Consider the following 535,474-nt stretch of genomic DNA (forward strand, 5'->3'; position numbering starts at 1 on the left):
GTTTTTTGTGTTGTCACGACGGGGTGCGCCGGTGTGAGGAAAGAGGTAGACCCAGATGCAGACACGGTGGAGACAAAACGTAGTTTCAAAAATAAAGCGAGCCTTTATTGGCTGATTGCAGAAGAAAAAACAAGGAACTAGGGAAACTAAGGAGGCTATGAACACTGTGTTAACAAAAAGGCTGTGACACTCAGTGAAAAACTATGACAAACTGTGAACACTGAGGAAACTATAAAACACAGAGAAACAATGGAGTAAACCTATGAAAACTGTGGTGAGGTTAACAGACGATCTGACGCTGACTGAGTGGAACACACAGACTAAATACACATAAGGAATGATCAAAGGAAGTAGAAGCACATGGGGAAAACAGCTGACAACAATTAACATAATGACAGGACACGTGAAACTAAACATAATAAACACAAAACTCTTTCAAAATAAAACAGGAAACATAAGGAAATCCAGACATGACTTGAACTTGACAAACAAAGAAAACTTAGACATGAAACATGAAGCAGAATGTAACTAGATAAACCGAAATGAAACTAGACTAAAAAGAATAACAAAACACCAAGAAACTCAGAATACAGGGTCACATGGCCCAGGGCCATGACAAATGTGCCCTAGTATGAAAACCCAACCACACAGACCAATATGTAAATTATACAACATTATGCAGTTGCCTACACAATGCCAACTTAAAATTGTCAACAAATCAGCTCTAAGCTCATATCAATCTGGTTTCTGACAATAACGAATCATTGTTTTATGAATAACATTGTCAATGCACTAAATGAGATAATTATTTTGTACTTTTATATATTGTAAATAGTTTTGGTTTCAGTTTAGGCAAATGTTTCTGTAATTACCAATTATATTGGAACTACTACAGAAAGTGATTTTCTTCCAGTCTTTTACTTATGACTGAGGTTTTTCCCACAAAGTTTGGTTCTTGGTCCAGGACCATAAATAGTTCCATTTTTGATCATTGTTCTGCACATTTGTATGCAGATGACACATTGTATTATATTGCTGATTTTATAAGTAGCTTGGAAAGAAAAGGGTCTGGACTCACAGACATATTGCTGATTTTGTTCAACTAGATATAGAAGATATTTAATGTCTGTAACATGCTCCAGTCTGCACCTAATACTCTTAAACGTATACATGTGATACACTTAAAGGTTTTTGTTTTATAGAGCCAGAGGTGATTGCAGCAATAGTCTTCATATATCCACAATACAAAGATGAATATCAAGAGAGTTAAATAAATACCTGTAATATCTGGATAGATGACAAAGTTACACTGAAGTATGATGGGCAATGACTTCACTTCTGTTTAGACTTGTTCTTATTGATTTGGCTCTTGTTTCTGTATCTTGTACACTTAATACAACTGCAGAAAGCATTTTATTTAGCTGTTTTTTCCCTTTTTATCTGACAGTTTTCATTTGGGTTTTCATACAATCATCACAAATTACATTATGATTCAAACAAAGCAGCTATGCCTACCAACATTCACTCCACAGAGGAAAGAAAATAGATAACATAGAGAATGCAGATGTTGTCACCAAGATATACTGAGGTGGAGTGACCCAAGTATCAAGCAACGCACGATACTTACTTTGATTTGACATGTTCGCCTATACTGGCTGCGTCCCATTTTAACACCGCACGGATCGAGAACGGTGATGCTCCTTTCTTCTCAAAGTTTGCAAGTGAGCTCTGTGCAGGTACGCGTACGTGTGTGGGCAAAACCCCGCTCTGTTCTGAAATGTATTTCCAGACCCCGGTGCTTGAGTTGTGGGGGAAGAAAAGAGGGGGGATTGAAATGTAAGGAGCTGCTGCAGTGGCGCCACAGTGATCTGAAGGGTGCCATGGAGACGCCTGTCACGGGTTGGGGGGGTCCTGTGATGTTGATGTGTCTCTGTCTGCAAAGGCTGACAATCTGCTAAAGTCACACTGTGTAGATGAGCGCTGCGTGCTCTTACCGCGTGTGTCTATGAATGTGCAAACGTATGAATTTCTGTATATTCTATGACAGTGTGTTTGTGTTTGAGTTTCGCTCGCTGCGTAGGTGTGCGCTCGCTCTTTGTAGAAGTCTACTTTGATTTCAATACATCCAAAGAAGGTGCTGCCTGCAGTGCAGTGAGGTTCAAAAGCAAATCCACCCAATTAGGACCAGAAAATGTTATTTTCATTTAGAACCAATGAGCACAACCAAATGCAGCCAAAGAAACATAACACAAAAGTACATTATCCTTGTACTGCTCGACTGATAAAAAACAAGAGTGTAATTTTGCACTATTGGCTCCGAGTGATCAAGTGAGTTTGCCGAACAGTCTTGAACCATTACTGGACAGTTTGAACACCCAGTGTGTTTGTAAACTGTTCTTCCTTATCTTCCTGAACAAGTACATCAAACAAACTTGTCCTGAACTGACTCCGGGCTTGAAAAGCCAGTGGAAATCAAGTTAGTCAATCTGCCTCGAGAGCACAATTTTATTCATGTTAACTCGGTGGCATTAGTAGAAATGTCAACCTACTGTAATTTTCCAGACTGTTTGCCTTGACATTTTAATTAATTTAGCAGTTTTTGACCAAAGCGGATGCGGCCTGGGTATAGATGAGCTGCCCTCACCGGAGCTCTGTTAGTGTCTTTGAAACATCGCATTAGATCTTTCATCGACTAAAACTGCTACTTATTATATAGTAAAATACGATCACCTGCTGATTTTCATTTCATCCTCTGTAATATTTGTTAATGTGACCACTAACCGAATCTTGCATTTTCACTCAGGATTCAGTCCAGCACTACCTGTTCCTGAGTGTTCTGAACTCTTGATTTGTGGTTTGATATACTGCTTCCTAACTCCCAGCCAATCTCACCCATATTGCTAAATCAATATGTCCCCTGATGAATGTTCGCCCTGACAGATTGTGGGTGACAAAAATCAACTCAAACATTTGCTGCATGTCCATTTAACAATCCATTTGTACATAGCGGATGAGGCGATGGTACCGGGCTCGGAGACACTATTCCTATTTCAATTACAGCAGGACTCTCCCGAGGATAAGGTTGAAATAGAGTTCACATCAACAGACACACAAAGAGAAGTGTGTCTTTGACATCTAGGGAGTTGATTTTATTGCATTAATTTGCTGCGTCTTCCATTTGTTTTTGATAGGTTACAATCACAGCACTCCAGTTTTTACAACTCACCCACAGCATGTCCAGAATGATAAAACCTAATTAAAAACTCATTTAATTGACTTCATTTCCCAGACCTTTAATGTGATTAAACTCTTTTCAGAAAATCAGGTTAAATGATAATTCTTTCAGAGTTAAGATATTCAGAAAATTTCCATGTGTGATATTCAAGTGTTATGGGTTCACTCGAGAACAAATTCTGAGTGAGAATGTGTGAGAGTCGGCAGGAGGAGGGAAGTTCTTAGTGAGAAACTGTGTTATTTTTAAATGTCTGACTCATCCCTATTTACTTGTACTTCTCTGTCACCACGAGAGTTCGCCTGTATGACAGGAGCTAAATATTTTAAAAGTAATAACAGTATACTTATACAAACTTTTTTGTCTCGCACTGCGGTATATCAGGGAGGCGTTCTTTACCAATCCATGCAGCAGATAAAAAAAGACACTAATGGCATATTTATGACTATATTTCTGTGGTGATTGAAGCATAAAACAAATTTTGACACTGACATTTGACTGCAACTATCTATCTTGTTTGCGCAAGACATGTTAGGATACTTCGCTTCCATTCAGTATTGATATAACGAGACAAAAAAAAAAGAGGGTAATTGCTAAAAGTGGCTCACTCGTGCTTTGTCCCAGCAGCTCGAACCTCTTTACACAAGAATACCATCATCAGGGTCTAGAGGGAAACCCGCTAAGTCTGGCTCTTCAGGGGGTCTCGATTGCGACTGGGCAGGATTTTTAGCCAGCAAAAGGAATTAGACACAATGAGGGAGCCGGCAAATCTGCCATGATGAGGCTTGGCTGGCAAAGACAGCCAGATTCTCCAGTGTAGCATGAGCAATTCTCTACATAAGCACATATCTGTGTCCAGAGAGGCCCCCAAACTGAAGTCTGAATGTCCTCCCAGTCAAAGCAGCAATCAGCCATAAACCAAAATACAGAAAAATAAATGGAGATAAAGATGTAGAGAAGCATGCTGGAAAATTAATAATTTCTCGCATATTTTTAGGTCCACGCAGCAGTTTCTTTCCCCCCTAGTCAGATCAGTGTGCTCTTCTCCTGTTGGCAGTAAAAATGTTGAATTTGCTGAGGCTGTTTTGACTCTACAGAGCAAATTATGTTGAAAAAGAAAAGACAGTCTCATAAAATCCAGGAGGAGATAACACAGTCGGTGGCATTTATCGTACGGTCCAGTGATCGCTTAGTATTTACGGAGCTCTTACATTTAGTCTGATCTGCAACCAGGACCACATTTGTATCTGCATCTGTAATTGTCATTAAACTAGATTTATGAATTTATTATTAGCATATCTTACTGGCAGTTAACTAGAACAGTCCTTTTTACAGCATAAAAACAGGGCTCATTGTGAAGGTCAGTGTGCATTCACTGGAGGGGCTGTCTGTGTAGGTTCTCAGCCATGATAACCAGCTCAGCTCGCTGCACTTTGATAGTATTTAGGCACAATGGTCCTTTTTACTCTTTTGGATAGCATGTATAATGTTTACTATGAGCCTTACAGACTGGCAACATGTCCAGTGTGTACCCTGCCTCTCACCCTATGACTGGAATAGGCTCCAGCCCCTCTGGACCCTGAATTGGACAGTCTGGGGCTGGCGGTTGCCAGGGGAACGGTACTTGTCTGAGTGCATTGTGCCAAGTGTAAAGTTTGGTGGTGCGGGGTCAACATGCCGAGATATTCTAGACAATTTCATGCTCCCAACAACGTTGACTTTCCGCTCCAACATGACTGCTAAAGGTCCATAAAGACATGGATGTGCAAGTTTGGTGTGGAAGAACTTTACTGGCCTCCACAGAGTCCTGATTTCAACCCAAGACAACACCTTTGGGATGAATTTGAGTGGAGTGGAGCTTCTTGTCCAACATCAGTGTCTGACCTCACAAATGTGCTTTTGGAAGAATGGTCAAAAGTTCCCATAAACACCTTCCCAGAAGAGTTGAAGCAGTTATAGCTGCAAAGGGTAGGCCGACATCATATTAAGGATTAAGAATGGGATGTCGCTGAAATTGTGTGAAGGCAGACAGGCGAATAGTTTTGGCAATATAGTTTAGCAAATGACTGAAATTCATGCACATGAAACATACTTATACAAGTAAGTCATGAAGTGCTGCTTTGAGTCTGTTGTTTTTCCGGGATTAACACAAAAATTGAAGCGTTAAGGCGAGGGTTAGCAGGCATCTTTATTATCCGTATAGCACCTCTCAATACCAAAGTATTTTATGCACAAACAACTCTTGAAAAAACAGGACTCGTGGGTGCATTCTAGGATGTCAAGAAGCAGTCGCACAATGATATCAATGCAACGTGCATGACAGCCTGCATGCTGAAAGGCAATATGTAAGAGAGCAGTCCTGAACTTCTCTGTGTCACACACTCATCTGCATCTGTCACAATCCCCGTTTACAGGCCCCCCGGTCATGTCACACAGACATGTGAAAATAGTTGTTGAGAGAAAAGTGGATAGGGAGAAGTAGGCAACAGGGGCTGGGAGTGAGAAATCAAGCAATGATGAAATGAAAGCAAGTGGGATAAACAGGGGAGCAAAATAAAGAGAGAAGAAATGTGAAGGCAGGGTGGGAGATCGGAGAGAAAATATAGAAAGAAGGTAAAGAAAATCACCAAATCAAAGTGGCAGGGAATACCAGACAGCTTTCAATTTGAAGCTAAACCTCCCATTTTCAATGCGATTCAGACAGCTGTACAGCTACAGCTATATATCTTTATTTTAAGAAAAACAAAGCACATTATGTTCACTTTTACACATGCTATGTTTAAAGCATATATACGGAATTATTCTTAATCTTTGGCTGTGCTCTAACTTTGATTTCCTTTTTTTGCTCAAGCAAAGTACATCTTAAAATAAGTACATCGTGTGAGTCACAGACAAGGGCCAGTTTACTGTAGGACATCACGCGCGACATAAAACGCAGAGCACTCGAAAAAGGAATTTATTTATACTAATGAGCTACACAGGCTGGCCATTTAAAAAGCACGAGAGCATCCGTCATCGAACAAAACCGATAAGAAATTACCCTTTGAAAGATGAAAAAAAGTTACATCAGAGGCACTTAGGTGGGAACTGAAATCATAAAGCAGCAAACGCCCTGACGTCATATCGACACACCAATTAGAAGAGTCATGTAACACCCTCTGGTAATATCACCAGACATAATTGCAGCGCTAAAATAGAATGATGGCTAGATCAATACAGAAAACCTTAGAGGGAGCGAGAATGTGTATGTGTGTTTTATTGTGTAGAAGTCGATGTGTGGGAAGAAAGAAAAAAAAGGTGGGAGAGAGAGTCGGAGAGGAGGGTTCCCAAAGGATACCACCATTTCATAGCACAGCGCTCGGTGGTACCTCCTGGGCTGGAACTAATTGGTGCAAGATTAACTTTCCAGTGGGATATAACGACCCCGAGCAATGCCACACATCTATGAATCAGTGACATCGGAAGAGGCCGGTTTCCGCGCCACGCGCCTCAAATGATTATTTGGCTCTGGACTGTCTGGCTACCACTTTAGGGACAAAAACAGAATGCGTCTGGAAATCCTGCCGGGCCTCGATATCTGTTTATGAGAATGTGGAATGCTGACGCGTGTTGCACCAGCAGACGCTGTATTATGGTTACAGTATCAAACAGGATCACATAAGGAGAAGGATGCTCAGATAGCTAAAAAAATGCAAGTTTAATGAGTGTCATCTGGTGCAATATGCGAAAATAATCAGGTGTACATTTGTGAGAAGTAGGGAAATTGCTTCTCCCTGCAGCGAGGACAAAACTGTATTTCTTTAAAGGTTTCCGTGTACACTTTTTTGATCGTGCTTAGGCTGCAGTTTTGTGCAGTTTGCATTTAGCCCTCGAACAACCGCTTGTTTTTCCTCCCGCCCACTCCCACTCTCACCAACCCAGTCTCGACAAAGTGAGGGCAGCGTCGGTCAATTTCGATGTTGAACTAGCGGTTGGTATCAGACAGGCTCGTTGTTGACATGTTGATCTCCGCCACCATCGATCCAGCCTCTATTTGATTATTGGATGACAGCTTGTTTTGGCAGGATTAGGACTCCAACCTACAAACTCGGCCGGCTGCACTGCTGTGTTCTTTGCAAAGTTGGTGTTGATTCCCATAGCGGTACGGAGCATGTCACCTTGATGTGGAAACACTGTTGTTTTTAAAGTTGTTTTTCTCCAATGCAGCTCTAAAAGTTTATTCTAAAGACTATTTCGGTTGAATAATGCTCATTAAGCTTATGCTATAACATAAACGTGCTTCACGATTTCTTCCTGCTTCAATGAATTTTGAGCCTTTCTAGGTCTTTTTTTCAGATACATCCTCAGTCGCTGCATTCAACTGATTTTAAATTGTCACGCCTAACTCCTTTACCATTTGCAGCTTTCCTTCCCTTCCTCTTCTTTTTCCATTATATTAATGAAAACACACTTCTGCACACACATACACACAAACACAAAAATGAGGATAATCGCTGTCCTTTTCTGCCACTCTCATATTTTCACGCAATCACTGTTTCTCTTCTCCATGTACCCTTGGGGCGACCAATTGTTATTTTTACCCAAGATGCTTCTGAACATAATCGGCCTTTTGACAGAATTCATAGTGAGTTAAATAAAAAACGTTAAAAAAAGAAAAAGGGAAAGGAAAGGGAAAAAAAAAACCCTCATTCATCCGGGAAAAGAACGGTTTGAATATAAGTCAGACGTCCCAGTTATCGCAGCAGACTTGACAAGGTGCCACTACCACAACTCATTTCACCTGTCAACGGCGGGTGTATTGACACATGGAGGGGAGATGGCGTTTTCATGGGTGAGCGGCACCCAGTAGTGGAAACCATTTTGCAAGGTAACCAGACTATTTGTGGGTCATATCCCCTTTCAGGATGGTGTAGCGTTTCATAACGCCTCGCCAGCTCCCTGCGATCAGCGAAATTGTTGTGTTTGACTTCCAGTGTGACATCCCGTCTTTATTTCAGTAAAAGCGCCGTGCTGAGGTCTCACAGAAAACACCAAATCTACAGTCAGCACAGCACAGTGTATAAAGTGTATAAATAGAGGCAGTGCTGATCAGGGTGACTCAGAACAAGACTGGAAGTTTCATTTAACCAATACACCAGTAAGTGGAATACATTAAATGCAAAGAAATTCATATAAGAAAATATTCCCCCATTGTTTTGACCTTTTTTTGTTCCTGTGGCTCCATTGTTTTAATGTATTATTCTCATTTTAAACCTGGCATGTGCCTGCTGTGCTTGTGTGGGTCTCGATTAATTTCCACCATCACAGCAGGGATACAATTAAGCAGGTGAAAAGTGGTTATTTTCATGCCTACAGTACGTGCTCTCAGGTCTTTTCTGACCTGAAAGAGCAGTGCCCTGTTGTCCACTGTTAGCATGAGAATGCTAAGCTGCAAAAGTGGGACGTAATAAGTACAAATACTTCCTTATGTTACTTAGGTACAATTTTCAGGTTATTTTTCTGATACTTCTCTACATTTTGACACTAATATCTGTACTTTCTGCTTCTTACCTTTTTAAAACAGGCTTGTTACCTTTGGGTTAACACAGTTGAGAGAGATTTTTATTTCACATCACCGCACGCCTTCAAACATCAAACCCATCTCAGACTAAACAGAGGGAACATTAACACATACAAGGCACTCGTATTGGCGTAGCCATCTCCAAGGCTTGTTACACAAAAAGAGATCAATGAAATAAAAACATCCTCAGTGAGCCAGAATGACCCAGGGGGGCGTTTTTGGACCCACTGGGTCCATAAGGTCCTTGTACTTCAGTATCTAGCTGGTGCTACAGAAGAGGCGCGAGCACAAAAAGTGTAACGCTTTTTTAAGTGGCAGGTAATTTTAAATGCAACCTTTCAAACTCAGCTTATGTCGGCAAACACATAAAACGGTTTGTGTTTGCAGTTTATTGCACACTGTGTCTGCTAAAGGTCCAGCTGCTCTACTCCACAGGGAGAGAAGAGAGTGGGAGATAAGTTCACTGTGAGATAGACGTTATATTTAAAGGTAAGGACTGCTCAGTGAGATTTGATAAACTGGAAATTGAAAGCTTACATGTGAAGTCATCTTTTTAAAAAATTAGTGCATCTGAATATAATGCGAGTTGTGCTGAGGTATAATAACTGTGTGTTGTTCGATGGTTGTGTGAAAATACTCTGTAGTTTACTGCAGGATGAACAGGTTAGCTTGCAGTATTATTGTGAATTCATAGTAAAACACTGGTGCACAGCAGCTGTAATGTTCATGGTCAGAACTGCTAGAACTCTACTCATTTTACTGTTTAGGTGTGGGGAGAAAAACTTTAAAGTTTATATTCCCATATACTAAAATCATTTTATTTTCGAAATTCAGTTAGCTTTGCACGAAAATAGCAGGTAGAAACATCCTTCATAGAGCTACGTTTTACTTTAGGGCTTGTACTTTTCACTTTCACTTGAGTAAAGAAACCGAATAAGTACTTCAACTTTTACCAAAATATTTTTAATACAAGTATCTGTACTTCTACGTAAGTACAGAAAGTTTGTACTTTTACTAAGATGGTGGTATGACAGACTAAATGGATTCAAATGTGCTTTTGATTTAACCTCCTAGGACCTGGCGTCCACATATGTGGACGTCACATTTTGGGTTATTTTGACCAAAATACTAAATTTTGCTCTACAAGGGCCTGATATCCACTTATGAGTAGGGATGGGTATCGTTTAGGTTTTATCCGATACCAGTACCAAACCGGTACTTTTGAAATGGTGCCGGTGCTTAAACGGTGCTCGAACCGGTGCTTAAAGAATGGAGAACACAAAAGTGGTGCAAAAACCTCTCATGTTCAGCTGTTTTTTTTTGTAAAAAGATAACAATGTTAGCCTTTTCTGCAGCTATAGGGCATATATGGCATCACTCTTGGCTGGAAGCAGTGCTTAATCAATGGAAAAAACACAAACTTTGTCCAAAAACCTCTCGTGTTTAACTGTTTCCCACTTTTTCTTTGGTCATTTTAGCCTTTTTGGCCAGGGTGAAGGGAATATCTGCCATCAAACAAGAAGACAGCTGCATGTAGCTACGACGGTGTTTGCTAGTTCACCTTACATGCATTAATGTAATAACGTGGTTAGCCTACTCAACGTAAATTACACACGGACAACATTAAGCTACTCACGCAGAGAATAACTGCTGCTGCTGCCATCATCATCTGTCATCATTTCTGCTACACTGGCAGAGCTAGGGGCCAGGACTCTCCTCTTCGGGTTTTTGGGGGATGTTGCTAACACCGGGTCTGATAACAGGCACCACACCCGCAGTAGATGTGCTCGGTGTGAGGTCTTGCAGCAAGCTAGCAAGCTTACGAGGACATTAAACTGCCACTGATCTATCGAAATTTTAAACGAATATCCTCATATGTGGCTCTCATTTTTCTTAGAAACAAAAATCAGGTTAAAAAAATCTGGTAATTCTTTATTTTTACATTCATCGGGTCCCAATCAGCCCAAATATCAAAGAGAAATTAAAAATACATGCCGTGGAAGAGTTCGAGTCAATTAATTTTGAGTTAGTTAATTTTTTTTTGTTATTAGACAGATTTTATATCTGCTTAATGTTTCTTATGACTTTGTTTTCATCACCTCAGTTTTAATTTTACTTTTTAATTTCCTATGTTTTTTTCTTAATTGGTACTGCTGATGTTATATTTTCACTATACCTAGTGTGTGTTACAGCCTTGGATACGTTTCTCCGCTGACTGAAATAAGCCCTTTCAGCTCCCTTTTTTTTTCAAAAACACAGCCTCCCTTGAAGTCGGCTTTCTTCTGACTGACTAAAGAAGAGGAGCAACTGAATAGGATAACCATATCTGAGACATCTGGTGAATTTAAGGCTGTCTGAAAACAAGTATTTAGACCAAGATATGCATTTTGTTCTAAATACTTTATGTGTGTCCAACATTATAACTGTATTTAAGATGGCAAATAAAGAAACTGGGCTACTTTAAGCACCTACAAGTCGTGCAACCCAAGGGTTCCGAAATGTCACTGTACCCTAAAACTCTGCACAATGAAGCCTCTGGGGACCAACAATGTCCTACAAAATATCTTCGCCATCCCTCAAGGGCTTGTTAAGATATTTTACAGTGGCTCTAGCTGAGGAATGACCAGCTGCCTGCAAACCCAATTAGCTAGTCCTATAGCCATTGTGCTATAAGCATGGCTGTAGGAATACCCAACAAAATAAAGTGTCTTAAAACAGAAGTTATAATGATGTTATATCCCTGATTTGGTTTGCCATTCCCAGAGGAAATCACCTGGCTATCTGTGGTCTGTCAAATGGTAATTAGCAATTACCAGACCCTTGTTTACTTTGGCTCCCTACCAATAACTTGTGCAACTATTCACACTGAACACTCAGAACAATGAACTGCACAGTAAGCTGTGGATTCTCAGTGGATCAACAGACGTGCTTTAATTCTTATTTTTTGTTAATATCACACAGAAAAATTTGATTTAATGTCAAATTGTTTTCTCCATATTTTTCTTTTCATGTATTTTCATGTAGCAGAGAGGAAAAAACACGGTGTTTCTTGTGCGTTAATAAGTGCTATGTACCCATCCAGCCATTTCCCTGGGTAAAATTATTTATAGTTGTGCTGCAACTGCCACGCTATGACTAAGACTTTAATGTCTATATGAGACAAAAGGGCCTGTGTAAGAAGTGCATCAGAGTATATTCGGTATATTTGTTGAAATGATAAATTACAGCAGAGACACAACTTCTGCCTCTTGTTACAAATGGGCGCTGTTAGAGTAACAAGTTTGGGGTCCACACAACACATTTACGTACATCGACTTAAATTTAATAAAAGCGATGATTTTGTGTGAAATTCAGCCACCCATGTGAGTAATGGATGCATGTGTGTCATATTTCCTGTGGAGCTACTGAAGGTACAAATGCAAAAGAAGATTGATGGGAAAGAGAGAGGGTGAACACGTAGGCCAGCTGTCCAAGATAGTCTTTACAATGGAAAGAAGAGCAGGCCATGCAGGTTTCAAAGGTAATAAAGGAGCAACTTAGTAACTTTACTGTCCTTTAAGATAAAAGTTAACAAGTGCAAATGATATTTGCGTTATAATACTGTCACAGGTTGATTCCTCTGTTCCTCTATTTCAGAGATTCCAGCTTGCAGTGATTTTTGCCAGACTGTGCATCACATTCAAGTATTAAATTAAGCTTAAATTCTCTACAAACACTCCCGAAGTAGCAGCCCTCATTTTTAGTATGTATAGCAGTATAATGCATCACTATTATCACATTAAGTTTCTATTCCAAGACCTAATGCCATTTACAGGAAGGCTCCAAAACTTAGCCCTGACCAGTATAGCTAGACTTCACTTCATCATATCGGTGGGGATAAAACAGCCTAGGCTCTACTTAGCTTACCAAACATGGCACAAGTTTGCCCGAGTAATGCCTGTTACCCAAAAACCTGGGGCTTCACACTGCTCTAAACGCTTGTTTTGTGTGTGTTTTTTTTCTAATATTGAATTTTAATGATGTCAGTGAGAGAGAGCCCACAGCTATGACTCTGAGCACCACTGACCTGCTGTTCAAACCTTCTGTTTATGATAGGGACACAGAAAGTTGCCTTAAAGCAAGGGTGAGGGAGGAGAGCTTCGTTTCGACAGTGGGTGATGTGAGGGTCTGCATCATTGCCCAGCATGAGGTAAATAGGATTATTTTGAACTGTGAATCACACAAAGCCACTTTAGTAGAGTTCAAGAATAATATTACATAGGTATAGTAAGTCAGCAGTCCCCAACCTCTTTTGCGCCACGGACCGGTTTATGTCATAATATTTTCACAGACCGGCCTTTAAGATAAATACAACAAATGAAACCAGTACCAAAAAAGACGATTTATTCATAACACACAGGAAAAGATCCAGGGAAACCGTGTTAACAATAAAAACGATAAAAAAAATAATGCTAAAAACCACACAACTCATGGACTGGTACTGGTCTGTTGCCTGGAAGTTGGGAACCGCTGTACTATAAGTAATACTGGACTGAACAGTCAGTTTGGGAATAGCAGCAGATTCCAGTTATTAAAGCCTTAGAAATCTTGGAAGTTACCAGAATGACTTAATTATTTGTTAATTTTGATCAGAGTTCTTTGGTTCAAAAAACTTTAATGTTTTCTCTAGAATCAAAATACTGTTTTTAATTACCCAGAAGCCTCTGTCATCGACTCGCCCTGCTCTCTGCCTTTACCTGACATAGTTGGTACACTGAGACTAAATGAGGAGCACAAACGAAGCTGTGCGCACCCACAAATGAATATTTAAAAATCGAGTTATGCAACGAACATGTATTTATGATAAGACAGAGCTGTGACGTCAACACAGGCAGTGATGCAACAATGTCTTGTATGTTTTTTAATCACATTCGGATTAATTATGCAGACGGGATCTATTTGCAGGCTCCCAAATTTCAGAAATCTGCGTATGTGTGCGCATGCACACGGGCCTTTCCCTTGACACACGATGTGGAAACACAAAATACATGCCCAGAGACATGTGAATAATTTACAGGCTTACCAGGCTGAGGTTGTTAGGCCTGTTTTGATAATACCTCTCCAGACCACAGAAGGAGGAGGAAATATGAACAGCGAAAGGATAGGAGACAACACACAACACTTCTACAGTTTCCTGTTTTGATATCATTTGTAAGTCAAACCTGATTCACCCAAAGTCAAAAAGTGTACTTTTAGTAAGTCCCAATTTGGCTAATATATTATAGCTGTCAGCTTGATGATATTTCTTAGGTGATTTGTTGACTTTTGAGACTCTTTAGTGACTTTTTTCTTCTTACAAGTCTCAAAAATCACACATGCTTATTTCTGTAACCTAAGAGAGCCTGGTTATTACAGCCCAGCAATTCACTTAATCATCACCTCTGACTTAATTGACACTCTGTTACACATTTTACTGCCAGCTGTTCAGAACTTAAGGTCAAAAGGTGCCACTAAAAAAGGTCATGCTTCATCAGTACCTATTTTAGTTTTACATTCAAAGGCATATAAATATCAATGCAAAAAAATGCAAAAACCTCACAAATCCAACAAATAAAAAACTAAAAAGTCCAAAGACTTCATGGTATTTTTGCAGCAAACGCCGTCCTATCAGAAAACCTTCTGAGTTGCATGCCTCAGTGCTGACAACAGTATTCACTCAAAATAGTTTTTCCTCAGTCACACATACTTACGTTAGATGCTGCACACAATCTCCAAAAAGCAGAGGTGGAAATAAAACCACGACTGAAAGTCATTAGACCTCTGCTTTTCTATCATCCGAGTTTCATCTGGTGCCTGCCATCTCGTCACCTCTGACAATGCTGGAATAATTGATACGAACATAGAGCTGGATCTCCATAATAAAAACACTCTGCATCTGAATTAACTGTAATGATACAATCACACTAGGGAAAACAGTGCCTGGAGGCCGCGGTCTTCCCTTTAAAATGTTTGCGTAGAAGATGGAGACCAGGAATCACTCGCCATCTTCAAATCTACTTTGAGGCATCAGGACAGCAAAAAAAAAACAGAAAAAAGATCGAATTAGTCTCCAATCAGTTTGCGGTAAATTGTTATAAATTGTTGAAAATTGCAAATCTAATGCTGCCTATTGTAAATCTATTGCGGTTTACATACATTATCAGTTTACATTAAACTGAAATCACATTAAATACTTTCATTCAGAGTTCAGACAGTTTGTCTTAGCTTTGCAACCAGCTGAGACGAGTTGCAGACGAGTTGTGTTCATCAGCACAGACCGACTCAGATTGATTTCAAAGTGTTGGCATTCACCTTGAGATCAAAAGCGGCTGCCCAGTGGTTAAGAGTGTTGCACACTCAACCTTTGGGGGATCATTTGGTTGCAGGAATTACTTGCAATTGATCACTGAATGCAAGAAAAGTGGGTGCAGTTGGTGGTATCACTGAGCAACTCCTTATGGTCTCTTCTCTCTCACTACGAGTCATAAAATCAGAGAATAACCAATAAATATCAGTTTGATAAAATGCATCAAAATACATATATTCAGACCAAATCCACAGTCCTTTCCACTTGCACCTGTCCACTAAAGATTTTCATGGTAACCATGGTGCCAAGTGGCTACAACATCCATTAATGAGACACTGCAGTTTGTGACTGACCAGGCAGCAAATTAGGCAAATTCTAGGACACGTTATGTATGACCTTATTTTTTATGACAGTTTATCCTAGCATTTGACTGATTTATGTAATATTAATTACTCACTTATCGATTAACATTAACACACACTAACATTTTCAGGTCAGATATGTTTGGCTTTTGCATGCGTGTCTGCTAGACTCCATTAGAGCAATGCTTAGGTAGAAGGAGAGCGTGCAGGCTTCCATCTAACTTTGTGCTGGCAGGGAGCTGCTGTTAAAAATAGCCTCAAGCTGAACACACAAGTTTCCTCCTACTTGCCTCACACCAAAAACCACACCACAGTATTTGCCACTGAAATACATACAGTACTTCTGTGAAGATAAATGTGTTCTCAGAGTGCACTGGTGGTGGTGTAATATTGCTTTCCGTGTTTGTCTTTGTGGTGTAGTACACCTGCTGTGTCTGGGTCCATTCTCAAATTTGTGCTTCCTGGTTTGGCAGAGATTTGATAGAAATGTACATGCTGCAAAGAATAAAGTAAGCAAACGTAGCCCCAGGCTATCAGCTGAATTAAATACTTGATCATTTTCCTCGCTGAAGGTTTCCTCGTTGCGCTGAAAAGGAAAATTCACGAAACAAGGTGAAAACAAAATGGACGAAAAATAAAAATACAGCAGTCCGTGGATGTCCGTTGTTGCACTGCTAACAAGAGCAATCCCCGACTGCGTACCTCCACCAAGGTAGAAAAATCCACCTATGTAGGACCAAGTGTAAAGATCTGATGCAAAAGGTCAGCTTTGCTTAAGAGTAAGGAATCCTTTCAAAAATCCTATGGATCCATCTGCATTTCTAAAGTGGAACTAGTCCCATATTTGTTAAAATCTCCTTGCAAATTGGTTAATAACTGCTAGAGTAATTCTGCTAAGTTGGCCAATCACATATAACTCTTGGAAATGGTAAAAAATGGAGGCTATGTTACAAATGAGCTCGGATAACGCATGCATTAAAAGATAAAGACGATAAAGGTGACGTGAAAGGACAAAGCTGTGGGGGCTTTAAAAGGAGTGGAAACCCCAGTTAGAGGTTCCAGTCTGCCCGCACAAGGACAAAACAAAAATCATCCTTCTGCTTTGGGATTTTTTTAGACTTCTCTTCCAGACATAATGATGACACCCAGTCATGCATGAGATAGTTCTGTCTTTGGGCCATTCATAAGATATTTTTCTCCCACATACGTTCCAATTTTGATTCAATCTGACATCAGTTTTGTGAGCACAAACCAACACCACATTAGCCTCTATTACAGCACTGTTTATCACAGATGGGTATCTAAGAAATCAGTAAATAGACATTAATGTTGGCAGTGTCTACCGGCCACTTCCGTCCAAATGCTGCTATCTCTCCCGATGAGCTCAGCCAGGAAATAACAAAGAATGGCTTCTCCATTTCACAAACACTGACACAGAACTTTGTTTGCGGTGACATTTTTCACCGAACTATAACCCAGACACTTACAGCCGAATCACACTAGGAAGAGATCTCTTTACTGAAAACAGTAGGAATGTTTACAATCAATAACACATACATCCTTTTAACCAAAACTGCTGACGCCACAGGGGAAATCAACACCCATCATTTGAATCAACAACAGCAGGTGACAAACAGTGTGTAGGGTTTCCTCATGACTTACTCCTGATTGCATCAAGTCCACAAGGGTGAAATGAGGAGCCAGTCAAAATGCCATAGCATGTGAGGTGTATTTTTTCAGGAGTGTACAGCATGTCCAAGTATATTTTTTTGGGTCATGTAAAGGCAGAGCCCTTGTGATCAATAGTCAGTGAAAACTAGCATAGATGAAGGTGACCGGTGGATCACTGATGGTTCAAATCAAACTTTATTAGAATATTTGGACTACGAACAGGAAATGGATCATAGTTCATAAAAAGAAATGTGGCACTGCTACTGAGAATATAATCCCCTTAGAATTACACAGAATCAGTGTGTTTTATCTGAAAGTATGATGCAATCATATTTACCAAGTAGTTTCCAATAATTATTAATAATAAATACTTATATTGTAAGAATTTTTATGCAGTGGTTGACTTGATGTATCTTACAGGAAATAATATGAATATTAAACAATTAAATCATTTTAAGTAGAGAGAAACTTCTATGTATTTTTATCATAAAAACACACATTTTTACACTTTAAATATGCAGTACTTTCTTTGTAATATTATATTATGGTGATAATAATGTTCATTTGTTTTTAAATTGTAAATAGGAAAAGGAAAATGGTCCATATCACATTCTTTTATGCATTATCAGAGTGCAACTGAATAGTCAAAAATCCACCATGCTCACTAAAACAAAGCATAAACTCTGATTTTAAGCCACTCTAAAATATAAAAGTGCTGCATATTTACAGTGTAAGTTGGGGAAATATTTTTTGCATTTACACCAAAATACACGAAAGTTTCTTATGAATTACAGTATAAATATTTCATCTTTCTTGTAAAGACTTCTTATTCTCATGTACCTAACCAGTAAGTATGTGTCGGTAAATAAAAATACATCATAATTTCAGATTAAATACAGTAAAAAAAAAAAAAAATCCCATTCCATTAATTCTACAGGAATTACACCCTTAGTCATGGGTTGTGTGCTAGCTGCTAGCACTTTCTAACAGCTAACAGCTAGCATAATAGAGAAGTCAAAATGGCAATTTTAGTTAAAGGCTATGTTTAAGTAAATCTACATCTGTGATCACTGGAACAGTACCACAGAGCGATGCACTTTAGGTATAAAAGAACTGTGTATAAGTTGGATGATCTGATATCGTCGTGTTGGTGTTGTTCCCAGATCATCATTAAAATGTTGTTCCGGGATCAACATTGCAAGTGACCAATCACATTGTTGTGACGTTATTCTTTTGTGCACCAAGCCATTCGTGCATTTATGAAATTCCAATGTTGCAAGGACAATATCAGTTCTGTTTACCGTTTATTAAAGGGTTACGGTTACGGTTAGGGTTAGGGTCCGTTGATCGGCGGACAGAAGCGGTTTCTCGCAGCTTAAGTACAGTTTTTTTACGGCGGTTTTTCCCGAAGTCGAAAAAGTATGACGTCACAACATTCTGATTGGTCACTTGCAATGTTGATCCTGGAACAACATTAGTATGATGATCTGGGAACAACACCAACACGAGGATATCAGATCGTGCGTATAAGTTAAACCAGTATGTGTTACCTGCACACAGTTCCTTAAGGCCCAGCGATGGAGAAATTCTAATCCAGGAACCTCCAAGGAATTCAAAAGTTAAATTCTAAAACTCATGATGAAAATAGAGGTGAACATATCCCCAGTTTCTCTACTGCATATTTTATTATTTTTTCATGTCCACCATAAATGATCTACTGTAATATTTACTGAATTTCACTGAAAACTTTCATTTGCTGGAGGTGCTATAGAAAAAGTCAGAGGTCAGATATTCACACTATGCAAGATGCTCTCGAGGATCTTGAACATCTTCAGCAGCACACTGTAGATTTTTACATATATTAACACCGTTCACACAAATGCAAACCTCGTGATGGTGATAGAAGCTAAAGTAGAAGTCATCAGTTTTTAATGGAAGTGATGGGCTGACCAAGTGAAAACAAAACTAGCAACACCTCCCCTTTAGTCGTTCTTCAATTTTACAGTTGAAGCGTTAAGATAATGACCATGAAACACAAATAGTGAAGCATTACATGTTATATTTCCCCCACTAAGAAACTGCATGCAGATTTCATGAAGGAATTGATTTGTCACATGTTAATTCTAACCTCGGGCCTTTCAAGGATTAGTCGAACTATAAAAGCACAGCCTCAAAGATGCATCCTACAATCCGAGCGCCCAGAGGGAGTGACAACAAACAGATGGAGCAATTAAAAGAGTTTGAGCAAGCAACAGACACACAAAGTTAAGACATGATGCGGAAGTTGCGTGAAGTCGCAGAGCGCGAGAGGTAGTAGCAGATATTCAGCTGCACAGCCCACACAGTCTAATCTGTCATCACCGACTCAGATGGCTATTATGCATATACCCATGTGCTGCTCTCAGACACAGAAACTAACATCTGTTTACCTAAGCTGTGAGCAACTTCTTCTCAGTGGGACAGGAGAGGGCACACTGATTCACCCTGACAAGAAGCAACAGCAGGTGTTCCACGAAAAGAAAAAGAAAAAAACTAAAATAAAGCAACTTTCTTTCTTTCACGGGAACGAGGGCGGTAAGGACGGCAAAGAGGAAACACGGAGTACAACGCGCGACCGAGTGGCCTGAAATTTAGAAGAAAAATAAAAGAAAAAGTGCAAAGGCACAAAACTGCAAGGGACATGAACATGCTGCAAGTTGTTTTAACCGATTCTGAATGTGGTGCTCTGTGTTCTCTCTGCAAATCATAGGGGTGTGCACATTAGCAGTGGAAAGAGCCACTTATCGTCCTGCTTTACTCATTAATGCAGTACATGTTCGCCGGTTTGCCTCATAATGCCGAAGCCATTTCTAATGGTCTCATTTTTCTCCGGCTCATGTCAATGTAACCTATCATTGAGGTTGAGTGCTCCTATCAATGGCCAGGGTAAGTGTGCTGCACTTATATACACAGTAGTATAGCTTGGTTTAGGCTTGGTTTATTACTGAGGTGAGGAGAGACTAGGCTGTTCTTAGCTCTCTTTCTGGAAGCTCCTGTTCTCTCCCTCCTGTCCTCTCAACCATATATCAAACCATGCATTCATGCCAAGCAATTGAATTCTCATTGGATATAAATCCGGGCAGTGACAAATGAGGCCTCTATCCGCTGTCTTCGTCTTATAAACTGACACGCATCCCTCGTGACTGATACCTTTAATTAGCACTGCAGTCTGAGAGATCCACGGCTCTGTGTCTTTCACCTCCAGAGCCAAGACACAGTCACAGATAAGGACCACCATCTTGCCAGGCTAACAGTAGCTGCCGGGCATTTTCAGAGCTTTTTTTGAAGGCGAATTATGAGATGTTCATATTTTAACTTGCTTAAAAATAAAAATATCCCTGCTACTGATATGTCCTACCAATTAGATGAAAACAGCAGGCATAAATACTGAAAAACTAATGCAGAAATTGCCTACCTACCAAAAAGTTTGATTTAAAGCTCCTGGATTAATGAACCGGTGATGTTAATTCTATTAATGACTAACAGAAAACTAAATCGACCGCTCGAGTTGAATAGTAATGAGTTTTTCCAAGGAGAATTGCCAATTAAGCAGGATTTCCTATCTGTTATTGTTGCTTGGTGTCATTGCTATATTTCTGAGTTTTTCACAGAAAAGCAACAAATGCATTCGCTTCTATAATTTGATGAACATATTTCACTATTTTCTGACATTTATCAAATGTCACATTAATCAAGTAATCAAGAGAATAGCTGTCAGTTGAGAGTCGAATGAGATTCTAATGGCACAGGCCTTTAAGCGGGGCATTATTTGTGTCGGGTTTTATTCATTTCCCTTCTCCATGATTTGGGAAGATTACTAAAGAAGACACTTGGGTAGCCTTAAAGAGGTTCTGAAGAATCATTTGGAGGCTGAGAGAGAGGACAAATCATGCCCAGGCTTTCCTGTAAGAGCTTGAAATTGGTGTCATCAGTGGTGGAAAAGTAATTAAAAGATGGAAGGAGTGCTTTGAGTATCTCCCAGACCCAAGAGACTTGCCCCTCTTAACAGGAGGCAGAGCTGCAACTGGAGGGTTTTCAGTCCATCTCTGTGGTTCTGCACACTAGAGTAGTCAGTAAGCTACCCAGTGGCACAGTTATGAACTCGGATCACCCTGAATGCCAAAGGATTTGAATCTTGTTGGCCTGACGTCACTGACATATCTTTAGAGTTCAGTAACTGAGCTCTTTGATTGGTTATCTGGGTGCAATTCCCCCCTCCAGGGGCAAGGGTACCTAGACCCGGTTTGTAGAGTACGCTTGGGGAGTGTGATTGTGTGTACAGCGTCTCTTTATGTCTGTCTCCACGTTGGTTGAGTGTGGAGTGAGTGCATATGAGAGCATGAGGGTGGGAATGGATGTTTGTGTCTGTGTGTGCCTGTATGTCTGTGTCTATATGTCAGGTTGGGTATCAGACGCCACCTCTCTGGGGACACCTCAGGCCCTCCAAGGTTTGGAGGCCTATCTCCACCCACCACCACTTCCCCTGCCAGTGGCGGACTCCCTCAGGTGTCGGTGTGTTGGTGGTTCTTTGTGTCTGGGGGTGGGCGTCCAGGTACACACCGGCTCACTCCTTGGCGGCCGCTTGTCGGGGCCTGGGGCCTGGGGCTCGCTCGGGCCCCTTTGGAGGTGGGGTGCCCCCGGCCTCTCGGCCTGGGGCTCGGTCACTCAGGCACAGCTGGGGGCCGGCGGAGCTCACGGGCGCGTCACTGCAACTCCCCCTGACTTCTGCTCCGCGGCTGCTGGGCGAGCCCTCATCTGGGACTCTCCTCAGCTCTTACTGGGACAGTGGCGCGGCTGCCCCACTGTTGGTCTTCCATGGTCTCTTGTGTTCTGGGGGCCTCTGGATGTCTGGAGTTTTGATCTCCTCCATACCCGCTTCACACCCTGGAGGACGGGGCTGTGGCCCCCCCACACTCCCTAGCAGATCATTACATGGAGAAACCTTTGGAATGCAAGCATGCTGATCCACACAGGTATGCACACATGGGTATTCACAGACGCGGACTAAAGCTTTCTTGGCTGCTGCCTCAAAGCACACTGTGCGCTGTCTATCTTGCGTGCTGCACAATATCGTTTATTATTTAGTAAATATTGATATCTATGACTAGCTAGTTTATTGTGATGGTGCTTTGTTTTCTCTATTATTATGTTACTCTGTTGTTTGCTGTCTCCTCTGTTTGTTTTTTTTGTTTGTTTGTTTTTTTTTCTCCATACAGGTGACCCAGGAGTTCTTTTTTTTTTTTTCTCTCTCTTCCCCCCCCTTCTCACCGTCTCTTCTCCCCTTTGGTTTTCTTTCTTTCTCTCCCCCTCTTTCTCTCATTCATTCCCCATTTCATTATTTATTAAAAAAAAAAAAAAAAAAAAAAAATGACAAAGGATGAACTGAAGCTCTGCCATCACGTAATGTCGCATACTGCTGTTTCTGATGTCATTTAAAAAAAAAAAAAAAAAAAAAAAAAATAAGAGTTCAGTAACTGAGCTCTTTGATTGGTTATCAGATGTCCGTGTGAAAACCGATGCCTTCAAAACAGATGTATTCCGTTTATTCCCCAGTTTCTGCTTGGTGAGTTTATTATATTTTGATTCATAATTAAGAGTAGTGGTAAAAGCGTCATTAGTTAGCTTAGCTTTTTGCACAGCACATGTAGTTGGAAAGGAGTTTCTCTTTAAATGTGTTGCCAAAAAGCATCGATCACTTTGTAGCCTGTGGCCGAGAAGATGCTGAATTTTAGAGATGTTAATGGAGATGTTTTGGATCGAGCTCCATATAAAGGTTTGCAACCTGTAACATTTAGATGTGCTACTTAAGAAGGTTTAATTCTGAGAAAAGACCTCCTTATTGCCTGTTTCCAGTTCACAGATTATCCAGATGTGTCCTTATGGAGTGACCATGAGGTAGACCTTGGATTGCTGAAGAAGGCTGCAAGGTAAAAGGACATATGGTCTCCTCTATGTGCCCAACTGCTGCCATCATTAACCCTCTCAGTCTCAAATTATACTTTTTGTTGCTAATGCGCAACCAAGTCCTGCAGTGGTACTTCTGAGTAAAAAAAAACCTCATAAAATATGTATGTGGGGTAATCAGGTTGTTAGTTTTTAACTGTTGCAAATCTGCAACGCCTACCTTGAGAGGGTTAAGGCGAAAATAAAAATAGTCATTAGTTCAACAGTGAAGCAATTAATGTTTGCTGTGCCATCAGAGCGACAGCCAAATCCTTGAAGGATGCAGTATAATATGGGTATATATATATATATTTATTGGTGAGATGTTTTCATTATTCTTTCACTGCATCTTTACAAAAAATAATCAAATAAATGCTCGTACTTCAAGTCTGAGGGTTTCATTTTGCAAGTTCATGAACTGCTTGTCACATGACTAAGCACATCAACACTCTTCACCCCTTAAAAACATAGCGGCCAAGGACAAAATGACATAAATCATTTATGATGAAAAACCAATACCTATAGCTTATGACTTATATCAGGGATGTCACAATACCTATAGCCCACTTTGATATCAAGTGGGGCAGACTGGTGAAATTCTTGTTTCTCCCAGTGTGAAGAAGTTCCACAGTTTTTCTACATGATAAAGAAATCCTGCTGGAGTAAAGGACCAAAATCTGTCAGCTCAACTCGTTGGGCTTTAACTTGAAAAAGTCTCTTTTTTTTCAGATTACACAAAAACATTCTGCTGAGTCCTTTTTGTGTGGACCGATTGTAATAAAAAAACAAAACAAAAAAGTTGCATTTTTACAATACATTATGACAAAAACAGGACTTTTCTGTAATTTAAATGTTTATTTATCACTCAGTTACTTTGGTGCAGTGTGAATGGCCATGTGGGAGGCCTTTATCAACAGTAAAAACTCTAAAACTAATGAAAACACGTCTTCACATTTTCTAAAATCAACCAGTCGGCCCAAATTGGAGTCATTGCTGGGCCGATTCTGGTCCCTGGGCCTTATGTTTGACACCCCTGACTTATATGATAATGAAAGATGGGGCAGTAAAGCTATTTGCTGCCACTGATGCTGATAATGACTAAGATCATAATCACTTTAAATGTCGTTTTAGTCCAAAAGTACATGATTTTGTTTTGTACTAATCATAAAGCACTAAATTTTCCTATTATATTCTCCCTGGTTCAAGTGTACGTCACATCCTTGTTAACTTGCCATTTGAGATACAGCACACATGTCTACCAGGAGACAGCTTTAGTGTTACAAATGAGGGAGAAAGATTTATTATAGCCTGAAAAGGAATCATGGCTTCACAAATCTATCCACGAGGCTACAGAGAAACACTGATCTCCCAGCTTTGCAATTATTGTATTTTGTATTCAGAGGAATGTGTAGGGCCTGCCTTCAAAGCATATGCAATAGAGACACTCACTCTTTTAATGTGTTTTCTACTATACGATAAAACAGCAATAATCTCAGCAGGAGGATTGTTTCTGGAAAGAACAGCGGGTATTTATTGTAAATATAGAGTCAGTGGGCACTTTATTGGGTGCGCCTTGCTAGAAACCAGTTTGAAATGATTTAAGCTTTGTGACAAGGCGAATTCTCCTGCTGTCAGTAGATGGGTACACTGTAGTCATAAAGGGATGGACAGCAACAACACTCACTTAGGCTATGAGAGTTTAAAGATGCTTAATTGGTACTAAGGGGCCTAAAGTGTGCCAAAAATATATCCCCCACTCCTTTCCACCAGCAGCAGCAGTCTGAACCGTTGATACAAGAGAGGATGGATCCATGCTTTCACGTTGTTCACCTACCAACCCAATGCCGCAGTAGAAAACGAGGCTGGTCAGATCGGGGAACGTTTTTCCCTAGAGATGGCTGTGTGGGACGATTCTAGTAGATCAGCAGTTTTCTGAAACACTTAGATCAGCGCATCTGGCACCAACAGCCATGCCACATTCAAAATCACTTAAATCACCTTTCCTCCCCTCCCTGAGCCTGGTTCTGCCGGAGGTTTCTTCCTGTTAAAAGGAAGTTTTTCCTTTGTCGCCAAAGTGCTTGCTCATAGGGGGTCATATGATTGTTGGGTTTTTCTCTGTATGTATTATTGTAGGGTCTACCTTACAATATAAAACACCTTGAGGCGGCTGTTGTTGTGATTTGGCGCTTTATAAATAAAATTGAATTGAACTGAACTGAATTTGAATGAGTATATGTATATAATCTTGAGTAATAGTATGCACTGAAGCTTTTGGTGCAAAACAACACATTTTTGAGCTTAAAAAACTGACTTACATGGACACACCTTAGAGCGTGGAGCAGCTCATAGGGGATTGGTCCAGTGCCTAATATTCTCAACATCTGTGAGTTGCAACTGTGAACTAAAACAATGCGTGAGAAATCGATATTTACTTCTCTCACTTATTTTCTGGCTTCATTTCCTTGCAGTTCTTGTTCTTGGATCCAGCTACCATATAGTTACAGATCAGCCACTTTTCCAGATTCATCTTTATATAATTAAAATCATCATAACTCAGCAAATCTTCAGGTCTGAAAATATCTATGCCACCTCGTTTAAAAAGAATCCTGAACACCCTTTCATCACAGAGGCTCTTATCTACATGCTGGAGGCATGCTTCTATAAAAGCCAAGGGTTTTTTTTTTTTGTTTTTTTAATCATAAATTGCTGTGATTTTTGAGGCCAGCTCATAAAAACTTACTCTGTTACTGTCAACAAAAGTACGAGGAACCACACACTCGGTTTTTTGGCATGCACGTTTGCTTTCGCGCCAGAGAGAGAAGTCCTTCAAATGGAGACGGGAGAGAATCAGAGCACCAAAAAAAACCCCAAAACAACCCACAAAAAAAAAACAAAGCAGACAAAGTGGGGTCAAAATTCAAATGGCAGAACAGCAACGTCTGAAACATCTCAGCTTATCGCTCTTGGCTCAGCTCTTCATGGCTCAGCAAGGTTTTGTCTCATTAACCTCTCAAATCTCTTCCTCTTTTTCTTTGTCTTATCCCCCCCCCCCCCACCCTCCGACCCCTTCACACACACTCCACCCTAATCATCCTCTTTCTTCTTCTCTGTCTCCCCTCTCTCCCCACCTCCCACTTTCTCAAACGCGCAAGAATATACCCGAGCACCGGTGCTCTTCTCATTTACGCGGGGCCTTCACAAGGCCAATCGCGGGCTGACATTTTGTCTCACAGTTCAGTGCGTGCTTTTCCCAAAGGGATCTATTAAGTTATGGTATCCAGTGAGCCAAAGAAAAGGAGAGCCAGGCTTCCTAGTGGATTAGTTAATCAATAATATGGGGAAGCATAAAAAAAAATGCATTCATAGGTTGGTAGAAACAGTGGTGTGGCTCTGTCTAGCCTCCAGGATTCCCTCTGGTATTGACTCCACTAACTGGCGAGGAGACTTTTCCAGTGATAATCATCAAAACATGAGCTCAGCTATAAAAGTACAACATTTGGCCAAGTCTTGCTTTGCCAGATGTTTAAATGATGTTCTGAAGAGCAGAATATTTCCCGTATCCGTGGTTATTTCAGCCACTTTCCGGCCTTTTAAGGACACAATGACCGTGAAAGAATTTCTTTGGTCCTCACGGAAATCATGCTTTCTTCAATTCTCACGGGAAGAGAAACTGAGCTCATTATAATGCAACTTTGCTGCATTACTGCACCACTGAACCCCTTTTACCTTGGCTAACATCATACTAAACCTAATCTGTTCACCTTGTTTCACTGCAAGATACTCCGGTCCCTGAAACTTGCCCAAAGGGACACTAAGCAGCTGCTCAGCTGGGACTTACAAAGGAAGCAATGGATGATAAAATGATGTGCAACACAGACGAGTACTGTAACAACAGCAGTCTCGAGCTTTGGGGCATTTTTCATAATGCAATTATATTTCATTGCTAAGTGGACAAAAGGACCTTGGTCAGGGAGTTGTTGAAAATGGAGAAATAAAACATTAAGAGGTGGTATGTGATAGCCGGATAGATAGAGATTTGATGGTGTATAAAGACCAATAAAAGAGGGGGGGAAGCTTTTATACAGACTTTTGCAAGCCGTCTTTAAATGCGCTCAGATTTAAATGCCCCTATTGAAAATAATGCTACCTTTTAAGCGCGATTGGGGGTTGTTTTTTCTTTCTTTTTTTACATTTCTCCGTTATTTATGTGGACATTACAGAATCTAATTTAATGAAATGAGCCCATGGATTTTCTGTGGTCCCTGTAAAAGCATGGAAAGTGTATTTTATATAAAATTGTGATATTTGTTCACATAATAAAGCAGAAGGAATGATCTCAGACACATCACAATGGTAAACAAGTCATTTGTATCTGGAAGACAGGCAGATACCAGACTTTAAATAAATGCAGTGTTTCTCCGTGTCTCTATTGTAACCTATAGGCAACCATGACCTACATCAGGGCTGCCCAATCCCGGTCCTCGAGAGCTACTATCCTGCAGCTTTTAGATGCATCCCTACTCCAACACAGCTGAATCAAATGGTTTGATTACCTCTTCAGCATGCCATCATGTTTGGCAAAGGCCTGATAACAAGCCATTCATTTGATTCAGGTGTGTGGGAACAAGGATGCATCTAAAAGTTGCAGGACGGTAGCTCTCGAGGACCGGGATTGGGCACCCCTGACCTACATGGTCACCTTGATGATGGTTGAAAAAGGAAGTATTATTTTCATGCCTCTGTAACGAGCCATTTCCACCCCCATTCCTTCTCCCTTTAAGCCAAAGTTCTTTTTGATTGGCTGCCCCATGCCAGACAGAAAGTTTGAATTAATTAATTCTAATTCATCGAATTCTGTGTCACAGTAAATCGTTGTCATCTCTTTCAAATGATCTCTATCATCGAATTGTATGCAGTTCAGTTGTTTTCATATAGCACCAGATTAGAACAACTCAAATGTCGCCTCAAGTCTCTTTTTCTGTAAGGTGAGACGCCACAGTGTTCAGAAGAATACACCAACAGTCAGACAACCTCCTTTGAGTGAGCACTTGTTGATAGTGGGAAGAAAAAACTCCCTTTTAACAAGAAGGGAACCTCCCGCAGACCCAGGCTGAAGGAGGGGCAGCCATATGTTGCAACTGGCTGGGGGTGAGGGGAGGAAGAAAAATAAGAGTAAAGAAATAAAACCCTCTGTGCTCCCTAAACAAGATAAAGTTATCTATAAAAGCCACCGTGCAGTCACTTCAGACTGATGACAACCAGGTGTGCTAGCTCAGCAGGCAACTGAAACAACCCACAGAGGAGGAGTTGGTCCAGAGATGAAAGCGTGGCAGTTCAGAGACTCAAGGACCCTGAGCAGATGGAAAAAGTCTCCTTTAAGTAGTTCAGACTGTTGATGTTGGATATAATATTTTTCCACATGGACTACAGCTTCCTTCGACTCGGGGTGGTCCTGTGCAATCGCTGGGATTTTTCCAGTTAATACCTGAATACAAGCACCAGGAAAACAGTTCATTTTTAGTGTCTTTGTCCTGATTTTTCAGAAGTTGGAAACTCTGTTTAACCCCGTTGAGCAGGACAGAGTGAGAACCAAGGTGGGATCAGCGTCTGGGTCACAGAACGGCCTGACTGTTGATGGAGCATAAGGAAGGAGGTGATGGAGAAGCTGGAGCTGAGGTGTTTCTTTAACAGCCTGTGGGGATGCAGGTTTCTTTCAGGAGCCCGGTCCAGTTAGTGGAGGAAAGTCCTGTTCATCCAGGATGCTAAAGTTTGGGACCACCTGGATGTCCTGAGAGCACGGGATGGAATTAGCACATTTGAGTTCGGTTTTCTGGGCAGTGGAGCTCACTGGAGCCTTTGGTTTGGCTTTCTTTCTTTAATCTGGTACCAGATGGAGATCTTTTATTAACTGCATACTTGTACTTTACTCTACTTTGCTTGACATACCGGTAAACCACATATATGTGGCCAAAGCCACGGAAAATAATGGGTGTCAAAGCACAGATGTACCATTAAGGCCCTTTAACGCTGAGCTTGGGTCCCACCCAGGTGTTATTTGCACACACACTGATGTTATTATTTGAACATTTGAATGGTCGCCATTGTACAACTAGATATAAAACAGAAAACAAGGAAACACATAATATCTCCCTGAGGTCAAACCACTTCAAATGTAGCAAACTTGATGATGAGGTGGTAGAGATAAGGCCCAGCTCCTGAAACACCAATGAAAAGATGCACATCTACTGAGTATGTAAAAGAACATGTATCTTGAATTGAGCACGGAGCAGTTTTCACCTATTACACCTATTTCTGCTGTGAAGAATACAAGCAATCCACACAACTAGTATCCAGCCAAAACGTGGCCCACATGATGTCATAGCCAGGTTTTTCAAGCACATCTAAAAATAGATTGCGATAACAGGAAGCGTTTTGTCTACTGAAAACATGGACCATACTTGTCAGGTTTTTAATGCCAGTCTTTCTGGATTAAAGAAAGAAAAACATACAAAGGTTTTATCCAGACTAATCAGTTTGCAGCGCTGTTCGGCACTCATACAAAGAGAATCGAAGACGTGACAGCTTTCCTCACTGATAGTAGCTGCAGTAAAATTCACTGCAGCCTTTATCTGTTGTTTGCAGCACAACAGAACATTCATAGCTTTTCTTTACTTAAAAACTAAACATATATGTATACAGGGGTAGAAATTCACCTTCTAGGTAGAATTTTGCATTAATTATTAGCCCACACCAACAGGAATTATGTCTCAAATCTTTACCGTTAATCATATATTACAGATTCTGTAACCTCAGTCGCCCTCTTCTCACTCCAGGTTAGCCAGGTCACATAATGCTTTGTCTGTAACACAGATTACATAATTGGAAATCTATAATTCAGCATTCCTTAAGGTTTTGATCAGAGACGACGAGACATTTTAGAGGAAGAGCCTAGTCCTTGTGCAACATTTGGCGCATGAGAGGAGTGCTGGTTTGCTGCCGGAGAGCAGCAGCGAGTCCAAATGTTTGATAATCAGATGGAAAACAAACAAGTTTCTCAGTTTTTTCCTTTTTTATGTTGCCGAAATAACTCCAACTTTCATTCATAGGAGATGATGTTAGAGTGAGAAATTTACACAGGTAAAAACTGCTCGTGACCGATTTACAGATACTTTGCTGTTGCCTGATTTCAGGCTAAAGGTGCAAAAAACGTATTACTTGGTCTGAGCTCAACGGTGCATGTTCGGTGATGAGAGTCTGATGTAAAGAGCACTTTCTTGACAGTGAGGTTGGATATCAGACTAGAATGGCTAAGAAACATGGTTACACCACCGCTGATTCCCGTTAGTTTATTACAAAGTAATTATTCCTGCTACGCGCTCACGCGTTTAGTAACCACATCTGATTTTGCTTCTTTAACACTCCCTTAACGACTTCTACTGCCGTTTTGACGAGCCATCAGGCAGCCTTCACACCTCCAACGGCCCCAACAATAGAGACACTTTGGACACTAATTCCCCCACCTCTCCCCCCTCCATAGAGCCATCACCACCTTCAAACCGTTCACCTACAACACCCCCCTCCTCACCCCACACAAAAGAGGATTTCACACCACCTCCTCCCACCACAACTCTTCATATTCATGAAGCAGATGTGAGGAAGCAGTTTAAGAACCTGAATGCTCGGAAAGCTCCCGGCCCAGACGGTGTGTCTCCTGCCACCCTCAGACACTGTGCAAACGAGCTGGCCCCAGTGTTTTCTGGCATTTTCAACTCCTCACTGCAGGCATGTCATGTGCCTGCCTGCTTCAAGTCCTCCACCATAATCCCTGTCCCCAAGAAACCTAGGATCACTGGACTAAATGACTACAGACCCGTGGCTCTGACATCTGTGGTCATGAAGTCTTTTGAGCGCCTGGTTCTCTCCCATCTCAGGACCCTCACGGCCCCCCTCCTGGACCCCCTGCAGTTTGCATATAGAGCCAACAGGTCTGTAGACGACGCCATCAACATGGCCCTACACTTCATCCTGCAGCATCTGGACTCCCCAGGAACCTACGCCAGGATCCTGTTTGTGGACTTCAGCTCTGCCTTCAACACCATCCTTCCAGACCATCTCCGAGACAAGCTTTCCCAGATGAATGTGCCTGATCCCATCTGCCGGTGGATCACTGACTTCCTGACGGACAGGAAGCAGCATGTGAGGCTGGGAAAGAATGTCTCGGACTCCCGGACCATCAGCACCGGCTCCCCTCAGGGCTGTGTTCTTTCTCCTCTGCTCTTCTCCCTGTACACCAACTGCTGCACCTCCACCCACCAGTCTGTCAAGCTAATCAAGTTTGCAGATGACACCACCGTTGTTGGACTCATCTCGGACGGGGATGAGTCTGCCTACAGGAGGGAGGTTGAACGTCTGGTGTCCTGGTGCAGCCACAACAACCTGGTGCTGAATGCCCAGAAGACAGTGGAGATTATTGTGGACTTCAGGAAGCACACAGCTCCACTCCCCCCCATCATCCTGACTGACACCCCCATCACCTCTGTGGACTCATTCCGCTTCCTGGGTACCACCATCGCCCAGGACCTGAAGTGGGAGCCCACCATCACCTCCGTCATCAAGAAAGCCCAGCAGAGGATGTACTTCCTGAGGCAGCTGAAGAAATTCAACCTGCCAACACGGACGATGATGCAGTTCTACACTGCAATCATCGAGTCCATCCTCACCTCCTCCATCACCGTGTGGTACGCTGGAGCCACATCAGGGACAAACAGAGACTGCAGCGTGTTGTGCGCTCTGCTGAGAAGGTGATTGGCTGCAGACTCCCATCTCTGCAGGACCTGTACACCTCCAGGACATTGCGGCGTGCAGCTCGGATCTCAGCTGACCCTTCTCACCCTGGACACAGTCTGTTTGACCTGCTCCCCTCAGGCAGGAGGCTCCGGTCCATTCGCACCAGAACCTCTCGCCATAAGAACAGTTTCTTCCCCTCTGCTGTTGGACACATGAACAATAACCATATGACTGTTCCCACCACTAACACATGACCCTACGCTGTGTCACTGCATCATTCCATGTTTGGCACTGATCACCACCTGCACTCATGTATATATCTTTCAACGTAGCACTCTTAATTCTTATTCTCATATATATATCTCATGTATATCTCATGCACATATCTTTCCACGTAGCACTTTTAATTCTTATCCCTACTTTTATTTTTTTCCATGTCTATTTAAGTGCTATTTATGACAGCATGTTTGCACTGAAGCACCGCAGCAATTTCCTAATGTTGTAAACCTGCTCAACATTTGGCAATAAACCCCATTCTGATTCTGATTCTGATTTGTGTTAACAATGTTTTGATTGCTTTCTGTAAACAAGCTTTGATTTTATTGAATTCAAATGTTTACACGTGCGGCACAATCAGGAAGCTGAATGCAAATTGCTCATTTATTAGGCCGATCGTACACCTGCTTCTGCAACTCAAAGCCCTCCCACTCCTGCTCTGTCTCTTTCTGTCATTTCACCTACTGTCTTTCTGCCTCTGCCACTTCTGTTTCGCTCTGAAAGCCCCCTCGGAGTCATCGTCTCACACACTCGACCGTATCATCTACAAATATTTGTATGCTAATGCTCGTTTCCGCGCGCTGCTCTAATTAGGGCTTCTGCTGCTGCGACATAGGCTAGCTAACAACCCATTGAGTGTTCTCAGTTGGCAAAGAAACGAGTAAAACAATCCATTAACGCTGCTGCTTACCGAGAAACTACTCAAAGCTTTCCCTCCCCCCAAAGACCACAAGCTCGTGTAAAACAAAGACCTGCTCGATTGGCTGCCACTGAGTCGCCTTAAGCTGACCTCCCAGCAGGATTTGCAGGTAGGTTAATTAGTCATGCATCAGTCTGGACCAGTCTCTTGTTGGACAGGAAATTTAGCGCCGTTTTCCCTTCGCGCTGCGTTGTAAAAGGAGTCACCAAACGGTTAAAGCCTTGGGAACAGGTCTAAGCTGTGACCCTATGTTTGTACATCATAAGGAAGTGCGCCAGCTTCCTGCTTGTATTATTTTTGGACTGAACCCAGAGGAAATGACAGAAACTTTGTTACTGTCAAAATTCCCTTCATTTATCCTCTCAAAAAAAAAAAGAGAAAAGTGTGATTTTTTTCATGAGGCCCTTAGGCTATTGTATTTTTATTTACTTTTTCATTTGTGATAAAATATCCATGCTATTCACCAAAGGCCTACTGGCCTCAAGTTTAGATGAAATTAGAAATCTATAATTCAGTTCACACTTCAGAAAGTGTGCCCAGCAGAGTAAATGTTTGGCAAGAGAAAGAGAGAGACACAGAGGAGGAGGGGGAGAAAAAAGTAAAGGGACTGTGTGCGAGAATGGGAGTGGGGAGGAGAGATTTAATTTCCTATGCCTCAGCCGATCGCAGCGCTCGTGGCACAGTAAAGTCCCTGGAACAAAACACAACCTTGAGTAATGAACTATACGTGCATAACAATATATTCCTTTTTCATTTTGATATTCAAATGAAAAAGGCAAGTGGGCTGCAAATAGAAGAGGGAGGGGAAAAAAGGATATAAAAATAAAAACTGCTCTAAACAGGGAGCAAGAATAAACTCTCTACATTAACAGTTTGACAAGTCTTGGCGAGAAGCCTGGCGAGGAGTGCGGTGCTTGATCTTCTGACGTGATATTAGACACATTTCTCTGATATAATTGCTTATGGAGGAAACCGTATGAGCCCTTCCACATCATCCAGCTTCTGTTTTTTTCACCCCCTTCTTCTTCTTCTCCTCTAACCTCTGCCGGTTGATATAGTCACTTCAAAGATCCAACTTAGTGGTATGTTATTGAATTTTTGACAGGGGTGGAGGGCGGGCTGGAAAAGATATTGCTCAAGAGTTTTTCACCAACACTCAGACCAATATCATCAGATATTAAACATGGGAAGGAATGAACAAAGGCAGGAAAACACAAGATCCATTACCTCAGATGTTGACGGGGGGGATATATATGTATATATATATATATATATATATATATATATATATATATATATATATATATATATATATATATATATATCTGGGCGTGAGGCTTTTTAGCCAGAATCACACAGTTTACCTTTTGATTCCATGCAGCAGCACTACATTATGCTTTGTAGACTTTAACGCAGTGGAAGGTGCTTCATTGCTTGACACAAATATAAATAGGGTGAAAACTGTTATCGTGGAAGGTGTCAGAATGTAAATAATACCCTCAAGTGGCCATAACAACAACTCTGCAGTCATGTGATGCATTAGCATGTGTGTGGGTCATTGGTGGGACGAATGCAAGAATAAGTTACTGGGAAGTGGCGTCAGCATGGGTCCCGAGGTGCTTTATTTGCAGTGTGGTTCATCTTGACCTTGTGGAGATATATGCTGGCCATGGAGCTCAAAGAAACATCGCCCGTGCGCTGCAAAGTAGGTGTGCTGTATATTCAGCTCGGTTCAATGTCTCTCAAATGGAAGGGCAGGACCTCTGTAAACACACAAGGGTGGCTGTTTTCATCTTTATTTTTTTTTAAAGAGTTGACTCGGGTCTGTATTGCTTGAGCGACAGTGACAAACAACGCTGTTTTGGCGCTTGTGAAATCCATCATCGGTTTTTCAGTTCCTGCATTTTTGGGGGGGGTTTGCTGCGCAAATGACTTCTGGAATATCTCTGAGTAATAACCTTAATCCGCGTAATGTCTGTTACGTATAAACGTCAAACGCCTCTGGTTATTTTGACAGGGAAGCATGAAAGGATCTTTTTCAGTGTCTTGTCATGTGTGAGACAGATGGATTTTTTTCACCCCGTCATGCTCTGATTCGAGACAAAGCGTCGAACACAGAGATGCACCGGGGGTGGAGCGCTCCTTTATACCCGCAGAGAAATTCATCCGAGTCTGTTAATGCATCCTGTTGTAAAAAAAATAAAATAGAAAACTGAGTGAGGAGATAAATGAGCATATCATGGAGTAAAATGCTCTAAAAAAAAACACAAAAAAAAGAAACAGGTGAAAAGCTCTTCTCTTTGAATTCATAACAAGGACACAGATGAGTGAAAAATAAAAGCAAATGAACAGTTGGATGATCATCAGTGTGTCACAAGTCATTTACACTCTCCAAGGATTATTTTGTCACTCTTATTTACAGCTTTTAAAAGTCAAAAAATTAATAGAGCTGAGAGGAAAGAAAAAAAAGGAGAATACGACCACTTTCTGAAATGTCTCGCCTGACAGAGGTGCCTAAAATTTATATAAATGACTGAATACAGCTCTATACTTTCTACTCAACTAATTTTCCTTGAGCTCTGCCATTTGTTCAGAACACTCAAGGACCTATTCAGCAATAAGATGCAATCAATCTGTTATGAGATGTGGTTTTTTTTTTTTTTTTTTTTATGTATGTGTGTGTATGTTGGAAACAACCCATCAGTTCTGTTCATCCGAACTCCCATCCAGTTATTAGACCTTATTTCTACAAAAGGGAATTTCAGCCATTTTCATGACTGTTTGCCTTTGGCCATGTGACTGACAGTTCACACATCCAAAACAATTGGTATTCGCTCCAGCCCTGGGTTTTCCGTCATGACTCCTAGCAATAATGACATGCACTACTAAAAGCAATAAACTCGTATTATTAAAGTAAACCCTCGGTCTCCCCATAAGTCAGGCACTAAGAGGTGTGAATCTGAGCTCTTTTTTTTCTGTCTTTCTTTTTTCTGCCAGACAACCGAATGACCTAATGCAGCAGAAGAGGCCATTTGTGACCTCGGTCCACCGTTGTCTTGCAATAACAACGCTAATGCAAAATTGATTTCACCTCTCTAAGAACGTGCAAATGTTAAACATCCCATTTTTTTCTACTCTTGTTTTCCTTAACTGATTTCTCATGCAGTGTATACTCATGCAGATGTGAATATACTGCAGATACGGTGACAATTTAAAGGGAAAAAAAGGACCAAAGAGTTTCATATTATGGGTTCAAGTCATGTCTCAGCATTGATTCTTTTTGGAGCAGTGAAACCCATCCATCCATTTTCTTTCATTTATCCAATTCAGGGTCATGGGGATGTGCTGGAGACCATTCCAGCTGACATAGGGTGAGAAGCGTGGTATATCCTGGACAGGTTGCCAATCTGTCGCTGGGCAAACTCACAGAGACAGGTAAGGGGCGATCGTGGCTCAAGAGTTGGGAGTTTGCCTTGTAATCGGAAGGTTGCCGGTTCGAGCCCCGGCTTGGACAGTCTTGGTCGTTGTGTCCTTGGGCAAGACACTTCACCCGTTGCCTACTGGTGGTGGTCAAAGGGCCTGGTGGCGCCAGTGTCCGGCAGCCACGCCTCTGTCAGTGCGCCCCAGGGTGGCTGTGGCTACAATGTAGCTGCTATCACCAGTGTGTGAATGGGTGGATGACTGGTTGTGTAAAGCACTTTGGGGTCCTTAGGGACTAGAAAAGCGCTATATGGTAAGCGCATACCAACAGACAATTTAGAGTCATCAAACCCAATGCATGTCTTTGGATTGTGAGAGTAACCAACGCAAGGTCAGGAGGAATATGCAAACCCCAGGCTGGATTTGAACCCAGAGCCCTCTTGCTATGAGGCAACAACCACCATTATTCCAAAAGACAATTTCAATTATGACGTGGGTCAAGCTTCAAACTCTTCCTTCTGCATTAACTTAAGTTGCGATCCGGTGACCATAACATACGTTTAACCTCCTTTTCATTCTCATCAAAGCAATCAGTGACTCCCTACGCCCTGTGGATGTAGCTCTCCTGGAAGAGACCACTCTGATCATTGTTTTTTAAGAAAGGGGTTTCATCACAGGATAATGATGATCACTCAGAACAACTTTGTATTGATTTGAAGTGACCTTTACCTCGAAGCAAAAGGCGAAATTCCCCCAGCACTCCAACAGAGATATCAGACACATCTCCTCACTGTAGTGGTCAGGGCTCCAGGTTTGTCTTTTAATTTGTCCCCCACCTATCGATATTATGCGTCGCTTCAACTTCTTGCACATTAACATCAAAGTTAGACTATCTGAGAGACTTCCTTCCTGGAATCTCCGTATTTCAGCTGTGAAATATGAAATACCTGCTAAATTATTTAGACTTAAAAACAGCGCAGGTGTACAGATTCGGTTGGGTATTGTGTTTCGCTGTCTTTGCTTTGAATTGATCTGTCCCTTCCAAGGCATTATCAGCGCACGGTTTAAACAGGATGCGATAGAACAGCTCGTCAACGCATGAAAAAGTAAGTAAAGTTTTTATTTATACAGCACCTTTCAAGATAAATATCACAAAGTGCTTCGCAACAAAAAGGAAAATGCTAGAACATCAAAAGTTACCCAAAAGCAAGTTTGGAAAAGGAGATTTTTTTTAGCTCCTTTTTCTTTGTTACGTTTTTTTATTTTAAAGAAGAGAGAGAGAGATCACCTAGTCCACAGATCTCAGGCTCAGTGGGAGAGAGTTTCAGAGTGTGAGAGATGCTGTTGCAAAAGCTCCGTCTGCGTTAGTTCTCAGCCTTGTATGCTGCACAGCCCACAGGCCCCGATCACATGACCTCAGGGACCTGCTGGGGGGATGTATGGACGTAAAAGTTCCCTGATGTTCGCTGGAGCTTGTCCATGCAGAGCTCCAAAAAGTCAAAATCGAAATCTTAAAGCGGACTCTGAAACTAATGGGGGAGCCGGCGCAGCTGAAATCCAACAACAAAAGATCCACATGCAATAAAATAAAGTGACCAGTATATTAATATGTGTCTGACGCACATTTTAAAATGGAAAATGTGAGCCAGCGATAAAAAAATATTTAAAAAGACAGCCTAGACATGATAATTAAGAGCTTTGGTGCATGCAGATGAATATCTAAAACAGCCACGCACAATCTCTTTGTAACCGCACACAGAGATGCAAGCAGCCACTTCAGCTAGCCCTAAAGGCCATCTGCCACGGGCACACCTGAGAACCGCCTCTGACAGGCTATTAATAAGAGAGCCTCTAGCTGTGGAGGCCAACCTCTGTGGCATATGTCGCTCTGATGACTCTAGTTTGTCTGGCATCTTCTTTAACTGGACAGAACGGATACAAATTATCCAGCACTTTTTTTCCCCCTCTCGGTGAATTTCCACACGCAAGTGAATCTGTTTACTCTAAATCTCTTCATCCAGTAGAGGAGAAGCTTTGGGAAATTGGACAACAAACGGGGGGGGGGGAATGAGCAGATGTTGTTTGGTTCAACTTTTTCTTAAATGTTTAATTATTATGTTCTAGATTCCAAAAAGAGCCACATCAGTTGCAGTTCATGTAAAAATCATTAGCTGAACGGTTCTGACTTTAAGCTGTCTGCAAAATATCCTTAGGGTTCAGGGATTCAGGTTGCGGCGATAACCCGAGGATAGCTTATTCAGCTTCTTGCTGACAGATGTGTCCAGATGTTAGGTGGAAGTCTCTGCTGCTAGACTACAGTAAGGCTAAAGGTTTTGCCTCTCGGTCAAGGTTGTACTCGTGTTGCCCGCGGACAGCAGCCATGCAATATGCATCAGTCTCTGGCTGCGTCTGCTCCGTGGAAGTTGACAGCCGCGTAGCAAAGTGTGTCGTATGGCAGTTCAGAGCCAAGAAGCTCGCGGATGGATTGATGCAACTTGGCATTGTGCCAGGTCGAAATGTCAGTGCCGAGTTGTGGCATTGCGCTGACAGATTCACGGATGTTTGACAGGAAGTTGTCCATCAACTCGAGATCTGCCAAAGAACTTTGGTCAGAGGGATTACACCGAAAGGATCCCAAGACAGTTAGCGCTCATGTTGGATTTATGTGGCCACGAGTGGGACACATCACCCATCAGTAATGGAGATATGCTGTGCAGAGCAGCACCTAGAACTGTGAAAAGTGAAGCTTGTCTTAGGTTATTGACATGCCTGCTCCACTCCATGGCAAAGATGCGCAAAGACTTTAGCCAAAACCCAGGCAAGACAGGGATCTTCAGCACTATGGGGTTGCCCTCCAGCTATCCACCGCATGGAATCCACTTAGCTAATTTCCCTTAACTTGTGCACTGGCTCAAAAAAAGCCCCACTTCTCCCGCTCTCTGTGTACACAGGAGTTATTGAGGTTTACTCAAAGAGTTTGCAGGCTTAGGTGAAATACAAGGCTATTGGCGTCATGTAAACATTATAGCACACACTCGAGAGGAATCTGAGATAGCAGAGATCTGAGGGCTCTGCGGCAAAAGTTCAAAAAATATAAAGCGATACTTTATAATCTACTCTGTCAATCCTTTGATTTTATATTGCAACCGGGGGTTTAGATTTTTAGAGCGATACGAGACATGTGTCTCTTTGGTAAAGGGAAAAGAGCAGAGAATGTTTGCTGGGCTTACAAGCATGCCTATATCAAATAGCAGCCGGGCAGTGGCTCCAGGGGTTAAGGGAGTGAAAGCCCACGGGTGACGCTGATTGGTGCACTGGCCAAACCAAGAGGTTTGAACGCACACAGGCTATGCTACAATATCGATAGCAAGGAGGTCGCTGGAGTTCAGCTCGGAGGTGAGAGAGAGTCAAGGAAAGGGTGGGTGCGGGGGTGCACAGAGAGCATTTGTATGTGGGAAAAGAGACGTACATTATTGTGCTACCGAGCCTTTCCTCCTAAAGTGCCGTCTACAAATGTGATCATCTCTACCTCACACTCCGCTTTACATGTCTTACGACTGGGCCCGATGATGTGCATGAATGATAATCTGCGTGAAAGCCACGTACTTTCAGATTATAGCGGCAAGCCAGGGTGCTGAATGGGCTGTCTCATAGAGTGATTGCACTGTTCTATTACAACCGGAGCTCGTGAAAGAGCAGTCGGTTTTAATTTATACATTTAAAGAACCCCCTGTTAGGCAAACAAGTGAGTTTTTCTTTCACGAATGCATATCCACCACATTCTGAGCATTGATCTTTGAAATGAACTTACATGATACGACCTTACTTGAGTGAAAACAATTTATTGTTGACAGTTAACTGCAGTGAAAAGCTTAAACGATTCCAACAACTGAGGACTAAAGACTTCTTTCTTTAAGTGGGACTTGATATTTCCACAGAAGCTAATAAAATACGCTTGCTTTAAATGGACCGTGGAACAGTGTTCTGAATCTATACATTCAGTCACATAGCCTCAACTGTAGCATCTTTTTGAGAACTTGTATCATTATCAAGCACGTCTAAAGCACTCCTTTGCTGATCTTTGCTGGCCACATACACACTTAAGCTCTAGTCTAGCGAATCCATAATGTCTATAGCGCCAGCGCAGAAGTAGTTCTTGTTCTCTGTGAAAATCGATTGCAAGCAAACTGAAACATCTGCTGGTGTGCTGTGACTCTTTGCTAGAGGAAAGGGTAACTAAAGAGCGAAGAAAAACACCTAATAACCATCCATCAAAATATAATTATGACTTGTGCTGCTAAAACTTCCCATACAGACACGAACATCACTTTAAAGACGATGGGTTGTTCTGTCATTAAAGCTCTAAACCGTGCTATTATCAGTTGTGCAGATGTATTTATGCCTCTGGTAAATGTCACAAAGCACTCCGTCCAATGTTGCAAGAGAGAAAGCTCAAATATTTCATTGCTACCAGAGCTGACTAATTGTTACCCCATACTGCTTAATTCGTCTTATGAACTGAAATGGTTTTGATGTATCTGTGGACTCACCGAGCGGTGCTGATATTCTGATGCATTTTTCAAAAACATTGGCCCTACATTATGGGACATTATGACGAGCTCCCAGTGAGTCTAGAGACAGACAAAAAAGCTCGAACCATTTCGGTCATTTTCCGTTTTTCTCAAAGGTCATTAAATATGTTTTTGAACGAGTTGTTTGGCTTTTCAGCCAGTTTTGACATGAATACTTGATAAGCTTAGCCCCCTGCTGGTGAGCAAAACCTGGGGACGACAGACCTAATGAGCAGCCACAGTCCACGCTTTAATTTCCTCAGTAACTGATACTAACTGATAGATTGGATGGATTGGGTGAAGTGGATTGCTTTGATTTCTGAGATGAACGAAGATGCCCCCACGACAACAGGAAATTTGGACTGTTAGCACACCCTGCAGCTCATGCGTCCACCCTCATCATTTGCTTTGTAGCCTGTCCACTGGACAGCACTGTAATGCTGAGGGACAGCAGGGTATTTGAGGAAACGTTAAGACCACTTTGATATTAGATACGGGTGTATATAAGTGTTTGTGTGCGAGCGATTTTGTTTTCATTCTATTATAAAAAAAAGACAAAAATGCCATATCGAATACTCAAAATTAAAAACCACAAAACGAAATTTTTAACTTTTTTAACGTTATATGGACAAATTATATGGCTACACCTCTTAACCTTGTGTTTTTAGTCTCATTGCACAGGTGTTTCAAGTCAAGCTCCTAGCTATGCTGTCTGCCTTTGCAGAGGGCTCGCTGAATAGGATGCTACCGTGGCAACAAGTCATTTGGTAAGATTTCATCCCTCCTAGATCTTCCAAGATGAGCTGAAAGTATTGTTTTTGCAAAGTAGTGCTGCAGTGCTTCTGACTCGGTAACTGCAGAGTTCCAAACCTCCTCTGGCATTAACATCAGTACAAAAACGGTGCACCAGGAGCTTCATGGCATGGGTTTCATGGCTGAGCAGCTCCTGTAGGTGGGCCCAGTGCTTTTGTCTAATAATCCCGTTCCCACAGACTTTGGTAGAATTTGACTTCTTTTCGTGACCAGAAGAGTCGTCCCCTGCTCGGCATTGAAAAGAATGCAGGTTTGGGGCATTTTCCACACATGACTTCACTTCGCATATCCATAGGACGCACCCATCTTTCACGCAAGTCTAATTTTAGAGGTGACAAAATGCCTCGTATAGTGTCTGCTACCCTGAGGTCACCTGTATGCTTTGGCCCATTTGGTTGCTCCTCTGTGTAACTCACAAAAATCTGTTTGAAAGGGGTGTGGGCAAAAGTGGATTTACAGCTACAGGCACTCACACAGCCCAGTTAAAAAGCAGTGGCACACAGGGACTGTGTAATGAACGATCTGTCAAGTAGTTTATGCTAAAATCTTAAACACTTATTTAGGAACATTTGAAACTTAATTTGTTATAGAAATAGTATAATATGCCCCAATAACATTTACTCTGGTGATGGTTAATTTGAAGCGTTATTTATTAGTCATTAATTGGGATCTCCCCTTAAAACATTCTTGTTTGGAGTAAATTAGCTGAAGCTACTGTATTTAAAATATAATCTCAGTCTGTGCAGCTGCTAAATTGACTATAGGTAAGAAAATTAATGGTTCTATAACGTTTTTAACTGATCTCAACGGGTGAGGTGATATCCGGCAGTTTTATAGGAGGATATTAAAAAGTTGGAAAATATTCAGTATGCAAATTTTCTTCACTTCACTTGCAAATACATCAAGAACGAGCTGGAGTGAAAAAAAAAAAACAACATTTCCATCTTCTTCTTCTTTTTTTTTTTATCAATACAGGGGATAAAAAAAAGATGGGGAAGAAAATTAACAGTACGTTGGGCTGATGCAGCAGATGCACTTCATCTGCATACACACAAACGACTGGCAAGTGACAGTTTGATAATTAGGCTTTCTCTAAGCAAAGGAGGCTTCCTTAAGCTTCGCAGGTGCTCATTTCGAATTCGCAGAACACACAGAGGAAAATGGATTTAGACTTTTAAGCTCTTCCTTGTAGGTAGTCGTTGTATATTTTCATATTAAGTGTCCAGATAATGGATGGAGAGCAATCTTAATGCAGTGTGATCTGATTTGCTGTTTAATTCTGTCTAAGTCACGTAGTTAGCAGAAGTTGTTTTTTCTAATTTATGCCATCAGTGTACATTTTTGGGGTCATTATAATCCATGCTTTTTGCAGAGATCCATCAGCACGATACGAACATTTCAAGGAATGTTGCTCATGTCGTTCCTTGTTTTTTTAATCATCTTTTTGACTGGTGAGCACTAAACAGCCTTTTATCTCCACTGCCTGAGTATGGATGTCTATGTTACAGTCTAACCGCCTTTGATTATGAGAATAAAGTTAACACGATTAAAAGACTGAAATAATAGAATCAACAAATGTCTGCACATATACAAAGTGCAGCCTTTCAAATCACCTATTCACCAACACACTCACACGCTGGCGCGTGGTGCGTAATGTCATAAAGATGACAACGCTCACACCTGCAGTCAAGAACTACTTCGGGGTCGTGTCCCGATGAGAGACTGAGAAGAAACGAGTAAGTGTTAATGTCACGGAGATAAAGACTTTTTGTCTTTCTTCTTCTTTTTGTTGTTGTTGTGTGGAGGCGGCAAAAAAGGAGGGCGACCTAATTAACTCAGTGTGTGAAAGTAGGAGTTTGTCGAAGCCATGCTTTAAAAACAAAAAAGCCAGCAAATGAGAGGTTGCAAGTGGGCATTGCGTGACTTAATTTAGCTAGTTGTTCCAGGGTTTTATTTGAATATAATGACTGGCAGCCAATATCAGTATGTTCTGATAACATCTTCCTCTAGCATCCCCCCAACAAACCCAGAAAAGCATGAAGAAGATTTTGTTTCCTCGAAAAAGCGCCTCCACAGAGCAGCAGCTGTTGCAGCCATGCCACACCAAAATAAACGGGCAATGTGAGGATCTTTAGCTTCAGGTACAGTAACAATAAAGATAGATTTATGCTACAAAGGAAGATGGAAAGCTTTTTATCCATTTTCCAAGAAAACACCAGATAAACAACAGGAGTAGGCACTTATAATATAATTAAATCAAACATTATGAATGCAATCACTTGGGTGTATCTCTATTTTACTAACATTGTTAGAGTGTACATCTCCGTCTATTTGCAATGTTGATACATGTCCCTAATGTCATTCCAAAAACAGCACCACGCCACTTCTTATTAAATTTATCGCCATCTTAATTTAGGTTCTACCTTACCTTCTACTGTACTTCCCACAATATGTAACAATTTGATTATAACGTATAATTACATAGAAATAATAGTGGCGACTTAATACACCAGGAGCACTGTGATAATAACAGCTTTAATAATAATAATAACTAATGTTAATGTAGCTGTGTAATGCTGTGCAGGTCATGTGCTGGGAGGCCATCAGCGTTTACAGTCTGGGTGTCACACACACTGGGTCAGCCGCTCCTTTCCCCACTCATGCTTTCTTTATTCCAGATGAGGGTTTTCCTATGAGTCATCAACTTAACCACGGCATCCCTTGAACCTTAATGACTGAGGAAGGCAAGTGTCAGAAGAAAGGCATCTTGGGGAAGCTGGCTTTCAGTGGCATGCAAGAAGCCAGAAGTCAAGTAGTAAAAGGCACCAGGGTGACTTTCTTTTGATTACTGAAATGCTTTAAAGTTCAGATGTGTTTGTTCTGTCTACAAAAACTTTTTTTTCTCTTTTTCTTTATTTTTTCTTCTATTTTAGAAAAATTGCATCTACTTAAACACACTGCAAGCTGCCATTGTCATAATGTCAGTGTGGAAATTTCAAGTTTTTGGATCTGCAGCACTAAGAAAAACATTTGATATCATTCTCATTTGATACCGATGTTATTCTAGGTACTTTAATCTCATGTTTTTCTTCTTTTTTTAAAAAAAACATATTACAGCGTATTCTTTTTTATGGAAATGATGCTACTCACACATCAGCCATTCAGCCAGAATGGAAGTGGACGGCCAAGCAGTCAACTAAATGGACTGAGGTGTCTCTTGCGGAGTTGGGGTTCCCCTTAAGATAGCAGAGAAACTTGACACCCCTGCGATCAAGAGTCAGAAACGAGCCGAGTCCTCGCTGTTCCTCTCTGCCTAAGGGTAAATTGCAGCAGTTTGTCAGGGCAGGGACAAATAAGTAGGCCTTTGAAGTCTAAGCTTAGGGGGCTTCAAACCACTTGGACCAAGTCTGCTTGGCTGTTCCAAGAAGCCAACATTGGAGTGCTCGTGCCAACACAGAAGTGGCACTGCTGGTTCAGTCCCAAAGTGGCACACATGGTAAGGCCAAAAAGATTGATGTCATCTGACTATGACATCTTCTCCTGCAGCCTCGTGTTCTGCCACTGACCAACAAATGTTAACATAGGTTAATCCTGACTGCTGTGAATGTGAAACTTTCAATAGATAGAAGGTGAACAACTCTAAAGACTTCTTTAAGGCTGGTTAGGCAAACTGATAAAATCCATATATTGCATGAATGAAAACGCATATACAATTTAAACAGTACAGTGCAGAATGATTATGTCATCGTGTCTGGGAATTTTTTGCACAGTGGGTCTTGGCTCAGATTAAACAGCATGTAAACATTTTCTGGCAAGGCATACGAGTAATCCCATTTCATTAAGCCATTGTTAACAATGCCTGGTCAACTGTGACTTTTGGACGTGCAAATGAAAGAGAAAAAAGTAACTGGGCTGGAGAACACTTTTCATTTGTCAGGCCTTTCTTGACTGTGATTGGGGGGGGGGGGGGGGGGGGGGGGGGCAAGACTCGTTGTCCAAAAATGTTTCAAATCACATTTAATGAGTCAACGAGACAGAGAGAAACCTACAGCTGGGGACGACCCTCGCTACGTGACAGGGAGTCAGATAGTAGTCATCTAATTGGTGCAGATCTATGCAGTCCCCCGGCAAAAACTTTGTTTCATTTGCTGTTTAACTGACAGTGTCTTTACAATGCCACTATCAAGAGGTTAATCATGTGGGCTATAAGTACTCCGACTGCTGTGTAGTGTCTTGGAGAAAAAGTTTGTCTGGCAACTATTGTAATTTTTTATTTTTTTTATTTTTTTAAGATGAAAGGCTCTAAAAGACCCGTCCAATTAGAATCAATCACAGTCCCAATTCATTCATTTAGGATCCTTTCGCGCAGGACTCCTATTATGCCGAAGGCCTCTGAGGCTTGGAGAAGAATGGATGGCTGTGTATGTAATGGATTACTCCAAGCTCTAATATTTCATTTTAGTCATTTAACTAAACAAAGCCAAGCTGCAGTTGTAGCAGATTTTCCTGCACTGGCAGTAGACGCCACATTAACATCATATAAGAAATATTAAAAATTCCTCGGCCGAGCGCTGATCACCTGCTGAGCGTCGAAGCGAGAACGCGTGATTTAAAGATACAGATTGTCCAACTAGGCGCCAAATAAGTATGGCTGCCTTGGAGGCTTATAAGCTCCCCTTAGCCAACGTAGCGCGGACGTTCAAACACGGCACGGGCTTTTGAATGTTTTTGTCACTGTTCTCCATCTCTTTCAGCCTGAGCCTCATGAGATGTGATCTCTGAGGACAACAGGAACTTCAGTCTGATATACTGTAATTGCTTGTGACAGGCGACTTCACATTGGTGCTTGCAGCTGTCAGCGTGAATTTTTTGTTGTTGTTGTTGTTGTTGAAATGAACATGTTTGTTAAAAAAAACCCAACATCATAGAGGCATTTGTGCTGTTGCTTTAGCACGGCACGTTGCCAACTGATCTCTTAGTTTCTCTCATCGTTCTTTCTTCAGGCAAGGCCAGAGCGAGGTTAGCTCCCTAATCTAAAGAGAGCTAATGATAGCATCACAGGAGTAGTATACTTCTCCATCTCTTTACCCCCCCCCCCCCCCCTCCTCTTTCTCATCTACATCCTCTCTACTGTACACTTGCCCATTCAGCTCACGTGATTGTATTTCACATCAGACATTCGACAGTGTTCCGAGTAAATCTACACAGACTGTACACTGGAATGCGGCATGCTGGAAATGGCCACATTATTTCATGGTACAAGAAAAATATGCAAATCTGCTTTGTCCTATAATCCAGCAGTGATCACAAGAGGTATTAAAGAGCTGTGGAGTCGTGGAAGTGCGCCTCTTGAAGCGGGTGTGAGCAAGAGAACATTCCAAATCATTCCTGTCTCCCAGAATAATGCAGTGACTCATAAATATCACCTAACTTCTGTGAACCAAAGTGAATACCAGATACAAAGCACTGAGCATAGCTTCACCCACTCAACTTGTATTTATATTGCACATTTGGGCAAAACTTCAGCTATATTTACCCAATCTAATAATGTCAAAAAAATATAAAGATATATACATATGTAAATATAAAGGAATCCCCTTATCCTCCGCCTTTTGTCTGTTGCACCAGTACTGTGAGAGCATTAACCCTGAAATAAAATAAGTAGTGGGCATAAAAAGCTTATAATGTTCAATTCTATACATATGTACTCTGTACAGTGCATTTAAAATGCTTATACAAAATGTTCGCCCCTCTGTGCAAAGCAGATTAATGTGCTATGGTGTGGATAATATAAGGGTTAAAGATTAAAAATCACATAACAGTCAAGCTTGGCAGGCTCAGGAAATGAAACGAGTCATGACACATGAAGAAAAGGTGGCTTTTGTAACACAGCTCTCCAGCATGGCGAGCGCAACCTTGGACAATGGAAACAAAGGTTATATTATCCACTTTAAGCAAGTGAGTGGTGACTGCACACAGCAGGATGTGATACGTGGCTCATTATCAAAAATTCTTTCATGTTCAAACTGTTTTGTAAAACCAAACATTATCTCACATTTAAGGGTTTTTCTAAATATATACTCTCTGGCCACTTTATTAGGTACACCTGTTCAGTTGCTCGCTAATCAGCGGATCACATGGTAATGTTAGCATTCAGGCACGTAGGCATGGTGATCACCATGCTGAAGCTGAAACTGAATATCAGAATAGGAAACAACTGTGATTTAAGTGACTTTGACTTTGAATCTGACATGGACGTTGCAAAGCAGTCTGGCCTTTCTCCTCTGACTGTTTCAGAAACTTCTGATCGACTGGGTTTTTCCCACGCAGTCGTCTCTAGGGTTTACGGAGAAAGATCCAAATAAGGAGAAAATATTCCAGTTCAGTGAATGTTCCTTGCTGACACTAGAGGTCCGAGGACAAAGGCCAGACTGCTGTGAGCTGATAGGATGGCAACAATAACTCATTACAACCAAGGTATGTAGAAGAGCATCTGTGAATGCACAAGATCTTGAAGCAGATGGACTACAGCAGCAGAAGATCACTCCTCTTAGCTAAGAACAGGAAACCAAGGCTACAGTTCATATGGGATCACCAAGATTGGATGATAGAAGACTGGCAAAACGCTGCCCGATTAGCTTCCATAAGCAACATGAAAGCATGGATCCACCCTGCTTTCTGTCAGTGTTTCATGCTACTTGAGGTGTAATGGTGTTGGGAAAGTTTTCTTGTTGCACTTTGGTTCCTTTAGCATCATGTAGCATGTATTAAACCCCACAGCCTGAATATTATTGCTGACTCTGCCCATCCCTACATGAGCACAGTGTACCCATCTTCAGATAACTGCTTCCAGCAGGATAATGCACCATGCCACAAAGCTGTAATCATCTCGAACTGATTTCTTGAACCTAACAATGGGTTCACTCAGACTTTACAGTCACCAGATCTCAATCCCATAGAGAACCTTTGGGATGCGGCTGGAACATAAGATTTTTACCATGGCCGTATAGCTAAGAAATCTTCAGATATTATGCAATGCTATCATGTTAATATGGTCAAAAATCTCTGAAGAATGTTTCCAGCAACTTATTGAATCTGCTATGAAGAATTAAGGTAGTTCTGAAAGCCAAAGGGGTCCAACCGAGTACTAGAACTGCTGCATGTAAATTAAACTCCTTAATGCCTTTTTGCTTGCTGTACTTCTCCAATCTCAATATATTTAATAACTTGTACAAAGACACACACACGCACACACACACAAAACACGTATCTGTCCATGTAATAAGGCAAAATAAGGTAGGTAAACCTCACCATAGTGCCTTAGCAAAAGGAATCAGTCCACCGCAGAGCAGTGACTGTGAGATGATGCAAGGCTAAGACATAAGGTTTTAATTTGAAAGTTATTTTAAAGATGAAAGTAATACAGTTTTCAGAGTCTGTGTTGATTATTGTAGGCACAGACCCATCCCAACCTGCAGGAAGCCAACAGCCTGAAAACAGACTCAAGCTGAGCCGTAGACCTAATGGTAACCTTTAACAGTTCTCACAAAGGCTTCTGTTTTTTAACAGGAAAATCTTTATAGTCAGTGGATTTAAAAACTAAGAAGTACCTCGTGTTTTCTGATAGTTTTAATATACATACTGTGAACATAAATGCCTTTGAGTCAATGAATGCACAAAAAAAGAAAAAAGACAAACTTCAAACAGCTACTCTGCTTCAGACAGATTGACCTCTAAGTTGCCTGCAGAATGTGTACAGTAACTTCAGCACTTTATTTTTGGTTACAGGATGTAAAGTCTGTAACTTGGCAGAGTTGAAGAAAGTGCAGGTGGTAAACTAGCATGAGTTGAAGAAGAAAAGAACTGGCAAGGTCACCGCTGACCCCACACACCTTAGCAGAGTTCTTGTCACCAAACCGGCATCTCAAAGTCAGCGCAGGTCATTCGTCACCTGCACTACGTGGAATCTCTTCAGCTTCTTTCCTGAGTCTATCCACCTTCATCTGCCTGCAGCTACAAAATAAAGCAAAACTTATTGGGTAGGTGTAGTGGGGCCAGTGCACTCCCAAAGGAAATCTTGGTTTCATCAGACCAGAGAATTTTGTTTCTCACTGTCCAAAAGTCCTTTAGGGGCTTTTTCTCCAAGCGGGTTTTCATTCTCCTCAGTCTATCACCGAGGAGAGGCTTTTGTCTGGCAAATCTGCCATAAAAGGCCCAGACTGGTAAAGCCTACAATTATGATTGCATTTCTGGAAGTTTTTCTCCCATCTCCAAGCAGGATCTCTGGAGCTCAGGCAGAATGACCAAGTTCCTGGTCCCATCATTTATTAAGGTACTTCTCCAACATTTGCAGGCAACCGGTTTCGAGGAACTTATATTTAAGAAATGTGAAGGCTACTGTGGTCTTGGGAACCTTCAGCGTGACCTATTTTTGTAGCCCTCCTCATATCTGTGCCTCTACACATAAGTCCAGCAGGATGCATGGGTTAGATATTGTGTGCAGACAAGTTTCTCTTTCAAACTTTCCAATGTTTGACTTAATTCAAGGTCTAGAAACACCTCAAGGTTTACTTTTAGTTTTATTATGCATTGTCTATGCAACAACTGTAAGATCCTTAGTTTGCGTGTTGCACAGGTAATAAGATAAGATAAGATAAGATAAGATAAGATAAGATAAGATAAGATACCTTTATTAGTCCCACAAGGGGAAATTTCATGTGGTTAAAGTTACCTTTAGTCTTACCTCTTGTAGTTTTGGATTAATTTGGATAACTTAAACATGGGCTACATATATTCCCCAGTTCGCTATGTTTTTTAAAGAAGATGATAAAGTAAGCCTTTTCATCCACAGCCTAAACTAAGCTATCATTTGCAAGCACGAATTACAACTATCTAAAGTGTCAGCTTTAACAAATTCACTTGCAGAGATCAGATGATTCCACTTTCAAGTATTTTCTCAGTAGGAATTTTCTGCAGCGTAATTAGTTTAAAAAAAAACTTGCACCTTCAGCGAGGCCTCGGGAGCAGCTCGAGATCAGTGCTTGTGAATTGGTGAGCTACGGAATAAATGGAAACGCTGCACTTGATAGCGGAACGATGTCAGCTTCTATAGTAATGAGCAAATAATCGCCATCTTTGCTCGAAAAGAACTCTTCCAGGATACTGAGAATTTTTTGCTATTCACCATCACAAATTGTGTTTTTCTCATTTTAGCAAGAACTTCTCCCCTCTCACTTCTCATCAGGTTTTATTGTGATGAAAACAATAAAACCTGTGATGGACTGATACTTAAGAAACAGTCAACTACATTTTAGCTGCTCAAGTACTGACAGATACATGAAGTCATTTCTCACTGCAATTTTTAAGGATTCACTGACTTTAATGTGAAAAAAATGGTAGTCATTAATGTGTTCCTAGTTGTATCATATACTAAAATGATGCAAGAGGCCACTGTGCCGTTATTCTGTCTTACTGAATACTATTAAAAATGTGTATTTTCCATAATATATATTTGTATTTTCTATCTGTGGAGCATTTCACTGCATGGATTTCCAGCCAATGGCGGGCTCCAAATATATTAGGTATACCTTTACAATGTTCATCATTATAAAGGTATACTAACCCAACAGTTGTATTTTGACAGCAAACACCACACTGTCTTTGGAAAAATTGTACTTGTGCTTATTCCTAGATGACAGTAGTTGCAGTGGGCTTGAATTTACTTAGTGTAAGTAACACTGGATTTTATTGCTGACCCAGTTTCATGGCAAAAACATGTCAAAACTACTTTTAGACCAAGTCTTACGGCGCGATCCAGTTCTCAGTAAACGCCACTGTGTTGCCAGACTCCTTATCCATCCATCCATTGGAAGCATAGTGTTTTTCCCCCCTGAGATGACTGTTAGTTCAGCACATAACGATAAATCGCAAGTCATTATTTTCTTTGAATGTGAAATCCTAATCACTAAAGTCAATGAAAGCTGCAATATTAACATATATCAGTTCTTCTTCTTCTGCTTATTCAGTTCAAGACTGTGGGGCTGGAGCCTATCGCAGGTGCCACAGGTGCTGATGTGGGGGGGTACACCCTGGACAGAACACCAGCCTGTTACAAGGCTAAAACACAGACAGAAAACTCTTGTACTCACATTTACAAGTAATTTCTAATCACCATTTAACAGAAAAACTAAATGCATGTCTCTGGTAGGACGCAGGAGCTTCTGGAGAGAACCCACGCAGAGATGGGGCCCTGCCCAGATGATGGACTGTGCCACCATCATGCTCGGGTTATCATCATATAAAAGTAAAATATCGTCCCCCTGAACTGTGCCCAAGGACATAATCACCATAATAAACTTGTCTAATTCAAATAAAGTGTAAAATAAATTGCTCCTGATCTAGTGATGATAGCGTTAGCTTAGATGGAAAGTATTTTTCTAGATCTGGGGAAGTTGTTTGAAACACTGTTGCTGTTTTGAATCTTTCACTTACAAAAACTCTACTTTTGAAAGTTTGGTGCTTTTCCCCACTGTCTTGGTACGTAATGCTGTTAAATTGTTATGTAACGTCAGCATGCTTTAAAAACCAGCAATACATTTTAGAAGTTGCGTCGCCTGTTTGGTAAAGCGTCTCCCTCGCTGACCCGCTTGTGATCTGTGTTGCTAAATGTAGCTCCTGAACTAAAGTGAGGCCCCTGCTTCAGGGTTTATTTGAACAATTTAGAGCTGTCAATGCACAACATGCACAATGATGGGCTCGTAGCTCAGATGGCAGCTTAACATTAACACTGAGATTTTTTTAAACATTTGATAATGAGGGTATACACTTGGCTCCAGCTTTTCACAGTGCTGGGAAACATCCCAGTCTCAGCAGCTCTTCTAGCTGGCCATCAAGCGGCCAGACTGCGTAGTGCAGCTTTGGAGCGCAGCATCCCAGGTCTCCTCTCTCCCCCCCTCCCTCCCTCTCTCGCTTTCGCTCCCGCCGTCGTCGGCAGCTGTGTGTGCGTGCGTGCGTGCACGCGCGCGCGTAGAATCCGACAGCACGCCGGGACTGCGTTTCCTAAGGAAAGCTCAGCTCTCAGTTTTGTGCCCGTCTTATTGCCGCTCTCATTGTCTTTGTCGGCAGTGATAAAGAGAGCAGGTACCATCTGTCCATTCCGCCAATTTATTGCGAGTTGCCTTTTTTTTTATTGTTTGCTCTCCTTCACAGATGTTAGGTCAACACTTTTTGGGTGGTGGTGGTGTTGGGGAGGGGGGGACTCCTGGTTCTAACGGAATTTGTTGTGGCTTCTTCTTCTTCTTCTTCCTTTTTTCGGTCTCTTCTCTCTTTCAGTTCATTCGGGGGCCTGTTTTTGGAATAAGAAAAAGGCATTGCTGTTTTCTGACTTTGAGTGAAGAAAGAAGGGACTCCTCTGGAATTTCCTAAGGAATTTATTCGGACAGCCCATGGTAAGTGGAGATTTTTGTACACAGAGATATGTACATATACATTTATTTAAAAAAAAAAAAGGCTTCACGTTTGAGAAGACACCCAGCTATCCATTACTAAGTTGGTCTCTTTGAATGAAAAATAACAACACGAAGCGCATCCCTCATTTTTTTATTTTCCTTTTTTATCTACAGTTGCGAGGGCTTTGCATTCTTCCGCCTGGGTATAGAGTAAGTAGTACTTTTTCTTTTCGTATTCTGTCAATTGCAGCCGAGAGCGGCTCGTCATGTTTTCCATGTGTGGAATAAAGTGTCGTTTTTTTCTGTGTCCGCTCCAAGTTCTGTGTCGTGCCGCGATGTGAGTAGGAGCCCGGGGTGTTTTTTTTTTTAAATTTCATTTTTTGCACATCTTTGCTTTGGAGGGATGTTGTGGAGAATGTGGCGCAAACGCAACGTGCACCGGGCTGCCGCTCGCTGTTACACTCCAGATGGCGGCGAGATATTTAACAGAATTTATATCGTCAACATTTATAACACGTACTGCGCTCACACGGACACACAAAATAGAAATAGAGAGAGAGACAGGGGGAGAGAGCCATCTTTGCCCCGAACGATGCTCTGCCCGCTCCGGAGGATGCGCGGGCACGCATAAACAAGCTGGAAATGTGTGCGTGTGTGTTAAGGGGGGGGTTATTCTGTGCCATAGTTGTGGGACGTGTTGAGAAAGTTTGGTGTAATGTTTGCTTCTGCAAACTGAGACGATTTGCTTAGTCTATCTATGAATGCATGCGTGCGTGCGTGTGTGCGCGCGCGTTGATGCGTGCCCAAGAGCTCCTGACTCAGGTGGTGTAGCCGGTGGGTGGGCTGTGACTCACCCAGTTTACCCATTTTGCTGCTGTTATCTGACAGGCTTTGATGCCAGATTTGACTGGTGACTGACAGTGGCTCATGCGCAGTAGTGTGTCAGGACATGCCTGCGTTTTTTGTTTTGTTTTTTTATTTTTTTATTTCCTCCCTCCATCACTGCCTGATTTGGGCGTTCCATAATTTATGCGATCCCTTTCCTGCGTTAAAGAGTTTTTCTTTTTTTCAGACTACTACTGACAAGTGATTCATATATAGCCAATTACCCGTGATTTGCACTCATACTTTGCAGCCCGAGGGAAAAAAAAGAAAAGCGGAAAGCCTCTAAAAAGCAAGATAATGAAGTGAAAAGTTTGTGGTTCCTCGGTATTTTGTAGCAAAGAGAAGCATTCGCAAATGAGGGCAAGGACAGCCAGTCAGAGAGATGTGTCTTCACTGGCTAGTGTAGAGTGACAGGGGGCTAAGTGAGCATGACCATCAAGGAGAGGTAATAGCATTACGGTCTGCCAGTCATGAGGCAGTGCAAGAGATACTGTTGCATTTCAAAAGGAACTAAATGGGTAAGCAGAGGAAACTGTGACACAGGGTCCACTAAAATGTAACGCATAAAAAAGGCACTAATGTGGCTCAGCAACACAGTTTTTATTCATGCAGATGAGTTTGTCTTAATATTAAGCTGCTTTATTGAAAAAAGACTTTACTCATCCTAGTTTGGAATGTAATTAAGGGTTGCTTATCATTATTCTAATCCCTAATGATCTGTCAGTTTAAATATTTGTGTCTTTCTTTCTTAAACCAGTTCAAATTAGAAGGTAATCACGTATTATCATTAAAAAACATCTCTAGTAGAAGTAATTATATGAAGGTAATAATGTTGCCAAATCTAGAAGGAACATCAGGTGAAGTGCTCACACCCTCTTTAGATGACCAGCAAATTGCAATATGGGAAAAAGTAATGCTGAAAGTCAGTGGTCACGCAGCTCAGGTGTCCCTGTGAGTAAACACACATTTGAGCATAAAGCGGATTTGAATCATTTGCTGCAAAGCTTTCCACAGATTAGTCCTAGGTAAGATTGCCCCCTCCCTCCCTCCCTCCTCCCTCGCCATCATCACTTCATAAACTGGAAACATTCCGCAGCTTTTCCTCCATCTTGCCTTTGAGTGATGCTCCCAGACCCACTCGCCAAGCCCACATCAATCACTGCTGGATGGGATTTAAGCTGTGGCCGGAAATCATAAGCAGGAGAAAGACAGGTGGGCTTGCTCACAGTTGCGTCCTCCACGGTGACCCCCCCACCAGATCAGCATCCAGCGTTGTCAGCTACAGAGCTGCACTTCTGCCACTTCTGCAGATCCTTTTCTCTCATTAATCATGCCCTAACATAGTTTGCTCTAGTGTGACCGTGTTGACAACACACCCACTTTTCCTTTTGCCTGCTTGCACGTCCCTGGAGAGAATCAGGAATAAGCTGTAATTATGGTTTATAAACTTCATCCAGGTGACATAATCAGGGCATGGCTGAGACAGCAAGGGGCTGTCATAACAGCTGCTAATACATGTATAGCTGTTTTTCCTTTCATTCCTCAGACTGTCTAACTGTACTGACACGTGTTTGTCACATGGATGCGCCGCAAACAAGCAAAACTACAGCATTCGTGTAGGTATATATGGATTTTTAAAGAAAACGGGCACACACAGTATCGTGAAAGTGCAAACACTGGCTAGTTCTCTGCAAAAAAAAAAGAAAAAAAAGTGGGCTCAGTACATCTATGGAAACGTAGTGTCTATATTATTTTCGTGCGCTTGCTGTTAGGAGCACCTTGATTGCGGTCCAAGGCTCGGCAAGCCGAACGCCCGGCTCCCAGGGGCCGTTTTATAATGAGGATGCACTGTCAGATAATTAGATACACCTGGCGCAGGCGTTTTCAGGAAATTTTGATTCATCCCAAAATAAAATGCCTGCGCCTGCCAACATGAAAGCAAGCACAAAAAAAAAAAAAAATCCCGCTGTCACATTGCCTCTCCTCTCATGGTGGCAATGTTTTATTTATTTATCCGCATCTTAATGCTCTTGGATGAGGCAGGCTTCATTTTGTGCTAGCTGATGCATGGGCTGCCAAAGTTCCACGTCTCTTGCAGAGCGAGCTTCTCACTCATGAGGGTGTCGCTGTCCCTTCATGGACACAGCCTCTCCGAAACTGGATGTTCTGATGCCGTCACATTTAACAACTCCCTTGGCTACTTGGCACAAAATGCATCTCATTGAGATTCACACACGGCCACATGACAATACAAACCCATTCCCCGCGTGGATGTGCGCGAATATGCGCGTCACACAGTCTCAGATGTGGTTTGTCACATGACTGTTAATAAGAACAGGATGATATTTATCCCCCCCTCCCTCCCCGACAGTGTGTGTATTGACCTTTTGCGCTTCCTTGATGATATTTCAATACGTACGTGAAATATTGGAGATTTAGGAATTTGATAGATGCAACTAATCAGTTATTTTATGCACACTCTGGAAGAATTGAATGATGAGTGGAATTCACTTCAGCAAGCCGGCACACTCGCACACATTTATTCGCAGGCCCAATGCACACAAGTACAACCTTAAATGTTTCGTCTCTTCTTAGCTGTTGATTAGAAAACGCTCTGTGAGATGAAACCCTCTCACCTGTGCTGTTTATTTATCAGACACAGGGCTCCAGTCATAAATCAGACACTCATTAAGTTGTTAAACAACAACTTTTGCCTCGTGCAGGAGATGTCAGTGCTATTAAGTCTGATGTATGTGATACAGTAGGAAGGTGAGCCGTTGCAGATTGCTCATGTTATCCAATTAAGAGCGGTTTATTAATCCTTTTCTTTCTTCACGCTGGTCACATTTTAATTTAAAAGCCCAGCGTTGATATTGAAGTTAATGTTAAACAATAAAAAATAAAAAATAAAAAAAAAGGCATTACAAGTGATCAGGATAGACTGATGTTATATAAGTGGCACAGATGATAGCTGGGTAACCACATGTCAAGTCTTATCTGAGAGCAATCAATATTTGCCTTCTCCAGGTTAGAGCCCAGTAAGCCTTGATTAATGACTACAAGTTTGCATCATAACACGCCAACAAAAAACACTGAGTCTGAAGTCTACAAGGGAATGTACAGATCTGTTTTCCTGGCAAAATTACGTATTATTGTGAAGATACTGTAAAGTTTCAAAAGATGTCCTTGGCCTGTGCAAGACCTGTTCTTGGTTATACAACATTTTTTGTGTGTGTGTGTGTGTGTGTGTGTGTGTGTGTGTGTGTGTGTGTGTGTGTGTGTGTGTGTGTGTGTGTGTGTGTGTGTGTGTGTTTTTGCAGTAGCAGCAGCTATCTGATGCATGGTCATGTATCGTAATGTTTTTCCAACTTTGCACCCTGAACCAGACTGTGTAAGAGGAAAAAGGAAGAAAACTGTTGAATGGACAGTGTTGTTAGATGAAATGTGCCGTTAGCTAGCATTAGCCATCATAACCTGCTTATTATACTGCACGTAAACAAGTAAGACTGTAGCAAATCGCTTCGAGTAATAAACTGAGGAAAAAAAATATCATGTTATATTATGGAGACTGTAAAGTTAGCATAAGTGCTCCTAGTGTTAGCTGTCGAAGAAATAAGATATATTTTATAACAGTCTGAAGCATGACAGAGTAATGTAGTCTTTCTTTTTAAAACTCTGGGCACACTGACTGCCAAAGTATATGTCAACACATGCATTATTAAAAGACAAACAGTTCAAATCATTGACTCAGTGTTATCTGAAGAAGTAGCTAATGCATGCTAACAGCTAGCATTAGCCACCATAAGCTGCTTACTGTACTGCAACAAAACAAGTACGATTGTAGCAAATCACTGTTAGTAATAAACTGAGAAAAAGCATATCATGTTAATGATTGACCTAATTAACAACGAGTAAATGAAACAGCATGCTATTTTGCTTTCAAAGGTGAATTTGGTTTTCTCTGTCTGCAAATCATTTTTAGATTAAATTTAGAGCAGTTTAAGTTGAAAGAAAAAAGGTTTATTTAAGCAATAAAACTAGTTTTCAGGATCTGGAAAGGATGAATTTACTCTTGTTTTCTTTCATTTAGTTATTTAGCTGAAATTGCACATTATATTAAAAAGACTGTAAATTTATGATAGGTGCTTTCAGTGTTAGCTGTCCAAGAAATATGATATCTTTTATAACAGTCTGAAGCATGACAGAGTAATGTAATCTTTGGCTACACTGATAGCCAAAGCATACGTCAACACATGCATTACTGACTCAGTGTTATCTGAAGAAGTAGCTAATGTATGCTAACAGCTAGCATTAGCCACCATAAGCTGCTGATTATATAGCAGATGTTTGTAGCAGACAAACATCTGATGGAATTATATTCAGGAAAGGCACAATTCATTGATCATTAATCAAACTTATTATGGGTTTTTTAAATTATTTTTTGCTAACTGTAGCATTAATTACTCATATATGACAGCCACCACTCTCTGGTAATACATGATTTAAGATGAAGCTTAAATTCAGCACCTCTATTAAAAGATGATGCAAGCTCTATACCGTCATGTGATCTGTCAATAAAGTTGCTTTTAATTTCTTCCACCATTGGTGATGTAAATCTTTGGCTAGTCCACAGTATTCCGTGCAGTACTGAAGGGTGTCATATTTTTGACCTACACAAATGCAATTCTGTAATATGTAAATTTCATGGCATTTCAATGAATTCATCTCAGCCGCCAACGTTGTGGTGGATGTTTTCCTTCCCTGCTCGACTGTCGGCTGTATTGTTGTTGTAGAAGGAAAATCTGGTCTGCATTGTGCTGTTAAAATTGAAAAAACAAACAGAAAAAAATATTAAATAGAAAAGCATTGCCTTCTTGCTCCCCTGACATGGCAGGAAGTGACAAAACTGATGGATACAGACCAAAGACAAAGGCAAGAGGAAAATGCTATAGATGTGCTGCCTTGAGTCACAATCCCTGTTGAAGTAGGGTGAATGCGAGGATTCCTGAATGTCATGCAAAGAAATGCAAAAGCAATTGGAACTGCAGGCTTGTTTTTGTTTAATTGTCGGGAAAAAATCAATATATTATAGTAATGAAATATGAATGATTGGAATAATTCTACAAAGCTACTATTTTCTGCAAAGCTGCTGCACTGGAGTTGGCTGAATGGGCATTCATGATATCATCGCCTTTACCGCTAGTTATTTCGGCACGATAGCGTCTAGCTGCGATAACGACTTGGTGTGATTTCAGAAGCGTAAACGCCAGTGTAATCTTACAGCCTGACCTTTATGTAAGCCACGTGTACAGCGCCAAGGTGTTATTTTACCTCCATACATGCGATTGCTTTGGCATACCTCAGCCATCTGGCATCTTGTGAGAGTTTAGAGGGCACTGGTATGTTGAATATTGGCCTTATAGTCTACTGGGATATGGAGGCAAAGAAGAAAACAGAAAGGAATAATGCAGGCAAGCTGGAGCCAGGGTACTCTGCACAGTTCGATGCAGCTGCCTCTACCCGACATGAACAAGAGAAATCAATTAGACCTACTCGGTTGCTATCCAAGGGACTTCCACCATGGGAAAGGGTAGAGCGAATCAAAGCATTTGGAAAAAACAAAAAGAAAGTAGCAGAAGTGGAAAGTGAACTCGAGTGGCAGCTTGTGGGCTTCTTTGTCAGATCATCCGCCTCTGACCTAAAGATAAGATTCATTTTCTCTGTGTACATCCCAGACTTGATTATGATTCCAGACACTTTCCAATCTCTCTTTCTCTTTTTTTCCAACACCGATGCCAACTTTTTTTTTCTCTTACTGTCCTTTCAGGTCAGTAATGAGAAAAAAGAAAGGCTGACAAAAATGCACCTTATAAAGGATACTTTGATGAAGCCTTAGCTGCAAATAGAAGAAATCTCAGTTGTCCCAGCAGCCTCAGATTCACACTATTAGATTTTTATATTCATACCTTGAACCCATTCCGGTAGTCACTTGGAGGTCACTGTGAACAATATTTCTTCTGCACACCGTGATGGGCTCAACATTATTGTTTTGCTGAAGAGAGGAAACAAGTTAAACTTTTTAAGGGTTTAGTTTTAGAAAAGTCTTTATTTGGTTTTTATAGGGGGGGGAAACTGTCTCAGGTGCCTTAAGATAAAAAAAAAAAAATCTTCATATTGGATATGAAATAGTCCAACCACTGTGGTAGGATCAGTGAGGCTTGTATCCACAGCATATAATTTATTAATAGTATTTTACAGCCAGCTAAAGAACAGCCCGAGTGTAATGTAAGAATATGCAGAGCCACGGCAAATATAGAGATCCCGTAAAGTCCACTTCCCAAATTTGACTAAATAGATATTTCAACTCTATACGTGAATTTCCCAAAAAATCCTAGAGAAAATTCTTGAATAGCTGCCGGAGATGAGGCAATCACATGAGGCAGCTCGTGCTTTATGCATATTTTATTGAATGAAGCTGAGCTCTGTTCTGTAAATACAGAGGTTGAGAGTGCACAGCATGGATTTCATAGACCCCAGCGGCCATATTGTCTTTGATCAGACTGAAAAAGGACATGTTTTGATCAAGCTCTACCTTGGACATTTAAATCAAACCCCTGACAGAGTCAGCAGCTCCGTGGCTGCAGAGTGTAATCTCCACACGTAGGAGAATGTGGACATCCCTGGAAGTGTGTTCGAGCCTATTATATTGTACCTTTTGAAATCTTTTTCTCCCCCTTTCCCCTTGATGAATATCTGCCACTTGGTGATAGTGGAGAGGAAATTCAATTTGACAAAGAAGACCTGTCTCATGGAGTCTTTTAAGCGATTATGATCGCGCAAAGTCAGCAATGTAACAGACCTGGAAGGATTAATGAACAAGATTTTTTTTGCCCCCTGTGTAGCGATTTGAAGTTGAGGGAAAAACGATGACCACGTCCTCAATAAATGAGTGACATTTCAGCTTTAAAAGTTGTACTCTGTCTGTAATCCTGTGTGTACAGTTAGCTCAGTCCCCCCTGACAGAGCACACATGTAAACACAGCACCCCAACCTCGCACTCAGTCCTGCTGTAGGTTTGGCTGTGGGTGCTCGGCAGATCCCTCGGCATCATGAGAGAATAACAATGAGGGTTTTGGGAGGGATCAGTTCCCCAGCAAAGAGCCATACTGGGTAGGGTTTATGTAAGACCCTGGCTTCCTGAGCTCTCTGCCAGTTTAAGACGACAAACAAATGGTACAGAGGATACCGACGTTGCCAGAGGGGTGGGTGGGAGGGATTGCATCTCCTCATGCTCTCCCCACTGCTTCATCCCCCCCTTCACACAAACACCCTCCCTCTGTTCATACCCGCGCCTGGTTATGTGTTGTGGCTTGTGATACTGGGTCTCATGTGTATCCGTGCAAGTCAAGTGTGCTTTCACGCCATTTGTTGGCTTTGCAACGCTGTAGCCCACTTTGAAGCCACTGCCTTTCCTCGTCATCCTCTTCACTCTTTGTTTTCCTCTTCATATGTTCCAGTGAAAGAAGGCTGGGATCTGTCGAAACCTATCCTTTCTTCTGTCCAGCTTGTCAGCTGTTTTTCCCCCCCAAAAATATCTTTATTTATTTATTTGTTAACGGGTTTTTTAGGGTAAGCTGCCGCAAAGGTTCCCTCAGCCTCGACACCAGAGTGGTTCTAAAAACGTCCGAAAAAGACGGACGCTAAAGCGTTGTCCTTTTTGGATAATCTAATTTCGCTTTTTTTCCCATCAGTGTTTTCTGTTTCCACTCGATGCAGCGTTTCTAACGATGTGATTCCCATCATAGCCTGACTGCAGCTTGCCGAGGAATTAAATTATCTTTCATTAATTATTAAAGCATTATAAATAGAGCTAGATGTCCTTAACCCAGTTTAAGTATCTTTATAAATAGCTATTTCTGTAGTTATTTCTACAGAAATCAAGCCTGGGATAAAAGAAAAAGTGAAAACAAACACCACATTCACAATCTGTGCTGAGAGACAAACTTACCTAATCGTGATTAAAGGTGGTGAGGCTTCTTGATTTTTAACCTGGATGCCCAAAGGTGCCAATCCAACTCAGGCAAAGACTCATTGTAACAGGGATGGCAACACTGCATCCAGCTACAGATAAGACAAAAGCCTACCATCCCTTGACGTCAGGTGTATTTTTAGTAAAAGCATCTAGCACGCTGCATGTGTGCCGTCTAGATTTCACAACAGAAGGCATCACAACAGAAGTCCGCTATTGCATCTGGACTGAAAAATGCGGATGATGCGTTAAGCAAATATCTTTTCCTGGTTAAAAGTTACAGTACTGAACATCAGCTTTAAAGACAAACTGGAAGATTAAGTCAAGTCAAGTCAATACATGCGGATGAAAGTTGATTTGGGAAATATCCCAAAGACACAAAGCGATGCCAGAACTGACACAAAGAAAAGGGCAGCTTCTCAATCATTTCGGTCCCTGGATGCTACGAGGAAGACATATTGCACGCAGTGTCTTCTGACATGCAGCAGTCCAGAACAAGGCCTCCCTTTTATTCCTGCGTAGCACAGAAATACACCATAGATAACATTAGGATCCATTGAGTTGGGAGTAAGGGAAAATCGATGCAAGGTGAAAATTAAATTTGGCCCAAAGAGCCTTTAGGCAGAGTGCAATTTGAAAACACATCTTTTATTTTCCCCCGGGTGTCTGATTGAGGCTGGCAGGAGATGGACAGTGGATTTAACGGTCATAGAAAAGAAAAAAAAGCAGCGGCATGTTGCAAGCAAAAAAGGGAAACACCCTCCTCTCACTTCTAATGTGCCTCCCCTTTGATTGTCTAATTCGGTTAGGGCCGTGCGTCCCTTATCGGATCATATCAAAGGTCAGAGGCGTCCTGTAGACAAATCAATCTCCCCGTCTGAGGAGGTGCAGAGGAAGCATGGATTGAGAGAGAGAGCTGATCCATCTAGTGGGTAGAAGGAAGGTGGGTGAGGAGAAAGAGAAGTGGGGGCAAAGAAAAATTATGGCATCTGCTGCTCGGAGAGAAGTGGGCGGGGAAGGTGAGATTGAACTGTTGACTTGGGGAATGCAATATGCTCTGAGAGAGGGGAAGAAAAAAAAGAGAGAGTTGACATTATTGCTCACGAGATAAGTGCAATTATTTGAGAAGCTCTGGCACATTATAAGCTACCGGACTAGCACACAGATGAGCCGTTGGTGCGTTCCGAGTTGGTCGGACTGTTCCAAAAACAACATGAGTAGTTTAAAAAAAGAAAGAAAAACAGCTTTGTGGTGGCCACCACTGCCTAGCGGTGTTATTGCTGTGTTCTAATAGGTGTAATAGGGCTGTTCGATATAACGATATATATCGGATGACGATATATAAAAACGTCTATTGTTTCATTTTACGCTATCGTTTGTTTCGTGGTGTCGCAAAATAAACTGTTTACGGCAATATTTCTTCACCGTTCTGATGGTCACTGTAGTGGCTGCATTAATTTTTTAAAGTTCTCTCTTTCTCTTATATTTTATATAACCACACTACGGACGGACAAGCGCCTGTTTTTATGTGTTGTGGTTAGCAACAACGACACCATCGCGTGTCCGCTTGTTTATGTTCCACATAAACCTTTCACAATAAAGCTCAAGATCCTGTTGAGACTTTTCAAAATAAACTGAATCACGTGAAAGAGCAGATTATTTACGGATGAGAATTAAAAAAGAACCGTCAGGTGCTAAAAAATAGACCTTAGACTCAAACTCCAGCTACATGACGCGCAGCTGGAAACACTTCCCGCAAGTCGAGCTGCCCGAGATTCACATAATTTACAGAAAATGTTACATTTTTATGATTTATATCGTTAGAATTCTTATATCGGGATATGAGATTTTGGTCATATCGCACAGCCCTAAGGTGTAAAGATAATCCAGTGGTTGCACTTTGCTTAACGCTTGGCTTCCCTCATATAATTTGGCTTCCCTCGTACAGTTGGAGTTTGTTTACAGCGCTTCAGTTTCGTGCATTAAGCTGTTTTGCTAGCATCTTGTGTGCAAGGTCACAACTAATGCTGATCAAACGTGCAGTGCTGTCATTATTTTTTGCAATGAACGCGTCTTTATTGAGCTCTGTATACAATTTTAAATCTATTACACTTTTGGCTATATTTTGTGAAGAAAAAGGTTGTTTTCGCCGCTCTTGTTAAACCGCTGTTTATCATTCTTTTCATTCCTGAACAACCCTGAATATTTTTAACCAGTACGCCAGGCCTCTCAGAATGCCCATTAACAAATAGTCATAATTAAACCAACGATGCATAAAACAGTCCGGTGGTGAGCAGCAGTCTTGGGCAAAGTTTATAGGTAAATATAAATCATCCACGGTTTAATGCCAACTGCATGTTTAACTTGGTCCCGTTGAGTGCCTAATTAGTTCAATTACTTTCAACCCTGCATGGAGTAGCGCATGCAGAATGCACCCAGGTTGCCCTCTGGTCTTTTTACATTAAATGGCAAGCGTGTATTTCCTCCTGTAAGATTAAAACTCGCTGTGTAATAACTCACCGGAGCCTCCCCTCCAGACACTGTTGCAGTGGTTTCAGCGTGAGATAATGTTTGCTCAAGCAACTCTCAATGAGATTCAGCGCTCTGGTGACACCATTACTCTAAGCTCATTGCCTAGTCAGGTTGGGTGGGTCTACCCTGCCTCCGAAAGTCAAAGCACAAAGGCGCCAGAAGAGAGAGCACCTCTCGAGACAGATTACATGTCTGCGGACAACCGAATAGGCTTGCACTTCACCTCTGCCTCAGATGAGCCAGTTATTATCTTTTCGTGTTTTTTTTTTTTGTGTGCTCTCGCCGGTCATGTAATGCATCCAGGACAAGATGCTCGCCTGGCAGCCTGAGCAGGTGGACGACAAGGCAGCTTACACATTTTCGCTAATAGCAGTCAGGGAAACGTATCTGAAATGAAGATGATGGCACAAGCCTGCAGAGGAAGTCAAAGCAGCCTAGGCCTGAGCCAAAGTGTTTTAAATGGATTACACCAGTGTGTCATTGCGATTACACGCTCCTTGCAGGGACCGCGACAAGATGAATTGTATTTTATGGCTTTACAGCAGATCTTTTTTCTTTCTTTTCTCCTCCAACTTGAATGCGTGTTTTCCACTACTACGTAGTGTGGTCTGAATGTGGGATTGTTTTTGCCTTTGAACTACCTGACAAACAGTTCATCATCTTTTTTTTTCCTTGTGGGGACTTTTTCAGTGTATCTTAGTGCTGAACCACTGAGTGGGAATACATAGATACACACACACACACTCGAGTGAGGCTGAAGCACTAGAACTTGCCCTCATTTTGCATTTGATGCAAAACATACTGTGACCCTCAGAGAGCCTCCAAAAACACTGCATGCTACATACTAATGCACATGGCAGTTTTTTCTCTCTGCCTTTACTGTGGGCCCAATCATTTTTTACTCCCTGCTTAACCTGTCCCTGTCAGACATCGAGAAATTAAAACATCACCCATCAAGCGTCATGTTGTTTACACGCCCGTGCATTTACAAGAACAATTCGACTCAAATACACTACCCACCACGTATCGAACAAATCAATGTTAAAATGTAACAGCAGTGCTCCCTCCAATGCTAACTTCATTACTGCAGAAAATCATCAGATATGGCTAAGTGTGCGAGCAAGCAGAGAGGATTATGAAACCTCCGGAGTCAGGGAGAGCGGGTGTGTATGCGAGTGTGTGTTTGTGAGAGAGAGGTTAGGCCTCAAGGGAGTCCATTAAGTAGAGAAAGGGCAGAAGGTTAAACACCAGAGAACACCACATGACCCACAGGAACATATGTTCAAATACACACTCGCACACAAACAATTTACTTTTGGAAGCATGATACTTATCAGTACTACAGTATGAGGCTACCCACCTAAACCAGAAACTGGGAATTGCTTTGAATACCTCGTCTCAACTCTCTCTTGTTCTGTGATGCACACACGGAACAGTAGACCTGTTTAGCTACACTGTTTTCAGTTGGTGTGATGTGGGGGTGTAGTACATCTGGCAGTTTTGCTAGTGGACATAACCGACTGTACGAGCCTGTGTAAAAACTGAGACCATAGTTATTGCACGAACACTCATAGCATAGTTGCTATAAAGTCCATACATGGAATTAGATATTGTATTTACCTTTATTTACCTTTTTTTGTGATTGTGTTTGTTTTTAAAATGATATGAAGCTTTATACTGTAGTAACAATGTAGCATTTTGCAACCCTGTTTAACCTCCTAAGACCCGAACTCTTCCACGGCATGCATTTTTAATTTCTCTTTGATATTTGGGCATATTGGGGCCCGAATCGTGGCTCAAGAGTTGGGAGTTCGCCTTGTAATCGGAAGGTTGCCGGTTCGAGCCCAGTCTCGGTCGTTCTTCACCCGTTGCCTACTGGTGGTGGTCAGAGGGCCTGGTGGCGCCAGTGTCCGGCAGCCTCGCCTCTGTCAGTGCGCCCCAGGGTGGCTGTGGCTACAATGTAGCTTGGCATCGTGAATGGGTGGATGACTGAATGTGTAAAGCGCTTTGGGGTCCTTAGGGACTAGTAAAGCGCTATACAAATACAGGCCATTTACCATTTATTGTTCAAAGATAAGCTAGCTGCCCAGTAGCATACTAGTATTGTAAAAATCAAATACAAATCAAGACAGTTATTAATAATAAGCATTATTATTATTATTGGCTATTTTACTTACCTGATAAACAGTGCTGTTGATTCCATATGGTAAAGATTATGCTATTGGTAGCAAGCAGTTGTCTTAGCTTAGAATGAAGACCGGCACTAGAAGGAAACAGCTAGCCTAGCTCTTGCGTGCTATAGCCTAACAAATTACATTTTGTTTCATCAGGTCATTTTGGTTTGATACAGCGATTTCAGACAAGCAGGAGAAATTTTAATCTCAGTTAAGCTTTGGGTTTATTGTTCAAAGATAAGCCCAGTAGCATAGTAGTATTGTAAGACTCAAATAAAAATCAAGACAGTTTTTAAATCTTTCAGTTGAATAAAAACATAAATCTAAATGTTACAAAGAAGTTGAATGTTAATTTTAGATATCTATTAACTAATAAATTCCTTATATTTCTTGTTTTTCTGCTATTTTGGCTAAGTTTGCATCACAGTAACCTACTTGGGACATGAATTCTCATGAAAACATGTAAGCTATTATTTGAAATACATGGAATGCCGTGTGAACTTTATAGTTTGTATATTTAAAACATGGTAACAAGTCTTCTTTTACTGCAAAATGTGAGTTTATGCTGTTAAAGAAGCTAGGTCAACCAATGAAGACGCAATTAAACAGGCCATTGTGGAGACAATGTTAAAATCTGGCTAATGATATAACAGGTTGCTATCACAAACTCTGTTAAGTGTTTCACTTGGTCAGTTTTTAAACTGTTTGTCACAGAGCTCGACCTTGTCTGCCCTTAGAATTAAAAAAGTCTTTAATGTCTTTTTTCATGTGCCTTTAGGACTAACCTGGGTTAAACTTGTTCTTCGAGCTAATCATAACACCAGTGCCTGGGAATTTTGGGAGTCTTAACAATGGCCACTGTGTGAGCCTATTGAAAACCATACAAATTAGACTCTGTACTGTTGGCCAGTGGGACAATGTATTCTGCTAGCTTTATCACATCTTGCCCTGTCCTGCTATTAATCTTGTAGAATGTATGGGATGAATTAATGCTCTGAGGGATTTGTGAGGCCATGGATATGGATTACACTGTCTAACAGTATATTTGAATTGGTCTCTAAATGTAATTCCACTGGACTAAGATAAAATTCAGCCGATAAGAGCCAGCTGTAACAAACCGCACTGCTGTTGGCCCCGTCACTCTGTTGCGAATGGCAAAATGAAGCCTTGCTCTCATAATCTATCTACAAGAGCTCTGAAACTTATTAAGTAAAGTAGTGCAGTTGGTGGCAACTGGCTTGGAAGTCGTTTTGTTTTGCTTACTATTCCTGCCTCTTGCCTTTTATTTACTTTTTGCACCTCCACACACAACTATTTACTTCGGTACATACAGTGCTGTGCACCAGTCTCATAGTTCTCCAGGCTTCTCGAAGGACATTCAGAGCTCTTCTTTGAATGTTGACTGCATTTTGTTCTATTCTCTGTCAATGTGATCCCACTCTGCTCCAGTAATGTTGAGCTTCGGGCTCTGGGGAGGCCAATCCATGACCGATGGCGCTCCATCGTGTGTTTTTCTATCCAGGTTTACTTTTACTGCATTGGCAGTGTGTTTGGGATCATTGCCATTCTGAAAAATGAAGCTGCTGACAATCAGAGATTTTCCATATGCTGTTGCATGATGGATCCAAATCTTATGGTACTTTTCTGCATCAATAATTCCATCAATCTCAACAACATCCCCAACACCACAGGCTGATATGTATCTGAAAGCCACCTCAGAGACTTTTTTTACAGAAGGCTGCATACGCTGTTGTACCTCCCTCCTTACCTGAAATTTGGACTCATCACTTCATAAAGCCTCTGATTGTCAGTCCAGGTGTCGTGTGTAATTTTCATTACTCCCCGTTTCTCTTCCTTAAGAATGGCTTATGACAGCCATTCTTGACAGCCACCCTTCCACTGAGACCATTTCTGATGACACTTCGGTGACAAGTACTTGGTTGACACAATGCACAACATGCTGAGAAATTCAACCTAGTGGTGGAAAAACACTATTTTATATCAAAATTTCAGTTATAAACAAAAACTGCCAGTAAGTTGTTCATTATATTTAGTCACAGTGGTTAGATGCATTTTTTTGTGCTTGAATGAGTCATAGGATAGTGTTAAGTGGCTTAACAAACAAAGAAAAAAACTGCCTGAAAATGGTCTGGTATAAGGACTTAAAATGATTGTAGAAATGGACAATCTTTAAAGACAAACTTTGAAAGCTGAAAAACCATTGCACTGCTTGATTTTTTTTTCACGGTTTAGCTGGACACAGTAAAACCGATTATATTTTAATAGGAGAGAATGATGATCCAAATAAAAAGGGTCAAACGTCAGACTCTACTCTGGTATCATAGCACTTCACAAAACTGGCAACAATTAAATTTACTGAATTGGTGATAGACATCTTCGTGGTTCCCTGCTATTGAATTCCTTTAAAGTCTTTTCTGCCTAATATTATATAATATTATATGTCTGGACAGGTATCGATGAAATCTCGTTAATTTACTGAACATAAATACGTCGGCTTTCCAAACTATTTTACCCATAAACTGTCGACGAACACTTTTGGCTGTTTGTTCTGTCTGGCTGAAGCAATAGGAAGCCATGAAGAATATAAGCTCCAAAGGAACTTTTCCCTCCACCGATCACACAGACTTCCCACAGGGATGTCTAGACTTTAGCTACTTTCCTTCCTCCCCCTCACTTTTTCTATTGAATTACATCAGATTATTGTATCATGACATAATTTCTCACGATGCTTCCTTCACTATAAAATCATCACTGCGGTCTATTTAATGCTGACCTACTGTGAATTATTTCTTTTTTACTTGCTGTAATTGAAAATAATGCTCTTAAATGACGCTTTAAGGCTCGCACATTTTCTCCCACACACACTGCAAACATTTCCTCCTGCTTTTTTTGTATCCGTCACATCGGGAGACATCAATGTGTCATGTGCATTCCAGGCATCAGCACACAGCAGAGGCAATTTTAAAACAGTAACACACTGGAAAATCTACACTCTCGGCGGTGCCTTGCAAACGACACAAGTGTGCAAAAATATGGTTTCATTCTTTGTTTTTTCTTGGAGAGGTTATTCCTGTTTACTTCTTTAACCCGCTGAGGCACACTGAGGACAAATGTTTGTAGCTTCTTGTGGTTTTTGGCAGGCCAGCGTGCGCTAACAGCAATTACGAGTTTCAAGCCAGGGAAGATGAGAAAATAAATTAGCATGCAGCTCCAGGCTGTGCCACAATCATGGTGCATCTCAGCTGAGAAACACTAGCGTTCACATTTACACTTGCATATTAATTAAGTGCAGTAATGATTCACCAGAAACACTTTCCCTACCCTCGTGCTCCACCTCTGCTCTGTCTTAAGCAAGGTGTTTTCTCAAACACTTGACAAACGGGCAGTGTCGTGAAAGGGAGGAAGGAAGGCAGGGAAGAAAGATCCAACATTAAGCCGGCTACCTGCCCCACTGAGCCAATGAATTTTTCATAAACTGTCCCCAGAGGTTCATAAACACCGAAAGTGAGAGCAAGAAAAACTGCGTTAGCAGGAGACAGGAGGAGTGGGCGGGGGGTCCCATTTTGAGGTCTTGAGATGTTTTTTTGCGTCGAGCGTGGAGAGAGTTATGCTGTAGCTGAACTTACAGGGAGGTGGCAGCACTCGCAGCTGTCAACAAGACTTCGCCACTCAGTGTTTTTCTGTGCTCAGAGCTGACCCTGCCATCCATTTGGCCCCACTTTATGATTACCATAAATGCCTGGATTGCCTGCATAAAAATGTGGAGTGGAGACGAGGGCCTCTGCTTCCATTAGTGGCCTCTTTTTACTGGAAGGGCCAAGTGTGTCCCTTGGGTAAGGCCAAAACTCTCACTGTCCTCTACAGTCTGTCAAATAGACTCAATCAAGGACTGGGCTAAGTGGATAGCTACGCTGATGGTGATGTTCATAAAGTGATTATTCATAGAGAATACATTGAGTGTGTGTTTAAGAGATAACAGGGGGCAGGAGTGTTTCCACAAAAAGGAGATCATCCTTTAAAAAAATAATACAGCTCAATCAGCGACGGTCGTTTTTGTTTTGCTAAATTTTCCATCCAATCATAATTTAGAGATGCAGGATGCTGTTATTAAAAGGATGTCTTAATTAGATGCACTTATACAAACAAACAAGCAAGCAAGCAAGCAAACCCACTTGAATGCATTACTGTGTGCTATACTGTTGCAGACACTGTTGGTCTTTGGCTTTTACCATACGCCCTGAGATGATTAGAGTAATACGTTAAATTGACATGACTTTGGTTGTATTTGCCTTAATAATATATTTAAATCAATAATATAATAAAAACAGAAAAAAATTGAAGCATTTTTGTTAATTATAGGAACTGAGGAGTGCAGTTAGATAAAATGAACGTGATCACTGTCCATCCGCATAGACGCTTTGGGTCATTTAGTTATTCGTGAGTATAGCTTCACTAGCAGATTATTAAAGTTTCCAGGTGCTACATCGCTGTATAAAGTGTTACTAAGGAAGCACATATAATGACATTGCCTTGTCTTGTTCAGGGATTTAAATTTCAAATTGCTCTTTTCCCACTGATTTAGCAGCAGCAACTTTTCTAAACAGCTCTCGGTAAGGAAGAACTAAACAGGAATCCCAGCAATAATTCAAAGGTTGCACTGCATACAAATTCACAACCAACTAAAAATACATGCAAAGAAGCTGCACAGCAACTGTTGTGATTAGCATCGACTGTGCAGAGAAGCGCATTCGCTTTTTCCTAAAGTGGAGAGATTAAAATGTGAAAGCAACTCTCCGAGGAAGCCATAGGAGAGCAGGACAATAATATATGCAGAGGGAGGGAAAAAAATCTATTATGAGCATGATGACGAGAGATCAATGTTGCCTCTTATTCCCAGTGACAGACTGAAGCTAATATACTAATTAGCATTAATGCCACCGTGGTATAAATTGAGCAGGCTTTATTTTTAATAGTCCTGATACTGTCTGTATTAGGCAAAGAGTGAAAGTCTATAAGTGTAATCTGCCCTTAGGCATCTGTGGACAACAGCGGAGTGAAACTGGAATACCTACTGCTACTGTGTCTGGAGTCAATAGCCTTTTTAACCCAAATAGCCTAAGCTAATATTTACCGCATAGTGAATCAATAAAAAAAAGAAAAGAAATTCCAACAAACCCTGAGCCATTTTTTAATTTTAAGGACAGATGAGCCTCTTCACATAGCTTGGTCTCAATGGAGCTATTGCTGTAGACAAGGGCAAGGGGTAGTTGGATCCACGTTGCTTTATCAAGAAAAAAAGGCCAAACATATTTAACTATGCCAATTATGATAGAGGCCGACCAATTTAGTATTTTTAAGATTTGTTTAAGATTTAAGTCCAAAAACTCGATAATCTGACATATCAGTTGATATTTTTTCTTTCAAAAATATACACTTATTTCACTGATATTTATCATGTAGTTGTTGTTTATTTACTTGTTTAAGCTTGGCCTCACTCTGCTCAGTTAGCTCGTTCTTGTGTTTGTGAAGTTGTTGCCAACGTGGAGGTTGCATTGTGCCCTCTAGTGGGCAAATTGTGCAACGTCAACACTCATAAAATAGATGTAGGGTGTTTCTCCTATCTCGTCTTTGTTTTTTTAAAACAACAAAACAAGATTTATTTACCAATATAAAATACAGAAACCCGTAGATCAGCGAATAGCAAATAATTAATATCGGCCAACAATATAAACAGCTGAGAAACTGGTTGGGCTCTAAATTCTGATATGCTAGCACTCAAGGTCTAAATCGTTAAACAGACAAGTTAGCTTACGAGTTTTTAGATGTGATTCTTTTGTTGGTAGTTGATATTTTGCAAGGTTTACGCCTTTCAGTGTTTAGACCCTGCATTTAAGCAAAACATATCTAATCTTTCGCAGTGTCAAAAAGTTTGCAACCTAATTTTGAGTCCAGAGTCGCAAAAATATTTTTCACAATATTTTTTTTCCTGATAAAATAAAGGCTGTGACTGCAGCTTTGAAAAAAAAGAAACGAGATTCTGTTTAAATCCAGCTCGGTTCACATTTTTTTTCTACATCTCTTTACAACATAGTCTGACAATAACCATAGGTTCTTTTGTGCGAGCAGAAAAACAACGCAGTTAACTTACCATGGGGTTTATTTCTGGGACTTTTAGAACAGTCCAGGTAATGCATTTATTATTATTACAGCTGTATAGCAATTACGTAGCTTACTCAGAGCTCCATAGCTGCAAACTGTACAGAGTAAGAAATATGTTTGATTTGAAGCCCTTGTGAATATTGATAACCAATATTACTTGACTTTTGTTTAGTGTCATTTAATGCCCTCGCCAGACTTTATAAATAAATAATATCTACAACACATCAGTTCTTTCAAAGGCTTATGTGCAGAATGCTATAATCAAGACTATTTGGACCATATCACATACACTCGCATAACCAGCAGTTGTTTACTGTTAAATTATCAATCGTGTAAAAAAAAGGAAGAAGAAGAAAAGAACAAGATTGGTCCAGGGAGTGTTGGAGGGGAAAAACAGCTGGGAGGAGAAACAGCTAAGCTGCTGAGGTTGGGAAGTTTTTCCACAGCTGCTGCTGGCTAACAGCAGCAACAAAGCCAAAAGCTGGGATTAAAAAAAGTTGGTGGCTTATGGAGCTGACTTCTATTAAGTGAATGCAATTTCTTACATTTCTGAGACACGCGTTTGTAATCTAACCGATTGGTCGCCAGTGTGGCGCAACACGAGCCACTGAATTTATTCCATGTGCTCCTCTTGTTTATACTTTAAAGTCTCAATTTGAGATTTTATAAACATATATTAATTGAATAGATAGACAAGATAATACGTCTTAAGGAAGAGATAAAAGATAAAGGGTAAGAGCCAAGGTTTAAGCTAAATTAGAAGTGTAAATAATTAGCGTGATTATTTGAAACACAGCAGGAAATATATTTAAAATGAGGTGGATGATGTGGGGTGGATGGTATTCTTTACTTGTGTTTTATTATAGGGTTTTATCTTCATATATATATATATATATATATTGTCGGTGTATTTAACTGAGTAAACTGTGTAAATAGCTTAAGGCCTCATGGCTCAAACATATTCCTATTGTAGTAAATGAAGGTAATCGCATATATTACAAAAAGATTTTTGGTGTGTATATCACGTAAAGTTTGAGAAACTCCTGAACAGAGGGAGCGCGAGTGACCGCACAGACCTGTAACCCTACAGCTCTGTGTTTAGCCGACCCGAGACAAATAGTCTATAGTCACACCATCTGACAGAGAAAAAGCATGTCACTAGATTCCACTGCTGCTTCAGTTACACTGCAGATCAATACTAACCCTGCCAATGACAATGTCTGTGTTAATGCCTCAGGCCGCCGCCGCTGCATCCAGCCTCACAAAGCCATTTTGGCAATCCCTCCCTCTAATTACACGTGCATTCTTTGTCTTCTCACTGTCCATTTTCTGCAACAAGCTTATAGCACGGGCTAAAACCCCTTCATTTCCCAATTTCACTCACCGCCACAGATTGATTAAATATTCATTCAGTTATACTAAGAATGCCAAATTTCAGATTTAAGTGTGACAATTGCTAATGCCGAAATGGTGGGCTGCGTAATTGTGTGCTTCCTGCTGCACAGTAATCATGTGCTCATGTTTGACTAACCGTGGTTGCATCCAAGTCAGCCACCTAGTACCTGGGCTTGCACAGACAGATGTGAAGAGAGCATGCAGGGGGGGTAGGGAATTAAGAAAAAAGGAAGATGGAAGGTGGAGGAGCAGCAAAGAAAGCTGAACAAAGAAATAAATATTTTTGTGTGGATATGAATTATTCAGGTGCCTCACAAAAGACAAAATCACATTACTGGTGCTGTTGTGCTCTTGATTCTTTAGTTTTGCTTTTTTATTCTTTGTTATTTTTATTTTTTTTTTTCATTTGAATTGCCAGTTAACTTAATGTTTCATGAACTGGTAATTTTTCATGACCCTCAAATGAGAAATCCCTGTTAATAAACAAACAGAGGCAAGCTATTAACACATAAATTTGTGCACAAAGTGACTGACAGGAACTGTCAACTGAATCTGTGAAAAATAGCTTTAATAGTGTAAGTCTAGTTACTAGCAGCTAGTAGTTTGGGTATTTCAATTTGCACATTGATCAACAGCAGGTTAGCAAGAAGTGTATTGTACCCAACAATTGCTGTGTGACAAATGTTTGCACACATGCACTCAGATACTGAATATTTTCACTTTTTAAGTTTTATTAAATCATATTATTCATGCTCTCTTCTTGACCTGCAGTTCATAGGTTTTGTCACAATCAAACACAGCAGGCATCACAGAAAAGAAACAGTCCTCAGTACAGTGGTCTTTGTAATTAAATTAGTTAAGAATTAAACCATAAAAGTGGTTATAATCAGGGGTGCACATGTGCGCGCGTTGCAACTTCTTATCCGGTGCGCGCCTTTTATTTTGACAGCGAATGTGCACCCCTGGTCATAATGCAGATTTTAATATGGGCTTAAAGGTTTTTAGGGTAGGGTATAGTTGTTCTGTTTTAAACCAGACTAAACCTGCAAGCTGCAGGAGCTAAACAAAGAAAGCAGACATCTTGCAACCTCTAAATGAGCAAACTGGTGAGATTAAAATGTCATTAACTAGTTGTTGAGGTAGCAGGCCCCTAGCTTACCTAGCGTGATTCTTTTGGATAGTTTGCTTGAATTGAACCCTTTTAGGCAGGTGAATTCAGTTAAAATTAGTTCAACTCGTCAAGATCCAGAGGCACTTTATATTGTAAGGTAAAGACGCTACATTATAAAAGAGAGAACCCCAGTGGGCAGACACTGAGGCAGGACTTGGTGATGGTGAGGAGGAAGAACTCCCTTTTAACAGTATGAACAGAATTGGGCTCAGATGGAAGCGGCCATCAGCTTTGACTGGTTGTTTTAAACCAAGACTGGTGTACATACTGCAGGAAAATATCTGCACAAATCCTTTAAGTGTAAGAACAAAACAAAAAAAACCCCCATAATGCACTGAACTATTAATACACTGCAGTGTCAGGTGGTGTCTGAGTGGGCTTTATAGTAACAACAGTCAGTGTAGCTTCTTTTATACCATTTAAAATCAATGGATCATTTGCTAATTGGCCAAGAGTGTCCACACCAACTTTATGAAAAGTATCACAGTGGAGCTGAATTTATTATTATTAATTTGATTCATCAGTTAGACCTACTACTGTCTAGACTGTTGCTTTAAAAAAAATCAGCAATGTGAAGATGTCACCTTGAACTTCAGAAAATTGCAATTGGCAAATTCTGCACTTTCTAAAATCATAGAGACCAAATTATTAATCATGACTGGCAGAGAAATAAAAGGTTAAAATAATTACTAGTGTGCAGCCCTGAGGTGCAACATTATTTCTACTGTAAATATGTTCCCGAGAGCCAATTATGTCGTTTTGAGTCTAAGTCATAATTTGAGGAGATGGAAATGTCTGGTCTTAAGAAATGATGTGAAAAGGGTTATAAGTCAGTGAGGACTGTGGACCAGAAAATTGTGCAGCTTTGTAGAGTATGATGCATTGGCACCATCTGCGGAACATATTTGGGTTCAAATGTTTCATTCTGATAGATGTCAGTACATTTACATGTTTAAATTTTAAGGTACGGCTGCAAACCAGCACTGGAATTGGAACTGTTTCTGGCCTTGTTCCCAATTAAAATGTTTTTTGCAGGTGCCACTGCACTTATCACAAGTTTCAAACCTATAGCTGAATAATGTGTTTTTGGCTCCTGCCTACTACATTCTTGGGCCGGGCGATACAGCCTCTAAATTACCTCATGATATTTAAGTAAAATATAGGATAACAATACTTCTGACAATATTTTAAAAAAAGTATACAGAGCATTTTATTGATGCTTGCAGGCAGCAGCATTTAGAAGCGTAAATGTAGAGTATTTTCCATACTTCTTTTCTAATGAGCTGCTGTCAATGATGACACACTTCTTAATTTTAAGTGTGAATCTACTGAGACAAGGTGCCAGCAGCAACAGCATTACAGTGCAATAGCAGTGACAGCATACATCAAATGTAAGCACAAAAAGTATCCTAGGTAGTGTTCTCCCTGGAAGTTTTTAGTAAAGTATAAAATGACTGCTTAACTTAGTCATGTAGCTGGTCAGGAGCCTGCACAGTATTGTCACATAATAAAACTGCCTGGGATGTTGTATCTTGGTTCTAATTTTTTAACCAGATGCTTAAAGTCCTGCTATTCCTCTCATATGGAGTGCAGCTAGCAAGTGCAACTAGCAAGTGCAGCTAGCAACTGCAGCTAGCATGTGGAGCTAGTGAGTGCTCCAGTGACGCTCATTTGTTTACATTTGGGTTGCAACATCACCAGCTGCTATCCAGGTTGCACTGTGATGTGGTTTTGGCTTAAGTGCAGAAGCAAGCGACGGTTTCCTGGCATATTTGGCAGACTATTGTACTTAATTGGTGTGTTGTTGAAGTAGCTTCCTTTTTAGGTGCTAAATCATCATTGAAGGCAGCTTACACTCACAGACGTGCACACTAGGTCATGTAAACGCATGGCTATAACAATGATATCGCAATAGGATATTTGTCCATCACATAAAACAGATAACAGTATTGTTGCAGGTTATACAGCATACGTAATGGAAAGTAAATGTTTAGCATATTTGCATAAACTATTAGCACAAAGGTCTTTTGTCTTGAGAGCTACGTTAGCTGAGACTGAAATAGCAGACTACTGGAAACAGCTGATTCTTTTCTGTCGCTTGAGAAATTGGGGCAGTGGAGAGTGTAATCATAGAGTGAAACACACACGCACACACACACACTGATTTGAATATTGACTATACGAAGTCTCGTTAATTTTAAAGTTGGACTGCTTGTACCTGTGCTTCGGCATTAATGATGATGTTATGGTGGAGCTTTAGACTCCTAAAGATTAAAGCCTTTCTTTGCAGCTCTGCAGATTTTGTGTACCACCTGCTGGCAATCTCTCCGCAAGTTCATTTTTCAGGAGATTCTCATTAAATTTATGAATGCTTGAAGGAAGTCGGATTTTCTATTCTCTCCATCTGTATTTTTGTCCATATGGGACAACGTGCTAAATAAGTTCTTTTCTCTCGCCTCTCTTATGTCACTCCGCTCGGGCTCTTCTTCACTCCGAGAGAGTTTGCTGAAAAAGCAGCGCGTGCATACATCAATCGATCTCCTCTGAATTCGCCAACACATCCGCTCGCTGTACCAACAGACCCGAGCGAGGAGGTGGGAACAATTTTCACCTGCTACTTAAACCCTTCTTCACTTTTCCGGCCTAATGCTGCCGTCGCAGATGGAGGGCAGAGTTAGAGAGTTGTAAGTCAAAGGTGGCAGAGGGTGTTGAAAAGGTCAGTGCCACACCGTTAGCTGTAGTGCGTGTAGGAGGGAGTGATAAATAAGGAAATAGATAAATAAAAATAGGCCGCGGTACTTAGCAGCGTAATGAGACAGCTGCGCCCATCAGCAATCGATGAGCTCCAGAGACAGTAATCACTACAGCTTCCTTAACAGTGTTTTAATTGGATGTCAGTCATTACGACTGCTGCTGCAGCAACCCACCTAGACTCTGCTCTGTGTGCTTGCATGAGAAAGACAAAATAATGTGTGTGTGTGTGTGTGTGTGTGTGTGTGTGAATCTGTGCCCCTAAGTACAGGGTATGGGTATAATTGCATAATGTGTCCTTTGAAATTGTGTATACAAGCATGTGCACTCGGGTGTGTGTCTGAGTGTGTGAGTGTATGGCAACACTCACCAGTCATTAGCATTGATTTTTCCAGGAGGGGCCTCTCTCACTGGTCTCCATCTCTCTCAGTACCCCCACCCCCACCCCCTCTCCTCCCATTACTCTCTTGCGTGCAAATAGCCATAATTTTGTTCTCACGGTCTTCATCACTGTGGGCTCTGCCCTCCTGCAGTGTAAAAGATGGCAGTCATTGATCAGGGCATCTGGACACCCGCCCTGCCCCACCCCGCACCCTGTCACCCTCCCCCCCTTCTCCCCCCCCGCTGAAGGATCCCTCTGTCGATGGGAATCTCAGGTAAGTTACGAGCAGTCCTGCATGGCTCCCAATTAACAGGCCCAGTGCCAGACACCGCTCGCCTTCCTTCCAGCACATTTTTCATCTCTTAGCATTGAAGTGCACAGCCACCCCCCGCCCCTTCCCCTCTTCCATAAGAGGAGCTGCGGGTGGGTTTTTTGTATGTATGTCACAAGTGAAGTGTTTTCAGTGAGAAGTGACTGCTCGGTGACAGCCTCTGGTTTCCATTTCACACACACAAAAAAAAAAAACTCTCTTTCACCTTGAATGGCGATTATCATTCACATCCACCATGACGGCATAATCATAAAAAAATAATTGTCTGGCCCTTTTTTTCCTGTGGAACACCCTATCGTAAATGCACAGGCTATTGCTTTAGACGTGATTGCTCAGGAGTAATCGGACCCATAACCAGCCTCACCTGAGACAGGGTACCATTTCCTGCAAAGTCACCGGGTGTGAGGAATAATACCAAATGCGACTGTCCCCGCTGAGCACAGTTCCCAGGGGCTGATTCTGTGCTGCATGACAAAGTTATTTTTTGAAGTTGGCATTGATTAAATATTGAGTGACACAAAACATGCTGTATTGAAGCAAAGGCGTAAGCGAGCGCTTCGGTGCCAGTCTGTGTTCTCCGCCTGTTCTGTCGAGCATGGCTGCATGGCTGCATAGATACAGCCATGCTCCGCTTTAGTTTCTTCTTTAGTATCCACCTCAGTTTAGTATGATAGCTGATTGGGACTTTAATTGGTTAATAAATAGAGAAAGAGTGAAGTAGTTCAATTATATCAGTGTCATCCCTGCAGAATGTATGCACTTATGCCCATTATAGCTATTAAAACACAAGTGCCTTTTTAGAATTAATGCAGTGGTAAGAGAAATAGAATTAATCAGGCGAAGACAACAAACAGCCGAGCAAGGAAATGAAGGGAAAAAAAAGCTTCACAGCTGTGTGCCCACAAAACTGAAACCCTGGCCGCTCAAGCTGCAATTAATATTCCAAGACCATGGCTCAACTGCCACAGATTATTTCAAGTGCCATTGTTTTTTTCCCCCCACCACTGAAGAGGCTTAATCATCTTAATGTTTTAGGGAAAAGTAGTGAGGAGCCTGACAATATTATTTTTTTATTTCCTTCAGTGTAATAGGGGCAGAAATGTTTGCCAGCCCCAGCACATTAGGACCTGATTATTCCAATTTCCTTCCATCTCCATACCCAGTTCTGCTTCCTTCCCTCCTTTCCCCTGCCTAAATAAACCTGGAGTCTCTGTCATTTTGCCAGGCAGCTGTTTTTTTGGCAGGTTCCCTTGCCTCCTCTCTCCTCCCTTCGACCCCTTTTCCTCGCCACTCTCTCTGTCTCTCTCTCAGGCTCCGAGCCCACTGGGCCCAGTGGGGAAGATCTAGCAATCCGCGTAATGTGAGCATAATAACACCAACAAAACATCTCATTCCACGTCTAATTCAGTGTGGTGACTGGGCTGCCATGTGTGGGATAGAAGACAATCCTCTCTGCCTTCTTTCACCGCTGCATCCTGAGACTGGCTTTTCTTAATAGGTTTTTATGGCGAGAAAATCGGATGGATGCATGCAGCGACGACTTGGCGTTCAAACAAGGCGAACCACGCAGTGATTTAGAATTCCGAGCGTCGTTCTGATAGTACCGATTGAGTTTATGTGACCCGTCTTGCAGAAATGATGCCATGAATGTAAAAATCTACCTGATTTCAGTAGCATTTTAGGTTATTGCATTATGAGGAAAAAGCCTGTGGCATTGTAATCAAAGGCTTTTATGCCTTTTCTTTCTGAATTCCAGCCCATGGGGTCTCGATTTCATCAGCTATATTACAGCTCTCATTACTTCAGAAAAAACACAGTGGCCCACATTTTAAGTCACTGCTCTCTTTATGAGCTTCTTTTGCCCTGAGCATTGATATCATCAAGTTTTTTATTGCATCTCTATTGTCCATTTCCCTTGTAGTCAGGGTATTTGAATCCTGGAATTTGATTTAGCAGCTTTTGCCTCACTGGAAGAAGCACCACATTTAAAAGGAGTCATTTTTTTATCATTTCTGTGTGTGCTCTAGCAATTTGTAACCTTTAATTAATAATGTGTATCCTGACATCAATAAAATATGAACTCGGAATGTAACAAGTAGTGCTTTTAATAACAATAACAATAATACTAATAATTGGATAAACTAGATTTGAACAGTTGCATTTGGTGGAATTTGCAAGTTGTTGTCTGGTCAGTTAAAGACTGTATATATGTGATGACCCAGTGGTTTGTGAAGTCGCTTTTAAATCCTCACTTTGAATATTTTGGGTTCCTCCATCTATTTTTTTCAGAGGCATAAGTCACTATTTTTATGCAGTATGATGTAGTCTGGTTATTAGGTAATGCTGATGCTAATACCAGTTGGTATCAGCCAGTACTGCCATTGTGTAATCAAATATATTTGCAGGGGCTTACATTAAAAGCTTATACAAACATAATGCAACTGTAACATTAGTGGATTACTTGGCAACGAACGGTTCAGTCAGTGCACCATTGACTAAATATTATGCTAACATTTTATCTAAATTATCCGCCACAACTTCACTGTTCAATTTTTAATTAGGAGTTTCAATTTCATTACATGAGATGATCATTTTGTTTTAGTATAGAACTGGGTATCGATAATCATGTGATTGCACTGGCATTGGAAAGGACTACTAAATGTTTGGTATTGTGACATCCCTAGAGGGAAGTCACAAGGTTCCCCAAAACGTAAACTGTTTGGGATCGCCTTGATAAAGCTAATTTGACACTTATATCACCTTCAGTCAGTTGAAAATGGACATTTTAAAGAAGCTAATAGAGCCTGGTGGTTAAAGCTAAAGCAACCTGGGGCTTAGAGCCAGCTTCAAGCCACCAGCCTCGGTATAAGAAAGGAAATTTGTGTTATTCTAGGAAGGAGAACTAGGAGTTCTAGGAAAGACAATTCCAATATGAAAATGGCAAAAAATTACAGTCAGTGTATTTCTGGAAATGCATACGTGGTCACAAAACAAGGAAAAACTATATATGCAGCAGGGAGAAAATGGAAAAGATGGATTTAAGAAAGAAATACCTCCTGCCTTTCTTCTTTTTTGCTTCTGCTCGTCAGTCACTCCCACTCATCAGCACAAACTTTGTTAGCACACTCATGTGAAGGGCTCATGCTTTCAAGGCCTTCATTAAATTTCAAACCCAAAAGCTAATTATCCAGCAAAAGTATAACCTCCTCTCACCTCCCAGTGTGCCACAGTCAAATCCCTGAATACATACAAACACACGCAAACACAACAGTTCCTCCTTTCCCCGGGCCCCTCATCGTGCTTCAGAAAATCAGAAGGTGACAGGATGAGGCATGTACGCAGCGTGCTCTCTCTGCAGTCACCCGAAAACAAAGTCATTTAGCATTATCAACACAGGTGATAACCACATGAAAAGACCGGGCACTTAGGAAAGCACCCAGGGACGGCTCGAAGACAATGCCGTGCAGCCCTGCTGCATGTTTTTCCTTTCATGAGTTACTCAGCCATCACGGCTACTCTTGGAGCGTTTTTGTCATACTTTCAGCTTCCCTGTACAAATGTCAACCATTAATGTTGGCTTTGTTTATGTTTATCTATAAACCCATTTCCAAACCGAAACACTTGCTTTAACACTTGGCTTCCAGATCTTTCCCCACCATGTCTGATTTTACACTAAATAATTCCTAATTCTGCCTGCCTGAATTATCCCCATACAGATGCACTGCACTTTTCACCTCCGTGTCACCTCCACTTTGAATTTTAAGTAGACACGTGTTTTATATAAAATTTAATTAGCCACATAGCACATTGGTGCACTTGCAGCTTGTATCGCAGCTGTAGCCACTGGGCAGTAAATAATGGTCATGGGCAATTTGATTCATAAGGCAGTGTTAATGGCTGTTTTGATTCGTCTGCAATTTAGGTTTAAATGTTAAAGCGACTGATGGACATTTTGGCCAATACCCACAAAATATGCCTGGAAGCAAACAAGAAGTAGCCTGTAGTGAGGTTTAACCTTTTTCCTGTCGCCTAAGTTGCACTGGGTGCTTATTGAGAAGCATTTTTCAGCATGCAGGGGAGTGCCGCGAACTTCAGCCCCTCAACGTCAGAAATGGACAACGTGAGTCAGTCTCTGCTTGCGTCGTCGCTGCTGTGGGATGCACAACTGTGGTAACCATGGATGCGGATAAACAGTTGAATGAAAATGGCTGTCGCAGACAGAACTTGGTCTTAATGTCTCCTGGTTGGAGGGTTACATGATTGCACTGTCCACTGTGCAACCTGGCTCCAGAAGTGGACCAAATTATCATTATTAATATTATTATTTTGGGAAATCAACAATAAAGAAAGACCCCTGTGCACTGGAGAGTGACTCTAAAGAGGTGCCCTCTTTCTCTAAATATGATGAGAGAAAGTGATGAGCTGGAAGTGAGAAAGCGGGGGTTAGATATGCTGGTAGCTAGATTTTTTTAGCTTTGGCCAAAGCCAGATTGTCTTTCCTGTTTTTCCACTAAGCTAGCTTATATATTATACTGTGTGTAATGTGGTTGTGTCAACCTGTTTTAACTCCTAACCCAATTTTCAAGAAATTCCCTTTATCAGAGAGTATTCCTTTTATCAAACTTAGTTGATAGCAGCAGTTGTTCAACTGATTGTACTCTTTTTTTTAAAAATATTAATTGCCAAGCTCAGCTGTACATTGCACACAGGTCTTTACTGTATGCGTGCAGTTATACACACATGGTCAAATCACATGGTTATTAATTCTGGGAGGATTAACGGCTCACTAACTCTTTGTGACATGGGGCAGAAAGGCTCACTTCCCCCTCCTCCTTCTACCATTCGCTCTTTTGTTAGACCCACTTACTCTTATATTCTTATCGCTCTCACTATACCCAATTTACCCTCATTTCATTTTGTCCCTTTCTTCAGATTCTGTCGCCATTAGCTTTTATGCCTGTTGTTATTGTTATTCACTTGTTTCCTTTGGCCTCTATTGTGATGGACCACTCCTGAGTCTTCCATTTTCCCCCAGGTAAAATAGGTCCTGGATGTATGTTTTAAATAGCCAATCACCCTTTCAAGTTTTTGAAAAGCTCTTGAAAAACACAGTCAAACCGGCAGTCTGCCACAGGAATCAAAAACCATTGAGAATAATATAAAAAACCTCACAGGGCAGTAACAATAACTTTAATATGGCTTATGGCTTCTTTTGTGTCCACTGTTGATCAGTTCCAATGAGTCACTCACAAATAGAAGCCTTGTGTGTGAATGTACTTGAAGAAAGCAACCCAGTATGTATGTATCTGATGTACTGGCAAAGAAAACAGGAGCAGTCTTGATCAATATTAATATGAATTAGGTTAAGTATGTATTAGCTTATTCGCAAAAGTCTTGAGCCTCCTCTCAGCTCTTTATAGTTTGCCTCTGAGGAGCCAGACTATGTTGTCATTTTTAAAATTAGTTTTTGAGCAATAATTCTGCAGGCTTTGACCTCTGGGTCATTCAAGCATAAAAATGCATCTAACTTAAAGTGGACTTAAAACAGTGCAGCGTCCTGTACTGACAGAAGATGGCGCTACACTACATGTGTTTTTAAAACGTCAACTTTAAGGCCTTATTTCTTAAATCCAGTTTTACAGACAGTGTTACATCTATGTTAGTTAGTGAAATCAAGGCTCAGTGTTGTAAATTAGCCTTATATGTGTAGTGTTTCATCTCGATTTAAAGTATGAACCGGTGTTGTGTCTGCACATATCATATGACAGTTTTAGTATCTTTAGGCACTTTGTTGCCTAGCACCTTGTAAAACAAAACCCCACAAACTATTTGTTCCCATATCTGTAGCTGAAACTATGAAAAAAGCCAACAATAACAACAATAAAAGGTGATTCCCAAAGTGCTACTAGCCAAAATCTTGGGATGTCTAAGCATGGTGTGCAGTGTATCCTTAAAAAAATCTGAGGAAACTGGACAAATGACAGAACTAAAAACTATCTGCAGAAGATGAGCTGTGTGTGAAAATCTTGTTCTTAGGAAATAGGAATCAGCAAAGAGCTGACACAGGACCTGAGAGATCCATCTGAACCTTTGGAAATGCCCTCAGTGGATGGGTGGCTGTTAAGAAGCCATTGTTATGGAAGGGAAACAGGAAGAAAAGACTGAGGTATGCTAAATTACACAAGAACTGGACTGAAAATCAGTGGCAACAGGTCTGATGGAGTGATGAATCCAAATCTGAAAATTGATCCGCTGTTGAGTACTGTCCGGAAAGCTTCTGATTTCTCATTTTCATAGCAAAATATAAGGAAAAAGGGGATGACACAAGACTTTTTCACATCTCAGAATGAAATTCACCTTTAATCTCTGATTAGACCTTGTAATAGGAGACCTAGTGTAATGCTAACATGGTCTAAGAAATGCTAAGAGCGTTTCGCCCACAGAATTCATACATTTCAGAAGGTGTGCTGTCCGAGGTCCTGAAGCACCCTGCAGTGAGCTCCAGTACACAGCCCAGCTGAGCAGACACTTTGATTTTGGGGTGCATATTCTTTTTCTTAGTTGAAGTTTCCATCCTCAAATGAGCCAGAAACAATCAGGGCACTTTAGTTCTCTAATGTAGGCCAAGGGGTGAGAAGGATTCCCATAAGAAGCATCTGTGAGGATATTGAATATAGGAGCTTCCTGTACTCACACCCTTCATCTAGGATGTGCACGCTTGAATGAAAAATTGTATGTGTGGCTGAGCTAATGAGAAAGCTCCTGCGCTAAATGTGTCAATACAGCTCCAGGAAGTGTATGTAGGACAACGTGTTTATTTAGGACAGGCCACACAAATTTGTCATCTCACAGATTAATTAAAAAATACTTGCTAGAGTCAATGCAGCTTACCCACTTTTTTGTAACATCTCGCTGTGATGTGCATTTCAACATCTTGGCTTGATCTCTTATGGGAAAGAACGTCCTGTTAAATTATTTTCTTATATATGGGTTCACTGACAAATTTAGGCTGTGTGAATTGCTTATCTTCTACTATAAGTAATCCATCAGTGTACTTTCAAGTAAAACACTTTATGTGTTCGAATTATAACCCATCCTTATCATTTTCTAGGTTGTAAAAGTCATTCATTCATGAAATAATTTACATATGCATTCATTTTTTTAAAGTTAAATGCTTTGCCGGTACAACAAATTGCTAGAGGCTGAATTCATTTAGTATCTGCTAATTCAAATCAGCTTTAGATATTCCTAGTCTGCAGTATGTAAGTCTCTGATAATTAGATACATGTTTATGTGAAAAAATATGACTTTGTTTTTTTATTATTATTGCTTCTTTTTTATTTATTTATTTGGACAAGTATCACCAATACCATCACGACCATCCAGCTTTCACTTTGCACATAACAGAAACACCGCTGCTGTAATCCTGCTGTACTGTCTGCATCGATATGCTGTGAAAGAGGCAGATGATGCTCCAGCTGGGAGAACTACAGTTTTATTAATTTTATAAACATGTCTTCCTTGTTTCCTAAAACACTAGCTATGATAATAATGATAATAAGAGAAGAACTAGAAAGCGAAAATTTCTGAAGAAATTTTAAGTGTGCCTATGCCGCCGCTAATCAGTATAGTTTGCCATTCAAACGGCTACAGAGAGCAAAACTCACTGGAGCAGCCATTCTCCACCATGAACTATGGTAAAACCAAACACCGCTCGCGCCTCACAGATGACAGCTTACAGTTTTGTGTAAAGATGAGGTGACTTCGTACAGCCCCAATTTGTAGACGCTGTGCGCAGAGGTTCATAAGCAGACCCGACAATGTTTGCATGAACACACTTTGAAGCATTACGTTATGGACCACTTTTCACACATAGTTGTTGTACCCACACAGCCGGCTGTAGCTTTTCATCTCATAGCCCGACACATACACAAAAAAAAAAAAACCAAAAAAAAAAAAACAAAAGCAGAGAGAGCACAGACTTTACACCTGAGAGGCGTGATTGCAGATGCCGCTGAGGTGGGTCCACCTCCCCTGCAGCGGCACTGCAGACCACGCCCTGCCACACACATCAAACACGTAAAATAAATATTTATGCACTTTTCATTCACTTTTTGTTTTTTGTTATTTTTACACAGTGTTCTGAATGATTAACAATGGTCTACAGCCAATCTTGTGTATTATTATACAAACTTTGGTTGTAAGATTCAGATAACTATTTAATAAAAGCTAAATATTTTATATGAGTGTAAGAAAGAAAAGTATATCTTTGTCTCATACTCTCATCAGACAATACATGAACCTCTCAATAAACAAAATATTTGCTCGGCTTAAATGACAAACCGCTATTTTACACAGTGGAACACTTATTTTTAAACAAAACCAATGCAGTTCGCCACTGACAGTGCTTACCTTTGCACATCACAGTAAACACTGAACCAAGATGGCGCCCACGCGAACGCGAAATCTGAACTACGGTGTCCTGCAGAGGACAAATGGTCAAAATTGCTAAAATTTACAACATATATGCAGCTCAACAGCGACACCTTGTGACTTATTCCAGTCACTACCTTACATATACATAACGTCTTACCTGACATTCAGTTCACCGGACACTCATACTGAATCACCAGCCCATATAAATGAAAAATAAGTCCAGCAGCCAACCAAGAGTCATCACGAAAGACTAGGGGTGACACGACAGCGTGAGCGGGCCTGGGTGTCAGCCAGCCCAGCCTGGGTGTCAGCCAGCCCAGCCTGGGTGTCAGCCAGCCCAGCCTGGGTGGCAGCCAGCCCAGCCTGGGTGGCAGCCAAGCCGCGCTAGCCAGCTAGCCGCCATGCGGCGGTGAAACGAGAGCGTGAGCCGGCCTGGGTATCAGTCAGCCCGGCCTAGGTGTCAGCCAAGCCGCCCTAGCCAGCTAGCTGCCGTGCGGCGCTAGCAGTAACATCGTGAGAGATATGGGACTTCTTGATAAAATATGGGACTTCTTGATAAAACGAGCAGATATTTGAAGTTTACACCCCTACATTCTCGCCTGAAAATAGGGGAGGCTGTCATAAAGTTCAAAATCAGTAACTTAGCGCGCACAGCTGTATAGAAACTCCGTCGTGCTAGCTAGCACGCAGTACAGTTATTGTAACTGTCAGCACAACGAAAATAAACTACACCTAAACTCTGTTTATATCTGACCCAAATAGAGTGCAGTTAATAACGTCTTACCTGAAATTCAGTTCACCAGCCGCCTGCTTCTCCTGCATTGGGTTTCCCTTATCCACGATTGAGCTCCGCGTTAGCCACCACCGGTCGATCGGTGTTTCTTTCCCGCATACGAGGGGAAGAGACATATACCGGTGGCTAACGCGGAGCTAGCTAGCCACCGGTATATGAACAACTCAGTTATTTTTTCCACATCGACCAGCATCATCGGCCCATATAAACGAAAAATAAGTCCAGCTAAGACAAAGACTGTTTGCGGAGCGATCGGGGGTGAAAGGAGTTAGAGACGCCTCACTGAAAGCCAAGCCTGGGTGCTTTTGAGCGAAGCGGCGCTAGCTAGCCGGCTAGCCGGCCGGCCAAACTAGCTAGCCGGCTAGCAGCAACATCGTGAGAAATCTGTTGCTAATATGGGATGTTTTGACAAAACGAGCAGATATTTGACGTTTACACACCTACATTCTCACCTGAAAACCGGTCGATCGGCGGCCGCCTCACATGTTTCTTTCCCCACATATGAGGGGAAAGAGACACATACCGGTGGCTAGCTAGCTCCGCGTTAGCCACCACCAAACAACTCAGTTAGTTTTTCCTCATCGACCAGCATCATCGGCCCATATAAACGAAAAATAAGTCCAGTGTGAAACAGTCGCTTGGCGAGCGATCGGGTGGTTTAGCGAGTGCCAGCCTCTTAAGTTTAAGACAAGCCCGGCTGCTTTTTAAGCGACGCGGCGTCAGTACACAGGAACTACTTCCGGTAGTTATACAAAATAAAAGCGTCCACAGGGACACAGCGGCCGCCTCGCATTACTCCCGACATACCACTAGAGTGAGCCAGCACACCACAAATGAAGTTTTCTTGTTCTCCATTCATTTCAATGGGAAAAAACTTGCATTAAAATATTCATATTTAAAAAACTATAGAAGTAATAAACACCAAAAGTCATAGCAACTCATTCCAGCTCCAGCCGCACACAATGATATATCATATGTGAACCTTGTCTCAAAACTGTGGGGCGAGTTAAGGTCCAAAATTTCAGGCGGAAAAAGAATAATAATAATAATAAATCCGAGCAATAGTAATAAGTGTGCCTTCGCATAGGCACACTTAATAAGAGAAGAACAACAACTGCAGCAGGACTTTTCAGCTCAGTCACTGTCCATGGTCCTGAACCTGCCATTCAGGACCATTTCGGAGTAACAGTGGAAAAAAGGCAGGTCATGGACTTGGTCATGAACCTGGTCATGGACCTGGTCATGGACCTGGTCATGAACCTGGTCATGGACCTGGTCATGGACCTGCCTTTTCCCACCGTATCCCACTGAGATAATATTCATATACATTGTGAACTAACAACAGCAAACTCACACAACCCACTGCTTTTATGACATAAAGGCTCCTTGCAAATTTTCTCTACACTGTCACAACCTCATTCCACTTCAGTTTCAGGGTGTCTGGATTACTTGTTTGGGGACGTACCCACTGACCAAAATATAATGCCTTGGTGGGAGGCTCAACCGAGCTTTGAACTTTTATCCAATGGCAATATTTCCCGAGACCTCTGCGCTGGCTCTCTCTTACTGCCGAAATGGAAAACCCCATGTGCCACTCGCACACAGCTCGGGTCATAGGTTGTCTCATTTCCTGAGCAGGTTCCTTTCTCAGAGTTGGCTCTCCTGAGATCCCTTTTTTTGCCCAATCGTTCACGTGGAACCTATCTCAGAGGAACTCTGTCTCCATTGTTTGACCTTCTTTTCATTACGTCCTGACTCCCAAATGTCCTCCTGTTGAGAGCACAGGATTTGAGGTTGGAGATCTGCACCCCTGACACATGACCTCTTCACCCTTATCTCTGTGTTCATTAAGGGTGAAAGTATACACAGGAAAACTGTCATCAGTTGCATAATACAGAGGACCTATACTCATTTCACTGAACTGACTGAAACCCATTGTTCAGAGACATCATCAGTCATGCACTATTGTGCGCCGTAGCTCTCCCGAGCCTTAACTTGCTGCAATGTGCTGAATGGGCACTGAGCCTAGCCCTATAATCCTCTCACACCGCTGCATGCACTCCTTCCTACATTTCTCCATCCCTGCTCATGTTTAATATCAAACAACACTTTATTTGTGTAGCTGCGTAAGGTGCACTAACTGCAACACATTGCTACAATTCATATTACCTGGCCTACTTATGAGAGGAGAAATATCCACCTTCATTATGCATAGGACTCTTGACAATCCCTTCCTAGGATTAGATGCGTGTGTGACAGGGTGTACGCAGACAGGCAATGCTCAGCTGAAACTGGGGAAATGAGAAGAATACGCAAGGTTACACACACACACACACACACACACACACACACACACACACACACACACACACACACACACACACACACACACACACACACACACACACACACATATACCTGTCTATGTATATATATTACCACTCTGCGCTATGTTCATGCTCTTTATCCTATACGTGTACACAGTGTATAATACATTAAACTGTAAGTAATTACAGAGCTCAAGTATATTCTAGTCAGCAATAATAAGAAAGCCTCAGGGATTTTTGAAGATCTGCATGCACAGGCATATACAAATATATACAGCCCCACAATGGATCTTGACTTTGCTTTCTTTTTTTAATCCTAACTGCTCTTGAGAAGTCACTAAAGGTATGACGGGATGGAGCATAAAAATGCAATGAATTCCCCCCACCCCCCTCTATGCAATAACAAATGCAACATGACTGCAACAGCTGCTGTGGGACACGGAGGCTGAAGGCTAATGGTAAAGTCAATATGGTAACCTGTTTGCGTAATTTAGATCAGCTGTGGCGAGGAAATAAGAACGCCCAAAGTCTTTAGCTGCACTTTCATATGCCAGCTTCCGGAAAGAGACACTTTATCACCACTTGAACACCCCCCCCCACGCTATTTATTAATTGATTTATTTTAAATGCTATATCTGCATGAATGGAGGCACATGCACTCCTAATAATTCACTTAGATGAGATTCTTGTCTTGAAATATTGTCATTTCCAAGTACATAGTGACACTCATCTTCAGTTCCAGCAAGTCTCTGGTCTCGTGCATGAACTTTCACTCCACGCTCTCGGACTGCAGCTGGTAGTCCTTGTTCTGCTCTGCGACCTCAGTGAGCTCGGCATAGTGCCATATGAACCAGTTTCCCAGAGCGGCTCTCCAGCTCACTGTAGATTTGCATAGCAGAAGGAAGACTACAAGTAGCAGAGAAATATCAAGGACAGCTAGTACAGAGAGTTGGCCAGCGATCCAGCTCATAAGGAAAACACAAGACAGGAACCAACGGGGCTAGAGGAACTTTTAAAATAGGAGTGTAAGAATTGTCCACTGAATTGATCCCAGATGGTGTTGAGCTCTCAGATGGATGAGAAAAAAAAAAGATAAAATAAGTCACCAAATGTACTCGGGCTGGCGTTAATATAATAGTGTGGGAAACACTTAAGAGTTGCGGTACAAGACACATGAAAAGAAGAATATTTCCCCTGCTTAAATGAATTAGTTTCACATGATTTGACATATTTTCTCCGAAAATTACATTTTTCGATCTTGGTAGATCAGTCAGAATCGGGAGCAGCCGACATCTTCTGTAATGGATTTACTTTGCGAGAATTGCTGGAACCTTTCATGTTACTCCTAAGTGAAAATGAAGATCTTGTATTTTAACACCTTGTTAAGACTTTGCCTATAGATGAACATTTTCCCCCTCATTATCACTGCATAGATGCTGTCTCCCGTTCTCTCTTCACAGCTCCAAGCGTGAGAGATTTCATTAAAGTAGGGGCTTAATTATGTAGGTGTTGAAATTTAATTAATGAAAGGGTAGTGCAACTCCATTACTATGACACATTTTTGACGCTTGCTGAGACAAAGAAAGAGATCTCATTTCGGCAGAGCAATGTCCCTTGAACATATCCTTCTTTCTTCAGTCTGTGTCTAGCCTATAGTACCTGTCTAAGCTTACACCTCGCCATCGATCATCCCTACCAGTGTCAGAACAGTTGACAGAAAGATTCTCATATTCCCAAGTCTCTCTCCCCCCCCCATACCCTTATCCCTTCAAAAAAAAAAGAGTAAAAGCTTTCCTTTCTGCTGATGTGCACTTCTGTGTAATCTTCCCATGAATTCTGCATTGGCTAAGAAATTTAAAAGCATCTGTCTGTCTGCCTTTGTAAAGGTCTTTTCACTCGTGTTGTCTTCATCAAACGAGATGAACAAGCACCAGGTTAGATAACCTCTCTACTTGGAGTCATTGGTCCAGGGCTTGTATTTCTCACCCTTCCCAGTATTGAATCAGTTCTAACTGATAGAAAATTTAAAAAGATATATATGTCAGTCACAGTTTTTGCACAGTTTGCGCTTTAAGTATGTTGACATACATGTTTCTATATGCAGTATTAATTTTAAACATTCAGCTGTTAGAAAATGTTTTTAATTGTCGCATTTAAGCAATGTGAATTCTCACAAAATGCGCTTCTCCACCTGTGACTCGTGCACGCAGCCTCGTACAAAAGCAGCAGCCCAAACGAACACTGACTACAGTTCAACCCCAGGTGCGTTCTCATTTTCCCAGCAGGTGCCTGGCTGGCTGACTGCCCTGGCGCCTCCCTTAAAGAAACACTGTGTCTCTCACGGTGCACTGAAGTGACCTCACTTCCCTTAAGCTGGAACCCTTGAACAATGTGAACCACGTTGTGACAAAACCGTAAAACTGTGGGGGAACAAAGTGCAACTTCTTCAGAGTTGGCCTTTGAAGGAATTCTCCATGTTGTCGCCGCTGCAGACAGGCATGTTTTATCCAGGTGTGGGGTTACAAAGATGACTAATCCTTGAAAAAAACTCGATGGCCATGCTGAGTCACAGAATCCCTCCCTCACAAGCCCTCTTTAGTGAAGATCACAGAAAGGTTTGGGGCAACATTTGCCACTGCAGGTTTTGCCCGTCTCTCAGATGGCGTGTCCAACAATGCCAGAAAGTGGCTATTACACAATCTGTTGCACCATGATCTCCGAGAAACGGAAATGGCGGCGAAGTGGCTGGGAGCATGCTAGCGTGTGTCAGACAGCCAGAGTGGAAGATGACAAGACTCGAAGAAAAAAAAAGGACAAAGTTGCTTGGCTTTTCAGCTTCCCTGTTGGATGTTCACACGGTATGAAACCGTAGATGGCCCTAAGTGCAGCAGCTCCAGCCGACCCGCCAGCTCAGCCGAGGCCATGTCACAGACTTCCTTTGATGTCGGGTGGAAGTGCAGAGGAATGAGAAGGAGCGGGGAGGTGGGATGGAGCGGGAGGAGGAGGTGAGGGTGGATAGACTGCAGCTGTTTTGGCCTCGCCACAGCCACAGCTGACACGGCAAGAGCTAACAATAATTCTTCTCTGTACTTCTGCACTACAGCCCTCATACAACCCCCCCCCCCCCACGCTTGCCACCTTCCCCAGCCTGCCTCCTGCTGGGATGGCCGCCCGCCTGCATGTCTGCAAAGTGAATGCACACAAAGAAGCAGACACACATACACACACTAACTAATACACAGGCAAGTAGAGTAAAAAAAGACCAACTGCCGCATAAAAAGTGTGACTGATTGATTGTAATGCTGCTCTGAGTCAGTCTCATACAAGTACATAAGCTGGCAACGTGTAAATGCAATCACTGTAGCACACTGAAGGAAAATAGGAGTGAAAGTGGGGTTAGTCGCACTTTTGCTTTTAATTCAATATGGAGCAGTGAATGATCTCTGAGTGCTTGTCCCTGAGAAAGCACTCCGACATTCAGCAACAGCGCTGCAGTGTCCTTGCTAACCTCGTGTTGCATCACCTGTAGCTGACATGGCAATGGACTTCACAAGTTAGAGCATCTTTCTAATTCCTTTTCTCATACAGAAAACTGCAAGAAGGAACACTCTCAGAAGCCCGAGCTGTTGTCACTCGCCTGTCAACATTTTGCGTGTACTTCTCTGTCCCTTCATGGGAATACTTACTTGCTTTCAGTTCCATATTATTACTCTACTATAGCAGCTTTGCATGAACGTGATGCCATCATGGTTTGCCATGCATAACTGAAATGTAAAGGCTCTGAATTACTTATTATTGTCATGACGATGCCTTTATCAGGCATTACAGGTGCTTAAAAAAAACAGGTTGCTAGGTGGTTGCTAGGCAACAAAATGACAGGAACTAAGATATACCTGTGTGCCAAGTTAGGTTGCGTTGGCGGGCAAGAAAAGGGTTTGTGTATTATATTAAGACACTCCCTTTATCCTGTGTTCGAAGCCCTTTTAACTCCCTCCTGTCAGCCTTCCTCTGATTGGCTGCCCCGTGTAAACAGAAGGTTTCAGTAGCTGGTTGGTGGGTGCTACTGCCTAAAACCCAACATTTAGAGCAGCTTGGAGCAAGGTATTGTGGGTCGGGGTCTACTTGTATATTTGCTCACGTTATTATTTGAATCTTTAGCCACGTTTGATACGAGCATCCGCTGTAACGGCATATTTATGACAGATAATCAGAAAAAAATATTTTAGGTCTTCTTTGAAAACATGTTACCTCAGTCAAGTGACACAGACAAATTCTAAGTGTCGGGACATCCTCGACTTTATTTTCGCGTGAGTTAATTTCCTGAGATACAGTTGTGATGCATACCAAACACCTCTGTGGCAGCAATTGAACGAGCACAATCATCCATCTGAATTTGTTTGTTTGAGCTGAATTATCCGGTGATAGCTTAGTAAATGTAACTAAGCTTGACAGGCGTCTCTAGCTCGGGATTTCGCCACACATCTAGGCGGCGGTGCCACAATACAAAAGAAAGCATGAGACTAATTTTAATTTGTCGAGGCGCTCAAAGGCTCATTTTTTAATTTTAACTAGAAAGGCTGTTGCTTTATTTGTACAGTAGTGGTTGATTGTGGGCTACCGTGATCCATTTGTGGAATTCTCTGTCTGCAGGAGAACTCTCCACATCCAGTGACTCACATCCACCTTATGCTATCCCACCCCTACACTTTTCTTCCTGTGCTAACTGGGTGTATGATTCATGCTGTTCTGTGTGATTTTAAGGATATCTTAAAAAAAAAAGCCATCCTCTTACACTTTGTGCTCAGTGGAATAGGTTAAACATGTCCAGATGTGCTGTGAAGAAGTAAATGAACTGTAGACAATTTTCATTGTGATCCATAGATAATTCTTAACTTTTTAATGATGCCCCTCGGTGCCTCTGGAGCATGATACACCTACAGGCATTAGTACCGTCACAGCTCAAAGGGAAGAGTCATCTTTGTGATAGCGAAAGCTTATTTCCCATGGCGTTAAACAGTACCTTTACAAAAATAGCATAGTGATTGGGATTTACGTCTTGCTCTGTGCCGCACAAAAACTTACAGTGTGTTTTAGAAAATACCTTTACAACTTCTCAGGAGTGCTAAAGACAACTCTGCTTACTTTACAGTGCAGCTGAAATCTTCTTACTGCTTCCATTTTAAGATTAAGCTGATGACAGTGTTTGGTTTTAGTGTTTTAGGTGCTAAGGTGTTACGAGTGCAGTATAAACTAAATGTGTCAGTGTAAGTTAGTTAAGGCTTTTGCATAACTTGCTTCTTTGCATATGTGGATTTGTGATGATGATGTGTTCACAACAGGAGCCCTGCGTCCTAAATATGTCATTTAAACTGGTTCCTCAATTATACTCTGAGAGAAACATATTTTCTTATGAGTTCTATTTTTTACAAATGCTTATTTTCAATATATATTTTGCTATTTATGTTCTTGCTTTCCCATTCCTACTCTATCCCAATCCTTAGGATGTCCCTAAAGTGACTTCAAAAGTGAAAATGAGTTGGAATTCTCCCACGAGTGACCTGTGCGAAAGTGAGCTAAAAAAATAACCATCCTGTAAGAGTCACACTCAATTTTCCCATGATAGTCTGATGCCTTATGCCAGCAACCCACCTCCTGCCCTCTTATGCTGAATGCTATGGGAATGTAATTTTTAGAGGCTCACAAATTGTGATGCAGACACAGACATGTGTTTGCATCAAAATTTTAGGGATGCACATTAGGGATGCTCCTAATGGGGCGATCGTGGCTCAAGAGTTGGGAGTTCGCCTTGCAATCGGAAGGTTGCCGGTTCGAGCCCCGGGTCGTTGTGTCCTTGGGCAAGACACTTCACCCGTTGCCACCTACTGGTGGTGGTCAGAGGGCCCGGTGGTGCCAGTGTCTGGCAGCCTCGCCTCTGTCAGTGTGCCCCAGGGTGGCTTTGGCTACAATGTAGCTGCCATCACCAGTGTGTGAATGTGTGTGTGAATGGGTGGATGACTGGTTGTGTAAAGCGCTTTGGGGTCCTTAGGGACTAGTAAAGCGCTATACAAATACAGGCCATTTACCATGTAGTACAAGTCTAGCAGTGTAGGTGAACAATTATTCTATTGTCTTTTCTAGAGTTTGGTTAACATGCTTTTGTGTTTTTAAGCATACGCCACGCCTGCCTTATTCTATGTCGTTATTATACCTTTATTTCCATTGTGTGCATCTTAAAATGATTTGTTATGCACAACAGTTAATTGTACAATTATCTTGAACAGTTAAATAACTGATTTCTCTGTAGAAATATGCAAAAAAGAATGATAATGATCATAGTTGGGGGAAAAACAAAAAAATATAAAACAATATGAATCAAAAAATGGTCTGCAAACATGTAAAACCAATCCATTATAAGCTAAATATTGCTTATGATGGGGAGGCTATCTTTGCCCCATGTTTACAACACACATTCAATTAAATTCAAATTAGTTCAATTTTTTTATACAGCGCCAAATCACAACAGCAGTCGACTCAAAGTGCTTTATATTGTAAGGTAAAGACCCTACAACAATACATACAGAAAAAAACCCAACAATCACATGACCCACTATGAGCAAGCACTTTGGCGACAGTGGGAAGGAAAAACTTCCTTTTAACAGGAAGAAACCTCCAGTAGAACCAGGCTCAGGGAACGCATAGTTTTCTAGAGTATAAATGATCTTTGTTACTGATTTCCCAAATAAAGGACATTAGGGATGCTCCTGAACTGGAAAATGAAAAATATTTAATCACGTTTGATCAATCATTTTGTGTAGAGTTTGAGCGATAAAGGATTTTTTAGACTGATACTGACACCGATATTTAGTGATATGAAACATTCCGATATACTGGCCAATATTTTTTTCTTCCACTCACAGAAATCATAAACAGATTTCCCTAGCTTTTTGTTCTGTGAAGTTATTTTTTGACTCCTTTACACTCTGCTCAGATCAGATGGTTGTTGTGTTTGTTGGGCCATCAGGGAAATAGCAGATCGCCCTCTCATGGACAAACTATACAGCAAAAACATCTGGTTGGGACCTCAAATTAAAAAAATTAAAGCTCAAAAAGATTATGACACTGTTACTTTCAAACACGTTGGTCTTTATAAATACTGATAGACTGGCACATATCCAATGTTCTAATGGTGCTATTTTGTATAGAAAAGTCCTGCTATTCTATTAAAAGTGCTTTATATTTATTTATGTATTGAATCTCTTCAGACTTCCTATTTTAATGGCACCCGTTTCATAACATTTGCATCACCACCATATTTTCTGCAGCTTAGGACTCATTACGCAGCCCAGTATCCATCAGATTAATACGACTTATTTATTTTTTTATTGATTTGGTTGTCTTTTTAAAATGATGAGACTGAGTGGTTCTTTACAGTGAGTGAGACTCTGCAATACTATGTTCATATTCTGGCCAAGTTTTTCTTTGACATTCCAGGAGGAAGTTCATGCATAATGGATTAATTGTTGCACACATCCACATGTAAAAGGCCCATGGGTTAGTATTGCTGCAGTCTCACGTTCCTCAATAGGTCACCCAAGTGGGCACGTCCAGCAATATCACTGCAAATCTACGGAAATAGTTTCGTTAAGTCCGCAAGTGTTCTACCGCCTCCAGTGAGTGACTGCTAAACAGCCGTAATAGGTACTGTTTGAGTATTTCCCCAATCCAGATACGTTCAAAATTGACACAGCCTTGCTGTGTCTTTCACGCGCGTACACACAAACACAGACACACATATGTAAAGGCCTTGTGGTCCCAGTGGAGAATGACTTTGTGAATGTCAATGCGATTCAGTGGTGACAGCAAGTCGTGTCAGCAGTGAAATGGGCCCTATGTTGAGCAGAATGTAATGACTCACAAGACAATTGGAGTCGAATATGGAATGCCTTCCACTTTGTTGTGACGTGCTGAGGGTGGCTGACAGGCAGACTAGCAAGCCAGCAAGAGCCCTTCAAAGGGTTGTCCTGTCCTCTCTGCTTGTGTGTGTGTTCCCTTGGAAATATATTTCCACTCCAGCTTTTTTTATTTTATTTATTCCAGCTCCCCTGTTGAATGCTCAGGGATATTGGTTGTGTCTGAACCTGAGTGAGAGGTCAAGCTCTGCTTTTCTTGTTAAACCTGTGTTCTAAGTATCTGGTATTTATCTGCAGAAGACTCAGGCCCCAAGACAAAGCAGCATGTTGTAGACTCTCAGTAGGATGATAGCTGTGTAAAAGCCATGTTCAGACAGCAAAAAGAATATTTCACATCCCGACAGGCCTGAGGAATTGTTGCAAACTTTATTTTTTATATATAGTTTTCCCACCCCGGCAGCGCAGAAGCATCACTATTCCATGAAATATTTTTCTGTAGTTTCTTATGGAATTAAGGAAAAAACACCTTGTTAACACTACATCATGTCCTTTTTTGATCATATAGTGTCATATCTACAGGAGGGATATTTAAATAATTTGTTTCCATTCAACTAAATAGAAATATCAGCTTGCTGCAAATCACCAACATACAAAAAAAACGTGATTTTGGAGTGCACAAGGAAATTGAGCAGTACAAATATCATCTCTGCATAACAGGCACAGTACAAATGATGTTGATGTTACCCAGTGCATAAATATTTTGCCAGAATACATCCTACTTGTGAATGAATAACAAGAAAATGAGAGCCACCAGCAGCCTTTCTAAAGCTCTCACAGAACAGCACAATTAGATGCTAGCAGATTTGAATCCCATGCAGAAAGCCTCTTCATTTCAAACGTCTCTTTGATCACTTTGTTGACAAGAGCAGCAATTCGGTCTCAGCATTCAAAGTAATAAGCAAGAGACTTTTTTTTAAACTCTAATTTATGCGTGTAATGCGTTACAGTCAAAGCTGTGAATGATATGAAAGACAAAAAGGACAACAAAGAAAGAACAAAGCGTTGGGTATACTTTATATAACCGGGATTGTGTGACGGTTTTAATTGTGTTGTGCGGAAGGAAGGAATTCTGGGAGAGTGTGAGGAAATGTCTGGATGTGGGCAGCCATTTTGTGCCCTAATGAACTAATGATAAACATCAGCAGGCACAGGCAGGCTGGCCGGCTCACCAGCAGGCCCATGGAAAAAAAGGGCACTGTGTGAAAAGGAGATTAAGGGGGGTAGCCGAAGAGCAGAGAGATGAATCACATAGCCGACTGTTGAGGAAACATAGGACTGCAGAGTTAACAAGCTACTTCCAGTCGTTCCACCAAGAGAGCAGCACGCGGAGATCAAAGATGGTCATTGTTGCTGCCAAGGACATCTTATCAGAGCTATCTATTTTTTGAATCTTTTAATTGCACAAGTTTTCATGGGAGTGCTGAAACAACAAAAAAAAGTTAACAGGCGCAATTAGGGAAATATAGAGGATGCAGCCATTTTGTCATTTGCTAACTTTGAAAACTTTGCACAGTGCATGACTTTTATGCTCTTTCCATATTCTTCTTTTATTTCACTTTTTAAATGCTGTTATAAAAAAGCGCTGATGTAAAGTACTAATAACTGAGACCGTGGTAATAGCTTCTTGCTACATTTGTAGTTATTTTACAGGAAATATTTTGTAGTTTACAAAGTTGTTAGAAGTGTCATGTCATGTACTATAAACTCTGAATTTAAAAGGGAACTATTATGCTAATTGTTATCTCTATATTTTTTATTCATGGACCCTGTTAAAGTAGCATTGGGTGAATCTCAGTTTATTGGGCCTTTGTGCAGCCTCTTTCTTCTGATTGGCTGCCTCTCAGATAAATGGTTTGACCCACAGGTGAGTGGGTGGTCCTTAGCTCATCGGCATAACCAAGTGCACGAGATGATGGTTTTAAGGAGATCTGCTGTCAGTGATGCCATACAAAACAAAGAAAAGAAAGTAAATAGTGAGGATTCTAGCGTCATTAAGTTCTGCAGACTCGAAGAAGCTGGAAAAAAAAGGTCCATCAAAGAAAGTAAACTAATTCTGCTACTGGACAGGGAGCAGACGAGCAGACAAACAGATGCTGTAACAAAGGAAGGCTGAGGCTATTTATACACGGACATGATGAGGGTAATCAGGGGAATGAGGAAACAGGTGGGGAACGAGGAACAGCTGAACTAAATTGGGACTAGAAGCAAACAAAAGAGACATAACCCGGCAAACTAACACAGGAAGTAAATAACTAAGCAAAATGTCTGTGTAGGTTCTCAGCTTGGAAAGAAAGCGACTGGACCAACTGTCTTCCACCTACGATCCAGTTTTGAGATTCCTTTCCCAGGCGCCTTAATGCCCACTCACATCCTGCGTCAGGTGATCTCAATGGGCCTTATGGTGTCACACTGGTTTCACTAGAATCCTCCACTGATAATCACCCACGACCCTATTCACATCTTGGCTAATGTGATGAGGCACATGATTAACTCCCACTAGGGATTATGTACCTGGGACTCTCCATCGTTTGGTCTCAGAACTGAAGAAGCTTCTCAGACGAGAAGTGAAACATCTTCAAGAAACTTAGAGGTCCAATCGCTGTTCTTTCCAATCTCCTTAGATAATTAAACACACTCAGAAACTTGACTCACAGGAGTGCTCGGGGAGGCTAGGAAAGTAAACTAAAATATCAAGCAAGGTAAGGAATTAAATTCAAGTACCAAACTCCGTAGAAACAACTAGAACTCAAACACCATGCACAGGGAAATGCACACAGGCTTTAAATAATAATAATAGAAACTGTGAACTGGCACGCTATGACATTTTGGTGTCATGGTCTGACATCAAAATGTCACTTGTACCTAGAACTGCCGAAGACGTGATTTTGAAATAAGTGGAAAATGCTGCACTCACCAGAGTTAGCTAGTTATGACTGGTAGATAGATACACATTGTCTTTATATATAAGGCTGATTGGACTGCAGATGTAATATTGAGCTGGGGAAAAGTGTGCGACTTGATGAATGGTGATTAGGGTGGGTTAAGACTGTGCAGAGCAGTAAAACCAAAGTTGAACAGAGCATAGAGTCCAAACTGTGGAGTACTAATCAGAGCAAATCAAAAGTGAAATCGGGAGCAGAGCAGCTGAACCGGACGTGTTTCAGACTGAGGTTATTGTACCGACAAACCTGGGTAAAACCGGAGCATTTAAAACACTTGCCTTTTATTCAATATTCACTTGCTCATTTAACACCGATACAAAAAAAGACAACCCACTGCTACTAATTCCCTTACCCCTGATGAGTTCTGCAGATGGAAATGTCTTTTAAGTACTCAACCACAGTCAATTACTGTTGACTTACAGCAAAAGACAAATCAATTCCTTCTCTTTACTGTGTGTTGTTGACTCCTGCTGAGGCAACACAATGACTTTTTTTTAGGGGCACAAAACAGTTTAAGCGCTCTACTATTCTTATTTTCAGCAAGGACAATTTGCTGCGGCAGAGCAGTCTGAGAATATCAACAGTCTGGGCCAAAACATTGGCTGCATACATCATAAGCTCCAAACTCGAGAAGCCATCTAAAGCTGTATTTACCTCCCAAAATACATCGCTTTTGAGTGACACCGCCAATGGATTTAGCTTTTAGGCTGTTAGATGGCACCTTTGCATAGGAATGTGACACGCTGAAAAGCATTATATTTTCTTGTCAGTGTGGGTATTAGAAAAAAAGGAAGTCATGATATTAAACTGATAGAAACAAGACATCTGCAAATTATACAGCGTTCACGGCTGTTGACAGACCGAGCGACGTATGTGACATATCCCTTTCCGCCGATCTCCATAGCAATTTGTACTCTTACAGACACAACGTCTTTATTTTGATCAGTATGGAACTAAATAACCTGTCTAAATCTCCTTGCGGAATAAATCATAATAATTCTGCACCTGCAGCACGATGAAATAATCCATTTTAGCCCAGAATCATCATTCCACTCGTCACAAGGCCGTCCAACAACAGTGTTGTGGCCACTTAATATTTATTTTCAAAAAGCTGAATGATCAGTCACATAGCCTGTTACAGGACTGACCTCTTTTTTTGTGAGTGGCACTGAGGGTAGGTTAATAGCTCAAAAGGTTGCTAGGTGTAGTCGCACCCCGTGGCTCGCAGGTAGAGCCACAGAGAACAGCTCGTGTTGGTCGATGTCACTGGAGCACTTCCTTTGTCTTCCAGTGGACTGAATATTTTATAAGTTCAGAACAGAGAAGGTGAAGCTGTACTCAGGGCAGATGACCTGTCAGCCTGCGCTGTCATGAAAATAATCTTCCTCCTGACCTTCTTTTTCCATCTCAATAACTGGCCTAAAGCAGAAAAACACCGAGTTCTGGACACTTTGAACACATGCTACACTTGATTGCGTTGTGTATGTAAAGACGAGACAGTTGTTGGTATTCTGATCCTGCTTGACAAAGGCTTAATTGTTTTATCCTCGGCAATCTATTGCTTCTGTTGTGAATTATTGAATTCATTTGATGTTGTCAAGCGCTTAATATAAAAGGATGGATTGATATAATAGACCACTGGCAGTGCTGTTGGTGCTCTGGTTATTGGCAAAGTGATGCCGTGGTGGCCTTATCAAACAAGCCACTTGTGAAAGGCTCAGTAGAAATTGGAGCATTTACTCTAGAATTTAAAGCGAGATGGGTAATGTACTGAACATGTTCTGAATGTAAAACATCTCGGCCTTCCTTGGATTCCCAAGTATTGTCAGTAAAGGTTAAAAAAGGCAATGGAGCAACAGCCTTTTCATGTGGTTGTTCACAAACACCAATTTAAACTTGGGGAGGAATATAAGATCGCATCATTGTGAAGGGATCTCACCGGACCCACAATATGTTCTCATCCCAAAACGTGACATACCGACGCTATGTGACAAATCGTCGCTATGTTACGCTTTCGGGCGCCCAACCCGTCTGTGTGTTACGCTTTCCAAGGCATTAGAGTGGGTTGGAATGAATCTATAAATGTAAGGATATGGTTAAGGTTAGTGTTAGGGCTGCAAGAGAAAGCCGCAAAGTGAGCAAAAAGGCAAGCGCATAAAAAGCCGCACTTCTATTGAGAATCCGGAGCATTTCATAAGGATGCAGAGGGGTACCTTTCACGTTACTATGTGACACATCGTTGGCATGTTACTCGTTGGGAATGAGAAGGCTCTGGGACCCAGTGCTTTTAATACCTTTCGATACCAATATTTTGAATATGTGACAGTACTTAAGTTTTTTCTTTTTCTGTGTTAGTGTTGGGTATGGAGGTTCTTTGCATTCAAGGTGGATGACCGAGGGGTGATAAATGATTTGCAAAGCCCATATTCAAGCAACGCTATCGTGCTTTTTAGGTAAATCGGTTCAATACTTCTTTAGTGGCGTTCCTAAAAGACCGGTATCTGGGTCTGTTCAAAGAATTCACAGTAAGTGAGTTTGAAATCACGTTAACAACTTCCAAAGTATTCTCCTTCTTGTTATCCTGACACACCAAACTTTATGAAATGAAGTACGCTGAATTGGTTAAGAGGTGTCCAACTGCCAATGCTATATAAACGCTTAAACTCACATAATGTAGCTATCAGTCTGTGTCCTGTCACTAAAATATAATATTAACATTTTAAATAAATGATCTGCCACCATATCTGTGATTTAAATAGTGACTTTTGTGTTCGTCATTGTGTTTGGGTATCAAATTGAGAATCTTATAACTCATGCACCAGTGCTGGCACCATATATTCAATACTGGCATCGTGACATGCCAAAATACATGTATACAGAATAGGGTTCCTCTAGTTCTCAGCGGCATAATGCTTGATTTCAGAGCTCCATTTCGGTGGCATAGATTCAAAACAAAGAGCAAGGCTAAATAGCTTACCTGGCTCTATGTGTAACAGAAAACAACAACAATAACAGAAACTACCTGCCGGCAGCTTTTTATATAAAATGCACCACTGATAAATCATCTTCAAATTCTGCATCCCAGCTACTCATTCCAGTTTCCAGTCTGTATGTGCGTCTAAGCTAATCAGCTGCCTGTTCCAGCAACAAAAGTACTAGACAGACAAAAGACTGATGCTGACCTCCTTATCTAACTCATGCATGTTGAAGTGTTTATTATTAGACATAGCAACAATTTACAGAAATTATATTTAATGCATCAATGTGATTACAGGCGTCTAGCTTGCCTGCAAATAAGCACAAGCCTTCGTCATTTCTAGCGTGGCTTACAACAGCAGAAGCACAAAATGCTAAGCACATTACCAGAAAAAGGGATACTTCCAACTCCTACACAATGCTGCCTCTACAAAATAATTCCCCTCCTCTCTGCTAACTGGGCAGCGTGCTTTCACTGAATCCACAGGAGACAGAAGGCTGAAGCATCCATCCATAGTTGAAGCTGTTTATTCCTTTGCTTTCTGGCATGCGATGCACCTTGGGCATCCTGGGAGCCAAGCACACTTGAGTCTCAAGCAAATATAACAAGATCGACACTGTATTTAATTGGGGGTAGCAATAGGTGGAACAGCACAATGTGTGTCCATGTCAACCCATGACAGTATACTTGAACCTGTATTAGCAGAGAACCAGCCTCCCACACAGCCCACATCATTTTAGTTTAGTAGTAAAATTAGAGAAGAGGCACATCCAAATTCTCATTAAAATGTAACCTCTGGACTATTGCTGACAGTCCCCACTAGATACAGTATGTCTATTTATGCAGTTATGATGACGGTTGTGGAAACACTGAAGAGATGAGTCCAAGTGGGGACGTGAGTATCTGAGCCACATGATTCTATGTTTGGATTTTTTTTTTTATTGAGTCAAAACTGAGTAGGTTGCTCTTATGTTATGAGCTAACATTGGCTGCTAACACTGGCAGAGAAAGCACTCTTTTAAAACATTTGAACTCAAACCCAAGCATCCCAACAGGGTTTATAGTTGTCACTGATTTATCCCAGTCTTCAGCAAACATGTCCTAGGGGTCACTCATTTGGTGATTTTAAGAGCCGATATTTTTTTTCTTTTTTTTTTTAAGGGATTTCCCTAACGTTTGTTATGTGGAGTCCTTCCAAAAAAAAATACAAAAGGGCTTTTTTTCTTTTTAAAAAATACAGTTTCATTGTTACAGGCTGGGGATTACTTGTCTGCTCAGATCAGCCAGTTGTTTTGCTTGCAGTATTCCAACTCATGTCGCTAACAAGGAAGTTGCAGAGCTCCCTCTAGTGGACAAACTATACACCATGAAATCCATGACACAGTTGAAGGGTGTCTCTCCTTTACTATTTTTTATTTTTATTAAAGAAATGTTATATAAAAATGATAAATATATCAAAATGCTAATATATAAATGCTAATATATAAATATTTTTTTTTATATATAGACAACAATTTTTATATGCTGATTGGCTATATATTGACAAAAAGCCAATACTGGTTGATGGTTTGTAAGGCTTATGCATGACTCTTTGAAAACCTTATCACAAGAACAATATGTAAACCCAAATGTAAGCTAGTCTGTTTACACATGTGTACCTTTGAAATGTTTTCAAATGTGCTGAATGTTCTTCCTCCTCACAGACAATTGATAACTTAATTAAAAGCATTCGAAATGTGTTGTTTATAACGATGCTAGCTATTTTATAGTCTTTTGCAAGCACAAATGGCAGTATTGTGTATTGCACTATCACAACAATGTATTTTTTGTTCACCAACGCCCCATTAAGGAGTCTTTAAATGTTCTTATATTGAAAATATATTCTGTACTTGCATGTGTCTGCGATCGTGCAGTGTCTAAACTCTATCACAGAATTGAATGAAAGCGACAAAAATATAATATACACAAGTAATATAGTCGCATGCACCTTTTCAAAATGCAGGTGTTGTCACGCCATTGGTCCTACTTTAAAATTTGCTCCGAAATTTACTTTGATTCAAATCTTTTTCCAGCTGAGCAAATGAGTGATAATATAATATCACACAGAGTGGTTTGATCAGACCGTGTCACAGATAGTGTCGTGGCTCAGAGGTTTGATCACTCAGATAAAGGGGGGGGAACAGCTCTAATGCCCCAGGAGGAGTTGAGCTGCGAGGAGGGGGGAGAAGCCCCTGTAAAAATTGCAACAGTGCAGCCCTTATATTCTCCCGATTGATACTAATTGGCAGCAGAACGCCTTCCTGACAAGTCTCTCACCCTCAGCGTCTCCCGCATGCAAGTGTGATGAACTGCCAACTCGTGAAATAATCCCAAGTTTAGCTGGGAAGAATCATCAAGGCCTTTAAAAATCTGCCGGGACCTGAAAGATTTTCCCCTTTGCCTTTCTTGGCATTTTCACAGCTATCATGTCATTTTCCCTCCGTATGGCTAACGATGTGAAATGTTCTTATATTAATTTTAAACTCAATTACAAGAAATGGAAAAAAAAACAAAGCCAAATTATATTTTGGCAAAAAAACTGCTTTGTTGTAACATTAGCATTCAGCGGAAAGTCGTTAAAAAACTTTATTCTTTAATTACAAAGCCATTCAGAGTTTATTACTGGGTGCAACAGAAAAACCATGGGGTTTCGAAAAGCACCCATCCACTTCTCAGCAGTTACAGCCTTCAATATTTATTTATAACTGCTAGATCTCACAGGCTTATATTGTGTGCAGTTTTACAGATGCTATACCAAATATCCTAGAATATAAATCTTGAGGAATATCACAAATCAATTTACCACCCTTTGCACCGACAATTCTCATTCTTCATATGGTTAAAAAATTGACTTCATAGTAAAAGATCATTCAGGTTTTTGCAGGGCTTAGGATAGAGAGTTTTTCCCCCCCTCTTCTGCAGCGTAATTTGACACTTGACAAAGTGAGGTGGGTTTCAGGGATGAATGAGTGTATCTATCAGGTCTGCTCGCAGCCCTTTCATTTAACCATGCAGTGTGCTGTATTTCTCCCCGTGCTGAACCTTAAACGACTTCTTTTGCCACAGCGGATATTTACCAGGTCAGTATGATGTTTGACATTTGAGAAGAAAAGAGCGCAAGAGCCTTCACTTTAGCAAAAAACCCCAAAACAAAAACCCTGAGTAATTATAGATTGAGCGCTTCGCAACTGCGCTAAAGAAAATTAATTTGTGCCCATAAAACTCGAGCAACCTATAGATCACTGACAATATAAGATGTTATTTTGTTTGTGAGCCATGCAGGGGGAAAACATGCATTTTTATGCCTTTGAATGCACTGGGGAATAGTCATTAATCGAAGAGGCAGCGTGGCACATCCCCCACTTTACTCTTCCAGGAGAGAGTAGGATAATGTGTTGATGATAAATCGAGTTTATGCTGAGCTGCTAAACTCTATCTCTGGTGGTAAATCTTTCCCTTTCTTTTTGCTAAGTTCTCTCATCAGACAGAGTTCAAGTCAGGGCACCTCAGTGGGCATTTTGACATTTGAAACAAATCAGCTTTGACAGGTCAGGATCCCTTTAGAATCACCTACTAAGAGGGCAATCAATGGATGAATGATTTATCTCTGAGGGAATACGGTGTATGCTAAAAACATGGGTGAGAAAGCTCTCCATTGATTTAAAAATCATCTGCACAGCCTGGACGAAAAGACATGCACGCAGCCGTGTTGATATTCACGATGGCTGTATTCTTGGAGACTCTGAGAATGAAGGTCACCTTTCTTTCCGCTTTGACTGACTTTGAACATAAATCTCCACCAATAAGGGAGAAAACCTCTATCTTAGCACAGATTATGGCCCATGTTGTATGGGGCGCGTGCTTCTCCCAAAGGCTATACAGTACGCCGCGCTGCCAAGCTCCCTTAAATGTGCCAAAACGCGCTCTGTCTTGAGGTACGCCATGTCCAAGACCATGCAGTCTCATCCAGCTAATGATGTAAGTCCCCCTTAAGAGTGTGCACATAGGATTTGCTCTGACATCCGCCAGCAGTCTGGAAATTGGCCCTGTGGCAAACCTGTTGATGAAATAACTCCACTTGTGCATCTGCCTATTTAGCGTAGTGCAATAATACACTTTTTTTGAGTCAATTAACTTATGTTTATTTCTCCATCGGCTGCAGAATTCTCTCAAGTGCAAGATGATCTCTTTTGCAGTCAGAACACCCTCAGCTTTCAGCAGTTATTGAGGTCATGTCCTATTACCATCTGTCTTTAGCTGCATCAGGAGGAATCTTTGAGTCTGCTTTCTTAACCTTATTAAAGAGATCAAGAGCAGCAGGCAACTTCTGCAATGTATATTTGCTTGTAGCAAGTGCTAATTTCATCACATTGCGTTCACTTTTTAATCCAAGATATCCAATGACAGTAATATGTCACCGTGTAAATACACAAATATGTTAAATAGAAGCAATTTTAAGGTTGAGTTAGAGTGATAGGTGAATCTTTTTTTTTTTTTGGTTAGCCTGCCCATGACTCTAAACTTTGAATCCACATGTATCCTCCACCAGACCTCCATCCAGGATCTGCCTGTTTGCTAACTGGGTCCGTTTTTTCCCTTTTCATTAAATTCACCTGGAAATTACATTAGTGGTCAATTTTTCCCTCTAGTGATGATTTAGCCTATTTAAAGACCCAAATAAATCCTTTAGTGTACATTTTGTGATGGAGACGACTCATAAATATGATTGTACTTAGAATTTCAAAAGAGAAAAAGTTTTTTCTTTTAAAGGTATTTTAAAAGGGTGTAATTGGTTCAGCGTCTTTTAAGTTAAACGTTTTTACAGAGAGGATTTTGGATATCTCGATTTAATCACCTCATAAATGAGAAAACACTGTCAAAAAGTAAGAAAAAAATAAGAACTGTTTGCAGTGTCTGTAGAAAGAAACTGTTTGGACTCTGAATGACAGATAAACAAACCTCAAAATAAAGATAGAATTGGAAAATGTTGCTAATGTAAATGCTGCTGAAGGGAAGATTTCAAGCTTGGCGCAGATTCAGAAAACTACCTTTAAAGCAGTTTTCCAGTATTTAATATAAAAAAATATTTCAGTTATTCAGATATTACCATAAAATGTTCCGAGTTGAATACCTACAATAACTTTTATAAAATTGTATATTTATAAATATGCAAAAAAAGACACCTCCTTAAATATGCATTCATTAGCATAAATGCCCAACAGACCAAGTCAAATAAACATGTAAATGTGTTTTTGGTTATTTTCTTTCTGTTAGTCTAAATGGAGATGTGGAAAATGGCCTAAAATCTCTGGGGCATGTAGTGTCACATCTTAAAATTTAGATATAGATATCTACTTATTCAATGATATGCAAGTGACAGTCATTAAACATTTAATTTTATTAGAAGCAAGAGTCATGTGCTGACCTTAAGTAAAGGCGTGCTTCCTTTCTCTCAAGAATCGGTATCGGGGGTATTAATCTACCTGTCTGCCGTCTGATATCAAATGTGATGGATGACGGCCAGCCAATGCCAAAGTCAGCTATTTCTGAGGAGCTATCTGGTTCAGGCTCAGTCAAGCACAAATCTGAATGTCACAGTCCTGCTCACATCAAAGGGCCCCGTTTGGATTCATTAATTCACAGAGTCGGCCCTCCCTATCAATTACAGCCACGATTAAAATGTTTTGGAGTTGTCTTGGAATATTTTTACTCAAGGCGCAACTTCACAAGTGTAGCTGCTTTCATTGGAGAAATTAAATGCTTCAAACTTTCTTTCTGTTCTTCGCTTCAAAAACATAAAAATGCAACAGAAAAATTATAGTATGACGGAATAAAACACTATAAAGCGACGCTTTATAAGGGGGGGGGGGGGGGGGGAGAGAGATAGAAAACTTGTTCGAATCGTAAGAGGTTTTCAGAATGAGTCTTTTGGTACACATGCTAATGGCATGAAAATGACTTTCGAGAAGAATAACAGGGCTGTAATATCCTGAACAAGATCAGATAAACGGACGAACATGGGATGGAAAGTGCCTCATTGACCACCGAAAGAGCAGCTGGGAAAAACACGCCCCGATAACTAATGAGCTTTGTGGTTTGATTGTTTGGCCAACTGTTCTTTACACTGTCCACAGTATCGTCACTACCTACAACACCTCTTTACATACAACTGTACATATGAGAGCTGTATGACAAAACCACAAACCATTACACATTTCTTTCTAAATGGTGACAAATGTTTGCAAGCTGAGAAGCACACCAACGGAAAAAATAAATAAATAAATGCTTGCAAAAATGTAAATAGTGTTTTAGTGCCTCTTGTTTGCAGAACACCCCCCGCCCAGTCCTCCTCACTCAGACTAATTTCCCTCATCCATCCATTTGGCTTGAAAGACCCTTTGAAGAATCTCTTTTGAGCTTGTTTGTGATGTTTATTTCTACAGTGCACTGGCTCTGCCTCAAAGTTACTTCACTGGCAGTGAAAAGCAAATTGATTTATGACAAATTTGCCTATATTTTGATAAAGGAAGCAGCCGGGCTGATTGGTTTCACTGTTTTGTTTTGTTTTTTCCTTTCATTTTGTCATTGTTGACATAATTCCTTCTTTCATCGTTTACAGTGGCTATACAACATAATCATGTGATGTTTCCTCTGCACATAAATCCAACCTCCAGTCTTTCCAATAAGCAGTAACTGCCAGGTGTAAGCGTGTGTGCTGGAGGTATTGTTTTCGGAGCCCTTAAATTTTTTTTTTTTTGGGGGGGGGGGGGGGGGGGGGGGGGGATTGGCCTGCCAACCAACGGCTGCTAAACTAAATCCAGTATGACGAAGAACAATTAGTGCAGCCTTTCAATGGGCTGCAGCACACAGTAGTTTCCATCCGGGAACATTTCAGTTAAAATGAGTAATGCTTGGTAAAGTGCATACCTTAAAAGCCAACATGTTAGCCTGAAACAGAGAACTGCTGCAGTTTTTAAAAACAAATTTTCCCAGTCTGGATTCTTCAAACACAAACGGCCTATCCATGGGAATCACCGATCTGAAAGATAACATGGTTTGCCGAGCCAGACAGCACACAACTGCTCAGCGTTTCGCTGGATAGGTAGGCATCCCTCTGACCATGACGCCTCAGACATACTGGGACTGATTTCATCAAAGTGCCCGCATCCCAGGGCGAGACAAAACAACATTTGTTCTGAAGTGCACAGCTTCATGTTTAAGAGCCGCTGTGAAATAGCATGAGAATGGACAGTAAGGATGGCATCTTTTATTCTGAACTACAGAGACTTTTTTTTTATTGTACTTCTGAGCGTGGAGTGTCATTCTGTACCCAAACTGTCAAACTACATAGACGGATGGCTTTTCTTTTTAGAACACAAGACTCGTCAACCCTTATCTTTCTCATTTTCTGTATGACTTGTCCCTTGTGGAACTACAGTAACTATATACCTCCAAGCATTGGCAGCCGTTCATAGTTTTGCCGCTGTAGTTTATTCAAATGACATCATCTTGTAAATACTGCTATTTTACTTTTACCCTTTAAAATGTACACTGTGACACAAATTAGCGTCCTTGTGGATCTGTTGAAACTCAGACCGAAAACCCCACAACTCCAATATAACAGGAGACGAACCGTTTCCTCATCCGTCCCCTTCCTCCTTCATGTCCTCACTCCAGAAGTGTTCCTGAAGGCAAGCAATCAATAGCGCTCTCACGCTGAAAGGCTGTAAACCTGAAATAGTACCCGTGACAAGCCCTTGCAGGTAATAGGTCAGATGTATTGATTGATCCGTTCATAAACACGCATTTTTTTGGATGGCTCTCTGTAAAATGTTATGTCCATGTATAAAACATATAGCTGAAGATGTATTTGATTTACCCGTGTCCGGGTAAAGATTTTAATGTCTTTCTAGCGCTTCCTTTACAGGAAACGTAGCTCTGAAAGGTGTGTTGGCTGAGAGGACGTGCGCTATAAATAATTTGCAGCAACTTCACATTTCTGAAACTATAAAGCGCCCTCTTATACATATACGTCAGACCACAAACCACAGTCTCACCTCTGCTGTCACATTGGAGGAAGATTCTTTTATTTAGCAAGCGCCAGCCATCAGGGCTAGGCAATAATAAAATGTTAAGGCTATATTGCAAACTGACATTTACTGCTCACTTAGTTGTTGTGCATGTGTGTGTGTGTGTGTACAGCATGCACTCGGGAAATGTAGATCTTCTCAATAAATAAGGATTCGAATCACCTTAAATGCCACTTCGACTACTTCCGAAACATACAGTAGATTAATTATTAGAGACTGTACAAAATTGTCAGTGAGGCCGAATCTCATGTTTTATTTCTTAAAAAAGCAGAGCTATCCCTGGTGTCATTAATATTTACTTTATAGTTTTCTCTTCATTAAAAATGGGAATACTCTCAGCTTCACACCAACCACTAGATGTCAAAATAACTAAAAAGCAACTTGTGAGAGAATTCCTGTGATCCTGCGTCCCAGTTTAAACTTTATTAACACACTTTTATGCATCGTTTTGAGAAAAAAATAACCAAACCTGGACCAAAATAACAAAATGTGGGTAATATGTGTCAACAAAAGACATTTTAATGCCTAGCCTGCATGGAAAGGTCACTTTACTCCACCTGGTTCTGCTCCTACTTCCTCCTGGTACAGGGTTAAGGCGGGCCGGGCTTTTGTTATATATCTGTGAAGTGTGACATATAGTTAGAAAGATGTCTTTGATGTCTATGCACGCGCTCCGTCATGGATAATGTGAAGTAACGTTTTTAAAGGACCTTAAATAAGACCACCATGGTGCTGAAAGAATTTGACTTTCCTTACACTAAACATGGTGGATGTTATTGATGGCTTTGAATAGCGCCACTACCAGTAATTGTGGGATGGCATTAACGTCCTTTCGTTTTGTAAAGGCTGGCCCACTGAGAAAAGAAAGGAAGCAATGAAGCACATTTCATTAGCATTTAGTGGATTTCAGCAGCTTTTGACATGACTGCCACTTAGATACCGCGGTTAATTTCACTCCTTCAGGAAATTCCCAGAGCAATTTTTGAAAACTCCCATGGCATGTTCGACAGAAAGAAGAGCTAGCCCAAATGGCACACTTTGTTTCCAAATGATAATAACATGAATTCCAATGAACATAGAGGACTTTGATTCCTGTACAAGATCACTGTTTTTACACTAGTGGCTGTTTTGGTTTATGCACCAAAACTGCTTGGTATGCATTTCCCATTTACTTGGTTATATTGCTCGCACATCCAGCACCAGTGACAACACTACCAAAGCGTGCTTCCTTGCGGTCGCACTGCATCTAATTTAGGCAAACAGAGGCTCTAAAAATGATGCCAGAGGTTTTTCATCTGTTGTCGGCATGCCAGACGTAATGAGTTAGAACAGGTTAGAACAGGTTGAGTTTATAAATTTTTCATGTCTGCCAATAAGTATGGAGAGAATTCATGTTTTTTTTATATTTAAATATTTCAAAATTCTCTCTTATTCATAGAACTCACCTTTTTAATTTCGGCCTTGCTGCTGTGAAGTTATTCCGATATTTTTACACTTAAAATGTTTTTAAAAGGATGGCTAAATGGCTAAACAAGCACACAATTTTTAGCAGGAGAGCCTGCCAACCACTTGTGATAATGAGAAAGAAGTTTAACCTTAGGTGTAAATGCAAGGACCCATGGATCAAATGTTATTATCCAGACGCTGAGCACATGTTATAAGCGAGTGGAGAACTCAGACACATTGTTTTGGTTTGTTATTTATTACATATAACGTTATAAAACCAGAAAACAGAGACAAGTCTGTAAAAACAGCATGTATGAAATTGATTGGTAAGCAAAGGTTGGAACAAAACGTACATGTGACTCATTTTCTGAACCCCTTCCTTGCAAAACAATTGTTATACAATGGTAAAGTATAGTAAAAACCTTTGTATAGGCTACCAATCACACTGGCTTTACATTTTGTCATAAATCTAAGAACCAATAGCCTTCTCGGAGTCACTGTAAAATGTCCTGTACAGACCGTTGGACATCAGGGCACATTTTTACTGTCGCCTCTGAAGTCTTAGCCATGATGTAGATTACTGCTCATCCTGAGAAGACACTGTGTCCTTCATCAAACCGAAATTGAGACGATGCAATCTCCCACCCTTCTTTCTCGCTCTCTCTCTGTCTCCTCTCACTAATAAGCAGTGCTCTCTTCTTCATGCATGAGGGGCCCATTCGCTTCCCTCCCTCAGACAGACAGATAGCTGGGGAGATGGATGTGTCAGTCAGTCAGCGTTGTCTCATCTCAGTCAGGTGCTCTGTGTACTTCAGGTTATTTAGAGGCTGGCTGGTAAACGCCACGTGGTTCGTTTTGGTAAAAAATCTTAAATTTGTCTGGGAAAAGCTGAACTGAGCCCATTTTGCTTAAGCTGTTTTCCTGCTGCTCTGACTGGTGCTTCTTAGATGTTGGCCCATATGTAAATTTACAATTCAGCACTCAATAAATAAATAAAGTGAAAATAAATAAATAGGCTAAGAGCTCTGTGTTGCTTTTAGTAGTTGAGAGCAAGATTTCTTTCTCTTGAGGAAACCTTTTGAAAAACAAGCCCACCCCCACCCCGCCAAAAATGTCTCTACCCTAACCCGACAGAAACTGGAACAGTCAGTTCAGTACATCTCTCCATCTGCCTCTCTACAGTGTCATGTCAATGAATAACAAGCACCCGGCCACAATCTCCAATTATGCAAATCGGTGGTGGGATCCAGATATAGGGTTGTTTGTGGAAGATATAAATGCAGATGCACTCGTGGATTAGAGTTCTATCACATTATAGTCATGAATAAAGGACTGTTGTCCAAGACTCTGCTCAGACACGTTTCTAAAATGCCAGCATGTATCGTACCCTACGGTGAGGTCTTGGAAACATAATTTTAATTTCTACAAACCGTAATAATACCTTGCAAATCATCCGTGAGCTGGGACACAATGGTATGCAAAACATCCGTCAGATTTTTGGAAGGTGGTACTTTGTGCAATTATTTTTTCTCACAACTGTCTTTTAAAATGGTTAAAGCCCCGTTTGTTTAATTGCCCAATTTACTTCCTTCTATTATCCTTCCATGCAGAGGACAGTCATGGCCAGATATGTTGACTTCACACGAGTTATGTCATTGGATTTTATTTCCAAAGAACAGAATGGGAAATTGTGATAGCTGTACATATTTTGTTGCTGTTGCATTAGCCACAGTTTAGCTGGGCATCAGTTTAGTCTTTTTTTTTTTTAAGAGCACATTTTGTATTGGTGTAAGTGGTATGTGTGTAACTATAGGCTGACAAATAGCATTATGTAATGGTATACAAATTCGCCATGTATTCATGTTGGTTATGCAGGTAAATCAGGTATAATGCTACGTAGTGGCTAATGCATGGTAAAAGCATGCTAATCTAGCTAAAGCTGTTCAGGTAAAGGCTGAGATGGAAGTTTATTTATAATTTATGTTTTAATTATAGCTGTAAAATCGTGCTTCTGGTACTCCAAGGCAAAAAAACTAAGGATTAAGCTGAATTATACATCACTATTACAACCCTTTTGAGCCAGCATCACCAATTTCCAGTTGAATCTAAAGGTAGAAGCTCATTAGTGCCCGACCAATATATCTCTGGGGCCCAATATGTCAGATGATATTTATGGAAGAGGATTCTGGCCACTGAAAAAAAAGATGGGCACGTCTTTTTTTTTTCTTCTTTTCCAGAATTCTGAGATTAAAGTCAGAATTCTGATATTGAAGTTGGAATTCGGAAAAAAAATAATTCTAATGAACAAGTCAGAATTCTGAGAAAAAGTCAGAATTCTGAGAAAAAGTCAGAATTCTGAGAAAAAGTCAGAATTCTGACTTTAATCTCAGAATTCTGACTTTTTCTCAGAATTCTGACTTTTTCTCAGAATTCTGACTTTTTCTCAGAATTCTGACTTGTTCATTAGAATTATTTTTTCTCAGAACTCTAACTCAGAGTCCACTTTTTTTTTCCAGTGGCCCTAATCCTCTTCCGTAGATATTAGCCTTGTGCTGATATTTTGCTCACCAACCAGCAGATCTGAGCAGAGTCTGGCAGAGTGTAAACAAGCCATCTAATCTTTTTGAGAACAGAAGAAGTTTATTTTTAAACTGTTTTGTCATATTATCTTAGTAGGGGCTCATAAATAAGTAGACGTTATAGATGTTCGTGAAACATGTTTTGTGTGTCTGATATATCAGATTTCAAATCACCAAACATCAATATTGGCATCGGTCTTAAATTGCAGAAAATGCCAGATGTAACAAATATGATACAAATGAAAACTCGTGTCTCTAAATCAATTTTTATTGATTGATTTATTTTTGTCAGAAGATTCAATAAACACGTTTTTCAAAAAATTTCTGGCAATTATTTTGTGTTCAGCCTTGAAAGAGTTAAAAATCCTAAGTGGCAGAGCTCTAGTGCTGTATCATCAAACATCATGCACCATTGCTTTGAATCTTATTATTTATTTATTTATTTTTAGCAATAAACAGAAATGTTTTTCCTGGTAAACTTGCACAAGTAAGGTCCTCTTCTACCCAGCATGTAACATTAGTGAGTCTAACAAACAACATGCTGGGTTTTTATTTGAATCTAAGAATATTACTTCTGATTCGTGTAAATGTTCTAGACTGTGTGGTTCAAGCAGGTCAAAACAGATGCTAAGAAGTCTGTTTCTATCCCTCGAAGTGACCACACAGCACAGAGAAACAATATATGTTGGCTTTGGAAGAAAATGCAATCTAAGTAAAAATAAACTGTTTATTGTTCATAACTGTTTTCTGTCATTAGGCTTACGTCATGTCCACGAACCTCTACATTATTTCAATAATCCCCTTGCTTCACTTGTGTACTTCTTTTCGTCAGAGAATCACAATAATTTAGTGTAGTTTTTTATATCCTCCATAGTCTTGATCTAACATTTCTCTCCTATTGAAATACGTCCACAGACAACCACACTAGACCATCCCATCTGATCTTTTTCTTCTAACAACAAGTCTTCTTGCCTCCACACAACAAAGGTCTTGTCAGTGTTCTCTATTCAGGTCAGAGCTCTTCTGCAATCACAGCCAGAGTGATGACCTGATCCCACTTAATACGGCCTTGCTTGAAGTGCACCATGGATCTACAGAGGAGTTGTGTGGTAGAGACTGTGTGAACCGGGGGCTAAATGCAGAAGTTCTTTCCTAAATAGCACACAGTACGAGACATGGCTGATCCCCCCAGCTACAACCTCTCCAGACAAAAAAAAGGTCTTTTTTTTCTTTGTGCTAACATCTGGGTCACAGTCGTGGCAGCGTTCCACTCCCTTTGTAGTTTAATTAGCCGGTGCTACATGTTGTCGTGGAGCTTCGCTTACTATAGAGCTGGCTTCTGTTCAAATTAGAGCATCTGAAGGGTGAGTCTACTTCAGCATCAACCTCTTTCTTGTCGTAAATATTTTAAAGTTGCGTGACCTTTTTAAAGTTGTTTAAAGTTTAAATAACCCAACGAAATCATTTGAAACTGTAGAAATGTTTCCATGTATTAAAAAAAAAAACTGGGTGGTTAGGGGATGTTCGGATAAGGCTGTAATTACTCCACGTGTATTGTAAATTTGAAGATACATTTCATCATCTCTTTATCTTGAGACTCTGACCAGTTTTTAAGAGAACTCCTCTGTTGTCGTCCCCACAGAGGCCTCTCATTTAAACATGCAAACCGCTGGGAGGCCAGCCACAAATGCTTAATTGAAACCCTTTTGAGTTTATGAATAAGAAAACACCCCTGTGCCCCGGATGACAGAACGTCTTTAACGGCCTTGCATCATTGCAAATGCAGGGCACGTCGAGCGGCCCTCTCACTGGCCTGTTACATAACCCACCGCTGCAGGTGCGTCTCATAGAGGGCGGCTATGAATGGCAGGCAGCAGCTTGTAAGTGACCATCAGCTTGTGAGTGGGGGCGCGGGGCGCTTCGCATGAATGACAAGTGAGAAGTGTTGCTCATCGGCACGCATGCTTAAGCTAAATTCAGACCTGATAATGATAGTCAATAGTAAAGTATTTTTACAGCGGCGAAGGCGGACGCCAGTTTGTCATCGAGCGTCATCGTGACGGGTTATCAGCAGAGATCACAGAGAACATGTGTGAATTTATAGACTTGCAACCTGTGCAATGCACATGACCAAGAATATGTGACAATTAGAAAAAATGCTGCTATTTTGTTTCATAGATTTCTTATAATGTATGCAATAGGGCAAAGTTTCAAAGGTCTTAGCGTACAAAAATGCAGCACCAAACACCTCAAACGGATCTCGGTGCAGTTGGATTAGAAGCTGCAAAAGATGGATGGAGTGAGGGTGTGAGCTGCTACACATCCTCGGAGTTGCTAGCAGCTGTTCAGGGTAGGGACTTGGCAGGTACAGATCGCGAGGGAGCTCGCTAGCAACTCTCTCCTCCCCTCCTCCTCCCTCAGCTAGCGATGGCCTCATTTATCTGTCACCACCCCTCCTCCTCCCCAACCGCCATCCACCCCAGACATCTTTGTCTAACACGCCTTCATCTTCGCCATTGAGCTGAAACAACTCCCGTCACTTTTGTTTTTATTCCATCAATTACGTTGCTGCCAAGCGCTCTGATAGTCCACTCTGAAAAGCTGCCTGCTGCCCCAGCGACTTCGCATCTTGGCTGTCACTGGAGTCCTGTCATTTAATGACTTACCAATAGGCTCGACGTTAAGACTGCGTTAGTCATTCCTATCTCCCCGTGCTGCCCCTGCAACATGGTGGCAAAAACACCTATAGGCTTCCCAAGCGCGCGCTGTTGTTCTCCCCTCTGTAATATGCCCTCAATTAGAATGTCATATTGCCGCGCCTCAGTCATCTCGTGCCATCGCAACGAATGATGAGAGGGAATCGGGTTGCCATCTGATGGATGCCTCCCTTTGGAATTTCTCATTAGTCAAACGCATTTCTGTTTCATCACAGGAAGCTCGCATTGTTGACCGTCCATCCTTTTGATGATGACCCACGCCCCTTGAATTAAAGCCCAATCAATTACCATAAACCCATAAATATTTCACTGCAGCACATTCCAATAATTCATATGTTGTGTTGGAATCCACAGAAGCAGAACACATAGGCGGTTTTCCATTTCATAGCACGTTCTTTCCTGAAAAACATAATGAACTTGCTTTAATAAATTATTTACTTCCAAATATGCATATATGTATAGTGCTGGTTCATTTTAAGGCCTTCTTTTGCACTCGCACAAAAAATACGTGAATTCCCAACATTTCAGGGTTTCGCTTCATTACTTCAAGCAGTGGCTGTCCGACGAGGTGTCGACCCCGACCGCATGAAGTCTGCGTATACTGAAAACCTCAGACGGACATCTATTGCCTATCTACCCAGCTCAATGCTACGTGCTGATGAAAGCAGGGCACCTCACCATTTGGACGGCCCACGCCGATAACAGAGCTTTCAGTCTAACAATCGGGCCAAGCAGGTGTTTGGCGTTGTGTCGAGGGAATAGAGCAGCTCAACAGCACATTGGAGGATCAGAGGAGGCTTCAGATGCACCTGGTCATGTGCCAAAGCCTCCCTCCCCACACAATCTGGCCTGTTCTGTTCCTACTCAGTGGCAGACGCACCTCCGCTGGCAGCTCTGATGGACGCTAAACTCTTCTGGTGACAAATGCGGAGATCATTCGCTCCTACCCACGCAAGCGTTTAATCATGATGCACTGCTACTGCTGCTCACATTCCAGACATTATATCGCGTGAAATCCTGTTACTCTTACATTGGGAACGCTGAAAGGGTGTTGGGTGTAATAAACTGGTGGTTATTTCATGGCGGGGTCCTACCTGGAGATATACTTATCAACCATCTTCCGAAAAATAAGGTTTCTGTGGAGTCACACTCAAAGGAAAGTTACTCGACATGCTTAGCATTCACTGCACGTGGTGGAGCCACAGTACATGTCCTCTGCTGAGCCTATAAGTAATGGAAGCATGGAAATCCCTAGTTAATATATGAATAATTCTGTTGTATATGCAGCCCTTTAGCTGACGGATTGAATCTGACTTTTCACTAAATAAATGGAATGTTCAGACTGTAATTCTTTGCTGTGTCGAATGTTTATGTATTAAACTCAAGCCGGACAATTTATCACGTCATTAAATCAGGTTATTTATTGTACGGAAAATGCGGTTTTCATGTCCGCTCTTCCTCGCATGCAGGCGGATGAATGTGCGGCGTTTAATAGCGCATTCCTGCTTTCACACCGCGTGGAGATATAATTTGCCTCGTATGTGTTCGAGGTACAATTTTATCTGTGGACCTGTGTGCAGGTGAGGTATCGACAATGTCAAAGGTAGCCCGAGCAATGGGAATGAGAGCATCCCAGCAGGTCTGCGAGCTGAAATAAGACAGATACAGCTGAGTGAGCCTTGATGGGGAAAAAAAAAAAATACAGAAAGAAACAGGTCAAAGAGATGGGGCTTGGACCCTGGGGATGCTTGGAGAAGGGAGCGAACATAGGGCCTTATTCACCAAAGCCATGCCTTCCAAGACTCACAATATAGAGCGAGGAGAGACTTTTTAAGCAATTGTACTGTAAAGTTAAAGCACACCGAGTCTAGTACTAAGCTGGCTCTACCGTAAATCGACAAGAGGAATGCTGCAGGGTGCATCAGGTAGATTTTCTTGGCAATGTGGTCACCTTGGCCTGAAATACAACCCTCACTCAATCACCGACAGATAGACTTTAAAAAAAGAAGAAGAAGAAGAAGAAGTGGCTCCACTAACAAATTTAAAAGAATAGTTCCACATTTTGGGGGTAAATCTGCTCAGTTACTGGCAGCGAGGCTAATTCGAGAAGATGCTGCTGTCTTGTCTGCCTGCTAATTATGAAGCAGGAGTCAGGGGACGCTTGAAGGCTGGAAACAGAAGGACAAAACTAGCCCGGCTATGTTCAAAGATTAGATTATCCACCTCCACAGTGACAACGAGACTCCGGGAAGTTTCTGCTCCCGGCTAAGAAATTGTCCAGCACGTAACTTTTCTGTCAGCACACAACTTCTCATTTCTCCACTTATTCACATAACCTGTTAATTAGCGACCCGTCGAGGTGCAGGACTATCAGTCTCCTCTGAATTTGCATCGCAGCTGTACACATATAGAAAAAGATTCTTCATTGTAAACAAAAACAAAAACGTTTCCCACTGTAAGAAAGACGACAGAGCCGCTTATACACCTGCTAAAGAAACATTTCACATGGCCCGACCCTGAAAGTTTCATTCTGAAGTATCTTCTAGTCCTTCATTTGTACCAAAACATTCTCATGACAAATAATTTTGCGCTGAACTTGTCCCCATTTAGAGGATTGAAGGATATTCTCATATAATATGGTTATGTGATTGGATGATTTTATAAATATCCCAGAGAATCCCATTCTAATTGCCGCTTTATGCTCGTGCAAATGAACTAAGCAATTTGATGCTGCAGCACAATGTTTGCAAATCTGCCTCTCTAACACGCACATCATTATCGCGTTCTTCAGTCCTGCAACTGTACCCGACACTGCTGCGATTGAAACATTTCCTTTCTTTCTTCGCCCTTATGTCTCTCTGTTGTCCTCTTTACTGTCTTACACAATGTCCACTTGAGCCCTCGCTGAGCTGATAAAGCTGTGAGATTTCTAGCACCGTCAAGGTGATGCCTACTTACAGTCCTTGGCTTTAAACTATAGCTTATAATGGCACGTTGGCAGAGCTGAATTGACAGCAGAGAGTTGTAATTATTTCTGGGCTACTGAAAAATATCATAGACAAAAAAAGAGAAAAAAAGAAAGAAAACTGTAAGTCTTTACCAAAGGGATTGCTCTTTAATCAGTTACACTTTGAGTAGATCTTTAGATTCTGTGCTGCTGTTTTGGCAGTCGTTCAACATGTTTCGCTTCCAAGATTTTCCTACCGAGCTATGGTTGTGTCCACGTTTGTGTGCTTCCTTGAGTTGTCCGAGAATGCCATTCTGCACTGTGCCTTTATATTGACAAATTGTGTGTGAAGTTTCTTATGCATTGAGATTATGTGGGCAGTGTGTCCTAAAGGTGTTGCATGACACTACCAAGCAGCCAGGCTGTTTCTCACTTGAAGCCGTGGTAGCTCGGAGGTGTGGACAGCAGGAGTCCAATATTTGTATTCGGTTAATAATTGGTCTGAAATTGATATCAATAAATAGGCATTTAAAGTAAAACACAGATTAATGGCAGCATCTACAGTCAGCGCTTGTAGCGGTGCAAACGACTATCATCCGACTGCCCCCGCGGGGCGGTGATTCACATGCCATTCGATTGTTCTCGGGACACACGGACAAAACTCTGCAGATTTGATTATCATTCTTAGCAGCGATCTGAACCGCAGAGCAATTACTCGTCAGGAACTGTAATCACTCCGAGTCTAAGCATGCATTTAATTACAGGAGTATTAACAAAAAAATAATCACTCTTGAACACCAGTCACACAGAATGAGATTTGGCGAGGAGACTCTGAGATGATTACTGCCTGTAAATCTAGCCATAAAATTGGGGGCTATTATGTCTCGTGCTCAAATGGCTTGTTCAACAAAACTCTAATCGCATGCATAATTTTACACAGTTCATTACTGTAGTTCATTAAGATACCAGAGGTGCTTTTTAGAAAGGAGCCCGTTCGCATACAGCGTGGCGCAGTTTGCCAACTCTGAACGTTAAAACAATGAAAATTACATATTCAGTAGTGATGTTAAATGGAGCCGATGTAACTGTAGCTGGGCAGGAAAATTAGCATTTTTACATCTTGCCTCACTTTGAGTGCAACAGGCAACCCATTACTGTACGCTGACGCTATCCCCAGCGCGGCCGCGTAAACATCAGTTAGCAGCTTTGCATAATTCATGCAACACCCTGCCTTATCTCCACCTCCTCTTAGCAATGATAGCGTATGACAGCGCAGGGCACGGGGGTCGGTGAGGGTCTGCACGGCAGGTGGCCGCCGGGAACCTTCCTGTTTCTGAAGCAATCGGCCTCTGGCAACGGTTGACCTCGTAACACGCGCGCTCACACTCATACATACTAACCAATAGTGTGTCAGCCATGGCAGTGTAGCAACCCAGGGAGCATGTCCAACATGCTGAGTCAACAACAAGGGGAGCTCGAGTGGCAGAGAGGACGGCGGCCTCGGGGGCCTGCTCGCGATGTAGCTATGTCACTGCACAAAGCGGCGTTGACAGGCCGAGTAGATAAAACACAGGCGCTAGAATTTAAAAAAATTAAAAAAAAATCACGTATCCTCGTAAGCGAGGGCTGCTCAGTATTCCTGACTGGACATGCACGAAACCCAAGGAGTAGGGCTTTTTCAGCTTATTGTCCTTTAGTGAAAACAGCACATGTGGTCAGACTTTAGAGCGTAAAGTTGCAGAGAAAGGAAAAAAAAAAAAAAAGAGTGTGCATCTCCACAAAGTCAGCCATTTATCTGGTGGAAGTACTGTAAATCTGTACATATGTATATAAATGCATATATATGAATAAGATCAGAGGAAAGGTGGCTTGTTTTCGAATCCGCGACATTGTAAAGCCACCTGGAAACATTTGCTCATTAACATTTAAGGACGTTGAAAATGAAAATATTTCACATTCAATCTCTCACTCGGCTCTTTTGCAGAAAAAACCCCCCAAACTAAACTAAAACGAGCATGTGATGTGAGTGAACAGACTATAAATAACAGCCTGGCAGAAGGAAGAGGGGAAGAAAAAACAAAAGCAAAGCTTCTTCCAGCTACACGAATCAACAACGATAAGTCCACCAGCAGTCATTTGTCTTCTGTCGAAATTGGTGTTGAAGCCTCCTTCCCATTCTTATCACACTTGGCAGTTTGTGTTATGTTTATATGCAGTTATACAGTGAGTGCCCTTCTCCTTGACAGCTGGGCAGCTCCTAAGGAGGAGGCATCTATTTCAAGAAAGAGTGCCCTTCTGTGGGCTCAGAGACGTAATGTCAAGAGGATGTGTATGCTGCTGTAGTAGTATTTCCTTGGAGCTTACCTTGGTTTAATTAGAAGCAAATGCGACTGCTGATTGACTCCATGAATGAAAAGGCAAAAAAACCCCAAAAAAACATCAATGAAGCAGCAAAGGGGATTTCTCTGTTTTGTGTTTTTGCATTTTTAAACCTGCTTTTCAGTGCTCACGCTTGGCTGCTGTTAAACAGTTATTTGCGTAACACGGCAGCATTTTGCATACTTTGATTTGTTCTCTCTGGGCTGCTGCGTTTGTGACGAAATCCCTGAAATTTATGCAAAAGTAAAGTTAATGACTAAATATGATGGGACCGTCCAAGTGCACAACCAACGCAGATGTCTGACAATTTTCAACTAACAACTCATATAGATATTGAAAATAAGACATTGATGTATGACAACAACATAGATCCTGATTGTAATTTCTTTAACAATAAGACAAATGAATGCAATTATTATACAAATGAGCAACTTAAAAAGGAATTCAAGGTAGAACAGGGTATAACAATGGTTCACTTTAATAGTCGAAGCTTATATGCAAACTTTCAATCCATCAAAGACTACATAACACAGTTTGAACAGCCATTCAATGTGATAGCCATATCGGAGACCTGGATAACTCCTGGAAAAGAAGAAGACTTTAAAATAAATGGATATGAATTCCTTCATGTAGACAGGATCAACAAGAAAGGAGGTGGGGTGGCACTTTACATTGATAAAAACCTAAAGTACAAAAGAATGGGAAGAATGACAACTGTTATTGATGGAGTGATGGAATGTTTATCAGTGGAAATAAGTATAGAAAAAAGGAAAAACCTAATTGTCAGTTGTATATATAGAACACCAGGATCTAAGATTGAGATATTTAAGGATAATATGGAGGACTTATTTACAAATATAAATCAGAAAAGAATGTTTATTTGTGGGGACTTTAATATTGACTTATTGAATCCAAATCATAATAAGAGTACAGAAGAATTTATTGATTCCATGTACAGCATCGGTTTATTTCCACTGATAACAAGACCGACCAGAATAACATCTCATTGTGCAACTCTATTAGATAATATATTTACAAATATAATAGAAGGAAAGATAAAAAGTGGGCTGTTAATCAATGATATAAGTGACCATTTACCAGTCTTTGCATCTTATAAATGCCATTATAAAGTGAACAACGATGGACATAAGATTATTTACAAAAGAATAAGAACAGAGAAGACCTTAAATTGTCTTAGAAATGAACTTTTAAAGCAAGATTGGAATATTGTGTATGAACAAACAGAAGTTAATAAAGCTTACGAAGGATTTTTAAGAACATTTAACACATTACTTGATAAAAACTGCCCAGTAATTGAAATCAATAGGAAACACAGCTATGCAGGAAGACCATGGATGACAAAAGGACTACAAAATGCCAGCAAAAAAAAGAATACCCTACATCGAGAATTCATAAAAAAGAGAACAATAGAAACTGAAATGAAGTATAAAACTTACAAAAATAAATTAACTAATATAATGAGATCCTGTAAAAGAGAGTATTACATTAAAAGGTTAGAACACAATAAAGATAACACAAGAGATATATGGAATGTATTAAACAGAATAATCAAAAATGAATCAAGGAATAATGATTACCCTGGGTACTTTATAGAAGGGACAAGAAGTATTAATAACATGGAAGAGATAGTAAATGGCTTTAATGAATTCTTCGTAAACATAGGGCCAAAACTGGCAGAAGAAATAAAGGTTGATGGAATAGAAAGGGACACTGGTGAAAATATTGAAAGGAATAGTAGCTCAATGTTTTTAAGAGCAGTGGAAGAGAAAGAGATTTATGACATAGTTAGAGGACTTAAGAACAAAACCAGTACAGACTGGAATTATATTGATATGGTAACGGTAAAGACAGTTATTGATGGTATCGTAAAACCATTAAAATATATATTCAACTTGTCGTTTCAAAAAGGAGTTTTTCCACAAAAAATGAAAGTTGCTAAAGTTATTCCCATTTACAAAACCAGTGAAAGACATCATTTTACAAACTATAGACCAGTGTCAATACTCTCCCAGTTCTCTAAGATACTGGAAAAACTCTTCATAAAAAGATTTGACAGTTTTGTGGAAAAATATGAATTAATGACAGTCAGTATGGGTTCAGAAGCCACAGATCAACAGCTTTGGCACTGATAGATTTAATGGAAAAGATAACGGAATGTATGGATAATAAGAGGTATGCGCTCGGAGTTTTCTTAGATCTAAAGAAGGCGTTTGATACTGTTAATCATGAAATTCTATTAAAAAAACTGGAAAAGTACGGGTTTAGGGGAGTGGTTTTGGAATGGTTAAAAAGCTATGTAGGGAATAGGCAACAATATGTACAAATAAATGAATATAAATCTAATTTGATGGATATAGCTTGTGGAGTACCTCAAGGTTCAGTACTGGGTCCAAAAATGTTTATTATGTACTTAAATGATATCTGCAGAGTATCGGAGATTTTAAAGTTTGTAATATTTGCAGATGACACAAATATACTGTGTTCAGGTGTGGAGTTGCCACAGGTTTTGGAAATGATCACACAGGAATTAACGATATTAAAGAAGTGGTTTGATATAAATAAATTATCATTGAATCTAGATAAAACCAAATTTATGTTGTTTGGAAACCAAAAGAAAAACATCGAAGTAGAAATATGTGTTGACAATGTATATTTAGAAAGAGTAAATGAAATAAAATTTCTTGGGGTGATCATTGACCACAAGCTCTGTTGGAAGCCACACATTACTTATGTTCGGGGGAAATTGGCACGGGGCATTGCCGTCCTGGGGAAAGCAAAGCATATGTTGGATCAGAAAGCACTGCACATTTTATACTGTGCTTTACTACTGCCATATATGAGCTACTGTGTAGAGGTCTGGGGAAACACATACAAAAGTAACACACAAACAATAACTATAATACAGAAAAGGGCCATTAGATTAATAAATAATGTAGGGTACAGGGACCATACAAATGCACTCTTTGTCAAAATGCAAGCTATTAAATTCCAAGACTTAGTGAAGCTTAAAACAGCGCAAATAATGTATAAAGTAAGAAATAAATTGCTTCCCAAAGAAATCTGTAAATTGTTCATAGAAAGAGAAGGTGGGTATAACTTAAGAGGGAAATGGAATTTAAAAATACAAAGTGCTAGAACAACTTTAAGAACTATGTCTATCTCAATTGCAGGAGTTAAATTATGGAACAGTCTAACAGAAGAAATAAAAGACAGTCAAAACATAAAACAGTTTAAAGTAAAATATAAAAACCTAATTTTAAATAAGTATAAGAATGAAGAAAACGGGGTTAACCCAGGACGGTAATGTTGCTGGTAATGGTGTTGCGGTTCTTTTTTGTTTTTTTGTTTTGTTTTGGTTTGTTGTTTTTCCATAACTTGTGTATCTGCAAATATACACATTCTGTATTTTTCATATGAAATAAACTATACTGTGGTGGGGCTTGCTAATTTCTTGTTTTTGATTTATGTATGTTATGTTTTGTTTTACTTCATATGTTTCATATGTTGTTTGTTTAATTTAAGACAAAAAAAAGTAGGGACAAATAAGTAAATACTTCAGCCTACTCCTTTTCAAACAAATAATGGAATGATATTTTGTAATGATTGTGAAGGCACATATTTGAAATGTTTGAAATAAAAATGAACTGAACTGAACTGAACTAATGACGAAGTCGCGGGGAAAGGAAGTGACACGATTTTTGAAAGCTTCACATTGTAACAACTCTCCTTCATATGGACCAATTTTATTTATTTTTGTATTGATCTATTTTATATCAATTTGTGCTGCTTTTCACAGGAAATTCAAAATTACCCACCGGTAGTAATTCGGGAGCAGTTTTTGTTTTCCAAACCTGGAGTTATGCCTCAGTCAAAATGCCTTTTTGTCACATCCTAGATTAAATGACTCTCTAAAATTACTCACTTTTCAAGTGGCGTACAGAACACAGCGTCATTGTTTATTCATGCAGCGAGTGCGCAACTGATTGAAAGACCAGAAAGCGGGACATTTTGCGGCGTTAACATTAAGACGAACAATGCTTTGCAGCGCTTTGTTCAATCAAAGTGAATCAAATGAAAAATGGATTTAAAAACTTTAATTATACCTTTTCTTTTTGCCTCCCCCCTCTGTGTTTCACAAATGAATAATTGTCTCAGTTTAATTTTTAATTGCTCGCGTTTGAGTTATTGCTTCAACATTTGATTAGAGAACAACAGCAATAATAATAATATCTATTATTATTATTATTATTAATATTCTTAGGGAAGGTGCTTAGAGCCGGACATGAACCCAGCCTTGCATCTGATCGTTTAATTATTTGCACTGTATGTAAGGCATAAAACATTTTCTGTCTTTGGTGTTTTACCCTGGAGGATATGGGCATGCTGTAATATTCCCAGTTTAGGTCACTGTGACCTGTAAGACAAGCATTCCATCATAACTGCAGGTTGACAGCAGCGATGTTTCCCTCTACACCTGAAGGTCAAGGTAGCCATTGATGGGGTCTTGTCTAAAGGGTGCGTGATAAGTCAGAGTTCTTCCTTTCCGGGTGTTTTCGGTGCAAACGCAGTCGTCAGGCGGGCTACTTGCAGAGCATCAAGTGTACCCTTGGACCACCTTGAGTGCCTGTAAGAGGCAATGGATTAATGCTTGTCTGTCTTTAAATATTGGCTGTAGCCACTGGTCAGTGTGTGGCTGCTGTTCGTGAAAAGCAGAAATATAATCATGAAGTATTAGCCCGTGGAATGAGTAGGGAACAGTGTTGTCTATGATTCAAAGGCTGCTATCATAATGAGTTTGGATGGATTATGGATGTCTATTTCAGATGTAAAGAGATACAGTTCCTCAAAGTACTTGTACGCCTGCAAAAAAACTAATAATGGCTTCATAAATAAAAGAAGAAGTTTATTAATACCCATTATAGCTGATAAATTATTGCTTGGTCAGATGTGCTGTATAATACGTAATGAGCTCGTGGGCCTATGCTGGCTGCTGACTCAGGGTGCTAATGGTACAGTCTAGCCTCGAGCGCGGTACACAGACACTGATAATCAAATCAAATCAAATCAAATCACTTTTTATTGTCACATCACATGTGCAGGCACACTGGCACAGCACATGCGAGTGAAATTCTTGTGTGCGAGCCCCACAAGCAACAGAGATGTGCAAACACAACAACACAAACGAGCAAAATACAAGAATGGCCAACCTGAAACTAATAAATATATGTACAATATATAATAGTGTATGCATTTCTGGATGTGTATACTAAATATTTTCCTACGTGTGTGTGTGTGTGTGTGTGTGTGTGTGTGTGTGTGTGTGTGTGTGTGTGTGTGTGTGTGTGTGTGTGTGTATACACATTTTTACAAATTAAATAGTAAAAAAATAAAATAAAATAATAATAATAATAATAAAATATATAAAATATACAGAGTTGAATATGTGCAAAACAGTGGCGTTACTGTACAGTGTGGAGTGCATAATGTTGAAGTTCCAGTAGTGAAGCTGAGGTGTCTATGACGTGTTCAGCAGTCTGATGGCCTGGTGGAAGAAGCTGTCTCTCAGTCTGCTGGTTCGGGACCGGATGCTGCAGAACCTCCTTCCTGATGGAAGCAGTCTGAACAGTTTATGGCTGGGGTGACTGGAGTCCTTGATGATCCTCCCCGCTTTCCTCAGGCACCGCTTCCTGTAGATGTCTTGGAGGGAGGGAAGCTCACCTCCAATTATCCGTTCAGAGCACCGCACTACTCGCTGGAGCTTTGCAGTTGTAGGCGGTGCTGTTGCCATACCAGGTGGTGATGCATCCAGTGAGGATGCTCTCAATGGCACAGTGATAGAAGGTCCTGAGGATGTGGGGGCTCATGCCGAATCTTTTCAGTCTCCTGAGAAAGAAGAGGCGCTGCTGGGCCTTCTTCACTGTTTTGTTTGTGTGTACTGACCACGTAAGATCCTCAGCCAGGTGTACGCCAAGGAACCGGAAGCTGCTCACTCTCTCCACAGCAGCGCCGTTGATGGTGATGGGGGTGTGTACTTCTCTGCACCTCCGGAAGTCCACTATCAACTCCTTTGTCTTTGCGACGTTGAGGGTGAGATGGTTGTCTTGACACCAGTGGGTCAGGGCGCTGACCTCCTCCCTGTAAGCCGTCTCATCACCGTTGGTGATAAGATCCACCACTGTAGTGTCGTCCGCAAACTTCACAATGATGTTGGAGTTGTTAGTGGCCGTGCAGTCATAGGTGTAGAGTGAGTACAGGAGAGGGCTCAGTACACACCCCTGTGGAGCACCAGTGTTCAGTGTGACGGGGGATGAGGTGATGCTGCCCAGTCTGACCACCTGGCGTCTGTCAGACAGGAAGCTAAGGATCCAGCTGCAGAGGGAGCTGCTCAGTCCTAGATCCTGCAGTTTCCTGTCCAGCTTCGAGGGAACGATGGTATTGAATGCTGAGCTGTAATCTACAAACAGCATCCTCACATACGTGTCTCTCTTCTCCAGGTGTGACAGGGCAGTGTGTAGTGTCAGGGCTATGGCATCATCAGTGGTCATCAGTGGATCTGATAATAAGTACAACGAGTCTTTTCTGTGTTTTCTTCAAAATTCAAATTCTGAAGCAACAACCCAGTGAACAATTAAAAAATAAAATAACCGAGAGTGTGTCTTTGTGACACAATGAAATAAAAGTGGAAGCAGCTTTCCGATTGTAACTGAGAGGCGTTACACAGACCCCCAGTGACTAAAGAAGCAGCTATTATACTATCAGTTCTTCATTAGGTAATTACCGCCTGCTCTTTCTTGGACAATTACAGAGGTAAGAGAACAGCTCACTTATCTTTCAAGGCATTTGCTGAAACAGAGAGAGGCTGCCGATTGCGATGCAACCTCTCTGCCACCCTGCAATAACAGTTCAATAAGCTGTTCAATAAGAGGTTACATCAATACTCTCTCACCTTTTCTTTCCAAGACGCTGCCTAACGCAAGCTTCACTCAATCTGCAAACAATGCACAATAAGATCACAAGATGATCAAAATGAGGTATCCTTAGCAAACGAAGGTCTGAGGAGGCAATAGTCGGGAGGCGGTCCGTCATCTGTGGGCAGTACCTTAATCTTTCCAGGTCACGGCAGGGTGAACCCTTATCTAAAGCGATGGCTAAAACATCAGTCTGGCCAAAGCTGTTGCACTTATGTGATTCACCCGGATAGATATTGTGTTTTGCGCTGCTTTGTGTCGCACACATTTGACGGTGTAACAAGAGTAAAAGAAAGGTGAAAAGACAAGCAAATTTCATTAAACGGGATTTCATGTTTATTCCAGAGATAAGATTCAGTGTTTTGCAAGAATGAATGGTGGAGAAAGAAGCTGCGGGATATAATGGATCTAACTGGCCAGAGCGAGGGTGGTGATGTTTATTTTGGCATGGCTTTTTTTCTCTCGCTCCCTTTCATTTTTTTTGTCTTTTTTAATCTTTCGTTCTCGGTTTTATCTTTCTGAAGAATTTTCACACTTTCACATGTCTGCCTTTTCATTCCTCTCTCAAAGCTGCCAGTCTCTGAGTACAGAGAGCCAGCTATCGCCTCTCAAGTATGCTTTCAGGGACCCGCATGGATGTTTTCATTCATCTTTTATTTTTCCTTTGTCAGATTTGGTGCTGTTAAATGATACAGTCTGTTTCTTATAGAGAGAAAATCAGAAATATATCGAGGTCCTAATTAGCTAGCTTGTTTCCCCTCTTCAGTTAGGCCCTTAGAATATTTACTGCTCCGTTTATGGATAAAAATGGATCCAAAATTATGAGAGTAAACATTACTTGTGATCACAAACTCTAAATTACTTTACAATTTCAGTCTAACCATGTTGTGTAAATATTGAATATTCTGTGGCCTTAAGAGCACAGAATATTATAAATGTATTCATTAAATTACAGGCAGATTTTAAGAAATGCAACCATATTTCCATTAAACAATCGAATGGAAAAGACACCTATAGTATATTGTGCCAGTGCCACGTGCAGAGACCCGGTATAGTGGGCCTGATAATACCTGAGGTGTTGATCATACCATGTTCGTGCCAAGTGAAACTGACAGGAGGCGACGGTAATCCCTGCTCGTCCTGCTGCAGATTTCAAATTTAATCTCAGATTAATGTCCAGGAAATGTCCTCGCGAGGCGATCGCACACCAGGGCAGATGTTGCAGCGTGTTAAATCATGCGTTGGCACTAGCACACAGATAAACGAGCGCTCACGTTCACCAGCTGTTTTTTTTTTTCTTTTTTTTTTTTTTTAAACTGGACACCTGAGAGTAAAAAAAAAAAAAAAAAATCAATGTCCAAGTTCTAACATATATATTTATTTATTTATTTTCCTGAAGTAGAAAGGATCTCGGAATCTTTTCCTTAGCCAGATATGCTAGAATTTGGGTTAATTCAATGGTCGGTGTCATGTCTCTATGTAGGCAGGCAGGAAGAGAGGACCCAAAATGCAGGACTCACGGAGGTGGAAGAAACTCAATATACACAGCTTTTTTGCTGGGATGAAGCAGAACAGAAAAACACTAACTAAACTGGGAGTACAGAATAACTAGACTGGTTGGCAGGCTAGCAAACAGAACACACAGAGGAAGTGAGGGTAAGACACGACACTGAGCAAAGGAAAACACAGGGCTAATATACACAGGGAAGTAATCAGGGAATAGAAGACAGGAGGGAGACACAGCTGGGAGAGATCAGGGCTAATGAGACAGGGGCAGCGAAGCTGGACACACTAACTTAAGACACAATCCTTCAAAATAAAACAGGAAACAATACACAAGGACGCAGACTAAGAAACACGGACCTTACACAGGCAGAAATAAACCTAAACCAGAATAAGCTGGAACCTAGATCATCATCATCATCATCTAGAACAAGAAGATAACCAAAAATACAAAATCAAACCAAGACATGAAAACTCCAAATACTGGGTCAAACTGACCCAGAACAGTTGGAATTTTTTCTCTATACCTTTGAAGCTACACGTGAATGTAAAGTAGCAGAAATGTGAAATGTGCTTTTTCCATTTTTGGTCATATTACTGATCGATGGAAGACTTTTAACCTGTTTTCTCCACCTCCCAATGGTGATGGTGTCAGGAGAGGCAGCATACATTTGTTTGAACTTTACATGAAAATATTGGTGCTTAGAAACTATTCCAAAGTAGCCAAGCCAGCTTATCTTCTATCTTTGAACTTTTGACTTTGGCAAGCCTATTTATTTTTTCATTATTATATGCAATTTGTATGATTCAAAGGTGCAGTACTTTTTTATTTTATGTTGTGTTGATTTAAAAGACACTTGTGTCCAAATTAAGTGATTTTTCTTAAATATGCACAGTACATTTATATCCTTATTAATATGGGGACGAAAGTTGGCAACTGCACAGTGCTAATTAACTCAAATTAACCAGCAATGTTTATATATTAAAACTGTAACTTATATTAGAGCGTTGTTAATAATCACTGTGAACAATAATCATAAATCAGCAAGATTTTTTGCTTTTTCCTCTTCTGAGTATGCAGTGAAACGGTTAAACACATACAGCTGTACAGGACAGTAGCAAAGCCTTGAACAGTGACTTAATGCACTCCACTGAGACTGCTTCACATCCCTCTAATGGATCATTTTTCACCTGGCACCTCAGCTCTCTTAAGATCAACTGAGAGGGATCAGCTTTATTGATCTCTTTCCTCTACACAGATCTGGATCGATATGGATTCCTGCATTATAAACCACCAGGCTCATTTCCAGTGCTGCTACACCTCGTCATGATGTCATTGCTGTCACTTGAAATCGCACAATGAATAGCATTTCAAATAAAGCCACGCCTTGTGCGATGATTCCTTCGTATTGTCTTTTAATTAAAGGCAGAATTATTGTAAGCCTTGTGATGTCCATTTTTAGCCCGGGCTGCAGCACTTTAAATGACAATTGCTCTTGCAGGATGTCTTCATCAGCGCCCAGATCTGTTCCCTGGGTGCGCATTCTGGCAGATGATTCATTGACATGTTGAAATAACAGTTGGAAGTCTGCGAGATTGTTAAAACCTGCGGGGAGAAAATGCATGCGCTCCATCAGTATGCAATACATCAAAGATGCCGAGATGCCTCAATGATGCGCTCACTGGCATGATCAAAACAGCACGCTTAAAATGCAAAATCTAACTCAGCGAATGCCGAGATGCAAAAAGAAAAACACTAATACAAACAACAATCTTTAGGAAAAAAAACAAAGGAACAAAGTTAAAATGCTGGAGTGGAGAACCTTCTTGGAAACTATGAATATGCTCGAGAGTCATGGTGATAATGATCATTAAGCTTGGGGCTTGACCTTCATCCATCCTCTCGAAGCACAGGGAGAAACACCCCAAAGAAAATATGTGACTATGCCTGAGCATCATGGTTATAATGGCTATTTAACCTGGACTCAACCATCATCTGTCAGCTTAGAGGAAAATAAGAAATAACCCATTAGATATCACAACTGTAAACAATTATTTATACAGCTAGTTGACACTGGCGTCAGATACTTGGGAAAGGTGTTTCATTGTCATATCTCACCGGGAAATGTGTTCAAGTGTGTGAATGTGTGTCTGAGCCTTACCTGCGGCATTTGCGGTCCTTTATTACGTGACACTGCGCTGGGCTAACAGCACGGGGAGGCCTCCACGCCTGTGAGGATTATTGGCAATACACGGCTGCAAAACAGCTGTGGAAGGCAAATAATTGTCTTAAGGTGAATAACAATGCTGTGTTATCCGGGCGAGTGTTGATGGGGTGGACTGTGGGGGGGTTTCGGTTGATATAAACCAAATGGAGTTTATTTCCCGACCAGCATTTCATTTATTAGATGTTTGTATGAAGCGTGCCGCTCTCGGTTTATATTCACGGCTTATGCACAAAAATGCAAGGCAGGAAGGGGATTTTGGTGAGCGCGGGAGGAATTGAACGGCGGTTGCGGAGCCATTCCAATATGCTTACAGTGGTACAAGCAATCTCCCCTGAGTGAGTTTGGATTTTGTGAATGAAACCCTGCTAATCTGTTCTGCTCGGGCCGCCGATCAGTAAATGCCGCCCGGGGCAAAGCCCTCTCTCTCTCCCCCTCTCTCCATCTCTGCAGCACCCGGAGATTCAAATGCATTTGCAAATGAGCTTGTTTCTTCATTCTAAATAAGCGGAGATGTGCAGAGGTAAGACATTTTCGAATGGCCCGGTGGGGTCATTACGTGACGGTAACATGGAGCATCGCCTGAGGTTAGCAACTGAGCGAGGCAGCCGTGGCACTGAGACAGAGCGCTTGTGTTCCTGAGCACGCCAGGTCACGCTGGGCCTGTTTGCGAGTCATGTTACGTCAGACAGATGCGGTGAACCGAGGCAAAGCAACTGTCTCGCAGGTCGACTGTCAGAATCAGCAAGGGGCTTGCCAAATCTTGTATGTATCAGTTACTCTACATTGTTTATTTGACTCTTTTTCACATAAACAATAACCAAACAGTAGTCACTGCTACTCCTACTCCGCTTTACTGCTTTTTTGGTTTGGGCTGTTTTTCGTGAACTCATTGAACAGAAATCCTAATAATTTTTGAATGTTTCATTTTTTTACATGTCTTAATAAACCAAAGCTTGTTACAAGAGACATATGGTTTTGAGTGTTCAGACACAGTTTGACCTCAAGCTATATTTGCATGCAAAGTTTTCCGTTGCTCTCAGTGGGCACTTGTGCTCATTATGCTTGCAACTTTCAGTATGTATCAGTTAATGCCTTTCCCTTATCAGCTGTGCCCCAACATTCTTGTGCATGTGCTCTAATTAGTGCCTGATGGAGATGATATGATTAGTAATTGCACAAATTAGTGGAGCCCTGAATCTCGGATTGTGCTTTAAACATGACATTGTTAATCAGGGAATTTCACTTAGATTTACAGTGGTGCTAACGGGGATTAACAGAGGCAGGAATCAATAGTTCATCAGCGAGTCGTCTGCTTTTCTTGAGACTTTACATTACCCAATTAAATACAAGTCAAATAATCGCAAAGGTTTTAGAAGTTCCTTTTCAAAGGATGTAATATTGTTGTGATTGTGCTGTTCCTACATGACACTATCCATCCATCTGTTTTCTTTCACTTATCCAATTCAGGATCACAGGGGGCTGGAGCCTATTATAGGGTAGGAGGTGGGGTACACCCAAGACAGTTTGCCAGTTTGCTGATATGATTATTGTTGTTGTTGTTGTTGTTTTTTAAACCTTTGACTAAAGACACTGAAGTCTGTCCTTGAGTTGGCGCAATCATATGAGACAGCAAATTTTAAAAGAAACAAAAACTGCATGTGTAAATTTCTACTCTGTGTGTGCAGGGCTTAATCATAATAATTAAAGAATATTCTTAATGACATGATACAGAAGTCTTGAACTGCCCTTCTTTCTTTCTATTTTGCTTTCAAGTAGCCAGACTTTCTTGTCATTTCTTTTAAAGTGGTCTTGAACAGTAGTCCTCGGACTTTCAGACTTTTTCTTTGGAACATTGGCTGCTTTTTCACTCATCCTCAGTTCAGTCCTTGTACCTGACAATTTTAGGGAATGTTTTTGTTGTTTGGTAAGCTACATATAAGCAGTAACCAATGTGTCTACACATAACAGACAACGAAGAATAAAATATTCTGGCAGCGTAATTTGTTTGTGTCTTTTTACGAAAAATTTCCAAAACAGCTATTAGCTAAAAAATTGTGAAAATTTTGAGGAAACTGGATAAGCGGACAGCAAAAGAAGGAGTGACTGTCCTAAAAACTATCTACAGCAGATGAATGAAAGTCATGACTTTAAATAGGAGAAGCCCTGACAATGTCAATGAGTCTTCAGTTGATCCATCTACCATTCACTTAAGCCTCATCAATCTCAGTTGAAGGGTGGCTGTCAAAAAGCCATTCATAAGGAATTGAAACATGGAGAAAAGGCTCAGGGAGCCAAATTTTACAAAAAATGAACCAAAATTACAGGTCATATGGAGTAACTAATCTAAATTTGTACAAATTTGGTGGTCAATATTTCATAGAACGTATGTCTCTGAAGGAGCTTGGAAAGAAAAGCGTCTGGACTTCTTTAGGTTTCTTGAAGATGTTTCACCTCTCATCCAAGAAGCTTCTTCACTTCTAAGAGCAACTGGAGAGTCCCAGATTGTTCCAGTATCAGTCTTGCTTTTACTTCACTTGCAGTGTGTCTAGGATCATTGTCATGCTGAGAAGCTAAGCCTTTCCAGATGATATTGCATGGTGGTACTTTTTGTGTTCACGAGTCCTTAAATTTCGAAAAGATCCCCAACAACACTGGCTGAAATGGAGCTCCAAATCATGACAGAGCCTCCACCGTGTTTTATGGTGGCTATAGACATTCTTCTGACCTCATCTCTAAATACTGCTTATTTTAAATATGGATTTATCACTCCGCAATCTGACCTGGTGCATTATGTCTTGTGCGCGTCTCGGAAAACAAACTACATCTTTGATGCTTTGCTCCGGTTTCCGTCTTGAGTTACATGCTGCAGTTTTGACACCCTCATCCGTTCAGTGTTTCCCTTCTGCTAAAGCCAAAAAAGGGTCAATTGAAGAAAATGAAGAAAATTGCAATTTAAATATTCATAAGGCTCTTTGTCTTTTGCCTCCCATCGGTGTCAGAACGAGATCATGCTATTCCGCCGTGGATTTTGGCAATTACCTCTCATTGTAACCTCCCCGTGTCCAAAGTCACCCCTGTGCTCCTGAGAGGCACGAGCAACCTTAACATAATTGTGAGGTTACGAGAGGATGCCAGCAGATTGGATAGTGCTCAAAGTGACATAATTTCACTGTTGCTGAATAGAAGCGCATCCCTGTATTGTCTACTGCAAAATTAATCCTAATGCCTGTGTGGTCTGAAAAAGATTACATTGTCTAATTGTGTGTCTAGCTCTGACATTACGAGCTATTGTTAATGGCAAGCAGAGGGTCTCGTGTGGGGAAAATATAATTCTGTTTTCTTTTAATCTATTGTTTTTTTTCTCTAATTTTGTTATTAGTACTGTACATGGCTTTCTTCATTCAAATGGATGATATAAGGATTTTAAAATACGGGGTACAGCACTATGTGATGTGACAGCGATGCCATCAGGGTCCCAGAGCTTAGACAGAATCTTGGCAAAAGGCTTCAGCTAAAGGGCACCTCACTGCCAGCGCCGGCACACTATAATTCCAGAACGGACCGTAGGGAGCCCACTCCCCAGCGTCTCTGTTCTCTGTGTGCCAATTATGCCATCCAATTGAATTATGCCCTTGAGTGGTATTATTAGCAGTTGCCGAGGGATCCAAACATGTATAATCATTATTGCTTGTTCACAGGAATGACGGAATGATCAACACAGTCTAATTAACATGCGGATAAATACAGTGCATGACAAACACTCCTTGTATTGCAAAAAAATAAACAAATAAATGGTGCATTTGATTTTTATTTATTTATTTCTTTGTCTGAAGATGGAAATTACTCTCGGCCTGCATGCCGTTCATCGCCTTTCTACGCATCTAAACATGTCTGAAGCAGGAGGCGGGACTCAGGTGGTTCGCAGTGAAGAGCGTTCAGTTTAATGAAGCTGTGAATCAAAAGGCCAGCATCTTCTCTTCGAGACCACGTGCAGAAGCTAAATGCCTTTCCCAGTGCTCCCAGTGCTGACCCTGGGATTTTCAGACCCCCGAATGTCGCAGACAGTCAGTTACACTTTCTTAAATTGCCAATTGAGGATGTTATTGTGAATATCCGAGGCAGCAGATTGCAGTCGTGGAGCATCCTTTAAAGGTTTCAACACTACGCACTGTCAGGTTTTACTCATTAAAAATCGTGTTGATAACAGATGGGAAACAGAATTACTTAAGTGTTTCGGTTGTTGCCCCTGTTAACTGAGACTCGAAAACAAATCTAAATTCATAAGCTCAAGTCAATCAGTCAAAGCAGAACTTGGATATGTTATGACAGTTTTCTTTTCCTCTTTCCTTAATCGCGCACTTCCTATAACTGAGACTTTGTGGAATTTTTCTCTTCTTCCTTTTTTTCCTTCCCAGGTCTCCCACTGTGGCGCTGTGGCTGATTGGGCTACTTGTGTCACACTTGGTGTCACAAAGCCCTCTCAGTGGGCTGAGTCCTTCCCTTTAGTGAAACGCCCTAGGTTTCTGCATGCTCTGGTAGTTCACCTCTTCCATCACGCTCTCTTCTTGATGCGGTCCCGTTTACTGTACATGTCTATTGTTGGTGTCTCAGACCTTGCTCTGCCTCTATGTGGGTCAGAGCCAGTAGAGCAGCATGCACCTTCTTATGTGTGAAGTCAACCCTGCCAGGAAGTAATGCTCTTTTCCTCCCCCTGTTATTTTGTTCTCTCTGGCAATATTTGCTTTTGGTTTAAGGCCACCGGAGGCTGCAATGTCAGTGCCTTCCTCTTTCCACACAAGGTGCTCGATCATCTAAAATTAGGTGGAAGCCTCCGAACCTCGCTCTCTAACTGTCTGCAACGCAGTCGTAGCTTCTTAAACTCGGCCGATAGTTCTCGCAGATGGATTTCTGTTAACCGGCTCCACCTGCCAAATATGAATTTTTTTTCTCTTCATCCTTTGATGTAGAACGCAGGAGTGTAAAAGGAACACAGTTCACTGTCGCTATAAATCGTTTAATTATAAATAAGCATGGTTTACTACACTTAAAGTTCCTCGAGTGCAGTCAAATAATTTGTCTGACACTCAAAATCAAAAGGTAGGCAGTTGCAAGATAAGATCAATCAAGAGATCCTCGTTTCCCCTCACATATTCGACTTAACAGAACTGCTACTTTATCCATATTTAATCCCTAGCCTCATTCCTGTGTAACAGTTCCCCTATGTGCACACACATAATAGAGTGGAGTGTCTTATGACTTAAAAATTGAGTTTAGCAGGGCAATTCCGCTTAATAGCCATATGAACTGAACAGACAATCTGTGGAGCATTTTGATTCAATTCATTCTACATAACCATACTCGTCTTCTTTTAATGAAAAACTGAAAAAAAAACCAGCATCTACTGGATTGTGGACCAAATTTTCTACTTCAAAGGCTTGCACAGAACAGCCAAGATGGTAACCTCGCCTAGATACAAGTTTACTCTTCACTCGTTCTTAGCTCCAAATTCAATTTATACAATTAAATGTAATCCATTGTGGGGAATGCAGGTAGCACACAGAGGTTTGATTAAAAATTTAACAATACCATGGCAGGAAAATCGAATTACGAACATGGCTGCCTCAGTCAATCAGGTGCTAGGCTGTGGAAAGTCATCAGTTTCTTGCTAGGGGAGTGTGGATGTGCTTGTGCGTGCATGTGTGCACGCATGTACATGACCCTGCCATCTCAGTACACTAGATAATCCACATCCTGGACAAGCACAAACTGCAGTCTTCCAGAACACTGCAGAAGGTAATTACAAATTAGGCCAGCCCTTGGATCATGAGGCAGGCAGCATTCTCCAGTGCATCCTATCAGCCTGACTCTCCCTGGCCAAAACTGGCTTAGGCCAAGTGAACAATGACTCAGACCTCCCCACTGTGACAAAAACACAAGCAGGCATCCTGCACTAAGCCCGTTGGGGACTGTTGTCCTTGGTGAATGGCTTACTGGTGAATTAGCACCAGAGGTCACTGGTTGGACTGTGAAAAATGCATGGGAGCCATTCGTTGACGGGACTACAGCATGCAATGGAATATTCAGCTTTAAGTCAGCCAGTTTACTCTGCTTTAGGAAAGAAGGATTCAGTATCTGTCTCTGACATACGTATGATTAGCCGTGGTACCCCTCCTCCACTATTCGACGTGGGAATAAATGTCTGACTTCATCCATAGATGCTTTCTACACAGACAGTGGCAGCTTAGTTCCCCCAACACATAGGTAGACGTCTCTGACTGTTCTGATGATGATCATCAAGCTTCAAACTTCATCTAACATGTAGTCCCCCGACAGGATGTACGCACATGTGAGAGCGAGGGAGAGCCCGTGGCAACTTAGACAGCGTGCCTGTGATCGCTCTTTTTGTGAGGCACAAAGGGTGAGAGCAAGCGAGGCGAGCACTATTATTATTTTGAGCATGGCGGCGTGTGCGCAAATGCGTACGCCTCCCGCGTTCACGGTCATCGGGGCCGATGATGTGTTCAAGGTGGCACGGGAGCACAGGGGACGGCCCATTGGGCGAACGCTAAGGGGAATACCAGCCGTGGAGACGTTCCAGTTCATGAAGTGTGCAAATCAGGTGACACTGGAGGGGGAGGGACAGTGATTAGAAGGGAGTGAAATAGCCAGGCCAGGGCCAGACCACCTCATCTGGGAGAAGAGCGAAGGATAAGGGGATTAAAGGGATAGAGGGGACAGAGAGGCAGTGAAGGGGAGAGAGTTATAAAAAGTAGGGATACAAAGACAGAGAGAAAGTTAGAGATAATAGATGAGTGAAAGGAGGCTAGATATGGTGAAGTGCCACAGGAGGTGATTTGATCTTGGTGAGTACTTCCCCACATGGGTTATATCATCACTGGAGCAGACTCCTTGCAAACAGCTTAGCTTTGACTTCCTTCCTCTAAGAAGAGTTTTTTTCTTTAATGTATTTTTTTATTTATTTTTTGGAGAGCTAGTTACAGCATGAATTAACAGCAGCACAGAGCAAACACAATACATTATGCATTCTGCCTTGGCTCTGAAGTGATAAACAAGTCTGTATACCAACTTGTCATGCATGTCATTTTTGCCTTGGGGCATCAGAAAAAATAAATAAATAAAAATCTCTGGCCAAGTTTGTTGAGTTTTTCAACATCGTGGTTTCACATGAGGTTTTTGTATGTTGATTTTCTTTTCCCCCCCTCACTCACCCTTTCTTGGTTACTACGGCAACAGAAGTTGAGGATTTGGTGGGGGGAAAAAGAGATTTTTTAAATGTTGCCAATCCTACCTTTGACAAAAAAGAAGATGAAGGGGGGGGGGGAAGGTTTTTTTTTCTTTCAACCCGTTGCTATTTTCCAGCAGTGTTCTGGTGATTTTCAAATAATCACATTAGCGTGGAGGACAGCATCATGGTAGAGGTGGCAGAAGCAGGACCAATAATAGTAAATGGCACTTCACTTCTCTAAAATGTACGGTGGCTGGGAAGTGCAAAGCGCAACAAATTAAAAAACGGCAACAAATTAAAAATCCACAACAAATTAAAAAACCGCAACAAATTAAAAAACCGCAACAAATTAAAAATCCACAACAAATTAAAAAACCGCAACAAATTAAAAATTCGCAACAAATTAAAAATTCGCAACAAATTAAAAAACCACAACAAATTAAAAATCCACAACAAATTAAAAAACCGCAACAAATTAAAAATTCACAACAAATTAAAAATTCACAACAAATTAAAAAACCACAACAAATTAAAAATCCACAACAAATTAAAAAACCGCAACAAATTAAAAATCCACAAATTAAAAATCCACAACAAATTAAAAAACCACAACAAATTAAAAAACCGCAACAAATTAAAAATCCTTGACGGAAAGGGATTGTCTGAAATACCGGAAGTGGAGAGTGATGTCACGAGAGGGGGCGTGGCCAGGATTTTTGGTTGAGGCGCCATGTTTCTGGGCCGAACAAAGCGCTAGCGAAAGAGGAGCGAAAGTACACGGATAACACCAGTTATGGTTCGTACTTGCTGTGCGGTCGGTTGTAAAGTTAGATCGCACGACCGGCAAGGGAATAAGGTTGAAAATGGTTTATCTTTTCATTCTTTCCCCACCTGGAAGCAACATGAGGCAGCTCATGTATCGGATGTTACCAAAAGAAGGCGTCTAGTCTGGATAGCAGCTGTGAGACCAGCTGATATCCAGTTCTCTTCCATCTCCAAATATCTGTTGGTGTGCTCCAGACATTTTCATTCCGGTAAGTTATAGATATGTTCATATCACTCTTTATCGGTCTTTTAAGTCTGACATCACTAGCCGTGTCTTGGCTCAAACTCCCAAGAGCACCTGCAGGTCCATAAATCACACGATCACTGTGGCATCACTGAGTGTTGAAAAACTATCTAAAGTCTTTCATCTGTAATAAAATGATCAGCGTTCTGCTCTACCATGTGTAACAATTGAGTTTATCATCCAGGCATCCATGAAGACGAAATTAGCAGGAAGTTAGCTCGCTAGATTCCATCTAAATACAATATAGCATGTCCTAACTGAGGGATTTTGGAAACAAAGTCAAACGTACAGCTCTGCTATCACTTCCAACATAAATGAAGACAGAAAATGGCATCAAAACGGCAGCAAACCTTCACCATCTTATCCAGAAGGGTCACCTCTTCACCCTCACATGGAAGAAGTATTGGCATGGTGGTATGTTTGAAGCAGGTCCCTTGTGTAGCGCTGGAACCCAGTCACGATGTTTCATCCATTTCATTGGCTGGTCTGCTGCAATAATGCCAAATAATTAGCAAGTCTATAAATAGCACGTAGTTCTGCAAAATCACTCATTAGGATGTTTTTTTTTTCTAATTTGCTATGACCTCAGAGTGCATCGAAAAGAAAACTAATAGGCTATCTGGTCTTTAAGTGGTGGCGTGACAAATCCTGCTTCCAGGCCTAAAGTAGTCTGCGTTTAATATGGATTTTGTGTTGTTAACATGTTTAATGTTTTGTATTGTCTTCTATTTAATCTCAAAAAACTCCTAAAAACAGTCAGTGATCACTGTTGGCTTCCCACTGCTTCTATCACCACTAATCATTTGAAAGCTCAGTTTTTAAAACCTTACGATGTAGCTACAGCCCAGCCCATGCAGCAGTATATGAATGACTAATCCTATTCATCCTTGTGGATGGATTATCTCAGTTGTTCTCCTGGCTGGAGTTTGGTCCGTTTACAGCATCCTGCGATGCGATTACATTTGTTTCTGACCACCGAGAATCCTCACGATAACTTTTATTAAGTGGAAAAAGTTAGTGTTTATATTATGCTAACATAGCTGTGCCGCTAACGGTCACGTAGCACATCGTTTTACACCAGCTAGCCAAACTTCAGTACCCTACAAACGTCACTGCTGTTTAGTTTTCTGTCTTCATTTATGTTGGAAGTGATAGCAGAGCTGTACGTTTGACTTTGTTTCCAAAATCCCTCAGTTAGGACATGCTATATTGTATTTAGATGGAATCTAGCGAGCTAACTTCCTGCTAATTTCGTCTTCATGGATGCCTGGATGATAAACTCAATTGTTACACATGGTAGAGCAGAACGCTGATCATTTTATTACAGATGAAAGACTTTAGATAGTTTTTCAACACTCAGTGATGCCACAGTGATCGTGTGATTTATGGACCTGCAGGTGCTCTTGGGAGTTTGAGCCAAGACACGGCTAGTGATGTCAGACTTAAAAGACCGATAAAGAGTGATATGAACATATCTATAACTTACCGGAATGAAAATGTCTGGAGCATACCAACAGATATTTGGAGATGGAATCGAACTGGATATCAGCTGGTCTCACAGCTGCTATCCAGACTAGACGCCTTCTTTTGGTAACATCCGATACATGAGCTGCCTCATGTTGCTTCCAGGTGGGGAAAGAATGAAAAGATAAACCATTTTCAACCTTATTCCCTTGCCGGTCGTGCGATCTAACTTTACAACCGACCGCACAGCAAGTACGAACCATAACTGGTGTTATCCGTGTACTTTCGCTCCTCTTTCGCTAGCGCTTTGTTCGGCCCAGAAACATGGCGCCTCAACCAAAAATTCTGGCCACGCCCCCTCTCGTGACATCACTCTCCACTTCCGGTATTTCAGACAATCCCTTTCCGTCAAGGATTTTTAATTTGTTGCGGTTTTATAATTTGTTGTGGATTTTTAATTTGTTGCGGTTTTTTAATTTGTTGCGGTTTTTTAATTTGTTGTGGATTTTTAATTTGTTGTGGTTTTTTAATTTGTTGTGGATTTTTAATTTGTTGCGGTTTTTTAATTTGTTGCGGTTTTTTAATTTGTTGTGGATTTTTTATTTGTTGCCGTTTTTTAATTTGTTGCCGTTTTTTAATTTGTTGTGGATTTTTAATTTGTTGCCGTTTTTTAATTTGTTGCACTTTGCACTTCCCAGCCACCGTAAAAATGTCCCTTCTTCACCAGGGTAAATGGTAAATTGAGCGAGAAAAGCCGTATATAAGAACCAAAGTGCATCTTCTTTGGTCTACAAACAGAACTGTAGCAGTTACAGTTTTATTTTTGGTTTATTAAAAGTTACAACCCGTGCCAGAATTCTAAAAGAATATATGACATGCAGTATGCTCGCCGTATTTATCGCCTAGGATTTTAACAGTTCAAAATATGCCACTCCAAACTCATGTATTGTATTTTATCCTAAATATGCCCCTTTATTTCATGGAACACCATCCATCTTAACAATAGGAAGGCTTGACTGGTGATGTTCACGTTTTTGAATGATGACAGTGAGTGGCTTCTACCTTTTTGGTTAATAAGAATGTGTAACTAAATTGGCAGATCAGCTGAGTGATTTCATGAGGGCTTGGGGGAAGTGTGTGTGTTTTTTCTGGTGTGGTTTTTGTGTAATGGTGCCTCTCTCTATTAGATCCCATGATGTAATCCATCTTCTGGATAATTAGCGGTGAGGGGATAGAAGGTGGGGGTTGGAGGAGGTGGTGTACACCGTTACAGATGAAGGCTCTTTCCTTTTACTGTGATAGAGGTTGTGTTTATTAGGTGTGTGTTACTGTCTCAAGGCAAATACAGTGGATTTCACATTTTCTGAATTTGCTTACATAATGGCTAAACAGTTGTGTGTCCTTACCTGTTACACAACACATTTTATTTCTGTGTCAGAAGGTGATGAAAGAAATCGGACCAATTCTTCGACCAGTCCGTTGGTTGGATGTGTACGTGTCTGCTATGATGCGCTGACAGACAGTGGAGCTGTCGATGCTTTTGCTAGACAAGGCTACAGTTATAAAACTGTTATCAGAGAAAAGCATATTGATTTATGATTTTTCAGACCAATATCATCACTGATATTTGGTGATTTAAAAAGCTGATATCCAGCTTCCAATCATTTTTCTTTCTTTCCGACACACAAAACATAAACAGATTTCCCTGATATGTATAGTGATTTATGAGTCGTTACCCTGAAATGGAGTAAATGAATAACTTTATTATTACTAGTTACAATTGTTACAAGTAGTCACTGCGCCTTTACGTTCTGCCTGGTTATTCTCAGATAAGCTGCTTGTTCTAAACGCATGTCGCTTACAGATAAGTTGCAGAGTGCCCTCTGGTGGACAAGCACAACAACGTAAACTCTCATAATATTTTTGAAGGGTGTTTCTTCTGTTTGTCAGTGCTGATACCAATATATCTGTAAAAATGGTGGTTAGTTGCCTGGACTCACGAAATTGTCAAGATCACATGAGATGTCAAACCACAGGGAAATCACCTGGTTATAAGAGGCAGATAACCATACACACACCACGTATATGTATTACTATTTATTATGGTCTAACTTGTCAAGGACAAAAACATAAAGATTCTGCATCAAGCATAGCTTTCCTACTTTTGTTAAATCTGTATTGACAGCTCAATGCCACGGTGGTTCGAGCTGTTGCCTCAGAGCAAGAACGTTCTGGGTTCAAATCCACGATCTGGTCAAGTTTGTAATGGGCTCTTTCTGCGTACTCTGGTTTCCTCCACAGTTAAAAGTCATGCAGTTATTAAGGTAAGGGTAATTGGTGATTCTAAATTACCCAAAGGTGTTAAAGTGCCAATATTTGTTTGTCTCTATGTGATAGTCTGGTGACCTGTCCACCCTCCTACCCTATTACTTCCGCAGCCCAGATCAAGATAAGAGGATGGGTGAATTGGAAGTTGCTCTAAATCCGTTGAACATTATGAACATCGATCTATCCATTGTTATTCTTCTTCCAATTCATGGTTAAGGGGGGACTAGAGTCATAGAGTGAGAGGCAGTGTACACCCTGGGCGGGTTGCCTGTCTGTTGCAGGGCTAACACAGAGAAACGGACAACAATTCACACTCGCATTCATAGCTATGGGCAGTTTAGATTCTTTCAATTAAATTAGTCCAAGCAGTCTTTATTAAGACGGGGCGACCCCAAGGTTATCTTGAATGAATGACTTCTGGAGCGCTATTGTATTGGTTTTGTTCTTACAAGAGTAACGCTGGTGTCGGTCCAACCAGTGTGAATTTGTTTAACGAGATCTTATAACCCAACCAGTTTACTACTGAGTCTAGAGCCTTACGTAAAAACAACAACAAAAAGTGATGCAGTGTATCATGGGAATAGAGACGGTCATACAGTTTTACACGCCGACTAAATACCTACACCGGAACCAACATAATGATACTATGCATCATACAGTGATTGATATTCTTTAATTTAAGGATGAGATTAAAGAGAACCTCAAAATTCCCTGGAGAATATGGGATACTAGAAGACTGAAAGTAAACTGGATTTCTTTGCATCTCTTGCAGTTTATTTACCAGTTAAATATTCCATAGTAGGCCGTTTGATTGCCCCAAAGAAAGCTCTCCAACTTCTCAATTTGCATATTGCCTCATGCTCACTGGTGCCCAAAGTACAAGTACATCAGCGTAAGGGAATGAGATTTATTACTGGAACCTTAGAATAAATAACAGCTAACAGAAATGCTGCTGACCCAATGACAAAATAGGGCTGCGTGGGGAATATGCAGTGCAGTGTTTGTTTCAGTTTCCCGCAGATGCTTAGCAACAGGTGCATTTCAGGTCATCTATATTTCATTTGAGCACCCATTGCAGGATGATGAATGCAAGTTAGAGTGCGCACGTGTTTGTGGTGCGCGTGTGCCGTCAGCGATGGCCAACAAGCTTGGTTTCCCTTTCGAACAGAGTCGCTGCCCTACTTCTTCTACTCATTAAACCCAACTACATGGCTGCATGTATACTAGCTCCAGCAAACAGACACGTAAGCTTGCTTTTGTAACTGTATACACTTTTTGCTTTAGCTGGCTTCAGCGAGGAGCCTGCCAGGAATCGCAGGAGAGGTCAGAGGGAGAGGTCATTAATCAAGACAGACAGGAGCAACACCCTTACATCTCAGGGAAGACAGTGTTGCTGAGCGCTGTGGGTCCCAAAGCCCAGATCCCGCTCTAATCAGAGCGCCAATTAAGAACCGTGCTGCTCCACGCTTTAGCTGAGGCAGGCTATGGACAACCTTTGTTCCCTGGCTTTACATCACAGCGTATGACACGAGGGCCCAGGAGCATTTATGTCCAGCTTAGGTTTGGTGCAGCATGAAACAAAGTATAAGTGGTGCACTATGAGGAAGTGGCTTATGTTGTGCTTGCATCACCATAATGTATGAGAAAAAATAGTAGAGATACACAAACCAATGCACAAGCTACCATTATAATTCACACTGTAAAGCTGGGACACTTTTTTATTTGGCTAATAGTACTTACATAGAACAAAAAAAGACAGTAATCAGATTGCAGAGGCAAAAACCAAAAAGTACCATCACCAACAATAGAAAGCATCTCTCAAGGATCATCACATGCTTCAGTACCACTCACCAAATTGCAGGGGCTCTGTTCATACTTGTTTCTTTTTTTCTTTTTTTACCTCCTCCAGATAGCACTAATGATCAATTCCAGCCCTCAGCATATTTATTCATGAGTGTATTACATCTGGTTCCTCTTTGTTGCCGATGCATTTCCTCAAGTATTATGTGAGGCCTTGGCTCCCACGCTTCTGGCTCAGATGGCATTTCTCTCTCCTCCTTCTTACTACCAGGCTTCGTTGAACCATACGCATGCGCACATTCACGTACACACATATGGTTTCCTTCACTGGATAATCTGACTTTCGTTTCTTTATCTCCATCAGTCGGAATCAACTTATTGTGAGTGGGATGCTTTGTCTGTTTCAGTGTTCACACATATACATCTCTTGACGTGTCTATGGGCAGGGACACAACTTTAACAAAGTGTTAAACTTATTTAAAACCGCGTTTGTGTGTGTGTTAGCGTGTCATTATTGAATCTAAGCAAGTCAAGAAACGATGAAGTGTTATCAAGTATAAAGAAAACCAGTGTCTAAAGATGCTTAAACCAGTGGAACCAGTTTGGAAAGCTTTCACGTGGCTTTGGGTTTTCCTAGTTTTAACAATGTTCTCTGTGATTCAAATGCTGTTGTCATAATGATTATGGATGGATTGATATTACCATAATTGCCATCAGTTATGTGCCTCTAAATGTCACAGTTACTAAATGCCCAATGCTACTTCCTAACAGAACACAAAAAAAGTAGCAAACCCTCTCACCTGCCAAGCTGAGAATCGGAAATTTTGACATTTGTGTCATAAAAACAGCTTTTATTCAGATTTATTCTATTTCTTTTTTTTTTATAAAATGTACTGAATATTTTGTGTTTTTATGAGACCCGCCTAGTTAAATAACTAAATAAAAAAATGGCAAAACGGCTCACTAATTTTGCCTACATGTGGGTATTATAAAGCACTGCTTTGTCCACAGAAACTACAAAGAGTACGCTGAATGATGATCATTTAGTTATGTGTGGGACTCGTCTGTATCTTCATCTCTGACTCTTTGTGTCCCTGTTTGCGAGGCTAAACCGAGCCGCTGTTGTTGGTCTGCTTTTTTCTTCTTGTTTTCTTGTTATTTATTTTTCTTGTTTCTGCATCTCTCTGGCTCCTTATGCTTCTGGCTCACTCTCTTTCAGTTTTTCTCTTTCACTTTCCTCCTTGCCAGACGATGCAGGGGCAAGCTCTGTTTCCTCCCACCGATATGATTGGGTGTCATTAGCCAGTTCAGTGTTTTAGGACAGCCAAACACTAGTCAAGTAAGAGAGGTTCACGGTCTTGCTCGGCTCTATTTTAGAATGCTTGGCTCCAGTCTCTGGCCTTGTTTGATTCGAACTGAACCATCCTACTTATATCAGCTAGCGAGTTCAGCTTGAAGTATTGAAGAATAGCTTGTAGCTTGTATATATGTATATACATTGATCTATGTATCCATCCATCCATCTCCTTGACTCTTCCTCTTGATGTCCTGCAGCCATCTCTTTCCTCAGCCACGCGGTCGCTGAAGAATATGAAGTTTTAGCTGTGGCTGTCTCGCTGGGGAAATATATGTTGACTGTCTATTGCATTACAGTTTCTAAGCCTCACATCAGGAGGTGATCAGATTCCCTGAAGTTGCAGGAACAAGGGAAATGGAGAAAGGAATGACAGAAAGTGTGCCGCTGTATCTCCCAGTGTGCACGCATGCATGCCTATATATTTGTGGGTGAACATTATGATATTACTTTTCACTAAATCACAATTGAACAGGCTTTTTTTCTTTGTTTGTGTGAGGCAGGGTATGGTTTTATACCACACGTACAGTGGGAAACCTCAGGAAACATTCTACACCATAGGTGTGCAGTCAAATCACCAAAACACGCATCAATGTGAAATGCTTTTAAAAGAGAAATTCATGCACTATTTTAACAAACACCAGCATGATGCGAGTGGTGACAATGACAGTGTGGCAACATTGCAGAAATAGCTGTTTTCCTTCACAGACTATGTTATTTAAATTTCACACAACGCCTCAAAAGAAAGAAAAATAAATAAGGCAGCAGATTTTGTGGGGAAAACTTGGCATTGAGATATAAAAAACAGTATATTTAGACATCAACCGGGATCATTCAAGCTAACGCCAAAGAATTTAAATCCACTTTTCTTCTTTTATCAAGCTTTTGCACAGGATGCTGAATGTTATAAACCAAATTTTGCACCAGCCCATGGCTTCATCCTGCATTCTAGCAAATGAGCCACACAGCAGTATAATGGTCCCAGGAGTGTTTCCTTGGCACAAACCTGGCCTTCAATACAAATCAGGGGTCATGCTAAAGCAACAGTGTATCTAAGTTTTATTGCAGACAAGGTGCACCATTTCATGGTCAATGCTGTACTAGCAGCATAATAATGCAGCATGTAACAAAGCACTCATCTTTAATTGCATCCATGGGCAGGGACATGGCTATGACTTCAGCTAATAACAGTCTCTATTGTCCCTAAACCTTCACGCAGTAAGCATTTGAAGCTTCGTTCTGTAATCTGTGGTAGCCCCGTGATGCTGTCACATTAGCATCTTAACTTAATCCTTGAAACAAACAATTTTTATCTATCATGTTCTAGTTTGTGTTAGCTGCTTCGCTGTATACATAGTACATTTTTAGCAAACATTAGCTAATTGCAAATATATCAGCATTTAAAAAGTCTGATAAATGAAAATATAAAAAGCAAAGAAAAGGAAGGAACGCACTTCACTTTCAGGTTTCTGTTCAGTAATTGTCCACCAGAGGGCACTCTGCGACTTCCGTGTTAGCAACACGAGTAATCCAGAATTCTTATAACAGCAAAATTAGTTTATTTTTAAACTGCATTGTCCTATTATTCTAGTAAGAATTCATAAATAACAACACATAACAAATGTTATTTAAGTCTTGTGCCTGAATTTTAAAAAAAGGGCCATCAGATAAACAGATATCAGTATCGGTCTTAAAAATCCTATGGTCGGCTGTATCCTTTGAAATTTCGTGCTTGTATTGCGGCCTCCTTGACTTTTTTCACATCTTCTCTCGTAATATGATATATATCCCTATCAATCCCAAATGAGGTCCACAGCTGTTTAGTTTACTAAATCAAGGTAAGCACTTTATCCAGTGGCCTATAGCAGCAAGGACCAGGGATACTGCCAGTGCCCAGAGCACTGCATTGACGCTGAGTAGCCGCTTAACAGGCTTATAGAGGAGCAGGGGAGCGAGTCAATCAGCTGCTATTGAGTGACTCTGTAATGGCCAGCCTGACCATCACACTCCCGAGAGAGCCAGTTTTGTTTTCCATTAAGACTGTCATTACGCAGGGAGGTACGACACAGCCTTCACGTGAAGCTGTGTTGTTATAAACAAAAAAAACTTGAATTTGTGGTTGTAGGAAAGATAACAATGTGCTCATATTTACCTTATTAAACATAATAAAGTCAAACCATAGTTGCTTTAGTGTTCATTACATAAGGAATAAAGGATAAAGTAAAAAGGACTCAAGATATCTACCATGTGACTCCTCCAGGAAACGTGCATTTACATATTATCTTGACATTAAATAGATACCAGTTTCTAATTTAACTGTTTTTCTTTGTACAAGATAGAATATCATTTGCTTAAGGTCACAGAGTGTCCCATGCCAGCTAAAAAGGAGCTTGATGGTATGGCTGTCAGCTTGCCACTGGCCTGAGAGGGAGCACCATTACTTTTAATCAAGCACCACTCTAATTGAGAGGACTCCCATCTTCATAAAGATAATTACTGGAAATGTCAGACTCTATGTGTGCTGCCCCCTCCCATAGATCTAACCCACAGTGATAAACCGCAAGGCTGGACATGTATCTTTATAAGAGGGCAGTGCCAAGACGTCTAGCTGACTGGAACAATTATTCAACATTAGCTACAAATGACCTCAGTAACACAATTAAATGCCACTACGTTACTATATATCATCCCCTTTATATCTCTATAGAAGAAGTTGGGATATACTATTTATAGTATATTCATAATAACATTCATGGATATCTTTGCTTGATATAATCTGTATGCAAAGGAAGTGCATGGAGGCTGGCCAGGCTTTTATGTGGTGAAACCTAGAGGGTAGTCTGGGTGGAATGTCTTTAGATATTAGAGGCATTAAAATTAATTACAATATACTGTATGCTGTTCATAGAAATGGCTGGACAGCCGTGATAGTTCAGTCATTAACTTGTTTTAGATAGCAGGCAAAAAACTATATTAAAAAAAGGATCAAGACCTTTTCTGAATACAGAAGTATGATAAGGTATAAGCTTTTGAGTCCAATATTTAATGGGGTTATCAGTTAATCACTGATATATCTGCATTTATAATAGCTGATAAATTAAAAAATGTATAAAGAAGAGGCAAAAGAAACACCATTCAGCTCTCTCAGTGATGACGTCGCATGTTTTTCAACCAGCTGTTAGCACCGGTTGTTCTGAGTAGAGTTGGGCAGAGTGTAAACAAATAAGCCGCGACTTTTTGTGACAATAAAACAAGATTATTATTGAACTAGTTTTTCTACGTTATGCTGGGGAAATCTGTTTATGTGTCATGTGTCTGAAAGAAAATTGTGATTATTTTTTCTGATTTTTGATAGTGACCTGAATAGATATCCAGTTGGTTAACCCTTTAAAGCCGGTCAGAGCGGGCACGCTCAGTTTTGCTTAACTATTTCTAAATCCTGGTAGCTCTGCAACCACGTAAGCTAGCGCAATAATTTTTTTTGCATATGAAACCGGAGCAGTTGTACTTACATCTTATGCCATCAGCTTGTCCTAGGTCACGGTTTCCTTCCAACTGCATAAAAAGCACTTGCAGCAACAAAAACACAATATTCCGGAAACACGCTTTGCCGATCCAATCAGCTGTTTGTAACACTTCCTACGTCCATCAGCGCGAACTATCGCATGTCCGCCATGTCCTGGCCGAAACCGGAAGTGACGTCATTTTGCGGAAATGTAGTTTTTTACCATCGGAGCCTTATGAGCCTATACTGGTGTTTTTAAAAGTTATGTTTGACTTTATGACTTTCTGTGTCGTTTCTGGGATGCTTAGGACTCATATTGCACTGCTGGAAATAGTTTATTTTGATGCATATCGTTAGCTTCATAGCATAAGTGCCTAAGTCATTGACTTAGTCAAATGACTTAGGCAATTATGCTATGAAGCTAACGATATGCTGTTATTTTTGCAAATTTGCATTATAATATTTATTTTCGTTTTTCCTGCAGTATATAAAAATTGGTGTATTTCAAAAATAAAACTATGAGGACACTTAAAATAAATTTCCTGTGGTGGGAAAATATTTTGTGCATCTTTTTTGTATTTACAGTTTTGAGGGATAAGCCTCTTAAATTTCTCTAACTAGAAATATATGTTAAAAAAACAAAAATGATTTTACATTTTTTTGTAGTTTATTGCAATTTATGTAATTACTATGCACTTAATGCAGACATATTATTAAAATTTGGGCTATAACAGTTGTATTGATGTATATCAACTTGAAATGCTCCCAAAATCGGCACTACAGCATGTAAAAATAAAATATAAGCTCTGCCGGACTTGGTTCTATGGTAGGTCTTAAAGGTTTAAACTCTCAAATAATATGTTAGATTTAAAAATTAAAAAACTGTAAAGAAGTGCAGAAATCGAATTCCCTCTCAGAACACTTGAATTACAATCTCCTGAAAGACTTCCATTCAGTATTTTATGGATTTGTTTTCCTCGATGGTGGCAAAAGTGTGTATCCTATCCGAGCTTTAAGCAAGAGTAGTAATAAAGAGTTGGAGAGCATGTAGAATTTAAGTGTAAACAACCTTGTCCCCAGATTCCAAAGTCTCATCAGCACTTTGATGTAATATCCCTATCTCCTGAACTTTGAATGATCACTCTCTCGGGGCTTTAACAGAGAGCCATGAATGGATGAGGTGGTAGAGTCTGACTGACAGCCAACATTAAGTAGCTGCTCCCCCAACAAACCACAACCGAACCCATCTAAAAGCTGGCAATGATTAAATCATGAGTATATATCAGGACGAAGGCAGATTTTGTGGCTTAAAGACATAAATGCTCGTTTTTGCAGGGAACGTTATACAGCAGCACTTGCAACAGAGTTTTTTCTTCTCTCATGTTTGTATCCACTGACGTCCACTGCAGTGCATTGACAGTGACATGATTTTAAGTTAGTTAAATACTTGCCATTTCCCCGCGTATTAACAATCATGCAACATATCACACATATGGTGACAAACACAAGTGAATTGTTATGGATATATCATATTCCCCAGTACAAGCGTTAATTTGGGCCGACCCACGCACAGGATATCAAGAAATCAATATTGCTTTCCCGTGTCTGTGGCTGCGCTAGGTGGGCCTAATTGAAATGTATGAGGGAGCTTGCTAAATGATCTGTGCAGGCAAGGGAGCCAGAGTGATTGCAAACATATGGAACGGTTCCTTAGACAAGAGAAACATTTGCACAATGCTGTGAGAGAAACAGACACGGGAGCAAAACAGCGAGAGTAAGAGAAAGAGCGGGGGGAAAAAAGAAAAGAAATAGCGACAGAGCAGAGGAAAAGGGAGGTCGTGTCATTGCTATGTGACGTTTCTTGGTGTTAATGCAACCGGGCGCAGATGAAAATGCGTTCTGAGGATTTAACGGCATTTTTCGTTAGACGTCCGTGTTGCTTGGGGATATACGTAAAAGCCTGGGAAATATGTGGGGGTTGGCACATTATCAAACCATTAAAAACAAATTAAGGCACAAACATGGAACTTAACATCTGTTGTTGTCGCATGTCTGCTAAAACACTAAGCTTTGACCTGGGTGAATCTTTCGGGAATGGCTTGTTGGGATTTTGAGGGAGAAATTGTGTATGTTGCAGGTTTCTGTTGATGGTTTCCTCCTTTCCTCTGTCCTCCCACCTTGCTCCCTCACTCTTCCATACATCCATCTCCCTTCCCATGTCTCTCTCTTTCTCTCTCTCTCTCTAATAAGCTATTGACATTCTGCTTAGTAATGACTGCAAGAATAATGGGTCTTGCATCGTCCAGAATGAGCAATGAGTAGAAGTGGCATTTTCTGAACTCCACAACAGGTAGACATCCAGGCTCACTCACTTCCAATTGGTCAGTTTAACTGGCTATCTCTTCGAGGTCAAAGTCTTTTGCATGCGATATGGCACAAAGCTTACAACATGATAGTTGTGATAGTCTGGATTAGCAATGTCTCTGATGAAACTTTAACATTTCTATTAAAATATCAATATTTGATATAATCTATCATCATTTGTAAGAGACGACAGCTCTCTACAGCTACATTTTTTTCAAGTTTACTCACTAACATAAATACGTTATTCCAAGCCACTTTTTTGCCCTTCTCACATGCTAGGAAGTGTAGCGTTTACACATTTCCTAACTAGCAGTGAAACATTATTTTACTACAGCCAACTGGTGATAATGCGTCTTGACAAACATTGCTTGAGGCTACAAACAAGGTTTGAGATACATGCCCACAGCTTAAGTGAGGTTCATGAGCAAATGCCAAGTGTACTGATATACACCTTGAACATTTCTTTACAAATGGGAATATCTGTGGATGTAGATCTGCACACAGTCAATGCAAACTGTGTAGCTTTTATTCTCCCCATTGATTATGAACGCTATGAAGGACTCTGTCTAGTAAATAATTACCATTGCCATTAAGTAATGAAAAGAAAAAGAAAACAACTTCTCAGCATAACAAATGTTAAGGTCAACTTTCAAATTGCTTTTTTTTTGGCATGTGAACATCTTTGAGCTGAGAAGATGCCTTGGCACAAGCATATGACAAAAGAGCATCTATTATTCATTTAGTCAATGTATTGACATTGACAGCTCAGGTAAAACATCCGTGTAGGGTCAGGACAAAAAAGCTGCAAGAAATGGAATCTAGGAACAACACAGTTAGGGATAAAAATAAGGTTTCAAAATGAAAAATCTTACTGAGGCTGACGAGTAGAAATCCTGCTGTTTGGAGAAAATGCAGGTTGTCATTTATGTTTTAATGCAAATGCAAGGCGTTCAGGGTTGTCATGATGCTAGAATTTCACTCGTATCTAAAAACTACCTTTTTAGATACAAGGAAAAAAAGGACATTTTTTTAAAGAGGTAGCTGTACGTTGCCACTGTTTCTTTCTAGTTCCTCGTAGAATTTTCTCTGCTTTAATGTAGAACAGCAGAAAATAATACTTTATTTATTTGAATTCTAATTCTGTTATCCTGTTGAATTAAGACTTTCTAGTAATGATAAAGCTTGATGCCTAGCTCACACGATAACGTTATCGGTTGATTATTAGCTTTAGCCACTAGCTGCTAACTTAATGATAACTTAAAAGACAGCTAATGTGGCTATCGGATAATTGCTTACAGTTAAATAGCTAACGTTAATGTGTGCACCAGTCAGGTTATCATTTATTATAACTGTTTAATACCTCAAAGTTGATGAAACAGGTGCTTTACTGACCTTTCAAAATTCCTCATAAAGGGTTTTTTTAGAGTTGAGAACGTTAGCTAGCTAAAACGCTAGTGAAGCGCTAGAAGAGCTGTGTGAAGATGCTTGTTAACTGGACAAGACCAAGACAATGCTGTTGGCGTTGATGCTGTTGCAAATAGGTTTCTAATTGGATAATCACTTTTAGTATCAGTTAGCATCCAGTTTTGATTTATTTTTTGCTTCTTTTTTGACAGCCCTGGTGGGAGTGTAAATGGATAGCGTCCTATGAGCAGGAAATTGTAAAGTTTTATATAAAGTACTGTATGTGTCACAAAAATAGAAAAATGCAGACATGATAGTTCCCCCTGCTATTTTGGGGATTTCTCCTGTAGTTTCCCATATTCACGAGTATTTTTGAGAAGAGCATGATACAGTGGAGTGTATACTGATGTGGTAATCCATTTGTTTAAATACATCTGACATGTTCATTAAGCTGCTAAGCCACACACTCCCACATTTTTCGCTTTTCTGTCTCAATCCTCCTACTAAAAGCTGCTTTTTCTTCCTGCATTGAGACGGTAATTACCATGCAGTCAACTAAGAGGATGGCAAGCAGAAACACAGCAGCGCTTGTCTGTGGCTGCCTGCCAGCCAAGCTACTTACACTGTGGAGCACACAGTGCCCGGGCACTACGGGCTAGAGTCAGGCTTCATATAACTCTGGCTTCCTGGGCTAATAAAGATCATATCTCTGGCTGTGATTTAGAGTGAACATGATATAGCATGTTGACAGTCTTTGACAGAAGATATGTTTGTAGGCGGCTAAGTTGTAGGTCACTGAAACGCAAAAATACAGCAGAGCAGAAAAACAGAAAATAATGCCTCAGGATGATCCATGCAGACAGGCTAAGTGAAATGATGAAACAATTACTGTTACACAGAGCTCTGATCATGATGTACCAACACTCCTAACACTGACAAGTCACAAAATCAGACAGGCCTTGTACCAGACTGTGACATTTTCATGAATTCTGAAAAGAAAATGAAAGGTTCACCACCATCTTTCCACTCCAGGAGCATTCGAGACTCTCTGCCTGTTTGCCCGCCTGCTTTTCAGGCATGTCGCTGCCAACTTGGCATATTACCCAGGCGCTACACTGGTGTCGGCAGTGAGCCATCTCCGCCAGCTCCATGATTGCCATGATCTGGGTCGGCAAGAGTATTACATGGCCACCTGGAAAGAGTCGAACACCTGGACGCAGCTTAGTGCCCAGCTCAGCTATAATACCGGTCTTTTTTTCTGCCAGTAAATGCAAACCTCTCTTTTCTCTCTTCTCTCTTTCACATGGTGATTAAGCATTGTGTAGATCTACTGCTGGTATACAGTAGGTAATATTTTACAAAATCAAAGTGCTTTCACTTTTAACAGGGTTTATTGGCCTGCTGAATAAATGGCAGCTAGCAAATGGTGCAATCTACCGCAGACTTTCTGCAGAAATTACAGCACGTTTACTTAAAAAGAAATGTATTTTTTGTGGCACTATGGGTTGTTGCCTTGTGTGCTTTGTGCTGGGTCAAGTATGTATTACCTTGAGAATGTATGCAGCGGTTACAGTTTTGAGCAATATCTCCTTGTGTTCGGCACATCCAGAATAAATTAAAGCATTTTCTGTAGCTGCTGAATTTATTGTAGCTGCGTTTAAGCCTAGAAGGAGTTTAAAAAATGTCTTCTTTGTTCACCATTAAGTCTTCTTTCATTTCTCCTTGTATTATAAATCAACAAGCTTTTTTTTTTAAAATTCAGCACTCAAAGTGCTGAGAGAACCACTTGCATCCTTGCCAGTGAATGCTTCGTGACGGCACTGTCAGCCCACATTGTGCCAAAACAATCCTCTTGACCTCTGTCACTAAATTTCATTGTCTGTGATGAAATTCTGAATTTATATTTTCGTAGAGGCTTAACCTGTGTTTTCTTATCTTGACGCTTAACTCAGACTGGAAGGATCAATTTGCCGCATCGTTCAAATAAATCTTTCCTTTGTCCACTAAGATAACTCACTAATAAGTGACCCCTAGCTTGGCTCTAGCAATCGCTACTCTTTCTGTGTTTGCTATCTGGTTAAGGAGCAAACAAAGACAACTTGTTTCGGGTTACGCATAAGTAATCAGATATAATCATACTGTTATCGTCATGTATGCCCCCCTTACTATCAATTCTAGAAGATAAAACTCAAATTGTAGGATACGAGTCCACGGATATATACTGCCCCAAGACAGGTCTTGTCCTTTGTTGGAGCACACTCTATTTATATCACATAATTCACTTCAAAAAAAAGGGGGGGGGGGGGTGTTATTTGCCTTCTCGGGACAACCGGTTTTCATTAAAAATGGTTCCCCTTTGGTAAGTTCAAGAGTCACAAACAGCAGGATATAAAATCATGCCTAAGACAGCCTGAAGAGGTAAAACGTCTGACTTTTTTGTGATCTTGACAATGGATGTCACTGGAGGCCATCAAATCCAGACAGCTCTCACAAACACATCCCAGCTGGTCCTTCCAAATCATCTGCAGCATTGTGGCTGTTGGAGGGGGGAGAAAAAAAAAAGAAAGAAACGGACAGAGATTCGAACACTGATTCAACACAGATGCTGAGGACTGATAGGGACAGTTGCAGGTGAGTGACAGTGCATTCAGTACAATGCGAACGACGTGGAAAGGTCGTGGCAGTAAAGGGCGTCGATAAACAAAACAACACCGCTGCCCTGCAAACGAGGCAGCAGAATCTGACTCATAGCTCAGAATTTGTGCTAATTACTAGACCTGTGGGTGGTTCTTAGTGGGAAATGTCCACTGCTTATGTGTGCTCATATAAGCAATCAATGGCTTTAATTAGACTATTAGGTGGGATTGGGTCCCAGCAGACTACTTCCTAGTCTTAAGCAGTCTTATTGTTTATCTTTCTGATTGCTGAAAGTGCAGCATGCTGGGAGGTTGGAGTATTGTGACTATTGATGTTGTTTGGTTAGATCTTACACATGAGAGAAGAGGGTTTGCCTGACTCGATGTCTGGTTAGTAATGGCTACTGCAAACATATGTTGCTGCTTTTTCTCTCCGTCGCCTAGTTAGACCTAAAGTCTGTTCATGTTAAAAGGGAGTTCTGTCACCTTGCTGTTGCCAATTGCTTGCTCAAAGGGAATCAGTGGATTGGGTTTAAGGTTTTGTAAGGTCATGACCTCATAATAATAAAGTGCATTGACTGGACTAATGTTGTGATTTGGCGTTTTATTCATCATTGGAGGGGTAGTGGGAGATATATTTAGGCTTTTTTGATGTAGATGAATTGTCATGACTTTGTGTTTCTCAGCTGTTCACATACGGCCAGATTTACTCTAAATACCAGTGGGTGTGGCTAATTTTAAAGGTGAGGCTGCCCTAATTTCTAAACCCAGGCGCAGTCAACTTATTTCATTACAAAGTGCAAAAAAATAAGAATTGAATGTGTTATAGAATCAGTTTGTGTGGTTGATTTAAATATTCTCCTTTATATTGCATACAAATTGCATACAAATGCAACAGGCTTAGTCGTAAAAAATCTCTGCATGTCCCACATCTTGCATGTAATCTTGTCACTATTTTTTATACCAAAGCCTAATTTGTGCTGGAGCAGGGCATTAATAAATGTGGCCCCAAAATTTCATATAATATCAGGCAGGTTAAGAATTTTAACTGTGGAGAACTGGAAGAATTTTTCATATACAGTTTTGAACAGATCTTCATTGTTTCTATTAGGATAATATCTCTAGATTTCATAAATGTCTTATTAAAAGTTTAATGGCTAAATATAATATTCAATACAAATATTCATGTATCTCTAGGAATGAATTCCAGTAACTCAAGTGGTTCAGTATCTGCCCACACTCTCAATAGACTGTTTAGGGCTAACCATTAAATGTGAAATAGTAGCAAATTAGTAACATCTTTGCTAGAATGGTGGCATCCTTATATATATATATATATATATATACATATATATATATATATATATATATATATATATATATATATATATATATATCAGTGCTTATTTCAAAAATCCACTGTGCCAAATTATATTTTCACAGCGTAGACTCCCTTTTGCTTTCATTGAAGATAACAATATGATACCAGAATTCAGTGGGTAAAGCAATATCTCCCTATGCATAAATTCATATTTCTCTAGTGTTATGTTTTGAAGGGGTGAACCTTTAGTCTCTGTTTTCTTACTCTGCACAATTCTGTCTTTACATTCTCCTGAATTTTGTTCCATTATCCCCGCCAATTTCTTTTCGAGGTGCAGTGTAAGCCGAATGTGGCCTTTTCCTTCAACTGCTACGGCAGACTTGTAGATCCAATAACACTGAGTTTACTGAGCAAACATGCTGAAAAAACACTGTGGCGCTTCCCCATCTTCATATTCAATATTCCACATCAGGCAGATTCACTGACCCCTCAGAACTGAAACGCTGTGAAATAGGAAACCCTAATGCCGGTATTATTTTCAGTAGCCTTTTATCTTGAAGAGTTGGATTTTTATATAAGCAAGCAGGGTGACACTAAGAGGGATTTTCAGTGCTAGTTTTTATTCAGGAAGGAGAAATAAAAATGAGGTATACAAAGAGGAAGAGAAACACCTGCTAAACAGGCTAGGTAATAAGGAGGGTGGGGGGGGGGGGGGGGGGGTCATAAGGAGGCTATTACAGAAAGTGACAAAAAGGGCTTGAGGTGAAAGAGCCAATGAGGAAGAGAGAGGGAAGAGTGTCATCACTGAAAAGTGTGTGGATGATAAAATAACTTCATGCATGTTTAAGCAGAAAGGAAACACGAGTTAAAAGTTCATAGAATGAAGGACCCAGTGCCCCGCCAGCGCAATGACACCTGGTGCAAAAGCCGTTCATGGTCCTCAGAAGATACATCCAACTGATTTAATCCTCTCACACCAAGTGTATCATATGTGATAAACTAGATTTGTTTGATTTTTTGAGACTTATAAATAATCAGTGTGATTTTTCCCCCCTCTCCATAAAGCCTAAATAAGTTGCAAGATAATTTTTTAAAGCAATAACTTGCAAAAAAAAAAAAACCAAAACAGTGCTGACTTTAGCAAATATGATACTACTTAAATCTCATATATGCAAATAATATTAAATTAACTAAATTCACAAGGTTCAATAAACACTCCATTTTCAACACGTAAATATTCGGGCAATCATTTCATGGTCCAGGTTTTAAAGAATTGACTGATTTTGGTTTTATGATTTGATGTAAAAACACTGGCATATATTAGAGATGAACTGCAATAATTAAAGGTTTTCATCTGTCAGGTGAATTTTTTAATACTTTGCAATGCCCTTAGGTTTTTTCCTTAGATATTTTCATCAGCTTCGAGTGTTTAGCACTGATGTGCAAGCACTAATGAAGTAGTTTTAGTTGAAAAATAAAGCAAGAAGACTTTACCAATGATTGATATCTCCTCAAATAATGAACAGTAGCTGATTACTTACTGACAGCCGCTTACTGAGTCCTGAAAGTGGTCATTAGTTGCATCAAAGTAAAAGTTTGGAATCAGACACCTGGTTATACAGTTGAGTTGTATAGTGTGTAAAAGATAAATATGTTGTGCTCTGTGCTTATACTCGTCTGTCCTTCACTATCTCTCATTGTCATACACACACGCACGCAGACTCCTCTCGTCTCACCGGGGAAAATATCCACTGTCAGTGCGAAAAATGGAGTGGAACAGATGGCATCAGAATGATTGAAACCACCTACAATGGTTCCCACAACTTCCATGTCTCTCTCTCTCTCCCTCACTCGTCGACCGCTTTCTCCCTCTCTACCTGCCCGCTCCCGCGTTCTCGCCCAGCTACAACCAAGCCTTTTCAATGCCAGCCTCACAGCTCTTGCCAAAGAGGCTCAGGCTCAGTGGAAGCCCCACGGCACCACACAAAGTCAGCCAAGAGGAGAAAGAGAGGCGGGAGAACGGGAGAGAAGAAGAAGCGTGGAGGGGAGGAGGACGCAGGGGTTCGGCTGTTTTATTTCTCCACCTGTTTGAGATTTTTCCCCCCCTGTGTTATTTTCAGCCCCTCTATTTTTGGATCGCTGCACTGCTTGCAACAACTTGAAATCACGAAACAGCCGAAACGTTCGCTCTCACGCACGTGATCTTTTGCTCCTTAAGCAGCTGAAATAAGTTTCAGTAACAAGAGAGTCCCTCTTCCCCCCTGCCCCCACTTTTCCACTTTTCCTTTTTCTCACCCCGGCCGCCAGCCCCTCCCTCCGGCCCCACCTCACCTCATCACACCTCCCCAACAGCAGGCTGGTTTGCTGAGCGCCAGTCATGTAAATGAGATAGTTAGCAGATCAAAAGGCATGGAGAGGAATTTTTAATAGCAGAAGAGGTGTTGATTAGTGTCAGGGAAGGGGAGACGAGGCAAAGTGCAGGCAGCCTCTATTACACCCCAATGCTTCGAGGCATATGCTAAAGTGAGCGAGCGTCGACGCATCTGTGTACACTGATGCGAGGGGGGGAGACAAAGCAAAGGAAATGTCTATGCGTGCTTATTTTCGCATGCATTTCCAGCATACCTGCAGACATTTGCCAGTGATGACGCTGCACGTGTGTGTGTGTGTGTGTGTGTCTTGGCATCAAAGTGTGTGTGTGTGCCTTCCCTCCGGGAGATGATTGTTAATGCATAATACATAGCTCCATATTTCTGACTATAACAGCAATAATGTTGGTGCGCTGAGTTTATGAAGAGGGGATCAGGTGTAGGAGAAAGTGATTACAGGGCATAAACACCGCTACTCATATTGCTTCATTGTGAGTAAGTAACTGGCACCAGAGAGTGCGCCAGGGACCGTGCTGATCAAACGCTTGACAAGAGCCTGACTTTTGGTAGTTATAGAGAAGTGACACGGATTAACGAGGAAGCGTCGGACAAGGAGGCCTAAACGCTCCAAATGTGCATTAAATCCCGACATATTAATGAGGATGATCTGGCTTGGCTATGCTTATTTGTATATATTCAGTTGGCATCAGCAGCTGAGGTTTATCGCTGTAATCGGTCTGTAATACACTGCATGTAATTGTGGAGTTAATTATACTTTAGCTTGACACTTAGCAATTAGTGTAGCATTTTTAATTAGCCCTCTAAGGGATTGTTTTAAAAAAAATTTATTTTATAAGCATCACGCTTACATAACATTTTGCCATTTGCCAGAGAAATGTGTGACTGCTGCCAGCAGTCTTTATCTCTGAATCTAAATTTGAATGGAACCTTTAGATAAGGCCTAGGAATAAATAAACAGCAGTTCAAAGCTGGCATATCACTGGCCTTCAATCTGTGTCCAGGGGCTCGCCCGCCTGCTTTTGCCCGTGTCAGAATTTTCATCTTCCCGTGCTCCCCAGCTGCACGACACCCTACCTCTTGCTCGCGCAGATGGCAGAGGGGTCGAAGCACTTTAATGAATTTTCAAAGGAGCTACGTCGGCAATATTAAAAGATACCCCCAAACTTAAACACGTCTGACACCCGAGGCACGACTACATGCAAACCGCCCTAACGTGCGAATGGATGCCAGCCCCCAAATATACAACGCGCAGACATTAATATTACTCGTCGTTGCGAGCCAATAACATCCACAAACACAAAGAGAGGAAAATACCACATCCTCCGCGCTGTGGCGGACGTTCTTAATTAACTCCATTAGAATGACAGGCACCCGCTGGAGGGTCAAAGGTCACTTTTAATGATGAGCTTACATATGGCAGCCACCATGTTGCCTTGCAAGAGAAACGAGCAACGCTTCTGCTGATCCATCTGTCCCGTGGTAATGACTGCACCTGGCCTCACACGGGCCAACGCACACAGGTAAACGGCGCTCGCAGAAGTAGCTCAGCTCGCCGAGAGAAACACAATTAAAAAGCAATAAGCCCGCTCACATCTTGCAGCCACATTGTTTACTCATTATGTCTAATTATCTGTTTGAGTCAGAGATTTAAGGAACTCCTTCGTACAAGCTCCTCAGATTGTCGGGGTGAGCGTTTAGCGTGCAATGGGGCCGTAAATGACTGCGATCTTTAGACCTGAAGAATTTCAATTGGAAATGCAGTCAATTGTGAGGCGTGTCCTCGTGACCTGCGGTAATGGTGAAGTGTCAAACATCATTAAAGTCTCTCTCTTTGAGCTTCTCCAGCTCACACCATAGCCTAAAGTAACAGCAGCTCCAGACCCAGGTTTTTTTTAGCTGGCCTTGATTGCGCCGGTCGACATACGAGTGCCTGTAGGGTTTCCCCCCTCCCGTCTTCACAAGTGGCTGATATGAAGGGCCGAGCCGGCGCCGCACTGCTAGAGGCATCAAGGCTATTGCCGCTCCCTCGTTTTATTTCTTCCTTTCTACCCTTTCCTCCCTCTACTTCTCCCCAGGCAAGAGAGTCTTTATCCCACCTCTGCGTAGCTGAACCCAGGGTCAGAACTCAGCATAGAGCCCACGGGTCTATGATCTCCCAACTTCTGATCACTCATCAAGGTCTGCCAGGCTGAATTCCAGAAAAAAGCCGCATTTGAAAAAGTCCCTTAAATCCCTTCAGTGTTTTGTTTTTTTCTTTTTTTCCCTTTTCTTTCTTTCTTTTTTTAAACACAAGAGGGTGGGCAAAGCCCCCAGGAAGATACATCAGACATGTGGCTTCATTTGAGTTAGCTCTGTTATGTCATTCATTTTTTTCTATTGTGCTTTTCTAGCATAGCAGGTAAAAACTGGGAATAAACATGAGTGATCTCTCTCTTCTCTCTTTTTACAATGTTTTTGCAGTCTGTTGAAACTCTGTGACAAATGTGTCGAAAGTATAATTGTTTCAGGAAAAAAGAGGCATCTATTAGTAATTAGTCTACCTGTGATTGCTTAGTTTGACTCCCGCCTGACCCGGGGAGGCGAGGGGGGGTGGATGAGAGGATAGTAATAAAGATTTGGGATTGAGATATACCGAGCACGGCACTTCAAAAAAGAAGACAGCTGGAACAGAAACAGAACATCTGCTGCTGTGCTAACATAAGCATACCTCATTCCCGTACTGTTATGCCTGAGCAGCCTTTAAACCGGACAGCCCCCCAGTCTGACAACTGCCTGATGAAGTTTGGAGTTTCTATAACTGCGCTCATCAAGCTGTCACTCACAAAGTACTTATTCACACCTCAACTCGGAAAGGGATTAAAAACAACTGAGCAATATTTTATTTTATTTTATTTTTTTAGTCGGAGAACAGCCTCGGCTCTGGAGCCGATCTGGCTTTTCGTCTGACTTGTGTAAACTTCTAGATACTTCCGCAGTCTGTGTGAGCCCAGGCCATCTGTAGCCTCTGTGGTGGCTTCTCTAATTGTTTGTTGCGACACACACGCACAAAAAAAAAAAAGAAGTAATGTTTATTTCAGCTCAGATGGAAGAGTGTGAGCGCTCTCTCTCTGCATCGCTGATAACGAGGCAGCAGCGTTCCCGTCTCCTGCCGTATCTTCTTTGCACCTTTTTTCCCTTTTTCTCTCTGCGTCGGAGCCTTTTTGCAGCTAGCTGGAGCATGGCCAACCAGAGCCATTTTGTCCCATTATGTGGTACTGTAAAAAAACAGCTGCTCTCATTCCACACTGGTGAATAGGTTAAATGGTGACACAAGAAGCAGGGCCTTTTTTGTCATGGTCTAAATTGACCGACAACAGGCGCTTGAGGTTTCACTGTTCTTTCTCGGCTGCCTTCCAGCTCCATTGCTTTTGATTTCCAATTAGTGGGCACTCACTCCTGTAGCCGATTTGAGGAGAGCGAGCTTTCCCTCGCTCTCTCTTGCTGTTACTCTCGCTTTCTGTGTGCATGTGTGTATTGCCTTGTGCCCCTGAGAAAAAGTGGAGCTGTTTATTTGAAGGGGGGGATGTCTGACTCGCTGATTAACTGCAATTAAACTGAAAAGGTGCCCTGTGGAACTAGACAACAGAGGAACAGGGGATAGGGCGGTGGGTAGTTTGATTTCCTGGTCAGTATCGGTCCCATTAGTAACATACTGTTTTAACAATAACGCCTTTTCTATGTACAAGGCACCCAATACCATTATACTGTACATAAGCTGCAAGAATACTGCAGCATGTTATTTGAGTATTTGAAACAGGAAACATAGATAATTACAGAGGAAATAATACTTACAATAAGAGGTACAGTAATAGATACATATCAAATCAAACTGTTGCTTTTCCTCCGCCTTACTTGACCCGAGAGACAAATTTTCCCATTCACCTTTATTCGCCCGTCTATGAGAGACTGAAAATTGGCAATAAAGGTTCGTGCAGAATTTCTAGTGGCTGCTAGAGGATAATTTAGCCACAAGTTATTTAGCAATTTGATCAGACCTTTAAAGATTTACTGTGGCGGTTGGTGTTAAGAGATAGAAGTCTTAATCTTTAAGGGTTTTAAGGCTTGATCTGCAGCGGGCAAATCTTTTCTAGATAGTCATTTGGCTGATAATGTTTGATTTATCATTGTTGGAATTAGTACTGCGAGAGATCCACGAATCAGATTGAAACCACATCACTGTAATATTGAGCTAATGTATTTAAGAAGATGTGGTGGGGGATTTTATGTTGGGGAAAAAAATAAAAAGAAGAAAAATAAAAAACCAAAGCTCATCTGACTCCCCCCCTAAAACAGCAGTGTTCTCTGTGATGTGGTGCAGTATGAGACGAATGACAAAATTCAACACTGGCAGCGTGAAACAGAGTCTCTCTCGGGGAGACTGATGTCCTTGTCCAGGAGCTGCCAAATCTCAGAGGACGCACCATACTGTACCCTACACCAAAAATCCCACCAAGGGCAGATGATGCCTCTTTAAGTTTAATCCAAATTCTTGTATAAAGGGTAATCTTTGGCACCATTGTTTCTCTGCACAACAATTCATTATGAAATGAGACTGTGTTCACAGTGCAACTACTTTGACTATCCCGAATACCACTTTTTGAGCTTCGGAGACTTGAGTCAACAGCAGATATTTGAAGCTTCACCTAACGCAGGGGTGTAGTGACTTTGATAACCACAATGTTGTCTGAAAATTGTCTAAGTTGACTCCAAGCTAGAGCAATTAGTAGTGTTAGTTTTTGACTAGGTTTAGATCTTCTGAAAAACAAGACATATTCACACTAGAGTAAAAACAGGATGGCAACCTTCTTGTGACTAGAAAAAATGGGTTATTGCCCAGAGATAAAATTTGAATTTGAATTTGAATTTGAATTTGAGATAGCACTGAATTTTTTTCCTATTTGGCGACTGATTGCAATTAGCTGTGGCAGACACTTTTGATTGCAAGGCCTTTGCACAGATCACCTGGTGAAAGGCAGTCTGTCTCCAAACACTCCAACATAGACTGACTGCAGTCCCTCTGAGGCAGTTTAGTGATTCAGTCTTAGTCAGTGTGCACTGATGAGCCCACATTGTCTGCAAGGCCTCTCTTTGAATTTCTGTTTAATGTGAATTTCAATGACATAGCTGTGTGCTCATTTATCACAGTAAATTGATATATTATCACAAACAGATTGCATGCAATTACCAATTTAATCCCATTCAATTGCAAACTGATTGCAGACTTTCTTTTTCTTATTGTAGTTTTATTGCCTTGACGCAACAAGCTCACTTTGAAAATGGCATCGGGCCGCAATGGGTTGCAGGATTAGTCCCTGATCTCGAAGTAACTATTTCAAAGATAACAAGATGACAATGTTTCACGATAATTTTGTTCTCATACCAACTGTTTTCCCGGGTGTGACCGTAGGATGAAAGACTACGAAAAGTTGCTAAATCTGGCAAGAAAGTTGTGAAGTTTGCAACAGCAAAGTGAGCTAAAGCTGCTGTGATTATCGCTGCTTTGAGTAAGAAGTTTCTCTGGTGAAAAGAGATGGTAAATATTTCTCTTTTGTGCATTTACCCACTAAAACAGTTTGACGTATGAAGGGAACAAAAGTGTGGGGATTACTGTTATGACGTGCACCCGAGTTGAGATGGTAAAAGATGATCACCCAAATTTTAAAACTCAAAACCAAAGACCTAAATAACAAACAGCCAGTTATTAAGATACAGCTCAAGCAAACACTCCACACACAGAATCAAAATCAGCTTTATTGGCCAGCTACAAGGAGCTGGACTCTTTTTGCTTTCTGTGTGCTTAAAAAAGATAACAAAGACATGTGTGGCATATGTACAGATTTGCATGTGCAATGCTACAACAGTGCAAAAATACCGGAATAAATATGGAGTCTATAACTGGCAACTACTGTATTTATACACCTATAGACTTGAGACAATGAAAGCTTAAATGTCAACAGGACTCTTCGTGAAATGCACTAACTTTCTGCTAATTCTTGAAGCTATTTTGGTACAAGTGATGTCATAGTGAGCTGCCACCACAACCACAAAGAAACAAAACAGAGAAAAAGAAACCAAAAGAAAAGAAGATTGAATTTAAAAGAAAACATAAAAGGGTTCACGGTGAGGCTGCCAGTTGCTCATCAAATCAAAGCCATTTCTTCTTTATTGCAATGGCTAGTCAAGGCTTAACTTAAAAGGAGCCCGGGCCTTCACTAAAGACCCACATTGGTGCTGTGACATGCTCACTATGCCACATCTCAGAGGCTTTTTGTAATTCCCCCAGTACTGACCACTCCAAACATACCCAAATCCCTCTTGTCAACAGAGAAAAGACAACACGGGGAACAGACTTCTCAGCTTCTTTCTTTTTATTTGACTTGTCAAAAGTTTCCATATCGTGTTTTGGGTTCTACACAGCATAACTAAGACCTTGGAAGCAGCTTATCTGCTTAAAACAGGAGGGTGAGAGAGGGTGAAAAAAGTGTCTTAGTCTTCCATCTATTTCCTGGTTCACAGAGTGGGTTTATTGAAGCCACCAGAGCTTCAGTTTCTCCCTCTAGATTCTCCCTCCACCATACCCACTAGTCTAATCCACTTAGGCCCACGCTACCTCCACTAGTTTTGATTGGCTGGGCATCCTAAATTTCCACCACAGGACTCAGAAGGAAAAAAATCAATAATCTTCACTGCACTGCAAAAAGTCTCTCTGTTAAAAACAGGAATGTGGAATAGCTGAGAGCGTAGGACTTGTCCTTCCTGACAAAGTACAGTCATCTAACTGTACGCGCTTCATTGTTCTCAAGCATTTGCACTTCATTGCAAAATGCACCGCATGTAAACATTTGCCACAACAACTGTATCTTTTACATTTTCGTTGTTGCCTATTACTGGCATGGCTTGGTCTCTCACTTTCTCCCAAAACTGATGCTAATGCCGTTGAAACCCCAGGTGCTTCTCCACGGCACTTCAAGTCCAACATCAGTCCCTGCTACCCCCCTTCCCCAGGGTCCAATTTTCCTGGCATGAAGCTTCAAGGTCCTCAGCTGAGCTCTCTGTTTAGCAACAACAGTAGCAGCGAGCACGGATGTGTGTCAGGCGGAATGTAATGAGCGTCCCAGAGATTGAACCCCAATCTTCCTCCGCCTTTTGCCTGAAAATAGATTTGTTCTCACGCACAAAACAGATATTGCAATCACATTCACTTGTTGTTGATCCTCGTGGGGATTTGCTGCATCCCTACCAAAAATGTAAATGAATGCAGGGAGTTTTGGGGGCTGAGGGGGCGGGGATAGAAATCATCGGTGATAAATCATATTACCCGCAAATTCTGCTTAGCAACAAAACAAGACTGCACTGTAAGCAACAGCAACTCCGAATTAGTCCTGAGTCTACTATTTCCCTCACACTATTCCCTGTTATTGTCAGCTCACTCCATTTCCGTGTTTTATTGCACATTTACAAGAAAGCAAAACTGTGCTTTAGAAGAGTACATTTGTACAGGGACCACTTCCGATGTTAAAAAAAAAAAAAAAAGCACAGTGTAATGGAAATCCAGTACATATTTCTCAGCATGGTGGAATATTAGTACAGGAAAGCAGAGGGGAGGGTTGGGGACCAGGCCTATCTCAATACCCCTTTCTGTAACTCATGGGAATGTCAGGTAGCAGTGACTAGTGAAGATGTGGCTAAATGGTGGCCTTTTTTTGGCGTGCTGCCTGGGGTCTTTGTGGCGTGCACAAGACTGCCATTTTATTACGCCTTCGGAACCTTGGATGTCCGCTGTCGGACTAACAAGCTCGGGGAAGTGTAGTAAAAGGTCCAGGACATAGGGTGAGAGATATCTGAGGGCTACTTAATTACCTCAGAGACATATGGAGAGAGAGCGAGGAACACTCTGGGTGTGGGTTTGTGTGAGCACATTTGTTTGTTCTGTGGTTGTGTTACACTAGTGGGGGAACGAAAGAAGAAGGGGAAAAAAAGGCGATGACTCGCAGGTAATGGATTGGGTTTCTGCTTACATAATTTCTGCCTCCACCTTTAAAATTTTGAAACACTGACAAATATTAATGCAAGTTGTGCAAACTCGGGATCCTCGGGGGAGACTATCTCAGACGTTTCATGTCCCTCGATTAATAAATGATGTCCCCCTCTCTTGATACAGCCTATTCTTAACCCCCTGACTCTGTACAATGCTGGGAGACGATCATTTTTCAGGGTAGCCGGAGAAAGCCTCAGCCTGCGTTGAAGTTTAGCTTGCTGTACATTGTAATTTGCTGACGTTTCTTCTTCTTTTTTCTCGCTTTCTCTCCTCCCCCCCCCCCCCCCCCCCCCCCCCCACTTTTCCCAAATGATTTGCTTACAGATGTGACCAACCATTCCGCACTAGGTAAGACTTGTTTCATTTTTCATAGCACTATTCCCAAGAGTGAGAGCGCTGTTTGAATTGTCACGTGTCTATGGAAGTGATGCAAATGCATGAATATAGAAAAAGGGTTAGGTGACGGGTGGGGTGGGGCTCGGGAAGAGCCAACGCAACACCGAGATGCTGATGTTTGCCCAGTAAGGTACGCAATGCCCTGCAATCCCCACCCATCCCATTTTCCCATATGTGTGCATGAGAATAAACAATGGTGGCTTTCTCTGGCAAGTGGATTGTGTGCTCTGTGCCTTCAATTTGAGTTTTATTCAAATGAGAATCAAATGTCCCAGATTGTTCAAAGAATACGCCAGCAGTGTTGACTTAAACAAGCATTGAACGGATGGTGTTTGTTTCCACTCTATGGTGAGTGTGTGGAAATCTCACATGTGCTAAGCTGTGAACCCCTTTGCTGTTTCGGCAAGTCCACGTGTCAACATGAAACCGCTGGTAGCGTGGATAGTGGCCATGTAGTGAGAGAAACCTGGATTTCTTGTTCCCGGAATTAACTTTCCTCTGAAAGTTCATCCATGCTTCAACTTTTCTTTTTTTTTTTTAAGGTGGTCTGCCATGTACTGAAGAGCTGAAAAGGACAAAAGTTTTTATACTTGGTAAAAAGACTTGGAGCAGTTTTACACTCTTAGCCATAAAAAAAGACGCCATAACTCCTGCTTCCAACCACTGAACACTCCTTCTCTGTAGTCAAACTGCATTGCACTCTGGCGTTCTCAGATCTGCTGCAGCATTAATTAGAAATCCCACACAGATGCACAAAGAAAGAATAATTCAATTCCGACTCAATACCACATTTGTTTTTTAACCTAGAAAGACAGCTGATGAGGGGCTCACTTTATAATTCCGTTTATCCTGCGCAGGTCATACTTAGTGCAGTTGTGCTCATGTGGGTCTGATGGATGCTGCTTTTTTCCTGCATATGTCAGAACTGCATTAATTACTTTTCCTCACAGTGGTGGAAACTGCTTCAAAGATTATCTAATAAAGCCATGCATTGTAACTGCAGAAAAAACGAGGCTGAATGTGGATGTCAGGGTTATAGGGGGGGTTGTTCCAGAAAGCAGGTGCACAGTACTGTGCACAAGTCTTGAGCCCCCTTTGTTTCCTTATATTTTGCCAGGAAAATGGGAAATAGGTGCAGGGATTATTGAAGTTCCAGATTACAATAATAACCAGCTTGATGTTTAGTGTGACCACCTTTATTCTTCATCGCAGCCGGAACTCTCCTAGTCAGTTTTCTCATAATTCTTTGAAGCAGTCTTCAGGAATAGTTCTCCAGGCTTCTTGTAGGACTGTCAAAGCTCTTTTTTTGGTTATTGGTTGCCTTTTGTTTTGTGTTCTCTCAATATGATCCCACGGTGCTTCAATAGTGTTGAGGTCCGGGCTCCGGGGAGGCCAATCCATGACTGATGGTGTTCCACTGTGTGTTTTTCTATATATGTGTGTTTGGGATCATTGTCATGGTGAAAAATGATGCCATGGCCGTCAGACATTGGTAGATCAAACCAGATGTCTATAGAAACACACTGTTGTACACCCCCCCCCCCCCCCCCCCCCCCCCGATATAATGATGACAAATTGTCATATTTAGATTCATCTGTTCATAAGACCTGTTGCCAGTGATTTTCAGTCCAAGTCTTGTATGTGGCATAGATCAACCGTTTCGGCGCTCTTCTCTGATGGATTTTTTCCTATTTCTTAAGAACATGACTTTCAGAAACTGTTCATCTTCTGTAGATGGTCTGTCACATCTTCATTTGCCCTCCACTTGTCCAGTTTCTTTAATTTTTTGAAGGACACACTGGGCACAGTGTCAAGATAAGCCAAGTTTTCAGGTAATAGCTCTTTGGGAATCACATTGCTGATGCAAAAAAATAATATTTTATGTCTATCAAGTTGTTATCTTTTTGTCTTCATAGATTCAGCTAACAAATGTGAATAAACGTGTTTTTGGTTTAGGCTAATGTTAACAAAGTGAACAAAGATACAGCCTAAAACTGATTCTTTGCCAAGTTGTCTGTTATATATAGACACAACACTGGCTCATCCCATGAGTTAGGTGCCTTTCTAAACTTCACTGACTCATATGCCAGTGTTAAGTGGCTGAAGAAGCAAACAAAAATGGGCTGATTATGGTCAGGTACAATCACAGGACTGAAAATAACTGAAAAACGCAGCCAAGAAAAAGTTGAAAGCCTCGAGAACTATCACTCAAGACCACTTAAAAAAAGAAAGACTGACTTCTTGGATGAAAAATATAAAGAAATGAGTTGTGGATCAAGACTTTTGCATAGTACTGTTGTTAAAACTCGGAGTTTCTCAACTGCGAGTGACAAAATCTACATTTGGAGGCTGGAAGTGACTACTTCACAAGACTGTGTGAGCTTTATATTTTGAACTTTCCCCCCCTTTGTGTTCAGATTCTCTGTTTAGGCACAAAAGACTACTTGTGCAACAATCCTCACGCGTCAAAAAAGTATGCTCAACTGCATATGTGTTTAAATGTAATGCTTGCACGTTCTTTTCAAGCATCCTTATGTGATCAGTTAGGAAGGGAAAGAAAGCCCACTACCGCCTACCCAAAAATACCAAAGGACAATTGTACATTTGTGAGACACCGGCAGCTTTGCCAAAGGGCAGGATGTGAAGCCTTGAGAATAGAATGGGCTGAACGTGGTAACTGAATCTGTGAACTTAACCTGCTCCGTTTCTTATTTTTATTTTTAACAAACTCAGAGGGTCTCTGTGATGCCGACCTGTAGCAGCTGTCTGCTTCAGTTCCTCCTTAAAAAAAAGTCGATGTCAACATATGTAGTTTGCAGATTTAGTTAGTGATCATTCATCGGTATTTGTCATGGTGTGATTAGTCACACTGATTGAACAGTCCTGTCATAGCATCTCATGTTCTAGATTAAGCGACTATTTCTAAATCAGGATGATTGCCGTGCAGTTTAAACAGGCCCCATATGGTCTTTGTGTGTCTTGATAGGCATGCATTTATGTTTCCAGTTCCCCTGTAATCGCTGCAGACTCTGCTCTTTATTCACTCATTACCATGCCAGTAATGTCACTGAGCTCCACTGCTGCTACCTTTCTTTACTACCCATGCACTTGGACAACTCAGTGAGCATCCGCAGATTTACTTTAACTAACGGATCGTCCGTCCTTGAACCGAGAGCTTGGGGAGTTTGTTAAATGTGCTACGTGGAAAAAATCCTAGACGTAAAAGAAGGGTACGTGCAAAAATATCCCTGGCTGTTGGATGTCCAGAGAAGTGTAGCATCCTATGTTTTGTCAGTGTGTGTTAGAGACACTCAGCAGGCTGCAGGAGAGTGATGGAGGTTAACCGCATGACTGAATCTACCATAGCAGGGCATCAGACCAGGACAGCGGGACTTTTCAGTGGTACCCATGGCTCCAAGCATCTGTTCAGAGGGGGAAAATCAATCATCTCACCACCAAGGTGTAGGAGGTGTATTGGACAAATGAGAAAACTGGCACACCTTGATGCGACTCTTACTTGACCGGTGTTGTGGCTCAGATACAAAGTTTTTCTCAATGCAGTTGACTTTTCATACTCGGACAGACTGCCACGTTATTGTGTAATTGAATACCCAGCGCCATGCCACTACACTCGCGCAGTTTGGCTACTCGGCAGAGCATCTGCAAGCAGTTCTGGTCCTGCTCTCAACTCTTTGAGGCAGGCACTGGCTGACTGCTCGGAAACAGAAAACCCCTGGCTAGCTGAGAATAATAAGTACCCATGGGAAGCTGCCAGATGGACGTTTACTGTGAGCCTAGCTGGAGAGGGAGAAATCTGTCAAACATCACAGTAGGCATCTGTGGGGGAGCAGCGCAGGTTCACGTCCACTATGCCGGATAAGAGGAGTGCTCTTTGTCGAGACTAAAAGCTGTTAGATTTTTAACGTATCACATCTAGTTGATGCATTTACCGTCTTTTTTTTCTCACAAGGTCAGCAATTCACATTACATTAAAGCCACCTGTTACAGTAAAAGCTTTAAATAATGTCTAGATTATGGATGCTTTAAGGATCCATCTATCACTTGATAGTAGGGGCCATTGCAAATACAGTCTCTAAGTGCTGTGGAGGTTGGCTTTTTTCTTTATTTAATACAAACCTATTCTTAATGAACACTGTACTCAATTTTTAGCCAGATTCGACTGTATTGCTAATGCAAGGATGGAGATTAAGACAGAGATTGCTCTTTTATTAGTGTGTGACGTTTTCAGGTGTCTGCCTATGCAAAGTTTTCTCCTACATCGCCCCAAAATTTTGGTTACAGGCGATTGTTTCTGTAACTGTTCCAAAAATGATCACTCAAAAAAATAAAAAGCCTCAGTTTCTGCCTGAGATAATCCTCGAATCCTCGTCTTTTGACTCGGAGTAGAAATGTCCAGTGCCTCCACACTCCCCCCCCCCCCACCCCATCCATATACTCTTCAATACAAAGCTATAGGCAAGGAATTACAATTGGCTCATTATGCTCTCACAAGCTCAAGGGTTTCGTAGTGGGAGAATGAGAAAGAAAGAGCACAAAGAGTTCATTCCAGCATCGTCAGCAGTGAAATAGGACCTCGGTTCTCTTAGGCAAGCTGTGCTCCCGTTATTATTGCATTATGTCTGGCAGCCCTCCTTTCAGACAGGAACTGAGCCACACTTGATCAGTGATATGACACTGGCAGAGAGGAGAGTGATTGCTGGCTGCTCAGTTAAGCAAATACCATTATGTGGTAGAAGTCTAAAAGTAGATCTATGCCTGGTGAAAATTAGAAAAGGCAAGTTTGGAGAGCATCCAGAGTGTTGGCAGCTTTGTAATAGTCCACAGTGGATTCATCTGAAGTTATTTATTTATATATATATTTTTTCCATCTCTCAGAGGATAAGAACAATGCTATTCATGGATAATGCAGCACTTTCAAGTCTCCATCTGTGTTTATCATGCCCTTGGAAAAAAAAACAACAACGACGCGCTGCATATCATTCAAAAAATATCAAGAATAAATACAAACTTCACTTTTTTTTTATATGTGCATTTTATGACAACTTTATTATAAGTGCAGGTATACGTGAGGGACTGTGTGTTTTTAACAATGATTTGGAGTTCACAGGCAACGTGGGAATTCTTGTAAGGCGAGCATATGAGAAGCCGTAACCCAGAGTCAATCATACTGGTCCCTGTGGTGGATTGTGCTTTTTTCACCCCCCCACCCCCCCCCCCCCCCCCCCCCCCCCCACCCCCCCACGCGTTTTTCCCAACAACAGCTGGTTGAGTTGTTAATAAGAAATGTGACTGATAGCTTGTTAGTGTGCCTTTGCATACACTTGAGTGACAGATTCAGCAAGCGTTCACTCTTATTTCCCGCCTGTGGGAAAATCTGCTTACGTTGCATTGTGGTAGCAGCATGTCAGTTATTCCCCTCGAATTTTCGATAGAAAAACATTGACATGATAATCCCTCATCATTGGCTGATGATCACGCATGCGAGTTTCCATTCTAAGCGCATGCAGATGCTTTCGGGATGTCGTGGAACAGTAGTTTTTAGGCAGACAACATTTAGATTTGAGCTCGCTTGGACGCACCTATCGCTGTAAGTGAAGCCGGGCTGCTGTAATGAACAGATGGCTTATCTTTAACTTTATCAACAGCGGAAGCGTCGCTAGCAAATGCAATAAGTTACTCCAGTAGCTGGAGGGAGAGCTGTATCCATCAGCAGCTAACGGCATATGGTGTAGGCACATTAAGGTGTCCTCTCCCTCTATTTCCCTGCCTTCCTGTTCTGTGAGTGGTCCTGAAGCCAAGCATCAGATGCTAACTTCACAAGGCAGCGTGTGTGTGTGTGTGTGCTTGTGTTGTGAGGGTTACTGGGCACCCGATTTAAGCTCCTCAGTTTCCTGTTTCATTAATTTTCTTTTTCCCCCTTTAAACTCTCCAGACATTTGTTTACTGACTGCATTCATTAATTATATCCCCTGGTTTAGCTTTACACCTAACCCAGGACCCCATTATTTACCTACCTCTGTTGTTTTCCTATTTGTTGTTTTTCAGAATCTGGTTTTTGCTAGTTCATAGTTTCAAGGCTATTTTCAAGAGTTAAACACGTCCGTTGCCAGTCTTGGTAAAAAAATAAAAATAAAAAATGTTTTTTTATCCATTTGGAGAGAAATCACAAGGAAATATTAGCAACCATATCCGTGTCAAGAGGGTGTTGTTTTTCCTCTCTCTCCGACTAACAACCTCCATTGCCTCTCCAACCTAACCACCCAAGTAAAGCGCTCTATTCCAACATTGGAAGGAGAGCTTGTTTACCAGCTCCTCCATGTGTTGCATCCCTATTAAGCTGAACGTCAATCAAAGCCTTGTTTGCTCGAGCGAGTGGCTTCGTCTTCTGCAGACCAACATGACAGAACGGTGTTGGACACAAATCAGACGGTGCACAAAAACGACACTCACCTCATGCAGATCGGAGAAGTGCGCGGCGGCAGTTGTCGTGATTACCGGCGTCTCTCGCGAAACATCAATGCCCTCGTGTGTCTAAGGAGTGGCCCCTTGCTGAAATAAAAAAAAATCCAAAGTTCTCTGGGCTAGTAACAAGGTTGCCTCAAGGTCAGTGCTATTTCTGTGCCGACTACATTTGTCATTGTTTTTCTTTTCTTTTCTTCAGGAATGAATTAACATTGTGTAATAATCACCTCCGGTGCTTTTTAACTCTCATTCTCACTCCCAGTTTTGACACCCTTTTTATGCTAAATTTCAACTCATGTATAAAACCTCTGATATGCCGCAGCATGGATCCAACACAAACCCCCCCAAGCCTTCCCTTTCCTATTGTTACTCCATGTTACGTCTCTCTCTAATAAGCAGCGTTAATTAGCCCGCTCCTCAAAAATATAATTTTCTATTGTGTCTTCGGGGTTTGGTCATTAAACGAACAAAAGCAGTCAAACGACTGACACAATACACTCAGCTGATTAAGGGCGCAGCCATGACAAAATGTGGCTGAGAAACAATGAGGGGACCTGTTTGATTCTACATCATCCTGTTATCTCTTGTTTTTGTCTTCCACTCGGCTTGCGAAAACACGTGACCTTGTTGCACATGTTGCACATGTGAACTCTTAATTTTGAACAGAAGTCCATTTTTTGTATGCGATTAGATACACACACTGCTTAACAAATTTACTAGCCCACTACCACTATTTATGCCACAGCTGCCCTAAATTATCAGCCCTGACGAATGGCCAAAATCACTTTTTTAATGTTTTTGTAACGGTTAATCTACCAGTAAGCTCACAAGCTCTTCAATCAAAATGATATTTCTACTGCCACAATATGATTGTTGATGTTATCCGTGAACTTTCCATGAAAAAGCAGGAAAAAATAGCAAAGCCCATTTATATTTTTCGATTAACACGCCAAATTAAAGTTATTTACTTGCATACTTAAGAAAAAAAATGCTTTTAGTCATTGAATTTAATGCTTTCTCAAAGAAGTCCAGTGTTCAAATTTCAGCATAGAACCATGAATTCAGTATTATTCAACTATCAAATAGCAATATATTTTTCAGTAGATGTTTTTGTATTTTCTTGTGAAAGGTGGTTTAATAGATTTGTTAAGCACATATAAGAATATGCTACCAACACACTGCTGTTTTCATGCCTGAATTTTTATCCAGACCAAAATCTCTTCTATTTCCAATCACATCTTTTGGGATAATAGCCGAATTCATATGGTCTCCTTTGAGACAGCATCTGGCCCAAGTTGGCTCAAGCATCATACATCCATTTTGGCTGAACATTTGAGAATGATGAAGACCGCTGGACAAAATCCATGGCCTCGCTTCTCTGAGGGTTCAATGTCAGAGGTCGTTGGGTGACCAACCCATCTGTCGGTCTGGCATTACCACATAAAGTACAGGCTGGATTGTTTGTAATCGAGCAGCATGTTTCGTGGGAGTCTAAGCAGAGACAGGCTGTGTTCACGGCTTGCTCAGATGTATACTGTACATCTACATCACCGCAGAGTGTGCCAGCGGATTATGTCACTGTGGCCGATTCGATAAACAATGTTTTGATGGAGGCAAAGTGACAGTAATGTATGTATTTTTTGGGGGGGGTGGCCTATCAAGGTTTTAGAGGTATGTAATGTAAAAGCATATGCTTGAAAAGCTTCAGCAATACTATCATACAGTTTAAAACACTGCATGCTTCTTTGGTGTAGATAGAAACTGACAGTTATACTTGAATTATTATAACCGTCTAAACTGAGCCCAAGGATGAGATCAGGGTCAGCTCCTGTGGCAAAAATGTTATTGGGCACAATAATAGCATTCAAGTCTTTTGCATCTTAAACCAGCGGTCCCCAACCTTTTTTGCGCCACGGACCGGTTTATGCCCGACAATATTGTCACGGACCGGCCTTTGAGGTGTCACGGATAAATACAACAAAATAAAACTAGTACCAGTACCGAAAAAAAGAAGATTTATTCATAACACACGTGAAAAGACCCAGGAAAACCGAGTTAACGATCAAAACGATAACAAAATAACGCTGAAAACCGATAAAAACCCTGAAAACCATACATTTCACACCTGAGCCTCAACACTCTCGCGGCCCGGTACCAAACCACTCACGGACCGGTACCGGTCCGAGGCCCGGGGGTTGGGGACCGCTGTCTTAAACCAGCACATCCTCAGATCGACCATTATGGATAGAAAAGAATAAAACTGACTGGTATGCATCAGTTTTTACTTAGTTCTAGCACATGTTGCAAATTTACTACACTGGTTGGAAACGGGCAAATGTAGAAAACACAACCACATTGCACACATTTTCTTTTTATTCAGTGCTTCAAGAATCAATGAAAGGGTGATTTTTTTTTTTTTTTATTGTGACAGTAGATGTCAAAAAAAGTTACCCATTAGATTTTCCAATAGTTAACTTCTTGAGTAACTTTGCCTCCTTTATTGGTTTTTACTTTGAGAACCAAAGCCAAAGCTGATGGGTCGTAGTTATATGAATAATGCACGCACGCACACAAATATTTTCTGTTACCTCTTCAAAAGCCACAAAAAAATAAAGCGGAAAATGCTCCCAATGACATGTAACTTGATTTCATTTTTTTCATCTATTTTTGAGAAGAATTGGTTTTGAGACCGAGTTAGAACTGCCTTTAATGCAAAATCTAATGTATCCCACTAGCTTTTCTCCCTGCCTAATGTTATTTACGGTTTCTGTCCATTGCTGCTCTGACAGAGATACAACGTGTCACATTTGTATCTTTTAAAGAAAGAAACTGATGGTCTTAAGGTCAGAAAGAGTTTTACAAGTGTGCCATCGCATCAACTCCTACGATGTCCACAGTATTCTGACTATGGGCGATTAAAAAAACAAGCTACTAATGCATCATTCATATAAGATTGAAAAGGTTTACACTATTTCTTTAAACGTCAAATTTCTCTTTTACATTGGAATTCAGCAAACATTTAGTCATGCTGTAACTTTTTATCGTTTATGTTCAGCCTCGTATTTGTTATAATTGAACATGCGAATACATCATCATTCACAATAAAGGATGCCGTATCCAGTCGTAGTTTGGAAAATGTAACAGACTGTTGACGTGAAGCCTTAAAAATGTGTCCCACTTTCTTCTTTTTAACCATGTGGTGACCATTAACAGTGTAGTGGTTCTGCACCGTGGTAAAAGCGTGGATCTATAGAGGCTTCGCCATATTTAACCAGAGCTCTGTGTACACGGAAAGCTGCTCCAGCATGTCCCAGTGCAATACTGCTTGTGCTTTCTTCACCGAAACCAAAATAGAAACTACTGTTAATTAGTCCTCTGTGGCCTGCCATACTGAGAACCCAGGTTTGTAAATACAGGAGAGAAAGTGTCCTCAACTGTCCCTTGTTACAGATTAAGGCCTGGAGCCAGATGGGAAATTTGAGCCAGGCTGTTTTTATTTATTTTTTCGCTGCTACTGCGTGTGCATAGTCTTGGTCGGAGAAGGCACTGTCTATAGAATTCGTGTTTGTTCTGAGCCTTAAGCAATCACAGGCTCTGCTTAAGGCTAAGCCTTTGGCACGAGGAGAGTGGAATGACCTTGCAATTGGATTCAAGGTTTAGATGCACGAGGAGGAAATAAGGGCCGTAATTTCATTACTACCCTCACTATAACACAACAACTGCATTATAAACTACACAGATGAGACATCACAATAATAACTGAGAGCAGTGCGTTCATTTATTATGTTAAAGTCATCCAGTGTCAGGATTCAGGAGAAGCGTAGGAGGCAGTGGGGTGAAACCGAAGGTGTGAAGGTGAAGGATGTGACTGAATGAGATCGATTTTAATGCAAATGACCAGAGTGCAGCTTCTTCCAGTTACATTTGCTTTGGCAAACTTCGCATAACACGTGTTACTAGCTATAGATTTGAGCAATTCATTAATTAAAATCAAAACGTGCCTTGCAGATTAGGGTGTTTTCTTTTAAGCAGCGATGTAATTGTTGGCTAGATTTGATCACATTCTGTGTTTTTCTGCTTATAAAGCTTTGCAAGTGCTATTCAGAAATCACCAGCCATGTGTAATTATGGACAGAACAGCGGAAAAACTTTCCAACCTGGCTGCCCGGAGCAGTGCTAACATCTCCCACATCCTTTGCTCTAATGCTGGCACGGTCAGTTTCAAATATGCTTTCGGTCAAGGGACTTGTAGTGACTCAGAAGGACTCATTTTCAAATGCAGTGTCACAGGCAAATGTAGGCCAGGCTCTGTTTTCCACACACATACTCAGCATTGCTAAAAAGCACAAAAGGTTAAGTCAACTATTAAAAAACTGTGATAGTAGAGTTGCTCCTTTTTACCTTAAATCAACACGAGAGACAGGAAAAAACACCAATTAAGAGAAATACTACAAACTAGTAAATGATAATATTTGATCTTGCATGAACACATACACAACAGCTGTTTTATCATCTATCATATTAAATCTTTAGGATTACGTCAGACACGTGATTATTGTAATAGTTTAGCTAGCTAAAGCTTTATTTGTTAGTTGTTGTTAGTTTGCTACTGGCTCCTCTAACTGTTTAACTTCTATCTACATACAAGTTGCTCTGGTGGTTGTACGCACTGTGTGCCAATGTTAACTGATAGTGTTAACTGATAGGGTTAGCTTAGACTCATGGACCGCTCCATGAGTCGTTTGGTACCGGGTCGCGAGAGTTGAGGCTCGGGTGTGAAATTGATCGTTTTCAGGGTTTTTATCTTTAACTCGGTTTTCCTGGGTCTTTTCCCGTGTTGTAGTTGTGTGTCTTATTTTGAAAGAAATATTTACACTTTCCCATAGCGACCGGAGAGCATTAAGGGGCAGAGAGGAGGATGTTACTCTCAGTGTTGTTGGCACATTTCAGGAGGACGCTGCTAATAAAGTTACACAATCACACAGTGAATTCGCGTTTATCATTATATGTACAAAATACCACCATTTTTGTCTTGGTCGTATCATTTTATTTTGTTGTATACAGCCGCGACACCTCAAAGGCCGGTCCGTGAAAATATTATCTGGCATTATACCGGTCCGCGGCACAAACAAAGTTGGGGACCGCTGTGCTTGTGTAGTGGTTCATAACAGTTGCCTAACACAGAAAAGATCCAGTTTCAAGAGTGAGAGGAGGCAGAAATCCCATGGAGGTTTACATCAGGAAACACATCCAGAGTTTGCAAATCTGTGCCAAAGCTAATACGCGGATGGATCTGCTGTGGTGACCCAATGTGAATAAGAAGCCTAGATAGTGTGGGAGGGAAAAAAGACATTCGCTGGAGGCATTCATATTGTTGAACTTAGTTAACACAGGTAAATTTAAGCCAGCATTAATTACACAAAGCTATTTAACCTCTTAAGCCCCAAGCCTACCTGATCTCCTGCCTTTTTCCCCCGTATCAGGGGGCGTTGGGGCTTAAGAGGTTAAATTGCATTAGATGACTAGCAGAGTCTTAGAAAGCATCACAAGTCTGTATTAATTTTTTCCCCCCTTTTCGGAGCCTGTTAACATGCGTCACCGCGACATTACACCCATCATTAATTTGCTATCTCGTTACCATACAACCACCTCTCACTCCTTTCATTCTCCTTCTCTCAAACTTTCCTCTTCGAACTGGCATGGTAATCACCTCGGTTGAAAGATGGCAGGCAAAGAAAAGAAATCAAGATACTGTATGCAAGAATAACAAGCTGACACTGCACTGTCAACGGCAGAGAATAATCTTTCCCACATTTTCATTCCTCCCCCTGGATTTCCGCCATAAACACGGTCCGACGTCTATTTTTAGCCCGTTTTATTTCTTTTCTTCTTTCGCCAGAATTCACCATTCAGCTTTCTATTGTCTCACGCTTTCTAGTCGGAGCCGTGCATTGTGAGCTGCACTCGAGCGGCGCCCTTTTTGTTCTGCACACTAATACGCACCTCGGTAGCAGTTTATGCAATAGCAGGTAACCTGTCAATTTTATGCAGCGGTTTTTATTCATCATAAAGATTTGTACAACTATACAGGGATTATTCCAAATCCCCAGAGAAAACGCCTTGGACATACAATGAAATAGCACAGCTTCATCAAAGAGAAAGATCCATTTATTATTCAAAACGAACGATATCGGTGGCTCTGGTGATGAAATCACGTTATCATATTAATGACTGAGGAAGAACAGGTAATTCAGAGGAAGACCTTCAGCGAAGTTACATTTGAGTTGGGTGCGTAATGACTATGTTAACATAATCCGGTCATGTTAAATTGGATCAGCAATATTATTAAAGCAGGCGAAGCTTTCATTCGGTGCCACTAATTCCTCTCAGTCTAACTCCTAATGAGAAATAAGGAAGCACTTACAAGCAAGCGCTCAGACTGAACTGCAGGTAGAGATTATCTGTCTGTCTCACTCAGTTTCTCTCTTGCATTCTGTGTTGGTGTCATGTGCACAATTACAAAGACCCAACCCCACGCAGAAACCACGCACACACACACACCCCTGTGCGCACTCAGGAATACACACTTTTGCTTTCAATCTCTGTCTCTGTTCCTGCCTCTCTCAGATGAATAGCACTTTGTAGAAGTGCTATTCAGCCAGAAGGATTTTCAAACACATCATTATAAGGCTCTTGGGAAACTGTATGGAATGAAGACCAGCTGATACTCCAAGATTTGACATGAAATGGGAGTTTTGAAAATAATAATAATTTTTAAAAAAAATCAAACCGCTGTCAGTGGCGGTGCTTAAGTATCGCATAAATTATATGTTGCTACAGTAGAAATGATAAAGCGGTGACTGTAAGAGCTCCCAAAATGAGGAGCATTAATAGCTGGGTGCTGCTATTGAAACATAAAAGACGAAGTGAGTCACCGTGATTGCTCTAATGTGTTAAAGTAAGACGAGATATCATTTTAACAGTTACTACTGTTAATGTATTTATGGACCGCAAGTGTGCTTCAAAAGTAGAGCGCGTCTTCTCGTGTTACTTTGTTTTTGGCTGATCTGTCGTCGTGTTTTGTAATAACACACGTATACGTGACAGTTATCAGCCTTAGCTGGAGAAAGAGACTCTGAGCAGCTCTGGCATGCGTGCTAACATGCAGAATCACAGGCAGCAATCCAAGGGGGACCATTCACTGTCTTATCTGTCAGCATACAATGCTAATTCAGGTATGAACTAATTTCCATTTTTTTAATCTGGTCATGCTTTCAGAAGCGTTGACACTCTGCCCATGTTGTTGCTTCCCATTGGACATGCAAACAAAAGCCAAATACAGAATAAATTGGGAATGAAACGAGTTAAAAAAGATTATTCATTATGCTCACGCGTAATATGATAGTCAATACCCTATCGATCACTGTGGAATTTTAATTTACCCATAATGACATAACATTAAGTGAACCTGATTGATAGTTTTTACACATGGGAGGACACAATTACGTTCCACACAGGCCGCACGTGCACACGCTAATGCGCGCACACACAAACACACACAGATTCCCGTGAGCGCAAGTCGGCTGCAAATTCACACACTCCCATTCCACAATGTTATTATCTCATTCTCCATGGTCTCATTTTTCACAAAGCCCCGGGGTGTGTGAGGGACAGTCAGGGTTGAGCTCACACAAGCCCCGGCTGCACACCCGACTGCCAGCGAAGGTCTGTGTTAGCACCAAGTGCAACATTGCCAGAAGAAACAGAAATGGGGAAAATGGAAAGAAAACCAGATGATCCAACAAAACAATGTGGTGCGGGACCCTTTCACACTGCCAGTGGAAGCAGCTGCTCAACTTTATTGGAGATTAGAACTGGAGAGTGGTTATTGAAAAGACATGTCATTACAGGGGAGGCATGAAGGCTAAAGTGACCACAGCGTATATGAGCTTGGGTTATTCATTCATTCCACGAATGAATTCCATTTTTTGGGGCCTTTATCGATATATATTTAAAAAAAGAAACCTCTATTATCATTTGGATTTTAACTTATCCAGATTAATTGTTGTACTTTTCTTTTTTTTATTCATATTAGGTATAACGATGTGACTCTTTTTTCAGTGCCAGACTGAGGTGAGAGTGCGTATCTGTCCGAGACTTGAGGAGACAAGACTTGTGTATCAAACTCAAGAATGTTCAATCAATACTTGTCTTTGTGGAAGAATTCCTCTAAAGTTGTCTTAGAAGGAGAGATTCATTCTCACCAAACTTGTTTCTTTGCTGTATGAAATGATCTGGGAGGATTCATCACACAGTCAAGACGAGCTAAGTCTATTTTCCTGGGCTCTTACAACTGGCTTTGAGCATGGTGTGTCATTGCATTGAATTTTGGGAATTCCTATTCAGTCTCACAGCTGAAGTCTGAACCTGATGGATCGGAAATCAACAAGTTTTCCTTTTTCTAAGTGTTTCTTCTCTTTGCTGTCCGTCATTGTGATCTTTGTCTTCATACTAAAGCAGTAAGCTAAGATTGCATGTTGGCTTATATCGATATATATATATAGAGAGAGAGAGATGTAGTGAAAGAGCATGTTTGATCATTAGGTCAGAGTATCTATTTGTTTGCCTTTTGCACTGAGCAGACAGATATTGTAACAGATTCCAAAATTCTGCTGGATGATTTTATCAAATACTTACTCAACATACTGGCCTAATTAGCATTGTGTTAGCGTGCTAATTTGCAACACTTGAATAGTGAATGTGGTAAGCATTATACTCGCTTAACCTCAGGGTGTCGGCATATTCCTGGATTCCAGTCACTGGTTAGATGGGTAGAAATGACACAGAACGTTAGTTGCTGCCAGATCTTGACCAACCGCTGACTTACAGTTAAAAATAATTCTTATTTATCTCATACTGGATCATGCTGCAGCTCCAGTCCATCATCTATCTGACACAAATTATCTTTAGCCTCTTTTTCTTTAAGACCAACTTAAAGGGAAGAATCAGAAGGCTGGATGTAGGTGGGGCTGCTTTGTTCATGGCCAGAGCTGGGCGCCTGAGATGACCACACAAAGCACATCTGCAGTATAATGAACAACTGTCTGCGACTTCAGAGCATTTAGAGCAGTCTGATGGCTACGATTGGGATTTTTTGGCCTTGCAAGCTTTCATCATTTTAACAGTGCACATATGCGACAAAGTAGTGATTAAGTAAGTCAAAGCACAATTGGTCCACTCTAACGTTCAGCACTTTGCATTGATAGCTGTATTTGATGGACATTTTAATATGTTGCTATAATAGATTTGATTCAACAGAGAAGTAGCCATTAAAACTGATTTGTAATGCCGAAGTTCTTACAACTTTAAAAACATGCAAACAAAGGCCCATAATCTTTAGTAAATCCTGACAGTAGTTTTTTTGTTTGTTTTTTTTATGTTAAAAGAGTTTTGTGCAGCAGCAAGCCATTTGTAAACCTGGCCCTTAGTGTCATGTTTACTTATGCACAACATTTGCTGCGTTATCTAATAACAGAAAGCCAAGCCTTAAGCTGTGGAACAATCAGTTGACATAGAAGTGATGTGGTGCTGGAGGCAGCTCGATCTGATGACTGGACTGCCAGCAGTCAGCCGCACACATGATTAGTGTCAGATCACTGACATCATTTAATGTGATGCCTCAGACATGGGGCAGCTGTTACTGTAGGGAGCCAACTCTCCAGCATCACTTCATTGGTTTTGTGCCAGAATATTATTTTGTGGGCACAGCTAGTAAAAAAACAGAAAGTGGATGAAAACCAAATCTCTGTGTGTCACCGTCCCACCAACGACGCGTCCATTGTGTATATTACTGAATCACAGAGTCGGTGATTAGCACAGTCGGAGAGGCACAGACGGGAACCAAAGCCCAAACCAATAACTCTCAACACTGAATTTAACGTTTGTCTAGTCGGTGCTGTAAAATGTTCTCTCCATTTTCAATTCCCACATTGTTATCCTAAAAGAGGTTACAGGACTCGTGTGGCACTGACTTCCTGCAACGGTATTGTTAAGACATTTGTGTGCTCTACCTCCGCTGTGGCGATTTGAAACAGTATCTTAAGTACAGTTTATACGGCCTCTGAAAGTTTCTGTCTTGTATCCAGAGTCTTCCGGAAAGCAGTAGCGAGAGGGGAAAAGCAGATATTACAGCTGTCAACAAAACAACATGAGGCGCTAAATTTGCCGTGGGGAGAACAGACACTTATGGTGCCAGTAATATACTGAATTATACATTACACACGAGAGACCAGAACATATAGAGGTGCTGCACAATATACCCAAGGAACTTTTTCTTCTTGCACTTTTGCAGTTGGAAAAAACACTTTTCTAACACATTCACAAGAATAGCAGTCGCAACATCTTTAAATTTAGAATGCCGAATGACGCCCACTAAATGTGCGATGAACACTAATTAACAACCTTTCAGCTTGAGAACACACTAGTTTCTTTCCTCTTTGCACATTGCTTCCCCTTGTTGCTGATGCAGTGGCGGGTGGATTGGAAGACTTAAAAGGGCCATTTTTTTTTCTCCTTGTGTAAGATGTTGATTTCCGCACCTTTCCAAAAGTGTAAGCCTCTTGTTTACCTCGACTCACATCTCCATGACTTTCCAGATCTGCCATATGCTTTCATCCTTCTTCATGGTTTGTCAAAAACTTTGCACAACATACTTAACTTTTTTTTGTTTTTTCTCCAAACCTCGCAAAAATGTAGAACCTGTGCAGATGTTTTGCGTCTCCTGTGAAGAGGTTGGTCAAGTGGGAGAAATAGTGAGTTAAATTTAAATCTGTCTGGGCATAGTATGCAGATTGGAAAAGATTAGCGTTACTAACGTAGATTTTATGTTCACTTCAGAGAAGGAGACAGGGGTGCTATTGCTTTTGTAGATAATATAAGAAATCAAATCCTTGGACTTCAATGAGTGTTGGACATCCTTGCCAGGACCTGCCTGATGCGTGTGTCATATATGCACATTGTCTGTCATAAACTAAACTGAATACACCTTTCTGCTACATTTTACACAACACTTGTCTGGCTTTTCAATCAAGCCATTTTTTGCATATTTGTCACCCGTACATGTTTCAGATCAAACAAATTTGAATATTAGTCAAAACCTGTCTGCAAAATGAAGGAGGCTAAAAAGAAATATATCATGCCACAATCTAAAGAAACAGTGAGAAAGAAAGTCACGGACGTCTATTGGTCTGGAAAGACAAGACCATTTCTGAGACCTTTGGAGTCCGGTGAACCACAGTGAGAGCCATTATCCACAAATGGAGAAAACTTGAAACAGTAGGGAACCTTCCCAGGAGTGGCCGGCCTACCAAAATTGCTCAGATGAATCATCCAGGAGGTCACAAAAGAACCCAGAACAATAACTAAAGAACTCCATGCCTCAGCTGTCTCAGTTAAAGTCATGATTCAACAATAACAGAAACTGGGAAAAAACGGCATCCATGGGAAAGAACAAGGAGAAAGCACAAAGGTTCATCTCACATTTGCCAAAAAAACATCTTGATGATGCCTGACTAGAGAAAAGTTGAACTTTTTGGAAGGTTTCAGTCCCTTTACATCTGGTATAAAACTAACACAGTATTTCATAAAAAGAAAATCATACTAACAGTCAAACATGGTGGTGGTAGTGTTGTGGTTTGGGGTGCTGCTTTGCTGCTTACAGACCTGGATGACTGGATGGATGACTGCTGTAATTGATGGAAACATAAATTCTTCTCTCTACCAGAAAATCTTGAAGGAGAATGCCCAGCCAACATTTCGTGCCCTGAAGCTCAACCTGGGTTATGCAGTAAGACAATGGTCCAAAACACACACTAAGGCCACCTTTGGATGGCACAAAAAAACCCAAAAGAAAGATTTTCCAATGACCTAGCCAAAGTCCAGACTCAAATCTGAATAACATGCTTGAAAACTGTCCAATGGCTGAATTCAAACAATTCTACAAAGAAGGTTGGACATAAAATTCCTCCTCAGAGATCTCTGAAAGACTCCAGTTACTGGAGTTACTGCCAGTTACTGCAAACACTTGATTGCAGTTCTTGCGGCCAAGGGTGTCAGAACCAGTTAATAGGTTTAGGAGGCAATTACATGTCCACACTGGTCCAGGTAGGTTTGGATAGCTTTTTTCCTTAATTAATGAAAACATAGTTTAAAAACGGAATTTTTTTATTGACTCAGGTTACCAGGAAATATGTATGTACATATGTATATGTTTCTTGTTAACACAATTTTTTCTAGTCACATGTAGGAGTAGCAGTACAGTTAGGCATGTAGACATGGTCAATAGAATAGAATAACCCTTTATTGTCATTGGACTTGTATAATGAAATTTTGTTTTGGGGGTCTTTTTTATTCCGTTTTTAGAAGACAAGTCAAATTTTTTTACAAGACAAGACAACCTGCTTAAGTTCAAAACAAGATCAGGATGGGAAAGCAAGATGATTCAACGAACTTAGAAAATATCATGGTTGTTAGTGGCAGACAGGTTGCTCTGAGCGTCTCAGACACTGCCGAACTATCTACGAGTTCCTACTGGTACCACATCCGACATTATCCATGTATAAATAAGTTGTGATGTTTTTTTGCAATTTGGATTTTCTGCTGTTTATTCAATGTCAATTAGCAGTCTCTTCCTATTTGTCCCTAATCTTTGTAATTTTATCTTGTATAACTTTAATGACACACACAGACTCCATGTAGAATTAGAAAAATGACTATATTATATGGCTTTATAGAGACCTCTTTAACTGAATGGCTTTCATCAGCTACAAGTATGATAATGAGTAATGCCACTATTAAAGTGAGCAAGGTGCCAACGAGTTTTAATCAGAGTCATTATACCATTATTAACTGTGTTAACACAGAGGGCTAAAGCAAACAACTAGCACGTTTACCACACTTCTGCTTAACCACCGCTGGGCGTTGAGTCCCTGCACTGTATTTCTTAGGCTTGTGAAGATCTAGCTGTAGAGTCTCAGAGGTGTATTATTCACAGAGAAATGGGGATTACTACCATAGCTCTCATCCAACATTGCATTTTAAAAGGTGTGTGCTCATGGTGTAGTGTTCTCCTCTTTTTTGCCACCCTATTTCACCATGCCTTACAATATAGTTTCCTCATTTCCTTCCACGTTCATAAATTTCATCCTTGGTCTCTTTGTATGGTGATTCTCTGACTTTAAGCTTCTCTATAACAAAATGCCAACCACTCACACCATTATTATTCCCTGATTAAATTTCTAGTTGAAAAAAAAAGAACACTCAAGTCACTCAAGCGCTATTAATAAGATGGAGTATCCATGTTTAGCGCAATCTAATGGATGTGTGAAATAAGCACCGGCTATTAATGTTTAATGTGTAATTGAATGTTCTACATGGCCAAACTTGTTTACTGGAATAATTGATGTTTCTGATTTACCATTTTCCCGCAATACAATAAGGGACACAGAGAGCAGTAGATACCCATATGGAAAAGATATATATAAATCTTATAAAGTTTGTATCTGCCTTGTGTGAAACTTGTATGAAAAGCATATAAGAGTGAAAACAGATATAAGATCCCTTGAAAAATTATACAATGAAACTTGTATGTTTTGGATACTTACTAAAACAATATATGAAAGTAATGAGAAAGTGGCCACTTTCATGAGTAAATCATATAAGGCTTACATGATTTACTCATGAAAGTGGCCACTTTCATGAGTAATCACATATAAGTTTTTACTATTTCTTTTCCATATGGGTAGAGAGGGAGAGACCCCTTAGCTCACACTCTGAAGCTGAAGGTGGTCAAGCCGCAGACAATAGAAGTAATAACAACACTTGAAAGTGGTCATTTTTGATGAGCTCTGAAAGTCTTGCAGCAAACTTTATATTTGAACTTCAAGCTGTCATGAAAAAATGAAACTAAACAAACAATCTCTGAAAATATTGCACGCTATGCTTATTAACTACTAAGCCACTAAAAACAAGGAAAGCCCTTTCTTTTTATGGTGCCTTTCTTTACCTGTGCAAATTTACTGCACACTACATAGTCTAAGGAATCCTAGTTTTAGAGATTTTTTTGTGTGATAGTTTGTGTGTTTTTCACTTCATCTGTTGGGCTTCAGTAGTGTGTTTACCTGAGAAGAACAGCAGGGTGTGACTGAGGTGGAGAGTGCAGTCTCACGGTCCACTGCACACCAGACACAGCACAGACTCCACAGTTAGCCTTCATGCCTTTAGTTTCTTTCTTTCTTCATTATGTTCTTTTCAGGGCTGAGTGATTTGAAGAAAATATTTCATTGTTCTAATTCTGGGGAATATTGCAAGAGTGATTTAAATTGAAAATATACTTTTTTAAAATTTTATTAAATTTTAGTTACATTCCAATTTATTAAAGTACAAGTCTGTGTAGTCAGGCTGGCAACTGGCCACTCAATCTCACGCATATGTGATTTCCATTTTATCCATGTAAGACATGCGCATAATAGGGCAAGCTGTTCACTGTGAATAAAGACACAAAGTTGACCAAACTAAATACAGAAAAAAACTACAGAGAAAAATGGTGGTTCAGAAGACAGATGACCTTTACGCAGCTGAACACAGCCATTTTAAAGAAGCTAATAAAGGCCGAGTGGCCAATGCTAACGCTAGCCAGAGCTCAGAGCTAGCCAGAGCTCAGAGCTAGCCAGAAGCTAGCAGCCAGGAGAAATATGGCGACAGGTAGAAAAAAAAGAAGGGTCAATATCTTTTAATCTGGTGAATGTATAAGCCTACTGGAAAATAATTGTTTTTACTTGTTTTGTTATATAAACCTAACATAAGCTAAGGTAAACTATATTAGGCGAAGGTGGATTTAGGCTACGTCCACACGTACGCGGGTATTTTTGAAAACGAAGATTTTCCGTTTTCGTTTATAAAAAAAATTCCGTCCACACATAAAAGCCAAAAACGAAGGAAAACGCTGCTAGGAACATGCCAAAGCAGCAGGTGGCACTATATTCCTATCCGTGTAGAAATGTTGGCCAATCAGAAGTCAATAAGCCTGAGTGGGAAAGAGTAAACAAAGATGGTGCATAGAAGCAGAACTGAGTCGTATGTGTGGAGGGACAGTAACTGTGTGTGTATATGTAAGCATTTAAACACTGCAGAGAGTAAAATTAACAGTAACAGTATTTTGTCTACGTCCGCCATTTCACCGAAATAATAACATGGTGCACAGTGTGACGTCAAAAAAGGCGCACACCTTTGACACTGCGTTTTCTCCGTTTACCTCGTCCACACGTAAACACAAAAACTGAGCTTTCGCAAATATCCCCCCTGGCAGGAGTTTTAAAAATCTCCGTTTTCAGTAACCGAAAACGCTGTTTACGTGTGGACGAAAGGCGCAAACACATAGAAAAATCTGCGTTTTCAAAAAGACGTAGCCTCAAAGTAGCTAATTTTAATATTTCTACCTATCCAGTAACAGAGTACTTTATTTTAAGTTGTACCAGATCCTGTAGCTTAATGCAGTTTTAGTAGAACTGGATTTTGTGTATATTTATACTTTTATAGTCACTATTTTATTCTGTGGAATAAATGCATCAGTGAAAGAATGTAAGAATGTATGTATGCTAGTCTGCTGAAACAGCTCTGCTCCAGTTTCAAGTATAGCGGCAATAAAGAAAACTTTATTTTTTTATCATATTATCTTTTGCTTATATGTGCTGTATGTGTGTATATGTAGTTCTTGAAAATCAGAATAGGCAAAATTGGTATTAGCAGGCTGAAATCACCCAAGAAAATTGGAATCGGTGCATATCTACCAATTTGTCTTATGAATTTATCACATTGCCGAATAACATTTTACTATATTCGTGATCTATTCAAGCTGCCTGAAACGCTTTTATAACAGCTTTCATTTTAACAAACATTTTTTTTACTTTAATAAATGGTTTGATTTCACTCCTCAATATTCATCCTCTACTCCCTTCTCCCTGTTTCCTCACAACATTTCTTCTCACGTCATTCTAAGCGATCAATAATCAATGTGCGTAGCGTGCCAAAGACAAGTCACCTGCTATCCTGTTTACAGTGACTGAACAATAGCCAAGCCTTTATCAACACGCAGCGAAGCACTCGGCGATCTACCCTTTGCTTGCTGGCTTAGCAGAGCTTCACACTCGGGGGACGATTTCCTCTCCCCCTGCCGTTTCTTTTCCCGTCCTTTCACAATCCCTCCACCCAGGCTGCTTAACCACGCTGCCTTCGAGTCATTTAGATTTCTCCCAAGTGGTTCAAATTTAGTTTGAACTTACAGGCTGGTTTAAACTGATGAATAGCTTTTATTGAACATGAATAAATTTAGGGATTGAGATTAGTCAGCTCCTTCTCTCTGATGATGTGAGTCCGCCAGAGGATGTGCTCAGCATTAAAAAACGGCACAGAAGGAAACAAAAATGTACACATCTTCGACTGAAAGACGTGGGAGGGAGGGTTTGTTCTCTGTGTGCTGATAGCTGGGGATCATGTACACCTTCTTATGAAAACACTAAGATGGATAGTGCATAAAATTTGTAATAATTGCCTAGGATTACTGTTGTGTTACTGTCCTGATGCAGTTCGGACATTTTCTTTGGTTTGCAGTCACAGTTCTTAATCTCTTGTACTTGTGTTGTCTTATCACTGATGTCAATCTTCTTCCTTGTCCATAACCTATCACTATTATTTAGCCTCTTCAAAATTAAAGCCCCTGACACAAGATCTCCCCCAGTGTGAGTAATATCACTGCCACTGACCTTCCCATCCTTCAAGTGGCCTGCGCATTGATCGATCCCGCTGATGGCCTTGGTGCTAATCTTCCAAGGGACCGACAAGAGGTGACGGTATTTCACCGTTCAATCTGATGCAATTACCCTGAAAATAAACACATTTTGGATGGCAGCTGACCTTCCAGTGAAGGAAGGTAGGTAGGTGGAATGTTTGTGCACTTAAATATGCCTATGTGAGGGGCGTTAGCCATCAATCAAGCTGCATCATAAAGAAAACATATCCTGTGTAAAGTGTCTAAGGAGAGAACAGTGGCTCCTTTATATTCCTGGAAAGACTTTAATGTCCCACAAGGTTTATAATAGCTAAGTGCTACTATTTCACTACCCATTTCCTAATTATTTTTATATGTGACTCTAGATGAGAACCATTCAGATCATTTCACAATAATATGAAGCACTAAGAAACAAAAATTGCCACTGGGAAGAATATTACAACAGTTAAAACGAAAGTAATGTGATGAGAACCCATTTGCTAAATTGAATAATGAAATGTGTTGCAATCACTCTGCATTTAAGCAAGTGTAAGGAGAGCATATATATTATTATTTTTACTTTCATATTAAGATCGACCTAGCCCTTGTCTTTGCCATAGGGGAAAATCACAGTAGACTGTAAGTACGAAGCCTAAGAACTAAGACTTTTTTCTCCAGTTTTCAACAAGTATTCCACAACATATCTTTTACAGACATCCTCTAAGTGACTCTATAACCAACAGCACAATGAACACCACTGAGAGAAATCAATAATCAACAATAAGAGAGCTAAAATGACATTTCTAAATTCTTCTGTGTGATCAGGAGTTCGAGAGTTGCCCGTGCTTGTGCATTGAATATAAGGGTTGCTTCGAAAACTAGGCAATGTACTTAATACACTCATTGGTTACTTTATTGAGTACAGCTTTCTAGTACCAGGCTGGACTTCCTCTCGCTTTCAGAACCGCACAGATTTTGGTCTGGTCAAGATACTAACCCCAAATTGCTCTCCGATGCATCCATCGGAGTATGAATGTGTGTGAATGTTAGCTATGAAGCACTTAAAAAAATGTGCTTGTGCGAATGGTGGTGAATGGGTGAATGCACAAGTTGTGTAAAGCGCTTTGAGTGCTCAGATGAGTGGAAAAGCTATATAAGAACCAGTCCATTTACCAAAGGTGCTCTATTGGATTGAGATCTGGTGACTGTGGAGGCCGTTCAGGTGCAGTGAAGTCATGTTCAAGAAACCAGTTTGGGATGATCTGAGCTTTTAAACATGATGCGTTATCATCAGAATACGTGGATGGACATAGTGATCAAAGATACTCAGGTATACGGTGGTGTTTATATGATCATAAGTGGCCCAAGCAAAATATTTCTAAGCTTCTATTGACCAATTTTAGAGTAAACGTGTGAACTGTATGCTCAGTTTCTGGTTCTCGGCTGACAGGAGCAGAACCTGATGTGGCCTTCTACTGCAGTTCAATGTTGTAGATGCATACCTTGGATGTAAAAGCTAGTTATCTGAGTTACCTTTCTATCATCTCAAAGCAGTGTGGCCGTTTTTTTCTCTTAACTAACTGCTCAGCAGTGTAGAGGAAAAATATGGGCCTCGCGTCTGTGTATTCTCTTTGACGGACACTTTGTCTAACCAATATTCTTCCCTGCCACTTCCATGAGATAATATTTCCAAAGCGTGACAGCTGAAGCACAATTCAGTTGCAAACTTACCATCCACCTTGCTCTGTGACTGCCCTTTTAGGAGTCAACCCAATACACAACTGAATGCAGCGAGATGGGCATCTGCCTGTCCAGATGCACTATAGCACCCTGCCGGTTTTAAGCTAAAGGGACAGCGACAAGCACTTAGCTGGTCCCTCAGCAACCAATCCCATTTCCTTCCTCTTATCTAAAGTGACAAGAAGAGTTTTCCAGCCCTCCTTTGCCTGAGGCTCATCCTGCATTATCTCCCAGTGTACCAGCACCACTAGCTATCTCGTGTCCCTGATTCCCTGCGTCTAAAAATATGCTAAAAAGGATGATGGCATTGCTAGAAATTCAGTTGTGCGAGCCAGTTGTGCAGCATGGATGTTTTTCAAACTGCCGATCATATCGCAGGATGATGGACTCGGAGCAAGTGCATGCTTAGAGTATGAGGAGCTCAGCGGAGGCCCATTTTCCTGTATCTTATGCCATGTACTGCATTGCCCTTCCCACCAAAAGGCTGTAGTTACCCATCCGATAAAGAGTGTGTGTGGAGAATGCAAAGCGACAAAACATGAACTAAAGCAGACACCCTAATGAGATATTGATTGCCCACACTGATGTTTACACTTTTGCCTGTCTAATGCTCTCCGAGTCCACCAAAAACAATCAGCCATCTGTTCGAGCACATTCTTAACTCTGCTGTGCAATTTAGATGCATCAGATGTTTGAACGAGTTAAAGTCCCAGTTTTGATATGTAATTCAGCTGGTATGTCTCACAGATAATTAATACAATTTTACCTACTTTTCGTACTTTTATGTACTCTCCCTGCACATAAACAACCTCAAACAGCTGAATGAATATGCATGTGTGTTTTTAAGCAGTTTCACACTGAGTGACTCCGCCGTAGCGATGCTCTCACAACTAAATGTGACACTTCACGTACACAGTACATACTGCCCCCCCAACAAAAAGCACGAAAATGCAAGATTTTTAGCTGTTTTGACAAATCTGTAGACTCAAAGGCAACAAGCACAAAAACAATTTCTCCTTGAGAGACGAGCTTGAGAAAACCACAGCAATCTTAGCCCTTGTCCTTGTGGGGTTTTTTTTCTTCTTCTTCTACTTCTTCTTTACTGCTTAACACCAAACGGTGCCTTTTTTCCCTGAGTTCAATTAAAACGTGTATTAATTGTGAAAAAAGCCCCAGGGCCTCAAGTCATTTGGGTAGTATTCATTAGCCATGGTTTTATACTTTATAGCTCGTGAATGCAAAAACAGCGAATGATTGAAACTAATTTTTGTTCTAAACAACAAAGGAATGCTCACCCGAGCTCCCTGTTGTTTGTGATATGGCCCCGCTGCCTAAAGTAAAGGCTGAGAGCTCCCATATAATGAACCCAGGAAGCTGCTCTTCATTCAAAATCAATAGTGACGAGCTCCTTTAAAACTCTCAACTTTGAGCCTTTGATGCCCGAGAATACATTACTGCTGTTAACTAGGGCTCCCGTCCAGGCAATAAGCATGCAGCTCACTCTGCAGGCTCCATTTGCACCCCTCCCCTCCACACACACACGCCCCAAATCCACCACACAGACTTCCACAACTGCTGCTGCACCACAGCCAAGCCTACAAGTTGTTTTATTTATCACCCTGATCATTCTCGCTCAGCAAATTTATCAAATGTTACAGTTTTATTAAGGGTCATCGATAAATCCGTGGACTGGGCATGACAGTATGAGCTGTGAAGCATAAAGCTCTGGGCCTTCTGAGCACTACATCACCGCACAGCTCCGCCCCACTCCGTGAGCCATTTAAACCATTTCGCGCAACGCACGGTCTTCATAAAGTCGTCAGTTCTCATCTAGAAAAATATTACGGCGAAGGCCGCGGTGATAATGCAGGAAAATACAGGTTTCGGAGGTGTTTGCACACGCTATCATTCTGCGTGCAGATGTCCCCGTGTGTTTGTGAAAATGTAAGGAAGAATAAATGTTATGCCGCTGAGTGGTTTTGGCCCCATGAGCTCCACAAAAGCATCAAAGCCGGCTTGAATTAAAATCCACCCAGCTATAGGCTGCTTTTTGCCGCTGTGCCCATATTCACAGTCACACTGCAAACTGCCTCGGCTGTCAAGTGCAGGTGAATTTAACATTTGCTTTTAAGTATTTGCCCACGTTTCTCTGTACGTGTGTGTGTGTGCATTATGAATTGTGCAAGCAGTCTTCTCCAATGCACTACCCATCACTGTCACATCCCGGGCCATAATCATATATGCGTTGGGCTTGTTAAGCACTTTCCCACGTTCTTTGCAGCACCAAACTGCAAATGCGAGGAATTAATTTTGAAGGAAAGCTTCGATTTTTGCCTCACTCTTCAACATTTACTAATTGGCAGCATTGTGTGCACAGTGCGGACCAGGAAGACAAAAAAAACAGAGGAAACAGTCAAATTCAGACTGTGAGAGGGAAACAAACGCTGAATAAGACAAGCTGACAGTGAAGAGACAATTCCCATGGGTCTTTTCTTTCATTTACTGATACGAAGGCTTTAAATGGTGTACTGAATCCCTTTTATGACAGAGGGGTGGTAATTTTAGCAACAGAATGACGGAGCCATCTCAGACTGGCGTGCGAGTATTTAAAATAGTTCACTTAACCACATGTGTGCGGTGACTCAACTGCACCGTAACACATTTTTGCTTAACGGGCATAAATTACATCTGTATTACTGCATCAATGTATTGAAATCCCGTGCGCAGGCTGTAAGGCTTTATATAGATTTAAGTGATGTATGCGGCTCATGGTCTCATGGCATTGATTGCATAAAGGGACGCCTGTCCCCAGTAGTGATATGTGCGAGATTACGTCTGTGCTGCACAGCCCTTAAGAGTAAGTGTATTATACGTGTTAGGTCTCATGTGGGAAGACACAGGGGCACAAAGCTATTTATACAGATTATAGCTGAGAATAAGGTGTGGAAGGGGATATGCTATATGTAAGATTGACTGATATACCGTCTAAAAACATCCAGGGTTAATTCAGGTCATATATTTAAGTGGAAATTCCAGAAAAGACAGCTGGTTCCAGCTCAAACGTTCCCAGTTTTTTGGTGTTCTTTCTTGTTTTCCATGTGTTGATCTTTTTGTATCACATCGGTTCCCGATTTCTGCAACTTACGTGTTTTATTTTGTGTATAGCATCACAGCCAAAGAAAAGAGCGCATTAGTTTGGAACGGAGTGGCTGCATTTAGTATGACTGCATGGTTATTTGGAGCACTTGGTGGGTTTAGTAACACCCACTAGATGGCTGCATATAATATCAAAGATCTACTACTGTGCTTAAGAACTGAAACCGCATGCTGTGTGTTAAAAAGAATCCTTTGGTAGTGCTCTCTAAGTGTGGTGCAGTGGTCACTATCAAAAGTTGTCTTCTGATCTCTCAGGAAGCATCTTGTAGCGCGTTAATTTATTATCCACTGGCCCTCTCCCAGAGCGATGAATGCCTGGCACAAGCATGACCCACTTGTGTAGTTTTCTATGGGCCACGTTTGGCCTTTCCTGACAGTGTTGACTCAGGGTGAGGCTTAGCAACAGGCCCACATTATATGGCCAAGATGTCAGATATGTTCTGACCTATGGGTACTTGACAAGGAGACAGAAGTAGCCCAGAGCCACTGTCTGGGTTGTGTCTGACGGGTGGCTGTGCACCTCATACTGGGTAACACTAAATCTGACAAGCTTTTTAGTTTTCAGATGCTTAAACTTGTCCTCCTCCTGTGGCTGCTTGTCATTTTTGGTCACATTTTTTTGCTAACACTTTATACTACAGCCTGCAACTGTAAGACAAACATTAAAAACAAGGTTTTTGAGTACAAACAAACATTGAATAATAGAACATCCATCATGCAAATCAATATAATGCTTATTAAATATAGACGGAAAAAAACAAAAATATAAAAAGCCAAAATTAATGGACTAATTAATGGATAGCCTGCACCCTGATACTGTGTATCTATGATGTAAGATAGGAAAATATTGTTTGTTCATCTGCAAAATTACCAAGAAATTACGCAGTACGTAAAATTACGTGCACAATAATTTGTCTCCTTTCCTGTAAAAGTTATGCAACACTTAAAATTACTCGTGCACTAGGGCTGGGCGATATGGCCTAAAAGCCATATCGCAGTATAATTTGAAGCATGTGTGGTAACGATATATATCGCGATATATTCTTTTCTTCTCTATATTTCTATATTATATTCTATATTGCTTTATCTCTATATTTTCTGCACTATAGGCGCACTTAAAATCCTTTAATTTTCTCAAAAATCGACAGTGTGCCTTATAATCCGGTGCACCTTAAGTATGAATTCTGGTTGTGTTTACTGACGTCGAACCAATTTTATGTGATACACGGCGCTCAGAAATCTGTCAAAAATGTTTTGGTTCGACTTCAGTGATGCGACATCACTGAGAGTAAAAAACTGTTTAAATTCTTTCATCTTTAATAAAATCATCAGCGTAGCTGCTTTACCAGGTGTAACAATTAAGTTTAACATCCAGGCATCCATGAAGACAGAATTTATTCAATTTAACAGAGTTAGAAGTTAGCAGGAAGTTAGCTCGCTGGTTTCCACCTAAACATGACATTCCATGTTCTGACAGAGAGATTTCTGAAAAAATTAAAACGTACAGCTCTGCTACCACTTCCAACATCAATGAAGACAGAAAACAACAGTGACTTTTTTAGGGTTACTGAAGTTGAACTAGCTGGTATATAATGATGTGCTACGTGATCACTAGCGACACAGCTATGTTAGCGTAACATAAATACAGTGAAGCTGGAGGATGAACGCTAACTTTTTTTCAAGTTGATAAAAGTTAATGTGAGGGTTCCTGTTGGTTAGGGACAAATGCAATCGCATGGCAGGATGCTGTAAACGGACCAAACTTCAGTCAGGAGAACAACTGAGAACAATACGAGGTTAATTATTAACAACAACAACATGGGAATAGAGCAACTGCGAGAGAATTCAACATTAATGAATCAATGGTACGGAAGTGGAGGAAGCGCAGTTTATGGCTTTCCTCATATTCCAAAACGTTCTTCGTTTCTTCGCTATTACTGTCGCCCGGCATAATTTGCAGATGATATTGTTTGTAGCAGCTGCAATGCTTTCGACCAAAACAGGCACAGCTTGATGACACCATCAACATGCGCTATCGCGGTAGAGTGGAATAGTCAAAATCTCGACCTTTGGCCAAATTCATATTGTTTCTACTAGGGATGCACCGATACCGGTATCGGGTATCAGCCTCGATATCACACTTTCTTTAAATACCACATTTTTAACGAGTACTCGTACTCGTTAAAAGTCCCCCGATACCGAGGACCGATACCACGGTCTGAGACCTGTCTATGTTTGAGCGGCATGTAAGGGGTTAATCACAGGCGTCGAGTGCCCGCCCCCAGACCCCGAGTACTCGTACTCGTTTCCAAAAAAGTGGTATCGGTGCATCCCTAGTTTCTACCGTATACCGTTTATACTGCCCACCCCTATCATGCAAGACATAAATTTACTTACACATTAGTTAAAATTACTTACAAACTACAGTATAGTTATTTCTATGTTTCCTCTAAAACACAATGTTTGTGAGTAAATTTAATTACAACGTCATTTCAAATAAAATGCACTGAAATTAAATTTCATTACAGGGAAAGTATGCGCTTAGTTGTGTTTCATATTATAAAGTGTTATCCATTTTTTGATAACCTGTTAACATACTGCTAATATGTTTAATTTTTAAAAAAAAAACTTGGGGTCTGAATATGTAAAGTTGATTTTTACTAATTACATCCGTGTTCAGGTCTGCTGTGAGCCATGCGGAGGTGACCTTGGCCAGACTGTGAATTCTTCTTTGCTCATTGTTAGTATTTCTAAATACTGTCTCACCACTGAGACTGTCTTTTGGGAATTGTCCTAAATTAAACATTATCATTAATTTGAATGTAATTATAATAGCAAATCCGGAATTACTTATACATGCCGTTTTGGTGTTTTTGTATCATTTAAAGTATCCATTTGTGTTGCATCTCATATTATACATTGCTAACTTACAAAAAAATATAATTTCAGAATGTGATATAATGAAGAGCTATGATTGTTTGGACACAATCATCACCAACGGAGGAAATCACCTAAACTGTGGTCCTTCATGAATGTTTTTAAAGAATTTACTCAAACCCTTTTCCCTGTGTCAGTGTTGCTAATAGCTATACCTGTCATTTTTCTCATAGACAGTGACACTGCAAATTGGTAATTACAAAATGTCAGCAATCACAGCAGAAATTATGTTTGTCACACGCTCCCAAAATACAGATGGGTTTAGAGAAACATGCAGCTCCCCTATGACGTCAGCCGTGGCCTTTGAAAGCACATTTAAGCAGCAAGTTTCCATCAGACAGAAATACTAGTAAAAACTTCTATTACACAAAAACACTTGATACAGTTTGGACCACAGTTTGTCTTCAGATCTGTCTTAATTCTTCATAGTGCTGATTCAACAAGGTGCTGTAAAGATTCCCCAGAGATTTTGGTTCATATTGACAGGACGGCATCACACAGTTCACACATCCATGATGAAAAGCTCCTGTTCCGGCACATCCCGAAGGTGCTCTATTGGATTTAGATCTGGTGACTGTGGAGGTTTTTTGAGTACAGATAACTCATTGTTATGGTCAAGAAACCACTTTGATATGATTCGAGCTTTGTGACATGATGTGTTATCCAACTGAAAGCAGGAATCAGAAGATGGTACACTGTGGTCATAAAAGGATGGAAATAGTCAGCAACGATACTCAGGTAAGCTGTGGCATTTAAACAATGCTCACATGGTAGTGAAGAACCCAGGGTGTGTTAAGAAAATATCCCAGTAGCCTGAAAGATTGATACAAGCCAGGATGGATCCATGCTTTCATGCTCTTCACACCAGACTCTGACACTAACATCTGAAGGTATCCAATATGGTCTTCTGGTGCTGTAGTCCATCTGCTTCAAGGCTGCATATGTTGTCCTTTGATGCTCTTCTGCATACATAACAAGTGGTTATTTGAGCTACTGTTGCCAGTAACGCCTCAACAAGGCATTTTCACCGTAAGACCTGCGGCTCACTGGATATTTCCTCTTTTTCTGACCATTTTCTCTAAACCCCCCAAAATTGTTGTGTTGGAAAAGCAGATCAGCAGTTTCTAAAATACTCAGAGCAGCCCACCTGAAAACAACAACCATGCCACGTTCCCCGTGCCTGAATTCACCTTTCTCCCCCATTCTGATGCTCGATTTGAATGTCAGCAGGTTGTCTCAATGCGCCTAAACGCGTTGGTTTGCTTCCACGTGACTTGCTGATTAGATATAGAAGAAAGAAAGTGGCCGCTGAGTGCATTTGCTTTAGTCTGACCTCCTTCCTTACATTTGCTCTGCATTAAAGCTGGGGTATTTTGCAGACCTGCCGACTCAAGAAAACCTGATCGGCCCCTATTTGATAAAGGACTGATATAACTCACGCCTCTGCGCCAACACTGTAAATCGAGCCTGGAGTTGATTACCTTGGTATTAGTCCTGGAAGCAGAAGAAAACAGCAAGCCTCCCTCTCCAAGGTTCAAAAATACACCTACCAACAAGCTTGCTATTTCCCCTTGCTTCCAGCCTGTTTTGCTAAGCTTGGCTGATCACCTGCTCGCTCTAGGGTTCTATTTAATGCACAGACATGGGGGCACATATAGATGTTATCTGACTGTTGAAGTGTGCAAATACAGGTTTTTTATTCTTCTTTTTCTGTTGATATTTGTTTAAGACACGGGTTTATCTAAAGACTCGTCTCAAAGTCCCTGATGACTCTTGCGTGTTAACACTCCAGCCATCTCTGCGCTTTGTTCAGCAGCTGATACTTTTGTTCTTGACAGTGCGAGAATAGAACAGTCTGGTTCGTCTCCTGTAACTCTCCTGTGCCTATTTCTTTTTTACATATAAGAGAAGCACCACTTTCCTTTACCTGCTCGACACGTTTTTTTCCCCTGCTCCGTACTTGTTTTGCCCCTTCACACACACTTTTGATGAAAGGCATCACATAATGTTTTGGAGGGGAAAGCTTTGCTGCAAAATTGCACTAAAATACTGTAAATAATGATTTCCTTTATTTCACATGCTGTATCACCCCACAGCGTTCCCTGACAGCACAGAGGGGAAACAAAACAACAGGAAAAATAGAGGAAAAAAAAGAAACTTGACCAGACACAGCTCACATATGCACACACCACTTGACTGGGGGGGAGACAGAAGCACAATCAGCAAAGCCATTTTTAATGAGCCTCTTCCTCTCTCCATCTCTCAGAATGGAATTAGGACAGCACTCAGCGGCTGAGGGGAGGGACGCTGGGAGAATGGGGGCACATGGCTGAAGGAAAAAAAAAGTCTTCATTAAGGACAGTGAAGTAGAGGTGGGAGGAGAGAGCGAGGGGGGGGAGACTTAAGTGATCTAGAAATGCTTCTCCTCTCCTCCTCCTTCCACCACCTAATCAGGGAGCCAAAGTTATGCCAGTCAGAGCGGTTGTTATTCCAGCTAATCCCTCATCACGCCGTTTCATCAGGTTTGGCATTTGGCTATCTGCATTAATTAGATGTTCGAATGGACACAGCGTTAATAACTGACGCGCGGCAGATAATGAGAAGCGGTACGGCGCGGCCGTATCCCCTCACAATCACGCTCCCTTTGTCAGCGCTGATACCTCTGCGCTTAAAACACTGCATCGTGTTTACCTGCACCGGATTTCATTTATTGATGATTCAGGCTGTTTTTAGTGCCAGTGGTGATAATGTACTGTCTGCACTTTGGGAGATAAGTGTGTTCAGGCGCGATAGTTTGGACTTGTTCAGAATGTCTCTCCTTCTGTCTCCTTCGCTATTTTTATCTCCGCTCTCCTTCCAAATTTTTCTTCCGCTTTCTACTTTTCTTTTATCCCACATTTCTCCTTACTCCCCTCGCCATTCTCTCCCATTTCCTCTATCTCACCTGTCTTTCTCATTTTTTTTTTCACAGCTTCCCAGAGGATAGCAAGAACCCCTATCTCTCTTTTGCACACTCTCTTCACTTTTAGGCTGTCTTCTCCCTCCCCACCTCCCATGACTCTCTCCTTCATCCATATCAACACCAGGTGAATAGCTCCTCTCTCTAATATCCATTCACAGTCCCCCTTCTTCTTCTTCTTCTTCTCAACTGCCTCTCCTTCCCTGCTTGTGTTTCACTCTCGCTGCACCGCTTTCAAGTTGCACTCGCTTTAATATTCTGCTATCCACCCTCCTTTGTCTCCTCCCTGCCTTCCTTCACGTTCTCCTTCCTTCTTTAGTATTCCGTCAGTCATTGCCAAGTGAATGGTGATGCACTCCATCACAGGTCCCAGATCACCTGCAATCACGGAAAGCGTAGCGTCCTTGACTTTACTGTCTGCTCTTATAAATGCCGGTGCATCTTCACCTAAAGCGATCACGTGCGATATGTTACGTTCATTATTTCCCAACATTTCGAGTGATTTATTTCACTCTTGTTGCAGTCTTTAGAGCTGAATCCTTTACCAAACAGGACACGCCGACTAAGAGCACATTCTTATTTACAAGAGCAGCCCAGGGAGAGAAAGGGCCGGTTCACACCCACCTGGGAGATGCCTGAGACGAGCTTCTTTGGAACAGATGGAGTGTCTTTCTAAAGGAGTGCTTCAAAGAGGTGTCTCAATTTTCGCTTTTACCCTTTCATTGTTTCTTCTTACGGACCAGCACACAGCTGTGTTCTGCCGTACAGCGACGCCGCCATTTCATTAGGGGCATGTCATGGCGACAGTGTTTACTGGTAGCAATGGGAGTTGGATTGACAATACTGGGCGTTTGCCTCCAGTTACTGATGAAAGAACCTTGTATTTATTTTGGTCTTATTTGGATTGTACCATTTGTGATGCTAGCTTTGTGCACAGAAGGTTGAGTGATTGTGGTTATTCTGTGTGGCCATCACAATCCTTAGAGAGTCTCTCGGCCTACTACTAATAAACAAGAAAATACAGGATGGCAATCTTCTTCTTAAGTAAAATTGGTGGTTGCCTAGTGATTGGCATGAATTTTTTTCACATTTAAAGACCGATTGCAAGTAGTTACATCGACCAGCTGATCACCCAGAGGTTGAGCGTGCAACACCCACCACCTCTCATTTTTGATCGCAAAGCGATTGCACGTTGCCTGTCTCCAAACAATTGCAATTGCCACTGGCTGCAGTCACTCATCAACTGCTAACACACAGCAATTAGTTGGAGTCGGTCCGTGTCAATGAATCAGCTAGTTTCCATCTGGTTGTTTCCTGGTTATATCCATATTAAAAAGCAAAAATGCCAAGCGCCTGTGTCATTTTGCATTTAAATTGCTGTCCTGCAGCAGATGCATCACTATTTTTAAAGCAAACAGAAGGTTTCTACGTTCTGGCTGGACTCTGTATGGACTGTGTATTTAGACTCCTGATTTTTATCACAGCTGCAACTTCACTGCACATGTTTGCAATAGTTTTGGCTTCTAAACACAGATGCATGAGCAATATTATGCTCACAGACTCTGACGTAGCTTCCAAAGTGAAGGAGGAAGTGACACTCTAATGAGCATCAGGGGGCAGCTTCCCACTGGTTGCAAAAAGCCTTAGCTCTGTTAATCTATGACCTCAGTAAACACTTTGCAGATGAGTTTATAGTCACAGTTCCTGACTTTAACTATTATTGAATACAAGATGATCATTTTGTAAGTTGAGGTTCTCTTTAGAGACAAAAAGAAAGGTAGAGCAAGGTATGCTTTAGGGTGGGCCTACCTTATGATTGACCTTATAATGTGAGGAAGAGCAAAACGTTACATAAAGCAGTGATGAAGTCAGATAATTAAAACATCAGGACTGCTTCGGTCAGACACAGCTTGAATGAAGTTAAGCAGCTGCATACTTCTCTCTGTGATGTGGAGTACTGGTATTGGGAACAAAGTCTTTTGAGTTAATTCACTTCTGGCAAACTTCTTGATCTTCTGCATACCCAGGTGGTACAGACTGTAAGGTGTACAGTCTGTACCAGGGTGCTCGTCTTTGAAATAAAGGCTAGTTTTTTTTTCCCAAAGTTAGCTTGCTGCTACTCCTGGAGCAGTTGAGAAGTTCTTCCCAGTTCCTGTCACAAAGAAGCGTTACATTGAAAGCAGAAGTCTTAAGACAGCTTCACCCTCAGTAATCTTGAGTTGACTTCCGATAGCCCCTTGGATTCGTGTATATCCACCAGCCAATCCTCCCTTCCCTTCACGTTTCCATTTATTTCTCCATATGTGGTTTTCCCATCCATCCCTCATCGTCAGACACGAGGGTTCTTTCATTAAGGATTCGGATGATGTGTGGTGGCTGGGTTTTTAGAAACCTTCATTTGTGAACATGTCTCTTTCTTCTTTCTCTTCCACTCTTCCCTGCCATTGTAAACAACTGATTATGCCTTTGAGTTATTCCATCACGTCCTTTTTTTTTCTCTTTCCCAACCTAATGATTCTTGTCATGGCACCGAGCTGAAAATTGAGGCTCTCTCAGATCCCCCAGTGTAACTCAGCCTTTATCTTTCAACTTTCAAATCCCAGAAGCTCCTTAAGTCCTCTCTTAAGTCAGCACCAAAAGCCAAATCTCTCAGTCAATTTACCAGCCAGCCTAGTCGTCATTATTTTGCGCTCGCTGCCATGATCTTACTATCATTAAAATTCATCCCTTACATAACCATCAAGGACGCGATACCGCTCGCTGCGAAGAACAGAATACACAGTGTGTGCAAACAAACACACACACATGCGCGCTTGCAGTTTATTTTTATGTTTTTATACACTTATTTACTCTCCCCCATTTTGGCAGAAGCGGTGATTCAAAAGGAATGGATGCTCGGTAAGCGCGAGCCCTGTGTGAAATATTCAAATGGCGCCCTATTTACATAGGCTGGAGAGTTTCTCTCCCACTGCCATCACATGTTTGTTATGTGATATAAAAAGAGAGACAGCGGCAACTCCAGAGACCTCATCCCCATATATTATGCGCCAAGCGCATTCTTTTTATAGCAAGTATAAACACATTCGTTTGCTGCATTAAAATCCACTCAAAATGTTGGCAGTTGTCAGGGTTTGGACAAAAGATACGCCATGTCTTCCTTTACAATAGGTGAAGTGTGTGTGTGTGTCTTTGGTGAAGGATAGAGTGTTTGAAGAGACTAGCAGTAGAGAGTTTGTTGTGTGTGCTTATGCAAAGATCCAGTGTGCTCCCACACCTGTGTGCGAAGGAGCACTTCTCAGTGTGTTTGTGTGTGTGTGTGTGTGTGTGTTCGGCCGCGCTGCCAGACGGCTGCTATCTTTGCAAGTCAGACGGGCAGAGAGGCTGCCGAGGCACGCCAAACGTTTGAAGTGCTATTCTCTCCCAGAAGTTCGATCCACCCCGAGGAAATTTGTCATGTTGTTCTACCTTTCTGATTCCCATATGGCGGGGTTGAGTGGAAGGGTATTTGTCCTTATTTGCTGTCAGCGTCTCAATACACACAAACACTGGTTAAAGTAACTAAGAAATTAGTTTTTCGCCTCGCTGCATTTTTTCCCCTTCTCCTGTTAGTTTAATATTTTCATTCAGCCAGCATCCATCATTCGGTCGTTCATTCCGGGTGGGGTTTTTTTCCCAACCAAATGACTCAACAAACGCTGATAGCCTCAATATTTTCCACCACAGAATATATCCTCTCGCCATTAACTCTGAACCGAATGTCTTCCTTTTCAATAGTTAATTAACCCGCACCCTCCTCCTTTCGCTTCCCATATTAACGCGAGCGACTCCTTCGCGACCCATCGAGACCTCTAACCAGTAAGTGAAAATGAGACGGAAAGGAGAAGATGAAAGGGCGGCGAAAGAGAGACGTAGATGGCAAAAAAGAGAGAGAGAGAGAGGGGCATGTTGTCTAGAGCCAGAGAACCTCAAGAGTGATTCAGCCATTGTTACTCATCCCCTCCTTTTTGCAAGAGGGCTCATGTCATGAGTATTTTAAGTGCTCTCCATTCCGTTGTTCTCCTTTAATCCTGTTAGATAACTCTTTTTCTCCCTCCTCCTTCTGAGTCTTTCTATTTCTTCTCTTTCCTCCTCCGCTCCCCCGCTGCCCACTCAGCAAACGGCGAGTCTTATGCTTTCTGCCACAAGGAAAAGATAGCATGCCTAAACAAGGTAGAGAAGGAGAAAAAAAGAGGGGGGGGGGGAGAGGAAGTGGAAGGGAGGAATGCAGGAGAGGGGAAATGACAAAGATGTGGCAGTACTGGTAGGTGTTGGAGAAATGCACTGGCGAGTGCAGGATCATTTTTTATGAGGAGGGATGAGCGTGGACGAGAGCCAAGGCAGTGGCGAGTGGGTTGTGGAGTGGAGCCTGCACCGCAGCTTGCTGTTAGGACGCAGCGAGTTTGATTTGAAATGCGCGTAACTTGGAAGGTGTTTTAAAATTCACAATCTGAATAATTAAAAACAAACTAAAAAAAGTAGCCAGACTCGGCGCGACGGGACGCCTCTCTGCGTTTGATCCCGTTCTCCATCACGCTCGTTCAAACAATCCTGCACGTGGCTAACGCGGACACGCGCAATTTACACAAACGCAACAAGCGCTCTGGCATGAAAGTGCATTTGTAACGTTAAGACAGAGCTGCCTTTTCCCGTTGCCACCTTCTTTTTTTCTAAACATCTGATGATAGTAGGTTGAATCACACTTAGATCCAAACAATACGTGATGCAATGTTTCAAACCTGCCTTGTAACCACTGTGCGAAACCATCAACACTCCATCAGCCTCAAAAGAAGTCTGCTTCACATAAAATACATTTCCCACAAGCCAGCAGTTGCCAGCCCCGTCGTTTTGCATGAGGACTATCGCAAATGAGGAAGCGGCGGCGGTAGGCGTTGCTTCGCCCAGACGAGGTAGCCACTTAGCACAGGTGAGGTGGGGCAGCCACATTTTTGCAGCTCTTTCTGTGGGAGAGGGCAGAAAAAATGGATCACAGCAGTACAGGAAGATTTGCTTAAACCAATAGCACAGACTAGTGGTGAATGCTTAGAATTGCATGAAAGCTGCAAGTCTTGGATCTGTGCGTTATTTTCTTTTTTTTTTAGCATTTTCAGTTACATTCAGTCAAACTCAACAACCCTGAAATCAGCCATCATTGAATGTGTGTAATTTCCACTGATATATGGTTATTGCATTTAAGCAACTCCATCACCACCACTTACTTAAACAAGCCCAAACCTCCTCATTTGCATTCCGAGCACCTGACGGATCCCTCGCTTCCTCTCTCTGCCAAAGAAATTAATTCAACACAAAGAGGAGGTGGGAGGGGCTGGCACTTGTGCTGGGAAGGATTTGCATGACCCAAAAATGCCCTGCCTCTTCTCTGACTCCATAAATCAAAGGGATAGAGAGAATCCCCCCGATGCCTCCTTTCTTTGTCCTCAAAGGTGATAAATTGATCCCCCGGTCGGCTAATAAGCAGAGGCACAGGGCGGCCCGAACTTCCCAAAGATTTATGCGGGCGAGAAGTGGATTTATAGCGCAGGAAATGTGAAAGATCTGGAGAACTAAATCTATTTACTTTATTCTTACTACCGATGTTCATGAGGTTTGAGATGGAAACTCCACAGGGGCACACCCCCACCCCCCTTCACCCTCCCTGGGGGGCGCAAACGTCAAAGAAGCAGGGAACATCCGTCACGGAGGCAATAAATGAGGTGGAATTCCCCACTTTTGATTGATGAGCGCTTGCTTCCGGTGGCAAACATTCTCAATCCGCACGCCCACCGCCCTTGGATGTGGCACCGTTCGGCACAGTTATGATTAGGTTTCATTCCTGGACTTTGCCGAAAACCAATATGAACAACACTTCTTAGGTTTGTCAGCGGTCTTGTCCGAATATAGGGAGGAAAAGAATGTAGAAGGCAATCGAACAGCTTGCAGCTTTTGCCAGACACGAGACCTTTTAAGGCAACTCAAGCAGTCATCTTAATGACGAGAGGTGATACACTGACAGGAAAAGCGGTCTTTTAAGAAGATGATCAATGCTATCATCTTCTCTAAGGCTGACTGGGAAAAAAGGGGGCAGAATATAGTGGCATAGAGTTTCCTAAGAGTGCCAAAGACTGGTGGAGCTACCCCCATCACCACCGCCACCTCCTCCTCTTCTGTCCTCCTTCCTCTTTCATTCTCTTCCTCTAGAGTCTCCCACTCTAGCGTTAATGTGTTTTCCCTCTTCCCTGTTGCACCCCATCTGATTTCTCACCTTTTCCCCTTTCCGCATGTCTTCCTTTCCCCCTCTTTTTCTTTTCTACCGAACCTCCTCTTTTGCTCCCCGTCTACCGCACACCATCTTACTCACTCCCCTCCTCACACCGACAGCATGCTTATCCTGTTGCGTTGATGAGATATTTGAACGATTACCATTATGCATGCTGAGCAGATTATGATAGCCTTTGGGGAGGAGCGGTTTGAGCGTGATGGAAAGTTTTCCGCATGATAGAAACTCCGCTGATAAGTGGGCTTCGGCTGCAAGCGAGGGAGAGGGGAGCGCGGAAGGGATGACGTCTCCGCTCGCTCGTTCTCCACCCGAACACCAATAGCCTCTCCGATTCGTCAGAGCTTGCGTCGAAGCTGCGCGGCGGAGCGGTTTGACGTGGAACAAAACTCGTTTGAGCTACGACATTTGACTTGTCGTATCAAAGGATATCACTGGGTAGCTCCGCTAATAAAGCCAAATGTGCAAATGCAACCCATGAGGGGGAGAAAAACAAGTTTGTGCTTCATCGGTGACTTCCGTATACCTGAAACTTTGAATTCCTCACCGAGACAGCTCGCATGGTAAATTTGATATCCGTCAACATCAGCCCGACTGTTGCAAACCTATGCAAATATGTCTAAAATATCAAACCTCCTCTCTCCTAAAAACATACCTTTTTTTATTATTTTTTTTATTTCTGTTCTCTTTTCCTTTTTTGGGTAGGATGACAGCAATCCTGAACAGACACATGATGCAGTATATAACTAATTCTGCGTCTGTGCCGCAGAGGCAGCTCTGGGTACAGAGAGAGAAAGTGAAAGAAGCAAAAAAAAAAAAAGCAGATCCCAAATGCTCATTTTTAGCTGGCTTGTTTGGGCACAGCGCACCAGAGCTGACGAGCTGAGCACAGAGTTTTTGACACAATGGTGTCAAACTCGGGACTGTGATGTTCAGCTCGCACAAGTGAATAGCGGTGCACCTGCTGGCAACACGCAGACACAGACACAAACAGACTGTTATCAAGTCTGAGTGGTAATTAGTGTGTTTGGGAGTGCTGCGAATCATAATGACTCATTTGCCTTACATTGTTTCATTAAAGAGGCTTTCGGAGACATGGCATATGGAACCTACTGGAAATGCTGAAGCCATTTGGAAATGGCAGTGCTGTTAAGCATCCGTTTTAAAATGATAACAATTATAATATCAAAGTTGTTGTCTCTGTCAGAGTTTTGTTTCTTCACTCCTAGTCTAATCAAGCATTTAGCAGATGGGCTGTTCTGTGTTTTCAGTGCCACACTGGGGCCAGCGCTAGGTTGAACTATGATCCTCTTTATTTTCATTTTTAATCTTTCTCTAAATTGTGTAAGAAAACAAGCCCGTTCATTTAAGCCATGTCTAATAATTTCTTTTGCTTTAATCAACTGAACCTGGTACTCAAGAACATGAAGTAAGTTATCACCCAATGCTGTTTCTCTACAATGAATTTTCCCCCTTTTTCAGCTCAGTGTTTTGGTGTTATTCCCTGCAGCTCCCTTTATAGCTAGCTGTCACCGCTCTAATTAGCGCCTTTGCTTCAAGCAGCTGTCTTCAGTGACAAACATGGTTAGGAATGAGTTCCTAACAATCCTGATCCTGAGATATTCATGATAATAACCCTCTTTGATCTAAGTCCTCATATATGCCAACTCTAACCCTAATCCCACCCCACACTTTGGGAAAGCAGCACCTAGCATTGCTAGCAAACGATGCTATGTAATGTCAAACTAAAACAAATGCCTGAATAATGAAATTATCTTAACTATAACGATCAATGAGATTCAGAAGTTTTGCTTTTGTATCATTTTACATAGTTTATCATTATCATGCATCACATTATAAAACATCTGAAAAGCTTCTGTGTTATTTACAGTAAAATGTGTCCACAGTATAGGCGACATAAGCGCGATTGTTATGTTGGCTGGTTTTTGTCATGTACGACTTCTATGCATCAAACTGTGATAAAATCCACATAACTGCACTGTTAGGTATATGGTTATATGGTGTATAAACCATATACCATATACTGGTATATGGTTTAAAGTCTGCACTTTTGACCCAAGTGAAGATGATCTTGCTGCTGGATCGTCTTAAATGGGTCATGTGATGTGAACGCACCGGCGCCTCTGTTGGCTCCAGAGGGTTAATAAGCAGAAATCACATGAGTTACATTCCAGTGGAGCATTTATTTTCCAGGCTGCAGTCTCTGCAGAGGTCCTTGGCTGAGGCTCTGTTAGCCACGCCACAGTCTCAGCTGAGGACCAAGGGTGACTGGGCTTTTTCTGTTAGGGCACTCACTGTCTGGAAGAATCTCCCTGAGGAGGGCAGCTTGCTGAGAGCCTGATTGTCTTTTAAATGTCTCTTAAGGACATATTTTTATAAGTAGGCTTTTTCAATGCTTCCACTTTGAGCCACTTTTATGCCGTCTCCTATTTTGTTTCATCACCTCGTCTTCTTATTGTTGTTTTTGACAGTTTTATATTGCTTTTAATTTATTTGATAGTTTTAGAGCCCGTCTGACACATTATATTGCCAAATGAATTCACTTGTCTGCCTTCACACATATGAACTTGAGCAACATCCTCTTCTTAATCCACAGGGTTTAATATGATGTTGTTCCACCTTCTGCAGTTATAACAGTTTCAACATTTCTGGGAAGATTTTCCACGTATTTACGAGTGTTTATGGGAAATTTTGACCATTCTTCCAAAAGCGCATTTGTGAGACACTCAAAGTCTTGCTCTAATTCATCCCAAAGGTGTTCTGCTGGTTTGGGGTCAGGACTCTGTGCAGGCCAGTAAACTTCCTCTACACCAAACTCGTTCATCCATGTTTTTATGGACTTGCTTGTGCACCTTTGTGCACAGTCAGGAGGGAGCCGACCCCAAACTGTTTTCATGAAGTTAGGAGCATGAAATTGTCCAAAATATCTTGGTATGCTGAAGCATTAACAATTCTTTTTACTAGAACTAAGGGGTCGAGCCCAGCTCCTGTAAAGCACCAAACTTTACACCTGTTACAATGCAAGGAAAATTAATGACTGACTTCTTGCACAGGCGGGATCCTGTCATGGTACCACGCTGGAATTCACTGAGCTCCCGAGAGCGACCCATCGTTTCACAAATGTTTGTAGAAGCAGTCAGCATGGCTAGATGCTTGACTTAATATGTATGATTTATACGTATGTATGGAAGTGATTCCAACACTTGAATTCAATGAACTGGATGGGTGAATATAATATAATGTATAATAGCTGGCTGATATTATCAGCCGATAGCGTCGATTTGGCAATTCTTAGTAATAAATTAAAATTTCAAAGGTAAAGAAAACCAACTTTTACCAAGTTATCAGTGTTGATGTTTCTGATGTTGCAACTCGTATATCACATTTTAAATTATAAATGTATAAATATCATAACTGGTCTGTAAATCGTTAACTAGTCCTGCATTCAGCATCAGAATGTTTTTAGTCTGCCTTTCTAAAGTATCTTGGTGCCAGAAGCTCTGAACTTGTTTTAGAGTAATATTGCAACAAACTCTGAGCTCACCCTCCATACCCAGTCCATTTCCTGCTCTGCTTATACAAGCTCGATGGCGCCGTGATTCCTTTCGCTTTGTCAGCGGCACAGTGCGTAGTGTATTACCACTCATTTATGACTAGGTGAGATCTTTCCAGCATTCAGTCATAGCACTAAAAGAATATACAAATAGGAATTTGATTTTCTTTTTTTTTTCTAACTGCTCCCACTTGACTGGCATTTTCGAAGCCGTGTATCGATGGAAGTGATGTCTTCACCTCTCTCTCTCTCGTTCAACATTCTGGTGGTTTTATGAGACGAGCTGGTGTCTCTGTTGGTTACTGTTCAGGGGGAAGGTCATAAATGGGCGATTTATGTCTGAAGTATAGCCAGGAATGCTGATGCTACTGTCAGAGAGCAGAGATACTGTCTGGTTTGACTCACATTTAATGGAAACTATAAAGTCCACAACTGCATGTCCTAACTCACTCACTTTCCAGTATGTGCTCACACAGGGACGGAGTTAGCATAACTGGCAGACAGAAATTGTATAGAAAGGCGTAATAAGGCAGACGGACGATAAATTTGCTCTGCGTGACACCAGAGAAGGGTTCACATTTTCAGCGTCTTGCAACACATTTCTGGACTAATTTGCGGTATAAATGCACCAAGTGTACCGCCGGCGCTAAAACTAATCATCATAGAGACAAATGAGAACACTTCATTAGCGCTTAGAGTTCCAGCGGTGTCCGCATGTGTACAAATGCTACTCTTGCAACACAATTTCACAATTTGATAAGTGCAAAGGTATTCATTACCACAGCGCCAGCTAACGTGATGCTTGCATTGATTACTGCAACTACTTTTTTTTCCTCAACAGCTCTTATGTGGACTTCTACACCACCATTGTTAAGTTATGGGCATTTTAATTGCTGTAGACAGGGGTCCATTAGCATAGCTACTTGGGTGGCCTTGGCCATGTTTCTCTAAATCATTAAGCTAATTATACAAGCTAATTAATCAGTATGCTTGGAATGGGCTGCGCGAGCAGACGCTGCTCTTTGTTGGCTTGCATAATGAAACGGGTCCATTTTTAGATGGGGGTGAAAAATGGAGAAGGGGAGGGAGAAAGAAACTTTGATCTCAAAAGTAAACATATGATTTTTGCATATCAAGTGCTTCGGCAAAGTGGGTGTGGGGAAGAAAAAAAATGATGTGAAGTAGGTTTGCAGATGCAGAAAGTCAAGCGAGATTCACGTTTGTGGCGCTTTGAAGATTGCGGATAGGGGAGGTAGTTTGTGCTGCGGTGTCCAACATCCAGTTATCCGTGTGGGGTGTTTTTTTTTGTTTTTTTCTCCACGGGAGGCAAACGCAGCCAGAGATCTGTCAATCACCTGTGCCACTGTGACATCTGAGGGTAGTCAGACAATCTCAAGGGCACGTGTTTTACTTAACTGAAGCAAACGTAGACGACTTAATATTTATTTATTATTATTTTATTAACCTTTATTTAACCAGGAAAAGTCCCATTGAGATTAAAAACCTCTTTTGCAAGGGAGTCCTGGCCAAGAGGCGACAACACATTGAAATTACAAAGTTACATACATATTATAAATAACAATTACATTTTATGCCTCTACCTAAGAATGAAAATCAGCCTTTATACTGCTTGGATATTGTGTCCCTTTTCACAACACAACCTGAAACCACATTCAATTAAAGCCCCAATTACATGCACTATGTCATTATAACTGGCTGTGTGTGTGTGTGTGTGTGTGTGTGTGTGTGTGTGTGTGTGTGTGTGTGTCAAGCATATACTTATGCTTTCTTGCACGCTTTTTAAAACAAGGCACTGTCAGAAATTATTACTTCCAAGCAGACATAACCAAACATCCTGCCATCCTGTCTTCAGCAAAAGGTGCAGACACTGTCAGCATTCATGCAGGAGTTTTATTTTTAGCAGCTCTCATTATGCACAATGGAAAGTCATTTTCTCAAAGTGCATGAAGCATGTTTACAAACCTAATAGGGCTGCGGTGATAACGCATCAGCGCGAAGACACTACAGTGTGTGCCAGCTCATGCTCGTCTCCGTTCACCTCGGTGCGGTGACTCTGTATGCAAACTCAGCACTGGCGTTCGGTACACCGATGTAAGTGTTTAGTGGTGAATGGACTAAAGCGTGACACGTCCTGACCTCTTTGTCTCTTTACCCGCAGGGAAATTCGGAGGAGTTCTGTTCTTTCATCGCTCTGGTCCGAGGCAGCAATCGCAGCTGATTATTCCAAACGGGTAAGATTGAAAAAAAAGAAAACAACAACAACAACAAAAACTCAAACCCTACAATTGTGTTATTTAATCTGAGAAACTCCACTGATGACAGCCACTCCACTGGGGGATTTCTTTTTTTTCTAACTACAGCGTTCAAATGTCAGCAGTGCAGGAGAATAATAATGTCAGCCCACAGAAATCAAATCAGGGGTCAGACAAATAAATGATGTTAGTATGGATTAAGATAAAGGTAGAATACATGTCAGGACATGATGCATTGCTCACTTGTAGATAATATTTTTCTTCTTTGTCTGACTTTTATTATGAATCGGGATGAATGTTGCACAAACTATAGAAAAATAAATGAGTGCCTTTGCAAAGGCAGTTTTATTCAATAACAGCTTGAGATTAATTCCACTCATGCTGTCAGTAGGCTACCATGTTGGGCTGATGACACACAAAGCATGCTAACGGTGCCCTCTGCAGTACAGGGATCTCCACTGCTGCTACTCTACAGTTTTAAGAGCAAAGCTGTTCTCATATGAAGACTGTGTGATGCACGCTGTTCACACCTCTCACTATATTTGCTCCTGCAAACACCCTGAATCTTCAGAATCACCTGCCGTATTAAAATAGCGTTATTGCAGTGTATAATTATGCTGTAAAGCCGTGTCGTGACACTAACGCTTTAATCTGCACTAACTAAAGTTCCCACAACTGCAAACGCCGAACTGTCCTCGGCTAAATCATGATGTCTCTCTCATTATCATCATCATAATAACGTTCCAGCTGGGATAATTAAAAGTACAGTTCATGTCCTTTGGAAATGAAGCCAAGTTTTACCCTCTATCACAGCGGTGTTTTTCAGATCAATGAACAGTCCCGTGGTTTCCCCCGGAGGACTTGCGGGTGCAGCTGTAATTGGAGCGTTTGTGTTGCTCTGAGTTACTGCTCCCCGGGCAGAGGCCAGCGCACACCAGAACATTCTTCCACATGTCCACAGGATTTCCAATGAACTCATCAAATACACTCGTAGGGGAAGCGTGTTGAGATCAAATTATCACACGCTCAGTTCTTAAGGAGGATTGAGACCCTCATTTTTATTTCCTGTCCCTGCTGGCAGCATCACATATATCCCTAAGTGTGTTAAATGAGATCGCAGGCACTAAGAATGAAAGATCTTTTTCAACAAGGCTTCGGATGCTACTCAATGCCTTGTTGTAATTACCGGGAGCATTTGTAAAAAAAATTGGCAGGAGGCGCAGGTGGCACACTGATTCAAATTAAAGGTGACGGCGACAAATGCGACATGCGTGGAAAGGCTAGGCAAAGACAGTTAAATACAGATAAGTGAGGAAGGCTAACTTTGCGTCAATGACAGGAGCAGAGTTGTCACTATCACGCTTCGCTACTGTTGGAAGCCATTCGAGTGCCCTGTTTAAGAGCCATTAAGTCATTAAATTTAAATCGAATTTGCTGTTTCTTTTCAGGGAAGAAAAAAAAACATTAGGGGCACTGTTGTTAAAAAGATGCTGTAATGCATTTTTACCAAGAACTGCGGGTACATAGGTGCCCTACGCCTGTCAGATGGAGTCGTGTTATATAAAGTGGAATTCACAGCAGTAGCAGGTGACCTGGTTTAAAATAGCAGCCGAGAAGAAAAAAAGTTTCCTGAAAGTAGGAAGTCTACTTCCTCATAGTGCTTACAGTACCTGTGAAGTGACCCGTTAGCACTGAAAAATGATGCGTCTTTGGAGTATTAAACAACCGAATCACTTAAAACTGTACAGTGTTGCTGGCTTTTACTGCGTCATTGACGTGGCTCTAATACTAAAATAGCTTTTTGTTGCAAAATACAAAAGTAGTCTTTATTTTTGTGTTTTGGCACAAACTGTTAGATGGGTAGGTTTAAGCTCTTTTGGAGCAGGTTAAATTGTCAAGGATACAAAAGTAGGTGTAGCGTTTAAGACTAAACTGGCTTCAGTATATTATATCATGGTTGGCACTGTGTGTGTGTGTGTGTGCATCCATCCAAGTGTTGTGGGCCAGACCTGGCTCCAATGATTTATTACACTGCTTGAAGGGATTTGTACTTTCATGAGGTCACATGAGTAGCATGTCAGTCAGGCATAGCAAAGTGTTCTCTTTGGCCCTGCTGGCAATTGGTAGGCATGCCAAAACAGAAAGAAAGAAAAAAATCCTGTTTCCAGCACATATTCAGGTACACCAGCAGGTACGCAGTCTTACACCCACACCCACACAGTTACAGAACCAAATACTGTAATCCAGCTTAGCACTGCTTTATCACCTGAGCAGGAGGCAGACGTTATGCAAATGCACGTAAGATATTCCAGAGGCACGTCAGCTTAAGCCTGCCTTTAAAATGTCTTTTGAGAGGTTAATTCTATGCAAATAGAGCATCACGAGTTGAAAAACGAGATGGGTATTTTTCTAATAACACTAAGAGGAAGCCACTTAGATGCAAAGTGGAGTCTTTCAGATTGACCTGGGGTAATCATTACGAGCCTAAAGGTAGTACAACGTTTTTTCTTTTGGCCAACATTAATCTGCAAAATTCAAATGAAAATTAAACATAGCTATGTTCATTTGCATGCTCTTTTCTTAATGTGCATATTCCTACCAGATGTGAATTTATATGTTTATTGATGATGCACTTGATGAATTTGAAGATACAGTCACCATAGATTTGTTTTTACGGCTTTCTTATGTGCACCTTCAGGTTTCTTTCATCATTTTGTTTGCAATATTAAAATAGTGGGTTACAAAAAAAGCTGTAAGCTGGAGACGATGTTTTACAGTTTTAAAGTGAACAAAGAAAATCTGATTATATCAAACATATTTATATACGTATATAAACATATATATTATTTTCTGCTTCTTCCGTATGTAACTGCTCGCATTGTTGAAAATAGTACATGAAAGTGATGCTAATATTAGAATTATCCACCGATTCCTTTTGCTAATAAAGAATAGACAGAGTCAGCCTGGCAGGCTATATGCACACACTCATGTGGTTTGTATTCTTATCTCAGTTACTATCTCATCTTCTAGGTGGGGGCAAAGGGGGCATTAATTTCACTGGTGTGTCGGTGAGGTAAAACCGCAGTATCGGGCAGCATGTTGGCACCTGCGTGATCCCACCAAAGAAGCCTCATTACTCGGTGAGTCGGATAAATGTTCTTTCAGTTCATGCAAGGGCATCTGTTTTTGGATTTTCTATATTAAACCTAACCTTTTTGTCAGCTCACTTTTCAATTAGTTCGTTGTCATTCATCTTAATGATAAAAGAAGCAGAAGAATCGCTCTCACAACTTTAAGCTGCTAATGGATAAAACTGCAGCAGAAGCTCTCCACACCACGTCATTGACTTTGTTTTTAATTGAGTTGTGGCATTTGAAAAGTATAAAAGGAGGAATATGATAAGGTTATTTTTTTGCTAATTTTTCTCATGTGCTCATTTTTTGTGTTATTCGTTACAGAACATACAGAGTACACTTGAACTTTTTATTTAAAATGATATAAAGTACATCTGCATCTTTAAAGAAAACTACAAAATGTTTGAAGAATTAGCCTAAACTCTTTTACTCCTGCATTTTAAGACACTAAAAGTTTTACTACAATGTATGGCTACACATCAGAGGTGGGACCAAGTCATTGTTTTGCAAGTCTCAAGTAAGTCTCAAGTCTTTATCCTCAAGTCTCAAGTCAAGTCTCAAGTAATGTCAGGCAAGTCAGAGTCGAGTCTCAAGTCACTGGTGTAAAAGTCCGAGTCAAGTCACAAGTCTGAAACTTTGAATTTCAAGTCCTTTCGAGTCTTTAAAAAAAACAAACGAAAAAATAATGTTGCAGTTATGCTAAATGTAAATATTAGACCATGTAATTTTAAAATCTGTGTTTTTCTCAACACATACAAAATAGTGAACTTAGAAAATATACACAAATTGTGAAATTGCACCTCTTTAAAATGCAGCTCAATTAAACTTAGCTCCAAGAATAATTTTCACCGACAGTTCTGAGATAAGCTGCATGTTATTCTTGGATGCGGTTGTAGGACCAGCTTTAAAATCGCATGACAAAAATATCATACACATTAAAAAAAACTGTATCACCAACGTAGCCTGGAAAACATTTGCTAGTTAGATGAAGTCAGCTATCTCATCTTAGCATATTTATATGCATATTTATAATTATACAGTTCTTGGAGTGAGTGCATACACTCATGAAGTTTAGTAACTTCAGGTCACTGCAACAAGCCCAGGTACAGTTTACCGACGGATGGGTGCAGGACCTTGAAATGCACCGTGTAGAACGAAAGACCATCGTACGTATCATAAGTTTACCAGTCTCACAAATCGTCTTCATAAATACACATTCGTTAACCGTTTATTAATATAACCTTTGAGCTCAACGGTAATTAATTAGTAGTGGAAATAATTTCTGGTAGCATCACAGAAATGTAGCAGTGACAATAATATTGTATGCTGTAATCGTACTGGGCAATTAGTGATACAAAAAACCTGTTTTATCCTGTGAATAAAAGTATGTGTTTTTGTCAGTGTACCATAATAACAGAAGCGAAACGCAATATTGTGTCAGGACAATTTACTATTTATGCACAATAAATAAAGGAGCATAGCGCGACAATTTCTGTTCAGCGCCAGACTTGCTTGTAACCTATATCACCAATTATGTTAAGAAAAATGACGTATTAACTACAATAGAAGACTTGCCTTCGTGTAAATGCTTGGAGCAGACTAACCTGTGAGCTGGAGGGTTCTGGGACGTTATATTTGATCTTTGAATGGCTGCAATCCAGTCGCCTCTTTGTTACTTCGGAAACATGGCTCGAACAATTTCTCTTCAACGACGTAATCCGATAACAACCGATCTCTTTACCCGTCAGCTTCTCGTGGCTGTCATGCGACCGGCTATTGCAGTTAATAATACAACGGCTTCTTGACATTTTTGTGTTTCTTTTTATCGCTGTGTGACTGATTTTAATTGAAAGCCTGCGTGCGCTAGTACCGCTTGCCACGAGTTCCCAGAATCCTTTGCGGTTCTACCCGTGAATGACGTCACATTTTCAATCTCCATATAATATGCATGTTAAATTTTATATTTGGGGTAAAATATCAAGTCTTTTCAAGTAAACCGGTTCAAGTCCAATTCAAGTCCCAAGTCATTGGTGTAAAAGTCCAAGTCAAGTCACAAGTCTTAGAACATTTTTTCAAGTCAAGTCTAAAGTCATAAAATTAATGACTCGAGTCTGACTCGAGTCCAAGTCATGTGACTCGAGTCCACACCTCTGCTACACATATTTCTCACAATGAAAACAATTTGAAAACAGTTACTTTAAAATATTCTGTCGTTAAGTGATGACATGATGAATCCTACTTCCGGGTAGAGCAGGGCGATATGGCCAAAAATATTTATCACGGTATATATTTGAAAATTTGCGATAACGATATAACCGACGATATAATTGATGCGAGACAAAATACAACTCCACAACATTACTAGCGCAAAAAGACAACCTTCCATTTATTTTCACTTAAACAAGAAGCTGGTTTTTATGTACATTAAAGCTTTATAAAAATGTAACAGTGCAAATGCAAATTCCTTGCTGAAAGTTTAACCAAAAGGCATTTCCAGTAGAAATGGGCTGACATATCCTGAGCATAACCATGTATAATATCCACTGAAGTTAAAAAGAGGTGCTTTGCAACATTAAACTGCAGTGTGCAGTACGCATTTTTCGGACCATAAGGTGCACGGGATTATAAGGCACATTAAGCGAAACAAAGCAGTCAGATAAATCAAACTTTATTAAACTCATTCTTCTTGCTTCCTCCACTTCTGTACCATTGATTCATTAATGTTGAATTCTCTGGCAGCTGCTCTATTCCCATGTTGCTGCAGTATATTAATGACTAACCTCGTATTGTGGATGGATTATCTCAGTTGTTCTCCTGACTGAAGTTTGGTCCGTTTACAGCATCCTGCCATGCGATTGCATTTGTCTCTAACCATGAGGAACCTTCACGTTAACTTTTATAAGTGGAAAAGTGTTAGCGTTCGTCCTCCAGCTTCACTGTTTATGTTATGCTAACATAGCTGTGTCGCTAGCGATCACGTAGCACATCATTATATACCAGCTAGCCCAACTTCAGTAACCCTACAAACGTCACTGCTGTTTAGTTTCCTGTCTTCATTTATGTTGGAAGTGATAGCAGAGCTGTACGTTTGATTTTTTTCAGAAATCTCTCAGTCAGAACATGCAATATCATGCTTAGGTAACTAGCGAGCTAACTTCCGCTAGCTTCCTGCTAACTTCTAACTCCGTTAAATGTAATAACTTTTGTTTTCATGGATGCCTGGAAGTTAAACTTCATAGTTACACCTGGTAAAGCAGCAATGCTGATCGTTTTATTAAAGATGAAAGAATTTAGACAGTTTTTAACTCTAAGTGATGCTGCAGTGTTGTTTGACCTGAAGAATACGGAGTTTAGGACCCAGATTACTCCCAGATTTAAGAGCATCTTAGTCCGACAAATATGACAATGACAACGGCCGCTTGCATGTTCTGCAAAAAATGTGCTTTGTTGTGTATCTGATGGACAAACACCAAACCAGTTCCACATCACGGAAGTTGCACCATTTTTACAAACCAATTCTGGTTCATCTGTTTCACTCAACAATCGGCCATGTGCGTATGAAAACAAAGGCACTGCGCACGCGCGTTTTACTCCCATTCTATCGCGATATTTCATTTTCCTATCGTTGCCTAACATTATACCGGTATTACCGTGAACGGTATAATATGGCCCAGCCCTACTTCCGGGCCTAAAGTAGTCTGCGTTTAATATGGTTTTTGTGTTGTTAACATGTTTAATGTTATGTATTTTCTTCTATTTAATCTCAAAAAGCTCCTAAAACAGTCAGTTATCCCTGTTGACCTCCCTCGGCTTTTATTACCGCTAATCATTTATTTAAGCTCAGTTTTTAAAACCTTAGGATGTAACTACAGCCCAGCCCATGCAGCAGTATATGAATGACTAACCTCGTATTGTGGATGGATTATCTCAGTTGTTCTCCTGGCTGAAGTTTGGTCCTTTTACAGCATCCTGCCATGCGATTACATTTGTTCCTGACCACCGAGAACACTCACGTTAACTTTTATCGAGTGGAAAAAAAGTTAGCTTGTTTATATTATGCTAACATAGCTGTGTCGCTAGTGGTCATGTAGCACATCATTATATACCAGCTAGCCAAACTTCAGTAACCCTACAAACATCACTGCTGTTTAGTTTTCTGTCTTCATTTATGTTGGAAGTGATAACAGAGCTGTACGTTTTAATTTGTTTCCAAAACCCTGCAGTCAGGACATGCTATATTGTATTTAGATAGAAGCTAGCGAGCTAACTTCCTGCTAACTTCTAACTCCGTTAAATGTCATAAATTCCGTTTTCATGGATGCCTGGATGTTAAACTCAATTGTTACACCTGGTAGAGCAGAACGCTGATCATTATATTACAGATGAAAGACTTTAGACAGTTTTTCAACTCTCAGTAATGCCATAGTGATCGTTTGATATATGGAGTTTAGGCCCGGACACGGCTAGTGACGTCAGACTTAACGACCGAATATGTGAAATGGGACAAGATTTAGTGATTTAAGGCTGATAACAAGTACGTGAAAAGTTGTGCATAATCAGCATAAAGTTGGTTTAATCAGCTTTGTACATACTGCAAAAATGCAAACGTAACACAGAAAGTCTGCTTAACATCTAAAATGAATATTAACTATGTCATAATTCAACACAGAAAAAAAACAATGACTCGGGCAATATAATGACCATAATATCTGATATAGATAAGAACTACTGAAGCCTAAGATGTAGTTGTGTGCCAGGCCTGGTTGTTGAGCTCTCAGTAGTCTAGAAGGAGTAAACAGAAAAAGAAACAAACAAAGACACAGATAAAGACGAGAGCACTCAGAGAGCTAACTATCCCCGACAGGGAACAGCAATACTAAAACTGATGTTATTTATGCTGATGTCATCATTCGTAATACTGAAACCCCCAATAGTGACGTCTGCACTGTTTTCATAGATCATTTGTGCTGATGTCAGCATTGTTAATGGAAATCTAGTGTAGTATATTAATCTTTTGGTTTCAATATGAAGTCATGTAATGTTGTAATGAAAACATATGTTTTAAGGAGCTCAAGGAAGTGCTTATGTCTCCCAGTCACTGTTATATTGCTTAAAGTTTGAAGACGATCCAGTGGAAACTAAAGCCTTTTCCTAATGCTAAATGGACCAGTCTTATATAGCGCTTTTCTACTTTTTCCAAGCACTCAAAGTGCTTTACTAACTTGCCTCATTCATGTTTTCACACTCATTCGCATAAGCACTTTTTTCTATTTACCATTTACACACATTCAAACTCAGATGGATGCATCAGAGAGTAACTTGGGGTTAGTATGTTGCCCAAGGATATTTGGCAGACGGGGATCAAGCCACCAAACGTCCGAGTAGCAGGTGACCTGCTTTACCACCTGAGCGACGGCCACCCCAAATTCATGTGATCCTAACCTTTGACCTATGACCTTGAAGCATTACTTCTAATATGGTCTATTTTATTAATTTTACAAATATGATTAGAGCAGAGCTGTCTGAAATCCTTTGCCTGTTCAAGCTGTAAAAAGCTTGCAGATTTCTCAATTACTATGTCATTATGTGAAACTTTATGTCATCATTGTGATGTCTTAGGGTTTTGTACTGAAAAAATAAACACTGTGTTGTACAGCCCTCTCCATAGTCATATAAAAGATCAGTTAATATGGTTTCTTGCAATTGTTTTTCAAGGTCAGCTTTGACCTTGGGCATGAACAGAAAAGGTCAAGGTCAAATGCTTAGCCAGCCTAGTTGGTGTATTGTTGTGATGTTTCAATAAATGTCTTGTGTCCGTTCAGCCTCATCAACAGCAGAAAAGGCTTTTTTTTTTTTATTTAAATCACAATGTAAGATGTTTACATTGTGTGTGAATCACCTTTCAATTCAATTCAGTTTTATTTATATAGCACCAAATAACAACAACAGTCGCCTCAAGGCGCTTTATATTGTAAGGTAGACCCTACAATAATACAGTTGCTTGCAAAAGTATTCGGCCCCCTTGAACTTTTCCACATTTTGTCACATTACAGCCACAAACATGAATCAATTTTATTGGAATTCCACGTGAAAGACCAACACAAAGTGGTGTACACGTGAGAAGTGGAACGGAAATCATACATGACAAATAAATAACTGCAAAGTGGGGTGCAAAACATACAGAGAAAACCCAACAATCATATGACCCCCTATGAGCAAGCACTTTGGCAACGGTGGGAAAGAAAAACTCCCTTTTAACAGGAAGAAACCTCCGACAGAACCAGAGAACGAAAAAAATACATGAGAAAATAAGAAAACAAAACAAAGAAAGGACTAACTAAAACCTTAAATAAATGAGGTACTGTAGAGTATCATAGTACCTATGCAAGGATATCACAACAAGCTGTCAGCGATGAATACAAGATTACAGGCTTACAGCAACCTGACATAAAAAACAAGCTATTGCATATTTACACAGCATCATCATTTTCATCTCTTTAACTTAGTTGTATTGTCAAGAAGAGAAAAAACTACATACAGTGTTTTAGATGTTGGCGCTGCAACACAACAAAGCATAAAACAATTTTAACAGCTACCAGCTGTGCAGCATTGTAAGCAGCCAGAGTGTGATCGGGGCAAATTCCTAGTGTCATTTCCCACATTTAACCAGCATCTGATATACTAGAACCCGTTTTGAGGAGAGAAAATCCCTGACCCAAGCCTGCGCGGTGATGTAGCTGAAGAAATACATTCAGTGGGGTATAAATATTGCACAGTGAGTACATGGAGGGCTTTTTGGCCAATGAATTATTACAAAGTCCAGTGGCTTCGTGCCAGCCGCGGAGTATATCTCACTCAGCTTCACCCTGCAATAAGCTGTGACTGGGGAATTGTGGTTATAGTCACACCACAAATAAAGACCAGTGATACCAGAAATCCATCACATTCATCCCACAGGTTGTGTGCTTACATTTGGCCAGACTCAGCAATATCCAGTTAGCTAAAAGGGTGTAAATAACAATGAAAGTGCACACAGCAGGTGGTAGACAAAAAAAAGAGGAAAAGTTAATGAAGTTCCACTTTTTTTTTTCCTGTATTATCATTTTTTCCTTCTTTTTCTGTACACAAGAGGCACAGCGGCGTTAGCTAGTCAACATTTACAGGAGGCAGGAATGAGAGACAAACTATTTCCCTTGGTGATCAGCTTCATGATGCTTAGATAGATGGTGATCCCCGAAGCGAATAAAGTGTGCCACCCTCACGTTCTCGCTCTCAGAAGAGCAAATCTGGATGGCGACGATGATGGTGGTGATGATGATGAGTCTATTTGCTCAACATCAGTAGAACAGGGATGTGAAATTACTCCATGTTCGGATTTTTCCTGCTAAATCACTTTTCATTTGCACAAGATAATCACGTAACCTGGCGGAGCATGAAGTCGATAGTTAACACAGCTGATTGTACCAGCACAATGAGGTTAAACGAAGATCAAAATAAGTATTCGAAATGGAAAAAAGGGGGGAGGGGATGACTTTTGGATTGTCAAACCAAAGATATGTTGGGCAGGTTGGTGATTAGCAGCAATGCATAATCCCCAGTCTGCTGACATATTTCTTTTGGATACTGGCTGTCTGAAAAAGACAGATATGCAGTGCAGAATGGATCAAATCTGTTTCATGTCAGATAGCAGCTAGCGGTTTCTCAGGACAAATCTCTACTAAGCCACAAGCAGACTGGATTAGAGATTGAAGCAGTGACCACAGTGGATCAGGAGAATACTAAAAAGGTGCATTATTAAATGATTAGCGACAATTTCCGATAACCTCCAAATTACTTACTTAAATACAGCACATTCATAAGTCCCGCTGCCTCACTTGTCGTGATTGAAATGCTCATTCTTAAATATCGCATTTGTATTGTGATTATGAGGAAGCGAACATGGGAGATTCGTCTTATTCTCTGTGGAGAAAAAAAGCAGAATTTTGCAAAAGCCCTGAGCCTGTGCGCATGTTTAATGCAATGCGCAGGTTTGTCTCGAGGTGTTATGGATGAGGTGTTTCATGGGACCTGCTGCTCATTTAGTCCTGTGACAGGTAATGTTCTGGTGCTTTTTGAGATGTGGCTTAAACACACGCATACTGTTTGCTTGCAAAAAAAAGGAAAAAAAGAGGAAAAACATGAAGAAATGGAGCTGCAGCATCACTGGTCATGCAAATGGATAACCTCAGCTTTTTCTTTCATTAGTTAACATAGTGTAAACGTGTGCGGCAAACAATCTGCATACTTAATCCCACTGCAACCTCCAAAGGAAATGAAAGAAGAGTCTAAACGTGCGTCAGGATACACATGTTAAGGGAATGCTATCTCAGGACTTTGGACTGTCTATGAAACTTCAAACTGAATCATTCTTACACAGACAGATATTTTTCAGCCAAAGTGTGTTTTTGTTGCCAGCCTTTATCCAGCATTATATAACCACAAGATGGTGCTATGCATCACCGTTTGCCTTCCAAGCCTTCCCCAAGTCCCTCCACGTGAGGAGGCGTGATTCACCTGCGTCATTAGAATGACTGCTTTCCATTTAATAACTCAGTAAAGTCTCATTTGCATGAAAAATGAAACGAAATACATTGTTTTTGAATCGCTCGATCAGGATTGACCGTGATGCCAAACTAGTTATTTTAAATCTCAATCTTCAAATGACAAAAAGTTGCAGTCATTTTATTTAATCCAAGAAAAACTAAACATTAAACATTATCTACATTACATTTTCCATTTTCTCATTTCACAAAAAAAATCCCAAATCATCTAAATAAATCAAACTAAAACTAACATGAAGATGTGAAAACCACCAGAGCAAACTTGAGTTTTAAAGATTGTATTGAAAAAAGAAATATTGAATTAGTTGTCGGGCGACTTGCTTTCAGGGAAGCTTTATGTATGTGCGTAGCACGTGACAGGTTAAATGCATGTTTACATGCTTATGCAGTATAGAAGGAGATTAGATGGGGTGATAGTACAATTGAAATTACAGTAAAATCCAGTAGGTGGCAGTCTGTCAATACAGATTTTTTTTTAACACACCCACAGTAGGTGTGCCTCTCATCATCAGGAGAGGTTCCTTACTTGCTATGTCTCTGCACAGTATGACGGGTGAATGCAAAGTGACAGCGCAAATGAACTTTTATCGATGGTGTAATGAAACACGCAAGCTATTTGGATGTGGTGTGTGTGTGTGTGTGTGTGTGTTTAAATACATATATATATATATATATCATGGATTAATGGCTGCATGAGAAAGTCAGCACTCACACACACACCTCTGCAGTGTTTTTTCCTCCTTCATTTTCGCCCCTTATATCTCTTGCGCTCCATCTCTCACACTTGCACAAAGCTGAATGGCGTCACCACCCACCACTCACACTCACTCACGCGCGCAGACACACACACACACACACACACCTCCTCGCCATCTGTCTGTGCAGCAGCCCGTGTCTCTTGCACTGGGAGCAGTTGAGAGCAAGACAGAGAAAGTGTCTCTTGGCTCTTTAGTTCTGAATCCCACTTCCGCTCTTCTTTCTCCTGCTGTGCTGTTGTCTATCAAACGGTCTCACAGCATCACGCTGTGTGCTGATGAGCTCTCCGTGCCTTTGTAACACCTGTGTGCTTTTACTGTAACGAGAGCTCGTCTCAGCTTCAACCTGAGCCCCGTTTCCGGGCGAATGTTAAAGCTCAACAAAAGGAAAAACAAACAAGCCTGATTAGCTTGTTTATAATAAGTTTCATATTAATAGCACAGATGGCAGGATTACGCCCTCCAAGAAATATTTTTGGTAAAAGAAACCGTGGGACCGGCATGTTCCCCGTGACAGAGTGCAAGAGGAATGCGCACATTTTGGACATCGTTTGCTGCTATTACCTCTGCCAGAGTTGTAAGGAAGCAGAGTGAATTTCTCTGTGTGCTTCTTGATTTTATCGAGCAGCGTGAGTTTACGGTAAAAAAATAAATAAATAAAGCACACAAAGCCAGGAATGACAGCATCTTTACATAACAGAATGATTAAAATCCACAGGAATGCACATGATAGGTGTCATAAAGACTGTGTTTTCCCCTCTGTCTAAGAGTCCCTTCTCTTCATAGTAAATTTTCATAACCCTGCAACTTACCAGAAAGCTTTGTAGGCAGCTTAAGTAATTTGAACAAAAATGCATCACCTCTCTCCCCTCAGTCGCCTCCCTTTAGACAGCAAGCAAAAGTGCCTTCATAACGCTGCTATATTCAGCTGCGGTGATAAGAAATGGCAGCTATCAGCAAGCGGTCTGGAAGCTGCATATAACTGTTATTGTGTGTGTATATATATATAAAAAAAATTGATTTATGTGGCCTATCACTTAGGAGGTGCAAAATGTGGATGAGTATGGGCTAATATAATAATAGAGGATGAATGAGAGGGATAAAGAAAGGGCCAGGTGACGCCTCAAGAAGGAGAGCGAGATCAAAGGCAAAAGACGTTTAATAACAGCAAGAAATTCAATTTTCCAATCATCTTCTGTGGAGTTCACGTAATTAATTTCAGTTAGAAAAGAGAGAAAATCATTATATTAAGATAAAGGACTATATATATATATATATATATATATATGTATATATATATATATATATATATATATGTATATATATATGTCAGAAAGTTTGTATCAACTTCTGAGCACGATCACTTTGAATTTTTTTAAATATGCATCACCTTTCATCCAAGAATTCAATTCAATTCAATTCAATTTTATTTATATAGCGCCAAATCACAACAAAAGTCGCCTCAAGGTGCTTCATAGATACAGAGAAAAACCCAACATTCATATGACCCCCTATGAGCAAGCACTTTGGCGACAGTGCGAAGGAAAAACTCCCTTTTAACAGGAAGAAACCTCCGGCAGAACCAGGCTCAGGGAGGGGCGTGGCCATCTGCTGTGACCGGTTGGCGTGAGAGAAGGAAGACAGGATAAAAGACATGCTGTGGAAGAGAGACAGAAATTAATAACAGATATGATTCAATGCAGAGAGGTCTATTAATACATAGTGAGTGAGAAAGGTGACTGGAAAGGAAAAACACAATGCATCATGGGAATCCCCGGCAGCCCATGTCTATTGCAGCATAACTAAGGGAGGATTCAGGGTCACCTGGTCCAGCCCTAACTATATGCTTTAACAAAAAGGAAAGTTTTAAGCCTAATCTTGAAAGTAGAGATAGTGTCTGTCTCCCGAATCCAAACTGGAAGCTGGTTCCACAGAAGAGGGGCCTGAAAACTGAAGGCTCTCCCTCCCATTCTACTTTTAAATACTCTAGGAACAACAAGTAGGCCTGCAGAGCGAGAGCGAAGTGCTCTAATAGGGTGATATGGTACTACAAGGTCATTAAGATAAGATGGGGCCTGATTATTTAAGACCTTGTATGTGAGGAGCAGGATTTTGAATTCAATTCTGGATTTAACAGGATGAGGCTTCTCCAGTTCTAAAACCAAAAGGTGGAGAGTCCCAGGTATTTAAACCCTACTGGGAGTTGGCTCCTTTGGAGGTGTTCGCTGACCCACTATTAATCATCGCATCGTCGCAGGAGCCAAGTTGTGAAAAAAGGTGCAGGTCATTACCACCAGAGGTTTCAGGTGAAACCACGGTGAGACCTTGGCCCAACCTATCAGCCTAACTGATGCAAGGTGCAAGTTGGGGTTGAGTTGTTTTGACCAATCAGTAAAGAGACTGACTATTTTGGGCCCACAAGCTTTATCATTTGAATATGATAAACAAATAAAGATCAAATTACTCTGAATGTACCAAAGCAAACATCTAATATGTCCATATATTATATATATCAGGCAGCACGGTGGCACGGTGGTTAGCACTGTTGCCGCACAGCAAGAAGGTCCTGAGTTCAATTCCACCATCAGGCCGGGGTCTTTCTGTGTGGAGTTTGCATGTTCTCCCCGTGTCTGCGTGGGTTCTCTCCGGGTACTCCGGCTTCCTCCCACCGTCCAAAGACATGCAACTTGTGGGGATAGGTTAATTGGATAATCCAAATTGCCACTAGGTGTGAATGTGCGAGTGAATGTGAGTGTGAATGGTTGTCTGTCCCTGTGTGTTGGCCCTGCGACAGACTGGCGACCTGTCCAGGGTGTACCCCGCCTCTCGCCCTATGACAGCGGGGATAGGCTCCAGCGACCCCCGCGACCCTGAAAAGGATAAGCGGAAGCGAATGGATGGATGGATGGATTATATATATCTAATACTACACAGTCTACCATCGTTTATGAGTGTTTGATTTTCCCTATAAATCCAACAAGTGTCAAATGATCTCTAATGAAAACACCCACTAAGTGCAGTCCAAAATGATTTCATACCTACGCAGCAGCAAAGATAATCCCACATTTTCCAAAACAAAAAGCTAAAACCTCTTTAAGGACTTTGTTTGCAATCTTGTATAGATATAAATCCAAGCTACTTTTCTCTGTTGAATATCAGTCTCTGATGCTCATTAAATGTTGTATGGAGAAAATAGGCTTGGCGCTAGCAAGCAGCCTCATGTTTACCCATTGGCGCAGAGCTGGTGCGATGTCCAGACTTGTAAATCAGGCCCATTGAGGTAGCATAATGCCGATGATTATGACAGCCAGTCGCATGGGAGTGATAGAGGGACGTTGAGTTATGGACTTGGGGAGGATGCCCAGAACTGAAGAGTCTCGCAAATGCAGAAGCACTTTCACCAAAACACAAGTCCCCAGATGGGGACTAATGCTGCAGTTGGCGGCTGCACCACCCAAATGACTGCATATTAGCTGCTCAAAACCCGGCACACAGGATGGTGAAGGTTTTCCTTTTTTCCCCCCCTAAATTTCATAGTTGTGCCATTTTACTAAAAAATCTGAAAGAAAAAAAAATCACTTACTGAATACAAGAGCAACACACAGCCAGAGTATTTTGAAAGTGTTTTGTGTTGCACTGGCATGCGATGCATCACTTAACTAGATGACTTCAGCCAGGCGGATTCATTTCCATTCACTGTATTACTAAAGAATCTACTCTTTGCGTTCTGCTTTGTTCATTCTGCTCCTCTCCGCAGACCAACGATCATTCATCCCCATTGATCGTCAGCCATGATAATATAATCAGGCGTAAAGCACTGACAAGGCTGGCCGGTCCGATAGATCAGAGCTGCTGACAGCAGAGCTATGCACAGGTCATAAACCCTCACCTTCCTTGTTTGACCCCACATCAATTTGGCTCTTTCCAATATGAATGCAAATAACAATGCGTTTTTGGTGACATGTTTATGGTTATCTCTGTATCCCCCCTCTCGCTCCACCCGCTGCACCTAAATGTGCTGATGTTACTGAGCTAATGGGATTGAAAGAAGGTAACCTATTGCTCTGGAGTGGCCGGCACTCCACTCCCAAATACCTACTTTGAGCACCACCATTGCCCATGCCCATTTTTTGCGTTTGTTTGGGGTTTTTTTGCACAAACACTTACATATACAGTATATGCATACCTACATGTCCTCCGCCTCACTCACTTGTGTATGCATTGAGCTGATAAGTACTGCGGCTCATTTTCCCCATGGCAAAGCACAGTAAAAAACTGGGGAGTAATAATTGCTTTGGGGGGGTGGGTGGTGCGGCAATACGAGGATGGCTAAATATGCTTGATTGCCTCCTAAGCTTCAGTGCTGTGTAATGAAATATGGCTGCTGCAGACGGGGGCTCCCGTGCGATAGCTTTCTTGTCACTTTCTCACTTGCCTTTTTCTTTTTTTCTTTCCCCTGCAGCCTTTCACTCTTCGGCGCCGGCATTTTCATCTTTGCTTGCCCATTGCCGTCGTCATAGAACGGAGTGCGTCCGAGCATTTGTTGCCATTGAACGCTATCTTAGCTATAATGTAATAATTACGGAGGCCAAATCCGGCCTAATTGAGTATTCCTCCCCGGCATCAAAATGCCAGGCGCCTTAATATTCCTCTGTTCTACAATTTAATTTGTGGATTCATTAGCATGACCGGCGTGTATAGAGAGAAAGCTGATAAGAAGGAACCCGGCAAAACACACCGGTGATGAGGTCAGTTTGTAGAGGCCAGCCATATCCTCACCTGGGTAATTACGTTAATTTACATGTAAGAACCGTAAAACCGAAAACCTTTTTTTTAATGCAACTAAATGTCAGGTTAGCTTGTTTCCTTTAGCTTCTGCAAATAAAGAAGAGGTTTTCACACGGAAAATTGCCTCTGAGTCAGCGTGATAAGTGTCGGGCAGAGACACTACTTTGCTCGTGACATTCACAATTATCTTTGCTAATCATCCCATTTGACCGCTATAAAGTTCTACAATAATGTTTCAAAAGATAATGAGTCAAATTAAAACTCATCCAAAAAAAAGAGAAAGAAATGTCCCAGAACCAGCTCATTTTTATTGTAACCACCCAAAGCACATTTCTCCATGTTAGTTAAATAAGTAGCAAATCATTTACAAGAATATTAGTCCACAGGCTTGTATGGGCACAGCAGCATCTGCTAATGCATTTAGCAGGAAAATAGCCTGAGAAAATCTTCCGCGCACATTAAATAGACTTAAAAAGACTTTTTTTTTCTTTTTTCTTTCTTTTTTGCTTTCAGAATAACTAACAAGCCTAATTTGTTGTGCTACTTAAAGGAAAATGTAATCACACTTGTTTTCATAATTCACAAAGTCAATCGATAACTGCGGTTAAGTCATTCTCTACCGCACGCGCAATTTTCTCTTCCTTCAACTGAAATTTGGTTCAAAAGCACTTTTCTGTTTCTTAACTATACATTTTGTACATAATGGCGCCGAATACATGAACTAATTAAATGAACAGCATAACAATGTTGAAAAGCTCTGTATACAAAAATTCATGGTTGATTCATTTTTAGTAAGAGCTAATTGCGTTGTGTAGAGAAATGCTTTTCTTATACTTTTTCTATTTCTGTTTTTCTCGTGCATGTAGTTCTCTTTCCTGAGACGTCAACCACAGGATGAGGCCTGCGGCAGGTAAGAAACTGAGCAGAGTATCTTGATGCAAGAGGATTTTAACTGTTCTTTAAATATACATTTGTTTAAATTTCACACAGTACGTTAAGTCGGGGTTACTTTGTTCTACTTTCAAATTTGTGTATGTGAGCTGATAATGTTTCCAAATAACCATCTTTGTTTAAAAAAAAGAGTAAATTGCATGTTTTGAGTACAGAGACAGGCCCAAGAATATGTCAAGTGACATCAAATCAAGCGCTAAGCTGAATCTCGACTCAGCTCCATCTCCTGACCTGGATCGGGGCGGAGGAAACAGACTATATCTGGCAACCTAAACCTTTTTAAAGTGACTGAGAGTGTGAGGGAGACTGACTGGCACTGATGGGACCAGACCGGGACTGCGCGATGCCGTGCTGCACTGCACCCGGGCCTCAGAGCCTGATTGATAGAGTGTGATGAGACTGTCACTGAGCAAGGAGAGAAGCCGAGAGATAGGCTAGATGGAGGGAGGGAAGTGGGCTGACCAGGGGAGAGAGATAGAGAGAAATAAATCTGAGAACATGTGAAGGATGAAGTGGGGGAATGAAGTGGCTGGATGGAAGGTGGACATATGAAGGATGGGGAGGCGGAGCGCTGGGGGCGTGGGGTGGGGGGGGTTGATGTTGGAGAGGTGAGTCAGATACTGAGAAGCTTACAGCTTTGCTTCTGAGCGAGATATACTTGGCATAAACAGATTTAGTTGATATGAATATCTGCAAAAACAGGATAAAACTTTTAAAAAAGGCAAGAAGTTATTTTTATGCAAGCAAAAATATCACATGACAAATTGTGGCTGATATTTATTAGGGCTGGATTTACTCCATTTACTAAACAAAAACTTTTTTTTACATAATGGAAAAAAATCTTTTGTAACTTGCAACACAATATGTTAGCACTTGCCGTTATTTTTATTTCTTAAAGAAAAGCAAAGGTAAACAAAAGATTGGTCTGCACATATAGTATATTCTGATGGGCTTGGGGAATATTCTCAGACGTTCCAAGCAGCTAGCATTAGGCCAAGAGCTGGAGGTTGTGTGCTCCACAATGCCCCCTACTGGGCAAATCCAGCAAGTCATTATAGTAAAGTTAAACTAAACTAAAAACTAAATGTGAAAAGTTGATGAACATGTTAATTTAAGCTTTCAAAACGTTATGTGTTCATAATCTAGTACCTTTACTGATTTTCCTAAACTTTGCCTCTGACACGTGCACTCCAAACAATAATAAAAGATTGTAATTAAAATATTAATTTAAAAGAATAACACTAAAGTCATTAAAAACTAAATTGAAATATGAAAATCCTCTGAAAATTACCTGAACCTAAATTGAATGTAAAACAAAAAGTCAAAATTAAATTGAAGTAAAAGCTGATTTGAAAATTCAGAATGATAATAACTCTGCAGTGGGAGTTAATTGCACCACTAAGTTGAAAGACCAGCCTGGAAATAAATGAATGAATTACTGAGGATGGGTGCTAATAAATGCTCTTCAATAATCAGTGTGACCAACTTGAAACACGCCACAAAGTTGGGGATGAAATGGCGAAAATGTAGCTAATATATCTACTACTTCGGGATAACTTGTTAGCTAAGAAAGTCGTCAGAGGAAGACTGAAGTCTTACATACTTTCGCTTGCTTCTACAATATTACATCAACCATCCAGTGACAGGTTTCCACATCACTGCGTTTGCAACTTTCAAACCTGAGTGCTGGTGGCAGCACGGTGAGCAGCACTGTTGCCTTACAGCAAGAAGATTCCGCCATCAGGCCATGTTCTTTTTGCATGTTCTTCCCATGTTTGCGTGGGTTCTCTCCCAGATTTTACACATTTTTAGCACATTGTAGTATATCAGGTTTGATCATGAGAGTTCTCGTCTGTGCAACTTTAATTTCCAAAACTATATTTCTTGCACTGTATGTTGGCCATGTGAATATCCTAAATAGTTTATTGCCTTGTTTATCGGTTCATCAGCACCTGCTTTGGTCACAATATTAGATCTTGAGGACACATGGCATCTTGGCAATGAATGGACTACAGGCTGAGTTAAAGCCCTGTTCTGGGAATTCCACAGTTAGTGATTTTAGACTCAATAAAAGCACCATGTTTTAGTTTTATCCTTGCCTGAGGAAAGAAGGCTGACTCACCAGAACGCCAAAGTTATTATTAGTGCCTCACATGTGTGGAGAAAAGCTATGTGTATGTGCATGTCAGTGTGTGGAAGACAGAGAGAGAGAGACAGAGAGAGGCAGGCTGAGCCCTAGCAGTAGTGGTAAGTGCATGCAGGAGCAACATGAGGAGCTCTTATCTGCCGCCTGCCAAGCCCTGACCAGGGCCCTGACTCCTGCGCTCCCTCCCTCTCTCTGTCCGTCTCCAGCAGGGCTTCCCACTAGTCTTCTATTGGCAAGGCGGCCAGGTGAAATGAGCAATTCCCATTCAGGGACAGGAATGCTGCACAGACTCACCCTGTGAAATGGCTGCTCACTTTGGCAGATCAATGCACTCTCTTTCCCTTGTGCACTGCCACTGAGTGATAGCCAGGAAGAAAAAAGGAGGGGGAAAAATAAGTATGGGTAGAGAGACGGCAGAGGTGGTTTTGCATATGAGGTTGCACATGCACGAAAGTGTGTAGGGGGGGAGGCAGGGTGTTAGCAGGGCATTTAATGATATTTGCCATGGCTGCTCTGAGCGAGTGCTATTGGAGGAAAATGGGAAATGCTTTGCATATACTCAAAAAGACATGCAATATTGCTGTTCCTCTTTAAAAGAAAAAGTGCCGGTCCCCGTCCCACCGGATATGAGAATTTTCAGCTGCTCAACTGGAAATTTTTCCAATATGAATGATATTAGCACCAATCATATTAAAATGCTTAGTTGTGCCGAAATGAATTCCATACCTCTTCAGTGAGAGGCTCATATGTCAGACGTTTATAGCATAGCAGGTTTTAAACATAGGTTCAAAACTGTGAGATAAAATGTGCCTAATGTAGATTTATTCTCCAGCTCGTGATCGCACTCAATAGCCAGTGATTTTTTTTCTCCCCCAGCACACTGCATCTGCACTGTCTAGTACGCCTTCTTGCTCCTCACGGGTAATCTGTCCTTCCACATGTAATAAATCAGGATTTGAGGAGGGCTGGTGTAAGCCCAGCCAAAAATGAAATAACAACAAACTCTAACTGTTTATATAATGAAGAAAAAGTCATTCATAGTCATATTATATTGCAAAATATCTGTAATAATGCACAATTAATCTCTTTATTACATGGATAACCCACAGCAAAAAATGGCTTTTTTAAATATATATGTAATGGAAGTAAAAGCATTAAAAAGTTTACACAAATTCTGTCCACACTGTGCAAACACAACGTTTACAATCATCATGTTTGCTGCAGATGATTCTGTCATCGCCTTTGTGTAAGGCTAATATTTAAATAATCAGTCAGCGGCTGCGAAGAGGCCAGCGTTCGGCCAGATCTATTGTCCAAATGTCCAAACGAATCATAAAAAGCATCGTTAATACTCTGATTGTTTTGCTCTTTATTAAATAAACATGTCAAGAGCTTCATAAATCTTTTGCTCGCTGCACATCTGGACAAACACATTGGATTTCTGTGGTTTGAGCAACATGGCTGAATTACGTGTTTGACTCGTTCAAGAGTTGTGTATTTAATAAATGGGCAGTAGTTGTATAGTAGTTGTAATATTTTGCTCAGGCTTCATCAGAGTTCATAAACTCTGTGTCAAAATAAAACTGTGTCAAAGCACAAACATGTCCCTTCTTCACAGGAAAATCTTGAACATCCGCGTGGAGCTCAAGGGCAGATGAATGTATCGTTGTTACAGTATGAACACATTGAAAACTGAGCAGTCTGTGTTTGCCACGCTGTTTCAAAGAGTTACATTTTTGGAGTAGTGGCTATTGAGCAATACTGTTTTGAGGCAAATTACTACCATTTTCAATTCAGATGGCTGAATCATGATTCAAATGTAGAGCCTAATAAACCTTCTGCCCTTTATGCCAAAGAACAGTAGATTAAAGAATCCCTACTCAAGAGCTGATGTCTTGCAGGTTTTAGATGTGTCCTTGATCCAACACCGCTAATTTAAATGGCTAAATTACCTCCTCAACATGTCTTGTAGTTCTCCAGAGGCCTGCTAATAAACTTATCATTTGATTCAGGTGTGTTGAGCCAGGCTGAGATCTAAAACCTGCAGGACACCGGTCCTCGAGGCCTGGAGTTGGACACCCCTGCCCTACTAGAGGAAGAACTTGGAATTGGTCTTTGATGGACTAAATGTTACCAAGCAGTCTGCTTCAGTCTGTTTACCATGGGGGCAGTCTTGCACGTTTATTCCTCTTTTCCCATTATGCTGAGGATACTGTATTTTGCTACCATACTGAGTATAATTTCCCAGTTTGGTCTAATTTTGTCTTGGTGTCATTGTTATAGTCTATAGCAGCGGTCCCCAACCGGTTTAATGTCAGATAATATTTACATGGACCGGCCTTTAAGGTGTAGCGGATAAATACAACAAAATAAAATGATACGACCAAGACAAAAACGGTGGTATTTTGTAAATATAATAATAAACGCAAATTCACTGTGTGATTGTGTAACTTTATTAGCAGCGTCCTCCTGAAATGTGCCAACAACATCAAGAGTAACATCCTCCTCTCTGCCCCTTAATGCTCTCTGGTCGCTATGGTAACGCATAAATATTTCTTTCAAAATAAGACGCACAACTACAACATGGGAAAAGACCCAGGGAAACCGAGTTAACGATAAAAACCCTGAAAACTTCAACTCTCGCGTCCCGGTACCAAACGACTCACGGCCCAGTACCGGTCCGTGGTCCGAGGGTTGGGGACCACTGGTCTATAGAGTTCCTGTAAGCACAGCAAACAACTATAAACCTCAGCCTAAGTACAGATTAGGCTATTATAAATGAAATCACCTTATTCCCTATTGTACTTCATGAAGGAGTGGTAGTCTCTAAGCAATCAGACCACACCAGATTCATTAAAGTGTGCTTGCCAAATCTGTGCTGACTTACAATGACATACTGAACAAATTGAAAAAAAAAAAAGCAATACCTTAATGAAAAAGCAATTCATTAAGGGTCTAGTTTGAACCAGGAAATACACGAGCACTTGAACTAAATTTCCTTCTGCGTATCACATAAGAATAAAGCTTTTACAGCGGTGTCATAATTGAGCTTTAATCATTTGTTAGAAAACATACGCCGATGTGTAGAGATGAAGTACAGTTTTACAATTTAATTTCACACACTTATATGTCCCAATAAATTCCTACGGAGGCTTGCCGATTCATAGGTGCGCCACCAATCCTGCCGCCTCCGCTGCTTGTCAGGAAATGTAGACGAGAAATTTAGCTAACCTCATATTGAAGGATATATATCTCAGTGTGACACACAAATTGATTTAACCCTCATTGCTACTTTTCCTTTATTACAAAACTCTACGGCGACAATTCAAATTCTTATAAACTTTTTATTTAGCTCTCCTCCTTGTTCTATAAGGTAATTTATCATCCCATCTCCATAGCCCCGGTGCTTTTTCCTCCCCTCTTGCCGTCTCGAGTCTCTCAACATCAATGAAGCCTCAGTTGAAAATATAGTCAGGCCTATGCAGACATGACAGCAATAAAGTGCACTTGATTACATGGTTGAACGTAAGGACAAGGAGACAGAAGAGCAGAGGAAAAGAACAGCCTCTCAGCTTTGATCGCGCCAAACATCTCGATTTTCGAAAGTCCTTTTTTTGTGCGGTTTCGGCAGAGGCAGGTGTGGGAAGGTTGAATCTTGGTCATCAGCTGTCAAGGCCATAATGAACAGCATTTACTAGTAATACCGTGCGCTGCCACATTTCAGGGTGTGAAATGTCAAAGTGTCCATTCTCCCCAAGCTAGTCAGAAGCTCCACTGTCAGGGCTTCAGCTGTAAACAATTGGGAAAGAGAGGCGAGACAGCAACAGAGAACGTTCTCCGTTTCACCCATTACAGTCTAAGTGTGAAAGAGTGGTAGAATGTCAAGCCTAGAAAAATAGAGATGCTTGCAAAGGGTAGAAAAAGCGGGTTTCAAATGGATTCCATTTGGCAGACACATAATGATAGCTATTAAACAAAACTGAGGGAAGTAAAGCAGGAGAGGGTGAGAGAGACACACAAAGACACAGAGAGACAGGCAGGGCGTAGCAGACAGACAGGCAGAGAGACACCTGCTGTTGCATCACCTGCTGTAATAATAGTGTTGACATTCAAATAGAGAGCTTTGACAATAGGAGCTAGCTGAGGCAGCACCCGGTATTCAAATAAAAGAACACATCAGGAAATATTAGCAAGCATCAGGACTTTTTCTTAGCGCGCAGTGAAAACCACTTGACCCTTTGGCATCCCGCAAGTGCTTATACAGTATAACTTAATGTGTGTGTCTGTGTGTGTGTGTAAAAGCAAGCGCAGACAACACCTTAAATGAGCCGATTCTCCTATTCATACCATATAAACTGTGCATTCTGAGGCTGTGAATAGAACTATAGGAGCACTGTGTATTTGTTTATATCGTTATGCAATGCTGGAATAACACAGCCTAGAAGGATGCAAGGGTTGTTTTATTTAGTTTGTTATATATTATATATATTGTGTAAGTGCTGCTATTGTACATATTGTCAGTACCTTCTTTAAAATTGCTTCCATTCATTCACTGAGATTTGTGGTAAGGGTTTGCATCTTCCAAAAAAGGCATACTATATATACTATATTACAGAGGCAAAGATATACTGTATTCTTGCTCATAGCATGGGCTCTTATTTCGCAAACTGTATTTGGCAGCCCCTTGAATGCCCTCAAACCTCACTGATTTACACAAGTCAACAGCTCTTTACGGCCTCCTTAGTCCACATTTGCCTGTGCCAAAAACAGTCACACCAGGAGCTGCTCACACCGGCACTGGAAGAATGCATATAGAACAAGTCAGCTGATGGTTGCAAACCCATCATTAAAAAGAGATAGATAAACCGCTTTCATAATAATAATTATAGTAATGATAATAATGATAAGCACTATATATTATAGTTACCACTATATATTATAGTTACCATAGTTACTGCTTAGTTACCATGTAATTACCATGCAACTTACAATTTATATGTATGTAAGTAACGGTTATTGTGTGGTTATTACCTCTTTGTTCCCACAGTGTTACACCACTGTTACAATGTTATCAGAAGCTGTTATTTGAAAAACAACAATAATGATAATAGCAACAATGTTAGAACTTTATATTACAAACTTGTTACCATGTAATTACCATGCAATATTTTTCTTAATTTATTAAATAATAATATTTATGCAGGATATTTACAGTTAAATGTAGGTAAATGCACAATGCTACCCCATTATTACAATGTGATTATGTGAAGCTGTAAGAAAAAAGGGTGCCAGCATAATAATAGCGATTACTGTTTTAGTAATGTACATGCTCTCTGTCACTGTGGATTCTAAAAGTGAAAAGAAAAACCCTAGAAACTGTCTGCTCTCTGAATCTATTACACGAATGCTATTGCTATGGGTGGAAACCATGTTTTCAGCAACATTTTGGGGAACAGTGTCTTTCTCCTATTACACAACTCAATGCAGAGTTCGATTTGCACTTTATGTAAATGTGTTCGAGTCTCTGGAAGGCAATTATTTCTCAGTCCTTCAATGAAATTAATCACAGCTTTGTTGGAATGTATAGGTTTTGTTTTTCTTGACTGGCATTCCAATTCCACTCACACTTCCAGTCTTTAATTATCACTGTCATGGTATCTTGAATACCCAGGTTAAACATAATTCAAAAAACGGAACGGACCATTAGTCAGCAAATTCTTTTTTGACTCTCTCTTTCATGCACCCCACATGCCCCCGATGGGACTATCAATCAAAATCCGATTCAGCTGATAATCGCATTCACCGATGCACGTATTTTATTCTCTTTTAAGTGCCCGGCCGTCTTTTGTGTCAATGTAGACGTGCCGTGATTGCAGTAGAAACTTTTCATGTTTGAATTCAGTGGGGTTTGAAAGACTGCAGATATCAGCAGATTCTTGCTGATGCACAGGTCAATACCTATTATAGTAAAAGCAATAGTCATTGTAGTGCTCCTGCATTACCAGCTCCAGATGCTGTTGCCTTCAAAAGCTGTGACACTTTCTATAGTGATTTGATGCTAAATCTGATGGTTTAAGAGCGCTCTGATTGTTTCTCTACTCCTTTCTGTACTACGTGAGCAGAAAAATAAAAGGTATGCACTCTGAAAAAGTGTCTCCACTATACGTAGAGCAAATTGTGTTACGGTCGGCTTTTCTCAAAGTGTAAATTGGACATTTGCCATCAGCGCTCTTTGAAACTGCCAAAGCCTTCCTGATATCTATTTGCCTTTATCGTATTTAAGTACCGTAATTGTCGGGCTATAAGCCGCTACTTTTTGCACAAGCTTTGAACCCTGCGGCTTTTAGTCAGGTGCGGCTTTTCTATGGATTTTCCATGATTTTTGTGATATCGTAAGACGATTTGTTTTGTTTGTTCCGCTGTTGTACGGCACTACGTTGCCTGGCGGAAGGATCGGGGTTCAAGAGTGGTATGTTAGTCACATGTCCGTCCGCCAGGCAACATAGTGCCGTACGAAGTAGCGCGAAAAACAAACTTCAAAGTAGCGCTACGCATTCAGCGGGAGTCGTGGATGACGAGCGGCGATAAACTTGCGAAAAGCAAGTTATGCCCAACTCCACCGGTGGATTCTGACAGCGTGGAAAAGTGCGAAAACATCCACGATCACCAACGGATTTTGAAGGGCTGGACTGCTGCATGATGGAGAGGAGGACACCGCCACGGCCCTTCTGAGGGTGTTCGACTCTGATACTGACAACGAGGATTTCTTTGGTTTTGAAAGTGACAACGAAGGAGAGAAGCGGAGAGTGGATGACGAAGCCATCCTGAGCCTGTTCGTTTCCGACATTGGAGAAGAGGACTTTGGTGGTTTTAGAGCGCAGGAAGAAGAGAAAGATGGTGAATGGCTGACTTTTCTTCTTGTTAAAGCCGTGTCACTGCACCTGAGCCTAAAAGGTAGTCCGAATCTATTTTCTGGTGTGCTGTAGGTTACTGTTATGTACTACATGTGCAAATATGTACCCATAACTTGTTTTTCAAAATATTAATAAAAGGGGTGTGTCTCCAAACAGCCATCTCTTTCCTGACAATTCCCTTTGTGCATATTCTCTTACATATGATGAGTCAACATTGAAACACCTGCGGCTTTTAGTCAGGTGCGGCTAATGTATGTACAAAACAGGATTTTCCCCTGATTTTAGCTTGTGCGGCTAATATTCAGGTGCGCTTTGTAGTCCGGGAAATACGGTAATTGTTCTTGGCTTCTGTGTTAATGCAGTACTACATCCATTAGCATGATGCTTAATAGCTAAATTTGGGACCATCGAAGACCAGTCAATTACTTTACTTTCCTATCAACCTCCATTTCAAAAAGCACTTGAGGAAACGATTTTCCATTACAACTCACTCCTTAATTGTTGAAGAGTATAAAAGCTACACTAATGCAAAAGAGGAAAAAAAGTTGTTTTAATAAATAAATTAAATCATTTCAATCCTTTCATCAATTTCCAGTCATTGTTTTGGTACCGATGCATTAAAAGTGGCACATTTTGGTTTTGTTAGCAATTTTCAAGCAAAATTCCAAAGTTTTACAAAACTGTATTAGTTTTTTTGGCTGGCTTCTGTTTCTTATCATTTCTTGGATTTTCTTTTTTTCAGCCATACTTCATGTTTACAAATTAAAACTACACCTTGTTATTGTGGTGCCGATTTAGCTCAGTGCATTGAGCAGGCGCCCACTTACCATACAGTTAACAGCGGCCGGCCCGCGGCCCTTCGCCGCATGTCTTCCTCTCTTTCGTGTGCTCTATACTTTGTGTCTATTGAATAAAATTATTAATTACTTATTTACTGAGCCATACTTTAAATATAAGATTCCTTCTATAAAATGGGTCATAAAAAGGAAGACATTTACTTTTTACAGCACTTGGTACAGTAAATATTACAGTGAATTTGCTTATGTAGTAGATAAAAAAATGCAATGGCGGTTTACACTGGACTAACATATCAGTGCAAAGGAGTTCCTGACATGGTGTTCATATAGGCTATTTCAAGAGCAGACGATGCACTGACTGATAGCCATTGCTAGCATATGCTAGAAATTAAACATGCAGTTAAATGTTTTTTCCTAACATTCTCAAAAGTAATTGTAGTTGCCTCTGTCTTACATATTTAAATATTTCCTGTAAAAAAAAATAAAATAAAACATTGTCTTTTTCTGTAATTTAGCTGAAAAGTTCAAAGCCAGAGTTAATATGGTTATTGTTATATTTGGTACATTAGCAGGAACCAATTATTGCAAGCGTGCTTATCACTTGTTAATTCCTGGTCGTACATGGACGTAAACTATTATAACAAGCGGGGCTGGGAAATTTTTAATATTTGACTGCATTCAGAAAAGGGAAAAGAAAGAAAAGAAGCGTTCTGATTTATACAAGAGAGCAGAGGAGCGCAGACAAGCATGAGCGACTTTAAAGTTTTTTAAAGGAAATGAGATTTGGAATATGACAGCGCTCCTAATATCCTCATGCACAGCTTCTCAGCATGTATGCTAATGTCCTGCCCTGACCACTAATACACAGGAGGAAAAGTGGGGCTAAATAAAAATGAGGAGAAACCTGTGAAATATAATTCTAAATGCCTAAAACGACTACAGTATCAGCCGTCTTGGATCTGTACTTCTTCATTCGGATGTTCTCATTTGTATCCACACCTGTGTCATTCACAGCCTTACGTCTTAACCTAATTTCATGGTCTGTGGGTTTGGATGGATGGCTCTGCTGCAACCTTTACACCGAGGGGAGGAGAGAGAGTGCCGTGAGTGCGTATGGTGCGCGCGCGCGTGTGTGAGCATCTGTGTGAGTGTGCACTTACACAATAGCACAATTGGGGAAGAGCAAAGAAGAAAGAGAGAGAGAGAGACCGGATGCACCGCTACAATAGCACAGAGAATTGTAGTCAGTGGCAGATATTAACCTTTTAACCTTGTACTTTCTGTTAACAAAAATACATTAAGCTGGATAGCTGACAGCGAATTGGGGTTTTACAGACTTTGACTGAGCATGACTGAATGATGAGGTGGACCTATTTTGTGGTAATGCACTTCAATTACAGAAGCAAGTCTGCTAAAAACACATAAGCTCAAGCAAGATATATTAGGGAATTTGGTAACGGCAAATTATTCCCATTGTTGATCTGAATGACATATGAACTACGCCTGACTGGAAAAGCTGGAGCAGGGAAAACAATGCAACCTTACATACAGAGCAGCGGATGAACTTTAACGATCCCAAACAGAATTAGTCACCGATTGTCGTTGATTAGATAACAGGTATTTTCTAGTAGATGCGATTATTTTTGGGGTCAGCGTAACAGCTCGGTGTGTTCTTAAGCAAAATGTCAACATTGCCCTTTTATCTTTTGGTGTGACGGCTTATTTAGCCAAACCATGCATGACACCAATTATACTGGAGGGAAATCGACAGAGGTGGGACCAAGTCATTGTTTTGCAAGTCTCAAGTAAGTCTCAAGTCTTTATCCTCAAGTCTCAAGTCAAGTCTCAAGTAATGTCAGGCAAGTCCGAGTCGAGTCTCAAGTCACTGGTGTAAAAGTCCGAGTCAAGTCACAAGTCTGAAACTTTGAATTTCAAGTCCTTTCGAGTCTTTAAAAAAAAAAAAACGAAAAAATAATGTTGCAGTTATGCTAAATGTAAATATTAGACCATGTAATTTTAAAATCTGTGTTTTTCTCAACACATGACAAAATAGTGAACTTAGAAAATATACACAAATTGTGAAATTGCACCTCTTTAAAATGCAGCTCAATTAAACTTAGCTCCAAGAATAATTTTCACCAACAGTTCTGAGATAAGCTGCATGTTATTCTTGGATGCGGTTGTAGGACCAGCTTTAAAATCGCATGACAAAAATATCATACACATTAAAAAAAACTGTATCACCAACGTAGCCTGGACAACATTTGCTAGTTAGATGAAGTCAGCTATCTCATCGTAGCATATTTATATGCATATTTATAATTACACGGTTCTTGGAGTGAGTGCACACACTCATGAAGTTTAGTAACTTCAGGTCACTGCAACAAGCCCAGGTACAGTTTACCGACGGATGGGTGCAGGACCTTGAAATGCACCGTGTAGAACGAAAGACCATCGTACGTATCATAAGTTTACCAGTCTCACAAATCGTCGTCATAAATACACATTCGTTAACCGTTTATTAATAGGACCTTTGAGCTCAACGGTAATTAATTAGTAGTGGAAATAATTTCGCAATATTGTGTCAGGACAATTCACTATTTATGCACAATAAATAAAGGAGCATAGCGCGACAATTTCTGTTCAGCGCCAGACTTGCTTGTAACCTATATCACCAATTATGTTAAGAAAAATGACGTATTAACTACTAAAAAACACTGACCTTCGTGTAAATGCTTGGAGCAGACTAACCTGTGAGCTGGAGGGTTCTGGGACGTTATATTTGGTCTTTGAATGGCTGCAATCCAGGCCATCCGTCGCGTCTTTGTTACTTCGGAAACATGGCTCGAACAATTTCTCTTCAACGAGGTAATCCAATAACAACCGATCTCTTTACCCGTCGGCTTCCCGTGGCTGTCATGCGACCGGCTATTGCAGTTAATAATACAACAGCTTCTTGACATTTTTGTGTTTCTTTTTATCGCTGTGTGACTGATTTTAATTGAAAGCCTGCGTGCGCTAGTACCGCTTGCCACGAGTTCCCAGAATCCTTTGCGGTTCTACCCGTGAATGACGTCACATTTTCAATCTCTATATAATATGCATGTTAAATTTTATATTTGGGGTAAAATATCAAGTCTTTTCAAGTAAACCGGTTCAAGTCCAATTCAAGTCCCAAGTCATTGGTGTAAAAGTCCAAGTCAAGTCACAAGTCTTAGAACATTTTTTCAAGTCAAGTCTAAAGTCATAAAATTAATGACTCGAGTCTGACTCGAGTCCAAGTCATGTGACTCGAGTCCACACCTCTGGAAATCGATTCCAACAAAGCTCTCTACTTGGACAAACAATAAAATGATCAAAGTGACTGGATGGTTTTTTTTTTCTTCCAACAAGCAGCAAAATTACTTTGTACTTTAAAGCTTCGTTTTTAACCCGGTCAAAATGGGTAATTCTTAAAGCTGTTAAAGAGTGTTCTCCAGCGTGATATGAAGACATGGATATACACACAGAGAGGAAAAAGAAAGCTAAATAAGCAGCAAGAGCAACAAAGAGGAAGAAACAAGATGAAAGACGAACGCTGCTTCGCTATAACAACAGAAGGACATCTCATTGTTTTGTTGCAAATTGTCCCAATCGAGTCCACAGAGTTTTACCGTAGGCACAATTGTTTTTTCACACAGTAAGTGACATAGCTGGTCACAGTCTATTTAAAGAAACTGATACTTAGTGCAGTCTTCTTGCTGTAGCTTTCACATATCATAATGCATAATAAATCACATTTTGATGTTATGACAGAACGTGCAAATTTACTAATAACTAATAATAATAGATTTGTCATTTCTTTTTGGTAATTTGTATCAACTTGTCCAAAAGTTCAAATAATAAAGATTGCTAACACAATTTAAAGCAAATCCTTCCCGTGCTAGGTGTAGCGGCACTGTTCTTCAGCGGATTATTCACGGGCACATTCTGTGCTCAATTAAAAACGTGCCATTTTCTAATTATTAACGGTTTACCTTTGTCTCACACATGGTTCTAAGAGACCACCACTGCTGCATTTAATCAACCCCTTACCTTGCTTTTGAGACATTTAATTTTCCACGCTGTCATTATCCATGTGCATTTTGTCAAGTTCAGAAGAGAGAAGAAACAGTGAGTCGCCCAGTTTGCATGAAGCTTATTTTAATTACTGTAGTATCTTACTCTGCTACTGTCCTCACTGAAAGTACAGTACTGTGAAACATATTAAAACCATAATGAATATGCTAATTAGCCTTTTTTATATTCAGAACCCAGCTGTGGTTTTATATTCTAATGATAAAAGCATCTTTTTATGTAAGCTATAATAAGTGCATGTAATTGCTGATATTATTGTAATTGATGTCTATGTTACGATGCAGGAGTTCATCGTGACTGAGCTACGAGTCTACAGCACGGCCTTAATCCATTTAACTTGTGATTGAACACATAAAACCAGTGATTTGAACAAACCGCTGGTCAGTGTTTTTATCAGGAAGGAACATTTTCATGGTCAAAACGTATACAAATGGCCAAGGCTACATAATCACACATGGATTAATGCACGAAGCCCAAAAACTTGCCTACACCAAGGAGGCACAGAGTTAGCATGGTAACATGTTTAAATTAGCACTGTATAGTCAAGCGTAAAAGATTTTAGAAAGTATGAAAGTATCAAACTTTAGCATATAATTTAAAATACAAAAGGCACCTCCACTGCAAACAATAAATAAATAAAATAAATAAAAAACTTTTGTTAGGCGTTACAGTGTGCTACACTATTTTTTGACTGTGCTTTAACAAGGGAAGGCTGGTCGCTGTATTTGTCGCCAGGAAATGTGATGATTACTTTTTAAGGACATGCTTTTGGATCAGTGTCACTGCAGCAGCAAGAGTGAAAGTTGTGCCGGATGTGCGGATTTGAACGGGAATATTAAATTACACCTGCTTTTGATAATAATGCCGGGCATGCTGAGTATCTGTGACAGTCCAAACCCACCCTGAGGACACAACAAATTGTACCTGCTGTTCCCGATGGGCTGTCCAGGTGTGCTAATAATTTCTTCATTTTAAAGACTGTTTACTGCTCGGTGCCGTTCTTCCTGTTCTCAAAGGGCTCAATGCAGTGCTGTGAAAAATTAAGTAGATCTCATGATTCAATAGCTTGTAGAATCTTTGGAGAAGAATCATTTCTGCATGACTTGGTTGTAAAAGACTTTTGGGGACTTTTTCTTTATAGTGGCGCTTTAGTTCACTGAAGTTTGCAAGTATTTGTTTATGCACAGAGTTCTTAAAGTCCCACGACAGCATTTCAATCAGACCGAGGTCTGGACTTTGACTGGGTCATTGCGATGCCTCGACTCTTTTCTTTTTCAGTCATTCTGTTGTGGATTTGCTGCTGTGCTTGGGATCATTGTTCTGTTGCATGACCCAGTTTGGGCGAAGCTTCAGAAGTCAGACTTTCTTTTTCGCAGGACCGTATGGCATGTGCCAGAACCACACAGACCATTTCCTGAAGTCTGCTGTGACTGTCAAGCGCCAATGTCCAGGAAAGCCTTATATGTGATTACCTCATCATACAGTTCTGCAGACTCCCATATTTGGCATGGCCACAGCCAGAGACTAGAGATGCCAAAAGTTCAGTTACACTTTTAGATAGTTCTTGCCAACAAATATAGCAGGAAGTATTTCACATTCTGAGGCTGGATCATAAAATAAATCAATTTTACACTGTGTGGATACAAATTGGGCTGGGGGTGATTTATCATTTTACTGGTGTCCAGGCCATTTTGGGTTAAATTAGGGATTTTGCAATGAGGAATGACGTGTTATTTGCATTTTTTTTTTATGGCACCGAGTCACCTGCAAAACACAGAATCAAAAACCTTGTAAATCAGAGGGAATAGTTGGAAAGTCTCTGCTCGGTCTCGTAATCTGTCTCCTGTCTTAACAAGAGGTGTCTGAGGCAAGAGTGGGGAAGAAACCCAAGTCTCACTGGTACAATTACAGAAGTGCACTGCAGTCACTTAGCCTGCTAATACACGGTGTGATATTAATTACTGTTTGTAAACAATGCACTTTGCAGAGATTATTGCATGCACTCTGCGTCCTCCATTTGTGTTTGGTAATTCTCACAAGTGATTAAGTGGTGCAGCAAGGACAGCTGTTCAAGATGAGTTCATTGGCATGTTTAATTAATTGCACTTGAGATAATTATTCAATCATTACTTTGATTAATTTTCTGCGTCCCAGATAATGCATCAAACGTCTGCTCGACGTCAATAGTTTTGAAAGCATGAGTAAAACAAGCCAAACCGATTTTGGGGGGTTTTGATTTAGGACTAAAGTAAGCTTTTGTTTCCGAAAATAATGCCAATGTCAGCCCGCCACGATGGGAATTCATTATTTTGAACGCATGGTTGATCTGAACAATGCTAATGCTCACTTAACAGGCATACCATAAAGGTTGCTGTAACACCTGTCGAGCCAACACATCAGCATCACCCTGCCACCGCTCACTTCCCTGTTTTAAACTCATTTCAGTCTGCGTTGCGTTTAGAACAGGCTTATTCTTCACCTCCTCAGATATGCAGGGTAGTGGCAACATCCAACTGAAGGAAAGCCAGGCAAATCGTTTGTGAGAGATCTTGTCAAACAGATTAATTCCCACCCTGGGCCTTGGGGTTCTGGACCGTTTTTCTGTCATGCTGCTTTGCCAGGCTTCCTCTTGATAATACCCCAAAGATAAAATTAATTGTGCAGGGAGATGTGGGATGGGGAGTATCTAAAAGGACCTTGAGCAACACATGAAGCTCTCTTTTCCTCTCCGCTCCTCTGCATGTGAAAACACAGAAACAATCAAACCGTCAAAAGCATGACAGATTGCACCGATGATCGCTAACTTTGTTAAGAAGTTTCTGGAAGCGGGAGGTCCTGACAGAAATGTGAAGGGACAAAATCAACCCTTGTGGAATAGCCTTGTCTTCAAATGTCTGTGCTTAAATTACCGTCAAAGTGGAATCCCCTCACTTCATCAGCAGTTTACAAAGAAGCACGTCACACTAACATTTGCCTGCAGCTGTCTAGCTGTTCATCTGCAGGCTGAAGCACATATTCGTCTCTTCTTTGACGCCGATGTTCAGAGTTTAAACAAACTAAAGATGTGGCAGAAATTTAGCATTGACACAGAATCTAATACAAGAATATGAGTCATGCTAACGGCATTGTGATGCAACACAGTACTTAGGCAAATAACCGCTTTGCGTCACTGTTATAAAATGCTAATATTAGTAATGACTGAAGTGCTATTTTTTTTCTTTGGAGCCATTTGGTCAAAAATGTAATATTAAACTAATATAGTTAGTGCCAACTGGATCATCAAGTTGTTAAAGTGTTAGTGTGGATGTAAATTTCGATGCGATTCATGGGATAGCTATTAAGGCATTTTATTGACAAAGCCTGAAGACAACAAAAGTCTCAGAAATCATCCTCCTGAGACTAGTGGATGCCTGTCTAAAATTTCATGACAAGCCATCCCTTAGTTACTGAGGTTTTTCTAACCACAATGCTAGCTAAAATGCTAGCTAAAAGCTGCTATAAATTTCAATGGGATAGCTATTTAGGCATTTTATTGACACATCCTAAAGACAACCAAAGTCTCAGAAATTATCTTCTTGAGACCAATGGATGCCTGTACAAAATTTCATGACAAGCAATCCCTTAGTTACTGAGATTTTTCTAACCACAATGCTAGCTAACCACAATGCTAGCTAACCACAATGCTAGCTAAAATGCTAGCTAAACGCTATTTTTCCTGTTCATACTGCCCAATCAGCTATACCTACAACACCGGAGCCAAATGCAGACACACTTGTGTGAAGCAGACCTTTTCCACAACCTCCTGTCGCCATGTGTATCTCACTACATTACAGAACAAGTGCTGATCCCTGCTGTGACAGTGTCTCTGTCTTCACCATTGCCCTTCAAAAGCTGCCCAAAGAGCAATTGAACCAAGAACAAAAATCCATAGAGGGCAAAACAGAGGAGCAGGTAGACTGTGGCAGCTGTACTTCTGCTGTTTTTTAATAGCCCCTTGGCAGTGGAGCTGCCCCTGTCACCTCTACTGCAGATGGTGCAAATGAGCCTTTATATGCTGCTGTTGGAGACTGTGGACATGCAGCCAAAGCCCAATCGCAATCCATGTTTGCATGGAGAGATGACTCAAACAAAAGTGTTGCTTTTAGTTCTGTCAGAGTCAAAACACATTTTCAGCTGCCTGAGAGGTAAAAAAAAAAAAAGACAAGAAAAAGAAAACATGTTACTACTAGTGCTTAAATCAGGATTTTTGTCAGCTACAGTATTTTTTTCCTGCACACTAGAGTGACTGTTGTTGCAGCTCTTGCTGTAATTTGTATATTTTTTAGTAGCATATACTGAGATGTTGGTACTGTCAAGAGTTGTAGTATTTTATGAATAAGAGATGAGATCATTGAACTGCTTGCTGCACATCCGTTCCTTTGCAGAGGCAGTCAAACTGTCGTCCGAGCACACTTAGAGCAAAACAGTTCTTGAGAACAACAATGTTTGGCAGTTTCCATTTATGTGGATTTGAGTCTCATTTTACTGAGAACTTCCTGCTCGTACTCTGTGCACGTACACAAAGGCAGCCCTGTGATAACCCTCACAGTCCCTGGGCAGTCTACATCCAACAGCTTTGAGCCTTAGAAGTTGCCGCTGTCACAGTGTGACATCATGAGCTGGGCTGGCAGTGTCCCAGTGGTGTTCTCCTTTGGAGCCAGAGATATTCTTCGACAGAGCTCATCCTGTGATTCCACAGTGTCACTCACGGGCCCAGACAGCCAGGATGACAGCCCTGGAATGAGAGCTCAAGAGCAGGTAGAAACTGTTGACAGGACCCTGGGGAGCAATTATGAGCAAAGCCCCACGGGCTTGCTCAAAGGAAACCACAGCTCGTTTAAGTCGATTAAAAAACAAACCCGCACCCCTGTTAAGGGATAGCACTTCTTGCTAGATTGTTGGACAAAAAAGTTTGATGCTCAACTGGTGACGGATTAATAATAAAAACTCCAAGGGGTTGTCAAAACTAAAGAGTTAAGCTTCAGAGTAAATTAGACTATTTGGATTTCCTGTCAGCAAAATCTTGTCAGTCGTCATCTGTGAATCAGTGAATAGTAAACGTAGTGATGTGATTAACAACTTGACCTTTTGCGAGCTTTTCTACTCTTCAGCACTTGTGTTTTTAAGCCTAGAAAATCCAACAGGAATAAATTCAATAGCTACGTTTGACACTCAGCACTTCACTCTCTTTAAAATACCTTGAAATAATCAAGGCAGACAGGTAATGGTTTGGAATAGGATTCAGCTTGCTGCCCTGTGACAGACATTTCCAATTAAAAAGGGTAAATAACTTGAGATTCATCTATTTCACCCTGTCCCGAGATATATCAGTCTATCGTGCTTTAAATCCGTTCAGCCCTGAAATGGTAATATCACAGATTTGGATTTCCTAGGAAAGAGAAATGTCATATAGTTCCAATATCCTCACACTGCTATTTAAATCTCCCTACCCTGTCTGTGTTAGAGTTTTCACGAGGCAAACGGAGCATGGGAGGAAGCCAGTGATATTATAAACATTATATTGTAGCTGGAACTTTACAGAGAGTGTGTTTGCAAGACTTTTGGATTTGGCTTTTTCTGGCAGCAGTGCGCCAAGGCGTACGTTGCTCACAGGTGGTAATGCCATAACTTTTACAACCCACTGTTCTACCCGTGGGATGCAAACTCTATGCGTTACTTTCACCAGCTGCTACTATGCACAATTATTTGGATTATTGAGAGCTACTACGTGTTACACAAATATGAACATGTAGTTTGTACCAGTAAATTAGACTATGAATTCACTGATTCAATGGAGTTTGGTAATTAAAACAACATTGTAGAAAGGAAAGCAGAGCAAATGAAAGGAAAAACACAGTATGACAGACATTGTGAAAGAGTCAGAAAATCTTTAATTGAGATTTTGCTCACATGTAAACCGCATGACATAGTGATAAGCATGCTGACAGTGTAGGATCAAGCGATTAATCCCCCAGTCGTACAGGCTTAGAGGTTAGCCCATGACTATCTGGCAACCACGAGTCGTGAGGGAAAAATTAGCACTCTCCAACCAGTTGCAAGAGGTTGCTGGAAGCTGATAGCAGTCTCTGGGGAAAATGATTGCTAAAAACTCAGAGACCATTCAGTGACCCCTATTTTTCCCTAGTGACCCTTTAGGGAAAAATGTATTCTCTCAAACCGGTTTGCAAAAACCTCCTTGTGATTGCCTTGGTTGCTAGCATATTGCTGCAAAAATCTGATTAGCTAAACAAGCTAATTATGTTGTCAAACTGACACGTGTAAACTTGAGGTTTGTGAATTTCAGCTGTGGGCTAGCAAGATGTCTGTAAAGCATATCTTCTCCTTTTCAATATAAAAGATGTAGGCTGAATATCCCTGTCTTACTGTATCCATGAAATGAACTAGCATGTTGATCTTGTATGACGCTGATCATATCAAAATACCGGCTATCTGTAAGCAAAGCTGGAACTTTGCACATGTAGACTAGACGAGGGGGAAAAAACCTTTTGAATATCAGGCAATATTTTCTTCTTTTTTTCTGTCCAAAGAAGGAAGTAGGTTAAGTTGTGCTTGCATGAGCTGTTTCATTTTTGCTAAATAACAACCCCTTTCAAAGCTGTCTAAACTGATCGGCGTTGTCCGGTCTGATGTTGTGTAACCTCACAGATACTTTGAGCTACCTCCTTATTTCCCAAGGGGAGGCCACAATGGATGGATCCTCATGTTTGTTACACCAGATGCCCTTCCTGACATCATTTATCTGGGCTCTGGATCGACATTAAGAATACATTAGCTTGTAACCCCTGGGGGGCGAAATTGAACTAGGAAGCTTTCCCTTGTAAGCAGCTGTGTTAACTACCACACCATAAAGCCACTGTCTGATGTACTATAACCTGATACTTGTCGGTTTTGGTAGCTCATATCCTGACAGCAGTGCAGTTTTCGGCTGCAACTCTCTACTCCGCTTTAACCTCCAACTAATCTTCTGGGGGAGGGTTTTAATTCAGACTGTAATTTCTGCTCTGGTACTATTGTTATATAGAATTTAAACAAAGTCTAAATATTATGTATTTTTCCCCTATAACCCCATAACCTAAAATTTCTGACATTATTCAACTGACATTTACTACATAAACCAAACTTTTTCCTGGCCTGATCTCAATCTGGCACAACTGGTTGCGCAGACCAGTGCTGCGAGTGTGATGAATGGGCCGCCTTTGGCCCAAAGCTTGCCCAACTGCTAATAACCAGAGCTGATTTCAAGTCCAAATTACCCCACATCCACATATGCATCCCAAAAGCTCAGCCAAACTTGGATTACTGCTTTTCGAATACAAGTGAGCGACATTTAGCTGTAATCAGCTCCACTTGGCTGACTACCTGCACTACTGTAGCCTGAGTCTTGCCCTGCTTTTGCCTCGATTAACTCCAGCCTGCACTGATGAAATGCAGCATCATGATAGTGGGGAACATCCAAGGGATGGAAAAAGTCTTCTTTTTTAAATAAATAAAGTGACATGACTCATTAATGTGATGGATGACTTTGCAATTTTCTGGGACCTCAGCATCGACCCAGCCCCACCAGCCCCCTTCAGGAGTACCCCTTGTGGGCCATTCCCAGGTGAAAGCTGGACATTTAAACGTGTCCCTTTTAAGTGCTGAGGCAAGCAGGTCCGCTGGGCAAATGATTGCCCTTTTTAGCTCTTGAAGCTCCTGAGGACCCATTTAACTGTGAAAATAAAATTGTTACATTCACCTAATAGCCAGTTAGTCTAAATTATACAGCAATATTTTAAATGACAAAAACAAAAGCTAAAAATAAATAAGAATATAAATTAAGTTAATTATCATCTGTAAACGCTAAGTGGAGCACATTTTATAGATTGAGAACCAGCAGATTTAAAACAGACTCTTGCTAGTTTGTTTTAATCTTGTTGACCAAAAATGTAAATTAGGAAGGGCAATTTTGGTTCATGAAGGAGATCATGACACATTTAGTTAATCCGTCGCTGTCAAAGCCCAATACTTTTAATCTATGCTATTCAAGTTCTAATTGCGCCTCAGTCATGTTTTAAATTATCTGATAGCATCATAGCTTTAAACTTGAAAGAATCCACATTCAGAAATAAGCTTAAAAAAACATTCAACCTTTCTCGTAGATTCATGAATGTTTCAAACTAATTTGATTGTTCTATCAAAGTCTCTGTGACTTTACCAAAATAAAGTGTGTGAGAAATGTGAAACCTTTTACAGCAAATGGTGTAATCCTTTGTATTTTCAGCCTTTTTGGGTAAAGGTAGATGTCTTCAGATTTCAGGCACAGTATTTCCAGCACCTAGAGTATGCTACACCATATTATACAGTACACTGTGTATACAGTGCACAGCAAACCCCCAGACAAATCGTGTGTTTAGAGTCGATGATCACAGTATGTAGTCTGGTGTGATGGAGTCCTGCCTACACTTTTTTATGGCACTAAATGTTCGCAGTTTCAAAAAAGTCACTTGAGATAGAACTGATCTATATACGGCAGCCCTGATGTTGCATAACACGCTGCCTAAGTACTGATTACTGGCAATTATGTCCAGAGACGGCTGACACAGTCAGATCTATTATAATGCATCCACTCTATAGACACTCACAGAGTTGTACCCTCGCTATCGGTGGGTGACTGGACTTAGTTTCTATGGGAACCAAAGTGCAACACACACTGGTAAAATGAAAATACAGCTGTTGTTGTTCAGACAAACGGTATAAAGCAAAAGTAAAGCCGACTGTTTTAGAACTGCTACGAGCTGAGCAGCTGTTACACTAAAGATATCCCAGCTTATAGTTATAGTATATATACTCATAGTTTTTTGCTGCCGGATGGGGAGGGGTAACAGCACTAGATGACAAAATCCATTACATATGTGATTGAGCTTCATACTTTTGCTATGCTAAACTCTGAATGTTCAATGATAGCAGAGTTAGGTGGCAGTTCCAAACCTTTTTTGTGCCACGTACTGGTTTATGTTCGACAATATTTTCACGGACCGGCCTTTAATGTGTCGCGGATAAATACAACAAAATGAAACCAGTACCAGTACCAAAAAAAAGAAGATTTATTCATAACACATGGGAAAACAACCAGGGAAACAGAGTTAACGAGAAAAACGATAATAAAATAACGAACCCTGAAAATCATAAATTTCACAGCCCGGTAACAAACGACTCAAGGACCGGGGGTTGGGGGCCACCGCTTTAGATAGTCTTAGCTGGTTAAAGTATGAACTTACAGCTGCACAGCCAGCTTTAAATAACTCAGATGTTTGTGCTTCATCAACAATAAAGAAATGATATCACATTAGACCCCAGTCACACCAGCCCAAGGACCCATTTAAGTGTGTTTCTCGATCGGTTGGCGTGTGGTTCCTGGACAATGAGGACAGTTGCTGAGGCAGGCAAGTTTATTAAGTCCGATTAATGCGGACCTAGAGACTGATTAGTGACCCCCCCCCTCCAGTGAACGTTTTCTGTGATTTGAGTTTTATTACCACTTGACAAATGTTTGCAGACAAGTTGGCATTTTCGATGCGAACTACTACCCGCTTGGCATCCACTTTTTGTGAGAGATTTAGCCTAGCAAAAGCCTAAACCTCCAGCAGCGACATGCCAACCGCACTTAGTCAGGAAACACACATTTTTCCCTCTCTGCCATAGATCCTGTGTAGCTAAACTTTAGCTCTTCTTAGGCAATTGAATTCTAAATTATTCAATTTCAGCCTTCTGGTGTTCATTCTAGATCTCTTTCAGTCCTCTTGTGTGCGCATATGCATCATCACAGAAAACTGTGGTCTTGGAGTCATCGGCTGTATCGGGAACTACCAGAAAAGCAGCTTTGAGGCAGGATTTATCTCTTTTTTGCATATAACACAAATAATGTGTGTCATTAAATAAAATTGAATTGTAGAGTTCAGGATAGGTGTAGGTGTGATCACTTTGAGTTTTCCTAAAATACTGTGTCAAGTGCAGATGCACCTATTAATACCACACAAGTGGATCTTCTTAATTAGTGTCTCCAGTCCCACATTCCCAGTTTGAATACCACTCAGGTCCAAACTTCCAGTATGAACTTCTCCTCTTTGGCAGTATCAACATATGTGTCTCCATATTAATCTTTCTCTGTCCTTTTGATTATCTGTGCACGTGCCTCAAGGGTCATTCAGATGTTTTGCTTGAAGGGCTGTCTGGTTTTGACAAGTGCCCTACTCACCTGTGTACATGGCATGAATAGAACACAAAGTAAATATGTCCTCCCTTATGGTAGGTCAGACTACAAGGCAGTCCACTTTTCTGCACACAGTGTTGCAGGTGTAAATCAAGAACTGAATTTCAACACAGTGGCATACGAAGCTTTTGCCTCAAGGGCCTGATTTCCTTGTTCTCTGGTGTTTTAACAATGAGGCTGTTCTTGACAGTCCAACTGAGGCAGTCATGTTTAAGTGGCCCTTGAGCCCAGCCTGTTTTGTGTAACAGAGTTAAAAGCACTAAAGTGCATCAGGACTACTGATATGTGCCCAATAAATATCATCAAGCCAGTGTTTTCTACTTATTCTTGTTTTCATTCATTTTATCTTATATCTCATTATGCTGTTGGAAAAACCATGACCAGCAACTGCCTGGATACCTTGATTTTATTGTGTCCTTTGCAGATTCAAGCACACTGTGCCTAATGCAGCAACACGACCCTATGGTGTGTGATGGTGTACTTTTCTTTTTTTTAAAAAGTTGTTTTTTTTTCTACCATGACCACAAGGCTGATGTGACTTAGCACAAAGCTCCAATTTTGTTTCAGCTGTCCCAAGAAAACTCACCCAGAAGCACTGTGGCTTGAAGCCCACTTTCATTTAGAAGGTAACACATGGTGCGGCTAGATACTACTGCGAGTCTTAATCTCTAAAGTCAGGTTGTATCCATCCTGACGTTTTCTTAGCTTTTAGTTTTGCACTTTAAACTACCCCCCTGTTAAATCTGGGGTCAGGTTTCCTCTGGGCCAGAGGTGGGCAAATACTCTTCCCATGTCTTTACAAGCTTTTTAGTGCGGCCCCCAACAACATTCCCAGTTTCCCATGTTTCCCCTTGGGAAAATTAATTTCCCTCCCCTGCTCTAGCCCGTGTCAGCATCTCCCTGTGAATCTTTACCATGACCACACGTGGCTATTACAGTTTTATCCTCTCAGATAACTTATGTGTGTGTGTTAAATGTGGCACACATGATGATGATGATGACAAATAACACAATAATTGGATCGCTCCATTTGTCAGGGCTGAAGATTAAAACCATGTTATACTAATTAAAGTCTGCTTTAAATATGACTACACGCACATTTATATAGCAACACTTGGAAAGGGATTTGTCTGCGCTATTTTAGACTACGGTTCAGTTCTTTTCGCACATTCTTTGTTTAAAGTTAAAGCGAGCCAACATCATAATAGTGGGCATAGCCCTGTGTCAACTTTGTCTGAAACTTAGCAGTTCGTAAAGGAACTTAGAATAGAATCAGCGAACTCTGGACACCTCTCAGAGTTAGCAGTAAGGGTAAACATTTTCATTTCATTTAAGTGCCCATTTAAACATATATACACAAAAGCTTTATGTGCATTTTCATTCAAAGACAACACAGAGATGATTTCTCAAAGATGCATCTTTGCATGTTAACAGCAGACTTCTTTATAGTACATCGTTACATTTCCAAGTTCGTATTACTATCATCCTTAAATCCTAGACGTTGTACTGTATCACAAAATATCCACATAGTACTCCATAGTTTAAACACTACACTGCAAAAATTGTGCTATCTTAGTGTCAGCACAAATTCTTACACAACAGAAATTGTTGACAAGAATCAATCATAATCTAACTTTAAATATCAATGCAGTTAATTTACTTTCAGCTGGCTAAAGTCAGGCATGTACCTGTGAATACTGTACTTCTGCCACTACCAAAGAACTGCTGCTGCAGACGGGATGATCCTCTTATAGGCTCGGCAATCTGGGACACTATTCCCACTTCTTACTTTTGCCAATTTGCTCCTGGAAGCCCCTGAGTCCTTGTCTTCATTAAAGGAGTTCCTCATTGATCAATCACTGTCAGGGGAGTTGCCCTGTAATTGCACTGAGGCGTAATCATGACTGACGTCTCCCCCCCCCCTCCCCCCTGCTCTGTCACAGGTCTCGGGAGAGAGAATGCTCCATGACTTTCACACCTTCGACCTCAAGGTAGGCCCCTCTAAGGATTTTACTCTTCCCTTTGGGGTTTATCTTTAACGTTATCAGGTTTTGGACTGATTATCGTCACTCATGCATGTGTTTGTGCATGTATGTTAATGGCGATGGGGACAGGTAAGTTAAGATTTTGAATAAATATGAAATATATTTTTCACTGATACGACTGATTTCCTGTCATAGATGCGATAGACTATATTATGTGTATTCATTTAAGAATTTTTCTACGTAATATATTTATACTTAGAGATACACTCTGTAAAATACACAGAGGTTCTTCACTGACTTGAAAAGAACACTTAACAGACAGCAGACGGGGAAAAAATGCCAATCTTGGCCTCTCGTCAAGTTGCTCATGGAGCTAATGTTGTAGATTAGCAGTTGCTGTAACCTTCAGCTTGTCATTTTCCCAAGCAAAAGTGTCTGCAAGCACTCTTGATGTTTTGTACTTATAGGAGACTTTAGATAACCAATTTAAAATCCAGTATTTTGTAACTCCTGTGTTTAATCTTGGCATTTACATGCTCTAACTACACGAGCAGGCTCAGGTAGACAAAATTGAATGCTAATGTGATGCATAATATGAAGCAATAGTTTATCCCAGTTATTCATTTATTTGACATCAAGATCTTGACTTTATTGAATTATATTTTTCCCCCTCCAACAATGTGGCTAAGGCTTTTTATGCATGACGCATAAAGTCCTGAGCTGCTTTGTTTTATGAGACATAAACTAATACATACAGTCATTTCAGTGTTTCCCTGTGCTTTAGCTCCAAGTGTTTGGAAATGAATACGTTCCTGCTCACAGTTAACTTTTCACAGCTGTAGCACATGCAGAAAGGTCACATGTAAGTTTGCCATCAGCTCTGTAATGTGTGATGTCAAGCCAGCACATAGATTTTTGGAGTATGACTTGCAAAAGATGCAAAATGATTGGTTGATTTTCATGGAATGGAACTGATACTGTTGCCATGACATTAAACCTACCAGGATGCAAAAGTTCCGAAAACATTATAAGATTGTGTAAAATGATTTGTCACTCCGCCCATTTCTGTCACAGTAAGAGGTTTGATGGTAAAGCTTGTGATCATGCTTACAACTGCCTGCTGTGCCTACACCGAGCATTGTTAGATTTAGCTTGTAATCCGTTACAATATTTTAATTGTTCTCATTTTGAAATTGTAATTTTATTAACTCATTTATGTACTTCAGCACTTGGCAAAGAATAACCTCGCCTCTACCCGCTTCCCACAACACGCGCTGTACATTTTCAAATGTCATTTATGTGACACTTGTAATACAAACATCCATAATGTTTTAACTAGGGGGGGAATTGCAACACGGATCTCAATCATTGTGAATTCAGGGCGCAGTCAGAAGAAAGGAAGGTCAGCACGGCTGAACTCTCCTTCCCACAAAACATGATTGTTTTATCAAACTTTGAAAACATGCTCATGATTACTGCTGCTGTGGCAAAACGTCAACAGAATACTGCGTAAAATGCTTTTCCCTGGGCAACTATAGCAGCATTTTCATCTTTTGGGAATAATTCGGCCTTATTTTATACATTTTACCAATGGTAGAGGTTAGGATTTGGACAAGTAGGAAAGTGGCTATTTGCACATAACTAATGTTTTAGAAACACATATACTTACACTCGTAATGTAATAATATAAAGACATCTGTAGATGAAATAGAAGTGTTGTTTTTCACTGTCAGTCTATGCGATTGCAGGGACCTTGGCATTTACTAAGTCTGCCATGTCATTGTCTGGAAAAGTGTTCAGGACCATGTACGAGGAGGAAAGTTTTAAATTTAAAATGTAATCAGCACAATCACCACAAGCAATCAGTTCCTCTTCATTTCACCTGATCGAGCCCCCTGCTAAAAGGAGGCTGTTAAATAGAGCATCTTATCAGGCCTGGATTAAGTTTTGACTTTGATTAACATCTGTAGTCTGAGTTTAGAATGTCAAAGTTCAACTTAAAGGGAGAGATAGACAATTTATATATACAAACATCCATAATATATATATATATATATATATATATATATATATGTATGTATGTGTGTGTGTGTGTGTGTGTGTGTGTGTGTGTAAATTGTCTATCTCTCTTTTTATAAGGCACACTTTCTATCCTTTATTAAATACAATTGTTTATTTATTTTATTCCAGAGTTGCATGAGAATCATACAGTAAAGCTAAAGTGACATTAGCTTAAAACTGATTAGCTTAGTTTAGCATCAGATTTGTATAGAAGGTCAAAGGTCAGTTCGCCCTTTAGTAATAAAATCTACTCTAAAGAATACCGTTCAAAGCTGACTTTTTAAAATCATTTTTGTTGAATCATCACAAATACTGAAGTAATATTATATATGAGCAAAGAACTGAAGGGGAATTTTAAAGATGGCATGAGTGCATACAGAGAAAATGAGACAGATGTGACAATAGAAAAAAAACAACAACAACGACAAAACAAAACAAAAAAACTCCTCAAGATAAATCAGACATACATAGGCGACCGTGGCTCAGGGGGGTTGGGAATCGCATCTGTAACCGGAAGGTCGCCGGTTCGATCCCCGGGCTCTCTGTCCTGGTCGTTGTGTCTTTGGGCAAGACACTTCACCTACCGCCTACTGGTGTTAGCCAGAGGGGCTGATGGTGTAATATGGCAGCCTCGCTTCTGTCAGTCTGCCCCAGGGCAGCTGTGGCTACAACTGTAGCTGCCTCCACCAGTGTGTGAATGTGAGAGTGAATGAATAGTGGTATTGTAAAGTGCTTTGGGTGCCTTGAAAAGCGCTGTATAAATCCAATCCATTATTATTATATGTAAGACTGTCTGTGCAAATATGTTTGAGGACATTGGAAAGTTAACTCCATACAACACTTTCAATGACAGGCTTCTGTTTCAGACAATGAAAATGCAGAAGTGTACAAAAGCGTATACAAATAAATGCCCAGGTAATAAGGTGATAAGGGGAGGTTTAAGGTGAGTGTTAAAAAAAGTTTAAAAGAATGCAGAAAATCATATACTCAGAAAAATGAATTTAAAAGTGAATCAGTTCAGTCGGTAACCAAACAAACAGGATAATCAGTGGAAATGTACATAAAAAAGAGGCAAACTAATATAATTGGCAATTTATGTCAAATTTCTGAATTAACTAATGCCCACATTTTTGAATCCTTTGATTCTTTTAGTTATATATTAGTCTTAATCTCTTCCTTTTGTCTTTAACCCCCATTTAACCCATTTCCCATGTAACCCCCCCTCCGCAGGTGATTACACCCAGAACAGTGGAGGTGGAGAGAAGCACAGATATCAGATATAAGTGTTACTAAATAGTGTGTTGTTTTTCTTTTAAAAAACAAGCTGTGATTTTCGCTTTTTAGATCAGGACGGACTCGTTGAAATAACATATGGGAAACAGGAGCAGTAGGTCGCTGTTTCAGGGCTAGATGCTGGAATGGTCTCCAGTTTCTAACATCTTAATTTTTTTTTATTATTATTTGTATATAATAGCTGTCAAATGTCATGCACAAAATCTTAGAACAGTAATTTGTTTCATTCCGTACATGACTTAGAGGAAATTATGCATGTGATTTTTCTCAAGCAGTGAGAAATGTCTGCATGCATGCTGAGCCATCAGAATGAATTCTTTGTAGCTGAGGAATCTGCCGGCTTCAGAGCTCTGTGTGTTTCTTGAGCAGTGGGCATGTTTGAAAGGCCGGCTGCAGTCTGCCCACCCAATCACAAGTTAGAAATAGTCATTTTCTTTCCTACTTTTCCATTGTTGGTACTTGTTTTTTCTTAACTTTTAACTGGTTGGGCAAGTGGCATTAAAGCAACAAAGACAAACTTTCAATTAATGTAATTCCCTTATTTACTGGAGATGTATATTTGTAAGGGTATTATAATTTATACACATTTCTTTATCTTCCAAACTTCAGGGCATAAATTTGTCCGTTTTGCATCACAGGACTAATTTCCAGGATAATTACTTGTGAAAAAAATGACTCGACAGTCTTAAGAAAATTAGATTTACTCGATGTGCAAATAAATAAAAACAATGGGGTTCAGATAAATCCCCTTTTTGGCATTGTCCAAATTTCATTACGAAAGCCACCACAAGCTGCACTGACTGACCAGCTTTGAACATTTTGTGAATTTCAATGTCACTACAGCTGAGCTCATTTGGGAAAAGGCGAACCAAGCACACGCACAGGCTATATCCAGACATAATAAACTGTCGCCCTGTTCACAGAGGCGTGGAAAGGAGAGAACACCTCCCCAGCACATCCTCAGACACATCTGTGCCCATGCCCCTAAAATTATGTTTCTTTTGCAGTGGAAATAGGTCAGCCGTGAATACCTGGCTCCTTCTATCTCAAAAAACCCTTTAACACACTTAATTAAGAACGTAACTGTGTGGATTTTTGAGTGTGAGAGAAGTGGACTGTTTTGTTTGTTTGTGAACTTTTTGACATGCTGAGAAGATGTGCGACTGATATGTGAAAGGAGGGGATGCGTTTCGGAGACATGAAATATTTCCGTAAATCTGAACATTTTACAAGCGGCTTTGTTAGGAACTGCAAAGGCACAATAATGGAAACTTGGCCCTCATTTAGACACTGAATCATTCAGATTGCACCACTGTGATTGCTTAATTAAATGCTCGACTGTGTAATGACTTTGCTTGAGAGGGAATTAAATGTCTAAATGCTGCAGAATCTGCGTTGAGCTGAATAGAAATCAATGGGACACGGTGCAGGAACCGAAGGTGTTTTCCGACTTGTTTAGGGTGAATGTTTGGTATTGATGCCATCCCTCAGTCACTCAGTCAAAAGCTCATTCCTCTAAGTCCACAGCATTGATTGCTGGCATACAAACAGTGTGCTTACTTGGTGCTTTCTTGTGAGATCGAGGAAGTCTATTACTTACATGTCTTCAGCCTGCTGTGTGTAATAGTGGATCTACTGTACAATCGTCCAGTGATTAGGGGGCTGTAAGATTACAAGAAATCAATAACGATACATATTAAAAGAAATTTACCACATCTGCTGCATTTCAAACGCAGCCCCAGTGGTCCCTGTCCGCGTCTGTTTACGTTACGATCACGTTTCAAGCTGGTTTGAGTTCATAGTGTATGTTATTCCTCGCTGGCTATTAAAACATGGCCGCATTTTTCTCTCAAAATAACTTTCAGAGTCCAAAATTATCACTCGTCCGGCATATTTTCAGAGTGTTCTACTACAAAAGCCCAAAGGCAAACATTAAAACCCATCCCACATGGAAATAGTTCTTGAAAGGAGTGCAGCCCAGCTAATCTCACAAATATTTGATTGAACCAAAGACCTTTAGAAACCGCCGAAGCTGCGAAGGGCATACAACTCCTAAAATGACAACCGATTATCAAACTGCCTCTGGCTCGAGACACTGTAATCCCCCAGATGTTGCAGTCTATGAAATACGAGAGTCTGAATTAGATTTCTCAAACAATGTCGGCTTGTCTGCATTCGTAAACCCTCAGCATTTAAGTCACAAAATTAAGTTGACCCCGTCGGAAAGCTTAAGGACATGTAACAAAGCCCCCGGCAGTCTTATTACTTCATCTGCTTTGATCTCATCTACTCTGTGTAATAAGTTCCCACTCTAGCAAGACCACTGGGGCTAATAAGGGTTTTTATCTGCTTTTTGATATTAGATATTAACACCTCATCAAAGTTAAGCCAGCTGTAGGCTCTAGTCGTGCCTCCAAATTTACATTAGCCTAACAATGTCTCTGAAGGAAATCTTATCAAATTCAAATTAAGGGCGAGTTGAATAGCCAGAAGGAAACTGCTACCCATCACTCAAGGAACAAGTCGTTTGGTTCTGCACAAGCAGGCTTTGGAAATCACTGGACAGTAGGTTTATTTTTTGGTACGAGAACGTTAATACTTTAAAATCGCCCCTCACAATCCCGACTCAAAACTGCACGCATTTGCAGCGAATGAATGATGAATGTTTAGCCGGCAGGAATGAAAATAGGTCTGACTGACACAATCAGGATTTGCTGATTGAGAACTCCATAAATAGCGTCTCTAGTCAGCCAGCCTTTGTGATCTTTACCTGAAGGAGGTAGATGTTCGTAGCGCGTGTGTTGTTTTTGATGTTATCATCAGATACTCGGTGCAGGTTGTAACCCAGTGGTTGGTTGGAATCACCCGTGAAGCCGAACGCACTTATGTAAACATCTGTCGTCAATCCTCGCCATTCCTGAACGGCATACCCAAGTGAAGACAAGCGTATAGCTTTTTTTTTCGTGTGTGACGAAAGAAGAACAAAACACTAGAATCGAAGTTATTTTAGAGGCCTTACTTCTTCAAACATTTGTCAAGGTAAACCCTGTATCTAGGGAGAGAGAGAGAGTGCAAAGGTTTCAGAATTCTTATCATCCCTTGTGGCATCCTTTGTCAGGTTGTATGAAAAAAAAATGAAATATTAACTGGAAAATATAGCTCGGAGAGATAGAAAATAAATTACTTCAGTGTGGCAAGGAAAAGAAGATTGTGAGATTTATCAAGTCAAGATGGAAATGCCTGCTAAGTCTGTGCCCCTACCTTGAAAAATTAAAGGAAAAAAAGCATTAAATGCCTTCGAGTACATTGTGATGTAAAGGCATGCATGTGCGCCTGCAAAGATGTAGCGTGTGGAATTTGTTGTTTGAATGTGATGGCGTTGCATGTGGCAACAGATCATACAGAAGATTCAGCTAACACATACGAACACGCAGGGAGGGTATCCAAAATAATCCAAGCTGTACTCCCGTCTTTTAACACTTAACAGATTTGGTGTAAAACAGCTTGACTGGCAAAATCTATAATTGTACAGATAAGTGAACATGTTAGCTAGATAAAGGTTAAACTATCAGGGATATGTTCTCCATCCGTCTAAAGCCAATTTTACACATTCAGCTCAAGCAACAGAGGGTGGGAAAAAAGGAGGTTTAAAAAAAACTGGCAAGTCAATATTGATTGATCTGGAGCCTTAGCAATTACCTCCATGTGCAGAAGACCATGTTAAGGTCAGTATTATCTTAGCTCATTTTATGGGTCAGTGCTCTGGCTTTAGCTGAAATAAATTAATGGGGTAAACACTTTAGCTCACCTTGATGAAATGGATGAAGTGGAAAAGCTTTGCATAGGTGGGAGGTACAGTGCTGCGGAGTGACCCTTGATATTTTCCCGAACGCCCATAGGTCGTAAAATCCCAGCATTAAATAACACTGACTACCCAGCGATGAAACCATAAGGCCAATAATGCACTGTTAAGAAGCAGTGGAGCTATTAAATTAATCTCGTTTACGGGTTAACCAAACCCATTCGCTTGAATGGATAGATGTCCTACGGAATAAATAAAAGCGGTTACAACAGTGATTTTCATGAATGAATTTCTTCACATCTGGGAGATTTTTTTTTTTTTAATTAAATGAAAAACATTGTGGAGAATACCAGGAGAAATTAACCTTGTATGTATATATATTTATGTCTATATATATTAATTTGCATATATTTACTGCATCAGGCATTTTTTTCTTTTTTTTTTTGCAGTTTATTTCTTAAAAATGTATCAGGCAATTTATTTATTTCATTTTTTCGGTGGGAAAAGAAAAGTCACACTGATGATATACAGGGAGTGCAGAATTATTAGGCAAATGAGTATTTTGTCCACATCATCCTCTTCATGCATGTTGTCTTACTCCAAGCTGTATAGGCTCGAAAGCCTACTACCAATTAAGCATATTAGGTGATGTGCAACTCTGTAATGAGAAGGGGTGTCAACACCCTATATCAGGTGTGCATAATTATTAGGCAACGTCCTTTCCTTTGGCAAAATGGGTCAAAAGAAGGACTTGACAGGCTCAGAAAAGTCAAAAATAGTGAGATATCTTGCAGAGGGATGCAGCAGTCTCAAAATTGCAAAGCTTCTGAAGCGTGATCATCAAACAATCAAGCGTTTCATTCAAAATAGTCAACAGGGTCGCAAGAAGCGTGTGGAAAAACCAAGGCGCAAAATAACTGCCCATGAAGTGAGAAAAGTCAAGCGTGCAGCTGCCAAGATGCCACTTGCCACCAGTTTGGTCATATTTCAGAGCTGCAACATCACTGGAGTGCCCAAAAGCACAAGGTGTGCAATACTCAGAGACATGGCCAAGGTAAGAAAGGCTGAAAGACGACCACCACTGAACAAGACACACAAGCTGAAACGTCAAGACTGGGCCAAGAAATATCTCAAGACTGCTTTTTCTAAGGTTTTATGGACTGATGAAATGAGAGTGAGTCTTGATGGGCCAGATGGATGGGCCCGTGGCTGGATTGGTAAAGGGCAGAGAGCTCCAGTCCGACTCAGACGCCAGCAAGGTGGAGGTGGAGTACTGGTTTGGGCTGGTATCATCAAAGATGAGCCTGTGGGGCCTTTTCGGGTTGAGGATGGAGTCAAGCTCAACTCCCAGTCCTACTGCCAGTTTCTGGAAGACACCTTCTTCAAGCAGTGGTACAGGAAGAAGTCTGCATCCTTCAAGAAAAACATGATTTTCATGCAGGACGATGCTCCATCACACGCGTCCAAGTACTCCACAGCGTGGCTGGCAAGAAAGGGTATAAAAGAAGAAAAACTAATGACATGGCCACCTTGTTCACCTGATCGGGAACCCCATTGAGAACCTGTGGTCCATCATCAAATGTGAGATTTACAAGGAGGGAAAACAGTACACCTCTCTGAACAGTGTCTGGGAGGCTGTGGTTGCTGCTGCACGCAATGCTGATGGTGAACAGATCAAAACACTGACAGAATCCATGGATGGCAGGCTTTTGAGTGTCCTTGCAAAGAAAGGTGGCTATATTGGTCGCTGATTTGTTTTTGTTTTGTTTTTGAATGTCAGAAATGTATATTTGTGAATGTGGAGATGTTATATTGGTTTCACTGGTAAAAATAAATAATTGAAATGGGTATATATTTGTTTTTTGTTAAGTTGCCTAATAATTATGCACAGTAATAGTCACCTGCACACACAGATATCCCCCTAAAATAGCTACAACTAAAAACAAACTAAAAACTACTTCCAAAAACATTCAGCTTTGATATTAATGAGCTTTTTGGGTTCATTGAGAACATAGTTGTTGTTCAATAATGACATTATTCCTCAAAAATACAACTTGCCTAATAATTCTGCACTCCCTGTAGAAGTCTCAAAAACTCATGCATGTTTTAACCCAGCGGTCCCCACCCCCGGGCCACAGACCGAGTCGTTTGGTACCGGGTCGCGAGAGTTGAGACTCCAGTGTGAAATTTATGGTTTTCAGGGTTCTTACGTTATTTTACGTTTTTTTTTTTTAATCGTTAACTCGTTTACCCTGGGTCTTTTCCCCGTGTGTTATGAATAAATCTTTCTTTTGTTACAGGTTCTGGTTTTATTTTGTTGCATTTATCCGCGACACCTTAAAGGCCGGTCCGTGAAAATATTGTCAGACATAAACCGGGCGCAAAAAAGGTTGGCGACCGCTGTTTAACCCATGTATATAAGGGTTAAAACAACTACGGGACACAGTGTGCTTCCTATTTCTCCTCTTTACTCTTGAAAGCCTCCTTGGAGTAACCCTTGAAGCTCTTTTACCAACTGTGTGGTGTCTGTTGTTTTTCAGGCCTGCTTATATAAAAACAGGACATGAGTAAGCATGAGAAGTTAGTGAGGGTGGTCTCTGCCTATGCATTTTCTCTTATAACTCCTGCCAAGTGAAATCGCCAGTATACTGATGGTAGTATAAAGCAACCACTCTAGTAACATTCATATGCTGTGCATTTCTTTTATGCATCGCTGTTGCCAAAGGCTGCCATTATCAATCCAAACTAGGCAAACAGCAACGAGTAGCCCACTGCACAGCACGACTGTAGCACTCTCAATCCTTTATAATAGCAGAGTCCTCAATTTTGCATGTTATTTCTTGACACCTGTGTGTATTTAACTGTAGGGAACGGAGAGCGTTATCACTCAGCCAAACGCGTCACCTTTGTATTGGAATTCTGCTCTGGCCTTCGGGCCGACTCAAGAACACAACAGAGCTGTTTGTAAGTCCAAAATAAATTCAATTTCCAATGCAGTGATCTCCTTAATGAAAAGTCAATGCCCCTCACTCATTGGCAAGCTCCCATGGGGACGGCGAGAAAGATGAATTTATCAACAGGCTAGAGACTGCGCCCTAGGGGACACCCACCCCCTTACGATCAAACAGAATACGACTGCGTGTGTCCGACCGCTCTTCCATTATTACCCAGCTCCTGCTTTTAATGTGATCTGACGAAGGAGCGATGACAGTATTGATCTGGCCAAAGTGCTATTTATCTACTCACAAATCCTGTAATCAGTGATTACAAAAGCACTCTACCATTGCGGCTAGCTCGTTCTCAATTTGTTAAGTGCACATTGTGACATTTTGCTCGTGTCATATGCATGCAGGGTTGTCTTAACGTGCCTGTTTTTCAGCCTTTCCTCAGTGAAACGTTAGCATGCAAGCTCCCGCCACACGTCTTCAAATCAAATCAGGCTGTATTTCTGGACAGACATCTAAACATGAACCTGATTTTACTTTGGAGCGTCCCCTTCATCTGCAGCATAGATTCATTTCTTTATTTATTTTCTTGCCATTTTTTTAACTGAAACACCGCATTGTTGCGCTGCATTCCTGTGAACGCTTCAGAAGTTTCTGATTATTAATAACACCGTGTCTTGTCAGCAGCATAACCTCCCGATAAGTAAAGGGTGGGGGGAGGGGGACATGAGGTTGTTGTCATGGCGTATGGTTAACAGTATTATAGATAAGCTTTAATCCCCCGCTCGGCTCACTGTAATGCATAGCAAAAGTGATGGAAGCGGAGAACATGCACATGTGTAAACATCAGCCGCCGAAGGAGCGGCGTGCTGAAATGACACAGCAGAGAGAGAGAGGAGCACGCAGCGCGCCGCTTGCTTACAACGGCGAGGTAATTCATGCTCATCAAAGTCATCACTCCATAAGCACAGCTCTTGTGAGCCTTTCACTCACATGAGGTGCAACAGTAAATCATGTGTAGTGAGCATGACCACATTATGCCCCTCTGCTACACATTCATGAATAAAACTCAAATATGGATCATTGTTGACCTCATGCGTTTAGGACGGGACCTCCATCCGTACTGTGGCGTCTCATCCCAAAATTGGGACTAGAACAGGGTGGGGGTGGGGGGAATCAAATATCAAACATATCTTAATCTGCATTTATGTAGTCAGTAATTGGTGCTAATTTTCAAACATTTACAGTTTTGATGGGTAAGCCCTAATTTTGTAGGATTTTGCATTGATGATTAATTGTGGATGAAGCAAAGATAAGGTATCATCATAGTTATAGTATGCCTCGGGGTTTTCTTTATTTATGGATACGGGATGGTTTAAAAAATAGATATATATAGCTCACAGAATCCAGCTGACATGGGCATCAGCAGGCAGACAAAAATGATATAGAAACAGGATAAACAGCTGATTAAATCCTAAATTTAGCCTTTTTTTCTGTCTTGGTTCCTTGATTAGAGACTTTAGCTTTTAGCTAAACAACATTAAAATTGGATCGTATGACGTTCAGGGGGAGAAAAAAAACATAGCACATTTAAATGCGCGACGTCAATGATATAGAAAATTAGTTCCAACGACTGTTGTCCATTTTTCTCGGAATAATGCAAGGCATAATTTGGAAAGATAAAAAAAACAGAAAGTAATTTCGTGGAAAAACGAAACAAATTAAAAAAGTGCGGATTATTCCCCCAAATTAGCCCGTTACTTGCAGAAGGCTGTTATTGAGATAAAGTGTAGAACACTGAGCTTGTAGCATTATCGTCTGTTTCTGGTTTATTCAGAATGACAGAAAGTATCGCGTGCATTTTTAGCAACCGTTGGCCTTCATTTTTGTGTTTGTTGGTTTTATTATCCTCGAAAATTTGTTATATTTAACACCTGTGTGTGACATTTGGCTTAACACGCGCACGCTTGCACCCACTGCAAACAGATAATACGCGGCTGTAATAGTGTGCATGGAGATGGCTTGAAGACGGTTCGTGCAGCTTAATGCAGTCCACCAATGGAAATGTTCTTAATGTATAATTATAAGAAACTGTTGTAGATACAGAATTTTTGATGCATGCCTGTGAATGTGCTGCACAGTGTATGTAACCTGTTTTTTTTTTTTTTAAATGGAATATTACGGTATCTTCATATTCCCGGGGGAAATGCAATCTATTGAGACTCTAATTTATTGGATCCCTCACTGATAGAGGATCTCTGTTCATCTCAGTCCTCATTGTGTGAGTCTCTCTCTCTCTAATGTGGCTGTACTGCCCATAAACAGACATTGAGTGATTAGCGCTGTTCTGCCATTGACATCATTTGCATTTTAATAGACCATAATTACAACTCAGGGAAAATAAATTGCAGTTTGAAGAATGTTTGAATTACTCCAACTCCCCGGCTCGTCTTGCGAGATAGCAGCGAGCATATGCAGGGGCTGCTCGGATAGTTAATGTCAGGTTCAGAAATGTACAGAGAAGCAGGACTGCAAAACCGAAAAGAACAGAGGAGGATGTCGCGCTAATGGCGTTTGTAACATAAGTGATTTTGAGATGCTTCCCGCGACGAGCCTTCGAAATCCAGTGAAATCTAGGTGAATTTTACGGGGGTCGGTTTTAGGATATATCACTGCGCAAACAGCCGTTGATAGATGCGCGACTGTTTCTGAAGTCAAATCTCTGAGTGCTCAGATACAGAACGGGTCTCTAATCGCACAGCCACCCTGCCAGCCTCCTGTAGTTCCCTGGCTTCTCATTAATGCCTGTGATAATTGCAGTTTGTCCGTTTAATATCCCCCCCGGTCTGTCTTATCGCCACACCTCACCTGCTGAGATGTGACACCTTCCCAGGATTTGCCGAGGGATGTCTAACCCTGGCAGTTAAAGCCCGTGTGACCCTGTAAGCAAGAGTGACAACACAATAATACTCCCCGCGTCTAATCTTTCATTGGTGGATTATCAGATTAGAGGCCCCAGTTGTTTATGGGTGCTGTGACTATCGAAAAAGTTGATCTGTCAAGTTTATCTTACACTTGTCGTATCAAGGCTGTGTTGGTCCATACAGTTGGCTGTGGATGGAAGATAAGGCCAACGCAGCTGAATGAAACCTTTGGAAAATGAGAAACAAGGCTTTTGGTTTTTTTTACCTCGACAACGGCGCACTTTATCTAGTTTAGGAAATGGACCCCTGCAAAAGCATTACGCCGCCTTTTGGATTTACTAGAGTTCGTTGACCTCTTTAGTGTGACACAGCTGCCCTTTCTTTATTTCCAAACACATATCAGAAATCATCCATCAGTTTAACGCTCAGGTTAGTGGTGTGGAATCACAAGTTTCCAAGAGGACATAATCCGTCCTCTTTCAAGCTGCCTCTTTGTGGCATTTCAAAGACTTGAACTGATATAGGTTCCCTATCAATCAGCTGTTTTGGCAAGTAACAGAGTGGTGGAAGTCCATTGTGTAACCTTTGGATGTGGTTCACTAATTCAGGCTAACTGTTTTCTTTCCATCACAAAGTGGGGACTCTGAAGGTTATTGGCTCTTCAAGCAGGACTGTCACAAGGAATCTATGAATAACAGATTCGAGATCACTATCCTTTTTAATCTGCTCTTATCGGATTTGCAAGCTAGGGTGTAAATGTTTTGACATCACCTCTGGTAGGATGGGAAGTGGAATTTCAAATTACCAAAGAAACATCTTCATTTGAGCAGAATAAAAAAAAACAAACCTTGATGATAGTTAAATATTCTGATGGTTTAAAGCAAATTCGATTCACCAAGGCATTATTTTATATACAGCGGATTTATGATAAGGTGAATATTCCAGTATTCATTACCCAAAGTGTAAAAGCTAGCACTGGCACAAAACTCAAGGCTTTTTAGCCTTATGTACTGTATTTCAATGTATATTTGGGTGGTGTCATGGTCCTCGGTGACCCAGTTTTTTTGTGTTTTAAATTATTGATAGTCTTTGATTTCATTATTATTTATAATTTTTAGTCTCTTGGTTTCTGTCTCTGTGCTCTTCTTAAGTTTCATGTGCCCTGTCTCCCCAGTCAGTCATGTCTCAGGGTCAAGTCTGTGTCTTTGTGAGTGTCTCTTGTTTCCTGTTTTACTTTGATAGTCTCGTGTGCTACGTTTTGCTTCCCCCAGTCTCGTTGTTTGTGATTGCTCCCGGCTGTGCTCTCCTCCTGTGTCTTACTCCCTCTTTATCCCTCTGTCGATTCAAACCCTCTGCCTTCCTCCGTTTGTTGCTGGATCGTCTGCGTACCTCCCACTGCATTTCAGGCATCAGTGTTCTGTATTCCACGTCTCAGGTCTTTAGTTTCTTTATTCTAGTTTTATTTTTTTTAGGTTTTCCCAGTTTAAAATTTTGCTAGTTTAGTCTTTGTCTCCTTTTGCTTTTGTTTGTGTTCTGCTCTGCCGAAATAAAGGCTCGCTCTCAGTTCAAGTCCATCATCAGTGTCTCACACATCTGCCATAGCGGATGTGATAGGTGGCCCAAGACTTTTGCACACTATCACCTGTATGAAAGCAAGGTTGCCAGGCACGTGTTATTTTGCAGTTAAATTGTTGTCCTGCAAGAGCCGCATCACTAATTGTGGAGGAATTTCTATCAGAGATTACAAATGTAAGTAGCTAATGCGAATTTCTGTGTACGCACACAGCAACTGATTTGCAAGTTTTGCCAATTTCTGACAGTTATCTGCTGTATTATCACAAACGACTGCTTCGACTGCAGGCTGATAGCAGATTGAATGACTATCTGGCTGCCTTGTTACTTTTCTATCACTGTTTTGATGCATGTATGTGGCTTCGACAATAATTTGAAAGACAACAAGATCTCAAGTTCGTTGCACACAGTCAACAAAGTTTTCCCGAGTGTGACACGACTTTGGTCTAGCACCACAAGCTAATACATCGTATTCTTTTCAAAGCTTTAGGAGCATGAATGATCCACGATTCATTGTTCTAAAAATGTTTTGAATTTTTCACTTTAACACTTTGGTAAAGACTGAAATATCTTCACAGTTAATGTTTATTAATAACAAATTAGCAATTAACTCTAAAAGCTGGCACCGAGGGGGAAAAAAGAGATCAAGGGTCTTTAAATCTTTCATTGGCGCCCTTAAAGACTTGGTATTTAAATCAGCTTTAATTTGAATTTGTGTTCAAAACTTGTTTAACTTAAACTGGGAGAGGTTGAACTCCACGTTATAGCTCATAGAAGCAGTGTCGTGTGTTTTTTAGTGGAAAAAAAACACATCCAGATTCATTTTATAGCTTTTGCAGATTCAGCTGTATCAGCTATACCCTCAGTCACCGTGTGTGGTGAATCACAGTTATCAAGCAGTGGCTTAAGTGTTTAGGACTACTGGTCGCCACAACTGTGAATTATTGAAAGGGCCTTTGAGAATTGCGATAAAGTGCCAAACAGGGTTAGTTCAAATTTATATGTATAACCACTAGTCTTATATTTTAGACCAGTAACAGCAGAACACTCTCCTAAAGGGATAATAATAATTCCTCTGTCCCATTCCCATCGTATTTATGGCACAGCACACTGGTTTGTCATTCGCAGCCAGTGTGATTATTCACCTGGCGAGCATATTATTCTAGCAAATACCACAGCTATAAAAATTCTTCATATTTCATTCCAGGGGTTTGATGAGAATGCGCTGAATCCCATTTTCCAAAATATTGGGTATTCTGTGCAACAAGAATATGGCTTCCCTGATTACATTATGCCTCTGAGCTGTGTTTAGCCAAATGTGCATGACTTGCAAGTAAAATGTACAATAGACTGCTGCTGGTGTGTCATATTAAGAAAAAAAAGATGGAAATGAGGCAGAACATAGAGGTCTGCTTTCATCAGACTTCCTACATTTAAATGAAATCCTCTAAGTTGATTTTTTTCCATCCCTGGAAATTAAAACTGAGCTGAGTTCACATCTGCTCGGTTGCAACAGAGTGACAGCAGGTTGTTAAAATAGTCGAAGGTCGAAAATGACTGAGTCTTAACTCTGTGTTTCAGCGTTTTGGATATTGAATCAACTTCTTAAGCTTCGCAGAATTGTCTCTTTAGTCGCAGTGGTGTATTCCCATTTTCTCTTTGTGTATTTATTCTCGCAGGTCTTAATTCAACATGCATGCACAGACACGCAAAGTCCAAGATAAAAACTGTGTTTCCCCTCACAAACGGAGTCTTTTTCCTGCTTCTAAAAGCGACACGTTTGATCTTGAAGAATAAAAATCGTTGTTTGATGCTAAAGCGAAAGGACCCGGCCACGACTAGAGGCAGTGTGCCGCACAGATGTCCGCCACATGGAGTGGACGCATCTCATTTGTTGCACTTTGGAGTTATTTATTTATTTCCCGGGTCTGATACAGGGAAACATCTGTCACCTTTGCCTAAGTGCCCGCTTGCGTGATACACAGACTGCGTTTCAGAACAAAACACCCTCCCATTGTTTGGCTCTTTAGTCTGCAGCTCAGGTGCAGAATCCTGTGAGGCATTTGGAGCGCCCTGCTGTTGCAACAGAGCATGCATCTCTGTTTTGCAGTGCTCTTTGTTGACATCACTCTTTTTGTAGATTATTTCTTTATTGGTGTGGTTAAATTAAACCTGTGCCACACTGATCTAAGCTTTCGCTACAACCTGCTTACAAATCATCATTTCGCTTTAATAGTTATAAAAGTTGCTTATCTTGATTACCAGTTCAAAAGAATCCTTTTTTCAGGATAACTTTGCTGTCATTGTTTGCCTCTTACAAATAAATCTGAAAAGCAGCTTTGATGCATGTGCAACAAGGTTATTATAGTTAACTGAAACTGCATTAAAAATAATGGTGGGCACCAGTGCTACCCCTCAGCTTCCTAATAGATGCATCTATGGCAGAATATGAAAATCCTACGTGATTTTAAGAAAACTTGACTCATGACCTGGACCTTAAGTTCAGTATCACTGAGATTCATAGCTATCTGTCATTTTTAGCAGATGTACCTCTGGTATGAATATCAAAATCCTATGTTTCCTTATACAGTGGTCCCTCGTTTATCACGGTAGTTACGTTCCAAAAATAACCTGCAATAGGTGAAATACGCAAAGTAGCTAACTTAATTTTTTAACAATTATTGTCGATGTTTTAATGCTGTAAAACCCCTCACTACACACTTTATACACTTTTCTCCGACAGGCTCAAACATTTCCACACTTTTCTCTCTTGTTTAAACACTCTCAAAGTTTAAACCTTCGTAGAAATATAAGTCCAGTATTATACAGGGTGCGCCATTTATATGGATACACCGTAATAACATGGGAATTGAAACCAAGCACACCATTGTTTTTCTTGTGACATTACCAATAAGTTTGATCTGTCACATGGCCCTCTTCCTATTGGAAAAACAAAAGTTGTATCCAAGATGGCCGACTTGTAAATGGCCACCATGGTCACCACCCATCTTGAGGAGTTTGCCCCCTCACATATACTAATTTGCCACAAACAGGACTTTAATATCACCAACCATTCCCATGTTATTACGGTGTATCCGTATAAATTTCCCACCCTGTAGAATGAAACCAAAGGCACCTGCAGTTGACTTTGATGGTGCAAAACGTTTCATCGACATTTTCTGTTTGTTGGAGAAAACTTACAAACAAACATACAGTACAGCACTTCAGAGTCCCGCTGTTAGTGATCGAAGATATAGGGAAATTTGACAAGCTGAACAGGAGACACGACACGAGATTGATTGACAATGGTCTACAGCCAATCAGAACGCAGAACATAATGCGCTGTAAAAAACAAAACAAAAAAACCACGAAACAGCGAGACTGCAAAAGGTGGACCGTGTTATAGCGAGGGACCACTGTATTCATGTTATCGCATTTACAAACTTGGGTGTCCACACCGCCCCCCCACCTGCCCACCAGGGTTACAACAATATGCTATCAGCCTTTTACGGCTGCAATTTTGTGATATTTGAAAAACAAGTTAAAATCAAAAATATAGAGGAACAATTCTTAGTATGACTTAACTTGGTAAAATCTGTTATCACAAACTGCCTGATGAGGGGTTTAACAGATGTTTTGATTGAGGCTTTGGATGTCTATAAGCCTGTGAGTCAACTGCTTTCAAAAAGTTCTGTTTATATTCTAATCTCAATACTGATTTCCCCAAATCTTGTCTCTGGCATTTGCCTTAAATAAAATAATCAGTAATAAAGACTAAAACTAACAAAATGAAAAAGAAACATTTTCAACCAATGAGAGCTACACTGAAATGATCAAACCCACTCTGGAAACTGAACCTGAATTAAACTGAGTTAAAAATAAAAAACTATAAGAAAGTATGGTGCATACGCACAGTCTGAGATGTCCATATCGAGCACATCTGCACTCTGTGACATCATACAGAGCAAGAAGGAGAAAAAAAACGAGCATTTAAGGCCGTCTGAAGCCTGAGCAGACGTCCATGTTTTGGCCTATCGAATCAGAAACTATATAAATGAGTGTTATAGAAGGATATGAAACCAAAAAGACAAAAAAATACCCCAGTGCTTGTTAGTTGGCTTTTTCAGAGCTGAAAAATCCCTAAACTGCTCCTGTGCTCCTTTTCCTAATGACAGTCACCCCACCCTCCAAAGTAAATTAATTAAAATGGCATAGTGCCACACTTGTGAAAGGAAATCTGATGCTCGTGTCTGAAGTATTTGAAGTGTCACCCAAGATAATGGATGTAGGAGAGGTTTCTAATTCTCAGAGCCCGGCCCCAAATAGCACCAGTAGCCATCTGTATTCTCGTTTCTGCAGCACTCACTAAATCAACACACTCGACACAAGCCCGAGGATGCCTCCGCACAATCATGCATGACAACATCAAAGCTTTTCTTTATTGCCTCTCCTCTTCATCACCCCCCCTCCCCCACCCCTTTTCTGAGCCCCCTTAACTGTTATCTGAAGCTAAAAGCAGTGGTACCATTGCAAATATTATCTTGAGGTTAGTGCAAACACTGAAAATCCGAGCTGCTACTTGTCAACAGTCTCAGTCACAGCTGATAGCCGTGTTCGAGGACGATTTCATCCTTTCACAGGTACGAATTTAAAGAGGTTGCATGCACGTGGATTACTAGCAAAGATTTGTCGCCTGATCTGTGAATCCATGGCCCTCGAAAAGAAAAAAACCAAGAAAGAAAAAATTCATTAAACCGTTCAGCATTCTTTGGGATTTTCTCTTAATTGCCTGTTTTGTCCATAAATCTCGAAAATGTCGGATGAGTCAAATCCCCAGATTTCCACGAGCCGGATGCTTCAATGATGAGCTGGATCTGTCATTGGGGAGCCACTCAGCACCCACAAACAAATTGAGCAGGCACCCAAGATGGATCTGTCGACACTTCATTCTACATCTCTCTATTTAATGATATTATATTTCATTTCCAGAGCAAAGAAAACACCATTACCCAAAGCAGCGAGTCGTAACGAGCCATTCTGCCACAGATTCCATTCCTCCTTGGTGGTACAGTAATTGAATTACAATCGCATATGATAAAAAGTTTAAAAGCGATTGCATTTGTTTCCATTTGTTCCTTCCATGTTACATACTAAGCTCGACCTTGCACACAGTTAAAGGCCGTGAAGCGTACGTAGTCTGATTTCAACACATATTCTATGATCTTGATTGGAAACAGCAGGCATGAAGCTTTACTGTGAACTACGGATGCTGTTATTTGACCCCCATCCGTTTAGAGGTGAATACTGTTGAGCAACCGACAGAGAGGTCAAAAGGAGTACGCTGATTTCCTGCAACCCCTATGCCCGTATTGATAACTAACCTAAAATTTATTTGGCTGGTAACTGTGGTTGAGTGCTCTGAGAGCTATCGGGGTTTTGAATAGTGCATCCAATTGTTTTGACCAGAGATTGAAAGGCAGTTATCATTTCAATGCGGGCAATATGCTCAGAGGGGAAGGGACAAAGAGGTCAGCAGAAGTGGAGTAAGTGCTCCCTCGGGCACAAACACTGAAGGCCATTCAAAAGGCCTCAAAGAGACACTAGGGGAAATTGATTTCAGCTTTATTCCTGGTCAGATGCATGACTGTGCTGGTGTGTGACCCAGTGGTGGACCTGTCTGCTCAAATTAGGGAACCATTTGGAAGATATGGCCACATGTGAATGGCCAGTCACACTCTATGAATATTGTACGGCAATAGCATTATTTCACACATCAAAACATCCAGAGGTCACCCAGCACTTTTGTTATGCGAGCGATGATCTTTTTTGTCGGGGCAAACCCCATTTGCTAAAGTAGTTTGCGAGCAGTGCACTGTATGGCCTTCATTGGCAAAACTCAGCAGTGACGCTGTAAAATTTCTGGGGCACAAATTACATAAAGACATAAAAGCTTTTGCTATCCGGTGCATGCATTTTGACCAAAGTGGGACTGGCACATATTTTTCCCCCAAAAGATAAAGAGAGTGCTTAGAGCTCCCACCATCATTGCTCTAAATAAGACAAAAAAAAGCATGGACGTGCAGTCTAGACTACAGCCTGTCTGACAGTTTGACAGCAACTGAGTTGGCTTATTTTGAATTTCTGTTTTATTTGGTCAGATGCACTGCTGTGGGAAAAGTCTTGAGGCAACCCTTAGTTCTTTATATTTTTCTTCCAAGAGGTCAGACTTTCTTGTCATTTTTAACCTAGTGTTGAGCAATAGTTTTCCAGGATTTATAAAGGTTTCTGTTGGACTTTGGTTGTTTTTTGACTCATTTTCAGTCCAATTCTTGCACCTGGCCACTGTCAGAGGAATGGTTTTTTTTTTTTTAAACCATTTAACACTACAAATGATCCGGCAATGAAGAGAGAAGTACTGTTGTCATTGTCTACAGCCATCTGTGAAACAAGGCGGAGGCTCTGCTCTTGAAAGCAGCTTCATTTTTCAGCATGACAATGATCCCAAACTCCCCGTCAATGCAGTAAAAGCATACCTGGATAGAAAAACACACAATGGTCGTAGATTGGCCTCCCCAAAAGGCAGCCAACATCCAAAGAAGAGCTTTGAATGTCCTTCAAGAAGCCTGGAGAACTTTTCCTGAAGACTACCTAAAGAAATCCCAAGAAAGTTTACCTAAGAGAGTTCAGGCTATGTCTGAGAATAAAACTGGTCATAACAAATATTGACTTTCAGGCTCATTTTTCAGACTCTGTTTTGCCTTTTATACACTATTTCCATATGTTTTTGGAGAAAAATCAATAAATCATTACTTCCAGCCTTTTCTTTAATCAATCAATGGACCTTTTTTGCTTTTCCCTATTTTCTGTCAATAATTAACAATAACTCATGTTTAAACATGGCCAAAGTTTCAAATAATGAGAACATAGCACGATAGCTTTTTAAAAAGTTCAAATGCTCACTGGGTCCATGTTCATAGACAGTAGTTACATTAGAAGCTGTTTGCATTAAAGATCTGATTTATCCTGGCCGTTAGAGTACGGCATCTGTAGCAGTTATGTTACAGTACCTTTGAGGTATTTTTTAAAATATGTACTTGTATTAAGGTGAATCCAAAGTGTGCATGTGCTGACATAACGGCGTGTTTGCAAATCCCATTGATGAAACGTCTTCGCTTCTTTCACTAGCAGCCATTCACCTAATCTTCTTTCTCATCAAGATAATTTTCCAGTCAATATGGTGCCCTGTGGGAGCTCTGTGCTTATAGCCACACACTGTGTATACAATGTACATGATTTATGCATGCTCTGCTGTTATGTTTGCCATGTTTACAGCTGTGCAGATCAGGTTCAGCTAAGTGCTCTTGTTTTTCTGCCCCTTCAGGCACCATGTTTATACATTACACCACACTATACGAAGCAGGACACGAGCACTGCAACAGAAAAGAGGGTTGTACCAGCCATCGCTATGTTGCTTCAACACCACGAACCTCGGGGCTTAGCTGGCTGCCAAGCTGCAATCACCCACAGAGCCGTGTGCTTATTTTCTCTGCCCTCTTCTTGACCATATGGAGCATAAGGGTCACAGGGACACTGTGTTTCACAGATTTGTCTCTGTGTGTGTGACAGAGTGTGTGCGTGTATACATGTTCTCGTGTATATGCCTGCTTGGAAAATGAGCCAAATCTGCTTGCTAGTATTTGTGGATTTGGCAGTAGGGTGCATTGATTTTGTCAGCATTTGCTTTTCCCTGCCAGCTAAGAATACTTTTATTAGCTCCACCAATATAGATGCAGAAAACGTCCATAGTCTTTTCACATTCTGCTGTGTTGGAACTAGCACTATGGCGGTGTTCTCAGTGCGCTGGGATTTCTTTTTTTTCCCATTACATCTATAACCCAGAACTGCCAAGCGGGTATGAGCTGTTTCTATTCATGTGAACGACTGACTATTCCATCAAACAAGTGTTAGGAAAACCCCGGATGATAAATGTTAATGCCAAAGGTCAGACACACTCTAAAGGTGCAATATGATGAAGTATCTTTTACTGCGTTGCCAGCTGATACTGGGTCAGCTTGTCAGGAGCTGACATGGTAACATAGTAGCAACCTCTCATTTAATCACCGTATTAATTCACCCATCACAAAGCCCTAATGACACTGCTGCTGGCCGATTAATCTCTGAATTTGATTTAGCAAGTGTCCATTCATCATAACTGACTCTTTCAGTATGCAATCAATATGGCCCTTTTTGCACTTCGGTCACCTAGACCTCGAGAGGTACACAGTCACGCTGTGGAGAGTGTTATGATAAAATAATGCTTGCCCCGGCCAAAGTGGAGAAGCATCGATCACATATGAGTGCATACATCCAAAGCGCTTTTTCCTCGGGTCCTACTGATGAGCCTCTTTGCACAAGAAGCAAAGGCCCAGTCATCAAAAGTCTCGTGAAGAGTAAACACGTGGCCGATTATTGCTTACAATAAATGGAAACTGTTAGTTAAGGAAACTTTACTGAGTGTTAAACAATTAAGTGATCAGTAATGATGTGCGTTTTTGCTTGATGTGCCTGACACATTTAGATGAAGGGAGTTCCAATCGGTACCAGTTTAACTATGGCAAAATAAATTTTTAGTAATTAGTAATAGATAACCCAATCAGAACAAATTAATGCGTGTCAGTCCCCAAACTACTGCAGTTGAGTAGAATAAAAGCAAATGAAAGCTTAACAGGAAGTGTGAGAGCTCTGGGAGGACACCAGCTTACTATGGAGGAGTTATTAGCTCTAAAATCGTGCTAAAGCTTTCGTTACTGATGTTAGCCTTTCCTCGGCCTCCCTGCCCACAAGTTGATCTTTACTGTTGGTCCTATGGTGTATACCAGCGGTCCCCAACCTTTTTTGCGCCACGGACCGGTTTATGCCTGACAATATTTTCACGGACCGGCCTTTAAGGTGTCGCGGATAAATACAACAAAATAAAACCAGTACCGGTACCGAAAAAAAGAAGATTTATTCATAACACACGTGAAAAGACCCAGGAAAACTGAGTTAACGATAAAAACGATAACAAAATAACGCTGAAAAACGATAAAAACCCTGAAAACCAACCGGGCCGCGAGAGTTGAGGCTCAGGTGTGAAATACACCTCGGTACCAGTCCGAGGCCCGGGGGTTGGGGACTGCTGGTGTATACAATAGGCCAGTGTTTCCCAACCTTTTGGAGCCACGGCACATACTGAGAAAATCACACGGCACACCACCAAACAAAAATGTCACAAAAATGATATTGATCATTTTTCCCCGCGCACTAGGCATAGGGGAATTGTCCCCCGTATACCTGTTTTGGTTTCTTCTGACCACTACTCATATTTACTTAAACCAGGCCAAATTGTTCTGGTGTCAATGCCTAATTTAAAAAAAGATACTAAAAAAAAGAAAAGAAAGAACAGAACTTACCCATTTTTTGAGGTTCACAGCGGCCTGTGTAGGCTTTTCAGAACAACTTCTAAACATCTGTTTCTTTTTAATAGCTAGCTAATAAATGTTTATAGATGATTACACAGCGTTTGTTAACCATTTACAAGTTGTATTTGTTGCACCTCTAAACTGTTAACTAATGTTTAACTAAAGTTTAATTAACTACCAGTTTTATTAATATAATTATCTTTACAGTACATTATGAAGTGATGCTGAGCCTCACACCCCCCAGGTCCAGTAAAATCAGTAGTACATAAATAATAAGTCTTCATAGTTGCAGCTTACTTGCCTGCAGCTCCCTATTTACTCGTGTGCAATTGTTTTTATTCCCGTGTCTTGGAATAAGCTGTGTTGCTAGTGCACCTTGTCAGTATCCCTGCATGCTTGTGCTTGGACTCACACTGGCCCATACATACATGCAGCATCGAGCCGCCAGGCAAAGGCAGCTCTGCTCACTCAAGGGGAAAGTGAACAGCTGTGCCTGTGACAGCTGGAGCAGTCATGACATCCCTTCACCAAATATCAGGAATGGCTTTGGACACAATGGCGTATCAGCCGAGAGGGGTCCATTTACAACCTGGACGAGATGCCAAGGCTTTAGCCTGCGAGCAGGCTGAGCTCAGTTTTTCCGCCACGCATTTCCAGTGATAATGTGAGAAGTAATGAGTTTCTCCTTGGTCTGCAGCCCATATAATAGTCCCCCATTTGCTTCAAAACAAGCCCAATGGAGCAAATTAGATAATGTTGTGCCTGTGAAAAATGAGCTGAATGCTAATGTTTGTTTTTGGACGTCCAGTTTCAGTGATTCCTCATCTGATTCTCACCAGAATCTTTCCTTGCTTACGTTTTCCAAGCGTATCCTGAGCAACATGGAGGTAATTGACTCAGGAGGATGAGGGGGGGAAAAAAACCATCTGCCAGATGCCTTGAAAATAAGAACTGCACATTTAGAATTAAGTCTGTTTCATTAACTAACACGGGTGGCATGTCAATCATTTCGTCTTACCCTGGAGATACATTAAGAATGCAAAATGTTATCACGCATAAACACTTTCTCTAATCATCCCCAAGTTTGGGTTTTGTTTGAAATATTAAAAATGATGGATGTCTAAATGTGTTAGAACTAGCCGTAATTGTGGAGGCAGCATTAAAAAAAGAAATCTGTGTACTATGCAAATGAGCATAATCACCTTCAGCCCCTTTAGCACCAGACCAATTTTAATTACACCTTAATTTCATGTATAAATACCCCCAATTCAGGCAAGCTGCCGCAGTAAGCACCAGCAGAATAGACTGCGTGGGAGAACCATATAGGTACAGATAATTACAACTCACTGTTATGGACTCCTGATTATATGGGGTGGTGGCCAACATACTGTCTCCAAATAACACCAAATGAACTTTGTCGAGGTGGTAGATTGAAGTATATCACAGTTTTGGCAGCAGTGTCATGTTAACTGAATATCACTTCACAAATAGCGAGGGCAGTGTCTTTTTATCTCTACAATACAGCCCGGCCAGTCTGTTTGATGTTAATGCAAGATAACTAAGACTGCAGTCTTGCCACTCCATGCAGCCAAGAACATATGACTCCAGGTTATTTAAAATTAGAGTTAAGCTCAATCTTAGTACCAATTGATGGTACAGTAAGAAGGTAGCATGGAGGAGCTGTTAAATGTAGGTGGTCAAAAAAAAGTCAGTGCTCAGATACTAAGCAGTGCTGAAAATTAATCAGATTAGATACTCATTTGCAACAGTATTATGTTGTGCGAGATGTGGTGCTATCTTTGCCTTCCCCACATCTCGCGCAACTTCACACAGTACCTCTGCAGACAGGGAGGGGCACCGCCATTGACATAGTTGACATCCATTACACTAAACACAGCTTCAGGAAGAAGCTCCCTTTTGACCATTTGAACACAGATGTTAACGTTAGCCGTATAACTATTAGCAAACTAGCCAATTGCAGGAGACCACAAACTAGTGTACTCCTAGTTCTGGTCCCAAGCCTGGAGAACTGGGCAAGTTGCGTCCGGAGGGACTTAACATTTTTGGAAAATCAAACATGTGCAAAAACGAGAACAAACCTCCTTTTCCCAGTATCTACATTAGCTAACTGTTAAGCTATCATTAACGTAGCAGCTAATAATCGCTAATAATAAAATGATAACCTTACTGTGTGAGCTGTATAATCTGTAACATTAATAGACGGTGGTTATTTAACTGGATAGCACACGTATTTCTGTCTAAAAAGTTTCTTTTAAAGTCCCAGTTTGAAGCTGGGAAAAGTCTAGCATCAACTGGGAGCATTCATGGTAGCCTACCGAACATTGCTACATTTTAAGGGGCTTTCTTTTTTCTTTTTTTCTTTTTGTATTACTTTAGCATAAAAATAGAATTGCCACTAATGGCATCGAGTTTGAAATTCTAGTACCGTGACCACCCTAGCCAGATTTTTTGGAAACTTTTTACGGGTTCACGTGTTTTTTTTTCATGTAAAATGGGGCCTGAATGTTGTCAAGTCTTTTTTAAGAGAGGTTGTGTAAAAAAAAACAAACAGACTTATGTGGTTGTGAGTACATTTGAGCTTCCAATTAAGGGCAACTTGGCTACGACATTTCCAGGTTTTAATTAACTTGATAACATCAAGTGAGTTCACAGTTACCACATCCACATGTTTGGGTTTTCCTTATTTTCCCACATAAATGACAAACAAGTACACATGTTTATATCCTTTGGTACTGCACCTCACACATAAGCAACAGTGCTGGTGAAACGAGCCCACACCGACAGCAGACGCTACAGTCCGACTTAAGCAATCATTAAAGTTGGATGAGTGAATTTGCTCTATAAATAGAAGCTTTTCTCCCGCAGGGACTGATGATTGAGCATTGTTGAGAACATAGGCGCAGCTTGTTGCGGTCTCAGATGTTCCTTAACACTTGATTTCCTCAAGTTGCAGTTCCTTTTCGCCACATTATTGTGCTAATTATTTTTCGCCACTTGAGTGGCTCGCGGCTCTGACCGCACAACCTCAGCCCAACTCCTCCCAAGTGCGTGACACAAGGGTTTCTAAATATTATTGACTATTTTAAAATGCTTTATGACCGATGACGGAGCGTTTGCTTCTCTTAGCTTTTGCAGCCAAGTAAGATTTTCTTCTCACAGCGTTGATCTTCAGGTAATTTCATGTGTATATATATAAATTCAGCAAGTGTACTAGTAATTGTTGTAGACAGCAGCATACACTGACATACAGGCAGAACAGCGATGCAGTCTAAAAGAAGGGTGTCATTGTATTTCTTGTCATGCTGAATTTTTCGGCTCAATATTTTTTTTTTACATTTCCCTCAAAAGCTCAGACTTGCTGCCTGGGGTTGTTGCTTTCTGCCATAACATGAAATGGGTTTGTACTTTGTACACGTGCAAACCAATGTTACAGTTAGACTCTGAACTGGTTTTCATTTTCATGTTTTATGGAGAGACTTCTCTGTTTTGAGCTGACTGTAAAATCTTATGACTGCAGTGTTCCAGATATGATCTTGGCATGGAAATTTACACTGAATCTGTCACTCTGCGCAATGATTCTGATCTCTCTCTCATGTCTCTTTTTTTAAAATCTTATAAGCAAGGTGGGGACAAGGATGGGGGAAATCAGCCGAGAGAGACCTTTTTTTTCCTGTAATGGTATTAAAAGAGAAAAATAAAACAACCAATGCATATTTCAAGTTCTTTTAGGGGAAAGGAAAAGTGCTGTCTGGCTGTTCTAAAATTTTAGCTTTGCCTACTGAGGTCAGGAGTTCCATGCTTGAATGCCCGTATTTGCATCTCTGACTCGGTCTGGCCCAGTGAGGAAGAATGAGCTGTTACGTCTCCTGTGATGTGCTGAAGTGAGAATGTACAACAACATTCACTGAACTGCACGCGCTCCACTGATCTCAGCGTGAAAGTATTTCGCTGCAGAAGGGGCATGCCTTCGCCCACAAAAACTATACATATGCAAAACGGCATGAAGATGTGGCCAGGCCTTAATGGGAGCACATGAATAACTCCATTGAGACAAGATAAGCAATATAGTCATGCAAATATGTCTTGACTTTATTTACGTTTTCAGTGTGGCAGTCCTTTCGTGGCTTTTGTGCCATTTATTTCGGTTACTTTTGGTCGTGTTCACGCTGATCGCCTTATCGCCACAGTTTTTCATCCCCCAATTATCATGCAGGATCATAACAACAATACTAACCACAGGCGTTTGTAGTGTCTGGGCAACATGACCCTTGTTTGTCATTCCCAAGCTACTACGCTCTCAATCCGTGCAGGCAAGGTGAAATCTGCACCACTTTCTCATATTTACATATGAACTAATGATTCCCCCGTGGGCTCACTGTGGCCTTCCAAATACTCTACATGGTGCAACCAAGGGTGATGTATGGTACTAGTGAGCAACTGAAGCTGGTGACTAACTCAGTATGATACATGGTTTCATAGCGTAATTGCAGCTCCCAGCTGAATAGGCCATAAGCCAACAGAGACCTACTGACCTTGGTGGAAGTTAAAATGGGCCCCATGCCTCTACATGACCCATTTTGTCACTGAAAATCTTTGTTGGGCATTGAAAAAAAACTCTGACAGGCTGTTGTGAATGGACCCATTTGCGCTCAGTTACTACATACTGTAGGGAGGGACGTCAGGAAAAAAGCTTGTGCAGCACAAGTGTAAAAAGAAGTAAGCAGTGCTTTACTAATGCCTAAATATGGCATCAAAAGAGCATCAAACATTATCAGCTTCTGTGGTCTCCATACAATCTATTAGTTCCAGGAAGCAACAATAAACAAACCACACGTCTGCCTAATTCAGCCGGCGCTGGTATATACCGTCCCACTTTATTAGACACACGTGGTGGAAATCTGCTCTGGTGGTGGTGCGCCACACAAAGATCTCGTCGAAGAATTATACGCCATCTTTCAAAAAGCCAGATGCTGCCCTCTTTGTTCTCTATCACCCGTCTTCCTACCCCGTCGACGCTAACAGCTGTTCCCTCAAACGGCAAAGGCAGGAAACGGATAATTGAAAATGTCGATCTCATTAATTATCATGGTGAAAGTTGAAGAAGCAGCTTTCATTTAGGGAATAAGTGGCTCATTCGGATTCAGACCTGAGTGCTTACAAAGCAAAATCATATTGTATGGCTTAAGGCACCAGTTATCAATGCTTTAACATCACATCAAGTATCTGTGTGTATGTTAGGGGGTTAGTCATACCTAGAGCGGTTCATCAAAAAAGCTTTTCAGTTCCCCTACAGGGTAGCTTATTTTGGGGTTTTAGGGCTTATTAACATCCAGCTGGTAAAAATACAGTACTGTGAAAAAAGCTGGAGCCACCCCTCATTTATTTATATACTCCAAAGATAACACAGCTTGACAGGAATACATTATATATATTTTTGCATCTACAAGTTTGTTTGCAAAGATCTATTAGCTGAAAACTTGGAATATCCTGACATGGTGTGCACTGTTTTCATTGAGGAAACTGGAGAAGTTGAGTACAAATGAAGAATGGATGGATTTGTGAATGCAAAAAGTACCATCGGGTTTTTATCCAACATGCAATCGCATCCAGAAAGAGTCTGAATGACAGCAGCTTCATTTGCACGGATGGCAATGATCCCAGACACACTGCTAATGCAATAAAAACGTACCTGGATAGAGAAATACTCAATGAAACACTTCTCAGTCATCGATTAGCCTCCCCATAGCCCAGACCTCAACATTATTGAAGCAGTGTGGGATCATCTTTAGAGAAGAAAAGGCAGCCAACATCCAAAGAATAGCGTTGAATGTCCTTCAGAAAGCCTGGAGAACTATTCCTGAAGACTACTTCAAGAAATTACAAGAATGCTTGTCTAAGAGAGTTCAGGCTGTGTTTGCGAATTAAGGTGGTCATACCAAATATTGACTTTCAAGGCTGTTAGAATTGCACAAATTCTGTTTTTTTATCACAAGATATTGAAGTGAGTCAATATAACATTTATTTAACCAGGTACTTCTTCAAGAGCACTTTTCACGTAGGGGTACCTAGGAAGAAATATCCAAAGTTACTCAGCAGTATGCACATAAAAGCACCTCAACACACCTAGTAAATTTGAGTTGAATTCTGCAGAGAGCATTTGTGGCAGCGTTATCACAGACAGACGCAAACTTCCACACAAGAAAACCACAAGATGCGACACAAATCAAACGTAAGCTAGTGTTCCTGTTGTAATAACAGCGGTGAACAACTTCACTTAATGTTAAAGACAAAACGAAAGCCTTTTATCTGAGCGCCGTATGCCTTATCTCTGAAATACAACTCGGCTGTCAAAACTTTTGAAAGTTTCTAGCAACTCAAAACAACAGCACGAAGCATTACTCACAAAGAGAGGAGGATTTCATAGAAATTTGGTGACTAAGTGGTGCAGATTACAGTTGCTTGCATGGCAGACTTAAAGCTCTCTTCCTGGTCCATTTAGAGAGGTGCCAGCCACTCTTGTACCTGTAACACACACTACAACTCCTAATTGATTTTACAAGGCAGCTTAGGCTCTAATTGCTGATTTGCCTGGGGAGATTCTTGATCCAAATGGCTTAGCAAGTTCTTTTGTGGCGTGCTGTTAGGAGATTTTCATTCATGGGAGAGTAGTTGGGACGGGGATTGAATGAATGCATCAAGAGGCAAGTTGTGTAGGGTAAACAGATGCATTCCACGTACCCTGCATCATTCATTCTATATCTTGTTTTAAAGTTATCTTTTTTCACTTTTTTTTCTTCCTTTTGGAGTGACAGCAAAATGTAAGACGACGATGGTGATGATGATAACTAGTGACTTTATTCCTGACTGCAAGATTAAGAGAGGAAGAAATCAGCGCATTCTGGTAAAGACATGCAAAAATGCTTTTAAGGATTACATTTCGCAAACTCTTCAAGGCAAATCTCCTTGAATCAGAAATTAATTGGCTCGAGTTTAGAGTAAATGTCCCTGTTTAAACACTGTTTTAACTTTTGACAGGGCAGATGAGTAACGGGATAACAATATTAAAAAGATCTGAGCGATACAGCACTTTGAATTCCAGAGTAATTGATTTAATTCCCTTCACTTAATCAGCAGCGAGGCACGCTAACAATAAAAAAAATTCGATTCTCTGCATGATCAAAACTTCTTATCTCTTGCTTCCTTTTGATACCCGGTGAAGCCTAAATCAAAACACATCAATAAATTGTTTTAATGGTCAATCGGCGCCACGCTAGCAAATGCATTAATCGGCATTAATCACTGCAGAAGGAAGTCTCATTCAAATTCACATTATTGAATGGCCATTAAGCTGATGCAGTTGGTTTTAACACCACTGCGTTAAAGCCAGTCACATGACGCTGCAGTAGCAAAGGGCAGTGGAGTCACGCGGCTTCAAGCACTGTAGCTAATCCATAGACAATGGGAAGAATGCTGACTTGGTGAGCAGATGCATTTGCCATTTTCACTTTTATGCTCCACTGGGTTTTTTTTTAAAGGTCCAGAGTTATCAGCATTACTGGACAGTGAGGCTTATTTTAGTGTAAGATTTCAAAAATGCAATAGCGCAAAAGGTCTGTGCCCCCCCTTTTTTCTTTTTTTGTTTAGAGCTACAGCAGCTTTTCAAGTTATGTGACATCACAGTTAAGGAATATATTTGGATCAAGTTAATCCAAAGTAGCTTATCCTACTATAATATTATTGGCATTCCTCTTAGGGTAGCATGGTGTTGCAGTGGTCATTTCTTATGCATTGTGGATAATGTTCAGTTCTGGTGTTAATATTTAGTTAGGGTTTAGTCTAGTTAATATTATCTTCCATGCTGCCTTGTTTATGTGTCATTTTCCTGTCTAAGTCTGTCTTGTCCTATGTGTATACTTTTAGTTATGCCCGTGCCTTGTCCCCCTTATCTGTTCCAATGTTCCTCTCCTTGTGTTCCTTTCCATTCCCCCAAATCTTTTGTGTATTTCATGTCTGCGTGTTCCACGTCCTTTTGTTGTCATGCCTCTCTCTCTCCATGTGTCCTGTTTTATTTTGAAAGTCTTGTGTTTCCATGTTCAGTGTGTTTAGTTTCGCTTCCTCCATGGTGTCAGGTTTATTTGTGTCAGTTGTGTTTCCCAGGTGTTTCCACTTCCCTCATTACTCTTCTGTGTATTTAAGTCCTCTGTCTCCCTTTGTTTAGTGTTGGGTCGTTTGTTTGTTTTGCTACCTGTTCTGTGATTCTCGGCTCTTCGTGTCACAAATTTTATGCTTCTGATTGTCTCACGTCATGGTTTTCACGTTCTTGTTCAGGCCATGTTCATGTCTTAGTTTTAATGTTTTCGTTTGTCCCCAGTTCGCCTTGCCTTGTTTTTGCTATCAGCCTAATAAATGGCTTGCTTTTTATTACACCTTAGTTTTCTCTCTCCTGTGTCTGCTTTTGAGTCCACACCTCAGACACATTAGCCATCCCGGCCGTGACAGTCTGTGCCTCTGTGTTACCCCCGCAATAGCCTGGCAGCCAGTTTAGGGCATACCCTGTGTTTCCTTACAACATTTTGGGACCATATTATTTATATTTAAAACAAATAACTCATTTAAAGTTTTTCATATTTTTTTCCCATCCATCTGGCTCAGTTGCAGCAGGGGCCTCACGCAAGGTGATTTCTTGCAGATAAAACTAGTTTTACCCCGTTAGTTCTGCCCCGATACACCCTTCCATTCATGTGCATTTTTATTAGCGATTATCTCTTATGCAGCCATTTTTATGCGTAACACCAGCTCAGGCTCAGAATACAGACATTAAGGTAATTTCCCGGCAAATGAAATTTTTGCAGTGATCTTTTGTGCATTTGGTTATACTCAATGCACTTCTTTTTCTTATATAGGATGCTTATTAGAAGGAAAAAAATCATAATGAGATCATATTAATGGACATTACAAGTAATTAGTCCAGTCAAGCAAATTATGAAACTAAAGGTCATTTTAATTTGCTCATTGGTTTTACTGACATTGATCGTTTACCTTTCAAAATAAAATGCATTTTCAAAGAAACTGCAAATATGAATGAGGAGAGTTTTAAGAAAGATTTAGTTGAACTTGCACGTACATATTTGTCACTCTTACTATAGTGTTACTACGTACTGTAAACTAATACTGCATAAAAATAAAGTGTGCATTACAATTCTAATATGATTCAGACATAATAATGTGCCACTGAGGCTTTAAGCACTATTCCAAATATATTCGCCACATCACAGGATCAGAAAACCATGCATTTAATATTTTAAAAACAAAGGTCCCCTTCGAAATCTCAAGGGTGTAGCATGTCTCTGATCAGCTCACATATCCTGCGTTGTTTTGGCCCTAACATCCAAATCTGCTCCTCAAACAGCCGAGAACTAAACAGTATGGGAATTTGATGGGAGTAATCTGACAGAATATATGCAGTTTCATAAGACTAGCCAGGCAGAAAATAGATTGGGGTGGGGTTATGATTTGGGGAGCGTTAGGGTGGGAGGGGTGGAGGTTACAGAGAAATAATGTGTCACTCACAGTGCTGAAACTGCTGCTGCTGGAACCGAGGCTGAGGCGTGACCGGCTGCCTGTCCCACGTGACAAAAATGTAGCATTTTCACCTTTCACCTCCAACTTAAATCTTCTTACAGCTAAAAAAAATAAAACAAAATATTTTTTTCTCCAATTTGATTTTGTCTCTAACACTGACGTAAGCACAGTGTGCGCTTTGACAGAAGAGCAGGGTAATTATTGAAACATATGGATGGCTGCCCCCCCTCTTGACCCCCTCGCTAATGATGCTTGGCTATTACAGAAGGGCATGGGAAGGACACTTCTGCCATTAACTGATGTATAGAACCACAAACCCGTGACTTTTTTTCTACACTTGTTGGCTATAGAGAAGCAGAACACTGACAAAAAAAGACACACGACCTTCTTTGCACTCAAAACCATTCATCAAAAAGGAAAGCAAACCTACGTACTGGATGTACAAACTTTCACTAAAAACCTGTCACTTGTGTTGCTTTTAACTAAAATCTTGCTTTTCATGTGGAAGTTTCACTCAGCTTCACTGTAGCATCAGTTAGTGTGTTTGTGCTTGTCCTGTTTAACATCTATAGATTAATAGCTCAATATTGCCACAGTCTGTGTACAACATGAATATGCAACGTGTATCCTCTACATTAATATATGCTGAAGAGTAGCTGTATTTTACCAGCCCTTGATAGACTAAGAAAGGTTTAAATAGGTTGCTCTCAGTGGATGCTGGTACTCCGGGTTTGAACTCAAAATTACAACAACTCCTTAATCTTTGCCACATCAAAGCCTTTGCATTGGCAGGAGATTCAATTTAACTCTAGACGACCCACTTCAACTCCATTAACTTTCTTTGCAGTGAAAGGGATCGGGGGAAGATGCCTCCTCATAATGTCAGCTCGCTTGGGGCATTTTTTTTTTCCAGCTTGGAAGCTGCAGCTCCCTCTCATGTTAATGGACCCAGCGATTACCCTCCACAGTCCATGCAAAACATGCATACATCCCCCAGGTGCATCGCAGTGTGACCCAGCCAACTGGCGCTTTTGTTCATGCAGTCTCGTGGCTATGGGCAAAAGTGATGCTGCTACACAATGAACTAAAAGCTTTGGCGGACAGCAAGAGTCCCCAACACAATGGTTGAAGCTGGTCCAGAAACAGTGATTGGAAATAACTTCGCTCCTCCAGCTACATACAGGACTTATGTGTTTCAGCTAAAATGCAAAATGGATTCAGCATCAGCACCAGCTAGATATTTGTATAAGACCATTATTGAAATGGAAAGCAGATATGCGACACGATACTGTGCAAAAGTCTTGCCATTTTGATTCAGCCTAAAAAGAAGAGATGTTTTCCTAATGATACCATCTGAAATTGGTTCTTTGCTAAGTTGGGCATTATGCATATAAAAAGACCGGTCCAGCCCTTGAGTTAAGTACTTTAAGCTTGAATGATTCATAGGTCAGTGTTAACTGGCTTGGCATCAAATAAATAAATGAATAATTAAGACATTTCTCTTACACTTATCAATTACAATAACTTGGCGAAAACTTTGTGGAAAAGCAGCTGATCAAAAGGTGGTTGTTGCTCAGTAGGTAGACCAGGTCATCTGCTAATCAGAAGGTTGATGGTTTGATCCCTGACTGCTCCAGCCTGCATGCAAAAGTGTCGTTGGGAAAGATATTGATCTCCAATGCTTCTAACATTTATCTGAATGTGAATGTTAGACGGAAAGCGGTCAGAAATAGAAGAAAATGTTTTGGTAAATGGGAAATCCGGTATTTTGAATGAAACGCTTTGAGTACTTGAGTAGAAAAGTGCCCTATATAAGAACCAGTCCATTTACTACATACCAGCATCCAAGAAAACACTCTTGGTGGCTCAGGATTGTGCACATTAACCCATTTAAAAAAACTCACCTTGAAAATACATTTTAAAAGTTTTCACTTTGACCATATTTGTGTCTGACACAATCTTGCTGCGCCGTTGATTTTATCTTCAGGCAGCGTAGAGCCGAGCAGAAGTCCAGCTGAGTGGGTGCGAGTTAGGAAAATGAAGGCCAGCGAGTGCATCTGTTCAGTAATTCTAAGAGACATTTTTCACTCCACTTGTGCCTATGGAGCACCTTAACATATTTCCCAACTGGCACATAGCATTCATCTTTGAGTGGTCCATAACAGCAGCAGAGTCATTTTCCCATCCGTTCCTCCCAGTTGCTAATTGTGATAGAAAAAAAAGGATTCAGCCATTCCATTTTTTTTCCCTAAACGACTATTGGACACCCGAGACCAGATGGTCTGTTTGTGAGTGTCACCGGCGGCCAGTTGTTACATTTGACAATTTTGGCTTATCTGGCAAGTATCAGTACAATTTTTGCCACCTTCAAGAAGGCGCAACTGGGGAAAAAATAGCGTTTGGATTGATTTCATCCCTCATTCGGTGCACAGCAAATATTTCTGACAAAGACATATGGTGGAGAGAAGTGCACAACAGCAGGCTGCCCAGCCTCTTGCCTGAGATGTTTTCGCTTTATAGTTTCCGGCAACATGGACATTTAGACAAGCTACGTATGCGGTGTTTGCATGCAGGATGCAGGAAGGCAGGCAGGCACAAACACACACACAAACTGCTTGAGCCTGACATTGAGGAAAGTGATATATCTATGGAAACATAAACATCCCCCTTCATGGAATTCTCCCAAGAGGATTTTTTTCTCAAAGTATCATAATGTTTCCAAACGTAACTCACTGACTATTTTATGCTGATATTTCAAAATCGTACACATCAGCCTAAATGACGTCAACCTATTTGTCTCCACACAAAAACGCTATGCATGCCTGATGTTTGCTGTGCCATGTCAGGAAGTCCGTCTGTCTTCCGCTGAAGCAATCTTTGAGAAATAGAGTCTTTCACCTTCAGTCCATTTGGAATTGGCGGGTGGGGGGATACCGACCTGACGTTCAAAGTTGCTCGCTGATGCCGAGTCCCTGTCTGGGCTTTGGCAGCTGGACTGATAGCCGCTCCTTTGGAATGGCAGCTGTTGAAGGGCTTTTTAAATTGCACCCGGGTTGATGGGTGGCTGTCAGGAGGGCAATGGACGGAGAATTTCCAAGGAAAGGGAGGTGGGGGTCAGGGAGAAGAGGGTAGAGGGAGTGTGGAGCTCAGAGGATAGTGACCCTGACACTGAGATTTACACAAAAAAGAAAAAAGATCTCAAATCCTGGGCAAAAAAAAATGGCAGTATAAACCAAAGGCCGTGAAATAATGGTGTGAGGTGATGTTGCTGGAATAAATGGAGCACTAAGGTAATTTAGGTAGGCTGCACATCATCTCTGTTCATCAAGTGTAATATTCCCAGGCTGTTTACACACAGCAGGATAATATCACTTTCTTTCAGAGCTTAATCACCTGCCAGAGATACAAATGGAAAATGTCAAAGGACAGTGCTCTCATTTTCCTTTTCAGAGCGGCTCGCATTAGCTTTTGTGCCCATCAAGTCTTACAATTCCATTAATTACAAAAGCTTCGACATGTTTCCACTGGCTTCAGAATGAAATCATTGTGAACACACAATGGTATCTGAAATGAAGTGAAGTGAAAGCACTGTCTTTTGCCATTTACAGTGCAGTGGGAGAGCAGGTGTCATGTAATGGGAGTCTTTCAATCTCACTGGCTAATCTCGCCTTGCTGTGGCTGTGCTGTGCAACAGATGGTGTTTTAAGAAGGTCATCATGTCTGTCTCCCCTAGTTTCACTATTAGGGGATATTTAAGACATCATCGAGAATCTGTCAAAGTGCTGCCATACAGCAGCTAAATAAATACAACCGGTATTAGACAGCTTAGACGCTTAGACCTCTGGGGAGTATTTAAGAATTGTACTGAGTGCACAACAAGAAGGAAGCTATTTAAATACTAAATACTAACTAAATAGTTCTCCCACATATACTTCTTAAGGTCTATTGTAGAATGACGAGCAGTAATATCTACCTTTGCAAAGACTATTAGTTTTGTTAGTAATTCCCAAAACCTCTTTATGGCTGTCAGCTCTCTCTATCAGTGTGTATTTAAATACTGCTTAACCTTTGCAGAAGTATAGCTGGACTTAAGCAAGTGCAGTGCAGAGTTAATGTAATTTCGATAAGGGCTTCTTATATTTTATATCACAACAGACAACGAAAACTTGAAGTAAATATTCTGTATTTTCTGCAATGTAACCCTTATTGTACCTTTAACCCCAAAAGTCAGACTTACACCTTCAAAAAGGATTATAAAGTGATATATAATAGTGTGCACAAGCAACCTGCTCCAGAAATACATCATTCGATCCAGTTTCTTTAGTTAAATTTATGAACAATGCCAAAGATAACTGTGTTTGACAGACATGATTGTATTTTTGCACCAACAAAGTGACTCTAAAGCAGATAAGCTTACCTAAGTGAGTTCAGACTTCTTAAATAACTCCAAATATTGACTTTCAAGCTTGTTAAAATGGGACAGTGTTTTTGCCTTATATACTCTATTATATATGTATGTTTGCATATTTGTCAATCAGTTCTTGCATCTGACTTCTGTTTTCCTAGCACACTATAAAAAAAATGGGTGTGACGCAAGAATTTTACACTTCACTGTAAAAAAATTTCGCGCTGTCAAAAGGTTCTTATTTTGACAAAATTTAATCACTTTAGTACTCTAGAACTCAAAGTGGATCTCACTTACATATCAAAGATATATTTTGGATTTGCAGTTCTCCAAAATGCAGAGCACACTTCAGTCAGTGCATCTTTACAACTATCCTCTCATTGACGCATTCAATGGACATCTGTAAATTGTAGTTGTAAGAAGATAACCTTGATTACACTCTCTTCAAACAGACTCTGCACTAACTGGCCTCTGTTTTAATGAGGGAACTTTGCATCCTTCATCATTCCCAGTTTTCCATATGCTAAACGCATTCCAGTTCTGATTTATTTCACGTATTTCCTCACACTCTCACAATGTTCTGCAAACCCACACATTTCCTTCTATAAGGCTCTGATAGGAGGCTACCTGAGTGGCTGCATTCGTGGACCGAATTAGCCATAAATCTAAAAAGGGCAGCAGAACCTCTGACAGGTGGCTCTCTTATTGCCTGCTGATTGCTGGAGTGTACCTATTAATCATTTTCTGTATCCCCCACGGGTCAGGAAACATTTTTAGGTGAGGGATGAATCAGACACAATGGGACTACAGATTTTTCCCTGTCCTAAATCTGTTTTGATTTGCTCGTGCATCGTTTGCTTCACCCCAAATTATGCTTGCAACAGATTTTTTTCCCCCCTACTGAAAGATATGACTGATGCTGAGAGCCATGTTGAAGAGAGATTAACATGAAATAGTTGGCGGGCTTTTTTAGGGATGTCAGCTTTTACACATGTAGCTCAGTATTAAGTTCATAGTAATTACAACAATGGTTTGCAGATGATTTTGTGTTTGGAAATGTAAAGGATTTGTCATGTCCCAGAAAACGACTGCCTGCTTTCAGTCCATTCACTGAATCCAGGCACGGCACCCATAAGCCCGAGCACAGCGCCATGATTACACACCAGAGAAATGGCAGCGTGCTGTACATCAAACTGTAGCCATTTAGTCTCAGTAACTCCATGATATAACTCGCATATAAACTAGAAATAAATTCCCCTTCAGCATTTTGACAGCAGCTATTCAAACACTTAGCCCTCATGCTCTGCAGTCGTATCCCTTTGCCAGAATCAATTGTGCTGGCAACCATTGCCAAGCTGGAATTTTATCTCTCAGCTGGAAAAAAAAAGAGAGGAGGGGTGGAAGGGGGAACAGAGCATGGAGATATGCTGTTTATCAGTCACACCACTAATTTTCTCTCCCATCTCCCCCAGTTCCCTCTTTTTGAAAGTGAGCTTGGTAATAATCTACAAGACCTTGAGCGCCTCGTGCACACCGTCAGCCATGACACATCCCAATTTCTTTTTTTTTTTTAAGTGTTATTTTTCTTTCTTTGGTCGATCCCTGACCTTTTGAGCACCTCCCACATTTAATTAGTACTAAACTAAAAAGCTGCTCAGCACCCCTCCTCACTCTCCTTCCTCTTCTCTTGTCCTCGTGACTCTTTTTTTTTTGGTGGCTCCATGGGAAATATACCGCATTCACGCCGTGATTGAATATCGGCGGTGAAGAAGGGGTTTTTGTAACGGCGTGGAAAATTACAAGGGTTTAAGTGTCAGACACATATGCCTGCCAAATGTAATCAGTGTGTAATAAATGTTTGCCCTTTACACTATAAAAGCAATGGCAGGACTGAATTAGTTCAGCTCAAGGCTGCACATCATTGCGTTGCCGTAGCTCTGATTAAAATTATTTCCCCGACAACAAGACCTGCTGTCTTCACCAGTTCCCTTTCTTGAAACTTCTCCCAAAATGACATTAACCTTTGTTTTTTATCATAATTGCTTTCATGATGACATGAACATACCGTAATCTAACATGCTTTTCCTTGTTGTGTTGTTGTCCTGCAGCTCTTGAACTCTTTGGAAGTTTGCTTGAGTGCTGAAAGGTAAGCTGCTAAAGTCCATTCACATGCAAGACTCATTGAATAAATAACAAAAATAGGCTCATTTCATTTTAAATTCAGTTTCCTTCTCTGCTCATTCCTAGAACTGTGCTAACGTTGGTTTCAGTGGAAGCACAGAGGTTAGAGAGCAAAAGGCCTCTCGCTCTTTTCTCCCCGCTGTTTAATTAGTGTGGTTTGAAAAATCAGGGTGCCGCTTATGCAATCGCAAATCCTGCCCAGCCAACAAAAAAACATTAAAAACTTGTTTTTAACCACGTCTGGCAGAGATAAATGGCACGCCTCGCCTGTCTTCTCTGCTACCCGTGCAATATTGCATTGTGGGAAGACATGTGGAGTGGCAGAAATCTAAGTGGGCATGTGGGTCGTTCGATAATGACAAATCTATGTGGGCATTTTCTGTTTTGTTTGCAAAAAGAACTAGAAGTGCTTGTCTTTGCATTGTGTGCATGCTTTGATATGTTGACAAGACTCAGTGAGTGCACTGTGCACAGGTAAAAATACACTTCTCTTATTAACCTCAACCACATAGCTGCGCTGCATTAAAAAGAAGGAGCGAATATTTCCTAATTGAAATGCTCTATTCATTTGCTCTGGCTCGCCCGGATGAGATTCTAGGGCTTGGTTAGTTCAATAGATGGGAAAGACTCGGAGAATGATGTATTACATTCTGCTGCTTGATGAGAGAATGCCGAAGATTTCATTAAATGAAGGATTTTTGGGTGGCTGCAAGAAGAGTGGCACAATCGTTAAACAACCTCTTCATCCATGAAAGGCACGATGAATAGATATGTTCCACTAAAATACAGTATGGAAAATACATGCAGTACTGTGCACAAGTCTTGAGCCACCCCTCATTTCTTTTTATTCGGCTATCAAAATGAGAAATAGGTGCAATCGGTGAAATGGTAATACAGTATATAAGGCAAAAACAGAGTTTGTGCTATTCTAACGAGCTTGAAAGTCACTATTTGGTTTGACCACCTCTCTTACTCAAGCTTTCTTCTAATATCCTTTGGTAGCCTTCAGGAATAGTTCTCCGGGCTTCTTGAAAGACTTTCAAAGCTCTTCTTTGGATGCTGTCTGCCTTTTCTGTTTTCTGCTAAGCCCTATTTAAGCCTATTTGCCACATAAGAACTCGAAAAACGTATCCGTGCCTTCATCACTTCTAGACTGGACTATTGCAACTCTCTCTGCAATTAGTCCAAAATGCAGCAGCACGTCTCTTAACTGGCACCAGAAGGCATAAGCACATCACCCCTGTCCCCACTAACTTACACTAGCTTCCTGTCAAATATCGCATTGATTTCAAAATCCTTCTGCTCACTTTTAAAATTCTAAGTAATCTGGCCCCTAGCTACTTAACTGATCTCCTTGATCTGTGCAACCCAACGATAGCACTGAGATCCTCCAGCCAACTGCTCCTAATCCAACGAAGGTCTGGTTTAAAAACCAGAGGTGACCGTGCTTTGGCCATTGCTTCCACTCTGGAATAATCTCCCAGTCGACATCGGAATCAATTCAGTCTTTCAAATCACACTTAAAAAATACCTGTTCAACTTAGCTTTTGAAGCAAATTAGTTTGACTTTCATTCGGCCTACACTACACCATGTAAATGTAATTTTAATTATAATTGTACTATTATTATACCGCATTGCGGTTTTATTGTGAAGCACTTTGATGTACGCCAGTCTTTTAAATGTGCTATAGAAATAAACTTTGGCTTGACTTGAAGATGATCCCACACTGTTGAGGTCTGGACTTAGAGGAGGCCAATCCACGACTGATCGGACAGTTTCCAGTTTCCTCAAAAGACACAACATACACCATGTCGAGATAGCCCAAGTTTTCAGTTAATAGCTCTTTGCAAATTGAGTTGTTGGCGCAAAAATACTTACCTTCAGAAAGCCTGGATAACTAGAACGAGAAAGTCTGGCCCCTTGGAAGCAAAGTTTGAGGGGTGATTCATCTTATTCAAGCACTACTTATCCAGGCAGCAAGCATTATTGTGACTCGCAGTGTGAAAGGTTATGTTTCAAGCTTAAATCACAAAGTCGGGTTGGAACAAAGATCGGAGACTCCACAGATCTGTCCAGTGTGCCGAGGTAAAAATATTTTTAGATAGAGATTGCTCTCAATTGCCACTGGTGAAATTACCAGATAGAGGTTAAACACGATGTTAACATGAATTACCTGCAAGCAAATACAGCATCCATAAAAGTTTGAACTGATTAGGCTGAACGTAATCAAAGCATCTAGCCCAAACAGGGAAATGCACTGTAGGTCTGCGAGCCATTAAGATGACCTAATGCAGTTTAATACAAGAGTTTTCCATCCTTGAGGATAAACAGTAAGATGAGATCATTTTTTATTTTCTCTGTAACAATACACAGTAATGAAGTAATCAAGCATTGTCAGAAAGTACTGTATTTTTATTTATCTCAATCAAATAATGTTTAAAGGGATTTTTCCCACTATATTACACAAACTCTACATTTAATATGCATCCATACTTACAATAGTTAATAAACAAAAAAAACAATACTGAAATCAGCCTTAGTTTAAATCTTAAAGTTTGAAACTTAATGCCACTAGGATCTCAAACTCTTTTATAACATGCAGGGAAAAAAGCACACACTTCACTTATAGGATACTTTAGCAGTAATTACTGGAGCCCTTTGTTGCTGTGTCGTGTTTCACTGGATCATAGTAAGGGAGCAGTTTGTAGCAGTGGGGGCATAATTAGTGATAGGCTTTGGACATGTCATACTCTGTTAGTCAGCCTCGCTTTAATTCCTTTGTCTCCTCTCTGCTCCGAGCGTTTATTCAGGTTGTGTGCCTTTACACAGGCATCACAGTGCATGAGCATGCTTAATGTATCTAGTAAAGGTTTGTTTTGCCTTATATAAGTCCTGGCCACATTTTTAGGTACACCTGTTCAACAGCTTGTCAGTGCAAATATCTAATCAAACAGTCACATGTTAGCAACTCAGTGTATTTAGACATGTGGCCATGGTTTAGATCAGGGGTGTCCAACTCGAGGCCTCAAGGACCGGTGTCCTGCAGGGTATAGATGTGTTTTTGATCCAACACAGCTGATTTAAATGGCTAAATGATCTCCTCAACATGTCTTGAAGTTCTCCAGAGGCCTGGTAATAAATTAATCATTTGATTCAGTGTTGTGTTGACCCAGGGTGCGATCTAAAAGGACATTGGCCGTTGAGGCCTGGAGTTGGACACCCCTGGTCTAGATAACCTGCTGAAGTTCAAACTGAGCATGAGAATGAGAGATGTAAAGTGATTTAAGTGACTTTGAATGTGCCATGGATGTTGGTGCCAGATGGGGTAGTCTGAGTGTTTCACAAACATCTCTAGGGTTTTAAAAAAGTGTCTTGATGATGATGTAGAAATAAATACGTGTTGCAACCACGGTATGCAGAAGAGCATCTTGTGATGGAATCCTATAGAGCAACATACTCTTATGTTGAAAGGGCTAAAACAGGAAATAGTTCCTGAAGGTGGGGCGCTACAGAGTTGTTGTCTGGAGTGAGTAATAAGAGTTTTGCTGTTCGGCAATAAAGCCAACTTGGTGTTGAATCTGCCATCACAGAAGACCACACCAGGTAGCCACTCATGTCATCTAAGATAAGGAGCCGAGGATCAAATTTGCACAGGCTTACCTTAACTGGACAATAAAAGATTGACTCCTCAGATCAGGCAACGTTTTTCCAGAGTTTCTGCTACAACAGTTGGATGGTAGGATCAGAATTTGATGTAAACAACGTGAAAGCTTGGACCCATCTTGCCTTGTGGCAACAGTTCAGGCTGGTGGTGGTGGTGTAATGATGTTGGGGATATTTGCTTGGCACACTTTGGCCCCCTTTTTAGTACCACTTGAGCAGTGTTTAAATTCTACAGCCGACCTGATTATCGTTGCTGACCGTGTTCTTGCCTTTATGATCACAGTGTACCTATCTTGTGATGGCTACTTCCAGCTGGACAATGTGCCATTTCACAAAGCTCTAATAATCTCAAAGTGGTTTCTTGAACATGACAGCGACTGTTCTCAAACGGCCTCCGCAGTCACAAGATCTCAATCCAAATAGAGCATTTTGGGATGTAGTGGCACAGGAGATTCACATCATGGATATACGGCCAATAAATCTGCAGCAAATGTGTGATGCTATCATGTTAATATGGACCAAAAAATCTCTGAGGAATGTTTCCAGCACCTTGTTGAATCTGTCTCCCAAATAATTAAACGAGCTTTGAAAGCAAAACCAGCACTAGGGCGGTCTAATATTGTGGCTGGCGAGTGTATTGTGTTGTCAGTTCAGAAAATAGAATTTATCTGTATGAACATTTGCTAATATATGCTCATGTTTGTCTTTCTTGTGTCTGCGCCTGTCTGTACTAATATACCTGTGCAAGTGCCCCTTTGATTTCCAGCTGAACAAAAGAAAAACAAATCATTCAATTCTAGCCAAGTCCTACAAGCTAGAAAGGCTTCAGTATTCAGCTGGCTCATGAAGCTCACTTTGTCTATAATTAGAGGAAACCTTTTGGGGCTTTTCATTTTCCTTTTTAAGTAGATCCCAGTAGCAATGAAATGCATAAAAAAAATGATATTGCATGATGCCAAAAGGTAGACTGGTGATTACAGTCAAAGGCCATTTTTTTTGGGCATGTGTCTATGCGTGGAGTTTGCAGAGTGGTTTCTCAACCTAGGCTGATGATGTGAGGGGTGGATGAAAGCTGCTTTGAGGATACAGTATACGGCTGGGAGGAAAAGCTTTTCCTTCACTCCCTTCCATTGCCTTTTCTCCAATTTTCCCTTTCTCCTTCATCCCCCTCCTTCATTTCCCTTCTTTCTGCCCTGTTTCATTCTCCTGCCACTCTACCCTTCCTATCTCTTCTCGCCTGCCTCTCCCCTCCCTCTGTTGTTTCCCTATCCAATTTTCCCCATACATCCAGTCCACTCTCTGTGTAGCCTCTTTCCCCTGCCACAGCTGTCTTCATACCTGCACTCATCTGTAACTGCTCTGCTCTGTGTGCTCCCTCTTTGGCTCTTTTTTTCCCACCATTAATTCCTGACCCCACTTTCCCCCATATGATGTTGGCAGCAGTTAAGGACACTGTTCGCAAATTGATGATTAGACACATTTTCAGGAAGTGAAGATTACACAGTTCCATAATGGGTTTGTTTTTGGTTTTTTCCTGTTGCAAAAATTCACTTTGCACTTTGTGTAGTTAGTGTGGGATTGTTGCTTTAAACCTACAAGTCATTTTAAGATGTAGATTTATAAATGTGGAACATGGGGTGCAGGTGCATGCCCAGAGCCATTTTAAGGAATGCTCCTGAAGCTGTAACACATGGCACCTATGCAAAATTACAATCCACGTGCTTCTGTTCCTTCATCACGCTATATTAGCTTTACAGACGGAAAGAGAGGGGAAAAAAGCAGCGTCCCTCGAGGTGAACCTTAAACTTCCAAGGTGAGAGAACATACAGATTTTTACTCTCTGCTCTGGTTAACTGAAATGAATTACTCGGATAACTGTGTTAGGTGATGAAGAAGTAAATGCACTTAAACGAATTAGTTTTGGTGCATTGCAGCACGTGTGTATTCTTATTGAACAAATCTGGGTTTAAAGCACCTGGAATTCATGCGTAGCTATACTGATATTATTGTTTAGCACAAATGTCATGTAAAAAAAAAAAAAGATTGCATTGGTATTACTCTAGACCTTTATACTTTTCCATTAACCATCATCACAAGGCAGGCTTGTGGCTTATTCAGACTACAGATACACATCAAAGTCCAGTGTTTGCACAAAGCTTTCTTGTTGCCGACTATCTTAAGTAGGACTAATTTTCTCTGTATTCGGGGTAAATTAGGAATGCTTTCAAACTAACAAATATGGCTGACTGAGATAAAGCTCCACGCTGCCAGGCTGGGCTCACTCCAGAGGAAGGAAAAAGAAAACATGTCTGGTGAAAGAAACATTTAGAAGTACATTTTAAATTCACTATTTAGCAAAAAAAAAACAAAACATGGCAAACCAAAATATGCCTTTTTATTCGGGTGTCTATGGCAAATGACAAATTATGCTTCTTGCTCCCTCTTTGTGTTAGTCGTAGACAGGTGTCTTTGATCCTTAACACTGAACAACAGCAAAAAGCACTTAGGGTACAAAGTAAGAAGTTTCCCTTTTAAATTGCAGGAAAGTACAGGCAGGTGCATTTGCTACATTTTAACAGTATTTTCTTTTCAGTCTGCCCACTGCAACAACAGTTTCTACTGTCAGTTATTTGTTTGCCGCGTTGTTTTGCTGTTCCTGCTGTAATTTTCATAAATGGTTTATTATTGTAAAAATGCATGTGCACGTCTTTGCTCATGCACAATACACGTTAAGTTTGTTTTCATGTCTGTTATCGCGTCATAGTTCATGTTGAACTATGACGCGATAACAGCTGATCACTCTTAATTCATTATCCCATAAAAATTTATAGTAGCTTGGCGTCAGTATTATTTCCTCAAAGACATCAGAATTTACATTACTGTGCACTGTATTCACAAAGAAGTGTCTTTTACTGTTTACAATTCCCAGTATTTTTACAGTAGTGGTTTTTTAGTGTAGTAGTAGTAATCGGAGATGGGAAGTAACGCGTAATCCGATTACTATTGTTTTCAAGTAACGAGTTACTATTGCAAAAAAGGATTTAGATTACTGTTACTTTCCCTTAAACATGCTGCGTTACTGTGTTACTAAACCGTGATTTTAGTAACGCACGTCATTACGACCTCCGTGGCAGCAACAGACATGTGTGGATCAACAGTGGATAATATGGAGCGCGGGAGAGAGTACGACCATGCAGCGTTTAAAGCTTGGAAGTATTCACATTACTTTGAGTTTGATTCTGTAAAAAGTGACAAAAACATTAGCGTCCGCTGTACACTCTGCGTGGGAAGAAAACTTCCTTCTGCAGTGAAAAATTAAGCTTCAAATCTGAGCAAGCACGGGAATGACCTCTGCGGCACCGGGCAAACCTCCCCCGGCCCCACTTCTGCTAAACAGATGACAATAGATTTAAGAGCGACAGGACTTAGTGCCGCAGAATCTTTGATTGTATTTATCTTTTGCTGCGTTTTACTTGCATCTATTTGAAAGAGTGAGTGTAAACACAAACTTATTTTATTTTATGTGCTGGAATATGCTGAAAATAGGTTTAAATGTTAAACAAATTTCTTCCAGTCAGAGAATGTTGCATATAATTTAATTTTTGCTTGATGCAACGTGCATAAAGTTAAAAGATTAAAACTAATTTAAAACTAATGATTACATTTCATATGATGCATTATGCAGAAAAAATAGAATGGGGTGAAAGGTCTATTGCTTTATTACCTATTCAGGTTGTGTATCCTTTTTTTTAAAAGTAACTAAGTAATAAAGTAACTAATTACTTTTGAAAATAAGTAATTAGTAAAGTAATGGGATTACCTTTTTCAGAGCTAATTAGTAATTAGTAACTAATTACTTTTTCAAGTAACTTGACCAACACTGGTAGTAATAATAATAGTAGTAGTAGTTAGTTGCTACATTTTGAAAAGTGGAGTATGTATTTATGCTAACACATTACACTCTGTGATGCTAACAGTTATTGCAAATATTTAAAAAAAAACCTGAACCAGTAAGCATTTAAAATGTTTTAATTTTTCTAATTCCTATGAGATATTTCATCAGACTCACAGCTTAAATGTGTGTTCTGTATCTTATTCTGCATTCATGGAAAATGTTGTAAACCCCCACCACCACCGGCTTCATTTGCTTGATTGTAATTCACTGTCTACTATTTGAGAAGTCGAGGCAGCTTGCTATTGATTTTATTTAGAAGGCTTCTACCCTTTATATTATATATTTTATTTCTATAATTCACCATGCATAGGAGAGCAATTGGTTCGAAGTGCATGCATGAATCAATGTTTCCCTGGAACTAGCTCTGTTGACTGCATGCAGTTCAATACCTCCTATTTATGTTTTAATTACGATGATCTACTAAGTGTAGGGAGCTCTGGCCTGCTCTCACAATCAGCAGCAACAAGCCCGGTAGAGTATGTCATATTTTATTCAATTCTATACATACATGTGTCTGCACAGAGGATGGTGATCTGTCGTGATCCGCTTTCACTGGCATGGTTACAGCTGATGTACACAATGGGAATTTGGTAGAAAACGCTGAACACATGACTGACTTTTAGGAAGCTACACGGGAAATAAGCAGTGGCTCATTTTATTTGCGTCGTTCAGTTTTGGAGGTTTTTCATGCTCAGTTCTGATGCTCTTCGTTGGCAGTGTAGCTCCATACTGGGCTTTAAACCCCACCGTGTTTGTTCTGTACTGCTTTTGTTTGGCACACAACAGTATATCATTTAATCAGTCGCCATTAGAAGTGATTGCTTAACTCAGTATGCCATATAAGTGGATTCTGGCAAGCCTTGAAGCCATAAATTTTATTGACTCGAGTAATTAGGAGAGATCAATAAAAGGCAGTTTCTTTCACAGTCTTGCTTTCCCGGGACTGCATTCGTTGGTGCGCTTCTCTGTTTCCTGGTTCCACTGCAAAACGCGATGACAAAGAACTGCTTTAAAAAGCTGAACCAGAAGGTTTATGATGTATTTTATGAACATAGGTATCTCAGTGCAACAACCTTTTACAGTGTCAGCCTGAAGTCAGGAAGAAATATGATTCTATTCTAAAGAGAAAGAAACCACCAGGGCTCCACTTTTCCAACTTCTTTGCAATTTGTTGCCGTTGTTTTATCTGGTGCCGTTTGCAGATGCTCCACCAGTAATACCTATTATGATACAGTAGAGAAACGGCCCCATAGTGTGTTCCTGTCAAGTCTCTTAAGTTGATAGCTGTGTCTTTGCACACTGCGGGAAGAATCCCTTTCTGTCAAACAACAGCTGGTGAAGACAACATGATGCGGAGGCCACGGACGAGTGAGCCATCAAACCTCCGTCTCTGACAGCATTTTGGCAAGCCGTGTTTCATAAGAGTCTGTCTCTCTCCGCTCTGCTTTTGTGCTGCATGAAGCAATAATAATTGTGCTGTGTTCTCACTTGAATGGTAGACGTATCCCCCGTGCGGCAAAAACAGTCAAAAACGGGAAGTTTGGAGGGATGTACAAAGGAAGACCCACGAATTAGCATGAATGAAATGAATCACACTTCTCCAGGGAGTATGATTCATTAGCTGGAAAATGTTCAGAGGAGGCATTGGTGGCAACCAATAAAACTAATATAACTTGTCCTTTATGAGCCTGAGCAGCTATGAAATGCGAGATTACACTACAGATGAAGCAAGTCTTTTGCTGACAGGGTTCAAAGAAAAATTCTTGCAAGGAATGGATCTACAAGCTGTTCAAGTGAGCTGCGTGAATTAAAAAATCCATGTAGGAAAGGCCACGAAACCATTTCTTTAAATCATTGTGTTTCATCCAAGCACTAAAGCATTTTCCATCAATATGCTACACCTACGTTTTCCTGCAAACTGTTATTGAATCAAGCCACAACAACCTTATCCTCAGCTCCATCAGGGCCCGCTTTCAGTCCAAACCAAGCCCCTATTCTCCTTTCCTTGATCCCCTCTGAAAAGCAAAGTGATTAGAAGTAGACTTAAAGTTGACTATAGCAAAAGAAACCCCTAAAAAAAAACAACCCTCCCACCCTAAAGCTCCACCCATTCCCAACAGGACCTTCCTGAATCCCCAAAGCCTTGGGCATTTTATCAGCATCAAGGGATCAGGCAGTCTCTCCCACTCTCTTCAAACGGTTAGCCCGGTGTGTTCCGTGGCCTTGTGTGTAATCTCTTTGGCTGTCGACAGATCTCGCAAAGGGGTCAGCTGTGATAACAGGATCACTCAGGTGGAGACGCGGGCGGGGGGAGGAGACCGCTAAAGAAAGGGACAGAAGCTAAAAGGAGAAAAATGCAGGAAAGTGCAAGGTGAGCTCCCCCTCGCTCAGCGGGGCTGGTTCTTCTAATGAGAAAGAATACCTTCTTTTTGTACAAAAGATGCAAAGAAATGAGACGTGCATGGACGTGCATGAGCACAAAAGAACAACAGCAAAGTTAAAACGAGCGAATGACCGAGGCAAAATCACTCAACGCTCAAGTCATGAGAAACTCATCTTTTTTGAGACGTTTGCTAATTTTAGACATTGTATAGACAAAACAGCCGATCCCGGACAGAATAATAACAATCAACAGATTAATCAATAATGGCAATAATAGTACTAATTATACAGCTGCAGCAGAATGAGCAGCCGGCTTTAGAGCTAAATGCAGCACAATAAGCTTTTGCTGAAAGAAATACAATCATGTCCAAGCTATTATAGTGGAAATAATAGAAAATCCAATATTTGGTTACAAACTGAGCCCTATTTGACATGGCTGGATGCCTGACAGAGCAGTGAGGCGCCCTGACAAGGCTGTTTTGCCCTGTCTTGCCCAGTCTGCCTCTTGCTAACACTCTGACCTGGCATCTTATTAAAACTGCTATTACACATGGACTGGGGGGGGGAAATAGGAGCAGCGGTGGACATAAATAGTGGAAAAAAATGGAAAGGTGAAAGTTCGCGGAAAACTCGGGAGCCTCGGTATCAATTTTACGCTTGGGCATCCAGCTAATATCAAGCAACAGAGACACATTACTTGTGCCCCATCACACATCCAAGCATATACACAAAGAAATGTATGCATGCAGACGCACAACATCCACAGACTCGCCCTTTTCTCCCCACAACCCCCCGTTTTTTTTTACTCTCTCTGACACACACATGCTGAGAAGCAGCATGGTAGGCAGTGACACAAAGCTAATGCCTTGTCACACAGGCTGTCAGCAGATTAGCCAGTGGATTACACCCCAGCCATTAGATGTGCACAGAGCGAAAGGCCACAAACATGGTAGCAAGAGAGTAGAAGAGGAAGAGAGTGAGGCAGAGTGTGAGGCTGGCAATGAAAAGGCATAGTCTGGAGTAAGGCACGGGAACAGTTAATAGAGGACAATTTAAACTTAAAAGAAGAGGAGGGAAAATAAATGGCGACCGCAGAAAGCAACAAGTCACACGTAGTAGATTTTGAATGGGGAAGATGTAAGGATAAGAAGAAAAGCGATTGTCAAGAGAATTTGTTGCCAGAGCAATGGTAACAAGATAATCACAGAGACAGGACAGGCAAAAAAAAGTAATAACAATGGTAAAGCGAGAGTCGCGGAGAAAAACAGAAAAGAGAGAAAGGGGTGGGAAAGGATCCAAGAGCACATGAGAGTCCAGAGAAGAGGGAGGGTTGTGTAGTGTACAGGTAGGGGGGGAATGAAAAGGAGTGGAGGTGATGAGAGACATGAGAGGGGAGAGAAAAGGACGCTTGAAAAACAGAAAAGGAAGGGGAGGGGAGATGGAAATGACAGAAGCAGGAGTGGAGATTAGAGGGGAGAGATGGGATGTGAAGCATCAGAGGACAGGGTTGAGAATTCTCTGCAGTATATTAAAAACAATGCAGCATGCAGCAGACGAGCAAAGGCAGATGATAAGAAGTGGAAGATGGACCGTAATGTAAAGGATTAGTGAAAAAAAAAACTTTTTAAAGCTGATTTCGCACATTTTTCACCCACAGTAGCCACAGGAATTCTAATATTATTACAGCCAGGGTTTGGCGTGTTTGGCGCTACACGTAGCTTACTCAAATGTCAATTTAAAGAGACAAACATACCCTGCTGCTAACATCTGTCACAATCTGCTCATTTCAAAGAGAATCATCTCGATTACCTTTGTCACTGAAGACGTTTTGTCACAATAGTCTAAAAGCTGATTTGTATTTAGATCATCACTGTACCGTACACCTGTCCCTTTCACTCCACGAAGATTCAAATTTGAGCAGAAAAAATGTTGCATATATTTAATATTTCTCTCTTTCATTAAAAGAAAGACAGAAATTTTGGGACGGGATCGATAGGACGGTACATTGGGCATACCCCGGCTGGTAGCAGCCCCCTTTTCTTCCCACAGATTATGTGTGTTTCATTCTGTTTAGTTTGTTTCTTTTGCCTTCTTTTTTCTTATTTTTGTTTGTATGTACTATAAATTTGGAAAAAGTACAAAATAAAAAGTATTAGAAAAAAAAGAAAGACAGAAATTACAATTTGTTTTAAGGCTACATTAACTGAAGGAGGCAAGGCTGTCTACAAAAATCTCTGTGTCTGAGTATCTGTGTACTTCCACTTTCAGGCTAATAACTGCATTAATTTTGGGGGGATTCGACTAGAATAGGTTAACATGCTTTAATTTTCAAATCACATTATTCTTCCCCTGCTATGCATTACTCTATCTTTCCTAGAATCACTAGCTTTCAAATTACATAGTATGTATTGGTGTTAGAGGCTGATATGAGCTGTTCACCAATATATCAGTATCAGCATTTGTAAAAGCCAACAAATAAAAATGGGGGGAAAAAAGGAAAGAAAGAAGAGAAACACCCTTCAACCATGTCATGGTGTTGATGTTGCATAGTTTGTACACTAGAGGGCGCCCTGCAACTTCCCTGTTGAAGTTGTGGTTTGTTTTTGGGGTTTTTTCGTTGTCTTTTGTTGCTACTTTTGCGGGAACAGTGGGTTGCTCCAACTGTTTTTTTTTTATGGTCTTCCTTTTTTATATTTTAACGACATAACTAGCTACACATAGCAAATGTTTGAAATCTGTTTATGCTTTATGTGTCTGTAAGAAAACAAAATATCAGCCAATATATCGGATTTTTAAATCGCCGAAAGTATCGGCATCGGTCTTGAAAATCTTATATCAGTCAAGCTCTAATTAGCGCACTTGCTGGACAAGTTTCACCCAGATGTGCTGCACGGTTCTTTGGCCTTAGCAGCATAAGTAATTTGGATGTACTGATGAAACAATCCCAAGCTTCATTTAGTAGTCCATTTAGCAAATGACAAAATTACATTTTTTTTAAATATTAATTGCAATTTTATCTCTAATTTTAATGATACTAACTATCTGCTGCTGTAGATAATGGGATGTGATTTAAAAAAGAAGACTGTATTGTTAGGTTCTGTTCATCTCTCCCTCTCTCCTCTGTTTTTTTCTTTTCTTTTTTCTAACCAGTCTCTGATTCCTCGTGGAGAGGTGTCAGGCCTCCTCAGTTGGTGATTCATTTTACAATAATCTACTTCACTGCCCCTACTGCCACCGCTACCTAAAGCCCCCCACCACAAAACCACTTTGCAAATGTAATGACACATAATTGTCTGTTGGATTTGCCTGCTAGGGGCTTCGTTCTGAGCCGGTATTTGTACAAGAATGAAAAGAGGGAGATGTCAAGTTAACAGGGGCTAATATGAAATTCTGATATCCATTAGGACCGGATATTGCATTCAGAATAGCCATAAGAAGGATGCCATACTGTGCTAACACACAAGTCATGTGTTTATGTGCGCTTTGAGTTTCTAGTAGCATATAGACCAGTTGGTGATAGACTAAGGAGTGGTTTAAATGTTTCCGAGCTTGCATGTGTGTCAGCGTGTACATGCATAATGTATGTGCATGCATGCATGAATACAGGAGGATATATTTGCGTGTGTGTGTGTATTTGACAGCGAGTCTGATGTCATTCAGGACGCTTTAGCAGGTTGAGTGATCCGAACGTGTGCTGCGGAATGAGTTGCGACTCCGAGTGCCGGAGGGAGATGAGAGGGAAACTAAATGTGTGAATCCCCACAGGATATTTAGACTGTTTATTATGATAAGCTCCTGTGTGCGCGCATCCTCTATATAAACATGAATAAATACACACATAAACTTGTGAAGTAAGAATGAAAGAGAAAGATGAAAATGCAAACGGGGAAGCGGAGAGGAAAAAAAATGATGAGGAGACAAAGGAAAGAGGAAAAAAGAGTTAGGAGACGCGTCGAGCAGCGATCGGCTCGTAGTTCACAGCCTTTAAAAACTAATTCCACACTGAGCTATCCATAGCTATCTCATATGGGAGCCATTCCACCTTTTAAACCAGCTCTCACTTAAAGCAGGCCCAGATGTAAGTCAAGGGGCTGCTTTGGATTAGCCAGCGAGAAAAACTCATTTCCTTTGCCATTTTACGAGCATTTAATTTGAAACAATTAAGATATTACGGTGCTGCGAATTCACTACACAGAGTGACAGCTGGGAGCAATCCCATAAACCCCTGAACCAGTGAATGAGCCACCTTGTGACTCTTTTCTTTTTTCTTCTTCTTTTTGCTCCACTCTCCTCCTCCTCCTTTTCCTCCATCTCCTCTGATGTTTCATCGAAGTCTTTGGCTCAAGGCTCTGTTCACTGTTCAGGTGAATGTACTACCTTTGCTTCAGCTGACATCTAAACGCTGCCGCCAATTAATTTAGCGGCTCGTAAATGCACCAGTTGGCTGATGAAAGAATAGCCTAATTTCCAGAGTCTAAAGGGAGGAAGAGAGTACCGAGGATGTTTACCTTCTGGACGGCTTTTTATTCATCTCGGCTTTTGTTGCATTATTGAAGTTTTAGCACAGGCTGCCTCACTCATCTTTGGAGAAGTACATGAGAACGGTGCTAACTACAGGGGGCAGCAAATGGTAAGCTGAGATTCCGATAGCTGTCAGTGTGGTCGTCATCATGAAACTGTTTTCTTTCTTTCTTTTTTTGCATACTGCTGGACATTTTTGAATTGGGGCACTTGTTTGACGTCATGCAGCTGTTTATTTCCTGGACTTTGATAACACACATATTGATCACCCTCCATGTCCTATCTGTCCTACACTTAAATAACTCTGCCACTCCCCGGCTTCAGATTCACGCGAGCTTTGTCAGCTTTCACCCATCAATTCACCTCCTCCTCCTCCTGCCTCCCACATTGGCATAGAAGGGCATCGGAGGTGTGAAATTGATGAAGGTGTGCTTGTGAAAATGTCAGTGGGGGATCACTGGCCAAAGAGAGAGTGAGGGAGAGTATATTTTTTGAAGGGGGAGTAGAGGGAGTGACGGATAGGAGTGGCAGACACTCCTTTTCATGAACACTGGACTGTAAAATGGAGGACCCAGTGCAAACAATGGCCATGATCAATCGGCTATGGTGAGAGGCTCCTCGTAAATGCCCACATGTGCTAAAAGAGAGAAAAAGAGAGGGGAGAAAAGGCAGGATAAAGAGAGAGACAGACGGAAAGAGACAGAAAGAAATGAGGTATGTGTCACTATTAGTTTGGCAAGGAAAAGTCAGAGAGGTACAGAGCAGAAGAAGTAGATATAGAGAGCAAGACAGAGAAGGGTGGAGATAAATGAGCAAGTGGTATAAGATGATGACAAGGTAAAAAGGCTTTTAGAGTAAGGAGGAATTTAAATAAATGAAAAGACAAGAATGGGAGTGGATAGAGGGGAAACAGACAGAAAAGGGGGAGTGTGTGATTCGCCCTCAGACTCACCTATTTGAATTCAGGCAGGAAGGGAGAATCACAAAGAAACAGGAAAAGAGCTGAAATGTAAAACAAAGGGATCGTAGCTATATTACATTATCACATCGTTGCAATGATTCATCCTGTTTTAACTCGGTCTTTTTACTCAGTCCTGTAGATGGTTCGCTATATCAGTGGCCATCCCATGGACAGCTTTTTTTCACATTGTTTTATTGTTGCAACGATAAATAATTAAAATGAGACAAAATTCAGCCAAAACTTTCCAGAGCTTAATATTTACTGTTTCCATTGTCATACAACAGAAAGAAAAAAAGAAAAGAAAAACAATAATGACGTGAGTTCAGGGATTAGCAGAACTGTTGAGTCACTAATCAACCAAGCGCTGTATACCTAGCTCATTAAATATGTCTTTAACATAAAATGAAAATAAAAGATGGCCGCAGTTACTGTGATGTCACCCACAGGTGTTTGGATTCCAGTTTTTGAACCATTAGCAGGGAGATAACATTTTGGCTGCTACCATTTTGGTTTTGTAGGGGGCATAAATGATCGTGTTTGGGTGAGAGGCTGGAGTCCTGACTTGTCAGTGGCTCAAAGTAGAGTTGGTGTCTAGCAGACAGTCATGATGTACAGAGGTCAAAGCGGCCGGTCCCCTAACAAAATCCAAACAGTTAACTTATAAAAGAATTAAAAATTATTTTTAAAAAGTCATCCACTGAATTAATTCGAATCAGTTTTATTTATAGCTCACCAAATCACAACAGCAGTCAACTCAAGGCGCTTTATATTGCAGGGACCCTAAAAATAATACAGAGGAAACACCAATGATCAGATAACCCCCTATTAACAAGCACTTAGCGACAGTGGGAAGGAAAAACTCCCTTGTAACAGGAAGAAACATCCAGCAGAATTGGGTCACCCTCAAGTGGCCACTCCAGGAATTGCACATTTTTGCACTTCTGCTATGACTTTATTTTTTTTAACCCTGCCTGTTGGCGCTTACTAAGTTCTTACCTGTATTTTCTTATAGTGCGCATAAAGTATACAGACCATATGTTCATTCTTTTGAGAAGGTCTGTATTTGCATGGAAACAGCACATAACATAACTCAAAGGCACAACAACTTAGGTATTGGTATTCACCGTGACAGCTGTTTGCTACTTAAGGAGGAGAGTAGTGGGTTCTCACAGCTTACCTGCATATGCATACCCTCCTTCTGCATAAGAAGGGCCCTCCACAGCTGCAAATGTGACTTCACGCTGACTGAATATTAGTCAAGTGCTGCTGCGGTTAGATTAGTTTTGGGGGAAAGCCCCTGTCATCCACTTTCACTTGTCCACCTCCACTTCCTTTAATCTTCCTCCTACCATATCAAGTGTATGAAAGCAGTGTTGATGCAGACTTGTAAGGGGAACACTGTGCCCGACTCACTTCACTCACACATAAATTTAACATTTAATCCAAATGCACATTTTAGCCGGTTTAGTGGACGGTGTCCTGAGCTAGGTTCCACAGAGTGACTCCATCAGGCAGGAGTTGACTCAATCTGTCCAACTCTCTCTCCCTTGCTACCTTTATCTCTCTCTTTGTCTCTGTGCAGGCCGCTGCACACCGCGGCTGCTCACGCCATCCCAGTTGATCTCTTAATGGACCTAATTGCTTTTCAGCTCATTGCACCCCATGCCAGCACTAAACTAAATCAAACCGAGGCCCCATCCACAAGCCTCATTGCAAATCTGATTCCGCTTGACATCATAATAAGGTGATATTGACTACTCATGACTCAGCAGTTTCAGAACAGATGACTAAGCTTTTGGTTTTCTCATCATGACATGCCCCGTGAAAGGAAAAACTGTTCAGGTCACATAAGAGTTCAAGTTACCTCCTTAGGAGTGCAGCCCATTGCGTTCCCGTTGTCGATATGCTTGCGACCCTCTGTGCGAAGGGCAATATTTGACGCATTGTTGCACACCGAGCTATGGATTATGCAACTAATACACAATGAACAAGCAGTCTGCGCTCGTGTGTGCTTCTTTGGTCTCACTACCTTTTGCATGGCATATTGATGTAACGTGCTGCACAGCTGATAGCAAGTGAAAACAGATCAAACATGAAACGCAGACCTTTAGTAAGCTCGTCTAATATTATAATATCTTTCGGATGTTATTGCATGAGATTTATGCATTTGAACCTTAAAAAATGTCAGTGTCACAGTGTCTGTGAACTTTGTCAACATTTAGATCAAAATTGGATTCGCTGCAGTGTCAGTCAAATCGGATCAGATAGAGAGACAGAGAGTTATAAGGATTGTAGCTTATTTATTCAGGATAACTTAACATTGCAGAAAACTATTAACCTAAAAATTATTAATTCGGTTAAAGGTTGCAAAGTTCACTCTGATTGTTACAATTTTTCTTTGTGCCATCATGACTTTTCAAGAAAATAACTAATAATAATACACAATTTTCACCCTTCGTCATGAGACAGCCATCTTGGGTCAAGGTAATTCTCGAAGGCAGCAATTTGAAAAAGATAAACAGGGTTAATTTAATGGTCTGGCATTAAAAGAGACATTAAAGTGTGATTTGTCCTCAGAGACGTGTGATACGACTGTGTAGTCTCCAAGTTATGTAGGTCAGTAAGTGAATTGTGCAGGCATTATCAGTGATTGTTTAAGTCTCTATACAGCTGTCTGGCGTCTGACAAGTAAATTAGTCACTTCTTCCATATCGTTTGCGTAGTTACGGCAATCAATCTCACGTTTAAACATCACAATCGTTTCGGCGACATCATAAAAACCTTGTTTTGTCTGTGATGAACTCTTTGACTATTAAGTCTTCCAATTTTTGACTAAATGTTAATTGCTCATGAAGGCATGACTGTATGCTTAGCCATTCATCACATCTGACAGATTCCAAGAAGGAGAGAAGTATTAGATGTCTCGGCCAAGGACTAGAGTTGGGTGTTGGTTTACATTTTTCGTGCCTTGGAGATATGTGCAGTATCACCTTGGCATTTGTTGCACTTAGCCCCCTCCACCCACCACCCTCCTTCCTCTCTTTCTCAACTGCATGGGCAGCGGCCATAAATAAGTCAATCTCCATCCGTCTCAACACATTGGATTAGATTTATCCGCTTAAGATAGATTGTTATCCCAAAGAGCGCGAGTCTCGCTTGATGGGGAAATTAATTTTACGATGACTGGTTTACTTGATCGGGACTGTGGGGGGAGGTAGGGGCTATAAATGTATCAACTCCTGGGCGAGAGGAGCTGAAAACAACACTCCTTGTTTTTGATTCAGATAAGTTGCCTCTCTTCTCTGCAGCATTATACATGGTGCTGTCTTTGGTCACAGAAACCAGAGTAATGATTTGACAGACAGTCATTTGTAAAGTGCCAGCAACTTGTCAAGGGTGAGAAGGCCTGAACCTCGGGGTATGAGAAGATTGACAGTGAAAGATATTGGGGTTTTTTTTGGTTGTTGTTGATTTTTTAAATCTAGCATTAAATGTGGTTGCTGAATTATAAATAGTCTGTATAATCAGAGTTACTCTGCAAATTATCTGCAATCAAAACACTAACTGAAGTGTTACTGATTTAACAGTTATTGGATTGAGTTGCACTCGAATTGACCCAAACCTGTTGAGCAATGATAATGTGTGTCAACAGTAGCCTTTTTTCAAATTCATCTGACAAACATTACTCAGAACCTCTTTAAGCAAAATAAAGGTTCTTTGTTTCTCTCCCCACAACTTATAGAACCACTCATCAAGCTGGTTCAAAGCTGAAACACAACACATAAATGTGACTTTAAGGTGTGATCCCAAAGAACTAAACAATGCACCCAGTACAAAAAATCATCTAATGAATTAATCTGCTTTGTACAGTAGCTTAAACTGTCCACAAGGACACTGCTGACGACCCTGCAGAGGGAAAAGGTTTAACTTAAGCAGAAATGATCCACCAACTCAAGCACCATGGCACAAAGGAGCTGTGAAAGGCTAAGATGCTGCACTGCTAAATGGGACTTGCGGTACTTTTAACAAAGAATAACTCTACAGTTACGATACTAGTGAAGCATATAGGGGCTAAATGCTAACATGCGACATAACTTTTCAAGATTTTCTTATTTAATCACTAGTGTACATATATTTATATTTATAGATACATATATATTTAGTCATCTTTTCTCTTTTACCATGTCTCTCTAATATTTTGCTCCTTACTATTTTTCTATTTTTTTTATTATTTTTTTATTATTTTATTTTATTATATTTTATTATATTTTCTCTTACTGCTGCTCATCAAACACATTTCATTGCAATGTTGACCCTGTGCTAACTTGCATATGACATATAAAACTGAAAACTGAAAACTAACAGATGTAAGTATCTGTTTAAAATCTGAAGCTGTTTCAACTTTAAAGCAGTATAAGACTGAAAAGTCATAGGATATGTCCGAAGTTATTACGAGTCGTTCTATAAACCAACTGGTGCCAATAGTTATGCTAGTTTTGAGATATTTGACAGGACATGTGAACAATTTTGACCTGTCGGCAAAACTAGAAGAAGAATGACATTTGCCTAATGTTTGTGTAAAATATCATGCCAGTACCTGCAATAGCTGCCAACATATTCAACCAGAATTCAGATAGCTTGCGTAGCACATTATTTAAATATCCACAGCGCTGACTTTGCTTATAATTGAATATGGCATTCAAATGATTCAACAGTCAACTGCTGATTTTTGTCTACTGAAAAAGAAAAAAGCAGTTCCACTGAATTTCAAAGTATTGAGAATATTTAATGTTAATTAGTTTTCTAAAGTCAGAATCATCCCCAAAGATTTACTGTGTGGGTACGTACACAGGGAAGCACATACATCAAAGGGTTTATTTACATTATTCATCTAAAGTGAATGCATATTGATACAGGATAACCTTTAGCATCGTTACTAGCATTTGCATTGTATTTACATAGTAAATGTCAATCAGTGCTTCACTTTGCATGACCCCACGCACATATAAATGTAAATATGTCCACTGCAGGATTTCAAACACTACTGACGCATGTAACACTAATGCATTATCACTGTCCTACAACAAAGAAATTTTCCCTTGCTAGAGTCTTTAAAATTGTCCTTTTCCTGTCAGTGCTGGTAGGTAAACCTGCAGCAGGTGGTAATCTATTTTCCCAGGTCTCTCTTGGATCCTTCTTATTGAAGGACAGTTGGTTTATAGACTACCGTGTCTTGTTGGGCAACAAAGTTCAGCCACGATAGGGGAGCAAGGCAGCCTCTTGATAAATCCTACCCTTGCCCCCATTTATCAACAAGTGCTGCTGTATTACTGCTATAGATGGTGCCAAGAATATAAAAGAACAAGGTTAGAAGCAGAGCAGAACTGTAAATCTAATATCTAGTGCCACGCAATTATATTCAAAGATCAACAATATTGTTGAGAGATTTGAAAAAACAAAATCTCTTGCAGTCATACATCAAGGGTGAATGTCAACAAAATTGTTTTATTAAAGCAAATTGAGTTTTATGAATGAAATTGAATCTTTAAATGTTTGGAATCTGGCACCTCATTGTTACAACCAAATTAGCTTTCCAACCTCTACTCCTTTTACATAAGAATAATATTCCAAACAATCCAAGAAAGTGTTGTCGTGATATCCACACATTTGTGATCTACAGTGCATTGTGCCTTGAGACATAACAGTCTCACTCCCACAATACTTTCTCATAGCCAGCAGTTGAGGCCAATAGTTCACCTTACAGTAATTTCATCAAGTTGCTCCATGGTTCATTGTCAGAAAACCAACACTTTCTTTTTCTACATGCATAGACTGAATCTAATTCTGCCCTTACAAAATGAAGCTGGGTATAATTTGCAGGTGTAAATCACCATCACGGTTACTCAATCAGATACATGACGTGGCTGAGTGCAGGTAAGAAAACAGATCTGCTGACTGCAGTAGTCTGTCTCTCTGTCTCTCAGTGTACTATTGTTGGATGCTAGATCTACGTGTCTGCAGGGCCAGGTTGTTCATCAGAGGTTTTGGCTTGCTGCCATAGAGGCAACTTTTCCGAAAACACTATTGGTCTTAGTCATCTGTCTCCCCAGGCCATTGCTGTTATTTTCTGTAGCCCTACATCAGAGGTCCATTCACTTCACTGTGTTATAAAGAGCAATATTATCCCCTTGTTGTGTGACATTATGCCTAGGCGGTGACATAGACATGCATGAACCACATCTAGGAATTCTTAGACTTGGAGGTTCCTGATCAACAGGCTGGCATTGGTTTAGTTCCTGCATATGTAAAGGCAGTTTTCCTACATGAAGAAGCAATGCTTGCATGCATGCACTTTAGGTTCAGTTTGACAAAAGAATCAATATAAGATCCCTACAGGGATCTGTGTCTCTCAGGAGGGTTTAGAGGCACCTTACTGTACACAATGATATTTATTATGAACCAAACCAAAGTCAGGAAATGTAGGTAATGCTACATCTCTGTTTGTCCACTGTGGGGAAAAGCAACCATCTATAATCAAGTAACAAACACAAGTACAGTACAACTCGTATTTAAGATTGATTATTTTGTGGTATTGTTTTTATTCTTGGCTTGGCAGCTGCATTTACTAGCTATAAAAGCTATAACTACTACTCAGGTACTGCACTTTGTAACAGATTCATCTTGTCTTGCTTACATAATACAGCATCTATACAAGTATTAGCACAGAAACTGATCATTTTGGAGACTACCTCTTTACTGGTAACCCATAGCTGAAATTAAAGGTACAGTGTATAAAATCTCACCACTAGCTGTCAGTAGATTGCAACTGAATTCTGTTTTTTTACCCCTGCAAAAGAAGTACATCTAAGGTGTAGCGCTAATATATTTTAGTCAGCCAAGAGATATCAAAAACATTAAATCTAGACTATACCTCATAACAGCCATGACCAGCCAGTGTTTCTGAGCAATTTTCTACACACTATGTTGTAGCATATTTGAATAATCTTAACATTTAGTAATAAATCAGTAAAAAAAAAAAAAAAAAAAGCAGATATGTGCCAATTATATATTTTTCAGTATTTTATATTTTTACCCCTTGAATCACCCCAAAGACTCTTTTTTCATCTGTAGTGAGTGTAAGGTGTCAGTCCGCTGTTACCTCAGCTGTCAATCTGTCCAACTCTATTTACTCTGGAGGTGGCTGTAAAACTTTGTGGAAGGAGTTTTCTACGAATTGATGAGTCAGTGAAGCTAACTTCAGATGCTGATGTGAGTTGTTGAGGATATTCTGAACTTTTCTGTCGATAAGTGCTGCTCTTAGCCTCCGTTAGCGGTTGTTAGCCAGTGTTAGCTGCTGTTAGTCTATGTTAGCTAGAATTAGTAAAACTTTCTCTGAGGTTGGATCTAGCAATGATAGAGTCAAACATGTAGTGAATAAAGTCATACGATGTAAGATTGTAATTTTTTTTTTTTTTTGTCAGAGGTAAAGTGTGCTTTTTAGGACACTCAAGCTAGCACTATGCCATCATAGTGTTAGCTTATAATAGGCTGTTGTTGTTTAGCCAGCAGCTGTCCAGATTTGGGAAGACTGCAGGTCAATTACTGACAATAAGTAACTGCGAAAATGTCATGAATAAATAAGCATGTTTGTGGACATTTTTGTGTGTTAGAGCACTAACTTCAGTTCAGTGGAGTGGCTGGCATTTTATCCAGATGCTCGTTAGATTGTCTCTTTTCATTGCGGTGTTTCTTTCCATCAGTTCCTCATTTGTTGTATTGTTTTGGTTTTATAATCAGACTAGCTTTCAACGAGTGTCAGGTCTGGACTGCAGACAGGCCCCTTTCAGTTACCAGACCTTTACCACACTGTTGTGGTTTAACATAGGCTTGCTTAAAATAAGCAAGACCTTCCCTGAAAACAAACATGTCTGGATGGTAGCATACATTCCACCATGAAACTACATCCACAATGGAAGTCCTTTAGAGCAATGCTGTAACCAGAGATCATAGAAAGTGAGTGGCATTCTGTGACTTTATGCAACTACAGATGAAATAAGTAATGGTGACAGGAAGTAGGTAGGACCCGAGAAAAACGTTTCTCTACTTCTACCATGTCCCGTGCTCACAAGCCTATTTAAGCTAAGTTCAGTTTTAATAGGCTTGGACCCACAAAAAGAAACATACTTACTTTTGGGGGGGCGGAGTCTGATATGAGGGCATTATAGAGTCTTAACTTTGATTTGTAGATGAAGCAATGAACTATCCTGACTGATGATGGTTAGAGGGAGATGTTCCTGACCAACTGCACTGATTTCTACTTGTTTGTAATGTACTGCCTCCTTGACAACCAAAGCCATTCAATTCCCCCTTTTGACCTCACACCTCATTTCTGTGGATTCTCTCTAAATATGTGCAGCATAGACACATCTTTTTATTTGTATTAAACAGTCTGTTGCTGATAGACATCGTGTTGGAATCTGATTCAAAATGACTTAAAAAGGGGGGGAAATCTTTACAACACATTTACAACTCTAAAATAACTGACATACAGAGACACATGGGAGCTAAAGAGGTTGTCTTGATTTAGCATCTGAAAATAATTACCAGGTCAAATCTAAACACTCACACCCACTCTGGCTCTTCCCTTTCACACCAATCTTCCTCTAAAATAGCCATGTCCAAATGGACATTCCTGCAGTGGACTTGGGAAGGAAAGTTGATCCAGGAGAGCTGGCAGAGTGGGACCTCGCTGAGTGACGTCACCTCTCCCCCCAACCCACCCACCCTTTCACACACGCAAAAACACACAAACGCACACACCAAGTTCGTGCTCAGGTCTCGGTGAAGAGAGAGAGAGAGAGAGAGAGAGAGAGAGAGAGACTCAGACAGACCTACCGAGGCGGATGAGTGAGGGGAGAGAGAGAGAGAGAGAGAGCAGTGTGTCCCAGGCACACCGCGCTCTCCAAACACAACCACAGTCTCGCCACGTTCAATTCAATGAAGATCTAACGAGCACAACAGAGACAGACCCAAACCAGAGAATATATTATACACGCCCCACGTGCGTGTTTTTTTTTTTCACCCCCATCTCTCCCCCCCCAATCACCGGTGACGGACATCTCAAGGAAAGACGCGAAATAAGAACGAACAGACGGGGGAGGAAAGAAGAAGGAAAGAAAGAAAGAAAGAAGAAGGACCTGAGGACGGATTTCTTTCTTCCACGGTATTTTCCCCGGGACTCGCCTGCCATTTAGTGGATGTAAAACAGAAAGAAGAAAAAGAAACTCGACTTCCCTTTACGCAGAAAAAAATAAAGGACAGACTGAGTTTGAGAGTGACTGCAAAATGGTGATAAGGTAAGAGATGTTTGACGAGCCTGGGAGTTTGGAGGTTGTGACGGTGGGAAGTGAAGTGGCTGCCGCAGTGATTTGAGGTGCGCGCACAGGCTCGCGAAGTTGGTTCAAACATTAGCGGGGGCCGTTACACGTATGTGGACGGGCTTTTCTGTCCTCGCGCTGCCGTGTTCGTGTGTCCAACTTGTAGTTTTTGTGAACTCGCGCGACGCGATGTTGCTTTCAGGGCCACATTACAGTAAGAAATTCGCGCGGAATGACACGAAATAGCTTCCTTTGACTGGCTGATTTAAAAAACAAAAACCTTAAAATGCACCTGCACGTGAGCAAATTTGTCTGTGCTATATTTTGGTCATGACGTGGGGTTTGCGTTGAGGTGTTCAGTAGATTATCCGCACGCACTTAATGTATTTATAATATTTACGTTTGCTTTTTACATTATTTTTTTATTTATTTTAAAATAAACTGGTAACTATTTTTTTCTGCGCTGTGTTATCCTAAAAAAACACGTTATTTTAAGCCCTCTTTATAAGCCGAGTGGCTGTCGTGAGTATACGGTTCGTATTAGTGCATCCTGCCTTTGTAGGCAGCGAGTGGAGTGCGAGGAATTTTCAAAGTGCATTCTAAAAACTCTCCAGAGGTCCCTCATCTTACCTGTCTTTTTTTAGAACATTTTTCTAGTGTTTATTGACGAGGAGGCGTTACAGTTAACTGCTTTTAAAAAATTAGAATAATAAAAGCAGCACTTGTCTGTCAGTCAGGTGAAAGCGAGCCTTTATTTCCAGGAGTACATGCCACCTGTGCTCAGTGTGCCAGTTGGGCCACTAGGGGACTCATTCTCTCCAGCCACTGAGGAGAATGCAGCAGAGAGGGGCTACAAGCCATGATTAGAGATCCCTCCTCTTTTGCTTGAAAAAAAAAAAAAGAAAAACTTTATGCAAGGTATAGCAACCAGTGTTAGAAATGTAACAAATGTCCCCAAGGATGAAATGATAGTTTATCAGCTTGATGGAAATTAATATGTGTATAACTACATAATCAGCAATTCACGTTAGGTGGGATTACAGTGTAAAAAAAATGGATGAAAGAGTGACAAGATGTGTTGTGGTGTTGCTGTCTGGGTAAATGAAAAGGCAGGGATCGAAGGCAGAGTCGGCTAGTGAGGTGATTTGAAAGGCCAGTATGGTGTGTGTGTGTGTGTGTGTGTGTATTTAAACATTCAAATCAGAGTGAATGTGGGTGTTTGCTCAGGCGTTTTCATCGCACAGTGAGCACTCTGGGAAGAGCACGCCCAGCATCTCTGCACTGTACCTTCACGTTCGACTGTTCCAGGCTCAAACAATTAGCCCGATTTTGACACAGCACAATTAATGCTGTCACCACACATTCGAGTTCCACTTTCAGCAGCACTCGAAAGAGGGAGGCAAAATGGACACGCGCCGAGGCGGCGTTGCGTTTTAAGTGCTGCCTCCCAAAGTCGCTGAAGGGAGAAAAGAGTCTCAGTCATCGAAAAGTGGCACCGACGCGGCCATCTGCACTCCAACCCCTCATCCTTCACCTTCTGCTGTTCTAAAGCCTCCCAGACGATATGCAGCTGGTGAGCAAAGTCTGAACCTGTGAAAACACGAACGTGTTTGTGTGAACGTGCACGCGCAAAGGATGCAAAGAGTTTGTGGCATTCAAGCTGCTAAATTGAAAAATGATCAGGGGTTGGAAAGTGCCTACAAGGGGCTTGGGCCATCTTTAGCGTGCCTGCCGATCTGCTCCTTTTTTCTTCAGTTTCTGTGCCTGAAGCACACTCTGAAATCACATCCTACATTTTTGACAGTGGCTGGAGGGAAAAGCGGGTGTTTTGAAAACTTCATGTTTTAAGGGAACTCGAGATCTTTCAGACGCTTCTATTATTTCTGCTCCTTTTTCAGTGCGCATTCGCTTAGCTGTGCGATTTGATTGCCGCGCCACTGGTTGGTTAAATGTTAAGCTCGCCGATAAAAGCTAATTGACAGCAGGGCCTTCGGTGTAACAGAGATGTCTGGAAGGACTGCGGGAGCTTTAAATATCTCCTTATCCACCATCCGTAACTGGCACACAGCCGAGGCCGGTTAAAAACAAGTGTGCCTGCTCCGCACACTCCCATTGTCTCAGCACGGATAAGTAGCTCTGACTCACTGCTTTATTTTGTTTTTTTCAAGACTTTAAAATAAGAAAAGAAAGAAATGTCAGGAAAAACTTTTTTTTGTACTACGTGTGTGCTTTTACATGCGCCTCTGTGTGTGAAAGAGAGAGAGCTCTACTTGAGGAATTCCAAGGCCAGGGCCCCTATTACAAGTGTGGAATGAGAAATCAACACTTACATTACAAAAATGGATACGTAAACACAGAGGCCGCAATTATCAGGCGCCATGGTGTTGGAACTGGGTGAGATGGAGTGCCAATATGTCTGTTAGCAATCACCCCCCCTCGCTGCCTGCCCCCTGTAATCCAGTGGGTGTATTCTAGCTTGTTTTGTGCCAACAATGGCCCTTAACAGCTACCCACTGACTGGCAGGCAGGCTAGCTGGCAGGGTGGGTGGCTGGTGGATGCGAGAGAGAAGTTTGATGGGCTCTGGAGGGAAAACGCTTCCACGAAGGTTCACGTCCACGAAGCTCACGCCGTACTTCGCACGTGCATTTTGTATATGGCACACTTAAAAGTTTCTTCCTGCTAATCTGGCGTGTGCGGCTGTGCTTCGGGGTCCTCTTTCGACTACAGAACCCCCACCTCACAGAGGCCAGCCTGATGCATTGTGACAAATGAGAAAGCAGTTTGATTTCGCACAACACTGAGCTGCACCGCGGCATAATGAAGTGATCATGACTTTACCCTTGGTTCACTTTGGCTGTGGTCCCGCGATGTTTTTCCTCTCTATTCAATCGCTTCACTCACTTATTTACTTGGCAAGCATTTCCTCCCGTAACCTCTAGTACTGCATAACTAGCGTCAAGGGTGGGTTGCTTGATAAAAACCACCGCTACGGGGCATTGGTTTTACACATAGGGGAACGCTAGCAGTTTTTATTGATATTCAAGTTGCCATTGGGTTGGAATAATAAGAAGCCTATTTTCACGCCCAAGCAAAATCACCTCTACTGTCCATCACCCTGTCAGGGCAGAAAGCTGAGGCGTAAATATTTTTGGCAGCGGAGGGGATGGAGGGAGAAGCTGAGCTTGTTCTTTCCCCGTTTGCGCCCATTCTCCAATTCTGCGACTGATTTAAATGCCTTGTCTTGTTTTGTTTCCGTGTTCTCCCTGCTTCAAATTAGCCTCATTGAAATGAGGTGTAATTTTAGAAAGAAAAGTTCTTCTGCCTTCCTTCCCCATTCTTTCATGGCGATTTCATCTCCCTTTGTAAAATGCACTTGTAAGCGTTAAAAGCGGAACGCTCAGTGTCATTTCTAACAGCTTGGAGTGCTTCGCCTTGAGGCTCTGCCTCCAGCCTTTACATACAGGGGAACTATCGAAGTGACAGAAACACGGAGGAGTGCTTTTCTGTTGCAGCTGTCCTTTGCTTGGAGATTGTGTTTCAGGAGATATGATGGATGCCAAACGCCTGTAGCCAGTTGTGAGGACGTACATGGGGTGGAAGTATGCGGGTATGGATTTGGATCGGGGTCAGCAGCACTGGCAGAGTATTATAATTTTGCCCTTGACCTCCATTTTGGATCAGCCCCCCCCCCCCCCCCCATCTAGCAACTAAGAGTCTGTCACTATCCACACTTTGGGAAAGCTGCGGCTACTTAGAAGAAAGCTGAAGAGTGCTAGTGAAACATGATAATTCTGGCTTCAAATGCTGCATGAAAGAAGGCGATGGAGTATGAAACGGTAGCCTGGTGCTATTTTTTTTTTAAGGGATTCATTTTGATTGTACTGCAACCCAAAACATCATTTCTTTTTATGCCCTTCCTATTGTCTCATTTCCTCTTATCTTAATTTTTGGGGAAGGCTGAGAGCAGAATCCAGCGAGGTTCATTTGAATAACCGGCAGAATGAGGAAATAAAAGCTTGAGGAAGAAATGGAAGTGGCGGGCGGCCTGTGTGCATTCATGTCACACAGCTTTATCAAATTATTCCACAATAGCAGCCACACAAGTGATGGAATTTCAATTAAAGTATGACAGTTTCAGAATTTGTTTCTGCTCGCGCGCGAGAGAGCCACGTTACGTTTGGTGGATTGGGGGGGGGGGGGGGGGGGGGCTGGGGTGGGGGTGGGCTGCTGGTCTTGTACAGAAGACATATTTCCCAGTCTGTATTCTCTGTCTACTCACCTCCCTGCTCGCTCACCCTGTCGTTCTCCATCAAAAGGGAACGACTTAGCGGAGACACTTTTGTTCAGAGGCACTCTGTGGTTAGAGCCAGCAGCCGGGCAAAAATGGGGTGTTGTGATAAAGGTCTTTGAGACGAAAAGTCAAAAATGGAAGGCTTTGGCTGATAGGCTCTTTCCAGGAACAATTACGCTACCTGCTGTGCCAAATATAAGGGTGCAAGAGATAAGTGCAAGGGAGGGGGTGCTCAGCTCAGACTGGTGGCTAGCTCGTAAACTGGTAAAGAGCTACGTATATATGACCCTCAGGGGCTGTAAACTGTTTCAGGCCTGAGATTGTAACACACACAAGCACTTCTGTGCTCACCCAGACGCCCAGTGTGTCTATATATGCACACACACACACACACACACACACACACACACACACACACACACACACACACACACATGCGCGTATGAATGTAGATGGTAGAGCGAAACCTAAGAATAGACTCAACGTGCAGGATTTATTGCAACAGCAGTGCTACAGAAAAAAATATTTGCATACATTAAACCACAAATAAAAATGTCTTTTATCTTAAATGAAGTTTCGGAACAAAGGGTGTAAAGATTTGAATTTGTCGCCCATTTGCATTTCCCGGACTCCGACCGGAATTGGCAAGGAGCAGAGGGTTCCATTAAAAAGTTCAGTGACATTGCCACATAGCAATTTCACGAATGAGGAATGCATTTAATAGGAGATGGATTTTTCATCATTTGGAAATGTTTCCCCGATTTGTGCCATAATTCTTGAAGTGACGCGTGTTTTAGTGGAATCCAGTGCACCCGCGGAGAGGTCTCGGAAGACGTATAGAAATCTCACGCGGAAGGTGGGAAATAGAGTAGAAAAAAAGTCCTGCACATGTGGACGTACTGGCGTCAACGCTGTGGGAATATGTCTCCTTTATTATTAATCATTTACGTCTCTCGTTTTAAATCGGAATTCAAATTCCTGCATCGCTGCAAGGTTACGAGCGAGCGTTTAAATTCTGTGTAACCCCGGCATTCTCTCTCTCTACTCACTGTGCAATTATAGCTAGCTGCTTTGAAGAAGCCAGGCGGAACTAAAATGACTTTTCATGTCTGGTATAATGACTGCCATTTGGAAGCGGACATGGAGAGAGAGGGCGAGAGAGACAGAGCTACAGAGGAGAAAGAAGAGAGAGCAAAAAAGATGGAGGGAGGTGCAGAAGGAGGGAGAAAAAAGGGGGGGGGGGGGGGCAATCAGTGGATGAAAATGGCTTAGGTCACCTCTGGTTCTGCCCAGACAGCCCAAACCAACCACCTTTGATTCCTCACAGTTGAATCGGACACATTTTCTCCTTCTTCTTCTTTTTTCCCTCCCTGTCTGCGCTTCTCACTCAAACTTCCTCTCTCCTCTTTCTTCGTCTTCCTCTTTCTTGCCATTGGTCACCATTCATTTGCCTTCAGCGGAAGCTTAGCAGCTTTAAGGCGGATTACAAGATGAATTGCAAAGAGCGAGACGCCGTATATTCTCTTTAGGGTGGGCCGCTGCAGCCAAAGGCCAGAGCTGTGGGCCGTCACCTGGGCTAGCAGCTGGCTATCTTTTACACCCCCCTCACTAATGAGGCCAGACAGTTGGGGCTGAAGTTATAGCTCAGGCTGGATGCTGTGTTGGTAATCTATTATTTAGACTCTCACGGGGAGCCTGGTCTCAAGAATTTCATGCATGCATTTTGCAAAGCAAATGGTAGCCCAGGGGGAATACAGAGCTCTGTGTGGGAAAGAAACGAGTGCGTATTAGACATTAATGTGAGTGAGTATTAGGCATTAACGTGAGCTGCAGTGTTTCCTTGTCCTGCCTATTTCAAACCTGCCAAGACCCAAAGGAAATTTTGTTTTTTCTTCTTCTGATCCCCGCCATTATACTAGAATAACAATGTTGGTTAAACAGATGCGCTTCGACGGTGCTAGCAATGCTGACAACTTAATTCGGCGCATGAGTCTTTTTTGTCTTCCCCCCACCCTTCCATCCTTTATTTCGTACCTCATTGTGATATTTTAGGGATGACAGATCAAGGTTGTAGCTGGGTCTTCAAACAGCCGACACAAAAGAATGGGTATATCTTTCCCTTCCCTTTTCATGTATATTTTAGGAACTATTTCAGAGGGGTTTCGGAGAGTTGCATCACACTGTTATAGATAACACTGTGCAGACAGGCCTTGTTTATATTTAGTCAGGCTAGAAAACTATGCCACACATGACCCCGCCAATGTATTTATAGTGAAAATTCCCTTGGCTACCAGGGATGTATAAAGTAATACTTAAATTTGTTTATTCGTTTATTTCCATTTGCATGTTTCTCAAGTGTACCATTCATCTACACTGAGCATCTAAACATTAGGACCCGACATGGCGCTAGTATAAAAAACAGCGAACGAGGAGTCGGTATCTTCCAGGCTGCCACATTCGTGTGAACACTTTGGGCAATTAACTGTATTTGGTGTTGTACATATACAAATCTACTGGGAGATGAGATGGCAACAGTTAAACATAGAAAGACAGTTTTAGACAGAGCTGTTTAGCAGACTTAGGTTACTCTTAAATGGAGTTCATGTGGAATGGCTTAAGATGTTTGAAATGGTTTAAGAGTGCTAGATAGCATAAATAAGCTAGGCATACCGAGCCCGGTGAAGTCACCAAGATATCCATGTATCTTCATCTTGATGAGACATACTGTAGCTTTCTGTTCTAAGAAGCGAAGCTTATGTGGAAGTGCTTTAAAACTGCATTTGTACTTCAAGCCAGCAGGGGGTGACTGCTCTGGTTGCAACAAGGTTTCTGCTTCTATAGAAATCTGAGGGGAAAATGACCCTTTGCCCTGTGATCTCGACACGTTTCGACAAGTTCATGGTCTCAGTCGAGACAAAAAACATTAAACAGTGCTTTACAGTATATGTTGCGATTGATTGATGCACAGTGTGTCCTCAGTTTCTCGGGTGGAACCATCCCTCGTTTGTCACGTTCAGTTTCAAAACACCAAGATCAAGGCTTCAAGGACTTCACCAGCCAGTGGATGATATCATGCTAGTGCTGTGTGTCTTGTAAACGTTGTTTATTCATCAGATTCACCAGGGCCAAGCTGCCACACTTAAAGCTGCGATGTGCAACATCTCACCACTAGATGTCAGTAGATTGCAGATTGCATGCAGTTTTCTTACCACCAGATTCAAGTGCATCATTCGAGCTATGGTGGCTGCTGCAGGACAAACATGTTTAAAAAGTTTGAATTTTTTTTTTTTTTTTCAAACCCCACGTGTCCAGGTGTTAGGTTGAATTACCGTTCGATCGGAAAGCAGATAACTTCAGTGTCGCGTTTAAAATCCTTCGCCCTCTGCAGCTCCTTCCATCTGGAAAAGGGTACTGTACCTGTAATTATCCTTGTTTTATCCCAACGCCCGTCGTGTGTCTCTTTCCTTTGCATTTTCACTTCTGTGTGACCTATTCACAGATGAAATCGTACCTATGAAAACATTGGTTTGGTCCTTCATTTTTTAAATCTGAAGGTGCAGGCACGGATTAAAATTTGCCTCCGAGGCATGAGAACGCCTACGAGTTCTCTTCTCCTTCACCTTTAGCCTACTACGTGTGTGGGACATAAAACACGACTAGGCAGAACAGCGATGTCCCTCTCGGCGACTGCATTCAAGATGGCAGGGGAACATGGCGGCTTACACAAACCGGTGCCTGCTCCTATGTATGTTTAATGGATTCATTCTAAGTTCATGAGAATTCTTCAGTTTGTTCGAATATGTAATTACACACAAATATGTATGTAATGTATATTTATCATTTTTTCTGTTACATAACCTACAGTAGTTTTACATACTGTAGCTTTAAAGCGCCACATTATCCACATTTTTCAGTTTCATTCATTGCCTTAACGTTATATTTTCAGGGACACACCTCACACTGCGTACAAATCTCACAGGTGCAAACCTTTATACCATCATCAGTCCATTGAATTCACAGAAACTACATAGTACAGTCAGCTACAGATCCTGTGACCTCTAATATAACTTATTTTCCACTGAATTTCTCATGCTGTTCGGGGGAGTCTGTGTCAGGTGTCGGGCACTGTAACTGTAGCTGCCACGCTTAATCCTCTACCTACCGCTACCTTGTCCTTGCATGCGTTCTCCTGTCGGGCTACCCTAAAGAAACATTCCAAGAGAGGTTCAGCATCACTGTAACTGGACACCATCTATCGCCTTTCATTCTTCCTTAATGCTGAGAAAAGAAGAGTTAAAGAGCTGGCACGCTCTTTATCGAGTCAGATGGGTGCTGACCCACAAAATCACAAAATAAAACCGTCAGAACTCAGAATTAAGGGAACGTTGTTAAATAGGAGTTGGAATGCTCATGTATATATCTTTTTCCTCTTTTCTCTTAAAGTTTAAAATAACATGGCACTCATATATCACCCAAAGCACCAAATAAGCCTGAGATCAAGTTGCCCAGATTGCAGATGCTATAACAGCGTACTCTGGGATTTAAGCTGGCATTCATATAAACGTTGCTTTTACACGTACCACCCACCTAAATGTTGGTGCAGCCCAAACACCCCCATGACAAAGGCTCTGCGTGATGGCTGCCAGCTGCAGCCTCCCTCCGCAGGACAAGTGTCCCGCCACCGCAAAAACTGGCCAAGAATGCAAGTGTGCATTAGTGTGAAAGCTACTCCAGATAAAAGAATCTAAACCTTACCGCCATGATTGTCGCTGAAACCTAGATTCAGACTTACTAACTATAAGTATTACCCAGTTTAGATGCTCACCTCAGGTCTGCACAAAGGGAGAAAGGGTGTCAGTTAAATGTGCAGCCGGATGCCGATTTAGCTTTTGATGCTGGCCATCGCCTCCTTTTGTCACAGCTGATTGTCATTCCTGTGACAGCCCAATAAGTGTGTGTGTTTGTGTGCTCTTCAGTACTGGTTTGTTTGTGTCACAGTCTATAGAAGGGTTCATTTAGTAGCCATAAAGACACATATACAATGCAGCTGCTTCTTCCCCTCCCCTGCTGCTCTCTCTCCCCATCTTCCCACCCTCCGCCGCTATTTGGAAATCTATTGTGATAAGCTAAGCGCAAAGCTGCGAGGACGGTGTCCTGCGCTAGCTGCTGGCCATATTGTTGCCTCGTTCCTCTGTTTGGATCCCCAGCCTGCATAACACTGCATCGAGGAATTAACCTCCATTTCAGTTTCTTTCATATTCTATAACTTCTTCTTTTCTTTTTTTTGCGATGGCCACTCCGCCGCGAGGGGAGAAGTACTGTAAATGTTGCCAAATTACTGACAGCTCCTCTGGAGCCCCGGCTGCATAAATGCGCCGCGAATGTGATAAACAGCTCAGTCTCTCTTGCTTGTGGCTGCCTGTAAGCGCAACCTTTACAGAAATAAAAGGGCACGACTTTTTCTTTTTTTTAAAGGCAACTTCGCTGACATGAGAGCGAGAAGTTAAATAAAAGAGAGTGTAGCGCAGTGAATGAGACATTACTAAATTGTCACACTTTGTGACCTTTCCTATTTGTTCTGACAAGCCGGGGTTTCTCTCTGTCGAAATGGCCTGCGAGCGTTTGTAAGCGATTCTTCCCTTCCTGACCCCCCCAAACACACACACCCTATTTTTTCTTATCTGCCATCTGCAGTGACTGCGTGACGCCACAGCTTCTGTGTCATCAGTGACAATGCTCACACGCACACTGGGACTAAACAAGAGAGCAGGGAGGAATAAAGTGGGGAGACAGAATAGGCTGCGAAAAGAGAGCTCACTTCATCCTTTAATTGTATCTCCGAATATCCCGGTGGACTTCATTACCGAGGCATGCGAAGAAATCTCACTTGTTTGCTCTGGGAAACATGTGAAAAGTGTTTGTAGTTCTTTTTATGTCTCTGTAGCAGCGTGAAGTGTTTCAGTCGGGCGAGTCGAAATTTCTCTGCGGCCGATTTCAAGCAGTCAGTGAAACGACGGACTTACGTTTAAAGAAAAAAACATGTTGATGATTACGCGTTAACCTAATGGATGCCACGAATTAAAGCAGATTTTCACATAACATCAAATGATCATTTTACTTATTGGTACCTGTTATGCGGAGTTTCAGGTGTCTTCTACAGTTTCCTTTGCATAATTCATTATTATTGAGCCTTAGTGCAGTGCTTTAGTTTATCTACTGTTTAAAATGAGCTGTTTTAGCTCCCCTCCTGATTCGCTTCCCCTCGCAAACAGAAAATTTGGACAGGAGGTGGGCGGGGCTTCACATCAAGGATACCCTCCCTCTCTCTCTTACAAAAGAAGTTGTATTTTGCTCATAGAAATGTAATAACCTATTCTAGAGTTTACTTTTTTTTCCTGAATAGGGACCTTGAATAAACTGCCAGCTTTATGCGGAAAATCACATCTTTCTTTCGCGATTTTAAAGAGAAATTTCAGTGACACATTCAGCGTCTGTAGACGTTTACCAGAGGACTGGAGGTAATTTTTGACTTCATTAAATCCAGGGCTAAAAATCTACAGCATCACTGCATAAAAACACAGCAGGAGAGGTGATTATCTTTGGAAATTAGCTCACTCATTTAGAGCTGTGTGGATGCAGATGCCTCTGTTCAATGGAAGCCTATTATTCCAAACGACTCTCATTAAGCCGTAGTGAAATAAGGCAAGCTGTGGAAGCAGTGGAATAAAATCTTTAGACTGGCTGTGTAGAACTCGGCGGCGGCGAGCTACGCTGTCTTCATTAAGGGCTCTGACGTCAGGAGTGAAATGCTGAAAACGATCAGTGTAAAAGGAAAAATTGTATGCAGCTGATTTCTGCCTCTTGTGCTCTATAGGTGGGTTATTTGGCGTTTGTGCTGTAAGCCGAGGGAACCGACAATACAGTCTGAGCTTAATGAGTGACTTTAATAAAAAATTTAAAAAAACTAACACCGAGGAGCATGAGTCATAGCTGATCTGTAATTTCTGTATCTGAATGGAGTGCTTAGAAGCCCTTTTAAATACCAGTCTGAGCGAGCCCCTTTCCTGGTTAGTCAAGATGTGCTGTGCTTTCTTTTACATGATACAAAACAAAGCAGATCACATGCTGTTGAATGGCATGGAAATCACCTATTGCCACTCGTGGTCTCTCTTCAGCAAACACAACAGAACCTGTTTAAGGCCTTTCCCGGTGCCTCTGTAACGCCTTGGTTAGGTGCTGATTGTGCCGAGCTAACATAGACTGAAGAAATGGAGACCACTCCCCACCCCCTTTCTTCTTCACGGCACAATTTATGTGCATTAAGAGCCAACTGAGGTCAGCTTATCAATAAGTTAGTCATGACTCAATCCATCACTACATGTGACTGCACAGATTGATTAATGGCGCTTTGTTTGGGATGCAATTAACATAAAAAACACATAAATTTCACAAATGTTGCAGATTGCAAGCGATGGCTCATTTAGCTAAAAAAAAAAAGGGGGGGGGGGATTTAAATGAAGCCCCACTTTAGGGGAATGAGTGATGTCAGTTTCCAAACATTTGCATGAGCTTTGCATGTGCACTGAATGTAGTATTTGCATGAACTAAATCAAAAGCAAACTTTTCTTTAGTCCTGAAACCGACAAAAAGTGTATCTGTTGAAAGGCGATCAAGCTGGTTTGATCTGCTGATAAAACACCAACAAATTCTGTGGTTAACCTGTTTATTGTGGGGCACAAAGACCAGCAGCTATAAAGCAAATTATTATAGGATTATCGAGCATCTGGAATTATTTATTTTTCTCCCCTGGATCTATGTAAGTTAGAGGACCTAGCGAAGAGACGGCGATTCGATTGACTTGTTTCAAATAAAGAAAAATACAGGCGGGTCTCAGAATTCCCCTGGCCTCAACAACAACGCAGGTGGATGTCATTTGCATGTCCCACGAGCTTACCTCCTCCTCCTCCTCGTGTATATTTATTAAAATAGCCGCCGGTGGAAATCAGATGACTGTCAAATCATCCTGATGTTTACCAGCGTTCTGTAACATGTGCCCTCATACACATGTACACACTACAGGTTGAACACACAGTGCTGTTTATAACCGCTTCTATGATAACCTCCGTCAAAACATTCATGTACTGTTTGGCCGGGGCCCTGAACATCAGTAGCCTGTATAAAGTGATGGAACGCAGACATTAAAATTCGATCTCCTGCATCAGTACATCCAGCGCTGCTCGGAATGGCAACTATAAATTGCCGGCCATTATTTTCGATTAACCACGCTGACACTATGGCCCATCACATTTCTTCCTATTTTTGCACCCCCCACCCCCCCAATCACAGCTGCACCATATTTCCAGCACTGTTTCATTTTAGATTGTCCCGGAGCACGATAACGCCGAGCGGCAAACCTTGGGACGCGAGCTAGCAGACGATCTTATTAATAGCGGAGCTGCGATAACGGCAGTTGTCAACATCCTCAGTCGGTATCTCAATCTTCAGGCGCATCCTTTCCGAAGGCCTGAAGAGCAGAGGCGTCACAGTGGGTGCAAAAGGGGGCAACAAACTTGGCAGTTTTATCATTGATGTTCTGGGAAAGTTTAATTCCCTGCATCTCAAATACAGCAAACAGGATTTCCCGAGTGGGGTGGGGGATTAGGAGGCAGGTAAAAAAGAAAAAAAAAAAGGGGTGGGTAGCGAATACAGTTTGAGCTTTCATGTAAAAAAGATGTCCCTAAACGGACACCGGTGCAGGCGTGAATTAAGAAAATGAATAAAATAAGTACAGTTAACCGCCGTGTGCCAGATTTCACAACCTTGAAAGCTTCATTTCATATTAAACATTAAATGCAGACAGAATGGAAACAGCCCTGCTGGTCGGCTGCCAGCTAACATCAGGCGTGACAGATGCACGACGCAAGAGGAGCAGATATATGACGCCGTTACCAAGTGCTCGTTTTGGGAAATAATGGCCACTGTCTCAAAGAAGTCACTGTGGTGTCCGCGTGTTAGAACGTTTTACGTCTGTTCGCCTAATTGTCTGGCAGGTTTGGGGGTTAGTCAAGGGGCAGCTGATTTTAAAACATTATCAATGCCTTATTTACAAAACAGTAAACTGACCTGGTGAAGACGGCCTCACCGCTCAACTCTTGTTTTGACAGAAACAAATTGTTGCGTCTCACAGAAAGTCCTCCCGTTAGTTCTTAATGAATTTATTGGTAATCGATATCCTTTACTCGTTCACTCACTGAGGCCGTGACCCCCCCCCCCCCAGACGGGGGTTTTTTCAGCTGTTTTTTCATACTTAGGCAGACGGGGATTGCCCCTAGGTGAGATGAAGGCAAAAAAATGTAGCTTTTTTCCTCTTTTTTTTGCTTTAATAGCCAGGAGGTTCAAAGTCTCACTCCAATAAAATAAGACTGCTGCCTTTCTTATTCGCTTCTCTCACAACTTTCATTTCCTTCACGACGTTCCACATGCTAACTGATTTGGCTTGGGACCGCGTCTCTGAAAGAAAACCTCCTCAAAGAGCTGGTTATGCATCCCTGTCAAATACTGCACAAAATGCGAGCTTGCCTGTCAGTCAAAGCTTCTTAGCGGAACCTCTCTTGCAGCGATTTCTGTGAGCGTCCTGCTGATGCAGGCAGTTTTTTTTCTTCTGTTTTTTGTTTTTTTGCAGGAAGACGGGGCCTGGCCTCCCAGTGGGGGTCAAAGCGGTTGACCCTGCCCTGGCGAGCTCCGAGTCTGTCTGCAATGATTTTATTCAGCCCCATTCAGTATAACAGCGGGGTGCGACCCGGATCGATGTGGCACTGCCAACGCTGATTCCATTGAGAAACCCGAGGCCTATTGAGAGGCACTGATCAAGGGTGGCGGATGTTTTTGCTTCGCGCTGTTGAGCCTCTGTGAATTCAACAGTCAAATCAGTCTGCTAAAATTGTGTCTCTTAAAACATATGACTCAGAGGAGCTGGCGGAACGCAAGGGAGCTTTGCTATCCTCAAAAAATATATAGTCCTCCTACTATGGCTGCGTGCACGCATCATTCAAGGGCTTTTTGCTATTATTTAGCGCCGCACAAAGCCGAATAAAGGCGGGAGAGAGGAGGATGTCTGGCAAATGAAAAACAATTGGGCCAGATGCCAGACTCAAATCAAGCATGTGAGCTCAATAAAGCACACGGTATCGATTTGCGAGTTATTCATTATTTGTTTTGGATGTAGAGAAAGTTCTTTGGAAAATGATTTTGGTTTGCAGTCCAGACTCTGAAATAAATGGTTTGACAGGTCATCGATGACCATAGAATATGATAGTAAATGGTCTGATATTGATTTATTTCCCAATGCCCCGCTTCTTTTTTCTCGGGAGTTGTTGTGCTTAAAGCAAGACCAAGCACTCTCCTGTGTATTGGATTTTTGTCCGGCCTGCTTTCAGATGCGAAAATGAGGATTTATTTTGTCCTGCCGCTTGACTGATGCTCGTGAGGGAGCACGGATTTGACTAGATAAATTGAGACAGAGGAAGGGTATACATCACACTGCGTTTAATATCTCTCATGACAGCGAACAGTTTCGCCCGCGGTGATATCCAAGCATATAGACCCCCAAAATGCAAAAATGGCAGCTTTGTTTACTGCATTCAAAATAAATGGCTTAGACCCCGCTGTCACTCACAGATGGCACTTCCTTTGAAGAGAAAAAAAAAACTGCAGAGCCAGTGACTCGTAGTAATGCACTGGCACGGCGGCAGCCATTTTGCACAACCTCCGGAGGCACCGATCATCACGGAGAGGTGTTGGCATCATTTTGGCATCGGCCCGACCTCAAGCCCAGAGTAGTAACTGATAGCTGAGCTGTAGCCCGTCAGGCCTGACGCTTATCACTGCTGACATCTGTCCACGCCATCTCTCCTCCCTCATCTGTAGCCGGCCACTAGAACACCGACCTTGGGATCTATTTCTCTGTTGCTCCAGTGCCCCAAACCGATCTCCCCCTCCTTCAGTTGTTCCCATTTGGCGCTGCTTCAGTGTGTGTTGCTTTGAGGCTTTTGTTTACCCTTTTAGACCTTGGTTGGTGGGCTGACATGACTTGCAAATTCATACACAAACTCTTCCTGTTTGATTTCGGCGTTTATGTAATGAGTTTAAGGAGCCAAATTTGACATTTTCTAGTACGTCGGGACAGCTTGATTATTAAGGAGGGTTCTTTATTTTGCAAATAAAATCTTAGAAACACAAAAAAAGAGATGCGGTTACAACAATGAAGAGAAGCATACACACCAAACCTAGTTTTTCCTGATGATTGCAGTCTTTATTGCCGCTTTTTGTCTGCATAAAAGAAAGAAGAAGTCAGACTGCCAACCACATTCCAGTTTTGACAGGCTGGTAGGAGACGTCTGACACCCTGTGTTGTGACAGCGCGGTGACAAGGTAGTTTGTGAAACAGTCGCAAAGTTTCTTCTATTCATTGTTCTTCACAGACACAAATTGTATGGCTTCCCCCTCAGAGCGTGAGTGACGGTGGCGGTGACATCAGTCACAGGCTCGTCACCTAAGACACTAAAGTTCGAGCCCAGCAAGGGTCTGAGAAAAATGTGATTCCTTGGCCGTCCGCAAGACCAGATAGATCATGTTTTGTAATTTCTAAAGAGCAGAGCTGTTTGCAAGGCTGTTGTTTGGTTGCCTAAAGAAAGGATCAACAAGGTAAACACATTTAGACACGTGTTGAGTGCACGTCCTGAATAAACACGTTACACTTGACAGGACACATGGAGTGGCGGCCGGTTCAGAAGCCAGAGCTGCACCCCCACGTTACAACGAGTCAAATGGAGTCCTGTTAGTTTGTGTTTGCACAAAGCAGCTGAGGTACTGAACGAGCTGGTTAGACTCCCACACTGCTTGCCATCACATATATGTATATTTTGCTAAATATTTTCCCACCGCTTTTATCAAGATCCACACACCAGTTACATTTACAGCATAGCTTTACATTTTCCCATGTTACACTGCACAGCCTTTATGCCACTGTGACTCAACAGCAGCCCTCACCCCTGGCCTCACTTATGAGGTAATTAAGCCCCTGGTTGTTTGTTTAGCTGTCTGCATTTGTGTCCTGTATAAAACACTGGGGGGGCATATGTTCTTCCTACCATAAACCCATTGAAACAGCGGGACATGAGTGGTGAGGAGGGGTCGACTGTGCATGCCTGTGTGAGTGTGTGCTCTAATTAGGCAGGCAGAAGTGTATTAGCCTCACTGGGCAACAGCCAGCTGGGAGCATCTGGAATCGTCTTTCATACTCACCAACTTCCCTGCTGCACAGATACTCATATGCACACACACACACACACACACACACACACACACACACACACACACACACACACACACACACACACACACACACACACGCAGAGGCATGTGAAATTAGAAAAGATATCTATGGAACAGCAGTGCGATAAGAGTACGTAGGTCAGGCATGATGGGTCATATGAGCAGCTATTTAAGTCTGCCAACATTTAAAGCCTCCCTCACATCACAGCCCCCGACTGAACACACCGACTGGAGTCCTTGTTTTAGAGGTGCCACTCTCACGTCTCTCTCGAGATTGGAATGCCAACAGCCAAGAGGGGAGGACCGCATCCATTCCCAGCAGCTTCTTTACCCGAGCTGCATCAAAGCGCTACCTAACAATAAAAAGAGTGTCTAAAATAATCCAGCGCCTCTTGAATTCACTGTGCACTTTTATTAAGAGTTAAGAGTCAAAAGAAGATTATTTTTATCAGCCAGTCATTTATGTTCGGCGGCAGGACTCTGTTCTGGGACCTCCCCGACCTTTTGCACGCATACAAGGGAAACTTTCAATGTATGCAGAGGGAGTAGCAGCAGGGCGCTGTCAGATATGTCACTGTTAGATCAGATGGAGGATGAAGGGGGCAGCTGGGGAAAAGGTGGGTTGCAAAGCAGTATGCATATGCAGAGTGACTGGGTAAAGTAGCTTAAATAGCATAACCTATATGATTGCCAATTAGATGTGTAGAAGGGTGCAAGCGTGCCGTAGGCTGATCTAGCTATACTTGATTTAACAGAGACAGTTATTTGAGTTTGAGTCTTTATATATATTTGCCTTTTATGATCTAATTCTTTTGAAATAGCTGTTCTGTTTGTGCCAAATCTTTGGATAAGCTGCAGTCCATCCTATATGAACAATAGAGCTTTCTCTTGTTAATATCAATGACATACTTCAGCTGCTCCCACCCACTCCCTTCTCTCTAAAGTCCAATTCAGGTTATGCGTAGGTGCACACTCCCCACTTCACAAGATACATCACTTCCTGAGTATAAGCTAAATATATTTAACGAAATACTGCTGTCACATGCTGTGGAGAACAAAAAGGAAACTCCACAAAAGGAGACTGAGTTGGCACTTGCGGTATTTCTCCTGTGCAGAGAGCTCAGCGAGCCAGCTGAAATAGTGTTTCTCTGTGCTATTGATTAGCTGGTTAGGCAATGAAAAGCTGGGGACAAGACAGCCACTGAGCTCTCTTCCTACCAGTGGATGCTTGTATATCTGTTTTTCCACTTTACTCTCGTTTTTTTAAGCTCCCTTTCTTTTTCTTTTTTCCATTTATCGAATCCCTCTCCATGTCCTAAATTCATCGCCCTCGTCCTCGCGCTGTTCTTATGTATTTACTATTCCACTCACAGAGAAAAAAACCCGGCACGCCGCTTGTCGAGTTAGATCACAGGATCCCAGCTGTTCACAGTCAAGGGCCGCTTCTTTTATTAGCCATCAGCAAGCCAACCTGGTAGGGCGGTGAGAGGGAGAAAGAGTGGGAGGCAGGAGTGCAAGGGCAGTAGGGGGCACAGATTTCCCAGCTGTTAGTCCGCAAGCTCTGCTTCCCTGTCAGAGATTAAGTAGATCAGCGGGAATGCAATAGGTGAGACAAGACAGCTCAGAGAAAATGGATTGAGATGGCTCTCCTTCAAGGGCGATAGTAGCTGTCGATGGAACACCCAACTCTTGAAGTTGCTTTTAGGATGAGCACTGTAAAGTTTTGCCCGCTGCGCCACTGGAATGTGCTGTGGGATAAGGCACAAGCCAGCAGGCGTGCAGTGCCTTAATACCCCTACAAATCCCTTTCTCCTGCCCTGCGTTCCTTTTATTTTTCCCCACCATCTCACAAACCCATGCTTGCCTTTTGGTCTGTAGAGGACTGTTTTACTGGTGAGCGACTGGCCTACAGGGATACAAAGAACCTGAGTGTAAAACTATATATCAAGCTGCTGTATATAACCAGACCTCCATTGTACCAGTTTTTTTTTTATAATATTTTCATTGAAATTGCAGGAAAAGTCTCCTGTCTTTGTTGTTGTGCCCCACCCCTTACCAACATATCTGCTTCAGTTCTAACCACATTGGAAACACAACCACTCAAAAGAAGTGGCAGTGATGAGAGCAGCACAGAGTGCTCCCATTTTGTATGATTAAATTTACTCTGACAAGCAAGCATGCTTTGTTTTGGCACAACATGTTGCTCTGGGAACCTCGAAACTTCGCAGTTTTTGAAGAACAGCGCCGCACGTGAGGCGATTAGAGGACTCGTGATTTGAGGAGGGGTCTTCAGCAAGTCTTCGCCTGAAGTCACTTTTTTTTCTCCTCTCCGAAGTGCTCAACACGTCTGAATTGTATTTGCATATTTATGAGAAATGGGTGTCACAGTGATTAAGTTAACTGGGAGCCAGTTCTGCGGAGTGTGGATAATGAAATCATATAAAATTTGAAAGTCAAAGGACGTTTTCTTAAAAATATCTCTTAACTTTATTCAGACTTGGTCGAGTTTGATGAACTATTGGTCCCTTGTGTAGTGGATTTGTAAGCTGGGATAAGTTCAAATGGGTCAGTAAATGGTTGTAAAATGGCAACAAAAAAACAATATCCACTTGATTATATGCTCTTGTGCTAGGGCTGTGCGATATGACCAAAATCTCATATCCCGACATAAGAATTCTATTGTCCCGATAACGATATAAATCACAAAAATCTAACATTTTCTGTAAATTCTGTGAATCTCGGGCAGCTCGACTCCAATATATATCGTTATATCGAACAGCCCTATCTTGTGCTTTTTTTTTTAACTTGAAGAGGATCTATTGTGTTCATTTCCAGTTCTGTACTTTAAAAAAAGTGTTTTTTTAGAGCTGCTTTGCATCATTCATAATAAGTATCCCTTATTATCTAATATTTGTCAGTGGTGCTGCCACTCAATGCGTTCAGTGTCTAGAGAGCAAGCCAGTATAGTTCCCTATAGTTCCCTCATCGATTTAAGCTAGTTTCTCTGATACGCCGCCCCTCGAAAAAGGAGGGTGTAAACAGCAGGGTCCTGCTTCAGGCTGTGCCTGATATCCCCATGTTGGTGTTGTTCCTGCATCATCAAAATAATTTTGGTCCAGGATCAACACTGAACTTGGTAGAAAAAGAAAACAAACTTTGTTTAAAACTCTCTTTTGGAACAATTGGTCAGCATTTTAAGTGGTTTCTTTATTAATTTATAATTTATAAGTTAGGTTTGCTGTTAAACACATTTAGGTTACCTATGTTGGTTGGTTAGTAATAGTTGTTAATACCATTAGCTAACCTCTCAGCTAATGTTAACTAAATGTTCAGACAATGCAATTGGTCAGTTTCACTGATGACCCTGGACTAACATTATTGTCATGATATAGAAACAATGCTAACAAGAGATATCAGATCCATGTTATCGTGTAAACAAACAGAAAACAGTCTTGAAACAGTGAGTACAGAGATTGAGCAATCAGGACATTCATGTTGTATGTGATAAACATGGACCCAATATGGACTTCATTACTAAGTGCTTGAGACCAATGTAGCTCAGTGGCCCCAGACAAGTAATTAGAGTTCACACTGAGGTTTGACTCTAAAATACAGTCATTATCGCAGCAAAAAATACAACCTTTCCAGGTCACATCACTTTGTTTGCAGCAGTAAAAGTAGTTTATTTCTGTATTGTGCCACCATTATAGTAGCCCCAATTCACTTGCCAGCATTTTATGGTGCGCAGAGTGATCGGGGGCGACTGAGAGCTCCAATAAAAATGTGGTAACACAATTGGCCCAACAAAAGGTAACTGAGAGCGTGACAATTTTTGTGTGGAGTTTGTGCTCGATTACAGCATAATTTTATATACCAGCGTATGTGATGCCTGCACGCAATAGTTGTCATCACCCAAATTTAACAACTGTCTTATGACCGAAGGCCCGGAACCAAGGCACCAAATTCTTTACGGCCCCCCTAAGAGCTAATCAGCCATCTTGCAATGAAACACAGGAGTTTATATTGGCTTTTCCCACACAATGGTCCCAGTGTACGCTTGTTGTTGGGCTCAAAGGTCTTGGCAAGAATAAAACTCATCCTGTTGCTGTCATGGTGATCACTGAATGTGGGCAGGGGAAAATAATGCCATAATCTGGGAGGAACAAAAAGAAAAGGCCCCAAGTATTTTGGCAGCTCCAGACTGGACAGAAGTTTCACACAACTATGAGTAAATGTCCCTCGAAAAACATTGTCCTTGGAATGTGAGATTAGCTGTGAATTTATAATCAGCCCGACTTTCCTCCTGCACAACTTCTGATTCAGCAGAACGTTGTGTAAATATGATGTCTAGCCACTTTTCAGGGGCACAGTTTGTAGTGCGCTACTGAATTGGATGTGTTTTCTGTTTAGAATGGATGAAAAATCTGGTACACAAAAATTCTACTTATTTTTTAGGTAAAATATTAGGGATGTTTCTCATGAGGGTATTTTAGACTAAGCTACTAAATGCTGCTTAAGCCTGAGCGTTTTAGTCCTCCTTTTGGACTAAATCAAATGATGCACTCCCTCTTGCATTTTTCCCGGGAGACACCGCTTGAATGAGGACACGTGGGAGGAACCTGCTCAAAATCCTGACTTTCAGCATGTCGAACATACAGGCTGTTCTTTATAAACCTATACATTTCATCAAAAACACCAATGAAGGGGAAGAGGAGGATGACCCTCCTCACATATACACAACACTCCTGGCACCAGCGCCAATTTATCACACGTAATTTCCTCAGCTCTTGACCTCTGACCTCTCCCTAGGGCTGTGTTTGTATTGAAGGCGAGGTGCCGCTGTCTGAACTGTCTGTCTGAAATCTCTCTAGAGGGACACGGCAGTGTTTGCTGGAGAAATATGCTGCTTAAGCCACTGGTGGTGGCTCCACCCTTGTGCCCAGCATGTGTTGATGTTTCCGTGCGTGTATGTCTATCATTGTCTCCCGTGTGTTTTATGCATGCTGCTCATTAGCCAGACAATGGCTACTTACAATGAAATGTCATTCAGAGCACTGTGTCAGCTAACCCCTGGGATGAAAGACGGAAGTGGGGCAGGACAAAGACATGTGCTCAGAAAGAAAGGAGAGGTGAATGTGAAAGGAATGATAGGGAGAGTGCACCGAGAGTTCAAGAAGAAGAAAATGCTCCATGTGTTTAACAAATGACAAGGGGGCTTATATGCATTTGTACATTTTTGCGGATCCTTTTATAGAAGAAATTGCCAGCAAGACTTCAGTCCAACCCACCACCCTGCTTCTGTGAACAGCGATCTCAGAAGTGAGATTGGCCCTGACCTTGTGTGCTTGTGAGACCGAGCAGAACAAGAAGAGAGTGCCACTGCTCCATGCATGCACCGGCCACGCCGCCGCAGCCCCTAACTGAGCCACTAGCTCCATCCAGTGCATGCTTGCTCTACATCGCCGCGTCTAGAGGCAGAAGGTGGGGAGGGGTACAAGATTAATGATGGTGCTAACCGCGTATTTATCATCCGACTGGAGAGTAATGCGACACCTTTCTAATCTGAATATATTTCATTGGGCTGTTATGGCACTCAGCCCTGGGCCGCATGTATGCGCGAGAGCGCGCTTTCAGGCTTATGTATGTGTGTGACTCAAAGTGTATTTGAATGTTAATCATATCTGCACGAGTTGCCCGAGATACCGAACAGGCCGCCATAAACGCTGGCGCTATCTACCCTGGCAAAATGGCCCTGTGGTAATTAGATAAAGATGAAGTTCCTCTTTCCGGCACGCTCCGGCCACGCTCCCCAAGATCCTTTCTTCTGATTCTCAGCTGCCTTATCACCCTTCTTCCAGCCTCCTCTCAATCTCTCCGTCTGGTTCTCCTACTACTTCTTTTTTGGCACTCAGCAAAAATCGAGATAGATGTCTCCTTAGCAGAGATGGAGGGATATCGAAAGCGCAATGCCAAGATGGGTCCTGATAGGGCCCACATTGGGCCTCCTGTTAGATTGAGTCCACCGGGGCTGCCAGAACTGTTCAGGAACTTTGGAATAGAAACAGCCTATTTTAGAGGATACTCTGCTGTGGGCGTTTTCAGATGGGGAACACAAGTTGAGTAGGTAGTTTGTCCACACACAAATGTTAAATTATACAACAGCTTGGCTTTCTTGTTGTATAGAGTGTTACTCTACAAATCCATTAATGTAGAAGAATATCAAAAAGATAGCAGCAGTCTGCATTCATGCTTGTGGTGTAAAACTGTGGTCACATGCACATGTATGATGGGATTACCTCGAGATGTGTTGCCGGTCATGGGGGTAATTTAGTTAATTCAATATTCTGAATATATACTGATGTTATCAAAAATTGAACATGTGGCGCAAGGTACAACCTCAGGATTTCGGCATCTTATGGCAGCATATAGCGTTTGACAGTCACTGCAATGGCATAGCCGTCAAAATTTTCATTACAGAAGGAAATGCAAACATGGGCACGCTTTGTTGCACAAAGGGCTTTTCTCTTGGAGATTACGACTCTTGCTTTCTTGTGTATCCCTTGCCAATCTTCCATTTGTGTAAGTGAATATATTCCAGACTCTGAAGCTTGTTTCATTGTTCGTGGTCATTGTAAAGCAACAAAAGGCAGAGAGAGAGTCATACGACGAGTCTTCAAGTGAGTGATTTGGATGAGGCATCGCACAAACTAACCTACCCACCTATCCAAGCTTACATTAAAGCGGTCACAGAAAAAACAGCACCTCGAACGCCAGATGAAAACAAGGTTCATGTGCCAGTTATACCGACGGCATCCACTGCTGTTTCGTTTTTCCCGAATTTCTTTATTTCTACGGATTACATGGACACAGTATCTGCCTGTTTTATTAAGCCCAGTGCATCAGAGGTTAATAACATAAAAGGGAAGCTTTCATGCTTTTTCAAAATTTTCTGTCATAGAAATATTGTTGTAATGGCATGTGCTCACATTTAACATTCAAATTTTCAAATAACGAGCACAAGTAATCCATGTGAGCCACAATCACAGGTGTCAGATCCTCTAAATGTGTTGTTTCAGGCTCTTTTTCCTACCCTTGGCTCTGTGGCGTGTCAATAAAAGTGGTGGTCTCAAGTACACCTACTTGATGGTAAAACCTTCTGTTTACAAAGGTGAACCCATTCAGAAAAATTTGGTTGAAAAGAAAGAGTGCGTTTGAAGATTGAACAGAGATGAACTGAGGTGCTGCAGTAAGACTTGGTGATAAATATCAGTTACTTTAAACTTCAAATCATGCAATTGTGCTTTAGTAGAGTCCGTCAATCACACTGATGCTACGTTGACTTTTGAGTTTGTTACAATCGGAGGTTGAGCAGCAGATTTCTCTCCTCCAGTCCTCCACTAAGTCCTGGTTCCCTCAAACCCTGGCATGTCAGAGAAGAATGGAAGTCTGGTGCTTTGCCAACACAGACAACACATGATGTTTCAGTGTCATCACAGCCCTGAGCATATTTGGCCAGACTTCTACTCACATGAATCCCGAGAGGAGGAAGGGACAGTTTATCTGTTGCAGCTAGCAGCTGGTGTCTGCCCTAAAGACTTTAACAGCCTCCAGCCAGCATTGCCACTTCAGATGCTAGTCATTTAGCAAACGAGTCAATCATGCGCAAGCAACTGCTAGTGACTTTTCGGTGTCCCCAGCGATCCCTGATATGACGACAAGGGGGCAAAGCAGAGTTGCGGTCTGCTAGGTCGTGGAAATCAGGTCGAACTATGGTAGACCCAGCAAACTATCTGGGTCTAGCATTCTCTGCTAATGATGGTCACTGCTGAAACTGGTTATAATCACAAAAGATCTGGGGACCCCAGTGTGGTCCAGATTCCAGTGCAGTTCATTGATTTTGGCCGGTGCAGGATTGTATATCTCATATTTACATGCTGCAATTATGATTTGAACTGGCATTCATATGTTTTTCGATTGACCCATAGAATGTGAATATAATGAAAGCTTTGCGCACAAAAGACTATCACTGTGGTGGTCTTTTTTGTGTTTTTGAGAAACACTTTTAGGTAACCTGAACAGCAGAACTGGAGTTTCAGTATTAAATTGAAATAAGAGACACATAGGTCTTGTATCTCATCTCGTGTTTGACAAAGCTGTTTTAGATATGCCACTGGGAATCGAGGAGCCGGCACGAGCTTGACAGCTGACAGTGTTAGTGGCAGTAACTCATTTACTGTCTTTTACTGTTGGGATGAAGGACAGTGAATATAAGAAATGAACAATATGCACACGCATTTGCCTTCTGTTGGATTAGGTTAGCTTAATAGACAAGGAAATCATTACAGCTTTGTAGTGTAGCTCTTTTATTGCTTGTTTCAGATCCTGGTACTCTCAGCTGTTAGCCTTTGATTTGTAGCTTCCTGTGAATGGCCTTGCTGGTGTTATCCCAAAATAGAAGTTGGGACAACTGGAGCAGAATTTGCATTGTATAAATAAATCGACTGAACAAGTATTCTTGGATTCAATCAAGTGGCAAATACTGGAGTTTATCACCTGTAACGATATATATTCTTAATGAAGTCAATCTTTCTTTCTTTGTAAATACCAACAGTATTTTTTCAGTGCACTGACTTTTTGTAGCAGCACTGTTACATAAAGATGTAATGCAACATAGATTATTGAAGGTTAAATAGTACTCTTGAATGGAAGGGTGAACATCTCCTGGATATACTTACACAATCGTGTGGCAAACAGTCCTAAGTGCAATGTAAACAAAACTAAGTGAGAGACCTTGTTGCTAACAAGGTAACCCTTGAATTCAAGGTTACAGTCTGCTGTGGTTCCAAAATGCACACTCAAGCATATGCACACCAATGTCCTCGCTAACCCACACATACGTACACATCAGTACACAGCAAGCATGCACAGACAAATACATCTCTCTCCCTGTAGTGCCCTCCTTGGCAAAATCTCAGTGCCAGTCTCTTAATGAAATGCTCAATTAGGGTCTTTAAATAGGTAATTATGCAGAGCCTAATCCCCTAGCTCCTAGGCCCTATCTCATTTAGATGACACTTGGGCTGGCGGAATGGGAGGGGCAGGCACTCGGGCCTTAGTTTCTGTCATCAAAGCCCCTCCGTGGTGGCACGGGCGGCCCCGTTAATGATAAGGCACATCCACGCAGTCAGTCAACAGTGAGGGCCACTGGCAGCACGGGAGAGATGGCAATGTCAGGCTTGACAGTGTCTTAATCATGTTTGCGAGCGTTCGGGGGCGGATTTGTATTGGGTTGGGGGAGCATGTAGAAAGGTTTCTAAGAGGGTGTTGGATGTAAAGTGAGAGCAAAAAAAAAAGACTTGTTTGTGTAGCGTGGGTTCACATGCAGATTTTTTGAAATTTTTTTTCCCCCTGGACAATTACCAAGTTAATTTTATATGAAGGCATGAAGACACGGAGAGAGAAAATCACTCCCAAATGTCAAACTGTGCTTTTTCTTTGCTTGAATCCAGGCATTGACAGAACGGTTTTGATTTTGTACTCTGACATTTGTTTGAAGGTGGCATTTGATTTGAATTTCAATCTTCAAACTGTGGCTGGAAAAGGATTATCCATTTGTTTTCGGCAGCATAATAAAATGTCTCGTTCCAGCGCTACAATATACCATCAGTGACAGGGAACTACTCCCCCCCCCCCTCCATGTGAGTGTGTGTGTGTCTGGTAACATTGCAATGGCAAACATTTGTCTTGGTGAAACGACAAAGGAGGAATTGTTGCTTTTGCCTTGGGGTGAACCATTTCTTTCTCTTCACCGAGGTGCACGGGCAGCCTAAACTGCTTTTCATGAGAACAATAGCTTAGCTTGGCTAAAACACCTTTCAAGGGCGTCCAAGAACTAATAAAAGTTATAATCAGCAGCTCCCGCATCAAAGCGCTCAGTAAACTTTAGTAAGGATACTCGAGCTGCAGAAACATTGAAACAGCTTTCTAAAACGATGCTCGTCATCACCCACCCCCACCTAGCATGTCCTCTGACAGTCTTATCAGGATATAGATGGAAAGGCAGGAACAACACAATTTCACCCCTATCTGTGTATTCAGCAAAAACATTTCATATCTGTGATAATAATTTTTTTGTCCTGTTGCCCTCCGTATATGCACTGATGAATTTTCATGCAAAAAAAAGAAAGCTTCGATAAGCTGCCGCTTCTAATGGACCCTGCCTGCTCTTTTACTTGTTGACTCAGGCTTTCTTATTAAATCTCAGTCATGGCAAAAACAACACTGGCTGAAGTCCAGCGAGAAACAAGAGTGGCTGTCAGCTTTGACAAACATTCTTGCTCTTGAAAGTAAACATTTTAGCTGCACTGCCTTAAAGGCCGCCCTAACTTTCTTCTGATTGGCTGATCCTTGCAAACAGAAAGTTTGAATAGCAGGCGTGAGGAGATTAAGTGCTTATATGTTGTGCTCTGACCCTTAGATGATCATATCGGGGATATCCAGGCTAACAGACGTCCTACAAAGCTGATTTTTTTTAACTGTTTAATGTGAGCAACGCTCATCATAACAGGGTCCGCTGTAATGTAGCTTAGATGATATGTCCGTGTATGTGCAGATGTGGGGCAAGTGCCAAAAACTGACATGAAACGGCCCCTAATATCTTCATAAGACTAGATCTCCGCTTATGAAAACATCTCACCCCAGGTAAACGATAGCGTACAGTGTGCTAGGCTAATTGAAGGGAAATTCACCCATCGTCGCCTTAGTGCACAGCCATAATGTGGCGTTACATTTTAGCTCAGGGTAAATCGAGGCAAATTAGCATTTAGATAATGGAAGACACTTGGCATTTTAATTATTTTGCTGGCCTATGAGTATAGCGTGGGTGCCCCCAGCGCCTCCTTACATCCTTCATGTGCGCTTAAGTAGTGTATTTACATACCAAACGGCTTGGCGTGCGTACAAAAGCCACTAAAATGTCACTAGCGCACAATGTAGCTCGGTGTGTCAATTGTTTCGAAAAGATAAGGAGGCACATTGCTGTTGACTTATGCCATACGTATTAGGGGGCAACACAATTCCCGGCGCTGTATTATTCCGATATTTTCAATAGAGCTCTGTTCTAATGTTTTGTGCCGCGTCGGCGAGTGGCAGTGGAACGCTGTTTTGTCTGTTCGAGGGCTCGGCACTTTCCATAAAACGGCGTGAGCTCGGGCTGGGAACAACCTCCCTCTCGCCCTCCTTCCTCTCTCCCATTCCTCTGCCTCACGGAAGTGAGATTATTCATCCTCCCACAGACCGTTGCTGTGTTGGGGGTAGATGTCAGAGTGCCAAGAGCACGCGGTGCAAAGGGTATGCGTGCCCGCTCTTCTGCTCGTGTGTGCCCGAGTCCACGTTTGCGAGCGTGTTTGTGTGGGAGTTGTGCGTTTTGTTTTGGCGTTTTGTTTTTTTTTCTTTGAGCTGCATCGATTTGCTTGGACGTAGTCCTGAACCAGAGTGTGCACATTTGAGGGTGAGAAGAGTCTGCCATGTGTTTTATTCACATTTTGTTTTTCTCTTTCACCTGCTGTCATCTGTCCAGCTGCCTCCCTTTCAGGAAACAATACCTTCACACTGCCAGAGCGGTCTCGCGGCTACCGCCCTCTCCTCTTCGGCAGCGCGTGATTTCTCTCTGCCTCTATCCCTCGTTCCTCTCTCTCCCATCTCCCTCACGCAGCCTCCGTCAGGCGTACGAGCACAGGCGGAGTGTGAAAAAGCTGGCAGTGAGGCACATTCCCTCGCTTCCCTCCCCTTGGTCTCCGCCTCTCCTGCTCTTTCACCCTACAGCGTGCTCTCCTCTTCATCTCCCCTTTCCTTCCTTGCCTCCTTCCCCTATCCTCCTCTCCCTTCTTTTGCCACCTCTCTGCCTCGTTGCTCCCCTTATCCATTATATTTCCAGCCCTCTGCTCCGCCCTCTTCTCACTCCCTCTTCTTTTTTTTCCTGCTTCATAATATGTAACATGATTTAGCCCTCCCCAGTTCATGCGGCGTAAATTTAATCCCATCCATTCCTGGTTGGCTGCTGCTGCTGCTGCTGCTGTTGCCGCGTCTACAATTTTTCTCTTCTTTCCCCCTCTCTATCCCGCCACACTTTGTGCACCCAACACAATAGACTCCTCATGATTCAGCCTGTTTGCATGATAACAAGTTCTTTCCCTATGCTAAATGGTGATACGCAAGGTCAAGCACGACCCAAGTGGCACATGCTGGTACTATAGAAGCCGCCCACGCCGTGACAAGCAAATGTAGCGCAAGAGAAGGCCTCCCAAAGAGCTGGCAGTCATATGAATAGTTTACACAGCTCGCATGCATCCCAAAAGGCTGATTGTGCTCTGCTCTGGTTTTATGCGCAGCCCATTCAAACGGCATTAGTGACGTCCATTAGCGTTCAATAGCAAGTGTGTTTGTTGTGTCAACAAGGTCAGCGGAGGTGATCCAAAAATGGCGACAAAGATGAAATAGATTACTTTGGCTTCTTTGTTCCCCCTCAACCCTCACTGAAATTCCCAAGTGTCCCCGAAGCTTACCCAATAGCTCCATAACCTTGCACACGTGTGTGTGTGTGTGTTTGTGTGTGCGTTTGTTATGCCTGTGCGTGCACTGTGTGTTGGTATGCGCTCAAAGAGCAGCACAACAGGGCACGGGGATAATCAGTCACTAGACTACAGGTCAGGGTCTTGCACTGTTGGTACCATCCATCTGAACCAAGCAGCTGCTGGGAAACATGGCGGGAGGAATGAGATGAGAGAGAAAGATGGGTGAGGACGGGGAGAGAGAGGGAAAAAGTAGCAAGGTAGATCAGGTGGAGAGAAAAGTCAAGGAGAGGCTGTTGAAAACAAAAGCGAGCACACACACACAGACAGAGTGGAGGCATTCCTGAGCTGACGCCGTGCGCTCCTTTAAGTCATACCAAAAAAGCATCAAGGTCAGTCTGGGTGGGCTGAGTTCACGCAATGATAAAAGCTTGCTCTTGCACCCATCAAGGTAATGGTCTTAAAACTGCAACTCAGCTTTTGTTTTTGTCTGCTCAATTGTGTACTTTTATTAATATTATTTTTTCCCTTTTTTTGCTCGATGAAGATGCATAACCTCCCATTTTGGCGGTTAATGTAACAGAAAAACAATCACAGAAAAGGCCCAGGAGAAATAATTTGTATTTTACACTATTTCTGCTGTGACATTTTTAAAGTCCACAATCATTTTTGCTGACAGGGAAGAAGGGTGGGGGGAGGAAGTGGTTTGAAATCTCCTGGAAGTAATTTGCCACGGACACACAATCGAGTTGGGGTCGCGATAGCTTCGGCGTCCTACAGCCGCAGCAGGTGCTTTTAAACCAATTATTAGACAGACAAATGTCATCAGAGCCAATTAGCTTCCCGCTGTGCTGTTTCATGTTGGGTGATCCATTCACAGGAAAACAAGATATAACCAGACATCAGCCCCAGCAACCGGTAGCCTTTGCTCGTCCGAAAAATACGGCAGGGGCGTAAACCCCGATTTTCTCAAGCAAAAAGTCCGCCGGCACCACCCGGAGAATAGTTTATGGCCATGAGAGGCTTGTTTGAGGGAGGCGAGGGGGTAGAAGCAAATAAATAAGTATAGAAAATAAACTCATCTAATGTGTAGTTGTCAGGGTCTTTCATGTGGAGGCTGCACTTGAGGGCATAGCTTAGCTTAGCTTGAGGAATGTTATTACACATGCCGGCTGATCGAGAGCGATGTGTGAGAAAAGGCCTTGTCACTCGGTCTTAAATCACATTGCGGGCAAGAGAAAGAAAGTAGCAGTAAAGAGGGGGAGAAAGGAAAAATAAGGAAAAACAGAAGCCACTAACACAAGGGAAGAATGTTCATGAAAAGACAGAAGTACACATAAGAAAATGGCCTTTTTTTTAGAGAAGAGAGACTTTAAAATTTACAGGAAACCAAAAACATATTAACTGTATAGCTGTAAATCTGGTCATTTGATGTTTGGGAAAATCCTTGGGGCGTCCTTCGCAGCTATCCTTGTGTTTCTTCGACGCAAGCTATTAAAAGAGCAGCGGTGCTAGTACACAGCAGCTTGCGATGTTTTATTTGCCCTTTGACAATCTGACTCTGTATACACTGCCACTCCACAGAGGTTTCGCTTTGATTGGTATTTACTCATTAAAAGGCAGCTTATTATGTTTGTGTGTGTATATATATGATCTGACAATCGTGGATGATAATACCAAACGTGGCCAAAGATTCGAATGATGACTTGGGTGGATGTAGAAGTCATCAGTATGAGAAGTATGAGCTGTTTCTACTTCTTTTGGTTTTTACTCTTAGAGCTGTATGATGTCAGTGGGAGTGGCTGTCCCTTATATGGTCATCTTACAGCTGCCCCGCCCACCTGCTGATCAAACCAAAGTGTAGCCTTAAGACGTCCCATTTCAGGCAGTCGATGGAGGGTACACTAAGGATTATTTTGGATTGTATCATGCAAAGCTACTGTGGTTGATTGTGAAAGTACAAGCATGGATCTGGATGTAAATGAATTTTAGTCCCATTCCTGCTATCCTCCCGTGTCCTTATTTAAATATTAAAAAGAATCTTGTTTTATTGTCACAGCAAGCAGTTGAAACACTGCCCAGCTCTGCTCGGATCGACTGGTCGTTTGTGGTATTCCAAACATTCCGTCTTTTCTTTACGTTTTACATTTGCATTTATTGGCTAGTATGAATGCTGATATAGAATCGAACAGAATAGCATCTCTGCTATACCCATCAAAAAAGATCAGATAATAAAAACAATAACAAATACGTTATTACTCCTAAGGGAATGATTATACAGGGCGCAATGGGAGTTGGTGCAAGTTATTGTAGTGTATGGGGGGACGATGGAGGCCACGTCTTGGGGGAAAAAGCTGCTCCGGACTCTGTTTATATATATCGACAAACGGCTAACGGATTAGATAAGCCGGACTCTGAATATCGGCCTTCTTGACATGACTTTATGAACTTGCTCAGTGTTCAAGGACAGCGTGGTGGAGCAAATATACTCGTTGTTTACTAGCAGTATTTCATCTCTAGAACTTACATTAGCATCTCCGTAAGGCACCCACACTGTGCCATATTTTTAATTAATATCCAAATGAATGATGTGTTCTCTCATATATAAACATATATGCTCTGATGCACCTGTGTTGCTCATCTTTCATTTGAATACCCTAGAAAATCATCAGTAACATGGTTAAACCCCATCAAGACAAAATATTTCCTTGAATTCTTTAAGCTTTATTCCCAGCCATCTATTACTGGTGCCTTCATCATGGTGTTAAGCTGGAGAATACAATTTTCATGCATATTAAGTCAACAGCAATTGGAGGCTGGTGGAATCTGTGTCGACTGCAGTTCTGCTCTGCTCTCCACCTTGCGTCCCCTTCGCTGCCACTTAGCTTCACAACAAGAGCTGGTCGTCTGATGCGGTTTCTCAGGCACGGGCCGTGTCTCCCAGCATCAGGGCAGAAATCACAGAGACCAGTGCAGTTATAGCATAGCAGTTTACCCCACTGTTCTCACAGCCTTGCATATCACTGTAGCTTAAAAGTGTGGCTGTGGAGGATAATTATTGCATTCTTTAACTTAGCCAGTCTGAAGATAAATAGAAAGCCCTGCCTCGTAAAAGGAAACGCATTCTTATTGGCTGTGCCTGTCTGGGTATGATACTGCTTTTTATAACCCGGTCCAGTTCGGTTCACATCCTTCGTAGTTTTGCTGTGCTTTTGTCCTCGCATGTGTTGAGCTAATTACAGAGGGATTGGCCTTAATAGATTTGGTGGCATTTTTGTGGCCGCTCTGGTCTGTTAGGATAACATACCATGAGTCCGCCGTTTCCTTTCGAGTTCAGTTCAGTTTGTGCATGAGCCTGAAATTAAAAACACCCCATTTCAACATTCTCCGGGGCAGGCCAAAGCGAAATTAGTCATCTCGCACTGAGGATGAGCATAATGCGGTCCAAATGCTACGCTCAAGCTCATGTTGAAAATGTTAAAAAACAAATAAATAATAAAAAAATTGCACCGTCGGTTTGGGCCTTTGGTTTGTATCGAGCTCGCTAAAACAGTAAAACGTGGAGGAGGGCACGCAAAAGACACGCCGATGTTATGAAAACGCTGTTTTTGAAGCTCATAAACTATTCTGCCTGCATTTGTCCCTATAACAAGTTTATTGGAGTATGGCTGGAATATGAGATAAATATGACTGATTCTTTGTTGTTGTTGTTTTGGTTTGGTTTTTTTAGAGCCTTAATAATATTGCTTGTCTAAATAGACCAGAATACCAAACAGGCATGCTCAAATGAGAATAGAGCCCAGCCATTATGGAGAATATAAACATCCCACCCTCTTTTCTCTTTCACATTTCTGATAAGGATCATGGAGAAGGAGGGAGAGAGAGAGAGTAGACAGCTCAACGGCCCCTTTCTTTTTCTTGCCACACACTCCCCCCCCCCCCCCCCCCCCCCCACCACCACCACCACCACCACCACCACCCTTTTTCTAATTAACATTGTGCATGTTGTCAGGCTTTGTTTAATAATGCATGATTGCTATCAGCAGCAAAATCCTTTGAATGAAACACTACTGAATGGGAACACAATAATACCACCGGGGGCTCAGGAAGAAAGACAAGACTGTTGGTGTTTTTTTTTTTCTCCCCCTTTTTATTGTAATAAATGTTCAATGACAAGCATCAGTGCCACCAAATATATGAACGAGAAGATTCGCAGAGTGACGCCGAATGGCCGCATCGAGGATGAAACGATCAAAGGTGATGCTGTTGGTTTACACCGACTAATGCATGCAGAGACGATGATGCGGATTTGTATGCACGCCCGTATATGTAATTGTAGAAGCTTCCACTCCCAAAAAAAAAATAAAAAAAATCTGCAGTATTTAAGCTAAATCCATTGTCGGTTAACAATGCAGTTGGCAAACTGCTGCCTTTCTGCCAGGTCTGGCAGGTGGCTCGTCACCCCCATAGCACATTAGGAAGGAATCTGCAGCACAGTTTACTTGTAAAAATGAACACTACAAATCAACAGCAATTATAATTGCTTTCATTGTTGGTATAAATTATGGCTGCGCTGGGTGCATTTTAGCCTACATTAGCTTCTCCTTCTATTTACTCACATGGCGTAGCCTCTTGGTTGTCTCACTAGCAGTTACACAACATACAGATGGTTTTGTTTGCCTCTATCAGCGTGCGCGCGTGTGTGTGTGTGTGTGTGTGTGTGTGTGTGTGTGTGTGTGTGTGTGTGTGTGTGTGTGTGTGTGTGTGTGTGTGTGTGTGTGCAAATGGGTGTGTATGCACGCAGGGTGCAAACAGAGAAGTGGAGGGCTGCCGAGTACTGTTTCTTGTGTGCTACCTAATGTCGTGTCATTATGGAAATTCACACTTCATTAATTAACTCAAAGGCTATCACTTAGATTTGGAGGGGCAGATGCGTGAAACAATAACCGGAGGAGACAGACGGCCGTACGCCGCACCGCGCCACGTATGGATCACGCTGCAGCTCCATCCCCTCGCACCCCTGCTCGGGGCTTTTCAGTCCAGTTAATTCTAATCAGATTCACCATCACTACAAACACTGCTCATGTGAAAATTCTGTCTAGTGTTCTCAGATGTATGTTATATGCATACACGTTTTTGTTTGCGTGTGTGTGTGTGTGTGGTGTGAGCGGGGATGAAATTGCCTCAAATTGATTCCCTTTGCCACCCGTCCCCCCCCGCTCTTGCATTCGCTACTAGCCCCGCGATGCTTGGAGACAGGTAGTCGTGTCTATCTCCCCCCAACACAAATCGAGTGTGACAGGTGTGCTATCTTCCCGTCTTTTCTGCCATTTACAGCCCACAGAAATGAAAGAGGGAAGGCTAAGAACGAGACAGAGGATGATTGGTAACATGGAAATGAGGTACTTTGTCATCATCGGGCCTAGTGATTGGGCTTAGGGGCTGCGTTTTTCCCTTTTTTTCCCTCTTTGCTTCCTACTAGTGAGTGGCGGTCAAATCTGCAGATAAACACCCCAGCGTAATAATACTTCTAGCAAAAGCCTTTATGTGCACAGTTACCAAAAACAATCCGAAAACGGATGCGCTTTTGATCTCATGGTGCACAAAGTGTCTGAAATGTCACGGTGCGCATAGCGTGCGCGCATCCAACTCCACCAGTCTCCACCGCAGCTGAAACAACAGCGGCTTCCCGCCGAACAATGCAGGCAGACGAGCTAAGATGCTAACCAGCGGTACAGTGTGTCATCAAAGCTCACACACTCGGATTAGCCGGGAGCCGTGTTATGAGCCGAAGACTACCGCACAGCATCCATCACTGAGGATCAAGCTCGGGCTTAAGCAAATGGATGACAAGGGATGGAGCCGGTCTGCGGCTAATACTAGCTCACTGTATCACATTGATTTTCACAGCCATGTAGTGGTCCTGAGATAAAAGGCTGAAACATGAATGGCAACGGCTCGTCGCTCTGTCTTACAGATTTTATTTGTTGTTTGTGCAGCAAACGGATAAAAGACTGAACCACACACACACACACATGGGCTCCAAGTTAAGCTACTCTACTTTGTATAGAGCTTTTAAAGAATTGATGGAAATGTTGTGTATGGGCTACAGATGAACGGGTTTAGCAAACATGTACAAGATAGCACAGTGTCGTTTACAGACAACTTTTATGTCCAGTGATGTTAAAAGTTTAAGCAGTTTTACTGAATAATAGGAAATCGCTTTTGCAATTCGGGATTCTTACTGCATTTCCTGGCTGTTGCTTCATGGGAGCGAGGCCTTCCTAATGTGAAACAGATATCGCTGCTGATCTGAGGTGGACTTGGAAGGTGCTCATATTATGGAGCGCATTTAATTGGCGCTCGTGACCGGAGCTGTGAAGACAAAATCATATTAACTCGCCCTTTCATCTGGGCGGTTTCTCCCTCTCTCTCTCTGTGGCTTGCACTCTGCGTCTCACTCCTTCTCATGCACACGTGCACACGCGTTGTGTGAAGTGACTATTCCATTTAGAGAACTGTCAGAACATACCCTGTGAGCACATCAGGCTCTTCCTATCCTCTGTCAGCTCCAGCCGAGGCTGTGTGGGGGTATGTCAGAAATGTGCAGGAATAGATAAAACCCGTGGAGCCAAACAGCTTTGTTTCATTCATTCTCCTCTCTCTTTCTCTCTCCTTTTTTTCCCCCCTCCTCATCCCCTCCTTCCTTCTCCCTCTTCCTTTCCCTCCTTGCCTCGCATAGGCTGTGAATACCCTGCATCTGAGAAATCAGACCAGACTGACTCACAGGGCTCTGTGAGCCAGTGCCACCGAGGCTGCCAAAGCATGCTGGTGCCAAGCTGTCCCACCATGCGCAGAGCCAGACCCACGCTGCTGCTGCCGCTGCTGCTCGTCCTGGGTCTGCTCCTCCACCTCGCCGACGCTCAAAGTAAGTACACCGTCCGCTTTCCCCACGGGCCTCGAGTGTGGTGTCCCGCTGGTTATGGGATGGGGACTGTTTTTTGAGTCATCTCTTTCATTTTTGTTTAAACATCATCATGCGCAGAAATACTTCCTGTACTGCGTTTGTAAAAACTTCACAGGCCTGTGGGTAAGAGACACTGTTTGTCTAATAATGTGTTATTATTTATTTCCTGAAACATATTTAAAAAGTGATCCCAGTCAGTGATGAGAAAACAGGCCCTCTTCCATCAGTCCTATTTTACTGTTCCCAATGTGTCTATGCCTCCTTTACACACACACCTTTAGTCCACAATGATCAGTCTCTTCATCTCAACTCCTTATTTTCCAGCTACTTCTTTCTGCAGTAAAAACCAGAAACGCTCACGCCTCAGCCAAGAATCTAGCAATGAGAAATCTTTGGAATTGAGTTACTTGACATCAGACACCTGCCCATTGATGTGTGACAACCGTTTTCAAACCTCATTGAGCTCTGGTCCTACACCAAAAGACCACCTCCCCCTCCCCCACATCATCCCCCACCACTTTTTTTTTTTTTTTTTTACACTAAGATCTATGAATCATTAGCTACTGGAGTCACAGTGAGATGAATAAAAATTTTTATTGCTCCCTTTGCACTGCCTGAAATCCCCTCAGTTCAGCTGAATATCTCAGAACGAAGGGCTCGTTCACCCAAGGTCACAGACAACGGAGCCAACGCAAAGTGGAATTGATGGGCGAAATTTTCAACTTTGTGCTTGAGAAATGTTCCCTGCAATCCGCTCCACTGTGTTTTATTTTTCTATTCTGTGCCCAACCCCCCCCCCCCCTTACCCCCAAGCCACATATGTCTCTCAGCAGGGAAGAGGCAAACAGTTGAAAACGTCTTCTCCGTTTATTCCCCGGTTTTATGTGCAGCTCCGGGATTTATTGACACAATTTAATTATGGGACCTTCCCAAAATGGCATTAACGGTCGATAAACGTTACCATTGAGCGGGCTCTTCGGAAGCCATCTTTTCACAAACTCCCATCTTCCTCGGCGTAGTGTGAATTCACATAACATTTGCTCAGACAACCTCAGACAACTGCCTCGGTGAAACTTCCAGACATTCCAAATCTTGACGCCTCAGTACTCGCCATTCCCCTGCAACCCACCCCCACCCCCCGATTAATTCCCTTCATTTGGCTGTGTGGTTGTTAGCAGCTGCGGCTACCCCCGTACCCTACTTGAACAGCTGTGCGGGGTCATCATTTCAAAGCCAAAACACACACACTTATCACGAGGTAGCCACAGCGCCTGTCTGCTAATGACTGAAGGGGTGTGTGGGAGTGAGGGAGGTCACGGAGACGCGGTGCTTGTTGTGTCTGCTGCCGAGGTGTGCGAAAACATGGCTGCTCATAAGCAGAGCCACTTCAGGCAGTACATTTTAGCTCTGGGATTTATATTTGCTCCTTTCTGTTCCTGCGCCACCTGATCTCCCACATGCACGTGTTTGCTCCTTTTCTTTCCCCGGCTTCTTTCTATTGTTTTTCTTCCTAATCGCTCTCTTGCCAATTTTCTCCTCAGTTCTTACTTTGGCTTTTTCTTTCTGATGTTGTATTGTTTTTTTCTTCCTTTCTGTTTTTTGTTTCCCCCGCCAGCGTCTTTGTCTTTTCCCCACCTTCTTCCCTTGTTGTTTGGAAGCCGTGCAATAGCCCCTTCCAGCGACTCGGAAGCTCCTTAATTTCCTCCACTGTGCCGATGCTTGTGCATGCCCAGCCCTGACACTCAAAGGCTCTCCCTGCATGTGTGCTGTGCACTGAGGACCTCAGTGCACATCAGTTTAGTCTGTTCCAGACTAACCCCTCAGCACCAAAACCCTACTGTTGCTGCTCTGGATCCATTTGGATGTGAGCTAGCCTCAGGCTGTGGACCTGGTGGAGGATATGAGACACACGAGTGCAGAAAATGGCTGAGTCTGCCTGTTCAACAGATGGCACGAGCCTTAGAGCCAGTCCTACCTCACATGTTGGGCACTCTTTAAGAAAATTAACAGTAAGGACTCCTAGTAAACATGCACTTCTCTTAATAAATATAAAAGGGTATTTCCTTATCTCTGTGCAGGTCTGTTCGGTCTGCTGTTGTGTGTCTTTGGCATTCTCTCTGTTGCTCTCTGTTGTTTTCTCCTTCACCTTGTTCCCCTTGCTCTTCAAATGCCTCCCGTTTAATTTGTGTAGCAAATTGGGCTTCGGCAATAGCTCGAAGGGGGGAGGAGCGGGGGACATAATTGTCCCCAGCGAGCCAAGGGGGGACAAAGTGCGAGAGAGGCAACAAACAATTTCTCTGTCTTTTACTGAGCAGTAATACAAACAGGACTCACTGGAGATGAGAGGACAGCCTAAAGCATTAAACAGCTCCACCTGCGCAGGGATGAAGTTAAAGCGAAAACTTTGGTGTGGGCACCAGAACTAAATAACTCGGGTCTCCTTTAACTCGATAGAGCTTTTGCTGCATGAGCCCAACACAGATATGAAGCAAAACCAAACCAGGTTTGGACTGGATCGTGTCTCCACAAGGTGTGGGGCTTGATTTTGCTACTGGGCCACAGAAAAATCAAGTCAACCTGCAATATAACTTAGATTACAGAGAGGAAGAATTTGCCAGCGTCAAACTATTAGATAACAGTTCAATGCTGGTAAGGCTGGCATTCATGCAACAAAAATAATGTACAACACAATATACAACAGAAATAGACAATAATATAGTGCTGTAATTGTAACAACATACTGCTGTAATAATGTTATAATCATATCGTAATATACAACAGTTTCAAAACTCAGCTGTGATGACAAAGAGTGATATTTTACTGTATTTTTAGAGCAGGCTGCTTAATAATATGTAGCTTAATCATTAAACTGATTCAGCTACAGATGTGTATATTGCGAACTAATTTACTGTATCTTTCTTTTCTCAATGAGCACACATCACTGACATCAAAAACCTAGTTGTCTCCCCAAGACAGCTCACTCTCTATTTACTTTAAGGGAAACAGCATTATATTTTATATATTCATTTAGTTTTATTTGTTCTTTTTAAATGTATTTTTAAGATTGTAGTGCAGTAAAAATCTGATAAGGGTAGCATAACAGATGTTTACTTTGATTGCACTTTTAATAACAGTATGTGGGAGTTGGTTTAGGATAATAGGGATTGATTTGTGCATAATTGGAGCTTATTATTTAGTATTAGTGTACAGTAGTGTTCTTACTAACTAGGCAGCTCAGCCTCTTTCTGTTGACAATATTTACTTATACATTTTTGGGTCAACTTGACTGAAAGGTGGATTGTGAAATGTAAAAGTGAGGTCAGAGGTCAAATGTGACATGATTTTGGATGCGAACTATCTATATAAACATTTTATGAAAGTTTGATCTCATCTGATCTTGGAGACGAGGTCAAAGGTTCAAAGTAACATCTTTTTAGAATCCCCATATATCACTCCATATATGCTGATATGTTATGTACAGATTACTGTTATTTCTGTGACCTTCAGATCAGTCTATCAATGTTCATGAAGTGTGACATCATATTTTACATTTTTACACACTACTTTCTATGTGTTGACAAGCACACTTGCACGATTCATAGGTTCTGATTTATCAGGCTTTTTGTTCATTTTCAGCCAATAAATCAATAGGTTGAACTTAAAGTCCTTGGTGAATATGAGCCACATTTTAATGGACGCCAGAATTCATTTAGAACCTTTCAAGCTGTCGTGTTTAAAGACCGGTAGAAAGACAAGACAACTGAACGCTACCACAAAAGCATAACCTCCCTGGTGGAGGTAAAAAATCAGCTGGTCTTTCAGCTGCAAATTTGCTCAGTTACGTCTGTAGAGAAACCCAACTCACACACTTTCTAGCCCATGCTGTGTTGGACCATGTCAAACCCTTGGCCTAATAGTGTTTTAATTGATTGCCCTCATTGCTGGTGGATGGCGTGGTGAGTCACAGCGAGCCAGCCCAATTCTCTTTAACACGTCAAACGAGTATCGACAAGGCTCCGTCCTCTTTACACATTAAGATGTTAACACCCAAACTTCATCTCGCTCACGCGCACGAGTATGGAGCAACATGCCCACCCAAGCGCTAACAACATCCACAGACACCTTAATGTATGTGCAAACCTTTGGAGCCTGCAATCAAAGGTGAACCACATGGGAGGAAAACAGCACATCATCTATTGATGTGGTGCTTCTTCTGAGCTGCAGCAGTGTGAAAAAAGCAAGCCATAGTAGAGTTGATGGGGGGCGGCGGCTAAGGGCAGAATTAAATACAACAACATCTAAAGGCAGCCATGTTTCTATGCTAGTAGATTCTGTCCTTTCCCCATAAGTCAACTAAATGCAGAAGCAAGTTATGACCCAGCAGTATCTACTGTGACAGCAGAGGAGAGTATAAGTGTCATCTGTTTAGTAGTAATGCAGCAACAGAATGCGAAAAAATTAGAGGCATGCCTGCTGGACGAGTTATAACAAATTATGCACACACGCAAAGACACACTGTCATTCCTATGAGCGTTACAGTGTTGTGAATAAAGCTGCAGCAGCAGCAGCGATGCACACAGATAAGTGGAGAAGTTCTAATGCATACGCTCGCCCCACATACCAGCTAAAAAGCTTCACCTTGTTAGGAGTACAAAAGCTAATGATACTCAATTCCCCAGATGACGTTAGGATGTAATGTGTGTTTTATGCATGCCTTGCCTAATATGAATTATTGTAAAATAGTATTGTATTTGCATATAAGCTTGCGGGCTGTACTGAAATTAGCATTTTTACAACAGCTCAAATTAAATCCGTCTGCTTAATTTGCCTACATGCTAATTTGATTTAAATTGAGTCTATTCCGTTCGCTTTTACGCTTTTACGCCCGTACCCACGGAACCGGAATTAGGCACACAAATAAGCGCGCGCCGAAGTTACATGTTTGTGTAGCCGCACGAAATGACATCAAAGCAAGAGGAGAACCGTACTCTCAGAGGGGGTTTTGATCCAACTTTAAATCACTGTAATTCTTCAAGTCTACCACCTCGTTCATCATTCTGCCGGACGCTGCTCATGTGGAAATCTCATTGTTGGCTCCACTCGTTCATTTCAAAACGTATCTTAGCGCAGCACATCCTTAAAAACTAGCGTCGATATCTACAAGGGGAGAGCATGCATCATGTTCACACTTCAAATAAATGCGGTGAGAACACCTTCGGCTGAGAGTGCCAGCATTTAATTACCATCTAGTTGTTTGGATGAAGACCTTGTGACAAGGCTGGGAATCTGAGATAAAACAATGTTATCGGTGCAATGCAAGATGCTCGCTTGCAGGTTGAACTGAACGAGTAAGAAGTCATTATCATTTTCTTTGGCTGTAAAGGCCTGTACCAACTCCATGTCAACAATGTGCTGTGCAATTATGTGTAAAGGTTGTATCAGGCCCATTATTAACTCCATGGATGCCGAGTTCTCCGGCAACTTTGCCCAAGTGTATTATTTAAGGCCATTAGCCTCATCTATGGATCGCAGTCATTTCGCCTCGCACTTAGACCACAAAATCGCACAAAAGCCAAGCAATTTTCATCACACCCCTGACCCTCCCACTCTCAAGAAAAGCAGATAATCACAAGCTATATGGAGATGTTGTACAGGCTCCGATGAAGGTAATTAAAGGCTAGCCCCCACGGTTAGTAACGCCACATCTGAGTGCACTTATTTCTTCAAGAAATAACCGACTAAAAAGTGGTGGTGCAAATTAAGCATGCTGTACCATTCACGTCTCAGAGTGGGAATATTGACAGAACAAAAGCACCTTAATCCAAATTGTAAATCCATTGGAGTGGCAATCAACAAACTCCACAAATCCCTTTTTCTAATTCCATAGATTTGAATCCCTCGCCATGAAACGACAGGGTCTGTCGTACTGTGAAATGGTATGGATTTCAGTCAACCTGGCGCCTCCTTATCTGTCCGTTGAGCGTTTATGGTGTCAGCAAAACAATAGAGGGCCACGTTAACACGGTGTGTCATGCTAGTTTTTTTTGTTTTGTTTTGATTCTTACACAATTGCTCTCCCTTTCTCTCCCTCATGCGCACACACTCTCATTGAAAGAGGACCTCGTAGCACGTCTTTGAAGCCGGGATCAGCCAGTGAGACGAACACAATGCCAGCTGTTCTGCATCTGCCGGGCTTACGCTTGGCACGATTCGGGCTTTGCTGGCGCACGTACTAAAATCTGATCACCCTTCACACACTGTGCCAGTGAACTGTATAACAATGCAGGTGTTTCATGACATTGCCACAGTGACAGTGCAATTAATGGATTGATGCCGTAGCTGTGGCGATGCGATTACTCGGCTAGTCAAGTCTGAAATACACGAGCGCTCACAGACCAGATGATGTTTTACTGCAGTGTGCAGGTGAAGGGGAGAGAACAAAACCTCTGTGTCTGCACAGCAATCTTACTAAAGATGCTTTTATACTCACAGTACAGAAAATCATACTCAAGTCTTTTAAGTAGAAAAGAGAAGTGAAAATGGTTCCATGTGGATTTGAGTCATAATGTTCCCAAAACATGCTGGAGTTTGTCTGCTCCCCATATGCTACCTGATTTATCTCCCAACTTTAGATTGACTTGTTAATAGAGAGAGATGTCCTTTATGTGGTCATCTGAGCACACAGCTCTGCCCCCAACCACAGGCTGTTCAAATCTTTTGTTTGCAAGAGGCTGTTGATAAGATGAAAGTTAAAGAGCTGGAACAGGAGGCTAAAACAGCTGCTTGAACTGTGGGGGCGGCACGAAGGTTATAATACTGAGACTTATTTTCATGTTAGTCTTGAAGTGACAATAAAAACTAGGCTTCAAAAATGAAAATAAAAAGAACGTAATGACGTGAAATGATCAACAGTGCATATTTTGTCCTGTCTCCCTCTCTTCACTCCTAACCGGTCACAGCAGATTCAATTTGATTTTAGTGATACAGCGCCAAGGCGTTTTATATTTTAAGGTAGACCCTACAATAATACATACAGAGAAAAACACAACAATCATATGACCCCCTATGAGCAAGCACTTTGGTGACAGTGGGAAGGAAAAACTCCCTTTTAACAGGAAGAAACCTCCGGCAGAACCAGGCTCAGGGAGGGGCGGGGCCATCTGCTGCGACCGGTTGGGGTGAGAGAAGGAGGACAGGATAAAAGGCATGCTGTGGAAGAGAGACAGAGGTTAATAACAAGTATGATTCAGTGCAGAGAGGTCTATTAATACATGTTGAGTGAGAAAGGTGCTGAAAAGGAAAAACTCAATGCATCATGGGAATCCACCAGCAGCCTACACCTATTGCAGCATAACTAAGGGAGGATTCAGGGTCACCTGATCCAGCCCTAACTATATGCTTTAGCAAAAAGGAAAGTTTTAAGCCTAATCTTAAATCTTCTTATCTTAAGATTGTCTGCCCCCTTACCAAGGTTCTGCCAGAGGTCTCTTCCTGTTAAAAGGAAGTTTTTCCTTCCCACTGTCGCCAAGTGCCTGATCATAAAGGTTTGTCTGATTGTTAGAGTTTTCTCTATGTTATTGAAGGGTTACAATATAAAGCACTTTAAGGTGACTGTTGTTGTGATGTGGTGCTGTATAAATGAAATAAGATGGAATTGAATAAGCTAAAATAAACCAGACTGGGTCTCCACATGATTGTGGGTTAGGTGCTGTCAAAAAATTGGCACCTGTTTTGAACTTTTTAAATTGACCCCTAATAAGACTCAATTTTATAATGATTAAAACTTATTCAGAACTAAACTAGAAGTAAACTTTGTCAAACATTGACAACTAAATGGAAATTAACTACCCTGGAAAAATGAACTGAAACTAAAGTGAACTGAACAAACAACAAAACCTCAAAAAAAAATTTAAATAAATAAAAAAGGCAACTAATTAGACAACACAAAACTATAATCATTCTGGGGTGCACCAAAGCCCAGTGTGAGATCATTATTTTTGAACTTTGAGTCGTGCAAAACTCCTCTTACAGAGTCCAAGAATAAAAAAAATCATGAAGCTGGAAATGAGCACTTTTCTGGATACATGTTTACTTAGTGCAGTACATTTGGCTAAAATGTTCCTTCATCTGCTCCACATTCATGACTTGTTCATCAATTTTGCGCTAGCAAATCAGGCCAGTGATGATAATTTGATGATTACCAAAACTTTGCGATTTACATAAACAAAAGTATGCATCATTCACAACCAAACTCATCCAAAATCTAGTGTTTAATTTGTACGTCATAAGCAGTACGCAGAAATCGGTGGTGTACAGTATGACTGTGCTGCAGAGACAGGATTTACATGTCATTCAGTAAATTGTTGAAAATATCTCTGAAGATAAAATCTGCACTTTTGTTTGGTTGCTCACTTAATTCCCAAGCGGTAGTAACAGCAGATGGATCTGCATATTTGATTTGGCACAGCTTTTATACTGGATGCCCTTCCTGACCCAACCATCCCATTTATCCAGGCTTGGGATGAGCACTAGGAGTACACTAGCTTGTGACCTTCTTAGGCTGGGCCTATCCTTCTGCCCTTTAATTGGGGATCTTTTGTTTGTTCCTGCGACTGTGTTAACCACTACACATGAAAAATGGAAATAAATGTTGCTAAATTCACTAATTTGTTTGTTGAAACCCTCCCATCCCTGACTTGTGAGGGTAGCAATCACTTTTGAATTCCCCACTTCAGAACTGCGTGCGGTTTGGGCGCGTGTGTGCACGCGGGGGGGGGGGGGGGGTAACACCCGGCCCTAGGCTGGCGCTTTGGTCTCACACTGGGGGGTCCTAAAAGTGCGACACGTTGCACTGATCTCAGTGCAGCACATTTGTGTGCCTCGGGGGGGTGTTGGGATTCTGCAGTGGGGTTAATGGTCTAAACCATTCATCTCCATGAAGCGCCTCCGGGCGATCTCTCAGTCCTAGCCAAAAAGCTTACATCCCAACCTTCTTACCTACAGCACTCGCCAAAGCGTGATGCAGATTGGGAAATCTTTATGCCCCGAGCTCCTCCTGTCACAGCTGATTTACATTCAGCGCTGTGATGGAGTGAGTGCTCAAAGTCCGTCTTAGGAGAGCCATCTTTCTCACCTAATACCCTCTCAAACACACTACATCTGTCAGTCTTTCCTGTCACTCCGCCCTCTCTCTTGTTTGCGCGCCCGCTCACTCATTAACTCACTCTCGCGCACACCGGCTCACACGCCCTGCGCCTTACACACTCTCTCTCTCTCCCTCTTTGGCTCCTCTGCACCGGCAAATGAGTCATGCCATTTGAGGAGCTGAGATTTATTGTGACACACTGCTTTAGTGTGGTTTATTAGTTATGGCAAATGAGAGTGAAAGCCTCCATTGAGAGGTGAAAATGCTCTCACGCCACAGCAAGACCCATAGGCTTTTCAAGTTGAGCCTGAGCCAAGCTCTTGTTTCTAATGGTGGAGCACTCTAACTGCCCATCACATCATATGTATTCACACACACACACACACACACACACACACACACACACACACACACACACACACACAATTACAGACGGGTCCCTGGACATTTATGCAGTGTTTAGACAGCATTCATCATAGCATCCATAACCAGTCTGTTTCCCTTTAGTTTTAATACTCCCCTGGTGCCATCTTTCATGTCATTCATCACCCTCTCATCAGCTAATTAATTACCCCCAATCACCCCCATCACTTGAGTCACGATGAAGGATATTTCAAGTTAAGTGCAGATAATTAATGTACAACAAAGAGGCTGGAATGACCGTGGAATCCTGAGACAAAAGGCGGGACCTTGTTAGCTTTTACAAGCCCCATTAAGGTAAACAAGCAGTCCCGAATATTTCATCAAAACATGGTGGACTGCTTTAGTCCTCCTAAATTCAACCTCATTCGCTCCTTCCTTAAACAGTCATTCCTGCACTTTTATCTTTTCCCTGCGTCTTGATAGTCGGTACAAGACGGCACAGAGTGTGCTCTGTGATGTCAGGATTTGTGCCTACATGGATTTCATTAAGTACACTTTCCAAATAAGATTTTCCCGCCTCTCAGAGCGCAGAAAAATACATGATCAGAGCGCCTCGCAACGATCCCCTTACACCCCTTCACCTTTCTCCCTGCCCGTGACCGGGTGGGACAGAAATTGCACACGGTGCACGATCTGTTGTCGCCTTTCATTAAATGGCACAATTTAATTGCGTGTGCTTTCCCTCTCATTGCTGGGATTTAAGGAGAAACATTCAAGAACAATAGGCTTTAGTTTTACCATCAAATTCTTATTTGTGTATCTGGCAAATGAGGACATGAGACGCTAATGAGTTAGCAGGTAGCAAAGTGCCACAGAATGAACCAGTTAAATAGAAAATTTAAGAGAGTCTTTGCATGAAAAGCCAGAAATTAAATACTGAAAAGAATTTAATTTTCCCTATTTTTGTAACTACTGCAATGTTTTGCACATACTATGAAGGTTTGCGTCTGGCTATGTGAATAGTCATATAGTAAATATAGTCAGATGATTGAAAACACTCCCTGGGGTTTGGTCCCTGTTGGCCAAGATTGATTTTTTTTTTTCTTCAGTGAGATTTTTTGGGATTTTATTTAGCTAATTTAGTGGTTTGTCTCTTTGAGTATTCAACTTGGTAAATAATTAATATGGAAAACCCAAACGCTAAATAGCACAGCATGGTGGTTTTGCTACATTGAGTGAGATATCAGACTTGTACACAGACATAGGGGGAGATTCTCATGACTACGACTCGAGGCAGGCATTGTCTGTCTGTAAAACAAAGCCTTAATCCTCCACCCGTCCAACCTGTATATACTGTAGTCACAGATAATGTTTCTTGATCATTTAATAGCATCTGTTACCCTCACCTGTTTGTTCATTTTGAGGCTGCAAGGTGGTCTTCCTGTGATTGCTTCATTTGAATCCATTGGCTCACCTGTTTTGTCTGTTTTAAAGTGAAAATAATCCCTAACAGGTGTAATCTTTGTGCAAACAGTGTGCAGGGAATGGTAGCTTGTTGGCTCGCAACACATTCCACAATCCTAGCACCCATTCCTAAAGCATAAGATGGTAAAAGTAGCTGCTGTGCAGGGTTGAATTACACATATTCACTGTCTCTGTGGCATACGTGTATATAAAAGAAGCATGTTCTCCACACATGCATGTTAGACACCTAATGGAACCAAGAGATGGGCAGTACTTGTGGTGCATTATAGATCAGATGATGTGCAAAATCCATGCTGACCCATGCCTGCCACATCAATGTGCTGCTTGTACAGTGTGCTAATGTCAAAATACCACGGATGCTGAGAGATTACAAGTTGGGCGACAGAAAATAAAGCTACGGGAGAGAAAAGAGCTTAGTTGACGATTAACTAAAAGAATGGATGGATTGACTTTTAAAGGCATTTGAACCAGATGAGGTGATAGGACTGAAGTGAAGGGGAGGCTAATACAAGTTACAGGGATTTCTTTTATAGTTCTTCACTGCTTAGTGAGGTTTTTTTTTCTTTTACAAAGCTCAGAGATAATTTTCAAAAAGTAATCCTGGAGCCTACAACTCTAATCCCGCCGATATGATTAGGTTCTCGGCATCTTATGAAATGATCTCGACTCTTTTTTTCCCCGTTTTTTTCTAAGGATCTGAAATTTGGTAATGAAAGTCAAAGGTAAACAGATTAAAGATATTGCAGTTGGGATTGAATGTCACATTTTGATCTCATTTCAAGTCTCTTGTCATACACAATGAAAAGCAAAGAAAAAAAAAGTTGACTTTTATCTTGAAAGTATGCGCCACCGCATTTAACTTCCAGCCAACTTCCATCGGAGCTCAGAGTCAACACTGTGTGAACCAAGAGAGTTTTTATTTACAGCATTTGCACAAAGAGAAGCACTTTGGCTCGCGGTCCTCTCGGCTTGCGGCATTATAGCGGACAGACGCTGAAGCATTACAGGAAAAAGATAAGAGTACTGCAGGTTTATAATGTGAGGGGGGGGGAAAGAGTGCTCTGAAAATGCAGCCTTACGCCAAAATAATAATCCATGGCAACACACAGTAAGGCAGTAAATAGTGAAAATAACAAAGGTCCAGGCGACTTTGTAGTAATCAGTAGGCTGTGTAGTGGCTGAAGTGATTCGGGGGGATGGAGACGGAGAGTTACAATAATAGCAAACAAAAAAAAAAGCAAAACCAAACCACGGGAGGGTATTCTTATCTCAGATGACTGCTATCTCATAGAAGACAGCCACTTTTGTTTTGCCGTGGCTCATTGTGCAGTGTCTTTGAAATCCACGAGGGCCTGTTACACAGCATTCATTTTGTCTCATCACTCCCACAAAAGCCTTGACTGACAATATTTGAGATAGTTTGTTTCAGGTACAATGAGAGTAATTATTCAGGCTGCACTGAGAAAACAGAGAGTACCAGCAGAAAGTAAGCAACATTACTGGCAATGACACAATATGGCAACAAATTACTAGTAAGAGCTGCACAAATAATGACACGGGGCTGGGGATTGTTAAAAAAAAGAAAAAAGGAAATGCAGTCAGCACACCGCTGCTGTGGCTTTCTGAGCTTTGCGAGGTTATGATAAAGTTAGAGGCTCCAATAAACACAAACGGAGCCTCGTCTTTGGTCAAGGTTGCTTGAGATAACAAGATTAGACCAAAAAGAAAAACGCATGGGTCAAATTATGAGCACAAAACCAACAAAAGCATCCAAGGTGTCTGTGTGTGCCCAGAAAAAACAAGCTGAATTTTCCCTAAAGTATCCATGTGCAGTGGAGCTGGTGCTCATCACCGGAAGAAGCTGTAGTGTGTGCCCTGGGTCAGCCATGCAGAGAAGCACTTTCTTGTTTACTGCCACCCTACTACTGTTCCCAGCTGCCTTTTTTTTTTAATCCAATAAAGGGCTTCTCAAAAGGCAGATCTATCCATCGAGTCACTGCTCTACATCTGTACAAGATCTGGAAATATTGATTAGGTGATAATTAAATTGTCCACCCCAGCTTGATATGGATTAATAATTGTCCACTAATGCCCTCCTGACATTTTACTGCATTGACTCGATACTGTTTGCAAGGGTGCCGTCGATAATTTTGATGATTAGTATTCCTCGTTTTGTCCCTAATGAGACCAATCAGAGCTGGCTCGACTTTTTGCCTAAGACTCAGAGAGAGGAGTGAAAGCGAGTGAGAAGGGAGGATAGATTTTCTCTTAGGACCCATTACTCAGTGCTTTGGGTCCTTATCACAGATATATCCCCTTGCTTTACAGGAACATTTCTTGTCTTACAAACCCGATTCCTGACAAGTAATCAGCGTATCGCCGGTCTAAATATAAACTGTCATTCTGCGTTGATCCAAATCACGTAAAGAGGACATCTTTGGACAAACAACAGCACCAGTAGGAGTACTATAAATACTGAGATGAGAAGGTGGTATGGGCCGCGTGCCACATCGCTGCTTCGACTTCCTCGCTGCCATCTGTGAGTGTTCCTCCTCTGGCATTCTCACAAAGGCCTTTTGTGAATTCCCCCCCCCCCCCTTTGTCCCTGTTTGCTAGGTTTAATTAGGTTATTTACTTGAGCCTCACCTCCCAGTGTTTCATTATAGTGGGCATTGCAGATAGGGCTTCACACAGGGCAGGGGCAGATAAAAACTTAGGACAAAAGATGATAAATGTCGCGAGCGGGGACCGGAATGCAATCTGGCCGCCACGATGCAGAGATGCTCTAATGGCTTCCCAGCAAGGAAGGGGGAAGGCACTGTCGAGATGGCAACGTGATAAATGGCGCTGGGATGGCAGTAAGGACTGTAGGCAAGACAAAGAAAAGAAAAGAGTCATGGAAGTGGCGGGAAAAAAACAAAACAAAGCAAAAAAAACCAAAAACAAAGATGGACCACAAAATGGATCTAATTAATCTGGACTTCGAACCCCCCTCACTGACAAATCCAGTGCAGAGGAAGAAGAGGAAGTGAAATTGTTTTTAGGGATGTGTTCACCCTCCACCTCCAGCCACCAACCCTCCTTCCCTCCTTTTTCCTTTCCATTCCACTTTCCACCCAGGTTGGAAAGGCAAAGGGACGTATGGCTTCTGACAGTGCTGCCGCACCTGTGGAATGATTAATGGCGGCGCACTCGCCTCACATGCTGCAGAGTGAAAATATCCATTCCAAAAACACAAGGAGAACTCTGCTATAAACATAATTCTTCTGCTATTTACCGGTACATTACACAAACGTAGGTTTTAGGCCTCCTTTAAAGGCAAACAACATTCATCGCAGACCTGTTTTTCTTTTTCTTTTTTCTCCTTATAATGCTGCATTTTCTCTACTGTATTAACTTTCCGGATGGTTTCTCACTGGTGAATACACTACATTACATCGGATTCGTTTATTCTTAAAGCCATCTATACTAATGTATGATGATTACTATAAAAATGGATGGGGGGAAAAAAGTGAGCATGAGAGAGGAATGGAAGGAAAAAGCCTCTCATACAGGGATGAATGAGTGGATAAAACTGCATTAGCGCTGATATCTCATTCAATGAGATGCGTGCTGAAGTGATGTCAGTACTTTTTAGATACACAAGTGTTAAGGGAGACTCATTTGCAAGCCACATCCGAGTTTTATTCATATGCAGAAAGCTACGCTAGTCCCGACAATTATGGATGCAGTTTGCGACTTTGACTATTAATTGCAGATACTTTACATCCTTATGAGATCTTACACTTGAATCGTATCCGTGCGATGCGTTGGATAACTCCCATTTCACACCATTGTAAAGGACCCTTGTTTGACGTGACCGACTACCTCCCCATCAGTTCAGTCCTATCTTTGACAAGTCTCACACTTTAAACCTTCAAGTGCACTAGATTTCCTGGAGTATTCACGATGTTCACGCTAAGTCAATTTGTAGGCTTACTATTTATCCTTTAATCAATGTGAGAAGACAAATGAAGTCATTACTTACCGGGGATCATAGTACCTCGTGGCATTTTGTGACAATGCCACCGGCTTTTAACTTTATCTCTCGCTCCTTGGCGGTTTCACTGCTCCACAATAAAATAACTCCAGTCGATACCCACTTGCGCTGTTAGAATGATTCAGATAAGAGTGAAAAACAAATTAATAGCAGATTTGAAACTTGGATAAAACTTTATCCACAATGGAATCTGGCAGAAACAGCCAAAGCACATTTCGATCCTGGTATTCAAACATTATTTATCACATTTGAATATATTTAAAGTTCCAGATATGAACTTTTATGGCAAAAACATCCCAGTGTGGAGGATACAAGTATAACAAATGTCTTTAGTTTGATTCAAGTCAGGCAACACACTTGGCCTGGTCATAGTTTCTACTTTTTTCCCCTCTTTAGAAACTCTCATAATTTTTGGCAGTCTGTTTTGGATCATTATTTTCTGGAATATTCCTTTTCTGCCAGGCTTTGGGAAACTTGTCATCTTGTCAAGCATTACCTTGGTGTGTTCACTGGGATTCGTGCTGTTGTCTTTTGGTTTTATCCCCCGACACCTTTTTTTGTACTCATGCAACCTCATTGACAGGGGAGCCTCCAGAGGTTTTGCCTAGGGGGGCCACTATAAATATTAGGGTGACACAACAAAAACAAAATTTCCAGTTTTATTACGCTGCTATCAAATATAGGTAAAAAGAGAGTACATTTTAGCGGTGGCCAGTTCCCCCCCTGGCCCCCCCTTGGTTGTGCCCCTGCTCATTGCATCACACTTCCACTGTTGGGATTATGTATTCACTGTGGTAGTCCTGGCTAACGTTCGTGCCAGATACACTGGGCCTCATCTGAGCCGAACAAATTCATGTTGGCATCGTGCGATCAAAGAATGTCCCCACAATATTCATCAGGGCTCTTTTTAATGATCTTTATCGAAGTTAGTCTTGCAGTTTTGTGCCAAAGAATAAGTTTTTTTTCAGTTTGTTTGTTTTCTTATGCACAGTCTGAGCTTTCAAAGAAGCCCTGGCTTCATTTGATAACCCTTGTGACGAGTTGGAGGCACTTGCCCATCTGTTTTTCAGAAAAAGATTGTCCAAGTAGGGCACAGTCCATGGCATCATTTTAGGGGCATGGTCTCCTGATTACTGTCTCGGTCCTGTTTGTACTGATTTTAAGGTGGTACCTTTCCATCCTTGCAAAAAGGATGTTTTTTGCTTGAATGTCTGCTGCTATTATACAAATAGACCGAGGGTACAAGGAAGTACTCCAATTGTTAACTTAGAACGGGTGTAAACACTTCAGCTGTATTGTGAAAAATACACAAGTATGCACTTATGTCTGGATGCACAAATAAACGTGGTCTGTACAGTATTTCTGTTCACACACTTATGTACATACACTTAAAGCACACATTAAAAAAAACTCCCACATTTACTCGCCTAGTGGACTAAAGCCCATTACTGCCAGCAAACATTTGCACTTGAGGGTGGCGCCTTTGTGTACTCTCTCACTCTGTCAACTGAAGCTCAGTTTGGCGAAGGGTGAAAAGGACTAAGAAGGGAAGGGTAACCAACTCCATCAGTCCAGAGGCCACATCTCCGGCCCCCAATAGTCTCATGCCCTGCGGAGGCTTCAAATCATCAGCAATCGACTCCAGATTTTTCATATCCCTTCACCGCAGAATATTCCATTAAATCAAAACAAATATGAAAGGCTATAATATAGGCCAACTCAGAAAAAGCTGTTCTTTTATATTGTTTGTCTCCATTCTTTCATTTAAAAAAAGTGATTGGTTGTGTAATTTCATCACTTTGATCGTGTTCATTTTAACTTTAAAGTGATGCAAATATTTCCAAGGTTAAAGCAATTATTTGGGGGGTAATCGCAAAATGCAAGCAGTTCAATGGAAACCTGAGACTAGTTTCAAAGTTTGGACAAAAATAAAAGCAAAACATTATGGAAGCAGAAGTGCGATGTTGCGGCACGTTGCACAGATATGTGTGGCAGCGGGCTTATGATTATGATAAATACAAATACTCTAAAAGCAGAGACTCTAGTAGCGCACAGTCAGTGTAAACAGACACATGGACACACACACATATACTCTTTACACCTCCCCATGAATCATCGTCACATCCACACGCGCACACATCAAGGAAGAGTCTTTCCAAAATGATCTGAAGCACTTAATTTTACTGGATTATTTTAATTACGCCCCCTGAGGGTTGGTGTTTTTTTGCTCCTGGGGTGACATTGCACTGTTTGCTTCCAAGTCAAAAACCCCCATTCGCCAGACTGACCCTGATACCACCCGCCCTCATTTGTTTCCCATCTGTAGCTCTTCAAAGACTTTGCCACACACAGACGCACACACACACACTCATACAAGCTCAACTGTTTTCTTCAGGGGTTCGCAATTAAGAATTCAAAGACTTCATCTTAGATTTACTGCATGCAGTTTAGTTGGCGACATATTAATAATGTGTAGCTGACAGAAACAATCCACTAAGACACAGCTAATGTGTTATCCTGCTATCGGGTATGTTGCTAAGTTAATGTAAGGCAAACTAATTACAAATGATGATTCTTTTGGACAATCCCGTGGCATTTTCATATATACGGATATGAAATGAAATGCAGCAGATCAGATACAAAACTTTGACGTAGTTAGTAACTGATATCTTTATGAAAAATGAGCCGAAATGAGCCAGTTGTACTATAAACCTCACTCAGTAAATTAAGCTATTATAAGATTTTAGACAATTATGGTTTATTACGTGTTTGAATCTAACATTCACAGGTAAAAGCGCAAGATTTCCAAATCTCATTTGAACCCTGAAAGAACTCATTTCCATCGACATAATAATAGTTTCCTTACATTTTCGCCTAAACAAACATCAGTACCAAAAAGCTGGCACTGGTGCGATGGGCCCAAAGTTGGAACAGCTGCTGTTATTGGCCTTTTGTGGTGCTACCAAAAGGAATTCCACAAAATATTTAATTGGCTGGAATTTTATTCTTCCAGTCTTGGAAGAAACATGCAGACTGGTTCTGCACTGAGGTTGAACGGGCTCCGAGCAGTGCTGGCTTCTGTGGCACTGTTCTGTTGGTGAGATCTTCTCATTGGGTCCAAAACGTCTGGACAACCCAAGTCATCTGGCTCTGGTTTATTGGAGGTTTTCTTAAGTTACATAAGCACAAAACACAGCAATGCGTTGAGTTTCCACTCTGTTCACATATGGAAGAAAACATGATATGTCATAATTGACATGTCATTACATTCCTGGTCACTAACAGCTATGCCACTGGTTTCTGACAGATCATACTCACTGCTGGCTTCATAAAGGAAAAGGTGATTTTCATCTCAGTACCCTTCCACTTACTACCATTTTTCTTCCTCTCTTTTATATGCAGTACTATTCCTTCACTGCTGCATAAAATTAGTGGCCTATGAAAGGTCACTTTGGTCCTTGAGTGACTGTTTGTGGTACCTCCCCTTTATATCATTTGTCCCAGTAATAGGATTTTGGTGTGAGGATAGCCATTAATACAGCTGGTTGCAGAGAACAGTACTCAGACGAGCTCATTTTGGATTTTTTTTCTTCTTTTTGTTCTTTTTTTGTGTGTGTGTGTTTTTTTTAAGAATTTGTATTTTATTTTAATGAGAATGTGAAGACTAGCATAATGTGATGGTTGGGTGTACAGAGGATGTGGAGAAACCAGGATAAAAGGTCTGTTTATTTTCCTAAAAAGCTTGCTATTAATATAACCTGGTTTGCTGAACTTAGGAGCATTTGCAGGATAGCTGAGCTGCTGAAAGGAAGCCAGTTGTCATCATGCAGGATTGCTGGAGCATGAGCTAGTTTGCCTGTAAGCGCCTAAGAAAACACAGTGCAGGGAATGTGTCACTTCTTATGGCCCGGCAACTGGCATCCATCGGAAATGGCTTGGCACTGCTTATCCATAAAATTAGAGTCTGTTTAAATATACAATGTCGAATCTGTGGAATTATTTGCTACATAATCCATCTCTGCTCCTACGGAGACAAATATGAGGCAAGCTTTTCCGCTCTGTGGTTGAGGGCAAGACAATTATGTGAAGTTTATGCTTTAAAGAAATAGGGCAGGCCCAAGAATAGTGAAATACTCCCTCGATTAGAGCCGGCTGAACATGGTAGTTATTTGATTTCCTATACACAATACATATATATACATACATTTCCTATTTCCTATATATTGATTTCCTATACACAATATAGGAAACAATATAAAATACACAATAAACACAAAGGAATTGAATAATATATTAGTATTTGTTTTCTTCCTAATTTCCTAATTTTCATATTTGTCACATGTACATGTTTCAGATCACAAATTTTAATATTAGACAAAATACAAAATGCAGTTTTCTTTTTAGAATGGGAAAAAAGTCGTCTAATCTATTTGGCCTTATGTGCAAAAACTAATTGCCCCTAAACCTAATAACAGGTCGTGCCACAGTTGGCAGCATGAACTGCAATCAGTCATTTGTAATAACTGGAAATGAGTCTTTCACATTGCTATTAAAGAATTTTGGCCAGTTTTCTTTGTAGAATTGTTGTAATTCAGCCACATTGGAGAGTTTTTGATATATTCGGCCTTTTAAGATCTTGCCAAAGCATCTCAATCAGATTTGAGTCCAGACTGACTAGACCACTCCAAAACCATCATTTTGGGGTTTTTTTTGTGGCCATTCAGATGCGGACATGTGTATTTTGGATCATTGTCCTGCTGCATAACCCAACTGTGCTTGATCTTCAAGGCATGAAATAGTGGTCGGGCGTTCTCTTTCAGGATTTTCTGGCAAAGAGCAGAATTCTTAGTTCTGTCAATTACAGCATGTCTTCCAGGTCCCAAAGCAGCAAAGCAGCCCCTGACCGTCACACTACCACCACCATGTTTGTTGTTTTTATGCTGTGTTAGTTTTATGCCAGATGTAACGGGACACAAACCTTTGAAAAAGCTCAACTTTTGTCTTGTCAATCCACAGAATATTTTTTCCCAAAAGGTCTCGGGGATCATCAAGATGTTCTTTTTGGTCAGCAGTGGTTTTTGTCCTTGGAAATCTCCCATGGAGGCCATTTTTGCCCAGTTTCTTTCTTATGGTTGAATCATAAACTCTGACCATAGTTCTTTAGCTGTTGTTCTGATTTCTTTGTAACTTCCTGGATGATTCGTCGATGTGCTCTTGGAGTAAATTCGGCCACTCCTGGAAAGGTTTCCCTCTGTTCCAAGTTGTGGTGTAGTGGCTGTCACAGTGATTCACTGGAGTCCCGAAGCTGTGGCAATGGCTTTGTAACAGTTTCCTGGCTGATAGATGCCAGTGACTTTGTTTCTCATCTGTTTCTTTAGATCTTTGCATGATGCGTTGCTTTGTGAGGTCTTCTAGCCTTGTTCACTTTACCAGACAGATTTTATTTAAGTGATTTGGCAGGAATCAGGGTGAGGCTAGTGAACTAGAACTCAGATTGGATAGCCTTTTCCCTCAACAAATGAAATCATCGTTTAAAATCTTTTCTTTGTATTATTATTACAATTATTATTATTATTTCTGTATTAGAAGAATCACACACATCATTATATTGACAATAATCTGTTTATCTTTTTTTTTTTTTTTTTTTTTTTTTACATCTTTTCAAGTCTGTGCAGCCTCAGCATGATAACTACTGGCCATTTTGCTGCAGCACTGCCATTTAATGAATCGTTCCATTGCCTAGTGGATAACAGAATGAACGAATGGCTTTCTGTGTTAGTGGCTGCCACTGCCTATCCTATCAGATAATTAACTTTTTGCAAATAGACTGCACTGACTACCAAACAGAGTAAGCCTGCACAATTAGAATTGCTTATCTATGTTCTTTCTTTTCTTTTTTTTCCCCTTCCCCCACCCCCCACCTCCCCTCCCCTCAGACGTTAGAGGGAAAAACAAACAAGACAAACAAATCCAAATTTCATACTTCTTGCTCGACTGTTTTCTCCTCAAATGGTCACACACCAATTGGCCCCAGATTTGTGTATCCATGCACAAATGAACAAATAATGAATGAGCAGGGATGAAAATGAAGTCTTATTGAAAGTGAACCCTCTGTATTATTATTATTTTTTATATTTTTTTTCTTTTGCAGTGGCTTTTGACAACCTCAGCCCAGATGTTCAGAATTTCCAACAGGGAAGCTGAGTGTTCCCCCAGCCCCGCCCCCCAACCTCCCACTTCTTCTTCAGCCTTCATATTTATTTATTTTTCTCACAGGCGGACGGTTTCGCACCAACAGTGGTGCAATTCAATATTTATATGTTTCCTTCTGTTTGGTTTCCACCGCAAAGGGAGGTGGGCATTCCTGCGTCTGATTTGCCTCGGCGGTGATCCGGTCCCAGCTTTTAGAGCGTCGGGGGCCGTTTGAACAAAGCCATCTGTTTGAGTGGGCCGTTTTATTAAGTGACAAACTGGATCCCTCTGCCTCGCTAATGTGCCCCTCGGGAGACGGCGGTAGCTTGTTTTCGGGTGCGTGCCTGGTAGAAAGATAAGCACGGGAAGTGAGGGAGAGCGAGAGAGAGAGAGTTTTCCTATGCAAGTGTCGGGATACGCCGCAGAAGAGGCGTGCATAACCCATGCGGTTCCGTCTCTCCAGAACTGAGAGGTTTTTACCTTTATGAATCCACGATGATAATTGAACAGGGACCCCTTCGGCTTCCATCTCATCCAAACTTGCCTCTCTTCAATATGTGCTTATTTAATGGACCCCTTCACGATTTTCTGTCGCCCCACGTCAGTCAATTTATTAACATCGTTCGCCCATTTGCAATGCTTCCGCCATCCAACAGGAATGCTCGAATACTCGTGAGAGCATGTGCTTGTGCATGCATGTATATGTGCACGATTTGCGCTTCTGCCCCCCCATCAGAGATTCTGTCAGTGCATCGAATGTGGGACAAGAGCATTAGCCATTCTTTTTGAAGCGGTTGCTGTTGTCTGCGCACAAGTGCCCTTACTCCAGCAGAGTTGTAGCCAGAAGCTCAGACCTTCCATAGGAGCGCCACTGAGCATGAGTAATACACACCGGCCGGGGTTAAGACAGTCCCATCGGAATATGTTTTTTTAAGCAGCCTTAGTCACTGGGTTGAGTATTTGAGTTTGCATGCTATTATGTGTCCTACTGCTTTTATTCTGGCTTTAAAGCCACGTTCAATGCACTGATATACATTTATTTATTCATATCCGCCTCTCTTTAGCTCATGAGCCAGATAAGAGACCGTGACCCTATCAGGAAATGGACCTGCAGCCCTATTACCTATATGCAGTCTCTATATTAATGTGTCATTAGGCTGCATTTTTGTATATTCCATTGGATTAGTTTTACATAATGACTGTTTGAAATTTTGCTTAGAGAGCACATTTAAGCAGTGGGGAGGGGCTGGTGGCGGTGGGGGCAGTGTGGGAGAAGGCTTGCATTATGAACTTCATTATGTGTGACAAGCAGCACAATATTGATGGAAGAGTGGGTCCCCATCATTGCACTGCATTAAAACCTCTGCAGTGAATTAATGTACTATTCCTGATCTAGTAATTAACAATCATTCGGGGGCCATATCCCTTCTCAAGTAATCACTAATTGCAATAAGAATTTCAGATTCCATTTAAGGCAAGATTACCGATGAGCATGCAATGCAAATCAGCCAACAGTTCTAATTAGGCTCCGATTCTTTCTCTCTCGCTCTTTCTGCCGAGATCCTTTGTCAGCGCGTACAATGTGGAGTTTGTTTCCCCCGCATTATAAGAGATACATTTTTTTATCATAACACTGCAGATAGCGAGCTGTGAAGTGGCCAAAGATTAGCATGTGCGGTTTGTCTTGGTTCCTTTTTGGTTTGTGGTTTTTTCCCCGCCCTCCCTTTATGTTGTTTGGCTCTGTTTTTGTGCATCTGCTGTTAAGACATTCTGCTTTGGTTTTTGGCATGAGGTCAGACATCTCTAGACTTTGTGCAGGCAGTTAACTGAACTACAATCACCAATGAGCCCGTCACTGTTTACCTTCCTTTTTTCAACTATTATAACAAAGTTACTGCAGCAGTTTGACTTGCAGAATACTCAAAGGATTATAAGTCATAAGTAAGTCAAACATCTGAGGCATATATATATATATATATATATATATATATATATAAATATAAATATATACACCACATGTGTCACTTTTACCCTCTCCTGACACCAGCCGCCCCTTCCAGTCTAATTTGTGTTGCTTGCTCGAATTGTGACAATTCATCAATATCACACAGCTGATATGCTGGGGCTTAAAAGATGTCGAATGAGGTTAATGACATCCTTAAATGTTCCTTTCTTCCATGCGTACGTCCAAAATGGAGCAGAGTATTTGCAGACTGCCACCCAATGTGTTAGGATTAATTATCGCCCTCCGCAACCCCACCTCACCCTGCAAGTTAAAGATTCAGAGAGGAAATGGCCCCTTTCATGCAAATGAAATTGAATATGTCAGTCAGTATAATTGTGAAAACCAAGCCATCTTGGACCCAATAGAGGTTTCAGCTAAAAGTCGGTTTATTAATGTTCTTCTTTCCTCTCTTTGATTCGTGCTCTTTAATGGCTCGGCAGATCAAACTTAAGTCTACGGCGAATCCTGATAGCTGGGAATGTTTTGGCCATTGTGAACGAAACCCAGACTCGGATGTCTTTGAGAACCAGCATTTCTAAATGCAGTGTTTGACTGTGAGTTAAGCCAATATCAAACAGGCTTGTAATGAATGCACATCTCCAAGATCCTCTGAACCCCACTGGGATGATACAAAAAGAATCGATATCATTAGCCCCGGTCCTCACTTTTACCATCGACTGCTCGGATAGCTCTCCTGTAGCAGGTACTTGAAGCAGAAAACAAAAAAATCAAACCAAACCAACAAAAACCTGAAGATGTGAGCTTATTTATGCAGTGTCAGTTTACCGACAGCGTTTCTTGAAATGTTTCCCCTTCTGTGTCATGTCAGAGTTTGACTTTTAAATGGGTTTTGCAGCTAATAAACACGTTCGCATCATTTATTCATTTGGGTTGGGAGTTATCAAGAAGAGAAGAAATTTCCATTTAGGTCCAACACCTCTTACTTTTTGTTTGAAATCCAAGTTTGAGCAGAAAAGAAAATGGAGCGGCTCTCCCAATCCTTCCATTAGTGCCGGTGTCACTGGCTCTTTGTGCACTGCCCCGGAAATATATCGGAAGATAACATCACACAACAATTATTTGCACTGAAGGTTGCTCCTACATCACCTCTGTGAATGACTGATTCTGGTAACCCGTATTAAGGTCAAACCAATGCAGCGCTTCTGAGGGTCAACAGTTGCGTGGGGTTGAATGGGGCATTTGCCGTAGCCCTGGAGAAAAGAGGAAGGGCGAAATGCAATGCACTGTTGCAACTTGAAAGAATCAAATGAATCCCAGAGTTTCCCTTCGTGCTTTAAATAGGTTTCCAGAAAAGGACTCGTGCAGATCAGCCACCTCTTTTTGTTAGTGCTGCCTAGCACCAATGTAACACCATATTGTTAAACAGCAGGGTGCAGAGTGTCAGCACAGATCAGACCATAACGGTTATATACAGGCTACCAAAAGATACCGGCCACAAGTTTAATTTTTGGCATCTATATGCCGTTTTTGATTCCAGAGTAGGTAATATGTTGTGCCTGCTCAAACGTAACTCCTTGTGGTTATTTATTTATGTTTTTTCTTTATAATCAGCTAAAAAAAACTTGATTGATGGGTTGAAAAAAAAACTTGAAATGTTTTAAGACCTCACCAGTCATAAGGGTAGTGTGCAGTAGCAGGAGCAGTTATGCATTTCATCTTCAGCCCACATTGTTTCAAGGCTTCCAATTTTCATTTCTGTTCACACATTAAAAATATAGATATTTAAAGTCAGGGAATGGTCTGCCCCCTCAGCCCTGTGGACATGGATGTTCTGAAGAACAATCGTGGTTCTCACTCAAACATCAAATTATTAACACAACATTGAACCATGAAAAATGGAGCTGTGGGATGCTTCGTCTTTTCCCGTGGCTATGTATGGGATAGGTTACATAATGACCTCGAGGGAAGGCAGGAACAGGCCCGTGTCACAAGCCTTTCAGCTTGTGACACTTCTCATTTGTTTGCCACTGACAGCTTAGCACTGGATTACCAGGTGCCTAGCCATGGCATTAATTTATGTAGATTGTGGCTACCTCTCAAAGGAGGCGTGCACACGCAGCCGAGGTAAAGGGAGCCTCTTAAATTGTTAGCCTCGCGTTGAAAAGCTAATCTGTGTTAATTAAAAAAATTTTTTTTGGTTTAAATGAACATGATTACAGTTAAAAAGTGACACGTCTCCCCTGCTTTCTGCTGTCGTATGCTTTTATACCGCAACAGAAGTCATTTTCTGACACAGTCGCTGACAAAAAAAAAAAGAAATCGTGCTTCTTTGGTAAGGTTTCTCTGTGGCGTGTGAAATTTGCACACTGTTTGCTCACAGACCGTGCCTCTACTCGCTGCCAAGGTTATAGCCGCGGTATTGTTCGGACAAGAACCGAGGTTTCAATCAGCCTCTGTCTGCGCGGAGCCGTACGAGGAGCCTACCAAAATGGATGTTTGTCAGCCGCAGATCTAAAATGGGGGTATGATGGCGATATCAGCGGCCATGTCTGTGAAAACACCATTACCTCCATGTCACGCCTCAATCACTCCCCATTGTGCTATGACTAGCCCCCCCGCCCCACCTCCCCTCCTCCCACACACACACACACACACACATACACACACATGCAGACACACACACACCTCCAGCGCCGATCTCCCGTACATGTCGTAGAAGTCTATTACAGGCAGCATAGGAAGACGCGCCGCAGCCGTAATGGATGGCCTGGGAGCGAAAACAGCCCCAATAGCATATCAATTACCCATCAGCGCCCTCTTGGCTGCATGCCAACGTGCACCACACCCCGGCCAAGTCAATGAGATAAGGCGCAAATGCAGATATAATGGAGCTTTAGGCCAAGTACAAATTACACAGTGTCAACTCTGCTGCCCACCTGTCTGATCTGTCAGCAGGTGAACCAGAGTGCGAGTCTGAGAAACCTGCGCGCATGTGCGTGCGCGTGAGGGGCGATCAGGCGATTTCCCAGACTCGCTGGCCCAGTGGAAGCCCAGCTGCTTGCCCGTTTATCTGTTCACTCTTTTGATTGCCACTCGCATATCTTATGTCACCTCTCCGCGAATCCCGCAGGTTAATTTGTCCCACACTCGCAGCGCCGTCGCCGACACTGCTGCTAGGCATTCAGCCCGTGCACAGGCAGGCACGCGAATAAGCACGGTCGCACGTTCTCGCTCACACGCGCTCACTTGGATGAGGTGATTCACATGGTTGGCATTACTGCAGCTGTGTGGCTTCTAATGGCCTTCTGAAGTGATTGATAAAAGGCAAACAGTTGCTCTGCAGGGGGACAGATGGAGCTGCACCTCCCACTGAAGCCGGCACTCTAGCTTCAGAGGAAAACACTGGCGGTGGGGGTCTGACTTAGCACTGACATTATTGCTACTGAAATTATAAGAGCCTTGATCATGATAAAGCTGGAGTCTAAATCAATCAAAATCTCATCAGGGGAAGCCAGGTCCCTTTGATAACCGATCACTTTCATGCTTTTTGATTTTTGTGCGATTGTAAAAGAAACGTCAGCTTGTGAGGCATCCTGGGGTGGGGGGAGGCAAGACAGAACTGAATTGTTGCGAGTGAATATGGATTGAGATTGGCTGTAATGGCTGACAAAGCCTGACTTAGACCGGGGAGCATTTTTCTTGTAATTCTAAAAATGCACTCTGCAGGAATAAGATTGGAACAACCTCATTGTTGTGCAAACCAAAGCAAATACTAGCGTACGGCGCTGCAAAGCCCACATGGGGTTTGAAAAAACGTCCATACCATGACCACAGAAAGCACTCGCCTGCTGCATTTTTTGCATTTTTATCCTCATTTCCTTTACGCTTCACTTGTTGCGTCAAATTAAAGGGCCAATTAAGAGCGAAAAGAACAGCAATCAAAGAATTCCAAAGCTCTTATCAGGTTTATGTCTCATTTGTGTGGGGCACCACTATTATTCAGTGATGTTCTACAGATTAGCAATGTCTGCAACTAAATGGATTTAAAAGGCTCCTTTTTTTCTGAAAACAAGTGGGGAAATGTTATAACATACAGATATTAGCCCTGGTACTAATGCTACTGATCAGAAACACCCAGTCTCAGAGGGATGCTAAAAAACTAGCTCATGTGTTAATCACTTCTAACCTGAACTTGAATACTTACTATTAATCTCTGGCTCTCTTCCACGGTGTGTTTTTGTCCTGTCTCCCTCCCCACACCCCCAACTTGTCACAGCATATTGCTGCCCGTCTGCTGGAGTCTTTCTTCCTGTTAAAAGGGAGTTTTTCCTTCCCACTGTCGCCAGGTGCTGCTCATAGGGGATCGTTTTCTCTCTGTTATTGTAGGGCCTCTACCTTACAATATAAAGCCCCTTGATACGACTGCTGTTGGGATTTGGTGCTATATCAAATAAAATTGGACTGGATTGAATCAGAGTCTCGTTTCAGTTACCAACTAGTTCCGATTAAATTAACTGCTTCTTCACAAAGTAAAGAATTCAGAAAATAGACTGACTCGTTTGAAAGCTTGTATAGAGAACAACAGAATCACCAGGCAGAGAAATAAGAGGTGGTCTTTTTTCTGCCTTGACACAAGTGAAAGTCTTTTATGTCTAAATAACTGGCAATTAAATCCAAATTTCCTCTTGAGAACAAATGAAAAACAACAAGTGGAAAATGGTTTTTATAAGCCTAATTTCTTTCTTTTCTCCCTTCCATCGCAACAAAATCCACCCTAAGTCTCAAGTCAGTCAACCTTCAATGGAGATTTCACAAAATCCTTCCAGGGTCAGGAGAATGTTTTATACATTCTGCTCCCAACACCTCTGTCCTTTTACTCCTGATCTCAGCAGCTGATCTGTTTGCACTTGCACAATAAAGTCTCTATAAGCTCTTGTCTTGACTTCCAAAGTCAATCTTCTTAAAAGCCACATGCCAAAATCCTCGACTTTTATTCCTCTAGCGTGTGTGTGTGTGGCTTGATACAAGATTAATTGCTCATTCTCTGTGATGCTCAGCATGCTCACATTTAAAAACAATCTTTTCTTGTTTCTCTGCTTCTCTTTTCAGCACCACCAAAGTTTTTAAGAACCCCCAATGACCAAACAGGCGTGCAAGGAGGTGTAGCATCTTTCATCTGCCAAGCTACAGGCGATCCACGGCCGAAGATCGTGTGGAACAAGAAGGGGAAGAAAGTCAGCAACCAGAGATTTGAGGTATTAGGTCTATTGTTCTGATGTAAAATGCTCGACAAAAATGGGAATGCTTCAGCACTGCTTTTGGCTCCGCTCGCACATAATCCATTCCGCCAAGCCTCCCTCGCTTGCTTTTGCCCTGACTTGCCACCACGCATTAGCAGGCTCTAATAATCACGCTGGCCAGGCTTTTAAACATGCATGAGGTTTAATGAGCAAGTACACAAAAGATCTGGGGACAAATTTGTAATTGAATAAAAGACAAGGAAAGAGCAATTGGATAGAAGAGAAAAAACACACACGAAAAAACCCAACACAACTTGTGGTGTGACCCAGATACCTCCATTAGCATCGCGCCACATTTGCCAGCTACGTGCAAAGTGAAAGGGGGGGAAGTAGCGCTTTCACTTCGGAAAAATCCTTCTGCTTTGTGGCATCTTTATCTAAATGCATGTCGTGCCCTCCTTATTTTGGCTGAAGCTTTGATTTCTGGTCAGCTTTAATCTGCACTTGGGCTCAATACCCATGAGAAACAACACATCATCGCAGAACACTGATAAGATTTCTATTAATTTCTGTGTCAGTTCTCGGGACTATCATAGTGTCACTTTTTTTTTCCTCCTTCTCTGCCCTAGATGCCATATTTGCTTGCTACTGCACAGCAAGATGGCTTAAGGGAGCTTGGAGACCTCTTCCCACCTCTTCTTTGCATCTCATGTCCGCAGAAATCTAATCTTATCAGAGTTCATCGCGTTTGCATCGCACGTTGCGCTGCATGCTAACACGCTAGTTTTCATTCCTCCACCGCCTCACAGGACTTGCTGGCAGCTGCCATTCTGCACCGATTCAATCATGCACTGCCGCTTCATCTTCTAACAAAAACCCATTTCCCTTTTAGAAGTCTCACAACTTCCTTTTTTAATTTGCTCTTTGGCTTTGACTAAGAAAAGAGGCTGTTTCTGCACATCGCCCGCTTTAGCTTGGCCAATGAAATGTTTAAAATGTATTGTTAACTAACATATGCTCAGATATACTGTGAACTTTAAAAATGTCCGTAGGCCTGTGCGCTTGTGTGTGTGTGCGTGCGTGAGTGAGTGTGTGAGCGTTTGCGTGTGTGCAACAGAGCTCTCGGGCCTATTCTTTTTTTTTTATTGAAATCTACCTCTATGCTTAAAAGAGATTGAGTTATGACACACAGATCTTTCTAAAATCAGTGAGTATACAACGTGTAGCATGCAAAACAAAACAAAAAAAACCAAACCCATAGCTGAATAAGCTACCAAAAAAACCCACACCTGTTTGTCAGCATTTTATGTGTCGTTCGTCCAAAGCAGTCGATCCTGTCTTTTTGTACCACTACCTCACCTCATGGTACAACTGTCCGTAACCGTTTATCAAGCCACCTTTAACTGTCTGTGCTTGTTTCTGTCCCATTGACACGATCCAGTGTGATGCATTTCCTTCAAAGGATTTAAAAGTTAACTTTAAGAGTGGGACACGTTCAGGTTTCAATTCTCTGCCACCTAAAGTCCAGGCAAAAATTTGTCTGACCAAGATAAAAAAAACATAAAAAATAAAATAAAAAAATTCCCCATTCTTAAAGTTAGTCAGCCTCATTGGTTATTTTATAAAGTCTTGCACAGCGCTTAAGTAGATATCCAGCAATTTACAGCTGAACACATAACAAATGGACTCCGTGCCTAACCACAAAGAGTATGCTAGTTTTTGTTTAAATCAAATATAACTAGCACCTACGAATTAGCCACAAGAAAAATAATCCTGCATAAATTCTAAAGATACTCTTTCTATATGTACATAACAACAACGTGCAACATTCATCAGAACATAAATCACTAGGGTTGAGCGTAAGGTAGGCAGCAGCTTTCCTGTCATAGATAGCACATTGTGTCAGTCACCATCAGTGTTGTTAGCTAAATGTCCTCGACAGTGTTGTTTCTGTTTCTTTCTTGTTTTTCTTTTGTTTTGTTGTTTTTTCTCTGTTTTTTCTGCAGAAGGTCCCTCACCCATTGTGAACAAAAAAATCTCCTTTAACATATCCTGTCTCTCGCACCTGCAGGTGATTGAGTTCGACGATGGCTCTGGTTCAGTGCTGAGAATTCAGCCGTTGCGCACGCCCCGAGACGAAGCCATATACGAATGCGTCGCCTCCAACAGTGTTGGAGAGACGAGCGCTACCACCAGACTCACTGTTTTACGTGGTAGGTCCCTCTCAACAGCCCGACAAACAAAGAAAAAGCCACCACCAACCCTCCCTACTACACACACACACACACATACACACACTACTAATGCACCCTTTTCTTCCAACTAACCCAGGTAAGCTTGAATTTATCTGTTTGATGTCTTTCCTTCTTTTTTTTAAATTTTCCTTTATTTTCACCGTCACTCTGCACAGTCAAGCCCACTTTCAGACTTCGGTTACACTCACGTTGTGCATTCTAACTTGATAAGATTTAGTCCATTAGCCATTTAGCCAACTAAGTTTCTGTTTCTAAGTGACTTAAGTCATTTGCATACAGATTTCTGACACAATAATTAAGATGCCAGTTAAATTATGCAAATAGCCATCTATTCCTAGCCTGCAGTGGTTTAATGGAAAAGCTCAGCAATAATTTTCAAATCAGTCATTTTTCATCTCCTGCACTCCAGCTTTGATATTCATTTGACCGTGCAGAAAACAAAGCGGCGCGTTCTCACGCGATTAACCGCTGTATATTGTTCCGGGCGGCGTTGCGGCGGCAGGTTGGCTCAAAGTCAGCGCCTTCCAGCGGACCAGTGGCTGTTAACACGCTGTGCACACCCCTCTACACGAACGTGCATAGCAACCCGGGCAGGAAAGGTCAGCCACTTTGTTTACTTTCAGCGAGCGGTGCGGGTAAAAGCCGGATGACAAATATCGAGTTGCGATGACAGTGCCTCTTTTATAAGGAGCAGTGAACAAAATTTTATCTTGATTACACATAACATCCCATTCAGAGGCAAATATGTGGTGGCCCTGAGCTCAAAAGGCTGCGTAATATCTCTCTAAAACATGACTTGTTTGACTGTGAATGGAGAAAATGGCTTTAGAAGGGAAAAAAAGAAAAAGCCTTGGGCTGCTTGAATGAGGTGCGCTCCATTATGTGCCACAATTACACAACATGGCAAATGAGTTCCTATTGAGAGGGGTGCTTCCATCCTATAGAAAAAAAGCTGGCACTGCGAGTCTCTGAAGCACCCCCCTACACACACACACACACACACACACACACACACGCACACACACACCCAGCCCTTCCTCCCTCCACTCGCTTCTTATCTCACCAGTGAGCCAACAAAAGGCCCTTTGCACTGTCTCCAGAGGCCGATTGAAAGAGAAAGGTGGCACGTTCAAATGCAGCTTTCTCCTGTTTACTCTGGAGCACAAAGTGAGTGTGTGTGACGCGTGTGCACGCTCTCACTCACATGCAATATTGTGCATTTCCCCTTCCCTTTCACTCTCGCTCTGCCTCTATCTCTGTATTTTCCCTTCACGCACACACACACACACACACACACACACACACACACACAAATAGATAGCTGAGGGATGGGTAGAAGCTGCTCTTCCCGGCTCCGCGGCCTAGCATTAGCATGTTTATTACCATTTCCATTTTGCTCTTCTGCTCGCTCTCCTTTCCCATCAATGTATTGAAGGTGAGTAGAGGCCTATCACGGCTGAAAAAAAAATAGAAAAATGGTGCCGAGCTTTTTCCACCTCTGCTTTGGTGCAAATATAAAGTTGTGCTCTTTCACGTTGCTTCTTGTAGATACGTGAAATATTGACTCTGTGAGGATTTAGCTGATAATCTGGAATTTAAAAAAATATAAAAAATATGTTGATTTCGCTTCAGTATACGCCCGCTGCTGTGGAATAACAGGAGTTTAATATACAGTGAGTTTGAGGATTGAGCACAGGTCATGAAACTAATAATAAATGAATACATTAATGATAAGTATGAGCAGTTGCACCAGTTGGACACATAACAGTCACAGCTTCATGTACTTGTGATAAATGTAATAAGACATTTTCCTTTATTGGTATTGCAGATTATAAGTACACACAGCGTGCCACGCACACGTGTTCAAGTTGCAAACGCTACTCAAAGACGAGCTGACTTGTGTTCGGTGCAAGGTGGAAATGTGCCGACACGCCGTATTGTAAAAGCGTAGTACTATATGAAGAGCTTGCGAGCGCACAGCGTTACCTCAAGAGTGTGCTATAAATGATTTAGAAGCCCAAAAAGCTTCCTACCTCCAAAAGTGCTCCGTACAGTACGGCACTGCTAGTTTCATTCCACACGACATAAACTTCAGCAGATTTTTTTCGAACGCTCGTCTGTCACCAAGATGAAAAATTTATTTCACTGGAGAAATACCGAAGTTACACACAAGTGTGTGTGATGCAGGCCTGGAGAGATAAATAAGCAAATAAAGATAAGTGCTACTGCACCAGGCCTAATACATATAAAGCGACTGTTCATGTAGTTCATTTAGGCTCCAATGGTCTGTGGAAACGACTGCAAAGCATCTGTTGTGGGAAGCTCGCCACAGGGGGCGATGCCTAATTCCATGAAGGAAAAGCACATTCTTGTAATTGCCGTGTTATGAGAAGAGGGGACTTGAGGTGACAAATACCAGGGGATATTAGTATTCCAATGGGCCTCCAACTTGATGGGAAGCGCCATTAGTAATGAACTTCCAAGCTTTAGAGAAGCGATTTGCATGAAAGGCGAACTCGGAAACGTAATGATGTTCCAAGTCAAATCCGCCAGGCCCCGGCATGAGGTGCGGCTTTACTTATTGCACTTTCTTTTCCTTTTCTTTTTTTTAGGGGGGGGGTTCTGTGTTTCGATTAACTGTGAGATGACCCGACTCATACGTGATTCATGTCTTTGAATTAGGGTCGTCTCGATTTTCTCCGTAATTGAGAATGACATGAAGAGATTGAAAAATGAAGAAGCAGCACATTTTGGGTGTCATGGCCGGCATACGATTTCAGTAAAAGCGATGTTTAATCTTCTCCATGAGCGTGGACATGCTCACGGCGAGGCGTCTACAACGAGTATACATCCTTAGACGGTTAACTGAAAGTAAACATGAAAAACACCTGAAAATGTAGACAAAACATCGCACGGTGTCTAGACGCTTTGCTAGCAGCACTTCCAGCAGAATGATGTGTACATTTGAGTGCTGCAGTTCATAATTCAGGCGTGATTAAGGATTTATATTTCATCCTCATACTCCCATTATGCTGTCAACAACCATTTCCTGTGCCCCGCACACAAGCAGGCAAACTTATGCAGCTGTGCACAACTTGACAGTGGGAGCGGAAAATGGGAAGCCGCTCTCCTGTGACGGAAAAATAGAATGCATCATTTCCATTTGTATGGAATGGTGCAGGGCTGTGTAGCTGAGACGGATCTTTCCACATGCAATGAAAGCGCCGCTACATGATCAGTGATTATTCATAGACAATGTATACTCCGGGCTCTTTGTCGTTGTTATGGGGGGGAAAGAAACAGTCTCCTCTCTTAATAAAAGACGCCAATACCTGCCTAATTGATATTCCAGGCTTTATACGCCGACATCCACAGCACGTGGGTCGACAGAAACCTGCCTGTGAAGCAAAAATGAGCAAATTTGGAGTCATAATAAGGATTAAAATGTACCTTAACACCTCCGCCTAAATGCCATTTTTCATTTGTATGCTCTTGCACCACTTCTAACAAGTGCAGAGTGCAAGATGAACAAAAACTGGTCTGCATGCTCAAATTGCTCGGGAAGATAAATGCTGTGTCAGCTGTCTCGCCAGAGTAAGCGTAGCAGTCGGTAGAAAGCAAGTGACCATTGTAAAATTACCGTGTTTGTGATCAGTGGCTTGCAAAAAGAAAAAAGAAAAAAACAGGAGAGGAGGGGGAGCAGTAGCAGCTACCATGCAATTCTCTGGTTTACTGGCGGGAGCTCTATAGAAGGCGAGACCTGAGCTACCGCATGGAAACACTCAATTTTGTTAGGAAAGTACACTTTTCCTCCAAGGAAATGGTGCTGGGATGACATGCTGACTCGTTGTAAGAGTTTTTAAGTATGAAACTTATCCGAACACTTTTTCTGTTTTGTGTTTTTTTGCACAGTCAAAGCAGATTCATCCTTAGATTGTTAAACTCCTTTTCAGAATCAGAATGGGGTTTATTGCCAAATGTTGAGCAGGTTTACAACATTAGGAAATTGCTGCGGTGCTTCAGTGCAAACATAGTGTCATAAATAGCACTTAAATAGACATGGAAAAAAATAAAAGTAGGGATAAGAATTAAAAGTGCTACGTGGAAAGATATGTGCATGAGATATACATGAGATATATACATGAGAATAAGAATTAAGAGTGCTACGTTGAAAGATATATACATTTCTTCGCAGTCTCTGGCTTTTCAGAGGCCACCAACATTTCATGCGGTTGCTAACTAGTCATTATGTCTGCAGCATATTTTTTTTCCTCACAAACAGCTTTTCCTAGCAATGCTGGAAACGTCACAGAGAGTCTATTATCATCATTAGATGTTTCATAAAATAGCCACATTGCTGGGGATTTGGCCTTGATGCTACTTCTCAACTTCGCTTCATCATACGTCACAAAAATGGAGCACGTAATGACAAGTTATTCGTTATTGTAATTAAAAAGATGGAGTTGACTGTCCTCGACGAAATTGATCTTCACGGGAAAGTAAAAGAGAAGGAGAAGAAGAAAAAAAAGATCATCCCTCAAACCCCTCTGTAACGTACCGCGTGGTTAATCACGAGAGCCGATCATTATCTGTATTGTATGCAGGATGATTTAAAACAAAAAGTGCTGCTTGCAAGATGGATGTTGGGACTTTTGCAGCCACGTAGCATGTGAGAAAACATCTGCTGGTGCCTTAGACGCTGTGTGACTGCACTCAGACCGTGATAGATAACTCTGCACGTGTTTCGGCTTTGTATTTATTTTAATAAAACGAAACTCGGCCACACAGATTAATAATTATTGATTCAGACAAATGAGGAATGCACATTTTGTGTTTGCTTCCTGGCCGTAGATGCCGCTGTCCTCCACAGAGGCCTCGCAGCACCACCGGCCCGTAATAGGGTCACGATTGATTTTACTGTGTGAACAGTTTCCTCATTCAGTATCAGAGTACAGAGTGCACCATTTTTGTGCTGAATTTAATGCTGAGAACGGCCTCTGTGTCACAGCTGAAAACCTAAAAAATGTAAATCAAACTGGAATTTGCAGAAAAAGCTTCATATTGAAGATAAAACCCTGCATAGTCCTATCATCTACTTTTTCTACATTACATAGTCTGTAAATAACTCATTATTATGGCCACTATTATAAATATATATTTTATATACGCTCCTGTTGTGCTGTTGTCTCCTTTTTAATGATGTAACTCCAGAATTTTATTAAAAGAAATATGTATGAGTGCTTTTTATGACACTTTTTGTGTGTCAGCATTTGTCTGTTATTCAAACTTACATAATTTTTACTCAACATGTGAGGTCAGAATAAATGTAACTTCTCTATGCTTGCATAATAACGACAAAGGTCTTGTAATATGTTTATATGTTTTTCAGTTTTATGAGTAAAGAATTGATCCATCCAACACTTTTTACCCCTCTGCTGTAAAAGGTTGGTGGGGTATTGTTGTCACCCTGCCGGGGGCACAGGTTAAGCACCTACGTTTGTGAATGCAATAACTCGAGAACGAGGCATCGTAGGAGCTTCAAGTTGATACCATAGATGCATCTGCTAAAATTCTCAGATGAGTCTGAATCTCAGTGATCTCGACCTAAAAGTCAAAGGTCACGTTGTCTGAAAATCTCGATAACTTGAGAACAAGTTGACCTAGGATTTGGAAATTGATGCCACAGGTGTGTCTACCAGGAGGCTGAGGGGTAGAACAAAACAAATCGTTTCTGTTTCTTGCAACGCGAAAAACTTCAGTAGTAATGTACAATAAGCCCTTTGTTATCGGGGCTTTTCAAAATAAATAAATAAATGAATAATTTAAAAAATCCCTGCAGCAAAATGTTGGATACATCAGGCTCCAAAAATATCAAATAGAGTTCTCAAACTTTATCAAATTGGTTTGATTTTGAATGCAATATAAATGAGAGGTATTGTAATGTAACCAGATCAAACAGCACTCAATGCTGACCTTTAATACTCACTTCTTTTTCAGGAATCCACATCAATTAGATGTTCTAGTGCAGTCTCCTATTTCTTATTTTAGATCTAATATATTGCAATAAGAGACCTATGGTCGATCTCCAGTTTTAAACCTAATATAATATAACCTCATGCAACTTATAACATGACCTAAGACAGTGAGTTAAGGCAGACCTTCCCAAAGTGTGGGGCCCGCCCCCACGGGGCGCCCACAGAAACGCAAAGCAGGAGATGACGCATCGCTGAATATGTTTCCAAACCAACTTCATTCTAAGCCAAAGACTAGAAAATATGGTGAAGCATATCTGCCCTTTGGTTTCACCTGCACAAGTGCTGAGGTAGGTCTCCCCCTGCAGAATTGGTTTTCCCTTCGTTGGGAGCAGCGCTGGGCTCTCCAAATCACGGACAAATCCCACAGCTGTTTATGTTTTTAAACCCATTTTGCACAGACAGACATTTTTTGAAAAAAGTATTGATAGCAATGTTGAATATTATTACACAGGAAAAAAAACAACTACATGTAAAATAATCACATCGTGACGCCTCTGCTTTTCTAAATGGAGGGACATTAAATGCGTGTGTATGTAAGCGTATAAAACCTGAAGATAGTCAGATTAACAGTATTTTGTCTCTATCATTCTGCAATTCATCTCATGTAAAAAATAATGTGGCGCACAGCGTGACGTGAGAAAAGGCACATACCTTTGATGATGCACAAAAAAACCCCTGGTGGAATCACCATTTTCGGTGATTCCAAACGCCGTTTACGTGTGGACGAAACAGCTGCGTTTTCAAAAGTACCCGTGTAGGTGTTAGTAAAAGAGTTAGTAGTTTATTTTATTACTACCTGTCATTTATTGCAGATTACTTGTATTTGCTTAATTGTTTACTAAATGTTTGAGGTGTGAAATAAACCGCAATGGAGCAAAATATGGGTGTGTGTGGTTGGAGGATGTGTGCGTGTATGTGCGTGCATGCGCGCGTGCACCCGGGGGCGCAACATTTTTCTTGTAAAACAAAGGGGGGCCCAGCAAAAAAAAGTTTGGGAACCACTGAGTTAAGGTAACAATTTAAGTCTTTGTGCGTTTCAGGCACATCTATAAAGGACTGGGGTTGAAATTATGTGTTTGGCTGTGAGGCAAATGCTAAAAAAGCTTTTTAATCTAACCCTTTTCATGATGGGCTTCCTTTGAATCTTCCTCCTATTTGGTGTGAGACTTGTTTGGGCATCGTGAGAGCATAATAATGCAGATAAAAAGCATGTCTCACAAGCTGTAGTCTGAGATTTGGCAACCGTGCTAAGACTCTTCAGTAGAAGTTTGTAAGGTTTAGCTTAAGCACCGAGCATAATACAAACTAGCATCTGACACCCTGCTTAGAGGGCATTCTGTTGAGGATGTTTACCATCTTATATGAATCTGTTAACATGCTAACGTTTCTTATATCATCTACATGTTTAGAGAAACATTTATGTCGACCATGAGATCAGATATTAATTCATACATTTTCAACGTCACTTCGCGAGCGCGATAAAATACAATCACTGTTTGTGCACATTACGTAATATCATTGACTGTGAGAAACCTCCGTTTTTCAGCTAATTAATTCTAGCATGACCTGTAGGCTAGCTTTTAAATGCAATATCTGTCATAATGAAACCCTAGGAAACACTTTATAGCTGTCTGCAGTAACTTAACTACCCCTATCAGCATGCATTGCACAGTGGCTGCTGCTACTTGCTGCTACTTGTGCTGCACACTGGGAAAAACAAGAGTTCTCTACTACCTCAAACACACAAGTTACCCAAAGGCCTGAAAGACAGGGTGCAGCTGGTATCGCTGCACTATATGGCAGAGCATAACGTATATTTAATCAGGAATACTCCTTTGGCTAGACTAGGAGGGACACAAGGTCATAAAATGAGGAGTGTATAAGTCTGAGCCAGGTAGTCGAGGGGTGCTAATGTTAGCAGCTTTGATCTTAGCTGCACTCAAAAGTAATTTTCTACTAGATTAATTGGTCCTGCAGGGTCATCCTAAATGCATCTAATGATCTTGAGAAACTTCTCAAGCCATGTAAGGTTGCTTGCTAATTACAACCAAACAACTTTGGTGAAAAGTGATGCGTCAAGAATTAATTTTGTGCTGCTGCACCCTCCCCGTACATGTGTTATATTAAAAATAAATGCGGTGACTAATTCGAAGCAAAGGGGGATAAAACCTCATATTTTGGTCGTTGCCTGTTTCATTATCTTTGAGCGCACCTGTCAAATCTCAAAACTTAAAGCAATATAGCAATATCCGTGATAAAACGATGTCAGAACCCGCCTGCTGTGACACCCATCTCCCGCAGTCACTTTTGGAGGAGAATGCCTATCTGCTAAATTTGAAAAGCCTGATACAACCCCATTTTCCATTAGGGCTCTTTGAGAGCCAAGAGGTCCTCTCTGCAGGATGTTAGCAAGCATGAATAATCTCTATACCCCCCTCTCCTGCTAGTAAGCTTTTAGAAATATAAATTATTGAAATGGCTGGTGCTAGGTTTTTCCTTTCTCGGGAGGAAGTGAACTTGTATAAAAGTCAGCTTCCTCAGACATTTATACCACTCCTTTTATACTTCTCCCAGAGTGTTCGTCTGAGTCTACCGATACCACGGCATAACCCTTAAAGATAGCCTAGCCTTTGCTTCTCAATGTACAGTACACGAAGGTTAATGAAGCAACTCAGCGTCTCACGGTTTCGCCGTCTGTCTTTTTTTTGCTGCCTGGTAGGAAACCTCACCTAGTCGCCGATGCTCTCCTGAGCCCCTGCCAGCTTTGGCTTCTGGCTTTGGCCTTTATCAGTTGCCCCTGAACCGATAAGACGAATAAGGCAACGTTGTTTTATGATAAACGTTGATGCTTTATTAAACTTAAAGTTTCAAACATATAGTTATCCCAAGTGGGCGGCGAGAGGGTAAATATACAGTGACTAAGCCTGAGACATAAAAGCGGAACAGATGTCTGAGCTTCAAAGTGACAGGAGCGTTGGTGAGAATGGAGGCGTCTCTAAGGAGAAGGTAGCGTGCGGTTGTTTATATATTCCCTTCCACGTCCTCTTTATTTGTGAATGCTTAATGCACTCAGGAGGATCAAATGAGGGTTGATGGACTGTTAAGAAAAAGCTAAAAAAAAAAAATAATAAAGGGAAAAAAAAGAAGAAGAGGCTTCCTAAGGTGCATCTCATGATGTTGAGAGGGACTAAATGACATCCATTTTGCCTTTGTGTTTGGCAAATAGCTGAAAGCACTGTCAAATAGTTTGCTCCCTCCTCTGCTGATTACTAATAGTTGAAATAAAATGTGGATGGAAGACATCCACAAGAATACTTCTTTTTTCTTTCTTCCTTTCCAACTAAATAAATGGGACACTGTTTTCTGGAGTAAATGGAATCATTGCTCAGGGTAACAACCAGCAAATGGAATATGCAAAGTAAAATCCTGAAGAGGGCGGGAGAAGGACATAAGCGGAGGCGGGAGACGCAAAAAGACTGATCGAGAGAGTCCTCGACGTAAAGCAAATTTAAAGCCCGGGATGAACTGGATCAAGACTGATGGAGCCGGTAAACAGGGGCGAACGCAAAAGACGAAGAAAGACTTGATTGAAGGTAGAGCAGGTCTCAACCTCCCTCTCTACCTTGCCCCTAGGTGATCTTTACTCAGAACAGTACATCTGGCTGAGCTGACATGTAGTCTGTAAAGCAACAACGAAAAAAAAAAGAAGTGGGGGGGCATCTGAGTGTAAATGGAGCTTTGTGCTTGGCTTCCTGCCTGTCTTGCTGCTTGCCCAGCCAGGCCTGTAGAGAAAGGCCCCCTCTCCGCCCTTCCTGCTTCATCTCTCCTTTTCATCTCACTCTTTACCCATCCATTTTAGCGCTACCCCTAAGGGGCATCCGACACTAACACTCCCTCTCTGCTTTCATTCTCTTCCTCCCACTCCCTTCGCTTATGTTGTAAATGGAGGAATATCACAGCTAATCCGTCATGTTTATGAATGACATTGGGCCTACGGAGAGTTGGGTCGCCTTGCCAGAAGTGGCGTACATCTCTGTTGCATGCCCTCTGCTTGGCTGATCCAATCTGCCCCAGCAGCAGTGGCCATAAAAAAAACAAAAAGGCTTGGAGGGACATTTTGTTGGGTCACTTTAAAGCTTTTTTTTTAAAAAAAGAAATCATTTTTCCACCCAATATTTTCTATCGAACTGTAAAAACCAAAGCTGTTCTCTCTGTGGACCTCACTTCGTGTCAGTGTAAACCTTCCAGCTGTGTTTTAAGGGCGTTGTGGACAAATTAATAACAATAATACTCTAACTTGATTGCTCAACATAATTTATTCTTAGAGGCTCAAGGCTGCGATGGTTTGGGCATGTGCAGAGGAGGACAGGAAGTTGGAGATGGAGCTGCCAGGCAGGAGGGAAAGAGAAAGACCACAGAGAAAATGTAGTGAATGAGGACGTGAAGAGGGTTGATGTGACAGAGGAAGAGATAGAGGCAGATGAGCCGCTGTGGCGACTCCTAAAGGGAGAGGCTGAAAGCTGAAACCTGGGTATTGTTTTTGTCAGGATTGCAAATGTGAAATATGTGTAATTTGGCTTTTGCATCATGTGATCTCACCTTCTTGCTGTTGATTTGGAGGAGCCAGTCCGTAGAAAGCTGACTAAAAGGCAAGACTTAAAGCGAGATGAGCTAAAACAAGTGACCTCAGGTAACAGATGATCAGCTCCGAGGCTAAAGATTAACTAAGATTATTCTGAACAGTGAATCATGCAAGCCTAATCTAGCTGGAGCTGGAAATGAGCATAATGAAATCCTTTAATGAAAGAAAAATGTTGACTTAAAAGTTTTACAACTATTTCTCCAAAGTCACTCTGAATGAGGAAATTGTTCACGTGTGAAGGCTTTCTCGTGGGGGTGGGGGGGAGGGGGTCGCCTGTGATTAATAGATCGACTCTACAATGCTTTCCTCATAATTTCAGGCATTAGGTGAGGATTTTTAATGACAAATAAGCAGCATTCAATTAATTACACAATCTCAAAGGGGATTTATGGAAGAAACAATCAGTGCGGGGCAAAAGGGGGAGAAGAAGCTATTTTTCACCGAGACAGACTGCCGTGAACCTCGGGTTAAGAGAGCTTTCTGCGCCTTCACCTTCCTCCTCCCATATTTCGTTCCAACATTCATCATCGCAGGAGTTTTAAAGAACACACAGGATAGTATTTCACAACCAATTCCCTTTTTTCACTGCTTTAGGCCACAGCGGGGAAATAAAAGTTTTAGTGGATAGTCGATGGTCCCTCGTTGTCCGCCCTGGGGTTTTAGCAGTTTTCTCAAAGAGACTGTATTTGTTCAGCAAATTACTGAACTACCTTTTAGAGGCACCAAGCTGGAGAGACTTAATGCCACTTTGTGTCAGAGTGGGAATGTTCCTCCTAAAACTCTATTACAGCAAATTGAAATTAGCGGTTTGAGCCAACTGTGGCACATTCGCGGTAATATTCATTAGCGCGCTCGGTACCTGTTGAATCAACTAATAAACTAGACTGAAGCATATTTTCCGGAGCCAAGCCAGGATTCCAAGGAGCTGTTTTTACCGCACAAAATGAAACATAAAGGAACAACTGCAGAAACACGTTTTGTTTTTGTTAAATTGACATTCCTCGTGCGGTTTTCTTCACCTCACATCAGATGATTCGTTAATGCCGAACACGAGGCTCTGGCACACATCGGGCGCATGCAGGTATACGTCCAAAACGAGAGGCACCACTCTCTGATCTTGAATGTTAAACGCGCAAATGTATCTTCATTTGAGATAAATGAGTCATGGGCTTTCATTGAAAACACGAACCCTCGGGCTCTTTGCTGGATACAAAAGGATTAGATCTGACATGCAGGTCCTGCACGGACGCATTTGCAAACCTGAAGTAGAAAGCAGCAACCCCTTGCCACTTAAGATTTTCCCATACGGCTGATCTAAGGCTTTTGGACGTACAGAAGTACGACCCCAGACTCTCATGTTTGAAAAGTCTCTTCCAGTCTAGACAATCATAAAGCTACGTGCTATGTTTTAAAACAATTTGAAGGTTGACTCAGAGTTCAGTAGCCTGAATCCTTTAAAGAGCAACACAGGAAGGAGAATTTCAGAATTATCCCCCTTCGACACAGCAGCATGTGCTCTATTAGACGCTAGTGCTGAGCATTTTGTTTTCCATTATTGGATTACTTAAGCAATATCTGCCCAATGCAGGTGCCAGGAGGCTTATTTGGAAAATCAGGCTCAAAGGAAGCTCTAGAGTGAAAAAAACCTAATCTTATTTAGCCTGGACAACATATGTGCCAAGCAGCACTGGGATGTATCAACGAGATAAATACTGGCTCTGAATTCTCTGAGGGCATTCGAGGAGAATTTAGACGTCTCGATTCGTAGTTTCTTAAGAATTGCGACGAAGCGCGCATCTATGTTTATACTCTGCGTGCTTTTCAGACTTGTTGCTTTAATAGCTGGACCTGCCACTCATGAATGTTACTTTATGCTCCCAGTGTCAGGGGTCATCGCTTTCACTTGCATCTCAACTATTCCAAGTATTCTACCCAAGGCAGTGCCAGCCCATTTATATGCTGAAAGCAATCTTAAGGCATTAGTGGAGTATTTATTTATTTTTTAACTCTGCAAAGCCTCAAAAATGTAAAAAATTGCCTGAAAATTCATTCAGTATTCATATATGAGCTTTAATTCATATCGTTTTTGCTACATGCAGCATTTTTGTGCAATTTATTGCTCACAGTTTAGCTTAAAAACATGCTTAAAAACATCAGGCTGATGTAGAAGTCTCAAAAACTCTCAAATATGATTCAGTTGGCGTTATAGGGTTAAATATTGTTTCATGCCACCTGCTAGCATGGCATCCTAAAGCAGAAAAATGATTTGAAGGAATATTTAAGAGGTTCTAAAGTAGGAAAACACCATCAAATGTCCTAGTTCAGTGATCAAAAGTTAATTTGGGGACACGTTTCACCTCTGCCCAAAGTTAATGGGAAGAATGATGGATGGTGTGTTGAGCTAAGCAACTATGTCCAAGTTCAAGATTGAGGTTGTTCAACCAAGCTGCAGGTAGCTGATAAAGCAAAGGGTGGGCTCAGATTCAGAACCTGTCACTCTTTAGGAGCCGGATTGTAAAGTGCATCTTTTTTTTTTAACCACAGTATAAAGTGTACCTTGTAAATAGAGCAAGGAAATCAACTGCGATGCGGGTGAAAGTGGTGAAGCATTAGAGCGGAGGGGAGGGAGAGAAGAATGGAACAGATGCCGTCATAGAATTGGCACAAAATGAAATTGCTGCCTTCTTTTGTTAATCAAGAGCTCTTATGTTTGGTTGAGTAATTTTGTTTGTGTGAAAACAAAAGCATAATTAACAGTTCCCTCTCCGTGCCAAAGGGAGAAAAAAATGAATATGTCAGTGGAACAGGAGCCGAACAGAACATTTTATTGATGGGGATTTAGGTCGTCTCTCGCAGCGTTTCTAGAGAAACGTGAACAAATCACACAGGTCACCGTTACGAAATCAACAACGTTGTTTTTTCATAAAACCTTGTTTTATTTTGCTTTCTTTAAACATCAAGAGCGTTAGCACAAATCACGTTTAGGCAAAAACAAAGTTAACCAAAATTTTAAAAAGATCCATAAACATATGAACAATCTCAAGCCTGCAGCGCTGGAGCAAGTCTGCCTCTTAATAATTATAGTTATTTGCTATTCATCCTTTTTTCATTTTACATACTTTATTTAAATTTCTCTGTCCTTTCTCCTAAACTGTGTACACAGAGTTCTTTTAGAAAACCGAGTCGAGGCAGGCTAATGTATTAGCAAAGTCGATTCCAAACAATGCTCTCGTATTGAGTAAAATCACTGTATGATTAATATGATTAGCACTCTAACCCTCCTAAATTCTCTGATCTTCTTTCTCACTTGTTTTGGATTTTGGAGCATTGAAACAGCTTTTTAATCAGTGTCCCTCAACTTCAAATTATATGCTATGGTGTGGTGGGAAAAATGGTTTGGGCTCAGACTGCTGAGAAAAATAAGCACTACTGTCACACTCAACATGGTTGATGTTTTGCGGCTTCTTTTCTTTTCTGCTAGTCTCATCTTGGGAGGGGTAGCGAGGATCAGATGGATTTCCTTAATTGGGCAAAAATCATCTTTAGGACGACGACAAGAAGTGGTGTAAATAGTTAAAGACGTCCACCTGAGCCAAATTCCTGCACGTTCATAATTGACAATCTTTTGCGAAGACGGGATACCAAAACACAGACTCCCGTGCTGCTGCCACAGCAAGTGACCTGTGACAGCCTCTTTGAGTGGATTGTATCCACTCAAATATGTCCAACAAATATACCTTATTATGTCCCCGGGGGATTTTCCCCGAAGAATAACCTCAACCACGAGGGTGAAAAGTCTTGTTCCGCTTGGGGAGAAAAGGGGTCGGACCAAATCCAATCCTTGTGCAGCAACCACAGAACTAAAGCCAGAATGTGACTGGAAAGGTTTATGTTTTTATGGCTTTACTTGGAAAGTCCGGTGCAACAAAGGCTTATTTTCTTCTCGGATTCCTTCATCGGGTATTTTTGGAGCCAGCTGTGATTTGCCAAATGTGATTTCAGTGTCACAAAAGAGCATCCATAACTCACGATATGGGGAATTTGTTTGTTTTTTTAAATTTACACTTCATTTCACAACCAATGTGTGCTACTTCTTGGTTATTTTTAGAACAGTGTGTAGCTTCTTGACATCTCTAGTCCAGTGCATGACTATCAAGATTTACTACACATAAATTGTCAAACTTACTTTGCTTAAAGCTGCGAAGCTGTTAACTTAACTAAATGTGATGCCAGGCAACACCGGCACACTGCAGCGTTGCTTTGTTAAAAAACCTGCGCTGTGTGCACAGCTTGACATTAACCGGATAAATGAAAGTGATAGCGAAGACACGGTTGAACGTCTGCTGATCCTGTGTAGGTGCTGAGCAGGAGAAACAAACAGGCTTTTCATTTTGATGTCTGAACCCAGTGTCACACAGCTGTCAACATGTAAGTGCGTGCCAAATTTAGGCAGTGTTTCTGGCCTCATGTGCAGGTCCCCATGCCTCACAAATGAATTCGTGTCCATAGATCTAACCACGTTAGTTTTCTAAGACACTGTAAACGTCGCCTTGTACAGCTACCTCGGTGTTGCATCAACTAAAGTACACTTGTGAGTAACTGATTGGCTAAACGGCGCCTCTGTCAGTTCAGACCGCACCAAGTCTATTTAATTAAATCCTGGAAAAAAAGGGTTTTTGTCACTCTGGTCACTAAATCTTTTAAGTTACAAGTGAAAAATGACAAAAAAAATTGAATTTATTGCTGTACTGAAGCAACACTTTAGAAACTTTAATGGCCCCTGTTGTCATACAAGGAAAATGTGATTTCACTTATGCTCGTATTCTGTATGAGTGATCAATAGATATAATCTGCTAATGGGGTGAGTTTATGTCCAATGGCCTTATGTCTTCTGCAGAAATCTGCTCACTGAGGTACTTTTTGAGCCAATGTCCTTTTTATACTCATCCAATACTTGGCAACACACACTCATATGGCCTGATAGCTTGGCAGTGGCTAATGTGTGCAAATTGTCATTGGGAGTCTTTTTATATCAAGCACCAGTGCTCAGCACTTCTTTAGAAGGTGACTTCAGCATTTCTCTCCCTTCCATCTCATTTAGTGTGTAGATCCATTGTTGAATATACAGTATGGGTCTGTAAAGCAGGAAGTGCCCTTGTCTTAGGGTGTCCTTGAGATTGCAGTCCGGAGCCAGGTAGAATAAGCGAGCGAGAAAAATTATGTAAAAACCATTCCGCTTTTTACCTGTTAATTTCACCCTTCAGGTTTGACTTTCATTTATTGCACAGAGCGGCTTAGCACTGTTTTCATGGCACCTAGGACATAATGTATTCACCCCAGCCTACACATTCAACAACAAATGCAAGCGCCCCAAACTTTTCCAGTTCCCCCCCTGTCAGGATGCACTTGAGACCTTTTAAGTGGCACTGAAACAGCTCCGTACTGACAATCTCTGCAAGTCGAAAAAACTGCAAACCACTTGGTCTCTGCTTGACTAATTATTTCAGTCTTTACCTCTAATGCCTTGTCAATAAACCACGTTCTTCAAAAATGTGCAACATGTGCGATTAAAGAGCAATTAATGTGATTTAATTTTGCTCTCTTAGCCTTATAAGGAGAACGCTGCAGCAGCGCTGTTGACATGAGTTGTTAATCACAGCAGCAGCTTCCAATTGTGTTCAATTTCCCCTTCCTTTATTTATTATCACAATGGTAATTCACTTCACTATGAAATAAATGAGGGTAGAGCTAAGAGTTACAAGCGGCTTGAGAATATGAATGTAGTTGCGTTTGTTGTATCTAAAGTTTGGGATCTGTGCGAGGAAAGTTTTCAGATAGCTCACTGTCGATGTCGTGACTTTGTGACCATTCTTGATGAGCGCGGGTTCACGAAGCAGCAGTAAATTACATTTCTGGTCAAAGTGGGAATACATGCACGAGGCCAGAACTATTTGTAACAAATCATTAATTTTGTCTGGACGCACACCGGCTGACTGCACTAAAAATATGGTTTAGCGAAATGTAACGCTCATTTAGATAATATGGGTTTGGCAAAAGTGCACGTTGTTCACTTGACCCCACATTTTTTTTTCCCCTCACACAATTCTTCTGTGTGATGCTGTAGTTAATCAGTAGGCTGAATCAGGCGTACGGCTGTGATTCCTCATGATTTTGCAGAGTACACCACTTAGTTTAAAATGAAATCTCTCCTGCCCCTCTTTTGCAGTCCTTAAAGCTGCAGCACGAGAACAGTTCTAACAACTTACAGGATAGCTAAATTATGATCTCTTGAGCACTTTGTTTTAGAATACATTGCAATCTCGTGAGCGTTGCATTTTAATTCGCATGGATTGTCACATCTAATTACTATATTCAACACGCATCCCTGCTCATAGGCTTGCCTCTGGCTATTGTGTTTGATCAGGTATACTTTGGACTCACTGTAGAATCAACTAATTGTCTGTTCGACCTTGAACAGGCTGGAGGGAGCCTGGACAGGAGCTACCATGTACAATTAATTCATTTCCCCTCCCTTCGTGTCTTTCTTCATTTGAATGAGCAGCGCACTCTCTCACATTAAACTGCTCGTTCATTCCTTAATAGTTGTTAACCTAGAGCTTTTATTGGAGCTAAGTGATTGGGACCAAATGTGGCATAGACTTCAAGTACTGCACCTTTTTTGCAAAATCAATATATTAAACATATGTGACCATTCTTTACATTTTTATTTTGATGTTTTACCGAACTCACGCTGAATTACCAGTTTATATTTATGGGAATGACAACTGAGATTTGTATCGCATGTTTACATCTTCTAAACACTTCAGACTGAGTCAGTGTTTAATTTGTAGACCTGTTTTTTCTAAGGTGATATATGCTGATGGAAAATGTTAATAGTTCTTGAAGACTATTAAATGAACATTAAAAAACAATAGACTGAACATCAATCATTTAGCCACCCTCGGTGGGTTATGAATCATGGCAAAAACAAGTTCCCAAGGGAAAAAGAATAATATTTGAATAATTTCTAAGTACTTTATCCAAAAATCAGCCCTGTTCTTTTTCTTGTATACTTTTCTAGTATTTACAATGTTAATTAAATAAAGCCACTGTGTGACGGAGGCGATTTGATTAAGTGCTTGCTGTTTTTACGAGCATCTGTACTGTGCCAACAACAAGCAGACACAATGCCAGATAACTGCAAAAGTTTAACAAGAGTAAAGCCAGAGCATCTTTCATTACCTTAATGGAAGCTGGAAATGATAAAGATAACGTATGCTCTCGGCAGCCACAAAATTAAAACTACTGACAGGTTAAGTGAATAACCCTACGATGTAGCTTTCTGCTGGGAATCCTCGTTTCCTGGCATTTAGCTGCATGGTATGACACACAGCTTAACTATATACCAATTTCAGCATCACTCCCTGATGGCAGAGGCCTCCTGACAGCAGAACAAGGTGCTCAAGGTTTTGACCCAGCCTCCAAACGCCCCAGATCCCAATCCACACAAGCTTCGATGGGATATGCCAGAAAAGCCCAATTAACCCCCCACCTCCACCCAGAGAACCCAAAGCGTTTGGAGTCATTGTTCCAGTTCCAGAAACCAGATGCCACCCATGTCTGTGCCCTGACAAGATGTCCTGTATATCTAAAAGCACATATTGGCAAAGAAAACAACTTCTTTTAAAAGGAGTGAGTGCACTCCATAGGCTTGGAAATGATCAAAACCCTTTAAAAAGCCTATAGTTGTCCATTTTCAAAGATGCAGCAATCTTTACCTTACACATCAGTTCAGTCGGGGACACAGAGTTGCATTGGAAAACTTTTGCAGCACAGTCTGAAATCACTCATTTGCAATACTGTGTGTTTCTGAGAAGATTTATCCATGGCGGTGGCTTCTCATGCCAGATACCCAAAAGCATTGTTGGAAGGCAGCCATAATTGTCGTTTGGCTGTGCTGCAGACTATGGCATCTCAAAGCTGTTTCTAGTCTGATGTCGCCTCATGAAAATTTAATGAAGAAATAGTTTCCAAAAAGGTGCCGTTTACGAAAGCAACAGAAGACACTAGTTAGCAATATCGCAGCAGGGAAAGCAAAGCTTAAAGATGTACATAAACCTCATTGGCAGCAAGCAGGTCTTGTTTTGCAGGTTAAGACTTAGCCAACGTTGAAGAGTGGCAGATATTTTGCATATGGGGGATCTTGTGGTGTAGACAGTGTTTGAGTCTGCAGCCTCTCAGAGATCATCACTTGCTTCAAAGTGAAAATACTTCCTGTTGAGAGCTGTGAGCTTCAGACAAAACTGCTCTGGGCTTTGATTTTCTTTGTTTTGCTCAAAGAACATGGTTGGGGCAAAAGTGCAGCGTGAGTTATTTTCTTTCACTTCTCAAACGGCAGCAAGATGTTGCTCGCCCTTGTTCAATCAGAAAGTTGAGACGTGCGCGGGAACAAGACAGCTTTTACAACACGGCAAATCCACCTGCCATCACCAAAGGACATCGAAGCTCTGCTGCACGTGTAGCCACCGAAGCCCCATCCTTTCCCCCAGGAAAAGAAAGAGTGGCATTTATATGCTGTGGATGGATTACATTATTATCGCTCTCATATCTATTACTCTCAGGAGTCATTTAACCTAGCTTAAATTAGCTTAGCATAAAGACTCAAAACATATAATTGATTCCTATTTTTAATTTACCCCAAGCTACCTATTATAAAATTCTTTCCTTTTTCTTCATTTATTTCCTTAAACCAAGGTTTATTTACAGTAGCTGCCTGTTAACTTTTACGCTAAGCTAACTAGCTGCTAGCTTTAGCTTATTGTATCGTATTTGTCATTCAAAAATGCTGCTATATATACAAGCTATTTCTTTAAATGGTAAAGATTTTTTTCTTCTTTTATTTTCCAATTATCTCTTCCCCCTCCCTAGCACAAGGTTTGATGCTATGCTCAGTTCTGATATATGCCCCAATGTCTGTATAACCTATTTGCAGAGGACCAGCTGCCCCCTGGTTTCCCCACCATAGACATGGGCCCACAGTTGAAAGTTGTGGAGCGAACACGCACTGCCACCATGCTCTGTGCTGCCAGCGGCAACCCAGACCCAGATATCTCTTGGTTCAAAGACTTCCTCCCTGTCAACACCAGCAACAACAATGGGCGCATTAAACAGCTCAGATCAGGTAGGTTTCCTCTGCTGAAAATCTAATTACCGGACAGGGAAGTCTTCTTTCTTGTTTTCTTCTATCTGATCTGCTCCCCCTATTGTATCCTCTGTTCTTTCATCCACTTCTTCCTCCCATAATTTAACTTCTCATTTGGCTTTTAATTTTGTAGGTAATGGCATTGTTTCTACTATTTCCTGTCCTCTACTTTCTGTGCACCCTGGTGTGTTGTGTCCGTTTGTGTGTCTCCCTTTGTCTTCCAGTGTTGTCATGGGCTGTTGGGATTGTTCCCCCTCCCTCTGTGTTTGCTGGCTTCTGCCCCAACTTCTGCCCTCATTGCTCACTGCTGTGACTTTTTTACAATGAATTCTTTTGCTGTTTTCTGTTGATTTCCTTTCCACTGCATTGGTGCAGAATTTTTTAGAACCATTTTCTTCATGTTCTTATGTCTTTTCTTTTAACAATTAATATTCAACATTCGGCTTCATTCAGAATCTGCAACGGAGTGCGCATACTTTTAAAACAAGAAAACACGCTCCCTCCCCCCAAAAAATCAAATGAATGTACTTTTGTCTAAATTTTACTTTCCAAAAGGTATCTTAAACTAATTTGGGGTAGATATTTGCTGTTTTTAAGGCCTTTTACGTTTAAGAAATACGTTTAATTTTGGAGACTATTCAGCCACAGTAGTGCGTAAAACTTCGTAAAGCTTTTCCCTCTCCCCTCAGCCCCTTGATTCATTGACTTTAGCAGTCCTTGCTTTAATGTTTAGATGCCAGCTTTGCTTTTTTTGCCTGTGACACACCCCAATATACTCATTATATATATATATATTTATTCAAGTTTGATTTTAATATCGCAATATAGAACTTATACATACATATAGCCTGCAACTTTATTTAGCAGCTAATATCAGCGCATTAACCTAACTACTTAAATTTTAAGTCTTGTGTGTTTGACCCCCTGTCTTCACAGATTTCACAGCTGTTCTTTGTTAAATCATCGTGTTAACCTTACCTCTTTGCCTACTTGTTTTCAACAGAACTGTGTAGCATTAATCCTTTTTGCTAACGTGCAACTCAGAGTTTATAAAGCATTAACAAAACCTTGTTAACTAAACTTACCTAAAAAATATAATCATATTCTTATGCTGTCTTTCTTCTCTCTATATTTTTAAATCTACAGAATCCTTTGGTAAGTGCTTAGCTCTAAAGCGCACATCACCTCCACTAATTTTCATGTTCCAACAACTATTAAAATGCATGGCATGCATTTTACTAACAGATAGTTTAGTCTCAGGGCTACTACTAGAGGCACATACACTCTCCCCTCACCCCACGGTGTCCTGTCACTACCAGCTGTAGCGTCACCCAATCTGGCGGTTATCCAAAGTTTAGCTTAGCATTGTCATATACTGACCTGGATAATGATCTGTCCTCACATGTTTGTAACTCACTTACTGACCCACCGCTTACTCACTTAATCTTTTAACACCAGCACATCTTAGGCATGGAAATTTAAAGAACCTTTAGAGAGGTGACCAGCTCTTCTTAGCTCAGGTCAAGCAAAGGGATCACACTTTTTTTTCTTTAAGTATCTCTGCTCTCAATCTTACACACCACAAAGTCCTGAAAGTCTTTCCCTTCAGTAGATGGTCTTCAGAAGCCATTGCCACTTCCAAAATGGCACCTCCCCGTGGTACACCAATGTGTCTCTCTGACCAGTGATTTTTCTATGATGAATCCTGTCTTTCTTTGCCAGTAGAGTACAGAAAAAAAAGTTCTTATTCTCTTTCTCTCTCCTTTCTCTTTTCCTGTAGTACCTTTATTTACGTACCCTGTTAAATCTAATTTGATTCTTCTTCCAAAGCCCCCAGCCTCTATCTACACGTACTAATGCTTCTTCTTTCTAATCTTATTTGCATTCATATTATCCACCCAGGTGGTACACCAATAAGAGGTAAGAGTGCTGAACTGACGTTCACAGAATGAAAATAATACAAATTCATTCTTGCTGTCAATCCATCCATTCACTTGAATCACCTCCATTTCTGTCCTGTTTACCAAGACCGAATCCCATTTCATTCATATGGACCTTCCTTCTTATTTGTCCTGTTTCGTTGACTACGTTCGTATTTCATTTTTCTGTCTACGCTTTATTTACTCTTTATGTTCTCGTTTTAAGAGCCCGTTTAGCTCAGTTGCGATATGCTTGCCCTGGCTCGAATAAGCATATCCAATGACAATTATTTTTTTGAACTCTATTTTTTTACGTTTCATTTTTGTTTTCTTTTTGGCCATAGCGAATCATGTGTCCCTCTTTTTGTCCAACTAAAACAACCAAGCATTTTTCCCCCTTAGCTGTTCTTGTTCAGCACTAAAAATATGCACAGATGCTGTGGAATCACGCAGGCATGCTGACGACAACATTGCCTCTCCTCTGCTTTTTTCTCCCAAAGAATTCTTTCTATCTTTGCAAACTATTTTTTTTCCATTTCTTCTATTTGCTTTCCTCTCCTGTACCTCTACAAAAAAGCCCAAACAACCACTTTTTTGATAAAGTTTCTACGGTGCTTTTTTTCTCTTTCACCTATTTTTCTTACTTTTCTTGGGTTTGGAGACTATTTTACTTTTTGACTTTTTTTCTTCAGGGTTTGGGAAGGCAAACAAGTAGAGTCTGGCGAGGACCCGATTGGCTCATTTTTGCCGTGTGACATGGAGCCGGAGAGTTGTTGATGCATAAAGCCATTTTTCCCTGGGTCATGTGACACCACACTGCTGATCCCATTGGTGGATTTTTATGGGTGTCTTTTGTAGCTTTCACAAGCTAAAGCAGTGGCTGGTTACCTTCTTGTCGGCTCAGACCGGTATTTTGAATTTTGTCTTCTAATACAATTGCATTTTATTTTTCAGCTAAGGGTTGTCAGAAGGTTGTAAGTTGTGTCGACATACATTTCTTCGCTAAGATTTGCATGTCAAAACTTTTGTTACAGAGGGTTATATGGTGCTTTTGCCTTGCATAATACGTTCAATTACATTTTTTCCAGATGTCTCAGCAGCATTTTTCAATTTTTTGGTACGAGCTGCATTTTTTTTGAAAAGTCACTTCACTTAAATGAAGTCCCAAATTATTCTGCAGGCAGAATAATACACCTGATTTGTGATTGAATATGCTAAAGTTCATACCTAAAATTCTTTTGTTCAATTGTCTTCCCTTGTTATGCTGCTTTCTTATACTGTAAACCTCTTTTGTTTGATCCATGTTTCCCTGAAGTAGTATCACTCATCCCCATATTGACCAGTCCAGTGATATGTTGTACATTGACGGGCTTGCCCCTATTTTTCAAAGTGACATTTTTTTTTCCATTGGCGTTAGGATGAGTGTCTTGTTAGAGCCTATAGGTAAAAAAGCTTCTCTTCTTTTTTTTTTAAGAGATGATTAGGAGGGTAAATATATTAGCGACTGAGTTTGGTGTTATTTTTCTTTTTTTTTCCCTTTGGATTTGGTTGACGATGTGTTTTTTTTTTCCTTTCTTTTCTCGTGTTGCTACTTTAGGCTTCTTGAAGGAAACTATTTGCATCGCAGTGTTTTGCCTCACTTACAGTGCAATTGCACAGTCTCGATTTCCCCTCAGCCAGTGGATCAGGCTGTGACAATAAATGATCGAATATAATTTATATAGTTTATAAACATTTTATTCATACATTTAATTGGATATCGATCAATTATAAGGTTCATTTCACTGATCTACTGATGCTTAGAAGGACAAAGAAATCTAGAAATGAAGGGTGCTGACGTTGACCTCCATGAGGTCAAACGAGCCCGTTGCTTTTTTGTTTGTTGTTTTTTTTGCTTGGTTCTTTTTTGCTTGTGAACTTGATGCTGACGACATAGCTTTAACCAAATATACTTTGCTACCCCGTTTGCTATTCCCAACCAGGAGCCCTCCAGATAGAGCAGAGCGAAGAGTCTGACCAGGGGAAGTATGAATGCGTGGCGACCAACAACGATGGAACCCGCTACTCTGCCCCAGCAAACCTATATGTCAGAGGTAGGAAGCGCGCGTTAAGCACCACCAGCATGCTTCTGTCAAACATTACATTAACTTTCTCTTTACGATTCAAGAGGAATTTTTATAATTAGCCAATAAAGTCTGCAGGGGCCACATCGTGTGACTCTATTGTAAGTATGCTTGATTTGTTAAGTTTAGGTTTTGGTATTGGTTTGGTCTTTTTGTTTTTGCACTTGACTTACCTGCACTGATTTGAACCTAAAGTGCTCTTTTACATGTTTCTGGCCCTTTTCTCTCGATTATCCTGAATCTAACACTGCTTGCTGTTTTTATCTACTAATTGCTTTTGAAACCTAACTGTTGGAGGCGGATGTCCTCCCTCCCCTCCATCAGCCCTGACTTTTTTTTCCCAGCAGTAAACAGCTCCTTTTTCTACCCACTGGTCAACAATGGAAGGACACCTTTAATCCCATTACCTTTGCTGCTGACGATGAATATGTTAAACCACCAAATTCGAGAGTTTAAACTGGAATATAATATTTCATTATGTAACAGTTGTGAATTTTGTTATCCTGCAATAAAGATGAAATTAGCTGACAAAAGAAAACAGTCACAGCTGCACAGCCTCTGAAATATAAAGCTCATTGGTCTTCTTACTTACTTCTTATTGCACTTAGTATGCAAAGCTTTTTTTCCTTTTATATACAAAACCCACTGTTTTTGCTCCAGTAATCTAGAAACTTTCCATATATATATATATATATATATATATATATTAGGGGTGCAACGATACACAAAATTCACGGTTCGGTTCGGTTCGATACTTTGGTGTCACGGTTCGATATTTTTTCGATAAAAAAAAATGTTCATGCCTTTTTAATTTGTCATTTATTAAAATTATAAATATTTTTTTTAACACAAAAGTACAGTTTTTAAATTTAACCCTAACCCTTGTGCGTGTTGTTTTTTAGCTCGTCATATTGCAGCCACAGAAATTCTTTTGTCCATGAAACCATAAAGCTGCACTTTCTTTTTGCCTTATAGTCTGATTTGTCATAACTTCTCCGTTTTGTGGTAAGCTTTTCTTTGGCTGTCACTTCTTCACCCTGACCTGTCTTATTTGGCTCAGCAGAACTAAAATATATATCTGTCTGTGAAGGTTCTCAGTCATCCAGGTCATCGTAGTGAAATATATATCCTGCCGCACTCACATAAGCTCAGCGATTCTCTGCGCGATCAACCTCTCACATGTTTAAGCTGCGGGAGATTTCACTTGTCATGTTTGCATAGTAAGCTAACAATTAATAAGACGATGTCAGAGGAATTGGTGCACAAATTATCATCACTCACAGATCAGTGCTGTCGCTCTCTATACACAGTTCGCACGATTGCAAAGTGAAAGCAAAAAAACAAGCGCAAATTCAAACACGATTTCAATATGTCACATATTGACAGTGGCTCACCCAATGACATAATTACCCAGCTACATTTCTGAAAGAATGCAAAAGCATTGACATATATTTTTCCTTCCTACAATAGCCCGACAGGCAGGGCAGAGATAGCCCCGGGACGTCGGGCTAGCGATATTGCGAGCCCTGTATCTGATTGAGGAATCACTCATCTTTGGAAAAGAGAGTTTATTACAGAGAAATGGCTCTTTCCAAAATAAAAGCTATACTAGCCGCTTCTTCTGGGCTATATTCTCAGCAGCATATTAAACATATCAGGTCTCCATAAGGAGAATCATGTGCTAACAGCTGTCTAAATGACTCGGCTAAAGTTTGTAGCATGCATGCTTGTTGTTTTTGTCTTTGCACTAGGATGATGTCGGTGTAAATGTGCAGTCATATTCGTTGTGTTCCCACTAGTGCTTTCAGGTTAATCTCGTTGAAATAACCTTAACGCCACAACACGGCAAATCTCCGTTAACGAGCTACCCTATACAGAGGGGCTAGACGGCCAACACGTTAACGAGCTAACTGCGCTAACACACTAGCTCCCACCCATGTAATTGAGCATTGCGTGGCACATCCAACATACTGTTTTACTTTAGTCCATGACTCGCTTACCTTCAGGGTCATACGTCACATGAAAACCAAAATAATTCCAAACGCCAGATCTGAATGAGGGTGGGGAGGTCTACTTCTGTCTCGCTAGCTTGCCCTGCGCTCTTCCTTCTGACCATGCTGTCTGTGTTGAGTGCTCAGTGAATCTGCGTTCGACTACTCCGCCTAGGCTGCACTCTCGAGCCTAGGCGGAGTAGTCAAATGCAGATTCACTGAGCGCTCAACACAGACAGCATCGTCAGAAGGAAAGTTGATAAAATAAATTACAAATTTTGTATTGTTCTTTTTTTTTCTCCCCTTTGGTTTTCTTTCTTTCTCTCCCCCTCTTTCTTTCATTCTTTCCCCCTGTCCTATCCCACAGTCATGTCTGTCCCGTTTGCAACTGAAAATAAAATAAATTCATAATTATAATAAAGGTCAATCAAATGGACCAATATGATGATCCACTTAAAATAAATCCTCTTGGCATCTTTCTTGGCCTCAAGACAACAATTCTGATGGCTATAGATCCAAACTGGACACCAAAAAAAAAAAAAAAAAAAAAAAATTGAAAAAAATTGTATTGTTCGATACATATGCGTACCGAACCGAAAGCACTGTATCGAACGGTTCAATATCGATACGAATATCGTTGCACCCCTAATATATATATATATATATATATATATATATATATATACACACACATATATATATATATATATATATATATATATATATATATATATATATATACACAGTGCTCTTTAGTCCTATGGGTAGCATTCATTAATTATAGTTTCAAAGTATTTTTTTATAATCAACTTACATTAATATTTACTATATTTGAAGCTAACCACATGACTTGAGCAGACGATATGTTTTTTTTCTTCTTATTTAGGAGGATTGAAATTAGACAGGTTAAGACTTTGCTTGGTAACATTGGTGCTCTTGGGTGCAAGCAGCTTCCTGTGCCCTCCAAACAGAAGGTCCTTCTAATTGTTCAAGTAGCATCTGAACACCTAAAACATGGCCTTTTTACTCTCTGTGTTTCCCTTGTTTTTCTCCTTTCCTTATTTCATTTTGTTCTGCATCAAATTCCCCACATCCCTCAGAGCTGCGAGAAGGTTGGTGTGTTTTTTACTTTTTGAACACAACAGAAACAAGTGTTTTTATTTTATTTATTTTTAGCTACATTTTAGAGACGTTTAAAATGAAAAAAACTGATGTCTTACTTTAGCCTTTTTTTTTTCTTTTTTTTGCTCCTTTGAATATTATTTTTCTCTGCTGTACGTTCAGTGTCCATGTTCCCATTGAGAATGCCTCTGGTCCTTGCTTGACTGTCCAATAGGTGGTGCATGTTTTGCATCTTGAGGTGGGGTTTTAGGAATGATATTTGCATCTGTCCGACGGTCTATTTGCATGGTCACCTGTTAATGTTTGGACTAGCCACCCCTTTCCCCCAGCTCCTACCCTGTCAGTGTTCCTGCTTGGTTTCTCTGATAACTAACAGCACAGCAGGGGAATAGGGTAAGGTGGTTAAAAACAAGAAAGAAAAGAACGGAGCTAAATGACAAACAGCATTAGGAAGATCGCTGTCTTTCATTTATCGGTGCTTAGAACTAAAACCACCTCCATTCACGTGGATGTCAAATGTTTCTCTGCATACAAGAGTTTAAGCCTTAGTCTACACAAAAACTTCCCTCTAACAGAAGTCTGTCACAGATAAGAGCATCTTTAACCGAAATCCACCTCTTGTTGTAATTGGAACCAAAGGCAGGCATCAAGCTCTAAAAACAATCCTGCCGTTAGAGATGATCCACTTCCTCAGATGAGGATGTTTCTGCGCAGGAAGTCATGAAAGAATGATGTATTTAGAGCGTTATCCACAAGACTTGACAAATGTAATGATATTCAAATGAGCAGGATAATATTATGTCTGTGGGGAGCGTGATCCAATTGGATATTAATTAAATATTGAGTGAGAGAAACGTTGTATTTAATAATGCAAGCAGTTCCCCTAGATTTCCTGTCTGGAGAGCTGCCGCCTGTTCAACAGAATGGGCTCTGTGAATTAGTAGCAGGCAGCTGCAAGAGCACGTCTGAGTTCTAGTCAAATATAGCACAAGTAACTAGCTTAGACTCAGCGTAAGTGTAACTGCAAATATTCCTATAATCTTTAGAAGTGATTTAATCCTTCATTTATTTCTTCAAGGTTTGCTAAATAATTTATTGAGTAATCTATTTTGAATTCCATGAGCAGTAACACTGACTTTACGTTTTATTTAAATCCTTGCTAGAAGTTGTACAACAGCACCTGGTAGCACCAGCCTCATTTCCTTTGTGCCTACGTCCCCTGGATAAACCTGAGTGCTAAGATGATGTTACCTTCTTTTGTGGCTCTCTGTTCTCCCTTAGCTTGTGCTAGCCGCAGTTAGAGCAGTGTAACAGTGTCAGGCTAACCTCTCCATTTACACCGAGTGACACAATGTCTTCCCTCTGACCCTGTTACTGCTTCTTTTGCCCCCGCAGCCCCCTTTCCCTAGACTCCCTCATGTGGTTGCCTCCTAAAGCCAACATTGTTCTTGTATGCATGATTGATTCTTGCTCTCCTCCAGAAGGCCTCGATACCATTCATGTGTTACCGGCGTCACACATTAACATTCATCTTTTATTGGAGCAAACCTGCACAATTAAGAGTAATTTAATCTAACAATATTTTTTAAAAAGAGTTGCCGTAAGAGTGAAATGTATCACATTTTTGCAGGAATAGCACATTATAATGCATTATTGATGTGCTGCAAAACTAGTTTCGGAGGTTTCATTGTATTAGTGAAGAAAAAAAGTAAAATTACATTGAGAGAGGGGATATTCCCTCCCAGATCCCAAGCAGATACAATGCCGATATTTGATGATTTAACCCTACAGTATATCGGCCGATACTTTTCTTTCAGACAGATTTCTGTAACATTTGCTTATGCCTAGTTATTTATCACTCCTTGTTAGTAGTTTTTATTTAATAAGCTTTTATTTTTAAAATAAGTCTTTAATCTGCTGATTGTTTGCAGAGTTCCCTCTAGTGGACAAATTATGCAACATCATTATATATGCTGATACCGATATAAGAGCCAATAGCTGATATTGACCGATAAGTTGGCTGCACCAATGCATTGTTCGAACCCTGCAGATGCATCCGTCTTTAAGTGTGTTACCCTCCTTTTAGGATTGAATCCTTTCCTATAAATCCCTAACATGGCACATCATTTCACAGCTGTCAAACTGAATGACGTTTCTTAGCCCTTTCTGTCAAAATGTACTGAGAGGCGTATAGTCATACTGAAAACAGTTTGAATTAGCATCATAAATGATTTTGATTCGTTCCCAGGCATGGATTGAATTGTAGGATCACTAACTGTAATTATTCATGCTTTGAGCGGCAGTATAACTACTCCCCTTAATAAATTTCACATTTATCTGAGGTGTATAGCACAGTCAGTTACCTTTTTAGCCATCTTTATAGCATTGTTAACAGTGCATTGTAGTGACCTTAAAAACACGAGACACTTTTCCCGTTTGTCGCGCGTGAAGCCTTTAAGTGTATGACCTACATGTCCATGTGATGTGAGAATGTGATGCGGCACATTATCTCACATCAGCTGGAAGTTTGCAGCCTGAAAGTTGTTTGTTTGCACACAACTGTGGAGTGCTGTCGACTCTCCAGCAGTTTGTGCAGTTCTGTACATCCGTACTGATGGTGATGCAGTTTTTTTGTGCATGGTGCTTGTGTTGTTGTTAATCCATTCGCCAAGAAGTCTCGGATCGCATGAGAACATTCATAAATGGAGAAATCTTAGAGAATTTGACACTATTAAACATTTAAGAGTCTGTTAATATTCTCATTAAAGAATTTTTTCTTCTTTTTGGGGTGAATGCCGTTTTTCTGCAAAGGTTTCCCCAGATTCTGCCTGGTTTTCATGCTATTTTTTTGTCTTTTTTTAGTGCGACGGGTGCCACCGCGATTCTCCATTCCACCTACAGACAATGAGATCATGCCTGGCGGCAGTGTCAATATCACATGTGTAGCTGTGGGCTCCCCCATGCCATATGTCAAGTGGATGATGGGAGCTGAGGATCTTACGCCGGAAGACGATATGCCCATTGGACGTAACGTCTTGGAGCTTACGGACGTACGGCAATCGGCCAATTACACATGTGTAGCCATGTCAACCCTCGGGGTGATAGAGGCTGCGGCACAGATAACAGTGAAAGGTACATGTGCCTTTAATTCTTCTTCTAATACTGTAATTAAAGACTGTAATTTTCATAGAAATGCCAATGCTAGAGGCAAAGGTATTAATAGTTCAGTTCTTAGAGTGTGTATTTACTTCAAAATACAGTATGTCTCCAGTTTGCAGCTAATATTTGTTAGTAATCTATCCGAGCAGCGACTACTGGCAGTGCTTTAAAGGAACTTATTTACCTCACACTGCCACGATAAGTCATCTGCAGAGGATTCCTTAAAGCTTTAGACAAGCCCTGGCACCAGCCTCGGTGCATTAGATGCCAGGCTGAGAATATAGTGAAGTGCTTATCTCTCAGCTGGAGAGCTACAGAGCCAAAAGCGCACCATTTCTGCGAGCAATTTGTAAGAAAGGAGGGGGCATGTTAGAGAATGAAACATAGTGAGTATACTTTGGTGTAGACATGGTACTTATCTGTGCGTAATCATATCTACACTGCAGTGTGTCAGAAAGATACCCCCGATTGGTGCCGCCATGTTTACGAGCCCACCGGGGACAGAGCCACGCACACAGACATTCAGCTTTGTTTTTCCAAGACACAACACAGAGATATTAGTCACAATATAACCCTCTGGCAGGAGCTCCCCCAAAAGCATACTTCAGATGGTGTATAAAGACAATCTATTGCCCTGATATCTTTTTGCCATGTGCCACGGTGTGGGGAATTAAAGTAATAAATTTACCTGTTTAATTATTAAAGTGATAAACACTGGGAAACCCAAGATTAACGACAACATCGCTCCGAAATGCCGAACGTGGAGTGTACAGGCCTTAAATCTCACTCATTAGATGATATGTCGCTTTTTTCTTCTTCTTTTTTTTTACACGACTGTAAACTAGGAAAACTAAAGTAATATTAAGACTATCCACCCACCTAATCGAATACGCACAACACAGTCTCTTATGACTCCACATACACTGTGGCTCATCACTTTCATGTGCAGCGGTCTGGTAAATGAAAGTTATCAATAAAAGTCAACCATCAACAAATTAAAATAAAGTCTCTACGGCATGTACAATAAATTCCTCTACCAATATGTGACTTTTGTGTGTTTTGCATTTTTATTAATATTCATTCTATAATTATCATCACAGCGTTGCCCAAGGCTCCTGGTATTCCTGTAGTGGAAGAGCGCACAGCCACAAGCATAACATTGGCTTGGGACTCTGGCAACCCTGAACCAATTTCCTACTACATCATCCAGCACAAGTCCAAGTACTCGGATGAGTTGTACAAAGAGATTGATGGCGTAGCCACCACTAGGTACAGCGTCGGGGGCCTCAGCCCCTACTCCGACTATGAGTTTCGGGTGGTGGCGGTAAACAACATCGGCCGAGGGCCACCCAGCGAGAGCATTGAGGCCAAAACTGCTGAGCAGGCACCCAGCACCGCACCGAGGCAGGTCCGAGGTCACATGATGAGCGCCACCACAGCGTTCATCCAGTGGGATGAGCCAGAGGAGGCCAACGGACAGATCACGGGCTACCGAGTCTACTACACCATGGATCCCAGCCAGCACCCCAACCACTGGGAGAAGCAGATCGTCCGGGGGTCTAATATTGCCACCATTCAGGGCCTCATCCCAAATAAGACCTACTATATCAAAATTTTAGCCTACACTTCAGTGGGTGATGGGCCTCTTTCTCCAGATCTTCAAATCATTGCAAAGACCGGAGGTGGGTTTGTTTTTAAATCATTAAGAAAAAAAAACGGCAACAGACAATGAATGAAAATACAAAACCGGAAAAAGGCTGCTAAAAAGTATCGTTGCTCTTAACCCCGCAATGAAAATTTTGAGTGTGAAAAACATTTTTAGCCAGTAATCTTAAGTGAGAAGGAGCGATTCAAATGCCTCGTTGTTTATGTCTCACGAAAAAGTCCTGTGAAGACTATCGCAATAACTCGACCGCCAAGTGGCGTGTGTGTGTGCACGCGTGACTCGGATGAGAGTGGATAGTGCAAGACACAACGAGTAATGAATTCATCTCTTCACTCTAATTTCAGTTCCGTCCCAACCAACCGACTTCAAAGGAGAAGCCAAATCAGAAACGAGCATTTTGCTGTCGTGGAACGCTCAGACGCAAACCGGACAAGAAAATCAAGTGACAGGATACGAGCTTTTATACAGAAAGAGAGATGACAAAGAGGAGGTAATTACTTTCTAATATTAAGCTATTTTGCTAAGACTTAAGAGTCCATAATGCTCCTTAACACATTAATAAGGTTCCAACCATTTTTGGGATTATTGTGTTTAATAATATTATTATTTGCCTACTTATCATGTTATTAGTCTGCATAGTTGATCTATCCTTACCAAGTAAATGCACGAATATGCAGTTGTTCCACTGTTAAACTTCTAAGATATTGTTTATTTCAGAGGTTTAACTATGGATATAACTGTTATTGGTAAAATCTGTGACTTCAGTGAGACAATAGCTCAAATTAAAGCTGTCTTAGTAAAACCTATCATTTGATTTTCCTTCTGTTCTGCTGTAGTTTAACGAATCTTATACACAAAGTGACAATGCCACCCTTTCCTCCCAGAAACGAATCAGCTTTGAGCCGACAACAACGTACCTACTGAAGGACTTGAAGCCCTTCACTACTTACACTTTTCGGCTGGCTGCCCGAAGTAAACACGGAGTTGGAGCTTACACCAATGAAATCTCTGCAGAAACTCCACAGACACGTAGGTCTTCTTCCTTATCTGACAGGGTTGAAACTATCTGGGAAGGAACACATTTTCAAATGCATTCAAAGTTTTATGTGGGCCGCAAAAAAAATAAAAAATCGAAGATGTGACAAAAATGTCAGAAAGGTCCTTCTGAGCACAGATAAACCAAATAAGATTTTTCCCCCTTTAAATGTTTGATGCATTTGAAAATAGCAAAGCTGTAAACACTTAAAATGGAAAATCAGTGTAACAAAATCTACCTGACCATGCTGTATCCCCCTCCCCCTTTGAAAAGGTTGCATGGGCAGTGTACCCGGGGCTTTCCTGTAAAGTCAGGAGACGAGGTTATAAAAAAAAAACTGCGGGCTCTCCACCTTTGTTGTGCAAAAACAGACGTAAATGAATGATAAAGCCTTGAATTATTTATGTGAATGCCCACATCTGTGTCTCCTTTTTTTTCTCCTAAATGAAAGGGCATAGCTGGCCTTTAGGAAGCCTTGTCTCCTGAAATTGCATGTCAGCCAAAAAATAGGAGAATAGAAATGTTTTGGAGTCTGTCTGAGCTTTCTATGTGGCTACAACGGAGAGAACCAAAGCAACTTTTTTTTCCATTTTCTTCAAGAACTCTCACCTTAATACTCAATTCAGATTTGAACGAAGAGCGTTCATGAGTTTCAATATCATAGAAAGCTCAAAGCGAGTACTGCCTTTGTAGTTAGGGACATGTTCACCCGAAAGACCTCAGATTTATGCAGCTGGTTAAAATTGGGGGAGGGGGTAAAAACAAAAATTGGAAATGCAGAGAATTACCAGCCTTAGATTTCTTATAGAAAAATAAATGAATGTTTTTAAAAAGAAGAGGAAACTTCTGTGTATCTGACCTAAATCTGAGGGCTTTGAAAGACAAGGGCAGGGATCAGGTAGGTATAAAAGATCACAAGTTTTAACTTGGCTCAGATGATGTAGTAAATGATGTAGTTAACTTGGAAAGAACAGTGCATGCCAATGTTATCAGAATGTAATAAATCAGTCATGTCTCCTTGGGAAGTTCTCTGTTGTACAATCAGGCTTTTACCACAAACCAACAGGCTTCGGAAAGGTTGGTGACAAACACAATATATATTTTTTTCTATTTTTAAAAATAGTTACAGCATCAACCTTTATGTTTTTGGATTGATGGTAACTGCTTGCCAAATTTTTCTTAGTCTGTTTTAAGATGGTTTAACTTACATGTCATCTGAAGTAGGTGTAGCTTTTTTTTTTCTTTCATATTTACGGGATCTAAGAATATTAGAATATGTGATTTTTGTCTTCTTTGTTTTTATAAAAAATTTTTTGTTCATGACAAAGGTAGGTTACATATGGTAAATCAGTCCATTTAATTTTCCCAGTCACCACCATCCATTCATCACGAGTTGGTACACTTTTGTGTTTGTCGTTACCTTTCGTTTTGCCTTTATTTGTGTATTCCACGTTTCACTGATTTAAAATGTTTTTGATTTACCCACGTGTCCTTGTGCTTTTGCCTCATTTTTTTTATCATTTTATTTCCCTCTTCTTTTTTTCCCTTGGTTTGGTCAATTCTACCATCATCACCCTGAAAAAAACAAAAAACTGAAACTCCTTTCAAAACACAAAATCCCAAAAAAAAAAAAAATCCAACCCAATGAATGGCCTCACCAAAACCCACCAAAACCAAACCCCAAAAAACCTGCTCCAAATCCAACCCGACAACCAGAACCCTCGGGCCCACCTCAGGAAGTCAAGTGCTATAGCCCCAGCTCCACCAACATCCTGGTAAGTTGGCGGCCACCACCTGTCGAATTACAAAACGGGATCATAACGCAATACGCCATCCAGTACGCTGCGACCGAAGGGGAGGACGCGTCTACTCGTCAAATCGTCAACATCCCTCCGGAAAGCACCCAGTACCTTTTGGAAAACTTGGAAAAATGGACAGAGTACCGTGTGACTGTCACTGCTCATACAGATGTTGGAGCAGGACCGGAGAGCCTGCCGCAGGTCATCCGCACAGAGGAGGATGGTATGTGTTCGCTAAAACAAAGCTCCAGCTGCAATTCCAGTCTACCCTTCTTAACCTACCCTGTCAAATACTAACAGCCTTGCCTATATCTACAAACCCCCCTCTTCTCTTCTACCCTCTCTGCCTGCTTCTAATATGACTGTCGACACTCAGTTCTTTTAACCCTATTTTTGGACAATGCTTTTTTAAAAGAAAAGAAACTCACTTTGCAAAAAGCACAATTTTTTGGCTTTTTTATATCCCCCACCTCGTACGCTGCTCAATTTCAACACATGGTATGGCATTTTCAGCAGAAGGCCTCCAAACTTCCAGTCCCAACTGTCATTTTTGAAACTTTTACCGAATGTCATCGTATTTTTCACTTTTTTCTTTTTTTTTTGAGAACTTGACAAATTGAGGACAGTGGGCAAAACAAAAGGTGGAAGATTTTTTTTGAAGGCCATTTTTTAAAAAGTTTTTTTTGTCTCTCGTCATGTGATACAGTCATTTTTAACCCATTTTTTTTTCTTGCTCCATAGCCAAAATTCTTGCCGTGCTTCAAGCAGTCGAAACTCTTGAAGCCTCCTTTGGCTCCACTTTTCTATTTTGGCAAAAAGGCATTTTTATTCCATGTTTTTAAAATCCACTCTACCCATTTTTAATGTTTCGACATTAGGTCAGTTGTCAGACCTGTTTTTGCGGTTGGTTTTTACCCCCCCCTCCTTACCATTGTTGAAATATTGATGTCATGCAGTGCTTGTTGCAGTTTGCTGCACTTTTGTGATTTTTATTTTTTATTTTTTTGGTCACTGCAGCATTTTGCGCTTCGGCTTTGGGCGAGATTCAAAAAAAAAGAGAGAGAAAAAAAAGGGGGTGAAGGGGTTCTCTATAATTTTCACCTTTTTTCTTCTATCCCATGGTGTTCCTCCAGTTCCTAGCGGGCCACCTCGTAAAGTTGAGGTGGAGGCTGTCAACTCTTCATCAATTAAAGTGATCTGGCGTTCACCGATGCCCACCAAGCAGCACGGTCAGATCCGAGGGTACCAGGTGCACTATGTCAGGATGGTTAATGGGGAGCCCACAGGACAGCCAGCCATCAAGGACATCCTGATTGATGATGCCCAGGTACAACACCCCCACCCCACCCTCAGCCAGCCACCACCACATCTGAGACACATAATGTTTTTCTCACTCACAATTACAAACTATTGTTATGTAAGCCTGATTATTTATTCAGCTTAGTTGTAACTTGTTTTGCCACTAATGAGAATTCAGTTGGACACACAAGCTTGTTTATCTGTATATGGATGATCATTTCTGCTTTTGCTGTAAATATTCTATGAAAAAATTGTATTTAATTTATTTAGTGGCTGTAGACAAACACTGTGTGTGCATTTTATTTCCAGTGATTAGTGTCTATGCCTTATTTGTTGTCTCTTTTTCTCTCCATGTTCTGATCTCAAAATCAGTGGGAATATGATGATACAACTGATCATGTGAGTAGATCAACTTCACGAAATACAAATGTTTTCTGCTGCTGTCAACCTCTGCATGCCCGTACATATGTTAACTAATAGGTTGAGTGTTATTTCATCTTTAATAACTGCAGAAAGGAAGCTCATCTGAAGCTTACCAAACTACAAGTGCTGATGAACAAAACATAACATGAAATAAAATTTGAACTTTTGTAGTTATTTGTTAAGTAAAGCTTTTCACTGTGATCCCTGTCAAGTCACACATGCTTCGAGCTGAAGTATATGTGATGCAGCATGTCAAAACCAGGTCAAATAATAATACAGAGAAAATACAGAGAGAACCCCAACAATCAAACAACCCCTCAGAGGAAGCACTTGGCAACAGTGGGAAAGAAAAACTCCCTTTTAACAGGAAGAAACCTCTGGCAGAACCAGGCTCAGGAAGGTGCAGCCATCTGGTTGGGGGTGACGTTTTCGTTTATTTTTGGTGACTTTTTAACTTCAAGATGTCAAACTGTGTTGGCCCTTTGAATTATTGTGGTTTACTCATGTGCAAATGGATAAATAGTCACGTGTAGTATGTTTGGAAATGGTTAAACTTCAGATAAAAACTCAACTAGGCTTAAAAGAAGCTGCTGATCAAGCACAATTCACCTTCTACAGACGGAAAAGTTGCCACCATCACCAAAGGGGTAAATCTCGCTGGGCGAACAGCCCGGTCACACCCCCAGCCAACTGCTGCTGCGCTCAGTAGGGTCTCTTCCTGTCAGCGAGGAGGGAGAGACGATTTGCAAAGAGCTGTTTATCTGACAGTGAAGTCAAGATAATAAACACTGGAAATATTGGAAAGAAAGGTTGTTCCTGATTGTGTTGTTGCTTGGCTACAGCTGGGATTCTCGATCTGCATCTTTGGCCAGCTGTTTAGCGTGCTGCCTCACATATGCTAAAGGAATGTGTTCGTGAAGGTTATTTTAATATCACATCCCACTTCTGTTTGCTTGCATCTGCATAATAACACATGAGCATCCTGCAACTCAAGTCTTGTGTCTTCACAGGAAATGATCATCACAGAACTGCAGGCTGAGACCACGTATTCTGTTACTGTCGCAGCCTTCACGACAAAGGGCGACGGTGCACGCAGCAAGCCCAAGCTGATCACCACCACTGGTGCAGGTAACGGAACCATCACTGCTGACACATCTCCACTTTGCAATGCTATAGTATTGCATCTAATAACAATCAAACTATTATGTAATATCCTAAGCATTATTTACACTTGTCAGTGAGCACGAATACAGCTAATTACTGTCTCATTAAGAAACAATAAGTCTTACCCACTGGTATGACATGGCAAAGCTGAAGGCACTTTTATTGTAGAAACGTAAACAGACAAAACAAAAAACCAGGAAACGCCTCTTGTACTGCGTCATGCCACACTAAAGACAGAGATAGCTGACTGTAGATTGACTAACACTGAATGCCTGTGTGCTGCAAATATTTCTAACTTGTCCCTTTCTCCATTGCTGCTATTAGTTCCTGAAAAACCTTGGCTTAAGGTCAGTACAACCAACATGGGCACAGCTCTCCTCCAGTGGAACCCCCCAGCAATAACTCACGGGCCCCTGCAAGGCTATCGTCTCCGCTTCGGCCGTAAAGATGTGGATCCTCTGACTGTTATTGAGTTCGCAGAGAGAGAGAACCACTACACAACCAAAGAGATCCACAAGGGAGCCTCTTACACTTTTCGCCTATCGGCGCGCAACAAGGTGGGCTTTGGTGAAGAAACGGTCAAAGAAGTGACCACAAACGAGGACGTTCCAAGCGGCTACCCTCAGAACATTAAAGCGGAGGGCGCCACCACCTCCACCATTCAGGTTAGCTGGCAACCTGTGCTGCTGGCAGAACGAAACGGGCAAATAGTGAAGTACGCTCTGCAGTACAAGGACATCAACAGCCCGCGCAGTCCCTCAGAACTCTTCATCACTGCCCCGGAGTCGACAGTCATCCTGGATGGCCTTAGGGCCGATACTACTTATGATATTAAAATGTGTGCCTTCACCAGCAAGGGCGCTGGTCCCTATAGCCCAAGTGTCCAATTCAGGACACAGCCTGTGGATCAAGGTAGGACCAGTCCCTGAATTTTTTTTAGGCCTTTCCCTTTAAAAAAAAAATAACAATAACAAGCCGACCTTTCCCTGCTCTGCCCTTTCCAATCACTTCCCTAAAAACCTCAAAAGGCAGAAGTTGTCAAAGTACGGAGTCAACCCGAAGACTTTGGTTCTGACATACTGCCCTATCATTAGTCTCTTTAATCTAACAGTCATTTAAGAAATGCACGTGGAGTAAGTATGTACGTCTCTTTGTCTTGTCAGTTAAGCAAAGGTCAGTCATTAATTTTAAGAGCTGGTGGGTAAGAAGGTAAGAGGATAGTGTTGAGTTCAGAGTAGCACTGCTGCTTTCAGCCTGGTTTAAAGAAGGCATCAGGTAAGCAACGATGTGGGACTTCTGTCGGTAGATTTGTTTTAAAAAAAAAAGAGCGAGAGGATGTTTTGTGTCTAAATCACATGCTCCCCCTTTCTTTTAGCAGTGTTTGCAAAAAATTTTCACGTGAAAGCTGCCATGAAGTCGTCGGTGCTGCTGACATGGGAAATTCCAGACACCTACAACCCTGCTCAACCTTTCACTGTGAGCATTGCCTAGCTCAGTATGGCACTTTCATATACACGCAACACAAAGCCTTGTAAATACTTGCAATGTACACTACATTAGAAATCATGTGGTATTCTACATGAAACCTCAAGTGAATCATCCTTTTACAGATCCTCTACGATAACGGGCAGAGTGTGGAGGTCGATGGGAAGTTAACCCAGAAGCTAATCACGGGTCTTCAGCCTGAAACTCAGTACTCTTTCCTCTTGACCAATCGCGGCAACAGCGCGGGAGGTCTTCAACACCGCGTGTCCACCATGACGGCCCCGGACGTCCTCCGCACCAAACCCTATTTGGTCGACAAGACCAACTCAGACGGTATGGTGACTGTGGAGCTACCTGCAGTGGAGACTTCTGAGAGAGTAAGGTAAGCAGAAAAAAAAACGTGCACATGTGTTTTCCTTTTATTTTTTGATTCATTAGTACTGCATAGATCAGAAGTATTGTTTTCAGTCCCGAATTGAGCTCCATCAGTGAGATACAATACATCCATTGCAGCTATGCAGTCAAACACATAATAACAACATAAGCCAACAGATTAGCTCGGAGCAGCGTTCCTGAGTCAACTCTGAATTTCCTGACCTGGGTAGTGTATCAAAATGTGTCTTGTTGGATATTTAACTCGTTTCCCACATCCACATTACTGATTTGTATTTCCTACTGTTGCTCTGTGAATGGAAATAAACAAGTTAACTTGATAGCTGACCTTGTCAGGGGTAATTCTTCCAAAACAGTCATTTATATTCATCCCTGCATTTCAGTGTAATATCCACTTCACCTGAGTCATTACACAGTGGAGCACCCCGGCTCATTTAAGCACACTCCTCTAAGCCCTATAAAGTCTCTTACAGCCTTTCAACAAAGCGCAGGGTTGTCAGAAGGCCAAGGATCACATCCGATTGCAGACTGAAGCTCCAAACCCATCTTGGGGTTTTCTTTATTCCTTTTTAAATCGGTGGTTACATTTGGACCACTATCTCCCACGCCAGAGCTTAAGCTAATTAGTTTCCCATTAGCTGGCCACACTGCTATCCTGGCTAATGCTAGCTAGAGCAGCGCCCAAACCAGGAAGCCCAAATCTGGCAGGAGGTCGTTATCTCTGTTGCCACCACGATGAAGAGATGAAAAACCCATCTCGCTTTGCTGAGCTCTCCTAATTAGCCCACAGGGGGCCTAACCGAGGTATAACCATATTGCCTGACTTCAATGAACATGCTTGAATTAATGCAGAAAAGAAATCCCTGATCAGATGATAAGAGATCATGTAACTTGCTAAAAGCATGATTTTAGTCTCTTTGCACTGTTTTCTGGTCAGCAGACTACGCTTTCTAATACGGACAGACACCGTTGCCGTGGCTCTTCTTGCTGTGTTGTTTATTCCACTGACTCCACCCAGTCCAGAACAATTTGTATTTATATAACACTTTATATTTTGCAGGGGTTATTATATTGTGGTGGTACCTCTGAAGAAGCAACGCACCGGCAAGTTTTTCAAACCCTGGGATAGTCCTGACGAGATGAATTTGGAGGAGGTATGCTGAAAAGGATGATTTGGTTTTAATTGTCATAATTGGTTATAATGGCTATAATTTTTTTTTCTTTTTATCTCCTTATTATACTCGGCTTCATAACGAGCCCTATAAACTTTGCGCACATGCAGCCCGCACACGTCTTTTCCTTCAAACTAGGAAAAAAAATAAGGGGCTGGGAGAACAGCAGATGAGTCCCGCTGATTGACGCAAATAGCTGCAGAGAGCACTGTTCATATGGAAATGAGAACATAAAGTAGCCATCAAGTGCACTGCAAACTCAAACCCCTATCCCCACCTCCTCCTCCTCCTCTTTATGTCTGTGGTAATTACCTGAAGAGCTGCATCAGGCCTTCATGTCTCTTCTCATTCCAGGCAAAGCTAGGCTACCTGCATATCCACAAAACACTTGACAACTTTTATATTTAGCCAGTCAGGATAATTCGAGGGGGGTGAGGGGTGGGGGGTCTGGGCTATGCATTGATGTATGTGTAAGCAAATGTTTCAATTCGAGGTGGAACAAGAAGAATAGCACTCGCAAATCGAATCTTGATAATTATACCTCAATTTTTAAATCTTGAGATGTCGCACGTGTCTGGAAGGCTGAAAGAAAAACACGCGGTGTCTCACCTGGTATCGGCTTTCCAGCTCGTGCCGATGTGTCTGTAGCCTTGACCGATTGGCCAAAAGTCACCCCTCTGTCAGAATTTATTTGTTTGTCAATATTGGCACTCACCTTTTCACAACTTTTCCCAAGGGCAGCTAGATTTAGCTGTGTTGACAGGAGAGATGATTGAAGACATTATCGGGCAGCACCAACAGCCCCGCAGCCAAAACAGAGCACACACAATGAGCGCACCCTCTCTAAAGTGAATGACAACCGCGCACGCACACGCGCACAGGCCGTGGATATGCATTCAGACGACGAAACAACTAGCCAGGCCCGATTAGCATAATTATCATCCGCGCTTTGTACCAGAAATTTAAAATCTGATGGCTCGTACGAAGGGCACAGTCCTTCAGCCTATTAGAGTCACAAGCGCTAAAACTAATCGCCCAAGGAGGCAACAGAGGAGTGAAAAACGGCAAACAAATAAAGCACAAATTAAACGTGAATTTGAACATGTTGCTAATTTAATCTCAATATATATAATCCAGCTCTACACATCTTTCATTCGAACTGAAGGCAAAGAATTAAAAACGCATAACAGAAGTCGTCAAACACAGAAAACTCTTCTCTTCTATTTGTCTACATATTTCATCAAAAAATCTTTCTGATGCTATCAGCAAGAGAAGAATAATTGAGCTGTGAATTAATTTGGTGTCTTTTTTACTGTTTGAAGCTGTTGGATAATCAGCTGTTTTATATGCTGGAAATCCACACAATCTTTTAATCTGACAATCTTTTGTAGTCCAAAAAAACACGAAATAAATCATTGATCTTTTCTTGTAATGTTCCGGCCTTTTTTTTTTTTTTGCAATCAGCGTTTTCAGCTCAGCGATCAGGGGAAAAAAAGAAGAAGAAGAAAAAAAATCTAGATAGAGATATTTGGTTTGTGTGGATTTGTTTTCATGTGTGTACTGGAACGTGTGCCTGTGTGTTATCAACTGTCTGCTTCTCACTCCTCACTGTAGCTGCTGAAGGAGATAAACCGAACGAGCAGGGGCCTTCGTTTCCAGAGGCAGGCAGAACCCAAAGCCTATATCGCCGCTTACTTCAAAGACCTGCCCAAACAGTTCACCCTGGGAGATGGAAAGATCTATGGGGACTTTGAGAACAAGCAACTTCAGAATGGCCAGGAATACATCTTCTTTGTGCTTGCTGTTCTGGAGATGTCCGAGAATGTAAGTCTACCCCACGATACTCGAGTATAAGTTTTCTTCCCATTAGGAAGCCCCCTTGCTAGTGATTTCACATTCTTTGTTCTTAAAATAAAAAAATAAAAAGCAGCTGTCCGTGTTGGTAAGCAGAGAAGGTTAACCGTGCCGCGTCCTGGCTGAGGGTTGGAGCTGGCTTCTGGTCAGATGTGTTACTCTGAGTCCTTTTGAGGCGTTGGACTTTAAAACTTAAAGCTGCAGCCAGAAGAAGCTGACCCTTGCTGCTTTAGGGAGAGAAGCCCCTTAAGACCTTAGCTGATCGCGAGAACACCTCGATAACAGAGCTCCTCTTTAATTGCATCCAGTGTGCGGTCCGCCTTATCTTCGCTGCTGCAGCTAGTGTGTGTGTGCATTTGTCTGTCTGTACTGAAGACCAGAAAGCTGCATGATTAGGCAGCTGCAGGCAAGATGATGGAGTTGATGAGCTGCAGGGTCTATAGTGCTGCCTCACACTCTCTCCACTAACCCTGAGTTCAGGTAGAGCAAAAACGATAATGACGGACGGAGGGAAATCTCTAATTTGCCCACTGAAGCATATATTTTCTTCCCACTGGACCTTTTTTTTTAATCTTCACTTGGACTGTGGAATAGTTCAATCAAGGCTCCAGTATAGGAGAGATACTAAAGATAATTCTGATTGGTCAAAGTCCGGCTTAGAATGAACTACACAGAAAAACTTTGAATTGGCTTTTAATATGTATTGTTGGTCATGTCTGTCTTCGCCAAGATATGCTCAGCAGTGGCCGTATATTAACTGAAGGTTTGCAGTGCTGCTTTAAATACCTCAGGCACCCAAAAATAGGTCTAGATGTACTAGCCCGCTCTCATTCCCAGGGCGTCAAATACTGACGCTTTGTCAAAGCTGCTGGCATCTAAAAGACACGCATGAGGTGTCATTTAGCATCAGAGAAAAGCGAGAAGGTCCTTACCCACATATGGAGCGTGTTAGAGACCACTCTGTGGATAAATGTTATTTTTAACACCCCCTAACACTTTTTTTTAACCAACGAGAGTTAGAGTAAAAAGAAGCGGAAACAAAACAAACTGTTAAATCCGGATATAAGAGGGTATCAGACTGCGTGTAGCACATTTGACACCCTGGAAAGCGTTTAGATTGGGTTTGTTGTACCCGCCAACACTTTTGATGTCGAAATGATGCACAGAAAACTGGACAAACCTTTCATTTTTTTTAAAAATGGCGCGTATTTCAGAACATTTACCTTTAATTTGTTTTTCCCTGGCTCAGATTATGTATGCTACCAGCCCCTACTCGGACTCGGTCGTTTCAGCCGACATCGATCCCCAGCCAATCATCGATGAGGAGGAGGGCCTCATCTGGGTGGTGGGGCCTGTGCTAGCTGTTGTCTTCATCATATGCATCGTTATTGCCATCCTCCTTTACAAGAGGTGAGGATTTAAAAAGCTAATTAACACACAGGGAGCACAAGCATGAGAATCCAATTCAGAATATAGAGCTAGCTTAGCGTGAAAAGACAGACTAACACGCAAACACGTCAGACTCTGATACCAACGCTAAGCTAATGGGGTTGGCCTAACTTCTGGCGCCATATCTCTGTATCTAGTTAGCTGTCAAACAGCTAATGTTAGGGATGTGTTTCTTAGCAAATGTCTGTGATTAGCTAAGGCAGTTAGCCGTAGCTTTAAACTCCACATTCCACTGGAAATACCAGCTGCATACAAAGCCAATAAAGAGCCATGTATTTTTCCCCCTTCAGTGTAGGTGGGAAGTCACTGAACTCTATTTCTGTGCTAGTGCACATTGACTGCAAAGGAGACGGTATAAAACAATGCACTAATGTACACACGCTTTACTACATAGACCGCATACGTGCACTTTAAATTCATGTCATCTATAGTCACCGAGCATTCAAGTGTTACCAATAAGTATTTAAATGTATTTTAAAAACCCCACACATGAATTTGCAGTTAGCACATTTGAGTGCAGATGCTAAATGTAAGAATGTAGCTAAAACCATAAGGTTCATTGATCTTCAGACAAGCCGTGACTGTCAAAGCCAGTTGCGCGCGCATGCACACACGCGCACACACACACACACACACACACACACACACACACACACACACACTTTTAATCTCTTGTAAGTGAATTCAAGAATGCAGCTACCCAAGCTGTCAAGGCATGAAGTGCAGTCGCCCACGATCCTTCAAACAGACACGTGCGTTGACTGAAAGTTAATCAGACACGTCCCTCCGCCCCCTGCACGCACAAACACACACTCTTAAACCCATGTAACACTGTAAAAAAAAAAACAAAAACACTTGCTGTAGTGCATTTTCACACTGAATCAAAACAGCCTCTTTTTATTTTTTTGCATAAAACCCCCTAGTGGTAGTCAGACCTCGTGCTGTCACTGCTCATCAGTCAAGCGTAGGAGGGGAGAGCTTTGACTATCTGCTGCATGTCACCGCATGTGTGTGTGCAGCCTTTGAAAGGCCCTGGGGCCTGGGATAGCTTCCCAGCCTCTTCCTTTATCCCACTACCTATTCCACGGGAGGGGGGACTCAGCTCTTGATCCAGGCTTTGACCTTATGCTGCCCTCCTGTTTTGCCGGGACAGGCACATATTGAAGGTGCACACTTACACATCTACACACTTTGCTATCTTGTCCCTTCTCACCTTTTACATAAGGCAGATTTTCTGCAGTGTTCATTCAATCAAATGTCCAGGCCTAAGCAGAATTTAACAGTAGTCCTCAAGGTTTAATTTTGGAAGGGTAAGATTAGTAACTGAAGAGTCAGCACAAGCCCAAATCACATAACAGTACCAATACCGAAGACCAAAAAAAAATCCATCAATACTATCAGTGTAATGTAAAGAGGTTTAGAGGTACAGCTTTATTCTGGCTCTTGCATTTTATTGTCCTTGGCATTCGTTCATATAAAATTTGAGATAATACAAAGGTGACTTGAAAGTGAGCATGGACTGCATATGCGGCTGGCTTTGGTCTTTCCATTCGTGGCAGGCAGATTTACACATCGATTACCCAGCCAGTGTCACTGCCACATTAGGGAACATTTAGTGCATAACCAGCATATATTTCTCTTGTCAAGATCAATTTTTATGTGACAAAAGTCGCCTCCTGTGCAAAACAAATGGAAACAAGCATGTTCTGCTGAGCTATAGGAAAGGGCGCGGGTATGACGAGCAGAGAGAAACAGAAGTCAGGGCCAACTAGGGTTGCGGTGCGATCGCAAGCAAGGTATCCTCATCAGTGCTTTAAATCAGTATTATCATTATTGTTAGAGTCATATCACATTAATCTGCCTCACTGTAGTTTCATGTGGGCATTTAACACATAGAACAGAAGGGCAGTGCTCATTTGTGTTTGTTTGATTTTTAAATTGGTGCTTAACGTTACTGCGTTTGCAGAGATGCTCATTTATTGCTCTCTCTGACTTGCAGCAGTACTACTACTCTGTTTTCGTGTGCTTGGGCCACAGTGTACCGTATACATTACAGAGAGTGGATATCTCAGTCTTAACGAGAGCACATCCACCCCCGCTGATGTTATCGTTATTAGCGATCTCGCAGGGGGGGACGACAGGATGGTCGGACTGCTGAATCAATAGAGCGCGATCGTTTTGTTTTAAATAAAACAAATTTGAACGCTCTTATGTGCTTGACTTGCACACATTCATCCGAGATCCTGATCCCACTTGAACGTGCCGACGTCGTGACTTTAATAAATGCAACAGTGGTAGGCAGGAGAAGGCAGACACAGCAATTAAGAGTCAAGAGATGACTTTTATGCTCGAACAAGAAGCAATCAGCTGAAACTGCTTGAAATAGCAGAGATACAATGTACAAATCTTGGATGCACCTGGGAAACTGTAGCATTTGAAACAAAGAGCCCCAAGGCTGCATAATTGAGCATAATCTCTGAAGTGAAGCATCACTAATCTCGCACGCGAAGCAAAAACTGAGATATGATTGGTATCGTTTGTCTCTCATGCAAGCCAGCCATTTACTTATTCTAAGGAAAAGTTTATGGCATTCTCGAGTATACAAAGTCAACGGTCTTACCACCTAATGTTTTGTTGATATTTCTTTTCTTGCTCACCAATGGAGCAGCAAGCCGGACAGGTAAGAGTGAGAAAGAAATAGATAAAGACCTAATTCCTTTCAAAACCCTTTTTTTTCCCCCTCGTCCTTGCTGTGCATATGATACCTAAACCTATAGAAACTGCTGTCTCTCATTTGGAGTTGAAATGACCTGGGAAGCATGTTGCTTACATCTGCTGTGTATGATAGGAGGAGATCAAAGCACAAGCAGCTTGACCTTTACAACTGCTAATTAACTTTGTATTCGTGGTGCAACATGGCCCCCTAACTTGCTTCTTTTTTAAAGAATGAACTACATTTACATCTGTGAAAGTGGCACTTGATTCGAGAATCTAACAAAACTAAAAAGGGAGTGGAGCAAGTTTTCTCTGAAACAAAAAACACTATCAATATATAATGTAATGCACTCTTAAACCAACCCCAGCTACAGCTTCCAAATTACTAAAAAGTTGTATCCAAACCTTCGCCTGACATTAGTAGTGAAAAGTGAACAAAAGGTTTTGCTAAAGGTAGTATTTACTGTCTAAGGGCGTATTGTACTTGATGGCTTTATACTATAACGTGATGTTATTTTGCCTACCTCTTATAGCCCTATGTACTACAAGAATGTAGCCCTGTCACTTCCTTAATTACATATGTGCCTTCATTATTCATGAGACCGCGAGGCAAGCTTTGAGGTTACACAATAACAATTAAGAGTTTTGAGTACAAATTAGTCAAATAATCTCCCGGAATTAATTAAAATTGACAATTTGCTCCACAGAAAACGAGCCGAGTCTGAAGCTAGAAAAGGTAGTCTCCCCAACAGCAAGGAAATGCCACTTCATCATCCCACTGATCCAGTTGAGCTGCGACGTCTCAACTTCCAAACACCCGGTAAGTATCCCGAACGATGCCACATGTTGTCGTCTTGGTGTGGTGTGAATTTAAGACTGAGGATGTCAGTGCTACTGAGTGCTTGCTTTAATTAATTCAGCTAGCCTAATATGACCTCACTGTAAGAAAACACATCATCTTTGCAGTGAGATTGGCACAGACTGTGTGAGCAGTTTGCAGGTAGATAATGGACAGGTGCTTGAGAAGACACAGAGGGTCAGCACTGACACGGGCCTCCCTGGAGACATTTCTCAGGGAGGAAATGGAGAGGCAGAAATGTGAGCTTGACAGTTTCGTGACATCTGTCATCTTCCTCTGCACCTGGGTTATCCAGGTCATCCAGACCTGTCACTCTGTAGCGGTGTAGTCCTGTTAGGACAAGGAACATCGCGGAAGTTGAGCAAAATACAGAACGTCCGTGTGTTTCATTCGGTATGCAGGCCATAGGGATACGAAAGCGGTGACAAGCTGTAAACAGCGATGTTTACTCGTGCCGACCTTTAGTGCTGAGGTGAGCGGTCGCGCCGTGGCTCAGTCGTGCGGCCGTTTCTCGCCTCGGGAAAAGACGGGAGTCACAGTCCATTTATCGCCTGGAAAGGTGGCATGCATCTTTGCCTCCATGCTGACCAAGAGTGTCACACTTGACTGCCGTTTGAGTTCCTCTGGCACTCGCTGCTTTGGGACAGGTGTTCAGAGGCTGCCAATAATGCCATATTTTTCAGGTCGGCTAGTATGAAAGGAGGATGAATTATCCCCGCAGGCTCATTTTTGCTAAAGATTATGCATATTTATGAATGCTCTTCAATGATTTTAGGGGCCATTACAGAGTGTTTCATCCCAGCAGAGGGGTATTTTTCCTTTTGGCTCAGAGTGATCTCAACTATCCTTCCACTATTTCGCTCGCCTCTCAAGCCATCACTTTTCCCCCCAAACAGCCTTTTTGAGAGCTGATATCTTGGCTCAAAAAGGGCCAAACATTTCTTTTTCCTACCACCTGACCACTTTCTCTCAAGTCCTGAAGCAGCTTCTACATTAGACCACCTCTCTCCCCTACTCTCTCTCAGCTCTTTACCCCGTCAATGGACATTTTCATCTTAAGGACGCTTGATGTTTGAGCGACAGTGTGTTGGAAAAGGTACCTTCATTGTCCCCCAGTGGTGGAAATGGATTTTGAGTAGTGGGTTGCAATAGAAACGGCCTTTGCCGTCTTTCAGAGAGACGCGAGAGTGGGTGGGAAAACGCTGCAGCTTCCATTAGCTAATGCCCACTTGTGCCAGAAACCAAAATGAGATATCACCTCTGCAGAGACAGACTAACACCCAGCTGGTGTGTCATAATGGCACATAAATTCTTAAGGAGTCTTGTTGAATTTTCTTTCATCTTTTTCCCTTTATCTAAGCTCTTAAATATACTGACACCTACACATAAACTATTGCATTGCTATTATACTGACAAGCCTCCAAGTAGCATGTTCAATACGTTCTCACCCCAGAGCATCAAACACTAGAGCAAAAGAGACAGGACTTTTAAGACACTTGGTGAGGCAAAAATCTGCCGATATTCTTTTTCTTTCAGACACATAAAATATAAGCAGATCCCCTGATGTTTCGTCTGTGTATTGATGAGTTCTTGCTAAGATAGTGTGACACTGCAGCTTAAAAATAATCTTGTTGTACTGTCACAAAAAGCTACTCCTTTAAGCTCTTCTAAACTGCTCAGATTAGCAGGTTGTTTGTAGCGTTTCAGTTCATATCAGTTGTATTTATATAGCAGCAATTCACAATAACATTCCCCTGAAGGTGTGTTATATTGTAAGGTAAAGGCCCCACACTAATAGAGAGAAAACCCCAACAATCAGATGGTAGACTATGAGCTAGCACTTGGCAACAGTGGGAAGGAAAAAGTCCCTTTTCAGTAGTGTAGCCAACAGAGAGGTTGCTCTGTGGTGGACAGGCTATCCACATAGTTAATAGGGTGCTTCTCCAATCTCTTCTATAGTTTTTTAACTTTCATTCATCAGCTGTTATAAATGGCGATATCGGTGTATCTGCAAACAGGTAATATCAGGCGATATATATCAGCAGGGCAAAAGTATCAGCTTTAATAAAGTTAGTCATCTGCTGTTATTTTGCATTGATCTCTTGATGCACTGGTTGCAGCAACACTGGATCTTAAGCAATGACGATGCTCACATTTGCAGAGTATGGTATAAGTTAGCCTGCCAGGAGATAGCGGTTTGTATCTCATTTTGGACTCTGTGTTGCTTGATTTCATTTTGCTTTTTACTTGCTTTATGCTTCTTAGTTTTCGATACCATAAAGAGAAAGAGATTATAGTTTGGATAAATGTGTGAAACCCCACAACAAACCCTGCAAGTCGAAAAATGTGCCGCTTCCAAAGGCTTGTTTTAAAAAGGACATTATTGGACAAGCTGGGAATGAATGCTTGGTCTAGCTATCGTCATAAGCCAGTGTCGTCTCACTAACAACAAAGGCCACCTGTGAGACACAAAAGCAGAGTTTGAGGGAGGATCGAGAATCAGCTGATACATTACAATGCCGGCGGTCAAGTGTAAAAACAGTGGCAAATAAAGCGGTCGCAGTGATTTGCGATTCTGTTCCTCGTATGCTTTCTTATTTCCATGAAATAAGCATGGTGGCATAGCAAAGCTTCTGGCATGGTGATTTGTATGTTACTAATGAATGTCCCATTTAGAAAACACATAATCATGCAGCTCCCTCTTGTCACATTTCAATTTCTACCTTCTCTTTGTAAAGACAATAGTCATCACATTGCTCTGACGTCTGCAATATATTTAATTCCACCGCCGTTTCCTCCACAGGTTCAGGTGCGCCCAGTCACCCCAGTAACCTCCATTTGTCAAGTTAGTTGGTCTCGATTACACATTTGACACGACTTGTTTTTGGAATACTTTTTTTTCAGCTTTAACTCCTTTCTTTTCTTTTTTTTTCTGCCAAGCCTTGTATCTCCATCCCCATCTAATCCATCTTATGTTAACGCTATATCATCACAGGAGGCGGAGTTTGAAATGACAGCCTTGAAACCATGTCATCACTCAAAGCAGACGTCAACATCTGGCCTAACATTGAATGTCTTTTCGTTTTGTTTCGTTCTGTTTGTTTTGGGATGTTCGTTCGTGTCTGTGCTTTAATGTCATGCTAACTGTCCACTGCAGCGTGAATAACGTTCTTCTCTCTCAGTAGGGAGAGGTCCCAGTGGGGGCAAAGTGTGCTCGGTGACTCCTCATTGGCTTCTGTGCCCATATTCTCTTTACCAGCATGGTCACTGCTTTGAGTGAACAAACTAGCCTAACAACGATCCGCTCTTCCATTTTCCCTGTTGTAACCACATGCCGCTTATCTAATGATTCACCATTTGCTTGTGCTTGGGTGATGCCCTCTCAAAAGACTTGGGGACTGACCTTGGGTCCAATGTGATTGGCAGGTATGGCCAGCCACCCTCCAATCCCTGTCATGGAATTAGCGGATCATCTGGAGCGCCTGAAAGCCAACGATAACCTCAAGTTTTCACAGGAGTACGAGGTGAGTGTCGGAAAATTCCTAATGTTGATTGAGCTCTGTGAGTGTGAGTCAGCTGCTTAAACGGCAACTTTTTGGGGGAGTGTTGGCCAAATCACATAAATTTACTTAATTAATATTAAATTAATGATATTTAGCTGCATGTGTTTGGTGGCTGGCTTGCCGGTAGGGGTGTTGGCAACTACTTTCATCACCAAACTAAGGCTTTAGGCTGTTTGACATGTCAACACAGGTATAATTAATAACACTAATAATGGCACATTCCATTTCTAGTTCCAGGACCCTGCTATTGTGCCTGCTGGCTCAGTGACATTGCTTCCCGAGGCAGCTGAATGGGTTATTAATTTCATTAGTAACACCTGTGCTTTTTTCCGCTTTGACAAGTGTATGCTATAAAGTAAGCCTACATGACTAAAATGTCACGGCGGCAGCCACAACATATATCATTTTATGATTTAAAGGTGAACTCTCGTCATTAAAAATTATGCTGTTGGTGCTTCCAGTATCTAAGTGGGTGGGAAAATAGATAGATAGATAAATGATATCCTGTGTTTGGTGGCTCATTTTGTCACCCAATATTAATTTATAATGAACAGGGCTGAAGGGGTGTCTCTAGTCTTCAGCTGACTCATCAGATTTCATCATCCTCAGTCAGACAAACTCCAACTCCACTGTTTTGGACTGCAGCTAGCAGCGCTGGCTCTGCTCTGCTCTGCTGTGAGCTGCAGAGCTACTCTCACCAGAACATGGAGTCATGGAAAACTGGCTCATGTGCGACTCCACCAAGATCACCGAGGTTACAGAGCAGCATGGGCTACCACCGCTGGCTGCAGTTTATACGTTGTAGTTGGAGTCAGACTGTGGAGCATAGCAGGCCACAATTAAGTACATAACAATGAACGTATTTGCAGAGAGATGCCTAAACAAAGTTAATGATAAGAACATGTTAATAGAAGCCATAGCTGTGTGTCTCCTTGTATGTGTGCATGTATCAATGCTATGGAAAACACTCCCATCTAAACATTAACTACTGTCACCTATGCATACTGACCATGACAATCATCAGGATAAAAGTGCATTAATGAACAAGTGTCATGCAATCAGGCCTTCGGGTTCCCTTACCTGCTGACTGTATTCAGGCAGTTGTAATTGTTACCTGCGTATTGCCATGTAGATGAAATTACACTGGCAGAACACTCATGGTACCTCAAAATACATGCAAGCAAGAGGTGCTTTCTGTACGAGATATGAACGGTCACCTTTTCCCTGCCAATTTCTCTCTGCAGGTCCTTCAACAACTCCAAAATCTATGAGGTCACTGCATGGGTGCCTGCCAAGCTGCCCAATCATTATTGCAGCTTAAGTACATTGAATTCCAATTTCATAGTGCTTACTCGAGAGCAGTGGAAAGCAATTTTGCGAGCACAATGAAATAAAGATTCCTATTATGAGCAATGTTGCAGCCCACTGTTTCAACATATTTTGATAAAATATCAGGCTAAGCCTGCGGTTTGTCTCCCACATATTTATGCTTAGGTGATTTCTGCAGACAAAGAACTCGGTCTTAAAATAAATTCCCATTGGGCTTAAATGTAAAACACCAAGTTAATCATACACACCTCTGTAATATTTGTTTAACCCTAAACTGCTTATATGTTTATACTTGTTAAAGATAAAGAAACTATGAGCAATAAATTGCACCAAAATGCCAGATTTTGATCTTATTGATCAAAAAAGTACGATCATTCTCATATTTTGCTATTTTGCACTCGGTCTATCGTCGCCTTCATTGGAGATTAACTCAAAAAAAACAAAAATCATTAATAGCACAGGAACAATATTTTCCTGTTAATGCGAAATGAAACTCTATCTATCATGTCTTTATGTTTTCCCTTTGTCATATTACATTTTATAGTTCATTTCTCTGCAACAGGGGACCGTTATCAAGCCCTGCTTAACAAATCTGAAGGAGGGCCTGGATATCAAAACTGAACTAGTCTCGAGTGTAGCGCTCTACTATGAGCCATAAAATCCTGCTAATCAAATAAGAAAAGCTGATGTGAACACAAGCAATTTCCTCTGTGACCAATTCAGAATGCATTATTTTGTTAATCTAATCTTTTATATCTAGAGGTTATTTCATGCCAAAAACAACACAGTTCAAATAGTTTTCCCACATTTCTGTTTTAACATTTGCACAGCAAAAGAGTGAACTTTGTGTCCAGTGTGTGTAGACACCCCACTTTCTGAAAAGGCTATTGGATAGTAGTACCCAAATCAAGTATGGGAGATTAAATGTGTGGGTAAGACTGATCTATGGACTCAACAACTTCACATCTTTGTGTATGCAGAGCGGGTGTTGTACTGTACGCACTGGAATAAAGTCCGTGTTCCACACACATGATGTTAAAACAGTACCCTTCAACCTTTCAGCATCCCCGGTCTAACAACAGCACCAGACGTGACCTCGAGCCCCAGGCACACTCTTAAAGCGGTTTATTTAAACACCCGCATAATGTAATAGATATGATTTTCATTTTCACTCGTTGTGAGGTGAAATGCATTTTTCAGTGGGCATTCTGACAACACGCGCTAGGAATCGCCAAAGAGTGAAATTCAATCTTGTTTTACGTGCCAAACGGAGCCAAATAGTTTCACTGCAGTCACAAAACAAATATCTTCTCTCTTACAGTCCATCGACCCTGGCCAGCAGTTCACATGGGAGCACTCCAACCTAGAGGTCAACAAACCAAAGAACAGATATGCCAACGTGATAGCCTACGACCACTCCAGGGTCTTGCTCTCAGCTATTGACGGTATGTCGCCCACCTACATCCTCGCTCCTAACTGCTGTATCGATTCTGCAGATAGCCGGTGCAGCCTCATCTTTGGGACCTCGGGAGTGCAACCAGACTGTACTTTTAAATTATATTCCTTCACGAGCATGGCAGCCTGCTTATTTGTTTTGATACCCCAGGTGCTTGCAAAGAAAAGGGAAAAAAATGGCCTCGGGAGAAAGAAAGAAAGAAAGAAAGAAAGAAAGAAAGAAAGAAAGAAAGAAAGAAAGAAAGAGAAAAAAAAAGGCACTTCTGTCTTAAAATGCTGAAGCAAGCATTCAAATGAAACTAAACAATGACCCACAGTTAGGGATACAAGTGTGTTTCACCGGCATTTGTTTCTTTGCTGCTTTATTACACTTCAGGGTTACATTTTGCATTAAGCCGAGGCCTGTTTTTAAGCAGAATTTGCACGCTGAATCCAGCATACACACACAAGCGTGACTTTTTTTGTGCCTTTTTTAACCTAGTCGAACTCGACAAACTCACAACAACCCACAAGCTTGCTGGTGCTGATTTAGTGCAGAGTTATACAGAAAGGACTCATTCATGGTTTTGTACTTTCAGAGTCGAACTTGAGCCCATTACAGGCTCGATTTGAACCCCACCAGTACGCTGCTCACTACATTAAAGACGCGTTGCTCACGAGTTTCTAATGAATGAAAGCACATTTTGAAATGGACAGTTAAGTGCCGACTCCTTCACCACTTTATTGGATTAAACACAACTTCACATACAGCTATTAATTAAGCATTTCCACTGAACTGCTCTCGGGGGGGCGAAGGCAAATAAACAAATTAGTAAATGGATAATGTGACAACAACAGATAGAAACAGCCTTATAGAGCCCCCCACACCCACACTTCTTTTCGCAAGTCTCTCAGAAACAGCACACAGCTTGAGCACTGATGGAGCTCCATTAGCCAGACGTATAAACACATCTGTACAACCACATTGGAGACTTTGTGCTGCGGAAAGTGAGTAGTTCTCAGCCAGGGGGACATCAGGGACTTCCTCTATTCTTGCTAAAGCTTAAACAAAGCCTTTCGGCAAGCAATGTGTCTATTGTTTACTTTGATTGAGTTCTTTGAATGAAAGGGATTTGGGATTTCACATCAGAGTCTGAAGACGGAATTCACTGATGTGGGGGGACGGATCAACCGAATCTTTGGCAAACAGGCGGCCCTTTAATTGCGGTGACGTTGCTGAATTTGCTCCACTTTCGCTGACTCTTGACCGTTCGCCTGACCGTACATAGCATACACTCGCAAGATTAAACTGGAACCTAAAACTTTTTCTTCCTTTCACTTTAGCGTTTTAGAAAAGTTTTAGATCAAACCCGAAAGTCGCGTTTACTCCATAGTAGTGTCATTGCGTGCTCGTGAAACCATATTTTTAAAATATATAGATGAACTACAGGAATTACCTTTAATTTAAGTCTTTTAGTGAGTTTGATCATATTTGTCAGTGCAGCCACTGCGAGGAGGCACCGGTGACAAGACATCTGCGTGACTTCGTGTCAGGTATTTGTACATGTAACTGAATAAAAATGTAAAATTGGAAAGTTAATTAAAAAAATATATATAACAGACTAACTAAAAGATCTGCGCTCCATTTCCCATCAGCTCTGTTATTTCGCAACAGCAAAGTTATGAATGAGCTCGCTAGTTTTTCCATTGATCTATTTCAAGCGCGGAAGCTGTCGCAAGTAATAAAAATACTCTGCTCTTGATTTCGTCGCCGCCTGACCGACAAAGAGGTCGTATATTAAGAAAATAAAGTGGAACTCTCACGAGAAAACTTCTCCGGACGCACACGTTCTATAATAAGCGAGCTCGGGAATCGAAATTTAACGGAAACGTTATACGCGTTAACCTGTTTGAACTTGACTATACCACGACTGGTAGTGACTATTCCTCATTAATACAGTAATTACAGTGTTGTACTTTAAAAGCTCTCTGAGATTACTTTGCCTTTCCCCGACGACTGAGTGCCGGAACAACACCGTGGCAATGTTTATTTCTTACTATTTACAGAGAAAATGGTCGAATTTAGACAAATCCTGACTGACAGAAAGCACAAAGGCAAAATCCATTTGCAAATGTGCATTAAACAACTTGCTTCATTCTCATTAAACCACAGTGATGTCTCCTTTTTTGCTTTTTCTCCCCCCCCTTTTTCAAATTGAATACACACTGGGCTTAATTGTACTTATCCCTTGTCCATCACAGAAATGCACAACCGCCTGGCTGCGTGGACAGCTTCAACAGCAAAATGAGCGGGCGGTGGACAGTTTTGGGGAAAGAATAAATAAAAATAATGTGTGTGGGTTTTTGAATGTGTTCATATTCCATTTTCTTTCCCTTTTTTTCTGTTGAATAAGTTACCTGGGAGTAAAAGGGAGTCTGAGAGAGATGGGGGGGAGAGAGGAAGCGGTTGGAGTGAGGGGATTCTCTGAGACGTGGCGCCCATGCAGATGAGACTTATCTTGGTCGACCATGTGTGCACGAAGCCCCTAAACTGCCAGTCCTAAAGCATTGACTAGCTGTCAGCTCTGTCTCTTTCCCCTGGATTGGAAAAGGCTGCTGTGCCTTTCATTTAATATAAGCAAAGGAAAGGAGGAGTGAGGAGCGGTGGGGGGAAATTGTTTTGCGAGTTTTTTGTTGGTTTGTTTTTCTCCGTGTGAGGTGATAGACTTCTAGGGACCGAGCTTTATCTGTAACTCAGTTGCACATATGGGGGTGAGGGGTGGGTGAGGGGGTGGAGCTGTTGATTTAAATGTGTTGTTGATAGCAAATACAAATCCTTTTGGGCTGTAACACTGGTTCCAAAACTGACTGCTGTGCTTTTTTTTTTTAATACAAAACAACAGTGGCTTTACTGGCATAAATTTGGGACCCACGGACGATAACGTGGCATTGTGCGAACACACGGTGGGGGAGAATTACCTCCAATAAACTGTAGGGATAATAAAGGCCTGGACCAATTTACCTAGCCACAAATGCCACTGTTGTGTGACATTTAAGGTCTGCCTCACATCGAGCTTGACAAACAAAACAAAAGTTGAAATTTTAATCCATTTTCACCCACTGTAAACTTTTTGTACAGGTATCCCTGGCAGCGACTACATTAATTCCAACTACATCGATGGCTACAGGAAGCAGAACGCCTACATCGCCACCCAGGGTTCTTTACCCGAGACGTTTGGGGACTTCTGGAGGATGCTCTGGGAGCAGAGGAGTGCCACCATCGTCATGATGACCAAACTAGAAGAGCGGTCCAGGGTAAAGCTTTAAGAATCATTTTTAAAGCCCGTGCTAGAGTTCGCCGATATTCTTTCATCAGCATCTATAAACTTTTTTTGTGACACCGTTTAACATTTTTCCCACCAGAGAATTGTTTTGCTAGTGACTCATGAATCATCAATCATTTAAGGCTTCCCAGAATATTTTAGCTCCACATATATAAAAAGAAGCAGCTCACTGTTAGATTGTAACCACTGATGCACTGGAATCCCTGATTGCAGGAATATTTCATCACTGGCAGGGATAATGTTAATTGGGACACTGTCCTGTCTCCTCTGGGACAGTTTTTATGTATTTATTCACTACAAGAAGCAGCCAAGCAGCATTCTGTTACCCACTGATATCCTCGATCCACACACACTCTTGTCTTACAGTCCTGACTGATTAGTATCCAGACTTACTTCATCGGCCTCATACTGCTTAAGGCGCCGGATTACAATCCGTGGTAAAAAAAAAAAAAGACAGACTGTAAAGCCACATCTCCCCGCAGTACACACTAGTTCTTTAAGGTTGACACAGTCAAAAGCTATTATCCCCCCTCCCCCTACCCCAAACGTCTTGCCATATTCGACTGAGCATATGAAAGCTTCCTTGGACTCCATCAGCTACTGACCTTCACACTTCTATGCCTCTTTTTAAGAGCCCGGTCTAGTGTTAACAGGAGTGTGGACTCAATCGAGAGAGCGGGTTTCACTGAGCATTCACACAATCTGCAGTGCTATGTAAGCACATTACTATGCTGTTTTCTGGGAGACCACCCCCACCCTCAAATCTGCCTATATTGTTTGACATTTGTTGCAAATATTGTTCTTTTGTTGCTGCTAAAAGTGCGCGTCTTTCATATTAATCAGTCAAATCATTCACTCATGCTGCCTTTGTATGTTTTGCATATCTAAAGCTCGACTATTTGCAAGTAAACAATATTATGAATCATTACATTACTCCCGGTGTCACAGACACTTCATTGCGCTTTGTGTTAATGTTATAACAGATGCTTGGGAAATTGAATTAGCGGCTGGTTAAAAACCTGATTATTCCAGAGTGCTGTTCAATTGTAATATTAATCAGTGGCAGAGAATCCTACAGCAGGATATGTTGGTGAAGCATGTGTCCGAAAACCACATCAGTGCTAGGGGGCAATCTGAAGAAAAACAGTTGCACTGGAACCCAGCTTTTCCTTTCCCCAAAGCCAATAGTTCTTCTCTTTGTCAGCTAAGCAGTATTGCAATGCAATGTTTTATTGGCCGTTTACTGTGAAACAAGAGTACACTCAAATAGCAATAAAGCTGAGACGATAATATGAGTGGACACCGTGCTTACCTTTGTAATTATGGAGTACGTCAGGACAATTAATAGCCCTGTTGGTTCACTACAAATATCTCAAGCTATTTCATTGATTAGAAAATCAAACCTAGTCAGCAAGAATAAAGGGAATTTGGCCTTTATTTGACTTGGTGCACTTGTACTGAGTGTGTAACTGAGATCCAGAGAATTGCTGTAAAGAGCCTTCATGCTTTGTGAACAAACACCAAATACATAAAGGTTTTATTGACTCCTCGCCTAATGCGATATTTCTCTCCACTACAGGTAAAGTGTGACCAGTACTGGCCTACAAGAGGGACAGAGACATACGGTCTAATCCAAGTGACCCTGCTGGACACGGTAGAGCTGGCCACATACTGTGTCAGGACGTTTGCACTCTTTAAAGTGAGTATTTCTGTTGTATGCTGTGTAGTAGCACTTTAAACCTCACAGTAGAGGGAAGATCTATGCAAATATAGCATCGATGTTGGTGTCAGATCGATACTAGTGTAACAGGATCGATACTTTGTTTCTGTCCTCTAAATTCCTTATTTTATTTATAGCCTATAACACAATTAAACAACAGACGCTGACCCAAAGTGCTTTAGAGACCGGCACATTTACATTCCAGGGCTAAAAAACACAGTTTTAAAATACATGAAAAGCTGAAAGGTGTCATCTCATATGTCATGACACACTGCTCTACATAAGCTGCCTTTGTAACTTAAAAGTATGAGTATTGCTATTAACATTGATGTCTGCAATACTGGCCCTATTTTTACTTGGTATCAGATCGATACCAGGATTTGCAGTATTGCGCAGCTCTACCTCGCAGCATCTGCAGGTCAAATCATTTGATGTAAGCTGTGTTCGGTCACTGAGCTTTTCTCCGTGTTAACATTCAGAATGGCTCCAGTGAGAAGAGGGAGGTGAGGCAGTTCCAGTTCACGGCCTGGCCAGACCACGGGGTACCCGAGCACCCCACTCCATTCCTGGCCTTCCTGAGACGGGTGAAAGCCTGCAATCCTCCAGATGCAGGGCCCATGGTGGTACACTGCAGGTAAAAAACAACACGGCTTCGCAAAAACATCCTGAAGCATGAAATTGATTTTCTTCTCTCCATTTGCTGTAATGAATATATGAATACATATGGCAAAAACACAACATATTCTTGGTTATTTAGAGGTGTACGTTTGAGTTCTTTTTGGACTAACACTTGAAAGAGAAATTAGACATGAACTATCAGTGAAAGGACGACTGTTTGATAGGATGTAAACTGTTGTTCCTCCCATCTGAAAAACCAAAAATAAAGAAAATAATCCAGCCCACCAGCTTTCACAGAAAGCACTTTAAATCAGAAGGTGTTTTCAACATCGCAGAACAAAGTGTACTGGTGTCATTGCCCTCAGCAAACTTAAACATCTCCTCCCACGCGGTGACACAAAGCTACACGCAGACCTGTCGTCTTCCTCACTACACCGCTAACATGTCGCGCATCTGCAGCCCACAAGTCCTTGGCTCATCCCCTGGGTTATTGCATCTGAAACAAATAACTTTCATGCCAACTTCACTTCCCTCGGCGACATAAGAGGCCAGACTCCCAGCAGAGAGCACAAAGCTATAACACAGACTTCTGGCTTCCCTTAACTCAGGAAGTCATCAGAGGCGCTGCACAGAAGAAGAAAAAGAAAAGTGACAGAAGGAGGAGGGGGGGAGTCGAAATTAAGAAGCAGCGATAGCGAGTGTAACAGATACAAACTTTTGTCAGAAAGCGACAAAAAGGGTAGGGGGATTACTGAAGAATTAGAATTACCACATGCTGAAGTTAATTAGTGCTAGTTGGCGAATCGCTTCCAATTGAAAACCCTGACTTTTTTCTTTTTTTTTTACAGTGAAGCAGAATGCAGGAATTAATGTCACTGTGCAGATGGGAGTTTTTAATTCCTCTGGCACCCTATCAGATACAGTCATGCCCCAGCTTCAAATCCTATAAAGCTAACTTTCTGTTTTACAGTTTTAAATAGAGCTATCTTTTATATTTACTTACTTCCAATACATTTTTTCACTCACTAAAAAAGAAAAAAAGCAGTTTAGCAGATATACTTAAAAATATATATATATATTTTCTCCTTTAGTTTGTGCAGGTTTTTGTTTTCCTGAAGCTGTTTACGCACATGAAAAGAGGCCAAAATAATAAAAAAAATCCACATCTGACAGCGTGGTGCAGTCTACGGAGCAGTCGACTGATTAGTTGGTGCACCCAAAAAAAAAAATCAGCTTGCATGTGCTCAGGCGCCTTATGTAAAGACCATAAAGGCATAAAAAACAAGCAATCAAGGTCTTTTGATTTTTTTTATTTATTTTTGTGTAAGGGAATGAATAGGAGCTTAAATGAGAGGGTTTAGAACTTTTAAAAATCAACTGCACAGGATTTCCTCCCTCACGAGTCGCTAATTAGAAGCACGTTTCTCTCTCCTCCTGTCGCTCACATTCTCGGATTCTAGATGAATCCATACAGACGCTGCGAAATGCATTCATGCTCGTAAGCTATACCTCTGTTGTATAAAGCAGTTAGGCTAAGAAATGTCCACTACAGGGAGCACTTTTTTTTTGTCGCGCTTGCTTATGAAACATCATTAATATGGGTTTAGTGGGTGGCTAATGCGTCCCCCGCAGGAGTATTTAAGAGTATCAATCAAAATACATTCATCTGTTTTCCACTGCCAAGTGAACACTTGTCAAAAGGTAAGACTAGAGGAATTTTCTTCCGGGGACATTATAGCGTGCCTCTTGCTTTCCTAGGTCCTGCTGTTTTCAGTAACCCACAGGTCAGGGGCTGTTTTGCTCTTGTAGCTAAAGGGCTAGTCAGGCATTGTGAGGTTTCAGAAGAGGTCAAAAGGAGATGATTAAATGTCACAGTGATCTCTGGCCTCTCCCAGTGACTCAGAAGGAAAACTGTAAGAACAACTCACAGTTACAAGTAACAGCCAAACCATTTCAATCCTCTTTTTTTTTTACCATGTGTCAGAGTACTGCGGCCCACCCAAAAACCAGAGAACCCCATGGGGTCCATCCAATCTTAAAACTTCACTCTAATCAAAATACAAGAGAAAGTGATGCATTTCCAAGAAAGCTTTATTCAAAAACCGGAAACAACACAGGCTGTTGGCTATAAATCGCTAATGCTACCCGCTCATATGCAAAATTTTAAGGCCAATGTGTGATATAAATATCCTCCTGAGGACCAGCCTATTCATTTATGTCCTTTGTAATGGACATTTGTTTATGGTCTGTATCTTTTGACTTATTTGAGCTACCACACAAAGTCTTGATGTCCTAAATAGAGAACATCCTGGGCTTTCCATTGATATTTCATGTGTTTGGGTGGCCTCTTTTAGCTCCATAGAAGGGAGAAAATCACAAAAAAAGTTCAATGGACAGATTAATTTTTATAAATTTCATAGTAATTTATATAAATAAGCAACTGTATATATATTCAAACTAATTTTAAAGTAATTTCAGAAGTTTAAAAGGTGGACATAGCTACCATGAAGTCTCCCACTGCTTTCCAGTTTTGAAGCCTTGAGTTGTTCCACCGCCATCTTTGTTGCAAAACCCCCCAGATGTGATAAGTGATGTTGGGTCTGTCTGTGAAACAACACACTTATTGCTTAATGGCTTGTGATTGACAAGTCGTTAGCCAATGAGGGTGCTTTTACATACCACAGCCAATTCCCCTATTTTGAAACATGGTATGACCAAGATTTGCCAAACAGACTTTATTTTTGATTCAGTATGACCCAAATGGAATGAATGAGGCCATCAAATCAGAAGGATACTGTTTGCAGAGGTCGCTTAGTGGCTACATCCATGTTTTACAACATCTGTGGGGTCAATAATAAATGGCTGATTTTTAGGGCAAGCCTCAAGTGGCCATATAACAAACTGCAATTGCTGTATCGAGCACAAGTCTGAGGCTTGCCTTGAAAAGCTTCTAGTTTTCATAGTAAAAAACCAGGCAACCAACTTTGTCAGCGTTGCTTACTAGTGGTGACCACAGTCTGTGCAGTTGTGACGAGGTGTTACAGCTGCAGGGCGTGGCGAAAACAAAACAGTCCACACCTAACTGCACCCAGTGGCATTCACGTGGTCAGAGACTTATAACGCTCAGTGTGGCAGTGCTTTTCCTCCACACCACATCTGGTCGGAGTCATACTCTAATACCAGTACTGGTTTTTAAAGCTAGTAATTCTTTGATGATAGAGAAGCCAGTGTTAAAGACTGAAGACATAATGAAATGTCAGTGGTGCTGTTAGGTTAAGCTACGTTGCTTCTTTGTCCTCTCTTTTCCTTCAAGCTATAGCTGAGTCTCCCAGTGATTCCAGTACAGTTATACAAATGGTTTGGATTATAGCCAAGCCAATGGACAGTCAACACTAGCCAGTGGGTTGGGTTTAAAAGACCAACCTTCCATACTCCCCAAGTAAGCAACGCGTTTTCTTTTTCTTTTTGATTTACTTTCCACATTTCCAAGTATTCGCGCACGCACGCGACTGAAATGATTATCGACCCCATTAACAGCAGTGCAGCGGTCCTGGTGAGCTGCGCTTTATGTGTGCATGTTTTATAGGCAGAGTAGCAGAACGGTGACAGGTTAGCTGACAGCCAGAGATTTTTTAACAATACATATGTAATTGCTTTCACTGCTGCTCACGCTTTATCTTCACAGGACTCGTTGCAGCTGTATTTCACGCTGAACTTTCTTTCCCATCCCTTATTCCCTAAACTCCTGGAAAGCATATTAGTCTGACACTTAATGTGTATCGACGTCCAGAGCAGCTGGTTTTGACTGGTTGAAAAGGCAGTGTCAGGTCATTAGTGCAGTCAGTACGCCAGCTCTCCTTCAACTGCCAAATGTACCGACAGCTTTCTGCACCGTCTCACCCCACCCTGAATACACACACACACACACCTGTCAATAAAGAAATATTACACTTTCCTAGCATTGCTTGTTTTTTTAATTAATAGCAATCCCAGATGCTTATGAGACAAACGAGGAGAATCTCTAGCTAAAACAAGTCTGCCTTCGCTCTCATCGCCCTTGCGCTCCCCGTCGTCCTCCGTCTCCTTCTCTCTAGCTCTCTGCTGTCACTCTGTCACTTACTCTCTTGCAGGTCATCACTCTCCCACATTCAAGTCTGCACTGTAAAATGCCTTCAGATTGGAAACAGCTGGGGTAGAGGGAAAAATCTCGACTTGTTTCTATATCCCACGGCCAGGAGCTGAGGTGTTCTCAGACCTGGAAGTGATTCATTCTTCAAATAACCCTGAGACACATTTCACATTTCTTTGCAGCCCAATTCTCTCTCTCACTCACTCATACTGACTCTTTTTCCCTTCCGCCCTAAAGGTGTGAAGAGTTTTGTCAGGAAAGAAATAAAAAGTTCAGTCTCATTCAGCCAATGTCAGCCATTTTGAAAGTGATCATCAGATCATTTGTTAAAGCCAATGACTCCCATACGTGTCTTTATTCCATTTGCAGCACAGTTCCAGTGCAGCATGGCACATTAACCAGACTTGGCCCCCGGGGACTGACTTTACTCCCTCTTGAGTTTTCCTTCTCAAGCCTTTCTCTGTTCCTCAGAGCAAATGAAAAACAAATGCTTCATCAGGAGGAGGCACAAGAGCATGGTTCACACCTCGTAGGCATGTCAGCTTAATGAATTGAATAACCTATTTACTTTGGAGTGCCAAGTGCAAGGACTTGTCTCGTCAATGCCGAGCTTTGCGGGAGGTGGGAGGAGAGTTAACGAACAAGATTTAACACCACCCCGTCGCCCCGCGGTAAATAAATTGTCATCAGAAAACATCTTTGTGCTGAACCATGCAATATTAAAACATGTAATGTGCAGGGGTGAGCATTCGTCAGCAGACTACCAACGCGCTACATCTATAGAGCGTGTCTCAAGCTGGCCTGCAAGGAGAGGTCAAAGTGAAACAGTAAAACATTTTTGTTTTTGGCAGGATGTCTTTTTTTCCACGTGTGCATTTTGCTCACTAATGCACAAATGTACCTGTGTGAATCTTAATGAGGAGACCTGGCTTTCAGTGCCTCTTCTAAAGCTCTTATTCCATTTAGGTGCACAGTACTAATCTAATGGCATTAATTGTAGTCAGCTGCACTTCTCAGAAGTTGCCCGGCACATTAATAAAAAATGTTCACCTGAAATTTGCGACTCCGGAGCCACATTTGTGTTCACATTTGTTCTAGTGGCACTTTTCTCATTTGCGAGATGAAGGTTAAATGTTGATGTTGCGTAAGTTATTAGTCCCGATAGGTTGAAGAGTGCAGGTGGGGTCCAAAGGAGGACTGGATTGCAAAGCCAGTGTTGAGCTCGCTCAAGGCTGTGAGTACCGGGCCCTCTTCTCCACATAGTGCCACTTCAGATTTAATTACACTCCAAGCCAAATGGTCCATCCTACAGTGGAAAACTTGGCAAAGAGAGTTTACCTTTTGGCCTCATCACCGGAAGAAGGGAACTTATTCAAGCTCCCTGTCCTTGTTTGGACAAGACACTTCTCCTTCCACTGGGCTGATGCAGATCAAAATGACTTAAACCTGCATTCTTTCTAAATCCAGTTGCAAATGCCTCATTAGATAAAAATTCACCTGGCTTCTCACTTTAATACTCAGCAAGTTGGTGTTACCAGCCAATAATAGCTATTTTCTAATCTGTCAATATCGACATTTATAACAGCCGATAAATGAAAACTAGGCTAACTAAGTAAAACTAAACTAAAGTAGACATGGAGAAAAACACTCCTCTAACGTAATATGAGTGTTGACATTGCACAGTTTTTCCACCAGAGGGCACTATGCAATTTCTTACTTGGCAGCGCTTGTTTTTGGAACGCCACAGACACAACGACTAGGCGATCTTAGCAGAGCATAAACAAACAAATAAATAACTACTAAAACAAAAAAAGTATCGGCCAATATCGGGCTAAAAAAAACAATATCAGTCAGCTTAATAACTTTGTAAGCGCTTGATGAAATTGTGGTCTCAGTTTCTGGTTTCAAGTGTCATTTAGTACTGCATGATGTTAGCTTAAAAACATTTGGTCTCAAAAGTGATGAGCCAGAGTATAATTTAGCGGTGGGGAGATCTTGTAATTGACAAGGCGCTTGTGTCACTAATGAGTGTGTCAGTCATATCAACCCATGACTCGTGGCATATGGTTTCTAACAACTAACTGGTGACAGCCAAAATGTTTCTAGGTTTCAAAACCAGTCCGCAGACCAGTGGGTGATGTCATGGTGGCTTTATCCCGGTTTTATAAAAAGCTTGTGATGCCAACATCAGCATGATATAAGTCATAAAAACATGACGTTATAGACCCTGGTGGGAGTTTGCCATAAAACTCATCTGAATAAAGTCTAAAGCGTTATTTCATAAATGAATAACCATCTTCCATCCTTCCATCTCTGTCTCCTTTGTGGCTCCAGTGCCGGCGTGGGACGCACAGGTTGCTTCATCGTGATTGATGCCATGCTTGAACGTATCAAGCACGAGAAGACCGTGGATATCTACGGGCACGTCACGCTAATGCGTGCCCAGCGCAACTACATGGTGCAGACAGAGGACCAGTATGTCTTCATACATGACGCGCTCCAGGAGGCCGTCAACTGCGGCACCACCGAAGTGCCCGCCAGAAACCTATACGCCTACATCCAGAAACTGACCCAGATAGAGGGTGGAGAGAATGTCACCGGCATGGAACTTGAGTTCAAGGTATCTTAACTCTTTACCAAAGGATAAGCACTGAGCAAAACGGCTTGGGTCAAGGGCTGATTAAGAGAAATAATGCTAAAGACAGTTTTATCGTATATTACATTTTCAAACCACACCTGATGAAGTTATTTGAAAGTATTTAGAATTTACCTGCACCCCACTGGCATCCCGTACCCCACTTCACACCAAGGAGTCATTGTAATTTTTTTCCCATTCTCAATACAACTCCCAAACTATTTTCCAGCCACTATTAGGCCCCACTAGACAGCAAGGGGCCTGTGGTTTCCTCTCTATTCCAGTTAGTTGACTCACTTGTGTAACATGACATAGGATAAATTTCCCCCCTTTCTGGCTCCCCCTTCCATAGCTCCATTTCCTTCAAAAACAGGGGTCTTGGTTTACATGAAAACGGCAAACACAGGTTTTCCCCACCACAGAGCAGTTGCCAGAAGAACTTGAGCAATATACTCTGCATTTACAATGAAAGGCTCCACCAGCGTTGCTGTATATATGCTATTGCCTTGCTTGTCACGCGCCTACTTTCATTCTCTTTGATGGATGCTGATTCAACCAAGAGATTGTAAACAGGTCAGATTACACTGCTCTTCTGACTACTTAAATCTTCCTGGTGTATCCATTTCCCTGTCTTTTCATCATAACATGGGCAAAGGGCAAGCTGTGATAATAATCACTTTGATGCCATTTCCATACTTTATGGTTACATGACCCAGCTGTGTGCAGCATATTATACTTTTGATTCTTTTTCACCGCTTTCAAGGTGTGCAATTCGCTAGACTGCTCAGATCTTTATCGCTCGCAACATACCTTTGTTGTCAAACACAATCTGTCACCGGGGAAATACAGAAACATCTGAATGCCATTGTTCTTACCTGATACCCATACACTCAAGGGTATCTCTTTTTTTTCCTCCTTTTTTCCCCTGCAGCGTTTAGCTAACACTAAAGCCCATACATCACGATTCATCAGTGCCAATCTCCCCTGCAACAAGTTCAAGAACCGCCTTGTTAACATAATGCCATACGAGTCCACACGAGTGTGTCTACAGCCCATTCGAGGAGTTGAGGGCTCTGACTACATCAATGCCAGTTTCATTGATGGGTACAGGTAAGCGCTAAAATGAAAGTGAATCAACACAAGGCTTCACGTCAGTGCAAACGTAGTTCCGTGTAACATTCAGATATGCGTCCACGTTGATTATTTCCCCCCTTTGTCATGTGATTCATTTCCGCAGGCAACAGAAAGCCTACATTGCAACACAGGGACCACTGGCAGAGACCACGGAGGACTTTTGGAGGATGCTCTGGGAGCATAACTCTACTATTGTTGTAATGCTAACCAAGCTTAGAGAAATGGGCAGGGTACGGAAACACTGTTTTGCTATTCTTTTCTTCTGGCAATCTTTGAAAGAAATGAAATACAATAAGCTGTATAGTCCACTTTAGCAGTGCTTTCCTCTAGGAAATACTCTGTTTGGTTTAAGTTTAGAGAACGTAGCAGCTGAGACGTAGGGGCAAGCAGTGCTGACCCAGCTGTTACTTGTGCCATTCTCATATTGACACAAACAGACATTATATAGACTTGGTGCTAGGGAGACGGCAGGTTAAAGACAGGTTATTTTCTGGTCCGACTGCATCTTGTCCTCACGTGCAGCTCCGCCGGGTTAAAGAAGTCTAGAAAAAGTTCAGGGCTGCAGTGCATGTGTGAAAACAGCTATACTTAGATTCAGGAACTGGGAAGAAAAGCTTTGAAAGAGCAGATACAGTGTGAATTGAAAGACAGACATTTCTGGGAACGAACACAATGAAGCTAGTCTGTGAAGAGAATGTTGTGGCTCACTGTGGTATTCTATTTTTCACTTCCCACAGGAAAAGTGCCACCAGTACTGGCCAGCAGAAAGGTCGGCCAGATACCAGTACTTTGTGGTGGACCCCATGGCCGAGTATAACATGCCCCAGTATATCCTGAGAGAGTTCAAAGTGACTGATGCCAGGGTAAGCAGACACTGTTTCATAAAACATGGTTTAAAGATCAAAGGTTGTGGGAATGTATTGCTTCAGATCAGTGCTGTTTACAGTTTAGACTAGTGCTATTGTTTCTCCACGTCTGGGTTGTGACCTACCCAAGGGTCATGGAGGACACTGAGTGGATTACAGAGAGGTGCAGGTGTAGACAATTTAGAAAGAACCAAGTGAGCGTTCGAGCACACAATAGGTTATTTTAATGTCTCAAATCCCATAATGCCATTTGTTAATCACATGATTTTATTTACCAAGAAAGGAGATTTGACTAATGGGGTTGAACACGCTGGATGATGAACTGTAATTAACTCGATTTTTTTTCTGCAGCAGCAGTAATTTGCTCCAATTTTGGCATTGTATCAAATATTTGTTTACAACACCATTATGGCCTTAAGTGTAACATGTGAAGAAATATAAATATATGGAAATTATGACACATGTCAATGTGTTTAAAAAAAAACAAATGTGGTGCCGGCAGCACTGAGCTGCCAGAGTTTTTAATTCCATCAAAGGCTTACACAGATAAATGGCACAGACTCCCTTCTTTGCAGAGTATGTTACACTGTCTCGTCAATGGGATTGCTTTCCTTATCAAGGGGATACAACATCACTTAAGTAATGCACATCCTCAAAGTCGATTCTCCAAGCACCCTGTCAAGGGTAGCACATCAAAGGAATTAGCATCTTTAGTGTTCATGTTAAATACATTCAGGTAAAATTACAGTCTTGTTTAATAACAAAACGTTTTCTCTGATGCTTTACTCTTGGCATCTGCGCAACCGCCTTTCTTCAAGATTTCACGATTGCACTGTAACGATCATGGAATGAACTGGGCTACCTGCAAAATACCTTCAGCTACATTCCTAGCTTCAATTCTCATTGTCATGACCATTTTTCTACATTATTTCTCTCGCAGGATGGCCAGTCACGGACAGTAAGGCAGTTTCAGTTCACAGACTGGCCTGAACAAGGAGTGCCAAAATCAGGAGAGGGGTTCATTGATTTCATCGGCCAAGTACATAAAACAAAAGAGCAGTTCGGCCAAGATGGCCCTATCTCGGTCCACTGTAGGTAAGTGACCAGGATAATGCACCAAACCATCTTTGTCTTTTCAGAAGGCAAATAAAATGTAAAAAAAAAAAGAAAAACATGCAAGAACATATTCACATTAGGGGATAAATTATGATGAAATTAGCAATTTCCATTCAGGGAGAAAAAAAAAACACTACTTGTAGGTTCATTAAGGTTCTGGCCAGGAGCATTGACCTCTTTGCCATCTTGATCTCTTTTCCACAGCGCGGGCGTCGGTAGAACCGGAGTTTTCATCACCCTCAGCATCGTCTTGGAACGAATGAGATATGAGGGAGTAGTAGACATCTTTCAGACAGTGAAAATGTTACGGACGCAAAGACCAGCTATGGTGCAGACAGAGGTGAGCTGTCTCCAACCCCATCCTTTGTTATTGGTGTACTTTCACACTCTAGGAAAAGCCCAACCTACATACTGTACTATAGGTGTTTGACTGTAACTAGCTACTATGTTACTAATTTGATAGTTAGCTCCAATTGCCTGAAAGGTCTGGATAGATTCCAAGCAGCCTCTTTAGCCAAACAGATGAACTAAAGCGACTATGATTAATTTAGTAGTGGAATTAAAGTAGTTTTGCCAGTTCTCCACTTCTCCATTTCAAATTTCAAGCTTTGAGAATGTAGTTTGTGTTTATTTTTGGGAAAAAATGAATTGTATCTACAGTACAGACAATTTCTTGGTTGGCTGGAATGGAAAATGTAGCGAACATGATTCTATGTAACCATCTTTTCTTCTTTGTTTCCAGGATCAATACCAGTTCTGCTACAGAGCTGGCTTGGAGTACTTGGGAAGCTTTGATCACTATGCAACGTAAAAGACCCAGTATTGGAAGATAAAAGCAGAGGGCCCTTTGGAAAAAGAAAACCCAGTGAGCCTCTCTTCTGAGCCATAAAGTCCTGCTTGAGAAAGTACTCCTTAACTCCTTGCTAACAACTCATTACATGTTGGATGTGCGACATGACTTGTCAAAAAACAAAAAGAAAAAAAAAAATGATTCCCAGGAGGACCAAGTATTTCCCCAACCCCGATAAAAACCTCGCCTTGACTCAGAGTGAGGGAATCCTGACTGTTGAAGCATTACACGGAATTACCTTTTCTCTTGCTTCAAGGATTCATTTTGGGGCTCATAAAACTGAACGAAACCAACACAACAAAAAAGTAAATGAACAATAATGACATCGTCAGAAATGCATCAGTGATTATGAACCATTACGAGAGGCATCGGAAGAACACAGTATTGCGGGGGAGGGAAAAAAAACTGAATGCACATTGTAAAGAAGAAAAAAATCTGTTTCACAATCAAGTACACACAGACAACCCATCACAAAAGAAGACAATGCTTGGTCCACAAGAGCAGGACAGACTTAAAGTAACAATGAATAAATAGCCCCGTTTTCTGTCACAATGTTCATCATCTAAATTTTGGGGAAGAGGGTAAATGATCTATGAAATAAATACAAATTATTGATTTAGTTTTTTAGTACTTTATTATACAGCTGATGTGCTTTTTTTGAACTGTGTGAATTTCCTTTTTTTACACAAATTTATCGCTTGGGGAAAAAGTGATAAAATGTATTTACGTAAAGGTTCATTATTTTTTTCTCAAAGCTGTAGAACTGTTCTAACGTACAGTATGTGCTGTTTTGCAGAGGGTCTCTTTGCTTTTTCTTTTTACCCCCGCGCATTTTGTTGCACTTAGTGCACAGAACAGAATTCACACAACCAAAATGTAACTTTGTTAAAGAGTTATTTTTTGGTCTTGATTTTTCTGTTGTTTTTTTTCTAAAACAATTGATTCTTTTCCTCTGTTGGTTTTGTTTTTTCTGTCCATGATCACCTACATGGTAACTTAATTACTCCCATGAGATAAACTGGGGCTTTGTGGAATCAACAGGGATGAGCAAAGTATGAAGTTGCTGCTACCGATTATCTTAGTTCTTCCATGTTCCAATGATAAGAGAGAACCTGATGAATTCGATGACATACACGACTATATAAATATATGGTATAGATTGTCAAATATGTGAGATATATAAATATATATTATAGATATATATATTAAAGTAAATAACATTCTAAATATATTGATAAAGTACATAATTTATGAGTGAAAATGTAAATGAAATATGGATCATCTATGAAATCTTTTAAATTGAGAGTTTGTGTGCTGTGGGGGAAATGAAGAGATTTTTCACTGGAATGCACATCAGTAGGACAAAACTGTATTCTGATTCAGTGCATCTTTTCTTGTGCAATAAATATGTGTGTGTTTAGATAGGGGTTTTACGTGGATATGTTGTTCACTCATTGACATTGTCGTTTCCCCCCGCGAGCGAGGCGTGGGAGTGGGAACGCCCCGGTGTTTTTTTCCGAGCTCTCGTACACTTTGTATTCAGAGACAGAGGGGTCGCGCAGCCGCACTCACGTTCCACGCAATAGGGCAAGGTACAAAGACGTCACTTTGTTGTGGTTCTTCGAAGCGTTCGGTGGTAAGGACATTTCTTTCATTTTGCATTTAGAGTGCCTTATATTTATGCCTGTTTTTATAATGTTTCATTTAACATGTCAATGTATCCTTTGAGTAATCGAGGCATTTAGTGTAAATGTACAGTTTATTTACCTTTAGTATTCATTTGTCACATGATGAGATTATATATATGCAAATAAGAACGTTTCAAAGGTCATACGTGTCATTTTCAGTGGCCTTATTGTGGCTGTGAAGCGAATTAGCGAATTAGAGGAAAACATGTATACTGGCCTACTGGCCTTTATAGAAAACGGGCAACATTGCGAACAATTACCAGACAGGTTTTAAACAGGGATGAGACTGGTGTCAGAACTAAACAGGATAATATCCATCATGTCTTAAGGCCCAACCTAAGGTTAACCGATTCTTTACCATTTACAGTCACATTTCCCAACATTGTTTAGATTTTAAATAAAAAACCATCAGGCCAAATAAAAGCCAAGTGCACAGGTCGTCACCGAAGCGTTTCTTCTTCATGCCTTAGGTTTTTACTTTATATGTAGAGAAATACAAACTGCAAACAAAACATCATTTATGTTATCCTGACAATCCTAAACGGTGTTTCAAGCCCCCTTTTTCTTTTCTTTTTTCTGGCATAGCAGTTCGAGACAGGGGGTTTAGCTGGGTTATGTTTCAGTCTTCATGTGGAGCAGCATCTATAACTTCTCAGTACCCTCTCTGATGGCTTTGTGGATGTGCATTCCAGGTGCTTTCTTTCCCTTGTTAACTGAAGCAGCTATGTGTTATATTTGTGTCTGCTTAACTGATTACTTTTGTCATAGTTTTGAGATATAAAAGTGCTATTATTTAACCTCATGGTGGCTAATGTTACATTATGTTAATCTCAGAACACGTTGTGTTTTTCCCCCCCTTTTTTTTTTATCGATTTGTTTTCTTTTGTTTTTCATATGCATGGTTAAACGTTGCAGAACGGCCAAAGCTGGCCTGGTAGGAAGACTTGCACTTTCTCTATCTTTGTACTATGCACTGCCCTATTGATTCTAAACCCAATAATATATTACTTGAACCCATCTATAAAAAGAAAAAAAAATCTCCTTAAACGTTCACTTTGTGTGTATGTAAATAACACAAAATGGTATCAACTCTTGAAAAAGACAAAAAAAAAAGTTTGTGGCAAAAAGAGCATCCATTCTGATGCCATGGTTACTCCAGCAGATGACTTCAGAACAATCTGTCCCCCCCGACCATCTGTTCTCGTGGCTTTGCCATTCAAGCTTGGAGTGTCATTAACAGAAATAAACGTTGTGTTCTCTGCTCTCTCTATCTATCTCTCGTCTGGATGCATAGACTGAAAATTAAATAATGAAATTGTAAAAAAAAAGAAGAAAAAAATGGCTTGTTAAAAAGATCATACAATTACCTCTGATTAGTTGTTAGCGTAAAATGTTTCTTTCTCTGAATGAAAGGAGTGCTTTTTATTTTCTTACTTAGGTTACATTGGTGGCGGAAGAAGTCTGTACGAAAACCAGTTCTTTGCTGACACGAGTTCCATTTGTTATAAATGAATTCTATTAAAAAATGTCAGTGTTATGCATCGGCGTTTCACTTGTTTCCCTCCACCTCACTTTGACTTGAAAAGACTGATGAAGCTATTTTACCCCCTACTGGTCTGGGTCCAACATATTATCCACAGTTCTCTCATGAAAGGGGAAATTGAGCCTCACCACATTTGAATAGATTTCCATCGCTCTGGTTTTTCTGTCACTGATGTCAGCCACAATGAATCATCGGGGGAACCTTTGACGAATGAAGTGCGATGTTTTCGAAGCTGCTTTGTTTTTTAACGCAGACTTTGTTCACCCTAGTAACATGGTGGAATGGTACTATTACTCAGAATTAAAACCTCAATTCGGTCATTTAAATAAAAATGCAGCTCCCTGTTGCTACGTTGAGGTTTTTGCTCCAAGTTTATGCATTTAATCTATTGTTTAAGTGTCTGTGAACTTAAAGTCTATTATGGCATTGATTAAATGTCTAAAAAACACTTTCCTCTTCATCAAATTTACATATTTACTAGGGTTTTTTCTTATTAGGTTATAATCCCTTTAAATGTTTAAATGGTTTTTACCTTTGGCTCATTTAGCGTCCATATATCCATGAAAATACAAATTAATCCTTGCTTCATCCTTCTGCTCCTTGCTTGCATAGAGGGAGATCCACACTGGTCCACACTATCCAGGTGTATGTTTCGCTATTCTGAAAATCTGCAAGTCCCATAGTACATACAGAGTGCTGTTCTGATAGATCAAGCAAGTCATGGGATACATCAAAAGCTCCACAGTGGCTTGTGTACAAAAGCTAAACGAAGCATCTCTGCTCTGTGTGTGTTTGTTTCACTGTGACACACGGAGAGGAGTGGGAGCAAAGGTGGCACACGTGGTGAAACGGTGAGCAGAGGAGAGACAAGATTGCTATTTTAGATTGGTGATGTATGAGACCCTGGCTACCTAATGCTGCAGTCACACTGGGGAAAACAAGGTACAATCAAAATTACGCTTACTGTGTGCAATAAGCTTGTAAGTACAGAGCAATTAGTTGCAAACCTTCACCAATCTGTCGGAGAATGAATGCAGTCGAACCAATTTAGACCTACCAGTTGTTTGGTGACATGTTTCCTCCTGTGCAACAATCTTGGTTGCTGCAAGTTTCTTCCTGTTGAAAAGGAGTTTTTCCTTCCCACAATCGCCAAATCATAGGGAGTTGTGTGATTGTTGGGGTTTCTTTGTTGTTATGAATTGGTGCTATATAAATTTTAAATGCTGGAACTCTTTAATAACACGAGATATCCATATATCACGAATAAAATTTGAGAATCCATGTTTTTGACAATATATTATATGATGCTAAAGTATATATTGGATATCTGCTACTCTGCATCAAACCTAATAGGACAGTTTTAATCATCAGTCGGGTTGAACGTGCGTGCTGGACATTGTTCTATCCTGGATGACATTTCCCAACATGGTAAAGCGAAGGCATATTGAAAGTCAGTAAAATTGCAGAAATGCATTAAATACACATAAGAGTCCCAAATATTTATTCACTTTAGATGCGGAGGGGTCCCAAGCTTAGCATGTTTCCAGGCTTAAAATGTAAATGTATGACTTTGTGGATTATGTATGGAGCTCTAGAAAGAGCCACAATTACAGGCGACCTGCTAATGCACTGAGCCTAAACGCATCCTGTGTAGATACTAACAGAAGGCTGAAGCCTAAATGACCAAAATAAACGCAAACGCATAAAAGTAGCAACCAAAAAAGTAGCTATTCATTTAAGTGCACATAATATGGTTTTACTGGTAACAATTGGACACAAATGTTCTATTACAGACAGAATACTTACCTGCAGTAACTTCACTGAGTCACTGCGAATTAATTAAAGTCTTACTACACAAAATCTATTTATAATTAGACTACTTATTAGTCACAATAACATTAGCGGATGTTCCTCCATCAATTAGAATGTCACAAGTACAATAAAATGTCAATAACCTGAAGCAAAAGCAAGTGCGGGAACTAAAAAGAGCATTTAAAACAGTATTAAACTACTTGACAGCTGGGGAGCACAGTCAATAACTGCTTGCTGGGAGAAGTTACTCAGGAAGCTCTCCATGCGCTCAATTAGAAAACATCATTCCACATGATAGCAAATGACAGATGCCGTCAGCTTTGGCGGTGAGCTGGAGAAACATTACTCCCGAGTTTACTACTGAACGTGTTTTCTGATAACAAGCTTAACAAAGCCTTCGTCCACGTGTCAGATCACAGCAGAGTTGGAATGCAACCGATAACAAGCACCTGTCTTAAAGAGAAAATCGCGCCGTATATTATGTGTCAAAAACAATGATATACTACAAGAAATGCAGAGCGGATGTGCGGCAGTGATTTCCACAGGAGTGACACGTTGCCTTCTGCTCTTTGTTTTTACAAATCGCACCTGAACACTCAAGACGAATAATGTACAGGATGTTGTTTACTGCGCTCGGATGTTTTCTGCTGCGTTATGAAGCATTGGAATCACATAAATTTACATTAATTTCAGCCTTGCTACCCCCACATATGCTTAGAACATTACTCCCTATGGAGGAAAAACACTGCCAAGACTAGAGACAACGTTATGAAAGCTCGAACAAACCGAACGCTCTGAATGCTTGAGTATTATATTACCATGCACGCAAAAGTTCACATGACATGCGGGGGAAACGATCGCAGATTACTGCACAGCGAGAGCGATTATCGCTTCACCTTGTTTCTGACAGTTTCGTGGAAATTGGCTAAAACGAATCCCCAAACTTCTTGGGCAATCGTGCCAGTGCAGATGTCTGCTTCACACTAGTCAAGAGTACAACAAAATAAGGAACTTCTACTGTCATCAGATTTTATTTTTCACCGGAGACTGCACTTCAGATGTGTCGAGCAGATGTTCCGTCTCCGTCTCTCAGCAGTTTTTGGAGAATTATGAAACCAACCAGCCAGTCACAACACTTTGCACAAGTCATTTCTCATTTACACCCACCCACCACCCCACTCCAACACACACACACACACACACACATTCAACGACGACAGCTTGCCTCAGTCCCCTGGTGCTTTATTTTCAACATCCTAAATTTGATGAAACATGTCCAAATGCTGCGTGGCTTTGTTGTCAGCAGTACTGAGTGGGATTTAAGAAAGACATTTCTTTTAATTCTCTCAATTCTGAAAGAAGAAAAGGCCGTCTGTGCCTAATTCTACTGCAGCAACACTACATAATTGAGTGTTAAAAGAATTCAATTATATTGTCACTTCAGTTCGATCAAGAACTCAGACGCTGACTGTTCTCGGAGCTCTGTCCCTGTGCTGATAAACAATCACCTGTTACCACTTCATCAACTCGTGCATTTTGTGACTCATCTTCCTGTGGTTTTCAGTAATGTGCACTTTGGCAGCTACGTTCTGCATCTATTTTCATATGAACATTGCTGTGGATTGCTAAGTTCTCAAATATAGGTTCCGCAGGTGCAAACGAGGTGCAAAAAGACACTTTAGCTTCTTCAACCCTTTGCCAAAAACCACTGGCTTTTAAATCTTGGTGTTCTGGTTTGATGCAAATTTGCAACCCTCTTTACCCCGCCTTACCCTGGGCCAGAGGAGGGAATGTGACTATATTGGACAAAGGATGTATGTGGAACAAGCGGAAGACCAGAGAAAAGATTGATGGATGTGGTGAAGGAGGACATGCAAAGGGTTTGTGTGACAGAGGAGGATGCTAAGGATAGGATGAGATGGAGGCGCAAGACCCACGTGGTAACCTTTAAAGGGAGCAACTGAGAGAAGGCTTTGCAGCAGCCAGAGTAGTGCTGTGTTAGTGAGCGTGATTGAATAAAACAAAACAAGACAGTGCTTCACAGTATGCATATTAACATCGTATGAATGTGTGGGCATGTTGTGTGCAGTGGTAACTATGACTGTAAAAATGTTACATTAATGAAGTCTATTTAAAGCCAGGAGGGAAAACTTGCCAAAAATATTGCAGACTGCAAAATCTGATCATATTTACTGACTTATTTATTCAGTTCTATTAACATGTTTTTTAAAATAAAAGTATTCCTGTTGAAAAGATTGCCTGATTCTTTCTGCTGCAGTCTTAAGTCGTAAGTGTTAATCTTGCTGCTCTTAATAACCTGAATTTCTTATTGATGTTTGTAAAGAAACGACAAAGACTTTAGATGAACGGTGACTATATTTTCCAGAGGATTGACTGATCAGTGGGCAGTAGTTTAGCACATGCTGCTTTCAGCTCAAACAAAACTTACTCTGTTTGGTCTTCATCATGACTAACTATGGTGGCGTACCCCCAAAAAGAAGTGAGCTACATTTGTAACCTTGAACACCCCAAGGGTAAACTAAAGTTCATGGTACAGGCGTCTACTCTCTTTGCTGAGGGCTTTTAAGAAGGAAGAATTGGAGGTATACTCCAATTCCTCATCCTCACTGGGAAGGTCTATGTCAGGGTGCTGGAGAGAAGAGTCTGTCTCATGGTTGTGCAAAACTACACAGGAGTTTGCCCAACCAATCTATGTGTGTTTTTTGGAAGGCATTCGACCAGGTTCCTCTGGACATCATGTGAGGAGTGATTGGGGAGTACAAGTTGATGGGTCCAATGCTATAGGCCATTCAGTTCCTGTACAACTGTAGTGAGACCTTGCTTTGAGGTCAGGTGAGGTTTGAGAGTTTAAGAGTTTGTATCCATCAGGGCTGCCCTGATTGTGTTCATACTTTTTATGGACAGAATTTCAAGATACAGCCAGTTGGGACGTTTTCACCACTTTATTGACCTCAGGATCACGTGTTTGTTCTCCAGAGACAATGCAGCTCTTTTGGACTCTTTAGGAACCCTCGGCTGCAAGTCTGAAACCATGGTCGTCAGTCAGAAGAGAGGGTGGAGTTCTTATTCCAAGTCATGGACTAGCTCTGGGTAGTGACTAAAATAATAAGACTGCAAATCCCTGTGATAGAAACTAGCTTCTTCCAAAGGGTGGTCGTGCTCTCCCTTAGAGATAAGGAGGAGAGGCTTGGAGTAGAGCCTCTACTCCTTCGTATTTAAAGGTAAAGAAAGGTTGAGGCTCATTCATTTGACCAGGACACCTCCTGCGTGCATCTTAGGTGAGTAAACACAGCACATGCTAAAGAGATTTGTATTCCTTGGCCGAATTGGGAAGATCTTGGTGGCCCCCGGAAGAGGTGGAAGAGGTGGTTTGGGAGGTAGAGGTCTGTTCTGGTGTTATTATTATTATTATTATTATTATTATTATTAAGGTGGCTGGGGACAGGAATGTCTGAGTCTCTCTGCTTAGACTTCCTGTTACCTGGAGCCAGATAAGGGAAGAAAATGGATGGATGGATGGATGGATGGATGGATGGATGGATGGAGCACAATTACGAGCTATTGTTTTTGATGCTCTGTGAAAACATTCATGTCCACTCAATGGCAATATGAAATAGAATACAGTGTAGAGTAGAAATAAGAGAACCTGATTACTGACGAAGCAACAAAAAATGATATATGTGGCAGAGCAAGATTTTAAGAAATCTTTCGAAGAACAATTACATTGGCTTCGAAATAACCTGTCTGGGGTGAACCCCTCCTCTCGCCTACTGTCAGCTGGGATAGCTGCCAGCCTGCCTGCGGCCGTGGTTGGATAAATGGTTAAGAAAAAAGACGGAGTTCAGAAATAACTGTGATATAGAGCCAGTCATGATTTGGCTATTTACTTAGGGAAAATTTTTCATTTACAAAATATTTGACTTTTGTCTCGCAATGCTAGTTATCAAGTGCAAAACATTCCCAAATGTTTGCCCTGAAGGTGAAACACTGTTCAATTAATATTTTTCCATTTTAATATTAGTAATGATGCACAGAACTTATTTCCTGAATCTGAAGGGGACTCAAATAGTCAAATATAAAAACGCTGGATGTTTTTCTTCCACCTCTTCCTTTATGTGTGTCTGGATTGTTTCAGTTTCTTATCTCATTCATTGATGAGATTTGGCAATGAACACATTTGCACTTCCAACAAATTTTTCACATTCTTTGATTCAACATCTTTGGGTGTTTTATTAATAACTGATAGGTCTTCGTTTCATCTTTTAAGCCCTTTCTACAGCACTTTAAAGTAGTTTCTTTGACATGTTAAAAATAGCCAAACAGAAAGATCACAGTGAATTTAAATGGAGCACTGCTGCCTGTAACTTGGAATGATTTCCAAGTACTCACTGATTACCCTATTAAACTAAAGTCACTTTATACTTTACATATCGTTACTGTTAGTACAACGTCGATTACCAAACCGTAACAGAGATTTTATACACTTGTTAAGGCCAGAGCTATACTACTTCACTGTTGCTGCTGGCTTCCAGCAAAGCTAATGTTAAACCAATATTAAACTTGGAAGCTACACAGCTGAGCAAACAGAATGAACTAAAGGTACAATGTAGACCAACTGTGTGCTGCAAATGAAACACAGCTATGGGGCCTTTTGCCGGCAGAATGGTGGAGACTGTTGTTTTGCAGCAGCTAGACAGGCAGCATGCCCCGCAGCAGACTGATGACGACGATCCATATGGGGATCCTCAATCAAGCCAGCTCCCAGATCAACAAGAAACGAATCCAGAAAAGAGTTGACGCCGCTGCCAAGGCTTTGACTTCATGCGCACATCATATTAGAGCTACTTCAGAGGCAGACGGAAGGTTTGACCTTTAGTTACGACTGCGGCAGGAACGAAAGGAAAGGGAGACAAATAAAAGGCTGCAGCTATCGGCGCGATTGCAAATTTTTGTTTGTTTTTGAAGTGTAAATTATTGCTAGCTATCTCAGTGAAAAGATATTATCAGATTGGGTTTCTTCAACTGAGTGACGAAGTGAGAAAAAACCAAGCAAACAGAGAAAACAGGGAGTTAAATGATTAAAATCGAGACCGATAAGGAAGAGACAACTTCCGTGAAAAGGTTGACTGGAAAAACAGGGGCGGTAGTGAGATGAGGGCCAGGGAGCAATCCAGCCTGAGCCAACAGTTGCCGCAGTGTATAAACCTCCGAAGGTTAATTTCTCCAGCTCAGCATCTTGCCAATATCCCTGCGATCAGAACCTCTGTAGGCCAGCCATCTGCTTCCCCTTTTCTCTCTGCCTGCACTGCTGATTCCTAGTTGGCTTCATGAGGGAGTGGACATGCATCAGTGCTGTTTTAGGAACTAATGTCTCAATGTAGAAGGAAGGAAGGGAAAGGGATTAGGCAAAAACTCCGATTTTTAATCAGCGAGTTAATTCTAGACTTGCTGTTAGCAGCTTGTACATAAGCTGAAGAAAATATAAAAGGAGCATATTACGCATTCTTCTCTTACAGTAACGGTTTCAAATAACGAGGTCAGGATAGGTACACGTAATCACTATGCACACAAAAGTTAGCTTTTTTCTTCTCTCGGCTCTGGTGTGGTATGAATGTGAGAGGATATCCCCAATGTGGTCACCTCAGAAGCTCCTCCCACCTACTGTTTGTGTTTTTGAGGGGCAGCCAATCAGAAGAAAGCTTGCTGAAAGGAAGAGGAAAGAGTGCTAAAGCATCTCGCTTCAGAAAAAATGACCCGAGGAGCTGCACCAAGGCCCAGTATAAGAAATATTTTAACATATTTCATCTATTTTCTCCAATGTCCTTTATTTAAACCGTCAACATCTGAGTGACTTTAGATCTTCCTGACAACAAAAGAAAAATATATAATATATAGGCTAGTTGAAGCCAATTTGAAGTTCACAGCTCACATCAATTATCCTGTCAAGCGTGGGGGACAAAAAGAGCCGGAAATATAATTTACGAGCTCCCCGACAGTTTTTTTTTTTCCTTTTTTTTGTTGCAACCTAAAGCAATAATACACTTTCAGTTCAGTGCTCAGCCACAATCTTTTCATACACTGCCACTTCACCAAGGGGATAAGTACTAAGGGTATATTTTTCTTGACCTAGGAGGACACAGTGTCAATTATTCGGGGTAGGGCCGGGTGGAGGACTTCATTCCCTAATCAAAATAAATGGCCAGGGCAGCAGAAAGTGAATGGAGCTAAGCCCTCAATATTCCTTCGAGACGGGGGGGTGGAAGGGTTGGTTTGGGCTGCAAACAAATCCATTACCACAAGGTAAACAGGACGCATCAGCACTCTTGGCCCATTTGAATGGTTCGAAACCTTTGACCACCACCCTCCACAGGATCCTTCCGTTTCAGACGCGGGAGCTGATAACAGGGGTTTCTTTTTTTGCCCCCCTCCCCCTTTGCACCCTAGAGTCAATCTTACATAATACATTTCTGATGATAAAACCCTTCCGCTGTGCATATGGCAGCTCCGCTAACTGAAAGTGGCTGTGACTAACTCACTGTAATAGGAAAATTCAGCTTACTGCATATAATAGAGAAACGTGGAAGAAGTTCAAACTTGAATGCATTATTACAGCTTAGTGTGGTCTTGAGCAATCCACAGTGGGGTGAGGGGTTGGAGGTGGGGGAATGGGATGTCATTAAAAGCAGTCATAAAATTAGACGTTTCCCCCTCATTTTTTCCCTTCACCAGCTGGTAGTCATTTCACTGTCAGGGAGTATATAATTTCCGCTGATAGTGAAGACAGTTCCGCTTGAGGGAACTATTTTTTTTCCCCATTTATAAGTGCTTTTAGGGGGCTCCTCGTACACAACAAGGCTTTCACGTTGTCCATCTTCTTCCCAATGTCTTTTTCACAATAGCTTTGCTTTTGACATTACACAAAGCTATATCAGGGATAATATGAAACTGTCATGCTGTCCTATAAAGGTTTACAGAGTCAGTCAGCGATATTGCCAAACACTGGAGCCAACGGAAAAGGCACTTGCTAGAAAAGTCAAGGTTGTGCAACTTCAGCTACATGCTGCACTTCAGAGTCCAAATGCTGCTAATGTTTTTCACTTTCAAAAGTATTTTCAATGTATTTTCAGTCAGTTTATCATAGATTTTGAGCACACTGAATAGTGAACAAAAAGCACCGATTAAAAATGTGGTTTCAATAGGATTACTGAGTCAACCTTTAATCTAGTTCAGCTGTTATCATACTTTCTTTTTTGCACTGCATATCGAGTACTGCAGGGCAAGGCTAAGAGTTGCTGGCCTTCATCACAGTGCACGGCACATTCCAGTTTTTACTTTAGTAAGGTTGGATTCCCCTTGAAGTTGCTAAAGCATGGAGATTGTTGTCATTTCAAAAAGAAAAAAACTTTCAGAAGCACCTTCATCTGTGAGCCTACTGTGCGTGGTGATCAAAAGTGGTGACTCAATAGGTGGTTGCTAATGAGCGCAGAAAATACTGCAGAAATTAGTTTCACAAGTCATGAAAATTTGGGTCTAGTTTGTTAAAAATGTGACACAAGGAGAACAGGATCGTGCAGAAAACAATGAAACTATTTCACTGATAATTAATGTCATTAATGTCGCAAAACTGCAACAAAAATAAACCGACTTGTAGCTGAAATGACTTTTAATCAGTTTAGCACAGTTGGAAGTGTAAGTGTAGTGTAGTGGGTGACGTCACTGCAAAAGATCCCTGAGAGCAGGCATGTATCCCTGGGAGGGTTGTGTCAGGTGTACAAATCTTCAACATGAAGGACTTTTAATGCCAAAATTTGTGATTTAAAAATATGACAATGAAGGTTGAAACAACCCTGTTTTTACTGTCACAACAACTATTGCATCACTCGTTCGCATTTTGTTAGTAATACACATCTTGGGAAACCCCCTCTGTTGGGTGAATCATGCAACATCAACACACATAACATGGTTAAAGGGTGCTTCTCCCACTTCCTCTTTTTCTATTCATCCATCCATTCTCTTCCACTTATCCTTAACAGGGTCGTGGGGTCCTTAAGCCCAGCTACCATAGGGCGAGAGGCAGGTATACCCTGGACACAATCATACGCACTCACACCCACATCTATGGGCAATTTAGAAGGGAGGAAGACAGAGTACCCGGGGAGGACCCATGTAAATATTGTCAGAAGATGCAAACTCCAGAAATGCCCCGACCAGATGATGGAGCCAAACTCAGGACCTTCTTGTTGTGCAGTGTTACTTTTTAAATTTTCACCTACTAATCCCAATGCTGACAGATTGGCAACTAGCTAATATTCGCCAATATATCAGTCAGGCTCTATGTCAAATCAAATACATGTGGCTCCTTCCACTGGGGTCACCTTTGTGCATAATCAAGCAGGCAGAAGAATAGTACAGATACCGTAAACAGGACTGAAAAATGTTTGCTTTGTTTCCATATATAACACTTTAGAACAGGCTGAGCAAATTCCCCAGAGAAAATGTAAAACACAAAAGAGTGGACGGTTGACTGCTACTGCTCGAGGCCATACAAGAGTATTTAACTAGCAGAGATTAACTACTGTATTTCCACTGGTAGTCTAGATGTCCTAGAGTAGCACCTCAGGGAGGAGCGATGCCAGGAAGGGAGTGGTGGAAGGCCTAAAAGAAGAGGGATGTGGGGTGAAGTGTTCATATCGTGGAGATGGATTCGAAAACTTGACATTATAGAGTCACAGGTGAAACAGAACAAAAGCATTCAGCCTCCATGTGTTTTGACCATTTGAGTTGCTCTGTAAGGTGGTGATTATTTTGTCATATTGATTACTGCATGCCACAAGAAATCATCTCAATCCTGGTGGGTGAGGATGGTGTTAATGACTTCTGTATATTGAGAATAACAATAAAAAAAAAAGAAAGAAAATAAAATGATGGAATACACATCCTTTTGCAGACCTCAACTTGAATTCACCTTATTTAAACTTTAAAAATAATGGCACAGCAGCTGTGTTCACAAGTCAATTTATTCCCTCCCAAAATATGTCTCTCATTTTCCCCCACTGTCTTGACCAAGCCTACACATGACAGCAGTCGATCTAACTCGGATGGACATATTTGTGGAACTTCCTCAAACTGCTCCTGATTCCTTCTGTGACATCTTCTCGGGCCATTTCTCGTTAGCCTTCATAACGTCACGGCCGTACCCACTGCCATTCATGTTATAATGCTGCATGATATGTTTCACTCAAGTCAGTCTCTCTCTGGCACACACACATGCACACAAAATCCAAGGTTGCAGTGCCTTGCAATCAGCAGTCATCCAGGTAAATGGTAAAAAACCCACACTCCCAACTTTAAGATGACTGTGAGTTAATTTTGAAAATCAGGCATCGGAGCAGGCAATTACAGAAGTGAACCTGAGCAATCTACTTTTTTTTCCTGGGAAAACTTTTTTTTTCCCTGTTACACTGAGTTTTTCAGTTCCATATCAAGCATAGTTGGACATTTTTTGCACACAGTAATCAATAATGCCTCAAGATTAACATGTGTTGTGTCTCTCAAAAAAATCAACAAATTTCAGGTGCAATCAAGTATAACCACAGCTTAATCACACAAGCACAAATAATAATGCATTGCAGTGAGATTATCATTGTCTGGGAGGATTGTTGATCATATTTTCAGGTTTTTCTGGCTTTGTAATTAAGGCTGTGTTATTCTTGCAGTTCTTTTAAGTGCTTAACAGCAACTGAGGACAGTAGATGCCTCTATGGACACACCCTTGAGTTGTTCCTTACGCCATATCTTCCATTTTCCAGTGGAATATATGGATGCAGGAAACATGTAGCAATGATACTTAGTCTTTCTGGCCTCCCTCACCCGCCTACCACTTTCCCTTCATCCTTCCTCCGCTCTGTTTCTCTATCTCTGCTTCCCTGCATCTTCCCTCTCCGTGCTTCTGCCTGGAAGTGGAACCGATCATTCCGGATTCTCTCCTCCATCACTGAATAAAGCTCCTCTACTTGTGATGCAGAGCAGGAGAGAAAGCACAGGAATATGGCATGTATCCAGCATTGCTGGTTCAGAGAGAAGAAGTGCAGCATTTTGTATGCAGGCAGGATTAGCCTAATTGAAGTGTCAGCCTGAGAAAATTGCGGATGCGTGTGGGTTAATGTCTGGGTATAGCAGAAGCTTCACTCTTCGCAGTGATGATGAGAAATTTGGCTATCATTGCAGGCCTCATTTGATTGTATGTGAGTGTTTGTGAGTGTGAGTATGGACGCTAGCGTACGGTGATGGTTATTGGAAAACGTACCATCTAGTTGAATTGTAATGCTGAGACAGCGGGTTGGAAGCTGTTGGCTCCAGTCATTACTGAGCCATTACATTAAAGTTCCCCTTCAATTAAAATCACGTTTTAACCTCATTAAAATGTCCATGTGTATCTTTTTTTAGATGCAACAAAACAATCGATGCTATGGCTAGGCAACGCCGCCATGGATCTACAATTGATTAATGACAGTCCCAAAAAGTGGATTTTGAGAGCTACTCACAACCTACAGGGTGGGAAAAAGGTTCTCCTTTTCAGATTAGACATGCAACCCTCCCTTCTTGGAAAGCTGACAAGCTGGCTAAACAGCAACATTAGCTAGTTATGAGCTAACATTATGCTAGCTAGCACTAGGCTTGAGTATTCTAAAAGTCACACTTTCCCCCAAATGAACAGCTTGATTAGACGTCATATAACAGTTTATTTACCAAGTGTTGCATTCACTTTAAATACAGTTTCACTAACGCAGGCTAACAGCAGCTAACAGTGACAAAAACAGACAGAAAACTTCATGACAACAACTCATGTCCGTATCAGTTTCATTGGACAGATGTAAGCTTCACGGACTTCTACAAATTTTTACAGGATTCTCACCCAACACTGACAGCTGAGGTAAACAGTCAACTGATAACTGAATACTCAACTGAACACAGATAAGGAAAAACTCAAGGACACATCTGGTCCGGAGTAACTTTACTACCCGAGTGCACTCACTACAGGTGAACGGTGGAGTTTTTTGAAGTTAACTCAGTGGTAAATTAAACACAGGACCAGTTTTGATCAGTTAAATTAATTTGGAAACTTGTGAACAAACTCATCAACACATACGTTGGCCTTTTCTAACACCTGACATTAAGGTGGTGTGAGCTGAATGATACCATATTTCTTGCCACCTGTCTCTGCTTCTATCATTGTAATTGTCACGGTAATTGAAATGTGTCAGTGTGACAGTGATAACAGTGAATTAATGCTGAACCTCAGAGAGGGAAATAAAATCATACAAGCTGCACTGGAGCCATACCGCCGAGCAACACATTGCGGGTATGTACAAGAGCTATTATTGCCTTGTCAAGGCATGAACCAAATGACTACCTTAAACAAGTCTCACTCAACATTTTCACAGCATATGCAGGAGAAAAGAATGCTTTAATGGTTTTACCAGATTTGTAGGAGAAAGAAAAAGTTAGCTGTATCCTGCACATCATAACAACAGTTCCCCCCTCTTTTTTTCGGCCAATACCAGCACATTGTTACACTCTACTTTTTAGCTTTTAGTTTCACGGATGCAGAACTAGATGGTATATATCTTTTTTTCAGAATTAGATTTGCTTCTACCAGCTCATTGCCAAAGATAACCGATTCTTCAAATGAGCTGTAGTGCTGTGGAAAAGTATTTGCCCCCTTCCTGATTTTTTTTAATCTATTTATCTAACATCAGACAAACTGAGTAAATACAAAATGCAGATTTAAAAGAATAGTTTTATTTTTTTTTAGGAGAAAAGATTTATCCAGACATACCGGGCCTAATTACTCACTCCAAAAACTTTCAGAGCTGGACTTGCTGCTGTATTTTCGGTCCTTATCTTGCTACATAAGTACTTGAGCTTCAGGTTGGGTATTTGCCTTCAGGAGTCTTTTTTTGGTTGGGGGGGGGCAAGGTGTTTGCCTTCAATAAATAGTAAAGATTGGACAGGAAAGCAAAAGGCAAAGAAGGCAAAGAACCGTGGGTTGGACTTGAACCTAGGTTGCTAGAATTTAGCCTTGTGTCACTTGATCACCTGCTAGCCCATGAGCTAAGCAGACACACACTTATAGGGGTTACTGGTAGAGAGCAGAATTTATGGTTTAATCGTGCAAGTCGAATGCCACCACAGCAGCCACAGACCATTATGCTACCACCACCATGTTTGTCAGCTAGCACGAGGTTCTTTTATGAAACGCTGTTAGTTTCATAAGTCCTGGGGATCATCAAGATGTCTTCTTTATGTTCTTTTTGGTCAGCAGTGGTTTTTTCCTTGAATCTCTCCCATGGAGGACATTTTCCCCAGTCTCTTTGTTAGTGTTGAATCATGAACTCTGACCTGCAGTTCTTTAGAGATTGTTCTGAGTTCTTTGTAACTTCCTGGATGAGTTGACCACTCCTGGGATGGTTCCCCACAGTTCCAATTTTTCTCCATTTGTTGATAATGGCCCTCACCGTGATTCAGTAGAATCCCAAAACCTTAGAAATGGCTCTGTAACCCTTTCCAGACTGATAGATGTCAGTGACTTTGCTTCTCAGCTGTTTCTTTAGATTGTTTTCTACTTCTCTTTGTCCAGCATGTTATATTTAAGTGGTGGCCAGTGCGATCCTCTATGCTGTTGCATGCTGGGGGAGCAGGCTGAGGGTCGCAGATGCCAACAGACTTAATAAACTGATCCGTAAGGCCAGCAATGTTGTGGGGATGGAGCTGGACTCCCTCAAGGTGGTGTCGGAGAGGCGGATGCCAAGATAAAGACAAGATAAAGACAATGTTGGATAACACCTCCCACCCACTCCATGACATGCTGGTCAGTCACAGGAGCTCGTTCAGTGAGAGACTGAGATTACCGAAAAGCACCACTGAACGACACAGGAAATCATTCCTGCCTGTGGCCATCTCCCTGTACAACGCATCCACTTAACACACTGTTTGCTGCTACAACTACACATGTTTCTTTTCCAAATATTTATTTATAAGTGACTTATGTATGTATGTATGTATATATATGTATATATTGTACTATTCTTAGTTAGCGTATTGTCTGTCTTGTCTTAATGTTGGTTTAAAATGGAGCACTGTAACAAAAAATAATTTCCCCCAGGGATCAATAAAGTATTCTGATTCTGATTCTGATTCAAACATCTGTGCTTCATTATAGTTAATTAATGACTTAACAAAGGGGGCAATTACCTTTTCACTGAGTTTTTTTTGCTCCTTGAAATGAAAGTGTCATTTTAAAACTGCATTTTATATTCACTCGGTTATCGTTGTCTATTATTACATTTGTTTGATGTTTGGAACTGTGACAAATAGGAAAAACATAGTGGAAAAATGTTTTTTCACAGCACTGTAGAGTCTTACAGTTTGCCATATTAAAACAGAGCCCCCCCAGAAGGGGCTTCAGAAAGATGCTTTATTATTGGCACCTGTAAAGGATTTACACTACACTGTTTAATTAGCTGTTTCCCATCATCTGAACATGTTTTACATGATGAAAAAAAAGAAAAAAACGGCCACCTTATGGTTATGGGGATATCATGAGCTGCTGTATCTGCTAGTGGCAAATTTCATCATCTGTGATTAATGCCTTTCTGCTGGCAAACTTGACTGTTGTCTATTTCATGTGCTCTCTGGTGAAATATTCCTCTTGGTCACAGATGGTTTACTTGAGAAAAAAACACCACACTTACTGAATTAGCTGAGTGCATAGGAGCCCATCAATATTAGTCTGGCTTTAGCAGAGCACAGGCAGGTACGGTGCAGTATCTCAGTCGAAGCAACCAGTAAAGCCAAGCGGACAAATCTGACGTTCTCTTTTGCACATGTGAGCCAAACAGAAACTTTCCCCTTCTTATTTCCAGCTGAGCAGAAATAACAGGGCATTTTGCTGCAGTGAGAGTTTATAATACAGAAGATCGTGTTGAATAACAACTAACATTTCTATAGGTTTCCTTAATGGAGTTCATGTGGCATCTCTGCAGATTCAGAAAGGTGAATCAATGCCATCATCAGCGACAATAATTTAAAAGTCAATAAAAGATATTGTGCAAAGCCATTTAAGACACGACAGATGCAATTATCTAGACTGGTCTGCGGCATCTATATAATGCTTATGTAGACGCGTGACCAGACTATAAAATATCTGCAATTAGAAAAAAAAATTAAAGATTTGTGGCTCCACCAACATCAGTCATCAGTGTACGGTCAGTCAAATTTGCATCCTCCTGAGCTTGAGGAAATCATAACCTAAGCATAGGTATGATGTCATCCAATACAGCCTGGAGTGTTTCTGATGAAGTCAATTTACTTAATGTGTATGAGATGGAATTGGCAGCTCTGCTCATGTCCACAGTGGGGTTACCCCATTGGAGGACCGGCTAGCAATTTAATATTGCTGACTCATGAGATCCTGAAGATGAGGTCAGCCTTAAATGCTGCCGTAGGGACTCTGGAACCAACAGCGACGTCACTAAAAGGGGCAGCTGTCGAGGCCAAGACCTCTGCGAGTCCTTCTGCACCACACGTCAGCTCATCCTGGTGTCAAAGAAATTCCAACAGAAGTTGCCCGAGCCATCACCCTCTGCTGCGATCACACGATATTGAATAAAACATTATTTTACCTGCTTTCGGACCCGCTCACCATCAAACACATACAAATGCTGTTTTCATCTGCCCGCATCCTAAAATAAACCGATGGCTTTTGCGCTCTTGTGTTCCAAAGCACAACAGAGCTGATCAAAGTCAGACAACGTCCAACGGTGCCACACTCAAAATCAAGCCCATCTAGTAGCCCTATCTGAGAGCATCAAGCCCACTTTGCGGTGCGTTAGCACCTAAATTACAGTTAATTTACACTGATGAGAAAGAGTGGGCGAGTGAGTGGTAAATACTCAGTACAACTGTAGCCAGTGTCTTACCAAGAGAGCCGGGCTGAGAGTTGGCAGAGGCACGCGTGGGATGGATTAGTGTCTTCTTGTTTATTGCGCTTTAATAGGATTTGATTTTATAGATTTTTTTGGCAATTCCTCCTCCTCCCAACACACCATCTGAGGGATGAGAGATATATAATATGGATTAAGAAATGCCTTCTTTGAGAAAAATGTGTCTGTTGCTTTGCTCCAGGAAGATATTATCCTGCCTTTAAAATAGACATATATTACAGTAACTAGTGTATATGTATATGTATGAAATATACAACAAAGTCATGTTATCATGAACAAGAGCTATCCGTTGATCTTTTAGGAAGTGAATTATTGCTGACAATGAGAACTTGAAAGTGATGTCATGTCTTCTTAGTGTAACACCGTGAAGATTACAGTAGCTATTCCACCCAGATATTGGATTATGTTACTTGCAGAACAGATGAGTCAGTTAAGTGTTTCCAGAAGTATCTATAAAAGTACCATGGTAGCTGTAGGAAGAGTCAGTCTTTGTAAAGCTGCGCAGTAAAAAGCCTCACTGAATACCCAACGGCATCTGTCACATTTGGAGTCAGGGCAACTATTTCATATTTAAAAATAAACCGCTCTTCTGCAGAGCTGCCTTTGCGAAGCGCTGCTCAGAAGACGTCTCTGTCTTCGTGGGAGAAAAGCCATAGAGAATAATTCAAATTAAAGGTCATGGGTAAAGTTCGCACAAATACGTCGAGAGGAAGTGATTTTGTCATGTGCTGTGATGTACATATGAGCGAGAGCAAAATGCTGGAGGTTTCAAACAAGACTGTTATTTATCTAGTACAAGCAGGCAACGTACAGCAGAAAGGATGTTTGGATTATACGCTTAGGAAAACACACCACAAACTCCCCTCAGGAGAAACATTGACAGTCTGCCTTCTTTGCTGTGAGCCTTACACGTTCAAATAGTTTTCTAATTATTTGAGTGGATGATCAGGCAGCAGGAGGACCTGCTTTTACAATTAAATGTAAATATTTCAAGATTTACATTTGTTTTTCTCCTCAAACTTTACAAACGATCGCCGGGACTCATGAATTTGAATGGCAGCGTAATGGCAATAAATACCGGGAATGGGACATTGGATTTGCTATTTGAAGTGGAAAGCTTTCGCCCTTTAACTTGACACTCGTTTTATTGCTACCATTAAAACCCTGAAGTGCCTGGAGTTGTTAACATAAGAGAAACAAAGGCAAAAAAAATAGTCCAACAACTAGGGTCTTCCTTCACAAGAAACACAAAAAAAGGAATTGAAAACTGTGTCATGACAAACATTTTTATAGTGTGTTATAGTATTTAATGTATAAGCCCAAAGAGCTTGGGGTGCTGATTAAGCTTGGCCGGAGTGCAGATATAATTGGCTGTGGGTGTCGTCCAAACTCTAAGCCTCCAAATGCGGCCCATTAAAGATATAGTGTACCCCCCTCTTACTCTTTGATATAATGAGGCATTCAGAGAGCTGCCTTTTGACTACACTCCCAAACTTTTGTCATATTTTCACCTTATCTGTGTTAATTCCAGCGACAGCCTGCAGATAAATTCAGAGCTGTCTCAGAGCTACAACGACAGCTCCCGGAAATCCTCTGTGGTGGGAAAAAAAAAAAACAGTTTATAGGGTTGAAAAACCCCACGCACCTAAACCTGCTTATTGTATACAGATTCCTCAGCAAGAATTAAGAATAATTCACTGTCACCCAAAGGCTTACTGTGTACTGCTGCATGGTATGTACATTTATCTTACATATGAGCAAGGAATTAGGGTTAGTGGAGTAGAAACAGTGAGTCTGCTTTGGAGACTTTTCTTTTTTCCATGCTTCAGTGTCTCCAAGCTGCACAGAAGAAAACTCGTCCTCTGTATACACGTCAAATTTGTGGCTGGGGAGTCACAATCCTTGTCACATTCCTGCCTCCTTTCTGACTCTCGCAAACTTTGGCATTGCAGTGCTTAACAAATCTATTAGCCCGCCAACCAATGCAAAATTAACAGCACTGATAATTACCCAAATCATTTTTTATGTTTCTGTAATGCTTGGTTCACCAACGTGCACGTGCTCTTTAATCAAAACAATATTTTTAACGCTAAAATATAATTATTATTGTGAGCCGTGAGATTACAATGTGTTGCCATCTGTCTGTCCAATTCGGACCATGATTGCTTGGAGACAGGTTGCTTCCCACCACGTGATCTTTGCAATCACCTTGTATCCAGACATGCAAGATCCTAAACATACTCACTTTATAAGGCCTTTGAAACCAGCAGTGCAGAAATCATTTACAACTTTTTAAAATACTGTTCTACTTTAAACAATCCAGTCGTTAAGTCTGACGTCACTAGCCGTGTCTGGGCCTAAACTCCGCTGCAGGTCCACATATCAAACGATCACTATGGCATTACTGAGAGTTGAAAAACTGTCTAAAGTCTTTCATCTTTAATAAAATGATCAGCGTTCTGCTCTACCAGGTGTAACAATTGAGTTTAACATCCAGGCATCCATGAAAACGGAATTTATGACATTTAACGGAGTTAGAAGTTAGCAGGAAGTTAGCTCGCTAGCTTCTATCTAAATACAATATAGCATGTCCTGGCTGCAGGGTTTTGGAAACAAATTAAAACGTACAGCTCTGTTATCACTTCCAACATAAATGAAGACAGCAAACTAAACAGCAGTGACGTTTGTAGGGTTACTGAAGTTTGGCTAGCTGGTATATAATGATGTGCTACGTGACCGCTAGCGACACAGTTATGTTAGCATAATATAAACAAGCTAACTTTTTTTCCACTCGATAAAAGTTAACGTGAGTGTTCTCGGTGGTCAGGAACAAATGTAATCGCATGGCAGGATGCTGTAAAAGGACCAAACTTCAGCCAGGAGAACAACTGAGATAATCCATCCACAATACGAGGATAGTCATTCATATACTGCTGCATGGGCTGGGCTGTAATTACATCCTAAGGTTTTAAAAACTGAGCTTAAATAAATGATTAGCGGTAATAAAAGCCGAGGGAGGTCAACAGTGATCACTGACTGTTTTAGGAGCTTTTTGAGATTAAATAGAAGAAAATACAAAACATTAAACATGTTAACAACACAAGCCATATTAAACGCAGACTACTTTAGGCCCAGAAGTAGGATTCGTCACCTCATCACTTAACGACCGGATACACAGTATTTACAGTATTACAGTAACTGTTTACCAGTTTGTTAAACTTCATTGTCACCACCACAGTAATGTAACTAGTTCATTTTTAGACTTAACCAAAAAAAAAATCTTAACCAAAGTTGTGTGTTTAACGTTTTTATATGATTATTACAGTGTTACGGCATAGCTTGTTGTTACATCTTTGATTGAGAGGAAAAAGAGAGGAAAAAAAAACAGCAACTCAATTTACATGAGTAGAAATTAGAGCAGATAAAACTGTAAATAATAGGACAGAGTGGATTTTAATAAAATATCTAATTAAAAAGTTAATGTGAGCACAAGATACCCGTATTATACCCCGAGCTTTCTCTTTAAAGATTAATATTAAATGACCTGCTAATGGGGTGACACTGAGTCCTGTATTTATGACAGGCTTTTGTTTATTCAGGCTTACGGCACGACGTATTCCGTCTTGGTGTGCTTTTAGCACCTGCTTGATCTCGCCACTTTAGAGCTGATGGATGAAGTATCTCAAGAAAATAAATTCAAATCCTGTGACTGTTATTGCTCTGGCTGTTGTCCAAACATATGGTGACCATTAGTCTAAAGAGAAATACAGGAAATCCTGGGTTTCATTCAAAAAAGGACCGAGAACAGCTGCTGTCTTAGTAGTGGGAAATAAAGGTAAACTGAAAGGGAGGACAAATCCGGCATGGAAACTAGGCAGTTTGCCTCAGTGATGTCATGGTCTAGTCCAAATGTAAGCCGAGTATGTGAACGGGAAGCCAAAGGTCTGTCGTCTCTCACCGTTATTTGGGATGACACGTGCTTAACACTGAGCTGTGACCCCATTGTCGAGGAATGGAGACTGGGAAAGAAAGAGGAGAGCAAAAGTGGGAGCAAGTACAGTTAAGAAAGGCTAACCTCTGAGCAAACTTGTAACCACAAAAAAACCCCAAAACTTGGCAGTGCAGCAGGCATCATTGCACAGGGATTCACTTCACGCAAACATGGAATTTTAGTTTTAAGACAGCGGTTTTGTTTTAGCTTCTGTAGCCACATCTTTGCACTGTAAGTACAGATAAACTGATTTTTGACCTTTCTCCCGTGCCATGATTTTATCTTATTGGGTTTTTGTAGGAAATTCTGCAAAAATAAATCTGGAAATACCCCGATTTCTTAATGTGTTTTGTTCACAGGAGGTGGATGGACACATTGCCACAGTGACCTTTACCTTTGACCAATTTTATCCTTAAGTCCCAGTTTGTGCTAGATTTGAGAAAACAGAAATGGGCTGGACTGTCGAGCATCTCTGAACACATACTTCCTACAGCCAGGCTCTAATGCATTAAACAATATGCATTTTCCAATTTGGCTTTCAAGGACATAATCTACGTAAAGGCGTGGGAAAAAGAACGTTTTATGTGTAGTTCAGTGAAAAATTACAGTTCACGTTTCAATAACATGTGGATCCGGATAAACTGTTTTCTGTATTTCTGTACTTCGTCTGTCTCTCACATCACTGTGGAGGAATTTTGGCTCTCTCCTGACTCCGCACCATCTGGACTTGCACCTCGATCCTTTTCTTTTTCAGCCACTGTGTTGTAGATTTGCTGCCGCGCTTGGAAACACTGTCCTGCTGACTGATATTGGCCGAGCTTTAGTTGTCAGACAGACTGCCTCACATTTGACCCCAGAATACTTTGGTATACAGTACAGAGCAGTTCATGGTTGACTCGATGACTGCAAAACAATCCCAGTCATCACCCCTCAACCACCTGTGTGACCCCAACTTGCTAGAATGTTTCCACTCGGGAATGATCGTTCTCGCTTGAAAATAGTGGACTTTAAACAGCTGCCATATTGATAGGCAGCAAGAATTACTCCTTCAATATCAAGAAGCTGATGTCTTTCCTCCGTGGGGTTGTGTTAACACACCTGATTATCCAGAGCAGCAAACTGCCAAAACTTTCTTACAGGTGCTCAGGCGATCAGTTCATCAAAGGCATTTGATTGTCAGCATCTGGTGCACCCCTCTGGAAGGGGTCCTGCTCTTTTTCACCACTCCACGCGTACAACTTCATTTGGTTATGTGAATAAGTTCAGAAAAAAAGAAACCGTTTGGATTATATGCATTTTTACGAAGTGGCTGTAACTTCAATCGTCTGGGAATCACTTAGACTGGTTAACAAAACACTTTAATTTGTCAGTTTAATACACAGAAGATTTTCTGGACTTTTACCAACATTATTTACTATCATACGTCTGAGGAATTTTCTCTGACTGTTAAACTTCTGAGCACGTACCTTTTTCTTTTTTTTAAACGGGGTATACAAGCAGACCCCTCTATAGTTTAGATGCACTCAAGAAAATGTTTCCTGCAGTTAAGTGAGCAAACTCTCGAGGGTGAAACACGAGTAATAACATCCACACTGAGAGAGCTACACTGCTGGGAGAAGTTGAGAAATGCTGTCCTCAGCGGTAACCAGAGGTGTTTCCCTTTCTACAATTCCAGGTTTAAGTTCTTTAATGTTTTTGGTGCTTAATAAACACAAGAGAGTTTCACTTATTCTTGGATACCGAGCTATGATAGTTTTAGAAAGAGAAGAGACTTTTTTGTTTGTTATTATAGTTCAACAGTATTAGTAAAGTTAGTCTGATAAATCTGATTCAAGCACAATCAAATGACACAAGATTATAACCTATGCCACTGGCTCTGCACTAGACAATTGTGGCTCAAATTAATGATCATACATCTGTCTTCTGTGATGTGCAACCTGTTCGTATTTGCACTGATTAATTACCAGTGCAGCAAGGTGATGGAAAAGTCCCAGGTTAATTATTAACAACACACGAAAAGAAAAGTAGAAAGCAGAACCTACCCCATCATAGAGAAAAAGCATCAGAAGGAAGAATGTCAACATTAGCTCTTTTTTGCATACCATCAAACTGCAAACATTAACCATTATATGTACATAACAGAGAGCCGGATTGTCTTGAAGGAATTGAAAAAAAAATCACATTAAAAATCTCATTAAAATCGGGTAATCATGCTTCGCCTCAGGTCTGGGGGGCGGGGGGTTGAGAAAGGAAACGCTTACAAGTTGAATCAGCCTGAGGAAGAATACATCTGCTTTAGCTGCATGCCTTAATGCTCCAGAGTATTATTAATGTTGAGAGGAAATAGATCCCATGTGGGATGCATTTTTTTTTCTTTTTCAAAAAGGACGTTGCCTCTTCTTTCCCTGCATTAGGTCACCACTTGATCGGCTGCAGAGGCTGCTTCATATTACGATAGAGAGCGCTATCCAGCATTGTACTCACAAACTGAATGTGGCAGGCAGCTCTGGGTCAAAAATGATGTGGGAAAGCAATGTCAGTATCATTCTGATGCCTGGCTCCGCTCCACAGGGAATCCTGACTGCACACAGCAACACGCCGATATAACGAATGTTAAAAGGAGGTAAAGTCTGGCTCCAATGTTACCCCCCCCCCCCCCCCCCGTCTAATTCTCTGCACCTGAATACAGTAAAATGCCACCCATCAAGTGTCGTATAAACCACGAGTTTAGGGTAATAAAATCTCAATCAAGTCATGTTATTCAATGTGGATTTTATTTATGTGGTTTGATCTTCACTGGCCTGTCAAATCCAAATATTATCATCAAACACTGGATTATCAGCCCCCAGACTTTTGCTGGAAGACGTACATTAAAAATATTAGCTCTCTCTTAGCTGTTCGCAAAGAAAATCTTGAAACTTTTGAACCCAGCTAAGTGAAGTTGTTTTTCCACAACTTGCATGGCGGTAAGGGTCAAATGCAGTTTAAAGAAAACTAATAAGTAAATAAAACAAACCGAACGGTGATGACAGCACGTTCCACATTAAACGGATTTCCTGCTGCTTGTTCCCTTCTTACGGTATTCCTTGAACTGCGTGCTTCAAGCCTTCCTATTTTCTTTGGCCTCCTACAGGTCATGGGCATGAATACAAATAATGGGCACCATATCTTTTCTTATTTTATTTGAGCTATTTTAGTATTTCAGTGCCACGTGTAACCTTGCTCTGAATGGTCAAATACTTTAACACTCACCAAAACCTCTCTGTTTAGGATATGGTTGCGTCTGCTGCATATAATGCTGTTATGTTGATTTTAATCAAAAAGAGAACACAACAAATGACCGAGCTTTCTTTTAGGTTGCTCTTTCTCTGTGTTAAGGTTACAGTGTTTCTAAGTCTAGGTCTTAGATGTATTTTTTTATACAGGTGTTTTAAATTCAGACATTTAGACATGGAAGTCTGTAGGCTTCCACGGACATATGATTAATAGTGAGAAACGAATTGTGGTTAATGTACAGTGCTGAAATGTTATCAAAAGTATATAGCACATATATGTGAAATAAATGTTGTGGCACCCTTGACTCATAGTCAGCACACAACGTTTGCAGCACCAACTTTGACACCAACATGACAGCTATAAAGTAAGCAAATTAGAAGAAGTTGACCAAAAAAAGTCACGATCTTACAAACTATTAGCATTCAAGTACTGTTTTTGATATAGTGCCATGCACACTGTCTGGAAACCTATGACAGGAAAACTAGTGTTAGAAGGTTTGTAAATGGTCACCTCATTCAAAAGACAGTTTTTTTTTGTCTTTTTTCAAAAGAAATGGCAAATAAAAACCACTAGACACCATAAAAGATGATCTACCCACTAAAACATGTGGAGTATTTAGACTGTCACCACTGACGATAGTTATCAAACAAGGTTAAATAGATGAATGAGGTCTAGAAGACCAGTAACCTGGACTAACCTGTGATTCAAAGACAACCATGCCCCTAATAATGCGTGACTTCAAGCTTAATAATATTGAAACAGGTGAATCACATAAAACAAAAATCTCCTAATTAAGAAATCAGACTAACTTTAATCATTTCTGTGGTAAAACTGTGCACATTAACTGGGGCCAGTATGGAAGTTCCTTAAACCTGGATTCTTTTTAATGGTCACTTTATGATATACTAGTTTCAGGTCACACTGAATGTAGCAAATTCATTTTGTAAATTATGGTTTCTATAATTCCAGGATCAATCACAAATTTTAGCAAGTGTGTTGTAAGCTATCAGCTATCACATGATCAAGATGCCTGCTTTAAAAAAGGTAAGAGGCCAATAGGATGCTTCAACCATTAGCATGTGACCACTAACGACATTTATTCTGAATATGTGACGATCATGGTGATTATGTTTTTGTTACAGCACCTTTATTGCAGCTGATTTCACCTACAAAGAGGCTACAACCTCCAGGGAGCGCTGTATCTGGCAGATAACTCTAGACCAATGTGCACGTAATGTTACATGAGCAACATCAAAAGTCTTTGGAAGTGACACTGTAGAAACTACATAGAAGAAGGTGTACTTTATTGGTCCCCGTGGGGAAAATCCTTCTCTGCATTTAACCCATTGACTCAGTGAAGCAGTGGGCAGCCACTGGGCGCCCGGGGAGCAGTGTGTAGGGACGGTACCTTGCTCAGGAGTACCTCAGGGTAGCTGTTCAGGGGAATCGAACCCCCGACCTTCCGATCATGGGGCCACCACTCTACCTACTGAGCTATCCCTGCCCATGTTTTGTTACTTTGGCATTTCCTTTGTTTTTTTTTAATCCCAGCATGTTTAAAACACAAGTTAAGTGCATATCTACACCCAAGTCCAAATAATATCTGCATCATCATTCATGTTGTGTGCCAAGTTTAGAACCCGTCAGTCAGAAATGCCTTCATTTCAGAGGTCTTTGAGCTCCAGCTTCTGAAAAATCTTATCCTCTTCCTGCCTTTTGGTGCTTGACAACTGACATTAATTACAGTACTTGCACTTCCTTTTAATTATGCCCAATTATGTGACATATGTAATAATGGTGCCGACACGCCAAACAACAAATGCTGAGATGATAGGTAGATTGATAGTTGGATGGATCGGCAGAACATCTTTTTGTGCTCGGCCCAAAATTAACACGGTAATTACAGCACTTTTATAGCTCACTCATGGGAGGCTAACTTGGACATCTCTACCATTACCTTCCAGTGAGAAGGGAAAAAACCAGCCATAAATCAAGCAAACCATCTACAGTGGAGTATCACACACAAGGCCGCTGTAAACTCTAGAGACATTAAGAAGGATGTGGGGACCTAAAAGTGTAGAATTTATGAGCATGAATTTATATTCTCATTGCTGCAGTGGGCCTACTTTGAAAGGATGATTGATTCCTCCTCCTCATTACGGAGCTATTCAAACCCTACTATGGATTTTTTTCTTCCTCATAATGATGCAAATGGGGAAAGATAAACAAAACAAAAACAGATCTGAGTTGTGCTGACATAAAATTGCAGGCTTATTCATGTAAAGACAGAGGATTTTGTTTTTCTACGGCTGACTTAGTGTCGCTAAAATAACCATATGTGTTTTCCTTAACTATTCATGTATGTATGATCAAAGTTAAAGAGCAAAGAAAATGTTTCGTCGAGAGTTCGCACGACACTGGAAAAGCTAGTCTGGTGGTTGCTTTCAAGGTTTCCTAGTGGGAAACGAGACAAAGCACAATTAGGAGAAAGCATCACACAAAATCAACAACTGGCCATTTCAAAAGTAAACACTTTCTGCTACATCGAGTTCAGGAGCTCAACAACATGAAACGCTAACTTCAAAGGTAAAAAGGCCCCTTTTTTTCTTTTCCATGAATCATCATTTGTGGAATAATGCTTCTAACCTTAATACCCCAGCAGAGTGGAATAGCACTTACATGTAACCATAAATTCTCAAAACACCCACAGTGATTTCTTAATGGTACATAAGCATAAAAAATCATTGTGGAACTATTAAGTATGGGCTCTTTTGACAGAAAGGGAAGTTATGAACTAACTGGAGAAATTATGTCACTTGAAAGCTGTGATTGCCCCTCTCTGAAAATGTACTTGAGAGTCGTTCTCAATTTAGAGAAAGAACACACATTCAATGGCAGAAACAGCTGTGGGAATGATAAGTTAGGTTTGCCTTCAGCTGTACACGTGGGTCTCAATGCCTTCCTTCCTCTTGAATCCGCACGCGTTGTATAAATTCATTAGAAAGGCATAAAAATGATAGGAATGTCACATTTCAGAACAAGCTATAGAACAGGATCTATGCTGAGAGAGATTTTTGTGAATAGCTTAAATAATCTTTACCTGTACTCAGACTGCAGGTGTTATTCTTTTGCTCTCGCGCTCTCTCTTCCTGTCTACTGCTACCTCTCATCTCTCAGCCCTCTGTGTTTTGCTTCTTCTCATTCATTTTTAATGAATTGTTTCAGGTGCCGGCACGAGAAGAGCAAATCAAGGGGACAGTTAGCACCGGGAGAAAGGGGGTGACTATTGAGCCGATAAACCAAAGTAATGAAAACAGAAGCTCCAATCTCAATGCTCTCCGCAGGACGTTTGTCTTTTTCTCATAAGCGGTGCGCCAACTCAGTGGCTCTGCCTCTCGTGAGCCATTAGAGTGTCAGGCTTAAGATTGTAAAGGGTGAAACTTGGGCCTTGGGAATATTGTGTGAATGAATTCCCACATTTCTTGTTCACTTCTGCGGTTGCATTGCATCATGTCTGATGAATATTTTGGTTTCGTGGGTGCCTGTGTGTACACTTTGTGGGTGGTCTAAAATTAGCCTATTTGTGAGAGATGAAACACATAGAAAATTCACCATGAGGCCATTAGCGATGATCGGTGGAGGGGCTGTGTGTGTGAAACTATTCAGCGCGGAACAGCAGGACACATTTGGATGCATGCAGGATATAGCGTGCCATCATTCACTTTCCTCACACAGAGAGTCTCGTAAACAGGGAAGGACTAACCTAACACTGCACCTCTCCAAATAGTGGTTACTGTACAAACAATGTGATTATGTTGACATCATAGCACTTTGGTTATGTGAGAGACTATTATTGCCTGACCACACTGTCCTCGGACTTGGCCAGGGGTTGGGGACACGCTTACGTAATGGGAGAAGCTGTGTGGGATCAAACTTGGATCCGCGGCAGCTTTGGCAGCAAGGAAAACGTGAATCATTGTGTGCCAGGGTGGCAAAAAGAAACTCAGTGTTTGCTTTGTATAGCCCAGAAGAAGCGGATAGTATAGCTTTTATTTTGGAAAGAGACATTTCTCTGTAATAAACTCTCTTTTCCAAAGATGAGTGATTCCTCAATCAGATACAGGGCTCGCAAAATCGCTAGCCCGACGTCCTGGGGCTAGCGATTTTTTTCAGACGGGCTACCCTGCCCGTCGGGCTATTGTAGGAAGGAAAAATATATGTCAATGCTTTTGCATTCTTTCAGAAATGTAGCTGGGTAATTATGTCATTGGCATCGGTGAGCCACTGTCAATATGTGACATATTGAAATCGCGTTTGAATTTGCGCTTGTTTTTTTGCTTTCACTTTGCAATCGTGCGAACGGTGTATAGAGAGCGACAGCACTGATCTGTGAGTGATGATAATTTGTGCACCAATTCCTCTGACATCGTCTTATTAATCGTTAGCTTACTATGCAAACATGACAAGTGAAATCTCCCGCAGCTTAAACATGTGAGAGGTTGATCGCGCAGAGAATCGCTGAGCTTATGTGAGTCCGTGTGTAAAAGCAGCAGGATTTATATTTCAGTTCTGCTGAGCCAAATAAGACAGGTCGGGGTGAAGAAGTGACAGCCAAAGAAAAGCTTACCACAAAACGGAGAAGTTATGACAAATCAGAATATAAGGCAAAAAGAAAGTGCAGCTTTATGGTTTCATGGACAAAAGAATTTCTGTGGCTGCAATATGACGAGCTAAATAACCAGGGCTGCACATAAGTGGTCCGCAGGTGCGCATTCGCTGTCAAAATAAAAAACGCGCACAAGGGTTAGGGTTAAATTTAAAAACTGTACTTTTGAGTTAAAATATATATTTATAATTTTAATAAATGACAAATTAAAAAGGCATGAACATTTTTTTGTATCGAAAAAATATCGAACCGTGACACCAAAGTATCGAACCGAACCGTGAATTTTGTGTATCGTTGCACCCCTATAAAAAAGATGACTGAGTAGCTACAGGACTTCAGCAGTATGTTAACCATGATTAACTACAGCAAATGAATATTATTTCTTCAAAATATTGTGAAAAATGTGTTCTGGCTCTATTCACTTCAGTTTTATTTATAAAGCGCCAAATCACAGTAACAGTCGCCTCAAGGCGTTTTATAACGTAAAGTAGACGCTACAATAATACATACAGGGAAAAACTCTACAATCATATGACCCCCTATGAGCAAGCACTTTGGTGACAGTGGGAAGGAACTCCCTTTTAACAGGAAGAAACCTGCGGCAGAACCAGGCTCAGGGAGGGGCGGGGCCATCTGCTACGACTGGTTGGGGTGAGGTCAAAAGATATCATGCAGTCAGGCCTGCATGAGGGTTTTCCCAGTAGTCAGGTACTACCAGTACAACTACTTGTAGGTGACCGTGGTTCAGGGGGTTGGGAAGCTCATCTTGTAACCGGAGGTTGCCGGTTCGATCCTCAGCTCTGTCTGTCTTGGTCGTTGTGTCCTTGGGCAAGACACTTCACCCTACTGGTGTTGACTAGAGCAGCGGTCCCCAACCCCCAGGCCTCGTACCGGTCCGTGAGTCGTTTGGTACCGGGCCGCGAGAGTTGAGGCTCAGGTGTAAAATGTATGGTTTTCAGCGTTGTTTTTTTCGGTCTTCTTTTTTTCGGTACCGGTACTAGTTTTATTTTGTTGTATTTATCCGCGACACCTTAAAGGCCGGTCCATGAAAATAATGTCGGGCATAAACTGGTCCGTGGCGCAAACAAGGTTGCGGACCGCTGGACTAGAGGGACAGCCTCGCTTCTGTCAGTCTACCCAGGGCGCCTGTGGCTACAACTGTAGCTTACCTCCACCAGTGTGTGAATGTGAGAGTGACTGAATACTAGATTTGCAAAGTGCTTTCAGGTTCTCGAAAAGTGCTATATAAATGCAATCCATTATTGCTTCATTTTAACATTAAATAAACGTTATTTACTCAGGTTCTGATAGTGGTTAAAAAATTGTTCCAAAATAAAAGTTGAACCTACACCAAGGGCATTAGCACAACGTCTTGAATGCCATCTAAGTGTTGTTGGTAGATTGATTAGGTTTGCATAGTATTTTTTTCTACTTTCTCTGCATCAAAAAGACTAAAACTAAAGAAAAATTGTTTCTTGATAGAAAATAAAAACTTTACTCCAGCAGTAACTCAAAACTTGCATTCCACCCCTCGTTGGTCAATCAACTAGCCTACCAAGCTAACTCACTTTCCATGTAAGCTGTGGTATTTTGGAGTTTATGATGCTGACACTGCAACAGGCAACAAATGAATTAGAATTTAGAGCTAAAAAATTCGTAAAGACTCTATAAAGAGATTATTGTGTAAGTGGGTGTCTGTTTACAGCCATGTAGTAAATATATTAGTTGCAACTGAAAAAAAAAAACCTTACAAAAAACCCAAATTTACTTACTTGTTTCCATGAATGTTTACAAGAGTTTACCATTTTTTAATGTAAACGTGACGTTAGAGAACAGGGAACGATAACATTAACATGCACAAAAGAATCAGCTGACGCTACAGTCTCAGTGGCAATGTCTTTAGCAAGAGTGTGCGACTACTTTGGTTTAAAAGTTGTTGTTTTGTTTTTTCTCCTTCGAAGGTACACACTTGCCCACATCATAATACAAAACACAAAACCCCTCACTTATTGTAATTGTCATAATTTCATCTAATTGTCAAGCAGGATTGTAGGAATTATGTTATTTTTGAAGTAGCTGTGGGACGTGTACCCACAGTCTGTCACAGTGTGAAGCGCCAACAAATTGTTTTTTTTGTTTCGCGGCGTTTTTTTCCCTCTGCTCAAACACACTTCTTCGCTCAAACAGAAGCGATCCCTCTTTGCCTAAGTCATCGCAGAGGCGACATTATGCTCTAAATGCTGATGACAATGAGAATCATAAAAGTGATCACAAAAAAAAACAAAACCTTTTGGGGAAACAGTATCCAATTCGGTGGAAATAAGACATTTCGCCGCCTACGAACAAACATGAATCACAAAATTGAGGTGTAATGATGTCAGTTCCAAGAGTTTGCAGCAAATGGCAGTCCACCTGCTGTGAAAAGACAATCTGTTCCACGGGGGGCCACCATCCACAATGCACTCTATTATGAGCTCTCTTAATAAAATACGTTTTTTATGATAGAATTTCAATATAAAAATGTTAATGTATAATCAACACTTTGAGACTGATAACATTTGCCAATCAACTTTAGATGGATTTAATCTATTTATAAGTACTTCCACACCTCATTATTAAGCATAAGATTTAATCTATTTAACGTCAACTAGAAAAATGTTGTTTATAGCCTCAGCAGTTACTGGCTGTGCTTATTTGCCTTTTTATGGTTCACAAGTTGAAGATGACAAATCAGCCAGAGAACATGCATTTGTATTAATGATCAGGATCATGTGCATTTGGTCCCCCCCCAAATCACGCTATTTCTGGTCTAAACCTGTTTTATGTTCCTGTTCCTTCCTCTAAATAAATATCTCATGAAATACAACATCCAGTGTTGACAGCGTTATCAAACTTTAGGCCTTTAAAACGTACTACATTTGTAGTTTGATTCAATTTACAGTAACTGAAGCATGTCCATGTCTTGAGTATCCAGCAGTTGCCACTGCAGTTCTGTTTGGCATAACACAAAGCAAGACTCATGTACTCACCACTTATTCAACCACTACTCAAGCATGGGATACATTTAGTGGGCAGGAGCAGCATTTACAGTATATATGCGGTACATGATTTGTTTCGACCCCACATCAAAGTTTTTTTTTTTGCTGTTGGACCAAGTACAAGGAAAAATAGATCTTCTGTTGTGTTACTGAAAGAGAGTATGTCAAGAATTAGTTACACTTACAGCTTAATTGTGTCTCAGATTTATTTACGTGTTCAGTTTTCCAATTTTTTACTAGAAGCTTTATGTTTCCCAAGTTGGACTGAGAGATAACGCCTACTATCTTCTCTGTATTTGACAGGTCGGACTAGAAAATGTGCAAAATATGCTTTGCTACAAATTTAAAAGAGATCGGACGTCACTGTAGAACAGCAAAGATCAGCAAGAAAACACTTATTGTATCAAATAAAGTAGTAAGTAAACACTGCGAAGTTTCAAGTGTACAGCATACCAATTATACAGCTGGTTTATATATGTGTCAGCTGCTCTTTGAGTCAGGTACACAGTGAGTTTGTCACTTTTCATATCTGGTCGAATCAGCCAGGTTCTGAAAAGCACATTCAGCTCCTAGCAGGGACGTGTTTGCTTCTTCTTTTCATTCTTCTTTTTTTATTTTCAAAAATGGAAATAAAAAGAGTGGAGCTTTTTTCACTCTGATTACAAAAGCAAAGCTTTTAACTTAGTGCCGTTTCCTTTTTTCTCTGTTGGCATGGTGCTTAATGCACCAAAACATCCAGAGTCCTGAAAACCAAAATGAGTTGCTCAATGGTTAATTTGCTCTCAATCAAGACAGGCTGTAGCCTCTGTACACTAAAGGCAGCTTAATCACTGTTTTTGTATATAAAGTGTGTATCTTTACAGCTAATTTGCATCTCTGCCATCTCTGTGAGGTTTGGAGAATCTGCCTAAGGGGAGTGTTAATTATGTCTAATTTTACACTCCGTCTTTTTGAGAGGGACCCAATTTGGTGTCTGGCCCCCTTAGCTTCCTTAACCTGCCATTTACCACTCATCACTACAAAGTAAACAGCCCGAACAATAGATAATCAGAGAGGGGAATGATGGGGAGAGTGCGGCAGATGCGGCTCTGCATTGCAGATATCTGCTGCCTCTGCTTCAAATCAATCGGCAATTAGCACCATTTCACCGCAGCTGTTATGGAGCGATTTATTTCACTGGAGTGATCCCCTTTTCTGAACGGCCTCAAAAGTAATTGCAGAACCCTCCAAGGCCTTGCTCAAAGAAAGAGGGAGACAGCACGGGTGAGAGGGAGAGAGCGGGATGGAGAGAGAAATGGAGCGGGAGGGAGGAAGGAAAAGGATGAGAAACATGGAGGGAGGGGAGGTGGGCTATGGCTGAATTATCTGAGTTCAACAGCACAGGGGCTGCTGCTCTGTACTGTAGCTGCCGTTCCAGCAGCCGAGCGCCTTTTCAGAGCCCGGTCTTGATAGTGTTCTTTGAAAGCATGAAAAAAAAAAGAAGCAAATTCCATACTTTATCCTTTTAAGTTAAACTTGGAAAAACAGACTCCTGTGTTGAAACCCTGAGCTAGTTGGTCTCATTAGTATCTAACCTGCTGTAACATTTTCTACTCTCTGTATAAAAGACCAGTGTTTTAGCCTCCTTTGTCCGCGACACAAATAACTTATATTACAGATACACTAGCAAACCTTTTTACACATTAGGATCTATGTTCAAAGCAAGGAAGCAACAACCGCCCTAGTTTAAACTCTGCAGTCTGTAAAAACACAGTAATATTCCTCCTGCTGTGTTCTATAACTAGGTTTCTGCATGAGCGTATGGATGCTCGATAGATCCGTAAAACCCGTAGCGTTTTTTTCCCCCTACAGTTAAAAAGCCAAGTACTTACCTCAGACAGAAAGAGGTGCAATTTTATATGAAAAATCACACACAGAGAGCCAAAGCAGTTAGCAACCACAACCTACAATTATGGCAGCCCTTAAGTCATATTGTCCTTATGGAAGGAATTTGGTTACTATGGAAATGCTTTTATATACAGCAATGGGAGATGTACGTAATTGCATTGCAAGGTTGGGTAGAGACAAAGTGAGAGAAAACAAAATATATTGAGAAGAAAAATTTAGGGCATTTTTGTGCCTTTATTACGAGCGAGAGCGACAGCAAATGCAGAAAACAGTACCGTGTAGCACACGGCCTGGCTGCCTGCCTGCCTGACAGAAAAACGTGGGCCTCCGTGTGTTCGCATCCCAGGGGGTCAAATATTATGTTCCCATCACACGGTGTCACATAATGCCAATTTGTTAGATGCTGCGTCAACACATGGAGTCGTTTGGTGTTGGTGTCTTGTTGCAATATTGTCCTGCTAGAGCAAATCACCCTATTTTAAAAACTTACAAAGTCCACTTAACAAGGTTAAAGGTATTAATTCCAGATTTATCAGTAAGAGGTTTGCATTCATTCAAAGCTTTGTGTTTGTTTTGGTATTTTTACAATAATGATCATAGGGTACATACAGACATATATACATACACTGTCTCCTTTTTATTTGAGATGATCGGTGAGATTGGCCCACCTCTTAACCTAAGGACAAGTTGCATGAACATTGTCAAACATAGAGCAATTATTAGCATATGTAAATCACAATTCTTTTGATTCTCCTATATATTTTGTTCTTTACATTGTCCCACTGTGAATGTCATGTTACGTTTTTGGTTTGCATTAATTTCATGTCAACCTGATGTTCACCCAAAATTTGAATCCGTGGTCGAATTTGTTGATTGAATTTAAATTTTTAAAAAATGGAGCTGCAGGGTGGGTTTTTGCTCAAAGTTATAAAAACTACTGGGAACTCTTTAAATTAGTTAGTTCTAGTAATCATAGCTAGTAAACAAAGATGATGTTGTTACTTGCACTACATCAGTTCATAAGTTATCTGGGTATTGGGCTTATAGAGAAATAAAATACAAAATGTGTCTTTTTTCCCCCTTACATTTAAGAAAAACAGATGATTGACAGACATTAGCAAAAATTACAAAAAGCTTTTTGTGAGTGTAGATATGAACATTCACGGATTTTTATCCGGTCATTAAGTCTGACGTCACTAGCCGTGTCTGGACCTAAACTCCGCTGCAGGTCCACATATCAAACGATCACTATGGCATTACTGAGAGTTGAAAAACTGTCTAAAGTCTTTCATCTTTAATAAAATGATCAGCGTTCTGCTCTACCAGGTGTAACAATTGAGTTTAACATCCAGGCATCCATGAAAACGGAATTTATGACATTTAAAGGAGTTAGAAGTTAGCAGGAAGTTAGCTCGCTAGCTTCTATCTAATACAATATAGCATGTCCTGACTGCGGGTTTTGGAAACAAATTAAAACGTACAGCTCTGTTATCACTTCCAACATAAATGAAGACAGAAAACTAAACAGCAGTGACGTTTGTAGGGTTACTGAAGTTTGGCTAGCTGGTATATAATGATGTGCTACGTGACCGCTAGCAACACAGCTATGTTAGCATAATATAAACAAGCTAACTTTTTTTTACGTGAGTGTTCTCGGTGGTCAGGAACAAATGTAATCGCATGGCAGGATGCTGTAAAAGGACCAAACTTCAGCCAGGAGAACAACTGAGATAATCCATCCACAATACGAGGTTAGTCATTCATATACTGCTGCATGGGCTGGGCTGTAGTTACATCCTAAGGTTTTAAAAACTGAGCTTAAATAAATGATTAGCGGTAATAAAAGCCGAGGGAGGTCATCAGTGATCACTGACTGTTTTAGGAGCTTTTTGAGATTAAATAGAAGAAAATACATAACATTAAACATGTTAACAACACAAGCCATATTAAACGCAGACTACTTTAGGCCCGGAAGTAGGATTCGTCACGTCATCACTTAACGACCGGATTGGTTGGAAACAGCAGATCCACTATTTGGATCTGTAAAGATAGCACGCTAACACTAAGCTAGCAGAAATGGAATTTTGACCCAATACACTTTTAAAGCTTGTTGCTTGGATACCCTCCATTTGTACCCTGACCTGTTTTTGCAGTGGGCACATTCTTCTGTCAAATGCTCTTTGAGCTGGTTCACATCTTTTCTGTTGGCTTGTGTTATACTGTATTTAAACAGTATAATTAAGATATTGGGTATATCTTTACAAAAAGGTTTTTTCCCCCTCTCAGTCAACGCCACACAATAGCACAAAAGAAATGTAACGAGTACTGTATTGATTTACATTCCACATAGACTAAATACATAATGTACTTTTATTAAAAAAGTATAAGACGTTACTTTTTGTTTTACCCCAACAGTGGTAACAGTGTATACACAAGGTGTACCTTAGCCTCGGCTGCCGAGAGATAACAGCTTAAAGAGCGACAAAGTCAATATTTGGAAGATGTAGGGGTGGAGGTGCACTAAATCACAAGTTTGCCAGCCAGGAGACTGCTGTTTGGATTGGGCGCCAAAAACGTCTCGGTAATAAGGTTAAGGAAAACATTGTGGTTTAAATGAAAGATTATCCCCTTTAACCCTGCACTTTGAAATATGATGCTTACACAGCATGTTTAAATGTCGCATCAAGGGTTCCTTTACAGCCATGCATGTAGTGGGCGTGAGATGGGTCTCACTAATACCCAAGGAGACACCAGTGGCATATAGTCATATGCAGCGATTCGATGCAAATACCCTTTATTCACCAACTACTAGTAATAAAAGCTCAAAAGATGTATAAGAGTTATACCAGGTGACAAGTAACAAAGTGTTCAAGCATCCTTTCATCTCCTTGAGTATTTTTGTGACAAGATGGACATGTCCCTACATGCAGATGATAGGGAGGAAAAAGCTGTGTGTTGGGAACTTGACATCTATACAGAGTCCTCATCTCAATTACATTTTTCTGTGTGATAACCAGAAGTCTCCATCTCCAGGGAAACATCTTTCTTTCTCTCTCTCGCTCCCCCTCTACCCATCATCCCATCCTATCATTAAGTCATCTTTGAAAATCAAACCCTTATCAGCTGGTCCGTGAAAAAGTATGAAATGAAGTTCTCACAAGAAATGTTGATAATGCGTCAGCTGACTGCCAACACCCTGACGATTTTAATCAGCCCGAGTGAGGAAAGTACTAATTAAACACGTGCTTACTTTGTCCCCGTTTCACTTTTAACATTTCAGACACGAGATGAATTCTGGGTTGTCATGAACATACAGAACAATTATTGCAAAAAAAAAAGAAAATGAGTGACTCACATAATACTTAACATAATGTCCTGCGTATGCTTTACAAGTCATTCAGAGGCTTGTTTTAGGCGACCGTGGTAGATAACCACAATTTTAAGAAGTCAGTTGTTAAAAGCTTTATAAAGCTGCTTTCACGTGTTGCCTCCTATTCTTCACTGCACATTTTCACAATGGCTCTAAGAGAGCTGCTCTCAGTCTGAATCTCACAACTGGCTCTTGGTGTTTTCTTCTTCTGCCTTTGTCCACTTAAGATGACAGAAGTAGCCGTCTGCAAAGATGTATTGCCTCAAATTATGTCCCGATTTTTTTTTTTCCCCCAGCGCCTGCTGATGGCACTTTGGGAGGAAAGTGATAGCAAGTTGTGAGAAAGCAAAGTGGCTGGGCTTTATAACCTATTGCCTTGTCTGCCATCTGCAGGGATCAATTAGTCTTCGTTGGGTAATGGCTGAGAGCAGAAAAAGCTCAAAAATATATACTTTTTCTGGAGTAATAACTAGCTTCTAGTGGCAACAATGCAATGAATCTCTGTACTTGTCAGACTTGTGGCTCATAATACAAGTGTCCATAGTAAAAGTACACAAAAAAGGAAAACAACTGTGTCCCTACCCATGTTGAAATGTTGATAAGCCTTATTGTAAAGCTTTATAATTTTACTAAACTACAATTTATCCCAGCTCCAGCTCTCCAGAAGAGAAATGCGCGTCCCCTGCTGTTGTGTCTGCACTGCTGTGATTGACTTGAGGAGAAATGGAGTGGAGTCCGTCGCACTGACACCATCAAAGCGCCATATTTAATGGATCGCACCCAAGAGGTAAACATGTATCTTTCTAGTCAGATAGTCTTTTCCCGTGCTATATGTTCACTCAGAACATCACAAAGTAAATCTTGTGAGCTAAATAATCAATGGCTTCCCTTCTGGCAGCCTCAGGGCTATCTGGCAGAGGACAGGGAGAGGGAAAGTGTGTATGTTTGCTATGAAAAGGGAAAAAACTGTCTGTAGCATTTTTTGATCCTTGGAGGCAAGCGAGGACAGAACCATTTTCTTCCTTTACTAACTTTTTTTTCCCCTTGGGTGACAACTTGTCACTGGTATCAGGAGGACAAATGTTAATTGAGAGGGACACCCGGAGATGTTCTTTTGAAAAGGGTCATTGCACTGGGAAATAACTGCACTTTATCAATTTTCAAAATGTTTTCCAATCTAGGGACTGGGTTTTGGCAGTTGAAAGAAAGCACTTTAAGACAATTTATCTCATATGTATCCAGCTGGTCGCTTTAGGGGAAAAAAAGCATCCAAGAATAACACATATTAAGGTTTTTCCATGATAGAATAGATCCTGTTTGATATCTCTCTCAAATGATTGTGTCCCTGCTCCATTTGCTGGACTGGAATTTACCATTTGCTCCTCCGCATATCTCGCCGTCGTTGCTCTCGCTGCTAATGATTCTAATCTCCATGATAAATCGTGAACACATGACTTGAGGTCATTATAATACTTCACTTCCTGTTTCCTTAATTTCCCATGAAATGTCTTGCCTGTGGATGCCTTTAGATAAGACAATTTTTATTTGAATTTCAGAGGTTTTTAATTTCATAAATACACCTATAAATCTAAATTCACACAGCTCAGTGTTAAATAAATCAACACCACTGCCCGTGGCTCGAGACTCAGCCTCTGGACAGTGACTAAACAGTCTGAAAGTAACCTTGGATAGAAAATAATAGAAACATTGCAAATTTAACCAGAAGAAAGAGTTGTTTGGATCATATCATACAGACTAGGCAAGTGCTGTATCACAGTGATGTTAGTCTTTGGACTGTGTCATCCTCCCACTAAATGGATAGATTGTGTTGCCCTAGAGTTACATGGTCTTCCACTAACTCCTCACACAAATCATTTTTAAAAACAGGACATTTTTTGGCCTTTGCCTGCTTTTGTTGATTTTGCACAATGCACTTTGAAACAATGATAAAGAATTTTTAGTCTTAAAGCAGACCATGCCTGTGATGGCATGCCACACATGGTAAGCTCCACACCTCACCACCCGTTGATTCACTTTAGTTTATTTATTGTTCAATATCGTTTCTTTATTAAATGTATTCATTTTTCCATCACACCTTCCAATGTTTATATGGCGTGCACACATATTAACCTTGCAAGGTCAAAGTTCTGTTTTATGTTATATTAATACATCTTTCTTTGTTTGAGTTACCTGGGGGTTGGTGTCTCCTCCTGTCTGGCAAAAGGTGTGGCAAAGGGCTGGGAGACCTAAAGTACTACTGACAGCCTAATTGGATTGCACCACATGCTTCATTGCCTGGGGGGTGTTTCATGTTTGTTTAAATGTTTTGTATTAGTTGGTTATATGGCAGCCATCTTGTTTTCCCCCGTGTGTGTCATTTGGTTTAGCTAAACCAGTATTTAAGTCCCCCTGTGTGTCATTTCAGCAGGTCAGTTTACAATATGTTTGTTTGAGGTTTTGTTAATTATTATCTTGAGTTTAGTCTATTGAGTTGACCTCTTTTATTGGTCTGCCTGTTTAAGTTTTGGCTTTGTTAAATATATTTTCATATTTTTGGGTCAATAAAACCCGTTTTGAATTAAAACCACCTGTGTCCTTTATGCTTTACTGCTTGGTCCCTGACAATGCCACAAAAATACAGCTGGCAATAGTCAAAGGAGCTTGCAAAGAAAAGCGTCTGGACTTCTTTAAGTTGCTTGAAGACGTTTCACCTCTCATCCGAGAAGCTTCTTCAGTTCTAAGGTCAAATGGTGGAGAGTCCCAGATATAAACCTAGTGGGAGTGACCCCCACAGAGGGACAAAAGGACCCCCCAATGATCCTCTAATCACCTGAACCAAGGTGTGAAATTGGATGTGGGACCCAATCAGCCAGAGTTTCGGGTGTGTTCATTGTGAAACCTGGCCCCACCTTGTCATGCGAATTCCTGAGGTCAGATGGCCCAGGATGTGAGTGGGCGTTAAGGCGTCTGGGAAGGGATCTCAAAACTGGATTATAGATGGCAGAGAGTTGGTGTGGTAAACCCCCGCCTCTGTTCAAAGATGGTCGCTCACAGTGGACATAGATGGCTTCTTTCACTCCTCTTTCAAACCATCTGTCCTCTCTGTCCAAAATGTGAACATTGGCATCCTCGAAAGAGTGTCCTTTATCCTTAAGATGCAGATGGACTGCTGAGTCTTGTCCTGTGGAGGTGGCTCTTCTGTGTTGTGCCATGCGCTTGTGAAGTGGCTGTTTGTTCTCTCCAATGTAGAGGTCTGAGCATTCCTCGCTGCACTGTACAGCATACACCACGTTGTTAAGTTTGTGTTAACTTAACAACGTGGTGTATGCTGTACAGTGCATGACCTGTACAGCATACCTGGCCCCACCTTCGCATGACAAGGTGGGGCCAGGTTTCACAATGAACACACCCGAAACTCTGGCTGATTGGGTCCCACACCCAATTTCACACCTTGGTTCAGGTGATTAGAGGATCATCGGGGGGTCCTTTTGTCCCTCTGTGGGGGTCACTCCCACTAGGTTTATATCTGGGACTCTCCACCATTTGACCTTAGAACTGAAGAAGCTTCTCGGATGAGAGGTGAAACGTCTTCAAGCAACTTAAAGAAGTCCAGACGCTTTTCTTTGCAAGCTCCTTTGACTACGATGACCTGGATGACTGAGAACCTTCACAGACACAGCTGGCAATACATAATACACATGTTCTAACAGTCCATGCAAATATGAGGCAGTGTCACAAACACGCAACCTCAGGATATTAACCCCAAGCTGCTCTCTGACGCATCCATTTGAGCACTTAAGCATAGAAAAAGCGCTTGTATGGATTGGTGTAAATGGCTGAACGAAGCATGTTGAATAAAGTGCTTTGAGTGCTCAAGTAGAGTAGAAAAGCACTATATAAGAACCAGTCTATTAACCATTTACACCAGCGGTCTCCAACCTTTTTTGCACCACGGACCGGTTTATGCCCGACAATATTTTCATGGACCGGCCTTTAAGATGTCGCGTATAAATACAACAAAATAAAACCAGTACCGGTACCGAAAAAAAGAAGATTTGTTTATAACACACGTGAAAAGACCAAGGAAAACCGAGTTAACGATAAAAACGATAACAAAATAATGCTGAAAACCGATAAAAACCCTGAAAACCATACATTTCACACCTGAGCCTCAACTCTCGCGGCCCGGTACCAAACGACTCACGGACCGGTACCGGTCCGAGGCCCGTGGTTGGGGACCGCTGATTTAAACAATAGGCAGAAATTTGTCTCCTTGAAGGGTGTTTGGGCTCAGCCAGCGCTAAGGACTTAAGAATAGAACCGTTAGTCCTCCACATTGAAAGGAGTCAGTTGAAGTGAATTGGCCATCTGACTGGAATGCCCCCTGGAAGCCACCTCGGTGAGGTCATTGTCCTGCCAGGAGGATGACCTAGGCCAGACCCAGAACATGTAGAAAACATATCTCTCAGCTGGCCTGGAAATACATCGGTGTTTGAGAGCTGGAGTTGGTGGCTGAAGAGATGAAGATCTGTGCGTTACTGCATAGATTACTGCCCTTTAGGCTCACATCCAAATAGGCAGCAGAAAATGGATGTCTAGAGCCCCACTTTCTCTCTACTCTACTTTTGTTTTATTTTTTTTATAATCATGTAACTAGTTGGTTTGGCTCAATCTACTCCTGGGGCTTACACCAACTGAAATGAGATGATTTCCTGTTTATTCATGTGAAATATTCTTGTGGATCCAGCTGCAGAGAGCACTTCAGTCTTTAGAGATTTTTACCTGCTGTTACATTTCTCAAAGGCTGGAACCGAACTAGTAAACAAGAATATTATTTCTCTTAAGCGGCGCTGCCTTTATTCAGCCTCGATTTATGCAAGTTGCTCCAGCCACCTGCCGTACATGAGGTAATGAGTGTTACTACATAATTCAGATTTTAATCAAGAATACTTTCAATACCGTGGATGAGTCATGCCACCACACTACATACCTTTTTCCGAAAACGATAGAAACATATGAAGCAATAAAGAAAACCGCACAGGCAAATTCTTCAAGAGCGCACGCACTGCAATGAAGCGTTTGGAGAGGAGAATCTGACTGCTATTTATTAGCTCAGCCACAGCCTCACTCATGGAAACAAATGGAAAGTCTTAATCTGAATGCCATTATTTTGACAACAGCCATTTGTGAAGAAATCTGCAAAGACCACATTTGGGGTTGCTGAAAGCAGTTGGGTTGTTAAATGACTTTAGAATGTTCAGATTAATCTTAACAACTAAAAACTCAACCAAACCCAATTCGTCGGCAGGAATTAGCATGAAAATGTTATTATACAAAACTCACAAATAAATATTGGGTTGAAGTACAGCTAAATTTACTGTATTTATCAGGAAAATGTCTTTTTAATACTGTTTGTTATATTGAATGATGGAACTTCCAGTTTTATGTCTATTTTTCTTCCTTTTTCAATGATTTGTAGAAAGTTTTACAACTTGCCCTGATGTAGTTTGGTAGTTTTTTAAACGGATGAATCAAGCAGCCCAGCCTAAGTTACACACAATCGTAGCTGTTTTACTTTAAACATATTTATTCTTTGCTGTCAAGTAAAACCATCTTTCAAATGCACATTATTTGGCAATTAATTTTGAGATGAGAGGGCACATGCTGTCAAAAGTATGGGAAGGCAATAGAAAGCACATATTTTAAGTGTCCCTTTCCCATATGGTTTGCCCAATGAGGCCTTCCTAACCTCAGGGCAACGTTATTTGCCCACTGTAATTCCCATCTTACTTAGTTGGAATAGAGCATCCATTTTTACTTCACATTTGCTCAGAAATCTAGACAAGGCAATTTCTTCTCGACCGCTGGGGCTCATATTACTAGAAATTACACTTTCAATCGACCACCACGCAGCCACACTGTAGGCTGCCTCTTTTGTGATGATTGGCGGGGACAATTGAAAATACGATGGATTTTGGATGTCAGACAGCGGCTGTTGTGATCGGCATCGTAGATGGAATTTGATCCGAGGTTTTTGACTCAAAAGGTCCATGTGTTGAAGATGTGGCAATAAAATAACCTACATTTTTTAAAATTAGAAATATTGCCATGCTTTAAATGGTAAATGGTAAATGGACTGGTTCTTATACAGCGCTTTTCCAGTCTACCTGAGCACTCAAGGCACTTTATGGAATGTGGACAAACAGGAAATACATGTGCAGTCATTTGTAGTTTTGTGTTGATTGTGACACCAAACCACTAAAACAGTTGACATTTGACCAGTTCTTGGATAGCCAGCCTCAGTCTTCCTCGTGTTTTTGCTAAATTCATATTGTCAACGTTGTTTTTAATTTAATTGATCAATATTTGAGAGAATCCAGTGTGCCGATGTGTGGAATTTCAAGGCAAACTCTTGCAGCTCATGAAAATCAAAAAACTGAAATTACTAGAATATTTCATTTTGGGTTTGAACAGATTATTCTCCATAAATACTGCGTATTTCTTGGGCTCGGTACGTGACCATCATAAACACATAAACACAAAAGAGTGGCTGTTTTGAATCAGATTTATGGAAAGCTGAGTAGAAGGGAAAGGAGTGTTAGCAAAAAGTGCGCAAGAAATAGGGATGGTTTGAGCCTTGAAGGGAATGTCAAGAAAAGTAAATTCACGAACCTGAAGGAGGCTGGAGTCAGTTCACCAAGAGCCAATATGCACAGATATCTTCAGAAAAGGAGCTACAACTGTTGCATTAAAATAAAGTCACTCCTTTACAAGAGACAACGTCAGAAGTACCTTACCTCGGTTAAAGAGGAAAAAGAACCATACTATTATTCGGTGGTCCAAAATCCTCTTTCCAGGCTACAGTAAATTTTGCATTTAATTTAGAAATTGAGACCTGGAGTCGGGAAGAAGAGTGGAGAAGCACAGAATCCAAGATGCTTGAAATCCAGTGTGAAGTTTTGTCAGTATGTAATGCCATGTCATCTGCTGGTGTTGGTCTACTGTGTTTTACTGAGTCCAAAGTCAACACGACTGTCTACTATTATATGGATCCAGTAATCTGTGATAAAAGAATCCCAACTAAGGATTTGTTCCTTTTTTAACTCATCTTAGGAAATATTCTCAAAATTAGACACTGCACTTCTTTTTTAAACCATCCATCCATTCGCTTCCGCTTATCCTTTTCAGGGTCGCGGGAGCCTATCCCAGCTGTCATAGGGCGAGAGGCGAGGTACACCCTGGACAGGTCGCCAGTCTGTCACAGGGCCAACACACAGGGACAGACAACCAGTCGCACTCACATTCATTCACACCTAGTGACAATTTGGATTATCCAATCAACCTATCCCCACAAGCTGCATGTCTTTGGATGGTGGGAGGAAGCCGGAGTACCCGGAGGGAACCCACGCAAACACGGGGAGAACATGCAAACTCCACACAGAAAGACCCCGGCCTGATGTTGGAATTGAACTCAGGACCTTCTTTCTGTGCGGCAACGGTGCTAACCACCGTGCCACCGTGCTGCCCACCGACTTCTTTTTTACAGCGTTATTATTTTTTCAGACACATTAGAATACAGTTTATTTATTCAGAAAATAAGCGAACAACTCACTTTTAAAACTCAGCAGGATAAGAGGGTGTCTTTTCATCTATTGTAAATGCGACGACGTGATTAAATAAACTTAAATGGTTAAAGTTCTATTACTTCTTTTAATTTTCAATGGTGAGGATTGATTACGCTATTTGTGATATTGTAGTTAACCTAAGAACAACAATAATGAGCTGAAAGAGCTGCTCCCAGCCTCCATTGCTAATATTCAAGAGCTGCCGTGTGGCTCATACATTAACTCTCTTTTAACGACAGCATGTTTAATAGAAACTATAACTGATTCGACTTTCATTATGAAATCTCGTTTTTCCATTCTGCTACTTCATCCAGAGCACTTCAAAGCCACAATATCAACAGTTTAAATGTTCCATGCAGTTTGCTCAGTCTGACTCCACTTTTCACCGAAAAAGCCACGCAGACTCGTTTCAGGGAGGGCTGTGTATGTTTGTGTGTTTGAGGGAGAAATCAGGCAAGTCGCCCTGCTCAGATTACAGAGAGCTCATGTATTTATTTTGCTGTCACAAGTAACTAAAGGGAAACTGACAGACCCCGCTTTAGTGTTTGTGTGTACTTGTGTTTTTCAGCAGATTCAAAGGACGTGCAGCTGTCTCTTTGTGGGTGTCAAGTGAGCCTAGAGCAGGAAGATATTACACTGAGGCAGGCTGTACTTTGAAACAGTGAGCGAGCCCCACTGGGAAGGGTCGGATGATTTTAATACTGCAAGCACTAATCAATAATTTAAATGATACCTGAAAGACACACTGTTGTTTTTTTTCCACTATCCACGGATTAATAGTGCTGGTAGCACTCAGTAATACAGAGGTAATAATAAGGTAACGGGGGGGGGGGGGGAGATTGTAATAATATGGTAATTCCTAGGTTATTACTATGCAATTACCAAAGCAATTACCGTGTAACATCCAAGTAATATCATGGTAGCAACAATGGTTACAGTTGAGTAATATTACCCCGAAATCTATCTAACAGGATAATAAGAGCCCAAAAACTGGGGGTAATAATATTGAAATACAGCTCTGTAATAAAGTGGTAACATATTGATAACCTATTAAAATTAACTTAAAGAAGCGTTAGGTTATTAAATTACCACATTTGTATAATCTTGTTTCCTCGTTGTTACCCTACTGTTACCCCTCTATTACCGAGCTGTAATAGAAAGTGCTACCATTATCATAGTTAATACCTATTCATTTTCATGACTTTAGGTCTAATGTCAGATTGATCTGGAGCATCTTGAAGTCTCTTTAAAATCAAAGAAGTAACCTGGTGCAGTACATGTGTAATTTTATCAACACCATCCTAACAATCCAATATGGAGAACCGATCAAGACCCCGAAGCTAATTAGCTGATCATCAGCAGACTTCCAAAGGTCTTCCAGACTGTGTTTTTGGATTAATTCATATACAAAAGTATAAAAACGAGCTTTCACACTGGGCTAGAATCAAAGGTGTTCTTTATTATTAACAAACTAAACAACAAAGAAGCTTCAGCTATATTAGATTTGAACTTGGGCCCCAGTTGTTAAACATCTGCCAATCAGCCAAAGGCAAATCCCATCTGGGAGGTGCATAATAATGGAAAGCCAAGCATTTATCCCGTATCTGTCTGCAAAACAGTTGGCCTGCTGAGTTCATTTCAAATGCTTGTTTGATTAAATAGTAAGTGCCGAGTTAATTATTCTGGGAATTTTGATGTTGGACATATATTTGCTTCTTTTTTTTTCATTAGGTATTAAAAAGATTAAAGACCATGACATTAGCTGTGAATAACCAGTGTTGCTGCCACAAGGGCAGCCCTGCCAAAGAGGATTCAGCCAAACGGGTTCCTCCCCCATGTAAAAAAGCACTCTCTTGTTATGTGCTGTGCCCCCCGAATGCAGAGCTTCACAGCTGACTGGTTTCTATCATCATTCCAGCTTCCTAATGAGTGATTGTTTGTGGGCTGATAAAATTAAATTGCAAGCCTCGCTGATTTCAGCAACAGGTGTTTTTCTGTGTCTCATAATAATGTAAGAGACGGGGTTTTCACCACCTACTCGAAATGATAATGTATTCGGCTTTACAGATTCTCTTGGTTTAACATTCCCCTCCCACAAGCAGCAAAAAATAAAAATAAAAATCTTAACCAACTACATGTTATGGCAGTTCATTATAATAAATAATTTTGTTCCCGTGTGCAGGAAACAAAAGCTAAATAATTCACGATTAATATAATTTGCACGTTTACTTTATTAATTTGATCAGTACTCTTTAAAAATCCTATTAAATCAGATCATTAAAAACTTTTGAAACTTACACCTACATAAGTTTAATATGAAATACATAGCCAGTTTTAATTATTGTAGAAACAAGTATATTTTAAATATTTCACAGTTTCCCTCCATAATAAATTACAGTTTCTCAGAGAACAGCTCTTAAAGCTAATGCTAACCACAAAGCAGACACTAAATCACAACTATAGTCTACAAGGAGTAGGAGCAGGCAGGGAGATGATCCGGATCTGTATCAGGGTTTCAGGTAAGCCAATTATGGTTTAACAGCTGGTAATCAAAGAAACATGAACATTAAAGTTAGCCAGAGAAACACAGCCTTTCAAAGTCATATTTGGTCATGGGTTTATTTATGGGTAAGAAATCTTAAGTCAGAATAAGTTAGCGATGTAAGATCTGATTCAATATTTCTAACTGCTCTGAAAACAAAGGAGATACCAGCTGTTATCCAGGTTATTCATGAGTTCATCATTTTTACCTCTGCCAAGGCGGTTATGTTTTTGAGTATACTAGAGCACCCACGAACTGGGAAAAACTGTGAATTTTGGATGCGGTCACAAAAATACCTATTTTTATAGCTTAAACCCTAAATATGCATATGAATGGCATCTTGGAGCTTTAGGAAAGACAATATTAAAAACATGAGAAAACTCAGCAAGACACTCGAGATAGCTGCATACGGAAATGACGTGGAAATGCTGGACTGCAAACAAAGCTCCCCCCTCTGAGCACAGGGGTACTTCACCATCCCAAGCCATGTGTTTTTCTACTATTGCTTTGTGTTTTCACTACAGTACTAAAAAATGTATACAGTATTATATTTTATATAAAAATTTAGCTGAATTTATGTTAAGAATTATTTAGTAAATTAATGTTTATTTCTAATTAAAATGTATCATTTATTTAGTAAATTCTATTGTTCTTAATAATTTGGGGTTCAAACGCATGAAAAATTGTATATTACCCCCAAAAAACCCTCATACAATTATTAGTTAGGTTCCTAATATATAATCAGGGAATCACTGAGACTGCAAACCATGACTTTGTGGGGATTTTGCATTATTTTACGATGGCTTTATTATGTATATTACAGTAACAAATGACAACCATTTAAATGTCAGTCAATTGTAAGTTAAAATGAGTTTAAACAGGGCAAAAGTGTTCTTCTTGTTTTATGGCACTACAACCTTCTTAACGTACAAAATGAATATATACAAATTATAATATTGATCCCTTAAAAGTAAATACTGCCCAGAGAACAAGATGCCTTGGTGGAGGTTTGCTCTCTTGAAGTGCTTTTTTGTTTGTATTTAATTTTTCTTTTTTTAATTTTAAAAATAGAGAAAAGACTTTCAGAGCTTCAGCTACGAGGATGAGGGAAGTTCTCGTGTTCTAAAGATGTTAAAAGCAAACTTAATGTGCCCTGCAGTATGGTGAAGATTAGCTATTGCACCATCACAAGCTGCATATAGATATGCAGTGTAACTGTTGACCAGTTGTCGGTCCAATCCGGTCGTTAAGTCTGACGTCACTAGCCGTGTCTGGGCCTAAACTCCGCTGCAGGTCCACATATCAAACGATCACTATGGCATTACTGATCTTTAATAAAATGATCAGCGTTCTGCTCTACTAGGTGTAACAATTGAGTTTAACATCCAGGCATCCATGAAAACGGAATTTATGACATTTAACGGAGTTAGAAGTTAGCAGGAAGTTAGCTCGCTAGCTTCTATCTAAATACAATATAGCATGTCCTGACTGCGGGGTTTTGGAAACAAATTAAAACGTACAGCTCTGCTATCACTTCCAACATAAATGAAGACAGAAAACTAAACAGCAGTGACGTTTGTAGGGTTACTGAAGTTTGGCTAGCTGGTATATAATGATGTGCTACGTGACTGCTAGTGACACAGTTATGTTAGCATAATATAAACAAGCTAACTTTTTTTCCACTCGATAAAAGTTAACGTGAGTGTTCTCGGTGGTCAGGAACAAATGTAATCGCATGGCAGGATGCTGTAAAAGGACCAAACTTCAGCCAGGAGAACAACTGAGATAATCCATCCACAATACGAGGTTAGTCATTCATATACTGCTGCATGGGCTGGGCTGTAGTTACATCCTAAGGTTTTACAAACTGAGCTTAAATAAACGATTAGCGGTAATAAAAGCCGAGGGAGGTCAACAGTGATCACTGACTGTTTTAGGAGCTTTTTGAGATTAAATAGAAGAAAATACAAAACATTAAACATGTTAACAACACAAAAGCCATATTAAACGCAGACTACTTTAGGCCCGGAAGTAGGATTCGTCACGTCATCACTTAACGACCGGATTATGTCCATACCTCATCTTTACAGCGACCTGGCTTGGCATCAAACCTGCATTTCAGTTACCATATTCAAAAGAATTTCGGCTGCTCGTTCATCCAAGGTACCTGTTAATGAAATCAAATCTGCAAGTACTTAATATGATAATCTCAATTATGATCAGTTGTTGGGGTGTGAATATGGCATGACTTCTGTAAACAAAAGTAGTTCTGCTCAGTGGCAGGATTCACTTCCAAGTCTTCTGAGAAATAAAATGTTTTAATAGCCTCTTTTCCTGTTAATGATATTCCGTTCGTTCTTAACACACCATTGCACAGATATTGAAACCATTCATTTCTGTAATAGGGAAAAGGACTCCACAGAGAACTCAATCTGATGTTGTATTCTTGACAGTTAGTTTTCTGTGATAACAGTTTTTACATCCCGTGCCGTCATCTGTTCACTAGATTTGCCGGTTTCAAAGGTTTTCCTACAGCTTGATGTTTTGGTGTTGGTCAGTTTAATTTTCCATCCAGGAAATCATTTCAAACCAGCATTGCTTATCCTCCAGCGAAGCACTAAAAAACACATTAAAGTGTAATATCCAGCTTTGGTAAGTCAAGGATTCAGCATCACAGGTCAGCAATGGCAGTCTTGTCCATACAAACCGCAGCGCAATGAGTGTGTATTTGCAGTATGAGTAGTATTCACTGAAGAGAGAACTCTTGTGCTCTTGCCGTGACCGCAAACAAGCTTTTCTGAATGCCTCACCTAAGAATAGAAACCGTCCACATCAATATCCAAGTGTCCTTACTTGAATAAAATATTGCAAACGCTGGCTGATCTTGGTTATACTCTTGTTATACCCTACCCACCTCAACTGGATTTATTCATAAGGTCGTTGTCTGGCACTGACTCACAGTGGATAGACAGACATTCACTGAAACACTTCTGCTTCGTGATTCCTCTCTTTCATTAGTAGTCTTGGTTATTTATAAAAGGCTCAAATCAGCTTGAAACCTTATGCAACAAATGTCAGCCGCATCAGTACATTTCTTAGAGCGTATGAAGTCTCTATGAAGTCAGCAGCAGAATTCCCTGAAGCCATGCACTGGATCCAAAACAGCATATCAGGCTAAAATGAGCTAAAGGTGCACGCGGCACCTGCGGGGCTTTATTGAACACATTACCTGCAGAGTTATGTAAAAGCCCGATTCAGATCGATGGGCAACACATTAACCTTTGCCCCTTAAACATAACAGGATCGATGAGCTCAGTTAAAACAGCCAACAAGACTTTGCCAGTAGCGTATAGATGGGAACAATCTTCATTAAACAAGGTCTAACTGAATAACGGGAGGTCATGCAGGCGTCGGGATTTTGAGCTGTGATTTTTGACTGGTGTTCCGATTCATCCCACAGATAATGCAGTGATGTGTGCAAAAGTAGCTTATGTCATTGATTTTTTTATATTAAGTAGATATAGCAAGTCATTAGTCACAGAGAAGATAAATAAAATAAAATAGAAAAGTAGTTGAGGAAAAGCTGTCATATGGATGAAGGTTAAAGCAGGGATGTCAAACTCATTTTACCTTGTGGGCCGTGTATGATTGTAAGTGGGCAGGACCAGTGAAACGTGTCTTTCTATAAGCGTAAAGACGTTTAGAGATATTTTAATACAAAAAAAGAAGTGCAATTTTAGCAACACATCTCAGATATTCTACATAAGAGAGAAAAGCTGCTTTGGGCTTTAATTGTAAAGTGTAAAATTACTGTAAATTCATCAATTTTACAGTCTTCACATGCTTCTGTATATTTTCAGATATATTCATCTGTCCTTGAATCTCTGGGGTACCCCCCCGCCCTCCCATTCTGACAAATCTGCCAATAGAGACCATTTGAACACACTTATCTTTTTGTATACAAATTGGTTTGAACCATGAAAGGACAACAGATTGTACTTATCTAGGGACGATGTGCATGTGTGCGTGTGTGTATTTGAGTGGCAGGAGCACACAGCCAGCACATTTTAAATTACACTGCGCTGCAGAATGTGAAACTGATTTGTCATAACAAAACAACTGTCAACAGGTTAGGATTTGTTATGTTTAATGCAGCTCTCTGGGGTAATGCTGTTGCCGCGTAGCATTGCAAAGTGCTGCGCTGTTATTGCAGTGCTGGGTTGGAAGGAATATATAATATAGTCGCCCAAACATCACCAAACTAGCAGCCAAAAGGTGGCCGCAGAGGGGTAAACAATGAAATCTATGTACAAACACGCCTACACCAACTCCCCGTAACACAACATAGAGTGACTTCCAGCTGGCACTGCAATAAAAATGGACTACCAGACAGTATTCATACATTTCCACTATAGTATTATGTCCATGGGATAAAACTGCAGAGCCAGCATCGCATCCACATGGTTTTCAAAGAGGTTTTTTACCATATTTAATACAGACTATACTGTCTATACCTTTCACGGATTGATGCGGACCATTCTTTTCACTCCTCATGTACAGGGAACAATCGAGACACGTCATCTCATCAGTTAATTTCACACTTCGCTTGATACTTTGTGATGCAATGGGAAGCATTACTGCTGCGGTCTTGCGCGGTCAGCCCAATCACATTCGCCAAGAATATGAAGCAGATGAGTATGTAAAAGAGTGGCTGGAATTAGTGAATGGACTGTAGCATAATAGTTTTGGACTGAAGCAAGTTGAGGGTGAGGTAGATAAGGTAAGGGTACTGTGTGTGTGTGTGTGTGTGTGTGTGTGTGTGTGTGTGTGTGTGTGTGTGTGTGTGTGTGTGTGTGTGTGTGTGGGGTGGTTGGGATGATCCGGAGGAGCTGCTAAAACATCCAAAGTAATAGGGCTCTCCTTATCATGCAGTCACATGATTTTATGACTGCAAGGCCGGCTCATCTTCTGATGGCACCTTCTTTGAAGTAGGTCATGGGAATGCTACTTTTCTTAGCTCTATTCCATACTTGTATTAACTTGTATGCATTTATCCATTTGACATTTAGCATTCAGTGAAGACTAAATGACAATCATCCACCATCAATTTTCTTTCTGCTTACCCATTTCAGGGCTGGAGAGGTGCTGGAGCCTATCCTAGCTGCCAAAGATTTTAAGACAGGGTACGATCTGGACAGGTTGCCCATCTATTGCAGAGATGTCACAGTCACACCTATGGACAGGTTAGAAATAACCTAACACTTACCTGTAGAAGGAGGCCGGAGTACTGAGACACAATAACCACAGGCATAGCAAGACTCAAGCTGGTGGAGCTGAACAAGGACCTTCTTGGTGTGCTGACCACTGCAACATCCTGCCAAGTCAAGATTACAACCTGCATTTTAAATCACATCAGCAACCACCATGGCATACAGTTGTCAAGGATTTTCCAGTTCCTTATTAATTTTAATGCAGTAATAAAATACAGTACCAGTCTTAATGACGTGACATTTTGGCAATCCTACGATGTTACATTACAGGTGAAATGCATGCCATGCAAAATGACTCATACATCTTTTCATGCTAAGCTTAGATATTCTGATTGGATTTGCGTCAGATGTGGTAATACTGTAGGAAAATATGAAGATCAATCCGCCTGTGCTGTCACAGAGTCGCTGCTTGTTGTCACTGCAAACAGCAGTGGAACTTGTTGATTGTCACCAAAGGGAAAAAATATCTGAAATACAGCAGTCAAACAAAATATTCACTTTGTTTCTTATTTATGCAGCTTTTTCATCATCCTGAAATGTAAGACCCAAACATGGGGAAAATCAACACTACAGCGCTCCCGCTATCCACTGCTCACAATTCCAGTTAAAGGGATTTACTTGATTTACTGCATTCAGCCCTTTTAGCGCTAGCTCTGTATCATCTTACTTTGTATCACAAACCTATAAAAAGTCATATATGTGTCCTAGCTTATGGGTGTTTAAACACCTCACATGCTTGTTAGCATTTTACCTTTTGCTGAATATTAATTCTAAAATTACACAATTTAAGGTAGTCCAAATTAAATCATTTTGCACTTTGCCCTCAACTCTAATGCTGACCGAAACCTCGCATAAATGTAATGGCATGCAAAAAAGATCCAGTGTGGGAAAGAACATTAGAAATGACTTTCATACTTATGGACCATAAACATGAGAGCAAACTCAGATCAATGAGATTCCATTACCATCCTATCTCATTTCCCAGAGCTGAATTGGAAATAGGTTAGAGATGGATTGTGTCATTACCAATTCCAGCGGATCCACGGGAGCCATGCATGAGAGTGAGCGAGAGTGTGTGTCCGTCCTATCTGCGCCCGCTGCCAATGAATAGGTTTTTAGCGACAACCAGAAAGGTGAGCGGGAGTTCATGCACTATCACCACCATCATAGCTGCTATTACTATTGCCGAACTACAGGAGGTTTCCAAACCCCCAAAAAACTTCTGACCACTTTTTGTTTGACAGCATCCAAATAGCTTTTCAAACATTATAGTACTTTCATTTTGAAATTAATCTTTCTATTCTAATATGGTATTTTCTGGGTAATGACAGAATATAAGTATCTTGTTATTAATCCCTGGCACCACCAACTGTGTTTTATTAAGCTATACTAAAGCTATGCTAGGCTAGATCTATTGCATTGATCACTTGCAGAGTCCTCCAGTTGCCTGTAGTTTGTGTAACATACCGAGCTGTCTGCAAAAACTGGTTGTTACGCCTTTTGAAACATGTTGGCTGAGCTTTAGCTTTTCCTTTCAAGGTGAATGGTTTCCCTTTCTCGTTTTGAACTTTTAAGTTTTACTACCACTTGGCTAGTAGTTAGGGTTGCCAACCGTCCCTTAAAAAACGGAATCGTCCCGTATTTAGAAACAAAAGCACACGTCCCGTGTTGAGCTAATAAGGGACGCACTTTGTCCCGTAATACAGTGAGAATCAAAAGTAGTCTATAAATGTTAATGGAATTAACGCTTTGTTTGAAAACATAATTCCCAGCCCCTCTCCTGCTTTGTGACCAATGAGCTGACAGCACACTTATGACAATTCAGATTACCGCTCATCTCATTGGTCGAGGAAAGGTCGCTTGCGGAGAAAATACCGGAAGACAACAGATGACCACAACAAGAAGCATGGTCAACAGGGAAACAAACGCCGACACTGCGGTCTCGGACGACAGTACACCTAAAGCTGGACAGACACTGTGTGATTTTTTCAGTCACGTTATTCAGCTCCTGCTCAAACTGCACGATTGACTCGCAGGGGTTAGAAGTTGGTAGGTCACGATGCAGGTCTCACACTATACCGCCCGATGCTCTGATGCGACCTGAGTGCTCACACTGTGCCTCCATAACATGAAGGTTATAACAGAAAATCTGTCGCTCTGTCTTTCACTCACACAGACACACCACCACCATCAACTTTGCTAAATTGCTAATGAAAAACATTGATCAGGCAGCTGTGAATGAGCAGCAGTGTAAATCCAACTATTTTCACGGTTGGTTGTGGTCGTGATAATTTTGTGAGGCCACATCGAAAAGGCTCGGATGAGCTTTCCGAAGTTCTACAAGTTGTGCCTCCATCGCTTGTGTCCAGATCACACGCTGCACAGCCGTGCTGCTCCGTCTTTTTCACCGACGTTTACGTGTTTGCGCGTGAGCAGTGTGAGCGAGCCGAGCGATTGATGATCGGGAGCTGCTCGAGGTGTTAATCGCTTCTCGTTACCCCACGTATACTACACGATGCACGATGAAGGCCAAAATTGGGCCGATCACCAAATCGGTCGCACGACTCAAAAATCGTCTCAAAATGGGCCAGAAATCGCACAGTGTGAGCCCAGCATTAGAGCAGCAATGTTTGTTCGCTCAGAGAAAGAAAAAAAGGCTGCAAAAGCACAGGGAGGAATGGGAAAAGGGAAACACCTGGCTGGAAAAGGTCACCATAACACCTATAAAGCGCACTGCACTGTGTGCCGGCGCACTTTTTCCATAGGCATGCTTCTAATGGTGGGCACATGAAGAACATGAGGGGCGTGAAAGCTCAGGGAACCCTTAACCAATTTCTTGTCCACCAGGCCACGGCAGAAGCAGATATGGTATGTAAACACTGGTTTGTTTTTTAAACCCTCTGGTTAAGGTTAATATGGGCATGTGCAGTGAATATCAGCGCTATGTGGCCAGAAGTGTGATAATATAACTTATTTTGTGTAATAAACAACTGCAAGGATAGATGATTACAACAAATAGATGACTAATACATAAAAGTAATACATAGATGAATAATGATGATGAGTTATGATGCGTAATCATGGGAACAAGCGGGTTTACAAACAGGAGCAGCTGATTAGCATTAGAAAAGCTGAAATAATACCTCAACTGAAGCCAATTGTACTAAATGCACTAAATGTGCACAGTTACAAGAATATTTTTCGTTCTATTGCTTTCTATTAATTTATATAATTTTAAGTTAAGCAGGACAGAGTTCTTTTAAAGAAAGATTTACTTTTATTCTCAAAAGTTAAGCATGACAGGCTTCTGTTTAAGAAAGAGACCTGTTTTACTGTGTTAATGTTGTCATTTTGAGCTAAAAATAAATGGCTAAATGATCATTTGTTTCCCATATGGTCATATCACAAAGAATATGCATCTGCTTAAATCAAATTCAAGTCAAATGGTTAAAAAATAATTTCACACACACAAAAAAGAGCTACCACACTGGGAAGGGTGAAGACAACTAGGTTGCCCGGCCCTGGCCACGAGGTGTCCCTTATTTATTTTTCAGGGAGTTGGCAACCCTACTAGTAGTTGGTGAGAGTTTGCATTGTATGCAAAGCACGGGCACCTGCAACATTTTGCCAATGAGCAAATCAGTCACAAGGAAGAATTTGGACCAGCAACCAACTTTACATAACGACTGCCAGAAACCAGCCAGTCAGGGAATACACATCTTTCCCCAGGGGTTTCTTCAGGAGTTACTGTGTGACTAGGCCCTTAAAGACTCTTCATAACCTCAGTTCTGAGAAGGCTAAGGGTAGCCTAACCCTAACCCTTTCTTTGCACATTTCTGGCCCTTAGTAACAACTTATCACCATGGGGCCCATTTTTCGGCCCATTTCCAAACCATATGGGCCCCACATATAAATGTTGGCTGGGTTATTGTAGGTAACCATGTCCATCCTCTTTGGACCACAGTGAACTATCTTCTGATGGCTACTTAGAGCAGAACTATAACAATGAGTACTCTGTACTCAAATTGATTTTACAGTCACCAGATCTCAATCTACCTTTGGGATTTGGTTGAACAGGATCTGCAACTGACAAATCTGCAGCAACTGTGTGACGCTAGCATGTGCTAGCATGTCACAATGGACCAAAATCTCTGATGAATCTTTCCAGCACTTTGTTGAATCGATGCCTTGAAGAATTAAAGGCGTTCTGAAGGCAAAATGGGGCCAACGCTGTATTAGCAAGGTAAAATTATTGAAGTAGTAAGTGTATAACTTACTTAGCACTAATTAGCACGTTTTTGTGTCCATACAGTCTATGGCTGCACCTTGCTAGCCAACCTACTTTGGGTTTGCTGAGAGCTTAGCAGTCTCTCATCCAAATATTATAAATTCATAAAAATAAAATAAAAGCAACAGCCATAACGTTATACTCAGCAAATAATGCCATAGTGCAAACTATGGCATAAACCAACAGGGAGGCACGGCGACATCTACATACAGTTTGTGATTGTTGTAAGCTATTTTAGCGCATCATCCCTGCAGTACAGTGCTGCAGAAGCAGAATTTTGAAGCGAGAGGTGACAACACTCACCAGCAAAGTCATCCCAGACGTCAGCGCCAGGTTGTGTCTGTCATTTTTTTTACCTTTTTCATTTCACAAGGTTTATGCCAGCAGAATAAAGCAAAGGCAGTTTTAGCACAGGAGACAAAAAAAAAAGGCCATTTTAATAGAACCTTTATCACACAAACTGAGAGGAAGCTTATGAGAGATTTGTCATGTTCAGCGAAGCCAGCCACTGTTGAAAAGCCCGAACAATAAAACATTGATTTCATTTGGTGATACCGAGCGGTATCAAAGGGCTTACAAAGAAATAAGATGATGCGTGTGGGATGATGTGCATCTGACCCAGCCTGTCATGCTGAGCCCCACTCCAGTTTTGTTAAATAGCAGCATGCTGTGAACTCTTCCCATTTGTTGAGTGTATAATATGTACAGCAGTAGACATCCTGCACTATTTAAATGGGAAGACACTGGACGAGGACAAAAACAAAGTTGGTGCTTTTTAAAATCAGAGACAATTGACATGACGTTTACTTGGAACAAACTGTGTCCAAGTATATAGTACTGACTACAGTTAGGAAGCAGCATCACAGACAAATTAGGTGTCAAACTTTAGACACCAAATACTCACCGAAGCCCGCTGCTTATTGGGGATATACCCTATTGTACTACAATGAAAGACTGTTGTGATCCATCATCTTTATTTTGTTATCATTTTTATGTACACAAAACCAAAAACAAGTACAAAATACAGAAAAAGTCAGTAATACAAAGGCATTAGAGATATGCTCACATACACAGGCGTTTGCGAGACATCATGATGTATCTCATAGAATGTGTGTCACAGGAAAAGGGAAAAATGTCAGCATGGATAAGTTCTTTACATCACTCTCCCTGGCCAACATGCTAATTGCCAAAAAGACAGGTCTGCTCACAACCACGAGTAAAACGAGACAGGAGCTGTCACCTCCTCGCAAAAACCAGCATATTGTGAAAACTATATTCAACAACATGGCTGACAGCTGGCAAGACAACAGTGACACTGTGCACATGCAAGCCAAGGAAGAGTGTCTGCATCCTCAGTGCTGTTCAGCCCAATGTCAGCATCAGCACACCGAAAAGAAAAAACGTGCAGCCTCACTGACAGACTTTCACACCGAGATGTGTAGGCTTACAGTGCTCCATCCTATCTGCCTTACCGGCCTGCCACCAGCACCTACAGTTCATATCAGAAATGTCTAAACTACAACTAAAGCAGGAGCAGGAGAAATCACGGACCATCCCACATCACCTTTAAGGCTTTTTAAGGCAAACCAAAGCTATTCTCTTTTCTAAGCAGTCCCTTACACTAGTTGTTAGTTAAAAAAAGAATGTGATGAAAAATTTATGAAAACATTTGTTTTAAATGTACAAAAATGGGCTGATAGTAACTGACTATGTAGGTTTTAAAGGATGCTTTCTTTATTAATCCTACATTTTGCATAATTTGTTGAAAGATGACTCAACAAATTGTATTCTGAACAAACTACTAATTAAAAACAGAAAATGAATTACTGTATCCTTAATACATCCTTCAGACCGCAACCTCATGCAGATTTTTCAATAACTGATGCTGTCGTTTGATTCATATGCCCTCCAGGAGTGGGATAAAAGAACCGTAATAGTGTAAGAGAAATAAAATAAAGCACTGTCATCATTTTTAATGACTTAACTGAGAAATAATCTACTCCACCTAAAGTCAATATCCTGTAGAGAATGTACATTACACCTAAGACGTGTTCATAAAAAAGAAAAAACATTCCTTCCACTGAGCGATCATCGCTAACTCATATACTGTTAAGATCTGTGTTGTAATGATAAATAATAAAACATAATTGAAGAAATGATAATGCTTTAAGTGCAGGTTAACTGTGTTTTAAGTTTTATGACCAGCCTCAGAGGATATACTTTTGTTTTCATGATGCCCCCAAACCAGGGTTTTCATACTGAAACTGGCCAACAGCTGTCAGGTGGTTGATAGAAAATCAAATAATTTTTAATGAATTTAAGAAGAGGTTAAACACGGCCTGACACCTGACAATAAATAGTACCTGTCGTTAGTGAGGTTGTGCACTTAACTTACCGGGGTCTTGAAAATAAGCACAGAGACGTTAGAGGAAAAGCAAGGAGAGGAGACCTGAGGCCTGTGCTACGAAGCAGGATTTCGTGTCCAGCTAATGTCAAGGTTAACCCTGGGCTTACTCAGGCATATCACCATGGTAATTTATTCTGCATGGTAACTTAAGTGCTTCAGAACAGATTAGGTGATTTAGTGATCAGCAGCATATCACCATCTACTGACCAATCTCCAAAAATACTGACGCCCACACCTGGAAGATCCCTTAGAGCAGTGGTCTCCAACCTTTTTTGCGCCACGGACCGGTGTATGTCCGACAATATTTTCATGGACCGGCCTTTAAGATGTCGTGGATAAATACAACAAAAAAAAAAAACCCTGTACAAGTACCAAAAAGAAGAAGATTTATTCATAACACACAGGAAAAGACCTGGGGAAACCGAGTTAACGATCAAAACGATAAAAAAATAATGACTAAAAACCCTGAAAACCATAAATTTCACACCCGAGTTTCAACTCTCATGGCCCGGTACCAAATGACTCACGGACAGGCTGTGGCCCGGGGGTTGGGGAGCGCTGCCTTAGAGTAGCAGTGGCTAAAGTTTTGGGTATTTTTTAAATCACATCTAATGTGTTTGTGTGTCTTTGATGAGCATTAGTAATAAATATAAATTCTTAGATGCGATTTTATTTCATGTCTTTTTTTCCTGTTGGAACTACATACAGCAATATAACACATCATTCTAAAACAGCATGTAGTTTGTGCTGGCTGACATTATATCAAATTTGCACATAGACTATAAGCCTACAGTGTTTGAATGCACTTTATTTTATTTGTATTCTTTATTTGTTCTCAGGCTCTTAAACACCGAAAGCTGAAACATTAACTCAATGAAATACATGGTTACAATCTATTAAGTAAGTTAACTTGCCCAATTGCTCTTTTCCAGTCTTACTGACCACAGCGCTTGCAGTGTACATACATTCATGCAAAACTTTTAACACAATGCTACTGTTAGGTTCTTTTCCTGTTAAAGACACTCATTGTGCTGCTTTGTCTGCAGCAGCTTTGTTGCTTTCAGTCTGTGTTATGCGTTTAACCTCCTGTTTTCCCCACAGTATAATTTTATTTTCCTTTGTTGCTGCTCTGTTGCCAGCAGACTTATCCATAACTTTGGTCAGATGCTGCCAACGCCACCTCTTAGATGTAAACGCATAGGAGAAACCCTCGGTTAACTTAATAGCCAGCTTCTAGCACTGCTTGGTTTGATGTATGGGTGAGTGGATCAAGATAACAGAAAGATATTCTTAATTTCTAATACAAGACCTCGTTGTGCCCCAAATAAACAAATACAAGTGAAATAAATGTGGTTGGAGCAAAAAAAAAAAAAAAACAAGGGCAGGGAAAGAATTGAGACAGGAAGCAAAAACACAACATAGCACACAAGTAAAAAATAAATAAATGAAAGTGGATGCATTCTTCAACAGAAGAGTGAAACAAAACATGTATTATTTGAAAGCCCTTTAGAAGAATTAAATCACTATTTTAGTTGTCCATGAGTTATGAAGCCATTAGTTTCCTGTGTGTGTCTTGAATTAAATAGCACCCCGAAAAACATGAATGCGCACAAAATTATCCTAATCTGGTTATGGATAACAGCTGTCATTTCTGAGGAGGTGGCTTTAAATCAGTGTTGCCAAATTCACTTACAAGCATCTGTTGTGGTAAAGACATGTAAACACTGAGCAAGATGGAAGAACAGTGACAGTGTGAGGGGAGTAGTAGGTGAATAAAATCTTGTTGGTAAAACAGAGGAAGTAGGGTGAGTTTGGAAAGACCAGATTAGACAAACTACAGACAGTGGTACTTTGATGAGCAGAGCAGCCTGTATTTATGATTAAAAACCGTCCGCTTCTCTCTGCCAATAAGCCCTTATCTGTACTGCATGCATATAAGTCTGATAGGGCCTCTAGCCATAGTGAAAGATAACAAAAATAATTAGTTAACATTCAGCTTTGAGCAGACTGAATTTTTTCTCTAAAGAAAGAATAATATTGGAAGAAGAAGATAGGAAGAGAAGAAGCAGTTTTACAGTTTATTCTTACAAGAAATGTTTCAGTTTATTTGTGAATGTGTTTGTCAAAATGACTCAGCATGTGCGAGCATCACTTTGAGCGACAGCAAATACAGTACATTTCAACTCTCATCTTGTTGAATTGGAGTTGATCTTGGAAGGAGCCTCAGATTTTTATGTGGGGGACTTTTTTTTTAACCCTGTTTGTGAATATTCATTGATTGTTGGCTGGAATTGAAAAAATGGCCAAACACATAGGGTCTCTGTCATCTTTCGTATATTCGCACCTTTAACCCAAATCTGAAAGCTGTGGGTTAAGAGCATAGCATTACAGGCCAGTGCCGAGCATTCAAAGATAACTGGGACACTAAAAATGTTAATGGATTCTTATGGCAGATGGCATGGTGGTGCAGTGGTTAGCTAGGGCCTTCACCAAAGACAGTGCAACAATATGTATGTTATGGTAAATGTTCTGTATAGCTCTTTACTTGGTCCTAAGGACCCCAAAGCGCTTTACACTATACACAGTCATCCACCCATTCACACACTGGTGATGGCAAGCTATAGTGTAGCCACAGCCGCCCTGGAGCGCACTGACGAGGCTGCCGGACACTGGCGCCACCGGACCCTCTGACCACCACCAGTAGGCAACGGGAGAAGTGTCTTGCCCAAGGACACAATGACCGAGACTGTCGGAGCCAGGGCTCGAACTGGCAACCTTCCGATGACAAGACGAACACCTAACTCTTGAGCCACGATCGCCCATATGTTAGGTTAACTGGTGGGTCTGACTTGTTGTTCCAGCCTTGTGATGGACTGGCAACCCTCCTAGCGTGAACTCCACCTCTCTTGGTTTAGAGCTGCAGGGAAAAAATCTACTTATCCCAATTTGGATTGTGTTGGCACCGGGTTGAGCAGGTTATTTTAGACATTCTTCTCCCCAGCAATTTCCACTTTCTCATAGGTGACTGTGAGGCATTCCAGATGAACTACCCCCTCACTCCAATGAATCGCTAACTTAGTGAGTTTGCAACTTCTTTACATGGCATTATGTTCCTGGGAGCTATGTAGTCCGGGCAATAACCCCTAGCAGGGTTTCACAACACAAACGGGTTCCAGGGAAGGGACCAGACTAAGAGCACTTTGACAAACCCCAATGAAATGGAACTCTAACCTTACCTGGAAATGGGATACGGGGTCCTCCTACTTGAGCCAGAGCCAGGAGAGGAACCCACAGGTGAGCATCTAGTGGCCAGGCCTGGATTCAAGGAATTTGGCCGGCACAGCCTGAAGAAATTACATGAATCCGCCACCCTGTGGACGGGCATTGTGCTCACCTTCATTGTGAGCTAGGCAGCAGGTGAAGATGGGGGCCCTTGGTGTGTTGACCCTCAGCACTGCAGACTGGATTTGGCCAAAAATACCCAACAAAAATCCTCTGCTTAAATTGCGTCTTAGATCTCCACAGACATTTTCTAAAGACCAAAGGATAAAATCTCATCTCTATAGTGTAGTGGTTTACATTTGCCTAACACATGACAGATCCCTGGTTTGAGATCAGGAGGAGACCAAAATCCCTTGGGAGGTGTGTCAGGGAGGGCATCCGGCGTATAAATCTGCCAAGTCAAATATGTGGAGCCATGTGCGATGGTGACCCCTTGTGAATAAGAGAGCAGCCAAAAGAAGCACACACATCGTAAATAGAAGTGTGAATTCCTGCACACACTTCCTTAAAAGTTAGTTCTTGTTCTTGTTAGTCCTGGTTGATGCTGCCAGTGCATCAAACTGTTCCAAATGTTGTTGGCCTGCGAAACGTAATTTCTGGCCCTCTAATGGCTCTTGTGTATCTTTGCTGAGCGCTATCGTTCAGTGAAAAGGTTAGTTACATGAGTTTTTGCTGCACTTACTACTTTGGCTGGCTGCCAAAGACCCCTCTTAGTAATCCCACTTAGGGCCAAAACATTCAATTACAAATCAATTAAAGTAATCAAGTTTGCAGCATTTCTGGCCCTGTAGGCTTTACAGCTTAGAACACTGCGAGTGTAGTTCCACATCTCAAAAATGATTTGCATAAATAAGGAAGTAAAACAGCACAGGTAAATGTTTTGACTTGCTATTTAGTTTTGTTTCCATGCAAACCTACATTTGGTTTTAGGTTTAAGCACCAAAATTACTGTTTTAGGGAAAGATCAGCATTTGGGTTAAAATAAGCTCTCAAAGTGTGCACATTAAAAAACATGTTAGAAAGCTCCATTTTCTAGGTTACTAATCTATTGACTCCATTGGATTTTACCTGCATTTATTCGCACAAAATCACAATAAATCAAAATAAATGATAATGTGCTTTCTAATAGGAGCAGTTGTTGGCATTTCATCGCCAATCTATGGGACTAAATATAATCCATAACTGTGTTCGATTTCATTTATGATAAACAGCAGCTTCCCAGGTGAAAGTGATTGCTTTGGCAAGGACCGGTACCATCCAGTCCTGGAGGATGTGTGGGCTGGAGTCAAGGAGGAACAGCAGGATGGTGGACATGTAGAAGCAGAGTGCATGGATAAGCAGGGACTATAGTTTGGAGAAGATCTTGTGGACCAACATCTGACAGACAGATCCTGCAAGGGGGGAAAGTCATTACTGTAGCATGACCAGATGCTAAAGACAATTGCTGATACTATCTCCAAAGCTATTCTAGAACAAACATGTCTGCTGTATTCCTAAATAGGAATATTGCTTTCATCATGAGGAACTGTCACAACCACAGCGCAGACCAGCAGTGGGGCTGCTTACCTCAGCATTGGGGTGGGAGCTATGAGTCAATCTGGGAGGGCAGCTAAAGTTCCCAGACCATGTGTGGAAACTTTGTTGAAGCCAGATGTGGTGCTGGCATCAATCTCCTCCAAGCAGGTGCTCTCATTAGAGCTTCCAGCTTCCAGGGAGGACCGCATGGAGGGAGTGAATGAAAGGAAGTAATCCACATACCAAGAGCTCATGGAGCTCTGCAAGAAAAGAGGCCGGGAGTCACGCTGCAAGCCTATTGAAAAGAGGAGCAGAGGATCTGCAGAACAAATATCCTTCTCCTGTATTCTACATGCTACTTTGCATTAAAGTAATGCAGAGTAGCATTATGGCTCACAAGTTCACAATGGAGGTGAAAAAGGGCCTCAAGTTGGTTTTGGATTAGGAAGAATATTCCCGTGGGCTAGTGCTGCCGGAACACCTGGCTAGGTTGTCTGAGTGAGGGCGAAAGATGTTGAAAGACCAGAAACACCCAGGGACCTCGAGTACATCACTGAAAATGTGTCCCAGTGGATCAATGACGTATTTTCAGTTGATGCTACTGTATATAGTGGCTGCAAGTGAGCAGGCTACTAGGCAATGGGCACAGAGATGTGTGCATGTTCATACAACTGCATCACAAAGCCTGGCTTATGCTTGGTTGGTCCATTTACAAAACTGGTCTTAACAAAAACCTACTTAACAGTTGGTGCTAGTCTCCTAGAATATTACATTCAGCTGAATGTGAGAGACTAGAAATGTGGTACTCACATTTGCTGAGTAAATGCAGCTCGTGAGGATGAAACAACAAAGGCTGATTTCAGACGAGATTCCTTGAGCACCGTGTGACCATAATTGGATTAGAAGGCTGGTTGCTACAGAAAGAATAGAAGAGATGGAGTAAGGAGCTTTTGCCATTTATTCTCTTTTGTGTGGTTGGAGGTGATTATGACTAATCAATGCTGGCAAGTTTCAGTGAGCTGCCAATGAAAATGAAGCCTTTCCCCAAGTAGTTGCCATTCTGTATTTACTGAGTCTATGCTGCCTCAGTACAATGTGACTCCCTATCACCCTTTATTTATCAAATCTCTTTTACAGATGTCTTCACAGGCAAGGGTTTATGTATGTAGGTAGCTCACGGTAGCTATGATCCACTGCTAATGCTATGTTTTAGGTTTTTAGGTTAGGTGCAGTAGAACATATCTTAAAGTCCCACAGATATATTCTAGGGAATCCTCGAGCTGTTGTTTGCTTTGTAACTGTCTAAGTTGTGCTACTTCCGTGTGAAAAACATTAATCTTCCACTTTTCCTGGAGTGTCAGTGAACTTGATAATAACACAGTCCATGATAGCATCAGAGGAGTTTCCCCATTTCGTATCTGTTACATAAAAATGGCCACCGCTTCATCAGCTCTCGGCCAGCCGCACTTGAGTGAAAGAGGTGAGGGTGGGGGGTTAGGTCTGGATCCTTGATTTGAGTGAAGAAGAGATGTAGAGATGAAGCGATTAGGATGAGTGCAGCCATCGAGCCTATTTAAAGAACACAATATTTACTGGAAATTCTCCTACAGTAATGGAAATTCTTTACATATAGCTTATAGTTATATAACAGCTTTAATTCATAATGTAGGCAAAACCAAGCTTTGAAATGAGCTGTAAGCTATGGTTTAGTCTGTGGTCTGTACTGTTGTTTTTGTTTATGGCAATTACTTTCTCCCGTGACATAGAAGTCAGTCTATTCAGAATGACACCAGGCTAGAGTGACTCTTTAATCTTAAATTCTGTTTGTCCACATCCTAACACTGGCAGGATCGGCAGCTTTCTCCTTTGGGCTGTGATGGTGGTGTCACTTGTTAGCGAAGCCTTTTTTTCTGTATGAAATGCTTTGAACAAGAAGGGTAACAACAAAACAGTATTCTTAGTTACTGTTACGAATATGTTATCATTTTTTAAGCTTGGTGATCACTGAAGGACAAAGCTTGAATGACAAGTATTGAGATTCCGGTGTGGGCTTTTTCAAACATATTTAGAGTGTATTTGGTTTAAATGTTCCTAGGACTCAGAAAGCTATTGTCCTATTTCAGTGGTTAACTGATCACTGCAGCGCGCAACACGCAGCGTCATCAAGACATTTATACTCCTGACCTTAAGGTTGAAGAAACTCAGACCAATAACTAAATAACCCAGCTTTGTTTTGACTACTGTGGTCTGCTTTAGTTTGCTACAGCCGGGTAAAGTCCCGGGTGTTCATTTCACGTCTCTGTCTGCTGTGACAGTGTGAGTCATTACTCAAATCCAATTTGCCTGCAAGCCTTTATGTTGCCTGCTTTGCTCATGTGTCTTTCTGTTGACACATAAAAAGCAATCCCTGGCATGTTACCAGCACGTTTCTCCTTACTCTCCCAACATCAGTTGACGAGAGAGGCAATGAGTGGACAAGATGCTGCTTTAACCGAGGGCAAAAGAAAATGAAGCCATTCATCTCCCACTAGGTCACGAAAAGAGATGGGAAACTCAGAGGGGAAACACTGGTCTGTTTTCTGTTATATTTCCATAGATGGGGAGTCTGT

The 535,474-nt window shown here is 41.2% G+C and overlaps 1 protein-coding gene and 2 long non-coding RNA genes across 33 annotated transcripts; 2 read left to right on the forward strand and 1 right to left on the reverse strand.

Moving 5' to 3' along the window:
* Positions 1 to 52,730: 52,730 nt before the first annotated feature.
* On the forward strand, positions 52,731 to 468,864 carry ptprda (protein tyrosine phosphatase receptor type Da). Of its 31 annotated transcripts, none has more exons than XM_012919961.3 (46): positions 52,731 to 52,838; positions 53,031 to 53,146; positions 53,321 to 53,356; positions 172,621 to 172,644; positions 218,853 to 218,925; positions 221,977 to 222,086; positions 237,090 to 237,133; positions 263,400 to 263,447; positions 303,616 to 303,653; positions 364,485 to 364,670; positions 393,009 to 393,154; positions 395,211 to 395,352; positions 415,064 to 415,252; positions 416,420 to 416,428; positions 417,176 to 417,193; positions 419,175 to 419,285; positions 422,407 to 422,418; positions 425,291 to 425,560; positions 426,688 to 427,269; positions 427,598 to 427,743; positions 428,138 to 428,282; positions 430,006 to 430,311; positions 431,222 to 431,415; positions 431,760 to 431,786; positions 432,821 to 432,938; positions 433,299 to 433,886; positions 434,350 to 434,450; positions 434,585 to 434,841; positions 435,913 to 436,006; positions 437,639 to 437,848; positions 439,128 to 439,288; positions 441,996 to 442,007; positions 442,750 to 442,862; positions 445,705 to 445,746; positions 446,328 to 446,425; positions 449,115 to 449,238; positions 452,367 to 452,542; positions 454,151 to 454,270; positions 454,771 to 454,925; positions 461,373 to 461,658; positions 462,605 to 462,783; positions 462,911 to 463,037; positions 463,545 to 463,670; positions 464,614 to 464,768; positions 464,994 to 465,129; positions 465,532 to 468,864. In XM_012919961.3, the coding sequence occupies exons 10-46, from the start codon at positions 364,568 to 364,570 to the stop codon at positions 465,598 to 465,600; spliced, it is 5,847 nt and encodes a 1,948-aa protein (XP_012775415.3). In that variant the 5' UTR covers positions 52,731 to 52,838; positions 53,031 to 53,146; positions 53,321 to 53,356; positions 172,621 to 172,644; positions 218,853 to 218,925; positions 221,977 to 222,086; positions 237,090 to 237,133; positions 263,400 to 263,447; positions 303,616 to 303,653; positions 364,485 to 364,567; the 3' UTR covers positions 465,601 to 468,864. The 31 variants fall into 31 exon arrangements, with proteins under 31 accessions (XP_012775415.3, XP_004554495.3, XP_076737974.1 ...); XM_004554438.4 differs by having other exon boundaries at positions 434,353 to 434,450; XM_076881859.1 differs by lacking the exon at positions 445,705 to 445,746.
* LOC143416534 (uncharacterized) lies at positions 378,177 to 421,821 on the reverse strand. Its single transcript, XR_013096922.1, has 3 exons — positions 421,316 to 421,821; positions 379,730 to 379,849; positions 378,177 to 378,567 (listed from the first exon to the last, which is right to left on the reverse strand). It is a non-coding gene; the product is annotated as an uncharacterized LOC143416534 (long non-coding RNA).
* A 35,367-nt stretch (positions 468,865 to 504,231) lies between the features above and the next one.
* Positions 504,232 to 521,851, forward strand: LOC143417093 (uncharacterized). The gene is made up of 3 exons (XR_013097315.1): positions 504,232 to 504,317; positions 506,587 to 506,723; positions 521,236 to 521,851. It is a non-coding gene; the product is annotated as an uncharacterized LOC143417093 (long non-coding RNA).
* Positions 521,852 to 535,474: the final 13,623 nt, after the last annotated feature.

The sequence above is a fragment of the Maylandia zebra genome, linkage group LG3, assembly GCF_041146795.1.
Source record: "Maylandia zebra isolate NMK-2024a linkage group LG3, Mzebra_GT3a, whole genome shotgun sequence".
Taxonomy (NCBI): Eukaryota; Metazoa; Chordata; class Actinopteri; order Cichliformes; family Cichlidae; genus Maylandia; species Maylandia zebra.

Coding starts and splice junctions, on each gene's coding strand:
- ptprda (XM_012919961.3), top strand. CDS start 364,568: ATGCTGGTGCCAAGCTGTCCCACCATGCGCAGAGCCAGACCCACGCTG. Junction 431,416..431,759: donor TCCTGATTGATGATGCCCAG/GTACAACACCCC, acceptor TCTCAAAATCAG/TGGGAATATGATGATACAAC. Junction 452,543..454,150: donor AACTAGAAGAGCGGTCCAGG/GTAAAGCTTTAA, acceptor TCTCCACTACAG/GTAAAGTGTGACCAGTACTG.